Here is a 487,587-nt window from a genome sequence, read left to right on the forward strand (position 1 = left end):
TTATATTACTGTCCAAAGTTACCTGATTTTGGAAGGCAAGACTGGTTTAGTAAATAACTATCTTAGTTAGGAGGAGGGGGAGGGAAGTTGAACAGGATTTGACCTGCTACATGTTTTTGAAATTTCTACTGATGTACTTCTTTAGCCTTTAAATTTAATTTATCTGCTGACCAAATAGCCTTTGGATACTTTATTTAGTTGGTATTTACATTAGAGAATAATTAGTTCTTGTTCTCCTGCTCTTTGTGCAGTGTCTGGAACAAAACTAATAGCTACTGTTTTAAATTCCAGTGGCTTTGGATTTTTCTCTGGAATAAAAGAGGCTGAAGATCCAGAGACACAAATTCACATTACATTATCTTTAGAAGCCTCTTCTTATTTAGTTGTTCTTTTCATTGACAGAACTCAAACTTTAACAGACTGAAACATTGGATATATCTTGATGCATTGTCTGCTCCATACAAACTAATCTATGCCTTAGGTCAAGGGACTTCAAACTTGGCAAGTTTAAGACTTGTGGACTTCAATTCCCAGAATTCCTGAGCTAACATGACTGGAGGAGGAATTCTGGGAGCTGAAGACCACAAATCTTAAAACTGTCAAGTTTGAAGACCCCTGCCTTAGGTCAACATTTCCCTAAGTGAAAGTTGGAGTTTTAAGTTGGTACAGCAGGGTTTCTGAAGATTCTTCTTGTTCTGTGGTGTACCTTCCTCCTAGAATATTGTATTTCACACAAATGCACACAGACTTGCTTTTTTTCCCTTTTTCCCACAGCAGTTTTACTAAAACAAGGAAAGGTAAAGATGGAGACATAGATAGAGAATGGAAAAGAATCCAAAGTAGTGCAAAGAAAAGAAGAGGAGATAGGAATCAGATGAATGGAAGAGAGTCTGGAGAATTCCAAAAAGGGTCATAAGGCTGGAAGAGGATACTTATCCCTTTGAAAAGAGTCCTCTGCTTAATGGGAAAATCCAATAGAACATGTTCACGGAGATGATCAGTCAGCATTTGCATGCACCCAACAAAGGGAAGTAAATTGGCTATTTAGATAATTGGTCTTATTGTCATAATATAAGTTATAATAATAATAATAATGCTTTATTTGCGGTCATAGACCAAAACACAAGTACAACAAAAGAAGAACATGGGCAAATTAATCATGAACAATTGGTCACCAATATAAGTTTACAATTAAATTCAAGGTGTTGGTTATCACCTTTAAAGCCCTTCATGGAAAGGATCAAGTTATCTGGGGCACAGTCTCACTCACACTGTCAGAAGAATCCTTCTCCAAACCGCATTGGCCAAGGAATTTTGGCTAGTGGGGTCAAGGAGAAGAGATTCTCTGCCATGGCTTCCACTCTCTGGAATATTTTGCCTCCTGAGGTGAGATCCATCTTCAGCTTTCTGACCTTCCAGAAGAGCCTTATAACCTAGCTCTCCCAGTTGGCTTGGGCCTCCCAATGAGGGTGCACTATGCTGGAGGTAATTGAGTGAGTGAGAGACAAAAACCCACCCCATACCATCCATAGTCTTGGTTTTAATATTTTGTTTAGTTTTTGTCACCCAGAATTACTCAAGATACTGAGAGGTGTGGCATATAAATTTAATCAACCAATACATCATAAATTCTTTATTCTGTGTCCCATATTGTGGCATATAGAAAGCAGTCTTTAGTCTTTTTTTCTGTGACAACCCTATAGATATTTGAAGAATTCTATCATAATGTCATCCCTGCTTCCATTTTCTTCTGAAAGCTAAGTAAACCATTTCCTCATTTTTTTTTCTTTGGAAGATTGAGTTACCAGTTTCTGGATCATCTTTATAACAAGCCCCTTGATGGAAAAAGGGAGCTAACTCTGATGTGAGACATGCTCCAGATTAAGGCAATTTAAGAAGAGGTCAAACCCCTCTCTGCTTGTAAAGCAGTGCTTTTCTCATCTGTGTGTGTTTGTGTGTAATTTTCTTTCCAGAGGAAAGAAAGAAGGAAAAAAACACATCACAAAGTGAAGAAACTGATGAGTGAGAAGGCTCACCCTTTTAGAAAAAGAAGCTTAAAGGTGTCATTTATCCATCAGAAAGTAATTTAGGTAGAACTGGAGGAGGAACATGAAGATACTTTGAATGCAGTGTTGGTCTGATATAAAGTCCACATGAGGATTTTACATCGGGATGAAAGCTGCATTTCTATGTTCCACTATCAGCTGTGCTGGACAACTAACATAATCTATTCTCAGTTCTATACTGCCAAACTAGAGATTTTTGTTACTGTAGTTTTAGATATTAGAATTTTAGTCAACTGGTGCTTTAACCTGAAACAAGAGAAACTCTTTACTCCCACGTCATACAAAAAAGAAATAAAATACATTTGCTGACATCTGCAGGAGGGGTCATAAAAAAAAGTCAAGATGGCACATCTACATCTGTTTTGATACCTTCTCCAGTGAAGCTTCCTCTTTACTAGCATTATTTGTCTGGTCATTTTCAGGACACACACAGAGACACATATGCATCAGTCATGACGGGAAACTTCCTGGTGATAAAGTTATCATTCCTCTTGCATTTAAACATCCTTTGCAAGCCATGAAAGTAAAATGACAATTGTGAAACCAGGAATTTCTCTTTGTACCTAGAACTATAAGCTCATATTGCTGAAGCTGGATTAATTCAAGTAGTTCTAATATTTAGTCTTATTGTTTACATGCTAAGTACACATGACTGTATATTAAACTCAATGCTTACTCAATTCATGACTGAAAGGGCTTTGAGTTAGACGTTAGAGTGCAAAAATGAAAATGTTTCTCTCCTACAGGAGGCTGCTGTGCTGAGATGGAAAAAATTATTCACAAAATAATGCAAACCAATTATGCAGAAAAATATTAGAATGTTCTGATAAGGCTTGTCTGAAGGGAATGAGGCAACTCATCATGGCCGACTCGCCATGGGACAACTTGCCATGGCCAACTTACCACGGGACAACTCGCTGCAGGGCAATTTAACAATTCTATTTAATTATTTAAAATTAATACAAATTATTTTAATTTTTGCTATTCATATTTCATTCTTCAGCAGAGGAATCACCATTGCTCTGATATTAGTGTTATTCTTGTTCTACAGCAAGTTGTCCTGTGGCGAGATGGTCGTTGCAAGTTGTCCTGCAGCGAGTTGGCTGTGGCAAGTTGGCTGAGGTGAATTAGCCATAGTGAGTTGGCCGTGGTGAATTGTCATAGACCCTGGCTGAAATAGCTTCTTACAGTTGCTGTGAAGAGTTTAGGACTTTTGTCTATCAGATTTTTTCCCCAAGGATGTAGGATAGCTAAAACTATTCTGAAATGTACAGTTTCAAATAATGCAGACTTTTTGTAACTGGTCAGTTGAGATGCCAGCCCTTCCTATTGTGTTCAAGTGTTTTTCTGAATCTTTTTGGGATGGAACCCATTGATTGAGACCCTTACTATTTTTTCCCTACATTTACTCAATTTCTATTTTGCTATTTTTCACATTCTTTCTCATTAACCTCTCTATCTGTAACTACTGCAATGAGAATTATCCATAGTTTTTCTTTTGTAACTACAGCTACATTTGATTTATTATGGGTTAAATGTTTATCAGTTTGTATTTGGAAATCCCATAGGATTTTAACCCATTTGTTCTCATACTCATTTTTCTCTATTGTGATTCTACCAATTCCTTGTTGCTGTAAAAGGAAGTTTTTTTAATGTATTTTTTTTACTAAGAGTCCAATCAAGATGGTCATTTTGCGTCATTATTATTATATTAAAAAATGTGGAATCACAACCACCAATTCTTTAGCTCATATTAGCTTTCATATCTGTTGAGTTCTTCTGAAGAATGTAGGATATCATAATGTATCAACATGGTATATGTGCAGATCTGAACAGTGTCTTTTGTAACTGACAGTTGGAAATTTTTGTCATTGCACAGATTTTCTATGTGCTGTCCAATATTTCTTGGATGGAACTCGGTGTGCTGATAATCACTGGGACCCTCATGGCCAGTTTATGCCATCATCTTTGATTTTGATTTTCAGACCTTGTTACTTTTTGATCTTCTCCAATTCTTTGCTTTCTATTCTACTATTTCTTGGTATTGCCACATCAATTATCCACACTTTCTTCATTTCAACCAAACTTAAATGTGATGTAGTCAAGACTTTGTTAGTTTGTATTCTATTATTATTATGGTTCATCATATAGCCAGATGTTGAGAATTGATTTGGCATTCTTATCCACCTATCAAGTCCTGTCCAAGGACCTGGGGTGGTGTTAAAGTATTGTCACAAGATGTAAGCTTTCCAAGTAAAGTTGTCTTTTGCAATTGATTGATGATGTTTTTAATCAGTGCCAATGGTGTTCAAATAGTATTCCAGATGTTTGGGACTGCACCTAAGGCACATATTACTATTGGTACTATCTTTGCTTTCTTTTTGCTGTACTCATTCTACTTCTAATTTTTTAATTTATATCACATCTTTATTGTTTTTACAAACAACTCAAGATGATGAACATATCCAACACACCTATTTTCCTCATAACAGCAACATTGTGAGGTGGGCTGGATTGAGAGACAGTGAGCCCAAAGTCACCCAGCTGGTTTCATGGCTAAGGTGAGACTTGAATTCATAGTTTCCTGCTTTCTACAGTAACCTGATGCTTTAACTCTTTGCAGGTCTTTGTATTTTGTAATGTTGTCCAGTTCTTTGTCTTCTATTTTGCTTTCTCCAAGTATTGTAAAGTCCACTAAGTAAATTTTTTGGGTCTTTCTTATTGACAATTGTTAATAAGAAAGGTGTTATGTGGCAGGTGCTTGTTGTTGTTGTTGTTGTTATTATTATTATTATTATTATTATTATTATTATTATTATTATTTCATCTCATAGTCAGCCTGGGTTTGGCATTTTTGTCTACCTATTGAGTCCTTAACAAGGACCTGGGATAGGGAAATCTGGATGTTTGACAGTGTTACAGATATCATCATAGGATGGAAGCTGTTCCAAGTAATGCTGCCTTCTGCAATTCACTGATGGCAAATTTGTCAATGCCTATTACTACTATTACTGTTGTTGTTGTTGTTGTTGTTATATAGAATTATATAGTCCACCTCATTGTCTAGTGACCCTGGGCAGCTTACAACATCTTAAGAGCATAATGTAATTAATAATAATTAATAATAATTTAACCATAATAAACATAATAATATAATTAAATAATCTGAGTTAAGGAACCCTCAATTCTTTTTGTAACACAAACACAAGAAATCTAATCTTTAAACTTTTTATCATAATGAGTAAGTTAACCCATGTAAGCCAAATAGTGCTTACAGATGTCAAGATTCTATACTGTAACATTTCGGCCTTATCTGACTCCCTATCCTACTTTTTTTTTTCAAAAGTTCTTTTCAATAAAACCATGGCATGTTTATGTTTATTTAAAAAGAAGCAGGCATGCTGCAAAACAGAATTATCTCTAACATCATATTTAGCTATAGGGATGCTCTGAGCCCAAAAAAATTTCCCATTTAGATGAGTAGAGATCATTCTGGCATTCAACTTCTATTAAATGGATGTCTTACAACAGTGTTCACCCTCACAGCCATTTTAAATAGGCAAATCTTCTATGGCACTGTTTCTGGGGCTGCGTACACTACATGTCCTCAAATATTCTCCAAAGACAGAATGAGTCATAGCTTCATTTGGCAATAGCCATATCAATTGCACTAAGTTGTCTAAGCTTTATTAGAAGCTGACCAGTTGTAGACAAAATTCTACAAAAAGAACTACAGTGGTACCATGATACTCAACATTAATTGGTTCTGGGAGGTGTGATGAGTATCAAATAAGTTTTCTCCATAGAAAGTACTGAAATGAGTCATAAGGCAGCCAAAACTGACAAGTTCTAGCTTTCTGCATTGAGTACCAAACAAATGATGAGTACCGGGACAACATTTTCATGTCAAAATGTGTTGAGTACCAAATTTCATGAGTTTCCAAGCAGTTGAGTACCAAGGTACCACTGTACTGGAAAAGTCATAGCCATTTAAGTCATTGGGTCTTTTTTCTGGAAAACATTTTTATTGAGAACTAGAGCAATAATAAAAAGTGTTTTGCTCAATGACACACATAGCTAATGTGTTTTTTGAGACAGAACAAAAAATAGCAATAGCAATAGCATTTAGACTTATATGCCCCATCATAGAGTTTTACCGCCCTCTCTAAGCAGTTTACAGAGTCAGCACATTGCCCCCCCCCAAAAACAATCTGGATCTTCATGAAAATTCTACTGATTGACTATTTTCCCAGTTGGTCTTGTGGTAAAACCCATTAGAAACACTTTTCTCTTTGCTTTCCTTCTTGCAATTTTGTCTATATATGTCAATACAGAGTGCTTTGCCTGCACTATTCCAAAGGAGAGAGGCTGATGGTTGCAGCTAGTGATAGAAGAGTCATACTTCCACTGTAATGGACAGCTGCCTCATTAAAGATAGACCTCAATGATAATTGAGTCCAAAATTTCCATGGGTAAGTGAGACAGTTGTTAAATGAATTTTCCCCCATTTTATGACCTTTTACGCCACATTTGTTAAGTGAATCACTGCAGTTGTTGGAATCTGTTTCCAAGGGGGAGGTTGAGCAGCTGACAGGGAGTGGTAGTGTGGCTCCAGTGACTGTGGAAGAAACTGGGGAAGGGCACAGTCTGGCTGGGCATTCAGAGGAAGACCCAGGGCCACCCCCTCGTCATCCTAGGGCATGCAGGGAAGAACGGAGAAGGGAGCAATATGAATTACGTGGGTTATAGGGGAGAAAAGGGCCCTGATTCCCTTCATTAACTGCAGCTGGGAAAATAGGATTTTAAAGGGGCGTTTGCGCACAGAACCTTGCTGGAAGCAAAGCGTGAATTATCTTTGTTTGTCAAGTCTTATCTGGGTTCTGGCATCCTCCCAACTGTGTGTGTTTCATTATCTTTTGAAGTCTGCAATTCCTTATCCTGCCTTGTCTCATTAATTGCTGCAGCGTGGTTTGTGTTGGTTTTTATTTATAATTGATATGTACTTTGGGTTTGGACTGAATTTCTTCCCTTTAAAAAATTTCTTGGGAGAGTTTTATCTCCAGCCGATGATAACTGGACATTGGGGGCCAAGTTGGAGGTATTAAAGGGACTTTGCTTACTTTTGTGACTTTGTTGCTTTTGTGCCACACCCGGGCCATCACAGTAACACTGTTGTTAAGTGAATTTGGCTTCCCCATTGAGTTTGCTTGTCAGAAGATCGCAAAAGGGAATCACATGATCTTGGGATACTGCAACCATCATAAATATGAGTCAGTTGCCAAACATCTGAATTTTGATTATGTGACCATAAGGGATCCTGCAATGGTCATAAGTATGAAAAACAGTCATAAGTCACTTTTTTCAGTGCCATTGTAACTTCAAACCATCACTAGATGAACTATTGTAAGTCGAGGACTACCTGTACGCTGGGATGATTTGGTCCAGCTTTGTTTCTTGTATTAAATGGAGGGTTCTTCATCTCTTGCATTTGGAGAAAAGAAGGGAACAAAGCATGCACTAGGGCCATGTTGGCGAACCTATGCCATGCGTGCCGGAAGTGGCAGAGCCATTTCCCCCAGCACGGAGATGTCGCCTGGAAGAGCCCCACTGCACATGCATGGGCCGCCACCCGACAGCTGATTGTTGGGTATCTGGCGTGCATGTGCAGGGGTGGAGGGGGGGTCACACACACATGTGCAGGGGGCATGGGGGGCCAGCACACATTGCCTTCTGGGCGCTGGCATGTGAGTGTGTGCAAGCGTGTGTGCACAATGATCAGCACGGGAACTGAAAAAGGTTAGCCATCACTGCACTAGGGCATCTATAGAATCAGGAATTTGTTACAGTGACCAGTCCTGAGGCAAAAGGCAAGCATAATGAATTTAGGTATTGATTTACATATAGTTAATAGAGTGACTCTTAATTGTTTAAAATGTATGTTTGTTGTTATAAAGAAATTCTTTATTGGGATTTTAGTTTTGTTTTCCATGAGCCTAGCTCCACCCTAAACCTGCATTCCTCCTCAATTTTTTATACAATGTTCATTTTGAGAACAACGTCTGTTAATCCATCTAGAGGTACAGGCTTACAAGAAAAGGCACACGTGAAACAATCTGTTCCAAAATGCATACTGAAATACATGCTGAAACAGAAATGATCCTGGAGATATTATGTCTGATGTCAAAGAGTAATTCAGAAATGGAACAGGGAGGACTTGTGAACGAACCTATTCGTATCTGGCACAGATTGTGGGAACAGTATTTTGCATCTGGGAATGGAATGCAGTGGTTCATTTTGTGAGGTAGACTTTGAAGAGACTTTGCTTTTCACTTTGATTAGACATGTCAGAAGAGGCCAGAGATCAGGTACAGCTTTATCTGACTTTCAGACGTTGTCCTTTTTCTCTCTTTCTCCATGTTGTTGGGTGCAGAGTCGCAGGTATTGCCTACATTCGACTGGTGCTTCCACTCTTTTAGAAAGCATCCCCAGACTGATAGCTGGGAATTCTATGTGAAAATAATTAGTACTGCCAAGCAATTAGAATGGGAATAAAAGAGTGGGCAGTTTTGATTTTGGCGCCCGAATTATGGAACAGCTCATGGGCAGAGGTGTATTTAGCCTTTGTTGCCTGTTACGGGCATTTTAATATGATTATAGTGGGCATTTTTAATTAAGGCAATTTGAGATTTGTTGTTTTATTGCTTCTTGTCTTATTTTAATTACTAGTTCTGTTATTGTGTTTTATACTTTCCAGTTTTATGTTTTGTTGTTTGAGTTCCCTTGGTCTGCCCTCTAGAGAAAAACTAGATAGAAATTATAATTAAATTTTTAAAAGGTGTTTTTATTTATTTTTCTTTCAACCTCAGGAGCACCTTTGGATTCAGACAATTCTCAATTAAATTGAGATAATCGAGTAGATTTCAGGGATCTGAGTCAAAGCAGGATTCTTCTGAATGAGATTGCATGTGAAGTAACAAATAAGGGCTATTGTAGAATTCAATACTTTTTATTTTTACAATGTGATCATTCTGAACCGATATTATTTGTGGTTACAGACCAATGTTCTGAATAAAACATCAAATAACAAAACATATGATGACACCAAAATATTTAAATTATAATACATATCTAATTACCTCATAATATAGAAACAATTATCAAACTAAATTATACCTAGTTTTCCTTCCAGTGGTCATAATTGAACAACTGAACCTTTTTGGAAGTTTTTAAGGATTTATTGACTAATAGGAGAAATGTGTTCTATTGACCAGCTGAGCAATTTACAGCTCTGTTCCACAGAACAGCTGAGCAAAGGAGAGATGATATTAATTCAGAGCACCAGAGATGTACAATAGACAGTTCAACATCAACAGTGATATTGATTCAATGATAGCCTCCATGCAGGGACAGATTCAATCCTAGAACAAACCTTTCAATCTAATGAAATGAGCTACAGCTCATGAAAGCTGATGTCTTTCCGATCAGGTTTCTTCTGATTTTTTGCTAGCTTACTGTAAACTCAATGGCTCTCTTCATATAGTGTCTCCAATGAATCGTCTGTGGGTCAGGCAGTGGGACAGCGTTACTCAATCTTGGCAACGATTCAGATATGTGGACTTCAACTCCCCGAATTCCCCAGCTACCATGCAGTGAGGCATTAACTCAGAATGTTCTGAATGATGCATTCTAAGTGTTTGTACCTTTTTGGGCAGGTGACCTGCAACTAGAAGATGCTGTTTGTTCTGGCTTTTCAGCATGCACATATACAAGGATTCACAGATACAGACTGAGGGATAAACAGAATTGTGCACATATTGCCACACAATACTTTGTATCACAGAAAAGAGCACACAATTGCATTTGGCTACTGTTGGGAAAAGGATTTAGAATGAAGGATGTGGATGACACAACACTTTGGAAGATAGGCTCAGGAATCAGGAGGGTTTTGACAGACTTAAGCATTGGACCCTATCCAACAAGTTCGATGGCGAGAAAAGTAAGGTCCTGCACTTAGAAAAAAAATCAAGTGCACAGGATAGACAATACAATACCTGGCTCAACAGTAATGCTTGTGAGAGGGATCAAGATGCCCTGATGGTTCACTGCTTAAATATGAGTCAGCAGTGTGCCAAAAAAGTCAATTCAGTCCTAAGCTACAACAGAGGAATAGGATCGACACCATGAGAAATGATAGTACTATTTTATACAGCACTGGTGAGGCAGAGGTGATATTTGGCAGGTTCTGACCAGTTCGGGAGAACCAGTAGTTGGAAATTTTGAGTAGTTCGGAGAACTGGCAAATACCACCTCTGACTGGAGATTTTACAGTATCCTTCCCCTGCCACGCCCACCAAGCCATTGCCACAGAACTGGTAGTAAAAATTTTTTGAATCCCACCACTGCATTGAGGCCATCAAATAACAACTCATAGGATGAAACCAAAACATTTAAAGGAATGCTACATATCTAATTGCCTCATAATATAGAAACAATTGGAAGCTTGGAATACTGCATCCAGTTCTGGTAACCATGACTCAAAATAAAATTCCCGAGGCCCTAAAAAGAGTGCATGGAAGAACAATAAAGATGATAAGGGGTCTGGAGGCTAAATTGTATGATCGACTAAGGCAACTAAGTATGTTTAGCTTAATGAAGAAAAGGTTTAGGGGAGACATCGATGCAATCTTCCAATACGTGGAGGGTTGCCACAGGGAAGAGGGTGTCAATTTCTCCATAGCACTTGAGGACAAGACAAGAAACAGAGACAGATCCCACCTTGAAATAAGGAGGATTTCCCTGACAGTGAGAATGATTAATCAGTGGGATAGGTTGCTTCCAGGAGTTTTGGGTGCTCCATTGCTGAAGGTTTTCAAGAAAAGATTGTACAATCACTTGTCCAGCATAGTATAAGGACTCCTGCCTTGAATGGGGGCCATGGTGGCGCAGTGGTTAGCATGCAGAATTGCAGGCTATTTCTGCTGCCTGCTGGCTGCCTGCAATTTGGCAGTTCGAATTTCACCAGGCTCAAAGTTGACTCAGCCTTCCATACTTCTGTTCAGCAGTATATACAGTAGGGCTAAGTGCTATTGCTACAGTGAATATACAAACACACACATGGTGTTTGTATACACACACATATATGGTATTTAGGTTTCTTCAAGTATTTTCCCATGTCTTAATATTTGTGCTTTTATTATAGCGATGTTTTGGCAGAATCTCATCTGTCATTCTCAGGCTTGTGTATTGGGGTCTTTTTAATTGTGCGCGTCAGGCTTGGCAGCTGTTTTTTTTATTTGAATTTGGTGCAGGCTTTCTGCTTTATTTAAATGGATTTTTCTTCATCCTGATTGGCTGGGAGTCTAGGTCTGTGTTTATTGGTCTTTGAGTTGTTGTGTTCTTGATTAGTTGGCAACATTGTGTTTTGTGCATTGGGCTTTTTTAGTGCAGCTTGGTTTCTTGTGATAATTATTTATTAGGAAGCTAGGTTTTATTTGGGTAGCTGGCTGGGGCATGTTTGGGCTGGAAGTATTGGGGGGTCTGTTTGTCTCTAGGTGCTTGCCTGGATTGTGGTATAGAGATTTTTTTGTTTGTGAGTGCAGGCTTCCAGATGATTGATAGTCTGGTGGAGTCATGTCTTCTATTCATACTATTAGGTCTTTTATCAATTTCTATGGCTTCTCTGACGATTCTGTAGCTGGAGTTTTCTATAGTAGCTAGGGTTTGGTGCCATTGAAGTCGATGTGTGTGTGTGTGTGTGTGTGTGTGTGTGTGTGTGTGTATATATATATATATATATATATATATATATATATATATATTTGTTTTCTTAAGTTTTCCATGGTACTTACATGTATGGTGTTCGGCTTGGTTCGGGTATTTTCCCACGTCATTGTAGTTCTTTTAAAGTTGTAGCAACGTTTCAGCAGAATCTCATCTGCCATCATCAGGCTTCTGTATTGTGTCCGTCTGTGAGTCAGACTTTTACAGTAGTTTCAGATTTGAATTTGGGGCAGCCTATTGCTGTGCCAGAATGGTTTTTTTTTCATCCTGATTGGTTGGGAGTCTTGGTCTGTGTTTATTGGTCTCGGAGTTTGCTGTGTTCTGCTTGATTGGTGTCTCTAATATCTTCTGTCTGTTTTTGGCTCTTTTTGTATCTTGATTGGCTGGCAGCATTGTGTTGCTTTAATGGAGGCCTTTAGTGCAGCTTGGCTTGGGTAAATGGATGACTATCATTAGTTAGGAAGCTGGGTTTCATCTGGGTGCCTGGTTGGGGTGTGTTTGAGCTGGAGGTATCAGGGGGATCTGTTTGTGCCCAGGTGTTTGCCTGGCTTGTGGTGTGGAGATTTTTGTTTGTGAGTGCAGGCTTCCAAATGATTGACAGCCTGGTGGAATCATCTCTTCTGTTCATGCTTTCTGGTCTTTTTCAATCTCTATGGCTTCTCTGATGATTCTGTGATTAGGGTTTTCTATAGTGGCCAGGGTTTTGGTGCCATTGAAGTTGATGCTATGACCTGTGGCTTCCATGTGTTGGACTAGTGAGGAAGTGTGTTCCAGATTTTTGACTGCATTTTTGTGTTCATCCAGGCGGGTGCTTATTCTTCTATTGGTCTGTCCAATGTATGTGGCCGGGCATGATGCACAGGGGACTTCGTATATGCCTTGGTTTTCCAGGTCAATTTTATCTTTGGGGTTGCTAAGGATGGCTGCTATTTTTCTGTCTGTTTTGAAGGCAGTCCTGATGTGATGTCTGTGTAGTACCTTACTAATTTTGTCTGTAGTACCTCTTATGTAGGGCAGGACAGCTGTTCCATAGGTCTGTTCATCTTCTGGGTCTCTATTATGTTTCAGTGTGTTTTTGTGGATCAAGCTGGTGATTTTGCTTTTGTGGAAGCCGTTGGCTGTCAGTACTTTAGTCAGGGTGCATAGTTCAGTCTTAATGTGTGTCTTGTCTGCCAGGCGTTTGGTTCTGGTAATTAGTGTTTTAGCCACGGAGTTTATCTGTGCTGGGTGGTGGTGGGATTGGGCGTTGAGGTAGCGGTTGGTGTGGGTTTTCTTCTGGTATATGGTGTGTCCTAGTGTGCCATCTGTTTTTGTAGATTAGTACATCTAGGAATGGTAGTTGTTTGTTTGTTTCTGTTTCCATGGTGAACTTGATTTTGGGGTGTGCGCTGTTTAGGTGTGTTAGGAAATTGTTTAGGTTTTCTTGTCCATGGGGCCAAATCACGAATGTGTCATCGATGTATCTTAACCATAGTTTGGGTTTGAGGGTGGCATTGGCCAGGGCTCTGGATTCGAATTCTTCCATGAACAGGTTTGCAATGACAGGTGACAGTGGTGATCCCATGGGAGCTCCTTCTATTTGTTTGTATCTTTGTCCTTTGTATATGAAATATGTGTTGGTTAAGCAGTGTTCTGTTAGTTCCATGAGGTGTTTAGCTGGTTGGTATTTATTTTTGATGATTTCAAGGGTCTCTTTTATCGGGACTTGAGTGAATAGTGAAACCACGTCAAAACTTACAAGCAGATCTTCTTGCTCCACGTGTAGATCTTCTTGGAAATGATCAAAGATCTACACGTGGAGCAAGAAGATCTGCTTGTAAGTTTTGACGATGGTTTCACTATTCACTCAAGTCCCGATAAAAGAGACCCTTGAAATCATCAAAAATAAATACCAACCAGCTAAACACCTCATGGAACTAACAGAACACTGCTTAACCAACACATATTTCATATACAAAGGACAAAGATACAAACAAATAGAAGGAGCTCCCATGGGATCACCACTGTCACCTGTCATTGCAAACCTGTTCATGGAAGAATTCAATCCAGAGCCCTGGCCAATGCCACCCTCAAGCAAACTATGGTTAAGATACATGATGACACATTCGTGATTTGGCCCCATGGACAAGAAAACCTAAACAACACTCAACACACCCCAAAATCAAGTTCACCATGGAAACTGAAACAAACAAACAACTACCATTCCTAGATGTGCTTAATGAAGAAAAGGTTTAGGGAGACCGCTACCTCAACGCCCAATCCCACCACCACCCAGCACAGATAAACGTGGAGGGTTGCCACAGACAAGGAATTAAGACTGAACTATGGTGTCAATTTCTCCATAGCACTTGAGGACAAGACAAGAAACACAAGAAACAGAGACAGATCCCACCTTGAAATAAGGAGGATTTCCTGACAGTGAGAATGATTAATCAGTGGGATAGGTTGCTTCCAGGAGTTTTGGGTGCTCCATTGCTGAAGGTTTTCAAGAAAAGATTGTACAATCACTTGTCCAGCATAGTATAAGGACTCCTGCCTTGAATGGGGGCCATGGTGGCGCAGTGGTTAGCATGCAGAATTGCAGGCTATTTCTGCTGCCTGCTGGCTGCCTGCAATTTGGCAGTTCGAATTTCACCAGGCTCAAAGTTGACTCAGCCTTCCATACTTCTGTTCAGCAGTATATACAGTAGGGCTAAGTGCTATTGCTACAGTGAATATACAAACACACACATGGTGTTTGTATACACACACATATATGGTATTTAGGTTTCTTCAAGTATTTTCCCATGTCTTAATATTTGTGCTTTTATTATAGCGATGTTTTGGCAGAATCTCATCTGTCATTCTCAGGCTGGTGTATTGGGTTCTTTTTAATTGTGCTTGCGCCAGGCTTGGCAGCTGTTTTTATTTGAATTTGGTGCTGGCTTTCTGCTTTATTTGAATGGATTTTTCTTCATCCTGATTGGCTGGGAGTCTAGGTCTGTGTTTATTGGTCTTTGAGTTGCTGTGTTCTTGATTAGTTGGCAACATTGTGTTTTGTGCATTGGGCTTTTTTAGTGCAGCTTGGTTTCTTGTGATAATTATTTATTAGGAAGCTAGGTTTTATTTGGGTAGCTGGCTGGGGCATGTTTGGGCTGGAAGTATTGGGGGTCTGTTTGTCTCTAGGTGCTTGCCTGGATTGTGGTATAGAGATTTTTTGTTTGTGAGTGCAGGCTTCTAGATGATTGATAGTCTGGTGGAGTCATGTCTTCTATTCATACTATTAGGTCTTTTATCAATTTCTATGGCTTCTCTGATGATTCTGTAGCTGGAGTTTTCTATAGTAGCTAGGGTTTGGTGCCATTGAAGTCGATGTGTGTGTGTGTGTGTGTGTGTTGTGTATATATATATATATATATATATATATATATATATATATATATATATATATATATATATATATATATATATATATATTCTTACGTTTTCTCAGGTAATTACATGTATGGTATTCAGCTTTGTTCGGGTATTTTCCCACGTCATTATAGTTGTGCTTTTAAAGTTGTAGCAACGTTTCGGCAGAATCTCATCTGCCATCATCAGGCTTCTGTATTGTGTTCGTCTGTGAGTCAGACTTTCACAGCTGTTTCAGTTTTAAATTTGGGGCTAGTCTACTGCTGTGCCAGAATGGTTTTTTCTTCATCCTGATTGGTTGGGAGTCTTGGTCTGTGTTTATTGGTCTTGGAGTTTGCTGTGTTCTGCTTGATTGGTGTTTCAAATATCTTCTGCATGAATAGAAGAGATGACTCCACCAGACTGTCAATTATCTGGAAGCCTGCACTCACAAACAAAAAAATCCATACACTATAAGCCAAGTAAACACCTGGGCACAAACAGACATCCCCAGATACCTCCAGCCCAAACACACTCTAGCCAGCCACCCAGATGAAACCTAGCTTCCCATTCACCAGAAGCCAAGCCGCGCTGAAAGCCCCCAATACACGAAACACAATGTTGCCAGCTAATCAAAAAAAAAAATATGCTACATAACAGACAGAAGATATTAGAAACACCAATCAAGCAGAACACAGCAAACTCCAAGACCAATAAACACAGACCAAGACTCCCAACCAATCAGGATGAAGAAAAAACCATTCAAAGAAAGCACGAGGCTAGCACCAAATTTAAAACTGAAACAGCTGCGAAAGCCTGACACACACGATGAAGACGAACCCAATACATGAACCTGATGATGGCAGATGAGATTCTGCTGAAACGTCGCTACAACTTTAAAAGCACAACTATAAAGACATGGGAAAATACCCGAACAAAGCTGAATACCACACACACACACACACACACACATTCATTGCCATGAATTCCTAAATTTTTGTCTCCTAATTCTATATTGACAGCAAGATTTCTCTTTTCCAGTGTTGTATCAAATGGATTCTTGCTGATATTACTATAGCTAAATGAATTATGATGCCTTTCATTTATAGTCTTTGGGAACATACCTAATAAACATATTTGTGGTTTGGATTTGAAGTTATTTTTGAATAAATTTATTTTCAAATGTAATTTTTCATTGCAATAATCTATGAAACCATGGAAAGTTGTGTAGATAAACTCAAATAAAAGTGTTATTATCAAAAACAAAACAAAATTAAAATAAAAAATAAAATAAAATGACAGTCAGTATAAGTTACTGTAGGTTCATAGTTTCAACCCTCCTAAAGGGATTAATTTTTTTACCAAGAAATTTTAAAAAAATATCAGTACTTCTATTTTAAAATATAAACATTTAAACACATCTAGATTACTCTCTACAGTTTTCTCTCTTACAGTTTGGAAATTTCATCTCCTAATAAGATGCCATTATTGCTGAAAGTGCTTTTTATGAATAGCATAAAATTACAATGTTTTGTAAGATTCAGATTGTTGAAGTGAGACTTAGATTCATACTTTCAGTTGAGTTAACAGCTTTTTAATCAGCCTGAGGAAAATTGCCAAATTGCCAAATTAGGATCCAAATTGACGTTGGATTGTTTGTTTTGAATATAAGAATATTCCGAAACAATTAGAAGGTAGAAAAATGCATATTTCTAGCAAACAAAGATTTATCTACAATGTAAATTCCAATGCACAATAATTCATAATAAAGTAGCACATTATGCCTAATATTGATTAATTATAATCTAACATAACTAAATTGTTTCTAAAAACCAACATTTTATCTTCCAGCATGCATTTTCTATTAGAAGTCCAATGGAGACTTAGAAAATAAACTAAAATGCTCAGAATACTTAACCCACATTTAAAATGCACACTATTGATTAAAATTCTTCCCAACTGTTTAGCTAAAATGTTAACTGATTAACATACCAATTAAGAAACAATTCAAACTTTAATTCTTGAAAGTAACCTTTTAACATTTGAAGAACATATCATCTTTATTTATTACAGGGAGCTCAAGGAGTTTACAAGATTCCCTTCCTATTAAATTCTTGGAATATTTTTGAGCTTCATTGCTAAAATAAAAATTTATCTATATAACTATACTGCAACAATTCTCATCTGTATTTAGACAATACAGGCTTTCATTCGCCAAAGATTGTCAAGATGCAATCTGAATTAGGCAGTATTCTGACTAGAATAAGCTTTAAAATGGTGCAAGTTGATTCTGCTAATTGAAATTCTCCTCTTAAATCAATTTTTATTCCATCTAACCCTAATTCTACCAGAATTAGCTTGCTAAAATGTTGAAACAATCAAGGAACTTTGATTGACCAAAATCAAGGAACTGAAGCAGAAGGAAAGTGGAATATAGTAGGATTGCTCCTGCCCATTGGTGATGCCATGGGAACATTGGAGTGGGCTCACTTCATCTGCTGATAGATCTTCACTGAGAGAGTCCTTAGAGCCACAGCACTCTCTTGGAGTCAAGAATTAGCACTTAGTAGTTTCAAAGCAGCATGTAAAAATAGATTTTAGCACGGAATACAGGCTGTAGTGGAGGCTTGTAAGAACTTGACAATATCATTCTGTAAAATAAAATGCAAGATCTTCACACCTGATCTAAAACGTTGTTTGTTTGTTTTTCTATTTCCAAGCCACCTATTTCCCTCAGAGGACATGTTGTCCCTGAGGCAAAGCAGAAAACGGTCTCCCTCCCTATTGCAAGTAAAGATGCTGACTGATCTATCTATGTAGTGCTTGAATCTGATTTCAACATTGAAAACCATACAGTCTTGTCCACCAAGCTAGACAGTATTTGGCTAATTTAGAGTCTGCAACAATATTGCCCAGTATGTCTCCCAAACAAATAGAATGGCTAGGAATTGAAGACAAAAAGCTCAAGGACAGCCACAGACTTAAAAGCATCTGCTACAAAAGAGCAGACTTAAAGTAAAGACATTTCTTGTATGTGTTTTACAAGGTTGGAATGCAAGAAATCTAGATATGGTACAGAATGTAAAATGGAAATAAGACAGAGATGTAACTTAGGTTAACCTGAGATTTGACTCATAATACCATGAAGGACCAGCAGAGCCTAGAACAAAAGCCATTCCTCATCTTCGGCAGTCTTAGCCCCATTCCATGTGGATTTTTAAAACTGTGCTGAGTAATACAAAATTATAGATTATGAAATATAGTGGGTGGAATATATGACCCAAATGAAGCCCTAGAGAGTTTTATGGAAGCCAAGGCAGAACTTAAAACACAATTTTGCTGGCAAATAATAAATAATGGCAGTGTGTCCAGCAATAATCATCCTAACATAATTTTCTTGTTCCTATTCACCTGAAAGTAAGACTTATTTCCTCTGGTAAAGAAGCAAACCCATTTTAATGTTCCCAAGAGAGCCCAACCGACTTCATCGTAGTTGTCCTTAAGCAGCAAGCAAAAACATTAGCATTTCATCATGCTTTTTAGCATTAAATGGATTTACTGCTGAAATAGGGTTTAAGCTGGCAGATATTTCCTCTTCATTGATGTATTTTTAAAATTAATTTGTTTTTATGTTGTAATTATACTTTTACATTTTATTTTATTGCTGATGTATTCTTGCTTTTTTAATTATATGAAAATGACAGCCTAATCCAGATTGGGCAAGGAAAGCACCCTAAATCTTTTTCCAAACCTGTTGTCTAAAAGTATCCAGTCTGTCATTTTCACGGGGAATTTTGAAACTCCCCCCCGTGATCAATCCCAGCACTGGTAGAGGGGATTTTTAAACCACTGTACATTGTATGCATGTAGAGATTGCAATGAATTTGTATAAACAAAGAGAGAGGTTTACAGTCTTTTTTCAGTCCATGGACCATAGACCTGATTGAGATTGGTTCTTCTTTGTCTCTAACATACACTCTCCTCAAAACAAGGATGTCCGTTAATCTAACATGCATTTTACACATTATCTACTCTGCCCTTCAGAATCATAAATGAGCATAGTTCAGGATGCTATTAAAGCCCAGAAAATTAATGATTTTATACAAATTTCCCCCCTGAACAGGACTGTGATCCTGGACTATATGCAATCATTATGAATGTGGTCAATACATAATGTTCATCTACCCTTCAAGCTCTTTATGCATTCAGAACATTATATTGGGACAGTAAACAATCCGATTCTGTTTCCATTTGACAAATGCACATATTCACTCAGGGAGGTTTTTCCCCCCCTTCCTTTCTTTTTTCTCTTGTCTGGGGAGGAAAAATGCCAATTTGCCATGTATTCTCTATCTCCCCAAGCCCTTATATACCTCCTGGCAGTGCTCCTCAGCATTTCACATTATAAAATCAATCTCTATTTAAGGAAAGAGAGGGAGATATTTATTTCTTAATTTTTTAATAATGTATTTTCTGAGTTGTAACTGCTCCTGGTGTTGTATTATTTATTTATTGTGCCTATGGGGTGCCCTGCCACATGGTAATAAGAGGAGCTGCAGAAATAAGAGACCTAAGCAAAACTGTGGCAAGCAATATTGCAACTCTGTAGGATCTATTCAGAAATTAAAAGAAGAGAAAAACTGCAATGTTATTACAATGGAGCAAGATTTTATTTCTTTTGTAATGTTCGCTACTGAAAGTAGATTAAAATGAAATAGGATAGTTAATCATAGAAGCTAGTGAAGAAAAGCAATTTACACATAAGCTTTTCTGTCTGTCTCTCTCTCTCTCTCTCTCTCTCTCTCACACACACACACACAAATTGTTACACATAAACACAGGTCATTTAAAAATACCTTTTGATGTAGCTTTGTGTTTCTAAATGACAATGATGCCAAAATGACAAAATGTACATTGTGATGTCATGGCACAAGCTTTACCAATTTGTGTTTGCATCATGACATTGCACACAACTATACAAAGAATTTACACTAATATCACAATACCTGTTCTTGCTTCTCCTTAACTGTGAGTTTATACCATGGAAATGCTTTCCTTTTCCCCTGCAAATCTTTATAAGAACCCACACTAATAAAGTTAGGATACTGATTTCAAAATGGGTTTATGTACATAGAATTTTATTCTTAACCGTTCTTGTTATGTGGAGACATCTGTGATATGGAAGTCATATAGGCCATGCACCAAGGAAGCAATGAAGAAATCCAGACTTCTGTTTTCCATTAGATTCATAGCACAGTTGCAGGAAAAGAATTAACTACTACAGAACTGTAGTAGTTAATGCAGTGTTTCTCAAGCTTGGCTACTTTAAGTTATGTGAACTTCAACTCCCAAAATTCCACAGTCAGCATGCTTACTGAGGAATTCTGGGAACTGAGGTTGGCACATCTTAATGTGGCCAAGGTTGGGAAACATTTGGTTAAGATATTGGACTTCAAATCCCATCTCAATCATGGAATTCACTGGATGAATTTGGCCAAGTATATTCTATCTATATCAGGGCTGTCAATTTCCTGGCCTCCGGGCCGGATGTGTTACACGCTGGCCACGCCCATGCCCAGTTTAGCGAAGGGGAAAAAAGTCCCGATACATCACATGATGCTGCCATGATGATGTGAGTTTGATACCCCTGATCTATATCTATATGCAGGGTGGTTGTGAGGATAAAATGATGAGAAATTCCATGCATACCACTTAAACCTTAAGGAAAAGCAGCATAGGAATGTAAAAAATAAACTGTTAAGTGGAGTTAATATTCCTGTGTGACAAATAGGCCTATATTCTAATCATAGGAAAGAGTTTGTCAGTGCTCACAACAATGTCATCCAATATTTAATTTATTCCAAAGCAAAAATAATAGACATTTCTGGATTTTTTTGAAATCAGAATTTGAAAGAGCCAATTAAAACATGTCTGTTTCTATTAGAAGAACTGACACATCAGCAAGATTTGCAATGGAGAGGGAATACTTTCTCCCAGGTCCTTTAGGAATAGAGCCATGTTAGCCTATAGTAGCAAACAGTGAGGAGTCTGGTATCACCTTTTCCAATTAACAGATTTTTTAAAAAAGACTTCAGCTCACCAAAGCTTGTGCCTTTTAAATATATTAATTGAAAAAGTCTTAGTCTTGGTCAATCACATTTGCCATTTTTAAAATAATTTCTTGTCAAACAGTAGGGAAATTAGTTTGTACTGTTGTTATCCCACACTATTGTTTTATTCTTGTTGTTTTTTGTTAATTTAAATATTCATTTAAATATTGTTCAGCCACATCACAAGTTCCTACTGAATATTGAAGGGGGAATTTCGTGTTAAAAAGGAATGATCCCTAGAGCAACACCTCCAATTTTAGATATGCTTGGATAGTAACATATACGTAAATTTTACAGTGGTTCATCCTTTCCTCACTATTTTTCTTGGGAACAGAAGGTATTTTTCACCAGTGAAAGTATCACATCTGCTATTCCTGTTCCAAACAGCTCCATTTTTGCTATACTATTGTAACTGTAAATGTATTCTCAGCAGTGAAAATTACAGTTAGTATTTATGTATATTTTTTCCTTCATTCTTGATTTTCCTTTGTTCTTTGATTCAAACAATCAAGACAATATGATAATGATATTAAGATGCATACGCTCCTTATACCATTTAGAGCCCAGTGAGATTGAAATTCCTGCAGGCATGGAGACTCTTCATATGTATACCTGTGTGTTCAACAGTCTGCTTACTAGTTTATCTATACAAAGGCTGTCTTCTGAACACTCATAGCTGTTTATACATTGTTTAGTTCTTTCTTCTGTGTGCTGATCAGTTTTTCAAGAGCCAGAATATGGTACTGTAAATCAGAATATCAACATATATGTGATATATATGTTATATGTGTTTAGTACATGTAGATGCCGGTCACATCTACCCGACCCACTAGAGCGGGGAGGCAGAGAATGTTGCGGGTCCTATCCCTGACGGAGATACACCTGGTGGAACCCAGAAGAAGGGCCTTCTCCATGGTGGCTCCCTCTCTCTGGAATATCATTCCCCCAGAGATTAGAATGTTCCCCACTCTAGCATTCTTTCAGAAAGCACTGAAGACCTGTTTCTGCCAGCAGGCCTGGGGAACCCAGGGTGGGATGGAGCTCATCAAGTGGCTAGTGTGATCTGTTGCCTTCGGGGCGGGGGTGGGTGGGAGTTGGGGGGTGATTTTTTTTTAAATTTCTTCCAGATTTGGTTTTATTGTACTTTATTAATTTATTTGATTCTTTTTGTCTTGAGTCGCCATGGGTGAATAGGCGGCAATATAAATTAATTAAATAAATAATTAATAAATATATCTGTATATATTATAACACTACTTATTCAGATAGCTGCTATGCTGTACTATTAAAACCCAAAATAAGGTTTCATTTAAAAGAAAACAAAAATTAAGCTTGAGATTGGGATAAAAAGTAGTTTAAAAAATGGAGTGGTCTACCTCAGAATATGGTAATGGGAGTTTTCCAGAGGCTTTAATTTTCCACTTAAGCAGAGGTTCGATACCTAACAGTCAGAGATGTTCTAAAGTTCTTCTATGCGTCTTCCTGGACTTTTGACTGGATAACCTCCAAGGTCTCTTCAAGCACTATCCCTGATGCATGTATTATTTGGTTGTAAGCACATTTCATGAGTTCCACAATTTTACTCTCCATTTTCTCAAAAGAAAGCAAAGATAACTATGAAGTGTCTTTTACGCAAACTTTACAAGCATGAGAACAAGGAGAAAAAATTGCAATGTCCCAAGCTTCCTCAGGTCCTGGAAAAAAACAAAAATTTCCTAAACTTTATGCAAAAGGGAAATAATGTTGATGCGCTTGTCAGGTCAGATGCAAAATAGTCTCAGCAGAAGGAGATAGAATGCCTAATCAGTCTTTTTTTCTCTCTTGAAAGTTCTAGAAAAGCTGAGACCCATTAAGTCAAGAAGTAAGTGCAGCAAAGACTCCAACAATTGGAGAAATGGACTGCCCATAAGCTCTCGAGAACTGCAGATGATTCAAAGGGAAGACTACAAGTACAGGCTCTTCTGAATAGTTACATCCAAGATTGCAATGGAAGCATTCTTTCTCCCCTAAGAATGGAGGTAATTGTTAACCTGTCTCACAAAGGTTATAGTCTGAATTAATCAGTGTTGGTAAAGGGCATTGAAATGAAAATGCCATCCAAGATGTAAGTGTTAGTAGTGTCTTAAATAGGTAGCAAGTCTGGGAAGAGAGCCAACATGTAGCCTAAGTATAAAATATTTCTGCACTGCTAAACCACTCAAGACAATATTCTTTTCTGAAGTTGTTGTTGTTTGCCCCTGTGGCTTCATTTTATTTCTGTTGTTACAAAATTATGTAGCCACTGTCCCTAACTCAGCATTTTTGGCTTTGTTATAAAGCACCCGCCATCTGATCAACTGACCTCTGGCAGGGAAAATAAATGGGAAATCAGCACTCTTTGATTTTTTTTTAAAAAAAGGAAATTATAGTTCGAACTTCACTGCTTTTGATGCAATTTAAAAATACTGATTCACCCCTTTATTGGTTTTTCTTGTATTTAAGAGAATTTATAAATGCTTGAAGTAACATTATTCAGGTTGCTTGCCCATGCATGGTTCACACATTTTTCCTCCCAAAGGGATTTATTTAGGCTTATGGGGTTAGGATCATTTGGGTGCAATGTGCTTCTCTGCTTGTTCATCCATAAGTCCTACTATACTCCTTGGGAATTCCTTTCTCGGAAAGAGCCACAGGATGGCCATTCCTCAAACTCTGCTCTGAACTCGGAGTGTTGTTAGTGATTTGCCCTTTCTTTTAGACAAAGAAGTGAGTTTCTAATCATTATTTTCAATACTGCAAGAGTGGATTATATTCTGCTCAGGCAATTTTCTGGTGTATTTTGTTGACAATTGAACCACTGTCCTGTATCAATAATTTCTTGAATTTGGATGAGTGTGAAACGGAAACATTTTACCTGGTACTTGTTCTGACCAAGGCTTCCCGAGACTGTAATTAAGCACACACTTAGTTAAAACAACTCTTGTTTTATTTCAACACTGGGAATTATTTTCATTTCCAGCCAGTAATGAATCCCAAACAATCCCTTTGAAATAAGCACCCACCCTTTTGTCCTTTGAATTGCTACCAACAGCTAGGGTGCCAAATGAAATATAAAAAAACAACCGAAGTAAAAAGTCCACACAGAGCTTCAAGGATTAATCCGAACAGAACCAGTGGTGGGATTCAAAAATTTTTTACTACTGGTTCTGTGGATGTGGCTTGGTGGGCGTGGCAGGGGAAGGATCCTGTAAAATCTCCAGTCAGAGGTTGTATTTGCTAGTTCTCCAAACTACTCAAAATTTCCACTACCGGTTTTCCAGAACTGGTCAGAACCTGCTGAATACCATCTCTGAACAAAACTAATGACTTTGCTTCCTGCAAAGGTTTCATCACCTTTGCCTGTCCTTTATACCTTATGGGAGGGGCAATCACCTCCCAGCCTTACTCCCAAGTCGCCCCTTTTGTTTCAGCTGTTCTTGCCTTCTAGCAGCTCTGCGCACACACGCACTGGGAACAGGCTCCCCTAGTTCCTCTGCCTTGCTGCTGCCAGAGTCAGGAGGCTCCAGATGAAGCACCCCACTCCCAGATGGTCCTGGCCCTTTCTCTGCATCGGATGCAGGACCCTTGTCCAAGTCCTCTCCAAACTCCCATACTGGTCCCTGTTCCTCTCCACTGTCCGATTCCGCTGCCGTCTGCACAGGCTGCTGGTGAACCACAACAATACTAATCTATTAGTTCAAATGCTTATTAAGATTTTTCTGGGTGTCATCTGGCAAATTTAGTGCCATACATAAGTGAAAACACCATTGGTAAGTATTTTTGTGTGCGTAGTGTGTTACTGGAACATGTATGTTCTCTGTTTTTTGTTTACTCTGCTTCTCAAAGTGACGGGAAGCTAGAGAGAAAACATTTATTGGGAAGTTTTCAGGGGAACTATTTACTGTTTCATTTAGAAAGAAGAGAAACTCTAGTTTCATATTTGTTATCCCAAATCTATTTTTTGCCCTTTCCAAAAATTAAAGTGTAGATAGAGTGATATCAACACCAGTAAATCGAAAGAACTATTTCTTACCTCTATCCAAGGCTTCCATGTAGAAATGCTTGATCCAGATGTTGGCCTCATGTCTGTGAGGAATGCTCATATATCCCTGCCTATTGCAACATTTTTTTTTTAAAAAAAGCATTTGATGAGCACTTCATGTTCAAAGACAAATCGTTTAGCATAAGGATGCAACTATGCAAATTTGCTTCCCCATATGCATATGAATTACACCTGTAATATGCAGCGGGTTGACAGAAATGCACAATCTTTCACAATAATACACAGTGCTATGCATGCAATCTGTCAAGAATAGCTCTAGAGCACATTTTATTCATTCAATAGCTTTGCTTAGGAGGAGGTTTGCACACTGTGGTTTGGCTTCTAATTAGCAATTTGAGGGTGAATCTGATGTATAGCAAGGTTGCACCTGGAGGCTGATGTCCTTCATTTGTCTCTGCTAATCATTACTCAGAGATTCAAGTGAGGTTAAAGCAATTTCTACACAATGTGATATTGGCACCATTTTTAGAGGAAACCTTTTGCAGCACATTTGCAGGCTTCAGTTGCTTGTCACTGCTTCCAAATCAAAATATTAAATAATTCAAGACTAATTATTTTCACTTTACTCCTTTTTTTTCATTTTGCAGTTTTGCACGCCCAGTGTAGTAGATCATTTGTGAATTATAATATTTGTTGTAGACAATGTACTCATAATTACTATGAACACAGATCTTTCAAGGGTTATTTATTAAATTGTATTTCTCAAACCATGATTACAATAGGGTTAAAATTTGGGTAATAAGCTGTCTCTGCTCTGAATGTGAGATGATTCTGGCATTGTATAATATGTATTAGCACATATCTCCCTCTTTGAAACCTAGGCAAGCAGACAGGATAAAGTAGTAGAAAAAGAATAGTGTGGAAAACAGATGAATGTCAGAAATGACCAACTCATCTTGTTTTGGGAAGTCAGTAAGGTGACGCTAAAGTGTTCAACATTAGCATAGGGACAAGTCATATTATCAGAGAAACAAGCATTGGCTTAATACATCTCTCTTTTTATTTGATAGAGTGTCTACTGTATAGTAAGTGTAAGACTGTATGGATTAATAAAAATTTGGTCTGTGTTACTGCTTTATATAGAAAGATAGTATTTAAATTTAATATGTTGTTGTTGTTGTTTGTAAGTCAGCCAGATGCATAGATTGGACTTGGATTTATTTATCTATCGAGTCCTTCCCAAAGATCTGGGATAGACAGATATTGTTGTTTAGTGGTGCTAAAAGTATCATCATAGGATGTAAGCTGTATCAAATAAAGTTGCTGGTGTTGGCCTCCATCTACACTGAGTTCTTTCCAAGAACCTAGGACGTTGTATTTGACAGGTGGGGGAAGGGCTTTATATAGAGTTTAATTTGGTACTTGAAACAGTGGAGCAGCATTTGGTAAATCCCTATTGGGAGGAAATTGCATAACTAGAGTGTTCTTACAGAAAAGAACCTGTTCCCAGTTGTCATGTGTGGTACTATTGTGGTGGGATCACCTTTTGAAGAATTTCTGAAGCATAATTTAACAATGGATTGAAACGTGGTGAACGGTTTTAATTTGCAGCAATGGACTATATTGAAGAGAAGAAGGTCTACTTTTACTATAAAATAGTATTTACTAGAACACTTGACAATCCAAACATGCTAAGAAACAAAATCGTACGAGTTAAACTAGCTGTGCAAGGACACAAATTGAAAAATATTTGCTGATGGTATTTTACCACTGTAACAATAGTTCAACCTAAATTCTTTTTAATAGCAGTGATGGAACATGTATCACTGCTATGTCACTTTATCAGAGAAAACTCAAAAACTGATACACAGCTTGACAGAAGATGAAATCAATTTTAGTATTGCCCCAGCTTTAACATTTTTGCTTAAAATGTTAAATATTTAGAAATGATTTTGATTTATTCAACATTAATTATTTATTGACTTGGAAACATAATGACATAATGGAAGAAAAGGCTACTTAGAAAAATTGCAGGCACCTCTGCTGCCTTCTGCCTCTCCCAACATTTGACTGACAGAGCTGCCTATAAATTTGCATCTTTAAACAGGCATGGGAAGAGACAGGAGGAGACGTGCATAGAATGAGCCAGTTTGGTCTAGTGGCTAAGACATCAGCCCAGAAACCGGGAAGCCGTGAATTCTGGTACCACATTAGGCATGAAAGCCGGGTGGGTGACTTTAGGCCGGTTAATGTCTCTCAGCCCAACCCACCACACAAGGTTGTTTTTGTGGGAAAAATAGAAATCTTGTTCTAAAAATAATCCAATAAAAGAAACACAGAGACAAACCACAAGCAATAAATCTTACTTTGAGATCAGAGGTTTATTTCATGAGCAGTTTGGAACATGAAAAGTCATCATAACATAACAACATTTCAGTAAGATAGTACTTACTAATAACCCATTGCAAAGAGGTCCAGAGATAGTAGCTAAGTCTGGCGAGAAATAGCTACCATCATTGGCCCTGATTTGAGATTTGCCTCCTTCTTTTATACCCTTTTTCTGAAGCCCACTCAGTAGTATGTAATCCTACTGGATGTACCCCCTTGTCCCCTCATACTGACCATCAATTAACACCCCTCATACTGACTGTCAATTAACATGCCAACTCGCTTGCCACCAGCTCAGCAGATTGCAAATATTTCACCATGCTTGCAAAATCAGCTCAGCCGGCGTTGTTATATATACTTAATTTAAGGCCTTCAATTAAGCAGAGACCTATACTAACTTTAAAGCTTAGTTGCCTTTTTCTCACAATCTGAAGAAGGAGAAGGAGGAGTCTCAACAAGAGCACCACAGCTTCCCGGAGAAAGAAGCCCAAAATAACAGACTTCCCCACCTTGAACTGGACAGGGAAGGGAGGAAGAAGTTCTGGGTAGCCACACCCTAGAATCTCTCCGTTATATTCTATTAAGTTAAAAACGTATAGCTTTAGTCTGAGATTCTGTTAGGTAGAAACCAATAAAGAATTGAACTCAATGGTGTCATTTTTGGGTCTGGACCTAACACCACTACTTACAAACAGAGAAAAGGAGCTGAATAGAAGAAGGCATTTTTTTTTCCTTCAAAGGGAATGGATAGTCCAGAGAAAAAAGAAGTATAGAGATATAACAAAGCAAAGCCCACTTGGAAAAATGCAAATCTTCATCATGCTGGCCATGAAAAGAAAAACGGCATTGAAAAAAAGAGACAAGAATTAAGATGGAAAGCAGAACAGAATTTCTAAGAAGAAATCATTGCTTTATAATAGTGATACTACAGAATGTAGTATAGTAATAGTAAAGAGGAATTATTATAATACTAATGGAAAAGTTGTTCTATAAAAAAATATTGTAATAGTAATAGAAGAATAATATAAAACAATGTAATAATTGTTATAGAAATAGGGATTGATAGAATGATTTGGAAATAAGCAACAGAATAGAATATAGGATAGAGACAATAGAAAACACTCATACATTTATAAAGTTCACATTTCACTTTTATATATTTTTTTCAAAGTAAAACATCTTCTCAACCCTTATAGGAAAATATAAAAACTGCTTGTCCAGATTCCAGTGTTTCTTTGATTCTTTAGAATTTGAGTCAATTTGATTGGGTACAGTTTTAAACAAGCAGTGCCTTTCTTGATTGGGAACAGTCAACCTGTGTGTTTCACCAAAACTTTTCTGTTTTCTGTTTCGAATGATTCCAGTTCCTATTGAGAATAAGGTACTTTAAAAACTGGCATAAACAAATAATGGACTATATATAGTATAACAAAAGGTTAAAGATTAAATTCAAGAACTGGCAAGAATTCAAAAGAACAAGGTGGCCAGAATTTCAGATGAGACTATTATGGCAGTGGCCTATCAATGGATTTCAGAGTGGATTATACTGTTGAATCTATTGTCTTAATGGAGAGGACAAATCTTCCGTAGGGTCTCTTTATATACAAATAAATATTTTTCAAGAGACTGCTTATTATTAAGCACTTTATTGAATGCTTTGGATAATTGTAAGAAAAAGAATAAGTCTAGACTTGTCCGCTCTTGCTTTCTTACTAATGCCTACTTTTATGAACAATACATATGATTACCCCAAAACAGAAAGATGCATAGAGAGTGATCAGAGAACAAGTGGGGAGGTTGAGTCTGTCGTCAATCTAGCAGCCGTTTCCAGCATTGATCTCCCCTATTTGGACCCAGGCCAAATGGGGAATGTTGGATACGGCAGTTCATCAGGTAGGCTGGGTCTATGCCATTAAGGGCTTTAAAGGTCATATAAAATATCAGCTGTACTTTATGTCAATCTGATCTTAAAGGTACAAAAGTACAACAATTATGCAGTAGCAAACCCAACTCTGTCTCAATTGTTAAGATATAAAAGCAAATCTTCCTAAATTCTGATGTCTTTTGCCATACATTTTTATGCAAGAATTTATGTTGAAATACTGGAGTATATACGTCTTAGTACTATATGGTAACCAATGTATTCACTGGGGCTCAAAGAGAGCACCTGGGTACATAGAGGGCAGGGCTGTCAAACTTGTGTCATCACACCAGCATCACGTGATGTATTGTAATTTTTTTCCCCTTTGCTAAACCAGGTGTGGGTCTGGCCAGTGCATGACGCATCCGGCCCATGGGCTGCAAGTTTGACAGCTCTGATATAGGGCTTCAAGGAATTCTTGCTGGATATACTTCTATTCAAACCGATGAACTTAGAAGTACATAACAATTACAGTACTTCACATTTGCCTTGGCTCATTCTTGTTCTTGTTGAAATAATCCTCTTCCATTTTCCCATTATTTTGTCTTTTTCTTTATACTTTGGAAAATTGATTCTCCACATAGCAAGCTTTTTCCAGCTTATCAGTTCTCCAAATCACATCCAGCATTACTTTAATGTTTACTAGAGCTTATGAAGTTAATGCATTTGTGTGTTTCCTATTTTATTTTTATTTCTAGTGACAAAAAAGTGATTGCCTAACCAGTTGATACTCCTTCTCGCATCTTGATGTGAGCCATGTGATAAAAACACTGTTTCTCTCAATTATATGTTGATTGCTAATTAGCATCTACCTGTCACACTACCAGTCAGTATTCTCCAAAATCATCCATTAGCTATTTGCTTCACCTGGTTTCCATGAGAACTGTCTCCAGATATCTTTATTCAGTCAAAGCTGCCATCAGTTGGGTTGTCATTAGTGATGGAATTAGATCTATTATTCCTATAACCTTCATTGAGGGATTCTAAAGTTCTCTCATATTCTGACTGGTGAAATGCCTCTCTTTTGACTTATATAACAACCTCACTGTTTCAAACAACCTCAGAGACCTTCTGTAGGTATCTTCCTTCATACAGTAGCTTCCCACACTCCTTATTTTAACCCTGCCATCACTTTGCCTCTGAAAAAGCACCAGATCACCTTTAAAATTATTTTGGAATACCCCACTAATGAAACTAAGTGGAAGTTTAATTTGGGAGAAACAAAAATAATGAGGAATTCACACGATATACACCATTTGAAAATGTAGTAATGGGAATATAATATATAAAACATTATCTTCACATATTTAATAGGAGTGCCTTAATCAATATCCTTCTTGTGTATTATGCTATTATTGCCCTCGCTTCTCTCATAGTCATCATTGTGAATATGGTTATATAATTTTCAAAAGTCAGCAAAAATGTAAATAAGACAAAAAGGTGACTGGAAAACCTCTGGCCAAAATGATAAAATTAACCAATATCTAGCAGTCCAAAATATTTGTAGTGATCATTATGCTACAGTTTTGAGTAATTAGTCATGCTAGAAACTATGATGATGTTTTTGGAGTATTTGAATGTTCAATTTATTTATAATACCTGTCAGTCCTAAATATTATCTTCATTTCTCTCAATCACCATTGCCAGATTTATTTCTGAATCATTTCACCTATTGCTTGGTTGACCTTAAGTGATACCTCTTTTAGGATACACCATCTTCAGTAAAGGATCCAGAAGTCAAGAAATATGCTACAGACTAGCACTTCTTGGAAAGGATATTCAGATGCCATGAATGCATCACTGAGGAAGGTAAAAGGCCAACTTGTAGACATCATGGTAAGAATCTGTGATAGCTAAAAGTTGACATTGACTTGATGGCTCTAAATCAGATGTCATTTTGCCATGGTTGAGATCTCATCTAGAATATAACTATTTTGTATAAAATTTGAAGACAACTAGAAAGAATGTATGTCCAAAAAGCCAGAGAATTTCTAGAACCTAGCACTCTGACAAATCAGCCATCAATAGACACATAGATATCAACAACATCTATACTCTATGCAAAAGAGATAATCAACCAGCCCAAAAGAGAAAAAAAACTTCAGCACCTTTCCCCCAGTAATCAGCACTCAGACCAGCATATATTAACTCCAAGGTTAACTTCAGACCAACAATCAAATAAGCAATACCCCAATCAAGAAAGTGCTAAAGAGACTTCAGTAAACAGCCCAACCAAAGCACAAGACCGTACCCACCCACCCAGACCAGGAAGACACCAGAATATAAACCGACAGCAAACAGAACTCCTTACTAGCACCGATTATGTTATCTAGTTAGGGTAATGAAACATCTGCAAGAAAACAAAGCAATCTCAGAAAACAACAAGGACCTCTCAAGAATATACGTCTATGGAGTTTCTCAGTCATCCAAGTCATGGTTGTCCCAAAGGTGCTTTTTCAAGAGGCAACTGGACTTTCTTCTTTTTTCTTTGAAGACTTTTCGCTTCTCATCCAAGAAGTTTCTTCAGGTCTGAAGAACCTTTTTGGATAAGAAACAAAATGTCTCCACAGAAAAAACAAGAAAGTCCAGTTGCCTCTTGAAAAAGCACCTTTAGAAAGAATCTATAAAGTAAAACAATGTACTTTAGCTATATCCATTGAGATGTATAGACCGAATTCCAGAACTATACGTAGGCTCAGCAAGCTCTAAGGCAGGGGTGTCAAACTCATGGCCTGCAGACTAGATGCATCACATGCTGGCCACCCCCATTTTAGTGAAGGGGGAAAAATTTGTGATTTGTCACGTGACAACAATGTGATGACGCACTTTTGACACCCCTGCTCTAAGGACACCACAGAGACTCTCCAAGAAGAGCTAAATAGTTTTAATTGTTAACCTTACATCATCATCATAACAACAACGGGGACTTTGGAGGTCTTCTTCTTTTTCCCCCCCTACTGTGATCTTTCTGGTGGTCCACAATAGCATTGAAATCCCCCAAGATGCAAATATTCCTTTTATCTAATTCCACTAATTTCCCATGTAATTGTTTAAAAATTTCCTTTTGGTTATCGTTAGGGGCATAAATTACCACTGGTAGAATTGGAATTGATTTAATCCAAATTTGTAACACCAGAATTCTTCCATTGGGGTCTATCCAAATTGACTCTGCTTTCATATTGGCTTACACATATACTGCTATCCCTTTCTTTTTCCTAAAATCTGCTGGCGACGTATACAAATTCCCTAGCTTGAGGACTTTGGAGGTCTTCCAGTCCAGCGGTCGCCAACCAGTGGGCTGTGAGAAAATTTTGGTGGGCCGCAGAAAATTTCACCCCCAGAGTACCCCCACAAAGCAATTAATCCAGGCTGCGCAGAAACACAAGGCTGCGCCGCTCACATGGCCCACGGGAACCCTCCCTGCCCACTCACTCCTTACCCGGTAAACTTGCCTGCTAAATTGCTATTTTTACTTTTTCCGACCATCATCTGTTCTGCTGTGCTGGGAGATTTAGATTAGCTAGGAAGCAGGAAATGGTTGGATTTCTTACTTTCTAGCTAGTCTTTATTTAGATCTTCGGCTCAGCACAGCCAAACCTCCCTTAGGACTGAAGGTTTGCTTGCAAGAAAATTCAGTGCAGACTCACAGCAAGCAAATTTGAGAGACTGAGCTAGTCGATGGCAGATAGATAGATCACTGAATGATTCTGTGAGCAACTCAATCTGCCTGCTTTGCCTGATTTTGGGTAAAAGTTTATCTTTTTTATAAAAAATTCAATATCTACATTCATGGTGTGTTGTGAGTTAATTTCGTGAGTGTGCTTGCTAGCAAATTTTATGAGTTTGCTTGCAAGCAAATTTTATGTGACAGACTGACCTGGCCAATGGCAGATAGATAGATCTCTGAATGAATCTGTGATTCTGTGAGCAACTCAATCTGCCTGCCTGTTTTGCCTGATTTTGGGTAAAAGTTGTTCTTTTTTTATAAAAAATTCAATATTTATATAAATATTTATAATATTTACATACAAGCCATGCCCAGCCAGTCACATGATCGCCAAGCCACACCCACAAATTAGGCCACACCCACAGAACCGGTGAGTGGCCCCTGGGATCTAAAATTATGAGTTTGGTGGTCCCTGAGGCCCAAAAGGTTGGCGACCCCTGGTCTAGTCCAACCCCCTGCTTAGGCAGGAAACCCTATGCAATTTCAGATCAATGGTTCTCCAATCTCTTCTTTAAAACTTCCACTATTGGAGCACCCACAAAAGGAGGCAGGTTGTTCCACTAGTTACTTGTTCTAACTGTTAGGAAATTTCTCCTTAGTTCTAGATAATATGATTGGACAGGAGAAAATAATTGAATAAGGACAAGGGGAAATAATTGAATTAATGCTATTTAAATTAAATGGAAATGAAATCCAATTTACTATTTGCCCTGTCCTTATGTAATGGGCCCTAGGAATGGGAGGACTGCATATGAGCATTGTCTACTATGGATTCTCTGCAAAAAGAGTTCTGTGGGCAATTACCCTTCTCTACTGCCCATTACACCTTAGCTATTTCTGTGGCCTTGGTACACTATTCACAGGACAGCTGCAGATGTAGTCCATTAAAGGCAATGCCCCAGTAGCCTTAAAACAAAGACCCAGTCATGTCTTCTGTTCCTCAACTGGAAAAAAAAATATTTTGATCATTACAAATGGTGTGGGTTTTAAAACTCACTTCAGCTAAGATTACTGTGTCATTTTCAAATCACATTGCGGATGCACTTTCTAGCAAATTTATTGTTGGGGCAGTCTCTAATCTTGCATTTTCCTACAGACATCAGATAAAATACGGGTCTTTCCAAAACAGCTCAACATTGCATTACTAAAACATACTAAAGTGTATCACGGATTGAAAGTAAGATGGTATATGAATACTGTTATTGATATTAGACAATAAATTGTTTTCAAAATTATATTTTTCACAGATCAAATTGGAATCATATAGAATTTTTTAAGGAACACATATTAGAAAATATTTTCTAATACCTCCAATAAAATCATATAAACTGTTAATACTACACTGAGATTTATAATCATTTAAAGTTAAATTGGTGGATGACAGGGTTTGGAGGTGTATGTCCTAGTGAAACCCAGCATATTCCTTGGTACATAGAAAATATCTGAATTCTTAAAGTTTGGAATATAACTATTTCTAACTACTGGATTGTTGTGATCAGTTAATTGTTAAATGTTTTAACCGTATTAGATATACGTAAACCCTCATGGGTTAGTTACTTCCAAAATGTAGTACATAAATAATATTAAATTGAGATGGTATCTGGAGTCCACAGCCATTACTCCAAATGTTGTATCAAAACTAAGTTTAAAAACAATGGGCCTTCTTCTGAATTCAGAGCTTTATTCTAAATAGATATTCATAACTTTTCTATAATATTCTTTCCTCCTCCAAACATCTTAGAATGTAACTGCTGGAAAGACACGGATTAAATGTTAGGACACCCCTCCCGCCAGCACAAGTGAGGACCTGCTGAGCACCTCATTAAAAATCATAAAATACAATCATGTTTATGAAGCTACCGTCAGGCCTAGTTAATCAAAAAGAGTTAGAAACTTCCATTTTTATTCATTTGCTCATGTGTGCTATTAAACTAGTTTTCACTTTGATCTGTGAAATACTCAAGCAGTACTGACAAACCAAGCATGGTTTAATCAGATCTGACTCTACTGATCTGGCAAATAATTCATGAAGATGGTGACTCTTGGAAATACACTGAACAATTGTAAATTCCATGAAACTGATATCTGACAACTGTTTTAGCTTTCTGTATTTAGAATGTTTCCATTGCCAAGTAGTCTGCTGGATGGGATAAGGCAATGGGCTAGAATTACAGAAATTATGCTGTTTTTATACCTAGCTAGTTCTGACTGATTCCGTTAGTTTCTAGGTATGGAATTGGAGATTTTGTTTTTAGTTTCAAACAGCAAAATCTCTCTGGTCGTCCCTGATACCTTCATCCCAGCAATGGAACCAAGCCAAGCAATTGGGATCTATCAAGTCCTTAATTTGTAAGGGAACTTCCATTTTGTGTGTAATCTACTACTGACTATCAGGAGAAGAGGAAATTCCATGTGTGGAAATGTCACGTGATAAGAGAATAGGGAAATGTTACATTTGTTAAGAGTGAGAGAAATAGAAGTAGATGGCAGTCGATAAGGCTATGGGTATTGAGTTCATTTGCAGTATGTCAAAAGACAGAAAATGTTTTGGGATTTTCCACTGAAAACCCTGCACTTCAATAAACACTTGCACACACACAAAAAGAAAACGGAAGCTTTTTGGCCAAGATTCTACCCATGTGGCAATAGGATTTGTGAAGATTAGAATCATGGGTGAATCTACTTATGAGGATCTAATATCTGACATTCCATGTAGAAGTTCTGATAAAGTTCGATAACTCTACTTATATTATTAAGAATTGTGGTGGTGCAGTGGTTAGAATGCAGTATTGAGGCTAACTCTGTCCACAGCCAGAAGTTCGTTCCTGACCGGCTCAAGGTTGACTCAGCCTTCCGAGGTTGGTAAAATGAGGACCCAGATTGTTGGGGGGCAATATGCTGACTCTGTAAACCGCTTAGAGGGGGCTGTAAAGCACTGTGAAGCAGTATATAAGTCTAAGTGCTATTACTACTAAGAAAACAAAACCTATAGAATTTAATTTAGATCATTGTACATACTGTGGAAATGTCATGTGATAAGAGAATAGGGAAATATCACATTTGTTAAGAGTGAGAGAAATAGAAGTGGATGGCAGTCGATAAGGCTATAGGTATCCAGCAAAGAGGACAAAGACAAAAATGTCATGTCATGATGCAAACATCTCTTATGCAGTTCTTTGCCACATTGTGACACAGGTACAAAAGGACAGAGATTACATCACTTTCCTCATTTTGGGATCATTCTGACTAGCTGCATTCTGCTATCGTTGGGGCGGGGGGTGGGAGTTAGGGAATGATTTTTTTTTCCAGACTTTGTTCTATTGTACTTTATTAATTTATTTGATTATTTTTGTTAGTTTTTATGGTTTTTTATTTTTATTTTTTGTTTTAAATATGGTTTTACATTATGTAAGCCATATGCAAATAGTATATAAATTAAACAAACAAACAAACAAACAAACAAACTTCTGATAAGGGAGAAAGACTCACAAAAATCAATGGAATACCCTTAAAAAGGAGGGGGTTGGCCAGAGTGGACACGGACAGCTCAACTTCACTCATGTCAGAGGTGCCCGTGCTGGCCCAAGTGCTCTGCCAGCAAAAACGGAGCTCGAGAGGGCTATATGCGGCCCTCCCGAGCTCTGTTTTTGCTGGCAGAGGGTTGCAGGAGGCCATTGCAGCCCAGCCCTCCCAAGCTCCATTTTTGCTGGCAGAGGCATCGCAGGCCGGTCCTTCGCTGTTTCCAGGATGGCCCCATGGGCCACATCTAAGCACCCCCGCGGGCCAGATCTCACCCACAGGCCTTGAGTTTAACGCCACTGCCTTAAAAGAACTAAGGGTTATCATCAGAGATCAGATGGCCAATATTTGTTCATTCAATCAACAGAGTTCCAATCCAACATAATGGCACCTAATAACAGGGTCTATCATAGTTCTATTGTATTCAGGTGGTATGAAAGTTCCACATCACACACACACACACACACACACACACACACACACACACACACACCTTTTTGTGTGTGCACAAAATGGAATCTGTAACAGCAGAATAACTTTTTCCTATCTGGTGCCAACAAGATATAGGTAAGACTGGCACTTCCAGAATTCCCAGTCTTTCTGGAAACCCTGGAAATTGCAGTCTCAGTATAATTGGAGGGCAGAAAGTTGGAGAAGTTTGGTTTTGAAGAGGTTTTTTTTTCTTATTCTACCTGACAATCCAGCAGCACTGGGGGGAAAACCCCCCACTGCTTATCTATTCTGTGTATGTTTTTAAAAAATAATAAAAACAATTCAAGGCTTCTAAATGAATAACACAGTGAATTTTATATTGCTATCTTAAGAATTATCTTGCTGCTAGTTCAATGCAATAATAAAACCTAACAAAATGAAATGAAAATCTTTTTTAAACAAAAGCAGAGATTTTTGTTTTTGTTTCTACATTTGCTGAAAATCAGGCGTGAAAATTCATTATGTATGTTAAAGGTGAAATGCCAACTGATTAATGATGAGTTGCTAAAATCGATTTTAATTAAAGTGGTTTGCAGTTTTAATGCAAATAAATACATTTTATGAAGCTTTTTCCCCTTTGCCAGTAGCATTCCTTTCTTTAGCACAATCTGAAGCCTGCTAAACCAGAAGTAATTTTCACTGAGCTAGCTGCAGCTTGCTCCTTCGTAAATGAGTTTATTACAGTATAAGTGAAGAACCATTTTTATTTTTAGTGATGCCATTTAGTTCTGATTTACATTAATTGAAAAGATTTCTATAAGCAGAGAATGCACTCACATATTACCATATATGTTTAACCATAGTTTATTGAACAAATCAAAATAATACTTAGCACAAAATGAGAATTGGCCCATAGTCTTTAACTATCCCAGGGCTGAATGTATATTTGAGTTCTTTTGCAGTGTGGAATTTCATCTATTCATATCCATTCCTGGGTCTAAAAAATTTCTCCTTTGCCTTCAAGAGAGCCAGTTTGATGTAGTGTTTAAGGCAGAGGTCTCCAACATTGGCAACTTTAAGCCTGGTGGACTTCAACTCCCGAATTCCCAAGCCAGCTTTGTTGCAGTCTGCCAGGCTTAAAGTTGCCAAGGTTGGAGACCCCTGGTTTTAAGGCACCATGGTAGAAATTGGAAGACGGTGAGTTTTAGTCCCACCTTAGGCCTGAAGCCAGCTAGATGAGCTTGGACCAGTCACTCTCTCTTTAGGCACAGGAAGCAAGCAATGGCAATCTACTTCTGAAACACCTTTCCAAGAAAACTCCAGAAGCTAGTCCATGCAGTTACCAGGAGTTGACAAAAACTGACTCAAAAGGGGAGGGGGGGAGTTTCAGCTTGCACTCAATTTGCTTTCTCTTTAATTAAAATGTCTACTTCCATAGTGCTAATTGGGGATCTGCAGGCCATTGTTTAGTATGATTAAAACTCGATTGCAGGAAATACAACTTCAGCAACAGAGTGGTCAATGCCTGGAATACTCTACCTGTGGTTTCTTCCACTAACCCCAAACACTTTAACCTCAGACTGTCTACTGTTAACCTCACCCCATTCCTAAGAGGTCTGTAAGGGGCATGCATAATAGAATAGAATAGAATTCGTTATTGGCCAAGTGTGATTGCACACACAAGGAATTTGTCTTGGTGCAAATGCTCTCAGTGTACATAAAAGAAAAGATACATTCGTCAAGAGTCAAGAATCATTAGGTACAACACTTAATAATAGTCATAGGGTACAATAAGCAATCAAAGTGATGAGAAGATTAATAATAATAGTAATGCAGATTTTGTAAATAGTTGAACAGTGTTGAGGGAATTATTTGTTTAGCAGAGTGATGGCGTTCGGGAAAAAACTGTCCTTGTGTCTAGTTGTTCTGGTGTGCAGTGCTCTATAGTGTCGTTTTGAGGGTAGGAGTTGAAACAGTTTATGTCTGGGGTGTGAGGGGTCTGTAAATATTTTCACAGCCCTCTTTTTTACTTGTGCAGTATACAGGTCCTCGATTGAAGGCAGGGTGGTAGTAATTGTTTTTTCTGCAGTCCTAATTACTCTCTGATGTCTGTGTCTGTCCTGTTGGGTTGCAGAACCAAACCAGACAGTTATAGAGGTGCAGGTGATAGACTCAATCATTCCTCTGTAGAACTGGATCAGCAGCTCCTTGGGCAGTTTGAGGTTTCTGAGTTGGCGCACCAATGTGCCTACCGTCCCTATCTTAATGTTCCCTTTTATTCGTATCTATTTCATATATTAATAATCATGTTTATACTTATATATTTTATCAAATGCATGCTTGACAAAAATAAATAAATAAATAAAATAAGTAAATAAAATAAAATATTAACATATTAGTGGTCTCCTTTCTGAAAAGTTAAGTATATGAATAGATAGAGTAATAAGAAAGCTATTTCAAAATGATTTTTTTTTAAAAAAGATTACTTTTCCTCATTCATGTAGTATTAAATATTGTCCTCAAAATGATACTTCCTATCTTTCCTGAATTATTTCCTTTGAAACGGGACTATTTTTCAATTTATACCAAAGCTGTAAAAACATGTTTATTTCCCTTTCATCTATTCCTTCTCTAAACAATCCTCTTGTTAAAAAAATCATTTATCATTTAATGAATGTGAAAATGATTTCAATAACCACTGATTAGGCTGATTTTCTTGCACCATTTTATTATTATCATTTCATTATAAATCCAGCAAAGACTGTTGTCAAGTACAGAACTGGTTCTGGAATGGCTTCAGTGAGGGGAAAAAATGAAGAAAATATAAATTTAACATTATTCCAGTGAGTCCCATGTCATTTGATGAGGCTTACTATCTAGCAGACACATCCTTCTGAGAGAAAGTTTTATTAAAACTCTGCAGGGCTCATTACTAAACTGGATTTAACTGCACAAACGTTGTAGCAGCTTAAAGGCCAATACTTTTCTTAGTGCTATCAAATGTGAGTTGCAAAAATCTGAACCTTCATTACACAACACCAAAGGGACAGCCAGGGATACTGAGGTGGTTCGAAAAACAAGATTTTTTTTTATTACCCATGCAATCACGTGTGACATGTCCATCTTAATTATTTAGATATCTTACCCACCCTACTCAGGAAACCAAAACTTTCATTTTCTGTTGGTTGTCTGGCTTTTTGCAGTATATATTTCATAGTCTTAGCTGTATTTGGCATATTCATTCATGGGAATATGAACATTTTATGAAGCAGTTGGGGTTTTTTGTGTGCAAAGAGTAACCTAATTATGCAATACAACCCCAAAGTTGTCATGGAAGTAGGGGAGTCAAGTAAAAAAAAAAAAGCACTCTGATCTTCAAAATGTCTCAAATTGCTGTCATTGTGAATTGTATCTCTACAAACTTTTATTTAATTTGGATATGATTATCTGTTACTTTTTTTGTTTTAATTGTACTACAATTTGGGCAGATCTTTCAGTTGCTCAGCATTAAGCCTGACTGGAACAATAAATAAATCTGATTAACCAAATAAATAATAAATAAAGAGCAAAATCACTATATGGTATAACACAGTAGAGACATAGGCAATTTCATTATATGGTTTATTAGAGTTGGTCCCACTAGCACTATACTATTTATGTAGATTAACAAAAGCTCTTCAGACTGTCTGAAATAACAGAAGGCATCAAGGTTTGAAATTGAGATCTCTTATGTATAAAACACGTGTTTGGCCAAAGTTATGGCTCAGAAGCTAATTTTTTAATCCTTCCTTCTTACTCACTACCCCATTACTTCTTTGTTATATTCACCCATTACTGTAAATACTCTGCCAACTGAAGTGACATTGTCAAACTTCAAAAGTGCTATAACTGCATAATAAAGAAGAGAAAATTTATCACAGTTGGGGCTGAATTCAGTTCCTCATCAAACCCAGCTGAGCAGATTTACAGATTAACAGAGTTGGAAGGAACCTTGTAGGCCATTTAGTCCAACAGCACCCCCCACCCCACGCCCAAGCAGGCCCTACACCATTTCTGACAGATGGCTGTCCTGTCTCTTCTTGAAAGCCTCCAGTGATGGAGCTTCCACAACCTCGGAAGGCAAGCTGTTCCATTGGTTGATTATTCTCACTGTAAGAAATTTCTCTTTATTTCTAGGTTGAATCTCTCCTTGATCCATTATGCCTTGTCTGGCCTTCAGGTGCCTTGGAAAATACCTTGACCCCTTCCTTTCTGTGCCAGTCCCTCAAATATTGAAATACTCCTATCATGTCTCCCCTGATTCTTTTCTTCACTAGACTAGCCATGCCAAGTTCCTGCAACCGTTCATCATATGTTTTAGTCTCCAGTCACCTAATCATACTGGTTGCTTTTTTCTGCACATTTTTCACCCAGTCTATATGTGTACTTTTGGTTTTTCATGTCTAACTGTAAGACTTTACTTTTCTCTACACTGAATTTCATTTTTTTAGATAGGGCCCAGTGTTCAAGTCTGTCGAGATCCATCTGGATCTTGAGCCTATCTTTTAGGGTGTTAGCTATTCCTGCCAGCTAAGTATCATCTGCAAAATTGGTAAGTTCCAGTGATGGTGTTCTACCTGTTCAGCCTGGTTCAGGTGAACTGGTAATAAAAAAATATCTACCAGTTAAGCTGAACTGGTATTTCTTTTCTTTTTTCCTCCTGACAATCAGCTCTTCTGATGATCCGCTGTGCCGGGATCCCACTCGCTGTCTTACTGCTTTGTCCAGGAGGCTTCCCTGAGGCCCAGGAGGCAAAAAAATGGAGCGTGGGGGTGTGTGCTGTGCGGCCCCCTCGTGCTCTGTTTTTTTTTTTGCCCCTTGGGCCTCAGGGAAACCTCCTAGGAGCAAAAATGGCTTCCCAGAAGGCTTCCCTGATGCCCAGGAGGCAAAAAACAACAACAATGGAGCGCTGGGGGGGTGCTGAAAAAAACAAACAAAAAGCCACGCCCACCCAGTCACATGGCCACTCCCACCTAGTCACTCCCACCTAGTCACTCCCACCTAGCCATGCCCACAGAACCAGTAGTAAAAATATTTGCATTCCAACCCTTCTATTCCCTCATCTAAGTCACTTATGAAGATATTGAAGAGTACTGGGCCTAAAATGGAACCTTGTCGTACTTCACTGATTACTTCCCTCCATGTAGATGTAGACCCATTAAGGACTACTCATTGAGTTTGGTTTTTCAGCCAGAAGAGCAGATACAATGCTTGTGGATATGCCTAGTGAAGTGCTTTGGTCACCGCCCCCATGAATTACAGCTACATAGCTGACCACTCAGAAGCTGCAGTTGGTCCAGAATATGGTGATGCACACGGTTAAAGATGCACTTCTGTATGTCCATGCTACATCTCTAATCTGTAAGTTGCATTGGCTCCCAGTAGGTTTCTAGGTTCAATTAAAGGGGCTAGTTACCACCTATAGAATGCTTCATGATATAGGGCTTGGTTACGCATGAGCATTTTTCTTCAGTTTTTTTTTGGCCAACCCCAGTAGATCCAAGAAGGTGGCGACGATACTCTAGACCAGGGGTCCCCAACCACCGGGCCGCGGACCGGCAACGGTCCGCTGAACAACTCCTACCGGCGCTGGCTTGTTGGCGCTGCCATCTTTTTTCATGAAAAAGTGCTTCCGGTGAAGTTTCCGGGTAGAAAGCTCACCAGAAGCATGTTTTCATCAAAAAGATGGCGGCGCCATGCTTCGTGAGCTTTTCCGGTAGAAAGCCATTTCTACCCGGAAAAGCTCACGATGATGCCCGCCATATTTTTGATGAAAACGTGCTTCGGTGAGGTCACCGGAAGTACTTTTCATCAAAAAGATGGCGGCGCCCAGCTGATGCCGGTACCAGGCCGCGGCGCCCAGCTGATGCCGGTACCGGGCCGTGGCGTCAAAAGGTGGGGATACTCTAGACCCATATATTAAACAGTACCAATTTGTGGAACCCAGGAAACAGGCCTTTTCTGCCATATTGCCTCCCTTTTGGAACATCATAACACAGTGTTGGCCTCAAATGTGCTAGCATTTCAAATACTAGAAGACTTGGACATTCTCTTGGGGATGAGACCTTATAGGATGGATGAAACCTATATGTTTGCTCTGACTGGGATTATGTGGGCTGAGTTAGATTGAGTGTCATTGAGAGGGAGAGGGGAAAGTGCATTCAGACTTGCAAGAGTCCATTTCTATAATTCTACAAAGTATTAAACTACATGGCATTGATTTTCTGATCTGCTTTATCTTGAAGAGCTGACATTATATACAGGGTTTTTCAGGAGGGTCTCTTGATGAAGACTCCATGGGCCAGCCTAGTGGGCTGTATTAGGTCCATGATCACCATTCTCAGTCATGGAAGGTAAGACCTGACCTAACAAACATTATTTTAATACAGTAATAGCAGTAGCAATAGCACTAAGACTTATATACCGCTTTACAATGCTTTACAGCCCTCTCTAAGTTTACAGGGTCAGCCTATTGCCCCCAACAATTTGGGTCCTCATTTTACCAACCTTGGAAGGATGGAAGGATGAGTCAACCTTGAGTCTGGTGGGATTTGAATTGCCACATTGCAGGCAGCCGACAGTCAGCAGAAGTAGCCTGTAGTATTTCACTCTACGATTTAAAGTTATTGTCTTCTGTAATGTATACAATCAGAAATGAGAACTGTCCCAACTTTGTGACTTATAGCAGAGGGTATCAGCAATAAAGGTCAAAAAGATCAAGATGGTGGCCATGGCTTGTGATCAAAACCTTTGTTCTTTAGACTTCTCTGCACCAACTGAAAGCCACAATAGGATTGGGCAACTAGTACTAGAATATCATTCTTGGCAAACTACAGTTGGCTCCCAAACTAGAAAGAATGAATTAGTAACAGGGCAAATAAAGTGGTACCAAAGGAGCAGCCGAGATAGGAAGACAATGGTAGCAAAAAGTTTTCTTGTGCAATTAACTTTCAGTTATTAATACAACTGAATATTCCAACAAATAATTTTAGGGAAATGCTTCCTTTCTCCATAATCAGGAATCAAGATAGAAGGATAATCCAAACAGGTCTGTCCTCCCTATTTGTAGAAATTAAATGTGTATAAATTGTTCAATATTGTTAAGTACTGTTTAGAGCAAGGATATCCAATCTTGGCAACTTTACGACTTGTAGACTTCGACTCCCAGAATTCCCAGCCAGCATGGCTAGCTGGAGAATTCTGGGAGTTGAAGTAAAGAAATCGTACAGTTGCCACGGTTGGACATTCCTGGAGTCACTGATCAAAGAGGCTTGTTCAAATACCCAATTTACTATGGAGCTCTTTGGATGTGTTACTGTTTTTGTCAGCCAAACTTAACCTGCTTTGAGGATAAAATGAAGAAAAATCCCATGTGAACTGTCTTGGACTCCCAGGATTAAGTTCAACTATAAAGGTAATAATAAGTTTAATGAATCTATCATGTTAAAGCAGAGATTCAATTAGGAAAGATGGCAGAATTGCTACAAGGCTTGATTGCTGTTTTCTTTTACCAAATGAAGCTACTGCAGAATCCTGCTTTTCTGCAGAATTGTTGATAGCAAGGCATGTATATTTTAAGTGTGCTGGGTCAATGACAGGTGAAGGCTGAACAGGTTTTAATGCAATCCATTTGACAGGAGCCCTTGGTAAATCAATGTATTCCTTCTCTTCTCCCAGTGTTTTGCCTAATGTGCATTTTCAATCCAATTCTCATGCATACGCTCTAATTGCTGACTTCAGTGAATGCTATTTAATTGGCTACACAGCTGCTTCACATTACACCCTGTAAAGTATAAAACACTTTTTTATACAGAAATCAGCTTGCTTTGTAATTTTTCATAGTCAGACAGTATGTAGAGTTTGTTATATTATTATTTTTAATGAGTGCCAACACATTCACTGCACTCAAGTTAATTTATTTTCTAAACCCTGTGAATGGGGGATAAACTATGGCTGGTGCACAACATGGTTGTCTATGCAATGAAGCCACCTCAAGCTGGGTGACTGCTTGGCAATGCGTTAGGGCCAGGAGTCAATCATCATTTTCCAGCAACTGAATCTCATACAATCAATGCTTGGAGGACAGACTAGCCATAACCTGCACTCATTCCCCGAGAGTGTGCATTATTTAGGCAAAAAATAAAACACTGAACTAAATGAAGCCCTTTCCTTTAAGGGCTTACCTTTCCTTACGAAACTAATGACATGAGTAATGAATATGAAGAGTACAGACTGATTTCTGATTACTCTCACTCTTAACTTTTATCTGGGGCATTCCAGTTTGTCCTTCTAATTTATAAGACCTGTGGTGATGCAGTGGTTAGAATGCAGTTAGTTGCAGGCTGGCTCTGCTCACTGCCAGGAGTTCAATCCTGACAGTTCAAGGTTGACTCAAAATGAGGACCCAGATTATTGAGGGCAATATGCTGACTTTATAGACCACTTAGAGAGTGCTGTAAGGCACTATGAAGTGGCATACAAGTCTAAGTGCTATTACTATTGGCTGCATTTCAGATATGTTGACTTCAAATATTCTGAATGCCAAATCAGGTTATGTTTAGTTTTAGTGGACAAATTAAAATTGCTGGAGATCCTAAGGAACAGCAAGTCAAAAAAAAAATTAACATTGTTCAACTATACTATTTTAATATGTATCACTGTGTCTTCCAGATTGTTTTACTATCAGTTGTTTTATTAAAAAAAAATTAAAGATTTTTTTTTTGGTTCCTTTTTTTGTGAACTGTTTTGGACTCTTCTAGAAAGAACTATATAAAAAGCAAATAGCCACAAAACAATAAGAGATCAGGAGAAAGGTATGAGAAAAAGGGCTGATTAAGGATTCTTTTTAAATCTTAAATCTCACTTTCTGATCTCCAAAACTATGACGGAGGCTCAGAAATCAAAACCACAGAAACGCTGCTTCACTCATTTCCCAAAAGCAAAATGGCAGGTTAGGCCCAAGTGCATCAACAGAAGAGGCTGTTATATCTCCTCCTCCACTCATTCCAGATGGGACTGTAACACATTTTCAGCCAAGTAATCACTATTCCTCCAGTGCCACATAATTGGAATCTAAAATGGTGCTGGCTGCAGTCAGCTCTTCGCTAGCACTGTGGTTATTGCAGATGGCTGCAATAATAACAACGGCAATGAATAGAAAAATAGACTTAAAAATCGCACACAACTTTAGAATTCATGGGGTTGTAAATATGATTCCTACAAACCTATATCTTGGATGCATCTAAGAATTTCTGCATCGCTGAAAATTAAAATAAAATTATTAAAATAAACAAGACGGCATGGTTATTTGTTTCTGTAGCTTTTTGTCTTCATTGTTTAAAACAGAGTAGATTCTCCAGATGTTTGCTAAACCGTAATTCCCAGTAGCCTCCCCATTGCAGTTAGGGGTGAGGGATGCTGGAAGCTGTGATTCAGAAGCATCTCAGAAGCCATAAATCCCTCATCACTGATTTAGACTGTTAGGACAGAGATGACTTGTATATATAAACAAGGAGCAAATTCATTAGCCCTGATGGTGCTACCTAGTTAGGTAATGAAATATCTGCAACCAAACCACCAAGTTCAGAGATCGCCTAGGATTTTATAGATAGCTATAACCCAGGAAACTAAGATATTGTATTCTACTATTCAGGTAAAAGACACTAGAGATAGGAATAGGCTTTTAGGTGCTTTAGTGAAATTTCTAGAAGAACTAGCTCCAGTGAAGTAGGCAGGAATCATAACATACTGCATGCAGAAGCTGGCTAGAAATCACCCTTAGAATTCCTTACAGACAAATCTAAGCTTCCCACATTCATGGTATCAGGAGCTCTATTATGCATAAATGGGAAGAGTAGCACCTTCAGTCTTGGTTCTCTGCCTCTTGGTTCATTTTTTGTAAAATCTGTAGTGTCTTGGAGATGGTCCAATTAAGTTTTCATTCTGAAATGAAATGGAGAGAGCCTGGATATTCAACTGGGTCAAATATTTTCTTCCTATTTGTTTTGCTAATTGATATTTATACCATTAATGACTCAACTACAATAAAATCTGATTGAAGGATGTAGTGTTAACAGATGAAATTGGTAGTGATCATTGTTACATCTTTGCAATAAACTTCACTCACTGCAAATATTTGTAGTGGATTTATTTACATAAAATAACATGCCAATGTAATCTACATATCCACTGTCTTCATTGATGCAAACCAGTGAAATCAGAAAAGCTTTTTCCTGGTGGCTGGTTGAAATTCACTACTGTGTTAGGAATTTAACAGTTATGAAATAACCTTTAAATGCAATGTCATTCCCTGAATTTGTCAGTGCACTGCATATGAGCTAAAATGTTTCTCTCTGTGTGGATATGTGTGCATACACACACACACACACACACACACACACACACACAAGTGTGCATTTTTCTGTGCTTGTATTGAAGCCTCCTTACTGAAGCTTGGGAAAGCAAAATAATTGGTGAAATCACTGAAATCCTGTTGTCATACTAATGAATTCCAAAAAGACAAAAAAAGAATAGATAGAAGAAGCAAATTTCATCCCTCAGAGATCCAGAGGGCTTGTGGAGGGTTATACCCATTTTTCTGGTTTACAGCGAGTTCATTAATTCGTACATTGTTGCCAATAACCCATAGTACCAAAGTGAGAAAATATTATTTGCTGCCAATCGCAATATTTAATGGTTTCGACAAACACACTTCGTATTTTAGCAAAAGAAGTCTTTAAGAAGTTCCTGCTTGTCACCAGGGAGACGTAACTATGACCACCAGAAACTTCAGCTGTTAATACTATATCCTTCAATCAAGCAAAATATAGGGCAACATCCTCTTGGCTACTATCCTCCAGAGATGTTGGGACTATAAGTTCTAGAAACAGGTAAATGTGTATCCCCGATATATCTGCAGAGAACCAAGCTGGAGAAGTTTGACGTATAATAATACCATCAAATGCCTATTTATAATCCCAGGGATAGATACCCTTTTGATGAGCAAGAGTTATACCTAATAGTTTGGAGGAAGTTAAAAGCTATAGTTGGCAAACAATGATGCAAAGTGGGCAAGGATTTGTGGCACACAGGCAAGTCAAGGATTTTTAGTGCTTTGGAAAGGGTTTGAAGTGTTTTCCAATTAGAGACCATATATTTCACAAAAGGACTTGTGCCATTTATAGACAAGACTCAAGGGGTGAAAAATGGTTTTGAGAGTGACTGTGAGACTGTGCTTCAAGTTATCAAATCCAAGACTACTCCAAGATACTTAGAATGCTTTTTCAACTGGCAAGGCCAAAAATAAACAACATGGTCTATTCTCATGGTCTAGAATGGATGGTTCTTCAGGATGTGATGGATTCATATCTTCTACTACAACTAAGGTAGTTCCCTTTCTTCTACCTTCTGACCAGAATTTGGCAATACATATCAGCCCCCTGCCCCATCTTCATCCAATTCAACTTATCTGCTGCTCTCAAAAATGGCTGAGATCTCTTTCTCACACAATACCACATGGCTAGATAAGAATCTGTATTGGAAACTAAACCTGAACAATTGATTGCCCACTAACCACCTGAAGATGCAGTATACCTTTTGTACTTCCAATATGTTGAATTATTGCTTCTTCTTTCAACATTTTCAGGATTTTAAAAAATTCGGTGTCCTGTGCTTTATGATCTTCCAGTGATTGCTGGCTGTTAATGTAACTGACATTCATGTCCTGAACATCGCTTGGCTTATCACTCAAAACCACAGGGGTCATGAGAATCATTTGGAAGACTATTAGTGCCAGAGATGGTATACAACAGGTTCTGACCAGTTCCAGAGAACCGGTAGCAGAAATTTTGAGTAATTTGGAGAACCGGCAAATACCACCTCTGACTGGCCCCGCCCCCATCTATTCTCTGCCTCCCAAGTTCCAACTGATAGTTTGGGTCTTCTTTTGTTACCCTGCACAGGAGAACAGAGCTGGAAAGCAGGTTAGCGGGATGGAGAGGGAATGGAGATTTTGCAGTATCGTTCCCCTGCCATGCCACCAAACCACGCCCACCAAGCCATACCACGATCACCAAGCCATGCCCACAGAACCAGTAGTAAAAAAAATTGAATCCCACCACTGGTGCCACCAGAGCTTCCCCACATATGACATCTGAGGTAAATCCTCCATTCCTTTATAGTAAAGCTGCTCTAAATCTTACTTATTTTGAAACTTGGTTTAGGAAAATAAATAGAATTCAATATGCTTAGAATCCAAATATTAAGTCAAATGTTATAAATGAGTTTTATGACATTGATTTTTTTCCCCCTTGAGAATGTATAATGATCAATGCAAACTTTTTGAGAGAAGTCTCAGAGGTGCTTTTTCAAAAGGCAACTGGACTTTGTTTTTCCTTGAAGATATGTCACTTCTCATCTAAGAAGCTTCCTCTGAAGAAGCGTCTTGGATGAGAAGTGAAACGTCTTCAAGGAAAAACAAAGTCCAGTTGCCTTTTGAAAAAGCACCTTTGGGACAACCATGACTGGATGACTGAAATATTCTGAAATTTATTCCTGTTCTTGATATAGAGTCCATAGACTTTCTGAGAGAAAGTTCTGCAGTAAATTATTTTAAAAGAGAATTTTAGAATCTGGTGTGGTGGGCAAATTTCCTTGTTCATTAATTGAGATTACTGCACTTTCACTAAAATAATCGGTACAGTTTCATTTGGAAGATAACAACAATGGACAAAAAAAAAAAACCAATATTAATGCTGTATTGGCAAATATTCTGAAATCTATTCCACTTCCTGATATACGTAGTAGATACTCCCAGATTCTATCCTTGCAATTGTTCCTCACTGCCCAGTATTGTTGTAATTAAATGTAATTAACAACATGGATTCAAAATATACCATCCTTTGCTTAGAAGTATAAGGATGCCTGATTGCTAGACCTGCCAATGTTTTGTAATAACTTTCTTGAGTCTTGTGCTATCCAGGTACATTGGACTATACCAGTGGTGGCTAACCTTTTGGGGCTCCTGTGCCAAAAATTGTATGCACGCTTGCGTGCTGGCACCCAGAAGGCAATGTGCATGGCCCCCCCTGTGCCCCCTACACATATGCACGTGACCCCCCAAGCAAGTGCTGCGCGTCTCTGCACATGCGTGTGAGATCCCCCTGCATGCGCCGCACATCTCTGTGCATGCATGCACATCTCCCGCACACGCCCCCCACGCATGCACGCCAAATACCCGACGATCAGCAGTGGGGCTCTTCCAGGCGACCTCTCTTGTGTGAGCAGAAGTGGCTCTGCGTGCCACATCTGGCATGCGTGCCATAGGTTCGCCATCACAGGACTATACAGTACTTTCAATTGATTATGCTAACTTTTATTAAGCAAGTTAAAAAGTGTGATTGGTAATATGTAACTATCTAGAATCCACAGAGGACAGAATGGATGTCAATATTTTTTTTAATAAACTTTATTAATTTTACAATTAAAACAGACAAACAACATGTACATAAATATGAAAGAGAAAAAAGAAACAAAGAAAGAAAAGTAGAAAGAGAGATCAGAAAACAATTAAAAACAATTGATGTGATGTTGATGTGATGGCTTGTTTCTAATTGGATGTCAATATTTTTTATCATGTATGAGTTTTAGCATGTATGAGTATAAAAAGACACAAAGAAAAAACTCAAGTGGATATAATAGAATAATAGCTCAAGAAATAATTTCACCCATTTTTGTTTCAGAAAGTGTCGGTTGACCTTCCCTCTAACACAAGTTCTACCCCTAAACTATTTTTGCAATGATCTAATAGTTTTGAACAAATATAATTTGGACATATGAGGAACATCTATTATTTTCACCATTTGATAGCTGCAAATACTATTTAACGAAGCACTCAAGTCTTTACAGAGCACTGCCACTTTCCCCACTAAATTCCTGATTAACCAACAAATCTATCATTAGTATTAAACCCATGTTTCTAAGGATCCCAGGGAAGACAGAGTAATCATTATAGAAAGTATCAGTGTACAGGCAGATATCTTCACAGAAGCAAGGTATTTGGTTCCCCTACAACTTAAGCCAGAAGGCAGAGGAGGGGAGTCCACATCTTCAAGAAGGAAGGACACAACCTAAAGAAACAATCTAGACAGGTCTAATTGCTTAATCTATCAGCGACTGATAATGATCTAATGGCAGGATTCAGAAAATTAAAAAGACATGCAGTGATTCTTTGAAGCAGAATTCTTTATTGTTTTTATTTACTTTATTTATTAAATTTTAAAACTGCCCATCTCTCTCACAGAGGCACTCTTGCTCTGCATTCATAGACAGAATCTCGCCAAACTGAAGCAGACTACTTCCTACATGAAGCAGATAGTCTGGGAACTAATAAGAAGGGGATGTCTTCACCCTCTTTCTCTCACACAAATGATTTGAACTGAGCTGTCTCTGGAATTTCTCTGGAATGCATCCCCCCCTCCCTCTTGGCAATCCAGACTACATTCCATTACAGCCAAGTTACTGTGGAAAAAAAAGTATGTTGTGGTAAAACGAAATACTTTTTAAAAAGTAGAATAGCTAAAGATGAGATACAGGAAGCCTCATGAAGTCCTGGTAAGAAAAGACTTTGGGGTATCTTTGTGCCAGGATTAGGGGCAAGTGAGGAAGATCCCTTTCAGTAGCTTCCATCAGAGGATGGTTTCCAGACTAGGATTCCTCTCTTCTAAGCTTAATTGCTCTTTTTCTGATCTCCAGAAGAGCAATGTTGGGCATTTTATGCACTCACCAGGACCATAAGATTGTAGTCTTAATTAACTAAGGGCTTGTTTTATTGTTTGTATTTTTGCTTTTCCTTCTCATTTTCAATAGATATGTAGGGCTGGATGGTCAATGAAGGCGGCTCTAGAGATAATTGCAATTAAAAATTACTTTCCTGCAACTTTATAATGATGGGAAAACTGCAAATATTTTTTTTTTACAATCACTTAGATTGTCTTCAGTTTTTATACTAATACACAGTAAAAAAAAAAAGTCAGAATTACTTTGGCTATTCATATAGGAAACTAACGGAACCTTCACTGATATGGTTGAACACCTTTTCCCTTCCTTTCAGAATGTCTTTAAACAATAGCTAGGAAAGATGACAATAATTCAGTTGATGTGATGGCTTGTTTAGCTGGTGTGCAAGACTCAGTCATAGATTTGTATGCAAGTACTGCATTTTCTCTCCTTTGTTTTTCAAGTGGCATGGCCATACCCGAGGGGGGTTCTGACTAATGCAATTTGAATTTTCACACACTTCTGCCCAGGTTGCATGCCAATCAGTCATTCTGGAAACCTTTGGAGATAATTTGCTTTTGCGTAGACCAAGTAGAGGAAACCTCTCACCCTTATGAACCAGTTTTATGTATACTGGGAATTAAATGCTTCCACAATGTGTACCTAGTTGGGGAAGAGGGCTTTCAGATGTTCAGATAAATGTAAATATTGGCATTAATATACAGTGCTGGGATATAAGAACAAGAGTGACATATTCATGATATTGAGATGAGCATTGCTAAGAACTGGAAAAAAGGAGCAGCAGCTAGTAACTTATAGATAAAAGCAGATTGTAGAGAAAAGTGTTAGCATTAGGGACAGGGACAAAAGGAGAGATCTTGGAAGCATTTTTAATAAATAAATAAAAAGGACTACAATCAGCATATTACTCAAAGAAGATCATTTCTATAATGAGTAGATTATTTTTTTTCCAGCAGTAAAGGCAATCAGAGATTTGTACCAAAAATTCAACCTAGGAGCCTAGGAGTTTTAGTAAAAGAAGAAAGATAATAGAAAGAATCTGATAATATGCAAATCATTTACATGCAGGCAAGGAAGATGATCTAATGAGTCACCTCACAAAGGTCAAATCTGAGAACCACAATAATTCTGCACTGCGTAGAAAGGAGGGAAACAGCTTCCACTCCCGGTGCCAGGAACAAGGCTGCAGTTATACTGTCTATTCTATATGCTAAATTCACAACATCTCAGCATACAAAGCAGAAGGGTCAGACTAGCATTGCATCTGGGACACTACATTTTCTCGTATTTATGGTTTTCAGATAAATCAGACTGAACAATGGCACCTTTTAATTTTCCTATAACGCAGGTTCTGTGCACTAATTCTTCTCAAGTCAAGTCGTGATTAATATTGCCTGCTGGCCAAGAAGAAAAATTTTCTTCACGAGAAGGTTTGCCAGCTAAGGAAAATGTTTGAACGGCTGTGGTTTGTTTGCATTTCCCAAGGACACTTGAGAAAACAAAACTATATCAGTGCATGTTTGGTTTAATATGCAGCAGAAGCAGCAGCAAAACTGCTTTCCTGCAGCTGCTATACAAAGAATGCCCTATTTTTGTCTCTCTCTCTCTAATCAAAATTGCAGAAGAAAAATGTATTGGATTAGCTGGTCCTAATTTTAACTGACAAGCTTTATGCATTCATCATAGATTCTGTCTGCAATAGATTCATAGACAGAATCATAGATTCTGTCTTTTGTGATCGTATCAGGTTTTGATGGAGTTTCTCACTCTTATTAACCTCTTTGGTGCTATAAGAGCTGTAGAGAAAGAGCAGAAGGTTTCTGGACCAACAGCATTTTTGCACACTGACTCCTATGTTGCTCCATTACTTCAGTGCGAATAATACTGGTCCCTTTTACAGATCTCAAGACTTGGACTCCTGGGAGCTGATTAAGAAAGATATTAAAAAGGCTGTCTTTCATACTCATGTTCAGAAGTGATGGATGACATCTGCAAGGCTCTGCCAGTACACATCGAAGAGAAAAATATCCCCAATTAGGCTGTTTTTTTGCCAACTGTGTCTCAGTTATCAATTTTAAAAGTTTATCTTATGCTTTGCACTGTGCTACACATGCAATAACAGGATTTAAATGCATTACTTGGATAAGAATTGGCAAGTATAAAGCAGATGAATCAGTTCCGCCTCTTCCTAGTTCACTTTTGGCAAGCCCAAGATTTTAAGAGGTTGCTCTCTGCACCACTTCATGTATTTGTTTCTTATATGTTCATTGTGTATAGAGCAGGGGTCCCCAACCTGTGTGCCATGGGCCATGGGCTAATCACTGCTGGGCCATGTGAGTGGCTGGCTGGTGCATGCACCTATGTGCATGCACATATCCCTACTCACATGAGTGACGTATTGGGGCTTGCGGTCCCACTCGCATGAGCTTCATCATGGGTGCTCATAGCCCCACTTGTGCAAGCCTCATGGCAGGTGCTCATGGCCCCACTCATGCGAACCTCATTACAGGCATTCACGGCCCTACTCATGTAAGTCTTGTTGTGGGCACTTATGGTCCCACTTGCCCCTTCCCACAAAATCATCCCCTCTTTCCACCCTCCCACCGCTCCGGGTTGTCAACCCAGAAAGGTTGGGGAACTCTGATATAGTGAATAAAAGTGATAGAATCAGTCAACCAATCCCTCCAGGACTATACAGATAATCCTCAACTTATGACCGTAATTGGGAATAGAATTTCCTTTACTAAACAAGGTGGTTGTTAAACAAGCCATGCCCAATTTTTTAACCTTTTTGCCATGGATGTTAAGTGAATCGTTGCAGTTTTTAAGTGAATTGCAAAGTTGTTAAGTGAATCAGGTTTCCCCCATGGCTTGTTGGAAGCTGACTGGAAGGATTGCAAATGGCGATACAAATCACATGACTATGAATATGATGTGACTTTCATAGGCATGAGGACCAGTTATAAGTCACTTTTTCCAATGCTGCTGTAACTTTGAACTGTTGCTAAATGAGTGGTTGTAAATTGAGGACTACCTACAGTTTCTGAATGGTCTGAAAGTAGTACACATATTTGAGAGGCACGGTGGGGGGAGCACTTCCTCCCAACAGGTGGAATCATGTAAGAAGTGATTAAAGTAAAACGGTCAGAACCATTAAAACTCAATTTTGACCAATAATTAAATAGACACACAAACCCTCAAACGCAAATTCCCAGAACATGCACTCATCCTGCCCATATATCTAAAGCCCCAAGGATTACATGCAACTATCAGCCCTAAGCCATGACACTTGAAGGAAGCTGCAGGAAGCATCATTTTCATTGCCAAATAGCACCCTATGCCAAATAAAGTCCTATGGACTTTATTCGTATACTTTTTATTCAGATCATGTGATTGCTCATAAAATAGAATGCCAGAAGTAGAAGTACTTGTTGAAGCCATTGAGTCCAACCCCTTTCTCTATACACAAATCTAAATGTTGACCCTGTTTGTACTATCCATAGAAGGAGACTCTGGATTACTGAACTATTCTTACTATCAAACCAGAATCTGCCTTCATGTAATTTAAACCCTTATTCTACATTCTGAATTTTAGAATAATAAAGAACAATTTTCAACCTTTGTCCGCATCTCTTCAGTTACTTGAAAAGTCCTCAGTCCTTGTCTTTTCCCAAGACCAAACATAATAATTTCAGCTTGGAATCAACTCGCAATTTCACACAGATGCATCCATGTCTGGATCACACACGAGCAAATCTATATGTCCTTTAGAAGCAAAAATCATTATTTAAAAATGAAATGACCAAAAATATTAAAATGATATGGAGTATTTTTGTGTAAGCCAAATTTAAAACAAAAAAACCCCCACAACCTAATCTATAATTCCAAAGAGATTGTATATGCCACAAGTAATTACATGTAGCCTGAGGGCCAAATATTATGCAATCTGATTTTAGTTGCATGATTAATCAAAGCTACTAATCTAAATATTATTCCTATACTCCTTTGATCCATGCTTCTGTTCTAGACTGAAAAAAAAAAAGGATTCAATTTTCCCACCAGTTTATTTAAAAAAATTTTTTTTTTACCAATGCTGTATTTGAAACTGAGCAGTAAAATAATTTTTATGAATGGTGATATGTCTGAGTACTTAGAATGGCATACAGCATAAATGAAAAGAAAAAATATTATATTGAATTGGCAAATCAGAGCAGTATCAAAAACAAACCAAAAAAATTCCAAAAAAGCAAGGGTTCAGCCAAATGAAGACCAAGAACATAAGTCACAGTAAGCCACCTGAGCCAAGAAGCACATTGAAATAAAGTAGGATCAACCTGTTTCCAGAGTCCCAGAAAACTGGAGGCTTTATGCAGGACATTAGTGTATGGAACTCCAACCAATAGAGCTGGGCAAAGCATTTGAAAGTTGTTGCCTCCTTCTGAATTGTTCTCTTCCTTTGGAGAGGTTGGGTGATGAGAAATAATTCTAGGTGATTGCAAAGTTAAAGCAGAATTAGGGGACAAAATTAATATACGTTCTTAGAAGACTGGGCAAGTGCCTACAGTAACTACTAGGCTGGGTTGGATGGGTTTAGAAAAATGAAATATATGGAAGTTCTGTGATTAAAGGCATTATACCTATTAGTATTAAATATTAGGGATAAACTGGGAGTCAGAATCTTATAGATCTTAGGAATTTAGAATAAAGACACCTGGTCTTTAGAAAATATGTAAGACTAGATTACTCTGGACATATTGAGGTGGATGGTAAGTGTCCTCCAAAACAGTCATTTACCTTTGGAATTATGAAGAATTTCACTGTCTTTTTCATTGTAGGAAACTCCAGCTTGGCAATATAAGCAATCATTTCTCTAATATCCAATCTCATTTCCACTCTATTTTGTATGCTTAGCAGCCAACCTACTTCATAGGATAGGGACGCATCAGTTATAGCCATGCTTAACAAATCTGAAAGCAAAGGCTGAAGAACGTATGTGAAGAATACCACAATAATTGACATCAATATTCTGGACACCTTTCACCCATTTGTGTCCTGTTTTCTAAATAGCACGTGATATGGCTATATCTGCGACTATTTTTGCACAAAATATTTTGCTAGTGCAATAGTAAGTCCTTCCTGGCTTTCTTCTTGTGTATAAATACTCTTGCAAACTCTGTTGGCTTGAAGTTCCTGTCTGAGAAGTCAGTAATGTATTACATTACTATACAGCCCTGTAAAAGTTCCCGACAAGCATTTAAACTTAGCTGGTCTGCCAGCTGTGTCATCACAACATCAAGAGAGGAATGTCAAAGGCCTGTGCGAGTTTGGGGCTCACAAAGAAATAATTCAATAACGGCGATATTGGCAGCGCATGCCAAATGGTAAAATCTAATGTAGCATACAGTTTCATTACGGTACAACAAAATTAATCTGCCCCTTCCCACCAGGAGGTTTTAGCAGAAGCAATCAGGAAGGAGATGCAAGCAAAAAGCAGCAAGTCATTAATGAAATGAAGACATGCAAAAATAATTAGGCTTATAACAATAGATTAGAGGACAATATTAACCCTTTTACAGTACCTCCATTACATGCAGCTGAAGCTTTGGGAAGTCTCGTAGGCTGTGATGGAACTTGGCATGATTTTTTTACACCCTGTACTCCATACATTTATCTTCCCCACCAAAGCAACTGCTATCATTATTGTTTTCCTTTTGTTGTAAATTAATGAAGTTACCATAGGATGTGCAAATGAAAGAGTTAATTCAAAAAGAACAAGGAAAAATAGACTGCTGCTCTAAACTGTAAGCAGTAGTTTATGCAATTAATAATATTGGAAGTAAGGGACTCATCTAATTCAAAGAAAAAATAGACTTTCTTCTGTCTAAAGCTATAGACAAAAGGAGCAATTTCCTTTTAAAATATAAGCTGTGTCTTGTGTATATATATCTCCTGCTCCCTGTTGCATCAGCTAATTTAGGCTGTAAAATGAAATTTCAGGAAGACTGTTGGGAGTTACAGACCCTCCAAACTAAAGATGCATTAACATTTATTCTATTCGTTTTTTAAATAAAGTCATAAAAAATACTCAAATCTCCCTCTCAATGGGCTGAAAAGAATTTGAGACAATAAAAATCTGAACACGGGAGGAAGCAAAAGCTTTCCAAAGCAGGGCTTGAGTTCTGAACTTCTGAAAATCTGGGTTAGTATTTGCATTTAACCAGGTTTGTGGTGCTGAATTCAGATTTTCTTCTCTTTGATCTTTTTCAGCTTTAACTGCTACTGGCAGGTTAGTAAAACTGTCCTCTCCACACTAAGAAAATCTGAACCAGCTAGAAATTGACCTGTGCCATGAGTGAGAATTTTATTTAGCTTGGTTAGGAACATTTGCAAAGTCCATAAATAATATGAAAGCCATTTAATTCCAAAACAAATCAAGGGGGAAAATAGAAGTGACAGGTTCTGCCATCATTTCTGTATGCCTGCCCAGGACTGTTGTCACAAGGGGGCAGGGCAGCCCTCAATAAGAAGGAAACTGGCTGTTAGTCGAGGGACATAGTCAGGTCCAGGCCAAAAACCCAGTTTAAAGAAGGAACCCAGATCAAGATCCAAAGAAATGTTTCTAAGGCTAAGGCTATGAATTCCATAGTTTCATAGTGGCATGCCTTAGAAAAATCCTTAGATGATCAGGAGGTGGTACATATGCAGGTGGTACATATGCAGATAAACCAATCAGCTCATAGCTAACAAAACCTGATATGGCTGGAACAAACAGTGCTAACAAAAAGCAATCTATGGACGGTGAGGAACTGCTAGAACTTCTTGCTCTCCTCTTGATCCTAGAGAACATTTTAAAATCAATGCACCCACTTTGATGTAACCTGTAACCCTGTTCATTCCCCCCCCCCACACACAAAACAATTATGCATCCATTGTCTATTTCAGGATTTTTCAAACCATGTTTCATGGAACCCTAGAGATTTTCAATAACTTGATGAGGTTCTGTGGGAAGGGAAGGGAAGTGGACAGGATGGGAGAGGATGGGAGGAAAGAAGGAAGAAAGGCTGTTGGTTTGAGCTCTGAGCTTGGCAATTTGGTTGCAAACATTTCATCACCATTCAAGGAGACATCATCAATGTGTTTTGTGTTGTGGAGATGGATGGAAGGAAGGAAGGAAGGAAGGAAGGAAGGAAGGAAGGAAGGAAGGAAGGAAGGAAGGAAGGAAGGAAGGAAGGAATTCACTTGAACATAAACAATTGATCAGAACTTCCAGGGATTTGAAAAAGTTTCAAGGTCTGAAAAAAAGTTTGTAAACCAAGAAGCCAGCTATTCCTGACTTAGTATCTTTCAGGAATGTTGGAAATTCAGTTCACAGAATACCAGTTGACATATGATTGAGATATATTTGTATTTATTGTTTTTAAAATAGTGAAGAAAAAAAAGAATACAATATAAAGATAAAAATACATTACTGAAGACAAAAGACATAAGTGCATTTTTTAGAAAAATGAAATACAACAGAAAAATGTAGAATATATATTTTACCATTCTATATACAACTGGGCAACTGGGTTTTCTTGGTTTTTTCCTTGGAAAACATTTCACTTCTCACCCAAGAAGCTTCTTCAAACTGAAGAACTATTAAAACTGATGAAGCTTCTTGGATGAGAAAATAAAAGGTAAAGGTTTCCCTGTCCAGTCATGTCCAACTTTAGGACCCTGATATCATAGGAATTTGCAGCATTTAGCCAACTCAGGCTGATCTTGAGATTAGATTAGACTTGGTGAACACCTGAAGTGTTCCGTATTTACCAAAAGTGCCGAAACGGGCCCGTTTTTCGGCCTCCTGAGGCTGCAGAGGCTTCCCTTGAGCCTCCAGGAGGGCAAAAACGGCCTCAAACAGGTTGAAAATCAGCTGGGAGGTGTGCGCATGTGCAGTGCAAGTAAGTTTGGCTGGGGCTCGGATGCCCGCACAAATGGCTTTGTGCACCACCTGTGGCGCGCATGCCATAGGTTCACTATCACGGGACTAATTCATAGATGGACTCTCCTGAGAGATCATTTGCACTGTAACTCAGTTACAATTAGTACAATCACACTATCACAAGCAGGAAAAAAAATTCTCTTCAACTAAGGCAATTTAGCATGTTGATATCTGAAACATAAACTATTGTGAATTCAAATTATAATAATCTTCACCTCCCTCTTGTTATTTTAATGTTTTTATAGTACCCTACAGTACACCTTTTTTTCCCCAGAGTACACTATGCAACAACTTGAGATTGCTGCCCTGTGGAATTTATGGTGTCAATTTAGGATCTTTTCATAGGCAGCATTCGTAACAATACAGGATCAACACTATATTTGTGGAGTATCTTGCGATGCTGGAACTCTGTAGCAGCTCTTCTGCAACTGAGCTGATTAATTTCCAGCTCAGCTGAAGTTCAGGAGGAAAAGCCGAGCAGATAGTTGTGCAGTTTTCATTGGCAAGAATTCTTGCTCCGTCTTTGTTTCTGAGCCCTTCTCCTCTGTTAAAGTGAAAGCAGTATGGTGCCTTTTTAAATTAAGTGACAACAAAGCAATGATAAGAAATGGGCTAGGACACCAGCTGTATCAGTCACTGCTCGATTTGTGAGAAATGCAGAGAAGTCTGAATATGGCAACAGTGTGGACAGTTGCAGGAAATGCAAAAAAATGTATATCAAGAGTTTGGAAACTGCTGGCTATGTGGAAGTGTCTTTTCATAGATGTTGGAGAAAATAAATGGGAGAAAACCATAGAACAAAGGTAGAGAGGAGCAAATGTAATGACATAAATTGACCTCAATTTCTATCTAAAACAATACAGTCTGCTTTGACCATGGGCAACAGTTCTCAGTCTTTTTTCCTGTTGCTGATTCTGTCTGGATGAATCAACTATTGAAGCTGAGATTTAATTTTTCCTGCAATGAGAAGAGCAGGAATATGCTCTAATATTTGCCCACAAATGGAGGAATGGTTATGAAGATGATGAAACTTGCAGAGTTAGCTAAATTAACTTGTTTAATTAGAGAAAAAAATAGGGTGTTTAAGGTTGGTTGGAAACCCTTTGTAGACTATTTACATAAAATGGAAGAAAATATCTTTATGATTTGTGATTTTGATGATTAGAAAAAACTGTAAATACCTTTTACGCAATTATAGTAGGCAATAACTTTGTAATTGTACTTAACAGTATATTTTCTGTAACTCAGAAGCTGTCTTTCTCATCTCCCTTATTCTTTACTCTTTTACTCTAATAATTGTGTTCATAGACTTTTAATAAAACAATTACTAAAAACAGTCCCTGATATCTTTTCCATAAAAGACATATGGATTATCATTCAGCTATATCTCCCTCTCTCCTTTGGCAGAAATAACAGAAAATGGCTATATAGGAGGGCGGAGCTGGCGTCGCGATGATACGGCATGCGATCTTGAAGGTCTGAGATCGCTGCCGATATCTTTGCTCCTGGACAGTCCTATCGGATCTAAACCATCCCGAAGAGATGATGAGAGTGAAGAGCGCATCCTGTCGATCCCAGGGATACCGCAAAGTCCCTGGTAGATCCAGGAGAAGCTCTTCTTGCCAGCGGCAAAGAGGCAGCCATTAAAGCTGCTGAAGTTGGGACAGCTCCAAAACAGAAGAGAGCAGAAAGAGAGAGTGTGCCGGTTTGGTGAAAACTTTTTTTTTTATTCTAAGATCTGAAAGGACACCCTAAGGAAAAGAAAGAATCTGTAAAAGTTTTGACAGAAGTGATTAAGCGGCGATTGTAAACAGGAATGTCAAAGTAATTTTTTTTTCTCATTGCTGGATTTTCTATATATGATCTTGTATTTTGAAACTGGACTGGTTTTTTCATTTATATCTATTTTTTCTTCTCCTTTTTGATTTTGTAATATTTTAGGCTAGAGGCTCCCTTTAGTTATTTCATTTTTTAAAAATATCTTTTTCTTTTTTTATTAATTTTTATTATATCCTGCTCGGAAAAGGAGGGGGAAAGTGAGAGTAAAGAAACTTTGTAACACTGCCAACTAGAGGCTTGAAAATATTCTATTTCCCTGTGACCAGACAAAGCTGAGAAAGAAAGAACTGAGACTCTTTTTCAAGGACATTGCTATTTGATAAGATAGAGGGAAGAGCATGAGAGAGTATTATTGCAGGTGCTCTTCTGGGTTTCTATCAACAGCTGGAGTCTGGTGTTGAAATGTAGGGGGGGAAAAGGTGATAAGTTTTTGGAGAAGAGAGTTATAATAAGAACCTTGGATAATTAAACAAAGTGCAGTGTGCCCTTTTTACTTTTCCTAAGTTGTGCTATCCCTCCTCACCAGCTTTATTGTATTTTTTTTATATTTTTTTTTTTTTTTTGGTAATAACTATTTGGGTTTTTGGCTTTGTTGGAGCTTGTGTTTGTTTTTCTTTCTTTTCTTGTGGGGGGGGAGTCCAATCTCTACGTTTGCTTTTTATTTTAAAGGGAAAGCCTTAAAAGCCTTTTTTTTCCCTTTCCTGGTATTTTTGTTTTTTCATCTACCTTTCTAGTTTATTCTTATGCACTTTTTTCTATTTGAGACCTTTCAATTGGATTAAGGTGTTGAAGAACCTGAAGAATTTTTCCTTTTTCTTTTTTTTTCTTTTCTTTTTTTTAAGCTCTTTTTCTTTATCTAACTATTGATTGGATTAAGGTATACAAGAACCTGAAGAAATTTTGTCCTCCCTCCCCCACCCAGTTTTTCTTATTATTATTATTGGGCTTCTTTTTTCTACTATTTTTATTTTGAACTATAATTGGTTACTTCACAATTGGATTAAGGTTTAGAAAAACCTGAAGATTTTGAATTACTTAAAATGAGTAGGAAATTTACAGCTCCTGGTTCTTCAACTTCTACTTCTTCCTCTCCACCATCTGGAGGACAACGTTCAATACAGACAAATGTTAAAGCAAGAAAAAGAACAAGAAAAAGTGACTCTGCAGATGATTATGCAAGGAATTCAAAATATTCAAGCAAGATCAGAGAATATTGAAAAGAGAATAGAGAACATTGAACAAAGAACAGAGAACATTGAACAAAGAACTGAGAACATTGAACAAAGAACAGGGAAAACTGATGAAAAAGTGGAGAACATCCAACAAATGATGTTGAAGTATGATGAGAGATTCCAAAAAATTGAAGAAGATAAATAAAGAGACAAGAAGATTGGAGATATTGATAATAGATTAACGGTGGTTGAACAAGATAAAAGTGGTATGTTGAGATGGGAGATGGATAGATCAGAATTCTATCTTAGATTCCAAAACGTAGAGGAAGAAAAAGGACAAAACCTAGCTGAGATAATGATAGAAATACTGGCTGAAGCTTTGGAAATAACTCAAGAGAAGATGATCGATGGAATAGATGAGGTTTATCAAGTTTTCACAAGATATGCGATGAGAAATAGCCTAACAAGAGAAGTTCACATTAGATTTACAAAGAAAGCCATTAAAATGCAAATATTGCAAGTGGCAAAAGAGAAAACATTGAAATACAAAGACAAGGAGATTGTGGTCTTGAAACAAATACCCAGAAGAGTGAGAGAGATGAGAAGAGAATACCGATTCCTGACTAAAATGCTACTTTAAAAAGAGGTGAATTATAGATGGCTGATTCCAGAAGGTTTAATGTTCACATGGCAAGAACAGAGGCACAGAATTGACTCAATTGAGAAAGCGGAATTATTTTATGCAGAATTTTTTGGAAGGAAAGAGGAAGAGGCAGAAAAAGAGATCTCATTAATTGAATTCCAAGAGGACTGTCAAATGGCGACTGAAAAAGAAGAAGGCGCAGTAGGTGGAAAGGTGGAAGCCAAAGAACAACGTGAATTAAGATCTACGATAGCTGCTAAACCTAACTATAATATATAACCATGGAAGAGAAAAAAATGATTACAATTAATATAAATGGACTTAACTCAGCCGTTAAAAGAAGGAAAACCTTTCATAACTTGGAGAAATTAAAATTTGATATAATCTGTCTACAAGAAGTACATATTAAAAAGCAATATGAACAATTGTTGGTACAGCCAAAATTAGGGAAAATATTTACTTCCTTGACCCAATGTAAGAAAAGAGGAGTGGTTTTATATATTAAAGAGACCACCCCAGCAAAATTGATCTATACCGATGATGATGGAAGAATACTAATGGTGGAAATAATGGACAATAATATGAAAACACTCCTGATTGCAATTTACACTCCGAATGACAAACAAGAAGAATTCTACAAAAAATTACATATGAAAATAATTGAATTGAACTATGCTAATATAGTTATAATGGGAGATTTTAATGGAATTGTAGACAACAAATTGGACTATACAGCACAGAAAACAATAAAGCAAAACAGAAAGACTCTCCCTAAATCTTTTTTTAAAATGGTAGATGAAATAAACTTAAAAGATACATGGAGAGAAAGAAATGCTAAAACTAAACAATACACCTTCTATTCAAATAGACACTTATCATGGTCCAGAATAGATATGATATGGATGTCAACAGAATTAATATCCAACATTCAAGAAATAAATATTGAAATAAGTATTTGGGCAGATCACAATCCAATGACAATTAAATGGAAAGGACAAAAAAGAAGATCTAGATGGACGTTAAATAATACTATTTTAAAGGAAAAAGACTTCACACAGTGGATGGAGAAAGAATTGGCTTTTTTCTTTAGAGAAAACAAAAAAGAAGATACATCAATTCAGAATGAATGGGATACAATGAAGGCGTATGAATGGAGGCTTGATAATAGACTATACAAGGAAAAGGAATACTATGAAAAGGCTAGCCTCTAAGGCCCTAGAGGATGAGCATAAAAGACTTGAAAAAGAGCTAGAAAATGCCACAGAAAAAGGACATCAAGCTAAAACTGGATATAATTAAACACAAAATGGGTCAAATAGAAAAAGAAGAATTAGCACAGAAAATTAGAGGTGCTAAACAGAACTACTTTGAAGATGCAAACAAACCAGGTAGATGGTTAGCATACAAATTGAGAAAGGAGAAAGAGTCAAGGAAAATATTGCAATTAATAGATGACCAAGGCCAAGTTTGCCATGGTAGCAAAGAGAAGAAGGAAATCATTCGAGACTTCTATGGGAAATTATATATGCAAGAGAATATTGATGAAGAAAGAGTTAAGCAGTACTTACAGAATGCTAATTTACCTCAGATACCTAAAGAGACTGAAAAAACGTTAGAAAGCAATATAACGATGATGGAGTTAACTGAAGCACTCAAGAAGCAAAATAATGGAAAGGCACCAGGCCCAGATGGACTTCTGGCAGAATTTTATAAAACATTACAAGAATCGTTGAATCTTCCATTGCTAGAAGTTATGAATGAAGTTATGTTAAAGAAGAAGATACCTAAATCATGGTCAGAAGCCTATATTACACTTATTCCAAAAGAGGAGGCCAACCCATTACAAATTAAGAACTATAGACCCATTTCTCTACTAAATGCAGATTACAAAATCTTTGCTTCAATATTGGCAGAAAGACTTAAAAAATATTTAAATAATTTTATCCATCCTGATCAAAATGGATTTCTGCCAAAGAGACAAATTAAAGACAATATGAGAGTAATCTTGGACACCTTGGAATACTACGAGGCACATCCTGAAAAACAAATGGCTTTGATATTTCTAGATGCACAGAAGGCATTTGATAATGTGAATTGGCGATTCATGTTATTACTGTTGGAACAGATGGGTTTCGCTAGAAAATTTATTCAAGCAATAGAAGCTATATACTACAAGCAAACAGCAAAGGTAATGATGGAGAACTGACAGACTATCAATATAAGAAAAGGAACAAGACAAGGGTGCCCACTATTACCTTTGTTGTTCGGGTTAACTTTGGAAGTGCTAAACAGAAATATTAGAGATGAAAAGAATATAAAAGGAATGAAAATCAAAAAGGAAGAATTTAAGCTGCAAGCATTTGCAGATGATCTGGTTTTCATCTTAGAAGACCCTTTAGAAACAGCATCAAAATTGATAGAAAGATAGAGACATATGGAAAGGTGGCTGGTTTGAAAATAAATAAAGATAAGACAAAGATCTTGACAAAGAATATGCTATTAAGACAAAAGGAAGAACTGGCAGACCTATTGAAAATTCAGGTCACGAATAAGATCAAGTACTTGGGGATATATTTGACAGCAAGATGTAGTACACTAAAAGAGAATAATTATATCAAACTTAAACAGCAGATAGCGCTAGATCTGGCAAAATGGGAAAATTTACAACTGTCACTAAGAGGGAGAATTTCAACAATCAAGATGAATATATTACCCAGAATTTTATATTTGTTTCAAACAAATCCAATTAGGCTTGGAAAAGATTACTTTAAAGATTTAAATAAAATTGTGTTGAAATATATATGGCAAGGTAAGAAAGCGAGAATAAAGTTAAAACTTTTGCAAGATGCTAGAATTAGAGGAGGATTTGGTTTGCCTAATTGGGAGTTGTATTATCAAGCTACAAAACTGATGTGGGTTAAGGAATGGATAACACTAAGAAATGCTAGATTGTTGACATTAGAAGGACATGATCTGTTGTTGGGGTGGCATGCTTTTTTATGGTATAAAGGAACTAAAACACAGGGGTATTTTAGAAGACATTATATACGGGAGTCTCTGTGGTTAAACTGGGAGAAGATTAAAAGACAATGTTATTTGAAAATTCTAGTCTGGTTATTGACTATTGAAGCATTTTCGTATCCTATAATATACAAAAAGGAACAAACAGTTAGATATGGTGAAATATTGAATGAAAAGGGTGAACTTAAATCTATGCAAAAACTAAAGGAACAAGGTATAAAGATGAATTGGTTTTCATATGTGCAAATACATTCAAGGTATGATAAAGATTCTAAAACAGAAGGTTTCTATGATAAACTGACTGACTTAGATAAGATTTTGACAGGTACTGATGAAAAGGTGATTAAAAAATTGTATGGATATTTATTAGAAATTAAACTAGAAGAAGAACAAGTTAAAGAAACTATGATTGCTTGGGGGAAGAATTTTGGATATGGGATTGATTTAGAGAAATGGCAAAAATTGTGGTCTCAAAATTATAAAATGACAATGTCAACAGCATATAAAGAAAATTTGTATAAGATGTTTTACAGGTGGCATTTTCCCCCGACAAGAATAGCAAGAATGTTCAAGAATAAATCCAAAAAATGTTGGAAATGTCATCAGACACCAGCTCATATTACCATATGTAGTAGATTTGTGCGGATGCTAAAAAATACTGGACTAAAATCCACATGTGGTTGGAAAAAATGATGAAAAAACATATAGACTTGAAACCAGAGATATTTTTATTGGAAATTTTACCTGAAACATATAGTAAAGGCTTGAAATACCTGATTGTAAATCTATTAACAGTGGCTAGGATTGTATTTGCTAAAAACTGGAAAAATGAGAAAATAACATCACAGGAGAAACCATTTAGAAAATATTGGAATGTGCTGAAATGAGTAGATTGACATTTGAAATTAGAGAACAAGAGGATAAACAATTTTATAAAATTTGGGATCTTTTCTATCAATGGTTAGACAATAAAGTACAGTAATGAAATATGTAGACTTTTAGAAAATAATAAATATATTTCTTTCTTATTATATCTACAAAATGATTTTAGGATAGATTTGGGATGATAATATGAACTGTTATAAAATAAACTAAATAAATTATGGTTATCTTGTAAAACATGAATGAATAAAAGTATAGTCAAGTGATTGATTAATAATGATACTAAGGTATTTAATTTTTGATTGACAATATGAGATTATATGTAATGTAATTGTAATTGAAGACTACGAAATGGAAGCACAAAACAATTTGTAAACCAACCGGCACACTGTATGTACACCTATGGAAGATAGCTTGATGTTTTTATGTTTTGTTTGTTTATGTTTGTCTTTAAAAACCAATAAAATTTAAAAAGAAAAAAGAAAATGGCTATATAGAAAACAGTTCACTTTTTTAACCAAATAGCAGAAAGTAACAGGACAGAAAGGGGATATCCCATGAGCAAGACTTATAGAGGACACTGCAAGACCAGCTCAGGCTTTGCTAGCTGACAGGAGGCAAAATGCCACAGGGCAGGTCTGAAATTGATGAAAAGACAGGAAGAAGCTCTTCTGGAAATACAATCCTGAGGAGTCATTATGCATCACAGAGAAGCTGTATGGCTGTTTCTTTGAATCGTATCCCTTGATCCTGAGGCTAACTTGTACAAGAAACTGTGCATCACTCAGTGGGAAATGCAATATTGAACAAACTGGCTTGACTTCTTGTTGACCCTGAGCTGGCTGGTTGGTTGGTTTCAAGAAGATCTGCTTGAAATCTAAATCTTGTTTAAGTGCTTAAGTTGCATTTTGCTGAACAAAGAGATAATTATTGTGGTTAAGTGACTGTAACAAGGACAAAGGTTTATTAGGAACACTGATTATAATCAGTGGAAGGTCCTTGAAGAGTAACAGAAGTAGAATGAGGAAGGAGAAAGTCAACAGTTACTGTGTGCAGTCCAAATGGAAGATGTTGAAGAAACTTAAGACCATTCATTAATCTTCCAGGAAGCTACAGATATGTGAACATATAGATTCCAGAGCCATAGAATTTCAGATTATTTCAGCCACAGGTCTCTTCTAAAGCTCTTTATAGCATTTTAAGTAAATATTTCAGTTTATGTTATTCAAGATGCTATTGAATTCTTAGGGGTCATTGCCAAAGCCACAAAGGACAGAGTGCACCCTTAACTAAAGATGACTTTCAGGTTGGAAATTTGCTTCTGTGGGATTTACGAGAAGAGTATGTTAGTCCCACAATGCATACATACACTTTAGAGCAGGGGTCTCCAACCTTGGCAACTTTAAGACTTGTGGATTTCAACTCCCAGAATTCCTCAGCCAGCAAAGCTGGCTGAGGAATTCTGGGAGTTGAAGTCCACAAGTCTTAAAGTTGCCAAGGTTGGAGATCCCTGCTTTAGAGCACTTAGAGCCAATGGTTAGACATCTTAAGTTTATACATTAAAGTCAGAGGAGAGAAGATGCTGTCATATCAGAGGTCCATATGTTAGACACATGGTAGGAGATGACCTTCTACTGTAATCTAAAAAACTCTGGAATTCTGCTCAACCACTATATTAGTACTTTTTTAAAAAGCAATCTAGACTTCTTTTTTCAGCCAAACCTTTTCACCTAGAATTAGTTTAGTTAGTACTTATGATTGCTTTCCCCCAATTATAGTGGGATAGAAAAATAAGAACATGGAGAGGGCAAGAAAAAACTATAGATCAGAGACTGAAAAGGCTGTAACTATCTATTCCCATGTTAAATATGATAATTTTTCTAAAACATTAGGGATTGCCTAGGGATGCAGCATCCAAATAGGACAGTGAAAACATTCAAGTATTTACAATATACCCTTAATAGGTTTAATTATTTAGTTTACTTGTAAAAATTACCTAATTGCCTGAAATTAGCTGGACTTTAAGCAGCTTACACAAATTAAATTTTGTTTAACGGGAAAATTGAAAAGGAAATCATATTTAAAATACAAGGCTAAAAATTAGAAAATTAAGAAGTGGTGTCTTGATACATTAATTCCCCAAATACCCTCATAACAGCAATGTTTTCACCAGCTTCTGGAAAGCCATGAGAATAGGGGCAAGGTTTAGGGCAAGGGTCTTCAAACTTGGCAGGTTTAAGACTTGTGGACTTCAACTCCCAGAATTCCTGAGCTAACATGACTGGAGGAGGAATTCTGGGAATTGAAGTCCACAAGTCTTAAAGCTGTCAAGTTTGAAGAGCCCTGGTTTATGGGGAAGCTGTTTCCTAAGAGGGTGGCTGCTATTGAATAGAACACTATTGGATCCCCTCACATTGTACCTCTTTGTAGATGGGCACTACTTAGTTATTTGGATAAGCTGGATGGGGAAGGGATATCACTAGCAGCAATAGCACTTAGACTTATATACCACTTCACAGTGCTTTATAGCTCTCTCTAAGCAGTTTACAGAATCAGCATATTGCCTCCAACAATCTGGGTCCTCATTTTACCAACCTCAAAAGGATGAAAGGCTGAGGCAACCTTGAACCTGGTCAGATTCGAACTGCTAAATTGCAGGCAACCTGCAGCAGTCAGCAGAAGTAGCCTGCAGCATTGTGTTCTAACCACTGCTAAGATCCTCAGTTGATGGAAATGAGTTCTCTAAGATGCCTGAACCAGATAAGGCTTAGTTAGGTAGCAACCATCACCCTGAGCTGTACTTGGAAACATGCTGGTAGTGACTATAACTAATGGAGAAAAGGTGCAACAGGGCAATACAGAGAACAATAAAAACTTGCACTGCTACATTCTGGGCCAGCTGAAGTTTATGGGTGGTCTTCAAGGACAGTCTCCTGACTGAAATAAAAGGCAACCATTCTAACTGGGGTCTAGGACTTGACAATAAGAACAGTCCACAGCAATGATGACAGGATAATGTCCGTTCTGTGGGATAGTGAAAATCATTAGTGAGATATGATTTTCATCTCAAAACAAACCAAAACTGAATCTGGCTCATTGAAACCCAGGTAAGTGGCAATTCTACTTAGTGACCAAGAGAAATGGGAGTCTTTTGAAATCTTGCCTAATTGATGTTTAAGTCAGTGGAATATACAATGGAAGCAGTTAGGTCGTGAAAAATCACTAAAACAATGTTATATAATCCCTGGGAAGAGCCTAAAGAGCTTGGCAGCAATCCATTGTTTTGGGTAACAGCAAGAAGTACAAAATCCCTATCCAGAAACAACAATCTGCCTGCCTTTGTTCTCAAGACATACAGAGCTGTCGGATGACAGCCAAGGAAATGTTGTTGTTGATAAATGTGAACAAAGAAGAATCAACAAAGCAGCAATTCTTCCCGAATGATGGCAAGGGAGGGACAGAGCATTAAATAGAGGGGCCCTTTTAGCAGTCTGCCCCCCTCCCTCCCCCTCTCTCTCACTCCTGGCATAACCGTAACCAAGAATAAGCACTTGCTCACTCAGCATAGGAGGGAGGTGAAATGTAAAGCTACAAAAGCATAATTTCATACTGAGCAAATTCAATTCTCCAAGTGCCCCCTTAAATAGCACGTTTTATGGAAATGAATGTTGGAGTCTTTCCCCATAGTCAAGTTAAGGGGCTATCCACTAGTCCTTGAGCTGGCAGAAAACTATACCAGTGTAAATCTCTCTCTTCCATCAGTGATCTCTATCCTGCCATAAATATGACAGGACATGACCGTCCTCGTGAACTCTGGATAAAGCAAGTTAAGGAAAGGAATTGGTGGCTTGTCCAACTTTGTTTCAACTGTCAACAGCTGTTGAAAAAGGATTTGGGTGTCCTTCATGTGGAACGGGCTTGGGGAGAAGGCTAGTTTTGACAGATGTCTAATCTGGCAGATTCAGCCATCTTCAACACTTCACTCTGACTTTTCCAATCCCTTTGCATAAGAGCCTTCAAAGGGAGCCTGACTATCAACTGATGGCCATGCTTCTTTTGGATTAAAAAAATGGGATTCTTCCAGGTCAGGTATAGTGTAAATATAAATTAGATTTCTTTTATTCCTTTTTTATTTCATGTATTTAATTTCTTTTGTTTAAAGTTTACTACTCCTTTCCAATACTTTGCATAACATTGCTTACCTAAAAAGGGAGTAGTATGATGCGTGTCTTGCATATTGGTAGACTTCACTAACAGATGTAAACTTAGAGGAGGAATTTTGTTACCATTGGAATAACAGCTTTGCTCCCACTGAGATAAATAGGGACAGAACTGTGTCCTTACTGAGGGTTGTTAAAATCAGCAAGTGTGGGGTTGCTGTCGTCCAACTGTGAAATGTATGATACACCCCTTTATTTGTCTTGACTAATAAATATTTATTTTGCTGCATAAACTGTTGCAAATCACTGCTGTCATCCTCTAAACACAGCAAGGAACTCATGAAGGAAGGAATGGAGCTAAGAGAGGAGACAAGGATCCAATCCAAACACCCTGATAAACACTTGAACTGAACTAAATGGATTCAAGCTTTCAGTGGTCAGAAGTACTGCCTAAGTGACTTGCAGATAGCTCTTTTTTGGCAGCTGCTAAACAGTAGCACAACTAGGTGGTTTAAAAGCAGAGGACCATAAGCTAAAGCCTGGGGATCTCATACCTCCTCCAAAACATGTCTCCAAATTCTACTTACAAAGAGACAGGAAAAAAGAGAATATAAGTAAATATGCAAGGCATTCATTCTATTACACTGATTTAACTTTAATTCAATTTAAATGGAATCAAATTGAGTTGACAGTTAGGGGAAGAGTGGTTTCCAGCATGCTGTTCAAAGGTCATGGGCCTGAAGAAACATGGGCATCCATGGGGCTGATCTTGGACTTAATGGTCTTTCGAGGAGCTCCTTTGGATGGCACTCTGAAGCATGAAACTTATATTTCTCATGTGCCTTTCCTTCTTCTGATATCATCATGCTTTATTTCCATAAGAGCCACAGGATAGCAAAATATAAAATGGAGATTGAGCCTCCTGCCTTGGTGAAAAAAGGTGTGTGTGTGTTTGTGTGTGCCTTCCATCCTTTTAAGGTCGGTAAAATGAGGAGCCAGTTTGTTGGGGGCAATATACTAACTCTGTAAACTGCTTAGAGAGAGCTGTAAATACTGTGAAGTGGTATATAAGCCTAAGTGCTATTGTTGTTGTTATTAAAGAGAGAAACACACATACATACATACACCACTCCACCTGTGGTTTGGTGGGCTTGGGCAAATTATGGGTAGGTGCCTAGGATGGAGATTTAGTCACATTTCAAATTGTCCATGTTATATGTCAACAATGAAGGTTGTTTCCCTCCAATTTTCACACAAAGCCTTATTTTATTCCTTTAACCTATTAGCTGAGAATTTTGGGACAGAGATTTAGTGGTCTTCTAGAAGACTGGGACACCTATGTTCAGAAATAGGAGAGTTTATGAAGAACAACAGGCAATTTCTGTAGCTTCCTTCCATACTTATCTGCTGGTCCTGTAAAGTATCAACTTGAACTAAAATGGGAAAATAGAACTCCGTATCTGTCAATTTCACACCAATTCCCATATATCCAAAATCAATCCATATTCCAGGGGAATATCTATCCTAGCAGTGAGACCAGCAGCATCCAGTCCACGGAGTATTGAAAATGGCATTAGAATAGAAAAAATTGTGTTCTCACCCCAAAGTAATAATAGTAGTAAGGAGTAATAGCACAAGGAACTTATTATCAGAAGCTATGGAAAACCTATAATCTACTTATTGATGAGAGCACCACCAACATAGTCTACTTTCTTAGTTAAAATCAACTAGAGAGCCATTTCCCTTCCCCCCTCTCTTTTAAAGTCAGATCAGGATGTTTTTCAAAAGACTATTAAGTATGTATTTTAAAACAGGTCAAGTTTTCCTCCAATGTATATAAGGAGTCCAAATAGTACATTTCATGGGCAGATGTGATCTGTGGAAGTTTGGTCTCTTTGGCAATCCAAGCCAAAATGGCCAATTGCTCTCTCTCTCTCTCTCTCTCTCTCTCTCTCTCTCTCTCTCTCCCTCCCTCCCTCCCCCCCCCCCCCCTCTCTCTCCAATTAAGGTCATGCCAGATATAAAAGTGGAGCCACAAGGCACAAATTGAGAGCAAGATCTTATCCATTAACCTCCCAAACTAGCTCATTTCATAGTGCTTAAGATACAAATCTCTCTGGAACTGTCCCAACTAGTCTCTAATAAGCCTCACTCTGAGGAGGTCCTCAAAGCAACAGATCGTGAGATGGCTGATGAATTAAAAGTAACTATCCATCCAAAGAATGCACTGAAGGGGGCATGCTAAGTAGAATAGTTGGCAGCATTCATGTACTGAGTTTTTCACTTTGCCTTCTATGGACTTTTATTGGATGCTTGTCTCACTGGGATCTTTCCTTAGTAGAAACATTCAAAGACTAGAAGCTGAATAATCATCTTTATTATAACTCTGGAATTATGAATAAATGAGGAACTGTTCTATCCAATGAATGTGTCAATAATGAAAATGCCTGCTGCTGTATCAGATTGTTCAGTCTCATTCTATAGAAATGAAAGCAGTACGTATTGCCACATGTCATCATTAATTCAAACTCTCTTGTACTCAAAAGATGTAACTGGTGAAGGATTTGAGCAAAAGAATAATGATTTACTTTCCATGGCATTTTCTTGTAGTTTTTTTCCTGCAACTTTTTTAACCCCCTGGGAATTCTTGTTGATGTCTACTAGAAAATATAGTTGTGATTTGAAGACAGATGGAAAGAAAACTGAAAGAGTCTTTGTGACTCCAAAATGTCTTTGTAATAAGTGTTTTACACAGTAGGCATACAAACCTTATCTGACAGTGTGAAAGAGTTAAATTAGGGCAACAGTGTTTTGTACCGTAATGCAGTCATCATCGCAAGTTTTTATACAAATCTGGGAAAATGCCTCTTTTTGGAAAGGATTATGAGCCATCCTCACATAAAAAAATGGTCAATAATGATGTTCTGTATCTAACCTGGCCTTTCCACTCATCCAGCAGTGCACCCATTGCCACTGTAATTGAGTCAAGCTACCTTGCTGCTGGTCATCCTCTTCTCTTTTCTTCCACCATTTCCAAAAATAGAACTTTTTTCTTGAGAAAAATAAATACTACATCTTATTTAAGGCGGTCTGATCCTGTGGAGTGCATATACTGATCAAGCAATATATGCAATGCAATGAAGGTGTTGATTTAATTATGAATGAAAATATTAAAAGGTATTGTTATCATCTATGGGAATACAATAAACTTGGAATTCATAGGAATGGATTCCAGTGAATTGTGATAAAAGAAGAACCAAAAACAAGCTGGGGGAAACTAGGCAGAATGTTGAAATTAGCAGGACTGTAGGCAGCTTGCACAAAATATAGTTCAGAGGAAAAAGTTACTCTGCTAAGTGACATTAATGGATGGGTGCAAGAAACATGAGCAAGTAAGGAGATTGGGTAATTCAGAGAACAAATAATGAATGAGAATAGTGACCTATAAAAAGGTCTATCAATTCTGAGCTTGTGTTTTAAATGACTTCAATATAAGTCAGCACATACAAGTACATGGCGAAGGAATTAACAAGCAATTGAATCTGAGTATGGAACAAACATTTTTTGGGGGGGTAATAGAGTATTGCCTGTTCCACTCCTAAAGGGAATAGAATATTGGAAAATAGATATGCGAGAAGAGGAAGAAAGTGAAGGTTTTATAAGTAGAAGTAGAATGCAGAATGTTAGCCCTACAATATATGAAAAATATATTAAACTATCAAAAGAATGAGGCACTCATAAAGAAGGAGAAAGCAGAAACTGATTGCAACCAAGTTGAAGGAATTATGTTTCAGGCTTCCATAGAAGTAAATGGAGCTATGCTGATAGGATTTCTAAAAATGGAAGTCTGGTGGAATAATGCAGTGAAACAGGCTATGGGTGATAAAAAAGGCATGTAAGAGAATAATTGTTGTAGAAATGAGAGTGAGGAAAAGTTACTATTGTAATTTTGCATATGGTATCGAAAAAAGATGACAGTTCAAAGAACAGAATCAAAAGGCAGGAAGGAAAGTTAAGATCAAAAGAGTGAAAGAAAATACCTTTCATTTCATTACTTTGGAAATGGGGGGGAAACTGAGCTCAACAAGGAGCCTCCAGAAGGGTGAATGGAGTTAAAAATAAAAGTGATAAAATGATTTGGCATGGAAATGAAGTGAAGGAATATTATAAACAGTCTTTGGGAGTCCATTTTGTATTGGAATGACTGGGATAAGAACCAGTTTGGTCTAGTGGTTAGGACACCCAGCTAGACAGCAGGAGACTTTAGAGCAGGGGTCTCAAACACAATTTACCTGGGGGCCGCTGGAAGCAGAGTCTGGGTGAGGCTGGGCCGCATAAGAGATTCCACAAAAAACGTTGTTAAAAAAATATCCTCAAATGTCATCAACAGTTAATGGTTTCTCCAATACATGAATTGTCCTGAACACATGAATGGAACATTGAATGAAGATCATGAACAGTTCCTCAGAACATGGCTTCTCCAGCTTACTCCTTGCTGCCAGAGACTTGACAACGCTTCCTCTCACATATCTGAGCCACATTTGGCTTGAGAGAGGAGGCACTTGAGACCCTCAGTATGGCTTGAAGATGATCATCAGTAAGTCTGGACCTGTACTTGGACTTGTTAAAGTTCAGGGTGGAGAAGAACTTTTTGCACAAATATGTGCTCCCAAAAAGGCACATGGTCCGCTTGAACATTCGGGAAAGCTCAGGGAAGCTGGGGGGCAATTCTCTCAAAAATTGCCCATGCTTGTCTGCTTTTCCATTCACCTCCCTAAATTTGGCCTTGAGGTCAGAGTTGCATTGCAGGTCAATAAGCTCCATTTGAAGTACAGGAGGGGCATCTTGCACATCAAAGGTGAAGGGGTCTGCAGAAATTTGAAAAGTGGCTCTGTGAGTCTTGAAGTCTGCAAATCTGTGATCAAATTCCTTCTGTAGCTTCAAAATAGCATTAACATACTTCTCACCACTGAATGGTGTGCCTGCATCCACAAGTGCCTTGCATGCTGGGAAATGGCAAAGGTTTGTCTGAGAGAGCTGGGCTTTCCATAACACAAGTTTTGTGGAGAATGCTCTCACGTTGTCATAGGCAGCACTGACAAGCTGCCCCTGGCCTTGTAACTTCTTGTTCAGTACATTCAGCTCATGTGTGATGTCGACAAGAAAAGCTAAGTCCATGAGCCATTTCTGATCATTCAACTCGGGAACAGCCATCCCATCCTTCTCCATGAAGGCTTTCACTTCTTCTCTCAGTTCAAAAAATCTTTTCAAGACATTTCCCCTGCTGAGCCAACGTACCTCATTGAAATAGAGCACATCTTCGTATTCTGACTCCATTTCCTCTAAAAAAGCACGGAACCTCCCGTGCTTTAAGCCCCTGGATCTGATGTGGTTGATGCATTTCACAACAACAGACATCACGTTGTCACACTTCAGGCATTTGCTGCAAAGGGCCTGCTGATGGATAATGCAGTGCAGAGCAATAGCCTCTTCTACACCCTCCTCCTCAAGTTTTCTCTGAACAAGTGCCACCAGTCCATTTTTCCTCCCCGTCATTGATGGTGCTCCGTCGGTTGTTATTCCAACAAACTTATTCCATGGCAAACTGGCATTCTCAATGGCATCACACAGCTGGCAAAATATCTCATGAGCAGTGGTCTGGCCATGCATTGGAATTACTCTGAGCAACTCCTCTGTCACTTCAAAATTGCGATCAACACCACGGACATAAATTGTGAGCTAAGCAGTGTCAGTTATGTCTGTGCTCTCATCAAGAGCAACTGAATATGCATCAAAACATCTGGCTTTCTCACACAGTTGATGATAAATGTCACTTGACAGGTCAGAAATGCGCTCTGCCACTGTGTTGGCAGAAAGGCTGATGTTGCTGAACTGACTTTTCTTTTCCGGACAAACTATACTTGCAGCCTGTAATATGCATTTTTTTACAAACTTGCCCTCTGTGAATAGTTTTCCCGCCTTAGCAATCATCTCACTAACCATATAGCTAGCTTCGACTGCTGCAGCATTCTCTTTGGTTGCTTTCTTGAAGAAATCTTGTTGCCTCACTAGACATGTTTTAAGGCTGGCAACCCAGTTGGCTCTCTCATCCCCCTGATATTTTGCACATTCCTCAGCATGTTTAGTTGAATAATGACGTTTCAGGTTGTATTCCTTGTGCACTGCAACTTTTTCAGCGCAAATAAGGCATGTCGGGATGCCCCTGTGCTCAACAAAGAAATACTCCCACCTTTGCTGAAATTGTCTGTGCTCGTCACCTATCTTTCTCTTCACTGCAGGCTTTGGCTTTGACAAAGACATGATGAGGGTGTGACAAAATTTAGTTCATTCCACTTGGCGTCGCTCTTGTTCCACGTTTCATAGAAGTGTTTAGCCAGCTAGCGACGCATGGAGAACGTCTCGACGCGTGATGTCATTTCCGCTTCTACTTGTCACAACAGCATGGCGGATGATGAACAGCCCGGTAGCAGTCGCCTTTCTCTGCGTTTGATCGTGGCATTTGTTGATGGTAGAAAGTACCGGAATGGCAACCACAAAAAAAGGCAACTGCTACCGGACTGTTCGTCATCCGCCACACTGTTGTTACAAGCGTAGTGTGCATGAAGTCGGTGTAGCTTAGCCTAGCACCGAATGTCAGCCACGATGAGGAACAGTGGGCGGGACTTCCTTCAGAGGTCCATTTACCCTGCGGGCCGCACTAATATTATACTTTCATATCACGGTGGGGGCCACAGGATATTGTCCTGTGGGCCGCAATTGGCCCGCGGGCCGCAAGAATGAGACCTCTGCTTTAGAGTCTTCTGAGTTCTAGACCTGCCTTAGGCATAAAAGTTGGTTGGGTGACTTTGGGTCAGTCATTCACCCTCAGCCCAACTCTTCTCACAGATTTGTTGTTGTGCAGAAAATAGGAGGAGGAAAGAATATTAGGTATGTTCCCTGCCTTGAGTTATTTATAAAAATAATAAAGGCAGGATTAAAAATTCTAAAATAAAAAATAAAAATGAATGTCTCAGATGTGACAATAAAATAATAAATAGTATGAAAATCATGAAAAATATAAGGCTGCAGGCATATATAATGTCATTGGATAAATGGTAAATGTTCTATATTAACATACTCGAAATACCCTTGCCTGATTGGTCCACACATTCTGCAAGCTGATTGGTTAACTAAACTACTGTGTTGGCTCCATACGAATCAACCGCGATTGGCTGGGCTGATCGCGGGAGATTCAAAGAGCCGTCATTGGCTGTGAGCCGCAAGCAATCCCTATATGAAGGGCTGCCATGGCTCTGAGGTTTTGTACAGATCTATACATAAAATAAAGAGCTGAAAAAGTCACACTGGTCTCGAGTCTCCTTTCCCGCGATCTAACAGTAAAATATGGAGTTTGTTTGCTTATGGAGTGTCTGTGTCAATGAGTAATATATGAATGTGAGAAAGAAAGTTCATTGTACATCTGTTGACTTAGAGAAAGTATGTGATATGAATTGAGGATCACCTAGAACCGTGATGGCAAACCTGTGGCACACCTGCCATCGCCAGCTGCTCTTCCGGGTTCTGTCATGCACATGTGCGCCGGACAGCTGGCCTTCATGTGAAGACCAACTGTCTGGTGCACATGCATGCGACAGAACCCAGAAGTGCCATGGCCACCATGCACATGCACACTGGCGAGTTCTTCTCTTCTGTGTTCTGGTGCTGCAGCACGCATGCACATGAGAACTCCAGTTTCAGCACTCGGTGCCAAAAAGTTTAACCATCACTGACCTAGAAATTACAATTGGTTCAGTATGCAGTGGCCTGCTTATTAGTTTCAAAGAACCAGCACAGTCATGTAACACCTCAGAGCCTGTTTGGTACGGTAGCTAAGATGATGGGCCAGAAATCAGGAGACGGTAAGTTCTAGTCCTCGTTTAGGTATGGAATCTAGTTAGGTGATTTTGCTCCCTCATCCCAACTTACATCACAAGGTGGTGGTTGTGGGGAAAATAGGGGTAGGGGCATTAGGCATGTCGTATTTAGAGCTTACCAAAAATAAAAGCAAGATAAAATTCTAAAATAAATAAATAAGTATTGCACTAGCTACCACCAGGATTTTGAATGCAATTAAAAGTGTTGGTTTTAACTTACAAAATGTTATATGGCTAACTTCTATGGAGAAGTTTTTCTTTGAGGAGGCAAGACCTTTAAGAATCTTTCTTAGTTTTGGCTCCCATTTTATGAACAGTCAGCATCATTAAGTATTATTGTAGCAGTTACTGTGCTGGAATTTACTTTCTTTCTTTTTTTTTATTAACTACCAGGAATCTTTGCTGATATGAATATGAGCATATTGAAATAACAGTGGGGATAAAATGGCAGCCATGTGGACTAATGACAAATGACTAGTTTCCAGAAAATCATATGAAAATAATCTCTTTTCGTTTCTATACATTGGTATCTAAAGGTATTTTTGAATGGGCACCAATGACTTTGAGATGCTTGCTTAAATTAGCACTGATGATCTTTAAGGGTTACCATCTAATGAACCTAGCTTTATTTGCTAAGATTTGTGCCATCAGAAACAGCTTGTAGTTGGAACGTAACCAACAGAAGATATAGAAGGATGAGTATTTGGAGCTGGTTAAAAAGAAAGAGCCTCAGGGATGATCCAAGAGCATGCACTTGGCTTTTAGAAAGGAGAAAGAGGCTAAAAGCCTTGTCTAAGTGATTACTGCCTATTACACTTCCTACAAAATTTAGAAATAGCTGGAGGACCATTCACTATTATAAAAACAACATAGACTTACTGCTCCTACCTTAGAAAAGAACTACAGATTTAGTAGGAAACTTCCTACTCAGTCATGTTTAGTTGGAGAGCACCAAACACTAGACATTAATACTAGGAAATTAAAACATTTTCATATAGGGTCTTTGGCCTGTTGAGAATCAAGGTCCTTCCAAAGAGCTCAGAATAATATAACGGTAATGGTAGTTCTACCATCTTTTATATTCAAATCAATTCTATTTCTTTATTTCTTGACAATATTTGCAATGTGTCCCAATCTCAAAGGATTCTGAATGGTGTACAAAATAAGCAGCATATAGTAACATTCCAGTCAAAATCCCAAGACAGGTGTCCCCAAGCAATCAGTTGTGTATATGAGAGACACACAAACTGAATGGACTTATTTTTGGAATGCTGGGGACTGAGTGTACTTCTTAAGAGACAGCACATGCTACATCATAGGTGTGTGACCTTTAAACAGAACTTCTCTAGGTTGCCATCCTCCCCTACTATACTTTTGTGTACATTAGGCCAAAATATAATGATAAAGTGATGAGATAAGCTACTCAGCTGAATAAGGATTTAAAGCTGGCTCCCCTAAATCTTAGTCTCACATCTTAACCTCAATGCCACACTGGTTCTAAGGATTTTGACCAGCAAAAGTCAGGATTTGAAATTTGGAATTCATTTTTGATTTTAGCATTCTAATCTTCACATAACCATTTGAATCTCATGGAATTTAATTCTGACAAGAATGAAAAGAATGGTCCTGTTTCATTCCACATGCACAACATGCACACGGGGTTTTAAGGACTTTATTGATAGTCCAAGTCCTTAATGTTAATTCCCAGGTCCCCATTCGCACCCAATGTAAACTCCCATTGAGTCCAACACTGCTCAGTCAGGACACAAGGTTACTGAATCCAAAAGCAAAGGCAAAAGTCCATAAAGTCCACAGTTCAAGTCCAGTCCAAGGTAGGAGTCTAAAATCCACAAACAAATTCAAGGTCCAAACACACAATTAAGTGCTGCACAATCCAGAGGTGAGGAAACCAGAGTCATGAAGGTGAAGCATGTACACAGCAGAAGAATGGGTGATTGTTTCCAATAAGCTTGCTCCACTTGTCCAACTAAATAGGTGCTCACCAGTGTAGTTCATTAGGAGAGGTTGGCTGCCTCCTCATGAGTGACCTCGCTGATCTCCATTCAGTCTGTTTCCATTCTGCCCTGTACATCCTGTCTCCATTTCACCCTGCACATCAGGGGCAGGAGGCCATTCCTCCTCATCTTCACTGGCCAGCTGTAGCTGTGCACCTTTTCTACCCTGCACTTTCTGTGGGGGCTTCTGAACTCTCTGGCTATAGCTGCACCTCTCCTTTTTCTTTTTCAACTGGGCATTTGTCTGGTCACTCCTCCAGCAATCCCTCTAATATGTCTGGCATCTTGCTCCTGACTCAAGGCCCTCAGTGACTTCCCCATACTCCTCCCCCACCCTTCATTGTTCGAGCTGACATCCGGAGAAACCATCATAGGAACATTCTGAATTGTGCCTCAAAATGCTTGATTCATCTGTGATCAGAAATGCTTCTTTTTTTGTTTTTCAAATACTTTTAAGAGAACAGTCAGGAAGCAGCTGAGATTGTCCATGTGGAAGGCAGCTAAAATATCTTGTTCATTTTCTCTAAGTTGATACTGAAGTAGACCTCTTCACCTCTGTAGCCTTCTTCCAGCATATTATAATTATTGAGAGATAGAAATTCCAATGTGAGAAGATTCTAGTGCATTATTACATACTATGAGAGACAGATCACATGACTCTGTAAATCTAAATGCATCAAATGAGTGGAATTCTCCTTGGAAATCTATATATCGTCCCATTATATAAAGTTTATTTAAAGAGATTTTTTTCATCCACATAATTTATCCAAGGTGTTTGATTGTAAAAGACATACAAGCATGGATTATATTTTAGAGACATTAAAGAAATAATTCACAAAAGCCCTTTTGTATGTGTTTTCTTATTCCATTATTATTATTATTACTATTACTACTATTATTTCTCTCTCTCTTTCTCTCTGCTATACAACTGTTTTTGAATATCGTGCCAATTTCCTTCCTGTCATTCCCCGTTATGGCCAGTTAGAATGACTTGCTAGTTGCTAAAGTAGCTTCCTCTGTGTGCTTTGTCTCATTTATTGTAACATTCCAGCAGTCCCAAAAGAAAATATTAATATTAAATATTAAGGAAACAGAACCTTAGTTCCTGTATGTATCTGTATACTTGATTATATATTTTCTATCTGTTGAACTGATGGCTTTATTCCTAACTAAAATAAAGAAAAAGCTAGCATAACATTTAATGTCTTTTTCAGCTTGTATTCTTACATTCATGCAGAATGTAAATGAATAACATTCTTCCACACTGTAAATTATACATTTAAGTAAAGAAAACCTAAGATAATCCTTTGTGAGGGAGTTGTATTCAATATCGGTATCAACATTTATTACTGGGGGAAGAATCCTATAATTCAGTGTCTTCTAAATTACAATTCCAGTAAAAAAATAAAAAATAAAGTGGATCTCACAAGTTTGAAATCTGTATATGATATTATAATTTAATAGGTCATTTTCTGCCTATGCATTTTCTGTACTGTGTTATCCTAATTTTACCAGCTTCTTACTTTTCCATCAGACACAATTGCTGATCTCTTTAACTAGACTGAACCTTACATGTATCTATCAAATGTTTATGGCTACTCAAGTTGTATCTCGATTGTTAACATCAGCCCAGCTGTTTACCCTTCTATAGTAAATAGTTTATTTTGTTTGAAAAATGGATTACTATAGTTTAAGACGAATATCTCGGCTTTTCTTTCTCCTCAGAAAATTATCTTCTTTTCTTGAAATACCATCTACTTAAATTGAATCTGATTCAGCTAACTGGGTTTCTCAATTGGATGCTCCAACTTCTGGGAAAGTTACTACAATATTCTTCTGTTTAAGGAATTACATTCACCAGTTCAATAACACTGAAATGTATAACAGCAAACCCTGTACAAAGGCTTTTGAGGGATTGTGATAGGTCATAGGGATTAGGAAGAGATGGAAAAATTTCCCCTGATGAACTTTCTTCATTATTTATCTTAGGAACCATATCTTTATTCCATTAAAAAGAATAAATAAAGCTGGTAAGGATGTGAAATATTTCATGGGAAGTGATGTTAAAAATGGAATTACGCTCTCTTATCCTTGCTTCCTTTCAAAATTAAAAAGCCACACTTGTTGGAATATTTCCTAGTTGGAGATTTACACAGCCCTTAATGGCTTTTTTGCCCTTTCTGCACCTTTTTAGCTTTAAAATATCCTTTTATTGTGCTGTGACCAAAACTATGCACAGTACAATTCCATCACAAAGCATTATTATATCAACAGTTTATTGGTGTTTTCTCTCACGCATTTTGCTCTCCACTTGTCAGGCATTATTGAAAATCTGGTGAACTTTCTGTCTAGACTTCAGACATTTATGAGCTTTTTGTATCTTGTGCAAAATAGAGCAATCAGCACATTTTAAAGAGTATTTTCATCATCCACTGCCTGAAATTAATTAGAATGCTACAGCCCCTATAGATCATAGTAAAGTTTTATGCCTATAGATGAGATACATATATTGAACATATATGTAATGCTGTTTGTAGTAGTGTAAAATAAAGCCCCAATTATTTTGATTGATCGGCAGCTTGAAATAAAATGTCATGAATAATATTGCTTTAAAGATGGAGAGAAGAACTAGATTTCTATAATTAACTACATATAAAATTCATCTTTCTAAATATGTTTTCTAAAGAAAACACTGCTCTACCTAACATGTTCAGGCATTAGAGACGAATTGTTCTATTTTATCTGAATACAAGCTTTCTGTGTATATTCTGAATGCAGTGTTCATAAAATGTACACAATATGACACAATCAGCCATGTTGCAATATATCTATGATGCTCTTTCTGCAGTTTTCAATATGAGGTGAGAAAGCATCTGTCACTGCAATATATTCGGAAAAGCTCACTCATTATTTAAATTCTAAGACATGTAATGTAATCTTGTTAATGTAGGAAAAAACTATCCCTCTGGTTTTAGCCCTCTGTTCTGCCAAGTAGGTCAATGCACACAAGATGGGGGAAGCCAATCAGCTTGAATCACAGCTAACCACAAGTGACATCTGTAAGAGTTAAGGCACAAGGAGGAAGGAATAGCTTCTCCCAAGAGTTTTAATTCAGCTTACTTTTCTTTTTTTGTCCCCTGTTATATGCTTATGGGCATACAGAGTGGTACTACAAGGGTTCAAGGACTCTTGTAAGATATACTGCTAGGTAGCTTGCATACAAACTGCTGGGGCTTTCACTTTCAAGCTTCTGCTCCTGCCCATTGTCCTTCCTGACACCAGGAGATGCATTTGCACATGATCAGGCTAGCTGATCGTGTTAAGCATAGCTAATTCAAACTTTGGGTACATATTGCATAAAATCAAGCATTTTGCTAATTGTGTCTATGTTTTGCAGGAGGAAGAGATCCTCGGACATGGAGGATGGTGGTGTATCTGAGTCATCATCTCTACCCCCATCTCCCAGTTCCCATGAGGACTCTGATGAAGACAAGGAGATGGAGGAGGAAAGGATTGTTTAGAGATGTGGAGAAATGTAGTCGGAGTTACTGGAGGAAGAGGGTCCTTCTCAGAGGGCAAAGGGAAAAGAGTTTGGAATGTTTGGTAGGCAATTCCAAGAGTATATCTAATAGTTATACGGATGGTTGCTTTTGTCTGGCAAGATTTTATCTGTAGGTAAGCAACACTAAAAAAAACAAAAAACTACCAGAAGTAACTCCACATGGCGTTCTTGATTCCTTGAGCCTGACATATGTACAGCAGCTGAGATAGTTAAACCAATTAATAGGAAAGTCAAGAAATGGGAGCCTTAACATATTCAGAGCACCAACTTCGAAAAGCTAGCAGGGTTGGGACCATTCTAAATTACAGAGGGAGAATACGTTCCGCAGGGAAGGAGCTATACCAGAGAAGGCCTATCTTTTAGTCCCTGCCAACTGACAGTCTTTGGCTGAAGGGATCTACAGCATGGCCAGCCTATGGTAACCTTCTGAATGCCTTGCAATGTCAATTTTAAAAATAAATTCATTTATTTGGTGCGCTTCTGTTCTGGTTTGATTGGTTTGTACTCAATGAAGCAAGAGTTCTTGTTTTCCCCTTTGCCAGAATCTCAATGACATGTATTTGTAAAGGTCATGCTTGCATGATGCTTGCCCAGCCCTGGAGACATATATTAGAAATTGTGGTATTATTCTGTACATGACATAACAAGCTTTCAAAGTTCAAACCCACTACAGCAACAAACATGCACAAATCATCAAGGAATAAAGCACTTGCCTACTTGAATTCCTCATCATAAGCCTATACAGACACAAATAACCATGTTTTCTCAGAATATTCAGATGCATGTTTTTACTGCTTTTTGATGGTGTATTTTAATGACATTTTAGCGCAATTGGTATTTTCATATTAGAAAGGATCGTTTCACATTTTATCTTGTTGATGAAGTCGTTTCCTTAAATTATACTTCCGGATATGTAATTTACAAAAAGAAAAGAAAAAAGAATTAATATTCCCTATTGAAACCCCAAGCAGATTTTGAAATGCATACTTAAATTGCAAGTTATATCCAGAGCAGACGTGAGCATTTTATGATCCCCAGGCCACTTCCCACCCTTTGGTTGTCCCTGTCCGGGCCTGCATGAGGTCAATTGATAATCAAGTAGAGCTTTACTGCCAGAAATACCAATGAGGGAAAGTGAATTGCCTTGGCAAGCCTGGCAGGTTAGCCTCTCTCGTACTTTGAAAGGCAGGTAGACTGGTCTCTCTTTGGGCTGCTGGGGGTGTGGTAGACTGGTCCTCCTATGCCATGCACACAATATCCTTGCATCATTTTTATTTTGAAGGAGAATTCTGATTTTTTTTTTCCAATTTACTTATGGGCATGCATGTCTGGCTATGCACCTTCATAACCCTATTGGTTAGGCTTTCAAAACAGTCCTTTGGGAAAATTAATTGCCCACCCCTGGTCTAGTGAGACATAAACTCTAAGGGTTGCATGGATGGAATCAGGGGTGGGATTCTATCAGTTTGCACCTATTTGCTAGAACCAGTTGTTAACATTCTAAGCAGTTCGGAGAACTGGTTGTTAGAATAAATTACTGGCCTAATCCTGTAAGGAAGGCAGGAAGGAAACATTCTGGTGTTGCTTACAGAAACTGCCTCTCCATTAACCCTTATTACATTCTTGGCAGGACTAGACTTCCTGTCTCAGGAACCTTTCTGGAGTTTTTTTCCCCTCCTTTGCTGGTACTTTGCTTGTGTGGAGTGATCATTCAAAGTTACAATGGCACTGAAAAAAGTGACTTATGACCATTTTTCACACTTAATGACTGTTGCAGCATCCCCACAGTCATGAGAGGCCAAGCGAGAGGATGCGTGCCTCGACGTGAGTGATATTGAGTTGGCCACGCCCAGCCAATAACATGACCACCAAGCCATGTCCACCCAGTCACATGACCACCAAGCCATGCCCACCACCTAAGCCACACTTACAGAACCGGTTGTTAAAAATTTTGAATCCCACCCCTGGATGGAATGAAAAGTAAAAGGCAAGGAAGCCTTTTATTTTCTGGGATGAGGTTTTAGAAACCAAAATAGGAGCATGAAACATATCAAAGATCAATAGCACCAAAGAGATTGGACAGCCACCTGTCTGAAATAGTATAGTTTATTGCTTGAGCAGGGAGTTGGACTAGAAGACCTCCAAGGTCCCTTCCTACTCTGTTATTCTGTTAAATTTCTGTTGTTTAAAGGAATTGGCATTTTTTGTCTGCCTATTGAGTCCTTCTCAAGGACCTGGGATAGGCAGATGTTGATGTTTGATGTCTGTAGAGATTCTCAGTCATCCAGATCATGGCTCAGGGTCTACTTAGGTTACCCTGAGGACACAGATAAACCTCCAAGTGTTTCAATGGCCCTCTAAAAAGATACAAATGACCAGCTGTCTGCAAGGAGTATAAATCCTTCCATTCCTACTATCCTATCAGAGCTGAAGAAGCTTCTCGGATGAGAAGCAAAGAAAAAACAAGAAACTCCAGTTGGCTCCTGAAAAAGCATCTGATGGTGGTATATGTGCTATCTCAGGATGTAAGCTCTTCTAAGCAAAGCTGCCTTTTGCAATTGACTGATGCTGAATTTGTTATAATTATTTATTCATTTTTTTATATTGCCCATTTCCCCTACGAGATGATTCAGGGTGACACTGGACAGCAGACACACATTTTATATGTATATAGTACATATACTTGTGGGGGGTGATGGAGGGAGGGGGGGAGGGAGAGAGAGGGAGGAAGGGAAGGGGGAGGGAGAGGGGTAGGGGTAGGGGAGAGGGAGAGAGGGAGAGAGAGAGAGAAAGAGAGACTGTGTGTCTATGATTATCATCCATATATGCTGAACTACCGTGTCTTTTAATGGTCAATTGTAGGTATTCATTATGCATTTTGTAAAGAAGTATTTTAGTTTTTCTGCTCTAAATGTCTAGCTGATCCCATTACATGACCCCAAGTATTAGCATTAGTAGAGAAGTTTTACAAACATTTCCTATATCTCTCATTAGTCAATTTTTTTTCTAAATGAAAGTAAAAGCCTTTTTAGAGCATTTTCTTAGGGGTAATACTTCACAGTTACATCCTATGGATATCTTTTTGGAAATAAATCCAAGTCAATGTGGTGGTAGGGTTTTTCCAGCTAAATGAGTAGAGGTCTCTCAAGATTTTGATTACCTTTTCTATAAATTAGCATCAATGCTAAGATAAAGTACAGTCGATTCAAGCATTATTCAACCTAGTCTACTAACTAAAGTATATTTCACAAAATGGGAAAGGGAACATTAGTCAGAGTAAGACTTTAAATTATAGAAATGTTAATTAATGCAAATAAAAACTCAATAAGAAATTAATGCTATTATTTTGTTGCTGTTTACATTCAGTTGTTCAATTTATACATGTATACATGCAAACGTGGAAATATACGTATGTATGCCTAACTGACAACCCAAATGTCAGAATAGCAGCATAGGTCTGTGCTATATGCATAGCTAGACATTACCTTTTGAATAGGCATGTTTTGCAGTAGTAGTCAGAATTCTGTGTTAAAAAAGCAAGAAAGGGAGCAGAATCCCTCATAGATAAATCTAGGTAATATACATCTAATTTATTCTTCCTCCTATGTAATGCCTTTAATGGTTTTATGATTATTGTACTGCATATTATATTAGAGTAAATGTTTAGTACATTGCAATATACTCTCTATAAGTCAGTGAATAAAATAATTACATGCCAGTTTTTAATTTTGTTAACATTTTAATACATTGTTTAATTAAGAAGGGAATAAAAGGCCTAGGCACAAAAGCATAATCGGAGATGGGCTTTATTCACAAGTATAGGAAGTATTTAAAGAAGAAAAAGTGAGTTAAACATCTGGTCACATACCAATAAGATAACTATGCATCGAACTGCAGGAATTGTGAATGTATGGCTTCATAAATAGGAGGACACTTATATACAATATACTGTGTGTGTGCTTTTATATTGCATTCATACATGCACACACACAATCAGAATTAAATATTTAAAAAAGATCTATTAGGTCACAACTGTAGACTGTTTATTTTAAATTATGACCCTTTAAAAACCAAGCCATAGCTTTAAATAAGAAGGTCTTTAAAACAATATATCTAGTTAGAGAAAAACCACTCTAAAGATTGCTTTTTTTTTAAATTTTGCATTAGTAAGGATTAAATATCCAAGCCTAAATTCTTTATTGCTGACTTCTAATATTAAACCAGCGACACATAAGCAGTGCTGATTGCAATATAAAGAATTATTCTCTTGGGTCCTACTTGTATTCATTCTCATTCTACACTTTAAAAACCCATTCATCAATTACCCTGCAATGGCACTGGAGCTTAACACACGCATATTATCTTCTCATATTCCAATGCAGTTTTCTGAAGAGAATAGGAAAGGCAGCTACTGGGGCGACAGGAAGGGAGGTGACAGAGGCAAGAATGTGAATGTGAGCTTTGTGTGCTGATGCACCCAACATTCCTCTCTGATTATATGTGCAGACTTCATTGCATCCAATAAATGCACAAGGCATTTTGTTTTGTTTGTTGGTTGGTTTGTTTTAAAATGTAAAGTAGCTATAAACATCTTCATGGATGTTCTTCAAAAGGGGAGAAAGGAGCTTAAACAGCTAGGTGAGTGGAAGCCTTTTGATATGCAGCAGGAGTAAGTAGCTGCATAATAAAAAAATGATGGCACTATTAATCCTATAGCTCTGGTGATATGCCCAGCCCCCATCTGCTACTGATATCAAACCATTGTCTCAGGCTTTAAACTTCATCAGTATGCAAACGGAGTGTCAGTATGATGGGTGGTAACTTGCTTGGATGCACTTTCTACATTTCTGGCAAATGAGTATAATTATTTTCAGAGCTGCGGGCAACTCATGCATGTTTTATCCCCCATCTGGACCTGCACGGTACACAATAGTGATAAAAGATTATTCCCCACCCCCACCCACCCCCCTGCCTATACCCGGATGTGGATAGGCCATCATGGGCACAGTCCTGATGAAATGGTCATGTATCCCTTAGCACTTCTATATCTGCCACAGCTTGACAACAAAATTATTTCCCTGTAGTACTAAGACACTTCAATATTCAAGTCCTCTGTGCATATATTTGTGTTTTGAAGCATTCAGTGTTAACATAATGTCATTTATAAACTGACAAATTAACCACGTGGAAGTGTAGCAGTCTCAGGTCTGCAAAATACAGTAGAGCAATGAGGTAGGGGAAGAAATTTGGAAATTGTGCAATCCACAATAGTAGTGGTAGTAGTAGTAGTAGCAGCAGCAGCAGTAGGAGGTAGTAATAGTTATTAACTTTTAGACTGAGCATACACACCACTCCAGAACAGTCTATGAAATATAATACAATATTAGTTGGCTGTGCCAGATTTTTGACTTTACCAAACTTAGCGCAGTTACTAAAACATGGAGAAGCTCACAGGTGAGACAGGAATGTGTCAAAATGTAGAAAGTTTGGAGAAATAAATTACTGAGAAAGAGGCTCAAACAAAGTTTCCAAAATTAAATATTAAAATTTGCAAGAGGAAATTCACTGTCAGAATAAATAAAATCAATATTGCATAAAAGAGGTTGATTCCCAAGGAGGGGAGAGAATGGGAATGGAAGGAAGGTGGCCACTCCTTTGTCTCTTTGTTATAAAATCATTTTACTGATTAAAATTCATCGGGGTAAGAGCCCATCTTACTGAACACTCCAGACATATTGGCTTACTATTGATCTCTAAAGCAGCTTTTTGAAGGAAGATAGGCCATTCTCACCAAATGATTCCGAAGACAGCATTGACACCTCTAGGAGCTTAGCTCAATTCTGCTCCATGTATATGAAACAATTAATTTTCTGAGACTCCAAAAGAAGACCTTGTCTATTCTGCTGCCCCCACCCACTGGATATGCACATTTGGACGCTGCTTCTGTTTTGTGGAGGGAGGAGGTTATTTGCAATGCAGAGTAAGGAGGTCTGACATTCCTTCATCCTCTGCCAAATCAAGTCCCCTTCCTTCCTGACATATGCCCACATCTTCAGCCAGTGAATCTCTCCTCCCCCCCACACACCCTTTAAATGGTACTTGCCATGCTAAGGGGGCCTACCAAACATCAGACAGTCTTTATCAGCAGTTGTGCCAGGGTCTCCATGGCAACAGCATAATAGATTTGCCCTTATTCAATCCCAGAGGCCACATTGAAGCGCAATGCAAAATTTGCTGGAGCCTGAATTCCTTTCAAGTCATGGCTCATGTGTCAGGAAACAAGTCAATGCACAGACAGCAGTAAACATAAAGATTGAAAGGAACCTTTCCTCTCCAGTGCTGCTTGCTTACAGTGACATTAAAAAATGGACGCCCCTTCTAGGATGATTTTTTTTCTCTTTCTCGCTTTCTTCCCTTCTTCTTGTTTGGTCTCATTTTCTAGTTATTAATTCACTTCTTTGGCGAAGGGAGGTGGGAGGGCACCATGCATTGCAGGAATAAACTGACATAGAAAGTGCAAAGCAAGCTGAATTGAAAAGAGGAAGTGTCTTTCAGGCCTCCAAGGTTACCCAACTCAATATGGCTAAGGTCCACCACAGCAAACAATATTTTAATGCTTACAGATGAACAGAGCCAATACCCCAGCAACCACTTCTAACAAATGCCTCATGTTTGCTTTCTGGGAGACTGAATGACTGTTTATCCAAAGGGAGGGGGAAACCATCAGCTTAAAAATGAACAATATTCATAACTTTTCCACAGAAAACCATCACAGAGAAAAGGAGAAGAAATTTATTTACTTTTATTTTTTTTATTATTATATTATATATATATATATATATATATATATATATATATATATATATATATATATATATATATATATATATATATATATATATATATATATATAAAACAGAAGGAGGAGTAAATCTTTATTTATTGATTGATTTGATTTGATTTGATTTGTCAATTGCTTACAAGATAATAGGTATAAGTATAAACATAGTTATGAATACATGGATACATATAAGAAAAATAAAAGAAACAATAGGACAGGGACGGTAGGCACGTTGGTGCGCTTATGCACACCCCCTACAGACCTCTTAGGAAAGGGGTGAGGTCAATAGTAGACAGTCTAAGGTTAAAGCTTTTGGGGTTTGGGGAAGAAACTACAGAGTCAGGTAGAGTATTCCAGACATTGACCACTCTGTTGCTGAAGCCGTATTTCCTGCAATCAAGTTTGGTGTGGTTAACCTTGAGTTTGTATCTATTGTGTTGTTATAGTTGAAGCTGAAGTATTCATTGACAGGTAAGTCATTGCAATACATGATTTTATATACCATATTTAGATCAGACCGAAGACGGTGTAATTCAAGGTTTTCTAGGTCTAGAATTTCAAGTCTGGTGGCATAAGGTATTCTACAACGAGTAGAGGAGTGGAGAACTCTTCTTGTGAAATATTTGAAAAAGCACTTTTTTCCTGCTTTTTTAACTGAAGTTGAAAAAGCAGGAAATAAAGGTCAGGTAAGAGCCCAGGTGGGTGGGTGGGCAAAAACATCAGCAGACATAGAACCGGTTCTATGTCTGCTGCTCTTCAGAGCTACCGGTTCTACAGAGGTGGACAGAACCAGTAGAAACCCACCCCTGCTAATAACAGTTGCAAATCCCCATGGCCATATGATCAAAATTCAGACACTTGCCAACTGGTTCATATTTATGACGGTTGCAGTGTCCCAGGGTTATGTGATCTCCTTTTGCAACCTTCTGACAATCAAAGTCAATGGGGAAGCCAGATTCACTTAACAACCATGTTGCTAACTTAACAACTGCAATGATTCACTTAACAACTGTGGCAGGAAGTGGGGCAAAATTATTTAACACCTGAAATTTTGCGCTCAATTGGGTCATAAGTGGGGGGCTACATGTACACAAATAGCTTGAGGATGACACAATGACTGCCCACTTCATGGGTGATTTTCTCTGCTTTGTTTGCAGGTGAAAATGTTCATCAGCCAGTACATTTTACTATATATGGTAGCTATGCCTTAAGAAAAGGAGATTCTGGATCCAAATTAAAAATTGGCTACAGGAGATCACTGGTTATCAAAGTGAACTCAGACCAGAAACTTTTCTCTTAGGAATTATTAAAGATCGAATTCCAAAAAAGTAAAATATTTAATGTTACATATCTTAACAGCCGCCAGAATAGCCTATGCACAAGCATAGAAAACTTCTAATATTCCTAGTGAAGAATTGATACAACAAAAAATAACGGAAAGTGCTGAAATGAATATGCTTACATTGAAATTGAAAGAGAAAGAAGACTCTGAATATTTTTTAATTTGGAACAAATAGTATGATTGGATAAAAAAAACAGAAATAAGAAATAAGATAGGAAATTAACCTGTAAGAGACCTCAAGAAAACGAATGATAAAAATGTCGAATATATAAGAATAATTATGGATAAAGTTATTAATTAATGTTAGATAAATGTAAATATAATGTGTTAAGTCATATATGATAAGAACTTGTATAGATGTCAAAAATACTGTTGAAGTCATGATGTTTTGAGCTGTAATAATGGAAACTTAATAAAAATATATTTAAAAGAAAAAAGAAAATGTTCATCAGCCAGATATGGGCCTTTCCAACAACTCCAAGAATCCTTTTTATGTGTTTACTGAGTAAAAAAAATGCCTTGTTATATCAACCACAGAAAACCATTTTAACATTATTTTAATGTAGTTTTTGGTGAATGTCTGACTTTTCCCTGCCTGAGCTCCAATGGGCTTTATCTCTTTTCTCTTTATACCTTTCAGGCAGTAAAATCTTAGGAATACTGTTCTGAAACCCCATCCTTCTTTTCTATCTTCTCTTCCCCTTCTCTTCTTAGTAGCTCAAATGTTAGGTGTGGTTCTCTGACCATTCATTAATGATTTTTGAGCCAAACAAAGCTCACAGTATTCTTTCTCAGATACCAGGGAAATGCCTGAAGATGTATGAATGAAGATGGGGAGGGAGAATAACTGTGGATAAACCATGAGGAGAGGAGAGACAGCCTCCACATAAGAATTAAAACATTAGTCAGGGCAACGGAGTAAAGACAAACTTGGTCCTCTTGATGAGGCAGGATTTCTCATTGTGGGAAATGGGTAGTCACATCTGTCTTATACAATTACAGATTTAGTGCTGACTTTAGCACTAAGCATGCAGTGCCGGTAGACACTGGGAATAAGCCTTGTGAACACACCTGCACCATGCTTTCAACTCTCACTGAAGCAGACTGAATGCCACCATAGGAATAAAAGCTATCCCACTTTCTCTGAAACAACCTACTCTGAGCTTCTGTTAGGATGTCAGTTTACAGAATCTCAAATCAAAAACCAAGAATATAATTAACAAAGCAGCAATCAAATCTGCATAATTTTGAAACTAAAGGCCAGAGGAAGGGAACTGCAATCCATTTCTTAAAGATGCAGTAGAATACAACACCGCCTGCTTTCTCAGTTTGAAGTCCAGTTATGACAGGAAGGGTCTATTAGGGCTTGAAACTCTCCTCGTTCCTATATAATATTTACATGAGGCCTCTGGCATGGATTTACATCTCTACATCTCTGCAATTGGCCAACAAATTGATGACATGAATGTACTGTCTCCAATATCAGGAGTCTGTGGGGGTCAAACTTCAATCAAATCTTGCTAAGAGTGGGTGGCTATGGGTTTGGGAGGTTCTGAATCCAGAATATATCTATCTTTGGTTCTGGATAGGATTGGATTATCCTCTAAAAAGCAGTGCACAATATGGTGGTCTTCACGGCTCTTTTCAAAGATCAAGTGGCAGCCACAGCAGGAAGGCAACTTCATTTTGTGCACCAGTTGTACTCCTTCCTGTACCAGGAGGCTATGCTCACAGTTATGGATGCTTTAGTCTCCATGCCTAATGAGTTATTCTAATGAGTTCTACAATGGGCTACCTTTGAAGACCATCCAGAAACTGCAATCAATGTAGCATTACAGGCAGTGATTGGCACATCTATATGCCCATGTTACACTTCTGCTCCACAGCTGCACTGGTTCCAAGTGTTTTTCTGGGTGGAATACAAGATGCCAGTCATCACTTACGAAGGCTTTCATGGCAATGGGTTGGGCTATCTGCAGGACTGCCACTCCCCAGTTGTTTGTCCTGTTCTCAGTTAAATAATATAATCAAACGGGATCTTGGAAGTGGGTCCTTTTTTGGTATAGCACCTGCTCTCTGGAAGAGTTTACCATCACCCCCGAGATTAGATTGGCTCCAGCCTTTTGCAAATTATTAAAGACCGAGAGGTGCTCCAGAGCATTGTTGGGTGAGGGGGTCTGGTTATATGAATTATGAGTTGTTGTTTTGCTGAATGTTTTCCTCGATTGATTATTGGCAACCATTATAATGTTATGTATTTGTTTTTCCTATTGCTTTGGAGGTGTTGTTAACCATTTAGAGTTACTTCTGCACCACGAAAGGCCATATAAATCAATCAAATAAATAAATAGCTCAGTACCAGTGTTCTAATATAAGAGTTTTTAACCTTGGATTGTAATGAAGAGACGAAAGATGAGCTAATTTTATCTTGCCTTTCCTGAGAGTCAAGCACTGCTCATTATGGGTTCTCAGATATACATCTCACCACTGTCCAAACTCTTTTCACTCTTTTCAAATTCTTGTTCTCTACTTACTGGATGCCATCCCTGTTTCAGACACATCACTTTTCCCACAATTCTCTCTCCTTTCAGAAAAACAGCAGTCTTTTTTTTAAATCTCCCCTTGAGTATTTTTACATTTTTTTTTTATAATGGTGGCATTGGTCATTTTGGAGTTACTGCAATTGTTAATGTACTTCGGACAAGACTAAGTATTAATGGCTGCTTGTAGCAGGCAACAATTTTCTCAGAATCTTATCCAAAAGTGGTGATAGTAATGCAATGCATGTTTTCTGTACTTTAGATCAACATCTTAGCCTGTTCATTCAGCTGAGTCTCCATTTTGTGGCACAAGGATTCACTTTCCAGTTTGAAAAGGATGCATGATTAGTCACAACTCTTTGTGCATACCATAACATGCAAATTCAACTTTTAATTGATTGATGACTATAGAGAATATACCTTGTTTTTCAAGCACAGTATTTTAGGATATTTTTTAAAAAATAATCCACTACCATTAAAATGTGTTTTTCATCTTGGCTATGGCCTCTACTTGCTATTTAACTAACTTCACACCATCTTTGCTGATTACATTTTCCATGTAGCTTACTTCACTGACCATAAACTGTATTTTGTTACTAAAACAAATGTCACCTGACACTCTCCATTATCTTCCCTAAATGTCATTATGCTTCTGCTTTGTAGCAGCAGAAATTATGTCAATAAGTATGATGTATGTTCCTTCAGCATCTTCAGAACATTGACGGTTGTTTTGTTGGAATACTTAATAGGTTAATTTGATGCCCCAAAATAATGCATTGAAACAATACAGCCTCCATGGGGAGTTAAAAGCCCATCTTTCTCATCTATAATGGTGATGATTTGTTTTCATTCCTGGTTATCATCTGCTATTAGAGAAAATGCTATATTGAGCCTGTAACACTCTGAACATCCTATTCTTCTCTGGTATCAATACATTGTTGACCCATGATTTGGGCTTTGTTATTTCATTGTGTTCCAGAACTTTTTTAAGCTTGTCCTTGACACAGACAATTTTCCTATGCAAGATGTATTTCAAGATCTATGTGGATCATGTAATGTTTCTCTGAAATCAGTTAAATCTAACTGTACCCAACAGTTCTGGGGAGCTGAATTAACTTTCTTTGATTTCTGCAGCTTTGAGCTATATTTGGGTAATGTAAGTGTGCTGCTCAAGTAACAATGGCTCATTGTCATTGATTATGAATAAATAAAGAAGGGATTTTAATGCAGATATCAGATTACTTTTTGAATACGCATATCATCTGCTGAAGGCATTTTGGCATGCCTTACAGCATCTTGAATCAATTATTTAGCAAGATTCTCTGGTTTGGTCCAGGTTGAGGGACCAAATTGATCATCCGTTCTGAAATCTTCATATTATTGCTCACTGTCCTGCACTATGGACAGCATGTGCTTTCATTTACATACAATGCCCATAAATGCTTAGTCTTTGGTCCATGCAACATTCCCAGTTTGGACTGGGAGGATCTTCAGATTTTGGCAAAATGATTTGAGAATTTATAGTTCCTAAATACTACATAAACTATACTTTGGGCTTACTCTAGCTTGGTGCCTTTGCCCACAACACCTACATACAATTTCATTTCATGAATGTGCATCTTGAGCCTTACTGATTCATCCATGTTCTCAGACTTATATAATTACAAAACCATATATCAGGGAAACAATAAAGATCATTACAAAACCATCCAGGCATATCAAGAAAGCTCAGTTTTGCTCTCAGGCCTTTCAAAATTTTATAAAGAATGAAAGAATGTGAGCTTTACAGACTTCATGAGAAATGCTGTTCCAAAGGCCATAAAAGAGTTGGTAGAAGTACATCCTACCAATCTGGGTGACCTCAGTTAGAAGATTCACAGATCTCCTGACATGGCTTGAAACGGAACTCAGATATGACTTTGGCTTTGCAGATCTTCATGGCCTGTTTGAATGTGACCTTGGGAAGGTCAGAAGATTTTCCTTCAGTCTGCTATCCATCAGATATATTGTGCTCCAAATTCACAATCTCTGGCTCTCTTAATCTGGTTGCAAGCTTATCTATAATATCTAGTTTATCCAGCTGTGGGACTGGGTGCTTTTCAAATGCTGGCTTACAGTGTGAATGATAATAAGGTTTTGCCAGAGCTTCCCTAGTCAGATTTTATACATATAAATTCTTCATACAGTTGTAGATTTCTAAATCTAAACCTATGGTAGGCAACATGAAAATGATCTTCCTATCTTAAGGTTGCTTATGTGTTGTCAGGAAATACTTCTGCTCCCACCTGCTGTCAATTTTCTTCTAGAATCCCAACAAATGTAACACTAGTTCTGAAGGGTGTTTCAAATGTTTTATTTCACAATTCTCATTGGGAAGATTAAATGACTAGAATACAATACTTGTCTCGTCTGTTCCAGGAGTATGTTTCAACCAAACTAGTTTCCTCTCTCTGATGATCCAACTGCCAGACACCTCCATTTCTGACATCATTACTTTTTTTCCTGAAACAACCTTGATTCAAGAACTGCAGATAGATAAACGAATTAACGGCAGGTAAATAAACTATTTCATTAATATGATGATGAGGTTGCTTCACTTTAAGTCTACATTGCAGGCCAAAAGCTTCAAGTACAAGAAGTGATTGCAGTCCATTTCTTAAAAATACAGTAATGTATATCATTCAGTCACCTTCCTAAAAGCTGTTGACAACTTGGAAAGGAAGAAACCAATGAAAATGCAAGGCATAGAGTAAAAAAGGAATGTAAGCATCCGATAGAAGCCATGGAAACATCATATATGCCATGATGTAAACCAAATAATTTAAGTTATATAATTTCTGTTACTTGCATCAGGATGATACACATAATGTGCAATATGTGTGTGATGATGTCATGACATGTCTGATATCACTTGCACACTCATGTCTGCACTCATTTAGGAGAGGCTGCTCAAACATGCCAGTCAATATGGACCAGCGGTGTTAAACTTGATTTCATTGAGGGCCACATCAGGGTTATGTTTGATCATGTGGGGGGCAGGGTGGGTGTGGCCAGGGTGGACATGACTAGCTCAATGACACTCATGTGGGGGGGGGGGGGCTCCTGTGGTGGCCTGAGGCCTCTGCCAGTGAAAATGGGCTCCTGAGCTCCATTTTTGGCTACAATGGCTTTCTGCAATTCTCTGCCAGAGAAAATGGAGCTCAGGGGGTCCCTCCCAAGCTCCATTTTCTTTGGCAGAGGCATGGCAGGCTGGTCCTTTGCTGTTCCTGTGGGCCAGATCTAAGCAACCCGCAGGCCAAATCCAGGCCCCGGGCCTTGAGTATGGACTTTTTGCAGAAACCAAATTACTTTTCAGGAGTTAGGCCCAAGGTGTGTGGACCTTATCTAAATCATTCTTCTTTATCATCCATATTCTGTAGACCTTGTCACGGAAGAAAGTAGAATTAGTAGTCATTCCCTCTCAGGAACTTTTCCTTTTCACAGGACAATGGGCCTTACATGTGAAAGCATCTGTATATGTGTGTGTGGGGGGGTATTAATCCACATCTTTCTGAACCTTTATCACTTCTATTTCAAAAGATTGCAACCAGAATGGGAATGCGCAGGCATCTCATTCTAATTAGTTGTGTTATGAAGCACATGTAATGTTGATAATATTTCAATTAATTTAAAAATGTTTAATGAAAAATTAATCAATGCAATGACTTGCCTTCAGAAGTTGTGAGTGCTCCAACACTAGACGTTTTTAAAAAGAGATTGGACAATCATTTGTCTAAAATGTATAGAGTTATAGGGTTTCCTGCTTGAGAAGGGGGTTAGACTAGAAGACCTCTAAGCAGGGGTGGGATTCAAATTTTTAACAACCGGTTCTGTGTGCGTGGCTTAGGTGGTGGGTGTGGCTTGGTGGTCATGTGACTGGGTGGACATGGCTTGGTGGTCATGTTATTGGCTGGGTGTGGCCAACTCAATATCATTCACATTGAGACACGCATCTCCTCGCCTGGCCTCTCATGACTCTGGGGATGCTACAACAGTCGTAAGTGTGAAAAATGGTCATAAGTCACTTTTTTCCATGCCGTTGTAACTTTGAATGGTCACTCCACACAAGCAAAGTACCAGCAAAGGAGGGGAAAAAAAACTCCAGAGAAGTTCCAGAGACAGGAAGTCTAGTCCTGCCAAGAATGTAAGAAGGGTTAACGGAGAGGCAGTTTCTGTAAGCAACACCAGAATGTTTCCTTCCTGCCTTCCTTACAGGATTAAGCCAGTAATTTCTTCTAACAACCGGTTCTCCAAACTGCTTAGAATGTTAACAACCAGTTCTAGAGAATAGGTGTGAACTGGTAGAATCCCACCCCTGGCTCTAAGGTCTCTTCCAACTCTGTAATTTTATTCTGTAGGTTGTGTACAGCTTGGAAACTCTTAAACTTTTAAAGGTTGGCATTTGTGGCCTTGAGGACTTCTAATTCTGTCTTGCAGTACTGTGTGAAGTTTCTTTCTGTCTAATTCTAATATAACAACAATAACAAGTAAGAAAAAAGGCCAAACAGACAGTGCACCACCAAAATGGAAAATCAGGCTGGAAAACAGTCAGATTGAAGAGCATAGCAGCATGTGAGAATTTGTTTACCATCAACAGTTTTTATTTTTGTGTACCAGGAGTGTACAGTCATAGGAGGGTTTCTTGAATGACTGGACAGAGGCACTTTGTCCATGCATTCAAGCAATGAAGATCAAATCAGTACCTGGTGTACACATCCTCTTTCAGACCCTGGACACCCTGTGTCAACATGTAAGTGAAGCACAGTTTGAATAGGACTGGGATTAGCACACAGCCCTGCTTCACCCAATTGGAAATGCAGCCATATGCTCTAGAGAGGTATCCACTTCGCTTAACCAGATGGCCAACAGTCGCGTGCTGACGGGGAAGGGTCAGAAGCATCTTCCACATGTGTCTCCTTTGGTGAGAATAAAAACTCAGTTGGAGACTCCATTTTAATATGAGAATGTCAAGGGTCAAACTGTTGGGGTTAGATTGGTTTGCATGCCTAGGTTCTCTTTTCACTTTCTCTCAACATGTTGAACAGTTGTACTAGATTAGTGACAGATATATAGTATTGTGCTGTACAGACATCTAGAGCCAAACTGGACCGTCCATTTTCAAAAAGCATTTCTATAAAACTCAAGTTTGTAATAAACATGAAGATCAACCTCTCACATCTTAAGAAGTATTTTCCATGGTGTAATATAAACTTAAAGAGGGAAGAAGGGTAACAAGTTTGTTTCTAGCTGCTGAGGAGATTGGAAGCAGCTTTCTAATTGTTTTCTTCTGCCTAACAGTATTAGTTTTTGTATTTTTTCTTTTATCTTCTTTTATCTATTTATCTTTAATGTTTATTTTTTAATCTGTATGCACTTTTCAATTAAAATTACACACACACACACACACACACACACACACACACAAATGTACGTGTGTATGTAATATAATTTCCAGTCATTTGGAGTTTAAACAAATTGTTTATGTGTTTGTTAAAAGATCATGTCAGATCAGTGGAAAATTATTATATAAAATGCATTGTATCTCTCATTGTCTTCCCCCTCTCCCATAGACATGCAAACTGACTTTATAAAAGTTAAATAATGCTACATGTAGATTATAGATTTAAAGTAGGTGCTAGAAGACAAGGAAGCATTAATATGAATTATTGGTCTTATCTCTCAGACCCAAACATACACATAAAGAATGTGCCTTGATCAGGTTTTAAAATAGACCTTTTAAACAGCTGAAAGTTACATTGTTGAATATAATGTCATGTCAGATGGATATTGTTTAATCTTACAAAAGAGAAGCTGCTTGAGCAGATAGCAAAGCATAGGCAAAAAATAAAATCAATAAACAAATGATATGAGAACCAAAGTCATTTCAATAAATCAGCTTTTTTTCAATCCCTATACCATCCCAATATATGAGGCTCAACTTCCATTATCTCCAGCCAATGGGATATTGAGAATTTTAGTCCAGTCACATGTTGTAGTAGAAGATTCTGATAAAGAAACCAAGGCTTTAGGTACCGAATGGAAAGTATTACTGACTTGTGTTTATTAAGACAAAGTGTGGCTTTGGGTGAAGGCAGTTTATAACCCCCATTGTCTGAACTTGGCCGAACGTTTTTAAATACTTTCCAAGAACTAGAGATCTCACCATCCAAATGCCCAATTAGAAAGAGAACGTATAATTATTATGAACATGAGGTAGAGAAACTTCCTGTTATCGTACATTTCTCCCAATCTCAAAATTGTCATCAAAATAGCACAACAAAGAATGTTCTTTCTGTGCCAACTCAGAAAGCTCAAACTGCCCAAGGAGCTGCTGATCCAGTTCTACAGAGGAATTATTGAGTCTATCATCTGCACCTCTATAACTGTCTGGTTTGATTCTGCAACCTAACAGGACAGACACAGACTTCAGAGGATAATTAGGACTGCAGAAAAAACAATTACTGCCAATGTGCCTTCCATTGAGGACCTGTATACTGCACCAGTCAAAAAGAGGGCTGTGAAAATATTTACAGACCCCTCACATCCCAGACATAAACTGTTTCAATTCCTTCCCTCAAAACAACGCTATAGAGCACTGCACACAGAACAACTAGTCACAAGAACAGTATTTCCCCGAAAGCCATCACTCTGCTAAACAAATAATTCCCTCAACACTGTCCAACTGTTTACAAAGTCTGCACGACTATTACTATTAATCTTCTCATCACTCCTTGTCACCCATCCCCTCCCACTTGTAACTGTATGACTGTAACTTTATCGCTTGTATCCTTACGATCTATATTGACTGTTTCCTAGTATGATTTGATAGCTTATTGTACCGTATGACTATTATTAAATGTAGCTTATGATTCTTGACTATTGACTAATGTATCTTTTCTTTTATGTATACTGAGAGCATTTGCACCAAGACAAATTCCTTGTGTGTCCAACCACACTTGACCAATAAAGAATTCTATTTCTATTTCTAATCTCCAACTTTGTGAAAAGGAATGTAGACCAGGGATGTCAAACGCAAGGTCCGCAGGTCAGATCCAGCCCACAGGGTGCTTAGATCTGGCCCATGGGGCCACTCTGGAAACAGAGAAGGACAGGGGTGGGTTTCTACCGGTTCTGTCTGTTGTGAATCAATAAAAGTGAATAACCTAAATGCAAATTAGGGGTTGAAAACCTGTACACTTGATTGGTCCTTATACAACAACTTGGGATTGGGCCAGAACCAGTCCCTGATTGGCCACTTTTGGGACTGTCCTTATTGGTCAGTAGTTGGAACCTGTTGCACATTTTCATTGGTTAATAAGGCAGCAGCTAACCCTATAAAAGGGTTACTGCTGCCCATAGCATTGCTCTGTTCCATTCTGATTCCTGTTATTATTAAAGAGTTGAAGTCACTGGTCAGATGTCTGGTCTCCTTATTCTCCAAACTTAACACTGGCGACGAGGATGGGATGGGAGACCAAGAGCTGACTAAACCTACAGAGCAACCTACAGAGCACGTGGTTGATCACGCACCATCAACGGCAACATGGCCAGCGGTGTCGTACCACCCGCTCCATTCGACCCAGAAACCGAAGACTGGGAGTCATACATGGATAGGTTCCAGATGTTTCTGGAGACCAACAACCTAAAAAATGCAACAGCGGGAAAAAAAGAGCTATCTTTCTAACTCACTGCGGCCCGACCGTGTTTAAGATGGCAATGTCACTTGCCAGGCCAGCAGAGGTAAAAGAGATGGACTGGGACGTCCTCGAGCCTTTACTACGGGCTCACTACGCACCTACGGTGCCAACCCTCGTCAGAAGACACGAATATTACCGGAGGGACCAACAGAAAGGTGAAAGCCTTGCCGATTACATCGCGGACCTCCGAAACCTGGGAGGCCTCTGCGGATTCGCAAATTTAGAAGAAGCTCTCCGGGACCGCCTGGTTCTGGGCCTAGAAGACGGCGCTATCCAGAGCAAAATTATGGGCTAAGGGGACATCAGCCTCACCGATGCCCTTAAAGAAGCCTCGGCAGCAGAGGCGACAAAGAAGTCGGCAGCCCAAATGCGCCGCACCAACGCACCGCTATGTAAACTCGCCACTGATACCTCGCCTCGCTCAGAGAGACACCCGGTATCAACTCACCACGAAGACCTAGAGTCCCCGTCCGACAGCGATGAGGAAGAAGTCAACCGACTTCGAACGGAGAGAGACCAGTCCTCACAACACTCATTTCGACCGTGTGCCGGCTGTGGAGCAAATCACCCACGATCCAGCTGCAAATTCCTTGACGCACTTTGCCGCCATTGCGGGAGACGCGGTCACATCGCAAAGGTTTGCAGGAGCAAACAGAACTCCAAACCCCGACAGGCCGAATTCCAGTCTTCAGGATTCTTCGGCACACACCGAGAAAAATTGAACCACTCCTACAGAAACAAGCCATCCACCACTTCCACCAGGCATGAAGAAACCAGGCGGGAAGAGACCCACCAAACAATCACCATAGGCCACGCTACATCCCTTGATGCCGGGAAAATCCGAGTAAAGGTCGCTATCGAAAACAAACCTTGTGTGATGGAGGTAGACTCGGGATCTTCCCTCTCGATGGTGTCGTGGAAACGCGCTCCAACAGCTCCTTCCAACGATTCGCCGCCAAGACCTTAACCCTCAGAGGGTTATACTCAAAGACTATCAGGGCAACCGAATTCCCGTCGTCGGGTCCCGCAGATTCCAGGTCTCATTCAAGGACCGCACCGTCGCACTACCACTGACTGTCGTAGATCGAGACAGGCCTAGTCTTCTAGGCCTGCAATGGTTCAGGCCGCCGGAATCACTGTAGCCGGAGTCCACAAGGCCGAAAGCGTCGATTGGGAGGAAGCACTCGTGCAAGAATTCCAAGACGGCGAACGGACTAGGCAAGTATAAGGGGACCCCAATCTCGTTTAACTTGAACCCTGAAATAGCACCCATCCGCCTTAAGCGCGTCGGGTGCCGTTCGCCTAAAGCCTAAAATCGACGAACAACTCGATAAGCTGATAGCGCAGGGCGTACTGGAACCCACCGACCACGCCGTTGGGAAACCCCGATAGTAATGCCTATCAAGCCTGATGGGTCCCTAAGAATTTGCGAAGACTACCGGGCCACATTAAACCACGCACTGCAGCAAAGTGCTTATCCAGTACCGGTAGTGCAACACTTACTCCATTCTCTGGGCGGCGGAAAAGTTTTCGCCAAACTAGATTTAGCCCAGGCGTATCAACAATTGCCTGTAGACCCAACCACAGCCGAGGCGCAAACGATCGTAACACATAGGGCGCATTTAAATGCAACCGGCTCCAATTCGGAGTAAGCGTCACCCTGGAATCTTCCAGAGTTTAATGGAAAGGTTGTTACAAGGGATAAAAGGCGTTGTCCCATATTTCGACGATGTACTCATCGCCGCACCTAACAAAGACATCCTAGAAAAAGCGACTCAGAGAGGTTTACGAAGATTCCAAAATGCAGGCCTCAGAGTAAAAAAAAGATAAATGCCACTTATGTACCGAAAAAGTAGAATTTTGGGATACCTCCTGGACAGCCAAGGAATTCATCCCACCGAAGACAAATTACGAGCAATTAAAAAGGCACCCACTCCTAGGAACAAGGCAGACCTACAGGCGTTCCTTGGACTTATCAATTTCTATAATGTGTTTTTACCCCACAAAGCAACAGTAGCTGAACCATTGCATAGACTATTAGACAAAAAAGCAATGTGGGTTTGGGGACAACGGGAACAACATGCTTTCCAACAAGTAAAGAAATTGCATGAGGGACATCCGGGCATTGTGCAGATGAAATCACTCGCACGCAGCTACGCTTGGTGGCCGGGAATCGACAAAGAATCGAGGCCTGGGTCGCTACGTGCCAACGTTGCCAGGACGTCAGCAACGCCCCACCAAAGCGAGCCCAACCGAATGGGAAACACCGAGGGACCGTGGTCCCGTATTCATATTGACTTTGCGGGGCCTACCAAAGGTCACACTTTCCTGATTACTGTCGACGCCTATTCTAACTGGCTCGAGATTCATCGAATGCACACAACTACAACCGACTCAGTTATTAATAAATTAAACAGACTATTTGCCACGAACGGGTTTCCGGACGTGTTGGTCTCGGACAATGTCCCGCAGTTCACTGCATTGCCCTTTGAACAATATCTGGCTGATCGGGCATCCGCCATGCGCTGACCTCGCCCGCGCACCCTGCGGCGAATGGACGTGCAGAACGCATGGTACAATTTGTGAAAAAGACCCTGCATAAAATGGAATTTGGCAACATCGACAGAAAATCAATCAAATCCTCTTATTGCAGCACATCACGCCCCACAGCGTGACCAACAAAACACCCGCTGAACTTCTTATGGGGCGGAAAATACGATCGCACCTTGACCGGCTCCACCCGCTTCGCACCAGAAAAACCTTTCGGCTCCAGCAGCAAATGCCGGGAATTTAAGGTAGGCGATTTAATCTTTGCCAAAAACTTTTCCGGCGACCCGTTATGGATACCCGCAACCGTTACCCACCTCACCGGGCCTAGATCTTACCGCCTGCTAACAGACGATGGGAGGGTGTGGAAACGCCACATAGACCAACTCCGATCGAGATTACCACCCAGCGCCATGACTTCCCGGTTCAACAACTCAAGGGGAGGGAGTATCGAGGGAATTGACTTTGATACAACTAATAGCAGGTCAACGGGAGCCCTACAGCCCAGTGAAGCACCGGAACGTGAAGCGGGGAGGAGTTGATGTCTTCAGGGAACTTTAATACGGGGAAAACGAACTGCAAAACCCGAAGAAACACGCAGCAGCAGAGACAACCACAGTGAATGCAGCACGGAATCGCCGTGCAGCGAAATAGAACTTAACAATGGTCATCCAAACGCTCCACCGAACCGGACATTGGACAAAACCCGTGGAGCCTCGAAATCATCCAGGCAGACCAAACGGCCTGCCTATCTTGAGGATTTTATCACAGCTCCCTCAAACGGAACCCAAGGGGAGGGGTGTTGTGAATCAATAAAAGTGAATAACCTAAATGCAAATTAGGGGTTGAAAACCTGTACACTTGATTTGTCCTTATACAACAACTTGGGATTGGGCCAGAACCAGTCCCTGATTGGCCACTTTTGGGACTGTCCTTATTGGTCAGTAGTTGGAACCTGTTGCACATTTTCATTGGTTAATAAGGCAGCAGCTAACCCTAAAAGGGTTACTGCTGCCCATAGCATTGCTCTGTTCCATTCTGATTCCTGTTATTATTAAAGAGTTGAAGTCACTGGTCAGATGTCTGGTCTCCTTATTCTCCAAACTTAACACTGTCCACCTCTGTAGAACTGGTAGCTTTGAAGAGCAGCAGACATCGAACCGGTTCTAAGTCTGCTGATGTTTTTGCCTACCCGCCCACCCGGGCTTTTACCTAACCTTTATTTCCTCCTTTTTCAACTTCAGCTGCCATGCGAGGCACAGCTGCAGTTAAAAAAGCAGGAAAAAGTGCTTTTTCAAAGGCTGCTTCTCTTCATGCAGCGTGCTGATGATGATTTACAGGCACAGGCGCAGTGTGCAGGAAAGCACATTGTAAATCACTGAACCTCGTAAATCACCAAACCGGTAGTTAACTCTGTTGGATCCCACCCCTGGAGAAGGACCAGCCCATGGTGCCTCTTCCAGCAAAAACGGTCTCCCGGTCTCTGTTTTCAGCTGGGATGTTTTCCTGCAACCATCTGCCAGCAAAAACCAAGCTCCATTTTCACTGGCAGAGGGTTGCAGAAGGCTATCGCAGCTGAAAATAGAGTTTGGGAGCCCGTTTTTGCTCGTAGAGCGCTCGGGCCACCACAGGCACCCCTGACATGAGTGAGGTCAAGCTGGCCACACATACCCTGGCCACACACTGCCCCCCCCCCAAAGTCAAACACAATCCTGATGTGGCCCTCAATGAAATTGAGTTTGGAACCCCTGATGTAGACATTTAGTTTCAAGAGAGATGAATATGATTACTTGGACCTTTTTCAGCCTGGCTTTAGGTCAGTTTACAATACTGAGATGGAACTGGTTGTGCTTGTAGAGACCTTGTTTGGGATGAGGGTGGTGCAACTATCTTGTCCTCTTGGATCTCTTGGCAGCTTTTCATATTATCAACCATGATATCCTTTTGGACTGATTTTGAAGGGTTGGGAATCAGAGACCCTATTCTACAATGCTTCTTCTCCATCCTCTGTGGTTAGTTCCAGTTGTTATTCAGCTTAGGCTCTTCAGTCTGGGGTGCCTCGGGGTTTGGATATCTTACCACTCTTCTTTAATATCTACATGAAATGCTGGGTGACTTATTCAGCAACATGAGGTGCAGAATCATCAGTACACTGATGTACCTCTCCATGCCTGGCTAACCTAGTGCCTGGAGGCTCTGAGGGTCTGGATGAGGACCAATGAATCTGCGGAGGATCTTTCACTTTCATTGGGGTAGCATTTCCCTGGAAAAAGCTGGTGCATGACTTAGGGATCTTCCTAGAGGAGGCAGGCCTTTGCCCGGATCCATTTCATGTACCAATGGTACCAATTCCTTTATTAACAGACCTTGTTCACATTCAGTTATGTGGTGATTGCTTCCTTGTTGGATTAGTGCAAAGTACTGTACATGCGGCTAATTTGTCCCACAAACATTGGGAGAAGGTAAGGATGGAGTCCAATGATTGTGGGATTTCATCATTGGTGACTTTGAAGAAGAGAGTGGACTGCCATCTGTCAGAAATGGCGTAGGGTCTCCTGCTTGAGTGGGAGGGTTGAACTAGATGACCTACAAGGTCCCTTCCAACTCTGTTAATGTGTTAATCTAGAGGGTTTTTTAATGTGAGGAATGTTATTTTAGGATGCTGGGACATGGGAGGGTTTATATGTTCGTTTTAATCATTTTTTAATGTTGTTATCAGTATTGCTATGAGCTAACCACAGGTAAAGCTAATAAGAGGGATCATCATATAACTCTATTACATAAATGAATGAATTGTTAACAACATAAAATAGAATATGGTAAGAATGAGGAAGCATCTACCGTGTTTCTCATATAATAAGGCCGGGTCTTTTTTTTTTTTTGAGCCCCCCAAAAATGGCTAGGCTGTCTTTTGGGGGGTGACTTAATTCCCCCCCCCTTGCATCTTCGGGCGGGCGGGCGGCGACAGCTTGGATGTTGACCTCGGGGTTGGTGGGGCACTTCATATCGGGGTCAATGCAGGCAGCACCATATCCGGGTGTGCAACAAAAGTACTTCCTAACGGCAAGCCCCCCCACCATTCCCCCCATTTCGCATGTTTTAATATAGGCCTTAATTTGGGGGGAGGGGCTTAATTTCATTTCATGCCTATAAAACATGCTGGGACTTCCTATTGGGGGAGGCCATATTGTTGGAGAAACAGGATAATAAACATCTAAACTTTTCTATTTTCTGAAATAATTTGGAATGAGGCAGCCATCCTCCAGTATAGTTCTATCACATATATTCTATTTTAAATTATTTTTGCACTGTGCATATGCCCTTAGAGACACATTGCTTTCTATATAGTTGCACTATTATCTGGACAATCTAAACACTTGCCATTGGCATTAGGAGCACCATAGATTGGATGAAATGTTCAGTAGCACACAAGGAGATAGATGAAAAGTACTTCAGCTTTGTGACATTATTAGTGCACTAAACCAGTTTCCTCAGCCACAAACAATATAAATTAAGGCCATAATTCTCATGTTTTTAAGATCTTTCCTTTCATACTAGTTAATATGAAACAATAAAATCTCATTCAGGTGTTCAGCTAAATGCTCCTAAAAGTTCAAACAGCACATTATAAGGGATTCACACTTTTGACCAGACACAACCATGTTTGTCTTAATTGGAATTGATAGCAGTTTAAATAAATTTACCTTGTCTCTCAGCTGTTGAAGTTTAAATTTTTCCAATTAAACTCCATTTATTTCAAATATGTTTTTTTTTAAATCCCCTAGTCCTTGCGTGTATAGAGGCATTCAAAATCACCTCAATCACAAGATTGGTGGCAAATAATCAATCAATCAAACAAACAAACAAATATACAGTTCTTTCAATGTTATATGTGTTGTGCTCTAATTCTGCAGTAAGATATACTTTTTTCCATTTCTTGTAACAGCCATTTCAAACAATACCTATTGCATTATAGAAGTATGTAGGAACTTAGTATATGTTTTTCGTATTTTATCTGGTTATTTTGCATTTGAGGAAGAAGGGAGACAATGCAACCCCTTCCATCAGTTCACCTTGGACCAATTGCCTTTAACCTCCTCCGCTCCCCCTGAACAATAATAACTGAGGCCATTGTATCTGCTCCACTCACCCTGCTTCTCTTCCTTTCTTCCCTTAATATGTTGCTGCTGTAATTATGCAACACTTTTCTCCATGTTTCTATCTCTTATCATGGTTATTTGTGGTCTTCTGGGATGGAAGAATGAAAAAGAAAGAAAAGGAAAAAGGCCCTTTTTCCTTCCCCTTGCACTCATGGGAGAAATTCTATGCAGAATTTTTTCTCTCTCTGTAATGTTTGATGAGGGAAAAAGTGGTTTTGAAATTTCTTTCAGAAAAGCAAAGGAAACTTTTCAAAGATGGAATCTGGTCTTGTCTTTGAATTATAGGAAGCCAAAATTGTTCTGCTTTTATGGTTCTGCTCCCCGCCCCCTTATTAAAGAAGTCAATTTGGCCATCTTAGCCAGTTCCATCCTCTTCACCAACTATTCCTCAATTGTGGGAAATGCGGAACCTTTCCATCTTTCTTTCCACTTGGTGCAATTGTCATGCACAAAACCAAAGTTCCATTATTTTGTTCCAAATGTTTGTCCATTCAGTTCAAAATATCATGAGGAAAGATCCTGAGCATGCATGTCCCTATAAAAGCTTCCATGGGCCCCCTTAACCCTAACCCACAGGCCCACCCTAACCCTAACCTGGGAAGGCCCAAGTCACCTGAATCAGGACTGCAGGGTGGCAATCTGCTGGTACAATAAGGGCAAAGAAGTACTGCCAGTTCTCCATCTTTGTTGCTACAAGATAGGCCTTAAAAAGCTGCTCTAAATTGGTCAGGAGTAATTTCTTCTGGGAGAATTGGCTATGATGACATGACAGGGAGGGAAGGATGGGGGACCAGTAACAGGGATGGAGTTCTGGTGAAGGGCCAGCTGAGAATGAATGCCCATGATAGGTCGGCTGCGATGGGATGCCGGGCTGAAGTGAGCGCAAAAAAGTCACTGAGATTGATTGCCTTTGACCCTGCTATGATATCTTTGCAAACCTTAACTATGGCTAAACTTAACTATGATTAAGAATATGAATGAGCCTTTATGATTCTTGAATTCATATGCTTGTCTGTTTTTTTCTTGCATGGCTGGGAGGAAAAAACATTAGTGTTTTCAGTAAATCACGTCACCAATGTTGCACCAAGAGTCCCGTTATTCCCATACTCCCAGTGCATACCTGCATCCTGATCTCTTACATAAAAATGTAAGTTGTGGTATTTGCATGATGACATCACACACATCTCTGGTCTAGTATATCAGAAGTTTTGCTTCTCTTTTGCATCAATCAATGTTTATCAATTATAATACAACCCTTTTCCATTTATCTATGGGTAATGGAGATTTGATTAGAGTAAAAAAGGAAGCGGATTTTTTTCTAATTTTCTCTATCTTCCCATGTATAAGGGAAAATACATGAACCCAAATTATAAAATTGATTCAATTTGAGTTTGAAATCTAATCCTTACGTCTCTTGTTTAGTTAAGGCTTTGAACAAAAGACCATACAACTGGCTAGATCATCCAATCATAAATGCTCTTGAAAGTTCATATTCCAGAACCTGCTTGTTGGGACTGCTACCAATTGATTCAGAAGCAAATTGTATTTAGAAATTGAACCACTGCATGTTATGATAAAAGCAAATTCTATATTTCTTTTTAGATCATTGATAAATAATATATAATTATAGAGAAAAACATAGGAATGTGAAACATGCTTATATTTACTGATCCAGAGATTAAATAAATCTCTGCCTTTTTCGTAGGGGGATGCAAACACTCCTTGAATGTTTTTGAGGTTAAATGGTATTTATCTAAAGCTACTCATTCAGACATACCAGGTGGACAGCTTTTGCAGATTGTGACTAAATAAGATGAGGCTAATGCTTGTGTGTGTGTGTGTGCGTGTGCGTGTGCGTGAATGACTTGAATGTAAGCTCAAGAATTTACACGTTACTTGTTGTCTAAGTTGAGTAGTATATTTTATCTATGTTTTTCAGCTTTCATTTCTTTATATAAAAATTCCCTTACATAAAATTATCTACCAAAAGGAATGAAGGTTTATGTAAGTTCAACACAGCTGTTCCTAAGAGCGAAAGAAATCTGAAATCAGTCGAGGCAATCTGAAGAATACATAAAATTGATTTCAAGGACAGGAGAATTAAAGAAATGATCCCAAATGTGGATCAAATAGTTTCTTGCTATCTTAGTTAGGAAAAATAATCATATTTCACGGACCTAGGGGAAAGTATAGGCTTTTTCATTGATCTATAGCATTTATATTAAGCACATTTCCTTTCTTGTATTTAATTTCTGCATAACAATTACAGGAGCAAAGAAATAATAATAACTCTGGTTATAGCAGGCATTCTCAGTCTGGTGTCCTTCTGATGGACTGAGGCTAAGATTCCCAGAATTATGAACCAGCATTTGTTGGTTATGTTGATTAGTGATTTTGGGAGTTATATTTCTAACACATCTGTAACTTTCTAGATTGACAGGTCAGAAATGGTAAATGAACCAAAGTTACACATTGGTTTTATAGTAAGAGGATGCCTTGGTCTTACCAATTATCCTTTCTTGGCCAAGATAGTTTATGTGGTCTCATTATTTCTGTCTCAGAATAGTATACAAATAAAACGCCAGCCCATTCTTATCCTGCAATATTGCCAGTATGCTTTCTCCTCCGTTACATTTCCTTCAGTGAATATATTTTCCATTGCAATTCTCCATTAATTACAGTTTTTGCAAATAAAAGACAATCAATGTGAGTCACACATACTGTATTTATGTTCATAAAATGTTTTATAGTTTGTTAAAACTAGGACGTGTTGTTGAAATCATCAAGGGAATGTTCTGTAAGCTTATAAAAACGGGGGGAGGGAGGGGCTAATGCGGTGCTGCAGAAAGAAATTCTGTATTTTTTTAATGCATAACAGCAAGACCATGGAGCTTATTTCTAATTTGTAATAAAAAATTGGAATTGGTGAACAGTGGTTTGGGACATCACCAGATCTCAAAGCGGCAGCTAGATTTACACATAAGACATAGATGGTCATTTGCAGACCGGCTCAATTTATTTAAACACATAAATAGCTCCAACAAACTGAGAATATTTTTGAAAATATAGAATTTCAGGGACTAGTTGCTCAAAGGTGAACCAAAACATAATATTGTTCAGCAGAGGGAGGAAACTTCCTGATGCCTGTGGGCAATATGTTACTGATGACTTTTTTTAGCCAGAATGGTGTTGGCTACAGAAAAAACAAAAACACCAGTTTGTTATTCAAAACAATTCTATTCTCCTTAAGAAAAAGCATGCACTGTACTCCATAAAGCATTTATTTAATTTTGGTCACCAAACTATTGTTTCAGTTTTATTATTTGCTTTTTTTTTTTGGTTCAAGAAAGTTCAGCTGTTCAAACATGGATGAAACTAAAATTTTGATGATCAGTCTAATCCAGAATTTTCTTCCACAGCTGGAAGCTCACAAGCAAGACACATGTCCTATATAAAACACCTTTTCATGCCCGACTTCAGCAATTGGCATTCAGAGCTGCATCTTTTTTGGCAATATGTTCCAAAAGAAACAGGCTTGTACTGCACAAAATTGTTTAACTCCCTGGGCATAGCCTCTATCCATTGGAATGGACATATCACAATATTCATGACCTTGGCCTTCATCTTGTCCCCAGCTATAGACTATACTTAAAACTATTCTAGACTTGAATATGTTTTCCTGCCTTCCCAACACTTTTTTTTTCCTGCTATAGAGATGATCTAGCATATTTCATTGGCGTAATGGCTCAGTGTTTAAAAAAGTTCCGGTTCGAGATGAGAGCATTGTCCAACTGGGTGAGCTCCTGTTATTTGCCCAAGCTCCTGCCCACCCAACATTTTGAAAGCAAATGCAAGTAAATAAATAGGTACCACTTTGGTGGAAAGCAGGGGTGGGATTCAATTTTTTTAACAACTGGTTCTGTGGGCGTGGCTTAGGTGGTAGGCGTGGCTTGGTGGTCATGTGACTGGGTGGACATGGCTTGGTGGTTATGTTATTGGCTGGGCGTGGCCAACTCAATATCACTCACATCGAGGCACGCATCTCCTCGCCTGGCCTCTCATGACTCTGGGGATGCTGCAACAGTCTTAAGTGTGAAAAATGGTCATAAGTCACTTTTTTCAGTGCCATTGTAACTTTAAATGGTCACTCCACACAAGCAAAGTACCAGCAAAGGAGGGGGAAAAAACTCCAGAAATATTCCTGAGACAGGAAGTCTAGTCCTGCCAAGAATATAAGAAGGGTTAACGGAGAGGCAGTTTCTGTAAGCAACACCAGAATGTTTCCTTCCTGCCTTCCTTACAGGATTAAGCCAGTAATTTCTTCTAACAACCGGTTCTCCGAACTGCTTAGAATGTTAACAACCGGTTCTAGCGAATAGGTGCGAACTGGTAGAATCCCACCCCTGGTGGGAAGGTAACAGCATCCCATGTGCCTCAGCATATAGTCATGTTAGCCATATGATTATGGAAGTGTCTTTGAACAACGCAGGCTCCCTCAGCTAAGAAACAAAGATAAGCATTTCTCCCTAAAGTCAGACACAACTGGACAAGGGAGATCTTTACCATTATCTTTACTTCACTGGCATTGTGGTTGATGTCATGGTTTGGGTCAGCACTGTATTTACTAAATATATTGTGTGACATATTCAATCACTGTTTTCCAGGTTCATTCTACTTTGGGCAATGGGAGATTCCAGTTCTTTCAAACTGGGCTCTCCACTTCAAAACCAGACTAACTTTTTGACTTAGAGAGCTGGATCAGCTCAAATAGCAGGTGATTAATGGTGAAGTTGAAACCAGCAGAAGGAGGATTAGTCTCTTTTTTCTGCTTCAGGATACAATCCCACCTCACCACTATATGGGTCAGCTCTTAATATTATTGTAAAGATGAAATGCTAATTCATGCTTTTGTTAGAGACCTATCAGGTCTCTGTTCATTGGAGAATCTGGAAGAAAGAGCTTTTAGGTCAGGGGTGTCAAACTCACAGCGTCAAGTTGTCATCCCATGATATATCATGACTTTTTTTAGATGTGGCCAGCACGTGATGCATCTGGCCCACAGGCCATGAGTTTGACACCCCTGAGTTAGGTCTTTGACCACAAAATTATCTTCACAGGATTGTATTCCTCATAAATAAAGAATCACCTCTACTCTTTCTTCTTCCATCTAATCCATGCCCCCTTCTCTCCTATAATGGGAAGCCTGATGTGGAAGTAGCCATTTCTTCCTACCTCTTTTGCCATCCATGGGACAAGAAAAGCCTTTATCTGCCAGTTGCCCAAGCCCCTGGAGGTGGTCTGGGGCATCAGAGACTTGGTAGAGACAGACCCATCTCTCCAAACTTGTCCTACAGTGCTGTCCAGTCTAGGCCTAAACCTATCACTGAATTCATTGTTTAAAAATAGTTCACAAAAGCAGTTGACAGCTACAGCGGGCAGTGGTTGTACAGTGTGGTGGGAAGGAGTTTCCTACTGCTCCAAGGAACTCTTTGTCATAATTTTTCAAGACAGAATAGACTTCAGCAATTGACACTGGCACACTGGCTCAAACACTGATCATTTCTACTGGCTCAAACACTTTCGTGCAGCTATTTGAATGTGTTCTATGATTTTAATCATCTTACCGTACTACAAACTAATACAAAAATAAAAAAATAGTTGAGAACAATTCATCTTGTGTTCAGCCATTTTTATCTCTGGTTTTCCAGAGGTATTTAATTTGGTAAAAAAAAGACTTTTCGGTACCCCATTTTTTTCTGTGAATGTCAAAGCAGTGGATTTGGTGGTATACTGTGTTTTGAAACCTAGGGCTAATTTATACAAAGATTATTTTGTATCCATTAAAGCAACAATGTAAAAGAAGGAATTTTGTATGGTTCATGAGCATTACTAGTGCATGCCATAAAATCCCCTCCTTCCCTCCCTCCCTCCCTCCCTTCCTTCCTTCTTTCCTTCCTTCCTTCCTTCCTTCCTTCCTTCGTTCCTTCCTTCCTGGTAGGCTAAAATATGGTGATCTCATTTGTGGTTCAATGTGTTGCATAAACATAGCCTTATAGCCTATATTTTGAGTAAAAAGTCTCAAAGAAAGTTCAAGTCATGATAATGCGTGTATCACTCTTTTACTGAGCTATGTCACACACTTATTACAACGGTGAAAATAGGAGGGTAACCATTTATACTGCTTTGAGCACCACACAAAAAGGCAAGATTAGATTATAAATTCATCAGTGTAATCTAAAATAATCTATTGTTCTGTGGGAAGAAATATCCATCTGGTTCAGTTCCAAGCTGGGAAAAGGACACTGGAAACTGGGAGGCTGCTTGGAAAGAAGGTTTAATGATGAATCAGAACCACATGGGTTCTGGGCATCTGACTACATGGAGTTGAGAGTGAGGGGATTTTAATACCTTTCTTGGGCTTTGCACTTGAACTTCCTGTTCCTGTGCAAGGACCTGTATTCTATTGGCTGCTGTCAGACTCCCATGGGACCATGTAGGGGTCATAGTTGGCTCTGTAGGCAAAGTACAAATCCTAGATGTTTGTCTGAGCTAAGTTTGATTGAAGTTTGGACTGCTGATGCAATGAAGGCCTATTGTGGCTTAATGACTTTGTCCTGGTTTGGCTCTCGGGTGAGGGTATTTGCTTATGAATAGAACTATCTAGTTTTCAATAAGCTCTTTATCTCTTGAGTGCTGACATCTGCTGTGGGCTATTAAGGAAGATGTGGGCTGCTTTCTCTCCAAGAGCATGTTTCTCCATTCCTCCTTTAGGGAAATATAATATTCTGCCTTTTTCTTTTAATATTCCTCAACTTTATTCTTCTAGGAGGGTGGTACTGACTTTCTACAGTTGCAAGATCTGTTCATCATAATGAATAAACCAAAATTGCCTGGGTTTGCCCATCATCCTAAGCCATAAATCAGAATTAACAAATGACAAGACCTCAGTTTATATTGCATGCTTAAAGTTACAATCAAATCTACTCCATTACAGTTTAGCATAGTGCATGAATCCAAATCAGTAAACTTTACCTCCAAAATTAGGATCTTCTGGATGTTGTCTATCCTTAAAGGAGAGGAAACAAATCAGATGAGTCTGTGTTTTGATCTGCCTTCTATAAACAATAAAATATCATGGGGAAAGACTGAATATATTAAGCCAAGCTCTGTGTTGCTTTAAATTATGTACCTTTTCACTTATGCAGAACATTATTAGATGAGTGTCTTGCTTTTGCTGCACTAACAATGGACAGTCCCTGTAGACATTCCTCAGCAGTCATCTACAATCAAATACACTGTTTTCCACATTCACATATATTTAACATCACCTCAAAGCTCCACTTCACTTGCCTCAAAGAGCCATTCATAGGAGGGGCAAACAAAGGCTTTCAACAGCATTTCATCCAAACATATCACATTAATTGTTCCACAATAACATCAGTTACACAGATGAGAATAAACCTGTAACATAAAAATGGAATAACACAAAACAGAAACAATCCAGGTTCAAAAGTGCAAACTTAAGCTAGAAGAGAACAGAGAAGTATTGAATCAACCAAATGTTGGTTTGTTCAGGATCAATAAGCGAAATTAAGAAAATCAGGGTAAAAAAAAAACCCTGTGCCTTTATATATTTATTTCATTTTATTTATAAGCTGAATGTCTCATTCTGCAAAATGACTCTGGGCGGCTTATAATTAAAATCATAAACATAAAAATATTAAAATACTAACAATATTAGATATATAAATAAGAAACCACCAGAAAGAACATTACAATGGTGGCATCTTCCTTATTAATCCACTAGTCACTTCCAACATACAGTGCCCTGTCAGGACTCCAAACCAATTGGCAGATACAAGTTTTAACACTCTTCTAGAAGGCCAAAAGGGTAGGGGCAAGATATCACCTCAAGCAGCAAGATATTCCCCAGAATGGGGCAACAACAGAAAAGGCTGAACATGGAATGGCATTTCTCAGTGCTGATATTGGCCGAGTTGCTTTCAGTACGATACATGTTGTGTTATCTGCAAGATCTCAGAATAAGGAGGTATGCAAGAGGGAAGACTGAAATGCCCAGATCTATTCATCACTAAGTCCTCAGTTTGGAAGAACCGGAGAAGAAGGAAATAAACAGATTCTCCAACATGTACCAGACATTCAGCAAACTATGCTAGTTTTCCTTAATTGGTTCACAGCACAAACCCAAACAAGTAGAGGCAATGCAATTATTTGCTATGAGTAATTAAAGAGAATCTGTTCAGTGACATTTGGAAGCATGGAGTCAACAATTCAAGATAGTGATGGCAACCACATTTTCTAAGCCATATCTTCTATACATTGCTAAACCTCTCATGTCTCTAATCTTTAGTAAGGCGAAATGGTGCATCACAGGGCAAGAATTTTTGAACCAAAGTATTTCAAATGGGCTAACTTACAGAATGCATCCAAAATCCAGGATCCACGAGTCTTGTGTAATTGACACAAAAGTTCTCATAAAGCAATTTTTGACATAATACAAAATACTGTAAAACTGATCATGATGTTTGGCTGTATTATACATTGACCTGTATGTGCTGTGTGAACTGTGCTATACAATTCGATATGGGCTAATTTCAAGCCAGATGCCTCTCTGAATATCTCTCTGAATTTTAAAGAACTTTCCAAGTACATTAGAAGTTCTGCCGTTTTTGAGGGCGTTGAGGAATCAGGTAAAGAAATACCTTTGAAACAATGACTCAAAGGGTTATGGTTTGCCTAGTCCTTTTTTAAAAGTGTGTGATAGGCAGGTAAAAGACAGCAAGGATTTGGTCATATGGTTGTGGATGCCATCTTGATACTCTCTCTCTCTCTCTCTCTCTCTCTCTCTCTCACATACACACACACACACACACACACACACACACACACAGAGTTACAGAAACTACTCTGTCTCTGTATCTTTATATATTGAAAAAATCTCCAAGCTTCATCAATATGACTTCAGCAACAGAGTGGTCAATGTCTGGAATACTCTACCTGACTCTGTAGTTTCTTCCACAAACCCCAAAAACTTTAACCTTAGACTGTCTACTATTGACCTCACCCCTTTCCTAAGAGGTCTGTAGGGGGCGTGCATAGGCACACCAACATGCCTACCGTCCCTGTCCTATTGTTTCTTTTTATTTTTCTTATATGTACCCATTTCATGTATTCATAACTATGTATATACTTATACCTATTATCTTGTAAGCGATTGACAAATCAAAATAAATAAAAAATAAAATAAAATAAAATTCTGTGAATCAAAATGTTGACAGGCTGTCTAAGCTCTTCTGCTCGAGCAGGAAAAAATGTATAGGGTCTCCTACCTGAGCAGAGAGTTGGATTAGAAGACCTTCCAAGTCCCTTCCAACTCTGTTATTCTGTAATTTAATTCTATGTAATCCTATGCCTTTGATTTAAAATGTTGCCCACTATCTGTATAACCTTGGATTCAAAATAAAGTATTTTCCTGCCCTTTGTTCATTCATCGGATTCAAACAAGAGATCATGATGTCCATAGTTTATTATTGGCCTCCTTAAAATACATGCATACATCTTATGGATACCCAGACCAAACCTTTGGGACGGGGCAGGTGATATATCCAAGTTAATAATTAAATTCCTGCATGACATTTGCACATCTTAGTGGATAGAGAAGTCACTCTTGGGAGCCATTCTGATATCTTTCAAATAAAATATGGGAAGCAGCTGTTAGGCCCAACTTATGTGAGTAGCTATTGGCAGGGAAAGGTTTTAGAGGTAATCATAACTAGCAGCTCTGTGAAAAATTAGCACGAGACCCATAGAATTTTTTTCTAAATATAAACCAAAAGAAAATTCATATTATAGATTAGTCAAGGAAAATGGAAGCAGACTAATAAATGCAATTGCCATGATATATTCTTCCTATTTTTGGATCTGTAGAAATTTTACACAAAGTGAATGATCTTCTAACAGATTTTAAATTTAGAAAAAATGTACTTAGAAATCTGTACTAGAAATAAATTTTATGACAGAGTACTTTACCATTCCTAATAAAAGAAAATCAGATAAAAACTGGTATAACTTCTACCACAACTGATAATGTTAAATGTCCCTTGTATCATTTATCTTTTTAACAGGCGGTGTACACAAGGCACAGAACTGAAACATTTGTGTCTAAACAAAGGGAAACTTGAAAGCAGCTGATGCCAAATGTTTACACTAGGTTGTTATTAAAAAGCTGATGAGCTTGGCTGATAAAATAGATCATTTTAGACTTAGAACCCTCAAAAGGCCTTTCTGTGGAAGGTCATACGGTTATTTCCTTTTTAGTTGTTTCTTTAACATCAAAAGAGCAGTTGATCTAAATATGGCATAGAAAACTTGAAATATAAAAGTGCCATTGAGAAAAGTACAAGAGAATCTAAACACACACACACACACACACACACACACACTGTGTGTTATATATTATGTATGTATGTATACACACACACACACACACACACACACACACACACACATATATATATATATATATATATATATATATATATATATATATATATATATATATATATATATATATATATATGGTGTTCGGCTTGGTTCGGGTATTTTCCCACGTCATTGTAGTTCTTTTAAAGTTGTAGCAACGTTTCAGCAGAATCTCATCTGCCATCATCAGGCTATATATATATATATATATATGTTTTCTGAGGTTTTCGTGGGTATTTGTATGTGGATCTTTGGTTATTCGGGTTTTCTCCCACATAAAATTGGAAGTATCTAGGCGACGTTTCAATGAAGTCTCATTCATCATCTTCAGGCTTGTGTCTTTGGCTTTGTGCTTACTCCGAGAAGAAGCCTGATGATGGCAGATGAGATTCTGCCGAAACGTTGCTACAACTTTAAAAGCACAACTACAATGACGTGGGAAAATACCCGAACAAAGCTGAATGCCATACATGTAAGTACCCAAAACTTAAGAAATATATATATATATATATATATATATATATATATATATATATATATATATATATATATATATACACACACACACACACACACACACACAACCAGTAGTGGTGAACCTTTTCAGCACCGTGGCAAAATGGGAGTGTGCGCACAATGAGCGCATGCGCCAAAAACTGGAAGAGCAGCTCTCCAGAGTGCCACGTGGGAACGCTGGAAACCGGAAGCTTGCTGGTGCACTGGCCACCTGGTCTTCCAGTTTCTAACCCATGTGTGCACATGAAGACCAGCTGGCCAGCATGCACATGTGTGCCGGGGAACTGCTCTTCTGGTTTCCGGCACTCCCACACACATGAGAAGATCAGCTGGCGAGCATGCATCCACTCACCAGAACCCAGAAGAGCAACAAGTGATGGCTGGCATGCCCAGAGAAATGGCTTTGTGTGCCACTTCCAGCATGCATGTCATAGGTTCGCCATCAGGGATATATACTATAGTTCAGCACCACTATGCAAAACTGGATACTGGTAGTCCTAGGTCAAATTACTGAAGATGCCAAAAATTGTAATCTGAAGCTACTAATCATCATTATAGAGAAAGATGAACATATGGTTTCGTTGTGATCCAAACCAAAAAGGTTTGACAGATGTTTCATTCATTGATGTCCTTACTTTTCTTCTCAAGTACCAGGTAATATGTGAACAGGTAATAAAGATCTTCTATCACAAAGTCCTGCCAAACTTCCAAGAGATGAAAATAAGAATGGTGAGTATATATGCAATTAGTGAATCACTTTTAAAATCATATTTAGTTCAGAAGGAAGGACAGAGGGAGGGAGGGAGGGAGGGAGGGAGGAAGGAAGGAAGGAAGGAAGGAAGGAAGGAAGGACAGGTGCCTATCTATTTCTAGCTGAAGTGAAGAAAAGTTTTGTATTCAACTATTTTGCAACAGACATAGAGGTTGTGATTACTTAAGACAAATCAGGCAAAGACCTTGCAGTTGTCTTCACAGAATGTGTTGAATATGTTCTCAGTTAAATGTTAAGATGTATGGTGTGTGTAGGGGGGGTTGACTTTGTGTATAGTACAAACTACCCCTCTGGTTATTTGGTGGTTCAATGTATAGTCCAAACCCAGACAACGTATTAATTCTGTAACTAGGTTAAACATGTTGTTTTGTACAGCAGTTTGACAGGAAGTGCAAGAGACAGAAAATGAAAGGTTTTGAACAAGAGTCATCTTGAATGGAAAGTAATCTGGGAATGAAGAAGGATCAAAGAAACACTCATGGCAATGGGATTTACACACCACTGACAAACTGATAAAAAGTCTATTGGAGACCACTGGGAGGTGTTCCTTTAGTAGCTTTCACTTGAATCTAAGTTTGAAACATGGGTTCCTTCAGGAATGTCACATCTTTTTATGTTCTCCATTTTAACCATTCTTATTCATTGCTGAGTTTACACCCCGTTCCAGCCAGAGGCAGCAGAAGAAAAAGTGCCTTAAGAAACAGAAAGAGCCTTGGGGATTCAGTAATGGGTACACAGCACGCATACCATAATCATTCTTTTGATTTGTGCTCAGATATGTTTTCTCCTTGCCTTGCTGAGAATGTGTGCTTTCCCTCTGGATTACAAATAATCTGAATCTGGATAAAGCCATTACAAAGTGCCCTTCAAAACACTTGCCTGCATCCAAAATGAATCTGTGACTGAAAGCCTAAACACAACGTTTTAAAACTTTGGGAATGCAGTGTTCGTATGTGTGTACAACTTTCTTTCTTTCTATCCATCCATCTATCTATCTATCTATCTATCTATCTATCTATCTATCTATCTATCTATCCATCCATCCATCCATCTATCTATCTATCTATCTATCATACATACATCCATTCATCCATCCATCTTAAAGCAGTATGAGGAACATAAGCCAGCTGCATATTTTTCATTTCAAATAATGTTAAAAATTTCAAACCTTTTATTTACATACACATATATACCAAAAATAATTGCCACTATGTTTTATCAAGTTTAAAATTAAACAACAGGGTGCATAAAGCCTAAATCAATTAATGAGAGTCTCTTTATATTTAAGGCCCATTTTTTATATCCATTGCATGTGGGGGTCCTTTCCAGAGATAAGAAGGAAAAATTCCCATTTTCTGATTAAATGCCTGCAGCATCATATTCCTTTCACATATAATAGAATGAAAAGCATCCAATTTAGAAGAAACTGCTCTTTATCCTGGTTGATACTTGGGGCTCTAATCTAAAAAGACCATAGGTTCCAAGAATAGGCCAAAGTCAGAATAGTTTGAAATTTCAGAATACCTAAAAGGCCTCCTGAATATCGTGCAATTTTAAAGTAATACAGCACTCTGCTTATCCCAAAATCAGGAAACTTAAAATGTGACAGACAATTAAAAAGAAGTAGTAGTTAAGAGGGGGAGGGATTCAACCATTCAATTGCTTAAAAGTTGAGATAATCAGATTGCAAATTTTAGTTGGTAGTTGTGCTTCTGAATCAAGGGCCTTATTATATCAGTTCAGGACAGCAGTTTGCTAATTTAGAAAATACATGTTTTTGAAACCTTTCCAATTATACCAGTCAAGGGCTTTTCTGACATAGTAGAGATTTTATTTTTGCCATGCTGCTTTTTAACTTCTGTCCAGGCAGGATTTTCTCTGATTTTATAATGAGTTAGCTAAAAAGAATACATTTCTAAAAATTGTTTCTGGGAAGGTCCAGAATTATGATGGTCCAAGAGGCTAGGAGAAAAAGGAAAAAGGCATGGAACTGATTCTGGATCATTCAGTTAGGATGCTCCAGTCTTATCAAAATGGCCAGGCAGGGAAACAGATAAGTAAATTAGGACTAAATAAGTAGTTGCCCTGGAATTTGGTTTAATATTGTTTATCTGACCAAAATGCCCTTTTTCCCAAAAATTGAAGTTCAAAGTTTTGGAAAAGACTCTCTTTTCCCTTTTGGGGGAAGATGATCATATTGCTTAGTTAAAAACCACTGGGATTTCATAATTTGCCACCATTTGCCAGAAATGATGTAGGGTCTCCCGCTTGGGCAGGGGGTTGGACTAGATAACCTACAAGGTCCCTTCCAACTCCGATTATCTGTTATCTGTTATCTGTTAATTTGGTTGTTTACATGTTTGGCTGAAATTGATCTCACGTGTTCTTTGAAGTGTGTGGACACTGGAGCAATCAAAGAAATAAGAATGAAGAGAAGAATGTTGATCTTATTTTTTGGTCCCTGGATTCCCTAATAGAATGGATGGCTTGGCTTTTTTCTGATGTGAAGTCTTGTTCTGAGATCTAGGTCCTCCTGGAAGTTCGGGCTAGCAGACTGATTAATTATGTGTTATCAAATCATTGTCCATTCCTAGGGATCACATGATCCTTCCCTCACCTGGTCTTTGAGGTCTTCCAATTATACTCTCATTGCCCTGTAACTGACTCCATCCACTTTGCTTCTGGTCTGCCTCTTCTTCTGTTTCCTTCCACCTTTTCCAGCATTAGTGCCTTCTCTAAAGAGCAATGTCTTTGCATAATGCGTCCAAAGTAGGACAATTTGAGTCTGGTCATTTGTGGCTCAAGTGATTTGTTTGATAATTCACTTGTTTGTTTTCTTGTCAGTCCATGGTATTCTCAGGAATCTTCTCAACCCCAAAGTTCAAAAGCATCAACACTCTTCCTAACTTGCTTCTCCAATGCCCTATTTTGCTTCCATATAGTGTCACAGAAAATTCCATGGCTTGTGTGATTTTGAACACATCATAGGATTTGAATGTATTTTCAAAGGCCTTCATGGCTGCCTTACCACGTGCTAGTCTGCAACATGTTCCAAAGATGCTTTTTTGCAGAAGGCAACTGGACTTCCTTGTTTTTTCCTTTTGAAGACATTTCTCTTCTCATCCAAGAAGCTTCTTCAACTCTGACTGGATGGTGAGAAATGGAAGGATTTATATTCCTTGCAGACAGCTGGTTATTTGCATCCTTTTAGAGGGTCCTTGAGGCCACTTGGAGGTTTATCTGTGTCCTCAGGGTCACCTGAGTAGTGCAAATGGGCATGGAGCCTTCTTGGCTGCAGGATGTTTTGTACCCTGTGTCCCTTTCCTGTTGAAGACAGGGGGCAGACTATTGGGGATGCATCTGTGTTGTCTGCATCTCAAACTGAAATGTGAATGGTTCTTGTAATCTGCAATTTTTTCTGGAAAATTCATTCATACTCCCGCACCATTCAAAGTCTTCATCCCAAAGTGCATGGCTAAAAGTTTATGGAGTTTCTCAGTCATCCACATCATTGTTGTCCCAAAGACGTTCTTTGCCAGGAGGTTTTTTTCCAGTTCAGCTGTCTGCAAGGAATATAAATCCTTCTATTCCCCACCATCCAGTCAGAGCTGAAGAACCTTCTTGGATGAAAAGCAAAACATCTCCCAACAAAAATCAAGAAAGTCCAGTTTCCTCCTGAAAAAAGCACCTTTGGAACAAACATGACCTGGATGACTGAGAATCTCCATAGACTTTTAGTCTGCAACATATTTCCTTACTGACAGCACCTTTACAGTTGATGGTAGATCGTAAAAGACAGAAGCTGTCCACCACTTCAGTATCTTCATTGTCAATTCAAAAGCTGTTTGAGCTTGCACTTTTGATTATCAAGGTAAGGGCTATCAGTGATGGATTATAAATTTCTGAATGACCACTAGATGGAACACGGATTTGGATATGTCTTTTTTTTCCCTCTAGTGGCTATGGGAATTTATGCAGATCTAGTAATTGCTACTACATGTGTTTGAATATTAGTAGCTTGGGTTGATAGTTGGGCTGTTCGTTTGAGCTCCGAACAAAAACCAACAGCCTAATCACTACTAAAGTTTAAGAGGGTTTTCAAGGTTACTTTCAGAGGTGATATTCAGCAGGTTCTGACCAGTTCTGGAGAACCAGTAGCAGAAATTTGAATAATTCTGAGAACCGGCAAATACCACCTCTGATTGGCCATGCTCCCATCTATTCTCTGCCTCCCAAGTCCCAGTTGATCGGCTGGGTCTTCTTTTGTTGCCATGCATAGGAGAACAGAGCTGGAAAACAGGTTAGTGGGGTGGGGAGGGAATGGGATTTTGCAGTAACCTTCCCCCAGGAGTGGGGAGGGAATGGAGATTTTACAGTACCCTTCCTCTGCCACATCCACCAAGGCACATCCACCAAGCCATTCCCACAGAACCGGTAGTAAAAAAAATTGAATCCCATCACTGGTCAATTTCCCATGTAATGAGAAGTTGAGATGTTTACAGGCAGGCAGTTTTAACATATGTAGAAGACAGGTTTTATTTGGAAACATAGCTTATAAATAGCCGCTCAATATAGATGACAAGTAGTATGTATATTATATTATAATACATAATAATGTATATTCACTATGCATTCTTACAAAATCAATATTGTATTAATTTTGTATATATACTTCATATAAAGCAGGATGATATAAGTTAGGAGATATTGGTAGAGGTACATGGTTACAAACTTCTCCAAATTGTGGTCTTTGTAGAAAGTTCAAATATAATATTCCTAACTTATGGCTGCTACCTATATGCCACCAGCCTCACTCTTCCCAATGCAGAGACATAAATTCTTTGCCATCTGAACACCAATAAACTTGTCACATTTCAAACTGACTGCTAGGCATTTATTGATAACTTTTATATTCCACTATTCTGTCAATGAAGAACACTATGATAGTTAAAATGTTAAATGAATATTAATTTTTAATTATTAGTTTATTTATGTTCTACCTTTCTACCCACAAAGTGCTCATGATGGCAATCTAAAACAAAACATAGTGGGGAAAAAGCTGAAATAATTATCAATACAATTAATCACAGCTGAAAAACACTCATCTATCAACCAACCCTGGAACAGAATACAATCCATAACTTTTAGGAAAACCTTCTTGACATAGATTGATTTTGGATGGATGGATGGATGGATAATGTTAATGTTAATGATAATAATAATAATAATAATAATAATAATAATAATAATAATAATAATAATAATAATAATAATAATAATAGAAGATTTAATCAGTGGATGCAGCAAAATTTCACAAACTGACTACTTAGAACACCATAACCAAGTTGCTAAAATCATTCACTGGAAACTATGCCAAAAGTTTGGATTTGAGTATAGTAACAACTACTGGGAATATCAGGTTAAGAAGGTTCTAGAAAATGAAAAAGTCAGGATCTTGTGGGACTTCAGAATTCAGACGGACAGGCATTTGGTCCACAACATGCCTGACATAACAATAGTTGAGAAGAAAAGGGTTTGGTTCATTGACATTGCAATACCCGGTGATGCACGAATTGTAGACATGCAGCAAGAAAAAAATCACAAAGTATCGGGACTTACAAATTGAAGTTGAGAGACTTTGGAAAAAGAAATTATGCGTTATCCCAATTGTAATTGGAGCCCTTGGAGCAATACCTAAAGGGCTGCCTCGCTATTTGGAAATCCTGAAATTATCAGACTTGAATACCCTGATTCTACAAAAAACCACCCTACTTGGAACAGCTTATATCCTCCAATGCTACCTGAACAGTTCCTAGGTCCTTGGTTAGGACTTGAGCTGTTGAGCTACCAACCAGCCTCAAAGCCTGTGAATCTCACTAAAGATATAATAATAATAATAATAATAATAATAATAATAATAATAATAATAATAATAATAATAATAATAAACATATGCACATCAATACATGTTTATGAAGTATTGAAGTATTTACTCTGGGGGCAGGGAGGAAGGGAATTTAGAAATACTATACAAGCAAGTTAGGAAAGCTGGGCATTGCAGAGGATTCTTATCTGTACTGAATTTTTTTCCAGTGCAATCTCTTTTTTTTATGTCAGATGAGGGGTTGAATTATCTTAAATTCAGAGTTGTTTCTTGTTGGGCAAATGCAATATTGAGGTGCAGGCCTGTTTTAGTGAATACACAACACATTTTCATTTTTCAATTTCCATCTCCAATAAATTCAATTCTGCTCTTCTCTAAATATGTGCAGTCTATTGTAACTTCTGCCATATCCTCTTTGAAAGAATCAGCAATAATCTGCTGCTGCAGTGCAAAATTCTATCTGCTAAACCCAAGCAAGTAATATAAAATTCTTCCCACGTGCATCCATTTCAAGATCTATTTATCTAAGTCATGACTGTTTGAGCAGAATGCAGAAAACAGTTCAAAGTAGAGAGAAAGAGAAAAACTTCTACCTAGCTATTGCCCTCAAATCCTGAAGTAGTGTTTTCAATAAAAAAAAGGACTGTACGGGGATTTCCTAGGATAAGCTCCAATGTTTCTATCTAAGCCTCCTTCCAACTTAGCATGAATGCTTTTAAATCAGGCTGAATGAATAATTTCAAGCATATTTTATTTATTTATGAAATATATAGGCTCCTCAACCTATCACTAGTCTGGGTGATTTACCAAGGGGAAAAATAAGTCCTGGCATTGCATTTCTTTGGCAAGTATCTAGTCTAGCACTTTTACATGGAACAGTCTCATCCTTCATACTCATGGCTAAATGTACTGTGTTGGCTTTTGCTGCTCATGAATGAAACAGGAAAAAGTAGATCAACAGTTTAATGTGAGGATTAGTCTATAAAATATGATATGCCAAGAAGTTGAGGGGAAAAGGAATGAGTCAGTGCTCCAAGAGTGAGAGAGATGGGGCCTTTGCTCAGTGGCTGAACATCTTTACACAAACAGGTTCCAGGTTCAATTTGGAGGTAAGTCCATAAGCTGCACAAGGCAGATACGCTCTATATATGTAAAAGTGAGAGCAAGGTGAAAGAATGGATCTTGTGGGAAGGAGGATGAAGAGGAAGAGATAAGAGAATAATAGCAATAGCAACAGGACTTAGACTTATATATCACTTTACAGTGCTTTACAACCCTCTCTAAGTGTTGTGGTCAGCAGGATTGGATAGTAGTGATGAGGTTGGGGAGGATCATGGGCCGGGCCTGGAGGTGAGGAAGATCCAGAGGAGGGCACTGCATCAGAGGCAGAGATGGGGCCAGGGCAGGCTGGCGGTCAGCAGCTGCCTTCAGACTCAGACAGTAGTGAGGTGGAGGAGCTTATGGAACTGGTTCCCAGCCTGCGCATGCACAGAGCTAGCAGAAGACAAGAACAACTGAGAAAGCAGGGTCAACACAGGAGTAAGGCCGCACCTCAGAGATGATTGGCCCCTCCCATAGGCCATAAAAGAGGAGCGAACAGGACATGAGCTTTTTCAGAAAGCGTTTAGTTGCTCAGAACACAAGCTTTGAAAAGTCCTGTTTGACTCTATGTCAAGTTTGGCTTTGCCCTGTGTCTGGCAATTAGTTATCTGGCCACATTCCAAGTGTGATAAGGTGGGTGTTTATCAACATTCCCCTGAAAGACTGATTATGAAGTCTTGTAAATGAACATAATTCACAGTTGTGAGAAAAAAAAGAGGTTTTGCCAGGATTAAGATTCTTTTCTATGCTTTCTAAGGAAGCCTAGGTCAGAATACTAAGTGGTTTACAGAGTCATATTGCCCCCAACAATTACCTACCTTGGAAGGATGGAAGGCTGAGTCAACCTTGACCCTGGTGAGATTCAATCTGTGAAATTACAGGCAGCTGGCAATCAGCAGAAGTAGCCTGCAGTACTGCATTCTAACCACTGTGCCATTGTGGCTCCTAATAATCCTAAATGAGCAAGAAAATGAAAGACTTAGAAGCTTGAATGATTGAGCTAATTCTCTTCCCCACTTTTTTGTGCTTATGAATCAATGTTGACTCGTGACCACTGGTTGGAGAAGTCGTCTTGGCAAGGTTTCCTTCTTCCTAGGGCTGAGAGTGAATGACTGGCCAAAGGTCACCCAGCTGGCTTTGTGCTAAATACAGAACAATTGTGCTCTGCGTTTCTGGGTTTTTAGCCTGATGCCCTAACCACTACACCAGTTGACTCATTTTCCACTTTAGAAATGATTGTTAGACATGTTTGAATGTCAGGTTATGAATGTGGGAATTATATCTCCAGAAATGATATCTTTATTCCTTTATTTGTGTTTATACTGTACATATGTGTAATGAGATTTGAAGATAGTCTTGGGGAAGGTATAAAAGAACTGTTAACAGAGGAACCTGGAGAAAAAAAATTACATAGTCCAGAATTTGAAACAAACATGAGAAACGCACTCCAAAAAATCCTGCCTTGATTTTGTTTAATATACAATAGGACAGAAAGCAACTTGGAGTAGATTTTGGCTTCCATAGCATTCTTGAAATTGCCATGGTGGCTTTCTTGACATGACTTACCTTAAAGGATTGATAATATGTATGTGAATGGGAGCCATCAGGCAACATAAGTCAGACCATTGATCAATCTAAATTAGCAGTGGGCTTGTATTTTGCTTCACCTCTGAATTTTTTTAGATTTTGAATTATCTATGCCATTGAGGTATCCCACACAAACATAACAATTGCAAATTTCTTTTTTTCTACTAGTCAAGTGGGAAGGAAAGGAAGGGATCATGTGAAGTAAAACTGCTTGAAATAAAAAGAGGGTTTTGTAGGTATTGGGTTGGATTCTTTGGAAGAAGACTCTAGCACTGGACTCATGATACAATCAAGCTCCATAACGTGACCCTGGATTGGCCCCTTGATCTATAAGAATATCATTGCTAACATCACAGAGACCCCAAGACAAAGAAATAACAAAGTGAAAGCCTCATAGAAGTATTGAAACTGGTAATCTTCTAAACAGCAATAAAGGAGGTTATTGCTTCTAATCTATTTTTCACAAGTAGCTTTGATCTGTACTAGATTTGGGGTGATGGATGGGAGTTTTTATATTTATACCTCTGCCTGAGAACTCTGGAGCACTAGAACACCTTCTATTGTAGTAGCCTACCTTTCTACCTTTTGTCCTCCAAACTTTGCCTGACTGCCCAGAAATCCTGAATGTTGGCTAGAAAATGTCTAGGTTATTCAATTCCAGAATCACTCTAGACGGCTTCATAAAATTAAAAGAAAACAATACATTATAAAAAAGGCAACATTCATCTGAGAGAACAACATAACATTCTTTCACATTGCCCCAAATTTCAAAAGCCCACCAAATGCCCAAGTCCTGAGGAAAAATTCACATTTTAAAATATTGCTTAAAGGCAGACAAAGTGGGGACTGTACACACCTCCAAATGGCAAGTGCTGTGGCAGAGAAAGCCCATTTTCTGGATGCTGCTAAATTATATCATTTAATCAATCACTTTAGGAGGCAAGCAGTCCCTCAAATAGCTAGGTCCTGTGTTATAAAGTTTAATAGATAATGACCAGCACCTTGAACTGCTCCTGAAAGCCCTATGACAGCCACTGAAGATTATTATATCTGTATAATAAGATATAATAAGAGTTACCCATTGCTACCCCAACTGCTGCTTTAGGGATCATAGCTGTAGCTTCTGAGTGGTCTTCCAAGGCAGCCCCTTATAGAGTACATTACAATAGTCCATTTCCACTATGAGTTGACCAAGGAATGAGTGACCATAACAGCAATCTCTTGATCCAGGAAAATGTAGAACAGGTGCACAAACTGAAACTCCTCTAGTGGTTGAAATGTATTTGAATATTAGTAGCTTGGGTTGACAGTTAGGCTGTTGGTTTGAGCTCCGAGCTTGGCAATTTGGTTGCAAACATTTCATCACCATTCAAGGAGACATTATCAGTGTGTTTTGAATTGTGGCCTGGAGGAGATAGATAACTAGGAATGGCAAGAGTGCTCTGGAGAAATCTGCAAATCAGAGGTGAATGGGGTGGGGGGAATAGAGTTTTCAAAGCTATTCTCCCAAAATGAGATGCTAGATAACAAACTGGGCAAACAGGCAAGCAAGGACCAGTTCATCTCCATCTTCCTTCTCACACGACGCAAAGGAAGAGTTGATGCAATGGACAACTGCACAGCTTAGGAGTAATAGTGTGGCTGCTTGGGAAAACAGATCAGTCACAAGTGGAAAACAGAAATAAATTTACCATATGTTTCCCACAGAAATCTATTTCTTGAAGGTGTATCTTAATGCAATAACAATAATATATGTATCTGTTGAATATATGTATTCAAGCAAGTTCTAAAGATTTGTATCATAAACTGATTCTGTATATTTATACATGAAAGAGCCTACATTTAATAAAATGTAACTATCCAATTATAAGCAAATTATAAAGTCTAATAGCATATTCAGAGGGCCAATATAGCAAACTACATCAATAAATGAAGTGTTTAATTTGCTGTGAATGCCTATGTTTGGGTTTATTATTATTTCTTAAATCAAAGATGTGTTTTCTATTTAATTGATGCTTGATAATACTAACATTTTCTAAACCTTATAATATAAAATCTTCTTCCTTTTCCATGCAAGAGTATGCATGCTCTGATATATGATGGGTTCACATATCATGGCATACTATAGTTTATTTTTTAAAAAATGCTTCTCACTCATTTTGTGGTGAGAAGCAACTGACAAACATTAATAAACCACACTAGAAAAATTAATTGGGTTCGTACAACATGGAAAACAATATAATTGATAGTTTATAGCACATTTCTGTATGATTTTCCCCTCCCATCTGATGGACATGATTAAATTTACTTTGGATATGACATTAATATTAACAACATTGGAAGTCTATAAATTTCAGAAGCAACTCACAAATAACTTAGCTATATAATATGGGTTGGGGTTATAGTTAGAGCATGCTAGAACACAGTGTCCATTCACATATCCAATATGTAGCTGTATATTGGCTGTGTTGCTGTGTTCATCTGGTCTAAGCAAAACAATGGGAAAATAGAGAAGTGTAATTGGTGCATGGATGGCTTTAGCTAAGACAGCCTCTCTTCATTTTTCATATAGATTTAAAATTGTTAAGAAGAAAAGAAGCTGGTCAACTGAGATTTGCTGTAGAATAAAGTTGTGGATGCAAACTTTTCTTAATATTACGGGAGGACTGTCTAAAACCAAATTAATCTTAGAATGCTTAAGCAAGCATTTAGGAGAAACACGCAGTCATAAACACTTCAGGAAAATATGCACGCAAAGCCCTTGAGAATGTTTGGGAAGGATCCAAGCATTCTAGAAAGCTGTGGTATGCCTAAATGTGATATGCCTAACCTTAGTGACTAACTCTGGTCAGGAATGGAACATGTAATCTGTGATACAGGATTATCACATTTATTTATTATTTATTGATACTGTCTAGAATATATGAGGTGATGAGCAAACAAAGAAAACAAAACAGAACCATTTCAGTGAGTAGAAATTGAAGGCAATATTCATTACATATTGGATATTTAGATATTTTTAAAAAATTGTTGGTGCCTTCAAGTCATTGCTGCCTTCAGACTGCTTATACAAGTCCCTGCAGGGTTTTGTTTTGTTTTGTTTTGTTTGGGTTTTTTTTTTGCAACATTTTAGAAATAGTTTGCCATTGCCTCCTTCCCAGACAGTGGTGGGATTCCATTTTTTTTTACTACCGGTTCTGTGGGCATGCCTTGGTGGGTGTGTCAGGGAAAGGATACTGTAAAATCTCCAGTCAGAGGTGGTATTTGCCCATTCTCTGAACTACTCAAAAATTCCACTACTGGTTCTCCAGAACTGGTCAGAACCTGCTGAATACCACCTCTGTTCCCAGACTGAGAGAGAGAGAGAGAGAGGAGAGAGAGAGAGAGAGAGAGAGAGAGAGAGAGAGGGAGAGAGAGAGAGAGAGAGAGAGAGACTGCCCCAAGGTCACCTACCTTGTTTTGTCTTTGAGGCAAGAGTGGAACTCGTGGTTTCCTATTTTCTAGCCTGGTGCCGTAACCACTACATCAAACTGATTCTCATTTACATATTAGGCATGTCATATTTTACTGTACTTTTAAGTTTCTTCTTGTATATTATGGGAAATTATGGATATGTATTATCTAATAAATTTTCATGATTGAGAAAGAACTTCAGTCTAGACCTCCTCAATGTAATTCAATAGATTACCTTTACACCATACCAAATTGTAACATGTTCCCACCTTCAGAATGGGAAGAACTTCAGAAGTAATCCTTTATAAAAGAAGACTCCAAAATGGTGGCCAGCAAGCTGGCTAGGTAATTCTAGGACATGAAGCCACACATCTTAAAGTTGCTGAGATTGAGAAATGCTTTAAAATATAATGCACAGTTCAGGAAACCTTATTCCTACTACACCACTTCTTTATTAGTACCAGTGTCTTTGTAAGGCATTGAATCAACTGTGCAAGGTCTTCATTGTTAAAATGATTTAACAGTGGGATCTTTATTCTGTGTTAATAATTACAGTAAATTGTTCCTCTGGGTAAGGTCTGACAGAAGATATCAAACTTACATTGAGGACTGAGCTTTGGCCTTACTAACAATAACAAAATTAATCAAATTCATTTCCACTTGCCCCCCTAACCCCAAATTATAGATGTTTCCCCTCTCAACACATCCAGTTCTCCACTTGCAAGATCCATATGACAACATTTGCTTCTTTAGATAAGTTTCTTCATTAATGCATCCAAGATGTGCTTGGAGATCCTAGCACAGAGATCTACTTGGCAACTTTAAGACTTGTGGACTTTGGGAGACTTTCGGTTTGAAGGGCTTCGGCGATAGACAGAAATCTGCGATTGTGCGTGGTTTCAGTCTGGGCTCGCCGCTGGAGCACCCCGAGCCAGCTGGTTTCGGGGCTAAGCCACCCCGTAGAGGTGGTGAAGAGGGGGGAGACCGCCATCAGGGTTGAGGAGAGCCACATCTCTCCTCCTCAGCTGACCATTACTCCCTTTCCCGAAGGTGGTTGCAGCGGTGGTCACAAATGGCCACCACAAAGGAAAACTCGACCGGAAAAGAATGTGCAGGAGGAAGATAAGAAGTGAAAGTTTTGGCTGACCGGGTTAAATTGTAAAAGCAACAACTAAGGTACCCTGGAATTTAAACTTACAAAAAATAACATCGCTCCCAAAGAAGAGTCAGAAGTAGCGAAGGAAAGTGAAAAGGGAAAGGTTTGGCTTTTTTCCCCTTCTCTCTCCTTCCCTATACTGACAACTAAGAGATTTAAATAAGAAGTCGGAAAAATCCGCTTTGACATCAATAAGCAATTAAGCTGAAAATAAAACAAAATGCCAAAGGGATAATAAAGATTTCTGGACATTAAAATTTTTCTTTTTCATAAGCAGGAAGGGAGAGAAAAAGAATAAGGGCAGGATCTGGAAGAGGGAGGAGACTGCCTGGAATTAAAAAGAATCTACAGTAAAACTTCAACAAGACTTCTTAAAGATACATTTTAACTGAAACTTTGCAACTAAATAGTAACCCCAGGAAGAGAAAGTGAAAAAAAAGAGCAAAAAAGAAACAGCTTGCATGTATTTGGATTATTTGGTGATCTTTGGATTCTTGGTTATTATATTTGAATGACTAAAATCAATCAGGTGGTTGTTTAAAAATTTATACAATGGCACCACTTCTGGATGAATTGAAAATGGAACTTAAAAAGTACAAAGAAGATGCACAAGAAGGGAAGGGTTCTTTTGGCTTCGTTTTTCAATTCTTAGAAATGGAGATTTGGAACTATGAGAAACAACAAGAAACGACTGCAAAACAAGAAGACTGGGACAAAGAAGAAGCCATCTTTAATGAACAAGCAATTTTATGTGGGGAAGAAAAAGGAAAGGGGGGAAGTGAATGGAGAATTTAAGACTTAAAAAACAACCAAAGAAAAGAAAAATAATTCGAAAAATAAGTATAATACTGGAAAGCAACAGAAAAGGGAATACAGAAGAGAGAAATAGAGGTAGAGAGACAAGGGGATAAAAAGGGGAGAGAGAAGAAGAGAGGGAAGAAGGAAAGGAAAAGAAGTTACAAAGGACCGGAGCAAGATATAGAGAAACAGGACCTATTTAGAGATAATGGGTGAAAATCTAACTGAAAAAGGGATTCTGTAAAGGTATATAAGATTGTATTGTTATATTAGTAATAGAAATAACTTTAGAAAATTGGAAACAACATATGATTAAAATGAGGGATAAAACAGTTAGTGTAATTTAGTGAAATGTTTGTGAATAAAATAAGTGAATAATTAGTTAATGTTTTATAAAATATAAGTGAAGGGGGGGGAATTAACTATGGAAAGCTTATAATTGTTCCCATAGAAGTATGATATTTAATTGAAAAGTAATGTTAAAGATGTTAAGACTTTAATGAATATTAATATTAATGATAGAATTCAATTGGAATGGAATGTTGTTTTAATTATATACATTTATAATTTTTTCTTTTTTTAAGAATACAGTGTGTATTTTAAGAATGTACCAAGCAGAATCCGAATGGAAGTTATGTATTATATTGAACGTTACAACTTTAGGGAAAAGATATAAAGACATCATACTACAATCAGTAACTACAGGAGAAATTTTGTTTAATGAGAAAAGATAATAGATAATTGAAACAGGACAGACAAAAAATATAAATACAATGATCTGAATTGAGATGAGATAATTAAAATAAAATTGAGAAAATTAAAAGAGGGGAGAAGCTATGCAGAAAATGTAAAATAGTAATAAGATATGGAATAAAATATAAAAATGAGCATGAACCTGAATTTGTGTCTGTACGAAGAAATGTAACCCGGGATTACGCTACTTTCAAAAAATATGTTTTATTTGTATTTTTTTTCTCTATGTGAAAACTCAAATAAAATTTACAAAAAAAAAAAGACTTGTGGACTTCATCTATGCTGGCTGGAGAATTCTGGGAGTTGAAGTCCGCAAGCCTTATAGTTGCCATGTTTGGGGACCCCTATCCTAGCACATATGTGACTACAACGAAAACTTCATGTATTTCTGCACACAACTTAACTCAAAGGCTAATCTGTTTCTCAGTAGTGAAACTTTTTTTTAATGAACATGTTTTCTATCCATCATTCTATAGATTAGTGAGTGTTCAGAATGGCAACTATCCAGCACCTGGCACAGTAAAGCAATGAAGTTGCAGGAGAGAAACACAACAGCAGAAATTTAAAAAGTAAAATAAAGTGTTAGAATAGCAATTGGGTAACAGTTGACATGAGCAGCCACAAGACTACCCATTACAGATCATTCCTCTCAGGAGTGAATTCTAACAACCAAGTGTTGCTAAAGGTCCTCTTCTAGCCTCAGTAGATAGTTTTCAAAAAGGAACTCAGTAGAAAAGTAGGTTCATAAAAGAGAAGATGGTTCTTCAAATAGCCTGGTCCTGAAATAAACAGACTCAATATGTCCATGACTCTGTTACTAAAATTACTACCCTACTTTTCAGTAGGTGTAGGGATACATTTCCAAGTGCTAAGGATGGTTAGAAACTCAAGTATCAGAATTATGGACTTGTAAACAAATAGGCTCGGCTCAATCTTCTAAGGTAGCAATTTAGAACTCATTGCAATTAAACAATTAAATCATGGCCACCCTCTATTATATCAGTTAATCTTACTTGTAAAGTACTTGCCACTTTAGAATTACTGTACTGATTCTCTTGCAATACAGCCACATTAGATAACAAGCAGACTGAATTCCACTGTGTTTTTTATTGTATTTAACTTTATGCCATAGCACCTTCCCACCCACCCAAATAATACTGAGTGATCAGAATTCTTCAAGCAATGGATTCCTTGAAGAATTGGGCTGGCCTGAAAGAATATTTTCCTGCAACAGTCAAAATCCACTCCCATGATTGGCACATCTTGTACCACTGCCAGCTTCCTTTCTGCTAACACCATCTGTGGTCAGATTCTGATCAATAAGCACACTCTGAAAATGTGCTGTGCTATTACTTTTATAAAGAGGATCAAGTCCCCTCACCCCAGAAAGTCTATTCAATTCAGAATATTTCAATAATGGATGGGGACACTAGCAGGCAAATTACAGAATGCAGGTTTTGTACCGATAAACTTTTGAACTTTCATTGAACTTGTATATTAAGAATAAGCAGGGTTTTTTTTCCAAGAGAAAAATTCACTAGACAACCAGCAATTTTTCCTTCACATGGTTAAGGGAGATGTTCGATTTGGCTAAGGAAATAATAGTAATTTATGTCTTTGATAATTGAGAAGAATTATAGTTCTAAACACAGAAAAGAGCAACTGTCACCTGGCCTCTGTGAGTCAGAGTCCTTTTAAAGTAGTAAATTCTACCTTAACCATAGGGAACTGTCAGTGTGTAAGAAGAGAGAGGATGGGAGAGGAAGAGGTAAGATGAGCAATCTTGCTTTTAACATGGAAATGGTTTCATCTTTTGGGCTTTTGCTTAAATTAATATTCCCTTTCAAAATTATTGCAACATCCTCCTTTAGACAGATTACTCCCTTCTATTTGCTCTCTGGCAGTGTTCTCATAATATGCGTAACTGTATCATAGATGGAGCTAGCACATTGTGCAAACACCAGGCATCAGTCAGTTCCAAGGCCTGAGGGGTGTAGTTTAATGCAAATCATCTTGGGGGTTGTTTGGGACTAAACTAGCCTAATCTAAGTCAGCAGCATTGCTGGAATAGGGACAAGAATGTTAAAGGGGAATTACTCTTCTTTTCCTGTGAGTAGTACAGAGCCTAGAGTAGATCTACAATGTAGCGCTGCTCTAGAAATTTCCTCTTGCTGCTCATTTTAATTTTCACTTCTTCCCATGGGAAAAAAAAAGAGGATGGGATAGTGAATGACACCACCTTGATTTGTAATATGTGTAGGTGTGCAAAACAGGTTTTTTGTTTTTGGCAAAAACCGTCTTGCCACCTTCTTCATAGCAAGTGAGTCTCTGGCAATGATGGTCCCTGTCCACACCAATGTATTTAACTTCAGAACAGTGGAATATTGGATGAGCTATGTTGTGTAAACAAAATCTTCTGCAAACCTCGCAAAGTGTACAAGAAGAAAATGAGGACATCTCTTATGCAAAATTATGCTCCTGTATTGGTGTAAAGTCAGAAATCACGACTATAAATAGAAATGCAATTTATCTTCTTGCCATATTGGGGAACACTGTATCTAAGTGATATTTGTGATTGCTCAGATTGCTGTCTAGGTCAGGGGTAAATAAATGCAGCCCTAGGCCATGTCAACCTCAATTGCACATAACTTTCAGCCTCATTTCAGAAGCTGGCCTCTGTAAGTGATCTGCTCAGAACTCTTATAAGAAGAATCCTGCTCCTTTTCTTACAGACAGCTGCTTGAGAGCTAAAGAAAATGTCAGAAAACAAAGGAAAGACTTGATGGTTTTAATCAGGGAACCAGGACAGAGCAAAGTGACCGGTCCAAATAGAAGTTGAGACCATAAGACACAATAACCTGGAAATAAGGAGAAACTTTCTGACAGTGAGAACAATCAACCAATGGAACAGCTTGCCCTCGGAAGTTGTGGGAGCTTCATCACTTGAGACTTTCAAGAAGAGATTGGACCGCCATTTGTCAGAAATGGTGTAGGGTCTCCCTCTTGGGCAGGGGATTGGACTAGATGACCTATAAGGTGCCTTCCAACTCTGATTATCTGTTATCTGTTAATATCACTCTGGCAAAACCAGGCTTCTCTTTCTGGAGATCCATCTGAGATCAATATTCTTCAGGAACAAGGCTCTGCAGTTTTTCTAGATAGTTGTTTGCAAGGCTAATGATAAAGCTTCTCCACTGGTATCTAGTCATCATTGAAGGAGATCCTTTTCTGGATCAACTGAACAGTTTCCTTCCTTTCCTGGTTAATTGTTTCTTTATCAGGTTCAGCATCTTCTTGGCCATGCTGGAAACAGGAGAAAGCCTAAACAAAGAACCAGTAAGGATGGCAATTTAATTTACTGTGAATAAAATTGTTGAAAAAAATTGATCTACACCTGATTATAGTAGTTGCCTGGTTAATGAAATCAGCAAAAATTCCCAAGTATATTAGTGATGGTGGTACAGGTAATCCTCGACTTATGACCACGACTGAGCCCAAAATTTCTGTTGCTAAGCAAGACAGTGGTTAAATGAGTTTCAGCCCATTTTACGACCTTTCTTGCCACAGTTGTGAAGCGAATCACTGCAGTTGTTAAGGTAGTGACGTAATTGTTAGGTGAATCTGGCTTCCCCATTGAATTTGCTCATAGAAGGTCACAAAAGGGCATCCCATGACCCCGAGACATTGCAACCGCCATAAAAATGAGTCAGTTGCCAAACATCTGAATTTTGATCACACGAGGCCGCAATGGTCGTAAGTGTGAAAAACAGACTTTAGTCACCCTTTTCAGTGCCATTGTAATTTCAAACTAAATGAACTTATGTAATGTAAGTTGAGGACTACTTGTAAATATAGTACTTAATTACATGCATATAATTGCACAAGAATTCATAATAGTTGAACAATACCCCTGGTGTAATTCTTTCACGTGACCCATAGCTTTGATAGCATCATGATAGGATTCTTTTTTAAAAAGAATAATAACATTATGCAAACTGTTTTCTGTACAGGACAGACAATAGGCATGGAGAATTTCACACCAGCTTTTTAAAAAAAATGGAAAATAGAATCTATTGCCATTTTTTCCTCTCTCTCATTCTCTAAATCTTTTTACCGTTGGTCTGTTTCATGGAAAAATGCCTCAGATAAACACTGTGGCCCAGATGGCTGGTCATTTACCAACATGGATGCCGATGAATGTCATCCTTTATCAATGGGCAGTCATTCTGGCTTGCCTCAAAAGCATCTGCAGAATGTTATACCACAGCAGCTTATCTGGCAGACATGCTAGCGTTAATTCTTCATTGGGCCATAGAAAATTTAAACAGAGAGAAAGACTGGGAAGGAGGGAGAATCAGAAGCAAGATGTAACATTGCCCTTTCATTGAGGGACCTGCCATTTTATGTATCTTTCGATTTCACTTCTTTATAGTTGACACTGAAGCACATGTCCTACTGATCTTTAAATCAGCAAACTTCCCTGAGGCAAGGCTATTATGTAGCAATGGGATGCAATGCTACTGGCTCTAGTTCGCAACTACAGTAATACTAGTTCAAAAGGGCCGGCTGAGTGACCTCTTGACTAGGTTTATATGATTTAGATAAGACAGCAGCTTTCTCTGTGGAGATCCCCATATTATGGAATGTACATCTAGATTTCCACACAGTAATTTCTTTTCCCATATTCCAAAAAATTATTTAAAACCTCTCTATTTTATCAGGTGTCCCACTCCATTTAATGGGATCTGGGAATCCATCTGTACGTTTGTGCATTACTGTATCTGTTTTCATCCAGTGGTGGGATTCAATTTTTTTTTACTACCAGTTCTGTGGGTGTGGCTTGGTGGACGTTGCAGGGGAAGGATACTATAAAATCTCCAGTCAGAGGTGGTATTTGCCTATTCTGTGAACTACTCAAAATTTCCGCTACCGGTTCTCCAGAACTGGTCAGAACTTGATGAATACCACCTCTGTTTTCATCCTTTATTTTCTAAGGTACGGATTGTTTCTGATGTTCTTTTTGCATCCAGAGTTGCACAGCTGGGGTGTTTAATAAATAAAGTGAATAAATAAATACAAAGCTATTGCCAACGAAATTGTAATTGAATTAAGGAATCAGTTCACATTTTTACAAGTTTCTTTGTGCATGGGCTTTCTGCAACAGGGATCAAAAGAGATGATAAGCAAGAAGTATGGTCCTAAATGTGTCCTTGTATTTTTGTTACATCTGCAGTTTGCATTCTATTTTTCTTATAAAACCACTTCGCTTGTGTCATCCATAGCAGAAGTAGAGAAGAAGAGAAATATTCCAGGTGATGATTACTTCACCCCAGACATTTATAAATTTCTCTTCTTCTCTACTTCTGCTATGGATGCCATCAGAGCAGGATTTGGGGGGACAAGAGAGCTCTCCAGATGCTTCAGAGCTGATTTACAGCATTGTGAAGGAAATGAACTAATGCACCATGCCAGTAAGTGCACTCCTCCTTGGTAAATCTTTAGATCTTTCAAAATGGCAATCTGGCAGCATTCATTTTGTGCTTTCCTCCAGCCTCCTAAATTTGGTAAAAACAACCATTTGAGCTATTTTTGCATGGTGGGAGGAGGAGATTTTGTACAAGCAAAATAGGTATATTTTGATCCCTGGCACATGTTTAAAGCACTCTTTAACTCCTTCACATCTCCAAGCTGTCCTTGCAAAATGGACTTTGTTCCACTTATCTTTGAAATAGCTCCTTTGACATGCCAGTTTAGTCTAAAATTAATTAACTGAACAGTTCCCCAATATATTTGAATGACAAGTTCTTTAGGTACCAGAAAGTATAGTCAGTAGACATGGCTATGGCTAGGGTAGTCCAAAACATCTGGAGGACATCAAGTTACCTACTCATTTTAGCCATTCCGGAAGCCTTTAGCACAGGGGTGTCAAACTCAATTTCACTGAGGGTGCATCAGGGTTGTGTTTGACCTTGGGGGGGGCAGGTGGGCATAGGCTGGGTGGACGTGGCCAGGGTGGGCATGGCCATGTTGACATCACTCATGTCAGGGGCGCCTGTGGTGGCCCGAATGCTCTGCCAATGAAAACAGGCTCTCAATCTCTGTTTTTGGCTGGGACAACCTTCTGCAATCCTCTGCCAGTGAAAATGGAGCTCAAGAGGACCCTCCCAAGCTCCGTTTTTGCTGGCAGAGGGTTGCAGGAGGCTGTCCCAGCTGAAAATGGAGATTGGGAGCCCGTTTTCTCTGGCAGAAGCACCATGGGCAAGTCCTTTGCTGTTTCCAGGGAAGCCCCATGGGCCAGATCTGGCCCGAGGGCCTTCAGTTTGACACCTCTGCTTTAGCACATTCCCCTAACAAAAGCTCATCTAAGGCAGTTTCCAACAGTCTTCCTAGCTGCCTATTAACATACTAGTTCTCGGGCCTGCAACATATTGCTTACCCGGTTCTTTTGACCTCTCATTTGCTCCTGTTTCCATTCAAGTCTAGGCTGACAAACACTGAGAACTCTCTGATCTCGTCCTACAGGTTTGGGTGTTGTCTCCCAACAAGTGCCAAGTAAGGCAGCCCCTGGAGCTGATTTAACTAGTGAATAACAGTGGAGCAATGAACTACCTTGTTTTATTTTGTTTCCTGGGTGGGTGAGGTGGCTGTGGAAAACTCTGTCAGAGGAAAGGACTTCCTGAATTACATCCAACATTCTGAATGGTAAAGGAAATGACCTAATATCTATTTTTAAAAACTTAGACATTTTAGGCTCCAGTAAAGTGAAAAACTAATATTGCAAATCTGCTCATACGTTGTCTCCACTTGAATAGTACTTAGAATTAAATTGCAGAATCTTCTGTAATGCAGTAGATTTTCCACTTCTCTAATCCACAGGATTCTGAACAGATTAAGCTTCCATCATGCCCAGTTAGCATGGCCAATAGGAAGGAACCGAGGGTGCTCAAATTCAAAAAATCAGAGTCAGCAAATTGCTCGTCTACCTTGATATCCTTGATCTATTATATATCCAATGCTTGTTTATAATTAACTCCCAAACTTCTAAAATCAATTTTAATGGAAGCAAGGTAGCAGTAGAAAGGAGAGAGGGAGATATCCATTAGTTCAGGCTTATGCAATATGTAATAATATTAACTAAGAAAATGTTCCTGCAACATGGTCTAATACACAAACAAACAAATACACATACACACAAACATAACCACAATCTCTGGATAGTGGTAAATGTCAAGAGCTTTATGAAAGAATACTGCAGAAGTTTGTTCCAGCGAGAAAAGACATTCAGCCTATTTAAGGTGTATGATGGTGTGCCCCATCCTTGCTTTGAATGGGGCTATCACAGCTATTTTATGGCTTTTAGGATGATCAGACTGCTCTTTTATTTTTTGAAAAACTATGTTTTATTTGTGGTATTAAAGTTGTTACAAGGAAGGTGGGAAGCTTATAGAGTACATTAGGCCCATTTCAACCAAGTTCCTCAGGCATAGTCACCCTTCTCAATCCAAGCTGACAAAACTCTTTGGGAAAGAGGAAGGGAGAACTGAATGTAATTCCTTTACTTGTTTGCTTGCTTGCTTGCTTTTTTTTTTTTTTTTTGAACAACCAATCAAATGATAGAATGTTTCTTTTTTAAACATAGCTAAGTCCAGACTACCTTGTATATGCACTTTTAATCAGCAATGCTGTCCGGTTTGAAGGCAAGATGTCCTGTCAGCTGCAGAAACTCATTTTAGGACAGACTGCTTCGTTCCAGATTTCCTGTCTTAGCTATCTTTCTCTTACTTATTGTCCTCAGGTCTTGTACATATTGTCTGTGTTTTCTCCCCTCTTTTCCCTTGCAAGAAGTGGCACCGACTTTCTCCTTCTTCCAAATATGTTTCTGTGCACTATACAGACAATCTGCAACTCTACCTGGAATCTTAATTTCAGGGAGAAGGAAGAGGGGCCAGGACAAGAGTGATATTTTTTCTTAATGGGTTACTGAATCGGAGGTCCTTGGTAGCTCTAGGCTTGAGTCTAGGATTCTAGAGATCGCAAGATTGCTGCTTATATCTTGATGCTATTGGAACCAATTGCCTAATTTAGATCCCCTGTGCATCCTGAGAGGGAGAGAAAAAACGTTGAAAATTGCTGTCCGTTGCATAGTCCCATAGCTGCAAGCCATAAGACAAAGTAGAAGTTACTTATTTAGGATTATGCAACACATCTCCCCTACTCCTGTGGGATTTGAATACTGTTTAAAATTGGTTGGATCAGAATTTTGACTTTATTTGCTTATTAGATTTGTTATGTATGTAGTGACTCACAAGATATAAAAAGTGTATGTAATGTAAAATAGCACAGATGCATTTCCTGTAGATAAGAATGAGGGTGGGTAAGTTTAATTAATTAAAGTGACACATATTTTCCAAATGATAAGTTAAAAGTAAAAGTCATCCTTTAAAGTCCATTGGGGGAAAAAACATAACTGAACAGAAGAAACGTGTTTTCTTTATAGGAATCATTTGATGCCAAAGAGTGGTGATGCCAGTGGTGGAATTCAAATTTTTTTTAACTACCGGTTCTGTGGGCGTGGCTTGGTGGGCATGGCAGGGAAAGGTTACTGCAAAATCCCATTCCCTCCCCACCCCATTAACCTGCTTTCCAGCTCCATTCTCCTGTGCAGGGCAACAAAAGAAGACCCAGCCAATCAGCTGGGACTCAGGAGGCAGAGAACAGATGGAGGTGGGGCCAGTCAGAGGTGGTATTTGCCGGTTCTCTGAACTACTCAAAATGTCCACTATCGGTTCTCCAGAACTGGTCAGAACCTGCTGAATACCACCTCTGAACTGCCCCTCAGATAAAACTTTAAGGGTGTAAAATGAAGCAACTGCTAAATTATTAACACAGTCCTTTAGCCCAGTGAATGGTGGAAACTTTCTCTGATGATAATTTCTCCAGTCTTCCTGCCAGTCATGGCCCGCTGCATAAATTGAGACAATGTCTGACTCACAACCTTAAGAGAGTTCAGGAGTCAAATTCTCCAGCAAGTTGACATTTGATGTGGGATTAACAAGTGGGATCTCAGCCCATTTCAGGATGGCTAAGCATAGCTGGAGAAACTGTTAACGGTGGTGGGAGGCAGAAATGCTAGAGGGCAAATGTTACTGTGCTTTGGTTTCCTCTCTAGAGTGATTAGATTAGGCAGGTGTCTCCTGTAAACAGAGAATGCAAAGAGCTCTCGCCAGCCAAGAGAGCAAATGCCAACTCTGGGTAGGCTTCTTAAAGTTATTTAGTTTCAAATTCAGAGCAATGATATATACTGTATTCTGAAACAAGGGTGATTCTTGATAGCTGCCGTAATGGCTGAGAATCCTGGAAATTTCAGGTCAGTACATCAGAAGGACACAATTAACACAAAGTTGCATGGTTTTGCAGAGTTGTTGCCTCCTCTCTGTCAGGAGAGGTTGGCAGATGTTAGGAGTGCAAGCAGATTTTGAAAGCTTGGGGGAGGAGAGTTGCTTGATTTTTGGATGATCCCCAACAGGACAGACACAGACTTCAGAGGATAATTAGGACTGCAGAAAAAACAATTACTACCCACCTACCTTCAATCGAGGACCTGTATACTGCACGAGTCAAAAAGAGGGCTGTGAAAATATTTTCAGACCCCTCACACCCCAGATATAAACTGTTTCAACTCCTACCCTCAAAATGATGGTATAGAGCACTGCACACCAGAACAACTAGACAAAAGAACAGTTTTTTCCTGAAAGCCATCACTCTGCTAAACAAATAATTCCCTCAACATTGTTCAACTATTACAAAATCTGCACTACTATTACTGTTAATCTTCTCATCACTCCTTATCACCCATCCCCTCCCACTTGTGACTGTATGACTGTAATTTTGTCGCTTGTATCCTTACGATCTATATTGACTGTTTCCTAGTATGATTTGATTGCTTATTGTACCCTATGACTATCATTAAGTGTTGTACCTTATGATTCTCGACTCTTGACGAATGTATCTTTTCTTTTATGTATACTGAGAGTATTTGCACCAAGACAAATTCCTTGTGTGTCCAATCACCACTTGGCCAATAAAGAATTCTATTCCTACTGCATGGCATTCTACAGATTCTCATGAAAATTATTTTTGGTGCAAAAAGATAGATACACTTTAGACAAAAGGACACTTTTACAACTGTTATGCACAATCTCTTCCTATTTTTTTTTTTTTTTTGTTTTTTTTAGAAAAACTTTATTAGCGATTAAAAAAGAAAAACACTATGTACAGTACATCATAACGTTGTAGACAAGATCTATATATACAAATACAAAATAAATAAACATATAAAACATAAAACATCTCTTCCTATTTTGTATTCACGCGCATCTTTAGCACGTGAGCCAATCAGCAATTGAAATACTATTCTTCTGCCTCCCTATTTTATTCTCTTGTCATGATTCCCTTTTTCTTCTGTACTCCATAGATCGAATAATCAAGTAGGAGCGGTGATAAATGGAGTCCAAATTTAACTGAAACTGGGATAATTTCAGATACTATAGATAATGTTGTCTTATTTTATATATTATTTGATATATTTATATGGTACCAATAAAAAATAATATTTGTAGCTCAGGGTTGAAATGAGAGGGTCCTTGGTGCTCTCTGAACTTGCTTGCAAATGTTTCATTACCCTAACTAAGTAACATCATCAGTGCTATTTTACAGTATCATTATCAGAGAACTGATGATGTTACCTAGTTAGAATAATGAAACGTCTGCAAGCAAACAAGCAAACTCAGAGAGCACCAAGGAACCCTCGTTTATATCGTAGTCCCCAACACTTGACAGTCCCAACACTGGATAATATCTTTAGATTTTCATAAATCCCTTTACTTTCACATTGTACCAGACTGGTTGAAATTAGAGGTTTTCCTGATTATTCCTTGAGTAGCATTTCAGACATTTGTTCCAAAGACCTGTCCTGATTGCATGCCAGCAACCAGTCCATGCAAACCAGCGAAACCCCATCCATAGGATGCAGGTAGCACACATAATCATGCCCCTTTCTTTCTCCACCAAATCAGTCCCAGGTACCCAAAAGGTTGGGGCCTGCTGTTGTAGAGTAAAGAAGGAAAGGGTGCTACCGATAACAGGTAGGCAAATAAGATAAGATAAAGAAAAGCAGGGGCAATATGTTATTCACTAATATCTTATAATAGATATTAACATTTAAAAAAAACTCTAACAACACATTGAAAAACATGAGAACTAGATTTTTTACATTAGATCTTTCTTCAGCCTATTATTCCAATTCTGTCAACACACAAATCTCATTAATTCTTACAACATCCCCATACAGTAAGTCAATAACATTAATCTCCATTTTGCAGACAATGGCTTGCTTGCTGCAAAGGCAGATGCAAAACTGCACCAGTTAACAAAAGTGAGAGAAACCAAATGTGAAAGCTTGCATTGAAGGTTCAGTATCACAGGCAGCCTTTCACCTACTGTGCCCGAGCTGATGACTTTTGTAACAGGAGGATGAAAGGAATTTTGAATGGAGAACATATGGCTATCCAGCCTGGATGTGCTAGTGTTATTGGTCATGTGATATTTAACCAAATTTCTCATCTTTCTGTATGGTTGCCAGATGTGCCTGGTATTAAAGGAATGGTATTCCATCTAGAATATGTCAGTAACAGAGAATAAATGGGGTACCTCTTAATGCAGAAAGGATCAGCTTAAATATATTCTACTTCAGTTGATGTAATCCTCCTTCTTACACTTTAGAGATAAAATGTTTAAAGATAAAAAGTGAAAGTACTATCATATGGTTGGTTTGGACACAGAAGTTCTGATGACTAGAAAATGAATTCTAATTGATACAAATTATGAATTTCCTCCATTTAATGCAGAGAATTCTGATGACTTTTTTTAAAAAAAAAACTTCATAGACAGCTTTGTTTCAGCTGACTCTCTCTCTTTCTCTTAGTCATAGCCAGTTACCACATGCTCCTCAACCTAAGACCCTTGAAAATCTATTTGGCATTAAAGGGAAATCCCAAGGCAAAAGAACATAAAAAAGCTCAATACTTGAAAAAATCTTGTTCAGATCTTCTTAAGTGTTGCTGTGCTTCATACAGAATATTGATATAGAAGAGGTTGGTGCTATCTGGCCCTTTCTCCATCGTGGTTTATGAATTATAATGTGCTCAACTATGAAAAGACATTATCTCGGGTGGGTTTCAAAAATTTCAGCAACACGGTCTCTGCCTAGTTGCTCGGTGGGCATGGCATAGTGGGTGTGGCCTAGTCAGCCTCCTTCACCATGGCAGAGGGGCTGTTTATACCTTCCCCAGGCTCCACAGGCTTTCCTTGAGCCTCTGGGAGGGCAAAAACTGCCTCCCCTGGCTCCAGAGGCTCTCCAGAGGCTAGAAATGGGCCTGCTTCTGGCCTTCTGGAACTTCCGGGAGTCCCATTTTTTACCCCTCCCCAAGCCTCCGCATGGGCCCTGAGCTTACCTTGCATTCAAAATGGAGATTCACGTGGAGATTCCTGGGAGGGGTGGAGTGAGAGGGAGGGGAGAGGCCAGCCAGGGATGGATTTGGCGATTCACCGAACCAGCCATAACATTAGCAACCGGTCCGCCCGAACCTGGGCGAACGCATAGCAACCCACTCCTGCATGATCTCCATCTTGAAATCTGATATGGTGTAGACTTGTATAAGATTGTTCCAAGCAAGCAAAAAGAATAAGTGAACACTATTCACCAATGCAAAAGAATCTTAGAGTGTATTTTGACAATAAGTCAGTTTCTGAACAAATTTGCACTAAAGTCCCATGAAATGAAGAACATTTGACATTGATTTCAACAAGACTTAAGGACAATGAGGCTACCAAGGATTCTAACTTTAATTTGCTATGATGATGGTGATGAATGTTTTTTTTTTAGATGGATCATTTGGGCTGCATCTCCTGTGTTCCATAATGAGTCTTGAGGATGATCCCTTGGAAATCCCTTTCAACAAAGTAGTTTCTCAGTTCTAAGAAAATACTCAATATGGCTTGCCACTGAAGCAAGTTCGCTGAAGACTAGAGACAGGATTAATGGTAGCCCATAACATTCCGGTAGTGTGTCTAAATGGAAAATAAGATATAAAGAAGAAATATCTATAAAGAAGAAAGCAAGATTTCACCTTTATTCCATTATTCCATCTAAACATACAAGGGAGAAGTTGAGCCTGTTCAAGTGATTGGAAAACAGATGGACTGAAACTATAGGTTTTTGCAGTGAAGCTAGACAAGATACTGATAGTTCTCTCAGTATCTTTTCTAGCTTCACTGCAAAAACCTATAGTTGCTGACTTGCTTTTCACAGGAATCCCAGGCCTACCTAATGAAATTTCTGCAGAAGTTAAGAAAGCAGTCTGAGATATTCATATTTTCAGTCTTAATTTATTCTCAAATGGTGTATACATAGATAGACACACAGAGACACACAGACACAGACACACATGAACACACACGCAAGTATTTTATGCCATAGAGCTCAATTTTCTTCCAAGAAAACATAATATTAGGCAATGTTCATAACCATGAATTCTCACTGATCTGAGAATTCAAACCATGACTAATATACACTTGGGAAAAAAACCACCCCACTAGTTTTGTGCTACACAAAATGTTCATTTAAACAAGGAAAGAGTGCCACCCTCTATGAATGGCTGACCCTGGCACATCACAGGTTTTCCACCACTTCTGCCAACAAAGAATTTTGCACGGCTGAACATTTTCCTGTTTCTATTAGGCACCTAGTTTTGTCCGCTCTATTCTGGCTCCATAGCCATCCATAGAATACTTCTAGTACTGCAGCAAACAAAGGCAGAACCAGATTTACTGTCAACAACATTACACTAGAGAATAATCCTTCTGTCCTGCTTCATCCTTGTCCCCCTCTTAAAATTAGTATTCAGATGAAACTAGAATTTTTCTTATTAGGATTGATGGACAGTGTGCTTTCTCCACTTCTCTTTGTAATGTGACCGGAACAATCTGGAACTGAACATGCTCAAAATCGTAGAAATGGTGGTAGACTTTAGGAGAAACCCTCCCATACCACCACCTCTTACAATACTAGACAACACAGTATCAACAGTAGAGACCTTCAAAAATGTTATCAAAAAAGCACAACAAAGAATGTTTTTTCTTGTGCCAACTCAGAAAGCTCAAATTGCCCAAGGAGCTGCTGATACAGTTCTACAGAGGAATTATTGAGTCTGTCATCTGCACCTCTATAACTATCTGGTTTGGTTCTGCAACCCAACAGGACAGGCACAGAGAGTAATTAGGACTGCAGAAAAAACAATTACTACCAACCTGCTTTCCATTGAGGACCTGTATACTGCACGAGTCAAAAAGAGGGCTGTGAAAATATTTACAGACCCCTCACACCCCAGACATAAACTGTTTCAACTCCTTCCCTCAAAACGACGCTATAGAGCACTGCACTCCAGAACAACTAGACACAAGAACAGTTTTTCCCGAAAGCCATCACTCTGCAAATAAATAATTCCCTCAACACTGTCCAACTATTTACTAAGTCTGCATTATTATTACTATTAATCCTCCCATCCTTCCTTTCACCCATCTCCTCCCACTTGTGACTGTATGACTGTAACCTTGTTGCTTGTATCCTAACAATTTTATTGACTGTTTCCTAGTTTGATTTGATTGCTTATTGTACCCTATGACTATCATTAAGTGTTGTATCTTATGATTCTTGATTCTTGATGAATGTATCTTTTCTCTTATGTATACTGAAAGCATTTGCACCAAGACAAATTCCTTGTGTGTCCAATCACACTTGGCCAATAAAGAATTCTATTCTATTCTATTAGAAAAAAGCTCAAATACAATTGTTTTTCTGTATGGTAACAGGCTTAGTGCTTTTTGGAAGATACAGAAGCACAGACAATCTCCATGCTTGTTACCTGTTTATTAGTAAGGCGTGAACATGTTATTCCAAGCACCCACCTACACTGACCCAGCTCTGCCTGCACCACATTACAGAAAGTTATTCGTAGTTGTTTCCTGTTGGTGAATGATGGCTGGGGGGAAAGGAAATATTAGCATGGAAATTTGCAAACTTGGTCTACTTTAAAATAGTAATATCAGGACTTGATACACGCTTATTACTATGGCTGAGGGCTTAGCAATCAGGTAGCACATTTTATATTGGCATAATTTTCTGATTGTTCAAGAAATCATTCCAGTGCACACTCTATTGGATCACAACTCCAGTGATGCTATCTGGTTATGCCCTTTGCACAGGCAGTGGGTCTTTCGTAATAAAAACAAAGTGAAATCTTGCATAGTCATTATCTCCAATTGTATCCAGTCATGACCTTGATACAATAGCAAACCAATATGTTCATTTTCTGGTAGAAGTAGTAGATTTTTATTGATTGGTCAAAGGACCATCTCAAAATAAAAAAAATATGATGCCACATCAACAATAGTAAAACAGAATAGGTACAAGTAAACATGTTAAAATACGTTTAAATAAGTTCACATCCTTTGTAAATGATCTATCCTAGACAATTATCTCTTTTTTGGGCAGACAAACTTGACAACATTTACATTTGCCTCCTGAAGGAAATAAGACAATCTAAGATGAAGACCTGTTAGGGAATGGTTCTAATTAATAATGGATCTAGATACTGGATCTTCACCAAAGCTTATAAATGACAAATAAAATATGCGTAATGTCTTTCATTGCTGAGGCATAAATGAACTACCATCCCTGATATATTATTTTCTAGAATCACCTGCATCTACCATGAAGTCCAGCAGTTCAGAGCTTACCCTGTAAAGACAATTCCTGGCACTGTGACAGACTCATAGTTAAGTATTTTTCTTTTATCAATGCTCTTTAGTTCTTGGCTGACCATTTTAGGAATTTAAGAATCATAATTTATAGTGGATATCACTGATATCCAAGACTGTGGAATTACGTTGCCATTTATCTTGATTTTATCACATTGACATTGGCGATTTTCCTGGGGACAAATATTAAACTGGAATATACTAAAGAGCATTACACTTATTGTTCTGCTTTACACCATGGACTTATTTACAAAACCAGTGGTGGGGTGGGATTTTATACGTAGCTTTGTCTTTATAACTCCCCTGCCATTGCTTGTATGGGATGGACTTGTTGACAACATTTAGCCTTAATTCTTGTGCTCTTTAGACTCACAAACCTCCCATTATTTCATACTGAACTATCCCCCACCTTCAAATTAGCTGGAACATTATTTCTCTTAAAGCTAACAGCCTATATAAACTATTCTTCCTTGATAAAGTTTAACTGTGAAGCAAAGACAATTAATATATATTTTTTAAACCAACATGCTAGGTCTTCACATTATTTATGCCTCTAATTATCTCTTTCTAGTGGGTATTTTAGTCCCTGTCTAGTCCGAACATTAATTATTTTCATAACTATAGCAAAAGTTAAATAATAAGCACTCGGGGCTACAGTACCATTGTAAAGCTCCTGCTTAAATGAACACATAAATTTTATTAATGGATGCTTTATACAACCCTATACATTATAAATCAAACAAGGAGCCAATTTCCATCTTTTAAGGGTGCTGTGGAAAAGCTGTAAGATTATTGAAGGTAATTTTTATTAAGTTTAAAATTCTTCTCCTTTTTTCTCCCTAGTAACAAGACTATTATGAGAATAATTTAATCTGGTTTGTCATGAAGCACCTCAGCTAGTTAAATAAGTTAATAAATGACTATGTATTAATCAAAGTGACAAAGCCATGAGGAGCTAAGGCTGAGAGACAATTCTGGTGATAGTACTAATTAGTATTTAATTAGAAATTTAGGGGATGTGTGTGTGTGTGTGTGTGTGTGTGTGTATACACATATAGATACACACACACACACACACACACACACGCACACATTTATGCAAATTGCTCTGAAACCGTGGCAGACTTAAATTTGCTTTTAAAGAAACATCTCATTTTAATGAATCTATTGTACATAATGTGATTTCAGCATATCATAAAAGTGTGCAGAAATCATAACAACTTTCCATTCTTCGCTTCTATTTTTAGGGCTCAGTATTCCAACTGAACTTTTAGCTGGATTGACTGGAAGGCAGAGGGATATTTCTTCAGATATCTGATGAGATTTGGTAAAATGTTTAAAAGGTATAATTTGTATTCTGCTGTTGATTAAAATAGAATAAGCAGTTGATATTATTCTCTCTTTTAAAAAGCTAATTTGTCAAAGAACTAGGCTATTTAATTTCCAGATAGGGCAATGTTCTCCTCCCAGGTAGTAGAGTGACATTGGCTACCTACTAAATATTGAATTGACAATTCACACTGAAGTGAATCTGTCTGTGTCATTTTTTCTAATGAAGGTCCATTTTAACTTTATACTCAGGAAGGTGTCCATTGTTAACGGGGCAATTTCTGATAGCCAAAGAGATAATACATCATTCTGTTATATGTTTCAGAATGTTCTTTCTCAGCTATACAAGCTATTTTCAGGCCTTGTTACCGGCTGCATTTATACATGGAAAGGTTAGCCACAGTAAAACTGCTTTTTCTATTCAACAGTCTATCTCTGTCACTGCTCATTTATGTGCGAACATGACAGATTGAAACCAGCATTATCCACTACTGACAAGTGTCAGGCCCATGGTTCAATCAGCTTCTTAAGTTAATGCCAAGAGCCTGGCGTTTGAAATAGTCAGACGAAAAGAGAAGAGAGACAATCAGGGTCAAATTGATCCAATTCGCTGCATATAAAAGGGATTCTCCCCAATAACAAAGAGCTTTTTATTGCTCTCCAAACACATTAGATCTTAAACGGGGACATGGCCTTCCATAAAATCTGGGAGCAACACAAGGAGAGCATTTTAAGGTCATTTCAGAAGAAATGTTCTCGTTGGGTTTTTATTCCATTTGTCTTTCCTTGTTGGTTGCTCTCTGTAGTTTCAACTTCACATTTGGAAGAGAATGGCATCTGAAATATTCAGATACGTTTGTAGATGATTGTAGGAAGATAGCAAAAAGTGCCATTTTCACAACAACTAAAAATTGACACAAAGATGAACTGAGACTATTTATTAGAATTGCAGGATGAGAAAGGAGATTCTAGTGAGATCCTGAAGTGTTATTCCTAATACTAGAAATGACAGGCTTTGAACTGACAGCCATTCTATTTGTATAGGCAGACCATTGAAGACATTCTTTTCAACAATAAGAGTGGGACCTATATCCCTGTTTTAGAATTACACATGTAGTGAAAAGCCACAATACTTAGAAGTCTAAGAAAAAATAATTTCTTTTAGAATCCTAATAAGTCAATCTTTTACAGGTCTATAGAGATTCTCAATTATCTAGGTCATGGTTGTCCCAAAGGTGCTTTTTCAAGAGGCAACTGGACTTTCTGTATTTTCTTTGAAAACATTTCACTTCTCATCTAAGAAGCTTCTAGAAAGAGAAGGAAAACGTCTTCAAAGAAAAAACAAAATGTCCAGTTGCTTCTTAGAAAAGCACCTTTGGGACAATTGTACATGATTGCTCAGGAAAATGATCTACCTTTATGCTGGTCCTTGACTGCAATGAGCCATTTATTCATTAATACATTCATTTGGTATACTGTTCTCAATACAAGTTTCTTCCAAGAAAATATGGATTGAATTGCAGTTTTAAGCTTCCATGGTTTTTCTTGCACATCAGAATGCCATAACCTGAAGCAGTAGGAATGTACAAGACATTTGGTTACCTGATACAAAGAATAAAATGCAAATTTTCCACTACTCCATATAATAGACCCCAATAAAAATGGCAGTTTTTTATTATCTTCCAGTCAACTGCTAACTCTACTTCCTATGAATGTTTCTTGTGAGTCTGCATGGCCCCAAAGTCAATCAGGAAATTAATGAGGCAGCTTGCTATAAGCTAAAGAAATTGGCTGTTCAAACAAACAAGCAAGCAAGTAATATGAAACTCAAGATTTATCAGACAACTTGAAAAGCATAGAAGAGATGCCAATAAGCACCATGTTGTCCAGCTCCAGTTCACTTACTAAGCCTTGTCCTTGAATTCGCATTGGGCCTAAAAAGTTGCAACTATTCCTTCCTCAGAAGCCAAGGTGTTTAAATGTTTCATCTAAACAAAAAATCCACACAATAATTGATTTTCTGTAACCCAAGCCTAGTTGAAAATTACAGACCAATCTCCTTATGCTGCGTCACCTGTAAAGTCATGGAATCAATTATTAACCAATCCATCATCCTCCACTTAGAGACAAACAACCTACTCTCCAATAAACAATTTGGTTTCAGAAAAAAAACTATCCTGTAATCTGCAACTCTTACACTGCAAAAACATATGGACGACACAACTCAACCAGGGCAAAGCAATAGACGCAATCTACATAGACTTCTGTAAAGCCTTTGATTCAGTGGTACACGACAAACTACTCCTAAAAATAAAATCCTATGGTATCTCTGGACAACTGAATAACTGGATAGAAGCATTCCTGGCAAACAGACAACAAATGGTCAAAATTGGGAGCGTCCTATCAAATTCTGTACCTGTCAATAGTGGTGTCCCCCAAGGCAGTGTTCTAGGACCAACTCTCTTCATACTCTACATAAATGACCTCTGTGATCATATTAAGAGCAATTGCGTTCTTTTCGCTGATGATGTAAAGCTGTTCAATACCACAGACAATACTGCTACCCTACAAAAAGATCTTGACTATGTATCAGAATGGTCAAACAAATGGCAACTTCAAATCTCAACAAATAAATGCTCTGTCTTACATATTGGCAAAAAAAATCAGAAAATAAAATACAATAGTCAAGATCTTGTTGATGACCCAAGCTCTGTAAAGGACCTTGGAATACTCACCTCTAATGATCTAAGTGCTAGAGCCCACTGCAACTACATAGCCAAAAAGGCATTAAGAGTTGTTAACCTAATCCTACGTAGCTTTTTCTCTGGTAATATCACACTACTAACTAGAGCATACAAAACATTTGCTAGACCAATACTCGAATACAGTTCATCAGTCTGGAACCCACATTACGTATCTGATATTAGCACAATTGAGAAAGTCCAGAAATATTTCACAAGAAGAGTTCTCCACTCCTCTACTCGTTGTAGAATACCTTATGCCACCAGACTTGAAATTCTAGAACTAGAAAACCTTGAATTACGCCGTCTTCGGTCTGATTTAAGCATGGTATATAAAATCATACATTGCAATGTCCTACCTGTCAATGAATACTTCAGCTTCAACCATAACAACACAAGAGCACACAATAGATACAAACTCAAAGTTAACCGCACCAAACTTGATTGCAGGAAATACGACTTCAGCAATAGAGTGGTCAATGTCTGGAATACTCTACCCGACTCTGTAGTTTCTTCCCCAAACCCCAAAAACTTTAACCTTAGACTGTCTACTATTGACCTCACCCCTTTCCTAAGAAATCTGTAGGGGCGTGCATAGCGCACCAACGTGCCTACCGTCCCTGTCCTATTGTTTCTCTTATTCTTCTTTTATTTTTCTTATATGTACCCATTTCATGTATTCACAACTATGTATACACTTATACTTATTATCTTGTAAACAATTGGCAAATCAAATAAATAAATAAATAAAAATAAATAGTATTAGTGAGACCTCCCTCATATCTGGGATGTGTCTGATCACACATTATTATCAAGAGTGATTTTTATGTGGATTACTAAGTGCAAAGGGACTTAGACTCCTATGTTTAAACTATTGTCAGAAGATGGAATTGCAGCAAAGATTACTTGTGATCAAAATCCTACATGTCCTGATTTCTTCTTTTGCATAGCAGCGGAACGATCTGAGATGTATTTTTAATAAGAAGAGAAAGGTAAAAGGAAAAGAAAAAACCCACCATAAATTACTTGTCTGGTATATTAAATATTTATTCATGTTACACAAATATTCATCTCATCTCATGTCAATTAGTAAACATTAATTGTACTATTAACATTTATTTAAAAATAGGAAAAATGGGAAATTAAGCATATAATCTAATATGTATTCCTAAATTATTTTTCCAAATAAGATTGTTGGTGGTTCAAGAGGCAAGCCTTTCAAACCATTGTATAACTGACATGAAAATTGATGTCGTTCACATGTTATACCATCACTTTGTGATCACAGAAAATTGAAATATCCCTTTCCATTATCTTTCCATTAAATATGTTGGGCATTTTGTGGGACAGGGGGCCCATTGTTGCTTTTTATATCATCATCTCTCTGACCTTGCCCATCACATTTTCTGTTGTACAATTCTGCCACTCTACATTTTTAATTTACTTTTTATTGCTTTAATAACAAAAAGATAGAAAAAGGAAAAAAAATCACAAAGATAACAGTGATGGAGATGCATACATTGTCAAAAAGAAGAAAAAAGAAAAAGAGGATATAAAAAGTGCTTTAACAAAAAAGTGAAAGAAATACAACAAAGGAAAAATATAGTATGATATGTCATTGTAACAGTAAAGTTATAATTCTGTTTTTACTTATATAATGCAAATATTATTCAAGTATGTATACAGGTGAAACTCAAAAATTAGAATATCATGCAAAAGTTCATTTATTTCAGTAATGCAACTTAAAAGGTGAAACTAATATATGAGATAGACTCATTACATGCAAAGCAAGATAGTTCAAGCCGTGATTTGTAATAATTGTGATGATTATGGCTTACAGCTCATGAAAACCCCAAATCCACAATCTCAGAAAATTAGAATATTACATGCAATCAATAAAACAAGGATTGTACATAGAACAATATCAGACCTCTGAAAAGTATAAGCATGCATATGTACTCAGTACTTGGTTTGGGCCCCTTTTGCAGTAATTACTGCCTCAATGTGGCGTGGCATGGAAGCTATCAGCCTGTGGCACTGCTGAGGTGTTATGGAAGACCAGGATGCTTCAATAGCAGCCTTCAGCTCTTCTGCATTGTTCGGTCTCATCTCTCATCTTTCTCTTGGCAATGCCCCATAGATTCTCTATGGGGTTCAGGTCAGGCGAGTTTGCTGGCTAATCAAGCACAGTAATCCCATGGTCATTGAACCAGGTTTTGGTGCTTTTGGCAGTGTGGGCAGGTGCCAAGTCCTGCTGGAAAATGAAGTCAGAATTCCCATAAAGCTCGTCTGCGGAAGGAAGCATGAAGTGCTCCAAAATCTCCTGGTAGACGGCTGCGTTGACCCTGGACTTAATGAAGCATAGTGGACCAACAGCAGCAGATGACATGGCTCCCCAAATCAACACAGACTGTGGAAACTTCACACTGGACTTCAAGCATCTTGCAGTGTGTGCCTCTCCATTCTTCCTCCAGACTCTGGGTCCTTGGTTTCTAAATGAGATACAAAAGTTGCTCTCATCAGAAAAGAGGACTTTGGACCACTGAGCAACAGACCAGGTCTGTTTTTCTTTAGCCCAGGTAAGACGCTCCTGACGTTGTTTGTTGTTCAGGAGTGGCTTGACAAGAGGAATACGACATTTGAAGCCCATGTCCAGGATCCGTCTGTGTTTGGTGGCTCTTGTTGCACTGACTCCAGCCTCAGTCCACTCCTTGTGAAAGTCCCCAACACTTTTGAATGGCCTTTTCCTGACAATATTCTCCAGGCTGCGGTCATCCCTGCTGCTTGTGCACCTTTTTCTTCCACACTTTTTCCCTCCACATATCTTTCTATTAATGTGCTTTGATACAGCACTTTGGGAACATCCAGCTTCTTTTGCAATTACCTTTTGAGGCTTTCCCTCCTTATGGAGGGAGTCAATGATGGTTTTCTGCACAACTGTCAGGTCAGCAGTCTTTCCCATGATTGTGATTCCTATTGAACCAGACTGAGAGACCATTAAAAGGCCCAGGAACCCTTTGCAGGTGTTATGGCTTAATTTGCTGATTAGAGTGGGACACTCTAATGGTCAAAATCGGGAGCTTCCTATCAAATCCAGTACCTGTCAATAGTGGTGTCCCTCAGGGCAGTGTTCTAGGACCAACTCTCTTCATACTCTACATAAACGACCTTTGTGATCTTATTAAGAGCAATTGCGTTCTCTTCGCTGATGATGTAAAGCTGTTCAATACCACAGACAATACTGCTACCCTACAAAAAGATCTTGACTATGTATCCGAATGGTCAAACAAATGGCAACTTCAAATCTCAACAAATAAATGCTCTGTCTTACATATTGGCAAAAAAAATCAGAAAATAAAATACAAGCTGAATAGTCAAGACCTTGTTGATGACCCAAGCTCTGTAAAGGACCTTGGAATACTCACCTCTAATGATCTGAGTGCTAGAGCCCACTGCAACTACATAGCCAAAAAGGCATTAAGAGTTGTTAACCTAATCCTACGTAGCTTTTTCTCTGGTAATATCACACTACTAACTAGAGCATACAAAACATTTGCTAGACCAATACTCGAATACAGTTCATCAGTCTGGAACCCACATTACGTATCTGATATTAGCACAATTGAGAAAGTCCAGAAATATTTCACAAGAAGAGTTCTCCACTCCTCTACTCGTTGTAGGAATACCTTATGCCACCAGACTTGAAATTCTAGAACTAGAAAACCTTGAATTACGCCGTCTTCGGTCTGATTTAAGCATGGTATATAAAATCATACATTGCAATGTCCTACCTGTCAATGAATACTTCAGCTTCAACCATAACAACACAAGAGCACACAATAGATACAAACTCAAAGTTAACCGCACCAAACTTGATTGCAGGAAATACGACTTCAGCAATAGAGTGGTCAATGTCTGGAATACTCTACCCGACTCTGTAGTTTCTTCCCCAAACCCCAAAAACTTTAACCTTAGACTGTCTACTATTGACCTCACCCCTTTCCTAAGAAATCTGTAGGGGGCGTGCATAAGCGCACCAACGTGCCTACCGTCCCTGTCCTATTGTTTCTCTTATTCTTCTTTTATTTTTCTTATATGTACCCATTTCATGTATTCACAACTATGTATACACTTATACTTATTATCTTGTAAACAATTGGCAAATCAAATAAATAAATAAATAAAAATAAATAGTATTAGTGAGACCTCCCTCATATCTGGGATGTGTCTGATCACACATTATTATCAAGAGTGATTTTTATGTGGATTACTAAGTGCAAAGGGACTTAGACTCCTATGTTTAAACTATTGTCAGAAGATGGAATTGCAGCAAAGATTACTTGTGATCAAAATCCTACATGTCCTGATTTCTTCTTTTGCATAGCAGCGGAACGATCTGAGATGTATTTTTAATAAGAAGAGAAAGGTAAAAGGAAAAGAAAAAACCCACCATAAATTACTTGTCTGGTATATTAAATATTTATTCATGTTACACAAATATTCATCTCATCTCATGTCAATTAGTAAACATTAATTGTACTATTAACATTTATTTAAAAATAGGAAAAATGGGAAATTAAGCATATAATCTAATATGTATTCCTAAATTATTTTTCCAAATAAGATTGTTGGTGGTTCAAGAGGCAAGCCTTTCAAACCATTGTATAACTGACATGAAAATTGATGTCGTTCACATGTTATACCATCACTTTGTGATCACAGAAAATTGAAATATCCCTTTCCATTATCTTTCCATTAAATATGTTGGGCATTTTGTGGGACAGGGGGCCCATTGTTGCTTTTATATCATCATCTCTCTGACCTTGCCCATCACATTTTCTGTTGTACGATTCTGCCACTCTACATTTTTAATTTACTTTTTATTGCTTTAATAACAAAAAGATAGAAAAAGGAAAAAAATCACAAAGATAACAGTGATGGAGATGCATACATTGTCAAAAAGAAGAAAAAGAAAAAGAGGATATAAAAAGTGCTTTAACAAAAAGTGAAAGAAATACAACAAAGGAAAAATATAGTATGATATGTCATTGTAACAGTAAAGTTATAATTCTGTTTTTACTTATATAATGCAAATATTATTCAAGTATGTATACAGGTGAAACTCAAAAATTAGAATATCATGCAAAAGTTCATTTATTTCAGTAATGCAACTTAAAAGGTGAAACTAATATATGAGATAGACTCATTACATGCAAAGCAAGATAGTTCAAGCCGTGATTTGTAATAATTGTGATGATTATGGCTTACAGCTCATGAAAACCCCAAATCCACAATCTCAGAAAATTAGAATATTACATGCAATCAATAAAACAAGGATTGTACATAGAACAATATCAGACCTCTGAAAAGTATAAGCATGCATATGTACTCAGTACTTGGTTTGGGCCCCTTTTGCAGTAATTACTGCCTCAATGTGGCGTGGCATGGAAGCTATCAGCCTGTGGCACTGCTGAGGTGTTATGGAAGACCAGGATGCTTCAATAGCAGCCTTCAGCTCTTCTGCATTGTTCGGTCTCATCTCTCATCTTTCTCTTGGCAATGCCCCATAGATTCTCTATGGGGTTCAGGTCAGGCGAGTTTGCTGGCTAATCAAGCACAGTAATCCCATGGTCATTGAACCAGGTTTTGGTGCTTTTGGCAGTGTGGGCAGGTGCCAAGTCCTGCTGGAAAATGAAGTCAGAATTCCCATAAAGCTCGTCTGCGGAAGGAAGCATGAAGTGCTCCAAAATCTCCTGGTAGACGGCTGCGTTGACCCTGGACTTAATGAAGCATAGTGGACCAACAGCAGCAGATGACATGGCTCCCCAAATCAACACAGACTGTGGAAACTTCACACTGGACTTCAAGCATCTTGCAGTGTGTGCCTCTCCATTCTTCCTCCAGACTCTGGGTCCTTGGTTTCTAAATGAGATACAAAAGTTGCTCTTATCAGAAAAGAGGACTTTGGACCACTGAGCAACAGACCAGGTCTGTTTTTCTTTAGCCCAGGTAAGACGCTCCTGACGTTGTTTGTTGTTCAGGAGTGGCTTGACAAGAGGAATACGACATTTGAAGCCCATGTCCAGGATCCGTCTGTGTTTGGTGGCTCTTGTTGCACTGACTCCAGCCTCAGTCCACTCCTTGTGAAAGTCCCCAACACTTTTGAATGGCCTTTTCCTGACAATATTCTCCAGGCTGCGGTCATCCCTGCTGCTTGTGCACCTTTTCTTCCACACTTTTTCCCTCCACATATCTTTCTATTAATGTGCTTTGATACAGCACTTTGGGAACATCCAGCTTCTTTTGCAATTACCTTTTGAGGCTTTCCCTCCTTATGGAGGGAGTCAATGATGGTTTTCTGCACAACTGTCAGGTCAGCAGTCTTTCCCATGATTGTGATTCCTATTGAACCAGACTGAGAGACCATTAAAAGGCCCAGGAACCCTTTGCAGGTGTTATGGCTTAATTTGCTGATTAGAGTGGGACACTCTAATGGTCAAAATCGGGAGCTTCCTATCAAATCCAGTACCTGTCAATAGTGGTGTCCCTCAGGGCAGTGTTCTAGGACCAACTCTCTTCATACTCTACATAAACGACCTTTGTGATCTTATTAAGAGCAATTGCGTTCTCTTCGCTGATGATGTAAAGCTGTTCAATACCACAGACAATACTGCTACCCTACAAAAAGATCTTGACTATGTATCCGAATGGTCAAACAAATGGCAACTTCAAATCTCAACAAATAAATGCTCTGTCTTACATATTGGCAAAAAAATCAGAAAATAAAATACAAGCTGAATAGTCAAGACCTTGTTGATGACCCAAGCTCTGTAAAGGACCTTGGAATACTCACCTCTAATGATCTGAGTGCTAGAGCCCACTGCAACTACATAGCCAAAAAAGGCATTAAGAGTTGTTAACCTAATCCTACGTAGCTTTTTCTCTGGTAATATCACACTACTAACCAGAGCATACAAAACATTTGCTAGACCAATACTCGAATACAGTTCATCAGTCTGGAACCCTCATTACGTATCTGATATTAGCACAATTGAGAAAGTCCAGAAATATTTCACAAGAAGAGTTCTCCACTCTTCTACTCGTTGTAGAATACCTTATGCCACCAGACTTGAAATTCTAGAACTAGAAAACCTTGAATTACGCCGTCTTCGGTCTGACTTAAGCATGGTATATAAAATCATACATTGCAATGTCCTACCTGTCAATGAATACTTCAGCTTCAACCATAACAACACAAGAGCACACAATAGATACAAACTCAAAGTAAACCGCACCAAACTTGATTGCAGGAAATACGACTTCAGCAATAGAGTGGTCAATGTCTGGAATACTCTACCCGACTCTGTAGTCTCTTCCCCAAACCCCAAAAACTTTAACCTTAGACTGTCTACCATTGACCTCACCCCTTTCCTAAGAGGTCTGTAGGGGGCGTGCATAAGCGCACCAACGTGCCTACCGTCCCTGTCCTATTGTTTCTCTATTCTTTTATTTTTCTTATATATACCCATTTCATGTATTCACAACTATGTATACACTTATACTTATTATCTTGGAAACAATTGACAAATCAAATAAATAAATAAAAATAAATAAATAAACTTTGAGCCTAGAATATTGAACCTTTTCACAATATTCTAATTTTCTGAGGTTGTGGATTTGGGGTTTTCATGAGCTGTAAGCCATAATCATCCCAATTATGACACATCACGACTTGAACTATCTTGCTTTGCATGTAATGAGTCTATCTCATATATTAGTTTCACCTTTTAAGTTGCATTACTGAAATAAATGAACTTTTGCACGATATTCTAATTTTTTTTAGTTTCACCTGTATATTTCTAATGTTTTTAATCTTCTGCTATCTCTATAAATGAATCCATATTTCATTATACTTGTCTAAATATCTATACAAAGTCTCCATCTCTATGTAACCCACTGATAAATAGGTACTGAAACCAAGTCTTCAATCAATTGAATAAATGAAGCCACACATTTCTCTTTCCAATGCTGCAATATCAGTCTTTTAGCTATAGTACAGGTAGTCCTCAACTTACAACCACAATTAAGCCCAAAATTTATGTTGCTAAGTGAAACATTTGTTAAGTGAGTTTTGCTCCATTGTACAATTTTTCTTGTCTCAGCTATTAAGTGAACCACTGCAGTTGGTAAATTTGTAACACGGTTGCAAAACTGGATTCCCCATTGACTTTGCTTGTCAGAAGGTCACAAAAAGTGATCATATAACCCCTGGAAACTGCAACCATCATAAATATAGATCAGTTGCCAAGCATCTGAATTTTGATTACGGAGACACTGCAATGTTTGTAAGTGTGAAAAATGGTCATAAGTCACTTTTTTCAAAGATGTTGTAACTTTGAACAGTCACTAAATGAACTGTTGTAAGTCAAAGGCTATCTGTAAAGGCATGGAAAATTCCTTTATGTTGCCTATGTTTTCAAATTCCATGTGGCTAGGTATAGTTAAAAAATATTATGCTCTGAAATATTATTTAGTTTTTGTTGCAGTCATATTTATATAATCTACTACCTTCTCCCAAAACTTGGTAAGTGTAGGATATTGTACAAACATACACTGTATTAATGCATTATCTGAATTACATTGACACACTTGTGTCACTTTACAATCCTGACAGATGACAAACTTCCAGGGGTGTCCTTTGTTTTGCACAAGATCTTCTAAAGACTTACATATACAGTAGAAACTGAACCATTGCATTATCAAACTCATTGAAAGAGCTTGTCAAGAATGGTTTTGATCTGTAAAATATGATTAAAAATTCCAGCACTTGTGCTTGTAGGCACAAGCATAAAATATATGGTACTAATCTGTTAACAATGCTCAGAAGCTGGGGGGGAAAAAGAGTATCCAACTCCCAAATGTATCGTGTTTGTAAATGTCATAGTTTTGAGGAGCTGTTCCACTTGCATGTCCCCATCTGGTTGAAATACTCAGCTGGGATTTGTCACTCTTCCCCATATGCCAGAAGTTGTTTCTAAACATAAAATGGCCCCAAAGCATCAAATCAACACTTTACAGCTCACATGACTTCGGAGTGGAAAGGGGGAGAGGAACCCGCAGTGATTTTATTCAGCAATAACAGATTTTGCTAAAATATTTTCCTATAATTCTGACCTTGGACATAGAATTGTTCTGCGTACACACAGAATATTTTCACTAGTAGATTCCACTGACTTCCCTTAACAGAGACAGAGACTATCGGCTAATAAGGAAGGGCAAGGGGATGCAACGAAGACTTGCCACTATGATCCCAATACAAGGGTTCATAGGATACTAGATACTTGCTAAAGATAGTAGGTAGGTTTTTTTGTTTTCTAAAAGGAAGGTTTTGGTCCGGGTTAGTGTTTTTGGATCACCATTAACCAGATTTGATTGGGTTAAATTTATTGTCAGAAAAGATTTGTATGCAGATGGTTGTGATATATACTGCGGGCTGGGAGTGGAATATTAATTTAAGTCCCTTCGCAGGGAGTAGCTATTGTCAACTTTATTGATTTCTTCATGTTTGTTTTTATTTCTATTTGTATCTTAAGGTTAATGGCTCACTAAACAGGAATGGATGAAGAAATCCTGAAATAATTCTTAGGATTATATTTTAATTGCCTCAAATGAAAACTGTTGATTCTTGAGATCAATTTAAAATACCAAAGCATATTTTTAATGGGCTGCCTTCCATATGTGGGACCTGGAGTAATTGCCTCTGTGCTTTTACCCACCTATGTAAACACTTTCACGCATTGTTCCAAATGTGCAGCAGTGAGTCCAGATTCTTGAATCCTACTGTTCCATCCAATAGAAACACAACACAGTTAGGATTGTATTGTTTTCCTGAGGTTGCAAAACAAAGCTAAAATACGACAGTTTATCTGATCCATTTGAATTGAATCTATTGTGAAATGTTTTGAGAAGTATTAGAAGAACTTGGTTCAACAACTCTTCAGTGTTTTGAAGAATATATTGATCAGCTTGCCTGGAACCAAATAACAAATAAACTGAACCTCAATGCATTTGAGCGATCACTTCTGATTATAACTATGGAAGGAGGAGGAGGAGGAAGAGGAGGAGGAGATATTTTATAATTTTGCAATGTAATCAAAGTCCAAATAACAGAAGTATACAATACAAGTAGAATATGTATCTAGTTAGCACACAAACTTTCCTCTCTTACACACAATTCATCTTCTATAGAAGGTAAAAGATACTATTCTCAATATAGGTTGCATCATAACTGCAATCTCAATATTTTCAAACCTACAGAACAACACTCATGCAAATTGCAAAGCACCAATTGTTCACAAATGCTATTTTTAAGTTAGAAGAAAAAGCCACAGACTGTAAATAGCAGGAATAAGATGTAACAGTCTCTTCACTATCTGCTGATCTTCCGCTTGTTTACTTCTTTTCTGAAGAAGTAGTAGATCCCAATGGAACTTGTGACTAGATTGATCCTATCACTTTTTTTTGCCATCCATGCGCACACAAACACACTATTTGTGTGTACACACATCTCCTCAGAGAGCGAGAGTTCAGCTCTAGTAGGATACAAATAGGCCTGTAGTAATCAAAACCCTGAGGGTCTATGCTTTTCTTTCAAGCACGGTCTATTAGAGTATCAGACTAGTATCAGATTTGATTTGTACCCTCTATTCAGTAGTGATGCTGACTGGGCCAGATCACAGCATTATGCTACCTCACAGGTTTGTTGTAAGGCTGAAACAGGGGTGAAGACCAGGGGTGGGATTCTACCAGTTCGCACCTATTCGCTAGAACCAGTTGTTAACATCCTAAGCAGTTTGGAGAACCGGTTGTTAGAAGAAATTACTGGCCTAATCCTGTAAGGAAGGCAGGAAGGAAACATTCTGGTGTTGCTTACAGAAACTGCCTCTCCGTTAACCCTTATTACGTTCTTGGCAGGACTAGACTTCCTGTCTCAGGAACTTCTGTGGAGTTTTTTTCGCCTCCTTTGCTGGTACTTTGCTTGTGTGAAGTGACCATTTAAAGTTACAGTGGCACTGAAAACAGTGACTTATGACCATTTTTCACACTTACAACTGTTGCAGCATCCCCACAGTCATGAGAGGCCAGGCGAGGAGACGTGTGCCTTGATGTGAGTGATATTGAGTTGGCCATGCCCAGCCAATAACATGCCCACCAAGCCACGCCCACCAACTAAGCCACGCCCACAGGACCGGTTGTTAAAAAAAATGAATCCCATCCCTGGTGAAGACCACATACACCACTTTGAACTCCTTGAAGAAAAGTAAATAAATGAAACTAAATGAAGACAATTAGTGTTTCCCAAAGAAAACAATTAATAAATGAAATGAAATAAAGACAATTAGTGCTCCCTCAGGGTCATGGTTTTCTTATTCAAGGTTTCAAATTGCCTTTAATTCTGTTTTCTCATGTGAAAGTCTGAGCATTCTCAGGTAAAAGAAGAAATTGGAAGAGAACATTTGCAAAACAGGTTTTACAATTTACTTGAAGCAGGTTTTAAAATTGCATGAGAACTGACAATTGAAAAAAATGACATGGAATAACTTCTTAGGATGAAAAAACTATTTAAGCTTCATACATATGAAAAGACCCCATGAATCCCAGCAGTTTATAATCGTGTTACCAATTTGTATCTAGAAAGGAATCTCCCTCATGCTGAGAAAAGTTACAGCAAATGTGTCTGAATAAACCAGAATATTTTTTTTGACAGAGAGGAAATGTATTATGCAATTACAAAAAAAATAGCCAATGTCACATTGGACACTGGCTGTGGAAAGTCTTTCGTGCATTATAGGACTTTAGAGCTATTTTGGCAATGGCAACTCCACATACAATCAGTAAAATATGAAATCCATCTGCTGCATTTTTAACATCATTTTTTCTACTATTTTCCTGCCCAACCATTAAATTCTATTAATGTGCCAAGATGCGATTATTTTTAATGCCTTTGATAGGAACTATTCAGTAATCCCAAAACACTGCTTGGATTGTTTACAGATACAAAGTAGGAGTTTGTACATTACTGAAGAATTAGCCATGTTAGAGTAAATAATGCATCTTTTTATTATTGTTATTAAAACCAGGAGATTTTCTGATGCAGATGTCCTGGTTATTATTTAACAATAATGCAACTTAGTGTTTTATCATCACTGTGGTGTTGCTTCCTTTGCAAAATGACACAGCCACAAAAAGCTCTGCAGTGGGGGAAATGTTTGGGTGCAGAAGCCCCCTGAATTCAGGCCCCACTATTTCCATTTCAAAGGGTCAAGTAACACCTAGTCACTTTTTTTATATACTGGGTTGAGAGCTTCTGTAAAGAACTTCTCCCCTCATACAGTAAAAAGTCTTAAGAGATGAGCTGGCTAAAGCGTCTGCTCAATACTTACACAAGGGTCTCGTGGGGTTATGTGGTTGCTTGGGAGAGAAAGATTCACTCAGGTCACAGATGTTCTTGGGATTATTTTGGCCATCTAGTGGCCATTAGCGGATTCATCAATATACTAAAATAGATGCAATGAATGCAAAAAAATAAGCAGAGGCATCTTATAGGGAGGGTTGAAGGGAGCATGAGGGCTGGATAACAAAAGCGATATCATGCGTTGCAGTCCAACTTCTGTCCTTTTGTTACATGCATTGTGATGTGACATAAGAAAGGGTGGAGTCACATTGCTTTAATCATTTTGATAAAAACCCTTGATTCTAACAGACGCCTCTAGTAATAAGGGTACATTTTGTTCTGTCTTCAATCAACATCTATCTAGAATCCATGTTCCCAAAGGTGTTTTTCAGGAGGCAACTGGACTTCCTTGTTTTTTCTTTGAAGGCGTTTCACTTCTCATCCAAGAAGCTTCTTCAGCTCTGACTGGATGATGGGGACATCTAGCATCAATGTTGAAGAAGCAGTCTGACGAGTGTGATAAAACTCAGTCCAAACTTTTTTAAAGATGTGCTGCTTTTAGACTTCTACCATAGATGGGAACAATCCAATTGATTTAGGCTGGTGTCACACTTTGTGTGGAGTAGTCATTTGTGGGAAGACATAATTGCAATATTTATTTTTGTTTAACAAATCCATAGTTTTAAAACTGATAGCAATCCTGTGAAAATGTTATCAACTCTGGTTTCAGCCAAAGTCCATTTCTCTAACAATGGAGGAATCCTAACACATGGTTCTTTTTGAACCAATTATACTGTCTGGTTTAGATGATTCACAAAGATTTTAGACAAAATTATCAAGGATAAATAGCCAGGGTGACCTAATTGGTTCGAGCAATTGTCTTCAGGCCCTGCTTGTGAGCGTTTTGGAGGCTTCTGTGGGGCTTCTGCATAGATCCTATATTACGTTGCTGTTTGGTTTGATTGGAAGAACTCTCTATGACTAACAGATCAAAAAGATTGAATGTGATTCCTGTCCTAGGCAACTACATGACACTGGCTATTTCTAGATGGAACTTGATGTCCTTTTCAATCCATCTTCTGCAACCAATCAAAGCTTTGGGAGAATATTTCCCCAGTCTAGGAGGTGATCAACTCTTTTATATATTTTTAATTAAGTTTAATATTAAAATCAAATTCAACTGTTTTACTCCTGTCCACTTTTTGGAGCAAAGAGTTCCCCCCATAATCCCACTGAAAAGCCTGAAACATAGAAGAATTGGGCACCTCTACTATCAAGCTTTGTTTACTATGATGATCTTGATTTATAAAATATTTAACAACATGTATGAAAAATGCCTATATAGTAATATTTCAGATGAACAAATGCATATCCCTCTACTGTGCTTCTATTCAGTTTTGGGAGGCAAGAATTTGCCAACATCTGTTGAGGTAATTCCCCATTAGGAGAATGAGCGCATACAGGGAGACGTAGTGAGAGAAGTGTTTGAATAATACACACACAGCACACAGATACACTGTACAGTTAATGTAGGTTTTTACTTTCAATAAACGTTTAAGCAAAGTCCAAACAAGCAGTCCAAGTCATTCACATGTAAATCAGTCAGTGTTCATTTCAGTGATAATTCCAATATCAAAGTCCAGTATCAAAAACAGTTCAGTAACAGACTTACATCAACGATCAGTAACAGTCATTTAGGAGAAAACGGCAACTCTCTCCAACAGAAGGAAACAGAGAGACTGAGGCTTCTTCTGAGACTAAGACTAAGACTAAACAATTCAGGTTTCTGGCTCCATCTTATGGCCGTTTGAGAAACCACACCCAACTACACTTTTGCATTTTCTTAAAGATACAGTATTAAAATGTCTATCCTGGTTTATATATTTCCAACCCAAATACCTGCTAGGCGACTTATATTCCTAACATTCTACACATTTTAATGATATAGCTTGCGAAGATTGCTTTTCAAAAGGCTTGTGGGTGGTTCAAAAATATAGGACTCTTTATTAAATAGCATTCCTCCAGTCTATATGTCTGAATCAGGATTGTCTGCAGGGTATGGTCAAAAAAGTCAGTATGGCAGCTGCAATGGGTCAATCAAAGCTTTTTTTTGTCACCATAAAAACAAGCAGAGTTTCAATCACACAATTGTGCTGCCCTCTTAAACTTTTTTCTTTCATTTCTTAATCTGGATTGATCCTTGTATTTCTGTTTTAGGCCTGCAGTGGGAGTTGTCCCACTTCTACAGTCATAATCTCCCAAATCTGCTATTCTCATTTCATAGATTTATGTAAGTCCAAAGGGGAAGCCCTGTGTAAATATAGATCAGCTTTGATCCTGACCCTGCCAGGACTTGGAAATGCCAAGACTATATTTTCTTGTGATGCATCAAGACATTTAATGCATCATATGATGATGATGTGGTAATCCTCAGAAGCAATTCATGCAACTTGCCTAAGTCAGATATCCCTGTTCTGTGATACCCATTGCTTTTTCATCTGAAATTCTACTGTAACACTAAAGGCAGTTTTAATCAAAGGCATTACTCAATTTTAGATTTGCTTTGATGGCATACTTTCCCTGGGGCATGTATAAACAACATACATATTTTGCTGGCATTAATGCTGAAGTATTGTTTAAATTAATTATTATGCCAGGAGGATCCTATGCTAAGTTAACAGAAGTAAAAGTTTTCATTCTATATAGCTACTCTGACTCTGGAAAAGCCTCAATGGAGAGTTGGACAGAAAAAATTCTGATTGGAGAAGAAATTCTTCAAAACTGGGTTTGGGCTTGGGTTCTGTAATCTGCATAAGCTTTCTTTCTTTCCTTCCTTCCTTCCTTCCTTCCTTCCTTCCTTCCTTCCTTCCTTCCTTCCTTCCTTCCTTCTTTCTTTCTTTCTTTCTTTCTTTCTTTCTTTCTTTCTTTCTTTCTTTCTTTCCTTCTTTCTTTCTTTCTTTCTTCTCTTTCTAATCTATTCCATGATGCTCAAAAGCTAAGCAAATTCTTCCAAACAATGTTTGGCAAGTATACGTGAGAAAGGTAATCGCATGGAGTTCATTTTTTATATTAGAATCCATGGAATCAATAAAGGAGAATATTTGTACCTTAGGGTTGAAATGAGGTAACATCTAGTTTTGGTAATGAAACAACGGCAAGAAAAAAAAAAAAACAAGCTCAGAGAGCACCAAGGATCCCTCATAGAATTCATGGCAATGTAGAAATTACTATAGGCAATTATTTGGGTTTTCAAAAGGTTCTTAGGTTGTCTAAATGACTTCAGTGTTTGGATGCAATTACAAGTCAAGGTACATAGATTCTGACACTTTCTGACCCTTGTAGAAAGGATGACTAGCCCCAAACTATGGAGTAAAGTGGGGTGGGGGTTGCTTCTTTTTTCAAACTACTGTGCTCCTTTGGATCTGTTGTCTGAGACCTTTAGTAGTCATATCAATTCAAAGACTTGGCCTGGATGTTTTAGGGCTCCCCTGAATTTTTTCTCTCCATGAAGGCCTGAAGACACATCTACAGGGCTGGCTCTTCATTTGATAGTTTCACTGCTTGGTGGTAGAACCAGAAGGTGCTTGAATATTTTGCACACAAATAAAAACAAAATATACACAAATTTGCTGCTGGAACTTTTGAAACTTATTAGGTGTTAAAGAACTGCAAGGAGTCTCCTTTTTGGCACCCAATGACCTGGTGTTTAGTGTTTGAAATGGTATGTTTATAGGCAATTTATTTTTTATTTGACTTTATGATTTCACCCTCTTTTTTATGATTTCACCTTGAGATTGTAATCCTCCATGGGAGCCTCTGGAAAATGGCTGGACTCTAAATATCATGTTATAAACTGGGGTGTCAAACTCGCATCATCACGTCGTCACGTGACGTATCATGACTTCTCCCCCCTTCGTTAAACTGGGGGTGGGCGTGGCCAGAGAGTGATGCATCCGGCCCATGGGCCACAAGTTTGACACTTCTGTTATAAATGAACAAACCAGCAATTATTCCATTCACACTAGATGTACCTTGACCGTATATTTTACAATAGCACACAAATTATTCATGAGGACATTTGTAGTAATCATGAGGAGATTTGTAGATATAACATATTCGTCACTGAAGTTAGAGTACTGAATGCAGCTCTACCTAGTTTTTATATACCAAGTATGATTATTGAAGCATTTAAAGCCAAAGAAAAGAATGCAACCTCTGGCAATGATTGAAAAGTACACAGATTTTACAATCAGCAAAAAAGAAGAAAGTGCAGTAATTAGATACTGTTGGGAACACTTGTAATAGAGAATGACCTTGGGAGATGGGTGAAAATATACTGCCTAGGGAACGATCAGATAAGAGGGGACATAGTCCGCAGCTATATAGCGGGAAGAGCAAGAGACTCAGGAGGGATTCTCCCTAAGTTATTGGGCTGTAAAGGAAATAGCAGGAAAATTGTACTTTGAGACTTGTAAGACTGATGCTAGCTTTCCCAGATAAACCAGACAGGAAATATGACCAGATGAGCTAATTCTACTTTATTGTAAAGCTACATTAACATAATTTCACCTGACCATTCTCAGGCAGAATCTCTTTGCACTGTCTTCCATACTCATTTCCACATACAATTACAATATCAGTCTTCCTGGCATCCTTCAGATGAAACTGCAGCTCGTAGTATTTCCACCCAACTTTTTCAAGAGACTGCAGTTTCAAGAGACTTGCAGGTTGCGAGATGGGAAAGGTTTATGCATTCTTAAACAGAGAGCAAAGAAACAGCTTGATTACAAAATATCCACTGTCAAAGACCAGCCAAGATATAATATAAAAATATGACTTTGGATAAGAGCAGTAGAATAGAAACTGGTTCTTGCCGTTATGCAAATAGCTCTGCCACAACCTGTACCATTTCATCATGGCGCACAGTAACCGAGAATGCATTACTGACGCCAGAGGGCAGTGGAACGGTAAAACAGGTTTGGCATGTGAAGCTTGGCTGCCAAATCTTCAGTGAACAATTAACAGAAAACAGCAATCAAGATAAAGAGGATGGCAAAAATTCCTGCAATATGAAAATGTATGATAGAAGAGTTGCTCAATGTATCAGATAATACTTCTGAAATATTAAAAGGACACATGTCAGCAAATACATTATGTTCAAATCAATTGTCAAACTTCTGCTAATGATTACCCTGTTTCTATATCTATAGTTTAATGTAATAAAATTAACCAATGTAAATGAACAGTCTTTGCCAATGTTATTCACTTTTCCTACAATATATGTGTGTGTGTATTTATATGTGTGTATATATGTGTGTGTGTGTGTGTGTGTATAAATATATATGTGTATGTATGTGTTTGTGTGTACACACACACACACACACACAAGAGGAATTTGCCTCCATGCACTTTCACTATGTACTCAATAGAGCATCAAAGATTTGGAATTTAGGACAAATACTCAGGACCCCATGTCAATTAGAATGGCAGATGGTCAGGGAAGTAGCAAATAGACCTATTTTCCTGTCTGATATAGAGATGCCATAGCATATGCATACCTTCTCCTTCTCCTTCTCCTCCTTCTCCTTCTCGTCGTCCCCATCCTTCTCCTCTTCTTCTTCCTCCCCACCATCTCCCTCAGTTAATAAAAGGAACAGCTTGTGGAGCATGTGCAGAATTATTGATGCTTGTTTTATCAATTTATTGTAAGATTAGAACAAATATTAAACATCATACATAGTGTAAATATTCTCTTTATATAACAAATGCTTATCAGTATTGTGAATTTAAATATAGTAAAAATAGTTAATACTATTGTAATAAGAATGTTCTGTTTGTAAAGAATATTTTATTTAAGAATAACATAGTGTGAAGAGAGAAGTCTGGGCCTATGCCATTTCATTTTCATCTTTTCATGGAAGGGAGGTTGGGGTGCAGTCAGTGACATAAATGTAGATGAGAGGGTCAAATCTCCTCAGGGAAGACAAATCAACTTCTTTGTTGGTGACTGACATTTTCCCCCTTTAAAAGAGCAGTGTGAGGATGCACTTTCCTCCATTTTTAATGGCAATAGTGATCACATTTCATGGTCGCCTCATTGGTTCATGATCAGAGGGAGGGAGGGAAGGTGGGTGGGTTACATTGCTCCAGTATATATTTTAATATTAAAAAAGAAAAGGATCAACAGCATATATCAACTGATGATCTCTCATTCCTCATTGAATTAGATCTGATAATTGAGTACTTCCTCTAGAAGAGTCAAGAAAAATGTTTAGAGGGAATTACTTGGCATTAGATAAAACCATTAAGTTCAAGGTTTCACATTATTTCCCTCATTGCCCCAGCTTTATATGTGCTAAAGTCTGCTCAGGTGATCAAAAGGTCTCAGTTGCAAAATTACCCCATCCTCCACATGATTTATACAGGTAACCAAGAAGGGCCTTTCACAACTATTTGACTTGGTACAATAAATATGCTCTTGCTGTTCACTTGCATTTCACTGTAGACCAGGGGTGTCAAACTCACATCATCACAGCAGCGTTACGTGACATATCAGAACTTTCCACCCCTTCACTAAACCATGCATGGGTGTGGCCAGCGTGTGATGCATCCGGCCCATGAGCCGGGAGTTTGACAGCTCTGCTGTAGACAGTACTTAATGTTATAGAGATCCTGCATTTTCCCCAGATTGTAATTTTCTGTTATTAGGAAGAGCTCATGTCATAGTTGTCATTATCATTCCCACCATCACATTCTCCATGTTTCTCAAGTTTCTATACCTTCACTAAGTTCTCTCCAGAAAGGAATTTATGAGCAACTGAAATCAAAGGTCACTTCAAACGCACCAAGAATAACCTTATATAAAAACAGCTTTATAGTGATCAATATAAAATGGTCCCAACTCTTTCTTATTTTAATTACAAATAAACATTAACTAATACCTGGCATATTTATGGATAAACAGTCTTTTGTGAAGATACTCTTTTAATTCCATCTCATGGCTGTCCAGATTTTTGCAGCCCTGTCAGATATCCCTAATGCATGTTCCAATAATTCAGCTTTTTGGCTGAATATATTGTACAAATGCAGCTAAAACATCTCAGCAGCATTAGCAGATAATTTAACACTGGGGTGCAAAGTACAAACGAGTAAATAAATGACAGACAACTACAGTAGTTCCAAAAGCAGAATCTAAGTTCAGTCCAAAAGCTAATGCTAGACTATCAACTCTGTTATTCTATTCTATTTAGAGGTGGTATTCAGCAGGTTCTGACCAGTTCTGGAGAACCGGTAGCGGAAATTTTGAGTACCGGCAAAAAAAAACCTCTGACTGGAGATTTTACAGTATCCTTCCCTTGCCACACCCACCAAACCATGCCCACAGAACCAGTAGTAGAAAATTTTTAATCCCACCACTGATTCTATTCTATTCTATTCTATTCTATTCTATTCTATTCTTTTTTTTTTCAAAACAAAGTTTATTTAAGTGTCATATATTTAAAACATTTAAAAAGAAACGAACAAACATATAAACAAATATATATACATATATACATTTTGCAGCAGGTATTGAGCATTGGTTACATTTTTCTTTTCTTTTTTCCTTTTACCCCATAACATTGACGTGATCTACCTTGTTACAATACCTTCCTCATTCTTTTAATGTTTTAATTTCACAGAATACTTTACGATTAAATGCACATCCTTCATAGTTTCTATTCTATTCTATTATTCTGTTCTGTTCTGTTCTGTTCTGTTCTGTTCTGTTCTTTTCTATTCTATTCTATTCTATTCCATTCTATTCTATTCTATTCTATTCTATTCTCAATGCCTAAGAGAAACTGTAGAGCAAAGTTAAGAGCAAGTAGGAAGACTAGCTGTATTAGCAAAACTTCTTAATCCTTCTTTTGCCAAATAAATTCAATTTCTTAACTTTGCACAACATACTAAACCTACTGTGATCACACTGCCTCATTTAATATACTGATCCACACACCAGTCAACCATGTATACACTTGGTACACATATTCTACTCGCCCTGTTTGTATGACTGAGGTATGGCAAGCCTGGGACTTGGTACGTTTGCAACATCTTCTAACCCTGTTAATCAACCCCTACTTTGGTGGATATGGTACTTGATACATACACATTTTACAGATACAGATAATCAGAGTTGGAAGGGACCTTGTAGGTCATCTAGTCCAACCCCCCACCCAAGCGGGAGACCCTACACCATTTTTGGAAGCTCAGTTCTTAAAGTTTCTTTGCTAGTTTGAAAATTTCTTCTTTTAGAAGCCTATTTTCCATTATAGAAGAAAAGGCTCAATACACAGACAAGCCAAATCAAGAGCAATGTGCACTGAAATTAATAAGTGTCAGGGAGCAAAGTGCCAAGGCCCAATTTAATAATCTCGTGCCATGTGCTGTCAAAAGGGAAATGTGGTTTCCATTAGTCTCCTTGGGTTATTTGCTTTAAGTCTACAAGCTTCATGGAGGTAATGATCTTAGGTCTCCAGGGGAAAGTGCAATTCACAAAAGGCTCTTTTGCACCCAGCCTCTACAATACTTCAGCATCTACTTGCAGTCTTTGAAGCCTGACTCTATTCTGATGCAGGGATAGAAAGCAGGGAGATTGGATTAAATGGAGAAAAGTGTTGAAAAATGACTCTCCTAGGACCAAAGAGCTTTCAACACTGGAGTGCCTTATCTGAGAAGTTAAAGAGAGAAAATCAGTTTGTTTTTCTTATTTAGACTCATCCACAGAACCAACAATTTGCTTGCTGAGAACCTCAGTTGAATAGATTTATGCTTATCTACTTAATCATGCCAAAATCGTTTTCATTTAATGTTCCTAGACAGAGGCGTCAGTGCAAGTACTTAGACTCGAGACAACATGTAGCAATATCTACAACTTCCTTTCAAACTTATAAAAGATGTTGGGGAAGACCTTTCTGAGCACACTGTATAATCTCAGGGGCACAATTAGCAAAATAACAGCAAATTAGTCTTGTTTCCATAAAGTTGAGTAGTAGCTTTTCCGGATATGTAGTTTACTACCAATCAATTCATCATTGCCTTTTCCAGAGTTCCTAATCTGTGTCTGATGCTATCTTGGACTTCAGTACCTGTCTTTCCAACTAGTAGGGTCAAGATACTATCAGGTTAAGAAAAAGTCGTATCACTGTTACAGAATTTGTACGCTAGTGTGAAGATTTAGGTATGCATCAAATGTCTTCCTGAATCTAAATTAATTCAAGTAATTATTCAAGAAGGCATCAAAATGACAGGTGACATTGACATCTGAGATCTAGAGGAAACAAGATTTTTGCCATAGATGCTCTGTTAAGGGGCTGGGTTGGATTAGTCACTGGACTAGCTGGACATTTCATTTTATCCAGAATGGTTCTTTGTGTGTTTTATGAATGCTGTTGACATGGATTGGTAATGAGGGAGAACTCACAGTGTGATGTCTCTACTACTTAATGAATTCTAATAGATTGGAAGATGTAGGGCACTTACTTTGCATTCAAAGAGTAGCATGTTCAACTTCATCTGGCAACTCAAATTCCAGGAAGACAACTGTAAGCAGTACTGAGAGAAATGGTCCAGAGTTCTGACAGGGTAAACCATTAAAGGGATATTAAGCCTGTTGCTTGAACTGGAGAAGTAAATGTTGGCTACAAATTTGTATTTCTAAATCTACTATATTATACCAGTGGGATGCAGTTTATTAATTTCCACATTATGTATTTAAGTCAATTTTTTTATTTTTTTATTATTTTAAAATACCTTTTATATTTTCAGGATATTTCTATTTCACTGTGTTATATGTGGATGTTTCTGCCTATTTCTGTGCAATATTGTTTGCATTTAAAAACAGTCTATTGGTTATGAAACCCTCTTTATATTATTATTATCATCATCATCCACTTATCTTGCCCTGTTTCCAAATTAATCTCTGAACCTACTTTGAAGAGTTCGTCCACCCCCACACAGCAAAACCTTAAATAAATAGTTGGGGAAGAAGTCAGCTTGGTAGGAAAATGCTCTGTATGGCATCCAAAAAAGGAACAATTTTGAAGTGCAGTCTCTCATTTAATTGGGTGTTTATTATATGATTCTAGTAGACTTTGTATTTCCTCATTCATTGGTGGCAGTGGTGATTTACTTTCCTAGATTCATTTAAAGCTTTGGATTACGTGTCTAGGAAATGAATCTTTTGATAGCAAATAACTCTTAGTTAAGAGCAGGAATAAAAACATTGAAACTATGTGCTTTTTACACAAGTACAAGCAGCTCTATGTTCAAAAACACTTGGGATATGTCAGTAGGTATTTGATCCAAGTAGTGCTTGATAGCTTCTCTTTCTCCTTGTTCTATCATATTATATTAATATCCCAACTTTTTCTGGATCTTCAAATAGCCCACGTAGTTATTTCCTGCATCTGATTCCTACTGTGACTGTGTTTTAAGGTAGATTGAATAGAAAAAAATGTGACTGGGCCAAAGACATCTAATCTCTAAGAGCCATGGTGGCACAGTGGTTAGAACGTAGTACTGCAGGCTACATTTGCTAACTGCCATCTGCCTGCAATTTGGCAGTTCGAATCTCAGCAGGCTCAAGTTTGACTCAGCCTTCCCTCCTTCTGAGGTCAGTAAAATGAGGCCCCTGATTGTTGTGGGCAATATACTGACTCTGCAAACCGCTTGGAGAGGGCTGTAAAGACTGTGAAGCAGTATATAAGTCAAAATGCTATTGCTAATGAGCTTCATGGTTCTTCTGGGGGTCAGTCCTACCAATTAGTAACTACAATGCTGCACTGATTCTCCAATATTTGAGAATATTTAAATACTAAGAGGCACGTCTTTTTTGGTGCAACAGGTAAGAGCTACCTGAAATAAAAATAAAAATACAATAGTACAATAACATTTCTCTATTGTCTACAATAATAAAAATGCTAATGTCATGCTTATACAAATCACTAAAGAAACAAAATCATGTTTTCCATTCTTCATGTTGCCAATGATAGAGAGCCAGTTCTGGTTGGGACTTTGGCTTAATCCAGAAGTCAATATGCACTTGTTCTTCCAAGAATACATAATCACATTTTTTGTAACAGTGACTCAAAGCACAATTTATCTGAACATCTTCATAAATGAAGGAGTTCCAAATTTGGGGGAAATAATTTAACAACGCCTTACCATCTTCAAGTCTTCAATTCCTTCTATTACCTGGTTCACCGCTGTAGTTCCTGATCAAAACGGAACTACTAGTGGACCTAAACACAGCAAACGATTAATATTATTTTACACTTTTTTACTTTTTCCTCCTGGCAAGGATGATAACCAACCTTTTTCAAATACCCATTGAGGAATCCAACAAACACCACATGACCAAAAGATCAAGCCCACTTTTAAAATCCTAAAAAAATATTGCTTAATATACCTTAAAACCTCAATCCATTGATTTTATAATGTAGGCTTGAATAATAAAGTAGATAAAAATATGGCTAGCTAGTTTGTGTCCCGGCCATTTTGGTAAACCTAGAGTTTTATACGTTATGAGTACCCAGAGAATGAGTTAAATCAGTAACCAGGGTTATATATATATTGTATGAATGCAGCCAGTGTGCTGTGCAAATGTAATCAGTTTTATTAATTCTTTAAGTGTAGTTAATAATAGAGTTAGCATGCAGCGTGAATACAGCCTGTTGCATGCTTCTGTGCATAATGGCTAGTTTAACCGAGTCTCTACTATTTGTTAAACAGGAGGAATGAATTTCTCTGCTCACTCATTTGTTCTCCCCTCCAACTTATTTTCCTTTTTAAAAGGTCGCTGGGTAAACGGATGAACTTCTAGAAATGTTCTTTAAATGTGATTAGGCTAAAAGTGTTTAATAACAGATGGTTTGAAAAAGAAATAAGCACCATTTCACATTTCTTGTTGGTGTACATCCTAGCAGTAATTGCAAGTACGTGATGTACGCTGGCACTTTATTCAGCCAAGATTCCAGTGCATCTAGTATGAAAAGAAAGCTAGCAAGTTTATACTTATACTTAACAAAAATAAAAGAAGCCTAGTTGTAAGATTTTAGCATGCCTTATGGTGTGTTCAATAGAAGAAAAGGACTTTATAATTATTTTATGCTACAAATTTTATACCCACAAGCTTCAGAGTAATATTAAATTCAGTATGATTTCTGCCTGTACATACTTAGCAGTGCTATCATATTTGGAAAGTTAAACTCCAGATAACCACTAGATGGCAGCAAAGAGTCAAGATATTTTCCTTTTGAGATCATCTAGTGACAATTCGTGTTTTGCAGCCCAGGTCAGGTAGCACAAGCCTTTATTTGTATATAACAATTATTTGCCAGTGCTTGGGAACTGTCTTTATGTGTATTTGTTTATTTTAGCTATGGCAAAAGGTGAAAACTTTATCTCTTCTGACTTGCTTGTTTAGGTTGATTTAACCTTTTATTAAAATTCTGAATGCTTATTGTCACTTTCCTTGGTTTGAATAAGGAATAGCAAAAAAAAAAAAAAAAAAAAAACCCACCAAATTTGATCTGTTATTTTTCTAACCAGGAAATCTAAATCCATCTCACAAAGAAGATTCACATTACACAGGAACACGCAATACTTGCTGAGTATGGCCCATTTTCAGAACTTTATAAACTCACAGAATCATAAAGTTGGAAGAAACTTAAGACGTCATCAAGTCTTGATTTATCACTGCAGGATTCTCTACATCATTCCCAATAGATGACTACCTAGCTTCTGAAAATCTCCAGTGATGGGAAAGAGAACCCTCTATGCAGTGACCTATTCCATTGATTGACAGCTTTAAGAATATGTAATCTAGATCTACATCTTTAGGTTTCTTCCCATTCATTCTCATTTTACTCTCTGAAAGGTAGAATACGACAGAACCATTTACAATGTAATACCTCTTTAAGTATTTCAAGACAATAATCCTGTCTCCTTCTGCTATCTGAACATTCCTGGTACAAGGAAATGTTAACTTTCCTTGTAGGACTTGGTTTCCAGTCCTTTCATCATCTTGGTGGTTCTTTTTCCGGATTTATTTATTGAATTACAAAAAAAATAAAACCCAGCTAGTACAAGTGTTAAAAGATGTTAATACTGTAATATAAAATATAAATACCAGCTCAGCACCAGAAACAAATCAATTGATGTACAGTACAGCTACAATTATAACTAAAGATCTTGGATGCAAAATCAACAAACAAGGAAAAATCAAATAGTGCATCACCAAAAGAGAAGTTCAGATTGGAAAATAAGGCTAGCATGCTAAGATCAAATGCAAGCAAACTAGAATAGATGAAAGAAAAGAAACTGAAGAACAAGATGACCAAATAATGCCTAATCAGGAAATATTACCTAGAAACAAGGAAGAACAAGAAAGCACTGGAAATAATAAAGCAACAAATAATAGCCACAAACCAAGAAGATCAGCAGATATGAAGCTTGAAATGCACACTTAGGCAGAATCTCCAATTTCAGTCAAATTAGAAATGTTTCTATCAGTCCATCAATTTAAAAAAAACTGCAATGAACTATCCAACAAAGAAGAAATAGTGTAGCTCTGAGCATAGGTATGGAAAACTCCAAAGAAATATAACAAAAATACAGTTTGAATAAAGGAGATGAATAAAAATAAAAAGAGAAGTTGAAATTAAAGAACTTGTAATAGCAGAAATAATGAAGAAAAGGCAAGGAAGATCAAGAAATGGTCAATACTAGATGAAGATGAATGACATAGTTTTGGGTTGAAGCATCTTTCTGGTCTAGACCTACTCATAGCCAAGCAGTTTAACACCATATTGCAAGGAGGTGAAACTGAAGATTGGTAAAATATCTATGGGGCTTGCCCAGTTTGCCTGCTTCACTGAAACTTGCTCTGGTTACTGTTTGGCTAACCTGGCTTACTGGACTACTTGCAGCTAGAGGCTGCTGAAGCTGCATGTGAAAGCTTTGCTCCAAGACTTGTAGTAAACGTGGGGATGTTTGGGGGGCAAAATTGGAGCAATAAAGGGGAGTTAAGGCTGTTCTCCGGCTGCGTTGCTTTCATGCCATGCCCTGCATCATCACAATTGTGGCAAAAGAAAGCAAAGGCAGTACCAGATGTAATAGGTGCCTTGGATGCAATATCAAAATGTCTGGAGCAATACTTAAACATCACCAAGCATTGACGGAATCACCACCAAATCATGCAAAAGGCAGGCTTACTTGGAACAGCCTACCTCTTGGGACAATACCTTTAAGGCCATCAAACAACAACATCTGCCTATCCCAGGATCTTGGGAAGAATTGATAGGTAGATAAAAATGCCAAATCCAGTCTAATGTTCTGGCCAACTATGCAATCAATACCTTAAGCATACAGAGCAGCATTTTTCAAATTTGGCAACTTTGAGATGTGCAGACTTCAACTCACAGAACTCTGAAAGGACTTCTGGGAGATGAAATCCATCTTCCAGTGGCCAAGTTTTAAAAACACTGATGCAGAGGAATAATCAGCACCTTTATATTCTACCTTGCCTGCATCATCATCTGTCTGGAGATTTTTTTTTTTACTGTTGTCAGTAGGCATATGGGTCGATGTAATAGTATAATTGGAGTCAGGCAAAATATCTTAAATTATATACAACTTGTACAAATCAGCCTAAAATAAACATGCTTTGTGTCTACTGCTTCCTTCAATTTTTTTTTATGACAGATAGGAAAAATGAAAACGAAAATTGGCTGAATATCTCATGGCTCATGTGGGATGTTTCTGCATGTATTTAGTGGTAAAGTGCTTTGTATAAATATCCTGTTTTTCCACTGGACAATAATATTGCCAACAGTCTGCTGCCTCAAAATACTGTCCAAGGCACAAACTAGCCAGGCCTTCGTAGCTATTGCCTAACTACTATGACACTGCTACTGATGTACGACTTACATCCATAACTACTATACCACAATAAAATTGTGGTCTTTCAGAAATGTGACAATAAAAAAATCCTTCACAAAACGAAGCCAGGAAGCATTACAATGTTGGCTTCCTTAGAAAGATAAGAGTAACTGCCATGGCCAGAAGCTAAAAACAGGGTAAAGTTTATTGATTTGAGTCAATGGGATTTATCATGCTCTAATTTTATGCGGGTTTGTGGAAATCCATTTTTGATGATGTGATGGGAAAAACAACACTTTTTGAATGAAACAAAGCATAAAGCATGGAGTGGAAAAGGTAGCAGAGCTAATCCTGTCATGATTGCCTGCAGGTATTACATTTGGAAGTTAGTGGAAAATTTCAAATTGAGTTTGAAACTTTCCCGTCCAGGAATTAAATGTACACAGCCTAAAGGGAGTATTGCTTGAAATTTCAAATCATACCAGACATAATGAAGAGCTATATTTGATCCATGGGAAAAGGTCAGAAATGCTGTAAATGTTTATTTCAACCAGGATCAAGAGAAAGCTTTCAATCCTTGTTTTACCGTTCCATGTATATATCCTATTTCAGGCAGGGCACTGGGAACATTTTTAATTCAGTTCTGTTTCAGAAAGAGCAGCCATGATATACACATAATTGGAAGAAAACATACACTGTAACCTACCCTCTGAAAGGCTCAGATAAGAGTCTGCTCTGAAGGTAAAAGGATCTGATTAACTCTTTCAGGTCAAGACTATCCTGGGTTTAGATGTCTTCTAAAAGGATTATTGCATCCACTGAAGAACAAATAATATAATCTGGTGCACGTTTGCATAGAGGTAAGCCCCCACAGATGTCAATGAAGCATCTTTCCATGTAAGTGTATATTTGTTTGGTCATCACCATTAACCAGCATAGTGCAATATTTCTCACTTATTGCATATTTTACTTTTCCTTGAGAAATCTAAAAGCACTTAGACAAGTATTTTCTCTAATTTTATATCCACAATGATAAATTGGATGTCCCAAAGGTGTTCTTTCAGGAGGCAACTGAACTTCCTTGTTTTTTTCTTTGAAGACGTTTCGCTTCTCATCCAAGAAGCTTCTTCAGCTCTGACAGGGTAGTGGGGAAAGGAAGGATTTATATTCCTCGCAGACAGCTGGTCATTTGCATCCTTTTAAAGGGTTGTTGAAGCACCTGGAGGTCTGTCTGTGTCCTCAAGATAAGTTGGATAGTTGGACTCAGATATAATTGAAAAAGACATTTGGGAAGCTTTTATGGGCAAGGACAGGTTTGATCCTTGGAGATTTTTGTGCAAATCTAAGGCCTCAACTATTATTTTATATTAATTTTCTCAACCTTAGAGAGATATGTGGACCAGCTCCCAGAATTCTCCAGCCAACATGGGAAATATCTTAAAGTTGCCAAGGTTGAGAAACACTGTTCTATGCATCTGGAGTAAAGATAAAGGAGTTGTTTAATAATTAATTAAATATGTTGGGAACAACATCAGAGCAATGTTATTCCAGTACCCCCTTGATTCAAATATTGGATGTCAGTGACTCTGAAATGTTTCCTAGCCTTACCTGTAAATGTCAATGATTGTAGATGCTATCTTTGGTATAAAAGTAGTTCTTTCTAGATTAAAAGAGAGAGGTTCAAATACCAGTTTAATAAGAAGTGCATTAGGTGATATTGAGCCAGTTTCTGCTACATAAAGTGGAGTAGATTAAAATATCTGAAAAAAATAGAAGCCATGTTTGGAATAAGGCTCACAAACTATTCCATTACCATAATGACTCTTTTCCTCATAAACAAAATAAAAATTTAAGAAAAAATGAAATTGTTTAATTTTTTAAAAAACCCTCTTTTGAAATTATTCCAGGAGAAGTTCACACTTTTGATTGTGGGCAGATAAAAGCATCTGACATTATGGTAAATTGCTTTTTCCCATTTTCCAACTGTCCATAGTAATGGAAAGATGAAAATTATATCCCTATGGTAATCCTGGTGAAGGAATTCAGCTTCAGCCTATCCTATTCCAGGATTCCTTGTAATAAAGCTGTGAAATGATTTTTAATTAATGTAGGGTCAAAAGATATGCCATAGATCAACTCTAAACTAAATGCAATAATTTCAATGGAACTAGATAGAAAAAATGGGGTCCTAGTTGTGGGACTATACAAATGTTTCCTCAAAAAATACGTATTTCTGAATGGCTGTTGTAATTCAGAGAAGGAATATCATCCCTGCCTTCAGATTCTCACATTTAAAATTGTTGCGCTGCTCCTTTAGTTTGGTGCTTTAAGGGTCTAGGAACATTGGTATTTATAATCCAGAAAAGGAGGCAAACTTTCTGTACTTGGGCATAGCTCTACTCTCTTGACATCTAACATCAAACAGTGCCATTTTTCAAAAGGAAAATTCAGGTCCAACATTTGCCTCTGTGTGTATTTTATCTTAATCCAACTGTTTGCAGAACAAAGAGTAAACCTTCCTTGGGGTATGTTGCTATTTGACTTTATATTTCTCTCAGTGCTTCCAATAAATCATGAACTGCTTTGGAGATGTCCGAGGGCATCTCTTTTCCTCAACTACAATGACACATTATTAATAATAAATAGTGCCAGTCTCTGAGTGTGTGTCTCTCTCATTCTCCATAACTGATCAAATGGATAGTTAATAGCACATGCTCTGTCTTTGGAGACCTTCATTTGCATGGTGTCATTTTGTTTTTGGCATCTTCAAAGATATATGTTCAGGAGAGATTACATTATTGGGCACTTTTCACTAACCAAAAGAGCTGATATATGATTGAGAAAAACTAGAGAAAAGAAATAGGCAATGCTTAAGTTGAACAATGGGCAGGGTATAAACCACATTTCTAACAAAGAAAATAGAAGGGATGAACCATGTCTTTGTAATACTAGACTGGAATAAGCAAAATGCCTTGGTAATGAATTAACTAATTATTGTGTGGTCCATAAACAATCATTATAAAATTTCAGCAGCAAACAACATCCCTTCTCAAAAAAATAATAATACAGAATTCTGGGAGTTGAAGTCCACAATTCTTAAAGTGGCTGAGGTTGAGAAACACTGTTGTAGATGACTAAAACTTCTGACAAATCTGAAAGGCATCAATTTAAAGAAATCTATTTTCAGATGATTTCCTCCTCATTTTTAGGTGCAAGCAACCAGAACTACTGGGTGAATAGAACAAAGTAGCTTTCTTTATTGTTGACCACCTAGTTACAAGAATCTCACCAGACTGCCTGCCTTTCCTTGGGAAATGGCAAATATTGACCTAATGATTTGATCGTTTCTTCCCCAAATGAACTCCAAGCTGGATTATCTTTTTACTCTCCCTAGTGGTGCCTCCTCCCCTTCAGTTGGTGGTTCTACCACACTCTCCTACCTAGAAAACCAAATAAAACATCAGGTCATGTTTTGAGTAGACTGGTAATGCTTGTCAATTAAAGGTTGACCATTGTTCATATCTCATTGATGCATTATCTACTTAGAGTCACTTGAGTAGGTAACATACAAATGCTATTGCTACTGTTGATGAAGATAAGCAACAAGTTCCAGGAATTTCTAGTTTAAAAAGGTCAGGTGGCAGGTGATGAGAGGAATCCCAATGCCCTAGATTGTTACTGTCAGCTGTGAGTTAGATTAACAATCCTAGGCATCCAAAAGCCACAGTGATGACAGGTGTATCGGGATGTTACTATATAAATGTCACAAACTATGTAATTTGTATCATTTGCATGATGGTATCACAACACCAAGACATCACTTGTCACCTTGGCTAATACCCATGTAGACTCTACTGGGCTAGACACGTCAGTAATTTAACACTTTCTGTGTGCCAATTAGCTTAGTACAAGAGCACATCTCCTTGAATGGGATTTCCCATGTTATAAGATCCATATCCAAACAACAATACAGCAAGCTAAAGCAGAGAAATCTCTCCTGGTTTTGAACTGATCCCATTTTTCTATGGTTGTCCTTGCCAACTTATATTCTAGTGTTGGCCTTTGTGAAGATGGCACAGGATGGGCTATGCTAAATAGATGCCTTGCAGTACAGTAGCTCACAATAAATGATTAGTGCAGTCACGCAGGAAAAGACAGATTCTGGGCAGCTGCATCTGGAAAAGGAAGGTAGATGTGTTATTTAGGCTATAATTCTCTAGTGACTTTTTATGTAACATTTGGATGCTACAAAAAAGGGGGGAAATGATGACTTGAGGATTTGCCAAGAAGCTGTTGCAAGATTTGTTGGTTTATGTGTGTGTGTGTGTGTGTGTGTTTGTGTGTGTGTGTGTGTGTGTGTGTGTGTGTGTGTATGCCTGCATACCCTGTGTCAGCCTTCCAAGGATCTTTTCCGCAGAAGCACAATGGAAGTGACAGGCATTTTGAAATTCTAAAAGAAATATTTTGACAGAAGTTAAATACAGAAAACCTCAATAGCTTCATCCAAAGTCACAAGATTGCCAAAGTCTAGTTTAGATCAGCAGAACTTCAGTCTACAAAAATGCATGCAACTCATTTGGCCAAGGGCTGCTTAAATTTAAACAAATTTCAGCTTTGTAGTTCCATGTTTTCAGAATGTACGGATTTATTTTTTCCTGTCCATTATTCTCTGTGATAACCCAGCACAGATTCTGCTTTTTACCTTGGCTTCTGTATTGGAAGGGATACAACCCAACCTCCACCCCACCCCACCCCACCCAAAATAGTTTAGCTGACTTAAATGCTATAAAGAAAAACACCTCCAGAATCATCTTCTTCTTTTTTCTTTTTCTCCTCCTCCTCCTCCTCCTCCTCCTCCTCCTCCTCCTCCTCCTCCTCCTCCTCCTCTTCTTCACAATAATGGCTCTAGATCCTAAATGTGTTTCCAGTTGTTTGGTTGCAGCCCAGTGTTATGTATGGAGATATGCCCACCTGCCTAGAAGAAGGACAAGGGTAAGCAAGGGTTATAGGCAGCATCCTACAGAACTAAGGAGACTAGATAAGTTAGGGAGCACTCTCATAAATCCATGCTTTGTGACTGGTTGTTTATATGCTCTTGGTCAACATTGTGTGAACTGACACGCCTCTTTTCAGCAGTTATTTTGCAAGACCATCTTCTGTTCCCGACATTTCAAATGTGCCTGAGATGTCTGAGATGTCCCCCCAGCAGCCTGAGATGTCCCCACAGCTGGGGAATTCTAGGCCCTTCTTCCAAGAATTGCTCTCTTCAGCTGAGTTCTAGGAAATGTAGAAAGAGACATGTTTTAGATTTTTCTGCTTAGAGTCCAGAACTTAGTAAATCTTGTAGTATGTTTGGAAAGACCAGGAATAGCTGGTGAGACATAACAGGAGAGGGCTACTTGAAGTTTCAGCGTTGCCTGCCGCTCATCAACTTCTTTTCTGCAGCCTCCAGAGCCACCTCTAAACACATCTGCAGAAAACTGTATGGTTTTCCATCATTTTGAGACAGGAAGTATAAAAACAGAAGCCAAGGAGTTCTGATAAGGTAAAGAAATTTTTAAACCTCTCACAAATCAGGAAGAAAAATGGCCCTGCCCAGATGGGCCTGCTCTGTAAGTGCTTCTTTCATTTTTAAGCAGCTATAAAACACCTAATATATATCATTGGCTGTTGGTCTGACCTACCAACTACCAACCTGCCCTCAGGGATGGGATTCTACCAGTTTGCACCTATTCGCTAGAACTGATTGTTAACATTCTAAGCAGTTTGGAGAACCAGTTGATAGAAGAAATTACTGGCCTAATCCCGTAAGGAAGGTAGGAAGGAAACATTCTGGTGTTGCTTACAGGAACTGCCTCGCCGTTAACCCTTATTACATTCTCAGCAGGACTAGACTTCCTATCTCAGAAACATCTCTGGAGTTTTTTTCCCCTCCTTTGCTGGTATTTTGCTTGTGTGGAGTAACCATTTAAAGTTACAATGGCACTGAAAACAGTGACTTATGACCATTTTTCACACTTACGACTGTTGCAGCATCCCCACAGTCATGAGAGGCCAGGTGAGGAGATGCATGCCTCGATGTGAGTGATATTGAGTTGGCCACACCCAGCCAATAACATGACCACCAAGCCTTGTCCACCCAGTCACATGACCACCAAGCCATGCCCATAGAACCGGTTGTTAAAAATTTTGAATCCCACCCCTGCCTGTACTACTTATGTTCAAATACATTTCAACTAATATCATGCCATGGCTTCCCAAGTGTTCCATACTAGCAGGCTTGTAGGCCTGCATTCCTATTGGTCCGGAAAAGCCGGGCCGTGATTGGACAAAACTAAGCGTTCTGATTGGTTCTTATTCGGCTGCCGCGATTGGGTAAAACCAAGCGCGGCAAGCTCAAATGCATGTCATAGGCTGCCTAGCCACAGCCAGCTCTATAAAAGGAGCTGCCTCGGCTGGGAGTTTTTGTCTCAGTATCTGGTTTCCTAATAAAGAGCTGTTGTCATTACTTCGAGTTTCGTCTCTCCTTGGGACCCACCGCCCAGACATAACACTGGCGACGAGGATGGGATACTGAGACAACAGAGCTGACTAGCACGTGGCAGATAGCGCATAGACGACCTGCAAGATGGCCAGCAGCGCCATGCCACCCGCACCATTCAATCCGGCCAGCGAGGACTGGGAGTCCTACATTGATCGTTTCCAAATGTTCTTGGAATCAAACAACCTGAAGGACGCCACTGGCAGCAAGAAGCGAGCGGTTTTTCTAACACACTGCGGACCCGCCGTTTTTAAAATGGCCAAGGCACTCGCGAAGCCAACAGTTAAGACCATGGTTTGGGATACCCTAGCTCCCATCCTCCGGAACCACTACGCCCCGGCGGTGCTGATTCTCATCCATCGGCATGACTTTTACCAGAGGGATCAGCGCGAGGGCGAGAGCATTGGAGAGTTCGTAGCCGACCTGAGGGACCTAGGAGGCTTGCGCGGATTCACCAATTTAGACGAGGCCATGCGTGACCGAGTCATCCTCGGCCTGAAAGACCCAACTCTCCAAAGCAGACTGATGGCTAAACGGGACATCTCCCTCGCCGACGCCGTAGCTGAAGCCACCGCAGCTGAGGCCACCCTTAAGTCAGCGGCGCGAATGCGGCATTCAAACGGAAACGACCCCCAACCCACCAGCGAGACGGCAACTGCAGCAGACAAACATGCAGCATCCACCCACCACGGCGACATCGAATCCCCTTCTGACAGCAAAGAGGAAGAAATTCACAGACTTCAGTCGGAACGCGAGCGACGAGACCGGCGCGGTCGTAAGTCGAGTTACCAATGTGCCGGCTGTGGAGGAAATCACCCGCGTTCCGAATGCAAGTTCCTGGACGCTGTTTGCCATTTTTGCGAAAAACGAGGGCATATTGCCAAAGTATGCCGTAACAAACGAAATTCCAGCCCCCGACGACGGGGAAACAGCCCAAGAAGAAGAGATGGCACCCCCACCATAAACCGGGACCGCCATAATGACAGCCGATGGAACCGGGACAGCCAACCCAGGAAGTTCATCGAGGTACCCAGAAGAGAAGAAACGCACCAAACAGTCACCATCGGCCACGCTTCATCAATAGACGCACGAAAGATATGTGTAGAGGTCAACATCGAGAATCAGCCATGCACCATGGAGGTAGACTCCAGTTCCTCCCTCTCTATGGTCTCCTGGAGGACCATCAAAAGACTAATTCCCAGCATCCGCCGCCAAGAGCTAAGCGACCAGAAGCTAATATTAAGAGACTATCAAGGTAATCGCATTCCGGTTGTTGGCACTGGACATTTTCAAGTTTTGTTCAGAAACCACACCACCATCCTACCACTCACAATCGTCGATAAAGACAGACCCAGCCTACTCGGGTTGCAGTGGTTCGCACTGTTGGGGATCGAGATGGCAGGCATCAACCACACAGAAGATGAAAACTGGGAAGCAACGCTCATCCAGGACTTCCAAGAAGTCTTCAGTGAACATCTAGGCAAGTACAAGGGGTCCCCTATCTCCTTTAATCTCAGCCCTGACATCGCTCCCATCCGTCTCAAGCCGCGCCGAGTGCCTTTTGCACTCAAGCCTAAAATAGACGAACAATTAGACAAACTAATAGCGCAAGGCGTATTAGAACCCATTGATCATGCCCATTGGGAGACCCCAATTGTCACCCCCATCAAACCCGATGGCTCCCTGAGAATTTGTGGTGACTACAAGGCCACCCTCAACCACGCATTGCAGCAGAGCGCCTACCCGGTGCCAGTAGTCCAACATCTCCTGCACTCACTAGGGGGTGGCAAGATCTTTGCAAAGCTCGACCTGGCTCAAGCTTATCAACAACTGCCAGTCGATGCTGAAACCGCCGAAGCCCAAACAATAGTGACACATAGAGGGGCGTTCAAATGTAACCAGCTCCAGTTTGGGGTCAGCATCGCACCGGGCATTTTTCAAAGTCTAATGGAGAGATTGCTGCAGGGAATTAAAGGAGTCGTGCCCTATTTTGACAACGTTCTGGTAGCAGCCCCTACCAAAAGACAATTGGAAAAATGACTGAGGGCGGTCCTACAGAAATTCAAAGACGCTGGCCTCAAGGTGAAAAAGGGAAAGTGCCAATTATGCACTGAAAGGGTTGAATTTCTTGGCTAACTCCTTGACAAACAAGGAATTCACCCCACAGATAAAAAATTGAAAGCCATCAAAAACGCCCCCAGACCAAAGAACAAAACGGACCTCCAAGCTTTCCTCGGACTCATTAATTTCTATAACATTTTTCTACCCCAGAAAGCGACTGTCGCAGAACCTCTGCATAGACTCCTTGATGAAAAGGCTTCCTGGATATGGGGACGGCGAGAAGAGCACGCTTTTCACCAGATAAAAAACCTTTTGACTTCAGACGCAGTCCTCATGCAATACAATGAAACGCTACCTCTGACTGTTACTTGCGACGCATCGCCTTTCGGGGTTGGCACCATCCTGAGCCATGTTTTACCAAATGGAACGGGAGCCCCCGTTGCGTTCTTTTCCAGAACATTGTCCAAGCCAGAGAGGAACTATAGCCAGCTGGACAAAGAAGCCATCGTTTCAGCAGTAAAGAGATTCCACGAATACATTTATGGTAGGACATTTTCCATTATTACAGACCATAAGCCCCTACTTGGCATATTGGCGGGTGACAAGCCCATTCCACACATCTTGTCACCTAGAATGACAAGATGGTCTGAATTTCTTGCCGCTTATAATTACAAATTGATACATCGCCCTGGCAAGACAATCTCGCATGCCGACGCCTTAAGCCGCTCCCCTTGCCAGACTTGCAAGAGGACCCAGCACCCACATTACCAGTCTTGAAAATTGAAATGATCCCCATGCCACCAGTAACCGCGCAAGACATCGCCCACGAAACTAGGAAGGACAGACGCTTGGCGCGAGTTCTCAGCTGGGTGGAGAGGGGATGGCCAGAAACCGAGACAAACGAACTTTTTAAACCGTTTAAAAACCGGCAAACTGAACTCTTTTCGCAAAGAGGTTGCGTGTTGTGGGGAGATCGGGTAGTAATACCAGAGACACTACAGAAAAAAGTTTTAGACTTGCTGCATGACGGGCACCCTGGTATTGTGCGCATGAAAGCCCTGGCCAGGAGCTACGCTTGGTGGCCAGGCATGGACAAGCAAATTGAAACCTGGGTCGCCGCTTGTAACAGATGCCAAGAGACTCGCTCGGCTCCTCCTAAGGCCCCACCATTAGAATGGGAAACACCCAGAGGCCCTTGGTCGCGCATCCATATTGACTTCGCAGGGCCAACCAAGGGGCACACCTTCTTAATCACTGTTGACGCTTATTCAAATTGGCTCAAGGTGAGCACAATGAAAACAACCACCACGGAAGCTGTCATCAAGAAATTAAATAGACTTTTCGCAATGCATGGTCTGCCAGATATCATTGTTTCTGACAATGGGCCACAATTTACCGCCTTGACTTTTGAACAATACTTGGCAGACCGCGGCATCCGACACGCATTGACATCGCCAGCTCACCCGGAGGCGAATGGTAGAGCTGAACGCATGGTTCAATTTACAAAAAAAAACTCTGCACAAAATAGAACATGGCAACATCCACGAGAAGATCACCAGGATGCTTCTTCTACAACATATCACACCAAATACTACCACCAACAAGAGCCCAGCAGAGCTATTAATGGGCAGAAGACTCAGGTCACCTCTAGACCGCCTGCACCTTGCTTACACTCCAGAAAACCTCCTTGGTTCCAGCAACAAGCACCACGCCTTCAAGGTAGGAGACACTGTATTTGCCAAAAACTTTACCGGGGACCCACTTTGGATCCCTGCAAAAATCACCCAAGTCACAGGCCCCCGCTCCTACCGGCTCGAGACCACCGATGGGAGGTCGTGGAAATGTCATATTGACCAGCTAAGATCCAGGCTGGCCGCTTCCCCCCTCATAGACTCCAACCAAGAAATCAGAGGGTGGGGGACCTCAAGTTCAGAAAAGGAACGAACTTCTGTACAAGTAGAACACCCCCCACAGACATTAAACAAAAACCAACAATACTTACCAGCCAGAAGGGAATCGTGGCAGACGGGCACTTCACCTGGAAGCAGCAGCCGGACAAGCTCCACCAGCCCAGAGAGCCCAGGCGGGAGCAGCAGAGCAAACAACTCAACCGACCCGGAATCACCAGGCGGGAGTCGCAGCCAGAGGACCGGCTCACCCTTCCAGGCAGTTCCATCTTGCAGCTGGAGAGCGACGCAGAGCCCGTCCGAACCCGATGGTGAACAGAGACATTGTGAACTGCGCAAGTCTAGTAGGCAGGTACGAAGACCCGCCTACTTGCGTGATTACGTTACCCCACCCCTTGGACGGAACCAAGAGGGGAGGGGTGTTCCATACTAGCAGGCTTGTAGGCCTGTATTCCTATTGGTCCGGAAAAGCCGGGCCGTGATTGGACAAAACTAAGCGTTCTGATTGGTTCTTATTCGGCTGCCACGATTGGGTAAAACCAACTGTGCGGCAAGCTCAAATGCATGTCATAGGCTGCCTAGCCACAGCCAGCTCTATAAAAGGAGCTGCCTCGGCTGGGAGTTTTTGTCTCAGTATCTGCTTTCCTAATAAAGAGCTGTTGTCACTACTTCGAGTTTCGTCTCTCCTTGGGACCCACCGCCCAGACATAACACCAAGGATCTTCACTTTGGACTCTCCTTTGCTGAAGTATTCTTAAAGATTTAAAAGTTTGTTTTCTAATCCCATTTCATTTCTTTCTGATTATTTCTGAACATTTGCTGGAGTTTTTGCAAAATATGCTCTGTAGGAAACTGGTGCTCTCCTTCACTCGCTGATGAGAGTTTGGTCTTCACCAGCTGTCATGCATATAGGCTCACCTAGTTTTAAAGTGATCAAACAATGCTTTCCCCTAAGTATGAGCCATAAATCTAGATTCTTTCACATCTAACAGTTATTATCCATTATACAAATGATGGTCAAACTGGCATATACCACAAAAGATGCATATTCAATCTAGAAAGATTGGAGATCTAGATACCTGCTTATCACATAAATTCTAGGAGGACAAACCCATTTTTCTTCCCATTTTTCTTTTCCAATGTGAGAGTACACATTATTCACACTAAATTAAACTAAAAGTCAGAGAAACCTAAAATAGTTCCCAAAGCAAGGACCCCAATAGGTTCTTTTGAAAGAATTACTACAAAGAGATCTGGAATGCAAAAATCTGGATAACCAATAGTTTTCAATGAAGAGACACAGAATGCAGGCCAGATCTGACTGACCTGAGAAAGGTTCAGCCAAGAGAAGGAGATGGAAATGGATTTTAAAAATCCTTTGAACAAATCCCACTGCAAAAATTATAGTCTGGGAGAGGAAAAAACAAAGGGGCTTTATGACAAAGTAAAGGTTAAGCAGCATGACTGGAAAGATAAGAAGGAAGTGAAATCAAGTAAAGTGTTCTGGGAGAAAGTTGCAATTATAAAGAAAGAACCAGGGGGGAATAGGTGAAGTTGCTAAAGGCAGGTAAAGAGTTGAAAGTGAATTAAAGTTGATTGAGTTAAAAGAGAGGAGACAAGGGTAGTGAGAGAAATGCTGATAGGATATTATTAAAATTTTCCACCCACCCCATCCTAAAGGCAGACAGGTACTATTTCTTAAAGTGACATAATATTAAGTGTGAAGCAATGCCATTAGGATCCTTGAATGAAATCCATGGGAAGAAACAAGTTAACACATGCGATAGCAACCACTATAGGGTGGGTGCAGGGGACCTTTCTCATGTATTGTCCAATTTGCATCTCTTGGGGTTGGAATTATGAATAGTAGCACTTGAGGATAGAAAGTCAAAGAATGCAGGAAGATGGAACAGTAAGAAGCCCTAGGCACAAATGCCTAGAGATGACACTGCAAATATTCGCTCCCAAATTGAACAGGCCAGAGTGCAGCCTGAAATATTTCAGTAACTAGAAAAGCTGCTGTAGTTTGCAGGATTAAGAGGTACAGAAACTGTGCAATGTCCAACTGAGTAATACAATACTCATGAGTTACCTATGGTATATATCTAGGGGGATGTTCTGTATTTCTTAACAGGCTTCTTGCTCTACCTTACTTTAGTTTTTTTTTTTAATGTTCATTAAAATCAATTAAATGAGAAGCCAACATTCTGCATTGCAAAGCACCAACCATCTGCCTCTGGTATCACTTTTATATCTCAAATAACTTTGTAACCATTAATTAGAAATCTAACAATAATGGGTGTATACTCCTCAATCTTATGGAAATATGTTTACCTGCTCAAAAACGCTGGGATGAAATGGAGCCTGTTGGAGGTGCTGGATGGCTGCAAGCCATTTCAGCAGTTTGTCTTGAAATAAGCAGTTGTTCAGTGGTTAATCAAGGCTCCATTGAGTAGTTTGATGATATATGGCCTTCGAGACCCCATCTGACATGCAGGACAGCTACTGAAGTTCCTTGCTCTTCCAGTTGGTTTGATGTTGGTTCTCTTTAGTTCTCATTTTCAGTCCAGTTGCTGCTCCAGTTCAAATTAGTTCTCACCACTTTGCTGTAGGTCTACTGGATTTGGCTGAAGAGCTTATGGGATGAGACTTTTACTGAAGCAACCAAGGAGGGAGGAAGTCATGTGTTTAGACAATTGGGAAGTATTTTCCTTTATAAGGCATTATACCCAATTCTCCTGATGCTCTGATATTATCACAGTTCATCAGCTGGCATCAAGAAACTAGTTGGTCAGATTGGGATTGTTGAGAAGTATGGTGCTGTCTGCCTGCTGACCCCCAGACATTTTTAATTATGCAGAAGGACTGGCCAAGCAAAGTTTTAAGAGCTTAAATGAAGGTCACGTTTGAGGAAAACTAGGTATGGGGTAACCATATTATTGCAACAATTAGTAAAAGTGCTAGAATAAGAGTTGGAAGGGAACTTGGAATTCTTCTAGCCCAACGTCCTGCTCAAGCAGGAGAACTTATACCATTTCAGACAAAAGACTATCTGAAATATCTCCTCTATTGGAGCACCCACAAATTCTGAATGCAAGCCATTCCACTGGTTAATTATTCCATCAGGAAATTTCTCCTTAGTTCTAGGTTGGTTCTGTCCTTCCTTAGTTTCCATCCATTGCTTTTTGTCCTGCCTTCAGGAACTTTGGAGAATAGGCTGCCCCCCTCTCTTCTTTGTGGCAGTCCCTCACATAGTGGACCACTGCTATCATGTCACCCCTAGTCCTTCTTTTCATTAGAATATACACACCCAATTTCTGCAACCATTCTTTGTATGTTTTAACCTCCAGTCCCCTAATCATCTTTGTTGTTTTCAGAAGTCCATTTATGCCCAACAACCCCACTAATTTGTTTTTATTTGATCTAAATTTCCCAAACCCAATGCCAATGCAATACACAGAATTCCCAACGAGTATGTAGAATGTAGATAGTCCCGTGATCTTGATGTACTAGACAATAAAGGAGTTTCCAGTACTGAGCATCTTCAGCTGAGGTCAGGAAACAGCTACCAAAGTTTTGGCTACCTAAGTATACCAAAGCCAGTGGGCAAAATTGGTGGTGATCTATTCTGGAGCCTTTTGAAGTATCTAGTCTTTTGAAAAGTGAATGTGTATTGAGGAATGAGCTTTTAGCAATGCTCTTGCATCAGTTAGTAAAACTGATCAGATTAACAGATTAACAGAGTTGGAAGGGACCTTGTAGATCATCTAGTCCAATCTCCTTACACCATTTCTGACAAATGGCAGTCCAATCTCTTCTTGAAAGCTCCAGTGATGAAACTCCCACAACTTCTGTAGGCAAGCGGTTCCATTGGTTGATTGCTCTCACTGTCAGAAAATTTATCCTTATTTCTAGGTTGAACCTCTCCTTGATCTGTTTCCATCCATTATTCCTTGTCTGGCCTTCAGGTGCCTTGGAAAATAGATTTATCCTTTCCTCTCTGTGGCAGCCCCTCAGGTATTGGAAGACTACTATCATGTCTCCCCTGGTTCTTCTCTTCACTAGACTAGCCATGCCCAGTTCCTGTAACCGTTCTTCATATGTTTTAGTCTCCATCCCTTAATCAACTGAGTTGCTGTTTTCTGCACTTTTTTAGAGTCTCAGTATCTTTTTTATAGTGTGGTAACCAAAACTGGATGCAGTATTCTAGGTGTGGTCTTATTAAGGCTATTGATCAATAAATCCTGGAGCAAGAACTTTATAGGTTTTGGTGGACAGAGGCTTATCCTTAAGGCTCAGCTGACTAAATGTCCTTGGAGTAAAAAAACTTAGCCTCTGAAGGAGCTTGCAGAATCCACCTAGAATAAGCAACAACAGTCCAGTCCCAACAGAGGACTTCAATTTAAGGATTGGTTGTTGATTCCTACCATCCCATCAGTGTGCTATAGTTTCATATATTCAGGGCAGAAAAGACAGTAGCATCTTGGACATTGATATATTTATTTATATTATTTCTCTTTCCCCATCATATTGATATTCTCAAGGTGGTTAGCAAAATAAAATTTTTATAAAGCAATTACAACAAATCAGGCAGAAATAGCTAGATCAGGAAATTGACCACAGCGTTCACCTTGATTACTGTATGCAGCTCTGTTTATATCATTTAAATTTTAATTGAGTTTTAACAATTTATAATATTGAATTGTTCCTCCCCACCTAACAATTTATAAAGGGGAACAAATGATAGCCTTTTAATGTGTGTAGAGCTGAAAATGAAAGGAAACTTTTAAAAAGAAGTCCAGATTGGCTTTCCTTCACTTGGCAGTTTCTGAATATGGAAGACTATAACTTTTGTCATCCTTGTTTATAACAGCCATCAGGTTGGAGGATCAGGATATGATGTTATAGATAGTTTTAATCCATCGATTAAACTCTTACTTGTTTTCATCAAATTCTCTTTGTTCTTCTATATCCTGGTATTATAAATGTGTCAACTCTATGAGGAGTGTTTTCTGCTGTGGCACCTGCCCTCTGAAACAGGGGTTGCCAACTTTTTGGGCCTCAGGGACCACCAAACTCATAATTTTAAATCCCGCGGACCACTAAAATGAATTTTGACTGACATTGGTGGGAAAGTCGGTCCCATATTCCAGAGCTGCAGTAGTCACAAGACTGACCCTTTGGTCATCTGGAGCAGCAGGCCGGTGCACCCAGGTGGAGGAGCAGCTGCTCTGGGATGACCAAAGAGCCAGTCCTGTGACTACTGCAGCTCTGGAATATGGGACCAACTTTCACACCAATCAGCAAGGCACCCCTGGATTTCATTCCCCCACCAGTGGTCTTACCTTCCAGTTCCAGCATGCGTGGCTCTATTCAAGATAAGGTTTGCACTCGGCCAAAGGGTGGGCACCAGCAGGTGGGCAGTCCATGTGGCCGGCACAGCCTTGTGTTCCCATGAAGCCTGGATTAATTGCTTTGGGGGAAAATTTTTCTGCAGACCACCAAAATTTTCTCATGGACCACCAGTGGTCCCTGGCCCACTGGTTGGTGACCATTTTTCTGGAACATCACCCCCTCAAGATGACCTTCTAAAAAGTTCCAATGGGGCTGGAAATCCCACATGCTAGTTGCATCATGTGCAATATTCTGATGCACCTTCCCTCCTTGATTGTTATTATTTGTGTTGTTAAATGGTTTTAATTGCTGGTTTTATGTATGCCACTCAGAGTCACTTTGGGTGAGATCAGCAGCCATATAAATTTGACAAATAAATAAAGTCACGCCGGTCATAAATGGGTCACAGTCTGACACCCCATTTTACAATCTGTTTTGCAGCAGCCATTAAGCAAATACCATCGTCATTAAGTAAATCTATTATCTGCAATGGCCCTTTTTATGCAATCACGTGACCACAGGATACTGCAAAACACCGTAAATTCAGGCCAGTTGCTGAGTACCCCAAATATGATCATGTGACCCCAGGGAACTCCTAACCTGGGGAAGTCCATCATCCGTTTGAACAGGTGCTAAATCTGTAGAGATACTCAGACATCCAGGTCATGGTTTTTCCAAAGGTGCTTTTTCAGGAGGCAACTAAACTTCCTTGTTTTTTTTCTTTTGAAGACATTTGACTTCTCATCCAAGAAGCTTCTTCAGCTCTTCCATTCCCCACTCTCCTGTCAGAGCTGAAGAAGCTTCTTCTCATTGCTTCTGGATAAGAAGTGAAACGTCTTCAAAATAAAAAACAAGAAAATCCAGTTGCCTCTTGAAAAAGCACCTTTGGGACAACAGGTGCTAAGTTACCATTTGTAAGTTGAGGATACCTGTCCAGTTGCAGAGATAAACAGAGAGGTAGAGGGGCAAACACACTGAAGATTAAGGTAGATTCCCAGTTGTTTCTCCTGATTTACCATGTGTTTTTCATTTTGGAGGAAAAATCAGTGTATGGCACTCAGCCTATTTAGCACCCTTTAACTCAGGGATGGGGAACTATGGCCCCTTTATGACTTCATGCTGACTCCTGAGCCAGCATGAAGTCCATAAGTCATAGTTCCCCATCCCTGCTTTAACTATTCTGCTGCCAAGGGGAGTAGAAAACAATGTCCAGTTTGCCAACATTGCCTTTACAAGATGTTGTACTTTTTAAAAAATATATTAAAGAAAACTATGGAAGAACAAAATAATTTTAAAAAGGCATGCCCTGACAAGGGATAGTATTAGACAGAATCACTCCTACATTCTGAATTGGGTATGCCTACCATCCTACTAGCAATCCATTTTTCATGTAGATGCAAAACAATGTTTGTCTGGCTGATGCCTAACACTAAGTGAAATCATTATAACACATTAGCGGGGAGGTTCTGTGCATTAATCACATCCTATATAAATTGGCTGTAATGTTGTGCTCCCTTGGTAAATATTGTTAGGCAGCAGGCAAAAACTATTCAAAAGGAAGCATTGCTGGGTCCTAGATAGGTCAATGAAAATATAACCTCATCTGCTCATAGTTTTGACTCTCATCTATGAATGATGACAACCTTTTCCAGATGGCATCTTTCAGACAAGTTCAACTGCAACACCTTTACCTCCACTCAGCATATAAGCTGCTAGTTATGTAATGCAGGAAGAGCAATTAATGGAGGAAAGCTGAATTACCTAGTCATTGATCTATTTTTGGCCAGATATCTACAAGGGATGGGACAAATGACAACATGTACATTGTGGTGCTGTTTGAGTGAGTTATATAGTCATGTCATTTGCACAGATGTCATTGTGGGTTCTATTGGATGCTGCCATGATACAAAGGGTTTGCCACCCAAGGGCAAAGCTCCATTTTTGCTGGTAGAAAGTTGTAGGAGGCCACCTCAGCTGGAAATGAAACTCAGGAGCCTGTTTTTGCTGGCAAAGCACTTGGGCCACCACAGGCGCCACGACACAAGTGACGTCAAGCTGGATACACCCACCCTTGCCACGCCTCCCCCCCCAGGTCAAACACAACCCTGATGTGGCCCTCAATGAAATCAAATTTGACACCCCTGGGTTAGACTGAGTGAAATGAAGCTGGAGGACTTCTTTGTCATAACATCTGCTCTCTGGAGTAATATCTTCATAGATTCCCACCATGATCTTATTGGAAGAAGCCTTACAATCTGGCTCTGTCCATAGGCCTTGGGTGGCAAACCCTTTGTATCATGAGGGACCTTCTATAGATTGTGTTATTTTTCTCCAGATGTTTGATTTTATATTCTGTGTTGTATTGTTTTTTTTTTTTTTTACTATTTGTATGTTGCTCAGAGTCATGATGAAATTAGGCAGCCTACAAATTTAATAAATAATAAATAAACAAATAGTTAAAAAGTTATTTTTTTTTCTAATCATAATGCCGCGTGCCTATATTTCATGATCCAGTGATGTATTTTGAGCTGCACAGGTCCAGTTAGCCTACCAATTTCTTCTCAACACAATGCATAGATGTCTATGGAGATTCTCAGTCATCCAGGTTTGGATGCATTTGGGACAATGCATAAATGTTCAATAAATACATAATGCATAAATATTCAGTAAAATAATAACTATTGAATTAGTCCCAAATTTGAATCTGTAAAATATGATAAATAGATGTCCATTTTTACTTATATTCTATATACAATATTAAATTTCTCAAAATTAATTTTAGTTTATCTCAGAGGGGGCAATGGGGCAAAAATATTATTTGCTTGTTACATTTGTATCTCATCTTCTCTACAAAAGTTTAAAATTATGGACAAGTATCAAAACTAGTGCAATAGGGCAAGATGAAATGTCTTCTGCCAGTATTTTCCAGCATAACTGGCTGTTCAGATATAAAGTGAGTCCTATAGCAGCCTTCTCCCTCAATCTAATGGGTCTCTAGATCTATTGAACTTCACCTCCCAAGATTCCCAAGTATTCACAAGTTTCCCAGGTTGTGGCATTGAATAGCAAGAAGTTGGAATAAGCTTGTCTGAAACCTGTGTTCTTCTCTGGATTTTTAACATATTTTCTGGAAGTACAATTTACTAATTACACTAGGACTTAGTGAGTTCAGTGTGCTTATGCCCATAGTATCATTCACATTTATCAATTCATCACTGCAAATTCTTCAATAGCTCATGACAACAGAAAATCAACTGTTGGAATATAACTGAGCAAGCTTTGTACCATGATTCTAACCTCACATACATCTGGTGGCAATTTCACTCTTTTTCTGGTCAGCTGAACAATAAAATCCTAAACCAACTTGTCTGCCAGCCCCCATGTAGATGGCTGGGATATTGTACAAGCACAATCAGGTGAGTTGTCATTTCCCTTGAAGTAGCATTGAATCATTTGATATCTGTGGTTCAGAACAAACCAGGTCAGGTGACTCCCACGATCATGTCTATTTATCATCATCTTCATCATATTAGCCCAATCATGCAGAGTATGATGCAAAAGTAAACTCCAGCTTGTCCATGTGTGTCTAGCTAATTAGAAAATACCTTACAATTCTGAAGCCCAGTGTTCACATTCACCCCACACAGCTTAGGTAGAAGATAACACTGCGAAAGTGCTGATGGAAGCTAAGAATGGTTTGCAATGAATAATTTATTCAAAAAATTGAGTCCTTTTTAATGAATTAGCCAATTGATTTCCAACTATATTGCCATTTCTCAATATCTATACCTGGGGGCATCATTATACCGACGACTGCTTGGAGACAAGATTCACCTAAGATAGAATGCCTGCTTGAAAGATTGCATTCTCCCCACAGAGTTCAGTACCTCAAGCAACAGCCTATGGGAATGGAGCTGGGCAACCAAGGAAATGATTTTTCTAAGGCCAGAGAAATGAAAAATGACATGCTGATTATATTCGGAGCAGTATTTCCTGACATATTGATTTATTTGCGATGTCTTGACCTCTCTGAGTAGTGAATAATCTTTGCATTGGTAATTGCCAAATAGCAGTGTTTCATGCTTCAATTCAAATGGGACATTGGCCAGTTACCTGCACAGTGGTTTATCACTAACTAATATTACATAACATTCTCCTGCATAATAATTAAAATAGCTCTTAACCTCATATTTTATGTTTTACATGAAAAACACTGCTTAGATGAACAAATACCTAATTGGTTATTATTTTCTGCCACCATCGTGTCATTAGATACTGCATGAATCACCTTCTTTAGGGGAGGCACAACAGGATGAGGTTGATCCAAAAATGCCAGATTATAACACTGAGTTTATGACAGAAGTAATTTCCACCCCCTCTAATTCTGTGGTTCTGTACTTCAACTCTAGTTGAACTTACATGCCTTCCAATCCTTGACCATCAGCAATGTTGAATTGCTAGCCAAAGAAAAGAAAAACAGAGGAACACCAGGTTTCAAGAAAGAGAACATTGAGTGCAACAGTTTATTTGGGATTTCAGAGTTTCTTTTAATCTGTCCTGCATCCTGATCCATAATATGTAATACCACTGGTTGCAGGTAGAAGCTAAATAATAATAAAAAAACAAAATAAATACAAAACAATTTGACCCTTTTACTGATTCTGGGCATCCTGCACTCCTGAATGAAGACTTCTTATGCTACCTCATGCTCTATTTTGTTTGCATAGTATAAATAAAACCAAAATAAAAGTGACAATTAAAAACATACCACCACAATTTAACAAAATTAAAAGAAGGTTTAGATCCAAGGAAATTTAAAAATGATTATGTATATTTCACAAGTGGGATGCCCCAACCCCAAAACCTGTTCTCCCAGTTATTATCATCTCATTTCAGATAAACCCCTTGAAGGTGGTCTGAATACAGGATATTTAACATGACATGGATTGCCTCTGTTTGAAGACATTTTCAAGTCTGCTTTGAAGCCAAAGTAGGGAAAATAAGCTAATATTAAAGTTATCCATCACCAAGTTATACCTTGATGACAGAAGGAGCAGTGCACGGCCCACCTGGTCAAACTCTTCCTTATTACTGTGTACTGCAGTTCTACTTAAATTATTCGTAGTTTCTTCTAATTATGCATCTCCACACATTCATTAGGTATGCAAATCAAATGCAAAATGCTGTCACTTTTGCCCTTCATTTTTTTAGTCATGTGTAAAATGGCCCTTCTTCCTAGAGTGCAGATGGGCTCATGTGGATGTAAGTAAGCCTTCTGGGATTTAAACCCATTTAAGCACTAACACTTGTTATACATAAAACAGAGCCAGGGACATATTTAACCAAACTTTGCCTGCTCCCATAACTGTTTCACATTTCTATCTCTTCATTTTTTTTAAAAAAGTATATCCATTGATTTATATACATTCATTCATTTTTATTAACAGCACTTTGATACTCACTGCCTGTCTGGGTTCAAATGAATCGGTCCATTCTTCTCTTTGCCTGAAAATGCATCCATTTTTTTTCAAGCTTTCTGTTAATATGCTGAGTTTTAAGTTGATCTCTCTTCCTTCCCCATTTTCCTTCAGCCTACCCTAGGGTAGCTGTTTATTTTCACTGTAAGGCTACAGTGGGAAGAATATTATATGCAGAAAGTGCCACATATTAGATATTTGAGATATATTGTGTTCATTATTCTTCGTTAGAAATTGGCCTGCCTGAAATACATTCCAGATGGATTATGGGACATGTACTGCTATTTTCATGGGTTAGAGTTAGGGTTTTTTTTCCTTGTTCAACAATAACTATCCCAAGGCCTTTTCCCCAAACATTATCATGACTTCTGAACTGAACATGGCCTTTCCTATTTGCAGTAACTGAACATAGCCAGCACTAAAATTATCCCATGCTGTTGGCCTCTTCTCTCCTTGATCTGAATCATCCATTCATCCATTTTATTCTCTATGCCCTTTATTCTCTATGTAAGATTAGAGCCAACAAAGCAATAGCACCAGAAGTGATATCCAGCAGGTTCTGACCAGTTCTGAAGAACCAGTAGTGGAAATTTTGAGCAGTTTGGAGAATTGGCAAATACCACCTCTGACTGGAAATTTTACAGTATCCTTCCCCTGCCACGCCCACCAAGCCACACCCACAGAACCAGTAGGAAAAAAAATTTGAATCCCACCACTGAATAGCACTTAGACTTATATGCCACCCCATAGTGCTTTACAACACTCTCTGGGTGGTTTACAATGTCAGCATATTGCCTCCAACAATCCGAGTCCTCATTTTATCACCTTTGGAAAAATGAAAGGTACTTTTTCAGAAGGCAACTGGACTTTCTTTGTTTTTCCTGGAAGATGTTTCCCTTCTCATCCAAGAAGCTTTTTCAGTTCTGACTGAATGATGGGAATGGAAGGATTTGAAAAACAAAGAAAGTCCAGTTGCTTTATTTGAAAAAAAGCACCTTTGGGATAATCATGACCTGGATGACTGAGAATTTCCATAGACAGGTAGAAGGCTGAGTCAACCTTGAGCCCTGTCAGGATTGAACTCCAGGCTGTGGGTAGAGTTTGCATGCAATATTCCATTCTAGCCACTGAGCCACCAGGGCCATGATTGTTGTGATAATAAGAGTTGTTTTCCAAAAGATATGCAAAGTGCTTGACGATTAATCTGGTTGAAGTTGTTCGCTGAGATCTCCAACAATATTTGATATAACAGACAAAGAATCTGAAAACATCTAGTGATTAGTGTTATACAATACCTTAGTTTAAGCTTTCATTGTCTTAGTCTTTTAAAAGTGGTATAATGACTTAGTTTTTTGAGCAAGTATATGTGAGCACAGCAGTTTTGTTTTGCTAGTCCAAGTAGAGAGGGCTGAGAATTTTGAAGAACCAAGTCGGAGACCATTACTAAGAAAATCATGAACTACAAGAAAACCAGTAAAAGTTCCAATAAAGATTAACCATTTCATTGAGGCAGCAATCAATTAGCAAAAACTTTCACTTTGCTTATTTCATCATCTTTCCAAACTTTTTTTTTCACTTGCAATACAAAATACACTATTCTTGTGGTGTAGGGTAAATGGAACCTGTTGATGTTTAACTGTGAAGAGGAACCAATGTTAGACAGAGAGTAGTGAGGGACATATTTTGAGGTGACACAATATGAAGGAACCAGAAGGGAGGAGTTAAGAAAAATAAAGCAATTTGTGTGCAGAGAACTCACGTGTTAGGAGTATTATTACAAAATACGACGTGATGTCAGAAGTGGGATGTGGAACAGGTCAGGGCATTTAAGACATTGAAAGATGCTTTGCCTTCCCCTCCGGTGCTGGCCATGTATGATCCGAACAAACTGATGAAAGTGTCAGCGGATGCATCGTCATATGGCTTGGGCGCCATTCTTCTTCAAGAGTGGAGAGATAAATGGAAGCCTGTGGCTTACGCGTCGCGTTCACTCACTCCAACTGAACAACGCTATGCACAGGTGGAAAAAGAAAGCCTGGCTCTAACCTGGGCATGTGAAAGATTTCGGGATTTCCTCCTAGGAAAGCATTTCTGCCTGGAGACTGACCACAAACCACTTGTCAGTTTGTTTGGAGACCAAGCACTAGATCTTCTACCCTTGAGAATTCAGCGATTCAGGATGAGGCTCATGCGTTACTCTTACTACATTGTGCATGTGCCCGGAAAGTCACTTTGGACAGCAGACACATTGTCACATTCTCCTATGGACTCTCACATGTCCAAAGCAGAACTGGAGCTGATGGAAAGCATTAACATATATGTGGACTGTGTAGTAGACACCTTGCCTGTTAGCCACACATATATGGAAATCATAAAAGAGCAGTTGCAAGCTGATAGTATTTGCTGTTGAGTCATGAAATTTTGTGCAGATGGATGGCCAGTGCATGCAAAACAGGAACCTGCATTGAGAGGATACTGGCCAGAACGAGCTACACTCACTGTACAAGATGGATTACTACTGAAAGACACTAGGCTTGTGATCCCAACCACTCTGAGGAATGAGGTGTTGGAGAAGCTGCATGAAGGACACCAAGGGGTGGTGAAATGCAAAGAACATGCTCGTCAGTCTGTGTGGTGGCCAGGACTCAGTCAGCAAGTCAGTGAAATGGTGCTCAAATGCAGGACATGTATTCAAGAGCGTCAGAATCCTAAAGAGCCACTCATGACATCTGAGTGCCCTGAAAGACCATGGCAAAAGTTAGGGACTGACATGTTTGTACTTGGAAGGAAAACATACTTAGTTGTGATAGACTAATTCTCCAGATATGTTGAGATTGCACTGCTATCGAACACTAAGTCAACTGATATCATTGTCAATCTGAACTCAATCTAGAGGAGTTGATGTCAGACAATGGACCACAGTTTTCTGGCCAAGATTTCTCTCATTTTGCATCCACATATGGGTTCAAACATGTTACCAGCAGTCCAAATTTTCCACAAAGTAACGGAGAACCTGAACGTGCAGTTCAGACAGTGAAAAGTCTCTTGAAAAAGGCTAGCGACCCTTATCTGGCCCTGCTTGCCTACAGAGCTACCCCTCTCCAGAGTGGGTTCAGTCCGGCTCAGCTGCTTATGGGGTGACGTCTTCGTACCACTGTGCTGATTCTTCCTTCTCAGCTAGACCCAGCATTGCCAGATGTTGACCATTTTGCTCATAAAGAGAGAGAGAGAAAAGGAAATTGAATACTGAATACTACAACAGGAGACATCGTGCAAAATCTCTTAGTGATTTGGTACCAGGAGAGCATGTATGGGTCACTGATACAAAGGAATCTGGGACTGTGCTGCAGAATCACACGAGTCCAAGGTCATATCTGGTGGATGTACCTAAAGGTGTGGTGAGATGCAATCATCAGCACTTGATACCCTTACACACACATATAAGTGAAGGAGGAGCAGTGGAGCAGCAGGAGTTGCCAGAGACAAACAGTGAACAAGTTTCTACATCACCTGGGAAAATACTTAAAAACTTTCCTAGTGTGACAGCTACCTCAAGGACAAGGTCTGGGAGAGCTATAGTTAAACAGAGAGACTGAATCTGTGAACTGAGAAAGTGAAAAAGAGTTAATGTTGATGTGTAGTTCAGTAAGAAATCTGAGGTGCAGAATAGTTTAAACACAGTTAGGTGTATTGGATTAGTAAATAGTTATATGATAACATTTTCTTCCCTACAGGATTTAGATAGGAACAGATCTTCAACAAAAGTGGCAGAATAATCCTCTAAGGTCTGGTGAGACAAAGATAGTCTACCCTTTGTTCTCTAGAAAAGGGAGATGTGGTGTTGGGTAAATGGAACCTGTTGATGTTTAACTGTGAAGAGGAACCAATGTTAGATAGAAAGTAGTGAGGGACATATTTTGAGGTGACGTAGTATGAAGGAACCGGAAGGGAGGAGTTAAGAAAAATAAAGCAGTTTGTGTGCAGAGAACTCACGTGTTAGAAGTATTATTACAAAATACAGCAATACTTATATACTATACTTATTCTTCCAGTTTTATTTTAATGGATCCAAACGTTATCTTAAGTTGCTTCCAAGTATAACTCCAAAAAGAGCAAATTCAATTGATAAGCAAAGATGAAGTATGACAATTCTTCAGCCAGTTTACAGGAATTTTTCCCAACACAAAAGTAATGGTACATTTGTGAATGTAATTTTCAGTAATGTCACTGAAGCTCTTTGTAAAACTAGTTGTTTATTATTTTGATATTCTGTCTCACAATGTTTCCACATATATAATTAGTCCCTTTATCTGAAATGATTTCGTAGGGAAATATAACTGGAAAAAAGGTTTCAGCAATTATTGAAGCTTTGGTGGTTGTTACAGCTACTGCTTTGTATCTTTTAATGTGATCCATTAGTTTCTTTTATTTTTTTTTCATTTGCTTTTGTAAAACTAAAAGCTGAAAGTTTTACCATTACTATAACAAGCAGTGGTTTTTAAGGTATGTTAAAACTTTTTATACGATATGTTTGAATTTTTATACTCTGCTACGCGTATAAAAATGGGCATAGGAATCTATGCTTCTTTATTAATTATATATATTTACAAAATTTCTATACCACTAGTTCCCACAAGGACTTCCAGTGGTTTACAAAAAGCTGAGTATACAAATTATAACAATTTCCTCACAGCCCCAAATCAATTGTTTGAAAGCAACTTCCTTAATATCTCTATTCCATTAAAAACTTTTCCTAACTGTGTTCCAAAAAGTTATTTGGGAGGGCACTTTTCTGGAGGTAAGCAGTTCTATAGTCAAAATACATATCTGGAGATACTTAGGCTTATTAATTCCTAGATGATCTTCACAACATAGATCATGACTTATTTTCCTTAACTATAACTGTTGTTTGCACAGTCTCTGCGAGGACTCCCCATTTAACTGCTGGCTTTTAAGACCATAACTAAAGCAACCTATTTTTCCACATAATTTTCTAAAGACAAATCCAAACAGCATTCTTACTATAGACCAGATGACCAGACTCTCCTTATCTGGTCATCTGTCTGGACATTCTCACCTATAGCTTGAGGCCAATCAGAGTCAGAAACAGCCTCAGTTAACTTTAGATGTTCGACAACTCTGGTGGTGTTTTCCGATTTATTGTGGCTTAAGTGGCTCAATGTAGTCAACTTGGAATACATAGATGTCACAGGAGACCATATTTTCTGTGTCAATTTCTAAGCCAATAGCTCCTGCACTTCTGTGATTCTACACTCATGTCCCTGATCACTCTGCTCTTTCCTGCTTTTTCAGTTTTAACTATATTTGGATAAAGTGGGTGACTGGTCCAATCTATGACGAGAAGTTCCTTGGTAGGGCCTTATATGATGCAAGGCAGAATTTAGGAGTGCTTTTATTATCATCATTATTATTAATTAGACCACTAAATAATATAGATCGGCAAATCCCAAAGAATTCTTGGAACTGTACATATACTGCAAGGCATGTGAGAAACAATATACAAAAAATAAATAAATGTAAGAAATGTAATATGCAATAAATAAGAAGCATATAAATACTTAACAAATAGGAATGGAACAGAAAACTATAATGGTGTTAAGTTACTCCTACTCTTTTTTGGCTCAGAAACTTATTTGGCCTCCTCTCAAAGATTAATGAATAATCTTTTGAAAACTGTAGGATGGGGTCATCTGTAGTAGCTTCAATATAGACAGCCATTAAAACATTTAACATCTGTCTTTAATGCTATATGCTTGGCACAGTTAACAGTTAAACATAAAGAAAGTTCTTTGGAAATTCCAGAAGTTATTTATGCAGGATCATATAATAACTGAACCATTGGAAGTGACCATAAAGGTCAACCAGTACAAACACCTGCTCAGTACAAGACTATTAGAGTATCTCTAAGAGATGATCATCTAGCTTCTGTATGAAAATCTTCAACAAAAGGGAATTCATCAGTTCATTACTTCCTGGTGTCTAATCTGATTCTTGTAATTTTAACCTTCTGGCTTTAGTCTTGCCTTCTAGGGTAAGGTAGAAACACTCAATTTCCTCTTGTGCCTGGCAACCTTCATTTGAATTTGAAAGACTCCTATAATATTCCCCTTCAATAATCATTTCTGTGGATAGACTAGAATAACAGAGTTGGAAGATCTTCTAGTCCAATGCCCTGTTCAGTCAGGAAACCCTATACCATTTCAGACAAATGGTTGTCTAATCTCCTCTTAAAAACTTCCGTGTTGGAAAATTCACAACTTCTGGAAGCAAGTTGTTCCACTGGTTAATTGTTCTGTCAGGAGATTTCTTCTTATTTCTAGGTTGCTGCTCTCTTTGATTAGTTTCCATCCATTGCTTCTTGTCCTGCCCTCAGGTGCCTTGGAGAATAGCTTGACTCCTTCTTTGTGGCAGCCCCTGAGATATTGGAACACTGCTACCATGTCACCCTACTCCTTCTTTTCATTAAACTAAGTAAAGGTAAAGGTTCCCCTTGCACATACATGCTAGTCGTTTCTGGCTCTATCTCTTTGTATCTCCATTACAAAGCCAAAGAGCCAGCACTGTCCAAAAATGCCCCCATGGTCATGTGGCCAGCATGACTAAATGCCAAAAGCGCAAGGAATGCTGTTACCTTCCCATCAAAGTGGTCCCTATTTTTCTATTTGCATTTTAGATGCTTTTGAACTGCTAGGTTGGCAGAAGCTGGGACAAGTAAGAAGCTGGGAGCTCACTCCGTTACATGGTGCTAGGGATTCAAACCACCGAACTGCTGACCTTTCTGATCAATAAGCTCAGCGTCTTAGCCACTCAGCCACCGCATCCCTGATTCATTAAACTAGACATACGCAATTCCAGCAACTGTTCTTTATATGTTTTACCCTCAAGTTCCCTAATCATCCTTGTTGCTTTTCTTGCACTCTTTCTAGAGTCTCAACATCTTGTTACATCATGGTGACTTTTTTGACAGTGTTGCACACTGTGGCTCATACTGTGTTTTCCCGAAAACAAGACCCTGTCTTATATTTTTTTGCCATCAAAAAAGGCACCAAATCTTATTTTGGGGGGATGTCATCCACTGACTAACCTCACTTGTGCATGTCGCCCCGGCCTCCTTTTCACTGTCAGAGGCCTCTTCAAGAACCTCTTTTTCTGCAGCCAGGAAGGCTTTCCTGAAGGCCTCTGCAGCGGATAACAGAGCTCCAGATCGATCCAGAGCTTTGTTATCAACTACAGAGGCCTTCAGGAAAGCCTTGCCAGCCTTGCCAACTGCAAAAGAAATATGCTGTCAGAGTATGCGAGGCCTGGCTACAACTGTCCAAAGGTAAGTAGTAGGGCAGCTCTACCCGCCATCCCCATCCTAGCTTAATTTTTACCTGTCTACTATGGAGTGGGCAGGATCTTAATTAGGGCTTATTTTGGAAGTAAGGCTTATATTGGGGCACATGTAAAAATCAAGCTAGGACTTACTTTCAGGGTAGGTCGTATTTTTGGGAAAACAGGGTATTTAAGTGATTGTCTCTCACACAGTTATTACTATTGAAAGAGGTACCCCCCTATACTGTACCTGTGCATTTGGCTTTTCTTGCCTAAAGGTACACCTAGTTCATTTTACCATTTCTTACAGGTTTGATTTCCAGATTACTCACTATTCTGGTAGCCTTTTCTGAATATTCCTCTTGTTACTATCCCTTTGGAACTGTGTTGCCCTGAACAGGACACAATATTCCAAGTGGCTTTTATCCAGGTCAGATAGGAACAATTATTTCCTGTGACTTAGACATTATGCTTCCATTAATGTACCAAATATAGCATTTGCCTTTTTAGGAGCTGTATCATACTCCTGGCTGATGTATGACTTGTGATCCCTAAAGGACACCTGGATTATTTCACATGTGCTGATACTAAATCAGGTCTCCCCCACCACATCACCCCCACCAGCCTCTTATGTTTCATACTTAGATGCAGAGTTTTATACTTATCTCTTTTTAATTCTGTCCTAGGTTTTAAAGTTGACCATGGAAATATTATTTATTGATGGCTAAGTTGTTCACTATTTATCCATGAGGGACAAGTATAATAGTTTTGGAACCTAGCCAATGATTATGTCTTATTTTGAATCCATTGCAACTTTTCTTACAAACCTTAAAGACATCATACCCTCTTCTCCCTACAATCTTTTAAAATAGGACAAAACTCTTACCCTGTTTTTAAGGCATATCGGCCAGAGTCATTAGTTTCCTTTTGATCAATTAAATTCACTGGAAGACTAAAAAGAGTGCTGTTATCCAAACTAATATGTTCCTCCCAGCATCCAAATTATATTTGGTATGTTTTTGAGATATTGAAAGTAATGTAAGGTAACTTACAATTTAGCAATTAAAAAGAAAAAGGACTCCTTGTTGAAAGAAAGATCATTAACATTTTCTTCTTTATTCAGTATTATAGCTTTGTTCAAATTACATACACAACAGCTCTCACTCCATGACAACAGGATAACAACAAACTAATTTTAGTGGCAAGATCAGCAGTTAGTAGCTACTGGCATAATACACTTCAATAGGTTCAGCAGAAGAATAGTACACATTTAATGTGCAAGATAGCCAATTAGCTTCTACCCCTGGAGATTTCAGTGACTACTTGCTGACTGAAGAAGTTTTACTGCTCTCTTTCTCTGTTTTCCTCCCTCACCCCACCTTCTTTCTTTTAATGTGATAGTTGCTTTGCATAAGGATAATAGCCAGGAAATCCATAACACAATTTTATTTTATTTTATTTTAAAAAAAGAGACGAAGGCATTAAGAAGGCAACCTTCATTTTTCTCCAGTATGGAATAAATTATAACCAAATTTAGCTATTCTCAATTGAATATAATGATTAAGATTGTAAAATCTTTAAAAACAAAACTGTGAGTAGAAACTGGGATGGTGAAGAAAGAATAATCTAGGAACTCTTAAGGCTTCTGCATCTAAAAGTTCAATGGATTTATTACAGGGAGGTAAACTGAGGTCCCAGGATGTTTAATATGGCCTCCCAAGTCCCTGGTTTGCTTGCAGCCTTTGGACATCCTCTCCTCCACAACTAATATTCATGAATTTGACAAACATATAGGTCCCTGACATTTTGAACTAGGAAACATACAAAAATGTAATATATACCTTAAAATATGCTTAACAGTTTTGAAAACTAAGAAAAGCATCCTATTTTCCCATCCAGCAACCAGCAAAGTTATTATTTCCACCCACATACTTTGTGTCGTTATTTCAATATTATGTCAATATTTAATATTATTTCAATGTTCTATGGCCCCAACCATCAAATAATGAAACCAAATGGAAATATGAAATGCAGCAACTGTGAGCCTTTCTGCACTTGCATCTAATCCAGCTACTTCTTTTTTCTGCTACATTCTCATCATGTTGTCTTCATCTTCTTGCCAGCCCATACCTGAGGCAGCCTTAAGTCTTAGCTGTTCCAGTTTTGAAGTTGTATGTTTCCCCTTAAGCAGCCAACAAGCCAAGGCAGCTTTACTGTTTGTATAATCTGACATGCTTCATTAACTATTCTCTTAGTGGCACAATCAAGAGACTGCTAGGGAATGAGATGGATCCAGCTTCTCCCAAAGAGACTGGCCACCTTTAGCTGGTGGGGGCATTCCCTGTTCATTCAAGTCCCAAGACCTGTGATGGTGAACCCAGTGGTGGTATTCAAAAACTTTTACTACCAGTTCCGTGGGCATGGCTTGGTGGGCATGGCCATGTGACTGGGTGGGCATGGCTTTTTTGCAGTCCCCACCCATTTTTGGGAGCTTCTTAGCCACAGAGGAGCCTCGGGGGTGCGGGGCATTTTTGCTCCCCTAAGGCTCCTCTGGGGCTCAGGAAGAAAAGAAACAGAGCATGGAAGGGGCATGCAGCACCCCTCCAAGCTCTGTTTTGGGACCTTCCTAGCCTCAGAGAAGCCTCGGGGGGCGGGCGTTTTTGTTCCCCTCTGAGGCTCTGGAAGGCAAACAATGGAGGGGGGCTGAGCTCCTCCCTCCATTTTTTGCCTTCCTGGGCCTCAGCAAGAGGAATCCCGGCACAGCTGATCTTATCTACAGCTGATTATCGGGAGAGGGAAAAAAGAAATACTTTAGGCGAATGTCAGGCAGGCGGGCAGGGTGAGTGAGCATCGGGCGGGAGGGCGACCGGGTGGGGGGCGTGGCCAGCCAGAACTTACTACCGGTTCGGTGACCCACGTCAAATTCTTGCTACCGGTTCGCCTGATCCGTTGTGAACCGGCTGAATACCACCACTGGGTGAACCTATGCCAAGCGTGCCAGAAGTGGCACGCAGAGCTATCTCTCTGGGCACACATTGTTCTTCCAGGTACCTGCATGCCAGCCAGCTGGTCTTCATGAATGCGGGAGAACCAGAAACTGGAAGAGCAGCCGCCTGCTCTTCCCATTTTTGGTGTGCACATGCACACTGGCCACCTGGTCTTCCAGTTTCTGGTGCCAAAAAGGTTCACCAAAACTGCCCTAGACAGTATCCTCCAGGATTACCTCCAGCATCCAGTGACCTCAAACCACCTGAATGACAGCTGACCAACAATGAGGAAGAGTGTAGGAGTGGGAGAAAGGTAGTTGACACACACATTCTCTCTCCCTTCCTCCCTACCCCTCCTCTTTCCCTCTCCTCCTCTTTCCCTTTCTCTCTCTTTTTCCTCCCCTCTCCCCTGCTTCCTCTCTCTCTGCCATATTGAAACTTATGAAACTTAACACCTACTGCACTTGTCAATTATTGTTTGATCTGCTTTTGAACATAAAGCTCGGACTCTTCAGAAATATTACTAAAGTCATGTTCAGTTTTTAAAAATAATATGAATATAATACTCCAGGAGAATACTATGGCTTTTTCGCTCCTTTTGAAAATAGTGCAACTCTCACCACCACCACCATCACCAAAAAAAAGTCGAACCATCAACCAATGTCATACAGTAGTAGGTCTGTCTTTGAATACAAAATGCTTGTGTGACAACAGAATGAATGTTGACAGAAATTCTAGGAGGTTGCAGACAGCTGGAGAGCATATTACCCAATGAAAAAAGGGACATTCATACACACATAACTAAGTTCAGTAGGACAGCATCCCACCCATAAGAATGCCTCTGAAATTTGTTTTCCTTTTGAATTTTTTTTTAAATTAGTGTTCCTTCTTCAAATTGAATGAGATCTGGTTGACAAAAATGCTGGAACATTAATGCCATACAGTAATACCCTTGGTACTCTTCAAATTTCCACACATCTCTTCGTTGTTTACTCTTTATCCTTCTATCTTCCCTAAGCTCTTAATATTATTGCATACTAAAATTGTTAGATCTAGAATTGAGACTATGTGAGTAGGAGTTCCACTCCTTTATGAGGCTTCCTGGTGTCCTTTTATCCTAGAGTTACCAGACATCTGAACAGATAAAGGAGAGAAAAGGAGGAGATACTGTTTAACTTTCTTGGCATCCATTTTGGCATGACAGCAAAAAACAGTAAAACTATGTACTTGGGTCAACATGTACGTGAAATTACATATAATTTCCAGCATCAGAAAAACTGATTTTTCAATTGCAATATTTTCCCAACAGATCTTTATGTTCAAGAACATATGCCAACGATAATACAAAACTAACAACAATGCACTTTTCAAATTTTACCATAGAAACATATGATGAGCCATGTGATCTACAGACTACAGCGGCGCTAGATTAGAACGAGCTGGGTTGAAGCCGATTGGTGGAATCAGGAAATAAACAACATAAATCTAGTCTGTTGACAGGTGTGGAAAAGAACGAAGCAGACAATTTACAAGATCACATTACACAAAAATGTAAATGGCTACTTTTGTAAAAACAGTCCAAAATAATAATAATAAGTAGTGGATAAGCCAGACAAGGTATTATTTTAAGGCTATGCCTGCCAGTTTGAGGACATGAGGAAAAGAAGGAGGATATGACCTCCTTTTGCCAGACGTTTGTTCATTCTATCTTATTCTCATCACCTCTCTGCATGTCCTCCAGCTCTGCTCTAGAAAACCTTCAGAGTTTGTCTGGTGCAGAAGTCTCCAAACTTGGCAACTTTAAAACTTGTGGACTTCAACTTTAAAACTTGGTGGCTATCAGAAGATATTCTTAGTCTTGAAGGGACCACAGAGAATTTTTGCTGGTTTGAAATATTTCCTTTCAGAATTATAGGAAATCAAGAGCCTCGGTGGCGCAGTGGTTAGAGTGCAATATTGCAAGCTACTTCTGCTGCTTGCAGTTTGGCAGATCGAATCTCACCAGGCTCAAGGTTGACTCAGCCTTCCATCCTTCTGAAGTGGGTAAAATGAGGACCCAGATTGTTGGGGGCAATATGCTGACTCTGTAAAATGCTTAGAGAGGGCTATAAAGTGGTATATAAGTCTAAATGTTAAATCTGTTACTCCCATTTTTTAAAAAAGAAAATTGCCATAGAAATGCTTCATATTTACTGGCCCTATCTAAGTCTTTTATTTTGCCCAGAAAAGCAGAAAATATAAACCAGAAATTAATCTATTTGGAAAGCAGAAAGATTTCTACCTGAATACAGGTGTAAAGGAAGGGTGGGCAGCATTTTGCATTCCAAGATGTTTAACCTCCACTCCCATATCCATCATCATTATTGATACTGATAATGGTGCAGGCCACTAACAAATCTAGAGAAAGTATAAAGAAGAAGTGTCATCATTCAGCTACAGCTCTTTTGCTACTACTGGGGCAAAGTAGCCACCACCCTTCTTGAGTCAGCACAAAACAGGGGCAGCATTGCCAATCTCTACTCTTGCCTCACTCATTGGTCTCACTTCCAAATTTGTGATGTCCTGATTTGTTTATGTGCTAATGGATTGGCACTGCAGTTTTGCAGCTACAGTACTCCTTTTCAGCCTGACTTCTTGAAAGAATGTTAAGCAATGGGGCGGGGTGTGTATGTCAACTTGAAAGAGATGAGTCTGATTTCACAAACCTGTGCTTCACCTGGCCTTTTTGTTACACCCATTTCAGCATCTTCAAAGTTTACATAATGTGAAATAGAGAAATGTGGAGAAAGACTACAGCAGAAATAGCAGCACAGAGAGCAGCTGATCTTGACAGGATTTTGCAATTAGATAGCTACTTCTCTTTTTTGCATTCAAGTCAGTCTTGACTCCTGGCAACTGCCAGGACTAGTCCCTGTGTTTTGCCTTTGTTTTCTTCCTAGGACTAAGAGAAAGGTACTGCCCAAAACCACTTAGACATTTTCATACCTAAAGTGGGGGTTGAATTCATCATTCTTATTCTGTTCCAATGCATTAACCACACCAAACTAGCTCTCTGATGGCTACTTTAGAACCAGAGAAAATTGTAACTGACTAGCTGCTGAACAATCACTTCTTGCACTATCTAAAGCCCTCTTTTTATTTTCTACTTCGGAGAACTCAAGAGGTGTACTTTGAACATCATGCTGCTCTCTGAAGATTAATGAAATAATCTAAGATAAATGTCTCCTGTATGAAAAAGGAGTCCTGTTTTAATATCTCTTTGCTCACAGCTATTGTTTGATAGCAGTTTAATTTTCCTGATAATACTGACTATGTCATATTACCTGAGGAGAGGAATAGTTTTGTGCCAATGGGCACATTTAGAATTTTGAATCAATGTTATGGGCCTTATCACAAAATGGCTGCCATGGTGTGTGTCAGTCCAGTTACAGAACATGTTGAGGAAGTACTCTCCATCACAGACATCAGTTTGGGAGAGGAGGTATGAACATGTTCAAAACAATAATCGCAACCAGACTTCTGGTTTGAGCTTCTTCAGCGACAGACCAAAACCTCATCTCTGCGAGGCTTCGATCCATGCTCGCTGCTGGAGTGCCCCGAGCTGGCTGGTTTCGGGGCTAAGCCACCCCGTAGAGGTGGTGAAGAAGGGGGAGACTGCCAGCAGGGTTGAGGAGAGCCGCATCTCTCTTCCCCAGCTGGCCATTACTCCCTTTCCTGAAGGCGGTTGCAGCGGTGGTCAGAAATGGCCACCACAAAGAAGAACTCAACCGGAAAAGAATGTGCAGGAGGAAGATAAGAAGAGAAAGTTTTGGTTGACCGGGTCAAACAGCAAAAGCAACAAATAAGGTACCCTGGAATTGAAACTGTTAAAAAACAATAACATTGTTCCCTAAGAAGATTTTTAAGCTGTGAAGGAGAGAGAAAAGGGAAAAGATTTGGTTTTCTCCTTTTCCTATACTGACAGCTAAGAGACTTAAGCAAGAAATTGGAAAAAAAATCCACTTTGATATCAATAGGCATTTAATGCTGAAAATAAAAAGTCAAAGGGATAATGAAGATTTCTGGATAATTAAAAGCTTTTGAAAACAGGAAAGGAGAGAGGAAAAATAAAAGGGCAGGATCTGGAAGGGAGGAGACTGCCTGGAATTAAAAAAGAACTTACAGCAAACTAAAAGACTCAAGGTCTATCCCACCCTTGATAGGACCTGATGGTAAAGACTGCAACGACGACACCACTAAAGCCAACATCTTTAACACATTCTTCAGCTCAGTATTTGTAAACAGCAATGGATCATGCCCAGTATTTCCTAGCCGTACCACAGATAACAACAATGATCTAATACATATCGATTTTACAGAAGACAATGTTGAAAAAGCACTACGCAATCTAAAACCATCTCTATCTATTGGACCTGATGGAATATGTGCCTACTTCTTAAAAAAGCTATCCACTGCCATAGCCAAACCTCTAAGCATAATCTTTGAAAAATCTTTCAGGACCAGCTCCTTGCCTAACCTATGGTCACAAGCCACAGTCACCCCCATCTTCAAAAAGGGAGACCCAAGCCTAGTTGAAAATTACAGACCAATCTCCTTATGCGGCGGCACCTGTAAAGTCATGGAATCAATTATTAACCAATCCATCATCCTCCACTTAGAGACAAACAACCTACTCTCCAATAAACAATTTGGTTTCAGAAAAAAACTATCCTGTAATCTGCAACTCTTACACTGCAAAAACATATGGACGACACAACTCGACCAGGGCAAAGCAATAGACGCAATCTACATAGACTTCTGTAAAGCCTTTGATTCAGTGGTACACGACAAACTACTCCTAAAAATAAAATCCTATGGTATCTCTGGACAACTGAATAACTGGATAGAAGCATTCCTGGCAAACAGACAACAAATGGTCAAAATTGGGAGCGTCCTATCAAATTCTGTACCTGTCAATAGTGGTGTCCCCCAAGGCAGTGTTCTAGGACCAACTCTCTTCATACTCTACATAAATGACCTCTGTGATCATATTAAGAGCAATTGCGTTCTTTTCGCTGATGATGTAAAGCTGTTCAATACCACAGACAATACTGCTACCCTACAAAAAGATCTTGACTATGTATCAGAATGGTCAAACAAATGGCAACTTCAAATCTCAACAAATAAATGCTCTGTCTTACATATTGGCAAAAAAATCAGAAAATAAAATACAAGCTGAATAGTCAAGATCTTGTTGATGACCCAAGCTCTGTAAAGGACCTTGGAATACTCACCTCTAATGATCTGAGTGCTAGAGCCCACTGCAACTACATAGCCAAAAAGGCATTAAGAGTTGTTAACCTAATCCTACGTAGCTTTTTCTCTGGTAATATCACACTACTAACCAGAGCATACAAAACATTTGCTAGACCAATACTCGAATACAGTTCATCAGTCTGGAACCCACATTACATATCTGATATTAGCACAATTGAGAAAGTTCAGAAATATTTCACAAGAAGAGTTCTCCACTCCTCTACTCGTTGTAGAATACCTTATGCCACCAGACTTGAAATTCTAGAACTAGAAAACCTTGAATTACGCCGTCTTCGGTCTGATTTAAGCATGGTATATAAAATCATACATTGCAATGTCCTACCTGTCAATGAATACTTCAGCTTCAACCATAACAACACAAGAGCACACAATAGATACAAACTCAAAGTTAACCGCACCAAACTTGATTGCAGGAAATACGACTTCAGCAATAGAGTGGTCAATGTCTGGAATACTCTACCCGACTCTGTAGTTTCTTCCCCAAACCCCAAAAACTTTAACCTTAGACTGTCTACTATTGACCTCACCCCTTTCCTAAGAGGTCTGTAGGGGGCGTGCATAAGCGCACCAACGTGCCTACTGTCCCTGTCCTATTGTTTCTTTTATTTTTCTTATATGTACCCATTTCATGTATTCACAACTATGTATACACTTATACTTATTATCTTGTAAACAATTGGCAAATCAAATAAATAAATAAAATAAATAAATAAATCTCAACAAGACTTCCAAAAGATACATTCTAACTGAAATATCGCAACAAAAACCCCAGGAAGAGAAAGTCGAAAAAGAAATAAGAAGATATAACTCGGGACTATCTGGATTACTTGATGATTTCTGGATTCTTGGTTATTGTTTTGAATGACTAAAATCAATCGGGTGGTTGTTTAAAACTTTTTTAAATGGCTCCACTTTTAGAAGAACTGAAAATGGAACTTAAAAAGTACAAAGAAGATGCACAAGAAGGGAGAGGTTCTTTTGGCTTCGTATTTCAGTTTTTAGAAATGGAGATTTGGAATTATGAGAAACAACAAGAAATGCCTGCAGAACAAGAAGATTGCGACAAAGAAGAAGCCATCTTTAATGAACAAGTAATCTTAGATGGGGGGAAAAAGGGAAAGGGGAGAAAGAGAATGGAAAGATTAAGATTGAAAAAACAACTCCCCACAAAAATAGAGTGAAAAATAAGTATAAAATCAGAAAGCAACAGAAGTGGGAAATGCAGAAGAGAGAATTAGAACTAGAGAGACAAGGGGGTAAAAAGGTGAGGGAGAAGATGAGAGGGAAGAAAGAAAGGAAAAGAAGTTATAAAGGACAGAAGCAAAATATAGAGAAACAGGGTCTATTTAGAGATAATGGGTGAAAACTTAATGGAAAAAGGGATTCTGCAAAGGTACATAAGATAGTATGGTTATATTAGAAGCAGAAATAATTTTAGAAAATATGAAACAATATATGATTAAAATGTCTGATAAAATAGCTACTGTAATTCAGTGGAATGCTTGTCAATAAATAAATGTAACAAAAGGTATATTTAATGATTTATAAAACATATGTGAAGAGAAATAAGGGAAAAAATTAATTATGGAGATTATATGTGTTTTTAAGGAAGTATGATATTTAATTGAAAAGAAGTGTTAAAGATGTTATGGTTTTAATTATTATTAATGATAGATATTTACAATCTTTCTTTTTTTTAAAGAATATAGTGTGTATTATAAGAATGTGCCAAGCAGAATTCAATTGGAAGTTATGCATTATGTATTATATTGAAGGTCATAAACTTAAGGTATATATTGAAGTTTAAATAAGAGTTGAATGGATGTAATTAAAAGATATAAAGGTGTCACACTCCAATTAGTAACTACAGGAGAAATTTGTTTAATGAGAAAAGATAATATGAAATTGAAACAGAACAGACAAAAGTATAAATATAATGATTTGAATTGAGATGAGATAATCAAAATAAAATTGAGAAAATTAAAAGAGGGGAAAAACTATATAGAAAATGTAAAATAGTATAAGATATGGAAAAGAATACAAAAAGGAGCATGAAATTGAGTTTTGTGTCTGTATAAAGAAGTTCAACCCGGGACCATGCTATTTTCAAAAAAGATGTTTTGCTTGTATTTTGTATGTGTGAAAACCCAAATAAAACTTTATTTAAAAAAAAAAAACAATAATCATAACCAACAGTAGAAGTCCTGCCTCTTTTCTTTTTTTTAAAGTGCATTGCATCTGCAACACAAGTAAAAAAAAAAGAGGTTGAGTCATCCCAACCCTCTAGCTTCCCAGGGTACTTGCTACCCCACTTATTGTATTTTTTTTTCTGGAGTAGGGGGCACCCTTTTAAACAAAGGCAGTGGGCTGTAGTCATGGAGCATGTTTATTTTTTAATACTATTGGCTAATATGGGATCGAGAAGCATTCTCAGAAATCAGGATGATAAGCCAGGTTGGTGCTGCGGCCCTCTTTGCACAATACTCATTTCTAATTTGAAAATAAATTAAAGGATATGAAAAAAATTAATGACAAGCATAGGCAGGAATGTGTAGATAATGAGAAGTATCTGCAGACATCACACTGCTTAACCCTAATATTTAAAAATGGCCTACAAAATGGCAGTGCTGGGGACAAATGAAGCTTAGCCAACATCTGGTACACTTGTTCTCCACAGATGAATTTCCATATAACAGATGAGGCAGGCACACGTACAGTAGCATCTCCTTGGCAGATGTCTTATTCTACTATATCATTCAATGGTGAGATGTGACAATGGTGATTGAACATTGAGGACAGGGACAGAAGGTTCTACAGTATTTACCCATCCTTCAAATTGTTAATTGTGCATGATTTCTGTTTATACTTAAAATGAAGGTAAAATTTATCAAGAACATTGCTGCCCCAAGAAACCTCCTTTGTTTGCCTCCACTGATATCATCACGTAACCAAGAGTCCTTCCAAGTGCAAAGAACACAGTCCCAAATTGGTACAGCCTTTTCATGTCCCCATAATGCTATATAGCTTGGGGCAGTTTTTACAGGTGGAGTCAATTAATCTTGGAAGTTAATGAGCTGCACAACTGCTTCATAGGAAATTCAGCTAGAACAAATTGACTTCATGAAGGAGTCATTCTGCCTTCATAGGGGAGGGTCCACAGGGAAGATGTCATAAAAGATGATATGGCAGTCATATCACCACACAATCCTTTCTCTGTTTCTTTTATACATATATTGAATTTCCAGTCCATGTAAGACAGGGACAAGGTTTCAGCCACACAGTTGTGGCTGCCCTATTGACTTTTTTTTTTTACCCTTCCTGCAGACACCTGTGTTGGTGGGGACACTTATCTTGTCTCCTGAGGTGCCATTCCCCCAATGATGTTGCCTCTCCATAATGGCCATTTTGTTTGTTTGTTTGTTTTATATCCCAGGTTTATTATCTTTATAAATAACTCCCGGTAATGAACACAATACTCCTTCCTCCTCCTATTTTCCTCACAACAAAAACCCTGTAAGGTGAATTGGGCTGAGGGAGGGAATGACTAGCCCAAGGTCACCCAGACGGTTTCCATATCTAAGGCAGAACTAGAACTCAACAGTCTCTATTTCTAGCTTGGTGGCGTAATCCCTGGCTCTCTGTGAATTAGGAATTATAGTAATGTTTCCTTTTATGATTATTTTTTATCTCTTTGTTCAGGTGAAAAGGGAAAAAAGCAAGGAAGGAAAGGTCATGCCCATTCCATCACTCCCAAATTGGCCAGCTAGTGAGAATGCTAGTTTGCTCAAGGGGGAAAAATTGTGAATGCATTCGAAGAGCCTTTCAGTTGCGCAAAAGCTGTTATTGGGAGACAAAAGTAGCAACCATATGGAAACAGCCTGGATTTCTTTAGCAATGAATTATTACTATTAGTGGAATACAAAACAATTTCCTTGAATTACAAGTGCAAAACAAACTATGTAAAAAAAATCCTTGCAAAAGAAGAAAATAAGCAGCAAGTGTGCTGTCTACATTTCAGAAAATGATTTTCTTATTGTTGTTGTTACTTTGATTCATTTTTAGAATGCATAGCTGCAACATAAATATTTCATCCCATTCTGCCTACACTTCAGATACACCATGTAGAGAATGCCAACATAAAGCTAAAAAAAATCCTCAAGTAGTACAAATAGATTAAAATCCAAAAGAGGTTTGTTTGACAGCCAAGCAATTCATCTAACAAAGCTTGGTTTTTTTTATGCAGCTTTGATTGCCATACAGGAAAGCAAGATAAAAAATTCCACACATACGCATACCCCCACATAAAATAAGAGAAAGAAAATGTCTATGTTAATCAGGAGATTTTTCCCACCTTGTATGCCTTTTGTGCATATTTAGATAACACAGACAACCATTGTTGTCATCTCTGCCAGAATGCATCTGTAAAAGATATGTGATTTTATATCGTTCATTCATTTATTCGATTTAGAGGCTGCACAACATTAAAACCAAGAAGACAGTAAAACCAAAAGGAATAAAGATTATGTGAAGGCAGAAGAAAAAAGATAGTGAAACAGATAAAATTCTATAGCAGCTCGATGCCACTATATCCCCATGTTGGGGAATCAGCTAAGCTTTCAAGGTCTTTTGATCATCATTAGGATGAGTACTCTGTGGAGGGGATGCTGTTCCAGAGAACAGCCATTACAACAAAGAAGACATGCTTTCTAGGTCTGGAGAGATGACATTGTTTGATGGAAGAGAACTGGAGCACACCTATAATGGTCAGTCTTACAGGCAAAAACTATTAGAGAAGCAGTTCTTAAGATAACTAGATCCTATGCTATGAAGAGCTTCAAAGATAATAAGTACTTTTAACTGCACCCAAAACCAACCATCAATGAATGCAGCATGTGGAGCCGTGGTATCCCTTGGGCATTTTGGCATATGCCCATTATTCTTTGTACCACTGCACTCTTCTAGTAGTTGTAATAGTTGAACAACATCTAGTTGTTCTTTCCTGTGCACATCAATTGAAAATACTCAGGAAGGAAGAGCAACCCCTGTAGATCAGTCCCTCCCAGCCCCAACTGTTATGGACTTGTCTGATAAATTGAGAAATTCTCTGAATTGGAGAAGCAGGGATTGACAGCTCAGAACTGGTAAGCTCTTGGATTACCTCCAGATGAACATCAAAAAGGTCCTGTTGTAGGATGTGTTTGCAGGGCTGGAGCCAACTGTTACAGCAGGCTAGCTTAATTGACCTGAAGTTCGAGCAAGAAAATATTCTAAGCCTTCATTTAAAAAAGAAAAAGGAAAATTAAATGAATAGATTTAAAAATGCAAAATAAAGATGCATAGTCAGAAAAGTTAGAGCTATAAATGGAGTCAAGAGTCAGTTAAAAACAACTTTCAACCTTGGACCTGAATCTGCTCCTCTTCTGATTCCATTATTGATTTTTGGAATGATACATTATCTCTGGATCTTGGAATGAACTTCATGGAACTTTGGCTTTTAAAATAAGCTAGTCTGTTTTTCCTTAGCTCTCACATTCCAGGATTATGATGAGATTTATAGCTACCATAGAAAAGTATTATCTTTTTCTGGCCTCCTGCACTCATAATTGTTGGCACAGGACAGGACTTGTGGACAATCCCTGAAGGTACTTTGACTGATGACACTGAAGGTCACTTAGAAGTCCAAAATGACCAAGAGGCATGCACCAGGTTCCAAAGAATGTCATCCAGAATGACCAATGCAATTTCTGTCTGTACTCAGTTCTAATTCTGGACTGCAAGAATTTAGGAAATCAATTTCAACTTTGTAGCAGGTTTACCTACTATCTTTCCTACACTCCTGACCTTTCAGAAGATGTGAAGACCTGGCTTTGCCAACTTGCATGGGGCTTCTGGACTGTTATCCAACCCTGTGGCTGGTTTGCTCTCCCCATATTTTAATTTTTAACTTATTCTATTCTTGCTTTTATGTGACTCTCATTTTACTGAAGTGTTGTTTTTATATAGTTTTAAGCTTTTAGCTATAAACTATCCAGTGTCACTCAATGGGCAGATAGTTGTGGGATTCAATTTTTTTTACTACCGGTTCGTGGGCGTGGCTTGGTGGGCATGGCAGGGGAAGGATACTGCAAAATCCCATTCCCTCCCCACCCCACTAACCTGCTTTCCAGCTCCATTCTCCTATGCAGGGCAACAAAAGAAGACCCAGCTGATCAGCCTGGGACTCGGGAGGCAGAGAATAGATGGGGGCGGGGCCAGTTAGAAGTGGTATTTGCCGGTTCTCCGAACTACTCAAAATGTCCACTACCAGTTCTCCAGAACTGGTCAGAACCTGCTGAATACCACCTGCGATAGGTAGGTGATAGATAGGAGAGACAAAAACAGAGACACACAGAGAGAGAAAGAGACAGACTGAAACAGAGAGAAAGAAAAGAATCTTATTTATGTCCTTTCCTTGGAAGGAGAAATTGGAGATCAGCTAATGTTGGTCTTGAATGGTTTGTTTGAGAAGTGGTTTCTTCAGAAGAAGTCACATCACTTTGTCCTTCAAGGCCCCTTGATACAATTTCTCTTTTAATAAAGCATTGATCATTTTCCAAATTAGGCACAATATATACCCCTCACAGTTATCTCAATGAGCTAGGTGGGGTATAGATCAATCTTACAGGTTGCAGTTGTTATACCAAAGGCAATCATTTAACCTTGCAAAACATGGTGCCATTCATTTTTTTCAAATCCTGCCCAAGTGAAGTAAACCTCAGAGCAAATGCGAATTACTTTATTTGCAAAACCTTCGCTATCATTTAGAATAATGATGCAAATAGACATGATAAAAGAACAATCAATATTTGTCTTTGTTTCTCAAATAGAAGAAGAAGAGTATGGGCATTTTGGTTTGTTTTAATTAGGAAACATCATGCTGCTCCAGCCCCGAATGGACAAAATCTTGACATTTCAATTTATCTCAAATGATAATCCATAGATCCTGTTAGGATAAATTGTAGCCTTTCCACTGATCAACTTGATCCTATCAATCCTTTATCAATTAATCTTTCCTTCTACTCCCCTCAACTCTACCAAGGTTATTTGCAGTAGATGTGGAAATGGGGTTTCTATGCCATCATCTGCTAGTCTAGCACATCAGAGTTTAAACCAGTCATTATGTTTTCCAGGGTTGATTGGATCATCTTGTAATCCATGGATCTTTCAAAATTCATAATTTGATGGTATTTATTTCTTTCTCTGCTCCTTTCTCAAAGTAGAGATACCCAGCTTCCAAAACTGTAATTTTTTCACGAGTACTTTTTCACACACACACACACACACACACACAAAACCCCTATTTCTCTTATTTATTTATATCTTTATGAACCTGGCTAAGTTTGTCATTGCCTTCCTCTCTAAAATTAATCTGATAATTTATTTGAGAGTACAGTCGCAACTTACAGAATTCTAATTGCACAAAGGTCTGGAATGCATAAAAGTCTGCTGTAGCTGTAACCTCTGTTGTTGCTTTTACTCATGTTCTACCCACAAAAAGCCAGAGGTGTAAGAACATAATGCTCTTGCCCCTCTGTCAACCTTTCCTGTCAGCTCTTCAAAACCATGGATGTTAAGTTATAGTAATAGAATCTTGCAAGTCTGAATTCACTCCCTACCAAAACCTTTATTTTTCAGAGAATTAGCGAGGCTCCCTTCTAAAATATTTTGTCTACTTCATCCCTCCTCTGGGCTCAGATGTCTCTTGTCAGATGGCTGCCTTGGCTAAGGTTCTTCCTTCTGTCTCCCAATATTATCCTCACAGTCCATTACACCTTTCAGACCCCAGATATAAACAGAGAGTAAACTTATAGCACTCATTTGGCTTTGTGTCAAATTGCATTTTTGGAGTACATGCTCTGTCACAATAAAGCACATGATAGGGTATAGTAATCTACTCTAAGATGGTACTGTAAAATATTATTAAGAAATATAAACCTTTTTGTGAAAGTTTTTAATTTGAGCTTCAGTGATAAAGTAATTCAATAATTATTTCTTTGTTGCTCTGTGGATTTTGCAAACAGTCACTGTCTTAGGTAGTCTCTAAATAAACTGTTTACTATTGCAAGTCAGAAAAATTCTACTGATTTGTATTGATGCTGATGATAACTGCCAAGCATTTACTCTGAAACCTATTCAAGTTTGTAATCCTTGATGTGTCACCTCACTCAACTTTTCTTTTGCAATGGTTGCTCACAACAAATAATGCATGTTGAGCAATTCATGAGATGCCATGGCCAATTGCAGTGTTTTCACAGGGGGAATGAGCTGTAGGACAGCAAAGTAAATGCACCAACTCAATTAAAAAATCCAAGTCCTCCTTCATTCTCCACATAATCAAACTTCCAGGTTTCAGGTAGCTAAGTAGGCAGTACACATAATATTTAATTTTATTTATATCCCATAATTATTACTTTTTATAAACAACTCAAGGCAGGGAACATATCAAATACATTACAATCTTTAAATATTATACATTATAATGCAAGAGGATTGGGGTTGGATGGCTGAGGAATTTGTGTGATTCGGGATGGTGCACAACAAATGGGTAAAACCAAATATGTGTGTGTGTGTGTGTGTCACATTAACATGGACTTTGAGGTTTCCTGGTCATCTCCCTAAATCCAGGAAAATATTAATTTGAGGAAACATTTTGCTGTTTCCCTCCTGTTGAAATGCACCTTGTCAGCATTCAAATCATGGACAATTTCTCGTATGCTATTGTACAAAAACTTTAGTACAGGTATCAGAAATAAAGACAATTAGAATCTCTTATAGAAATGTGTAGGAATCTGCAAGAAGTCAAACACTGTAATAAAAGAAAAGAAAGGAATGTTCTCATGCATTTTAGAAATCACCCATACATGCATATATGCTCTATTAAGTTTAGCTGAACTCCTTTGTACTGGTAGCCACTTCTATTATTACTTGAAGCAGTTTATGGGACTCTTGTATCTTCAGAAATTACATATTTGGAGGTCTGTTAATCTCTCTCCAAGAGGTCTGTTAATCTCGGATTCAGGCCCTGTAATTCAGCTTTAGATGCCTAGGTTTCACCTCCCTGATTTTTGTCCTATTTGTGTATTAGTTTTTCCCCATCTTATTTCATTCATGCATATTCATGACCCAACTTTGACTGCTTGCAACAGTTTTACTTCTCCTTTGATGCACTTGATCCATGATTCAGCCTGATGGAATGTAGTAGATAGGCAGACCACTGGCCTGCTGTCATGCATCTAACATCCTTAGACAACATCCTCCTTCTAGCCCCTTTGCTGACATCTGCTGTTTTAAGATGACTCTGATAAGATGATTATTTTGCCATTGTACACTGGGTGGGGTTGTTGTTGTTTTTTGCTATCCTTTCAGAATGTCTTTTTGATTTTGCATAGTTTGGGATTTTGTCATGATATTGCTAAATTTTAGATATGATTCATTCTTCTGTTCCAGGGGAACCTGGCTGAAGAAGATGTTCCTGACATTGTCTTCTGTGTCTTCTGTCTGTAATTATCTAAAGAAGGAGGAGCATACATTCTAAGAATATAGCACAAGAACATAGCATGTATTTGTGTTTGCATAATTGTACATATTAACTGAAACTTTGGGGCTCAGACATCCAGGTATGAAGCAACCCATAGGAAAGGTTGCATAATAGAAAATGAGGGGGTCTTAAAGTGGCCAAGGTTGGAGACCCCTGCTATAGGACATGCCATCACCAGGAGGCCTGGGGCTGGACTTCTTCTATTTCTGCCCCCCTTTTCTAGAATAACAATGTTCCCCCAATTTCAGGTGGACCTGGCAGATCCAGGAGGCCTTTGGGGGGGCTAAAGGGATTCATGATAGCCTCTCCCAATGAGAATGGTATTATAATTGTTCTTGGCACATGCCATGCTATTTATTACATTGTTATTCTATTATTTTGTTCTGTCTCTACCATTCTGGTTAGTTTTAATTTTACAGCTACTGTGGAGGTCTGTAAGCCGCTCAGAGTTAAACACTGGCATGTAAGCCTAGTAAACAAGAAAATTAATGTGTTGTAAAACTTCACCCTTCATATATGAAACAAAATGGCCTTTTCTGTGAACTTCTCTGTAGAGTTCTGTGACTTCGTGCAATTTGGATACTTTGTCAACAGAATCCAAGAAAGGGAGACAGTCGTCAGAGGCAGACTAACCTATAAGTTTGCCCATAAGTCTAGCTCTCATAAGCTAGAGTTCACAGCCCTTCCTTTCCCCGAATAGCAAAACTACATACTTCAATGCTTCATTTAACAAATCTGGATAACAGAGTGTAAATAACTGTCTGAATTAGTAAGATAACCCATGCCAACACTTTAAAAGTCGAGCTTTGGTTCGCATTGTTGAGCTGTTATTCTTAGTCCCCCTCATCCCCAAAACTTTGAGAACTAAACTATAAAAATTGCATGCCAAAGTTTCATAACTGCACAAGCAGAGTAATCTTCTTTTTTCCAGCCCATATCGTCCAACTGCTGGCAGACTGAATTTCTTTTTAAAAACAATCCATTTATAACTTATTGCTCTTCTAATCTACAGTGGCTGCCTTAAACCTGATAGCCTCCAGAATGAAGGCATCAAATTGGAGAAAAGGTGATCTAGGTGGACAGTTCATAAATCCCAAATACATGAGTAGAACAGTTACCCCTTCAATATTTTCCTTTCGGGTGTTCCTTCGTGTTATGAATTCCCAATAGCAGGTTAACTTTGTGCAATTGGGAAAATGAAAAAAAAATGTACTTGCAGGATGAATTCGGGCAGTGTTGGGCAGTAATACAAGAGACACTTGTAACTCTCACCTCTTTTATGAGTTTATGGGAATCCTTGGGAACAGCCATGTGGTACTATTCATAGCTGGTTTTCCTCCTCCATTCCCATTTCATGTTAATCAAGCAGATTGTCAACCTAATTAAAACCAGGTTTCACTTTTGCAGTTTTCATTGAATTCCTTTAGACCATTAATACCACCTTCTGGTACTAATGATCTAAAGCAGGGGTCTCCAACCTTGGCAACTTTAAGACTTGTGGACTTCAACTCCTAGAATTCTGGGAGTTGAAGTCCACAAGTCTTAAAGTTGCTAAGGTTGGAGACCCCTGATCTAAGCACAGGTGTCAAACTCACCGCATCATGTTGCTGTCACGTGATGCTTCGTGATGTTTTTCCCCTTCGTGGAGCTGGGGTGGGTATGGCCTGCATATGATGCATCCGGCCTGTGGGCTGCCAGTTTGACACCCCTGGTCTAAAGGATGTTCCATTTCATCAGGAAGAAGTATGTGTTGTAGAAAAAGATGACAGAAGTTGTGGGTGCTTTGACATTGGGGATTTTAAAGAAGCGATTGGACAATCATTTGTCTTATATGGCATAGGATCTTCCTGCTTGAGCAGAAGGCTGTACTAGAAGACCTCAAAGGTCCCTTCCAACTCTGTTATTATGTTAATTAATGCATACCCAGGTATTTCATGTCTATAAAATATTGTACCTCATTTGAAAAGATGTTGTGAGAGAACAGTGGCATCATTGATTTCTAGCCTGCTCATATCAGCTAGAAAAAACTATTATTACCTATTTTTCCTCCCTTCCCCTCCGTTTTTGGGGACTTTCCTAAATGCCAGACCTGAAATGCAGTCCTCGCTGCATCACTGAAAACAACCAGTGAGCTAGTAGCAAGAACCGTTTTCTCCTTCAAAACAAAAGCAACAGACATTTGAAGGAAGGATCACTGCTTCCCAATTTGTCTGCTGCTTAAATAAGTTTGGCATGGGCTTTCAAAACCCTGCATTGTTTTAAATGCTTGCAAAACCAGTTTTGCATAGGGTGACACTGTGACTAAAGAAATACAGTATGCAACCAGAGTAATAGAAGCTTTTGCAGACAGTTTGGATTTTTAATACTTCCCCATTTTAAGTAGTAAAAGGAGTTCTACCAGGTCCGGCTAAGGAGAACCATCTTTCATCTCACATGTCTCTTCTTCATTTTATATAGTTTTTTATTTGTTTATAATATAACATACAAGAGAATACAAAAGCAAATATTAGAGAAATTAGGAAAGGAAAAAGGGAAGTGAATAGTGGGAGAAAGGAAGGGAAAAAGAAAAAAAGGCATTCACTTCAGACACCTTTAGTGCAGTAAAATATCTACCCTCAACTTTTTACTTTTTCATAATAATAGAAACTAGCCATTTCTGTAACAACAAATCTATCTAATCTATCTAAAACCCAAGGTCAAATTTTCATCTTTTTCCACCTCAAGCACAAAGTCCAGAAGTGGTTTCCAAGTCAAAGTAAAAATGTTTGTGTTTTTTTCTTTAATCAGAGTAGTCAATTTAGCCATCTCTGCTAATGTCCCTTCTTAATTCTGAGTTGATTTACCTTAGCCATTTTAAGATGTGTGGATTTCAATTCCCAGAATGCTGGCTGGGGAATTCTGAGAGTTGAAGTCCACACTTCTTAAAGTGGCCACTTTTGAAAAACACTGATTTAGACTGTGAGTCTGGACCAAGTTCTTACCTTTCTTTGGAATGAAATGCACAGCACCTGGTTTCTTTGGAGCTCTGATATTTAATACCCTATAAATTTGTTTTGTTAATGTTTTGTACTGTGTTGTCACTGTAGTCCTGCAGTTAAACAGACAAACACAGATGAATATTGTGGAGTTGTAGCTGGAGGAGGTGAGATGATAACATGTTTGTGATTGTATGATCAGGTGTTTTTTGTATATCACCTTGAGGAGAATATGCTTTTGTATATACTCTTGAACTCCTACAGAAAAGGTTCCATATAAATCTAGTGATAAGTTGAAAACAAACAACTAAATGCTACTCCAAAATGGTATATGCTCCATCTCCAAAACTATTTCTAGACATAATACTGCCATTTTCATGCAAAAAAAATAAACCACAAGTGTCAAACTTATGACATCACATTGACATCACATGACATATTGCTACTTTTTCCCCCTTTACTAAACCAGAGATGGTGGCCAGCATGTGACGTATCTGACCCATGGGCCGTGAGTTTGACACCCATGATTCTAAACCATTTTGATTCACAATTGTATTCTCTGGATCTGGATTTTAAGGAACATCCAATGTGGCAGGCTGGAACAACCATGAATCTGGGTAAATAATTTTGCTTGCCATTTGCTGGCTTCTTTCCTCTTCTGACATGTGATAGATAATGTTAATTAAGAAAATCAGGAACTGCATGAGGTAACAGACCAAGCAAAATATGACTAGTATTATTCCTTTTTACAAGGTCTCTGTGCACCTACGTTTTCTTAGGAAATAAAAATGAAGAACTACTGCAGCTGAATGTTTTATTTGGATAAGTGTCTATTGTTCCAGAAAGAAGGACAAAACAGGTGTAGAGGCATCCTTTGCAATGGGAGTAAAGTGAACGTCTGGGAGCATTTTGATAAATTGGTGCTTTATAAACCAATAGAATATTGAAGAGAGAATCCATAGCATATTCCAGCAGGCCTATTAGCTCATGAAAGGAACTGCTTCAGTTATCTTGACCTCTTCTCTGTAATGTAATCCATTTGTCCCACTTTCCATCAATGTTGAAAAGTGTTCATGTGATCCTTTGCAATGCATGGTAGCTTGTTCACTTCTTTGTACAGCTGCATTAGAAGCCACTTAGGTTCATTGCTGTGTAAATGCATGCACATCTGGATTGCTAACTGGGAAAGAAAATCCAAGGGCAGAGCCCTAAGAGCTACTGCAAAACCACTGCACAGCTCTAAATTGGAAGCCATTTGGTAGCAGATTTTCCAACCAACCATTTTTATTATTGTGAGCTGCAACTTACTTCATGAAAGCTTATGCATTTTAATAACAAGGGTTGGTGGAGGAGGTGCTATGAACTATGTCTGATTTGTTTCTTCTCCTACAATGGCTGCATAACACTATGTAACTGTACAGAGCCGACAAAGATTATTGGCCTTTCTTGTTCCAAAACTGCCAGATGAAGATAAAGAACAGTTAGATTATTTTATCATCAGGAATTTAAACTTTTCTCAAAGTCTAAATAAAGAAGTGCATTCATAGCAATGGTTACTTTATTGATTTATTTAAAGATGGCATTTTACAGAGCGTATCTACAGAGATAAGTGAAACGGTTGGATTTAGTATTTGCATACTCATAAAGGAGAACATTTGTAGCTCATGGTTGAAAGGAGTCGTCCTTGGTGTTCTCTGAGCTTTGTTGTTTTCTTGCAGAGGTTTCATTACTTGAACTAGACAACATCATCAGTGAGTTTGTGTAAACACACTGTAAGTGTGGAAAACAACATATTTCCAGGAATTACAGATGTCCACTCTATTTCCACTGGATATTCGTCTTTTCTTTTAGATCCTCCCAGACTTCACTGGCAGAGATCCAAAAAAGGACAAGTAATATACATTACAGTATGACTGTATCATCTCAGGCTCTTTTCTATTTCTGATGGTTTCCATTGGTTTAATGGGATCCAATACATCAATATTGATTCTCAGTTGATATTTTATATTGATTTTCAGATAAACATAGTTTTCACGGACATTTTTATACTTCGTTTTTGTATAATTCTTGCAAAATGGAGTGAAACCCACATCAGTGGGCATGTTTGTGTGATCCGCTAAAATAGTAGGAACACAATAATATTGTTTTGCAATATTGTTCTTGGGTTCCTCACCTACAACTGAGAATCAGACAAAAATGTGCAACTAGAAATAGAGTACATATAAGCAAAGCAGTACAATGTTTTGGTCTAGGTTTGGAGAAAACATCACATTTCAGGTTCCATTGTTTACAGAGCTGTAGAAGAGAATGAGAAGGGAATGAGAGTTTCATTCTAGGTGGGTGAGGTTATAAAAATTGTCTGCAAAGGACTTGTTCCAAGAAGAGAGGGACCAGTAACATAAAGTGTATAAAATGCAGACAAAAGGCAAAAAAAAAAAAAAAAAATCTTAAACTTTGCCCAATGGAAAGCATTTTAAAGTAGATGACAAAACAGCTACATTTTGGACTAGCAACTTACAAAACAAGATAAAACCAATAGTGAAATTGCAGTGTAGACTTCCTGGTAAGCAATGAAATCAGCTGTATTATGAACCAGTGCTCCTTGTTACTAAAGAGTGTAAAAAGTACCTTTCATAAAGTATGGGAGATAAACACCATTATGAAACACAAAGATTGCCAAGCTACAATTAGTCCCCTAATCTGTTTTTTACATCCATTCATCTAATTTTCCTGCTACCATTGTAATATTTATTTCATGTATTTTGTGTGTCTGCAAATAGGTGCATCTTTGAAATCAGTCTTCTCTTCTGGAGACTGCCTGAACAAGCCCCTGCAGTTTTTTTGGCAAGATTTTTCAGAAGTGGTTTGTGATTACCTCCTTCCTAAGGCTGAGAGACAGAAACTGGCCTAAGGTCACCCAGCTGCTTCCTGCCTAGGGCGAGAGAGAACCCATAGTCTCACAGCTCTTAACCTAACATTTTTATTTATTTATTTGGTTTGTCAATTGCTTACAAGATAATAGGTATAAGTAAAAACACAGTTATGACTACATGGATACATATAAGAAAAATAAAAAAAAGAAAAGAAACAATAGGACAGGGGTGGTAGGCACGTTGGTGTGCTTATGCACGCCCCCAACAGACCTCTTAGGAAAGGGGTGAGGTCAATAGTAGACAGTCTAAGGTTAAAGTTTTTGGGGTTTGGGGAAGAAATCACAGAGTCAGGTAGAGTATTCGAAACATTGACCACTCTGTTGCTGAAGTCGTATTTCCTGCAATCAAGTTTGGTGCGATTAACCTTGAGTTTGTATCTATTGTGTGCTCTTGTATTGTTATGGTTGAAGCTGAAGTATTCATTGACAGGTAGGACATTGCAATGTCCTATACTATACTTAGATCAGACCGAAGGCAGCGTAGTTCTAAGTTTTCTAGGTCTAGAATTTCAAGTCTGGTGGCATAAGGTTTACTGCAACGAGTAGAGGAGTGGAGAACTCTTCTTGTGAAATATTTCTGGACTTTCTCAACTGTGTTAATATCAGATACGTAATGTGGGTTCCAGACTGATGAGCTGTATTTGAGTATTGGTCTAGCAAATGTTTTGTATGCTCTAGTTAGTAGTGTAATATTACCAGAGAAAAAGCTACGTAAGATTAAATTAACAGCTCTTAATGCCTTTTTGGCTATGTAGTTACAGTGGGCTCAAGCACTTAGATGATTAGAGATGAGTACTCCAAGATCCTTGACAGAGTTTGGATCATCAACAAGATCTTGACTATTGTATTTTATTTTCTGATATATATTTTTTTGCCAATATGTAAGACAGAGCATTTATTTGTTGAGATTTGAAGTTGCCATTTGCTTGACCATTCTGATACATGGTCGAGGTCTTTTTGAAGGGTAGCAGTATTGTCTGTGGTGTTGAATAGCTTTACATCATCAGCGAAGAGAACGCAGTTGCTCTTAATATGATCACAGAGGTCATTTATGTAGAATATGAAAAGAGTTGGTCCTAGAACACTGCCTTGGGGGACACCACTGTTGACAGGTACAGAATTTGATAGGACGCTCCCAATTTTGACCATTTGTTGTCTGTTTGACAGGAATGCTTCTATCCAGTTATGCAGGTGTCCAGAGATACCATAAGATTTTAGTTTTAGGAGTAGTTTGTTGTATACCACTGAATCAAAGGCTTTACAGAAGTCTATGTAGATTGCGTCTATTGCTTTGCTCTGACCGAGTTGTGTAGTCCATAAGTTTTTGCAGTGTAAAAGTTGCAGATTACAGGATAGTTTTTTTCTGAAACCAAATTGTTTATTAGAGAGTAGGTTGTTTGTTTCTAAGTGGAGGATGATGGATTGGTTAATAATTGATTCCATGACTTTACAAGTGATGCAGCATAAAGAGATTGGTCTGTAATTTTTAACGAGGCTGGGGTCTCCCTTTTTGAAGATGGGGATGACTGTGGCTCGTGACCACAGTTTTGGCAAGGAGCTGGTCCTGAAAGATTTTTCAAAGATTATGCTTAGAGGTTCAGCTACGGTAGTGGATAGCTTTTTAAAGAAGTAGGCACATATTCCATCCAGTCCAATAGATAGAGATGGTTTTAGATTGCGTAGTGCTTTTTCAACATTGTCTTCTGTAAAATCGATATGTATTAGATCATTGTAGTTGTCTGTGGTTCGACTAGGAAATACTGGGCATGATCCACTGCTGTTTACAAATACTGAGCCAAAGAATGTGTTAAAGAGATTGGCTTTAATGGTGTCATCGTTGCAGTCTTTACCATTAGGTCCTTTCAGGGGTGGGATGGACCTTGAGTCTTTTAGTTTGTTGTTTACAAAATTGTAGAAAGCACAGGTGAAATTGGTGTGTAGAAGGTTTTCTTCTTGTTTAATGTGATAACTGGTGCATTCAGTTTTTATCTGATGGCATAAATTTTTGTATCGGCTTTTGAAGTTGGCAACGTGACCAGATTTGTTTTTCCGCCGAAGTGATTTCTTTTTGGATTGAAGCTTCCTTATTGTTATGGGTAATTTGTTTTTTCTAGTTTTGGGAGTTGTTATTGGTACATATAGTTTAATGACACTTTTGACTTCAAGTCATCTTTAACCATTGCACAAAACTGGCTGTCAACATATTATTTTAGATTTGTCCAAATCATGGTTGGTGACATTTTTATTAGGAACCATCAAATTAACCCAGAAGACCGTACCACATTTCATGTTAGTCAGAATTATTCATTTTATTTATGCTTTCAAAGTTGGAGGTAGATAATATCGCCTTTATCCTTTGCAATCGGGTATTATCTTACAAGGACACTAAACCAACTTTGTGTTCAATCTACTGTCTCCATTTCAGCACTTATAAATAGCATGGTTTTAAGTGTCCAAATATACCGTGTTTCTCACATAATAAGGCCGGGCCTTATTTTTTTTTTGAGCCCCCAAAAAATGGCTAGGCCGTCCTTTCGGGGGGTGACTTAATTCCCCCCTTGCATCCTCGCCAACAGCCGCTCCTAACGGGCGATCATGGCCAAGCACAGAGAGCTCCCTACTCCCACCTTTGCTGCAGACACCTTTGGCACCCGCCGCTGTTGCTTTCCCTTCTGCCCATTACGCCGCCATGTTTGGAGCTGCCGCTTCCGTGTTTGAGTGCCGCCGCCATTTGGAGCTCCAAGCGCGGAAGTGGCAGCTCCAAACATGACGGCAGGCGATCTTTTATTTTGGTCCGCGCAAGTTCAGAGCGAGCAAGGGAGGAGACTGCGATGCCTCCATCCGAGATGGCAACCTCACTAGTGGATCACAACGTGGCTGGAAGCCCGAATCGGCGGGATACGATGGCGATCTTTTTGGAGCGAGAGGAAAGGAGAGAAGAGTTGGAGGCGTAATTTGCAGGAGGAAGTGGGTGTACCCACGGCAGGGAGCCCAAGGAAGAAGGGCTGGTAGGCAACGGAGAGCGTCCCGTAGCTCCGGAAGCAGCCTAGAGACACGCCCGGGAAGAGGCGCAGATGCTGCCTTGTAGTCCCCAAGCCAACTGCGTGTGCCGCCTTTAGTTATGTGTGCTCCGCGCTTTGGGCATCTCCGTGTGATCGCGACCCTGTCCTTTCCACCTGGCGCCCTTGCTGCTTTCTGGCTCTTTAGCAAGGCATCGCGGTCTCCCTCTCATGCTCGCTCTGAACTTCGCGCGGACCAAAATAAAAAGATCGCCCAACGTCATGTTTGGAGCTTCCGCATTTGGAACTTCCGCCGCCGTTTGGAGCTCCAAACAGCGGCAGTGCTCCAAACACGAAGCCGGTTGCTAAAGAGCCAGAAAGCAGCAAGGGCGCCAGGTGGAAAGGACAGGGTCGCGATCACACGGAGATGCCCAAAGCGCGGAGCGCACATAACTAAAGGTGGCGCACGCAGTTGGCTTGGGGATTACAAGGCAGCATCTGCGCCTCTTCCCGGGCGCGTCTCTAGGCTGCTTCCGGAGTTACGGGACGCTCTCCGTTGCCTACCAGCCCTTCTTCCTTGGGCTCCCTGCCGTGGGGTACACCCACTTCCTCCTGCAAATTACGCCTCGCAACTCTTCTCTCCCTTTCCTCTCGCTCCAAAAAGATCGCCATCGTATCCCGCCGATTCGGGCTTCCAGCCACGTTGTGATCCACTAGTGAGGTTGCCATCTCGGATGGAGGCATCACAGTCTCCCTCCCTTGCTCGCTCTGAACTTCGCGCGGACCAAAATAAAAAGATCGCCTGCCGTCATGTTTGGAGCTGCCACTTCCGCGTTTGGAGCTCCAAATGGCGGCGGCACTCGAAACACGGAAGCGGCAGCTCCAAACGTGGCGGCGTAATGGGCAGAAGGGAAAGCAACAGCGGTGGGTGCTAAAGGTGTCTGCAGCAAGGTGTTTGGTGGGAGTAGGGAGCTCTCTGTGCTTCGCCATGATCGCCCGTTAGGAGCGGCTGGTGGCGAGGAATTCCGGCCCGCCGGGCGCTCCTAACGGCAAGTCTCCCCGCCCTTCCCCCTTATTTTGCATATTTTAAAATAGGCCTAAATTTGGGGGGAGGGGCTTAATTTGATTTTATGCCCAAAAAACATGCTGGGCCTTCCTATTGGTGGAGGCCGTATTGTTGGAGAAACACGGTATTTTTTTCTTCTCTATGTTGCATAATATTGTGGGCTAATAAATAATTCTTGAGAATCAAAAGCCTACCCATCTTTAAAAAAACAAACATAACTGAACTATTTTCTGCTGAGGCACTGTCAATGCAAAACATTGAGCAATGTAAATTCCTCCAAAGATTACAAGACTATTGGTTGTTAATTGGCAGAAAATAAATGAATTTTATTGTTTTTAATAAAAAAAAAATGTTTTGTTTCCCTATACCATACAGTAGTATTCAGGTAAGCAGAAGTTTTTAATACACTGCTGCATCTTTCTTGTCATTTTAATTATAAGCATATTTATCTCTTCAACTAAAGCGGGGAAATCTGGGTGAGATGGGGCGTTGGTACTTACCTGACACGGCCTTTCTCTGTGAGCTGTGAAGAGAATCCATTGTTTGGGATGATGCTTCTGTCGCTCATTTGGTAGGCTGGGCTTTAATTGAGAGGACGCTCCTCCTCCTCCATGGGACTCCTCCCTAGCGTCCCCAGTTTTGGCAAAGTCGAAGTGATGAAATATTTCTTCTCCTTCTCTCTTTCTAATACTTGGCCGGAATAACATCCCACCAGACGAATAAGGGTGGAGATGGATGCTCTTCACAGCTCACAGAGAAAAGGCATGTCAGGTAAGTACCAACACCCCTTCTCCAGATGAGCTGTTCAGAGCATCCATTGTTTGGGACATACCAAAGCTTGGCGTGTCCTACAGGAGGGCTTCCGTCTGGTTCGGATTTCCCTTTTTCTTGGTCCCTATGGACCCTTTGTAACACTCTCCTGTCAAAGGCAGCCTCCGCAGAGGCGAAAACATCATTCTAATAGTTTCTAAATAAAAGGCGATGGTGAGGCCCATGTTGTTGCCTTGTAAATTTTTTCTATTTGCGCTTGTGGCCCATGTTGTCAACATCGCAGAGCTCCAGGTCGAATGAGCAGTGATGTCCCTGGGTACAGGAAGAGATTGTGTCTCATAGGACTTGGGAATTGTGCTCTCAGCCACTTACTGGTCATTGAGGAAGAGGTCTTGCACCTAATGGTGGGTGGTTAAAAAGAAACGAAGAGAACCTTTGTTTCCTAACACACATCGTGCAGTTGAAATATATGCAGAAAGCTCACCTTACATCTAGATTGTGGCATTGTCGTGCCAGATTTTATGTCTGTTTCAGACAAATGTACAGGAGTATCAGTTCCTATGGTCTGTGGAAACCCAAATTTAACTATGGGTGAAAGATGGATCTGGACTAAGGACCACTCTGTCTGTGTGAAAAAAACAGAGCTCCTGTCTAACTGACAAGGCTACTAGATCCAAGATATAACTGGCTGATGTAATGGCAACCAAGAGAACCACCTTGTATGTTAGGAATGGAGACTCATGGTCTACATGGGCTCAAAGGGAGTTTTCTTGAGTGTGGTAAGGACCTTGTTGAGGTCCCACGTGTGATATCAATGCACTACAGGAGGCCGTAAGATTGTAGCCCCGTGCAAGAAACTTGCATATGCGTGGGTGATGAGAGATGGACTGCAAGTCTCTCCTAGTGATGACCGATGCTAAAGCCTCCCCTTTGCCTGTTTATATGAACAAGATAATAATGAAATGTCATATAAATAACACTGCCGTCTAACAGGTGTTCCCCTGAGATGGACAGCCAGAGCCATCAGAACCTTCGTAAGAACCTTGGGCAGGTGACAACCCAAAGGACAGTGCAATGTATTCAAAACGAGTATTATAACAAAAACTAAGAGGTTTGCTATGTGAGGATCTAATTGGAATGTGGGGATGAGCCTCCATTAAGTCAATGGAGGGTAGAAAATCACCCCTTCTGAAGCTCAGAAGTATGGAGTTCAGTATACTCATCTTAAGCCTCCTATGAACTATGGACCGGTTAAGTCATTTTAAAACTAAAATTGCCCCTGCTGATCCGGTACCACAGGTCAGTTGCCTGGATCTCCAATAAATGAACAATAGCTGTCTCCATCATGCTCCCTTTAATAGGATCCCCAGAGAGAGGGCAAGTAATGCAAAGGTTCCGGGGAGAGGATGGAAATTTTATAGCCAGGCCTAATCTTCTGATATCTCTAACCCAGGAAACAGAGGTAGAGGCATCCCATCTGTCTGTGAAAGGCTTGAGCCTTCCACCAATAGGGGCACAGTCGTGAGGCCTATGTTGTGCCTCGGAGACCTCTATTTCATGTTCCTCAAGAGATTCTTTTGCTCTGCCCTCCCCTTCAGTATCTATCTCCAGATCGGAAACTGTCTGACTGTTGGTGATTCATGCATCCAGACGATCCCTGCAATCTGGAGGGGAAAAGTCCCTGGTAGAGGGAACAAAGGAACCCTCCAAAAAGCTGGGAAGGACTATTTTGGGGTCTATGAAAAGAGAGGAACTTATTTTCTGCTTCTAGTCTCTATCAGAGATAGGTCAGGGGCACCACCAACCAAATTATCTCCATATATTGGGGAGGAAGCAAGCTTCCATTAGTTGTGTAATATCTGCTTGCCAATGTCTGAACCATAGCAGTAGGCGAGGAGTAACCTGAGATGCCCTGGCTTGAGCAGATAATTTAATAGAGTTTTGCGGCGTCCTTGTGCGCCCTGATATTGGAAGTTGAGATAATCTCCCTCAGATGGCGGAGCTACCTGAGAGACGATCTAGTAAAAAAGGGATGTATCCGACTCTGCTCTTATGGCCCCCACATCATATTGACATGCCCTACATGGAGACAACTCAACCCTGTATATCCTTTGACTTGAGAGCCTCTTCTGCTTCCATTGGAATTGCTGAGGAGGATGATAATTGCCATTATTGTTTTATCTACTATCGTGGTGATGAAAAATTTAGCAGAATCAGAAAACCAAATTAAAAATTTTCTATCACATCCTGTAAGAGGGGTATACGCCACTGACCCCTTGTTTCTGGACAAGGTCCAAGAACCTCTGTGGGACAGTTATGACTTCCTCTTACATTATTGGTTGGGAGAAGATTAAATCGTCTGACCCCCCTGACAGTAATGATTTTTGGGCCGAGGGGAATGGAATATCAAGGCAGGCAGTAGTTTTTTTTTTTTTTTTTTTTGAAACAACAGAGACTTGAAAAAAGTCTGAGGGTGAAACAAACCTGAAGGTCGGTGGTCTGGCTTAATGCCTTCAATGTCTGACATGCCCCCCCTTTTTAGGGGATCTGCCACTGACAGATTTTGGTCACTGTCGTGAGTAGACCCTTCCTCAACCTGTTACATCTGGTCTCTAGTTCTCCCTCATCCTGTGCATTATGTGAATGTGTAACTGGATTATATAATACTCCCCTGAAGGAGGTACCTGCTGGTAATGAAGGTCCGTTCTGCATAGTAACTAAATCGAATGAGAATCGAGGTCAGATTGTGGAGGCTGACTAGCCATCAACTTCTACTGTACCCCGGCTGCGATGCCTCTTCAAGTTGCCATGTTCCGCCAGGCCTTCAATTTGTCAGGGATATCCTCTGGGAGGAGGAATTCTGGCATGGTCCCACAACTGTCTGTCAGGCAAGTAGCGCTGCTGAAGGCCTGGGTTGAACTGGTCCCTCTGAGGCTCTCCTGAATGGCATTGAGAGATCCAGGGATGGAGGCAAGGTGAAATATGGAACACTTCACAAATTTGCGTGTCATCCTTGTGCAGGGGACATGCTAATCTTCTCTGTATCATTCCAATTTTAGTATATGTGCTGCTGAAGCGAGCACTCTGGAACTGGGACCAGCCTGGCTGGGGAAGAGGACTGAGACTTCTGTTCAACCTCCTTCATGCATTTTTGTTTTAAGGATATGCTTATCTCATGCATTTTGGCGTCTCTTGGCATCCTTTGTTGCCTTAGAGGTCTTTCTAGGACATTTTGACCTACTTTGGTTTATTGTCCTCTGGGGGTATTTTTGGTTGCCCTTGAAGATTCTGACCTAAAGCCCATGAGGTGAGAGATCTATATCTATATATCTATATGTGTATGAGATATTAATGGACCGTTGACCGGTCCAGAGGCCTGATGTAAACAGAGTCAGGGAATCCTCTTGATATTTGCTCCCCCCCCTTTTTTTTGTAAATTCAATTTGTTATTATGTTATTATTTGTAATAATATTGATATCATTAATATTATGTTATTATTGATAATATTTTTGTTATATCTGTGCACTGCTACTAACATAAATTGTTGTGTCATTACCAAACTCATAATTAGATGACTGAATATGGAATCAAATTGTGAAGCCAAATAGAGAACACCTTTCAGGACCTGTATTGCAATTGGGTGATCCTGCAGTCACTGGCCCTCAACAGCTTCCTGCCCAGGCGGACACAGGCCTTGGCACTTGCTGTTACTGTGCTGCTAGATTCTGTGAAGGCTGCCAACTTAAAAAGGAAGCCCAATAGTCAACCTCAGAAAGAGGTCCTTAATCGGCATAAATGTCCCCTGGACCCTCACGGAGATCCTTGTGAGGAGAAATGGCCTCTTAACAGATAATGCCATGGAATTCTTATAAACAAAATGATGCCGGCATTGTTTTAGTCATCAAGATATAGCATCAACCATCACCTCTTATTGTGAGCCGATGCAAATCTAACTAGAATTTGAGAATTTGAGTGGTGAGTCCTCTGGCTCCACCCAATCAATAGTCCTTGCTTCTTCTATATGCCTTGCGGGAGTATATCTGAAACTACAGAATCTCATGTGGAGATACCTGAGGGTAAGGATGCTTTGTCCTGCTTAGTGACCAGAGTTATAGGGAATTCCAATCAGAAGGAGCTCTCTGTTGTTGGCCAGAGCAGTATGCTGCACCCCTGCAGAGATACATTGGTGTATTGCTAATTCCATCCACAGTCTCATCTTTGCGGGGATCTTTTCTGGTAAGTCATCATCTTGACAGAATCTGGCCGCTGTTGGAGCAATGTGGCCACAGAGGCACTTCGAGTCACTTGTACTGATCTAGATGGGCTACCTGATCTTGTGCAGCTGCACTGCGTCTGGATTACACAGACAGATCCAGGGGTGGTTGCAGAGGGGGATTGGAGCCGAAGTAGACCTGGAAGAGATGAGGTTTGAGAATTTTCTTCATCCTCCCACATGAACTTCTTCATGTGCTTTTCTAGTACCTTATGGCGCTTGTTAGCATCTTTTTCTGCTGCTTAGGAGGTACACTTAGAATACTTCAATTTGTTTTGAGAATTTGACATGGCTCTTGAGCTACTGTCACTTGCCATTGTGACCGCTTATTAAATTTTACTGTTAATGAGGCTGAAATGTTCTGTGAGGGCATAAGCCAACGGTTTCCTCCTTAATGAATAAGGGTCCAAAATAGAATAATTATACCTGAATATCTATATATATATACATATATACATACACACACATACATATACATATAGATATACATAGATATATAGATATAGATATAGATATAGATATATATATATATATATATATCTATAGATATATACATATATACATACACACACATATGTATTAGGGTGATTTCCCTCGGGTTCCAGGAAGGAAACCCCTGCTTGGGGAAAGAAAAGCCTCTCACAGTTCCAGAAATAAAATGCAGATCACTACCGCATGGTTAGTGAGTCTGCAATGGCGCCAGCCCTTATCTCTTTAGGCTCGTAATGAATTAAATTGGCTCAGCAGCACTTCCACGCCTTGTGGGGAGTCGATACTGCAGAGTTTCCCCTTGAATAAAAAGGCACGGTGGGGCAGATGGGCGCTGATGCCCCCACCCCAGATGGTGTTCCCAGGGGAGAGAAAGAAACCTCGGACCCTTTTAAAATGGAGCCTCTCCTGTCAGGTGCGGGCGGCGGCGATTGTAGCGGCTTGGCTTGAAAAGATCGTAATGGTACAGGCTAAGAAATGTGACTTGTTAGCCATGCGGCTGAGGCGTTATCACCTCCAATTGTCCTGGGGACAAGAGATCATTCTCTGAAGCTACGGTGAGCTCCCTTGGCTCGAGTTATAGACGTAGGGAGCTGCTTGATTCATTGAAACTAAAAGCCTTAAAGGAGTTGTTTAGAGTTTAAAAGCAAACCTTTTTGTTGTCTCCTTTTGAAGCCTTTGCTATTCCGGCCAAGGGAAAGGAAATTAAGCTGCCTATATCCATGAAGTCTGAGTAAAAACTGGGGGCGCTAGGGAGGAGTCCTGTGGAGGAGGAGGAGCGTCCTCTCAATTAAAGCCCAGCCTATCAAACGAGCGACAGAAGCATCATCCCAAACAATGGATGCTCTGAACAGCTCATTTGGAGGATTGTGGGTGCTCAAAATTTCACAAAATTAAATTGGAATAATAGATGCCTCTTGCCCCACTCAATGAAAAAGAACTCATTTTTCTTGTCATGATCATTAACATATAGTATGTAGAAAAAGGCCCATATGTCATTTAACTATTTTTTGTTACAGCAACTGATGAAAATCTGAGATTTTGATTTTCAATGTTTCACATGATAAAGATGTGTTCTAATGCTTAACTGCATCAAAATGTTGAAAAACTGTGAAGCTCTGTTATGCTTAATCTTGAATTGGGATGCTGCACATTGGATTGCATTGTTAATATCTTTCTTTTCTTGTGTCTTTGAATCAGTGTTGACTCCTAGTGACTGTTATGGATAAGTCACCTAGTTGGCTTTTTGCCTAAGACAGGACTAGAACTCACATTTTCCTAGTTTGTAGACTAATGCCTTAACCACTAAGCCTCTAAGATTTTTCTACTGCACTTGTTTTTATATTTACCTCTATATGTCTGTCCAAGTTATATAATACCAAATGAATTTGCATTTGAATAAAAAGGTGTACATGTAAAGTACTGTCCGCAAACAATTTTGATCATGGATCTTGTGTTTGTCCAATACAGATTTTATTGATAAATGAATGGATTACCTCCTCAATTTCCTAGTGCATTTGTGAAGTTCCTCTTTTTGTAATGCATGAGCAGACTGCAAAAACCATGATTCAGGTAAAACCTGGTTCCTATCCTATAAGCCCTATGCTAGCAGCTTACAAGTATGTGTCTGTGTGTGCACATCATACATGTACTGAATTGCCAGGCTATAACTATTTATTTGGTTGCCACAAATGGTGCAAAGTTAAACCTGGGTTCTTTGGAAATTTCTCATCTTGGTTCTCTGTGTTGCATTTTGGTTTAATGATGGCTTAGCATTTCAACTCAACACAAATACTTCAGGAAGAGTCAAGATTGCTTTCCTAATATCTATGAAATATTTCATTGGTGATAAGGTTGTGTTTACATGTTATGCTTATCAACAGTTTATGGAACCATGATTTACACAAGTCATTTTTTTCTGGCTTTCCAAGACATAATCAAAATAAACCACAATAAATTCATACAAGATACTAAGTTAAAATGCACATTACTAACTTGTGATTCTAGTTTCTAACAAAGTTAGGAAAAATAAAGTGTCTTTTCAGAGAAATATTTTCAGTATCCATGTACAAGCAACAGACACAGAAAGGAGTCTAAAATCAACTTTCAAAAAACTAATTTTAATCAAAACAAAAGAATTGTTGATCATTAACAAGTTTATAAAACAGTGATTTAGTTACATAAATAAATTGATATCAGTGTATCAAATCTTAATTACTTTCAACTTCATGAGGATGTTTACATGGGTGAGGAAGTACAACCTTTTTTCCTAGTATAATAAATAAAATGGAGAGCATGGAACATTTTTCCCTCTAAATAAAAAAAAATCTACAAACATACCTCTAGCATGTTCTCTAGTGAAAAGAACAAGAGACACGGGACAACTTTTGCACCAAAACGTTAAAAAAATGCATTAAATGCACAAAGGTACAGAACCATCAGCTAAAGTAAAAGACACTATACTGTAACCAAAATTGGTAATAAGAATATAATGAACAGTTTGGTAGTTAGATCTCCAGTTTGGTTATTTTAAAGCATTAAGACAAGGCAAGATAGAAGGCTGCTTTTCTTCTGAAGTAATTCTAGAGGAAATAAAAAATACTTTATTGGTTGGTTGGTTTTTTTAAACTAACTGAAAAGTAGAACAGTCATACCAACTTTCTGTCCTGCACAAAGTCAAATACCTATGCAGAATAAGATTAGCTTTTTAATAGCTCCTGCAAAGGCGTAATGTATTATTGTCAATCCTTTGGGAAACACTGCAGGTAGCTACAGACAAGGATGTACTACACGGCTACCACCAGTGACGGAAGGGCAATGCACACAAATCACATGGGATAGCCAGGCCCTTGCAACAACTGGCTAGAAGCTAAAGCCATTTTCACTATACTGTTGCTTCTGTAATATACTTTATGAGAAGTGGTTAAATAAATCGCTTCAACAAAATAGCCAGGTGTTTCAGGGACTGGAATCCAGTATAATTTGCATGCATACTGCTAAGTTTACAAGTAGTAACAATGTGGTCCATTGTTATCCGTAGCCATCCCATGATATGAAAAAAGGGATATTTAAGTTTTCTAGGCTAGGAGGCACAAACCCCAAATCTGGCATACTGTATTCTTAATGCTAAGGCTTGCTGCTCTGGCTGTGTTGTCCCCTCTTTACTAGAGTGCCTGTTACAAGTGCACAAGTGTGTATACATATACATATGCATACACGCATCTGTATAAATATATATATATGTATAATTTTCCCCTAATTTCCATCCAAGAATGCAATCCAAAAGGTGGCTCTGCATAGATGCCCAGCATATTCAGTTTGTCACCTGAGCCAACCCCTGAAGCTAGGCGCACTTGAGTCTTTTTAATGTTTCCTTGTTTTGTTTAAAGCCAAGCTACTGCAGCTTCAAGTATTTCGCATTATAGATTTTTTTTTAAAATAAATTAGTTAATGTTATATTTTTTTCAATATTCCGACATATACTATAATATATATATATATATACAGTACAATAAATGCTCTCATTCTTTAATTTATTTTTTTTTATTTTTTTTCAGATAAATCCCTGAGAATGTATGTTGACAGTTGCTAAGTTTCCACATGCGCAAGCGTTGTGTGTGCCATGCTTCTGGATGAACAAGCACTGCAAAGCCACATGGGTCAGCCTTTCAAACTATTTGTTTATTTGGGTGGTTGGTTCATTTAAATAAGCTGAAATGTCAGGATGAATTACAAAAGAGTAAAGCTGGAGCCATTCGAGGTACTTATCACAGGATGGAGGTGTTTTTGTTTGTTTGTTTTTTAAAGCCATTGCAATATTTTTTTTATTTTTTTTCCCTTTCTCTCTCTCTTTCTCTCTCTCTTTCTCTCTCGCTTTCTCTTTCTCTCTCTCTCTCTCTCTCTCTTTTGTTTTGAGGCTGTGAATTAGACAGAAAGAATGGGAGAGCTTGGTGGACTTTTGCCACTTGACAACATAGACTCAGTGTAAACCAAACTTCTCTTTTAAGCCTCTCAAATCTTTCATACATACAAAACAGAAAAGGAAAAGGGGAAAAAACACACATACTTTCACAATGTGACATTTTAGTTTTGCAAACTTAGTATAGAACTATACACATATAATACCAGTGTGGCTCTTGTTTTAAGTTAAAAAGGATACAAAGGCAGGCTCAAGTAAAAATGTATTGCCCTCCCACCCTCTTCCCCATCCATTCACACTTTTTCTCTTTTTGTCAACCAAATCGTTCGCGAACCAACATCATCAGTTTCTTTTTGCCTTTGTAGATTTGCTTTAGGTTGTCAATGAACTGGGTAAACTGAATGTGTCCATCATGAGCCATTAGAAAAGTCTCACGGGCCTTACTCAGGAATTCTATAAACTCGCTGTAATGCCGTGGACTGATGTGCGTGAGCCGAGAGTGTGTTGTGTTAATATATGCTCCAATTGTGGCATCTAGGAGTTGCCTTAATGGGGCCTTGTCCAAGGACATGAGCTTACCAGAGTTCCTCCTTCCGTGAAGTCCCACCATTCCAGGAGTGGTCAAAGTACATCTACGCAAGATGTCTGACAGTACTGTTGCACATTTGACACTTTTGACCACCAGAGGTATTATAGCCGCCAATTCATTTTTTCCAAGGGAGTGGCTGAGTGCACAAGCCCATAAAACATCATTAATGGCAGGGTGTGTATCCTGATTGTAACTCAGGTTGAGATGTGTCATGGCCAACGTGGCCAGTTTATAGGCCCGCACAGGATAACCACGGTGTTCCATGTATCGCGCTATAGTGAAAAGCTGCGTGTAGCTCATGCCGGTTGCAGCGGCATCGAGAACAATTTGGTAAGCAGTCTCAAAAGCTATGTGATCCTTTTCACATAAGGTCAATGCAGAGAGGGCACAGTTCTGAGGATCCTTCATGGCACACTGTAGAGCAAGCGTCCTAGCACTGCTGGCCAGTTTTTCCTGCTGATGGCAGTCTAGATGCAAGCGGACTATAGTGCTGTTGGACATTACTGTGGTAGCAACAATACTAGTAGCTTCAGTTGGAGTGAAAAGTGTAAACCAGCTTTGCATGATGCTATCCAGTGCATACACACCTGTAAGACATAGAAAAATATTTGTCACAAAGACTGACTCAAAAGATTGAAGAAAGAGCCAAATACTTGGGAGAAGCATTTACAGAAGCTTCCAACGGAACCTGTACTTTGAAAACACAGTGTGCTCTGAACCAACGATTGAATTCAGCATCACAGAATCTTATCTTTCTTCTCTAAAATAGAAATATCCTCTTTCTCCCCACAAAGCTCCTTTTGGAATATGCTGGCAAACCCAAATAGCTTCATTAAACATCCCCAAGCCTGCTCAAAATCAAATAATGTGAAATAAGATACTTCTATCAAATTTGTGCCTGTCTGAAGCAAAGCAAAGCAACTTGAATGGAAAACTTTATGAGCAATTTGGTACCTTTTGGTACTACAGAGACCAAGAGATGCTGCACCAGCAAAATAAACATTCCCCCCCCCTTTCTCTATAAAAAGCCAATTTGAAAAGAGCAGGGAGGAAAACCAAGTGGCCAAGAGAACTACCTGCTAATAACAGGTAGTGGCTTGTCCAGCAACTGTTTCTGGCATCTGTGGCAACAGATATGGCAACACCTTGTGTATCACAAGGGCAATAGCACTGTTTTTTATGCACTCTAAAGCTCTCTCCAATATGCTATGGCATAAACTTGCCATCTTCCCACCTTCTACTTATCTCCCAAGAGCTCAGCTGCCCTCTGTTGCCTTAATGGATAGGACGCAGCTGAAATGATTCTGTGAAGATTCCCATTGCACAAAACTCTTCTACCTATTTGTCTGAAGGGTTTATCCTGCAATTTGTCTGGAGAGTGGTACCTGCAATTCTAATCTAATTCTGCCTAAAACAACAAAGGAACATACACTTTAAAAATAAGAACTCAAAAGAGCCTTGCTCCAAAACGCTTTCACCTATTTTGCGTAATAATTTTCATCATTATTCATTTCTTTTCATAATTTTCTTGCAATTTTCATTTCATACTGTTGAAAAACAAAATTACACCATTTTGCCTCCTCACCTATAGTAAAGTGAGTATTAAAAAATCACATTCAAAGTAAATGTTTTGATTATTCCTCAAATGTTTCCTTGACACAGCTATGAATTGGAAACGCATTTTCAGCTTCAGAAGGGACTGTTTCAAGAGTGAAACATTTCTAAAATGATTTGAATAACCTGTTTTGCACATCCCTGCATGCTGATCGATGGACGATATAAATCAGTCTCAAAGTTGAAGTGAATAACTTCTGGCAGTTTATGTCTATTTCTCACAAGCAACCCTTGACTCTATTAATACAGCAGCAGTATTACAGGTATTCTTGCATAGTTTATGCAGGTTAAAAAACTGGATTGCTTGAAAGTGAACTGTATTTTCAGTGTGACATACACATAATCTGGGCGTATACGAATGGATCTTGATGGGACATATGGAAATGAATTGTAGACCATTCCAGTTGGGATTCAGACCAGGAAACGGTATTGAGAATCCTGTATCTCTTCATGGCTTTTGATACCATCCACCATATCATTCTTCTATGCTGGCTGAGAGTGCTAGGTATGAGAGGCACACTTTTGCAGTATTTTTCTTCCTCCAAGGACACTTCCAGTGTTATTAGTGGAAGGGAGCTGTCAAGTCCCAGTCACTGCTTCATAGTGTTCCTCCTCCTCCTCCTCGCTTTTCAATATTTAAATGGAGCTGCTGAATGAGATCATCTGTTGGTATGGAGTGAGATATCACCCTCATGGCATAGGATGGATTATTTACAGGATTGCCTTTTTGAAACAAAAATGTGTGGTACATTTGCTCCCATATAGAAAATATGCTCCAGGTTCCTCCTGTTAGTAAACTGCTTAGAGAGGGCTGTAGAGCACTGTGAAGCAGTATATAGTCTAAGTGTTATCTTATGGGACCTAGGAAGTTGCTTTTTCATAGCTGTCCTTATGCTCAACACATACCTCTTCCCTTCCAATATATGACAGAGCCCAACTCTGCTTGCTTTTAGAAAAGCGGTTAAGGCCTGCTTTTCCCCAAATGTTTGGGTCTTATTCAGTGGAGTCCCCCTTTGATTGTTCAATTATTGTGTTCTTTTATCATTTTACATGATGGGGTTGGATCTTTTAATGTTAGGTGGCTATTTTCATGGTTTATTATTTGTTTTTTGTTGCATGCTGTCTCAAGTCACTCTATTTGAATTGGCAGCCCCACAAATCCATAAAATAAAATAATAAAATAAGGGAACTTGTGACCCTCTAGATCACAGGAGTCAAACTCGCGGCGTCACATTGCCATCACATGACATTTCATGAAGTTTTTCCCCTTTGTGGAGCTGGGTTGGCCATAGCCTGCATGTGATACATCCGGCCTGCAGGCCACCAGTTTGACATCCCTGCTCTAGATCCTGCCAAATGACAGCTCCTACCAAATAGTCAATGGACTTTTATGATCTTCACTGAATTCAGGAAATTGTCATTAACATATAAAGCCACAATATCTGAAGAAATATATCTATGGAGACTCTCAGTCATTCAGGTCACAGTTGCCTCAAAGATACTTTTTCAAAAGGCAACTGAATTGATTTTCCCTGAGGAGGAGGAAGAAGAAGACATTTTGCTTCTCATCCAAGAAACTTCATCAGTTGTGACTGGATGGTGAGGGATCTATAGCAGTACCTATCCTTCCATTCCCCCACCATCCAGTCACAACTGATGAAGCTTCTTGGATGAGAAGCGAAACATCTTCCTCCTCCTCAAGGAAAGAAAGTCCAGTTGCCTTTTCAAAAAGCAACTTTGAGACATCTGAAGAAACATCTCCATCTGTATCTTCTTAAACATTACTTAAGTTCATCTAGTTTGGCTTTTCCACTCCCCCCAAAAATGTTGAGGTGCCGACAATGGTTCCACAGTAATGAGTTTTTTCAGTGATAGTCTTATCAGCCCTTCAGGATAGGCAGGGTCAAATAATAGGCATGGCTGAAATTTCAAGAATAATCTCTAATCTCTATAATTATTCTTGATTATTTCAAGAATAATCTCTGTGGGATAGAATAACAGAACCTTGAAAAGAGTGAGAAAATAGAGCTTCTGTCTAACCGTGTGTGTGTGTGTGTGTGTGTGTGTGTGTAAATCAAGGTTGAATTATTCTGACTTTCTTTCATACCCTTTTCTCTTTCTCAGGACTTCTTTTCTGGAATTTTCCCCTGAACAGCTCACTACTTAATCCTTCCCCATTTCTAAGACCAAGTCTACATTCTTTCACACCACTTATTGTGGAATATTTTCCCTGATAAGCATGCCTGCTGCAGATTTTATAGAGTTCTCGATGGCGAGGCAAGATACGTTTTCTTCTGCCAGACATTTTAATCAACTTATATGCTAATGTTGAGACAGTATCCATCTATTGCTCTTCAGTGCTTCACCACTGGTATACTAGGTAGCTTATATCAGCCTATTATTTATTTTACCCCATTACGTTGTCGTTGATTGTTTCTATGGATTGTGAAGTGTTTTTCTTCCAAATTTTTATCAGACAATTTCCATGTGCTGTCCTGAATTTGAAGGATGGCTAACATAATTTTAAAAATAATTTAATTAATCCAGCAATCTCAACAGTGACTAGTTTTCCCCCTCTGTTCAAACCTGAAGTTGTTTCAAAATATTTGCATTCTCTAAGCAGATATGGCAGCTCTTTCCCACTTGCCCTCAATAGAAAAAGAGCAATCTACAGCCTCAGTCTCCTTGATTTGTCACAGATTGTTGCTTGTTGCTACTTTAGCCTATACCTCACTTAAAGTTGAAGGCCTCATGTAGATCTGAATGGCTACAGATTAAAAAAACCCTCAAGATCATAATAAACTCCCAGTCTAGCACTGCACATTTGTACAAACAAGTCCTAGCATCCGACATATTCCCCAAGGAACTGGCATCCTTTTACACCATTCCACCCCCCAAATAAGACAGAACATGTCTACATAGCACTGAATATAACCTCAACAGGAAAATAGAAATGTGTGTCCTGACTGAAATATCTTCGCCTACAGTCCCAACCAGATTCCCATTTTGAAATGAGCTGGTTTCTTTAGTGCCCTTTTATTGTTCTTGTGAGGTCAAATAATGACTGATGGGGCCTATAAACTGAAGCTTATAGGTAGCTTGAGTGCCTCATTATTGCTTGAAATAATTTGCACACATCTGTGCGCTCAGCTAACCACACCCAAAGGTCCTCATTTTACTCATCTGGGTCCTGTTGTACTATGCGCTTGCATATACATGTACACCTTTCTCCTGCTCCATTCAATGCTTTCCTTCATTTACATAAACAAATACACCCTCATTTATTTATAAGCTTGTGTATGTCTCAAAAGTGATATTTGCATTGCATCACAGTTTCCTTATGGAAGTGACACATACACACACAAATGTACCACAGAACAAAAAAACAACAACAATTTGCTTGCCAATAGGATACTATTAAATCACCAGATATACCTCTTTTGGTATGAAGATTAGGAAAGGTAAATCTTAGAAAGGAGAAACTGAAATCCTAACAGGCTACCATTTTTCAGCCACAGCTTAGTCAATAAGAGCAATTCATTTTAGGGAAAATTTACAGTCACAATTAAAAATTCATTTATAGTACAAATGAAATCTGGACTGATTTGGGGTTTCTTAGACATTACTTGCAGCTGATGATTCTAAACTATTATGCCCATTAACAAATGTTAAATATATCAAGAAAAATAACTGTAAATTTTAGATACATTAATACTATGGTCAGGGGTTTGGACTAGTTAGAAAGTGCAGCAGAATATGTGGAATCCACATCCTTTCTCAAATTAAATTTACTTTGAGAATTTGCCTATTCTTGGGAACACTTCTTTTTCATTAGAACATCAGACACCTATCATAAATTCCGCAGTGTTGACACCCTGGTCCTTACAGAAAATCCAAACATTATGTTTTAGGTATTGTTTTAAAACACATTATAACAAATAAGTTCTCCTTATAGCTATAAACCCACTGTGGATAAAATTTTATACAATGGTACCTCAGTACTCATCCTTATTTGGTTCTGGGAGATACAATGAGTACCAAAAACAATGAGTACCGAACAAAATTTTCCCATAAGCAATAATGTTGTGAGTCACAATTTCTAGCTTGTGCATTGAGTACCAATTTGCACGTCAAAATGTGTTGAGTATCAAACTTGATGAGTTTCATAGTAGTGAAGTACCAAAGTACCACTGTGTAGTCTTATGAACTGCATTCCTAGCCATTTGTGCTATCTTAAATAGAACAGGCACTGGATAAATTTCCTTCATATAATTAAAAAAGTCTAGGGTTACATTTCTGTATAAAATGCTACCATTTTTTATCCCAAATTTATGTGACATTACTGGACACAAGCAAAAACATCAAACCAGCACATTTGTTTATGTACTGCTGCTACAATTTTCACAATTTTCTCTGGAAATCTATATGGCATAAATGCAATCAGGAGGAAAATACCATGCAAATTCTTATGTACCAGAAGTGCTTACATTGTATACCACACAAATTAAACCAGAATTCTGCAGAGATCAGTGGCAACACATACCTACTTCTGTTGCACATGTCACCAACCACCTCACCATTTCCCGCCGCCGCCAATTTAACGTTGACAATGTCATGCGCATCACCTATTAAAAAAGAGAAATATTTCTTTGATATATTTTGTTTGCTTTAGAATATGTTAGCTCTGAATAGCCAAACAAATTGTTGTGATTATGTAAAAATACTTATCCAGATCGGCTGCAAACAATTATATCTGTAATCAATGTATCTTATGTCATGCATCGGCACTGAAAAAGAAATGAGGGGAAGGAAATAATCCCCTAATTTTTGTACTTCTTTGTGCTGTATTCTTTCACTCGAGTTGTGTAATATTTCCTCCTATTTATTTTCTAGTTATTTCCTGATGTGGAATCAAAGCAAATCTTACAACTCAGTTTCTAGAATGAACAAGATGGGGATAAACCACAAAGTTTGACACTGATTTCTCTTTGATACAATCATAGTTTTAATTGCTTTAGATAATCCAGGCTAGGAAAAACTGAGAAAATGTAGCACATACTTTACAGCAGTCAATTTTATATTTTGCTATATCATACATTTTGTTCTTCTTAGATGCCATTTTAGGCATTTTTAGCTAGGTAGATAGCTTCTGAGTATTTTCCACATTCTGCTATTATTTGTAAACCTATTAAAATGGTTTTTTTTTTAATTTGTGAACTGAAATTACAAATATACACATAACTTTATTAATGTCCATTGCTATTTATCTAGGTTCTCTGTATTAAGAACAGATAATCTTCAACTTACAACCCAACAATTGAGCCCAACATTTCAATTGCTAAACAAGACAGTTGTTAAGTGTCTGGCCCATTTTAGGACCTTTCTTGCCACAGTTGTTAAGTGAATCTGGCTTCCCCATCGACTTTGCTTGTGAGAAGATCTCAAAAGACGACCATATGACCCTGGGACACTGCAACTATCATAAATACATGCCAGTTGCCAAGTGCAGATGGAGATGCTGTGTGAAAAACTGTTATACATCACTTTTTTCAGTGTGTTGCAACTTTGAATGGTTACCAAACAAGTCAAGTAAGTCAATAACTACCCATGTAGTGTCACTTGAATGTCCAATACTTGGCATCCAATAAAGCCCATTCGTCAGCAAGACTCCATCCATGACCATCCCCCCCACTCCTTCAAACTCTGAACAGGACAGTTGTGTGGAACATTCCTTCAACACAGTGTTTCTTAACCGTATCAACATTAAGATGTGTGGGCTTCAACTCTCAGAATTCTCAGGTAGCTTCTGGGAACACTGATCCAATAGGAGATGGTGACCAACTAATCTCATTCATTTCTAGTTTTAAACTCTATTTTATTCTACTGCACAGAAGCAGCAATTTATTGATCCAACAGAGATTAACACAGTTTCAGTGTGTGTGTGTGTGTGTGTGTGTGTGTAGAGAGAGAGAGAGACAGAGACAGAGAGAGAGAAGGGGAGGGAGGGAGGGAGAGAGAACGAGAGTCAAAGATTAATCCAAGCAGGTATGATTATTGCTGCAATATCAGTCAATTATGATTGGCCTCAAAAGATAAGCAGTTTTGGACTTTGGACTAGGCAGCAGCAGGAAACCCCAAAGTTATAAAGAAATTTTTTTAAAAAAACATGTATTGGAAGAAAGCAATAGCAATCCAGAGCTGAATATGTTTAATATTTTTTCTCTAATTACAGCATTAAAATTCCATTATGGAAAAATACCTGAAGACCCAGCTCCAGAGAGACTTTTAGAAGGGTAATATCTGGCAAACTGTCCATAAGCGTTGCTATTTTAAAAGCATCCTGGGCAAGCTTGAAAATGTGTGATGAGGAGTGAATATTTTTCTGAATAGATTCTAACACTGTTTCAAGCCTTCGAACATCACCTGCAAGAACAGCAAAAACAAGATGAAATGAATTAACTGTGAACACTACTTTTATAACATGAAAACAAGTGAAGCTGACAGATACTGTAATGTATATTTTATGTACTTATTTCAGAGATTCTGTATATGGTGTATCAGTGGTAAATAAGATAGCTCATTATGTGCAGCTAGTGGTTCCAGTCCGGAAAAAGGAAATGAAATTAGTAACGAGTGAAGCCTGTGTATGAATAAAAAAGGCAACCAATAGATCTTTTTTAAAAGGTCTTTACAAATAGATATAAAAGCTTGAATAACCTAAATTTATATTTTCAGTTTGTAAAGATATATCTATATAAATCTTGTGATATATGGTGGAAGGGTTATAGATGAGTATGACAAAAGGCTTCTTAACTCATTTGCTAAAGTATGGTTCACTGAAAACATCTTCAGTCAAGACTTATCATTTTACAAAGGATACAATATCTAACTGTACTGCAGTGGATCAGTGTCTGCACTACATACAGGTTTGTTATCATTAGCAAATAAAAGGAAAATTTAAGACTAAACTGAAGTTAACAGATCAAAAGCTTTCTTCATTCATAAGCTCAGTGCACTAGTATATTTCTTCCTTAATCAAATTTCCTGTATAGAATCTGCAGACAAGAATTCTGAGGGTATACAAGGGATACTTTAATATAAAGAAATTAACACCAAAATGTGGAAGGAATGGAAATTTACAATGTGGTAAGTAGACAGATTTAATTACTGCCTCACAGCCTCAAAGATACTAGTGCAGAGAACTAGTCTGTTTGCTTTTAACTGTTTATCTGTGATTGATCATCTATGCCAGGGCTGTCAAACTCATGGCCCGAGGGCTGGATGCGTCACATGCTGGCCAGGGCCAGTTTAGTGAAGGGGAAAAAGTTGTGATACATCACATGATATGTCACATGACACCACTATGACACCACTAATTTGATACCCCTGATCTATGCACTCAAACATATCCCTCTTTGAGGGTGATGGGGTATACAGAAATGTGAAAAATAAATGAATGTACATTCTACCCTGCATAGTAGTTAGTAGTATTTAGGAATTTCCTAATCTGAACCTTTTAGTTGGAATCTTCTTCCACCCTAATAAAGAGACTGAGAAGGAGTGTTATCCTTGTTAGTTGGCAAAATTCACTGCAGAGACCATCAGGAAAAATCTCCATAATCACTAAGAGAAATGATAGTGTATTAAGTGAACATAGTTGCTTCCTGGTCAAGCAACAATTTCCAACAAAATAATTGTGTCCTTTCTCCATGGACTTCATGGATTAGCAAGCATGTTTTTGGCAGTTAAGCTGTAATGATACAATAATGAGAAAGAAACGGTATGGTCAAGAAAGGTGGATATACTTTTATGTGAAATGTGGTAAGTGAATGTGGATTGCATTTAGTTGTACAAAATACTTTTCCAGTGTTGCCTGATGAATACTAAAATAACTCAAGTCAGAGAGAAGAGTTTTTCTTTCTGGTTAGCTAACATACAATTTCCATGTTTTAAGGATTCCATTTTCCATATCCTAAAAGTGATCCCTGAAGGTGTTCACAGTAGTAATCCTAGTTTACAAGGGAGACATTGTCAGTTATTCTATTCAACAGATATATTGGGAGAAGATTGATGCTATTAAGGAGGTTAAGTATGACTGATCCACCCCTGAAAACTTAGAAAACATGTTTTCTCAGGCATCCTTTGAATGATTTCCACATCCTTGGTAAGAACACTGTAAGAAAACCAACTGCCAAATACAATACATTGCATTTATGCATGTGTTTGGCTTTTAAGTTGCCATATCTGCTAATGTTAGTCTTGACTAAGTATACTTTTTAAAAAAATGCATGTATTAGTTAGCCTAAACTATGTTTTATAGGGATTTCCAAATTATAGAAACAACCATCTCTCCATGTGTTCCTATCAGATGATATGTGGATATGTGACTCTTGCAGTTGGGAGTCTGATTAGATTAAAATGGGGCTCATATGAGGGAATTGGTTTTTTTTAAATAGCCCACACCCAAGTTGTGAAGCAATCAATTATATGTAATAATGAATGATGAGCAAAAGAGAGAGAGGGAGGGAGGGGGAGAGAGAGAGGGAGGGAGGGAGGGAGAGGGAGAGAGAGGGGGGATAGCCATGGAGGCATGTATAACCAATCTTATTCAGTAATCCAACTGATTGTTTGACTAGTTTCAACTAGCTGAATTTTTTAATTACTATTGTAAGGCAGCCCCATTTAAAATGCTTTGCAAAACTCCAAAAATGGATTGTAACTAAGGCAGGTGTTGCCACAGTAAGATCTAACACCTTTAGGATAGAACAGACTTGGTACACTGAAAAGACTGTACAAAAATAATTCAGGGCTGAAGTTAAGAATACATTCAAACTGCAACTTTGAATTTTCAAGGGCAAAGTAATCTCATTCAAAATGGTTCAGTTTCTATTCTACCTTTGTACTGACCAAGCACACTGCCATCTTGTTTTGATAAGCTGTGCTGCTTTTTAGTAGAAAAAAAGAAATGGTTTCCTCAACATGTCGATCTATGCCTCTAAACATGCCTTCCTTCAGCTTTGATTGTCTTTTAACGGCTGTTTTTCTTCTGGAATTTGATTGTTGTTGTTTTTTAAATTTCATTTTATGACTGTTTTACTGTATGGTGCCCAGAGTTATTATAAAGTTTGGCAGCCTTATACATTTCTAAAGCAAACAACCTATCAAAAACTATGTTCCTTTTGTTTTAAATACATATGGTCTGGCTTGGATGTTATGCAAACTCTCACAACTTTCTTTCCCTTTAACTTTAACTTTTTGCCAAGTATATCTCTTGTCCTGAGTTTATTTCTATCAACTATGGCACTAATTTTCAGCTCTGTGATCTGGGAAGCTGAAGCCAGGAGCTACTCATCCTGGTTTAAGGAAACAAGGCAATTATATCACTTACATATTGCCCTATATGGTTGAAACATGATAAAATGTGGCTAAAAACATATGAAACCTTCTAATCTCTCTGGGGATGCAACAGAAGAAGGGAGAAGCTGACAAATTGAACATTGTTCACACATAATTTGTTACACTGATCAACTAAACATAATTTAAATTTTAGTAAACTAAAATTTCAGTTTGTTCATTGTCAGGATTATACCTTTGGCTGCTGTTAGCATAGTTGATGCTAACTCACACTGCTGAGATTCAATGTGACTCAGAGTGAACCAACGGGGATACCGGTTTGGAACAACTGATGCTATGTGATGTGGACGAGACATATCTCCTGTCGGAGCTGTTGATTCCAATACTAGTAACCTGCAAGTAAAAATATGTATATTCTTACTGATCATGCAAACTTGTAGCTTAGTCGATCACAAGTACAATTTTCCTTCTACAGAAACTCAACATCCAAAGGCCATAGTTTGACCATTTCAGCTTTTTAAAAAAATTACCACAGTTAAAATTGCATGGTTTCTCCCTATATATAGGAAAGGAAAAGTGAGCATCTAATGGCTATTCTTAAGCCGACAAATAATTATTATTATGGAGCATCAAAGTACAACATTTATTTTTCCTCTACAACTAATCAATTCATTCACTTTAGACAGAAAAACCTTGAACCTCTATAGATCTGATTTTCCTTTATATGACTTTGAACAGCAAATTTCTACAAATGTGAACATAAACAAGTGCTACACCAGGGAAACAGTAGGTGGTTATTTGTTCAGCTACCATTCACAATTACAATGGAACTAAATGAGGACACCTAGAATTGCTTCTCAAAGTTGTGTCCATTGCGGCCTCCTCGTGGTCATGTGATCACTATTTGTGAGCTTACTGCCAGCTTCCAATAAAGTCAAGGGGGAAACCACCCAGAGTTGTTTTTCAGAGTGAGATGGCAACATATAAATTTAATAGATTAAAGATGATCACATGACACTGCACATAACAATTGCCTGAGATTTGCCTAATGACTGTACCTAGAACTGCAATCATAAGTCAGCAGAATCATGGCATTACAGGATAACAGATAATCAGAGTTGGAAGGGACCTTGTAGGTCATCTAGTCCAACCCACCCCCCAAAAGCGGGCGACCCTACATCATTTCTGACAAATGGCAGGCACTTTGTGACTGCCTTATTAGTGACAGAGTTTCCAGTCTCAGTTACCATTGTTAACCAAGGACAACGCTACTATATAAGCCTTTCTTCATATGTACAGTATAAACAAGCCTTGGCAACCTCTTCTTTCTACTGTGTCCTCATAACACTACCTTCATATCATCTTCAGGCCACACCTAAGGAACCACCATCATTAGAGTTTCCTGCATTAAGTATTATTTTCCTCCAAAAAAGTTTCATCCTGGAAACTTTTAACATACATCATTGGCCTGGTTTGTTGGTAGGGTAATCAGATGACCCTTCCCCGCCAAGATGGTGGCATCAGCCTGGCACTTATTGGGCATGATAGCTTAGTGGGGGCATTCACTTTGGTATCTGGGCATAGTTTCTCATGATCATTCTACTGCGAGCAGCAGGACAGTCCAGTTCTTTAAAATCAGGGTTGCCCCCCCACCCCGTAATCCTAGGTCTTCAAGCCAACCCCTAGTTCATACTGACCATCTGTGGGATAGGAAGAGAGGGATGCACAATGAAGTGGGAGACAGAAAAGAGTCTCCCTCTCTGTTCTGCTTCATGGTGTATCTCTCCCTGACTTTTCCAGCTGTTGATCAGGTTGGATCAACAGTCATGCTTTGGACTAGCCATGACCTAAGGCAGTGGTGGCTAAGCTATTTGGGCTCCTGTGCCAAAAATTGTGCATGCACAGAAGACAATCCGCGCCCCCCATGCCCTCTGTGCATGAGCGTGCAATCCCCCTCCGCTGTCCCCTTACCCGCACTGTGCTTTACAGCTGATTTTTCGGCTGGTTTGAGGCCTTTTTCGGCCTCCCAGAACAGGCCTATTATTCGGCCAGCAAAGCCTGCAGAGGCTTTTTTCAAGCCTCCAGGAGGCCGAAAAAGGCCTGAAACCAGCTGAAAAATCAGCTGTGAGGCGCGCGCATGCGCAGTGAGGTAAGTTTGCCTGCAGCTCGCGTGCCGGCACAAATGGCTCTGCATGCCACTTGTGGCACACGCGCCATAGGTTCGCCATCATGGACCTAAGGGAACTTTGTTACAGGTAGTCCTCGACTTACAAGAGCCCAAAATTTCTGTTGCTAAATTTGTTCAGTGAATTTTGTCCCATTTTAGGACTTTTCTTGCCACGAATTGAATCACTGCAGTTGTTAAATTAGTAACCCGGTTGTTAAGTGAATCTGGCTTCCCTATTGATTTCGCTCGTCAGAAGGTTGCAAAAGGGGATCACATGACCCTGGGACACTGCAACCGTCATAAATATGAGCCAGTTGCCAAGCATTCGAATCTAGATGATGTGATCATGGGATCCTGCAACGGTATCATAAGTGTGAAAAATGGTCATAAGTTACTTTTTTCAGTGCAATTGTAAATTTGAACTGTCACTAAACAAACTGTTATAAGTCGAGGACTACATGTATCAGTTGAGATTTGGGCTTCTTTGGAACATGAATTGGACAATATGGCACTATTCCAAAAAAAGTCCTGTTCTGAAAGAGCACAAGTTTGGAAAGACAGATCTACCATTTTGGACATGTGACCAACCTTGCCTCCTCCCCAACCTATGTATGAAGACTGACAGGTCGACCTTCTTCCATTGGCGTGCGATGTGGGAGGGAAGGTAACGAAGTTGGAGGGGTTCTCTAATCTCTGGTTAACGTGGCCTATATTTAATAAGGATCACCGATGGGGACATCAACTTTTATACTACAACTTTTTTCTGCCAAGTCAAGGGAGAATGGCCATGAGGAAGAACCCCATACTGAGCAAATAATCCCTAAAACTGCCCCCACCCATACCGACAGACAAGTCATCAGAATATAAACTGACAGCAAACCCCACTCCTTACTAACACTGTTGATGTTACCTAGTTTGAGTAATGAAACGTCTGTGTTTTATGTACAGAATAACCCTTGAGTAACAAGGATATGCACATGGAAACGTTTATGAGAATAGTTATGAATAATTATCCAGACACACACACAGATACACTAAATTGAGTTAAAATTTACTTTAAGAAATAGCAGTCCAATAAATGGTCCAGGTCATATACGTTTAACAGTCCAAAGAATATCCAATTACAAAGTCTTCTTACTGGTTGCCTTTGTCATTTACAATAAACAAAGATATCAAAGTATAAGCACAGCATAAATACAACAGAGAACCTTAGATAGCAACACAATGTCAGAGAGACAGAATGTCAGAGAGAGCAAGCTATTCTAGCTCCCTCCTATGGTAATTTGTAATATAATCAACCAATCGGAATATAGTATAAATCAATACAGTGATTTTGTCTTAAAGCTACAAACATACATTGTTGGTTTATATATTGCCAACCCAACTAATTGGTGGACAGATTCCTAACAGTCTGCAAGAAAACAAGCAAGTTCAGAGAGCAACAAGGACCCCCCATTTCAACCATAAGCTACAAATAATCTCCTTTATTGGTACACAATATATGTTAAACTCAGTGTAACCGTAATGTTATGGTAAGGTCTTTATACAATAAATCCTCTGAATTATTTTGTTTCTCCTGTGTTTCTTATTTATATTTCACACTAGGAAAAGGTGATAATTATCAATACACACACACACACACACACACACACACATACACACATGCATGCTTAAGGTATGTAAAGGTAAACCTGACATACTTCTAAATGGGATTATTATTAGAGATTTGGAAAGTGAATTATACTCTTAATAATTAATGATGTATTGACCCAGTTCCACATTTCTATTTTTCTGTACTGATTTGACATTTGCAACCAGATTCTCTGCATTATTTTTTAAAAAACAAGTATCACTGAATATAATGGGGTTCATTCCCAATGAAATGTGTATGATAGCAACCTGTAAAGATTGACATGCTTACTGTATGAGAGTGTTTGTTTACAATAGTATGCTGATATTATTCCTATACATTATTTATTACAAAAAAAGTATATCAGCCTGAAGCTTTGTTTTCTTTCTCAACTGGCAAAACATATAATATGTGTTGGTACCTGAATGAAGAAACTCTGATTTTCATCTCTTAGTAAATTTGTAAATGATTGAGAGAAGCGAAGGCATTTATTATTTTTGTATTTTATACATGATCAGATAAAATATTCTTATTAAGTTACATACTATGTGTTTAAAATGTCATCCTGGTTTCCTAAAACTGAAACTGCACATGTTTATATATATATTTTTTAAAAACCCACAAATGAATGTATTATCTTCTATTTCAGACTTTTCCATGCAAAGGGTGCAGCTCCTCTGCAATGATATGCATTGGGCATCCAGATTTTCAGAGGCATGGGTAGACAATATCTATATAAAACCACCTCACAGTATGCAGAGAAGTTATCTCAATAACGTTTGCATTCCACCATAGCTATTATTAGAGATATCAATTCCAATAACTGCACTGGAATTTTAACAGCTATTTAGTCAAAAGAGTTGAGTTGCCAAACAATATTGTCACATTAAACAAATGCTGGTTTAAAATCTCAAAATATAGGCTCTTATAAGAGAGCAAGCAGCCATTCACTTGCTTTATTTTACTTACAGAGGCAAGTCTGTCAAAAGTAATTCCATGCAAGATAAAAATAAATAAATAAATATGAGGACAAGCCTACTTTCAAACAGTGGTTTAAAGAGATACTACAGCTGTACTGAAATAGTTGCTTTTTGCTGATAAGTTATTTCTATCCCTCCTACAGGGCTATTATTAGAACAGACTACACTGTATAATCTACTTGAATGAAAATAGGATGGTGGATTTTGTTTTTTTGTTTTGCACATGAACTTCTTACCATGATTCAGAGCAGCTTCAGCATTCAAAAGGTCAAAAGTGATGACACAGGGCACTTCCACACAACCAACCTCCCCATTGCTCAAGTTCTCTGATTTCATAATGAAAATTCAGAAAGGCTTGACTGTTTTCCCCCCCTCCTATTTAATATCACTCATACACCACAAGAGCAGGCATGTTTACTTTGTGAACTGTGGGATGAGCAGCATATAAATTAGATAAAACATAGATGGATGAATGGATGGATAGATGGATTTATTTATTTATTTTATTTATTTGATTTGTCAATCGCTTACAAGATAATAGATATAAGTATAAACATGAGTAAGAATACAGGAAATAGGTACGAATAGATGGGGACAATAGGACAGGGGTGGTAGGCACGATGGTGCACTTATGCACATCCCTGGATGGATGGATGGATGGATGGATGGATGGGCGGGCAGGCAGGCAAACTACCACAATCACTGAAAACTGCTGGCCTATCTGAGCTTACTCTTTCTGGCAGGGAGAATTTAAAAATAGCCTAGCCTATCACCAGAGTTTCACACTGGAACAGTAATTCCTTCCTTCTTTGTAGTTTTAAAACTTCATTGTTGTAAAAATTGCAGGCATTTCTGATATTCCCCAGGGTGGCGAATTACCAGATGCCTTATTCTGTCTCTGTATTTCTTCTACCAGCTCTGACTTCCTGACACAGAGCTGAGAACACTGGGAGTTAGAAGCTGGGACAAGTGCAGCAACCTTGCCAATGACTGTCCTGTCAACATAATCTCACACAATCATGCTGCTCCTGCAAGTGACCCACCATGCCTAAAAGCAGAAGTACTGTACCATGTTTGCAACAAGCCTCATAAATGTAGCTGGAAGAAACTGGGAAAAGGGCAATCAGCAAGTATTGAACAAAAAAAGTCAGCTAATCAGCGGCACCATTCACATTAAACTTGTCCCTACAACTTCATCTGGAAGAACCCATTGGAAATCAGCTAGAAAAAGAACTTACAAGCCTCCCGTGTTTGTTTGAGGAGGATATCACTGCGATTCGTATTGATCCCAGCATCCGACAATGGAACTTTTACAGTAATTCAGGCAACAGATTTTGAAAAATAGTCACAACATTTGGATGGAGCCAAGCCTCTCCATTCTGAAATTATCAGAGGAACTTTGGAAGACCTTTCTCAGTCAATCCAGATGTCTTTTTTAATGAATTTCATCATATACAATCATATATGTAGCATGGCAACGAAAACACTGAAGTATGATTTGTGTAGCCCTGAGTCGGAATTTCAGTTCTGGTAGCCCTTCCAAATTTGGCAAAGCTCTCTGTGATGGCAGTAGAGAACAAGACCTTTTCTATGATAGGAGCCTTTTCCAATCTGATGTGTTGAACTGCACTTTCCATAAATTTGCTGGGTGAAGATCAAAGGGAAGTGTTACTTCAAACCCTCCAGACACTACCAGGTTGGGGAAGGCTGCACTAAATAGTCTAAATAGACACTCTCCAAAAATCAATACTCCTCATATAGCTTAATCCATCCAGTTACAAAAGTTTTCAAAGCAAGATTATGTTCCTGATCTCTCTCCCTCTCTGTCTCTATCTCTCTTCACATGCATGAGAAGAGAACACTTTGCAGTCTAGTTTCAGAACATCATACAAAATGAGAAGCAAGCAATAAAAGACAAAATAATTATGCACAGGGAAAAAACATGAATATGCAAAAGCAGCGATCTCAACACTTTGCGGTGCTTAAAAATCCAACTCTTACAAATCCAAAATGTCTGGAAGAGATAAGTGTGGCACTAAAAATATAGCAGTGTGGGAGCCAGGCAAGTCTCCTTTGGGAGGAGAAATTCCATCAACCACTTTGACAATCGGAAAAATTGAAAACTGACATTACCTGAAAAGGAGCTCCCATATAAGTTGGAAGACAAAAGAAGATCTCACTGCATGAAAATCTAACCAACTGCTCTTTTGTCTTTTCCTCTCTCTTTTTTTTTAAGGTTTTGGACAAATGATAATTTTATCTAATTATATCAATGCAGAAGAAAAACATAAGGTTATAGCTGTTAATTGGACAATTTTAAATACTAGGATTGTGCAAAACATTCAAATGGGTGGGGGAGGCTTCACTAATTATATGAGTCTGGAGTAGTACACCCTTCAAGGCATGAAAGCAACTGTACATGCATAAACTTTCCTGCAGAGACTGCCAATGAAGCCAAGTAGCTGTGCATTTGCCATGAAAAGCCTTCTAGAGGACAGACAGTTTCAGTGCTTTAAAATGCTTGTCACAGACTGTCTGTACCAATGACATCAGATAACATTCCTATGTCTTTTTTTCAGTTGGAACTAAAACTTAAATTCGGTAGATTTATGCTACCTCAAAGATTTTGAGAGCTATATGCAAATTCTAAAAGAGCGCAGAATGCTGTACAGGTAGTTCTCATTTTGGAGCTGTAATTGAATCTGGCCAATTATGGTTGTTAAGTCATGATGGTTTAAAATGCGTCATCACAGGACCAAAACCAATATTATGATTTTTGTGGTGATCATTTAGGCCAGGGGTGTCCAACCTTGGCAACTTTAAGCCTGGAGGACTTCAACTCCCAGAATTCCCCAGCCAGCTTTGCAAAGCTGGCTGGGGAATTCTGGGAGTTGAAGTCCTCCAGGCTTAAAGTTGCCAAGGTTGGACACCCCTGATTTAGGCAGACCCAGGACTACCTATGTAAGACACTGTACAAGTAATCCTCAACTCACAACCATGGCAATTTGAATTAATAGCCTCCGAAAAATAGAACCTATGACCTAAAATAGAACTTATGACCATCACCCTGCCTCCATGGTCATGTAATCGCAATTCAAACACTTGGCAACTGGCTCAATTTTTTTTTTGCCATCTTTGTTTTTATAAATAACTCAAGGTAGCAAACGTATCCAATCATCTTCCTATTTTTCCCACAACAACCTTATGAGATGAGTTGGGCTGCAAAAGAATGATTTTCTCAGTTGGCTTTCATGCCCAAGGCAAGACTAAAACTCACAGTCTCTTGGTTTCTAGCCTGGTGCCTTAACCGCTATAACAAACTAGCTCTCATTTACAATTGGCTGCAGTATCCCATGGTCACATGATGCAATTTGCAACCGTTTTTGCTGATTCCAGCAGAAAACACCATTGTAAAACTGGACTCACATTTACGATCAACTTAGGGCCGTGTGATTTGACTTATAAAACTCTGAGCATCCTAGAGTTAGCGAAATCCTAAAACTCTAGACAATTCCTGGAAGCATGACATTCAGATAAATCAGCAATCAATACAAACATAGAGATAAACCACAGTTCCACATCATTCAAAAAAGACAATAAAAAAGCAAAAAGAAAAGAAAAGAAACAAAAAGTCCAGATCCTTAGCAGTTAAAACCCAGGTAAGTGGAGATCAACACCAGACAAACAAGCAGAAAGTAATACCATAATCAAGATGTATTACTAATCAATTACCAAAAGAGATATACGCTATACCCTCACCAATATTGGCAGGGCACAAGTATATAAACAAACAGCAAGCCGCAATGTCTCTCGCACTGATGATATTATATAGTTGGGTAATGAAATGTCTGCAAGCAAACAAAGCTCAGACAGACAGGACTCCACAATTCAACTCTGAGCTACATATATTCTCTTCTATTCTGAAAGCTCTCCAGTGTCCTACACAGAATTGGTTTCTTCCCAATTTGTATAAACAGACTGTTATATGAAGAAAAACAACACAATTATAAAGTATGACAAAAATAAAGAAATACAATGTTTTGCTTGCTTTGTGTAATGTTTTTTGGAGGTAACAGTCTGGTTAGCCTAATCACATTTGGTGTATGATGGCAGTGGGGAAATTGATTTATATTTGTGTGCACTCTTTCTCTCAACACATAAACCTTATGTTGTACAGAACTTTGGATTCCAACTGAGAAATGTTATTTTGTGCCCCCGTAACATCTGCTGGAAACACTTTAAAGCATCTGTGATTTCCCTTCTCTTCCCCCCAGCTTGTACGGCTGCTCTTCACAGCTGCAACTTTATCCTGGAAAAGATGCATTTGTTTTAAGGCATTTTCAACAAGTTCTCTGTGCATGCCTGTGGAAACTCCAAATCACATTTCTTCCTTTGAGTCTGAAGTGCACTTCAGCTCTAACAGACATGAATGTCGACCTAACCATTCAATTAATGCATTATGAAATTCTTCCTCTTGTGATATAAACCTGTACTATACCTACCACTGCTTCAACTCCATTGAGGAGAAGTTGACTCTGGTAATGCTTTACAATTTATTTCAAGAAATCATCCACTAAAGCCAAGGGTATGTATGAGGTGTGCCGGGGGGTGGGGGGCACATACCTTGTGTATTCCCTTGGTTCCAGAGGATGATTTTCTGTAGCAAATTATAAAGCACTAGAGAAGGCAGATTTCCCCAACTCAGCACTCAGTTAGGTTGGAAATCACAACTCACAGCATAGAGTACCGGTTCTCCCTTGCTTTTCCAAGAGGACAGATTTCTCTCACAATAGATATACTGAAGTGGTTGTGCCCGCAGCTGCCTGCATGAGTAATCTCAACTGAGATTCAGGATTCCCTTGGGGACAGCTGAACTCCCAAGTGCTGAAAGAAGGAGGGGGGGGGGGGTCAATCAGCTGTGTTAACAGCATGACACACCTCATTTATTTCCAATTTTCTATCATGGTTGTCCTATGATGACAGGTAATGAGGCAGACATAAGAACTGGACTGGCTTGTACAGTAGCACAGAAGCTATTGCCTTGAGAATGAAAGGGGAAAGTAACTACAACAGGACAAAAAAAAATTCAGATTAGACATCATAGCAGAACAGAGTACAGTTCTAGATTTACTTCCAGTTACAAACAGTGCTTGAGAGAATATTTTTTAAAAAACAGCAACCTTAATTCTACGTTCCCGACATTGTAGCATATACTTCAGTCAATCTACACAGACAATCCTCTCAAGAGTCAGATGTAATTTCCAGCAGAAAGTATGTCAAGCATCTTTTAGAGAGGGACCAATCTCAGAGCTACTCCTGAAATGATTGAATCTTCTGATGGAGAATTAAAATGAAACGCTTGGATCAGAAAGGGTGTGTTTACACAAATATAAAAGCCCTGCAACTCTTGCATGTTTCATTCACCCAAATATCATACCCCATGACCAGACTTCCAGGATAGCACACTTCATATGCAAACTTTTATTTTCTCAATTTGATAGTTTCTAAAGATGTTGAGTTTGCAACTTGCATAAATCCCAGGTAGTAATAGATCAAGCAGTCTTCCTTGCTTGCACACTCTCCAGTCATGCTGGAACTGCAAGTCCCAGAATTCCCTAGAGCAGCACATCTAGGATAGGGAAGATTGTACCAAAATACACATAAAAATCTATTGTATAATATGTACTATCAAAATCACTGGGACAGTACCTTTCCAAAATTAAAGTTATAGCTCAGTCTTCTAAAAGACAAAGGGTTCTCATCTGACAAGTAGAGGCCACCACAGAAAAGGTCTTACTCCCTTCCACCATGACTTTAACCTCTGGAGGGCCACATGTTTGGAGCGAGGCCTCTGCGGTGACTTTAGGGATTTGAAGGGAGAACCATGCTGTTCATTGGAATTGGGCTTCCTTTATAAATGTGTTTTAAGGATACGTACCGCATTGCTCTCAGTGCAGTTTTGTATGCTAGTTCAGCATCATGAGGTAGGAGAGAAGTGAAAAGATACTTGGCAAAGGTATGCATTGGAACACTCTCCCGATGGATGATTTCACCTAGACCGCTATAGGGCCCGGCTATTGGAGAGGGGAGGGAAAAGAACAGAAAATCTTATAATGAGCACTATAATTTTATTGAACATAAAATTAAAAAGTATCAAACTGCTAGAAATTTTGCACTAATTTTTGCCAAAAAGAAAATATCCTCTGTAAAGTAAAAACTTTCTCTGGTGAGGAACCCTCTCAAAAAACTGCACGAAAACCAAGTAGAACATATTGCATTGAAGCAAAAAACTGAAGCTTGTATAGCTTTTTGAATCATATTTTAAAATGTGTTTTAGCAGAATATAATTTACAGCTCAGCAGAGTATTTGAACACGAGCAATATATTCCAATGCAGATCTCCCAATCTATGTGGATTGGATAGTCACCCAAAACTTGTATTTTTCCCCAGTGTCGGGCATGTTAAAGCAGGTCACTGTAAGAAGTGTCTGTATCCTTAGACCACTCACCCAAATTCATAATAAGTCCAAATATAACAACATAACATTTTAGGTGTGGCACATCAAGTCAGCCTATCCAAGGGACTATATCCCTAGCTGGGTAGCTGTTCCATGACTCTGTGGGGTCTGTACATATAATGAAGACCTTCTCAAGTTCTACTATCAAAACTGAACATATACGACACTAGGTATATGATCTACTACTACATTATTGATAGAGAATGGTTGCCCTTAAGTATCAACTTTTATATACATGAAAGCATATCTGGTATCGTTGAGAATTTTTTTACGAACAGATCTCTATCTTAAATCCTGGAGAACTATTGTCAGTGAGTGCAGCTGAGCTCCCCAAACTGCAAGCATGAATCAGTATAAGCTACTTTTCTATAAAATCTTATTTTAAAAAGAAAAGGGAGATAATCACTTTTAGAATTGGATTTCATGGGTTACATCAGTCATGCAAGATTTTATCACTTTTTACCTATTAATCCCATTACATTTTTTCTGACTTAGGAGAAGTTGAAGAACCTTCTGAAAGGAAGCTAAAACTAAAAGTATTAACCTTTAAATGCAAAGAAGCTGATGATCACAGTATCCTGAAAAACTGTAGCAGAAAAAATACGAATTATTGTGCTTCAAAGACCCTTAATAAAAATAAACATATCTTTTTTTAAAAAAAATTCTCAAACATATCTCCAGAACTATTTTACACAAATTAACACTATTTTGCATTGGAACCATTGCAAGGAGCTTCCTTTTAGCACATATCTGCTTCTACTCTTAGCCAATAAAATAATAGAAAGTATTTTCAGATGTTACAGTTTTAAACATTTAAACCTTTGGCATCATAACTGAGGGTTACCATATTATTGCACATGACATGAGAGATAGTATACTGTAATTTATCTGAGACCTGTGAAGTGAGTAAATCCTTTGGTGGAATGAGTTTGGTCATCTGCATTTTAAATCTGTGCCCATCCCAATTTATTACATGCAGGCAGAGTTGAATCCCAGCAAGACCAAGTTGCTGTTAAAGGAGGTCTTCTAAATCCATAAAGGTTCATTCCATCAGTCCTGATGGAAATGTGCTGCCCGTGACAAAGCAGGAATATTAACAAGCAGTTTTCTGGACTCATAGTTCTTGCTGGAGTATATGTTTAGACTAAGACAAGGCAACAAACCATAATCATCTTACAGTTAAGACTACCACAATTTGATCGGGGGCTTACTCAAACACAATCCTGAAGCTGTAGCTGGCACCAAAGGATGAAAACTAACCTCTTTTGCAAGGCCTTTGGAACAGAACCGAAACCTTGAAAGGTGTGATTACAATCTAATTCAATAAGATTCATTATATCATTAATGCACAACTGTAGTTTTTGATATTCATCAGGTATAAAGATACTCAGCCCAAGTAGAATACATATAGTTCTCAGGACTCTGCCCTACATTTAGGTAATACTAAGTTTAGGACAGAGGTCTCTAAAAATTGATACAAGTCCTATCTTTGTTACTGCTCAGGTTCCTCAAAGAATTGTTAATACCTGACTTTCTATTCTTGCACTTATCTACAGAATTTGTTTTTTATTTTTTATTTGGAAAGGTAAGAAAGATGCCCACTTTTATATTGACTTTACTTTACTTTTTGTATTTATCTTATCCATGAAGTGACAATGCATTTTAATTCTCACAAATTTCAAGTATTATCCACCTTTCTTAGCTTAGGTAATATTTGCTTTCAGAAAAACTCCACTAATAAAAGTTACTTTCAAAGATTACAAAATTCTCCATCTATTTCTGGGTGAACTTCCACATAAGATGGTCATAGAAATGTTTGGCTAGAGAAATACACTTCTCAGATGAGAAGCGAAATGTTTTCAAAGGAAAAAATCCAAGCTGCCTTGGAAAACGCACCTTTGGGGCAACCATGACTTGGAAGATTAAAAATCTCCATGACTAGAAAAAGCTTAACTGTATGTGTTTTAAGTGTCACCTGAAAGTGGTAATGATGACTGTAAGAATTTCATTATCTCACGTGTGAGATTGAAATTTTCCATGCTTGCCTAAAATAGCTAGAATTATAAGATAAACAAACCTATTTTAATTTCCATTCTGTAGAGACAAGGATAACCATCTCTTCATATGTGCAATATTTAAATGGAATAGTTAGAAGCTCTCCAAGCTTGTTGATTATGAAGTGAATCTCTTAGGAACCAACCTTCTACTTTTGTTAAAAGCTGTTAAGAAATAAAGTTATCATCAACAATCAGCTACCTTCTAATAGGAAGACTGCTTGCTTTTGGAAAATCTTCACCAGAGTGTCATCCAATTCTATTTCATGTAGCTTGGAAATTAGCTGTTCCTCATTCCGACAAACCTTCTCTTGCGCATACAAGCCATCAGGCATTATCCTCTGCTGGCCCAATCCTATTAATGCCACTTCCACTGCTAGTGTTAAGTAAGATTCTCCTTCTTCTAAGAATTTGTGGGTAGGCAAGTGATAGTATTCCAGAGATTTGCATGGGCCCATGTTCTCTGGAACAAAAAGTTAGAAAATAAAAACAATAAAGCCACTGACAATGGTTTCTCTGAAATTATACGCCTTGTTTATTCCTATTCTTTATCATTTGTATAAAGATAGCAAAAATTGGGATGGTTACATTTTTAGGTCTACTTTATCGATCCCACTAAGTCAAACATTTTTTTTGCTTCAGCATTTTCTATGAAATAGCCAATGTAGTTTATAAATCATGGCTTTTATCATATAATGTAACATTAACCAAATCAATTATGTTTTATCCAATAAACCATGGATAAATAAAAGATGGCTTAGGTGCGATATGTAAATCATGTCTTACTATGAGCCACTCAGAACACAAAATCTTGAAACATACAAAATAGCAAATAAAATGTATTCATAGCAATTTGAATAGGAATCAAATGCTGTCTATTCAAAGCCGAAATATAAAACAGCAAAAGACTGAGCAATGAATTAGGAAATCCTTACTTCTGTCCTGAATTCACCACATGATTTTAAGGAAATCTTTGTTTCATATTCTTTGCCATCCTTCATTTGCAATATGCATGGTAACAATACTGACTAAATCACAGCAAAGTAGTAAGAATCATTTTGGGAGCCACCCAGACTTCAATATAAGATGGGCAGCTATGTAAATGTTTAATATAAATAAATTATATTAAATAATTTAAAATGAAAATAAATTATAATATATAATATGAACAACTGAACATGAAATGCAATGTTATTAATATTCTTAATATCAAGTCAAGTAATAAAGAGCACATGCTCTGAATTCAGAAAAGACCCCAAATTCAATTCCAGAGCATCCTAAATTAAAAAGGGATTCGCTATATACATTTTCCCTTATATAGGTATTCTACAGATTTGCTGGGATTATAACTCCGTGACATCTTTTCAGCCATGTTGGCTAGGTACCGAACATTTGGAAGGCATCAGTTGAGTGAACTTATACCTCTCTCACTATAAGGCAGATTGATACATTCAGTCAGTAAGATAAGCCACTGATTACTCAGAACAAACTTGTTTCCTGAATTTCTGTTTCTTAAGCATTTTCAATATCCCTGTTTCAAGGAATGTTTTAATTATGAAATATTTTGGCTCAAACTCACTAACAGTTCCCAAACTAGTTCTTTAGTTAACATGCAATAAATAATAAAATGAAACTTGTTGAATGCGCATACACAGGTGGTATAAAATAAGATTTTACCTGTGAAATCTGAGAACACATGGAAGCTTTCATCATCCACCCTGCAGGCTTCCATAAGGCTACTGAAAAGAGTTCCAATTGGGTCCAATGGATGCCCAACCCAACCTTCTAGATTTGTAATAGAGATAATACCTTTGTGAAGAAGTTCTGCATAAAAAACAAGCACATATATTTATTGTATGATAATAATTGCACTGATATTATTTCCAGAATTTTAAAATGCAGAACACTTTGTATTTCTTTTTTTTATCAGCTAGACTTTTCCAAATCAGTAAACTAAACCTAGGAATGAGTGACCATAAATGAGACAGAATCCAAATTCAGATCTCCAAAATGCCCATCAAAGGTTCACAATGGATGAAATATGGCAATGCCAGTAGCTGAAATTTTGATTAACTATAGCATTGCCTTCTTGTTGTTGTTAGTTGCAGAGTTGTGTCCGACCCATCGCAACTCCATGGACAACGTTCTTCCAGGTCTTCCTGTCCTCTAAGACCATTTAAGCTCACGCTATGGTCCCCTTCTTCTTTTGCCCTCAATCGTTCCCAGCATTAGTCTCTTCTCCAGGGAGTCCTTCCTTCTCATTAGATGGCCAAAGTATTTGAGTTTCATTTTCAGGATCTGGCCTTCTAAAGAGTAGTCAGGGTTGATCTCCTCTAGGACTGACCGGTTTGATCACCTTGCAGTCCAAGGGACTCGCAGGAGTCTTCTCTAGCACCATAGTCCAAAGGCCTCAATTCTCTGGTGCTCAGCCTTCCTTATGGTCCAGCTTTCACAGCCATACATTGCAACTGGGAAAAACCATAGCCTTGACTAACGCACTTTTGCATTTTCAAATTTCAGCAATGAAGAGGAACCCTGGTCAGTTAGAAATAATCAGGATAAAACCATGTCTCATGTCCTAGGAATAAACAATGTTGACTTTACTAACAACAACAAAAACTGTCAAAAGGTTTTGCTGTTGTTGTTAATAGTCTATCCAAACTATCTTTAGGGCTATTTCTACAAAATTTATAAACAGGAAGCATACTTATGTTATACACAGAAGAGATATTTTAGTTTCTCCATTTAAAAAAATGCCCACTATTTTAATTAAGAATTCTTTAGAACTGAAACCAAGACACCAAATATTTGAATGGGTAACTTCTATGAGAATTTGTGTCACATGGAAAAGAAGAAGTACATTATGGACAGTTCACTGCCAGCAAATGACAACAACCACTTCCTGAGCCCCCACCAATCTGCAGAGGGTTGACTATCTACTCAAGATTCCAGGAAATACTAAAATGAATTTTAATTCTACTTAAAGGGAAGAGAACTGGAGGCAACATCAGCAAATGGAACAGTAATAAGGGATACTACAGATAAGTGACTTAGCTCAAGCAGGTCCTATAAAATTTTTGCTTAAGGCTCACAGCAATCTAAAGAAGAGTTTTGGGACAGAGAGACTGAAGCCCATGAACACAGCTCCAGCCTTACTGTCTCTAACCTCCATGTATTCAGGTGGAAAGTCTGAGTGGCAGATGTACTTGTGTTCAGTTTTCTTCATGAGCCAGGTCTGGAATAAAGCTGGGCTCTTGGTCACACTGCTACACGTACTTATTACAATCCAACATGATTACAGATCATTACAGACCTCTCACCTGAATGAGTAGAAGCTAGAGAAAGACACAAAAACGGCTATGTGCACAGCAAATATTCTCCCCACTTTCAGCTTTCTAGACATTAAAGCAAATGTCTGAATGAGCAGCAGGTGCTGTATCACTAAAGTTTTCAAACAAAATCTTAAAAGAATAAACTCATACTTTTCCAAAATTTTACTAAACAGAACACTAGTGTGGTCAGCATGCCTACGTTCACACCAAAACCATATAGACATTAATCTGTACATAGTGTGGGGATTAATTCTCAGTAAGGGAAAAACAATATGAAAGTAAATCAGATGACCATAGAAACAAAGGGAGGGCAAATGGAGAAAAGTTATCCTGCCCCAAACTCTAACTGTAGTCGGTGAAATTATTTGGCCATGGCTTCCTACTTTCTCTAATAATTTTTCTGAAGTTCTTGCATTCTTGTGATTTGCCCAAATAGTTCATTTGGGAAAGTGGGCGAAGCCTAATGAATGATTATAAGGGGCAAAGTGCACAAGCAAGGCTGGGTGCATTGGACTCTGCCTTATGTTTCCAATCAGTTCTACCCAGTGCTGTCCACATTATGGGCATCCCAAAAGTGAACAGGCCTACAAAAACAACCAGTACACATCTGCCTAATCTTCTACAGATATGTAAAAAGGTACAGATCGAAGTAGTAGTGGAAGGGCTACATCATATACATCACCCTATTTTTTTTCTCTGTACCATATTAATAATATTATATACATCCTCTTCAGTTTTCAAAGACAGCTTTATTTCCATTTTTCCTATAAACAAGAATCCTTATTTGGTAGATTTCTGATCTTGCAGATGGGGTGTTATTGGATCCCATTTACTAGGCGAGACCTCACCCAGTGTTGATTGACACTATCTCAAAAGAAGAGAGAATCTACGTCTGAACTTCAATCAGTACAGAAGCATGGGAATAGCTTCACAGTTACACATAATACTTTCAGGGAGAGGGCAGAGATCTTATTTTTTTTAATCCAAGGACACTGGTATAATATTTCACTTATGAGTGAGTAATGTGCTAACAAAGACAATAAATTGACCATGCTTTCACAAACCCAGATATTTATTTTTGCTCAGCTTACGTGAGTGTCCCAAAGGTGCTTTTTTCCAAGAGGCAATTGGACTTTCTGGTTTTTCTTTGAAGATGTTTCGCTTCTCATTGGATGAGAAGCGAAACATCTTAAAAAAAAACCCAGAAAGTCCAAATGCCTCTTGGAAAAATGATCTTTGGGACAGCCATGCCCTGGATGACTGAGAATCTCCATAGAAAGCTTACATGAGGCCACTTTCTCAGAATTCATGCGAGAATCCATATGATTTATGAATTCAGTCACTTCCCACAATCATATTTTTAAACTGTTAAATGAATAATTTTAACTACCACCTAAATAAATCTGTATTTTAAAAAAAAGCCCCCCCCAAAAGCCCCAAAGAGCAGCATAGATGATGGTTCTGCTATTTTACAATTAGATTATTATAACTATCTTGTCTCAGGAATATTTTCCCTATAACGTTCTACACCTTGAATTTAAGATTAAGAGAAGAGAATGAAAGAACTCTTTTGTACTGTTGTTTTACTAAGAGATACAGAGAAGCAGCTTCATTCCTATCAGACATTTGGCAGTGAACTGGCTCTTAACCCCCCAGCTACGTCACTGCAAACCTGCATGCTATATGTTCAACCAGCACTTGCTTATTCTTAGTCTCATTCCAGACTTTTTCTCACCAGGCTATGTCCTTTGGCCTTTCCTCCTGCCCACATTTACCTTTCTTCTGGAACCGGAACATTTCCTGCTGCTTCTGCTGCTGTCTCCTTAGAGTATTAACAATAGCAATTGCCAGCCGCAGTGCTTCTCTTGGGTAGCCATGAGATCGGAGTGCGTCTACTCGTGCACAAGCTGTAGGCACATGCTCTGACAGAAAGAAAGGGAAGGCATTGTTAAGCCTATTAGTGTCTGGAATATCTCCAATACAAAAGACCATTAAATGATTTTAGGAATCTACGGGGGAAGTAACCGAGCAGCCCTCCTGAAAGGAAGCTCACTTCATCTGTTCTCACCAGATGTTTCTGTGTTTTCTCTTCAACAACAACAAAAAAAGAATGCATTGAAATCAGGGACATGGATTTCCTGCTAAGCCACTTACCATGCCAGAGGGGCCACCCATGAGAATCGAAGAGCGAGTTTTGAGCTTCTTCATGGTAACAGTAGTTGGTATACAGATCACTGTTAATAATGTGCTGTAAGTGACTGTCCTGCCAATGGAGATCGCATGCCTCAATAGCACGTGTGAACACTGTCCGGTGAGACCTGTTTGATGAATCTGCCAGAGTTCAAACAATTATATTTTTTTAAGTGTTCATATCGCTCCAAACTCCCCACATTCATCTCCTCCTTTCCATTCTCTCTTATTAACATCATTTTCACACATATTTCATAATTTTGGATGGAACTGAAGTTACCCTACGTTAACTTTCCAACAACTAGTTTCCTCCAATGACTTAACTCTCACAATTCCCAGTCAACATCTGGGGATCATGAAGCTTGGAATAGTTGCTTTATACAATCAATTCACCGACTTAAGTTAAGACTGAGCAGGAGACAATATTCTAAGTTTATGATTCTGATACAATTAGCCTACAAATGATTAGTTTGCACCATAGCTTCGAACTACACACATAAACAATGTATATTTAATATTCAGTTTCAAGCAGAAACAATTATAGATATACAAGGATAATCATTTCTTTGATAGAGGAGAGGTTGAAGATTCATACCAAGGACATACAGATTTAAATTAATACAAAAGCTGCTGAGGTACAGAGTTCTCTTTTTACTGTACAATGCCAACTTGGCATTTAAATGCTAACTTGGCATTTAACTGCACCCCTTCATACCACACAACCAGGAATTTGCAATGTGGTTTTAAGTAGCTGGAAGATGCTCTCCCTGCAATTATAATTTTAATCTGTTAGAAACTGCAGCAGTAGTGCCGACATCGTGAAGTAATTTTTGTTGGGGGTGTCACATAGCAGGAAAGGTTAGCAAATTAAATGAAATAGTATGAATGATCTGAGAAAAATATACTAAAGGAATTATGGACTGAATACTACAACCCAAATACTATTGGCAGAAGCTGGAAAACAGGGCAGCTTAGTACAACATTTGAACAAAAAATGACCTATAGGCATTAGCCTCAAACTAACTACTTTCATCTGTTTTTTATAAGGCACTGACATATACATCATGATATAAAAATACTGGTATTTTATTTATTGATTTTGGGGAAAGTGTTTCATTTAAAACATTTTCATGATGCTGCAGCACCAGCAATTTAAATACACACAGTTCCTATTTAGTACAGCATACTGTGTTTACATTGGAAGGACATCTACACAATGAAAAGCAATTCAGAACTAAATGTCAACCCAACATTCTATTAGCTGAAATACAGTCCTTGAAATGACCAAGAGAAAATAACATGACTTACATTACTGAAAATGGCTTGAGGTATATTGTCAGTGAATATTCATACAGCAAAGCATGTACACTTCACAAACAAACCATCTTTTAGTTATTCTTTTTTTTTTTAACCAAAAGCTTGAAAAATCCAGAACGCTAGTATTAGGATATTATTATGATGAAGGTGAATGTTCGTTCTCTGAGTTTGTGGTTTGGTTTCCGAATGATTCATTACCAGGCTAGGTAATATCTTCAGCAGATTTTAGGAGATGTCAGTGTCAGTGTTCTTCTGTTTATAAGGGGCTTCAAGGTCTGGGTGTGTCAAGTGAGGGTCAGGTGTGAGTTGTCAGTGAGAGCCTTGTGATGGGCCTTGTGATGGGGAGGTTACATCAGGTCAGGGTCATTGAGTCGAATGGCTGGTGGTGTTGGTGGGGTTGTATGGGGATGGTTGAGGGTCGGTGCTGTTAATATTATTATGCTTTTACAAAATGGTAAAGGCACAGCATCTTCAATTAAATCAAAGCAATTTACCTTGTATTCCATTTGCACCCTGAGGCAGAGCATTGGTTAGACTTGGCAGGTCATTTCCATGGTTCCCATCTTCCCAGGGACACACATCAACACTATTCCATTTCTTAAGCTGTTTCAGCCAACTGGCCTTCTGTTCCACCTTGCAATGGGGATTTAATACTATGCACATCCAAAGAGCACCTATAGAGGGACAGACAATATCCAGTTGGTCTAGGTACCTTGAAAGTTATAAAAAGAACTATACATGCAGGTTTTTAAAATGGATGCAATAACCAAGTTCTGTAGCAGTCCATGCAAAAGGCACCTTTGAGAGCTTGCAGGAAATTTTTATCTTATTTATCCAATTTATATAACCCCTCCCCCCATCTTACAAACAAGTGACTCTTCCCATCATAAAACAAAAACCAAACACATTAATCAAAAGAATCAACTTGAAGGAAATCTGTTATGCAAAGAAATATAAAAATAAACAAGGCGGATCTACGTATGCAAAAAAAAAACCAATAATTTTCCAATAAAAGAATGCATTAAGTGATCTTCAATATACGTTCGGTGAATTTGATCCTTGTGGACTATGCTAAAATAAGTAAATAAAAATAGATAAAATGAAATGAATGCTTAATGTAATGTTCTTTAAGTATGGATTATTATTTTTATTTCTTATAAATAAATACATTTTTATTTCTTTTGCAAGCATGTGCCACAAAAAAGATCCCCCTACCTGGATTTGTATGTGAGAGATCTCCCCGCTAAAGCACCCCAACAATCATTACAAGTGAATTGCCAACAATTCAAATTTTACATCCCTTCCTCCCCCCACAACTGAAAATGTTTGATTATATTATTCTCTATTGATTTTTATTTTCTATAAATTCTATACTAATTTTTATTTTCAGATCTAGCGTGCAGATGTTCTATAATTCTCTGCGTAACACAAGCAACTTCTGATTTTTTGCAAGTTTTTTTTTTTGCCTTTTGTTAACCAAGGACAGAAATATACTTCATAAATACTGCTGCAATTATGTATGAGAAATCCTTCATTGAAATTTACAGATCTAATTTTCTGCTGACATTTAAGTCTGAACCAATCCAGGACCTCTACCTCTGACACTGCATGCTAATCGAGACATGAATAAATCAGGAACTGTGGAACATGTTTAAATATAAAGATATTGCTCTTAAAATTGGCTATGTTGCAGACTCTTGACAAGCACAGTGAAGACATCTACAAGTACTATTTAGCAACACTTCATTTGTTCATCAAGGAAGAGTTTTACATATTACAGAGACCTTCAGAATCTGTTAAAAATGAATGACAGACAGCCTTTCAGAAAAGACATGCAACTGAATATGACTGGTAAAAAATGCAAATGGGAACCTGCAACCAAGCCACAATCTATGCCAAACATACTGTACCAATCTACAAAAGCAGTTAAAATGATTTTCTTATTTCTCGACAATTTGGAAAATATTATTTTGTTAGTAGCAGCAAAATGAAGCAAGCCAAGAGCTCGTACTAGCCTTCATTTTATAAAATGTACAGCATTTGCTTCCTAGAGAAGCTGGTAGATTTATGCCTGCTATTGTTTCACCGTTGAAGAAGAAACATTTACTGAAATGTGCATTCAGAGATCTGCACTAAGACAGACTGGTTTTGTGCACTGCACGAAGTCCTAGCTTTTCCTTAACATTTTGTTTGTATGAATGTGGCACTGTGGGGTGGTGGGCAATGAGTGGTTCTAAAATCTGGCTTTTGGAGACTTCTCTTGCCATTTTGAGTTGAGAATCCCGTGAATGAGTGTAAACCATAAAGTAGCCATATAATTAAAACAAAGAAAGTTTTCACATTCTCCCCAAAAAAAACAACAACAATCCTGTCCAAATAAAGAAAGTTTTCACATCTCTCCCCCCTCCCCAAAAAAACAAACAATCCTGTCCAAATATGCAGTTTGGTCACACTCATTCTGTAACCAGACCAGTTTTTATATTAAATACCACAGTCCATGATTTCAAGATGAGTCCGTCTATGATAGCTGACAAGGTTTTTTTTTCTGTTCTTAGTGATGGGCAACTGGCAAATTCAGCCCATGTATTTTTCATCAATAAATGATAGCTGTTCAATTTCTGTGCATTTTGGCATTTTTAACAAACATTTTTAATATAACTCTGTAAAACCAATTCAAGAGCACAGAAATTTAATCCAGGCCCAAGCTTGGTTATATAAGGCATATGCATATATACAGTACGTATAGTACTTTTTCTTAATATTACTGCAACTCAAACCTGCTAAGAGATTTTCCTGGCACAAAGATAAACACCTATCATAAATCAATATGCAAATTCCATATTTCCCTGAAGATAATTGGAGACTCATCATGCTGCAACTGCAATTTGGTATTAATTTCACACAAGAGAAAGGCTATTAAAAACTGTCACATCTTAGTGAGGTATTGTCAATTCTAGTTTCACAATCATTATTTTGCTCTGAATTAGAGGTGGCTTTTCTTCATCAAACCTCTTGTTTCAATACAGACATTACAAAACCTATTGGACACTAGTGTTTCATCCCCATCAGACAAACAAAATATAATCAGTAATCAGAGATAGAAGTTTCTTCTTACTTCTTACTTAAACAAATGACTACATGGTGGTATTATTCAAGTTCTGTGCTATATTAGCAGTAGGTGCTGTTAATAATATGCATACATTTCTCTACCAGATATAAGTGATTAAGCATATATGCAATTATTTTATGATTAATAATTGTTTCCTATAAACATTAAGGCAGTGGCCCCCAACCTTTTTTGTGCCACGGCCCGGTACCGGCATCACAAAATGATCCGCGGCCCGGTACCGGCATCAGCACGCATGACAAGGCAAGGCGAGCCAAGCGATCAGCCAGCCAGCCGTCCCCCGCTTCTCCCCGCCACCTTCAACTCTTCCTTTGTACCTTTTTTGTGCTGTCTTAATCTCCTCTGCCATCGGGACGGCTCTTCGTTCGAAGCCGCCCCCCCCCCTTCGATGAAATTAAGGCGCGAGGATTCCTTCAGGACCCAAACACCGCTTTCCAACCGGAAAAGCTCACCCGGAAGCACTTTCTCGTCGAAACAAGATGGCGGCGCCAAGCAAACCGGCGGCCCGGTAGAAAATGATCCACGGACCGGTACCGGTCCGGGGCCCGGTGGTTGGGGACCCCTGCATTAAGGTATCCCAAACATGCTTTTTCCAAAAGACAACTAGAATTTCTTGGCTTTTTCCTCTGAAAACATTTCACTTCTCACCCAAAAAGTTTCTTCAGTTCTGAACTGAAACCAAGGAAGTCCACTTGCCTTTTGGAAAAAAGCACCTTTGAGACAACCGTGACCCGGATGATTGGAAATCTCCATAGACACACATTAGGATACTTGGCTTGCAATAAAAGAGAATTATCTCAGTTAATTTTCATCTCTCATCCAAAGATCACTAATAGAGTTATCGAGGAAAAAATAAAAGATTTACTTAAAGAGTAAAGAAAACAGCATTAATTAAAAATAAATAAATGAAATAAACAAAGAATTGGCTACAGGATTTGGCTCCTAGATACTCCTGGGACCCCTTCTTCCATATGGAGTTTAGTCCATCTTGTATTCTCATTTCAGATGAATATGCTAAGGTGACAGGAGGGACAACTCAAGCATAACATTTCTCCATGTCAAACTCCCTTGGAGGGTGATTGGTACCTATTCTGACATTTTTATGGGATTGCTTTTTTAATTTGGTCAGCCTTAACAAATTCAATACATTTGAATTCAAAAATGTCCCATAGGCACCTATTTTCTGGAATGAAATCTTCCTGAGTCCATATCTGTTTGTGGAACTGCCTCTCCCTGAGAGTATCTGTACATCCTATTAAGTTAGATACAGTGATACACTCCGGGTTCCCTCCTTTAAATGTTACCCCATGATGGGATCTCAGAGGTCTGCTTCTTGGTACCTCTCACTTGAGATCTGAGGGATCTCTATCTTTTTAGCCTTCTGAAGAGCCATGAAGATCTGGCTCTTCCCCTCAAAATTGCTAGGAGCTTGAGTTTCAGCTAGGAGGCTGTTTGGTCTTGCACCTCATGGTAAGGATAGTTTTGTTTATTTTTATGGATTTTTTTTTAAGCTTCCTAGAATCATTATATGAGATAGATGGCTACATAAGTCCAGAAACAAAGTCAGTCAATCAATCCATCAGTCTTTCATTCTGTTAGCATTCCTTAAGGATGAACACCTGGCTATTCTCTTAGAGGTTGGGTTAAGACAGGGATGTCAAACGTTGTCGTGGTGGGGTCACGTGATGTATCGGGACTTTTCCCCCCCTTCGCTAAATTGGGGGTGGGCGTGGCCAGCAGGTCATGCATCTGGCCCACGGGCCAGCAGTTTGATAACCCTGGGTTAAGACATATGGACCTCCTCACTGGATGTCTTTTTTTTCTGTTTTTTTTACAAAGCGATTGAATCCCATCTTGTTTTGTTCTGCAATGTGTTCTTATGCTTTCTTATAGAGGTACACCCTAGAGTTTGGTTTGAAGATATTTAAATTATTAATCAAATTAAACTAATTTAAATTAAAAATAAATAAATAAGGCTTTTGGGAGTTAGCTGTTCCCAGTTGTTTGATACTTAGGTTAGGTGCTAATGAATTTTTTTATTACTATTTTTAATTTAGTGCATGTTTATGCTGTTTATGCTACGCTGCACACTGCTGGGAGTTAGAGCTTATAATAATAAGCCTGCCCTCTGGAATAATATCCCCCAAAAGATCTGAATAGCTCCCAGTCTGAAGAAGTTCTGAAAGCGATTAAATATTTGCTGTTCTCCCAGCTTTGTAGCAGGGTGATGGCTGAGCTCGTCTGCTAGGGTATGGTTTACATGTTTATCATTGGGCTGCTCATGAATTGTCTCTTTTGTTATACTGTTCCTAATTTTTTAAATAAAAGCTGCCCAGAGTTATAAGTAGTCAGGCAGCCTCTAAATTGTAAATCTAATCTAATCTAATCCTTTTTTAAAAAAAGAACTGCTACTAGAACAGGTACATCATCCAAAATAGAGCAAATATTCCATAACATAAGCTCACCTCCATATAATCCATCAGTCTTAAAGAGGCTCTTTACACATTAGGGACAAGAAGTAGTAGAAAATTATTATTCTGCAATATGAAGCATGATACACTCAGTATGCATCCTAAAACACTATATTAATGGAGAAAATATTAATAATGAAATGCCGAGTTAAGTTTAAGCCAGCATTTTTTAATTCTCTAGAAAGCATAGATTTTTTCACAAGTCCAAAAATGCACTTAGGCTGCATAATTTATTCAAACTACAACTTTTCTTATGGCAGATTTTTTTCAAAATGTTATTTTACCACAGCCTGCTATAGAGGCAGATACTAGAAAAAGATCAAGATGGTGAATATTTGTTCATGTAGACACCTGATGACACATCCAAGTTTTAAACCAGTCTAGATCTTTTAACACACCATCATAGTAATATTGACAGCCAATTTGGTATAGTGGTTAAAGGCACCAAACTAGAAACCAGAGACTGAGAATTAATGTCTTCAAAGCACACAAAGAAAGTATTTTTGGTGATGTGAAATATGAGTGACATTTTTGAAAATAAGGAAATCTTTCCTATCATAATTGAAAACTTAAGATTTTATTCAATAAATTCCTCCCTCCTTCAAAGATGAATACTCCCAGTTGTTACCAAAACAAATTCAGCCCATTAGAGATTCATTAGTGCTAAAAGTAAATCCAAGGCCCCAATGGATAATGATCTAATTAGATCAGTATCATAATGAACAGAATATATAAGTACTCTTGTACTGTTTAATTCATGAACTCTCTCTAGGATATGAGGATATACTACCAAGTTTGAGGGTTCCGGCTTTTATTCATGAACACAGTCTCAGTAAAATCCAACTCAGTTACATAGGACTCAACTTCTCATAGTACTCAAGGTGCTGAACTTCTTGGACTATTAAATGTTTTATCTTGTTCTAATTCATTCTGTTACTGATTCAAACTTTGATATATTGGTTTTGACAAGTGCTTCACTGTGTATGATAGTATAATCACTCCCTGTGCATTTCATACTAGATGGCTAATTAATGTAATAGATTATTTGCAGTAGTTATGGCAAAGGAAAAGGATGTACTTTCCATAAGCTACATTCTGTATAAAGGGATAAGAGGACAGATATGAGAAAGAGATATAAGCATATAGACTTCCTTAGACCTAGACTTAGACCTTCATGTCAAGAGATTTAATAAGGCCATGAAAACTAGTACTTAAGTTGGGGGGGGGGGGGAATTCAATTTCATAGAAGCAGTGTTGGGATTCAATTTTTTTTTTACTACTGGTTCTGTAGGCGTGTCTTGGTGGACGTGTCTTGGTGGGCATGGCAGGGGAAGGATACTGCAAAATCTCCATTCCCACCCCACTCCAGGGGAAAGGATACTGCAAAATCCCATTCCCTCTCCATCCCACTAACCTGTTTTCCAGCTCTGTTCTCTTGTGCAGGGCAACAAAAGAAGACCCAGCTGATCAGCTGGGACTCAGGAGGCAGAGAATAGATGGGGGCAGGGTCAGTCAGAGATGGTATTTGCCGGTTCTCCGAACTACTCAAAATCTCCGCTACCGGTTCTCCATAACTGGTCAGAACCTGCTGAATATGACCTCTGCATTGAAAGACACATTAGGGTTGCATTTGACTTTGGGGGGCCAGGGTGGGCGTGGCCATATCTAAGCACCCTGTGGGCCAGATTCGGCCTGCAGGCCTTGAATTTGACACCTCTGACTTAGATGGTATATGTGTGTATATAGAATGCAAAGAAGGCAAATAAAGAATTAAAACTTCAAAATTCTATTTTCTAGGCTTATGGTATCTTTCTTGTACTAAGTGTGAGCCAGAAATGCTCTAAATGTGATGGTGTGCTGACTCAAGTGACATTTTTTTTTCATTATTCAGGCCAATATAATGCCATTTCAATTTTATTCTGTCTCATATCAAATTAATCACAGCACAATAAGGCTACAATAATTTCCAGTTTGGTCTAGTGGTAAAGACATGGACTAAAAATCAGGAGACTGAGATGTGGATGTCTTAGGCATGAAAGCCAGCTGGATGACTTTGGGCCACTCACTCTTTCGCTGCGCACAATGTCAGCCTCAGAGAACAAGCTGGTGGGTCAATTTCTATTGCAACCAATGGATCAATACTTGGTTGATACAGGGAGGAAAACCTAGATCCTGCATTTACAGGAAACGTTAGGACGGGAAATGAAAGCAAGTCTTCAGATTATTTAGCATGCTGTGTCTTAGCTCATTTGCTTAGTGCAGAAGGAATGGATACTATCATTCAGTAAAACTCAACAACAATGTCAAAAGTAACATGGATATTCAGATTTTGCTTTAGTTAAGAGTATTTTAATGATTGTAGATTGTACCATTATAGGAAATAGGGCTTTGAAGTTTAATCCAGATACCAGGGAGTAATGTTTTGTGTACTGGTTGATTACTTCAGCTTTGTAAACAATCAAACAACAAGAGGAAATACTTAGGGAGACTGCTTCAGACAAGCTAAGAATAAGCAACTGCAAATATTTAAAAGGCAAAAAAATATAAAGGGAACAGTAATGGCTCAGGAAATTGTGATATATTGGATAAAGGTTTATGGGCTAATTCCCAGAAGAATAATTTTCACTAATTCAAAATATAACATGAACAGTCCACTTGTCATTAAAGATTCAACTTATATTTTCTTTTTCTTTTGTGAACCTTAAATCAATGTAGACTAGTTATTAATTAGACTCAGGATTGTACAAGGTGGCAGTTTCAAATCTTGTCCTGGCTTTGTCTTCTATAATTGTCCTCCCTTCCCATTACCAAGCTAAGATCTTTAAGACTTTTATATATGTTGAAGTAGAGCGTACAATCTGTATGGCATTGTCATTTGACAACATGTATTTCTAGATATGATTGTAACAAAGACTCAAAACTGACTATAGATCCCTATTATAAACATAGCTCAGCAAAAATATATTCTTTGATGAATAGCAGCTCTCTGCCCCTTTGGCTTCAAGCTTTCCCTACATTTCTAGAGGTTATTTGTGTGTGTGGCTCAAAATAACAAATCTATATAATGCTCAGGCTGCTAGAAGCTCAGATCTTTCAGAAATGGTCAGCACACAAACACAATACCACAACACATTGTTCTATTCATTTTTCAAAATATGTTAAGTGAGAGAGAGGGGAATCTCTTCAGGTTGCTTTTAATGTGAGAAATCACTGATAACTAGCAAATTTCATTCAAATATCTTCAGTAGATACAAAAGATAATTATGCACAGCTTGAAACAGAAGCCACTGTTAAGTTTTTATATTGTTTTTAAAATAAGGGTTCCAGACTAGCAACTGTGTATATGTATATACACACATATACAGTGTGTGTGTGTGTGTGTGTGTGTGTGTGTGTGTGTGTGTGTGTATCTTAAATGTATTTAGAGAAGCAACACAAATGTATAAAATCCAGCATTAAAACAGGTCTTTTTGGTCTTGGGGAAGATAATTGCTATCATTCCACAACCACTGATCCTACTGAATGAAGCTCATGGAAACTGGGGTGGGTCAGGTTGCCTTAAACTAGTATGTAGTAACCACAGGTTATCTTAGTATTCACATAAATATTTGTGGTTAACTGAAAGTGAAATAAAAAGCATTTTATATGATTATACTGCAGAATGAGGTCATAGGGAATATTACATAAATTCATGTTTTAGTATATAAGATTAACATACTATTTAGCATTATAGGTGAAGTGGGCCTGCCTTAAGAATTATAAGGACATAGCCAATAGCAATTAATGAGTTTTAAGAATACATTTGTTCCATGTCAATTTCTAGTTAACATACTTTGTCTAATTCTCAGGAAAGTCCTTAACTTTGCTCAATTTAATGATTTGCTCTCCTCACTGGTTGAAGGAAGCTCCAGCAACAGACCTGTACAAGAGTAAATTCCTTCCTGTCTGTTGTACAATCACTTTCACATGAGCTTTGCACTGCTGTCTTTATATCCCATGCGCTAAAAGACCTATATTAACTCATAGTTGTGATAGCTCAGAAGAGAATGGACTTCTCTTAACTGAGAACTTCACAGCTAACCTCTATTATTGCTTGACCCTTCAATGTGCAGTAACTTTTGTGATTTTTGTTATAAATCTGTATTTTTAATTTATTATTTTAATTTATGCTATTTGGTTCAGTATAACATTTTGCTTTGGTTAAGCTTTGTTCTGGCATGGTTTCCCAGTGAGCCTGAATGGGCCATTGTATAAACTGTTGCCAAGTTACATCTTTAAACATGATCCTATTCTGCAGGAACTCCACATTGACTGGAAAACTAAAGCATTAACTACAATATATTATTAACAGTGTCTACCATCTTCGGTAATGGGAAATCAATGAACAATCATTACAAAGACCATGCCAATCTAATTAGCTCTTTTTTTCTCTGTCCAGGAAAAAAAAGTTCCTTGGGAAACTTGGGAAAACTGGAGTAATTCTATAACACAAAAGGACAAACTTCATGTCAATAATTGGAAACTGAGCTGAAGAATTTTAAATAAGCTGGTCAACAATCCATTTCTGTCTTAGATGCACAAGGATGTTTATTGTCAATGGTTTCCACTCATTCTTAAGAGAGCTGACTGACGCTGGATACACATTTTTAATTTTAAAAAGCTCTCTTGCTTATATGTATGTTGAGGAAATGAGGGTTTTGAAATGCAAGATCTATGTGATAATAGCTAGCATAGGAGACATTGTAGGATGGGAGATGATAGGAAGGGACAATGAAAAACAGAAACTGTGGGGAAACCATGCATACATCTGGACCCGTAATCTATATGTTGACAAGTTGCTGGGCTCCATCATTCTACCAGGCATAGATACTTGTCTCACAGATTCTTCTGCTTCACTGCACTTATCAGATAAAGCCTCAGAAATTTAATTTAATAGTTTCAGCTTTATTAAGCTGTCACAAGAGCAACCCTACTTTGATAACAGTAACTGTGCCAATTACAGTTTGGTTTAGGTTGACATATTTAGTTGCGGCACATGAAAGGCAATAAAAGGCTGTTTTGCATTTTTAGTTTTTTTCATGTAGACTTTCCCCCCCATTAATTTGGCACTTAGTATTTGCTAAGGGGACATCTAAATTATATTCAAGGGCAAATGGGGCTTAGTTTAAAACTGTGATGCTCATATTTAAAACGGTCAGTAATTAAGCTTCTGAAGAGAGAACACTATTTGTGTTGGTCCTGATAGTGACACGTGACAATTGTACTCAGGGCTTGTATCTTTCAAGGTGCCAAAGGGCTTCCAATTCCATATTACAGCCAGGAATCAGCAGAAAACACAAATTAACTTGCAAATCTGACATGCTGACAAAACTTTTCTCTATAACTAGTAGCTCTTGGAATTTAATTCTGAAGCAGGTCTTGTAGCAATATGATACCTACAGAGGGCCAGAAATGCCCATGCTATACAGTACTTTTGGATCAGGTGATTAAAATATATAACACTGATTTGGTGAATCTAAGTGATATACAGCAAACTCACCCAATAGCTCTCTATATTCACAACCAACTGACCATTAAGATAAACGTATAAAGTCCAAGAAAGGAACAGCAATTATTTTTATAAAAGATTGAAAACCCTTTATAGACTTTTTGCTAAAAAATAAATTAAAATGGTGATTTTGGGATTTACCAATAATCTTAAACCAATGGGATTTTTAAAAAAGATTGATATGAAGAAAAGGGAACTATGCTGTATAATTTAGAAGGATGGGAAATACATCCAAGTATGTTTATAATTGCTGTAAAAGAAGATTTGAAACTTCATTCTTTAACGGTTTGTTTTTATTTTCTTTCTATTTTTAATGCCTTTTACTGGGGCAGAGATCCAATGGTAGATAAAATACTACAAAGACTCTTCCCACTTTTTCAGAACTAAACATATTCAAACTGATTCCAGAGTACCTTGCAAATCATAACCTTGGTCTCATGTATAGGTCATGCTTATCCAGCCTCCAATTCCAGGTAGATCTTAATAACTTGATCTTCCATATGTCTAGTAAATTCTTCACAATTTTAAAATGGAATATATTTTCTTTATTTTAATCTAAATTGAACCATAATCTGCAAAAGATCTCACAGCATGTAGGCATATCATATATAGAGCAAATATGACATAGCAGCAAAAATAATTCAATTCTTTAAGAATTTAGAATCTACATTTAGTTTAGATTCACCTTAAATTTTAGCTTTTACTTTTACTTGCTTCAAAAAAGAAAGCAAATTCTGTACCAATGCATGTCTTTTGATGGAATATTAAAAAAAACCTGAGACACTGTGTCTGGGGCTTTGACAGAAAAGCATTTCCATGAGCCAAAGTCATCTACAAACTAAATTGATTATTAATAAGGGCAAGCTGATCAAATCACATGTTTGCTATATAAACATGTCCTGCCAATTCTAGGAATGAATACCCCCCCCTTGTTTGGTCATTCAAATGTAAATGTATGTCTCCTGTCAAAATAGCAACTTTTCCTTGATCTTCACAGGGCCACCCTGTCAGCTAACCTCTTCAGTCTTATAAAGGAATCTAAGTTGGAAATTCCTTTTACTCACTATTAACATATTAAGTGAATGTTGCCTTCAAAAAAATATTCCCATACTGATCATGACTGTGGGAATTTGCAAACATTGGCTGAACTTCAATTAACATCTTGTTACTTTAGCCTTTCTGCAAACTTATTGTTTCTAAAAGCAGAACACTTATTTAACATCCTTTTATAAAAGGTGGCCTCTTCCCAAGGGAAGAAAGGCAGTGAAACCTGTCTGATCTTGGGAAATTTTTACCACCTGAGAACATGCTTAAGAAAGCTTAGTAGCTAGTTGACTTCAGGGCTAACTTATAAACAGGTGTAAACCTGCAAATGAAAGTGAGCTTTATTTCATTTTTTTATACGTGCTCAAATTGCCCAATGACTTTCATTCTGCACTTGCAGGAGGGGGAAAAAACCTTTTATGATTTTTAATGATTTTAAAATAAAAGGTTTTCCTTTTTCCTGCAAATGCAGATTGAAAGTCATTCCCAAACTCAAACATCAAAGTTCAAGCAATGAAGCTCAAACATCAAAGTTCAAATATTTTTGACTTTGGATGAGTTAGATTATAAGAGAAAATTGAGAAGATTCTGGCATCCAAAGGGTGTTATGTCAAATATTCCTTAGGGATACTCTTAAATGGGTAGGTTCAAAGAACTGGTGACAGCTAAAAGAACTGATGTGGAGACTGAAGGATTAACTTTTAATGCAAGCCTCATGACCTTCCCTGTCAAAAAGGAGTAAATAAAGTCAAAATTTCACCATGAGTAGTTCCATTGCTTACCATTAGACAACTAAAGTGTAGCAGGGACATAAAACCATACATCACAATCTCACTGAATAACCATGAGCGGAATATCTATACTGATGCTTCCAAAGATTAAGGAATGTTGTAATACCTTCTCAATGAAAGAAAATCTAACTTGACTTATTTCCAAACCAGGCCAATACAGCATTAACAAATCTATGTTGGTCACTTTATTTGGCACTCTCCTCTCTTGCAGTGTTTGAATGGAGTCTGACACTTGAATTATTATTTGAAAAGAGGAAAATAGAAACTAAACAAAAAGAAAATAATTATTTTGAAGATTTTAGTCCTGGATAGAATAGAAGATTTGGGGCATAATTGAACTTCCATATGGTATTGTGTTGATTGAGTTACTTATTCTTAATCAGATTCCAGTCTCATAGACACACTCATACAAAAACCTTATAAGTTTGATCTGAGGCTTCATGCAAATAAGAATCATATTGGAAAATAAATCAAAGCCATTGGCTCTGCTCTCCTGGAGCAGAGTAATTTTTCAACACAACTTGAAATTATCTTGCAAGGGTGGAGAAGCAAATGGGTGCTCATATTTACATACGCAATCTAATGGTACAGCAAGGAGCGTGGAGAAGCCAACAGATACACACATTCTATTTTTCTCCAAAATCATATTCTTAGCCCTAGCCTGAAATCAGGTGAAAAGCTGACCAGAAAAATCAGCTTTGTCCAAAAATTCCTGGAAACAATGTATCATCACCTGTTCAATTTTAACATCAGAAGTGGAAGATCTGTAATTTATCTGGCCTTACTTGTAACTTCCCAGAATAGAAGAGTTGGGGGGGGGGGGATTACCATAGAGAAATAGCCACTTGCTTATATTAACCAATACAAAATCTAATGGCTTCTTCTGTCCGGTTACCCATTGGAAGCTGAATATGGGTAAATGGGCAAAGGATTAACAGCTCCAAGCAGCTCTATTTGCTCAGATGTCAACACCTGAAAATTAGTTGCTAATTCCAAAGAGATACTAGTATTATATAATGTTTAATTAAAACAGGGATTTGAGGCTGCTGTGAAACTAGCAGTATTTAACATTGAAAGCATTAACAGAGGTCTTCAAACTTGGCAAGTTTAAGACTTGTGGACTTCAACTCCCAGATTCCTGAGCTAACATGACTGGAGAAGGAATTCTGGGAGTTGAAGTCCACAAGTCTTAAAGTTGCCAAGTTTGGGGACCTCTAACTTAAGAGTTCTCAATCACACATCAGATCCTTGTTAAATTCAGTCAGAAAGACATTTGTTCTCCCTTTCTGATCCAACAATCCACGGGTAGGTTTACTCCCCACGGATGATTGGGAATCTTTGAAGGACATGGAACTTATGTGTTGCAAAGTAATTGTTTCCCTGAACTAGCGACTCTTTAGCAATTCCTCTAAGAATGTCAAACTGACACACACTGAGCTGAAATGTGCTCCCAGCCCCAGGAAACAGATCTTAGTAATACTGTACACACAAGGTCATTATTAAATATAGTACATCCAGGGAAATGCTTTTGGAATTTGTTGCCAGGATTCCCTTACTGACTAGCTTGTCTATAAGAAAGATAAACTGAAATAGCTGCAGCTTGTAATTTGCTCCTCTGGAACTTTCAGTGTTACATTCATTTCATTTGGAGCCATATAGAAATATAGTACTCCTATTCCAAAATACACACCGCACCAAAATAACACTAAGTATAAATTACAACTATGGTTTTTATTTCAGTTTCAGTTTCAATTAAAAGTTGATTAAGATACTCCTAAGACTTACTGAAAGACATGAAACACAGCTTGTTCTCAGCTTGTGTTCTTCTAATTTTCAAACAGAAAACCACATTTGACCAGAACAAATTTTAACACAAAATTTACCTACTACCAGCTCAAATCAACAAGTACACACACCTCATTCTTCATACAAAAAATTCCAAATTCACATTCAGCCACTCATATAAACATAGGGCTAGTTTGGTTAGGATAGTGAGCTTGCAATGAATTTGATAAATGAGCCGAGTTTGGCCAATTGTCAGGATTTCCCCAGCCCCCAATCTTTACAGAGCAGAAATCCAAGTATAGCACAAAAAAGACATGTGTTACACTGAGGTATACCCAGACCACCCACTTGATTAAAAAATATGAATGAAGGGTCTTGAACTAACATTATACAGTTTTCCATGCTGACTGAAAACTGATTGGTGAAGGAGTATGCCCTTTCAAAGACATTTCGGAATCAAAGAAGGTGCATAATTATGAAGGTAAACATTTACTATTAATAACTGCAGATCTAGCCCTTGTTAATACAATGGGTTACTTATTACATAGGAAATGTTTATATTCCAGCTTCTACTATTAAACATTTCACGGAGCAGTTATTTTTGGCTGTACATCCTTGGCTTTAGCAAAAATGCACTAATTTTGCCTATGAAAACAAGTTCCCAGGTTGCCATACTCCCAAAATCTGGAAACAAATACAAATTCTATTGACAAGAACAAGGGATACTCAAAGCACTTAATATTTCCTTCACTTCAGAACTGTTAAAAGCTTCTGCAAAATTATTTGGATTTACCTAGTTCATCCCACAGCTGCCTGTATTTGTCTGTCATTGCAGTTCCTTGTTGTCTCCAAAGTGACAGCCGTGGGTCAGCCATGAACTGTTCTGTTATCAGTGTCAGCATACGAGCACCGTTTGAGTCTCTCATCTTTAACATCTCTCGCACCTACAATATAAAACATGTAGTGTAGTACAATTTTTAAAAAAATACCCAAATGAAATAATATATCTATATATCTAAATGAAGAATTGCTGGATGCAAGGGAGAGTTAAGTGGAAACACGGGATTACATCTGAACAATCAATATTGCCAATTTATAAAAACAGTAAGTATTGCAAATACACAATGTTTTAAAAAGTATTTATGCAATGAAGAGACAGAATTTTTCATTATAAAGTAGCCCAATATTGAGAAAATGATCTCATCTCATCTTGTCCCATCTCATATCAAAAATGTAGGAATTAGAAAGGAGAAGATTATTAATTTAAATTTAAAAATATTAAAAACTTTAATAAGAACATTAAAAAGAAAATAATAAATGCTTTCAAACTGATGTTCCTCTAGCTTAGAGCTGTTGTTCTAGGCCGGTTTCCCTCAAGCCTTTGGGGGGCCGAAAAAAGCCTCAAATCAGCTTGGGGGGCACAGTGCATGTAAAGGGGGGGAATGCGCACTCATATGCAGGGGGCAGGGAGGCACGCTGGCACACAAGCGCACACACAATTTTTGGCATAGGAACCCAAAAAGGTTAGCCACCACTGTTCCAGGCACTTAAGGAAAAGAAGGAGAAATAAATATTAACATGAGGATAGACAAAAGCAGGAGTGGGATAAATGAGTGTACGGTCTGTGTGCCACATCACCAAATACAAAGTTAATTCACTGGACAGGAGGAGTTGATAGTATTTAATTCTAAAAAGAAGTTATACTTGTAAACATCTGTAATAAAAGGAACAAAGAAGACATAGCTCTAGCATGCCAATTTTTTCTCTTGTCAATTATGAAGCATGGATATAATAATTAGCAAATTCTTGCATGGTTCAGTGTATATACAAAAAAATAATAAACTAATTTGAAAATCCCACGATTTTGGAGAAAAATAAAGCTTTTCATGGTAGCTCACATGTACCATGTTGCAAAAACCATTCTTTACAGAACACAGTGGTATACTTTGCACTCCTTCAGCATGAGAGGATTCCATTCTATATTCCAAGGTTCTTATAAACACTTTGGAAATAAAATTCACACACGCTCTTAAGAAAAATGTTTAAAATATTTGCTTTTTTTCCCACCCATATTGTTATAAATAGTAAAGATTTTACTGATCATTCAAAGAACAAATTTAAGGAGAAATGCAAGGTAGAAGGACCACCAACATTGTAAAAAGTCAAAGAAGCACAAAACCTACAATTGTTCCATTGACTGGCTATAGTTCTTCAATTATAAAACACAGTTCTTATCTTATCAATACAATACAATTATTAGAAATCTTAGCAGGTTGATTGTTTCATGTTCGTCTGATGCTAAAGGTGTCCTGTTTTACTTCCAAGGCACACTGATTTGGAAACACCAAATACAGAATAAGTTATTATTCTGATATTTAAGAGCCATGGTGATGCAGTGGTTAGAATGCAATCTTGCAGGGTAACTGCCCACAGCCAGGAGTCCGATCCTCACCACCTCAAGGTTGACTCAGCCTTCCTAGGTCGGTAAAATGAGGAACCATATTGTTGGGGACAATACGCTGATTCTGTAAACCGCTTACAGAGGGGTGTAAAGCACTATATAAGTCTAAGTGCTATTACTATTTTCCAACTTTGCATTGAACTGGCTTTAGCTCTAAATTCATACATTTCAACATTCCACTTTAAACCATACCAATCATACCAATACTACCCTTGACTACAAACATTCTAATCTTCTACCACAAGTTTCAGTTTATTCTATCCTTCTAACTCCCTATGCAGTTTGTGTATAATTCTGATAATAAAACATGCAAAGCAGATCAACGAAATGGTGTCAATTTACTACAGATTCCATCCCACTGCCCAAAGAAACAAATCTGCTTACTTCATTCCTTACATTAAGTAACCAACTTCTCATGGCAGTACAGATTTCCCATTTTTAAAAAATAATTGTAAGACTTATCACATGACATTAAGTTATAAAAATATACCAGTCACTTTTCTTTGTATTTTGATATTCCTTTTATACTGGGGTGTGTGCGTATTATTATCAATACCAAAGCAATGACATTTAAAAATTCAGATTTGGCCATGTTGATTTGTATTTTTTCCAAAGAAATTGTTTACTATTGACATCAAGTAGTCCTTCTTCTGTACCTTAAAATCTTCCAAATGGCGAAGAATTCTGAAAAATGTAGACCAAGAAATCCAGATGGTATCAGACCAAGAAATGGAGCGGGAACATTACTAAGTGGCTAAATATTATGAAGTCAACGTAAGAATGAAAGATTAATAAAGCATTCTGTCAAAATGAAGAAAACATCCCTTCTTACATACCTTTGCAAAAAGCAAATTGAGCTGTTTCCCTGATCCATGGTATCCACCCTGGGAAAGAAAGAGTTTAACTTGTTCCTGAACTTGCTCTTCATCCAAATGCCAGCAGTTTTCATCATCTATACTCGCTCCTGCTGTAGGATCAGGGGCACCTACACAGTAGAAACAAAGACTATATGATTACTTAAATCTTTTTACCGATGCATGAGGATCCAAATGTTCCCACCTAAAATAACAGTTATTGATGATTGATTGCATCTATTATGTATGCACTGACACTAAGCAACAATAAGATAGAATTCTGTGCATATTTAACATATTTAACTCTAAAGGAACCTATGTGTGCACATCTTTATAGATTATTACGTCAGAAGCTAAAAGAAAACTTGAGCAATAGCCCTCTATGACATAGGGATAGGTATCATTACTCACTGGCAAAATGAGTGCTTTGAACACAAATTCCATGCTCAGTCTTTAGCTTCTGAAATTAAGACTCTCAAGTCTGATAAATCCCAAGCCTGCCCCAGATCTATGAAACATCCTGGCCTCAGTGATCTGGCAGTCCCCTTCTGGAAGGCCATCAAGACCTACTATTTACCCAGCACTGCAGTAGAGTCGTGGGAGCCTATGGATAGTTGTGAAACACCCTAGGAGATTATTGGGGTATCATGATTGTGGGGGGGATTTATTTTTTATATTTATGGTTTTATAATTTTCAGTATTATTGTTGCGAGCGGCCTAAATTTTGCCACGCAAATCTTTTAAATATATGAATAAATAAACTGACCTTGTGCAGTAATTTCTGTTCTTCTATCTCCCTTCCTCCTTATGTACTGTGGATGGCTAGTAAATCAGAAGCACTGTTCAAGGTAGTCAACTCACTTGTTGAGAGGAATAGGAGAACTACACGGAACTACTTGCATAGCAGCTTACCAATAAAACTACTCAGATTTTCTCCAAGCCTTGACCCTTCAGTCTAAAGGGGCTTAAAGTGATGACTAGGGCAATGTCTTTAATTATCTGGGGCTTCTTGCAGCCTGAAGATCCCATTAAGGTAGGCAAGTATTCTCTAGCCGGCCCCTTCTTTGAGGCAGAAGAGAAATGACTTCTTGGATCAGGAAAATAGTCAATGCCATGTAGGGGAGGGCATCCTCTCCCCAATTTGAAGGAGACTGTAATATGCCTTCAAGAGGCGCTATCTGGATCCAGCTACACTGAATAACTATCATGCAGTCTTCAATTTCTATTTTTGGAGAAGGCTATTGAAAAGATGGTAAGGGTCAATTGCGGCACCATCAAGAAAGCAGGATTTTTTTGGAGCCTTTTCAGCCTGGGATCAGGTCCAGACATGGAACCAAAATAGTACTGGTTACTCGGGTCAGTGAGCTATGTCAGGATGGGGAGGAGGTAATATATCCTTCCTACCTTATGAGACTTCTCAACAGCAAGCATTCCTTCTGGAGATATTATGAGGGCTGCAGGCACTGTTTTATATTGGCACTGGTCCTTCATTACCACGTAATTCTAGTCAGGGGACAGGGAGGAGGAGGGGAGGTTGGCTTAATAGGGGTTGATCTTTTTCATCTTTCTCTTGAACATGGAACTGTTGGAAGAGCTCACCTTGTAGTCTGAAGTAAGGTGACATTTAATTGAGTAAGTTGGAGACAACTGGAAATCTTGACTCAAATATCTGAACGCTATTGGGCTTTGGATGGGACAAAACAGACTAAAACTGAACACTGCTTTGGTAAGATCATACTTGGAATACTGCATCAGTTTGGTCAGCTTGATAAAAAAAAGTTGTTGAGACTCTATAAAGAGTGCAGAGAAGAGCAACAGTTGCAGGAACTGGATATGTCTAGACTAACACAAGAGTAACTCACAACCTTATCAACTCTCAAGATTCTTGCAATGTGTTAAATATACATATTGTATTCATACTTTTGAAGACCACTGAGAAACTGCATCTGATAATACAATGCAGTAGGATATTTTTTGTCAATAATTATCTAATAAAATGCACAGGTTTTCAATATGTTTCAAGTGCACTTTACAGTACTGCATATGTGGCAGGTTCCCATGTAGTTTCTTTTTCTAACTACTTTTTCTAACCAGAATTGAGTCACCGAATACGTATCTCTCCGGAAAAACTGCTTGTGGTTCACCAGTGTTAGAGAACAACACAGTGGCTCTGTCTGTGGCTATTATTCTAGGTCCTTTGTTGCTATTATGCCGTTTTGTATTATTTACCATAGGTGTTCTGTTGTGCTGTTTCTATATTTGTTTTTAATCAGGGGTGTTTTAGTTTGGGGGTTAACCACTAGAAATTCTTCAGAATTACAGCAACATGCAAGTAAATAAATAATGCATATCATTCAAGATGGCTTGCACCATTTAAAATCAATGGAAAAATTAAAATATGAAATAAACAGACTAAAATATTTTTTAAAATCTAATAAAAATTAAAGCAGGCAAATATAGGGCACAACACTTTCTATAATTTACTTTGCCTGTGGCATGAATGCCTTCCTAAAAAGGGTATTACTCTTTATAAAACAGGAAGGGGGCAACACTTGACTATCTGAGAACAGCACTTTTAATTATTTTTTTGATAGAGATCTACAATTAAAGCAGTGCTTAACTTTGGCATTTCCAATTCCACTAGCAAAAAGCTCAAGACAATAGAAATTGCACAAAGTGGTCCAATCTCACAAAAGTCATTCGAAGGTGGGACCACCTGCAATACATTCAAGACTGATCATTCAACTTTCGGTTATTTTTATTTCTATTTGTTTTTCATGCTAAAATTGGAATTGTAATGTTCTAGAAAATAAGTTTTGCTCCATTTTAGTACCTATAAATATTTCATTATATCTAAAATGTTTGGAATTATTAAAATGTAGAAAATACAGGGAAACTATTTAATTGTTTTTATAAATAACTCAAGGTGGCAAATATAATTAATACTCTTTTCTCCTCCTATTTTTCCCACAATAACAACTTCTGATGGGAAAGAGTTACTGGCTCAATATAGAAAATTCCAGAAAAAATAAGTGGTGTCAAAAGCATATGCATGCTTTTATTACAGGAAGTATCAAACTGATGAACCTTTCATGATTTTTCTTCTAAATAGAGAATGAGTTTTCTATTATTTTAAACAATAATTTCAAATTATTTTAATTATAACATATATTCTGCAAATGGGACAATTAAAGCCAAGAGGCTGTGATGGAATATTTTTGCTAGATGACATCAAACATCTAGTCAACACATTTGATAATCAGGCAAGCCACTTTATCTCCAGGAAATCTTTAAATGGCTGAAGAGTTGGTAATAATACTGAAAAGTCATCTACATACTTCCCTGACTTGCTCAGTTTCTCCAAGTTATCCATCTTAACCACAAGGGAACAAATGTTTCCTAAAAGCTTAAAACAGTGAGCACATACTCTTAACCTCCAATTTAAGACATCTAATAATACTTGAGTATATAATGGAAAACATCATGTATCCCTCCCGTGCTTACTAGCTATCTTCCTAGTTCTGAGGTGCTGTACTGTCAGTTTGTCAAGAATGTTATGAGATTCTAAGCTTTCCATCGAGATTTGCTAATATCTACCCATTAAGGTCATAGTAGAGGAAGAGACAGACTTCAAAGTTGATTGAACGTTATCATATCAAGCCAGAACATTTAATTTTAAGAAAAGTGACCATGCAGAAGCAAATTCAAATAAAACCTGTTCTGAGTTGGGGAATAAGATGCTACGGTGCCTGAAACCAACAGGAAGAGAAGCTCAAGAAGGTCACAGGTCCATATTAGAGGTATTAAAGTTAAAAAAATAATCAAAAAATTATAATGAAAGCAAAAGTGACAGTAAAAGAAGCCAATGAGTAAAAACATACACACACACACCTCTCTTTGAAGGTTAGATACACAAACAACTGAAGGGCAGAAAGCAAGAAAGGACACAGTACATATGGTATAGGAAATGGATTTAAGAATAGATCACAAAGGAATAGTACAGACAAGTAGACCAGAGCAACAGAGGTGTGTCAGGAAAGTAGAATTCATAATGAGCTAAGCTTAGGCAAGGCTGCTGAGGGGGAAGAAAAGCCTTTATACATACATGCCTTTATATAAGGCAAATGAAAAGAATCAGTATACTAGCAGTCAAATAAACATTGTAAAATATTAGCAACAAAGAAACATATTCAACTATTTTGGTTCAGTTCTCCCCAACACAAGACTATGTTAGTACTGCCAAGAAATTTTGGGCAGAACTAAAGCCTGAAACTGGGAGAAACCTAGTCAGGGATTATCTGTTTACTCTGAGTGAATTAAAATTTCCATGACCAAATTAATTCCATCGTGGGTTGCTGAAAAAAAACTAGTTATCATCTGCCCAATTCCTTATGTATTATCTCTGAGAAATCCCGGAGAAGAGATGAATTGCCCGATGACTGGATATTACCCATTATTTTCCAAAAGAAAAAGACCTAGCAAATTAGAAAAAGTAATTTGATTGTAACCTAGGAACATCCTAAAGGGGACTATTAAAAAATGAATCCATAAGCATCTTCAAAAATATATATATAGTAATAACCAGGAGTCAGCATGGACTTCTCAAAAACAAATAATAGTAGAATCTGTTAGTGGGGTGTGTGTGTGTGGATTTCCCTTTCTTGGATGTTTTTAATTGAAGGCTAAAGAGACACCATCTGGGATGCTGGGGTTTGGATTTGATAGTTTAAATGGCATCTTTCAATTTTATAATTCTGTGAAGGTAAATAATTCATTTTTGGGTGCCACATTAATTTAGTCCCAGTTACATTACATGAAATTGGAATTTGCTCTTTACTCAAATCTTTACTTAGAATGTATGCATTCTAAGGACGTTTAATCTATGATCAAATCTGTAGGCACTTCCAAAGATCTATATTAACATAGCTCATGTCAGTGCTAACCACAAACTACCAACTTCCTATTTATAACCAAATATTCATATTGGCAAAGAAACCTTGTCCTTTCCTCAAAAAATTGCTAAATATTACAGGGATGAGTAGGGAAGGAGGAAGAGGTATTAGCCAAATTGGAATTATCACATATACTTTTTTCATGTAGTAAATCAGAAAATTAAATGGATACTCTAGTCACTTAAGAGCAGGACTGAAGCTTGACAGAAACATGGCTAAAAAGCACCTATTTACTTCACAGTTGAAATTTTCAGGCCAAATGAACTGCATCCTAAGCTACCAAAGGGACTTTCTTATGGTCTGTCCAAACCTTTATGCGTTGTCTTTGAAAACTCCTGGAAAAGTGGTAAAGTCCCTGATTACTGGAGAACAGCAGCACAGCAGGATTGGGCAAAGAATTCAAAGCAGCATCTTCATCAAGTGGCTTTTAAAGTGCACACCGTTAGGCTTGCAGTTACTCCATGCAGCGAGCAATTTATATACACTAATTCACCAGAAAGTTGGACACTATGGCCTAACTTAGCTTGAAGAATACATGAATTAACTTGGGAATATCTACTGGTACACTGTAGTGATCCCCAACCTTTTTTTATGCCGCGGCCCGGTACCGGCATCAGCTGGCGCCGCGCCCGTATCGGCATCAACTGGGCGCCGCCATCTTTTGATGAAAAAGTGCTTCCGGTGAGCTTTCACCCGGAAAAGCTCACCGGAAGCACTTTTTTATCAAAAAGATGGCGCGCCCCCAGCAACCAGCGCCCGGTAAGACTTGTTCGCGGACTGCACCGGTCCACGGACCGGCGGTTGGGGACCCCTGCTGTAGAGTCAAATGTTAATTATTCCAGTTTGTAGATGTTAAGAGATCACACATTTTAAGCAACAATTGTTTGCTTATTTGCTTAAATTTCTTGTTTATTTTGACAGTAAATAATTAGCTGCAAAAAATACATCCTGACATATTGTTCAGATGTTTCTGAACAAAACTGCCTGTCCAAATTCCCTTGAAAAGAATTACACCAAACATATTTCACCTTGGGGGGGGGATTATATTCCTCTCTACTTTCAATTATACATTCTTGATTATCTATAGCCGATTCCTCAGGGCACCTTCCTAGATGATTTCAGGCTTAGGGTTTCCTGTCATTCAAGTAGTTTTCTGATATATAAAATTTCAATTAGAAATATGTTGATCATCTACAAGTGGGAGAGAGTTACTCAGTTGGCACTGAATTAACCCCTTCCCCAAAATAAATGAAATCATTGCTTCTTTAAACAACAACTAAGTAAGTAGAAAATAATTATGTTGCTCTTCCCTTGTTGAATCTGAAATCATAAATAATTTATATATTTTCTCAATGTGGCTGAGCAACGTTCTCCATGGAAATAGGTCATTAGACATTAGAAACTGACCCTTATACAACTTGTTTCTGACAGCTTTATCCAATCTGCACATGCACATGAAAATTCTGATAATGCAAGTCTAAGCCTATAACCTATATCTGAAGGCCTCATCAGACCATCTCATTTCATACCTCTCTTTTATTTGACATCACAGCATGATATTTAGAGGGACAGCGTTGCTCAATGTGGGTTCATGCACTACAATACATGAATGGAACTACAGTCTTTTCTGCAAGAACAGGCAGCCTTTCCCAGTTCTCAGTTAGCTTTCTGCACATTGCCTAATTAAACTAACAGGCTAAAAGTGTCATTTGTTCTAAACATATTTGGAGAGAGAACATGAAAGGAAGTCCAAAAAGCTTATGGGAATACAGTATCAATAGGATTAAACTTGAAGTACTTTCCCGGAAGAAAGAAAAGGATTCTGGAGCAAGCACTGAAGAAAAAAACTAACTCACCATGAACTTGATTGATCTCTGAATTCTGAGAAAGGATTTCATCTGCAAGTTTTTGAGCCGTTGGCAAAACTTCAGTATGGTGCACTGTAATCAAATACTGTACAAATTTTTGCAGTTGGTCTCTGTTCATTTGAAAAAGAGTCTCTGAAATGGGAAGATGCAGTTTGACCTGATCTGGCTTGCGGATCCGGTATAAAGAAAGGGCCACAACATGGGCACAGTAAAATATGTCTTTGTTTCCACAGCTACAGGTCACTGAGGTAATCTTGCAACGATCAAAGCTGATAGCCACATTGCAAACAGTTTCTGGCTCGGACTGCATGGCAGGTTCAGTCACGGTACCGCTCAGGTGGAAGCCTGTTCATCAGAAGAAAATAGTCAATTTTAAAAATTGGCAAAATGTGCATTGGCTATTTTAAGCAAGCAAAGTGCTGAATGCATTTAAATAGAATTCACCATCTTAGAAGCAACCGTGGTCTTTAGCAGCAGCCACTAAAGTCACCTAAAAACACTTATATATAAATAGTTCTACATAGGGGTGGGATTCAAAATTTTTAACAGCCAGTTCTGTGGGCATAGTTTAGATGGCGGGCATGGCTTGGTGGTCATGTGACTGGGTGGACATGGCTTGGTGGTCATGTTATTGGGTGGGCGTGGTCAACTCAATATCACTCACATTGAGGCATGCATCTCCTCGCCTGGCCTCTCATGACTGTGGGGATGCTGCAACAGTCGTTAAGTGTGAAAAATGGTCATAAGTCACTTTTTTCAGTGCCATTGTAATTTTGAATGGTCACTCCACACAAGCAAAGTACGAGCAAAGGAGGGGAAAAAAACTCCAGAGACGTTCCTAAGACAGGAAGTCTAGTCCTGCCAAGAACGTAATAAGGGTTAACGGAGAGGCAGTTTCTGTAAGCAACACTAGAATGTTTCCTTCCTGCCTTCCTTACAGGATTAGGTCAGTAATTTCTTCTAACAACCTGTTCTCCGAACTGCTTAGAATGTTAACAACCAGTTCTAGCAAATAGGTGCAGACTGGTAAAATCCTACCCCTGGTTCTACATGAACTAAAATGGTAAGTGTGGTAAATGATGACTAAATACTGGATTTGCTTTAGAACCCTCATAATAATAACAACTTCCAGCACTACATGTTGCAAATGGTAGCTGGAAGCTTCTATCAATGGAATCTAGCAACATTTTAGTGACTTTATTTATTTATTTTAAACCTAATGCTGTGCTCACACATGAAAAATGTCAAAACAATAGGGATAGAAATTATTCAGGAAACTACGCTTTTCTTCTCAACTGTTAGTGTACTATCACAAAGTCTGCATTAAGATTATACTCTGGAGGAAGCTATATGGATTTCCAATTCCAGTGAGTGTATTCATTTGATGCACACAGACCTAGAATAAATAAAACTGACTTCTATGTACAATTTTTTAAAGTTAAGTTGCTATGTGACATCCTAGTACTTCTACTCTATGAATCTTTTACTCTTTACTACCACATATTCTCTTTTCACAGGCTTTTAGATCCACTTATTCTGTTAATCTTGCCACTCTTTCTCAAACTAAAAGCTTGACCACCCAGAGGAAACACCACAGCAGCTGTTATGGAACTGCTTCAAGAACAAGCACTTTTGAGTATTTCTAGATAGGAAATAAACTAGTTTCATGCAGAGAATAAGTTTACTGTAATAGCATTGTTTTAGCCCATTGTTCTATGATGGGCATCCAATTCTTACATAGGCAGTCCTCAAATAACTATGGTAATTGGGACTGAGAAATCTGTCTCTAAACAATGTGGTTGTAAAGACCAACATCACGACTGTGATGACTTAAACAATGGTAGTTCCAGTTGCCCTGTGTGGCTGTTAGGCAAAACATCCCATGATTATCATTTGCAACTTCCTTCTGGCTTTTCCATGGACTTGGGAAAGTCAGCAGGGAAGGTTGCAAATGATGATAATGTGACAGCAGGGTACTGTGGTTCTTGTAATTGTGAGCCATTAGCCAAGTGCCTGATTCATGATCACATGATCGCAGGGATGCTGCAACAGCTGCAACTGCAAGGAATGGTTGTAAGTCTTTTTATTCACCATAATCATAATTTCAAGTGGTCACTGAATAAGAACTACCTGTAGAATGCTTTTATGTGTTACTGTTTGTGTGGGGAGAAAGCACTCAAATATGTCGGTCCACCTCTTTCTCAGTGTGACATATAAATACCCATGACAACCTGACATACTAAGAAAAATATGACTGATAAAGAGTTTTTAAAAAATAATAAAATAAAATAATAAAATACCTTAGCTTGATGATGACACATGGATTCATTTTTGGAATGAACATTCTTCTGCAAAATCAGTAAGAATCAACCCATTCCACCAACAGGCTTCAACAAAGAATTATTTCTCAAATATAGTACCATACTTAATAAAAGCAAAACTATCTTCCACATGTAAACATGTATAATTCTTTAATGTATACCTTTTCACAATGAGTTGATTATTTTTCAATTACATGTAATCATTTCTTTAGAAAAACACAATTTTGATATGATGTCAGAATTCAGTGGCTTAGATTTTTTTAAATATCATCTCTGAAAATAAGTACTTGTGTGATAGGTAATCATGGAATACTCATGAAAAAAATTATATGTATGACCAGTTCCTTTCAGTGAATATAAAGACTACAATTCATAGGCACACATACAGAAAGAAATACACAATTCCATCTCTTTCAGCTCCTCATCAACTTTTATACTTGATCAGATTTGGGGCAGAGCATGGGTGAGTGAAAAGGTAAGGAAAATCAGTAAAGATTACTTTTATCTTTTACAGTGAGGAGATTTGTCAGAAATAACAAAATACAATTAATATTTTTCACTTCCACTATAGTGACACTCCACTGCTTGAATGAAAACTTATAAATGGAATCATATAGAAGATCTCAAGATGTTCTCAGGAATACAGTGGTTTCCCAGCAGCTCTAATAATTACACTAAGGAAAAGAAATGCTGAGGACCAGAAGGAAAAACCAAATTTGTCATAAATAATGCAGGTAATCTTTTAATTCTGGCAATTACTCTTTTTTTTTTTTTTTACCTTTGGAAGAATATATTATTTACTGCAATCTCCTCTAACAGATATTACATTTCCAATCAAGACAGCAGCAAAGTTTTGCCAAAACCCACAGCTAGAAATGGCACAAGAAAGAAAAGTAATGAAGTATGCAATGTCCTACCTCAACTTCAAGATCCAGATGACCTAGACCAGTGGTTCTTAACCTGGGCGATATTGCCCCCCGGGGGCAATTTCATTTTTCAGGGGGGCGATGGAATGAAAAGGGGCGACGCAGGGGCAAAGGAATGGAAGGGGGGCGATATGGGAGCAATGGAGCGAGACGTTTTGGGGACACTTTTGAGACTTTTTTCGTACAGTGAACCACTGTATATCTGTCGTACAAAAACATCAGATCGGTCGCTATTAGTGGATTGAACTGTGTTTTTAAATGTTCCTCCAGCTAGCTTCAGTACAGAACGCCGGACATATGTGAATACGCATCGCTCATCTTCATATGCGTTGAGCAGCAGCCTCTATCAATCTACCCATTAAATTTGTTGCTCTGATTTTTGTTGCTTTCCTTCTGTAAAAATTTTCTTTGTGTCTTTTTAACCCTTTTTACAGTGTGCATGAATATATATTTTCCTCGAATCTTAATTTAGTTTCAGAGTTCAGAGTTTCAGAGTTTAGTTTTCATCTTGAAATTCTTAGTTCCTGCATTGAGGTTTGTTCTTATGCCCTTTTTATATTTCTTTTTGCGTCTTAAAATTAACTTGTAATTAAATCATTAAATGTTACTGGTTTTTTGGGGTATTTCATTTTCTTGCAATTGAATTTTGTTTTCAGTGGTGATTGCATTTAAGTGTCTTGAATAAATAAGATAATAATGAAATACATATATCACGAAGTTTGGGAGTGACGTGATGGGTGGCATCAGAATTTTTCACACAGTTGAGATATGGGAAAAAGACTGGAAATAAATTATTTGCATCGATATGTCCTGATGACAATTTTAAAGAAAACAAAAAACGTGTTTGCATAAATTGAAGAATTATTTCCCTGTGTTGTGATTGAGAGGTTATGTTGGGGGAGGGGGGCGATGATAACTTCCTCAATGGCTCAAGGGGGTGATTCTTTCAAAAAGATTAAGAACCACTGACCTAGATGACTCCTTGACATATGATGCCTGGGAAATTCTGAGGGATGAAGTCTACATATCTTAAAATTGCTGAGGTTGAGAAACTATGGTCTAGAATACTCCCACCTATGCCAGAGACTGATCCAAAAACATTTTGCTTCCAAAGTATTTGTTTTTTATTTATTTATTTATTTGATTTGTCAATCGCTTACAAGATAACAGGTATAAGTATAAACATAGTTACGAATACATGAGATGGATACATATAAGAAAAATAAAAAGAAATAATAGGACAGGGACGATAGACACGATTCGTGTGCTTATGCATGCCCCCTACAGGCCTCTTAGGAAAGGGGTGAGGTCAATAGTAGACAGTCTAAGGTTAAAGTTTTTGGGGTTTGGGAAAGAAACCACAGTCAGGTAGAGTATTCCAAACATTGACCACTCTGTTGCTGAAGTTGTATTTCCTGCAATCAAGTTTGGTGCAGTTAACCTTGAGTTTGTATCTATTGTGTGCTCTTGTATTGTTATGGTTGAAGCTGAAGTATTCATTTACAGGTAGGACACTGCAATGTATGATTTTATATATTGTATTTAGATCGGACCAAAGGCGGCATAGTTCTAGGTTTTCTAGGTCTAGAGTTTCAAGTCTGGTGGCATAAGGTATTCTGCAATTGGTAGAGGAGCGGAGAACTCTTCTTGTGAAATATTTCTGGACTTTCTCAACTGTGTTAATATCAGATACATGATGTGGGTTCCAGACTGATGAGCTGTATTCAAGTATTGGTCTAGAAATTTTTTTGTATGCTCTAGTTAGTAGTGTGATATTACCAGAGAAAAAGCTACATAGGATTAGGTTAACAACTCTTAATGCCTTTTTGGCTATGTAGTTACAGTGGGCTCTAGCACTTAGATCATTAGAGATGAATACTCCAAGGTCCTTGACAGAGTTTGGATCCTCAACCAGGTCTTGACTATTCAGTTTTGCCACAAATCTTACTACCCCATTTGAACAGGTATGAACTTTGGGGGAAAAAACAAGGCAACCTCTTTTCCAGCAATCCCAAACAGAGAAGATAATGTTTTTGGATTAGATTTTTTTTTTGTAATGCATACCATGGACACGCTCACCAAATGACTACCACAAGAGACTTGCCTACTCATAAAATGACTGTGTGGTAGGCATTCCCAGTCATAAAATACTAATTTGCTATAAAGTAAATTAGCATTTGCCACTCTCATACAAGAAAGAGGATCAAGGTGGATGGAGCCTCTATATCCAGGAGGGCTCTAAAAATATTTTAAAGTTAATTAAGAATCATATTTTGCTCTATCTGCTGTCTTTGGCCTCATGGACCAAAGTAATCCCAGTTAACTCTTTCAAACTATAGTTTTGAAAGTTTCCTTTTAAAAGTGACCTTTAATTAATAGTTGTAAAAAATGAGAGACAGATTTCCCCTTCAAGGGTTTTCCAATATGGTAACAATTATTCCCTTCATGCATATCCTGTTCAAGCTGTGAACCGTTTTAGCAAGATACTAACAGTCTTCTGTAGATAGCAAATCTGAACAATTTATATTACCTTACCCCTCAAGCAATATCAGGGGCAAAACCAGAGAGAAATGATCAGCCACCTCAATAAATGAATCATATACATAACAGACATATCAAAGGCACTCAGATCTTTTTCCCTCTTAAATTCACACTCAAAGTGTATCCCTTTTACTTCTTCCTGTATCTGGAATAATGAAGAACTATTTCCCTTTTTTAGTATTTTAGATTGCATATGCTAGTTCCTTAAAAAAAATAATTATTATTCTCAAATAGTACCTTATCTAGCCAGTAGAGATGGAGATAAGGAATTTCACATTTGATGTTTTTTACTTCCAATACAGTCTTGCTGTAAAATTAAATGTTTGCTAGCTCCATGAAAACTAGAGTACAGTATCTCACCGTGGTACTCCCTTCTTTTCATTGTTACCTGCATCATGTAAATGAAGGGAACAATTATATATGCAATATAGGGTTTATTTGTATCCCACCTTTCCTCAGTGGTCTATAGTAATCTACTAATTTTATTTCTACAATAATCTTGTAAGTGGATAAGGACCAGCAAAAGTAACCTATTCTATATCATGCAATGAATTCCATGGTCGCATAAGAATTTGAATTTGGCTCTTTAGGGACTTCATGCAATACTTTAATCCCTACCCTTACACTGGTTATGTGTATGTCAGAGTGACAGAGGAAAAATGTCACCAGTAAGAATGAAAGGCATGTGCCAACCTTTTTCTCTCTAGCAATGCCTCTCTCCAACAGTCATTTTGTGATTATTAGTAGAAGTTTTATTAACATGCTACTGTTGCTCATGTTGCTCAAAACCTTATGGAACCCAACAAACCCAAAGCAGAGTTTTGAATTTAAGTTACTACAGACCCTTATCCACTTTTCCTGTTTATGTCAAAGCCTGTCTTTACCGATAAGGATTGTGGAAACCATCAAGAGCCTCAAACATTTCCTTTGTTTGTTTAGTTCTGTCCAGGGTCACCATTTGGTTACATAGTTTAAACACATGTCTGTAAAACTACATTACTCTTTAGAATGGGGAGGGGGTGTTTTCAGGGAAATGTTTATTTGAAACTACAAATATGTCACTTGTTTTCTCCTCATGATTTCTCCCCAATCGGAGAGGTTGAAGGAGGGGAGATAAAAAAAATCTAATACTCTGTTATTTTCTCTTACTACCAGTAGATAACACTACTTCAAAAATAGAGGATTTGGGATTGTTTTTTTTTTTTTTTTACAAATGGACATTGACTAGTTATGACAATGACACTAAGACAGTATCTGACTAGTCATTGAATGAGATGACTGAAAAGTGTAAATTCCACTAGAGATTCCTTCCTTGCAAGAAGAGATGGTTAGAAACTGCCTGTCTGCCGGTATTTTTTATTGCAACATGAACAAATATCTGCTTGTCCTTTGGAGTAATTTGAATTTAATACAGTGTAACAGATGAGCAATCTGCTTTATAAACTAGTTCCAACCTTCCTGCCGCCCACCCCTCAAACATTCTTGGATATGCTTCCCTTAAGAGCATATCTCAGCACATCTTGCTGGCTCTGGTAGCCAAAATGCCCCCCACTTTCATCTCTCTCCAGTCTCTTGTGGACCATACAGCATAAATTAGCTATTCATTATGTGTGAGGGAGTCACAGATAAAGGTGCACCCTGCTGCGAAAGACTGCTACTTTATATGTCAATTTCAGAATAAAAGCATCTGCTACCTTACTAACATGTATATTTAAAGCCACCACATATAATACACTGTTCATTGCTTGTTTATTCAGATATTATGAACATCTCAGTAGCATTACTCAAAATGATTCCCTCTGTGTCTTCCCTTTCCCACTACTCCTTGCAATCTACTCCCCACACCCCAAAGTGGCTTGCTTGTCAGTTTTGTTTCAAGATAGTGTTCAGCATACATAAGCACTGTAGATTAAAATTAAAACTTTCTGGCTTGCTATTTGAGTGTGGATCTCAAATAATAAGAAAGTAACACTCAGAACAAAAACTGAGTCACAAACTAACTAAAAATATTACTCGTATCTAATTCAAAAAAGTTCTTCTGAGAAGCTTCTACCACACCCGCTTGAAGTCTGTAACACATCTACTCTAGTGGTGGGATTCAATTTTTTTACTACCGGTTCTGTGGGCATGGCTTGGTAGGCGTGGCAGGGGAAGGATACTGTAAAATCTCCAGTCAGAGGTGGTATTTGTTGGTTCTCTGTACTATTCAAAATTTCCACTACTGGTTCTCCAGAACTGGTCAGAACCTGCTGAATATTACCTCTGATCTACTCCTAGGGTTTTTTTTTAGGCCCTGACTGAAGACCAACATTTTCACCTGGAATTGGTTTGGTTTTCCTTCCCTTTCCTTCCTTCTTTTTTCTTGATTGAATCCCCATCTGCCTAATGTGAGAAGTAAAGAGAATAAGAAGCACAAATTCTAGACAGACAACAAATGAAATAAATTGTATTGGGTGAGAATTGAGGAAAAAAACCAGATATCATCAATTACAACTGACTCAACTAACCACAAAAAGCGACACAAAAAACAATTTTAAAGCTTTATAACTGAAATTTCTAAAGCTCAAGCCAATATAACTTTTTCAGCTTTACTAGTAATCCAGGGGTGGGATTCAAAAATCCCAGCAACCAGTTCACTGCCTTGTTGCTGGATGGGCGTGGCCATGGTAGGCAGGGTCTACCCAAGAGTGGGATTAAAATTTCTTAACAACTGGTTCTGTGGGCATGGCCTAATTTGTGGGTGTGGCTTGGTGGCCATGTGACTGGATGGGCATGGCTTGCTGACTGGGCATGCCTTATATGTAAATATTGTAAATATTTATGTAAATATTTAATTTTTCATAAAAAAAGAAGCAACTTTTACCCAAAATCAAGCAAAGCAGGCAGGCAGATTGAGCTGCTCCCAGAATCACAGATTCACTCAGATTCACTCAGAGATCTACCTTTCTGCAATCTGCTGTCTGAGTCTGTCACATAAGATTTGCTTGCAAGCAAACTCACAAAATTAACTCACAACATACCATGTATGTAAATAGTGAATTTTTTATTTTAAAAAAGCAACTTTTACCCACAATGAGGCAGAGCAGGCAGGCAGATTGAGTTGCTCTCAGAATCACAGATTCACTCAGAGATCTACCATTCTGCAATCTACTGTCTGAGTCTGCACTGAAAAATAGAAGCTACGAAGGTTCAGCAAGCAAGAAATCCAACAATTTCCTGCTTTCTAGCTAATCTAAATTTTCCAGCACAGCTGATAGTTGGAACAGCTGATGGTGGGGGAAAACAAAAGGAAAAATAGCAACTTACCAAAAATTAGGCAAAGGTACAACGCAGGCAAGTTGGATGGTGTGCATGCCAGGTAAGGAGTGACTGTGCGGGGTGGGGCCAGTCAATGGTGTGATTTGCTGGTTCTCTGAACTGCACAGAATTGTAACAACCAGTTCTATAGAACGGGTGCGACCAGGTAGAATCCCACCCCTGGACCTACCGGAACTTTCTGTTTCTGGCTTCTGGTGGGCTTCCAGAGTCCTCGGGAGGCTATTTTCACCCTCCCAAGGGTCCAGAGGCCTCCCCTGGGCCTCTGGGAGGGCAAAAACAGTCTCTCCCAGCCTCTGGAGGCCCACTGGAAGCCAGAAACAGCCCCATTTCCAGACTTTCAGAAGGCCCATTTTTCCCCCTCCCAGAGCCTCCGCATGGACCCTGTACTTACCTCCATCAAAAATAGGCTGAGTGGAGACTCCTGGGGAGGGAGGGGAGGGGCCAGCCGGTCAGTTGAAATACCGGTTCAGCGAATCAGCTGTAACTTTAACATCTGGTTCATCTGAACCGGTAGAATCCCGCCCCTGTAGTGATCACCCTTTCTATATTTTGGAGACATCTTGTGCTACAATCAACCATATTAAAACATCTCAAATCCTAAGATAATTATTTATGTTTGTATAGTGATAAAACATTTAGCTGCACAATGTCTTCATGGACAAGAAGCTGAAATATCTTGCACTATAAGAATTAATAGGCAAAAATTGCATAATCAAGACATTAACAAATCACAACCTGATGCCTTCTAGATGTTTCAATGTGCAATTCCCAACATCACTGAGCAAGTAATCAGAAAAGAATTAGATCCAAAATAATCAGGAGATACCAGTCTGGAGATGAGTGTGATACCGCTTTGGTTAAAAATTAAAAGCACTCAAAAGCAGGACATTTTCATGAAATGAAGTAAATGGATAGTAACTATGCTTCTATTTTCCCCCTACCTCCCATCCAGCTTCATGGAATATCACTGATGTATAGAAAGAACTGTTCCCTGGATACAAAATAAACTCAGCTACACAAAACATATGGTATTTTAAAAACTGTAATTAGTTAAAAGGAAGGACAGATAAGTCTCTCGTGCAGACAACTGAATATGATTTGCTTCCTTCCACAAAGAAAATGCAAGTGCCTTTAATATCACATAATACTACCACTATCTTCCTCAGCTGGCTCAGAATGGGTGTTGGTAAATTTACCTGAGAACACCCTTTCTATCTATGCTGCTAGAGAGCCCAGGATGGGTATGACTCCTCCTGATGACATCATCAAGCCGAGTCTGTCTAGTATAAAAGTAGCAGCCTGTGGGAGAAACCCCCCCAGCTTTGGCAAAGATACTTGACAGACTTTAGTGAGTGTCAAAACAGAATCGTGAACCATAACATACCTTACCACAATCCGGACGCAACAAGGGAGGGGCTGGGCTCTCTAGCAGCATAGATAGAAAGGGCGTTCTCAGGTAAATTTACCAACGCCCATTCTCCTCTATGCTGCTGCAAAAGCCCAGGATGGGACATACCAAAGCCTTCATGTCCTCAGGAGGGTCCTCATCTGGTCTCTCACTCCAAAGTAGGCACCACTCACTGAAGAACCCGTCTGCCAAAAGCCGTGCTTGTGGAGGCGTAGGAATCAAGGCCTGAACGGAGTCTGATGAACGGAGATGGGGATGTCCATGTAGCTGCTTTGAAAATCTCCTCTAGGGGTGCCTGGGTGGCCCAGGCAGCCGAAGTTGCAGCACTTCTAGTGGAGTGTGCTGTCAAGCCATGTGGTACTGGCAGAGATTTGTCTTTGTAGGCCTGTGCAATACAAGCTCTGATCCACCTGCTTAAGGTGGCAGGAGAGGCCTTGTTCACCCAGTGGGAAGGGGAAAAGGATACAAACGCTCTCTAAAATAGAATGCAGAGTCTGCATTTTAAATTGCCTGTATTTTACAAATTGGTTGAGGAATTTTAGATCAAGGGTGGCTCACCCCCCCACCCCCCGAGGCTTTGGGAACAATGAAAAGGCAAGAGTAAAACCCATGTCCCCATTGAGAGGGGGGAACAGGTTGAATAGCCCTGATTTCAAGAAGGTGTTGAATGGCCTGATTCATAAGGGCTGGCCTTGAAATATCCCGAGAGACAGGACAGATCAAAAAAATTTCTGGTGGTGGCGTTAGGAAGTCCAATTGTAACCCTGACCTAATAATGCTGAGCACCCAGGCGTCCGTCGTTGACTCCTCCCATTTGGAGGCAAAGAAGGCCGGGCGACCTCTGATGGGTGGGGAGAACTAGAGATTACTTAGAGCAACGGAAGAAACGACCCCCTCCTCCCTGAAAGGGCCGTTTACCAGCAGAAAGTTGTTGCCTGCCAGATGCTTCCGCATGTTGGTCTTGGTGTTGGGAATACGGCCTATGAGAGTGAGGAAAGCAGGAGGAGGTCTCCGCTTGAAAAGCAGGAGGGCGATAAGGAGCTGGGCGATAGTCGGCTTTCTTCCCAGAGGAGGAGAGAATTTTACGTTTATCTCTGGTTTCGATCAGGTTCCAGAGCATCACCAAAAATTTTATCACCTATGAAGGGAACTGAAGCCAACTTCCATTTTCGGTGTGACTCCGCCTGCCAATTTCAGAGCCATAAAAGTCTTCTTGCTGCTACTGAAGATGCCATGGCCCTAGATGCAAATTTGGCGGAATTGGGAGTGGCATCCGCAGTGAATTCCACCGCTGCGATAATTTTGTTAAGGTCTTGGTGAGACCGAAGGTCAGAAGCAGACAATCTATTCTGGAGTTGGCGCAGCCACTGTATGGATGCCCTCGTGAAAAAAGATGCTGCTGTTGAAGCCTGAACAGCCCATGCAGCGGCCTGGTGATTGCGCTTGAGGGTCTGTTTGGAACGTTTGTCATCCGGTTTCAGGATATCTTCTGGCTCAGTGGGAGTGCCAGAAGATGAAAACGAGGCCACAACTGGAACATCAACAGAAGGCACTGCCAGGGCATTGTCCAGGGCTGCACTGATGTTGTAGAAACGCTTATCCAGAGAAGATGGGCGAGGACCTGCCAAAGGGGAAGCACACTGTTCCTTGACCATGTCCAGGAACAACTTGGGAGAAGGCAAAACTTCTGCATGCACTACAGGCTTGGAGAAGAGCGAGTCTCCTTGGCCAGAGGGATCTCCTTGTGGCTCAGGAGCCACTTCCTCCAGCAACAGCTTAGCAGTGACCAAGGCCTTGCTGAGTAATGGCCTGAAGAGAATAAGTTTGAAGATCAATGCAGAGGATGTCTGCTCTGGGCGAGAATCTTCTTACTCTGAAAGATTTTGGTCATAAATCTCAGCCTCTTTACGCTCTGAACGAGAGGAGTAACTGTGTTCAGATGGTGAAGCCCCTCCTTCCTCATCAACCTCCTCCCATTCTGGTAGCGAAGAATGGACCCTGAGGTCCTGGGGCCTGTGAAATTCAGGGTGAGGAGGCAAGGAACTTATAGATTGAGAAGAGAGAAGGGCTGAACCCTTTCCAGAGGTCGAAGAATTTGCTTGAAGCCTTCAGCCAATCCCTGCCTCATGGCCAATGAGACAACATCTTGGATATCCCCTGGTCTATGCTCAAAGGTAGAGGCAGAAGGCCAAAGGCCCGCTGCTGTGGGAGTGAAGGTGGCTTCAGGCCTAGATTGAGAAGAGGGTCGAGGTCTGTAGGAAGGGGGGGGCATAGGGCCCAGAAGCCTGATGGAAATAGGGTCCAGATCTGTTGAGATCCTGAGGATCTGATTGTTCTGCGAAGGACCCAGGAGACCAGGATGGAGGATGAAAAGGCTCATATATAACTTCCCCTCCTCTGGGAGAATTTGGCTGGGGACCACGGGTATCACCTGAAACTTGTTGCAGTTGCCCTCTCATCTGTTGAATTGTTCTGTTAAACTGCCTCTCTAGGGCCGCATGCCTGCGCTTCTCTTCCCTCAACTCAGCCTGAGTTGCCTTTTTAGGGGCTAGAGCCTTAGCTCTGATATTAACAGCCACCTCCCTCTGGACTGATTGGGAGCGCTGCCTAAGTCTTTTTCTCTTATTGGGCTTAAGAGACTGATCCACTGGAGGGGAAAGCTCTGCTTGAGCCTTATCCTGATCCATTTGTAGAAGGAAAGCTCTTGCGTTGGGAAGAAGCTGATTAGAAATTTAGAATAAGTCCTTTAGGTTATGAAATGACCCTGGGCTTACAAAATGGCTGCTCACCTCGTGGTGGAAGGCTTCAATCCAAGATGGCCACTGACTAGGAAACCGGGCTCCAAGATCGAAGAATCGCTCCTTGGGCTAAAAAGAGCCCAGAGCGAAGTCAGCAGAAGAAAGCACAGCCACACGATCAGCTGGCTGGCGCTGTTATCGGTTTGCCGATCGTTTTTACGATCGCTCAAACCGCAGGCATGGGGGAGGTCTCAAGACGCTGCCCAGCTTGCCTGCACAGCGCTCTGGCAACGTTGCTCCCAATATTGCAGGAGAGGGAGCCCTGCTCTCCTGGAAGAGCAGCTGCCCAGATCCCTGAGAGCTGCTAAAGCAAGGAAAAAGATCTTGAAATTCATACTTTATTGCTATCTATCAGAATGCTTTCAGAGACACAGCTTCTTACTGAAAGAAGCTGAGTCAAAAGCTGGGATCTCTTCCGGGGGCTGGCTTTTATATCTTAGTACAGACTCAGCTAAATGACATCATAGGAAGGAATCAACCCATCCTGGGCTCTCAATGCAGCATGGAGGAGAAATAAAAAACTATATATGGGTTGATATAATCAATTTGCCCTCAAGTTGTTTCTTTCCAGAGGTGCTTGGGGGTTGCAATTCTGTCACTTTTAAAAGTCATCAGATTGGGAAAGTTATTGTGACCCAAATCTTGAGAACAATTTGTTTTATCCCACCTTGGCATTATTGAAAGCGTTCATTTATTTTACCTCAAAAATCTTTTGCAACTGCACTACAAAATGCCATCTTGGCTAGGCATGGATCAATGCATTGTTATCTCCAGGATTTCTAAGTTGGACCCTCTGGCTCAATTTGCCCAGCAGGTCTGGAGTCATCACTGTCTAAGCAATGATGCACAGATGACCAGCTTCTTTTCCTAAACTCCAAGCACAGCATACACCAAAGTTTCCTTTAAAATTGTTGAGAAATAGGAGGCAGGGGATGGCATCCTTGCCTTAAAATTCTCTCACAGAAGCAGGCTGTTGTTTAAGAACAAACAGCAGCTTGTTTCTATCGCTCCTTTGTTTCACAAGTTTGAGCTGGCTAGAAAGGTCATTTATGCCTCAAAGCATCAAATTAACATTTGGAGGACATGAATTTAAAAATGGGTAGTTGGTTCGGCTTTCTGAATTGCTAATGCATTTTCTTTACATAGGAAAAAAAAAATCCACAACCTAAAAGGAAAGCAAGTAGTCTTTCCTCAAGCTAAGTAAGCATTGATTTTATGTCTATGTCAGCACATGCTGAGTATATCTTAATTAAACTTCATTTTTAAAACAAGATTTAAGTCAGTAGGCTAGAATGATATAAAACTCATTGAACATGATGGAAAGGAAATTACTGTTTAATTACACAGGAGGAGTCTTATGGAGTTTCACAGAAATATTAATAAAATGTTTTCTGCCCTTTCTTTTAATAATGGTAACAGATTTACTATATACAATCTATATACAATCAACATATCCTTAGGCAATTAAAATATGGAATACAAAGCCAGCCTGTTCCTACACTGAGAAAAGGAATGGACTTGATGGCATTTTTCAAATTTGGCAAGTTTAACATGTGTGGATTTCAACTCCCAGAATTCCTTAACCACATTGGTCAAGCTCCATGGAGTTAGGTAAGATCAAAGAAGCAAGAACTACACAGATTTCTGGAAGATATCTTTAAAATTAGTCCAGAATAAATAAATACAGAATCTTGAAAACTATAACAGAAATTTCCCATCTTTTTCATAGTGAATTAGGATGGAGTTTTTGAAAAGTTTGAAATGCTTCTTCCCAGGTTTTCTACCAGCCAGGCTACACTGCTGTTCATCAGATTAGCTGCCAACATTGCTTGATTCTTGATGTCTACTTTCATTTCTTTCCCATCTTCCTCACAATCTTTCATGTTTGGGTTTCACACGCTGTACATACTCAAATATTATAGTTATAACCCATGTCTAAGCATCTAGGTGAAACCACACGTGTAGTTTATTTGACAAAATATACCGAAATATAACCATAGCTTATCACACAAGGCTATATTCTTGCCTTAAAAACCACACCACCTGGTTTCCTGCTTTGTGATAAGCTGAAATGAAACAAACCCCATAATGGCTTACTATACCATGGGAATCCAACTGAAGGGAAAAGCTGTGATCTTACTATAGCTGAGGATTAGAATCCACAAAGAAACACATCACCACATAGGAAGCAGAATAACCAAGCAAATGGATCCCACAGGACAACAATGCATCATGTCTGCTCACCAATCTTGGTTTCCATAAATTTGGCATCAAATAAAGCCTTAAAAAGATGTCTACAAATGGTATTTGTTCGAACAATACTATTTTTTTCTATTTGTGATACATTTGGCAAACTTAAAAAAGTACTTTATAATATATACTCTTGCCCAAAGGCAAGAGAGCTCTTTTTTCTCAAACATTATTGAAAAGGCTGCTGCCAAATTTCTTCAGTCAGATGCTAGTCTCTTTGCCTTCAATATCAAGTCCTCTAGTCCAGTAATCTTTAAATTCTAATCAAAATTCATACTCATATTACAGTGGAATCCATTAATTTTTAATATTATCTTTTATCCTTGTCTCTTCCTTTTTTTCCTTTTTCTCTCTTAAAGAGAAAGTAAGTTTATTTTAAATTAGAACATAGCACCATAGGGCTGGAAGGGCCTTCATAAGTCTTCTAGTCTAGTCGAAAATACTGTTCAAGGTAGGAGATCTTATACCATCCCGATCAAATGTTTGTCCAGTATATTTTTGAAAACCTCTATTGATGGAACCCTCACAACTCTGAGAGGCAAGCTATTCCATTGATTAGATCAATCCAATTACAGTTTAGTGAAGTTGAAATCAATTTTACCCATGTTCTTTAAATGATTTTTTTTCTTTAAAAATGGGTGGAGCCTAAATTAATTAAAAAAATTGCTTGGTTGGGCTCTAGATGGGCAAAATGGTGATGTATATTAGGCTGAACCATGTTTTTATGGGGTCTTCATAGGTTTTTAAGCGAGATTGTTTAATTTAATGGTATCATGGCAATTTTAAAACTTATAGCATAGTTTGAAAATAGCAGAAAAAGATTGCTACCAATCTTTTGTAGTATCAGAACCTTGGCTTCTGGATTTTATGTACTCTAGTTCCATTTTTAATTATTTAATGACCATACACAACTAGTAAAATGCTCCAATATATTCATCATCCATCAATTACATTCTGTCTTTTTCCAGATACAGATTTTTTTCTCCACATTCATTTACTTTAATTTATTCAAGCCCAAGAAAATAGAAGCTTTGGTGGTCCATTTTTAAATGTAAGTTTTGAAACCACACAAAATAAGAAATCCCACTACGCAGCTATAAGCATAATTACTTGATATCTGCCACTGGTACACAATTTTTTTGGTAAATATTTCAACATAAAGATTCATGCCTCTTTTTTAAAAAGTTCAAGTACAATATGTGCATGGAATATTAATACAGAAAAAGAACCTATATGCCACATTGATTTAATTAGTGATATGCATGGAACTGTTTGTTCGGACAAATAACATGCTGTGCAAGCATTTGCATTGCACGAAATTTCTACAGATTGCAGAATCAGGAAGTACACTGCTCAAAAAAATAAAGGGAACACTTAAACAACACAATGTAACTCCAAGTCAATCACACTTCTGTGAAATCAAACTGTCCACTTAGGTAGCAACACTGATTGACAATCAATGTCACATGCTGTTGTGCAAATGGAATAGACAACAGGTGGAAAGCATAGGCAGTTAGCAAGACATCCCCAATAAAGGAGTGGTTCTGCAGGTGGTGACCACAGACCACTTCTCAGTTCCTATGCTTTCTGGCTGATGGTTTGGTCACTTTTGAATGCTGGCGGTGCTTTCACTCTAGTGGTAGCATGAGACGGAGTCTACAACCCACACAAGTGGCTCAGGTAGTGCAGCTCATCCAGGATGGCACATCAATGCGAGCTGTGGCAAGAAGGTTTGTTGTGTCTGTCAGCGTAGTGTCCAGAGCATGGAGGTGCTACCAGGAGACAGGCCAGTACATCAGGAGACGTGGGGGAGGCTATAGGAGGGCAACAACCCAGCATCAGGACCGCTACCTCCACCTTTGTGCAAGGAGGGACAGGAGGAGCACTGCCAGAGCCCTGCAAAATGACTTCCAGCGGGCCACAAATGTGCATGTGGTTGCTCAAACGGTCAGAAATAGACTCCATGAGGGTGGTATGAGGGCCCAACGTCCACAGGTGGGGGTTGTGCTTACAGCCCAACACTGTGCAGGATGTTTTGCACTTGCCAGAGAACACCAAGATTGGCAAATTCGCCACTGGCGCCCTGTGCTCTTCGCAGATGAAAGCAGGTTCACACTGAGTACATGTGACAGATGTGACAGGGTCTAGAGACGCCGTGGAGAACGTTCTGCTGCCTGAAACATCCTCCAGCATGACTGGTTTAGCAGTGGATCAATAATGGTGTGGGGTGGCATTTCTTTAGGGGGCCGCACAGCCCTCCATGTGCTTGCCAGAGGTAGCCTAACTGCCATTAGGTACTGAGATGAAATCCTCAGACCCCTTGTGAGACCATATGCTGGTGAGGTTGGCCCTGGGTTCCTCCTAATGCAAGACAATGCTCGACCTCATGTGGCTGGAATGTGTCAGCAGCTCCTGCAAGATGAAGGCATTGATGCTATGGACTGGCCCGCCTGTTCCCCAGACCTGAATCCAATGAGCACATCTGGGACATCATGTCTCGCTCCATCCACCAACGCCATGTTGCACCACAGACTGTCCAGGAATTGGGGGATGCTTTAGTCCAGGTGTGGGAGATCCCTCAGGAGACCATCTGCCACCTCATCAGGAGCATGCCCAGGCATTGTAGGGAGGTCATACAAGCACGTGGAGGCCACACACACTACTGAGCCTCATTTTGACTTGTTTTAAGGACATTACATCAAAGTTGGATCAGCCTGTAGTGTTTTTTTCCACTTTAATTTTGAGTGTAACTCCAAATCCAGACCTCCATGGGTTGCTAAATTTGATTTCCATTGATAATTTTTGTGTGACTTTGTTGTCAGCACACTCAACTATATAATGAACAAAGTATTTAATAAGAATATTTCATTCATTCAGATCTAGGATGTCTTCTTTTTGTGTTCCCTTTATTTTTTTTGAGCAGTGTATTTCAATGTGCTGGAAAAAAAACCAATAGTTTCAGTATGTATGTTCATGTTCATCGTTTTAGTTAGGAAAACAAAGTCACTGTTGTGATTTGGTATAACATAAATTGATTAATCAAAGCTTACCTTCCATGTTCTTGTTAGAAATAACTCTGAGTAAAAGGAAAGATAGTTTACTCAATACCAATTTTTCTCAGAGGGTGTCAATTAGATGATAGTAGTTTTATTTCAAATCAACTGAAAGGCATGCTGACCTGTTGGGTCAAAAATGGACTTTACTTTCTGACTATGAGGCACTATTATTCTGGTATCATCAAATTTATATGGATCACCATTTAACTTCTCAGATGTTTTAAAGCAAAGCACTTCCCCTGCTGTTAGGGACAAAAATTGCCAATGTTGTCCCTTTTCTGAAGGTTTAGTCATACATCATACACCCAGCTAAGATATTTTGCTACTATACAAGGTCAAGTTAGATCAAACGACAGTGGTAATCTGCCAACTCAAGATCATTAGTTGGAGAAGAATTTGCTCTACAAATTTCAGCATGTTCTTAACTCTGTACAAATCACATCAGGAAGACAGCACAACCTAAGTCTTTCCAAGAGGATATAATGCTCACAACCAATAATAGGTTATCAGAAATAACATGACAATGATAGTATTTGATTTTCCCCTTTCTAGAACTTATCCAATAAGGTTTCCTATTTCTAGTAGTGGAAAATATTGTTAAGGAGCTCATGAGCAAAAACAAATCAAGACTTAACAGAACTACCCTGCTTAAATCAGCCTGTACATAGATTAAACACTCAGCACAGTAGCACACAAAGAAATCTCTCTGTGTCTGTTCCCATTAATTCTAGGCCTGGAGGGAGAGCTAATGGTAAGGATATATAATAGCTGGTTAGTATACTAAAGTGGCACTTGTGGGTCCTTCCCTCAGATTAAATCTGATCTGTTACACCTAAATATATTTCTTTCACACTTTCTGCCCTGATATATTTTTAAGATCTATGTAAATATTCTGGAAATCATGGGATAGCTCATCTATTCTCTTTCCCACATTCTGAAGCAATCTTTATTCTGAAATAGGAATGAATGTAGCATACAGAATTGTAGAAATAACTACTCTCCATTACTCAGTTGTCAAAACAGCTTTTAGGTCTATATATTATTGGTTTCAGTTATATCAAACTCATCACTATTAAACCAATCTTTGTATAATTCACCAGATGGTATTTGTAACATACTGTACTATATATAACATATATTTCATAATGTCTATGAAAGAGGAAAAACAAATTGGGATCTTGGATACAATACTATAGTTCTATACAATGGATATTAATTTGGAATAAACTGCTTCTCAACTATATCTCATCAATTCTCCACGTTTCTCATTAGCATTATTTTAGCATACTCCAACAATGCTAACTCAATTGATCCTATCTAGCTTTCTGAAATCTTGCATTTTCTAGATCGGTTGAACTGCAATTTCAGTCACCTCTAGCAAACATCTGTGTGAAATTGAATATAGTTTTGAAAGACACCAGGTTGGTAAAGGCTTATCTTGCCTATCTGCTGGTGAAAAAGCAGGCTCAGTGTCATGGGAAATGGAATTAATGAGCTACACCTACATTTTTTTCTAAGTATTATTAGAATACTTTCTTTGTTATTCCCATAGCAAGAACTCAGTTGGCTTTCTATTATATATATGGAAAAGAACTTAGAGTGATTATGCATAAACAAATATTATCCTTATAAATTGCAATATGCACAGAAATTGATACTATATCCTGGCGATGCACAAACCTAGTTCTGCCAGAATTTGCCTCCCATCTTTTAATGAAATGAACCACAAAATATAATAAAGATTGTAATAATGAATCACATTAAAAACTTGCAGAGTAATATTCTAATTCTTTGACCTGGATTAAAAAAACATGGTTCTTCTATCTCTTCCCTTAAATCACTTACTGTTCTGAACATATGATTGTCAGCCCCGGATCCATCTTGAATCAGATTTGGGGCTGCCATAAGAGAAAATGGGTAACTGTAGGAATGAAAGTGAATAGAGAAGGGAGGATAGCCACAACAACATTCTTTAGCAAGAGCTCAAGGCCGAGTCGCTGGAGTTTGGAGGGGAGTGAGTGGACTTGGCAGGAGTTCAGAATGGAGGTGGATTGGAGAGTGTGACTTCTGGGTCATCAGTAAGGGGATTGGATGTGGGTTTAATATAGCAGGGGAAAACGTGGGATTTCAGATTCGGGTTTTCCCAGATGTGCCAATATGACTTTTCTAATAAATTCTTACTAAGATACTTAGATAGACTTTGTCTCTGAATGCTGAATGGAGAGTTTGGTTGGAATGCTGATATTGATCTTACTTAAATATCATAGTATTTAAAATGCAATATTTTCTTCTTATATGTTATTATCATTAGGTAAACTTGCATTTTTTTCTACCTTCTGTTCAATCTGATTCTTAGATACTACCTGAATAAGTCCCTGCAGGGTTTTTCACAAGATTTCAGAAGTGATTTGCCATTGCCTCCTTCTAGGGCTGAGAAAGATGAGTTGACCACTACACCAAACTAGCTCTCTACGCTATCTATATTTCTGCCAATCTAGACTCAAGTCTTTAGTATTTCTAATTCTAACATATGAGGCAAATTCTGAGACAACAATTTCCACATAGCCACAACTGATTCCACTAAGTACCTATAGAAATGCAGGAGTTTATAATGTACTCTGTAACCCGGGGTGGGATTCTACCAGTTCGCACCTATTAGCTAGAACTTGTTAACATTCTAAGCAGTTCGGAGAACAGGTTGTTAGAAGAAATTACTGGCCTAATCCTGTAAGGAAGGCAGGAAGGAAACATTCTGGTGTTGCTTACAGAAACTGCCTCTCCGTTAACCCTTATTACGCTCTTGGCAGGACTAGACTTCCTGTCTTAGGAACGTCTCTGGAGTTTTTTTCCCCTCCTTTGCTCGTACTTTGCTTGTGTGGAGTGACCATTCAAAATTACAATGGCACTGAAAAAAGTGACTTATGACCATTTTTCACACTTATGACTGTTGCAGCATCCCCACAGTCATGAGAGGCCAGGCGAAGAGATGCGTACCTCAATGTGAGTGATGTTGAGTTGGCCACACCCAGCCAAAAACATGACCAAGCCCCGCCCACCAACTTAGCCACGCCCACAGAACCAGTTGTTAAAAAATTTGAATCCCACCCTTGGTGTAACCCACCTCTAAGTTTTGCTTCTTCAATTACTGGCTTCACAGGTTAAAAACTACAAACCATGCTGAATGACTATTTTGTGTTAAATTTCAGGAACTCTGATCACCTTACTGGACATGACTTTAATGTGCAAAAAGTACTGTCGTTTTAACAGGAAAACATCAGCATTGCAAACTCTGGCTTAAAATGTTCTGCTTGTGTTTTAAAATGCAGTTGTGTTTCCCATTTATGAACATATGAACATTTGTTAAGGTTATAGTAAACACCACCTACCATCTCTTCCCCACATTTTAATGGGCTTAGCAGAGATTTTCTGTTGTGAAGAATTCCTGTGCAAAGTTGTATTTAAGCAATGAGCTTTCCAGTGCCCAAACAAAAGGCAAGGCACCTGTTTCCTCAACAGTTTGAAAGATCATTGAGTTTGAGTCATTACAACAATAAGACTTTCTGTTTTGGGAAAAGATACATGATACTGCAAGAAGTGACTGCCCTTCATAAGTAAACAACTTTAAAAACTGAGGATTTTCTACTTTGCTATTTTGCCAACTTATATCCTAGAAAAATCAGCATTTACATGAGTTATAAAGAAAAAATGGGTGAACAGCCAAGAAAAGCTTTGAGAAGCTAAAACTACTTCTCATTCAGTGCTTCTAATGAATTTAGATAAAGCTTTAAAAAGTTATCTTTTAGCATGTCAAAATGTATAGTGACTGTTCTGTTGGCTTCTAATTAAATTGATAACTTTAATATTCTAAATATTGTGACAGAAATATTAGTTAAGAAGTTGCCCAATTTTAAGATATGTCCAATGAGTTTTTTGCAATGACTTTTACTAGGAAAAAATGATATTTTTTTTCACTGAATTTGATTTTAAAAGTTCCATCAAAAGCAACTGGAAGTACATTCCTTAGAATGATCTCTTTGACAAAATATAGCATTATGAATTAAACAGATTTAATTAAACACATATAAAATAACGGAGAATAGGTTTTGCACTGATCAAAGGAACTCTACTGTTACTCTTGGAAAGCAAATAGCATTTTATTTCTGAGTGTTTGTCATTAACGTTTTTGGACATTCTGCATTTCCACAACAGCTTATACTGCCTGCAGCATGGACTCTTTGAAGCAAGTTTTGTCCCTATTATTTGCAAAGAAATTTCTGTATGTTTTTCATATGCCCCACAATTCTCAACAGATTGTAGAAATTACAAATTTTATGAACTAGACCATGTGATGGGAACAGCAGATCAAAGCAAGGAACCTAAAAAGGTAACCATAAAACACACGGAATCCCCTGGATGAGGCCTTGTAATAGATACTAGATACATCTTCTTAATTTGAATACCATATGGTTAATTCCCAGGAGAAAATGTATAAACCTGAACAACCTGCACTGAGAAAGGTATTACATAGGAGGCCTTTATTCAAAGTTGCTTAACTTCCTAAATGACATTGGATATGCATATTACTGATTAAAAACTGTACAGTGCTGGCCTATATACAAACCCCAATTCAAATCTCTCCATTTCTATTGATGCTGACACTTCATTCAGTTTCCTAAATGAACAACAGATCATCCCTCCTTTATAATTGCTTCAACCCTGGACCAACCAGAAAAAAACGGGCACATCAAATTCCAGTGGAAAAATATTAGGAATAGGCATCCATCCTGAGGGGTTTCAGTGTAACAATTCAAGTAAAATGGAATGAAAACTAGTACAATAACTTAACCTACTACTATTCTGCAAACTAATGCATGCAGTTCCATTTCAGAATGGGTGGAGTACAACTAACTTCCCAGGCTGAATCACTCTCTCCTCTTCCCTTTTGCAAGTATTATTGAATGGTGACAATGGAAATCCTTCCCAAAAATTGCAATAAAAACCACTATTGCTATCAAAAAAAATTTGCTAGATCATAGTGATCATGATGTAAAACCACAAAACTAAAACATAATGGTAAAAAGGTAAAAGTTTCTCCTGCCAGTCATATCCAACTCCCACAGCCGAAGAGCCAGTGTCATCCAAAGATGCTTCTGTGGTCATGTGGCCGGCATGATGATACACCTGTCTCAGAAGATGAATGGAACACTTTTACTATCCCACCAAAGTCATAACTATTTATCTACTACTTGCATTACATGCTTTCGAATTATATCAGCAGAAACTAGGGCAAATAACGGAAGCTTATTCCATCATGCAGTATTTAGGTCTCAAACTGCCAAACTTCTGGTCAACAAGAATAAATATCTTAACCTCTCAGCCACCACACCCCTATGAAAAATACATAGTGACCATGGTGGAAACCAACCCAACTAGAACACTTCATTCCTCTTACCTGAAATGAAAGATGTTAATTAATCTATGTGAAACATCATGATATGGGTGTTACATTTTACAGGATGGCAACCTCGCCACATTCCTTTAAACGTAAAACTTGCTACAAATCCAACCATATCTTTTATATCTAATATTTCCCATTCACGTTTTCATTATATTGACATAAAGTTATTTACAAGTAATTTTAAAATAAGGTTTTATAAATAACTTTTCAACAACTGCCCTGGGTTTCTGAATGATGGGCAATAGAGCATGAATACGAATGTGGGTCATAATGACTCAATTAACTATTCATATCTGAAATCAGCAAGAAAACAAACTTTGTTTCAACAGTGAACCAAATTCTGATTTTGAAGGTCCCAATTTTATACAAGTATCCATTTTACAAACAAGTTTTTCTAATCCAGTTATAAAACAAGGAGAGCCCAGCTATGACAGCACACATGTATTCTGATTGTAATGGGTGGCATTAATTTTCTAAGATACACATTAAGAGATTGATTTAGAAGAATCTTGGCAACAAAAAGTAGCTAGAACAGTATAGTACTTTCTACTTCGCAAACGAATACCAAAAAACTCAGAAAAAGGCCTGCCTTTTCCCTTTGCTGGACAGTACTTAAAATCTGGGTTTATGGAGTTCAGCAGGAGTAAAAATGCAAACTTCAATGGAATTTTCTGTAGAAAAGCTGCAAAGAAAATAAAATCTGCTGTTTTAACTGCAGTTCTCCTCCTCCAGCCATGTCCAGCAAGAGGTTGCACGTTCATGCATAAGCATCTGCTTGTGCGCGCACACAAACAGCCAGCCAGCCAGCCTACGCGACGCCTCTCCCCTTTTCACCGTCAGCCCGGCCTGGCCCTCAGCTGAACTGCTGGTGCTGACGTCAGCTGGCGACTCAGGCAGCATTCCTAAACAGTTCAGATAAACCCACTGGTGGAAAGCTTAGAAAGCCCTCAGCTGTAGTGAAGAAAGCAAGCTTTGGCAGTGGGCCAGTCAACTGAGCTCAGCATTTTGTAATGCACTTCCTTTTTGCTTAACAGCTTGCATAATGCCTCAGCCAATGCCACCTTTAACCCTCTCTTTACATGATCTCCCAAACAGCATCAAGACAGACCAACGGACAGGGTGTGAAGACAGAATAAAGTTAGAGTTAAGAGAGAAAGAGAGGGAGGGAGGGAGGGAGAGGGGGGGAGAGGGAGAGAGGAGAAAGAGAGACATTAAGTAGCCCGCTTAACTTTCCTGTTTAAAAGTTGAGGAGAGTCTGACGCTTCCAGACCATGCATGATTCCAAAGTTAAAGCCCTTTCTTTTTTCTTTTTAAAAAAAGGTTACCAAAATTTACATACAAGAAGCTTTTTGAGGAAGCGTTTGCAAAGCCAAGGATATCATTAGGGACATATTAGCAACTGCCTAGTAAGATTAAGAAACATTCACTAAAACCAGGTTCAAAAGTGAACTCAAGTGTTTTCAAACTCGGCAACTTGAAAATAGGTGGATTTCAACACCCACAGTTCCCTAGCCATGTTCCCCATGCTCTTTGGGGAATTCTGGGAGTTGTAGTCCACACATCTTAAAGTTGCCAAGTTTGAAAAACACTAAATTAATTGATGTAGTATGGCAAGAGTTCCCAACTGAAAAAAATAAAATAAAATAAAATAAAAAGCCTGCTGAACACGTTTAAAATTCTCTCAGCTCATTCCTGAGAAAAATTCAGTTACTAAATGATATCCAAATGTCACCCTCCCACCCCCCTTCTAGACTCTTTTCCCAAAAGACAACCCTACAATTCTTCTTTACTTGGTTTGGTCTTGGGCCATTAATTAATAAATAATAATTCTGGTTATCTTTGGCCTGTCAATTAAAGCTCTGACTCCAGTTATTCTGCTACTATGCTTTTCTGTTTTTGCTTTACCAGATTTCTACTTTTTAGCTGAATAAACACTTTTAACAATTTGTAGAATCAGGTGGAACAGGAGTTTAGTAGGTGAGAACATTTTTGTGGGGATATTAGAAGCCCTGGGTATGTTGAGGATCGCAGCTTGGCATTGTAAACAGTTGTTGTTGACCAGACTAATTTTTAGTTGTTGACCAGACTAATTTTTCTTCAGAAATCAGACAGCAGAGATTGTTCTAAAATCATTTTATCTTCTTAGCAACATAGAAGATAGGCCACGATAAAAGATGGTGATGGACCCAAGAGGAATGAATATTTGGAGAAAAGGACATTCTAGCAAGGAATATTTTAATTTAAAATTTGGCTAGAAACCAAAAGACTGTGAACTCTGGAGTTCTGCCTTAGGCGCAAAAGCTAGCTGGGCGACCTTGGGCCTGTCTCTCGCCCTTAGTTTAGGAAGCAGACAATGGCAAACCACTTCCAAAAACTTGGCAAAAAAACCTGCAGAGACTTGTCCAGGAAGTCACCAAGAGCTAACACCAATCTGGAGTATACGCACACAGACAGAAACACACACACACCCCACTCTGGAGGGTATAGTTCATTATTACCAGGCACACCTGGAATTAATCTGGCCAGGAAAACTTCTTGATGAAGGAGAATATTTGTAGCTCACTTGCTGCTCTCTGAGCTTGGGTTATTTTACCCAAACTAGGTAATATCATCAATGCTAGTCGCAAGAAAACCACCAGCTCAGGGGACACTGAGACACACACACCCTCAAATCTTTCTGAATTGTTTCTCTTCTCTTCCATCTGATTGTCATCCTATTATTTCCCTTCTTCCTTATGGAGAACAGCATCACAGGAAACTTAAAGCTCTTGTATCTAAGCTTATCTATTATTAGTTAGAATCTATGGAGTTAATATAGGCTTAGCTTTACCATGTTGTTTTAATATAGCAAGATAATGCTTTTGAAATAAAGTGGAACCTCTGGTGGCGAATGCTTCTGTTCACAACCAAATCGGGTGACGACCAAAATATCCACCCGATTTTTGAATCGGGTCACGAAAAAAATTGGAACGGAAAGATTTCCCCTCTGGCGCCAATCTTTTTGGTCCGTGCATGCACAGTCACTCATGCTTCCAGTCATGACCAAGTCAGGTTGCGACTGTAGTCCTGGAATGGATTATGGTCGCGACCAGAGGTTCCACTGTAGTCTGAACACCAGAAAGTGTCATACAAATGTTCTTGCTTGTTTGAATAATAATATTGCTTGTCTGATTTTCTTTTTTGACATTATACATTAATCTTGCCTTGAAAAGTTATTATTAAGGTTGATCACACATTGTCAGATCTTTAGACTGGATGTGGCATTTTAATCACTTTTTGAGTCCTTCCCAAGGACCTGGGATGGACAGGTGGTTTTTTATGGTTTTTATTGTCATAAGATATAAACTGTTCAAGTAAAACTCTTTTACAATTGACTGAGTTTGTTAATGCCAGTGGTCTTCAAGGGGTGCTCCAGATGGACTGGAATTGCACCCTATGTGCTTATTACTATTTGTACTACCTTTCCTTTCTTTTGCCACAGCCATTCTACTTGTATTTGCAGGTCTTGGTATCTTGTAATTTTATTCAGTTCTTTCTCTTCTATTCTGCTGATTCCTCTCTTGATATTAACCTTTCCCAATCTATCACCACTGCCTACAACTGTATCTATCATTCTGCTACTGAACTGTGCACAAAGTTTGTATGTTTCTATTGGACCACAACAACTATTATGCAGGTGGGGATTGGTGCATGATTCAAAGTATTTATTATACTTTCAGACAGAAAAATTTTCAAAGTGGCTGATCAATTAATAAAAATGAGGTATTATTTTCAGGTCTTTGGTTAAAAAAAACAACCCAACATTAAAAAAAAGGGAGAGGAAGAAAAGAAAAAAAAACATTTTATTATTGATCCTCTTTTAACTTAGCCAATAGAATGTCTCAGCTATGCTATCTACCTCTTCCACCCATAAACATTCCTACTACGTTCTTGTATACCATAATGATGTTCTTAGCTGCTGCAAGATTAGATTGCAGATATATTAAAAAGAAATCAGGTTGTCTTATCAAACGTTGACAGGGAAGCCAGCTGAAATTCAGCTTCAGTTTCTTGAGGGGCTTCTTGACCATAGAACAACAGTATATTGTACAATAGTAGCAGTTTAAGCTTAGAGTTAGTGTGATGGGGTATAACCAAACATAGTTTTGATATCATCCATACACACTTCTCCTCTAAAAGTCATAACTCTCACCAATAATGGCAAGGTATTAACTGCATATAATATTTCACCTATGTGACAGGCAATGATAATATTCTCATGGCTTGTGACATATCTCCCACCTACAGGAACATCCCTGCAGTTACAATTCACCCAATCCTGTTATATTCTCTGAAGCTTCAAATGTCAGCCCATCTACTCTAGCATTCCTGATATAGAATTCCTACTCCAGCTTTTGCTAATTAATGATTAGGAATAAGTAATCTTTTGTTATCCTAATATGCCTGCCATGAACATAAAGCTACTCTTAGGTTATTAAATGGGAAAACAGTGTTTTTATAATAGACAACATGAAGAAAGGAGCCAGATTAATGTTTTACACTTTAACAGAATACTGTTAAAATCATTATTGAGACTGGTACAACTAAAAACAAGAGTTTTTTGTTTTTTGCCAGCTTATTGTGGAATTTGTTTCTGCTCCCTTTTGGCTGCCCTCTTTTATTACTTCTCGGCACCAGTTAAAGATATCATTGTTCACCAATTTAAGGAGGTGGATTTTTATCTCAAAGACTTATTAAATAGCAACAGAGCATTCATGTAATAATTACAGGGGCATCTGCTTTAGTAGTTACAGTTAGTTGCAATTTTGAAGAAGTATACTGGTTAAGAGATGAGGAGCCTACAAGATATATAACATAAACTAAATATCAGGAGTAGCACATAATGGTTAAAACTTCCAAAAAAGCATTCACATTTTAAACAATGTTTCTTACCAGAAGAACTACATGTCTCACTGATTTCAAAATGTTTTGCTGCTTCATTTTTAAAATAGTGTTTGAATTGCTTACAAAATATTAACTATAAAAGAAACAGCTCAGGGATTTACTTTCCCTTCTAGTCTTTGGGATAGGAAAACAATCTGTTTTTATGCAAACTTCTGAAATTCATAAAATAAGCTGGGTAGGCTCCTAGAAAGCTTATAATATCTTCTTTAAATTGGCTTTAAGAAACTGAATTAAGCCAATATTTCGGGGGGGGGGGAATGAATGAGTTTAAAGCTTCCAAATGCTCTGAGCTGTTTATCTGAAAGGGTTATTCCTAGAGATACCAGAACATACATCTATTATTCCTATAGTTCAGAATGTTAACACATATACATACAGAGCAGACTTAAAGTCACACAGTAAACAAACATATCCTTCAGATTTAGACTTGTGTTCTAATTATTAATTAGCTGATCCTTTTATACTTAACTGGAGGAGGAAGCAGTAAGTTCCCAATTCAGCTATTTGTGTCAGTAGAAAAAAAGACTTCCCATCTAATCCCCTAAATATTTTCAAGGCAGAGCAATCTGGGAGGAATTTTTGCCTTAGTCAACTCATGCAAATGAAGAGAACTTAGGAAGCCAGCCGCCTATATTTAGGTCTTCTTTGGGAGTTGAATTGATTCTTACTGCTGAATCATGTACAGGTAGTCCTTGACTTACAACGGTTCATTTAGTGACCATTCGAAGATACAGCAGCACTTGTAACTCCTTACCAGCATCTTAACATTTAATTATGTTTTGAAATGAATTTGTCAGAACTAAATCTAATCTTACATTGCGTTAGTACGAAGCAGACATCAGCAACAGCCTCTCCCATTTGCTTTTTGTGGTAATGCACACTAGGGTGAATAATTTTAATTCAAAGTTGGCTAGATCTCAGCAAATCAGGGAGAATACTAGGCTAGGGTTTATTTTATTAAACTATTGTTTCAAGCTCTAGAATGGTATTTCTTCTATGCCATGATTTTGTAAACTGTTAAAGGGTACAGGTGGTCCTTGACTTATAACCACCCATTTAGCAACTATTAAAAGTTACAACAGCACTGAAAAAAGTGACTTACAACCAGTCTTTGCACTTATGATCACTGCAGATACCCACAGTCATGTGATCAAAATTTGGGCAACTGTCAACTAGCATGTATTTACAATGGTTGGAGAACCCTAGGATCATGTGATCATCATCTGCAACTTTCCCAGTTGTCTTCCAATAAGCAAAGTCAACAGAGGAGGCCAAATTAAGTTAATAACAGTGACTTTCTTAACAACTGTTATGATTCACTTAAGAACTGTGGTAAAAAAGATGGTAAAATCTGGTACAATTCACTTAACAACCTCTTTGTTTAACAATGGAAATTTGGTCCCAAATGTGGTCATAAGTTAGGAACAGTCTGTATATATTTGTCATGTTAATTGTATCAGATAAAATTCATGTAATTACACATTATTAAAATAGCTATTGTTAATAAAATTATATTAAAAATAAAATTTCTTGACTATAAAAAAACCTTACAGCTGTCCCAGGCTTTTAGAGTGCTCTTGATAATGTAGACAGAACATTACAGAAAAGAACATGTGACTTTTAAATCATTTCATGAGGATTAAGCATATTTACAGAATTTTCCTTAGACAAAATAATTCCAGATAACGCTGAGCCGGTATAATCTAAAAGGAAAAAGCGAGGCATTTGGAAGTATTGATATTAGTATATGTTTGTGGTTTCAAAAGTAGAAAACCCATAACTCTATTTTTGCCATAACTGGTTTGGAGACTTCAGTCCTTATGAAAACAAAGTTTTTCCACCAAGGCTTATTACTAATAAACATTAAAGGAAAAATCAAGAGTTGCATGTCAAAATGTTCTTCTCTTGAAAAGGGCACATAAAAGGAAATGTCTAGCTAGTTTCCTCCCTTCATATGTGACCAATTGGCAACAAGCTGTGGTGTTTGTGGGGAGACAAGCCATTGCTATGTTTCTCTTGTCATATGCCACTGTCAAATCACACTATATAACATCACTTATCATCCATTTGGTTGACTGAGAAAGCCGTAAGTTACTTAATAGTGTCCAACAAGGTTATTCTTCTTACTCAGTATCTTCCTTGTCTGTTTGATAGAAAGTGATCACAGAAGATGCTGCACAAGGAAGATTACGTGTCTCCCTTCAGGCACAAGTCAACACATCCAAACCACTCTGGCTTGAACCACAATCAACAAAATGCAGTTTTAAAGTCACTGAGCCTTACATAGCTACATACAAATGTAGACAATTATATCTACCCTCAATGCTCATAAAGGCCATTGATAAAGGCCATTACATGCTAAGAAATGTCAAAATTATGACATAGACACACTAGATTGGAAAGAATGCAATTTATCTTCCAAATGAAACACAATCTTAAAAACTTTCAACAATTTTAAAATTATAACTCTAGTAATATTTTGGTTACTTTGTTATTAATGTACATATCTATTTCATATATCTACAAAATAGATTGCAGATAGTAGTTTGATCATGCCTATGAAGAGGACTGGCATCTAAATCCAGACTTTTAACAACCTAAGCATGTTTTTGATGTTACTTCACTAACATCGACTAACAGATGATGTCAGCAACACAGGCTACATTCATTAAAAACAATGAGCATTATTGATCACCATCATCAGGTAGAAGACTATAAATTATCCATTCCTGATCTACAATAACTGTCTTATATATCAGACAGATAATCAGAGTTGGAAGGGACTTTGTAATTCATCTAGTCCAATCCCCTGCCCAAGCAGGAGACCCTACACCATTTCTGACAAATGGCAGTCCAATCTCTTCTTGAAAGTCTCAAGTGATTGCGCTCCCACAACTTCTGAGGGCAAGCTGTTCCATTGGTTGATTGTTCTCACTGTCAGAAAGTTTCTCCTTGTTTCCAGGTTAAATCTCTCCTTGTTCAGTTTCCATCCATTATTCCTTGTCTGACCTACAGGCGCTTTAGAAAATAGCTTGACCCCTTCCTCCCTATGGTAGCCCCTCAAATATTGGAAGACTGCTATCATGTCTCCCCTGGTCCTTCTCTTTACTAGACTAGCCAAGCCCAGTTCTGGCTATCTGCTGATATTCTACCTTAGTTGTATGTCCTTCTTTCCATTTTTTGTACTTGTCCTTTTTTTCTTCCAATTTGCCAGAGAGATCTTTGTGCAGTCATGCTGGTTTCTTCTTGGATTTCTTGTTTTTCTTTCTCAGTGATATTGTGCTGGTCTGGGCTTCTATGATCATACTTTTTAGAGTTTCCCAAGATTCTTGAGTTGTTTTCCCCTTTAGGATTTTCATCCATGGAATCTTTCCCAAGTTCTCTCTGAGTTTATTGAAATCAGCTCTTTTAAAATCCAAGACTCTGGTGTCATTATGTTCTGTTGCTTGTGTTTGTGTTATGTTGAATTCTAGTATGACATGGTCACTCTCACCCAAGGTTCCTGCAGTTTCAACTCCCTCTATCACTTCTTGTCTGTTTGTAAGAATTAAGTCCAGTATGGCTTATTATTCTTATATTTCTTCTTATAATTTCCTTCACAATACTCTGTACTTTTTTTTGTGTTGGGGGGGTTCCAGAAGCTGTTATATAAACAATGGACTGCTTTCAAATTCTAAAGATTTCTCATAGAGGTGATGTCTGCTGATAAAATAGGAGGAGGTGATTTTTGCTGATTTTCTCTTGCACCTTAACAATCTGCTGGGGGGTGGGGGGAACGACGACTGAGGAACAATAGAAGTAATTCTTCAGAGCTGCAGAAAGAAATGGAAAAAAGAAAAAAGAAAACTGGCTCCCTTGCTACTGGGAACATCCCAAAAGATATTACATCCAATTCATTATTAAAGAGGGGAAAGGCTATTATATTTTGAAAAAGTAAAAACTCTAGTTACCGGAAGAAAAATTAATATAGCAATGTATCTTAGATATTTGTGGTTATCAGGACAAATCATCTTCCTCATCTCCCCTTCAAATTATTAACTGACATATTAATTGTATCTTAGAATCATGGTCAGATTCTCAGTTGGCTGAGTACATTTATATATAATAGGATGGAATCCTAGATAAATAGAAGAAAAATAGAAAAATCCATAAAACTTCCTTACTTATACATTTAAACTGACCTGCCACTATTTTTTAATTACTCATATCTAAAAAATTGCTATTATTATCGAGAAATAAATAAGCATTTATAAGCTTTAGTTTTAATCATATAGGAAATCACCCAGGTTGCCTTCTACCAATCATTGGGCTTATTCAGGAGCCTAAATGGAAGAGAGAGAAGTGGTGGTGGTGGTGGGGGGAATCCACTCCTTGGATACTCAAGTTGTTTCTCAAAGCCTGGATTCTATCCAAACCTGCCTAAAGGACAAGCTCATTTTACTCTCTGAGTCTGAAACTATGAAATTTTGTCAGCTGTTCTCAAGTAAACAGCTGACTGCTTTAATAGAAAATCCTTTTCATGCTGACTCAAGTGGGAAACACATTTTGCTCAATAAACAGCACTGCTCTCAAGTGCAGAAGAGCAACAATTTAAACATGTTCAATAAAATGAGTCAGACCTGAAATTAAATGCAGCTCAGCAGCAAGCAAAAATTCCTACAGTTAAAAAGTTGGAAAAGCAGGGCAGTGGGAGAGGGGAATTTAAACATTTAGAAAATATAATACAGCCATCAGACCAGTGGTGGGATTCAATTTTTTTTTACTACCGGTTCTGTGGGCGTGATTTGGTGGGCGTGGCAGGGGAAGATTTCTGTAAAATCTCCAGTCAGAGGTGGCATTTGCCAGTTCTCCGAACTACTCAAAATTTCCGCTACCAGTTCTCTAGAACTGGTCAGAACCTCTGAATCAGACATGTAGTTGATATTTAAAATATCTGAGACTCTAGATGAATTAAACAAGTCTTAGTGAACTTGCATTCACTAAGAGACGATTTTCCCTGCCAGCCAACATCGTAAGTAGACAAGCTATTTGCATAATCATTTTAAAAGCTGAAGCTCAATCCAGAGGCCAGTCGGTTATCTGGAACTTCCTGTGCCAGAAGATCTTCACCACTAGCTTCATTGCCACTAGTTAATCTAGCCCAGGGTTTCTCAACCTTAGCGGGTTTAAGATATGTGGACTTGAATTCTGGGAGTTGAAGTCCACACATCATAAATACTGAGGTTAAGAAGCACAGCTCTTGCCTGTATGAAGTGTCCTATGTTCACATAGGTGTTTCTTATTATCACTTGGTCTCATTAGGACTTGCAATACCATTAAAATCTATTTTAATATTAGACACTGTATCAAATAGCTCTTGAATTTAAATTTATTCAATTTTTACCTGGCTAGATATCAATGCACGATTACTTTCATAGTATTTTTTATTTCTTCACAGAAGATATAAACATGCCATATAGGCCAATGATGGCTAACCTTTTTCTCGTCACGTGCCGAAAGTGCATGCATGCGTGCACCCATAATGCAATGCACGTGCGACCCCCCCACCTTCCCTGCACATGCGCGCATGATCCCCTGTGCATGCACGCATGACTCCCCCACACCGCACGCCATTGCACATGCAACCTCCCTGTGCGCCCTACCCCCTGCACATGTGTGCACATCTCCTGCATGTGTGTCTCCCCCCCCGCATGCACAGCAGATACAACAATCAGCTGGGTTGTGGGGGGATGCGTGTATGCACAGTGGATCTGTTCCAGGCAACCTCTCCTGTGCCGGCAGAAATGGCTCTGCATGCCACTTCCGGCACACATGCCATAGGTTCGCCATCACAGATATAGCCTATATAGTGTCAGCATGTTTCATAAATGGATATAAACAAAGTAAGCATGTTGCTTTGATAGGTTCAAAGCTCAAAATTGCTCCAGTCCAAATGCAGACATCTAGTTTGTAAAGATATTTTTAAAAATTATACTTAAAAACACATATTTTCACGCATTTTTATAATTGTTATTATAATTATCTTGAACTAGCAAAAGTAAAATATTAAAAATTTTAAAAAATTATTTCACTTTACAAAGTAACATTAAATCATGAAATACTAGTAAATGAATTTAAACATATTCATACATTCTCATTTCATAATAATTTAGACTTTGTCCAGAGAAAGCTAAGCATTTAACTTCCAGATGTATGAATGTGCTTAACTCTTTCTCATTCAGATCAATGGGACTTCAAAGTATATAACTTGGCTGGACCTCTCTAATTTCTAAATTACATTATTCCATGTAATGATTTTCTACTCAGAAATACATCCCACAAGATTTAGAGGTATTACAGCTTAATACATAATGCAGGGCTCAACTGTTCTAATAATAAATCATGTTCCAGTTACTTAGCCACTATCTAAAAGTATTCTAAACATTTCAAGATGGCAACCATGACCATATATATAGTTCAAGTTCTGTACTATGTTTTACGAATTTCTTCTGGAGTAAAGAAGCTAAAATATTTAGATGTCCTAATTTCTAACCTAATGTCTACAAATGCATAATTTAATAAAGCAATTATTGCACAATGTTATCTAAACTAGACAAGACCAGTTTTGTCTGCAATAACTGGTTTTGCCTTGGCTCCTCCTCCTCCTCCAGCTTGGTCAATCTGCTGGACTCTCAACTTGGACCTTACGTATTTAAAGCAGGGGTGTCAAACTCAAAGCCCAGGGGTTGGATCCGGCCTGTGGGGTGCTTAGATCTGGCCTGCAGGGCTAACCTGGAAACAACAAAGAACTGGCTCAACAAAGCCCTGACAGAGGGTTGCAGGAGGCCATTGCAACTGAAAAAGGAGCTCTTGAGCCCGTTTTCGCTGGCAGAGTTCTCGGGCCAAGACAGGCACCCACAACACAAGTGATGTTGACCTGGCCACACTCACCCTGGCCATGCTCCCCCACCTCTTCCCCAAGATCAAACACAACCCTGATGCAGACCTCAATGAAATTGAATTTGACACCACTGCTTTAGAGGAAACAGCCAGTGGAGGCACAGCTGGTCCTGCTCACAGCTAAAATGTGAGCAATCTAGAGCTGCTATAGGAGAACCTGAGCACTCTACCCAGTCTGTACCTCATCAATCCCTGGTCTCAAATATAGCACTGTCTAACTGGCCACATATGAAAGTTTATTAAAACACTTTGTTGCTGAAATAATTAATATTTTAATAATATATTTATTATGGAATTTATTTTTTAAAACAACTTACAGGCTGTCCTGATCCACCATGGCTCTGGGCATCTTGCAAAATATAGCAATTAAAGCAGAAGATTAAAAATAAAAAATGGCATCACTCAAAAGTCCAGGGGGGAAAAAAAGTCAAGAATCATTCATAAGATCAAAATACCTCAAAAGGTATTTTGGCACATCATCCTATCCTTCCACAAGAGACTGAAGACTTGGCTCTGCCAGTTGGCCAGGAGATCATTTGAGGGGGGAGCTCCACATTGGGGGTGGCTGCTAGACTAGTGGCATATTCCACCTTCCCTCCCCCATCCTTCTGTTCTCCACCCATCCATCTTTCTGGTTATAATACTGATGTATTGTTCTCATTGTGTTCCTTGTCATTGTTTATTTTATTGTTCCATTATTTTACTTCTCTTCTGTTTGCACACCATTCCTATTGTAAGCCATCTAGAGTAGCCCCATGGTGAACTAGGCTGCAAATAAAAACAAATACATAAATTGTCCACTCTAATACGTGGGATAGAGCCAGGTTTAAAGGGCTTATTTAAATAAGGCCAAAAATTATCAGCTTGTGTTAAAATTAAAAAGGACCTGTGCCTAAAAATTCTAACATTTCCTAGTTTCAAACTTCATGGAATAATAGAACCCTTGGAATTTATGCCCAATAATTCTCTTCCCTTCAGCCTGACCTTCCTTTTCCGCTGAGTCTTCCATGAATTTCTTTATTATTATCAGTGGATCTGACACCAATTAACAATAAAAGAAAAACTTACAAAGACAGACAAGCTGCTAAAACAAGACAAGAGGTAAATCACCTAGATTTCCAACACATTAATTTCTAAAATGAGCTTCCAGCTTATACGATCAGCTAAGTCCAGAAGGGAGAATTTAAATTTACTGACAGGTTCTAAAGCATTGTTCCAATTAATGTCAGACTTCTTCAGCCATTGCCTAAACACAATTTCCAGCTATTTCAAAGACTGTCAATGTACTCACTTTGCAACAAGATCTTTAAAAAAAAAAAAGGGGGGGTTTCGTTTACAGATTTAGTGTTGCAGATTGTTTCGGTTTCCATTTACAGATTTAAAAAGTCATGTTCTTCATTTATACTGTAACTAAAATATAGCTGTTTCAGCATGAAATACTTTTTTCGAGAAAAAGGCCCAATTTAATTAGGGACCTTAACAGGAGTTGGGAGTTGGGAACCTTAACAGGCAGGAATTGGAGACACAGTAAATAGATAGTTATAAAGTAATAAAGTGCTATTGGGTTCATCTTTTAAAAAAACAACTATAGATGAGATTGGGAATTTTAATAGGGGGATAAAATTCTTACGAAGATTTAAAGAATTTATATTGTTTTTTTCTACAGAAAAATATGTGAATCATGCCTCACACACTACAGCAACTATTTTCATAGAAGAGATTAAGATAAAATCAGATAAACTGCATTATGATTTATCAGCTGTGTGAACCAGAACAATGGCATAACCATATCTTCCAGCCAGTCTTTTGTTTCAAAGATTGCGAATAAACTGAATTTAAGGAATTGTATCTGATATTAAAATATAGCAACTGGAAAAGAAAATCTGATTATTTATATGCCACCTGCATTTAGTACTATGTACTAAAATTCAACTGGCTTTGGAACACCTAAGTACAATCTATCAGGTGGCTTTGATGAAAAAAAAATCAAATCAATACACCCACCTTTGTACTTACAAGTATACACAACATACAGGTGTTGTACTGCATGAACACCCAATAGGTTTTCTTGGCATCAAAACTGGATTAACTAGTAAGTGAAATTCTAACCTGCTTACCCTCTAGAAATATTTTAAGTTGTGCAATATAAAATGTTTTTAGCTATTTTTGTTTTACTACCAACTTCACATATGCATAGGGTGTGGTTTATGCACACCGTAGTTAGGGCCAAAATGTGCAAAACATAACTCAGTCATCAAATATGCAGATTAAACATTTTGCATAGAAATGAGATAATAATCAAGTAAATCTACTTTCAGTTCAAAAGCCACCTGACTTCTAATATCCCAATAATATCTAATATATGAACTGGAACTGGATAGAAAACAGGCACTGCTAAAAAAAACAACCTTCAAATTTCTGTACATAGAAGTTTCAGAGATAAACTACATTTAAAAAGGTAATCTTTAGAAACATATTAACGGACAGAAATATTGACTCATAAAAAATAACTATAAACTGGTTTTCAAAGTTAACTATGCAATACTGTATTTATGTAAATATGCTCTGATTGGAAACCTGGCTCAGGCTGTAGTTTTGTCCACACTTCTTTGTTACAATTTTTTTCCCTCCAAAATATATGAAGCTCCTTTAAATTTCACCGCATCAGCTATGAAGCAATTATTACACAGGTGTACAAATGAAACTACAACTGGAATTATCACATCTCGATCTACAGCTCTGCTGACATGAAATATCCATCTCCAATATATCATGCCACAGTAGCAAAGATAGATGCTGATATCCAAAAGAGCAATCAGGAAACTAAATTATTTAAACAAACCAAGCTACAGACCCAGTTGAATGAAAATTCCTAATAAATATCTAGTGCATTATTAGAACTACCAAACTTTAAAATCCAAGATCAGATGTCCAGGTTACTTCATTAATAATTTTCAATTAATGTTTATTTACTGAAAACACCAGCCAAGGAGAAAAGTGTATCTGTAAACAAAGGGTTGAGCTTCAAAGAAACTAAATATTTTTTTAATGTGACTGTGAGGCTTCTCATTACAAAGAATGACATGCTAATTGCTTATCTATTATAAACATTAGAAAATGTTTGTTCTTAGAGTACCCTTGCAAATTAGAGTGCAAATCCTGCTCTCTGAAAAATAGCAAAATCTGTGGTTGCTAAATTGTTTTGCAGTCAAATTCAGCCAGTGACAAAGGCAGCTTATTTGCTTATTAAAAATAATTTTAAAAATCTAGGTTTCTGATAAACATACCATATTTATTATATTCCGATTTCTTTCATTCTAAACACTAAATATGGTTAAAAAAATAATCCCCACACATTGCTTTTATGCAACTATGATTATTTAGTAGCTATGGATATGCTCTCTATGCACTAGATTCAAGGAACTAAGGAACTAAGAATGATATGTATTTTTTTAAAAAGCAATTGTTAGACTTCTTTCTATATAGAATTGGCAACTAACCTTGACCACAGTTTGACAAACATATTACCTTTTATTTTAAAAATTCTAGCTATGAAATTTCAGACAATATGGAAGCATAGGACATCTCATATGAGACATAATTCTAGCCTATTAAAAACATTTTAAAATGTGTTCCCATATATTTAATTATGATGCAGGTTTTTAGCAATAAGATTGATTACAGGATTATATATTAATCGTTTTCATAGCAGAGATGGCATATAAACCGTCATTTATCACAATTCCAAGTAATTTTTATTTTGATTAGTTCAGTGACAGAGTTCCTACCTGGCATAAGAAAAGTTCTAGGTTTAAAACTTAGAATTTGCAGGCAGATTGTAGAAAGAGTCTAGGCGGTGTGGACAAATTCTAAGTTGAAAGAGGCAACAATCTGAACTTCCTATAATGCGTTTTTGTTAAATTTCAGACAACAAAACTGAATGACTAACACAAAGTATTACACACTACTGTTAGATTCTTTAACACTGATGATATATTAACCACCATTAAAAATGTTTACACAGAAATTATGCCATTCTGCAGCACAGTATTTGAACAAGCTGCTATTCCAATAGTTGGATTGGTCATACACCGTGCACAATACATTCGAACAACATGACAGAATGGTTTTTTTATACAAACATTTTCTTAATCAAAGAGCTATGTTAAAGCAGCTTCAAAGGCAGCTTCCCGTGAATCTAAAGGTTAAGCTGTACAATTATCTAAACCTATTTAACAATAATCTCTAAAATGATAATAGAATTCAACATCTAAAGAAAAGGACAGTTTACAAGAGTCTGCTCACCTGTGAATGTTTTTCTGTTTACGCTGCTTGTCTTATGTACAACTTTTTATCAATCCTATTAAGCCCAGCATTTACTGCAGGAAATTATTATTGTATGCTGTTCCTGACTGTTAGTCCTCAGAGCCCTTGGGAATGAACAGCATATAAATACAGTAATGCATATACATGATTTGGGAAACCTCCCGATTTGTTATATTTTCTCTTACCACACCCATATAAAGTCACATTTTAAATAAATGCTGTAAAAGGCAAAGTTTCCATACATTTCTAACCTGGAGGTTTTCCAAACAGGTCAAGAAATGAAAGTATATTTTTAGCATGAAGTATTTACTGGATTGTTCCAGAAGCAGCAGTGGACACAAGTTGTATTAATGCATATGGCCCTGCACTGGCCTTTGACAGCATCATTCAAGATCCCTTCTCTTCTCCTGTTGATGTTTCACAAGGGTTCCCCCTCCCCTTGTCAGGATTTTCTTAATGAGGCCTCTTCTAAATGCTGAAAGCAAGCAAAGCTAAGCCCATGCTGGGTGTCTGTCTCTCAGAGAAGATTGCATCTTTTATTTATCACCTCTTGGCTTTATTTTCACAGTGAATTCCAAGCTTAAATGTAATCAGCCAAGAAACCCTCGCTACATACACTACTGTCATTTCTCACCCCTTACAAGTGGAGTCAAGCGGGGAAGGGGGGGGGAGCTCTCAGCAAGACCAGCCAAACCAGAAGAGGCTCTGTTCTAGTGGTGGCACCACAAATGGAGAGGTACCTCCAACTTCTGCTAGAGAGATAGATACAGAAGTCTTGAGGAATGTTAATTAGAACTTAGCGGAGTGCCCAAAGCTAAACCATTTGCAGCAAAAGCAAAAAGGCAATATGGGGAGAATGTGGTCTGCCTTAAAGTTCAACAATTCCATTTTGACTCAGGCTGGCCTTAACCTTTTAGCTTGGATACAGATATAAATCCCATAGTAACACAGATGGCAATTTTAACTGAAATAGCCACATGTTTAAATACCAAGAAAACACAGATCTTAAAGTCTGAATGGTCTTTCTTTTCCAAAAATCACTTCTGCGTAGTGGATGGTTAGAAACTGGGGGAGAAGAAGCCCACAAAACTCATAGATTGCATTTACATTTCCAAGAGAGGAAGCTGAGCAAATCTGCACAGGGGGCAAATAAGAGTTGTGCAGCTTTAACATCTCCAGATTGCCTTCCCCATTGTCAGCTCCTTGCTATTTTGCAGACAGTGAAAAGCAATGAAAGAAGCTCTTTTGTTTGGCTTCCCCTTTTCATGGAGGAAAAAAAATCTCTCTAAAAAGGACACAAACATGAAAACGAAGGATGCTAGCTTCTTAAGGAGGGAATTTCCAAAAAGCCATCACAGATGTACTGACCAAATATAACTCTCTTGAAAAATCAACAAAAAGGGCTGAGCACCACAGCCAGCCTTGCCTCGCCCTGAGCAGGAAGTTTTAAAAAGGGAACCATCTATCCATTTTGCCCTTGGAGCAGAGGCAAACCTTCCAATCCAAACATAAGAGAAAGGGAAGTCACCCTACAGACCCTTAGCACCCCCTTAAATGGAAGAAGTAACCACTCCCCACCTTCATGTCCTTGAAGGACAGAAATAGGATGGAAATCCACCTCCAAAAGCTCCACTGAAAGAAAGCAGGAGTTAAAGAGAAAGAATGGAAAGAACAGCCCAAGCACTGGGGGTGGGGGAGTATTATTTCATGAAGGAATCAGCAGAATCTCGCCTGCTCTGCAGCAAGACAGAATGAGAGAAAAAGAAACCAACTACATCCTGGATCTATTTGGCAGCACTTGAAGCAGGCTTTTGCCTTCCTGCACAACAGTTTCTCCTTGGCAGCCCATTTTCCCCGCCCCTGCATCTCAGACAGACTTTCGTGGTTTCATCAGCAATCTGACAGCTTTATGACCCAATGACCTACCCTCACTGCCATCGATAACACACAAAAAAAACACCAAAACCAAAAACCTGGAGATGCAGGCTGGACACAAAAGCACTCTAGGACTCTGTGCCAAACCAAGGCTAGATGTTATTTCCTTCTCAACTGCTGCTGTCCTAGAAATGTCTTTGTTTAAAGGCTCACAGTCTCTCCTGGCAAATCCCAAAGACACTCTCCCTCCCTCTTTCCCTGCCAAGCTTCCCAGAGGATTCTCCTGCTGATTCATTGCCATTCATACTCCTTGATACTTGGGGGAGGAAAATGGAGAGAATAAAGAGAAAAATAAAAGTAACAGTTATGGGTCTTGTTACGGATTGTATATAGGAGAAACGATGGGAAATGTGAGGTGCTGGCACAAGCAAAAACAAGCTACCGGCATAGGATCAGAATGTTCTGGGCTCAGTAATGTCTTTTTAACAAATATACAATATATTGTTAAATACACAATATGTCATCCCAAGAACCATGAGGGCGGTTGCTTGATTGAGTGCAAAAAGACAAATTGGAATTACGTGGAGGAGCCTCAAGAGAGGAGATTTAAAGGAGGAGACGCTACCGGGAAGTGGGGGTGGGGGTAGGAAGCAGCCCGGCCAGTCTGTATTCTTAGGGAACTGACGAAGGGAATGAGAATAAAGAAAACTTAAAGAGGGGGAAAAAGGTCCACGGGGGCGTTTTGGGCGGCTGGAGCAAGAGGAGGGCGCCCGTCCGTACAGGTGAATGAGCCAAGAGAGTCCGCTTGAAGAATGCGGGCGGGAGGGGCAGACTCCGACGAGACCGTGACCCGAAGCTCCGGGGCGGGAAGCAAAGCGGGGCGTGGGGGGGAGAAACGATGGCATCACCCTCCCGCCGCCGCTTCCACCCACCGAAGCCCGAATGACTCACCGACTTGCAGGACGTTGTCGACGCAGCCGCCGTCGAGCAAAGCGATGCCCCTGCGGAAGGGCAGGCGGTTCTCGTCGGCAGCGGGGTCTGTCCCGCCGCTGCCGCCGCCGCCACCGCCGCCGGGCGAGGCGTTGTTGGTCCCGCCGCTTCCGCCGCTGTTGTTGGAGCCGGCGCTGGCGAGAGAGGCGCCGCCGGCGGCGGGACCCGTGGAAGCTACGGAGGCGGCCCCCCCGCCCGAGGAAGCGGCTGAAACGCTGCCGGCGGAGGAATCCTCGGCGGCGGCGCCGGTGTTGAAGGAAGAATACATGCAGATCTCTCTCTCGCTGCGGGGGAAGGACCAGTACACGATGCGGCGCTGCACGGGCTCCGGGATGCGCTCGAAGCGTTCCTCCACCCGCTGGAAGGGCCACTTCTCCGCTACCCGCCGCGCCGCGATGTCCAGCAGGGACTCTGGGCTCTGCGTCTTGCCCAGTGGCAGCACTCCAAAGGCGGCATAAGCCGCGGCGAGGGCAGAAGGGAAAGCGACGGCGGCGGAGGAAGCGGCAGCGGCGGCCGACGAAGGTCCCGCGACGCAAAGTGCCCCGCCGACCCCGAGGCCGACATCCACGCCGACGCTCACGCCACCCGCCCGCTGACCCGGCCTGCAGCCGGCACCATAGCCGGGTCTGCAGCAGAGGCGCTTGGCGGGGGTAGGGAGCTGTCCGCGCTCCGCCATGATCGCGCCGCTTCTAAGCCGACAGCGGAAGTGGTTTTACTCTATAACCGGCACCAGGAAAGCGGCGAGAGATTGCCGGAGCGGCAGGTTCCGCCCACCCGCGCCTTATACGGGCAAAAGGGGAGGTAGCCTTCCGCCTGGCCCACAAAAGGAGGGGAGGAGCAAGGGGCGGGCATATGCAAAACCGAGCGGCCACAAACATAAATAGAACGCGCCCTGCGGCCGTGTGCTCGCCGCGTCAGCCGTGACGGGCTGGCGGCGGCTGTGTTCAAACATGGTAGGGTGGAGATCGGAGCCGGAGGCCTGCCTTCGGCCCATCGCAAAAGGGGCGAGAGGGCGGGGTTCCGCGCGCGGCTCTCTGAAGCACGTACCGAGCGGGTAGGGAGGTAAAAGGAGACGCGCCAGGGGCGCGAGAGCGTTACGCGGCGCGACCACGCCCAAGACTACCTTCCTCTCGGGGGGAGAGAGGGAGGAAGGGGGGACAGCGCCTGCCGTGCGCTCTGCCCTTGGTGGGCGGAGGGGGCGGGGCTCGGGGGCGGGGACTTCCTCTTGTGGCACCGTTTACGGAAAGGAATGCGAAAGAGGCGGCCTTGGGCGGGCCCAGCGCGTTACTCCACCCCGCGGGATAATCTTCGCCTCTCCCAGGGCCCGCGGGAAAGTCGCGGACGGGAAGGCGGAACCCGCCCTGGGCGGAGGAGGAGGAGGGGAGGAACCCTCTCGTCCGCGCGCCGAGGAAATACGGTAGCGGCGCTGTCCGTTAGTCTGCGGCGCTGCGCCTGAGGGGAAACGGGAGGTCGAGCGAGGGACCAGCGGAGCCCTCGAAGGGAGGCTGCGGGCCTTTTTCCAGTCACTTTCCAGTTCGCGGCCACGGAAACTCGAACGACGATGTTCCTCCCAGGCGTGGCCGCTTAGGAGCCGGAGAAGCGCGTTTTTCGTTAGGTGGCTTTCGAGGGGTTTGCGAGAAGAGGTGGCGGTTTCTGGTGGTTCCGACGCTCTCGTGTTTGCCTTGTTCCCCCGACGGTTAGAAGCCACCCCTGGGGGGGGGGAAAGGGGGGAACCCCCGGGGAGGGTTTTAGGGAAGGGATGGGGCCACAGAGGTATCCGAGATTGGGCCTAGAAATCCTGAGGGAAAGCTGCTTCAGGAAGCCCGATTCGGTGGTGACATGGCGTTTCCAAAGAGGGTGGTAGGCGAGTTAGCCCAAAGAAAATTTGCCACGCACAAAGACTGGCGGATCTTCTGTGGATCAAGTTCATTTCACTTAGAGGATGGAAACTTCTGTGTGTGTGTGTGTGAGAGAGAGGTTATAATCTCGGTGAGTGGCAGCATCTGGATAGATGCTGGATAGTGTTTGAATAAGAGACCGTTGGGCATTTCGTGGCTCTTGGCTGGTATAGAAAAGAAGACGAGGAGAAAAATCACTTCTACAATACGTCCCAGGGCCATCCTGGCTCTGAAGTCAGGCTTCTCTTGAGGGTACTTTAACTTTTGTTAGGTTATGCAGTGAAGGAAAAGTGGTTGAAAACAAGGCAAAATGTTTACAAGTTCAGATGTGGAAAAAAGATAAAGTACGGTGGTGGTTTATTTTCCTCTGTCCTATACAATAAAATCATCAAAACACTGCACTGTATGGGTACACCAAAGACCAACAACTCCCTTATTGCAGGAGATTTATAGACTTAGTTTGTTTATGCCCCAGTACTAGTTCAGAAGGAGGAAAAATGAGGAAAGCTTGCTTAGAAAATGATCAAAGTCATTTTATTTAGTATACAATTAATTCTAATAATTGGATGTGTATTGTTTCTTCTTTTTGTATAGAGATTGACTCATTTGACTGACAAAGTATACTGACAGATGTTGATGTATACGTATTTGATGTACTTTATGGATCTTATAAGTTTCAGGCAAAGCTTAATCATTTAAGTGCTGGATAGATAGCAGTTTTTTTTCTAACATTATGCATACTCTCCCCGACTACATCATAGATAGATAGAGACTGCTGCTATTTTTTTAAAAAAAATTCTGCAGAGTTCTCCAACTTTGGGCTAGGATGGTCATTGAGCCACTTTTGCCTTTTCATTTTGCCTTCTTGTCAGATGCATTCTTTTTCTTTGATACAGGTAGTTCTTGACTTAAAATCAATTGTATAGTGACTGTTCAAAGTTATAACAGCACTCCAAAAAGTAACTTAAACCATCACAGAATCTCTGGATTGGAATTTCTTATCAGTGCAATAGAAATAACCAGGGTATTTCTTCTAACAAATCATTTATAAAGGCTGTTTATTCAATATTATGTTTCCATTTCCTCAAATGGCTTTTGTTTTCTCTCCAGTTAGCTGTTTAGATGACACAGGCTTAAAAAATAAAACTGAAATACTGTGTGCCTATTTTTTTTATCTTTTTCAGACATGATGAATAATGGTCCATTTCTGTTTCTGACAAATTATTTTAAGTTAAGAATTACATTAGGTATTCTGCTAAGCCTGTTAGCTTTTCATTTAGTTACTAGAATATATGTTACTGAAAAGATGTAACAAAGAGACATACTATTGATAACTGGGTTTGCATTATGCAAGAAATCCATTTGTACACTGAAAAAGCAGCACATATATATACAATACCAGACATAATGCTACACATATATATTCTTTACGTCAGTAAAGTTGGCTGATATAAAATATACCAAGTCATTGCCAATATATTTTATCTTCCTTCAAGCTTATAGACAGCATGGAGGCAGAAAATAATTTTAATGGAATACATACTTACTTCAAATATACCATTAGATTGAAAATCTACAGGTATGTTTGTCAATCATTTAAAAATGATTAGCCAACAAGCTCTGAAAGGTAAAACTGAACTCCTTTTTGCTTGAGCTTGAACAACCAAATAAACTTTCCAACATTTCCTAATGTTGGAAACAAGTAAATATGGATTAAAAATGTGAGACAAGTATGTAAGATTTGTTTTTGGGGTGAGTATGGTGATTTAGTACAATCAACTTAAGAAAATATTAGAAAGTACCTACAGCTCTTTAGTTATAAATGTACAGTAAGTCTTACATATATGTTTGTAATATGCCCCCAGGGAGAAATTATAGCAGCAGTAATATAGTTAATATAATTTTCCATATTATAGACTAATAAATAACTGAAAAGAGAACAGGCAAGAAACATGAGTAGAATGCTGTTTAACACTAGAGAACTATTATCAACAACTAGGTTGCTCAGTAAATAGTAATTTTGTATAAAGTTAAGTATAAATTGTCAGAAAATTATTAGTATTTAATTTCTGAAATTTTAAAAATAATTGGAGATTTAAATTGGCAAGAATAAATGATGCATGCTTTTCACCTACATTCTTCTTTGTTTTACAAGCAACATTGTGTTGTCTCTGCTAGTTGTACTTCTGTGAGATTATCTTCCCCTTTTGTTTATCTTCACTTGAATGCCATGAAGATGAATTACTTGATGTTAATGATTTATTTCAAAGCAAATATCAGTGTGTATCTGTTGAAAAGTATGTGTTTTAGTAGTTCATTACAGTTTCCTGTTTTTAAATTTAAGATACCTTTGATTAAAGTTAGAATTGTCTCAATAAAAAAAATACATCGTGGAATTCAAGAAAATAAACTGGATCAGATAAAGGGAACGAGAAAGTCCAATCCTCAACATTAAAGCTGTGCTAAGAACAATTATTTTATGTTTTTATAACCGCTTAAAGTAATATTACTGAACCTACAAGATTTCCAAACACATTTAGCAATGCTGACTAATACTGTGGTCATAACCCTCCATACTTTGGCCTCAGAGTAGCTAAACTCATTATGACTTCTTTTGCTATGAATCTGGTGCTTTATATTGTTAGCTCTAATATTATTAAAATATTAAAAGTACATATTTTTATGGAAAAATAAGTTGGGTTTCCTTATTAAGACTAACTGGACCTTATTTTATAATTAGCAAAACTATACTGATACGAATAGATCTGAAAATCTTGAGGACAACTACCCTTTCTTCATAAATGCATATTGTCTTAATTTTTAAAGTTCATTTTTGACATACATTAGAGCAGAAAAGCTATAAAAATCATTTCAGTGTTTACAATCCACTCATGACTTTTTCCTCCCTCAGTTAATTTTTTCTTTGGAGTTTTCTTTCTGTTTTTATATTTGAAACTGCATGTACATGGAAGGAAAATAGATTGAAGTGTGTTCCCTCCCAGATTCCTCTGCTCTTATATGACCTTCCTGAATGATTTATAGAATAATTGTAGAAAAGTGTACTAAGTTCTAACTAGGATTGGCTGGTGATTGTTAATATTAGTGAAACAAAAAGGAATGAAAGACAATTCTATAAGAATAGAAATATATTAGAATAGGTAGCTATATCTAGTTTGTTTCCCATCTTTTTAAATCTAATACCCCATGTTATTTACTATTCATTTTCCTGTCTTGCACAAAGGAAAGCAGGCATTTGATCAAAACTCCAAGCTTATACGAAAAGAAAAGCCACGTGGGTTAAAAAGAATATATTATTTAAATATTACATTCCAAATCCATGTTTAAATTGTTAAAATATAATTTTCTAAACGTATGGCAAAGGATTTTTTAAACACTCAAATCTATTTTTTATAAAATTGAAAGTGATCATCAATAGATGAAATAGATTCACATCTAGATCTGAGATGTGTGAATAAGACATATTTATAGGTATGCGTTGTAAAAGATTTGTACTTCTGTGATTTGAGTGTTCATATTTTCATAATCTATTGTTTGGTAGATAAAATAGTTCAATATAAAGGCTACTGTTTTGCAGAAATAGGTACAGTAATATTTTAGCAATTTTATTGCCTGCCAGTCTTTTAGAAATAGCAAAGTTTGTACATACTTCTTGGAGTATAAAAATTGGAAGGGAGACTGGAGATCATCTAATCTAATCCCATTGCCAATCCACTGCTACAGTATCTCCAGCAGACAACTACCCAATGCCTACAGTAAAGAAGGTACCAATTTCTTCCATTATATTCTTATTATTCAGAAACACTTTTATTTAAGATGTGCAGTCAAAATTTATATAGATCCATTTTGTCCTGTCTTCTGGAAGAACTCTAAACAATTTTGCCCTTTATCTGATAACCATTCAAGTATTTGAACACCATTATTACGTTTCTTCCCAGTCTTTGCTTCATGCTAAGCACACCCCACCATCCCAATATTGGTATGGGAATCTACGGTAGAAGCAAACATTTTAGGTGACACCTGTGTATCAAGCAGTTCTTGGGTAGCTATAGATTGTCAAAGGAGCCTTATTTCTACAAACAGATAACACTTAAATTGAGGTGATAATATAAGTTCACTTAACATATGGTTCAACTTAAATAAAAGTGGCCACCCTATGGTGAAAAACTTAATGCCACCATGCTAACAAACTGGATGAAATTAAAGCATTTAGTGTTTAAAGAAAACTATTGGATTAACCATCTGCTCTGATTAATTATTAGTGAACAATTTCAATTTAACATATATTTCTCAGGTAACAGTGGGATCCAGAGAGTCTCTTCTACACAATAGAATTGTTTATAAAAACAATGTAACTTGTTGCTGACAGTTGCCCAGTAGATTCAAGCTGGAATAACTAAATTATTTTTCAATCTAAAGAAATTGTGGTTTTAAAAAGTATTTTTAGTGAGTAAACAGTACTTGACTGAGGGTTTGAGTCTACATTTCATGCAATTCTTTGAAATGAAACCCAAGTTAACATAGAAATGGCTGTTCTGATAAATCCATTAAGGTCACATTTTTGTTCTTTATCTGAAGCATCTAGTAGCAGTTTTCATGCTGTTATAGCTATCCAGATCAGCTTTCTTTGGGAGGTGGTGGATGCAGAGAGAAGGAAAACTTGCCATTTTTACATCTTCATCCAGTATGAGAAGCACTCCACAGAGTATGTATTATAAGTAGTAGAGTATGTAGTATAAGCAGAAGTATAGATTCAAATGAGACAACTATAAGTTAAAATAGAATAATAGAGTAGAATAACTTTATTATCACTATAAAGTTATAGTGATAATAAAGTAGAATAACTTTATTATCACTTTGAATGTACACTAATTGGTATACATTAAAATGAAATGTCATTGCATACAGCTCTCAAAAAGTCACCACCTCCAATATACATTACATAAACATGACAAAATAAATAAATACAAAATTATGTATATATCTACATATATAATAAATAATATGACACAGAAAAAGATCTATCTATACAGATAGATCAGATCTATACAGTTATTACTCTCTTGTTTAAATAATTTTCTGGTAGTCATTCAGTTGATGAGAATTTTAGCCAAATTAAATATATATTTTAGAATGTACGCTTATGGCTGAGATCTTTTTCAAACAGTTCTTTTTAATTCCTTCAAAACTTGTAAAACACTCAAAGCAGCATAGGCAATCTAGTTAAAGAAACCACCAATTTCCAATTTGAAATATTTTAAAAACATTTCAAATGAAAAGTCAACTAAAATAGAAAATATAAAATCATTTTCCCATAATTAGTCTTGGTAGGAACCTAAATCTTAAGAACTGAAGGCAGCATGCACTAAATGCAAGACTATAGTGTGGAAGAGTCAATCTTGAATATTACCAGCATGAAAATGAAGGACAATTTCATATTCAAAATATATATTTGCAAAAGGTGGCATCCCCCAAAGAAATTGAAAATTCAAGGTAATCCTTTGTTAATCCTGTATTGATACAATAACATATTCTCTAGGTCATTCTACCATTTACATTCTACTTTAGCCTACAAGGACATCAGGTACTACCTACTTAACTGGAGTTATGGGTATGAGATAAAGCTTCAAATATGGAGCAATGCAAAGTTTGATATTTTGGGAGGGGAAGTTCTGGGGTTTGGGGAAATTGTCATAAGCTTTGAGGTCAATTTGAACATTTTTTTTGCTATTTTTCTACCTAAAAGTCATTCTTATTCAATATTACCCAGATTGATTTAAATGGGAATAAAGAACTGAAATTCCAAGGCTGTAGGCCAGAGTGCGTAAAAAAGAAAAGATTATTTTCCTAAAAGAAAATAATAACAAACTGCTTGTTATATTTTGTCAAGAATGTGCTAATTTATTAATTTGGAATCAAATTTAAAATTAACAATTTACAATAAGATTGCTGATTTTATTTTAGGCAATATAATTCAATACTTTTAGTCTACTGAAAAAAGAAACTAGGGGCTTCATAGAACATCAGATGAAATCAGTAATTATGAATAAAAAATAAACAGGTTCCTAATAAATTGCACAATTTGTTACAGCAATAACTTTTGGGGGGCAGGACATGACACTATAATGTTTTCATGAGGGTTATTTTAGAAATGAGTAGAAATGGCATATATTTCATTTATATATCTTATTTGGGAGAAAGCAGTTCTTGAATTTTCAGACTGTTGGATGGCTAAAATTCCAGTTCCCTTATATTCTTTTTTCAATGAAACATAATTCTTCATCCTAGTTATATACTACAGGTACTGAACAATCTAATTTAACTCTACATGGTCCACGGTGAGAAAAATATCCTAATTCTTGTATAATCTGATTTTCACTAGCTTTTCATTTCATTAATCAACTGACAAAGTAGCTTCAAGATTCTTGTACTTTTATTTTTTCCCATGCCTACCTTTGTTTTATGTAATTGGAAAGTATATTTTATGGAATCCCTCAAATTATACAAATTACAGTGATATGAGATATAATACTATATTGGATATGGAATGTTCATATCCGAGCTCTACTTTAAAAGGTTTTGTAGTATTAAATGATACAGAGATTACAAAAATCATTAAAACAATTTATTTGTAGCTTTAATATCTCAAATTGCTAATCATACAAACGAGTGTTGAAATATGTACTAGGCTCCTCCAAAGATGATTGGAGTTCAGATGAATGATCTGTCCCGTATAAGGTCAGAGCTTATAAGGGACTCAAATCTGCAAATTTAAGTTGATTATTGCAAGTATATTGGTAGATTATATTAATATCAATGGTAGGGTAAACCAGGAAATTTAATACAGTAGCATTGATTTGCATCTTGCAAATCAAATTTAATGTTTCTAATATATTGACCTGATGTATTAATATTTTTTTTTCAAAATAGATATTTAGAATTTAACACAACTATTATACAATGTAAGAATTATATAAGAAAATATGCATGAAGCAATTATGAAGATGAAGCAGATGGTTTGTTGGTTTTAATCTTTGGCCTTTTTCTTATTTGAGAAAAGAAAGTTTTTATAAGAGGGACAGTAAAAGTGCTATCTCCTGAACAATGCTCTGAATATACATAAGATGGAATACTAAAATTCATTAAGAAGCTTCCTTAGTAAATGAACACTTGTTTAAATATTTTTATGTTAAGTTTAGAAAGATTTTAATAAACTCTCCATTATGTGAAGATATCTGAGATGAAGCACATTCCTTCCATTCGGAAAATGATGAAATATGTATCACTTGTATTGTTTTTAGAAAAGCTCTGTGTGTGTGTGTGTGTGTGTGTGTGTGTGTGTATGCATGCACACACACATATACATCCATATATGACACGGAAAAGTAAAGAAATAGCAAAGTGATAGATCTCTGGTCTCCATCATTTTACTATCAATTTATCTCTGAACATTCATTTAAATTATAATCTTTGGAATTTGTCATTTGTCATTTCCTGTTAATTTGAAGAAAATGAGTCTGACTTAAATCTGTTACAGAACAGAAAGGGAAATCTAAAGTAAAGTAAATCTAAAATAAAGTAATAAAGATTGTAGAATGCATTTATATTCACATGCTTGCACGCAGAAAAGCACACAAATTGATTTCCTTTATTAACAAAAAATGCACTAAACATGTATGGCAGTTCTATTCAAATCAAGCCACAGACCCATTGGATCTTAAAAACAATTGACACACAGCACATATGAAAAAAGCACATCCTGAAAGCAAAGGTAATAAAATAAATTTTTATTATTCATTAGTTCTTTTTGACTAGGCAATGAGGTATTTGATTGGGAAGGAACAAAAACCATTGGCCAGGCTAACACCTCCCACACACGTAAATTTATTGAAGCCTGGTATTCTACTAAAAGAGCAATTAACAAGCATGTTGATCTAGATCCAGCATATGAATATGTAAGAAACCAGGCCATTTGAACAACCAATCAATAAGAGAACCAATCAGCTGCTCAGAATTTAAATATAACTCCAAACAAATAACCAGCTAACTGACCACACTGGCACACAAGACATTTATAAACTAAGGAGAATAAAACAAGAAAATCCTGCTGCTGATGTTACCTAGCCTGGGAACAAAACATTCAGAAACTAATCTGTGCAGAAATTAACTTGAGAATAGGTAAAGATTGTGCTAAATAAGCAAAAATAATAGTTTGCTATATTCTTTGCCTGCTCCTTTCTTTTTCTCGAACAAATTCCTCATTGATCCTTTCCAATAATTGTTCCATGTTTAGCAGAACCATTGTGCTGGTTTTTATAATTTTCTCCACTAGTTTTTCTTCTTTAAATTTCCTTTGTATTTTCTGCAAAACCTCCAGTTGCCTTTATGCCATCCTTGTGCATTCATGAGATGACTTAGCAACAACGGTAATGGCAATGGTAGCCTGAACGTTGGAAATTAAGGGAATAATGACAAAGTGTTTTATTTAAAAGAAGAAAGGCAAACATAAACTGAAAGTGAAATATATTTTCTTTGCATAATTTGTGAAGTATAATAATGTGATGAGAATATACTTAAATGCTTGTTTTCTGCCTGTTCACCAGAAAGGCACCATCTGCTGTATAACACCTGGTTTATTGAAAAACGCTGAATGCAGTTCCAGTTTGGATCAAAAGGTTTACGTAGAAAGTCTAAGGAGTCCATAAAGTTTTTGTTACTGATGGACAGTGTAGTGCACAAGTTCCGCTGTATTATTTAATGGCAAGCATTAGTATTAAACGCCTTCTTCCCGGTCATTGATTAGATGCATTACATCACAGATTAATACAAAGTAAAAACCTAAGAGTATTTATTATAATATTAATAATAAAATGACTATGTCTTCTGCAAGAGACTACCCACTTAGAAAGTCTAGGAAGTTCGTTTTGCCTCTAGGAAAGCTGAACTGCCTTGTTAACAAGTAAAATAGCATTTTTAGTCACAGTGCTTTACTACACTGTTACACGAGTGAATTCAAGTATGAATGTTTTGTCCTGAAGCTCTGGATTTTAGACACGGAGTCATTAAGCTAAATTGAATGGACCTGAAGATTCTTCCTTCAACTTTTTCTCTAAATCAGTCTCCCTGGAAAACATGGGCATTATATATAAATTGTGTGTATGTGTGTTTGTGTGCGTATATATGAATGTACATAAATAATCTGCAGTAATTGCTAGAATGTATCATCCAAGGCAGCCCAGGTAACTTCCATTCAAATTATCTCTTAATACTGTACCCTACCCCTCCAATCAATCAAGATCAGTTTGTGTTCAATAAACCTTTTATTCCATTGCAAAAAGGTTAATGGTCAATTTATGGTACAGTTGCTAGAAGTTGCATATGAGAACTCATGAAATTGTGGAATCTGAGCACGGATTGGTGAAGAAGATTTTCTAACTACCATGGTGGATTTATTTAAGGAAATACCTTCAGAAAGGTAAAACCTCCCAGGAGAAGAGCCACAATGCATATACTTTGTGCATGCGTGCCTGAGAACAAAGGCAGAAGGAAGTGACATGAAATTAACAATATCTTAGACAAAGAGCAAGCGGAGTGACAAAGAGAAGACAGTAAATTCTTAACTATTTACACCCACTGCCCCCTTGTGGTCAGTAGATTATGTCACGCTGAAGTATCAGTGTCATTGAAATCACACTTCAAACAATAGCAGATGTTTAGGTGCACCAGTGCAAGGGAGGGCAGCTTTTTTCCAAGAGAACTATGAAATACTTGAGTCAGTAGCAGGGCCACAGATTTGTTTTCCCTATCTGCCACACTCCAGAACACCCTGAGGAAGAATATGATGCAATAGCTTCTGGAATTGACTTGCTTACCCAATAGTTGACTCTCCAAATAATCAAACTCTAGACAAGGCAGATTGACTATACACTGCTGCTTCTCAGCTGATTGATACAAGCTACACTGCAGGCATTGCTATTCCTATCAAAAGTTGCAAAATACTGCAATCAGGTATGGCTTTGTGCCATCTCACTGTGAGGGTGTTCAATTCTATTACTGGAAAGTTATCATTTTTAGCTACATTTTTAGCTATTATTTCCCACCTTCATACAAATGATCATCCATGTAACTTATTGCTGAGTCACATGGTCTTCAAATTCAAGCTTCACAAATGGACTCAAACTATTAATCTCCCTAAATATGGGAGTCCCATTATCCCCCACCTCCCTGATTGAGATTGGAAATGTAAGGGAGGTTCTGTATGAAGTCTTATTTTGAGCTCTCTTGTACTGGATGTGTTCAAGGAGAGACCAAACATCTTTTAGCTATGTCTTCATTTGGGCTTCTATAATGATCCAGGGATTAAACCTGGTGGCCTAAATGCCTCCCTTAAATTCTGCCTGAAAGCACCATGCTGAGTGAGGGAGCTTCATGCTAGCTCAGCCTCAGTTGTTTATCTTTTTCCAAAAAGTTGTGTTTATTGTCTGAACTGCTTTGATGCTTGTTCTCTTTGTCACTATGGCAAAACCTGGTAGTTCTTTTTGCAAGCTCAGGAAGAGGAGGAATAAAGGAAAAAGGGTAACACGGGGCTGATTTTTTTTGTCCCACTACAAGTAGTGGACGTATGGATGTGCAAAACAGAAGCTCTTCTATTTCAGCCTTAGTTGTTTAATCATTAAAAACAAATTATTTCCTATTTCTTTCTCTCTAAAAGAATACATTGGAAAGATGGCATTTAAAGAAAGAAAAGAGTAAGAGTCTGAAAACCTTTTTGCTCCTTATCTGGCCAATGAATCTACCCTCTTGACTGAAAGGAGATTCTATGGCATATCTGGAGACTTCCATTCTGGATTCTAAACATTTTGTGATAAACCTGTAAATCAAATGAAACTGTTATTACAGTCCAAGGTGCTTTCCATACACTCCTTACTATATTAGATTCTAGCATCACTAAACATTGGAAAATGCCAACAGGAAACATGATTTTTATCTGCAAGAGTTTCTATAGGGAATTGGCATTTCAGCTAAAGTGAGAGTAGAGACATATGCAATCTGGTTTCTCAATGGCATTGCTACTGGTGAAGCCTCTGGCTCTTTTTTATAGGAAACATTAACACAAAAGTTATACTGTAGTAGTAGCAGCAGCAGCAGCAACAGCAGTAATAGCAGATTTCTGACATTTCCCATGTACGATGAATAGAGATCCATGCAGATATGCTGTATTTGGATTTATATACTTACACAATGAAGTAGAACTGCAAGAACCTCTAAAAGCTTGGAACTGGCATCCATAATTATTTTTTGCATATTGCTGATTGTGCGATATCGAATGCTTTTATTTTGAATTCAAATATAAAACTATCAATTGTGAGTGTTATATTTGCATGATCAGAACATGGCAAATGGTGAAGATGCTATCAACAAAAAAAAGTTCTTCAGAGAATTATGATTGTGTTTTACTTGAAATAGAATTGCAAGAATTGTGTATCTCATTACTATACTTTTCCTTGGTAGCAATCCTGTGCTAGTTAAACATTCATTTTAAAGCTGTTTAAATCTTATGCAACTTGCCTGTAGGACTTGAGCTGTATACTAGTGCCATTTCCCAACATTAATAAATACCAGACATGCATCATTTTTGATGCATTCCCACACTAATTATACAATATGCTTATATCATATTTGGCTTAGACAGGCAAAAAAAATGGTTGGGAAACAAAGGTACAGTATGTATGATCTTCACAACATGTGTATCCAAGAGATAATTACTTATTTGGATTGTGATGGGAATGAATGCAGTCAGCTCACCGAGAATGCCTTTTACTCACCTATAATTTATATTTTGTATACCTGTTACCACCCTAGAACTATGTTTTCTCTACACGGTTCTGAGAGAAAGCTGGACAGACATGAGTCTTGTTGCAGCTAGAAACAAGAGGACCCAGAGGCTTCTATCTGGTTGTTGTGTACTTTATAGTTTTTCCTCCTGCCTGTCCTGCAGTGTAACATAAACAAAGGAGTTGCTCTTCAGCAACTGAGCAGAACTTGGAAACTCTACATTCCAAATACTGTGTTTGCAACCAAACTCTGAGTCTTCAAAATACTTTTGGCAGCTATTCAGTCTCTCCATTTCCTTGAACTCAACACTTCTTTATTTAGCTGTTTCTTGGCAATGTGGTACTTAGGGATAGGTCAGTCAGAATAATATTCTGGAATGAAACTCATCTTCCAAGTATCTGTGATAAACTAGCAACTTACTGTAGTTTCTTTGTATTCCCTCTACTACTACTATTCTGAAATGATGTAAATATACCTCATTTTTTTTTAATCTAAAAAAATATATAACATACTTTTTCCAGTTATTTTGTCCTCCATGTTGTCTGTGTTTCATTATAGCACAAAGCATAAAACTATTCAATCTTTGCCTCATTATTCTTTAATGTCCTCTTGAATCATAATTGGGAAAGTTCTAATATCTTACATTTAATTTCCCTGTTTATGTTATTGATTTTTGGAATAGTAGCCTGTTCAATATTAGGGAAGTGATAACCAAGATTTTCTCTTCCATAAAATACTTTTTATGTTTCACTCTACTTTTTTAAAAAAAGAAAGAAAGCATGGTTAATATAACAACTCTGAAAAATGCATTTGGGATTCATGATAAGTATATGTATAAAATCAAGTTTATCTCAGAACTTAATAACTTTTACAGTCTTCTCTCTTCTTGGGTTTACTACAGTTTGTTCTTCATTCAATGTAACAAACTGAGAATAAATCAGTTTTGTTAGAACAAATGAAATTCAAGCCATGGGTAAGACTACTTGACTTCATGAATTCCTACAACAGTATTATATTTATCTCCAATGTATTGTAGACAAGGATAAACTTGAAGCTCACTCTGTTCATTTTACTTTTACTTCTTTCTTTCTATCCAAAGTAGTCTGGAGGGAAGTGTATAATTACCCACTTTATTTTTTTTTCTTTGTTCTCCAGTACTTAAGATTATGTTCTGAGCAAATTTGATTTTATAAACAATTTTCTGAACTGCATAAATGCAGTACTGTGAAGGTAATTAGTAGTGATTCCTCTTGGGCAAAATTTCTGTATATAAGTTCATACTGTAGCTCTGGAGTGCAATCACAAAATGAAGTGTCAAGGAAGGAAAAAAAAAATCAAATGAAATGAGAAACTAGTGGGGGAAGTTGCTGGGGCCATGAGAGGGCATTTTACCAAATACCCCTAATATTATTGAAAAATACAAAACTGTAGTGATATAATCAACCTACAGTGTATTGTTAACCCCAAGCAATGCACATATAGTAATTTTACAGCACATTTATTTAAAGCAAGACTTACCAGTGTGTTATTTGTACTATTTCATTCTCCAGGCTGTCATTTATCTGAAGTTGTGATACAAACATCATTTCTGGTGGCAATGTTACCTTCTTATCAAGATACGCCAATTATTTTTGTAGCTATGTTAATATATTACTAAAACAATTTTAAACATATTATAAACACTAAGGGGTTTTTTTTCTCTAGTTTTTGCTTATTTTTCTTACAGGCATTTTTAAAGCCTTTATCACAGCTTGCAAGACTCCTAAAACTTGCTGTTCCAGTTTTCTTTAATTTTGCTATCATACTCCACATTCAACTCAATTACTGTCTACAAAGGGTGGATGCCATTCAGACTGTGTTATGGGCAAAACGTTTGCTTTCATTTCAAATAAGTCATTTCAGTTAATTTCTAAGGGGATTCATCTGTGATGCAAACATGCATTGGTGAGCCAGATTGCCTCTTAGCTTGGCAGGTGAACTGAAAGCAAAGTAAATCAAATGTTACTGTAATTAATAAATAATGCAGACTTTAAAAAATAATCCTATTCAAATCCTGACAAACTGAACCTAGAACCAGATTATATTGTTCTCTAAAAAATATTGGTCTAGCACTTTTTCAAAAGAGCACTAAACCCATATATAAGTTGGAGAAAAGCAACAGCATAAGCAACTTAAAAGTGATGTACAAAGCATATTTGTGGGATTTTTAGAGAGAGATGAGGATGAGTGCTTTTATGCAACATGATTACATATGGTACCATTCACGGTATCTTTGTGATTCATATCATTTTGGCTGCTTTACCTTGTGCAAGCAGAAATTCATAAAATCCTAAGATTATAGAATGTAAGGTTGAAAGGGGCTTTAAAGATCATCTAGTACAAGTCCCTATTAAGTGCAGGAATCAATCATTATGGCATCTATGACAAATGACTATCCAGCCTCTGTTTAAGTACTTTCCAAGACCATCTGCTCTACTGTTGAACAGCTCTTCCTGTAAGGAATTTTTTTTCTGATGCTCAACTAAAATCAGCTTTCTTGAACTTTAAATCTATTGTTTCTTGTCCTTTTTCCTCTTCTGTCTTATAGATGATAGTTCTTCACATATTTGAATATTTGACCGCTATCACCCAAGCCAATACAATTCATTTGCACTATTTGTTTGAGTGCCATCAAGTTAGTGTCGATCCTTAGAGGCATCTTTTTCCATGTCAAACTGTCCCCAATCTTCAGGTCTTCCAGCTGTGCCTCCGTCACCACTTGAATTAAGACCACCTTACCTTGTGGCTCATCCTTTTTCCTTCCACCTTTCTCACCAGTATAGATTTCTCCAGAGAGCTAGGTCATCACGTAATGTGTCCAAATTATGATAATTTGAATGTGTTCATTCCTGCCTTGAGTGAGAAATTTCAGTTGGTTTGTTGTCCATCTATGGCATCCTCAGGAGTCTTCTCCAGCAGTCAACTTCAAAAGTACCCATACTCTTTCTATTCTGCTTCTTCCAAGTCCAATTTTCACTTCTATAGACAGTGATAGTGAACGTCAATGCCTACACCATTTTGATCTTTGTAGGTTTGGACATATCACAGCATTTGAATCTCTTTTCCAAGGTTTTCACAATTACTCTACCAAGTGACATATTTTTTGACTATTGTTTCCTTTATTATTGATAGTTGATTCTAAAAAACAGAACCTGTCTATCACTTCAGTATTTTCATTTCAATTCTAAGGTTGGTGGCTGTATTATGATTTTGATCTTTATATTTTACCTTAGTGCCAAGTTTTCACTTTGCTTCCATTCCTAGACTTGTAGATTATTTTCAGCTATATCTTTCTCCCTCCAATTTTTAAATTATAGTAATAGCACTTATATACCACTTTCTAGTGTTTTACAGCCCTCTCTATGCAGTTTTACAGAGTCAGCATATTGCCCCCAACAATCAGGGTCCCCATTTTACCCACCTGGGAAGGATGGAAGGCTGACTCATCCTTGAGCCTAGTGGGATTTGAACAGCCAATAGTCAGCAGGAGTGGCCTGCAGTACAATACAGCCCTCTAACCACTGCACCACCGAGGCTCATCTTCCAGTCCAGCTTCCTTCAATATGCATTCAACATATTGGATGTGCATTCTCAACTTATTACTTCCAAGATCATCCTCCTAGCATGATAAGACAACACAGCAAAACTTCAGGAAACCAAATTGGGTGCGCTTCCTTCTACACTGCTGTTTTTACAGAGGAGACTTCCTGCTTAGCTTGCACTTAAGTCATGATCCATGCTCCTTTGTGGTTAGGTACTGGTGTTCAAATGAATCAGTTTCTGAGAATGCAAAAGGATATACATCCATTATAGAGAAAATCCACTTTGCAACGTGAATGAGTTTAGATCAGTAAGGGAAAGCTTCTTACTTTTGACTTATCAAAAAAAGATTGCTGACAAAAAAAAACTGACCAGAGAGGCATTGGAGAGCAAAATGAGTCACTGAGAAGTTGGATGACTAGCAAGAATCATTCCTCATTTGCATCTAACTGCAACAGAAACATATCTCAGCAACTTTCACTGTTTGTTTTGCTGGGTCCTCATGATACCTTCCTCTTATACCTAGCCAATTCCTAAGTCAACCTTAAATTTTACTGGTTGCAATATTTTCCTTGGTGCATAGCAATGTGACACATTTTATCAACCATGTGATACAATCAGGTAGCCTCTAGGTAGTCAAACTAGTCCAGCATCAGTTTACTATTCTTGGCTGGACAGACGCTCCTTTCCTCCAGTTACCTATCACCGTCTTTCAGAGCATCCTGCTTCAGATGACAGGTAGTATTTAGATCTTTCAGACTGACCTCTGCCTCTCTGGTCATCCAATCTCTGAATCAATCCCCTGAGTGGAAATACTGACCAATAGTAAGAGTGGAAAGAGTAGGAGTAGAAAGTAGAAAGTCCTTTCTCTTTCCCACTTCACTGCACAGCTATCCCCTCAGCTTTTAGTTCTCAGGATGATTTTGAACCTGGATTTAGCCCTCTTTTTCTGGAATAGCAGTAAACCAGGATGCACAAGGAGACTACTGATAGCACCATTCTGTGCATCATATGTTAAGGACAGTGACTGATGGATGGTTTTCCACTACTGGTGCTGTTGAGTGGGAAGTTAAGGAAACCATCATAGACCAATCGAACCTCTATCCTTGCCTGCATACCATAAAGAAGGACAGCACCATTTGCCAGCATTTTGCCTACAAGTAATAGAATTTGCTAGAGGCCGTAGTATTTTTATGCCAGCATAGATTTCTTCTGGCTCAAGGACTGTTGGATAGTCAGCCATGAGGAAGAGTCCCAGAATCTGAAATAAGATTTCCTCATTTGTAAGATGACATTCCCAGCTACAGGGAAGAAACTAGTAAAACAAAAGGAATAACAAGGAAAGAGCCAGTAACAAAAACGGGAAGGAAAAGCAGAGTAGTAGCTTCAGCCTTTCATTGCTGGTGTATTATTTGTATAGTTTTACCTTGAAAGCTTCCTGGTTTTCTTTTTCATTTACATTGAATTATTTTTTTCTATATTAATATTTAACTTCAATTATTTTTCTTTTGAGATTAATCGTGTTGGCTGTCTTACTAATTAGTCAGTATAATGTAGTTTATATAGCATAAAGATAAAAATTACAAAAACTAGTGCAGTAGTTGAAAAGAAAGTAAATAGATGTCAGATCACCATTAAAATTTTACAGTTGACTAACCTGCAATACATTTATCTAGTGACTGTAATGACTATCTAACACTTGAAGTGTTATTTCTTGCTTTATGCAACAGATGTATGGACTTTACTGTATTTTAATAGCTAAAATTTTAAACCTCGTGCATATTTTAAAATCAATGCAGTATATCAGATTTTACCCAGATTCACTTTCTTTTGAATAAAGTATGTTATATTACAGAGTGGTATCAATCAGCTTAACAACAAAGGACAGCATGTTGATGAATTATGTATTTTAGTTGAATTTTCTGCTAGCTGATAATTGACAGGTATCATGCCTCTTTCAACATTTTTTTTCTAATTATGGATCACATATCAAAGGTAATATACACTGTCTGTCCTAATATACATACATCTCTCATACATGACTTCATGTTTTATTTAAAACTGAAAATATTTCATGCACATAATTCTAAACTGATTTAGCATTTTTGAATTGGTAGAACTTCCCTAGTCCATATTTGAATCTGTTATATTAAGTGTATTTTGTGTTTTTGCCTCTGTGGTGCAGTACATGAACAAAGTTGTATGTAATTGGAAATTGAACACAGCTTAGTTAAAAAGTTGACAACTAATTACAAATTTAAATATACAATTATTTTTCAAGGGCTCATATATAAGTAAAATAAATAAACATAAATAAAATAAAACTGTGTATCTGAGTAAGGGAAATATACTATACATTAAATATACAATATGTTACTACTTGGCAAGCTGAAGCTATTAGTTCTAATACTATTAAATAAACACAAATGAAAGAATACAAGATTGGGTTCAGGCTCAAATTAGCAGTTCTTTGTTCTAACTTGAAATCAATTGGACACAAGGGGAGTTAATTAATCTGGACTTTTGAATATACCTAAATAATTAACTAAAAATATGTCACTAGTATAAAAAACAAATGTATCAACAGATTGCAAATCAGTATTCTTAGATATTATGATTTGATCCAAATGCAGTATCTGTCAGATAATAATGTGCATTCGTTTATGGCCTTGGCTATATTTCAGCTTTTACTTTCAGATTTGCTTTTCTTTTCTTTTTTTTAATTTATTCTAGAAAAAAACATTTATTTGACATACATTTAAAACAGACAAATCAACACACAACACACACACACACATACATTTTACAGCGTATATTGAGCAATGGTTAATTTTTTTTTCTTTATCTTTATCATTGACGTGATCTGCCTTGTTACATTAACTCCTTTGTTCTTTTAATGTTTTAATTTCTCTATATAGTTTATAATTAAATGCACATCTGTCATTTCCATAACTTATCCAAATATCAAATATTACCTTTTCTTTAACCAATCATACCAAATGTTCCATATTTCATAATAGTCACTGTCTTATTTATTTTTTAACAATTTGGTTAGGCTATCCATCTCAGCACATGCATGTATTTTTTTTAATTACTGTATCCTCTGAAGGAATGAAAGACAGTTTCCCATTTTGTACGTAAGTTATTCTGGCCGCAGTTATGATGTGCAAAATTCAATATTAATAATTTTTCTCCATGTTTAAATTTATCATACTTAGCAGAAAGATTTCGGGTTCAAGTTTTAAATTTTGTTTTGTTATATTTAAAATCCAATTTCTAATATTTCTCCAAAACTTCTGAGCACATGGGCAAGTCCACCACATGTGAAAATATGTTCCTTGTGCGTAGTTACATTTCCAACAGTGGGTGGTAGTTTGGGGAACATCTTAGCCAGTCTCGCGGGAGGTAGGTGCCAGCGATGAACCATTTTATATAAATTTTCTTTATACGAGACTGACATGGTAATTTGTAATTTGTTTGCCAGATATGTTCCCACTTATCTAATTCAATACTATGACCCACGTTTTTAGCCCAAATTATCATAGATTCTGTGACTGTTTCTTCTTTTAATTTGTAATCCAAAAGATATTTATATGTTTTACTAATTGTTTTCTTTTCCTCTCCTAGCCATATTTTATCTAATTCTTGTGGGATCATATTAAAGCCAAATTGTTCTCTATCTTTTTTATAATGGGTTTGTATTTGTGCAAAGGGCCACCATGCTATCTCCTTTCCTTGAATTTGTATTTGGTTCCTATTTTTAAGCTCTCCAGTATCATATAGTAAATCTTTATACCTGACAATATTTTTATAATCCAATAGATTTGGATATGTGACTGCTTCCAATGTAGATAGCCACAATGGAACCTTGGGGTAGTGGTTTTTTTAAATCATTCCCCAGATATTGAACAACACATTTCTTACATGGTGCCTTTGGAAATATGAATGTTGTTTAGATTTTCCATCCCACATGAAGGCGTGCCAGCCAAGTTGGAGATCAAAACCTTCTAATACTAATAACCTTCTATTTTCTAATTTAACCCAATCCTTAAGCCAGTTTACTATAGCAGCATCATAATATAATTCAAAATCTGGAAGGCCAAATCCTCCTTTTTTCTTGGCGTCCTGTAATAATTTATGTTTCACTCTGGGTTTTTTCCTCTGCCATATAAATTTAGATATACATTTCTTTAATTCTACAAAAAAGTTCTTTTACAACTTGACTGGCACTGTCTGAAACAGGAACAACAGTTTTGGCAAAATATTCATTTTTACTGTCGAAATACGTCCCAATAGCGATAACTGCAATTTGGCCCAATTATCTAAATCTTTAACTATTTGCATTATTAACTTATCATAGTTATCTTTTTTAATCGACGAACATCTAGCAGTCAACCAGATCCCTAAGTATTTTACTTTATTTACCACCTGCATAGCTAATTTATTTGCTAGTTCTTCCTTCTGCTCCTTTGTACAGTTTTTTGTTAACACTTTTGTTTTTTCTTTGTTAATTTTTAACCCTGCCACCTTTCCATATTCTTCTATTTCTCTTAGTAGTATAGGGCTCGTTTCTAAGGGTTCTTCTAATATAAATGCCATATCATCAGTGAATGCCTGGAGTTTATATTCCTCTTTTTTAATTTTTAGCCCTCTAATCTCTTGATTTTGCCTAATTTGTGCTAAGAGAGTCTCTTCTGCCAATATATACAGTAGGGGAGCTAGGAGGCAGCCTTGTCTTACTCCCTTATTTATCTTTATGGTATCTGTATTTTCCCCATTTATTAATATTTTTGCAGTTTGCATGTTATAAATTGTCTTAATAAATCCTATAAAATTTGACCAAATTTCATGCCTATCAGTTGTTTAATAAGGAAGTTCCAATTCAGGTTGTCAAAAGCCTTCTGGGCATCTAAAATATCAATGCCATTGTCTTGGTTGAGTGTACTTCATAATATTCTAATATATCCATATATTCTTGTATTTGTTTTTATTTGCCTATGGGGGAGGAAGCCATTCTGATCAATGTGGATAATTCTACTTAATACTCTCTTTAATCTTTCCGCCAATATTGTAGCCATTATTTTGTAATCTACATTTAAAAGTGATATTGGTCTATAGTTTTGAATTTTTTGTAGGTCTGATTGTTCTTTATAAATAAGGGTAATATATGCTTCAAACCAGATAATAATGTGCATTCCTTTATGGCCTTGGCTATATTTCAGCTTTTACTTTCAGATTTTCTTCAGTGTTCTTCTATTTTATGTATCACCTCTGTTTTCACTTTCTGATAAATCACTTAATGTATGGATAGGCAAAACAACTGCAAAGAAGAAGCAAGAATCTGCTCCATGCAACAACACAATTCACTCACCTATGAAAAATATTTTTAAAAAGTCCAGCAAGTGGATGAAAACATCAGGAAACAGGGTACTTGTCAGAGTTATATCCTACTTTTCTTTTGGAACTTGAAGGCAGCAAGCATAGTGCTTCCTCTTCCCATTTTTCCAACAACCATCCTGTGAGGTAGGTAAGACTGAATTCATAAATAAAGACTGGGTCATAGTCACTTAATGAGCCTCCATGGTAAGAGTGAACGTGAACCAGAAACTTTCCAGTGCTAGTCCAAGACCTTAACCCAGGGTTTCCCAACCTTGGCAACTTTAAGACCCGTGGATTTCAATTCCCAGAATTCCCTAGCCAGAATGGCTGGAGAATCCTGGGAGTTGAAGTCCACAAGTCTTAAACCCTGACTTAATCCCTGCATCTCATTGGCTGTCTGAAAATAATTGTACATATATTTCTCCTGGAAAGAGCACCTAAACCATAATTTTATCTTGCTCTTGGGTAACATGGAACTTTAATTTAAACAAAAACCAGCCTGGATGGGTAATGAAGCCTTCAGAGGATACCTAAAGTATAACAATGACAACAACAACAACAATAAGCTCTTTATTGATTTGGGGGGAGAGCATTCTGGAATCCAGATGCCACCTGTGAATAAGACCAAGATGACACTGTGAGTTAATAGACTATTAGCAAGAAAGGCTGGTTATATGTTATGTCAGATTAAAATTAAGAACAGTTTTTTGCTTTCTGTTTTGAAAAAAAGGCAAAAACAAAGGATTAAGAATAATGTAGAGTTCGTTCTATAGCATAATTTATTCATTTTCTAATTCTGGGATATGGCACTCTAATTTTAACTAAATGAATTTATTGGGCAACTAGGCAACCCGTGCCCCAATTAGCCATTGTTTCAGAGGTATTACCTTGCCAGATTCCTCAAGACCTTCTACAATGACAGACTTCTAATGTGCTTCCTTCACTGAAAAAGTTGGGATATATTCAGAGTTCTGTCTGCTTTGAAAATGGTCCATGTTGAACTATACAGCAGAGTCAAACATCAGCACAGACAATATTTTATGACTCTTTTGTATTATGTCATAAAGTGCCTTATGGTAATGTTTACCATGAGCCGTGGTGGCTCAGTGGTTAGAATGCAGTATTGCAGGCTAATTCTGCCAACTGCCAGCAGTTTGATTCTCACCAACTCAAGGTTAACTCAGCATTCAGTAAAATGACCCAGATTGTTGGGGGCAATATGCTGACTCTGTAAACCGCTTAGAGAGGGCCGTACAGCACTGTGAAGTGGTATATAAGTTTAAGTGCTATTCCTATTTATATCATAAAATGTTTTATAAAATTTACAGATTTCAATTCCATGGAGTCATAGGTCTTGGATTTTGGATGAATTCTGTAAGTTAGCCCATTTAAGGTACCTTGGTTTAAAAGATTTTGCTCCAGAGTGCATCGTTTTGCCCAGTTAAAGGTTACAGGAATCCCACTTTTAGTATATAGATAGGAAAACAAAACAAGGCAGCATCCAAATAGGGTCATCTGGCAAGTCAATTCATGACTGTGGTCCAGCTGAGTTCTTAAGTTTAAGACTGGAAGGCTGAATAGACACTTGAAAATTTGTGAGATAGTAGCAAAAGAAGAGTCAGATGGTCAGATATAAGAATTCTCAGATCACAATTGTAATATCATCTCCTGGTAAACTACATTGCTTGCTGCAACTAAAAAATGGCTGTTGATTTCATCAGAGCAATAGTTTGATCCTGAGATAGACTGGTTTTGAAATTAAAAAAAAAACCTGGAATAAATCCAGGGTGCTCAGAGTTATGATCAATTTGATTGATCCATAAAATGAAAAGGGGGGGGGGGAGAGAGAGACAAAGAAAAAAAAGAAGGAAGGAGGATTTCTTCCAAATTAAGAAAACACAAGCTGAGTGTAAAATCAAACCTTTTTTAATGCGATGCTGGGAATTCATTGCATTCCCAGCCAAAACTCATTAGACACTCTTTAAGCTCACGCCTTCAGTGTTGTAGAAGGCTGCCAAGAAACAGCAGTCTATTTAATTAGAATATATACCGACAGAAGTTTCAGCAAAGACAAACCAGAGTTTGCAAGGCTTCAGTGAGGAATCAGGAACTAATGAACTTCTTTGCTTCCTGCAAAGAGCATGTCACCGAGGGCTGATTTTTATCCCTTATGGGAGGGGCAATCACCCCCAGCCTTACTCCCGAGTCGCTCCCTGCTGCTTCAGCTGCTCTCTCCTAGCAGCCTGTGCATACGTGCACTCGGAACAGGCTTCCCGGGGTCCTCTGCTTCACTGCTGCCAGGCTCCAAAGGCAGCACCCCACTCTCAGATGGTCCTGGCCCCATCCCTGCATCAGATGCAGGGCCCTCATCCAAGTCCTCGCCAGATTCCCTGACTGGTTCCCTTTTGTCCTCACTGTCCGATACCTCCGCTGTTTGCACCAGCTGCCGGCGAACCACAACAGAAAGAAAGAAAGAAAATTTCTTTATAAATCTGCATTTGTCTCTGCTTGGGCACTTGTGGATTAAGAGGATGTGATGAAGAAAAGGCAATCTCTCTTTATGGTTGAGCCCAAAATTCTTGCACTCTTTAAAATACTCTTTCATGGATGCAGGCAATTCTTTTCTAGCTTTGTCTCATGAAAGTGAGACTATCAGTTCATTACATGCCTTGAATCCGCCATACAAGGAAAAGGACACAATCTGTCCAGCTGTTCTGTTTTAGCTTTCAGGCAGAACAGGTGCAGAAATTTGCTGGGGTGAGTCAAGACAAAAAAGATGCCACCCATGCTGCAGGCATTGTTCAGCCACATTTGCCCATAGCATTTGCCTTTTCTGTTTATTTTTGACATCAAAGATTATCTGAAAAATAGTCTCACTCTGGCAAACTAGCCTAGCATGGAAATAGAGTTGCAGAGCTTGTTTTGTGTTTTATACCTAACCCAGAACTCTATCTGATTTAACTCAAGTATAAAAAGTTAGAACGTGTTAAGACATCCAGACTAGCAAAAGGAAGTGCAAGCAGTGGTTTTTTTTTTATCTAAATTGAACCAACTTTGTGGGATACAATTCTAAGAATATGTGTGTGTGTGTGTGTGTGTGTGTGTGTGTGTGTATATATATATATATATATGCTTTGCTATAAAAACAGCTGTGTTTCATTTGATTCTCTGGTTTCTCTTTAGGGAAAAAAAACTTGGTTCTGTCATCTCAGGGTAATGAGTACCTCTGAGATGGAGATACTTCAATCAAATCAGTCACTTTCTCTTTTTTATTTTTAATAAGACAGGCAGGTTTGTGCTTGTTTATTACAAGTTTCTAATTTATTAGTAGTGGAGCGTATTAAATGTAGGTACAGATAGCTACAAACATATAACCTGTATCCTGATGGACTTGTGGCAACATCCTATTTAATGCTGCGTGTGCTCTTTTTGAGTACTTGGGATGATTTATAAAGAGCGTGGGGATGATTTATTAAACCTTGTCTGCATACTATACTTCCTTCTTCACATCCCTACATGAATTCTTGAATCAATTGTCCTGCTCTTCTCAGAGATCACTCGTCATTAAGAAATCCCTCTGCCAAACTTAAGGCGCATGACAGCCTGTAACAAACAAGATGTTTTGTGATTGAGATCTCTTCTTTCCAATTCCTTCTATAGTCAGCAATTATTTTTGCATAGCGTATTCTTCAGAATATAGCTGCTGCCATGATTTCATCTTTTAAAATATGTGGAGCTCAAATGTGCCAAGGTATGTAAGGCAAAAATATGCAACTTGTAACTAAAACTGGTAGGTTTTTTTCCAGAGAGCTAATGTATTTCTAAACTTTTTAATACTACTAAAAACACAAGTCTGTCAGCTATGAACTTAAATATGCTATAGTTTACAACTTGGAGTGAGCATTGAAGCAGTAGACCTACTTGTGAATGTCACTAAATTAATTAGAATTATAAAAACTGAAATACAGAAGAACAAGGGAAGTGAGATATAAATATTACGGATGTAGTGTTGCACAATGAGTTAAAAAGAATTCTAAAAGGTATATATCCTCAGGTCCAGTTGGGCAGTGACACTGCAATTAGATGTAGGAAATCTATTATCAGTCAATCAGTTAATCTTCTAACAACAATCAGAGTGTGGTTGTGATCCATGGTATAAGATAGGCTAAAGATCCAGATGGATCTTGACAGACTAGAACACTGAGCTGTATCTAACAAAATGAAATTCAATATAGAGAAAAGTAAAGTCCTACACTTAGGCAAGAAAAACCAAAAGTACACAAATAGACTGGGTGAAACCAGGCTCAATAGCAGTAACTGTGAGAGGGATCTTGGAGTCTTAGTAGACAACCAGCTAAATATGAGCCAGCAGTGTGCAGTAGCAGCCAAAAAAGCTAATACAATCCTAATTGCATAAACAGGGATACAGACGAGATCAAGTGAGGTACTAATATTCTATAAAGCCTTAGTAAGACCACACCTAAAACTGCATCCAGTTTTGGTCACCACGCTATAAAAAAGATGTTGAGACTCTAGAAATGGATCTCTAGCAATGGATCATGCCCAGTATTTCCTGGCCGAACCACAGAAAACTACAATGATCTAATACATATCAATTTTACAGAAGACAATGTTGAAAAAGGACTATGCAATCTAAAACCATCTCTATCTATTGGACCAGATGGAATATGTGCCTACTTCTTAAAAAAGCTATCCACTGCCAAAGCAGAACCTCTAAGCATAATCTTTGAAAAATCTTTCAGGACCAGCTCCTTACCTAACCTATGGTCACAAACCATGGTCATCCCCATTTTCAAAAAGGGAGACCCCAGCCTAGTTGAAAATTACAGACCAATCTCTTTATGCTGCGTCACCTGTAAAGTAATGGAATCAATTATTAACCAATCCATTATCCTCCACTTAGAAACAAACAATCTACTCTCCAATAAACAATTTGGTTTCAGAAAAAATCTATCCTATAATCTGCAACTCTTACACTGCAAAATATGGACTACACAACTCGATCAGAGCAAAACAATAGACGCAATCTGTAAAGCCTTTGATTCAGTGGTACACAACAAACTACTCCTAAAACTAAAATCTTATGGTTTCTCTGGACAACTGCATAACTGGATAGAAGCATTCCTGTCAAACAGGCAACAAATGGTCAAAATTGGGAGTGTCCTATCAAATTCTGTACCTGTCAATAGTGGTGTCCCCCAAGGCAGTGTTCTAGGACCAACTCTCTTCATACTCTACATAAATGACCTCTGTAATCATATTAAGAGCAACTGTGTTCTCTTCGCTGATTATGTAAAGCTGTTCAATACCACAGACAATACTGCTACCCTTCAAAAAGATCTTTATCTATCAGAATGCTCAAACAAATGGCAACTTCAAATCTCAACAAATAAATGCTCTGTCTTACATATTGGCAAAAAAAATCAGAAAATAAAATACAAGCTGAATAGTCAAGACATTGCTGATGATCCAAGCTCTGTAAAGGACCTTGGAATACTCATCTGTAATGATCTAAGTGCTAGAGCCCACTGTAACTACGTAGCCAAAAAGGCATTAAGAGTTGTTAACCTAATCTTACGTAGGTTTTTCTCTGGTAATATTACACTACTAACTAGAGCATACAAAACATTTGCTAGACCAATACTCGAATACAGCTCATCAGTCTGGAACCCACATTACATATCTAATATTAACACAGTTGAGAAAGTCCAGAAATATTTCACAAGAAGAGTTCTCCACTCCTCTACTCATTGTAGAATACCTTATGCCACCAGACTTGAAATTCTAGACCTAGAAAACCTTGAATTACGCCATCTTTGGTCTGATCTAAGTATGATATATAAAATCATACATTGCAATGACTTACCTGTCAATGAATACTTCAGCTTCAACCATAACAACACAAGAGCACACAATAGATAAAAACTCAAGGTAAACCGCACCAAACTTGATTGCAGGAAATACGACTTCAGCAACAGAGTGGTCAATGTCTGGAATACTCTACCTGACTCTATGGTTTCTTCCCCAAACCCCCAAAACTTTAACCTTAGACTGTCTACTATTGACCTCACCCCTTTCTAAGAGGTCTGTAGGGGGCGTGCACCAACGTCCCTACAGTCCCTGTCCTTTTGTTTCTTTTATTTTTCTTATATGTACCCATTTCATGTATTCATAACTATGTATATACTTATACCTGTTATCTTGTAAGTGATTGACAAATAAATAAATAAATAAATAAATAAATAAAATGTACAGAGAAGAGCAACCAGGATGATTAGGGGACTGGAGACTAAAACATGAAGAACGATTATAGGAACTGGGCATGGCTAGTCTAGTGAGGACTGGAGGAGACATGATAGCAGTCTTCCAATATTTGAGGGGCTGCCACAGAGAGGAAGGGGTCAAGCTATTTTCTAAAGCACCCAAAGGCCAAACAAGAAATAATGGATGGAAACTGAACAAGAAGAGATTTAACCTGGAAATAAGGAGAAACTTATGACCTATAAGGTCCCTTCCAACTCTGATTATCTGTTATCTGTGTTACATGAGTTAGGTAGGAAGATAAGAGCTTTCCTAATGCTTCTTTAGTGATATATCTACTTATTTGCAAGAGCAAATTCAGCAGACTTTGATCAGGAACTTATGAGCACTTTAGGAATTTCACTGTATTTTTTTAAATTCATTATAAAATTGAAAAATCAAGCAGACAACAGTCCTGAAATATTTTTTCCCTTTTCTTGAAGGTCCTAGGGCTTTGAAAGCTACTCCCTAATAGTGGCTTTCAATAAAATAATGTTATCTGCTTTGAGAACTTAAGGGAAGGTGGACTGTATTCTGATAGATACACAATCATGGGGGATTAGATTAGATTTTCTCAGCTCCATTTTCAGATTAGGTTGTAATTTTGGACATTGTTATCATTTTTCAAGAGAAATAACTCTCAAGGATAGTTTGCAACTATTCTGGAAAAAGACTTTGAATATATGCAATATTGCCAACAAATTATCTGTTATTAGTAGTATCATTAGGCTCAGAAATAGACTCTAGATTATGTTTGGTTTATTGCAGAATATTTTGCTATTTTTGCTTTAATTGGTTAATTTCCTTCTCTCAGAAAATGAACAAACTCTCCCAAGAACTGGGAAAGCATCTAGAAGCAAGCAAGGCTTTAATCCAGAAATGATGCAGACCATCAGGTTGGCTATTAAAAATGTCCATATGAAAATTTGAAAGCCACTGGGACTATTTGCTTCTCATTGTGCATCTAAGGAACAGCTTTTTATGCTTGCAGACATCAGGTGACATTGAAAACCGCAAGTGGTCATCTTTCCATGAAAACAAAATCGTAGGTTATCATCCATCCTATTGTTAGGTAAATGTATATATATATCAGGGTATATTAAGCGAAATGTGGTCTAAGAAACACCCCCCGCCTTTTTTTTGAGAACTTAAAATCCTAAACTATAGATAATGAATTTTTAAAAGTTTTTCAAAATTACCATCTTCTGCAGCCAAACCCGGTTAGAAAAACAAAGTTACAATGCACCATTATTTTATCCTCTGAAAACTTGACAAACAAAACTAACAGCAATTAACCCAGAGATCCCACCATTCCGATGATTTTTCCATATCAAGCAAAGAATTCAAATGTTACTTCTGTGGATACCAGAAATTTCAATGAAAAAAGAGGGATCTACTTTTTAAGAGAGAGGGGAAAAAAGCTCTGGATATAGACTCCCTTTTGTGAAAACAGAAATAGCACTTTTTAATCAACGCCTAACAATTCAAGTCTACCGCATTTTGCCTTTTATTCCATTTGTCCTAGCTTTGAGTTTCATCTGAAGAAATGCAAAAATATGTTAAAGATCATTTCATAATTACCAAAAACAGGAGTTATCTTGTTTTCTTTTTGCTGAATTGTGCATGTAGTTAACTTGCTCCATATAAATGCCCCTCTCTCCCTACTGAAGTAGTTTGCACACCTTTCTGGATCTCAGCTGCACATCCAACTTTGCTACACCTAATTTAGGGGACTGTTAATTATTCCCCTATCTCAAGGCAGGGAATGGGGCTGGGATGAGGAGAGAGGCGTTTTCAGCCAGATAGCTGGAGGGAATCAGAATACATATTACCTAAGGGAGTGGTATCCTCAATCTTCATCTACTTTAATTCTTCCACCAGACACATTAAACAATAATGCTGTAGGGCTTGAAAAAATTGAAGCAAGGCAGTAAGGGGCAGTGTGGGGTGTAGGAAATGACAGCCTGTCTTCATACCTGAGTGGCAGGCAACTGCAGGCAAATAACTGTGCTGTATGGCTACCGGAGAAAAGTTACCTTGTGGCCTTTTAAATTTTTTTTGAGTATTGCTTTGTAAGCAACAATAAAATAAAATAAAAGTTCAAAATGTGGGTTACGCTGCCATTGAGCATTTAACGAGCTCAAGGAGGAGAATTTCATAAGTGCAAGGATTTCTAAGGTTGAGAAAAATCACTTTGCTCTCTGATAATAATTGGTTTCCTAGCCAGTTCTTCGAGCTTGGTACCCTCCAGTGATGTCCTCAAGGTATGGTTAAAAAGAAGTCAAGATGGTGACTACAATCGCAGCTTTGATCACACTTGCAGCTGCCATCTTGATTTTTTTCAACATACTCTGCGGACACCCCTGGCACCCACTCAATATGTCGGGACTATTGTTTCCTAAACTCACAACCCGTATAAACATTGCTAATTGGGAATTCTGGGAAATGTAGTTCCAATAAATCCAGGGTGTTAGACACCCTGAGGATACAGATACAGCTGTTCTGAGTAAAGGACATAGTCTTTTCAGGACCAGTGACCCGAAAACTCTACTCGGTGTAGAAGAAGATACTGCATTTTTAAATACTTTCTGGATATCCGTGTTTCTTCAAGAAAGCTTGTTTCAGAATCTCAGATGGGAAATATTGTAAATCGGTTCTTCAGAAAAGTACTTAGTGATTAAAAGAGAGAATATACATTATTTGGCTTTAAATTGGTTCATTTTGCAGGGAACTAAAAACAAAAATTAAAAAAATGTCACATGAAAATAAAGGGAGGATATTTCTTTTTATCTGCCTATATAGAATAAAAGAACACAAGAGGTAGAACAACATGGTTGCCTTAGACCTACCTACATAAACTGTTCATAGAAATCTACTGAACTTGGAAGAGGGATTTCCAGTCACCACCATTAACCCTTTAACTGTTGACAGAGGCAATGTCCCCAGTCTGCAATAGCCACACTACACTTTTTAGATAGAAATAATAAAACTGCAATACTAGATAGTACACATGCCCTAGGACATATTTTAAACAATTAAACAGATATATCAGCTTTATAAAGCTTTTTAAATAAAAATGTATTATTTATTGTCCCAGTAGGCAGTAGGACTTAAGACAATCTTAGCTGATCTTGATAAATTTGAACTGGATCAGAATTTGCTGGTACTGGGACAGAAACTATTCATAATCCTTGGGCTGTAAACTAGAAAGGAAGCTGCAATATCATCCCAAGAGATTGTGATGATGTGCCATCAAATCATTATTGATTCTTAGCGACCACGTAGATCAGGGATGTCAAACTCACATCATCACAGTGGTGTCACATGATGTATCGGGACTTTTTTCTCCTTCGCTAAACCAGGTGTGGGCGTGGCCAGCGCGTGACGCATCTGACCCGCAGGCCAGGAGTTTGACAGCCCTGGCATAGATTGTCTCTGCGATGATTTGTTGCAAACCTGGGCCTTCAAGTTGTCCCAAGGTGCACTCATTGCCAGTGTAACTGGATCCATCCATCTTATTGCTAGTTGTTTTCTTCTTCTCTTTCCTTCCACCTTTTTCCAGCATTAGAATCTGCTAAACATTAGAATCTTCTAAGCCAGCGGCCCCCAACCTTTTGGGCAGCAGGGACCGGTTCCGCAGAGAAAGGTTTTTCCGCAAAATGGAGAGGGCATGGTTTTGCATGCTGCCTGCATCCCATGGATGGGGCTTCTCTTATTTGCGTGGCCCGGTTGCTGCCATGCCAACCAGGAGTTGGGGACCCCTGTCCTAAGCATTATAATCTTCTAAACTTTAGACTCTGAGAACTAAGTCTTTCTATTTCCATAGGAAGCAAATGATGTTAGCTCAACTTGCAGAAGAGACTTTGTTATATTTTTAGAAAAAAATTGTTTCTTTATTGCCTGAAAATATGCTCTTCCTAAAACTTAACAAAAAGACAGTAAAAAATATCAAACTGACGTATCATTTCCAAAATCTTGGCTAAAGCCACTGCAATTCTTCATACCACTCATATCACTGTTGCTTCATCTATTCTTCTGGCCAAGGCAGCAAGGTATTTTCCCCCTTTCCCCTTTTAAAAGTTAAATCTTGCTTCTTCTTTTTTTTTTTACTCTTCATTGATATGCTCTCGGGTGCATATCAAATTTTTTCAAATTTTTTAAGAACCAGTTCTGTGGGTGTGGCTAAGTTGGTGGGTGTGGCTTGGTGGTCATGTTATTGGCTGGGCGTGGCCAACTCAATATCACTCATATTGAGGCACGCATCTCCTTGCCTGGCCTCTCATGACTGTGGGGATGCTGCAACAGTCGTAAGTGTGAAAAACGGTCATAAGTCACTTTTTTCAGTGCCATTGTAACTTTGAATGGTCACTCCACACAAGCAAAGTACCAGCAAAGGAAGGGAAAAAAACTGCAGAGAAATTCCTGAGACAGGAAGTCTAGTCCTGCCAAGAACGTAATAAGGGTTAACGGAGAGGCAGTTTCTGTAAGCAACACCAGAATGTTTCCTTCCTGCCTTTCTTACAGGATTAGGCCAGTAATTTCTTCTAACAACCGGTTCTCCGAACTGCTTAGAATGTTAACAACTGGTTCTAGCGAATAGGTGTGAACTGGTAGAATCCCACCTCTGTACGCTCTTGCTTTCATTGAATAGAGTTCTATGAGACTATTCTATTCCTTTTTCATGTGAAAAATTCATGTGATCATTTAGGGAATCTTAAAATGTGCAGTATATTCATTTCTTTTTTTAAAAAAATTTTTTTATTGGTTTTTAAAACAAACATAAACAAACAAAACATAAAAACATCAAGTCATCTTCCATATATATACATATAGTGTGCCGGTTGGTTTACAAATTGTTTTGTGCTTCCATTTCATAGTCTTCAATTACAATTACATTGTATATAATCTCGTATTTTCAATCAAATATTAAATACATTAATATCATTATTAATCAATCATTTGACTATACTTTTATTCATTCATGTTTTATGAAATAATCATATTTTACTTAATTTGTTTTATGACAGTTCATATTATCATCCCAAATCTATCCTAGAATCATTTTGTAGATATAAGAAGAAAAGAATACATCTTTATATATTTATTATTTTCTAAAAGTCTACATATTTCATTACTATATTTTGTCTTACCATTGATAGAATAGATCCCAAATTTTATAAAATTGTTTATCCTCTTGTTCTCTAATTTCAAATGTCAATCTACTCATTTCAGAACATTCCAATATTTTCTTAATGATTTCCTCCTGTGATGGTGTTTTCACATTTTTCCAGTTTTTAGCAAATACAATCCTAGCCGCTGTTAATACATTTACAACCAGGTATTTCAAGTCTTTACTATATATTTCAGGTAAAATTCCCAATAAAAATATCTCTGGTTTCAAATCTACTTGTTTTTTTGTCATTTTTTCCAACCACGTATGGATTTTAGTCCAGTATTTTTTAGCGTCCGCACAAGTCCACCACATATGGTAATATGAGCCAGGTGTCTGATGACATTTCCAACATTTTTCGGATTTATTCTTGAACATTCTTGCTATTCTTGTCGGGGGGAAATGCCACCTGTAAAACATCTTATACAATTTTTCTTTATATGCTGTTGACATTGTCATTTTATAATTTTGAGACCACAATTTTTGCCATTTCTCTAAATCAATCCCACATCCAAAATTCTTCCCCCAAGCAATCATTGTATCTTTGACTTGTTCTTCTTCTAGCTTAATTTCTAATAAATATCCATACAATTTTTTAATCACCTTTTCATCAGTACCTGTCAAGATCTTATCTAAATCAGTCAATTTATCATAGAAACTTTCTGTTTTAAAATCTTTATCATACCTTGAATGTATTTGCGCATATGAAAACCAATTCATCATTATACCTTGTTCCTCTGGTTTTTGTATAGATTTAAGTTCACCCTTTTCATTCAATATTTCACCATATCTAACTGTTTATTTCTTTTTGTGTATTATAGGATAAGAAAATGCTTCAATAGTCGATGGCCAGACTGGAATTTTCAAATAACATTGTCTTTTAATCTTCTCCCAGTTTAACCACAGAGACTCCCATATATAATGTCTTCTAAAATACTCCTTTTAGTTCCTTTATACCATAGAAACCCCAACAACAGATCATATCCTTTTAATGTCAACAATCTAGTATTTCTTAATGTTATCCATTCCTTAACCCACATCAAATTTGTAGCTTGGTAATACAACTCCCAATTAGGCAAACCAAATCCTCCTCTTATTCTAGCATCTTGCAAAAGTTTTAACTTTATTCTCGCTTTCTTACCTTGCCATATATATTTCAACACAATTTTATTTAAATCTTCAAAGTAGTCTTTTTCAAGCCTAATTGGAATTGTTTGAAACAAATATAAAATTCTGGGATATATATTCATCTTGATTGTTGATATTCTCCCTATTAATGACAGTTGTAAATTTTCCCATTTCACCAAATCTAGCGCTATCTGCTGTTTAAGTTTGATATAATTATTCTCTTTTAGTGTACTGCATCTTGCTGTCAAGTATATCCCCAAGTATTTGATCTTATTCGTAACCTGAATTTTCAATAGGTCTGCCAGAAAATGTGCAGTATATTCATTTCTGTTTTTGTGGCTATCGTCTTGCAGAAGAATGAATTTCCAATTAAGGTCAACAGGATAATAATGAAGCATGTTGCTCTCAGTTGAAGCCATGTATATCTTCATTGCAAGTGGAGAGGCAGTAACTAGGAAGCATCACTCAAAGTGAAGACCAAAGTTATATTGGGTTAGGCAAGTCAGTATAACTGAGAGTGTTCTCCATGCCTAAAGAGAAAGCAAATATCTTCTGCTCTTAAAAAACAACAACATAAGGATTATAGGAGCAGCTTCCAGCATTGTAAAACTCCTGAACTACATCTCCTGACATCGTTCCCCATTGTGACTGGTACCTGATCCAAAAGATGCTTTTCTCAGCAGGGAGACTTTTAGCGTGTCACTTGATCTGTCATGGAAGCAATGGAAGACGTAACCGTAAATTGATGCCTGTTAAACAACTGATAATAATCCAGGATGTGACTCTTAAGAGAGTGCTTTCTGCTTCTGGAGAAGATGTCAAAAAGCAAAGCCAGTTTACCAGATGTTTTTTTAAAATTATAGCAATTGAAATTGACGAGGAAAAAATAAGGTGTGGGAGACGGGGAGGAGGCCAATTTAAATCATTGATTTATATTGAAATTTTCCATTTTTTTTTTATTTAGGTACATACTAAATAAAAGATTTTCCAATGGTTGCTATAACCATAAAAATATATTGAATAATAATTAAGGTGCTGACTGTGAGGCAGTTGCAGAGCATAGGTAATTACAACACATAAAACAGAAATAACTGATCAATCTCTGGCCCCAGTATTAAACAAGAATATAAATTCACAAATTATTATGCTATTTCCTGACTAACAAATAGTTTCTTTCATAAAGAGAAGCAGGTAAAAGCTTTTCAAAGAAGGGTATTTACAATAAAACCAGGCAACATAGCTAATTTTTCCAAGAGAAATGGACTTGGAAAGCCAAATCTTGTTGAAAATAAAGTGAAACATTTTCTTTAAAGTGTTTGGTCAGATTTAACATTTTAAATCTCTATCCATAAATCTCTATTATTATTATTGCAAATCACATTTACAGATATTATTTAGGATTTGCACATTGTATTAAGTAAGGTTGCACATTGGTATGATGTGGTTTACCTGTGACTTCTGCAAAGCAGGTTCACATGGCTTAAACGGAATCCCATTTTCAGTCCTACAGCTCAATTTCAAAGCATGTAATGTTTCTAGAAACCATTCTGATTTCACTCAAAGTTAACTTTAACTTTATTATGGATGAATCATGGGCAGTAAGTACCAGATCAAGGGTATTTGATCTACTTGATCATACTAACTGCTGGTGCCACCTTTCCCCAATGTATTTTAGGATGAGTTGGAAGGGTGGGTAGCAGTGGTGCCCCCTCAGAATTGGCACAAGAGAGGGCAGAGCTCCCAATGGTTGAAGTCTCAGAGGAAATAACTTAGGAAGTGCCTGTCCTAATTGAGTAGTGGTTAAAAGTGATAGAAGGAAGTTTGAAACTTCAGACTGGCAAGATTAATGATAACCTTCCTGGTAAATCAGACAAGGTACACATCTAGATGAACTTTCTTGTGAGGCTATATTAACAGAATTGTTAACAAATCTGAAGGTACAAAGTTTCTTATCTTTAACAGTTGAGTCTATTAAGATGGATCCTTTCTAAGTTTCTTCCCCTGACTGTTAATCTATTGAGGCCACCTCCCCATCTTTTCTAATTATTTCCTAAGTAGCATTTTATTGGTTGATTGGTTGGTTGGTTAAATTTATTTGCTCCCATCTTGCCACGAGGATTCTCTGGGCAGCTTGCAATAATAAAACGGGGGGGTGTCATTAAAAATGTAAACATTTTTACACCTTTCTGTTGTGAGGGGAGAACATGAATAAATTCATTGTGTATTGTGTAGCTGTGACTCAAATCTCAAACTGCAAGTCGATACTTTTCTACTGCAAAAGGGAGAGTTGAAACGTTGAACAATCACACGTTGTGCTCTGGGAAAATCTGGGAAAATGTGTACGTGTTAGGAAGCATCTAACTTCCTGATGTCCCATATTAGGTGATGAATTGTATACTGAAATTTAATAGGTAGATTGTAAACCAAGCCATCATAGGATGGGGCGATAGGTTAGGGTATAAAATAGAATGCAAATTTTGCTCCGAGTTCCTCCCATCTGCCAGGGTAGGAACCCGTTTCTGCAGAAATGCTACAATAAAACTATTTTCCTTGGATCTATCGAATCTTTGGTGGTCTTTCAAGCCCCCACCCCACACTGTGTAACAGAATAACAATAGCAAAGGAATAAAACAGTGGAAATAAACACTGGAGATACAATAATATGAAATTAAAGAAGATGGGCGGAGGGGGGGCAGAAAATGCAAGGGGGAGGTGGAGTCAGCTTATTAGTCCAGTAAACACCTGCAGAAGATATTTCCCCATTAAGAATCCTATTTTATGTATTCAGTCTCTATGCATCTTTGTCCTTCATCCTCCAAGGTTGTCCGTACATTCCAGTGCACTAGGCCAGTGCCTACTTGGCTTTAGTCTGAAGTCAGCAGTAAGGAATGAAGGACTGAAGAAAACATGTGCAGACTTGAACTCCAGCTTGGCTGGAGATGATATTCTCACCCTCTTTGCTTTTACCATATTACCAGTTCTTCTGGTCCTGATTTCAGAATCCCACCCTGCTTCCCTTTATATATTAATGTGTACGTCTGCTCTTTATTAAAGTGGCTGATGGAAAGAGCATGGTTTATGCTAAACAGGATTTGCATATCTATTCAAATCGAAGACAACTTTACATTAACTTTTATTTGCAGAAATAGAAATCCGTGGGCTTCAAAATATAAATTTGATCTAATCAGAAATATATATAATTGCAAGTTTATGTCTTTTTTTTATGTCTTTTTTTTTCAAACTCTCTGAGCTACTTTCATCATAACCAAAAGACTAATCATGTGGTTTGTTTTCTTAATTAGCTCATTCAAATAATCAGCAACCTGTATCATTTGAAAAAAAATCTAGAGAGACACAAATATTGAATTCTCTTATCTGGCTGTACTCCTGTTGAAACTGTCTTTTCTGCTCTCAATTAATTTTACTAAGGTCCCATTCCAGAAAATATGTCTAAATATGACTAAAAAGTATGAGTAAAATATGAGTATAATTCTACTCATATTTGTCTTTAAATATACTTCTATTTCTTTTTTTTATTATGAAGTGCTTGCTAATAAGGGGCTGCCAAGTATGACAGTATGAATGTCATGTATTTCTCAGTATGCAAAAGCAGCTGGAATCTAGCAAATATTCCTTATTCCATAATCAAATGAACCTGATAGTGTATCTCAACTGAATTGAAATAATGCAATCTCAAATGAAACAGACGAAAATAATGTGATTTAATAAAGACTTTTCAAGTGAAGAGCATTTATTTCAGTCAGGAGTCTTGACATCCGAAGTTAGAGCCAAGAGGGGCTTGTGAGTTTTCTTGATGGGTTCTAGCCACTTAGTTCCTTTCTAGCAGTTACAAACACGGCCAGGATATTTGAACAGAATATCCTTCTATTGACATAAATCTGCCTGTCAAAATATGGCTTTCACCAAAGCAGATGCAGTTTTAGTCGCACCACCCGAATTGTGAGTGCCCCCCCATGGGAGATTAGAATGGGCTTCTCCCTGAATAGATGCATAAATTAACATTTCATCGGGCTCTTAATGTTTGTCATTTTTCCCCAAATGTCATTTTTCAGACATTCTGAATGGCAAAATCAGTGGTGTGTTTTTATTTCTTCCTCATGATCTATGAATTGGGTTTCTCTCTTCAATTAAAAAAAAAAAACATTCCTTCCCATTCAACCCAGCAGGTAAATCAGAAAGAGGCTTTGCAGATTTTGAAAAGGAAAGAGACTCATTATCTTAGTCATCTAGAAAATGGCCACCAGGGAATAACATAAAGGTCTTCTATTTTACTATCCAAATATTAATAGACCTTTTCAAAATATATTTTGTACCATGCATGTGTGTCTGTTAGACTGTCCACAAAAAGGTAAAATATGAGGCAAGTTTCAAATTTGCCACTATTTTGTTCTAGTGAGTCTGCCCACAATCCCCTGAAATCATGGGATCTACATTCATCCCATCATTAAAGAACCTCCAGTCTATAAGCAGCAAGTTTCCCATCCACAAAAATGAATAACATTGTTACTTTAGTATTCCATTGGAACTGAATTCAGATATTAAGGCGTCCAAATCCAATGAAATAATGAGAGATTGAGATCAGAAGAAGCTTATATTGGTCCATAAAATTGGGACAATGTCTACTCTCCCAGTCTTGCCACAGATGCAAACATTCCAAGTTCATCTTTCTATAAGAGAGATACTGAAATACTGTACCCAAATAATGAGGAACAACAAATAATGGAGCACTGACTTCTTGAATATTCTCAAGCTTTCCTATTAATTGTATAAATACATTTTATTTATTAAAAAATGTAAGTATATTTTATCCCCATGACTTGAAGGAGGGCTGCTTCATATTCCCATCTGTTTCTTGATTTAAAAATGTGTTCAGAATGCTGTTACCGTCTTCCCTGGCACTAATCAATTGTACTGAACTGTATGACTAGACACTGATCGGTATGTGTACACAAAATTATTCATTGTTCTCAGAATTTCCAGGATATTCATTATACTTTGCTGAAAAGCGTATGCACTGTGCTACCACCATCCACCTATTAATGGTTTCAATACATTCGTTTGCTAAGTACTAATAAAACATTGCACTGAGTGCCACTTACAACTTTACACAAACGTTGTAAACAGGATTAGAAGCATTGTGGCTTGGGATGAACAAAAAGAAGGAAATATGCTTTATTTCATGTGTATTAAATACTGAGGTATCTTCTTGCCTTCTTGAAATAACATTGTTATGGTTTTATTAGTTAATCGATAAGACGTAATACAGAATATAGTTATCAACATAATTGCACCCCTGAGAGCTGTGATTACCTTTCAATAACAGCCCACATGGGAACTGCTTTATTCTCATTATGAGACAGTTTTATGGAAAGGAGAGAAATGGGCCTTTTTGCTGAAGAAAGATATAGCTGGCTATTTAAAATTAGCAGCCATTTCGATTGAGCTGATAAATTAACTTCCCCTTGTAGTTGTCTCAAAGTCAGACAAACACCCTGCTCCTTCCCTGCCAATGTCTGTTCAATGACTAGGAAGGTGGCATATTTATATGCTTTAACTGTAAACATTTAAGTCACATTTCACTTAATGGGGTGCCTTGAGGATAATTAAATTGGAATATGAAGAGGATGTGGTGCAGCCAAATGAACAAAAAGACAGCAATACCCACTGCAACACTCTTGCTAACGTCTCACATTGTATGTGAAATCTTGAGCATGGTATCCACAGTATCAGGCTGCAATTTATATTTTTCTTTAAAATTATAGAACCAGTTTAAGCTTTCAGAGAGATTTAATTTAACAAAATAGATGATATACTTTAATGGAAATGACGAGAAGCTAGTGAAGTTACAAAATGTGTGATCCAGTTAAAATGGACATGAAGTTTTATAAGATTCACAAGGTATTATTTTATCGATCTGACAATTATCCAAAGCAACCGTGCAACCTATAAAATGTTTGTTCCAGCAAATGTCCTCTGTTGCATCCATATAAATTTATAGTGCCAAACTATAGAAAGAGAGGAAAGAGAAATGAGCTGTCATGATAGTGTCCAAATGGTACCATTTATATAAATATTTGGATTATTAAAAGAGAAAGAAAAGAAAGAAAAAGAAAGAAAGAAAGAAAGAAAGAAAGAAAGAAAGAAAGAAAGAAAGAAAGAAAGAAAGAAAGAAAGAAAGAAAGAAAGAAAGAAAGAAAGAAAGAAAGAAAGAAAGAAAGAAGGGGAAAAGAATTTTTTAAAAAGAAATGTTGTGATGTTATTGAGTTTTCAGCCATGGCATAATTCTGTCCCTCCAAGCCAACAGGCAGGACCGCAGAATCAGAGTTCTTTTGAGATTGTGATTTACAGTAATTAAGTTCTTTAGACACAGATTGTAAGACTATATGACATCTGCTTTAATATGGTTCCACTCTAATGCTATCTTAAATAATAATCTATGGACAGATGTTGGCTCACTATGAATTCCAGATATGGTGTAATTACATCATTGAAATCAATGGCAATATTACAGAAATTGATTTTTAAGGAAATCTTTCCTTTTTTCCTAAGCGTGTATATCAGACACTAAAGTTACAATCCTACAAACACTACCCCAGGATGACTATCATTATCTGTGCGGATATACATAAAAAAGATCAATGCAAAGTACACAAGTGTGACCAGACATTATTGGTGTCATTCAACCGAAAGATATTTTACCTACTGTATTGCATAGGTGATCTGAAGACATATCTCATTTTTCCTGAAATCTGTCAAGCTGGATTGAAGCTCAGGCTCCACTCCATATAAAAGGTTTCTTTCTTTGAATAATTGACTAACAAAAAGCATCTATTAGGAGATAAAGCCTGTCAGAAATGACATTCTTATTAGGACAAAGATGTTACTCATTTTTTACCACAATGCAGTGCAAAATTAAAATGTTTTGCAATTTTAAAGTAGGCAAGTGGAAATACAATATCTCTAAAACATATGGAGCCTATGAGAATAAATAAGAGACATCATATATCCACACCCAAGCCCACATCAGAAAAAAAAATCAGTAATATACAATGAATAATGTTTAGAAATGGAATAAAAGTAGTCTGTGAAAAGCACACAGACCAAACAGTACCATCTTCACAATTTCCCTGATGACCAGAAGTGATAAAACAGGAAAACAGATAAAACAGATTATTGCTTACCAGCTTTTTGCTTTAAGATACTTCTTTCAATTAATATCTCTGAAATATCATGAACTAGGTCAAAAGGAATTTCTGTTCAACTGGGGCTCTAAGTTTGGCAATTGGTAAATAAATAATAAAGGAGATCAGGTGGTTTTACTACTATAATAGTCAAGAGTTATAAAATTGGAGTTTATAAGGAAACAAGTAAACCATCTGTGGTTTGAGGATCTGAAACAAACAAAAGCTAATTCTGTTTCCTCCAGTTTGCAAAATAAGTATATTTATTTCTCAAACATTCTGCACAAACTGTTTCCATCTGTTTTGCATATCTAATCTGTATTCAAGTTCCTAGTTTCTACTACTCTTTGACTGATTGAACAAGCATCTGATAAACTAATCCTAAACTAATCCTATTGTTTTATAACAATAACTATGTTTTTACTTATACCTATTATCTTGTAAGCAATTGACAAAAATAAATAAAAAAAACAAAAAAAACATGCTGAAACATTTTCAAGGCCCATCTTTAAGTTGGTGCTATGTGCAAGAATCAAACTGAGTATTCAATTAGCTGTTTATTTATTTATATATGTATTTATTTATTTATTATCCCAATTTAGAGAACTACCTATTTCACATATATTACTCTGTCTGGCTCACAAACATATAATATGTATTTTAAAAACCATCAGAAAATTCATAGCAGAGGTAGTCACATCCATCCATAAAAATCAATTCAGCTATTGCACAGGCTGTACCACATTCCCCAAGTCCTCATGTCCATTGAAAAAGCCAGGTTTTCAAGACCTTGCCAAAAGCCAATAGAGTCGAGGCCAAGGTGATTCTATTATAGTGTGGTCAATGGAGTGATAATTCCTACCCATCTGGAGGGATGGAAGATATAAAATACTGTTAGCCCTAGGTTTTCATTATTACAGTATACAGTAATAGAATATAACATAATTTAAATAAATGCACATCAAAACTGTTACTTTTGCCTAGATTCTGCGAGAGAAGATTTATGAGTGGAATCGTGTATTTCGATCACCTTCTGAGTTCTGATGATACATCTTATCAACATAGTGTTCTGTCCAAATATTATAGGAATCCTTGAATTATTTACTTTGAAAAGTGGTCAGGACTGGGAAGTAGATGTCAATCTCCAATCGATACCTTCCTTTCTGAATCCAGAGATATTCTGGGAAGGTTAAGAAGTAATGTGGATAGTCAGCTATGCTTAACTATGAAATGTCATTTTTGAGCTAAAGAAAAATACGGATTAATACAGAGCCTCATATTCTTAAGAAAAATATCTAAAGCACTTGAATTCACATAATGAAGTATCCAGCTATATGGATACCTCATGCAGTATACCAACCATCTGATGTAACATTTCAAAATCTATTATAAAATCAATTATTGGAAAAATATGTAAGAGTTTTTGGAATAATGTCCAGATTAATGCTAATTATTTTTATTAACGTTAATTTTCCTTTTACAATAAATTTATTACTTTTTTTATCACCAACTTTCTATCATTAATGCCTTTTGATTATTGGTTATGGGACAGGTTCCATGACTTAAATAAGTTTGAAAACCAGGACCTGAAACATTGATCTCTATAAACAGTGTGCTACAGTCATGTCAGAAACTATATTTCCCCCATTTCTGGAATCAGGGCTTATGATATGGAAAAGTTAAAAATATAAACATTACAGGATACAGCATCATCCCCACGTAATCTCCTTGTGAGTTCCAATTTGTTCTTTTCTGTTATTTGATTTGTAATTAACATTGTGACACTCTCACATAAGGCCATGAATATGTTCCCTATCATTAGTTAAAAATGGTGCTTCTTCTGCTGGCTGTACTTGAATCACACCTAATTCAAGAGCCATTATCTCAGAACTGCATAATCCCACCTTTTGAACAAATCGGGAGGTGTTGCACATTAAATGTGTTTAGTTAAGAGACTTTTGACTCAATATTAACAGGTTTTCATTTTACATGCAACAAAAATGCTGGTTCACTACCCTTTCCCCCATTTAGAATTGCTAGATAACAAACTAATGAAACAAAGGAAACCAATTCTATCTATGTAGCACAATAAATTGTTGAATCTTGTAATCCTTTCTTGAATATGTTTGTTCCAAAGGCACCAGAGATTAGAAGAGTGGCAGATTCTATACTTCTTATCTCAGCTTTCAAGGGTAAAAATTGCAAATTAATCTATGTTCAGAGTCAGTAGATGATGCTTTTTGTCCTCAACCGATCTACCATAACAGCATCCTGTATGGTTTTGAATCTAACCAAGTAGATGATGTTACCTTTCTCAATAGGAAAAAAAAATATTGCAATTAAAATAATCTGTCTTTGGAATAAACCAGCCGTGTGTATCAAGGATTTACATATATTTAAAAGCACAGTGTTCATTCTGACAGTTTTGCTTCACACCTGATTGCTAACCAGCAGGACAATCACTACATTTTTGTGGAGGAGTTTTACTCATTCTATTAGTAAAAGATTTGAACTCACGATAATCACTCTGCCCTTGTCATATAAATCCCTAAACATTTGGTCCAGTGGGCATTCTGGAAGTTTTGAAAACATGCTAAAGGTATCGCCATAAAATGACTACTATAGTAGGCGTAACTTGTCATAAAAGCTCTAGGAGACAAACTTCCTACAACTTCCTCCTATGACAACTAGATTCCCTCTAGTCCCTCAGCTTGCTTTCTTCAAGAGCACTTTCAAATAAAGCACAGGGAGCTCCCTTTGCTTTTGATTTCTAATAGTGTCTACAGAGGGTCAAGGCCCCCAAGGGTGCTCTTTCAAAAGGCAACAGGACTTTCTTGGTTTTTCCTTCAAGATGCCTCTCTTCTCATCCAAGAAGCTTCTTCAGTCCTCATCCAGCAAAACATCTTCAGGGAAAAACAAAGGAAGTCCAGCAGCTTTTTGAAAAGCACCTTTGGGACAACCATAACATAGACACGAAGGCCCCCCAAACGTTCTTAGGACTAGGTGAAGCTGGCGCTCTATTTAAAAAAAAATAATTCTAAAAATTAAAATAATGTGATATTATTTTAAAACAAAGCAGTTAATGGGCATCTCTAAGAAAAGAACCAGGAGAGCAGCAAAGCAGTGTTGAGAAACTGAAAAATCACAGCAGATTCCAACTGGGCAGATATTGGATTTCAATCTCATTTTTTTCATAATGCAAGTCACAATGTCATGTAAAAGCCCTCAATAAACTCAAATGTAGCAAGCTATTGATGAAAAATTCCCTATTCTTTCCTGCTCTCCACAAATAAATCTCTATTAAAAAAAAATCCTATTTATAAATAGCTACCGTATTTCCAGCTTGGAAGATACTTCGAATGTATACCAATAAAATATATTCTCTTTAATCTAACTCCACATATGAATCTGGAAATTTGTAATGATTGGCACCTACTATTCTGATCTCTTACATTGACTTGAAGAGAGAGATCAGTTTAGGATTAGCTGTATTCATTTCATATGGTCAATTATAAAGACATAGTTCAAAACATTAAACAGTGATTCAGCTAGCATTTATGTTAGGAGGTAAGAAAAAAATTATTGCTTCCAGCAATATAGCTGCAGGCTTAGGATTTTTCTGATCTCCATTTCTCTTTCAGCTAAATGTAACTACTGTATAACAAGAGGTAGATTTAAAGACTATCAATACAATTAAACCTTACAGGCTGTATCTCAACATTTTATGATCGGTGTGTGAAATGTTCATTGCTTCTGAGAAAAAGTAACATGCTTGAAACTAGAAATCCATGCAGCCATGCTGTCTTGCATTAATCTGATAAGTATCAAAAAGCTTTAAATCCTCTGGGTAATTCTTCTCTGCAAGACTCATCCCCAGGTTTACAATAAGGTAGAGGTTGAACATCTAAGTTGAACTCAGCTTAGGAGCCAAGCAATGAAACAAAAGAGTCATTTATAGAGAACTGGTTGTTCAGAATTAATATATTTTCTATTTGTGATGACTCTATTAAATGACTGCTGAAATTCTCCCTTCTTTTGTATGATGGTTTCCTAGACAGCAAGTTTATGGCTGAGGATGTACAATATGGAAGGCACAGTAACATGATTCAAATTTTGCTTCTTTTGAACATTTAATGCAATTGCAAGCTCACAGATATTGATCCTTCTTTGCAGATTTTGCTGGTTTGTAGCTATGCAACACATACCATGTCTGTATGTTTAAAAAACAATTTAACTTTTAATAACATAAAAGGAATTTGGTTATTTCTAGTAGAAGTATAAGGAAGTATAAGATATATTGCCTATTTGGTGATGTGTAAATACTGGATGTATGTTATACAAGGCTGACAATGTGCTGATAGAGCACTTATTTTACAAGCTGGAAAAAATAAGCACCAGGAAAAAGAATTAATTCTCACAGCCCTTCAGAAAAGCGTCACCACTGCAGAGGAAGCAGTATAATTCACCCAGAAACAAGGGGGATATTACTCAGCAGGTAGAATACAAAAGAGTCAAGGAATTATGCCAGATAAACAGTTTGTGAGGAAGCATAACAATAATTCACTCCTGGAGACAATTCTTTACAAAGCAATAGCCTGAAAGTCATACTCAATGTAACCAAATTAAAATCAACTGTGCTACTTTTAACATTAATCTTTAGAGTCAAGATGCATGAGGACTAAATGATTCTAGGGCACTGGGCATATTGAACGTGAAATGTTTACTAATGCTAGACAATTATTTGGAAAAAATGAACTTATTAAACAGCCCCAGTCTCTAGGCAGTCTAGGAAGTTGCTATTTTTTTTTTCACTGCTTATTTTCCTAAATGCTTATACATTAAAATATATAGTTTAATGAAACCTGACATATGTAAAGCTCTAGATGGTTTTCCCACCAACATTTTACAGTAGGATGGGCAACATGCAATACCCCAATCTTTTCTTGCAGCTTCCAAAGCTACTTAAACCACAGATGTCCAAACAGGTTTAATAGTTTTAGGGGGGGGGGAAAACCCTCAGCTCACTCCACCCCAAAACTCCTCAACAGAGATTCTCTATTCTGAATCTGAGAGAGATTAATTGTAAATAAATTGGTGGAAAGTGCAGAATTTAATTGCTCAACTACTTTAGAAAAAAAAACCAGCATCATATTTATTTATTTATACCCATTATAGTACAGGATAATCCTGTGCGGCAACCTTACTTGCATGCATTTTCACTTATATGTGTTTTAGAGTGAAATCTAGAGGTAATTATTGAGTATTATTTGCAACGTGCACAAGCGCAGCAACGTGCCTACCGTCCCTTGTCCTATTGTTTCTTTTATGTTTTTTTAAATTTTTCTTATATGTAATCCATGTATTCATAACTATGTTTTTACTTATACCTATTATCTTGTAAGCAATTGACAAATAAAAAAATTAAATAAATAAATAAAAACATTGTGCAGAGTTAAAAATAAACGCTAGACAAATGTAACGAGAAGGATTGGATGAAGGGCTTGTTGGGCTGAACTGAATTCCATGAAGTCTTGCTGGGATGGAGTCCCCCCCTCAAAGCAACAAGATTTGTTCACAAGTAAACCCCAAAATGCGAAAGTTGCATTTTACTGGATGGGACACCACCCACCGTATTGCCACACAGCCAACTCGTCACGGCTATCTCGCCACAGGACAAGTCGCTGCGGGACAAGAGTTACATTAATATCAACGAAATGGTGGGATGGAATCGTTAAAGAAAGGATGCAAAGGGACGGATAGAATGAAAGGTGAATGGCAAAAAATATATATAAAATAATTTTTATTTTAAATAATTAAATAGAATTGTTAAATTGTCCCGCAGCAAGTTGGTCGTAGCTACTTTCCCCATTGCGAGTTGGCTGCGGCGAGTTCCTCCTATTCCCTCAGGAATACAACAAGCCTTTTTTCAGGGAGTCTTCCACCTTAAATAGTCCCACCTGCTCGCCGGTCCCTTCACACCCTTTCCATCCAGCGCTCATTGCTCGGCGCATTTACCGGCTCTCCCGCCTGGGCTTACAGAGGTAGAAAAGGTTAGAGGGAGAAAAAGGTAGCTCATTTCTTGGTTCAATTTCTCTCTTCCCCCCACCCCTTTATTTTCCTGATCTGAGAGTGGTTCAGCCCAGAAATCTCCAACCTTGGCAACTTTAAGACTTGTGGACTTCAACTCCCAGAATTCCCCATCCACCTCGGCTTCTGGAAGGCTTCCCAGCAATCCAATCGCTCCCATTTATTTTTATTATTTTCCCATAATAATAGTATTACCCATTAATACTAATGATTAATATTGGTACTAATAGCAATTAATAGCATTCTAACGCGTTTATGTCTGACGCAGCACAAGTCTGATTTTGGGGGGAGTGGGTTTTTTTCCCTCTTTCTCCGCTTGCCCCAAGAAAGTCCCGCTCCCGAAGAGGCAGAGAGGTGGGGCTTCCTATCCGGAAAGGAATGACGTAATTCCTCTCTACGTCCGCTCGGGAATACCGGTGAAGGCGGGCTCCAGTCGGAAGTTGGCTTCCTTTTACTTCCTCCTTCCGGTTGACGGGTGAGCGAACCCTCGAGCCAAGATTTGGGGGGGGGGCGGAGAGGAGAAGGAGGGGGGGGCAGGCCTCCCGCATCGCGAAAAGGGAGGGAAGGTGGCCGTGCGCACTACACCGGGCTGAGCCGGGGGGCTTCGTCGTCGTGCGCGCGTCCGACGCATCCGCGCCCCGTCTCTCCTCGCCTGGGCGGTCCCGGTGAACCGGAGTCTTTCCTCGGCTTGCCGTTTGAGTGGGGCGCGGGCGGCCGCTGAGTTACTTAAAGAGTCTCAGCCGACCTTCCCGTCCGCCTCGGTTAGGGTTGCCAATGTTTTGTCCCACTCCTCTGCAGAAATTCAACAGGTGAAGTCCTCCGTACGCAGGCGCAGTAGCTTCGGAGTTGAAATCAGTGGGGCAAACGCCCCGTAGCCGCTCCACTCTGGGTCAGCCTTCCTCAGCCCCGCCCAACTGTGTGTGTGTGTGTGTGTATTCAGGTGTGCTTAATGGATATAAAATACAGATTTGTCAATTGCTTTTTTCCTGAGGCTTCGTGTTAGGACTCGAATTTAGATCTTAAATTTAAAATTTAGGAGAACTGTGTCATACTTTTTTTTGACTGCGAGCACACCGGCCCACATTTAAAAATGAAATTCTGCTGCCTGCTCTCAAGGGAAAGTGTATATCTACCAAAGGTCTACTTCAAGAGTCTTCAAACTTGGCAAGTTTAAGACTTGTGGACCTCAAATCCCAGAATTCCTGAGCTAACAATGACTGGAGGAGGAATTCTGGGAGTTGAAGTCCACAAGTCTTAAACTTGCCAAGTTTGGAGACCTCTGCACTAGATGCAGGGAGTTTGAGGCAGTGTGGTTCAATCTTGGCAACTTTTTAAGATCTTGGCAACTTTAAGACTCCAACTAGCACTATGGAATTAGGGATAATTCCCATGGAACCATTAAAGTGTATACAGTATTGATTTGCTGCCCTTTTAGGAAAGAGTGCCTTTAAGTTTCTCTTCTTGGAGATTGCCTGTGCTACTCCTTGCTGTTTTCTTTATTGCCTCCTTCCTAGAGCTGAGATCACTAGCCCAAGAATCATACAGTTCGGTTTGTGCCAAAGTCCCAAAGATGCTTTTTTTCTCAAGAGGTAACTGGACTTTCTGGTTTTTTTGGTTTTTTTTAAAGACAAAGATGAAAGAAGTCCAGTTGCCTCTTGAAAAAGCACCTTTGGGACAACCATGACCTGGATGACTGAGAATCTCCATAGATGTTTGTACCTAAGGCAGGAATAGAACTCCCAACTCTTCTGGTTTGTAGATTGATGCTTTAACCAAACAGGCTCTTGGGATAAATAGATTACAGATAGCACAGTATAAAAATATAATCTCATGAACATCATCATCATCATGAAAACATCAGGTATTTCTGACATAATTCAACGAGCAGGAATCCACATACAGAAGTGCAGAAGGCATTTAACAGAACAGAATAACAGAATTGGGAACTGATTAATATAGTAATTTGCTAAACTTTTCACAAAAATGGCAACTTCCATAAGGTTGCATCTATTAAATTTAAGGAAATTGAAAAGAAAAAAAATAGATCCAGTGAAACAGGAAAATTAAATTTGCCCTTCAAGCAAATTTGCATATTTTCTTAATAAAATGGTAATTCTTTTTTTGAGGAAAACATTCAAAAAGCAATTCTAAATAGATTTTTGCATAAACAAGTCTGCATCAAGGCAGTGAATTGAACCAAATGTTAAGACTTTTTATGGTACATCAAGCTGCATGCAAAATGATTTTTGAAATCCTCATTTCTATCTCAGTCATGTTATTTTAATAAAAATACAGCTTTTGTGTCATTTATATATCTGGGACATCTTCATGTGAAATGGCCTTTGACATATCCATGCTGAAAACAATGAGATAATAATAAAAAAAAAAACCTAATAATTTCCATTTGTTAAAGATGGGAATTGCCTACTATTAACAATTGTCTCACTCAGCAACAGAAATTATGGACTCAATTGTGGTTATTCGTTGAGGACTGTACAGTATGCAGTATTATTTAATACCACAATTTGAACTGTTTTGTATTACTGTACAACTTCTACAACCAGAAGCTGCTTTAAATTGCTCAATGTTTTTTCTTTTAGTTTTTTTTACGACAACAATATCCAGAGTTGCCGTGTTGCTACACTGGAGTTTCTTGACATCTTGGGTAAGTTTTGACATCTTTTATGTTGCTGGAAGAATTCTAAACATATTTCTAATGATGAAAATTATAGTATATAGGGTTCTTTTTATGCTAGTAGTGTCAGCTGCAAAGGATCAGGAACATACATTAAGTTGCAGTTTAGAAGATTTATTGTTCAAGTCTATACCTAAAAATCTAATCAATTAGCAGTTGATACAAAATTGGCACTAGATAAGAGTTAATGGAATTTCAGGTGCAGAGTTGGATTTAGATCGCTTATGGCAAGGAATGAATCCAGACTGGTCATTCTTAATTCCACCCCTGGCTTTGCCTCTTCTTTTACATCTAAAAGGATTTGAAATGGTGGTAATAGTCATGCTAGTTGAAGAGGTACCTGATTTAGCAATGTCTTTCTGCTTAAGATGAAGAGAGAATGGTGGTGAAATGTCTGGAATCCTCTCAACCCCAATCCATGATGTGGTTCATCCTCTTTAACACCATTTAAAAATGGTTGATTTTTGGCCATCAAAGGGTTCTTAAAAACTTGTGGGGTTTTTTGTTAGATCTATATTGTAACAGTCTTTGCTTTGCAGGATATTGTGTTCTTTTATTTCAATATGAAGTTTTTAATGTTTGTATGTAAGTGTTTTTTCTCACCAGTTTTTTCTCACTGCTTAACATAGTGCAATGTGGGGCTGCTTTGCAGAGCTGCCTTGACTCAAAATACAGTTGCAGGACTGAAGTGACATTCAACATTTTGCCTAGTCATTTTGCTTTAGTGGAAGGACCTTTTGCACAGAAGTGCCTACAGGTAGAATGCTGAATCCCACTGATGTGGTGGCTTTGAAGACTCAACTGAAACGAAGTGCTCTTTCAAAGCTCCATACAAGCTGAATCTATTGATTTGCGACCTCTTCTCAAAGAGGCACAGCCATCCTACCTACTAACATTTTGGAGTGCTGTGACATTAGAATAGCTGACAAGGCCAAAGATTTACTGGGGACAGACCCACAAAATGGAGGGAGGAAATGGAAGAACAGTGCTTTTTAAAAAATATTTTCTTATACCTGTTTCTTCCTCCAAATGACAGTAATCTGTCCCAGTGAAATCAAGCCAGTTTGCAGGGTTAGCAAAGATTAGAAACTGATTTGGAAACGTATCAGGGAAGCTTTGGATTCCGACTGATCTATTGTTGTCCTACCTGGATACATGATTAATCAATTAACAATTAACAAATAAAAATATATCTGCAGTGGTTCAGGAATGCTGTAGCTAAAACACAGAATTAAGGGGATGTATTAAATTTATATTTCACATAGCAAAGTTGGGATATACCTTGTCTTGGATGAAATGAAGAACTAAAGGTGACATGACAGCAGTGTTCCAATATCTCAGGGGTTGCCACAGACAAGAGAGAGTCAGCCTATTCCCCAAAGCACCTGAAGGCAGGACAAGCAGCAATGGATGGAAACTAATCAAGGAAAAGACCAACCTAGAACTAAGGAGAAATTTCCTGACAGTTAGAACAATCAGTGGAACGACTTGCCTCCAGAGGTTGTGGCTGCTCCAACACTGGAGGAGTTTAAGAAGAGATTGGATAGCCATTTGTCTGAAATGGTGTAGGATTTCCTGCCTGAGCAGGAGGTTGGGCTAGAAGACCTCCAAGGTCCCTTTCAACTCTGTCATTCTGAATTACTTTCTGCATTATTCAGTAGGTGTCTGTTTAATTTTCTGTGAAATAATGGTATCACTTTTTTTTTTAGGATTTTCCCCTATCAGGTAGCAAGAAGGATGCTTGAAAATATTAAATCTTGGGCTGAATATATTGTGGAATGGGCTGCAAAAGATCCATATGGATTCCTTACAACAGTGATCCTTGCTCTAACACCTCTATTCTTGGCAAGTGCGGTGCTATCATGGAAACTGGCAAAAATGATTGAAGCTAAAGAACGGGAACAAAAAAAGAAACAAAAACGTCAGGAAAACATTACAAAAGCTAAACGAACAAAGAAGGACTAAGACTTCAATTTCACTGGGCTGAATTTTTCTGGCAATGCACTGTTACTGTATGTGTACCTTTTTGTTGTTGTATCCTTATAGAAACAAGACATGACTGATTTTTTTCCTGGAATAATGTATCCTTAATTTGTGCTATTAAACTCTGTGGTCATGAACTTAAATTGCTTTTTTAAGAACTCTTATCTTGATTTTTTTTTCTAACCTGGCATATAAGCAAAATGTAAGTTTATAATATATGTGTAATAACTATATAGATATGTATTATTATTTTCATTCAAATCTGTCTTATGATTTTATACCATGCAAAATTGTTTAATAATTTGCATATAATTTTGTTGTATTGTAAAATTTTCCTACATTGTGAAGAATCCTAATTTCATAGTGAAAGCCAGTATTTTCACTATTCTTTGGCATAATGGTTTGTGAGAACCAGATTGTCTCAATTATACAATCCATGATAGCTTAAATTATCATTTGAGAGATTCTCCTGGTTAAATGTAAATGATAGCAACCTCATCTACAAAGTATTTGGAAAAAGAGAACATAAAATATGATTACTGGAATAGTCTGCACGTAAGCCATAGCTGCTGGATAATAGTTTCTCATTCTTGATGGCTACATTCTGAGGACAAAGCAATAGTGAATGTTTCCAGCTGAATGTAGGCAACCACTAAGTCTATAACAACCAGAATCAATGATTATAAATGCTGTCACATGTGTATTAGTTCAGCTAAAGCAGACTGAAGGCAAATTTTAGGGAATCTTGGACAGTTCAGACCAAATGGCAAGCATCATTCTCCCTGTAGCAAGCCCCTTTGGCTGCTTTCACAAAATTGCTATAGAGGCTTCTCATTCTAAATTATGGCTCCCTATTAAGTCAGTACCTTGCCTTTGAAGGCAACAATTCATGCCTAGTGGGCAAATAATTAGCGCCTTGAAATTCCTTTTATATATTTCCAGTCAAGCCTTCCTATTTCAGCTCTTCAAAAACCAAAGCTTCTTTCGATCATCTTTGAAAATCTCGTAACATTTTGAAGCCTATTTCTTTACATCCAGTTAACTTATAACATAAATGAGGTATCTTACTTATAACATTGGTTTGGTGAAATTATGACTACTAAACCAACATTGGTTTACTGATTTAAGAATAAACTTAGAGATTGTGTAGAATGGGACACTAATAAAGTTCATCTACTAGTAACTGCATCTCCTGATGCAAAGGATGCCAAGCACAAATGTGCATTTTAAACAAATGTATAGGACATTTAAATATGCTCATTATTGCACATTGTTATTGATTTGTTAAGCTATGAAACATTAAATTTCTACTTTAAATAAACAGTGTTTAAATTAGCTTTGTTAACTTGCACAAGTCCTCACATTTATTAACAATGGGAAATTTTTAACTGTAATGTGCCCCGTCCTAAATAATTATTGTGTTTAGTGACATTTAGAACCTTGTCAAAATCTTATTAGAGAAAATTAGCAAATAAATATAGCATTGCTTACTTTTCATAAACAGCATTTGGGTCCCTTTCCATAAACAAATCATTAAAAAAAACATTTTAGGAGAAGCTGTGAACTCATATGAATGACTAAATTTCATTAAGCATTCTGGAATATGAGAAGTTATAATAGTTTGACAGGTTTAAAGAAAATATATGCATGTATAGCATACATTGGGTATGCCTCTTTTAACATTAACAGAATATATACGGTCATGTAGTACACCATCTGTAATGATTACAGCAGCACTAAATTTTATTGAAGCATAACTTCACTGGAAACATCGAATGATTTAAGAGGCAAAAGAATTAGAGACAGGGCATTTTATAAAAAGCAATTAAACATTTCCACAAGAAAAAGCAGGATCTAAGCATTTTGAAAATGCTAAGTTTTTAAGTATAACCTGCAATTTTGAAGAATGTCTTCATGTTGCTGATAAACCAAATGGTGCCTCTTTCTTGATGCTTTGCACTGGGGGCTTTTATTGTTTATGGTCAGGAGGCATCCAGGCTCCAGGCTGAAATTTATTTGCTGTACTAACAGGGTCTTCTGAGCGTTCAGGCTTTCTGTAGTTGGAAGCAGATGCATGTCCTGTAATCTGCGTTTGAAGTGGTCCTACCTCAAGACCCTCTTCACGATCTTTGGCCTGAAGGAGTTTGCTTTTTTCACCCAAATCTTCAACTTTAGCTTTCATTTCTTTTCTATAGTTCTTATTCTGGATACTTTCCTGGAAAAAAAAAGTAACACACTGAACTGACTGAATGCTAAGAAGATGCACTTTGTTTGAATGGGTAGGTTGTGTTGCTTTCACTTTTCCAACAGAAGAGCTTAACTCATTCAGCAAATAGCATTTGAAGAGGCCAGGAAAGGCAGCCCCAGTATAGGCAACTTCATCCAGATTCAACTCATTGGTGCTAATTTTCATTTTTCTGGGCATCCCCTACCTTGAATTGCTGGAAATCTCTCTAGAGGAGTGTGGTAGACTTGCCCCCAAATTTCCATTCCATTCCATAGTCATGGATCAAAAACCCTTCTATCAGTAAATATCAATTAAGAATAAACCACAAACATTAAAATTTTAATGAAAATTTTAAAACACCAGGATGGGAGTACTACAAACTAAAATACTGTAGGGTCAAAGAATAAAGAAAAAAACTAAAGATGCAAAAAGAAAACAGCAGAAAAATAGAAAGTGATATAAGGAAGTGCCTTCTGATCTCTACAGCAGCAACTACAATTTTAAATTGACCCCTCTCTAAAGTTGTATCGTAACTCTTATTTTCATGATCTATCCTAGCTAATCATCAAAACCATAAATCACAACTTCATTTATTCTCTTTTAGACAAAAAGTCCGTAAGAGTTTCTAATCACCAATAAACAGTGATTCAGAGGATTCTAAACATTTCAGTGAAACCATGAAGGAATTTGTTTAATTATGAAGATAAGTTTGGAGTAATAACTAAATTTTCTATTTTTCAGAAATAGAGGTTTAAAATTTGTTTGTTTCATCAACCCAACACTCCCAGTTGTCTTAACTACAGCATGGAAAACATCTCAACCTATGCTCGAGCTTGATGTCAGTTTCGGCATCCTTCCATCTAAATCTATGGCTGGATTCACAAATTATACTAAGCTATAGCATGTTTATTTTTAGGGTAGCACAGCATACAGACCCAATCACTGGCTGTTTATGAGCCATGGTTTATAGCTAGCACCATGTGAGAAGTAGCCTACTACACTTTGTTCAATCAACTGCTTAAAATGCATGCTTCAATATGATGAGTTACCTCACATGACTTTAAATGTAGACATAAACATCTCTTCCACCAGCTTTGTTGTTGTTGTGAACTTCATCCTCCCTTCTCGAGTACTCAAAAGTACACTCATTTGTAATCCCGAGTTGGCTTAATAAAATAGTTTGTCCTAACACAGTTGTCAGAATTTTGCTATGGCTAACTTAGATTCCTTGGCTTTTTGTTTTAAATGCGTGTCCAAGATCATCAAACACTGCATGCTAGAGGCTATCAAACACCATAATTTCTCTTAGAGGCATGTAGTACATTATTTTTTCTTGGTCATTATTCTTTCACAAGAGCATTCAAGGTGACCTCAGGATTCCTAAGTAGGTCCCTATCTGGGCCCTTAACAAACTCAGCAAGGTATCATATCCTGTGTCTTCAAGTTACATTATTCTAACATATGTACTATGCAGAATCTATGTAGCAGTATACATAACGTACCAAAATACTGCAATACTTTTTCAAAACAAGGACTCAAAATATTAACTGCCCATCATTCAAATTTATAACCATGTATTTCTTTAAAAAGAAAATAATGGAAAAAGAATACAGAGCAAATGTATCATAATTTTACAAAGGCATGCAACAAGATATAATTCATTAACCGTGTATAATCAAAGGACTATTTGCCAAACGCAAGCTCAAAAGGAAACCAAATTCCCATATCAAAATGAAACTGAGATTGGACAATAATGAATCTGTATAATCACAATGTAATAAACCTACTGGGTTTCTAATGCTAGCTGAAAACAATTCAACTGACTTCAATTAACTCTCTAATTTTTCTAGCATTCAAAGGTCAGACCCACAAGGAATACATATAAATTTAACAAAGGCTCCTCCTCCCTAACATTTGGCCTCCAGGGGAAAGATGACATTGACCAGATATTACAGAGGAGCAGCACAACCGCAAGAGTATAAGATTCTACTGCATTTCATCTGCACAGCTTATGTAATTATTTTCTATTCCTTCCTTTTCATGGGAAGAGTGAAAATGCTGCAAGGTGGCTTTTTGGAAAAACCAGCTTGTAAAGGCTGCGGTTCCCCTAGCAAATAATCTTACCTAATTTACTGGTTCCGAATACAGAGCATAATCACAGTATAGAACCCAATCCACATAGCACACTTGGAAGCAGTGGAGACATAAACATGGTGATATGCCATTGTCACTGCCTTCTTTCAAAAATATTGTTAACTTGCTCATCTAGCCTACAACCATGCCTCTTGGTCATCCATCCAAGTATTAATCAGCTGCAACCCTTCTTAGTCCCACCCCCCCCAGGTTAACCAAGGTTGACTAAGTGTGGCTATCTGCTGCAGAAATTACTTTTACCAAAAAAGAATATACATCATAAGATGAAGTGGTTCCCTGACTATCTGTCGCTATCTAGGATTGAACTTTCAAAGTTACTGTCATAGCTTAGGAACCACTTTCATGTGGAGCTTTCCTGCTTTCCTTCAGTGATAACTGGAGAAATCCCAGTTCCCCCTAACTATGGTTCCCAAGGAGGTCACATTGAGCTCCCTTTATTTTCTATGGCTGGAATACTGGGAGCATTTTCAGTATTTTCACAAAACAACACTTGTGCTATTTTGAGTAATGTTCTTTCAGAGCTCATGAACTGATGCCATACAAAAGCCATGCCAAGCTATTCCACCCTGCATTTCCCCCTTGGTGAAATCCTACTAGAAGTGGGAGTCACATTTGAGTATTGCTTCTGTACAGAACACATTCATGTGTGCATATACATTCTCCAAACATCTCTAAGCGTAATTGCCCACAAAAAGCCAAACGTAGTTCCTTCTGAGATGAAACGTTTTATAGATACCTTCATAAATTCATACTGGGTGACTTTAAATACCATTTTAAACTGCCTGGGTTATAGTTAAGTGTAGTGTAAGCTATATTAACATTTGTTCATTGTATGAAAGCTGGCAACTAATTTTTTTTAATATAACTGGACTATTGCGATAACAAGTGATGTGGTGGCCTAGTGGTGAAGACATTTGTTTCCCACTTGGAAGTTCAATCCTAGTAGTGACAAATGCTTTTCTCCTAGGGCACCAAGAAAAAATTATCTGCTGCGAACTCCGCGTGTCAGGAAGGGTATCTGGCAAGTAAATGCTCAGCATCATCCAGTCGCCCTGTCTCTACCCCAAATAGGGACTATAAGGTAATAAAAAGGGAGTTTGGGCTATTGCAATAATGTGTACGAATAATTATCTTGCAAAACGCACTGAACAATGTTTCTGATTTGGGAAAAGAGACCTTAAGCAAATCAACATTTGAGTATTGAAATAAAACACATCAAGGAAAAAGATGACAGATGCATACTGATGAGCTTGCAGCAAGAACCTGAATATGAAAAATTGCATATATAATATAATCATTATTGTACTAAAAATTGGTATTATCGAGATGGAAAAGGTTGATCCAAAGGCACTCACAAGAAAAATTACAGTAATCTGGGTCATTTTGATTAAATAATCAGGTAGTCAATGATGATGGAGAATGCTAAAGACATACCAAATTATGTGCCCCATTGGCTATATGAATAAAGGCTTTTTATTCTTATCTTTACAAGCAAGGGCTAAACCACTGAAGATTCAAGATGGATGAAGTAATTCTTCACATCGAGCATTTTGAGTATAATGGATGTTAGTGACCAACTTAGCCAGCTTTAAAGGATGATACTGTATGAAAAATTCACGTGAGATGGGATTATTTGCATCTAATCAGTACATATTACACTTAATATCAAAAGCCATGTGCCTCTGAATGATGATTGCTGAACAATGTTACTGCCTTCCCATCATATTTTAAGTCTCCCAAAAGTAACTGATCAACAACTTTAAAAAAAAGGATTTGGCTTGTGTCTTGCAGAGCTTGTATATTCTTAAGTGATAATGCATTAGAAAGACATTTCAATATGCCCACTCAAAAAATTGCAGTAAAAATTGCCACCATATCCAATACCAGGTAAAAGGACTTAAGAGACAAAAGGACTCATCTAGACTTAATTTCAAAGTTAAAAGGCACAAAATATAGCTTATTTGTACCAAGAAAAAAAACCTCTGACCTACCTAGCCTTTTAAAATTCTTCCCAAAATAGCAAAAAGAAAACCTCTGATCTAAATTAAAAAGTATATTGACAATAGTTACATCGCCAACAGAATCACTTAAAAGTGACTGTAGCAACAAAAAAGATAAGCAAACAAGGCCAAATAAGTGTGATTGGACACACAAAGAATTTGTCTTCAGTGCATAAGCTCTCAGTGTACATAAAAGATATAAGTGATAAATCATTATTATAGTCATCATAAATACATTCATCATGAATCATAAGACACAACACTTAGTGATAGTCATAGGATATTAAATAAGCAATTAACAAAATCGTACTAGGAAACTAAATAAAACAATATAAATCGTAAGGACACTAGCAACAAAGTTATAGTCATAAGTAGAAAAGGAGATAGGTATTAGGAAGAATAGTAATACAATGTTAGTAAATAGTTTGACTGTTATGGGAATTACTGGTGAAACTCGAAAAATTAGAATATCGTGCAAAAGTTCATTTATTTCAGTAATGCAACTTAAAAGGTGAACCTAATAATTGAGATAGACTCATTACATGCAAAGCAAGATAGTTCAAGCCGTGATTTGTCATAATTGTGATGATTATGGCTTACAGCTCATGAAAACCCCAAATCCACAATCTCAGAAAATTAGAACATTACATGCAATCAATAAAACAAAGATTGTACATAGAACAATATCGGACCTCTGAAAAGTATAAGCATGCATATGTACTCAGTACTTGGTTTGGGCCCCTTTTGCAGCAATTACTGCCTCAATGTGGTGTGGCATGGAAGCTATCAGCCTGTGGCACTGCTGAGGTGTTATGGAAGACCAGGATGCTTCAATAGCAGCCTTCAGCTCTTCTGCATTGTTCGGTCTCATGTCTCTCATCTTTCTCTTGGCAATGCCCCATAGATTCTCTATGGGGTTCAGGTCAGGCGAGTTTGCTGGCCAATCAAGCACAGTAATCCCACGGTCATTGAACCAGGTTTTGGTGCTTTTGGCAGTGTGGGCAGGTGCCAAGTCCTGCTGGAAAATGAAGTCAGCATCCCCATAAAGCTCGTCTGCGGAAGGAAGCATGAAGTGCTCCAAAATCTCCTGGTAGACGGCTACGTTAACCCTGGACTTAATGAAGCACAGTGGACCAACAGCAGCAGATGACATGGCTCCCCAAATCAACACAGAATGTGGAAACTTCACACTGGACTTCAAGCATCTTGCAGTGTGTGCCTCTCCATTCTTCCTCCAGACTCTGGGTCCTTGGTTTCCAAATGAGATGCAAAAGTTGCTCTCATCAGAAAAGAGGACTTTGGACCACTGAGCAACAGACCAGGTCTGTTTTTCATTAGCCCAGGTAAGATGCTTCTGATGTTTGTTGTTCAGGAGCGCCTTGACAAGAGGAATATGACATTTGAAGCCCATGTCCAGGATCTGTCTGCGTGTGGTGGCTCTTGATGCACTGACTCCAGCCTCAGTCCACTCCTTGTGAAAGTCCCCAACACTTTTGAATGGCCTTTTCCTGACAATCCTCTCCAGGCTGCGGTCATCCCTGCTGCTTGTGCACCTTTTTCTTCTACACTTTTCCCTTCCACATAACTTTCTATTAATGTGCTTTGATACAGCACTTTGGGAACATCCAACTTCTTTTGCAATTACCTTTTGAGGCTTTCCCTCCTTATGGAGGGTGTCAGTAATGGTTTTCTGCACAACTGTCAGGTCAGCAGTCTTTCCCATGACTGTGATTCCTACTGAACCAGACTGAGAGACCATTTAAAGGCTCAGGAACCCTTTGCAGGTGTTATGGCTTAATTAGCTGATTAGAGTGGGATATTTTGAGCCTAGAATATGGAACCTTTTCACAATATTCTAATTTTCTGAGATTGTGGATTTGGGGTTTTCATGAGCTGTAAGCCATAATCATCTCAATTATAACAAATCACGGCTTGAACTATCTTGCTTTGCATGTAATGAGTATATCTCATATATTAGGTTCACCTTTTAAGCTGCATTACTGAAATAAATGAACTTTTGCACGATATTCTAATTTTTTGAGTTTCACCTGTAGTTGTTTAGCAGAGTGATGGCATGCAGGAAAAAAACCTGTCCTTGTGTCTAGTTGTTCTAGTGTGCAATGCTCTATAACGTCATTTTGAGGGAAGGAGTTGAAAGAGTTTATGTCCGGGATGTGAGGGTTCTGTAAATATTTTCACAGCCCTCTTTTTGACTTGTGCAGTTTTCAGGTCCTTGATTGAAGGCAGGTTAGTAGTAATTGTTTTTTCTGCAGTCCTAATTATTTGTTGAAGTCTGTGTCTGTCTTGTTTTGTTGCAGAGTCAAACCAGACAGTTATAGAGGTGCAGATTACAGTCTCAATGATTCCTCTGTGGATCTGGATCAACAGCTCCTTGGGCAGTTTGAGCTTTCTGAGTTGGTGCATATTTTTTTTTCCACCAAAAAAGGCAACAGATCTTATTTTGGGGGGTAGGGGGGGGCGCAATGTCATCCACTGACTCACCTCACTTGTATGCATTGCCCCCGCCTCCTTCTCACTGTAAGAGGCCTTCAGGAACTTCCTCTGTTCCTGAAGGCCTCTGCAGCCGATAAAAGAGCTCCGGATCAATTCAGTGTTCAGTTATCGGCTGCAGAGGCCTTCAGGAAAGCCTTGTGGCTGCAGAAATGGGCCGGCAAGGCAGGCGTTGGGGTGTGTGAAGCCTGGCTGCAACTGTCCGAAGGTAAGTAGTAGGGCAGCTCCATCCCCACCCTAGCTTAATTTTTACCCGTGCACCCTAGAGTGGGCGGGGTCTTAATTAGGGCTTATTTTGGGGGGTAGGACTTATTTTGGATGCATATGTAAAAATCAAGCTAGGACTTACTTTCAATAAGTCATATTTTCAGGGAAACATGGTATCTATCTATCTACCTATCTAATTTTATTGGTTGCCCATCTTACACAGGGTAACTCTGGGTGGCTTAGCTTTTTTAGCTAGAGAGATAGAGATACTCAGGAAGCAATAATTAATATTTGGTGAATGCTTGCAATTCTGCTTTTGTAAACTTGTGTTCTAGAACTATCATCAGATAATTATCTCAACAATGAATTTTATTCATATATTAATGTTAAAGCTAGGTTCTCTCATCTGCCATACAACACTATAGTATTAAGTTATAATACTACTGGCATCTTATTGCTTAACATGTAGGAACTCAGACAATTATTATTTAATAAACAAATAGTTAAACAAACTATAACTTAGTGTATAAGTTATACAGTATTTGTACCATTTCAAATAGTTCAGAAAGCTAACAAAACTTTCATTTTAACAAGAAACATATGTTATACGCTGTAGGCACCATCTTACAAAGGCACAATTTCTTCATCTGTCTGCTATTGTCGTAGGTGATTCACTGGAAGTAAGAAAACATGCCTGCTGTTTTAATTAGAGAGAAATTAATAAAAAGCTTTTAATTGACTAATCTAGTCAATTAATTTACAAAAACATTGCAGCCTACATTTAAGAAACAGCATATATAAACAAGCAAGCATAAAAAGATTATGCAGGGAAAGTGTCACTTAAAATATAATTCTTAAACCACCCTGCAGTTGGATGATAGAACTTAAGAGTTCAATGAAAATGAACCACCGTGATTGGAGTTAGTTTCTCTATGCTATTCCTGGAATAAATAATATTCTTACAATCAAATAAGGAAGATGAGCATACACTATGATAACTAAACATAATGTAATTTTCAATTTAATTATTCTCTTCTTAGGGATGATGGTGGGAAGACAATAATTGGAACTTTATGCTTATTACTACTCAGTAAAGTACATTTTCCTTCCTTGACAAGAAGGCTGTCAAAACAAATAATTATGGAAATGCTCGAAATAGTTTGAAAGAAGACAGGAGCTGTCACAAAAAGTTTCTTCTCTTTAATATTTCACCTTGTATCCAACTGTGCAATTCAAAAGCCACTTAGTTTTTATTACTGCATAGCAAACACATAGCACATTAGAAATGAAAAGCAGTTCTTTACCATACTTTTTTATTTTTAACCATTTTAGACCTCCCATACCAGCTAAGAAACACATTAATGAGTTTAATTTCATGTTAAAACCTATCTCTTCAGGATATTTTCATAAAAAAATAGTTTTTGGGAAAATCAACACAGTATTTCTACTCTAATAAGCTCAGTAGTCTTTAAATCACCCAGCTTTCAGTATTCAAATGAGAAACGGAGTCTAACTGAATGTAACAGAATGGCCTGCCCAAAGCTCAGCAGACTTTTACTTAAACAGAGTTTAAGGCTCAAGATGCATGGAAAGAGAGGAACTAAGACATGAAAAAAAAAGAAGAAATTGGATGCAAAATCTTTTGCCTTTCTCCATTTCTCAACTCCATATAATACCTCAAGCCGCTGGTGATTCACAGGGATAGCATGAATTCTTGGCATTCCAGGGAAGTGTTAGGATGCTTGGTAGCACAGTCTGTCAGATGTTTAAGCTAGATTTGGCATCCTTTCCAAGAATCTGAGATAGGTATTGTTTTAAGGTGGTAAAGGCAATCTCGCAGGATGGAAGCTGTTTCAAATCTGCCTTTTGCAATTGTTTATTATTAGCATTAGATGGAACCCGTTTGGTCATTTGTTTCTGAACCTTGATTGAAAAAAAGATACAAAGAAAAATGGTATGTGTTGTCCTAAAGCTAATAGCTCATGAAAAGATATTTTGTAACAGGCAGCCCAAATCTGGCAACCCTCTCAATGTGTTAAGACAACTCTTCCTACCTCTCCTAGCTCTTGTAGTCATTGCTAACAGGGAGAAGACATACTGGAAGCAAGGGACCAATAAATCTAAAGTGCCCATGGTAGAGGAAAGCATTTTATGCTAAAACACAAAAGAAAATTAAAATTGAACACATCTAATATGATTTTTTTTAATCGTACTGAAATAGAATTATTGCTAATTGCACAAACTTTTCTTTTTCTTACAATTTTCCCTTCTTTCTTTTAATTCTTCTGGATTTTTTTTCCCTTTGGCTTTTCTTGATTTAATAGCATTGCTGTTTTTACTGTGGCAGGTATCAGGAGAGAGACAGTATTGGAGGAAACTTTCCAGAGCTTTCTTCAATTCACAATCAGAGTAAGCTATATTCACTCATCTTGTCTGCTTCCTTATTTTTGGCTTAGCGTAATGTACCAACACTCATTCATTCATTCTTTCATTCTAACTATATTCTGCTAGGTCAACTGACTCATCCCATTTTACAGCAATCCAATAAAAAGCATACAGCCAATTAAAACATTCACAGTAAGCATCACTCAAAATTGTAACAAGTGTAGAATAACAACAATAGTAATAAGAAAAAAATATCACAACCGAAGTTCAAGAGAAATAAGTAAAATGGTTACGTTTAAAATTCAAACATGTGGACCAGTGGTTCCCAAAGTGGGCGGTACTGGCCCCTGGGGGCGGTGGGATGCCTTAGGGGGACGCTAAGAGGCAAGGGGGCCGGCAGGGGGCGCTAAGAGTCAGCAGGGGGGCGTTCGAGGTGCCGGCCCCGCAGGCTCACTGACTGCCGGCCACGCAGCCCATTGACTGTTTCATCGCTCCGTAGCCAGCACCTTGAATGTGGAACCCGCGCGCGGCAAGCCTTGCTAAGCCTGGGGGAGGGGAGGTGGGAGGTGGTGGAAAGGGGGTGCCTTAGCTTGCAGGCTGCCCTCTCTGGTGGAAGCAGCAGAGGCACACCAGAAGGCCCGAAAGCAAAACCCTCCCAAGGCGCGCAGTGGAAGGGGTGGGTGGTCCAGCGTTAGGGCCCCCTTCCCTGGAGAACAAGGGAGCATGCAGCGCCTGCCCGACCTCTGCCTCTCCAGCCAGCCGGGCTTGCATGCAGGATGGGTGCAGCTGTGTCTCTTCAAGGCATGTGGCTCGGTTTTGTTCGGCTCTATGTGGCCGGCCCGGACCTAGAACCTAGCCTCCCTCTGCAGCCCAGTTCTTCCGACCGAGACCTGAGCTTGCTTGCTTACTTTCCAAGTGATCGTTCCCTCTGACTCCGCAGGTCTGGGCTGTTTCTGCATGCCTTCCTCCTCCCGGGCGGAGCATTGCAAAATTGGATGCCAAAGAAAGAACTGGGGCAGGTGGCTGGAGAAGGGGCAGAGGGGCAGTTGCATTAAGGAGCAGGAAGATCTTAGCCATGGTTTATTGACTAAGCCAGAATCAAACAGCATGCTAAATTCTAACCAGAATGGCTGGGTTGATATATTCAGCCCATGTTTCTCAACCTTGGAAACTTATGTGGACTTCAATTCCCACTCTGGCTTTGCTCTACTTTCCCAAAGTGCCGCTGCTGTCACATTCTGTCTGTCTATCTATCCATAAATCCATCCAAAAGGTCTGTCTGTCTGTGCCTGCCTTCCTGCCTACCTACCTACCTGCCTGTCTTTCTGTCTACCTACCTACCAACCAATATAGATCTATCTATCTATCTATCTATCTATCTATCTATCTATCTATCTATCTATCTATCTATCTATCTATCTATCTATCTATCTATCTATCTATCTATCTATCTATCTATCTATCTACTTATCAACCAATCTATCTACCTACCTACCTACCTACTACCTACCTATCCATACATTCATCCAAAAGGTCTGCCTGCCTGCCTGCCTGCCTGCCTACCTCTCTCTCTCTCTCTCCATCCATGTTCAAAGCGCCAGCCCCGCAGGCACACCGGGAAAGTAGAACAAAGCCAGTCTGGGAGGGAGGGAGGGAGAGAGAGAGAGAGAGAGAGGGCTGATGCATCAGATTGAATGACGCCTAGTTTAGACTGAGGCCCTTTTCCACATTGAAACATCTTTGCCAGCACAATGAAACATCTGTGGCTTCTATTAAAGTTTTGTGGACGAAACATGGTCAAGACTATCAGGAAGCTCTCACATTTTGTTGAGGCTTTAAAAAGGATCCATTGGACCAGATCTCCACCCTAAAAATTACTTTTCCCCAATGTATTACAGTGCCAATTCTGAAGAAGGCAAAACCAAAATGTACTGGTAAATTACAACGAACACACACACACACACACACACACACACACACACACTCCCTTCTAATCCTGCTGGAGCAGGTGATTGGACTAGAATAGATATCTCATTATCTTTCTCCTCCCTCCTTCTTTATTTCTTTTTCTTTCTGTCCATTCCTTCCATCCCCCCTCTTTCTTTGTCCCTTTTTCTTTCTTTCCCTTTTCTTTCTTTTCTTCCTTCTCTCTTTCTCTCTCTCTCTCTCTTTCCTTCTCTCAGGCTCACCCCATTGACTTGACTTGCTTGGGCAAGTCTCTCCAGTGTAGTGGGCTCAATGGGGTGGACCTGCGGGGCTGGCACCTAGAACGCGGCAATTTTGAAAAGTAGAGCAAAGCCAGAGGTCGGTAATTTTTGCTGCAAAGAATCACAAAAGCTTCTGGGTTGTACACAAGAAGGGACACACATGTCTAATGCAATTCAGCAACATAAAATAAAGAGATACAAATAAAACAAATCAACAAGAATCGGCAAAGCATCTCTGATTAGATTTTATCCACTACTAGAATCTAATCAGAGATGCTTTGCCAATTCTAGTCCAATGACCTGCTCCAACAGGGTTAGAAGGGTTAGAAGGGAGTGTGTGTGTATGTGCATGCATGGCTGTCAAAACTCCAAAAACAGGTCAAGTATCTCTGGAGGGGCCAGTCATAAATTAGAACACTTGCTAAACAACCGGCTATTGAGTGAGGACCACTTGTTTGCCAGTCACCTGGCCACGCCTACCCAGTCACATGACCACCAAACCACACCTACCCGGTCATGTGACCAGCAAGCCACGCCCAGCCAGCAAACCACACCAGCCAGTCACATGACCAGCAAGCCACGCCCACATGGCCAACAAGCCACACCCTCAAATTAGGCCACGCCCACATAAATTTGAATCCCACCCCTGGGTGAGGGGCACAGAGGATGAGTTTGTAGCACCAAGGGGGCGGTGGACTGAAAAAGTTTGGGAACCACTGATGTAGACAATCAAGTAGTCACCACATATTTACAGAAGAACAGCATTTCAAGTAATTTCTGAAACATTAACAGAAATGGCTTGAGCTTTAATTGCAAGGAAAGGCTATTCCCTATTCCTGGTGGAGCAACGAAGAAAACTCATCACCTGATCTCCATTTTCCTTTTCCTTGCAAAAGTAACATACAAAATAACCAGAAGCTTGTAAGAACCTACCAGAAAGGCTATTTCTAATAGGTGAAGGCAATCCTGTAGATACCTTAGCATCAAGCTGTATAGGATTTTATTTCGAATTATACCTGTAAACCTACTGGAAAGTAATGCAGGGCTCAAAGCACAGTTGTAAAATTCTCTTGGCAGGTAATCCCCACTAACAATTCATACCAACTGCAGTTTCCAGTAGTCTTCAGAAGCATCCGAGGAGCTGAGTGCATTCAACAGTATGAGGAAGTGATTAGGGCATAAGTCACTGTTAGTGTAATGTGCAAGGAAAGCATCTACAGCTTGCTAGTAAGTAAATGTAATTTCATACAGCCAAGAATTTTAAAATATGTTGATGATGAAGCAACTTGAAGAATGCCAGATTTGGGGAGTTTGCTGTAATGGAGCCATACTCATCCATTAAGAGGGAGATTCTAATGTATTTTGGCGCCATCCTTTCCCCCATTCAAAACCTTTGCCACTTTTACACGGTTTTATTTTGTTGTTTCTTAGCCTGATTACATGGTAAGGAGTTGTTGCGGATTTTACTCCACTATTTGTTGCTGACAAGAGGGGAAGGTGCTTATCTCCATTTCAAGGCCATTGAGCCAGCACTGTCCAAAGACATTTCTGTGCTCATGTGGCCAGCATGACATCGCAGAGGGCTGTTCCCTTCCCACCAAAGTGGTACCTATTTATCTACCGTGTTTTTCCAACAATAAGGCCTCCCCCAATAGGAAGTCCCAGCATGTTTTATAGGCATGAAATGAAATTAAGCCCCTCCCCCCAAATTAAGGCCTATATTAAAACATGCGAAATGGGGGGGAATGGCGGGGGCTTGCTGTTAGGAAGTACTTTTGTTGCACACCCGGATATGGTGCTGCCTGCGTTGACCTCGGCGTTGGTGGGGCGCTTTGTATCAGGAGACCTTCCGCTTTTCCTTCTCCCCGTGCTGCCGGGGCATTTAGAGCAACGCCACAGCGTTTGGCGCAGCCACGTGGCGTTTGGCACAGCCACATGCAGCCAGCCAGGGCTCCTCCCTGCAACTGGAGCCCGGCGGAGACACTCAGCTTCAGGCGCTCCTGTCGCCGCCTTCCCGGGCATTGTTCGAAGGCAAAGCCCATTCTTTTAAAAATGATGCCCTACTACCAGTACGACAAAGCCTCCCCTGCCTGAGAGGGCAGCCCAACCCCACGTGGGAAGGCGAATCTCCCGGGACTGCAGCGCAGGATCGGCCCACCCAGGGAGAAGCGCCCAGATGCCATCCCTGCCTGGCGCCGGGCAGAGCGTGAAGAGCTTCGCCTGGGGCGCCTAGCGCAGCTGACACGCGGGCCCTCCTGCCCGGCGGCGGAGCTCTGGCCAAGGCAGCAAGCGCTTCCCCACCGGGCCCTCTGCTCATCCCTCCAGGGCTGCGCTGGAACTGGGCGGGCTGGGCAGAGCCAGGAAAGCGAGCCGCGGGTGCGTGCCCGCCTGCCAAACGAAAGAGCCGGGCTGACCCAAGCTTGGTTTCCTTCCCAAGTCCCTCCAGCCCGACCCTGAAGGGGCCAACGGGAGAGTCTGCCTGAGGCAGTGATAGTGTCCACCCATCCGCAGACAGGGAGGCGAGGCGACGGCAGCGCTGCTTCCCTGGCCGGCGGGTCCGGCAGAGAGTCTGAAGCTGCCTGTCCTTTCTACCCCTCACCCAGCCTGTCCCTGTCCCCACGCATCTCCAAACGCGCCGGTAGCTCCAAACGCTGCAGCGGCATGGGCATCGGGCAGAGGCACTCACTCAGTGGGGCTCAACTTGGAGGGGGACACGGTGCGGGCCGTCGCTTTGCCTCCCTGTCCACGGATGGGTGGGCACTTTCACTGCCTCGGGCCGCCTCTCCAGGTGGACCCTTCGGGGTCAGGCTGGAGGGACTTGGGAATGAAGCCAAGCTCGGGTCGGCCCAGCTCTTTCACTTGGCAGGCAGGCGCGCACCTGCGGCTCGTTTTCCCGGCTCTGCCCAGCCCACCCAGCTCTGGTGCGGCCCTGGCAAAATGAGCGGAGGGCCCGGTGGGAAGGCACTCGCTGCCTTGGCCAGAGCTCTGCCGCCGGGCAGGAGAGCCCACCTGTCAGCTGCGCTAGGCACCCCAGGCAAAGCTCTTCGCGCTCTGCCCGGCACCAGGCAGGGATGGCGGCTGGGCACTTCTCCTGGGGTGGGACGATCCTGTGCTTCGGCCCTGGGAGATTCATCTCCCCACGTGGGGTTGGTCTGCCCTCTCAGGCAGGGGAGGCTTTGTCGTACCGGAAATAGGGCATTGTTTTTAAAAGAATGGGCTTTGCCTTCGAACAATGCCCGGAAAGGCAGCAACAGGAGCACCTGAAGCCGAGTGTCTCCGCTGGGCTCCGGTTGCAGGGAGGAGCCCCACGTGGGTGCGCCAAATGCCGCATGGCTGTGCCAAACGCCGCGGCGTTGCTCCAAATGCCGCGGCAGCACGGGGAGAAGGGAAAGCAACGGTGGCGGAAGGTCTCCTGATACAAAGTGCCCCACCAACGCCGAGGTCAACATCCAAGCCATCACCGCCCGCCCACCCGAGGATGCGGGGGGGGGATTAAGTCACCCCCGAAAAGACGGCCTAGCTGTTTTTTCGGGGCTCAAAAAAATAAATAAAACCCAGCCTTATTATATGAGAAACATGGTACTCGCATTTGCATGCTTTCCAACTGCTAGGCTGGCAGGAGCTGGGGTGAGAACATTGCCTGGCACTCAGGTCTTGAACCTGGGATGCCTGCTTTCCAACCAACAAGCCCAGCATATTACATGGTGCAGATTACACGGTGCAGATATAGCATTGCGAAGATAGGAAAGAAGACAGCAGGAAAAATGGAATTTCTTTTTGTCAGCTCATACAGTGATGTTCCCAGGAAAACAGTATAAGTATACTGTTAAGTATAATGGCAAGATTTGGGAATGAATCTGTTTGGGCAGTAAGTGAGACAATAGAATAAAGGCTCAATAAAATACAATAACTGACATTTCAAATTCTTTGCACATCTCCCAAAAAGTGGGAACTGGGGGAGGATAATTTGTCACTTGCCTCAGTGAAAGGTGTGGGCAGGGAGATTTGCTATAGAACAAGAAATATGGTCACAAGCACCCCTCCCTTCAACAGCTGTCAAAGAGCATTTACTGTATCAGCAGGTGTTGTCAAGAGGCTGTCTAATACAGAAACCAAATCAATCTATCTGGCAGCCATTTTAGAAAAAAAATGTCTTAATAATAATATCAAAATACAAATGAACTGCCACACAGATTTACACATGTCTTAGAGGAGGAGGCAGGGAAAGGAATAGGTAATTTCTTTGGATTAGGTTCACGATTCAGATTTTAAGATCACTTATGCTGTAAATTCAAGAACATTCTCTCTCTCTCTCTCTCTCCCCCCCTCTCTCTTCTCTCTCTCTCCTCTCTCTCTCTCTCTCTCTCACACACACACACACACACACATACACTTCCTATATATTCCAGCCTTTCTCCAACTTTTTTTGGGACAAATGTATCTGGTAAAGAAGGAGCAGTGTTGCTGTAAGATGGAAAAAAATGTAACTTAATTATTCCAGCAATTTCTCGCTTTAAGGGTCTTGAAGAAGAACCTGAGAAAATTCAGCAAAATAAAAACAACCCCAAAATTATAGGTAGAAGTAGTATAGGACCTTTCAGAGGTCCTCAAGAGACAGAGATAGCTATAGAGGCCAAGGAATTATTGTTATTATGCCAATTAAAAATTAACAACCACACTGAGATGATAGTAATTGACAAAAGTCTGACTGAAAAGGCTGGAAGTTCAGCCTGGGACATAATAAAAAATATAGCTGAAACAATCTATACAGTATATGTAATAACACATCTTACCTCAAGTGTAGGTGGATTGTTTCTTCTTTTCTTCATCCATGCTAAGAAAATTAAAAACAAAAAATATTAAATATTTCCCATTGTTATATTTCTTTTGATACCTACTGTACATCAACAATATAAGCTACCTTTCCATATAACTATTTTTAAAGTTATTTAAGTTATTTTTAACTTTTACAAGTAATCCTTGACTTAGGACCAGAGTTTCCAAGGTGAGTGATGAGTTGTGGCTGATTTTACAATCTCTTATGCCATGATTGTTAAGCGAGTCATAAGTAAATCATGTCGTTGTCATGCAAATCCAGCTTCCTCCATTGACTTTGCTTGTTAGAAGCTGGCTGAAAAAGTCACAAATTATCATTAAGTTTGTTTGCCAATCATCTCAGCACAATCACATGACCCCAGAATGCAACAACTCTCATATATACATGCAGGTTATCAAGGGCCTGAAATTTGATGCTGTGCTGGTTCTAAACGCGAGGACCAGTCATAAGTCACTATTTTCAAAGCTATTGTATCTTCAAATGGTAAAGAAATGAATGGTATATAAAATGGAAGAGGATTTTATGTTTTTATGTTTTTGTATGTGTATGTTTGTGTTTAAAAATAAAAAACTTTTATCTACAAAAAAAAGAGAAATGAATGGTTGTAAATTTATACAAAAATGTTTTTTTTAAATCAACAAATAACCCAATTTCATTATCATCAGTGAATTTAGCCCTAATTTTAAAACAGCCACAGAAGCAACAGTACAAAATCCTAAATTAAAAAAAACAAACATTTTCTTTAACCCAGAATAAATTAGCCCTATTAGAATATAACAAATATTTTGTATTCTTGTAGAACAAAATTCAAAATATTTGGACTTTCTCGTGAAGTGCCCATGCCAGACCCAAAGTATCTCTACTCTCCCTGAAACTGAACATAGCACATCTCTGTATGCTGGATATTTTCATCTTTAATATTTGTCTATTTTTTGCATTAAAGATAAAGCTGCTTTAATTGAAAGACTGAGTATAAGCTGAACTAATAAATATCCTAATCAACACTTTATTTCTATCCTAGACTTTTTAAACCACAATATCCAGTTGTAAATATATTGGGAACCTATGTTTTTAAGTTGTTTTTTTAAAGCAGGGTATAAAGCAATCCTGAAAAATGACAATTATGTGCTTAAGAAGTTATGATGTTATTTAAAAAGACCAGAACTGAATCACTGAAGCAGAAGAACTGGTAAGAAAAATTAATATGCATTTTTTTAAAATATTAAAATGTATTTTATTCATCCAAATTATTTTAATTTGTTCTGACTTAAAAATGCCAACCTGAATAAGATGTCTTGGAAGCTTATTTAAAAGAAAGCAAATAATTCACAATAAACTCCTCCTACAAAAATATTGTATCGTTCAGATCACCATTTTCTTTTCTATCTGCAAGAACTGTATTTCTGCTGGGAAAGAGACAGTGAAACTGAAGATTATCAGCATAAAATGAGATAATGAAATCATAAATAAAAGTTTTTGTACTAGATTCAATACCAGACCAATATGGATGGCTATTTTTACTGTTGATTTCTCTGATATTAATTCACACATCTTTCATAATCAGCTACAAATGAACTTAAAATGAATAATAATTTAATTTCATTATAACAAGAAGCAACCTCACAGATACTTCTTTACTTCCTTATTCTTCAAAAACATAGTATCCCAATATATACTACTCGGTATATTCAAACTTGGCTACTGTTGATTGATTATCTGTCATCAAGTCATTTTTTACTCCTAGCTACCGCCTAGATAGATTTTCTCCATGATGGTTTATCCTTAACTTGTTCCTTCACCTCTTCCAATAATGCTTACCCCAACATCTTAATGTGAAAGATGTTAGTCTATATAATCCACTAAAATAATAAATCTCTTCCCCCCCACCCAAAGAATAAATCCAATGCTTTTATTGGAAGTTAGTAATTCTCAAAGAATTTATGCTACAGTATGTGAATTGCATAAGAAATCTGTACTTCAGTTGAGAAAAAAAAAATGATGAAATAAAAGCAGACCCAATTTTAGTAATTGTTAGTTAAACTGTCCCTTGTTCTTCAAATTTTGAAACATAGCCAATGTGTCATCTGTTTTTAGAAAAAAAACTTTGCAAGTTCTATCCTAACAAAACAAAGCACTTTCATGGAATTGCAGCCAAAATAATTTCTAAGTGGAACAGTACCCTCCTACCAAAAATGAACAAAGAAAGTGTAGAAACATATAGACAGAGTCCAATTTTGCAACATGTTCCTCCAGTTTTGTAAATCCATTGTAGTTCAAATCATCTAATTAAACAGTTGTCTTTAATTATAAATATAGTATAGCATTATCTGCAGCATGTGTTCATGATAATGCTACCACATTTTCTAAGCAGCATGTAAGCAAGATAAACTGGACATTCTTTCATTTCAGTGCTCATCTGCATTCTCATTAGTATGCATGAGATTTTCATTGAACTTTCAGACTCCTAGTGGCATATAGCGCATTGTAATAAGTGTAAAAGTGGGCATGCAAATTAAAACTCCCATTAATCACTAAATGTTATCCATTAAAGAAAGAGGGACAATTTGAACAGAGACTATAAAATACAGCATGAAAAAGATACATTCCCATAGCTTCATACAGGAAAATTTTTTAAAACTGGAATAAATATTTTCCTTAATTGGAACTGATGTAGTGAAATGTTTTGAACACAAAGTTATGTAAATGCTGCAGCCATTAAAACCCAAACTTCTTCTCTTACAGAAAAAGCGAACTGTGGCCTGCGGTTTTTTTTTATATCACAGTCTCTAAACTGAAATATTTAGCAGTTGAAATGTTAAGTAAAAAAATCCAGTTAATGTTGCTCTTCATGTTTAAGCACCTGGAGTGCTCTTGTTCTCTTTGTCACAAACAAAAATACATTGCACACCTTCTTTGCCTAAATAATGGATGAGAAAACAAAGTACTCTGAACATTTTCTCCACATTTCCTAAAAGGAGCTGTGTTTAAAGAAAAAAAAAGAGACTACAGCTTATTTGTAACACTTTATTTCTAAGCTCTTCACAAATCCTTTCAATTCAATGCCGCAATAATCACAAAGGGGAGAAAATGCTATAGTGATTATAAGGATGCTTAAGTGTTGTGTTAAAAAAGCAAATGCAACTAAAAGTGTATCTTGCCACACATGGTTTATTTCCTAGACAATAAGAATCTTAGATGTGCATAAAATGATGGAAAAATAGTTTAGTCAAATGAATGATTAATGATTGATAAATACATAAGCACATGTTAGATTGACAAGGTGAGAATCTATACAACTTGTGAGTAATGGCAAAAAAAGGACAGCACAAAAGATTGTAACCAACTGACACACTGTATGTATATAATTGAAAGATGGTTTTATGTTTTTATGTCTTGTTTGTATGTTTGTTGTAAAAAAAAAACTTTTTTTATAAAAAAAAGAATCTTAGATGTGCAAACTTATCCTAATCTTGGGAAAATCATCTAAAAAGCGTTTAGCTTTCATGCATACTTGTCAAGTGTCATTTGATCAAAACTGCTTTTCTTACTTCAAAATGCATTCAGAGCTGAGTCTTGCATTTTTCTATCCAACTTTCAGACATTAACTTGCCCAGTTTTTTTTTTTTTTAAAGTCAATACTTTTAAACTGATTTTTGAATCTAGGTTTATATATCCAAGTTTCATTCCTATCTGCAAGTTTCATTTTCGGGGGGTTGTATCTATTAACATGGAACATCACTGTACAAGAGAAAATGATGCCTGGACAAACTGAAGAGACAAAATGTCAAGAAAGACAAAACTGTATTCTTACATTAGTTAAGGGTTGTCTTGTGCCTTTTCTGTACAACTTGGGAGAGGTGGAGGTCAGTAAGTCATGCTTTTCCCCAACAATGCCAATAAAGTCTTACCTTCCCACTCCGTTGGAATGGCTCCAGATTCATACTGGTATTCTTTTAGACTGACAGCTTTCACAATTCTTCTCTCTTTAATGTTCTGACCTGTTTCAAGAAGGAGAAATGGTGGATTATTAAGAATGATTCCATATATTTTCCTCAATGTTGTAACTGATATAGAAATACTTTTATGGTATTTTTCCAATAACTTGAGAATTGTAGTATGAAATCATATATTATGTATATACACTGTACATGATACAATAGTACCTTGGTTTTCAACTGCTTTGAAACTCATTAAATTTTGTATTCAGTGCATTTTTATGCAAAAAAATTCTCTGTACTCATAGTTTGTTTGGTAATCAATGTACAAGAACTTGTCTAATGTTTTTATTAACGACCTAGACAATAGAATATATGGGCTGCTTATCAAACTATGATGACACAGAATTGTCCAGGCTAGCCAATACCAAGACTGCAAACTAATCTGAACAGATTGAAAATGAAATGAATAAAATGTCCTTTGGCAGTGAGAAAATAAGGTATTATTAAAGCTGTTCATGAAAATCTCATTCATGGCAGTCAGTGCTAATCACAGTAGCAAGAAGGGAAAATCATTACCCCATCTTCAAAACAGCTACAGTTACTGCCAAATCATTTCAAGCAGTGCACATATAGCATAGATTTGTAACAAAATTTGTATGAAAGGTTGAAAGAGGACCTGGAGGAAATGCAATTGGATCAAAAGGAAGGAAGTATATAACAAATACAGCAAATCATCTTGCTAAAGATGATTGGTTGGCTTCACTAAAGAAAAAAATAAGCCAACAAAAAAGGGAAACAGGAAGTTGGAAAAGATCATGTGATCACAGATGTATAGTGTGCCAAACGAAATATTCTTAATATTTGGAACATCTTAATGAAAAAAAAAAGCCATGTTGATTTTTTTTGATGTGGAGAAGGCTTTTGACAATTTGAATTGGACTGTCTTATTTCAAATTTTTCAAAAATATGAGAATATGGAGAAAACTTTATTAATGAAAGATTTAATATAGGTTAAAAATGAGCAACAATATGGTATGAATATGAAACTGAATGATGTAATATAATAAACATGTAACTGAAAAAATATATAAACTTTCACTGAGATTTGGAAGAACAAGTTAATGATTGCATGGTAAAATGGACTAAGAACTTTGGTTATAACATGCAGACAGAGCAATGGAAGTAAAATGTTAGAAATGTACAGTGTAATCATTTATGAGAATGTTTTTATAAAATGTATTATTTCTATATGAATGAGATAAATTATTTAAGATTATAGAGATACTTCTGGTCAATGCTGGAAATGTGAAACATATTTCTTTGTTTGTTTGTTTATTTAGTGTATGGCATAATGAGGATAAGAGTAATAAAATTATATAGAAGGAGCAATAACACTATCTATTTCTATCACACATGTGTGATAGAAATAGGTAGTCCATTTTGTAAGGTTTGAGGAATTCAAGAAATTATATATTAGTTACATAGATTACATTTTAAAGTACTTTGATGCATAAGAATAGAACAAATGTTCTATATATTAATGCCTACTCTAGGTCATTTAATCAATTAAGCACAATATTTATTAATTGGATAAAGTCCACTTTTCCTTCTGTAGAAGTTCTCAGATGGCAACCTGTCACTTTGTGATCCAATGCACCACATGAAATACATGAAGAGGATGTTTTACTATGCATAGTGGATTTACGATTGTATTTTTTATTTTAAAAGGATACAAATACACATGGTAATCCAGTTAATTTTAAAGATTAATATTAAGATGAAACCAGAGTTTTTATTTATTGGGTCTTATGGACAATCAATTAGAAGCGATTTATGGAAGATTAATTTGTTATATGGTAATTGCAATAAGCTGGAGAACAACCTTGCTATATAATAGAGCTATATAATTGTAAAGATGGCAGAATTAGCAGAAATGGATAAACTGCCCTCTCTAGTCAGGGATAAAACAGTAAGTATGTTTATAAAAGACATAAATAAATATTTTATGGGCCTTTTACTGAAATTGGAAAAAAGTGAAACTGTAATTTCTGAATTTGCTGATTGAAAAAAGGGATGAATATAGGACATAAGGGATCTTTGTAATGTAATCTTAAAGAGGGATAATAAGCTTGTTTGTAGTTGCTGCAAAGAAGATTAGAAGTTGCTTCTTTAGCTTTTCTTTTTCTAACCAAAAAAGACCTTCTCTTAATAACTACAATATTATAGCCAAAATAATGCTTAATACCTTAAAGAACACTTACATTTTCCCTTTTCCTCTATAGGAACAGTTTGTAAATGCTCCATTTAATATTTCAAAGCATGAATAAATATGTACAATTTGTTTTAATTTACCAATTGCTTTATTAGTATTAGAACATCAAAGTAATCTCTTTTGTTTACAGGTTTTAAATAAGCTTTTCCCCTGCTTAAATAAGCTTTTTCCCTCTGAAAACCAATTTCAGACTGAAAGGGAAAGAAAAGCCAGATGATGGAGGCACAGGGGGGGATTCCTATGAAGATGGCCTACTTTTGTGTGATTATAACATTCATCTTCAAACGCAGGACATTACTATAAAATAAGATTATCTGTATGACAAATTCTCTATAATTACCTGCAAATGCTTCCTTTTTTTTTTCTAAGGTGAGAACATTTCTGATTTGTGGCTACATTTAGCATATCCTGCAGATGACTAAACATATATTTAGATATCAGCTCTAGCCGGTTTTAGTTCAAATCAATGGGGGGAGGGGGAAGGAAAGAAATAACTCCCTTCTGGCTGCCTATATTTTTCGTTTAATCCTGGTCAGTGTAAGACCTTATTACAAGTAATTTGTCATTATAACTCTGAAGAAAAATGCTAGCCTCACATTTTTTGTCATTTCCCCCCAACACTTCCCTTCAGGCTGCTACTGTTGATGGGCTTTATGGAAATATAAATTCAATCAGCAGCTGCAAATTTCATGAGACGTCCATCTTCATGCTGAATTTGTAACTGGGTGTCAAAACAATCTGTGAATTCCTCCCTGATGAAACACACATTGAATTGTAAATTTCTGCAATTTTCTCATGTTTGAATTTAAAGGGCACTAAAATAGAAGTAGCTCATAGAAAGCATCTATCAGTTTAAGACAGGTAATTTCTTTCATTACTTCTTCATAGCTTTCAAGGAGTTAAATCATAAGAACTAGTGAACATGACAAAATTGAACAATATAGTATTTTTAATATATGCAGAAATGAAATAATATATTAAAAAGCTTTCAAATAAGTGTTTTAATCTATCCTAGTTTCTTTCATCTTACACAATCCTGCAACAATAATCACTGAAAAATTAAAAGATTCAGTAATGCCAACATGATCCAATATTTGGGTTTTTAAAAATTCTACTAAAGATAATAATAGCAGCTACCTCTAATCCCTTGGTGTAAATTTTATTCTTATTAAATATTGGTAGAAAAGAAAATAATACATAATAGTTTAAATTGCTAAATAATACATAATAGTTTAAACTGCTAAATAATACATAATAGTTTAAATTGCTAAAAGAAAAGGACAATTGGCTCAAAGTTGTAAGTCAGACAGTATTCTAGCCAACGGTTGCTTTCTGTGCATTTTCTTATACTAGCTGATAAAAATGTGCAAAAGACACAGAATACTACATTAAGTGAAATATTTTATTTTACAAATGAATTTTCCTTTATAGAAATTAATGCCAAAATATTCAGTCCCGTTTTTCATTCTTTGTCATTACTCTCTACTCCAACAGCAGTGCATGCCTCTAAATGTAGTTTCAATAACGTTACTTGATTCTCTCCCTGCCTTGCCCCTGATTTTTCTTCACCCAAACCACTCATTTTTAACACAGGGTGGAATGCTGTTCTGGCGGCTCCCAAATGGCACACCCGCACATCCCTCTATCAGAAAATCTCTGCAAATAGTACTGCGCTATTTCATAGCAGCAACAATTCAAATATAGATCTAGGCACATAAACTTTTCAAACTCTTTTACTGTTGTCCATTAAGCACAAGATTTCTTTTTAAGTTATCTTTATTTTTCAACTTTACCCTATTTTTCACATTTTCTTCCTATATGACAGCTCACTGTCCCTTTCTGTACCTTATTCCTAAAATTTCTTCCATGGAAATTATATCGCTTTTTCCTATTACTTCAAATCCCTCATTCAAACGTTCTATTCCAACCGTCTTTCCATTTTTATTGATTTAGTCCCTAAGGTCACATTTCCCCCCACACCTTCCTTTTCCCCCTCTGTCTTTTCTAAATATTTTATCTTGTATTATGAATACTCCAAGTAGACCAACCTATCTTATTATATAGGTTTGTATGACAACCTTACACTGACTGCACTGTAATAAAGTAATACTTCCTATCTTACCTTCATTTAAAACATTAAAACACATTGGGCATTCTTTGCCGCTACAAAATATCTCATAAATAGGCGAATACCACAATTCTATATTTCTTTTGTATTAATATCTGGATACTATCACATCAGAAAGAGTTTATTTGACTTGAGCTTTGTGAACACCATCTGAAACTCAGTTTTTATAGGATAGTTTTCTTTGAAAAGGAAAACAACTGAACTCAAGAGATTTTGAGATAATGCAGGTTTTTTCACATGCAAAAGATTCATTGAATGACAGCACTGGTTTGGAAAAATACCTCGATGATCATCAATTTTGTTTCACTGCTGAATAGCAAAATTACCATAACATGTCTCATGTCCAACTGAAATCCACTTCCTTGTTTTTTTAACCATTGTTTCTTATTTCATTTTCTGAAACAACTACGAACAGTTCTCTGCATCTTGTACATAACATTTTTTCACATACTTGGAGACAGATATAAAATCTTCAGAGTCTATTCTTCCTTAGACTTAAATGTGCCTATTGCCTCCAACTGTTCCTTGTGAGTTTTTTTTTTTTTCTCCAAAACTCCTTAGCTTGGTTGTTCTACTTTGGACTTATTCCAATTTAGCAATGTCCTCCCAAAACTGTTGTTCCCTGAGCTGAGCACCATATTCTAGATGAGGTATGGCCAACCAAAAACCAATGACGTCAGTTCTTAGTTCTGCAAAGATAATTTCAATAAATCGACTTTTAGAATAGATCTATATTAATATGGTCCTTGTTACAAGCAATGCACAAAATGAATAACTAGATAGCTTTATATGAAACTGTGGACTTTCTATGTGCTAAATATAATAATAGATAGTTAACAGAGGAATTTCAATTAATGTTGTTCAATTAGTGTTTAGGCTCAATCTGTTGACTGATTTTTCTTTTTTCTTCTACCTACCTACCAACCTACCTGGAGAATTTACTGCTTTTTCTTTTCATTGCAGCCAGGGTGCATTCTATATGTTAAATGTTACATTTAATTGTTCACTTTTCCTCTTTTTTTTGCACACTATTTTTTTTTGGTCACTGTTAGGGTTAAATGTATGCTTTTGTTTTGTTTCATTTTGTTTGTTTTACTGTTTTGTATTTTATTTTTATGATAAAATAATAAATATTAAAAAATGAATAAATCCTTGTTTTAATTTGGGCTATTGAAGTATTAAAAACCAAACTATATTCATCCCACTGTCATACACCATAGTTCATATCTCAACAAGGATGGCCTTGATATGAATGTATTAACATCTGTTGCATTACAATCCTGGGTAGCAGACTGCATAACCTAAGAAGCAAAAAAATTGAAATACTTTTCTGTTGAATTATCCAGTAATCAGAATATATAAAACTTGTACACAATGTACACCTCTCCCTCATTTCACCCCTTGATCAGAAAGCATCTAATTTGGCAAAGTTCATTTTTCATACTTAGCTGACACAGGGGCAGCGTTGATAGCTTTTGTATAACTGGATGCAGAAACATTTTGAGACAAGATGAATATTATTAGTAACCATTCTAATCCAAGTACGGTTTAATTAAGAGAATGCTGATATAAGGCAAAACACAAATCATATTTATTAGGTGCCTTTCATCTAGTCATTATATAAAGTTCTCTACAGGGCTAATGTCATAGAAGAACATGGAAGAGGAACAAAATGAAATTAAATGCAGTACTTTTTACACAAAACAGTAAAATCATTCTTGACTAATAAATTCAAGTACTTTTTTTCATTAAGATAGTTCTGGCCTTGTGTACCCCTTTATAGCACAATTTGCATCCACACCTTTAATTTCGGCTGCAATTTAATATATTAAGAATTGTGTAATCATAATAAAGAGTGATTCTCTAATAGTAAGAAGTGTTTCTTGGTCATGTCCTGTGTTGGAGCTGAATGACGATGATAGATCAACACTAACCTATCCACAGAACCTACTACCTGTGTCACAGATCATCAAGTGTCTGAATTTGGTCACGTATGCTCTGGTCATTTCGTGTTTGAACTACTGCAATACATACTACATGGGACTGCCTTGAAATGTATTCACAATGCAGCCACAAATATAGTTCTAGTGCTTCCTAGGATAGGCCATATAAGACCGCTGTTGCATAAGCTGCGCTGGTTGCTGGTCTGCTTTCGGGTCCAATTCAAGACGTTATAAACTTTACAGCCATTTATGGATGGCCCAGGCTACCCGAGGAACCATATCATCCCAATGGGATTAGCCCACCCCATTCATTCCAGCAAAGGGACACGCTATGGGCCTTGTTGGTCAAGGAATTCCAGTTAGCAGGGTCCAGGAAGAGGGCCTTTTCTGTTGTCATTCCCCCTCTCAGGAACATTGTACCCCCCACCTTCTTGGCCTTCCATAAGAGCCTCAAGCCCAGCTCTGCTGATTGGCATGGTGCCCCATTGGGAGAGTTCCATGTTGGAAGCATTTATTGGACTGGGAAGAAGATCCCATTCCATCCCGTAATATTCTGCTTTTTTAACATATTTAATCTGTGAATTTAATATATGTTTTAATGTTTTGTACCTGTTTTTTTATGTTTGTATGCTGCCCAGAGTCACTTGACAGTGAAATGGGTAGCATATAAATTTAATGAAATAATTAAAGGCAAACAGATTATCAGCGTAGTCAATTAATTGTATTAAATAAAACAAAGATAGTTTCAGAAAAGGGTGTACTTTACCAAATCAGGAGATTAGATCTCTGTCTGTCTGTCTGTGTATGTGTGTCTACCTAGAGAGAGAGAGAGGTATAAAAGTTTCGCTGTCCAGTCATGTCCAACTCAAGGGTGTGGTGCTCATCTCTGTTTCTTTGCTGAGAGTTCATTCATTCATCATATATTCATTTATTTTAAATGGATTTAAGGATACTATTTGTGCACTTACTGTAAATGCTCACTTGCAAAATAGAAACAGATAAATCATGATGCAAAAAATAAAATAGATCACACAGAGAGGAACTTGACAGTTCATTATTTCTTTCCTAACTCAAATCAATATTGACACTTTCTTCATGCTAAGCACAGTTTCTTTCTCCTCTTGAAACTGATGCAAGCCAGCCTTGTCTTATTTTATATATTTTTTAATATCCAATCCATTGCCAATGTATTTTAATTTTGTTTTGTAAGTCACTTTAATTAAAAAAAACTATTTGCTCATATCCTACAATTCAAGCCAATTTCCACATATTGTGAATATACACAGTATCTTATACTCAGTTTACATGTAGAGTTTATATACTCAGGCATGCAGCTTTATCACTTTCATTGGGCTCCTCTGGCCAAATTCAGGGTAAATTAAATGTTCCTTTTTCCTGTTGTACAGCAGCGTTTTTCATTTTGGTGGCATTATCTAGTCCAATATATCTTTCATTGTGAAAAAAGATACATACCCAGAAAGAAATAATAAATAAAAGCAATACAAACTTTTCACTGAAACTCAAACTCATTAACTGTTTTCTACTGTAATTTATTTCTGTAATTTTTTAACTCTGTTAAGCCTGGGACTGTCAGATACATATACATGTCTTTTTGTTTATTAAGTTTCCACTTAATTCAAGCAATCTTTGAAGATCCTTTAAATTTCTTATGCAAGCAAGTTTGGAAAACCCAGTACAGTCTTGGTGGATCAGAGGTGTCCTCAACCCAGTAAAAAATATGGCTTTTCTAATAATCATCTACCTTTAAATTTAACTGTAAACCAAACATATTCCTTTTCTACCCACATCTTGACTACAGCAAAAATCATTGACTTTCTCTAAAGTGAACAGAACAGAATATATCCAGCTCAAGGTGGAACTATGTAGTCCTTGGCACTCTTTAAACTTGGTTGTTTCGTTGAATGAAACCATAAAATCACCTTCTGTTTTTAGAAGAAATGTTTCCAAAAAAATCAAAGAAGCTCCTCCACAAAATCAGAAGGCAACAAAAATATGGTTTATTCAACTTTACAGAAGCCTGTACATCTATAGATCCAGAACTAGTGAAAGAATCCATGGCAGTAGTACTACACCACACACTCACGTAGCCAAGTATACTAAGATATAGGAATTCAGAATAATGGACCACATCAACCTCTGCCTCACTACCTACTTTCAGTTTGATGGATAAATATACCAACAAATCAGAGGAACACTCATGGGACCATCACTCTGAGGGCTCATAGCAAAGACTGTAATGCAGCATCCCACACATACAACCAAAAGTATAGATCCAGTATGTAAGCAACACCTTTGTCATTAAAAAAAACTGGAGAAAATATATTAAGCAATCAATATCATTTTCAAATATATAAAATTCATAAAGGAAGGAGAAAATAACAATATACTCCCTTCCTGGATATCTTATCAGCAGAGGAAATGGCGGCAAATTAGAAATTTCTATTGAAAATCATATAAATTAACCAAGTGCTCCATTTCTAAAGTAACTATCCAACATCCCACAAAAAGAGCTCTCTAAGAACATTATTCAGATGAACAGAAATGCACAGTAGCAACACAATACACCAGAAGAAGAAAACAGACCACTTATGCAGCATTTTCCAATAAAATAGATACTCACACTTTATCCAAAAGTGCCTGACCACTTAACCCAATACAGCATAATTAATATATACCTCTAAAAGGATAACACTACCATATATCAAAAATATTTCAGAAACAACCAAGAAACTATTATCGTGTTTCTCACAAAATAAGGCCGGCCTTATTTTTTTTTTGACCCCTGAAAAAATGGCTAGGCCGTCTTTTCAGGGGTGACTTAATTTCCTCCCCCACCTAGAGCGGCCCATACGCACATATCTCACCGCGAGGCTGCTTCTATCAGCCGACGAAAGCTCCCCAAAGGCAGAGTCCCCAGCTGCTTCAGGGCGTGGCGTGGCTGCCGGTGTCCCCTCGCCTTTAGGCAGTCTCTTTCGGGCGATGGAAACTTCCCAAATGCAGTCACCAGCCACTTCGATTGGCCGGTAGAAGCGGCCTCGGGGCGAGCGCACACACACACACACACACACACACCCCCTTGCCACGAGGCCACTTCTATCAGCAGACGAAAGCTCCCTTGAAGGCAGAGTCCCCAGCCGCTTCAGGGCGAGGCGTGGCTACCTGGGTCCCCTCGCCTTTAGGGCAGTCTCTTCGGGTGATAAAAGCTCCCCAAATGCAGTTACCAGCCACTTCGATTGGCCGGTAGCGGCCTCGGGCGACGCCACACACTCGCCGCGAGGCCACTTCTTCGGCAGACGAAAGCTCCCTGAAGGCAGAGTCCCCATCGGGCGAGATGTGACTGCCCATGTCCCCTCCCTTTAGGCAGTCTCTTTCGGGCGATGGAAGCTCCCCAATGCAGTCACCAGCCACTTCAATTGGCGGTAGAAATGGCCTCGCGGCGAGGGAGTATGTGTGTGTGCTCGCCCGAGGCCGCTTCTACCGGCCGATCGAAGTGGCTGGTGACTGCACTTCGGGAGCTTCCATCACCTGAAAGAGACTGCCCTAAAGGCGAGGGGACCCAGGTAGCCACGCCACGCCCTGAAGCGGCTGGGGACTCTGCCTTCGGGGAGCTTCTATCGGCTATCGGGGTATTCTAACCTAGGCTACCTGCAGGGCACTCCTAAAGGCAAGATTTCTCCCCATCCCCCCCACCCTTTTCTCTTCACCTCGTGTAGTTCTAATGAACGATGTGAGAAATGGCAGGGAAAAGCATGGTTTGAATAGGCCTAAATTTTGGGGGTGGGGCTTAATTTCACCTCATGCCTAGAAATCATGCTGGGCCTTCCTATTGGTGGAGGCCGTATTGTTGGAGAAACACGGTACAACCACACAGCATTACTACAGCACACAAACTAACAAAAGCCTTCCAGGTCATCTTAAGAAAACTGAAAAACCCAATAGCCCAAGAGGGAGAAAGTGAAGTTATCTATAACTTATACAGTATAAAAACTATGACAGCCACTATGTGGGTTAGACAAGTAGATTAGCAGAGTACATCTATGAACAACTAACAATCAGGAGACATTATTTTTTTTCCTGTGTCAGAAGCACCAAAATGCTTCCGTGGTGAAAGGATTTGTCAGTGGTATAACTGGCTGCCTGGGAAGCACCCAGTTGGGGGCTCCTTTCATGTCCCCCTGAAGTTGCCCACTGAATTGGTACTCACGGTCTACTCACAGTGTCCGCATTCAAACTGCTGGGTCAGCTGGAGCATGGGATGGGAGCTTACCCGGCAGCATCTCGAACACAAGCCTAACAATCAGCAGCCCAGCTTTCTAACCTCATGAGCCACTGCGCTCCTTAGAAGACACGATGAAAACTCCTTAATCTCACAACACGTGGACAGGCTCAACCATAGTTTCACCTGGAAAACTGTGAGTGCTCTAAATCAAATCAAAACCCCCAAACAGTAAGGAATGTCTGGAAGCTTGGCATTCAGACAAATCAGCCACCAAGAGAAATATAAACAATATTTACAATTCAAGAGACAATAAAAAAGCTAAAACATGAAACAAAACAAAAAAACAAACCTCTACCAGCCAACACCCAAATAAGCAAGGATTAACACAGACAATCAAGCAGAAAACAATACCTTAATCAAGGAACCACCAAGGGGAAAACCATTCCCTACCAACACTGGCAGGGCAAGCTACTGTATACAAAGTTGGATAATGAAACATCTGCAAGCTCAGAGACCACCAAGGACTCCATAGTCTTTCTGAAGTCTTCAATACCTCTTGAGTGTGCGTACATAGTGACTACTAATGCAGAAATTCTTTCTCCAGGGGACTTCTCTTAGACAGATTAGTGTTTCATTCACACACATTTTTCTTGATTTCTCCTATTTAACTTCTCCCATTTTAGTGCTTTGCTCAGGTTTCTAGAACCAGAGGCCACTGCCATCTTACGTCCCCTGTTAAACATCCATTAAGGCTTTTAGCGATTACATGGTACAGTACTGCTCAAATAACTGCAAGTCAAATCCTCCTGTCTAGAATACTTAAAAGCTTTTTCTTCTAAGCATGCATTCAGAATCTTGGCAAACACTGTTACCAGGACTCTGCGAATCACAGGGAGCTGTGTTTCACACTGGATTATGTAAATATTTATAGCCTGTTGGCCCTGATTCTAGTATAGTGCTCACAAAAAAGTTGAGTGATAGAGCAGGAATTACTTCCAACTTCCTGCCAGTTTCCCCTCGGAGTTTGCTTGTGGGAAGCTGTCAGGGAGTATTAGAAATCAACAGTCTTCCTCCCCTCCCCTTCCTGCCACTCTATTCCATCCACCCACCCTCCCTTCCTGGAATTTCTGCTGGCTTTCCCATTTACTTTGCTGGGGGGAAGCTTGCAGGGAAAAAGTCCTTAGGGAAACCAGTAGGAAGTTGCCAAGTCCAAGGCCAGCAGGCAAAGTAAGTGGGAGACGGAGCAAGAGGGCATAGGTCAGGAACCATATGAGGGGATGCATGAGAGATGCTGCATGGGTTGTGAATGGCGTGTGTGACCCCTAGAGATGCTGTGCAGGTTGAGCAGGGTATGCCAGTGGGCAGCATAAGTCAGCAAGGATGTCTACATTGCAGTGTCAGTCAGGTCAGGAATGTGGTGGGGAGGGTACAAGTCAAGGACAATGCATGGAGGAATCACAGGGATGTGTAAAAAGTGAGGTATGGATCACAAAGAACAATGCATGGAGGTCACAGGGGTGTGTGAGGTGTGCCGTGTTGGTCAGGGATGGTGCACAAGGTGTGGGAGGGAAGGGGCACTGGAAAGTGTACAAGAGATGCAAGTCAGGGAAAACACACGGGAGTAGCGTGGCTTGAGAAGGGTGCATGGTTGCTACCCACATTGGGGAAGGTGCACAAGGGCTGGCATATGTCAGGGAGTGTCCATTGAGGTGCACAAGAGGTGCTGCATGAGTCAGGGAAGGCACGTGGGGATTGGTACAGGGTAAGGAAGGCAAGCAGGTGGCACAAGTTGGGAAAATGCATTGGGGGAGGAGTGCCAGAAGGGTGCATAAGAGTTTTTTCCCCCTTTCCCCTCCCCTTCCCTTTATAGTAGGCAGGTAAGTGCTCAATCTCAAAGTGCTTGTTATTTTCAAGGGTTTTATACCTCAATCATCTTTAACAATACATTACTCCTCCAATCTGAGCAATTCCAAAGATCAGCATTGTATCTTTCCCTTTTCCTATCTTTATTGCATTATACTTGAACAAAAGGCACAATGAAGGCAACAAGAAGGCTGTCAATATTATTTGCATTATTTTGCATATTTGGTTTATGACAGCATTACCAGGTGAATGGCTTCATTATACTTATACCTACCTGTGTGAATCAGAATCATGCAGTTCTACTGTCAATCTATTAAGTAAAAAGGTTTTCCAATTTGAAATATCCTGTATATCATTTTCTTTAGTGTCCTCTAACATAATTTTAAAAATGCTGATATTGTTTCCATTGTATTAATTTTATTGCCTGTTTTTTTTACTTTGTTTATTGCTGTAAGCCATCCTTAACATTTACATTAGCAGAAAGCAGAAAATAGTAATAATTCTAACACTGGATGATCCTTTCAGCTGTTATGGATTAAAAGTTTTATCTAATTTCTTATGAAAAATGTTCTACCTCTCTCATCTCATGATGACCTTAACTTTATTTTTAAAACTTGGATTGAGTTTGACCACATTTCACTTATGCATCCTGCCTTATTTTTCTATATATTTGATCTTTCTAAACTAGAACAGTATCCCTGCCAACATCCTGCTGCACTAACCAATATGGAACAAGCCAATAGAAAAATGTTCGAGATTACAATTGAAGTTTGTTTCAGGGATTTATAATTGTTCCAATTATATTCAAGTCAAACTATATACCTCAAACTAGAAACATTACTCAAATTATTCCATGCAAATATAAATTTTGAATTAAAAGAATTTCCCTGTATGAAAATGAATTCTAGAAAAATTAGAAAGATACAACATTCAGAGTGTGAAGTATTTATTTCATTGAAAAATCAGCCTCATCAACAAAGTTAATCAAATTTAGCTGCTGTATTACAAGAGAAGACATGTAACCATATACAGAATGTTCAATAGCTGTCCATGTTTTGCTGAGCTACGAAATTGTCAGGAGCAACAACCAGATCACATGTATAGAGTTCAAACAAGCTATTTTATTGTTCTCTGCATATAATACAGGAATTTCCCCAGGTGACAGGTGATGCCTGGGAAAGACTAGATAATGTTCAAAGGCATTCAGATGGGTGGTCAGACCTTGTCCTCATTTGTTTACATAGTGAGTCCATGCTAATTTTCCACTTGACTCTCCTACTAGGACAGTTGCTCTCCAACATGGAAAGGTAGTAAGAAAAGTGCTAACTGTGAAAAAATGCTATTTTAAGCAATATAAAGGATTTTTATTCCCTAATAATATGGATTGCATTCCCAAGTTCTTTCCCCCAAAATACATGAAGGTGAGAGAAACAGTCAAGCTGTTAATTTAAAATACACCTCCAAAAGCAGTTTCATTGCTAAAATGTGCATCTCTCTGAACAGATGGATTTTTTGTTGTTGTTGAAAAATGGGCCAATGCCTAAATGAAAATACAACTTAAAGAAGCAAGATCTTATTTCTAGAAAGAAATGTTAGAAGTTTTATACAAGCAAAAAAAATACCTAGGCACAAAATGGCTGCCGAGGACAACAGCAAACAATACATGACACCCACCTCACAGGCTCCCTTAACTTCCTGGCCCACATGCCCAGGAATCCAGTCAGGTTTTCTTCCTAAAATGTCAACAGTGTCAGAGCCAGCTGGACCTCAATGGATATGGTATTCCAGCAGCAGGCACACCAATAGAATAATAGGCATTGTAGCCAAAACAGAATAATTATATTGGAAAGGGTAATTTTTCAGCATTATGACATCTTCAGTGAATCTCTGGCATCAGCAATTCCCCTCCATTCCTAAACAATTCCAGGTCCCTTCTTTTAAATGTTGTCATCTTGTGAGGCCGAGGAAATGTGCCTTCTGCAAACGGCATGTTCCCCATTATTTTTCAATTGTTGTCTGAAGGCATTTTTTGAATTTTGCTTAGTACAGAATCTTATCCTCCTGAAATTATAAAATTCAAATACATCTTAAATTTCTTGTCTCAGTTCAAATACATCTTAAATTTCTTGTCTTAGTTCGGTCAGTTGATCTGCTACTTCATAGATCAATAACTATATCGGACATTTTTAGACAGTGCTTTGAAAGAATCATGCAGGAACTTACCAAAACATCAAGAAAGTAATTTCCTGAAGAAATGGAATGCAAAACTTAAAACTACTAATTAAGAATTTAATACAGTATTAACTTGAATGGTTAATCAACGTATAAGAGTCAGATTAAAAGAAAATTCTAGAACAAGCACTACTTTGTGGTTCTGTATTATCCCATTCTAATAATAATTCTGAAAACTGGAAATATCATTAATGATTTTTGGGCCAAGAATTTGTATCATGTACATACACACTTCTAGAACCTAATGCTTTAAAATTAAAATGACATTGGTTTTGTTAAGAAACCATTGCACTTAATCATAGAGAACTTCTAACAAAAAACCAGGACAAGTACAGCACATTGTAGTACTAGGTAAAATATCAGAATTGTCAGAAATTAGAGGCAAATTACAGAAAAGAACTTCCAGCAAGTGTTCCTTTGCATCTATCACTTGTAAAGAGAAAAGGCAATTCCTTTCTTATTTGCAAACTTAATTAGTTCCCAAACTTTTTTTTTAATGATTCACCTGGAGAAGATAGGGAAAAGAAGAATCATCCATTGACATTAGAATGGCAAAGTAGAGCTGGTATATTAATTTCACTAGCATTTTTTTAATTTATTTTAAATTATTTGTAGGTTTTCTGAACATAAATACTGATGCTAACCCATATTTTCTCAATACTATGCAGAATACTCCACAAAGTAGCTGGTTTTCAGTTACACAATTTTTCTTTTTTGTCCTTTAAAAGTTTGTAGTAGGTGTGGAAACTGAAAACCATTTCATAATTTAAGAAAAAAAAATAAGGCAACAATATTTGCCAATTAGAAGAGCTAAAGGACCAGGTTAGGAACAGATCATCATAGAGAAATCTATGTTGCAAGATCCAATCTGGGTCGGACACCGGGTCAAGAGATTTAGTCTTCTGAGCTTTCAGACTCGTGCTGGAGCCCATCCTCAGAAAACCTCTGTCTACCGGAATTTGAGCTTTGAGCTATTCTATGTGTCCTATTTATATAGTGCCTACCTATTGGTTGATTGTTGTGTTGGTGGCCGGTGATTGGCTGTTTTCTTGTCAAGTCTTCAGTACTTAAGTACCCAATAAACTGGTGGTAAATCAGTACTCCTGTCGACTGACAACAAAGGGTCCATTTCCAAGGCTTCAATCCAGTGGTGGGATTCATTTTTTTTTACTACAGGTTCTTTGGGTGTGGCTTGGTGGGTGTGGCAGGGGAAGGATACTATAAAATCTACAGACAGAGGTGGTATTTGCCGGTTCTCCGAACTACTCAAAATTTCTACTACCAGTTCTCCAGAACTGGACAGAACCTGCTGAATACCACCTCTGCTTCAATCATTTTTCTGGCTATCTTTGTACCTGCATGGTCAGCAATCTTAGAAGCTAAGAAATTGAATGTATATCTTTGTTAATTGCAATGTGAGACTACCAAAGAGATTGATCTCCTCGTCTGACGGTTTGCTTACATTTTTGCAATCTGGTGGTTAGCTTCCTCTCCATCTGTCCTACATAGGCACAGGAGCAATCCATACAGGAGATTCAGTAGATACGTAGATAAAAATCTATGTTGTCCGTAAGAGTAAACAATGAGTTAATGGCACATAATCATCAACATCATGTGATATCATTATGAAACTGTACAAAGCTCTCTGAGGCCAACAGAAGGAACTAATAATAATATAAACTAATAATATGTTAACACTGGTTATTTTGTCATGACAAAAATATTACCATTGTTGGTAAGCAATATAATTATTACAGATCAAATGAAACTATCAAATTTTCTTCATATTTCGGAGGCATAAAGTTGCCAGCAAGGAACTTTTATGAAGTCATGGTTATACTTAGTAGCTATTAGCATAGATTTGTCCAAAGAGAAAGCAATATAAGGACACATCAATTCAAATTATCTTTTATTTAAGATAAAAAATGGGAGAATGAGGATATATAAACATGAAATTAAAATAATTTATTTTTAAAAAGCTGGCTGAAATTTTGAAATCACAAATTTTTAATGTTCCTGCAAGAATTTCTAAAACTTGGAATCCCTGTAATGTCACATTTTAGATGGACACAGACATACACACTCTATCTACCTGCCTACCTACCTATATACCAAATTTAAGGGTAATGATAATGAGTGCTCCTAAAGCAGCATACAAATTAAGAACGATGATGCAAAGGTATATATAAAGGTATACATGGAGGAGATGCCTAGCTGACAAAGACCACCTGAGAACAGAACTACACACCCTCACTAACGTATTAATTTCCAACGGATTCCAAACAAACACTATCACCAATCTAATCCGAAAAGAGATACCCCCAAAAAACCAAGACACAGAACAAGACAACGGTATCGCACTCCTCCCCTACATCAAAGGCTCCACAGACAAAATCAGCAAAATTCTCCACAAATACAATATCAGGACAGCCTTTGGCACTGACCAAAAAATAGCCAACATCCTAAGAAACCCCAAAGACAAGATCCAGCTAGAAAACCAAGGAGTTTATGAAATATCATGCAACAATTGCCCAGCCACATACATTGAACAAACCAACAGGAAAATAAATGCACACATCACAGAACACAAAAACGCAGTCAGAAGAGAAGAAAATACTTCCTCCCTCTTCCAGCACCTTAAAGCCACAGGACATGAAATTAATTTCGAAGGAACCAAATTAATATCCAACACTGAAAACTCCAGCAAGAGAATAATCAGGGAAGCCATCGAGATAGAGAAACACCCCCATAACATGAATAGACGGGAAGATACCTCCCGCCTACCAGACATCTGGAAGCTAGCCCTCACCAACAAACGAGTCCCAGCCACAAAAACCAACACCAGATCCAAAACAACACGGGACACCACCGCCAATCCCCCTCTTCAGACCCAGGCCCAAGCCCATCCTATAAACGAAGGACAATCACCATCCAGAAAACAGACCACGGCTGCTTCGCCAGCTGTCGCACCCCCCAACCCCAAAACCAAACAAGCTGACACACGCCAAGAACACAGACCCAGACCCCAAACTCGAAGCCAGACTAAAACCCAGAATGGTACATCACAGCCACCCGCTCAGGATATCACATCAAAATACTCAGGAAATTACACCACAAGAACTCAAGAAGTTGCAACACAGCAAATGACCCAGGATATCACAGCACAAGACCAAGGATACCACAGCAATAAGTCTCACAAGGTCATCACACAACCCATTACCCAAGCCATTACTACACAGGAGGCTAATGGAAAAGAGATCAAAATACAAGGACCCAGGAGATTACAACGCAGGACCCAGGATACCACAACAAAAGAACTAGCAAGCCCATCACACAACCCATTACCCAAGCTGTTAAAACACCAGAAGCTAATGGAAAAAAGATCACTACAAAACAAACGACCCAGGAGATTACAGCACAAGATCCAGGATATCTCCACAACAAAACTCACAAGGCCATCACACAGCCCATTATACCAACATCAACTCCATCAACCAATCAAGAGGCAGCAGCGCAGCCAACCGCCCAGCACACCAGCCCCGCCCACCAGTATTTATAGAGACGGCAGCTCCGATCACACACTGCTTGCACTGGCACGAAGCCGAAAGCACCAGCCTGAGGATGGCGAGTGGGACCTCGCTGAAATGTCGCCAAGATACTCTTAATCTTACACGGGAAAAGACCCGAACACACCTAGACCTACATATATATATCTATATATATCTATACATATCTATATCTATATCGATTCATCCTGATTGGTTGGGAGTCTTGGTCTGTGTTTATTGGTCTTGGAGTTTGCTGTGTTCTGCTTGATTGGTGTTTCTAATATCTTCTGTCTGTTTTGTGGCTTTTTTTGTCTTGATTGGCTGGCAACATTGTGTTCCTGTATTGGAGGCTTTTAGTGCGGCTTGGCTCCGAGTAAATGGACAGCTATCATTTATTAGGAAGCTAGGTTTTATCTGGGTGCCTGGTTGGGGTGTGTTTGAGCTGGAGGTATCAGGGGGGATCTGTTTGTGCCCAGGTGTTTGCTTGGCTTCTGGTGTGGAGATTTTTTTGTTTGTGAGTGCAGGCTTCCAAATAATTGACAGTCTGGTGGAATCATCTCTTCTATTCATGCTTTCAGGTCTTTTTTCAATCTCTATGGCTTCTCTGATAATTCTGTGGCTGGGGTTTTCTATAGTGGCTAGGGTTTTGGTGCCATTGAAGTTGATGCTATGACTATGGCTTTCATGTGTTGGACTAGTGAGGAAGTGTGTTCCAGTTTTTTTACTGCATTTTTGGGTTCATCCAGGCGGGATGGCTGGCAGCATGAAAGCATGAATAGAAGAGATGATTCCACCAGGCTGTCAATCATTTGGAAGCCTGCACTCAAACAAAAAAAAAATCTCCACACCACAAGCCAGGCAAACACCTGGGCACAAACAGATCCCCCTGATACCTCCAGCTCAAACACATCCCAACCAGGCACCCAGATGAAACCCAGCTGCCTAACTAATGATAGCCGTCCATTTACCTGAAGCCAAGCTGCACTAAAGGCCTCCAATAAAGTAACACAATGCTGCCAGCCAATCAAGATACAAAAAGAGCCAAAAACAGACAGAAGATATTAGAGACACCAATCAAGCAGAACACAGCAAACTCCGAGACCAATAAACACAGACCAAGACTCCCAACCAATCAGGATGACGAAAAAAACCATTCTGGCACAGCAATAGGCTGCCCCAAATTTAAATCTGAAACCACTGTAAAAGTCTGACTCACAGACGGACACAATACAGAAGCCTGATGATGGCAGATGAGATTCTGCTGAAACGTTGCTACAACTTTAAAAGCACCACTACTATGACGTGGGAAAATACCCGAACAAAGCTGAAGGCCATACATGTAAGTACCCCCGAAAACTCAATTGGATTCAGGTCTGGGGAACGGGCGGGCCAGTCCATAGCATCAATGCCTTTGTCTTGCAGGAAGTGCTGACATACTCCAGCCACATGAGGTCTAGCATTGTCTTGCATTAGGAGGAACCCAGGGCCGACCGCACCAGCATATGGTTTCACAAGGGGTCTGAGGATCTCATCTCGGTACCTAATGGCAGTCAGGCTACCTCTGGTGAGCACATGGAGGGCTGTGCAGCCCCCTAAAGAAATGCCACCCCATACCATTACTGACCCACTGCCAAACCAATCACGCTGGAGGATGTTTCAGGCAGAACGTTCTCCACGGCGTCTCCAGACCCTGTCACATCTGTCACGTGCTCAGTGTGAACCTGCTTTCATCTGTGAAGAGCACAGGGCACCAGTGGTGAATTTGCCAATCTTGGTGTTCTCTGGCAAGTGCCAAACGTCCTGCACAGTGTTGGGCTGTAAGCTCAACCCCCACCTGTGGACGTCGGGCCCTCATACCACCCTCATGGAGTCTGTTTATAACCGTTTGAGCAGCCACATGCACATTTGTGGCCCGCTGGAGGTCATTTTGCAGGGTTCTGGCAGTGCTCCTCCTGTCCCTCCTTGCACAAAGGTGGAGGTAATAGTCCTGATGCTGGATTGTTGCCCTCCTACGGCCTCCTCCACATCTCCTGATGTACTGGCCTGTTTCCTGGTAGCGCCTCCATGCTCTGGACACTACGCTGACAAACACAGCAATCCTTCTTGCCACAGCTCACATTGATGTGCCATCCTGGATGAGCTGCACTACCTGAGCCATTTGTGTGCGTTGTAGACCCCGTCTCATGCTACCATGAAAGCACCGCCAGCATTCAAAAGTGACCAAACCATCAGCCAGAAAGCATAGGAACTGAGAAGTGGTCTATGGTCACCACCTGTAAAACCACTCCTTTATTGGGGATGTCTTGCTAACTGCCTATGCTTTCCACCTGTTGTCTATTCCATTTGCACAACAGCATGTGACATTGATTGTCAATCAGTGTTGCTACCTAAGTGGACAGTTTGATTTCACAGAAGTGTGATTGACTTGGGAGTTTCATTGTGTTTTTTAAGTGTTCCCTTTATTTTTTTGAGCAGTGTATATGTTTTTGTAGATTTTCACGGGTACAGGTATGCAGGTCTTGGCGTGTTCAGGTCTTTTCCCATGTAAGATTGAGAGTATCTTGGCAACGTTTCGACGAGGTCCCACTCGCCATCTTCAGGCTGGTGCTTTCGGCTTCGTGCTTTTGTGAGCTTTGCTGAAAGCACCAGCCTGAAGATGGAGAGTGGGACCTTGTTGAAACGTTGCCAAGATACTCTCAATCTTACACGGGAAAAGATCCGAACACGCCAAGACCTGCATGCATGCATGCATGCATGCATGCATACATACATACATACATACATACATACATACATACATACATACATATATATATATATAAATAAAATGAACTGCAATTCAGCTAAACTGTCAGCTTGTTTTGACCCATGAATAAGTTATCAACATTTGTTAGACACCAAAATTAACAGTACATCAAAATGACTGGCAGCAGCTCATATTCTAAAAGCTATGTTTAAGATTCCCTGTGCATTCTTATGAGTGATGTGAAGGAGTTTTTGTTCCCAACTTTGAATTTTGATAACTCTTTACTTTTTTTAAAATAAAAGATACCAAAATGAACAGAGGTTTTTTTTTATAAGGAGGTAAATGTTTCTTTGTTCCTACTCAAAAAATAATGATGAAATTTCTATTTTTAAATAGTTCTTTAGATATAAACCCTAACCCTAACCATGTCCATAAAAATTGATCTGTAAAATAAGAACAAGCATTAATATACTTTGCAATTATGGATTTCCACTATTTTTATTAACATCTCTCTAAATTAGTAAGAAAAGGAGTTTGATTCTCCAACTGAGATCAGTTTATTTTCAAATTTTTTACAAAATAGAAATAAGGATCCAGAACATTTATATGTTGTGTGAGATTTTAATTGGTGAGATTTTGTCCACATTATATTGATTTACAAGGTGGTTTCCAGATTAGGAGTCTACCTTGCCTAGCATAACATTAGCATGTGAGAAGTAAAACTGGGATTTGATTGTACTTGTTGAGACATACTGCCCCAAACGTGCCCAAACTGTCTAGTAAAGCCTTTACCATTAGAAGGGTAGCATTTGGTATGGATACAATGAACTCTGGACTCTGGTAACTTAGTCAATACTTTCTTTCTCTTACTAAAAAACATTATGTAAAAACCTTGATTGATCAAAACTACGATGGTGACAACAATGGTATACAGCAAACTATGTCCCGGAATCTAAGAAGAGCAAATATAATGACATAACATGTTGTGTAGCAGTAGGGAAGGATGTAACAGAACTCAATGAATTATGCCTGTTCAATCATGAATAAAAAGAAATCAATGTCAGAAATAATGAATTTCTGTTAAGTGACTTCTGCCCCATCTTGCCACAGTTGTTAAGTAAATTACTGTAGTTATTAAGTTACTGTAGTAACACGGTTGTGAGGTGAATTTGGCTTCCCTATTAACTTTGCTTGTCGGAAGGTTGCAAAAGGTGTTCACATGATCTTGGGACACTGCTACCGTCATAAACACAAATCAGCTGCCCTGATGGTCTGAATTTTGATCATGTGATCCTGGGGATGTTGCAACAGTTGTAAGTGTGAAAAACAGTCCTAAGTAACTTTTTCAGTGCTGTTATAACTTGAATGATCACTAAATGAGCTGTTATAAGTAGATCATTGGGAGTTAGGCATTAAAATATTTTTTTTAAAAAAATTATCATCATTGGAATATCTGCAAGAAATAAAAAGAATTGAAAAGACCACAAATTAGATCAAGGAACAGAAAATGAAGAAGCTAAAGTGTTCTGGGATTTTAGAATTCAAACAGACAAGGACCTGCCATATATACTAGATTTAACAATGGTTGATAAGAAAGACAAAAAAGGCTGGATAGTGGATATTGCAGTACATGGAAACAGCAAAACAGAAAGAACTGCAAAAAAAAAATCACAAAACACAAAGACCAACAGATAGAAGTACAACAACTGTGACGAGAGAAAGCAAAGTGAATACAAATAGTAATAATAATAAAATAGTAATAATAGAAACAATAGTAATAATACTATTATACTACTATATATACTATATGAATAGTAACAATAAAATAGTAATAACAACAGCAATAATAAAAATGCCCAATCCAGTCTAAACATTTTGGCTAACTATGCAACCAACCATAATAATAATAAACACAAATTGTGACAAAAGAAAGATTAGAGATGAGATTTAAGAAAAATTGTGCAATGTCCGAATGGATATTATTCAAGGAAATATTTTTCCCAATTTATTGACAAGAATAGATATGTAAGAACAAGAAAAAGCGAATAGAAAAAATGTCTGGATCAGACACTCAAAAAAACCCCACCCAAAACAACTCAATGGTTACAGATGAATGTTTAGAAAAAGGTCAATATCAAGCATAAATCTATTCCGATATAAATACAACAGAGAAATAAATATAAACTTAAAAGCAAGATTGGTTTGATTGCTCGTGATGAAGTACTGAGAAAAATGGTGATGAAAATATGAATGATGAAAGACTGTGATTGTGAGTCAGATCATTACTTGGTAGTGATAAGAGTGGATCTTGGAAAAAAAATGGGAGTGAATGAAAAGAAGTGAAAGATATCAGCCTGAAGAAGATATTTGTAGCAAATATTGGAGTAAAGTTACTGTGCCATAAGAACTAAAGAAATGAAATTCCAAGTAATGTAGACCAAAGTAATTGAGTTTGACAGGAAGAAATACAGTGAGAAATTGCATATAATACAATGGAAGAAAAAACAGAGCAAGTAAACAAATTTGAGTGCCTTAACCTTTGACATCTTGCTTTGGTACCTATGAAGGAACAAACTTTGTCCCTAGCCCTCAGATATGATGGGCCAAAACTCTGTATGCCTTTAGAAAAACTAACAGTTAACAGTTTTTTGTTAAAATCTTTTTCTGCAGGCCTGTATGTCCCCATTTCATTCTAATTATCCTGCTTGGTTACCATTGTATATGTTATATGTATTTTAATATTGTATGGTATTTTTCTTTTGTATTCTCCTCTTGTACACCACCAAAAGTCACATTGAGTTGAGAACCTCTATACATCCATTTATTAGACAAATGCTTACTAAAGATGAAAAAATGTTTAAAAAAATTCTGGTAGATAGTCAACGTACATGGTCTGCTGAAGAGACAGTTTATCAAACAAAGTGGAAATAATTATGCTATGAGAATTTGTTTCTGTTCATTTTGATATATGCACATGAGAGTTGATTATATCAGGATGCTATGAAATAGAGTTTATTGATCCTTCATACTTTTAGACCAACTCACCTAAGTGGCTCCAAGTGCGTTTAGAATGTGTACAGTAAAAGAAGAATAAATGTTTGATTAATTAATATGGATTGAATACAAAAGTGAATGATCTGTATAACAGTTATATATTAAGAGAGGTTAAGTTAGGGCTAAAAAGAAAAGGTAATGTATGAATCGGTGTACTGATATGGTAGAAGCCAATATTGTTTCTAAGGAGAAAATGATAAATATAGTGAACAGTACTGGTATAAATTAGATCTACCTATGTTCCTTCTCTTGCCCCACTCCCCAACCATCTCAGGCCTTTAATTTATTTGGCTTAGCATTCCCGATTCCTTAATCTACATTCTCCCTAATGTTGTTTATTCAACATTCCTTACTTTCACATATATGAAAAACAGGGATAAATTACAGGAAGAAAATCTGTAATGAGATAAGAGTTACAGAAAATTGTAATTTACTGGAATACATTCAATAACTTTTCCCCAGCAGACTATCGAAAGAGTATGATCTGTCACTGAGATCATACTCTATGCATGGTTTCTTTTATTATGTTTAATTATTGGATTACATCTACTTCAGCTCAACCATTCTAATTTTACAAGCTCAAGAGTTTCCTGAACCACAAGATGGGTGGCAAATAAATTTGACTAGAAATAAAGATATTATTTGTCATAAATAACATGGGATTGTTTAATCATATATATCAGACTTTCTCTTTCTACCAATTTTTTCATATAATTAAAAAATGTAAACAAAAAATGGAACTGTAGCAGCTATGATTTAATGTGATGTTTAAACAATACAAGAATTACTTTAAAAAGAAAAAAAGTGTGAACCAATAATATAGTATATCAACTTTTTTGCCCAATCTATTCTCCACATAAGTTTACCAGCATAACCTGTGAAATAACTACAGTCTGTGTCCTTTGCACAATGCAGGGTATAAATATGCTGCTGGTATAAATCTTTCTAAAGCCACACTGCCTCCTTCTGGACACAAACAGTATACAAAAATTTAAAGAACAAATTGAAACATCATCACCAGTTACCAGGAGACAAGCTTAGTGTGGAAAAAACCCACTATACCAGGGGTCCCCAACCACCAGGCCGCGGACCGGTACCGGTTCGTGGAACATTTCCTACCGGGCTGCCAGTTTGCTGGCTGCCGCCATCTTGTTTGACGAGAAAGTGCTTCCAGGTGAGCTTTTCTGGTTGGAAAGCGGCGTTTGGGTCCTGAAGGAATCCTCGCGCCTTAGTTTCATCGAAGGGGGGGGGGCTTCGAACAAAACTAAGGCGCAAGGATTCTTTCACACCCAAGGCAAGGCGAGCCGAGCGACCGTCCCGAAGCTGTCCCAAAGTGAAGCCCATGGACAAAGGTACAAAGGAGGAGTTGAAGGTGGCGGGGAGAAGCGGGGGATGGCTGGCTGGCCGGTCGCTCGACTCGCCTTGCCATGCGTGCTGATGCCGGTACCGGGCCGCGGATCATTTTGTTATGCTGGTACCGGGCCGCGGCACAAAAAAGGTTGGGGACCACTGCACTATACTACAAAAAATGAATTTATCTAACATTTATAAATTGTATACAGTATATCAGATTGTGCAGTAATTTGGTAGTACAATTCACAGATTACAATATATATACAGTTCTGGAATTCTTAACTTCCTTTTTACCATGAGAGATACAATTTTGGAGTATTAAAGCAATATAGTAAAATCATGGCAAGCACCATAAACTTATATAATTGGGGAATGGTAGGAAGGAGAAAAAAAAGTGGTTAATCAATAATCAACAAATGAACAGTAAATCAACAAATGAATTGACTAATATCATAACTTTGTAAAATTATATACCTTAAATTGGCTAACATGTTTATATACAATATTCCCTTTAATCCATCTCTATGAACATCTCTTATTCCAATAATTTGTCATTCCAATAAATTGTGCACCAATGTTTATGTGCCTCTTAGCAGGTAGAGAAAAAAACAGTAAATGCAAATTGTTACCTATGTCCTGTTTCATAACTGTACTTTCATTTGTGTAACTCTTTTTGTCCTGTCCTCAGGTGCTTTGGAAAATAGCTTGACTCCCACTTGTTTTTTGGGAACACCTAAGATATCGGAACACTGCTATCATGTCACCCCCTAGTCCAAGGGTCTTCAAACTTGGCAAGTTTAAGACTTGTGGACTTCAACTCCCAGAATTCCTGAGCTAACATGACTGGAGGAGGAATTCTGGGAGTTGAAGTCCACAAGTCTTAAAGCTGTCAAGTTTGAAGGCCCCTGCACTAGTCCTCCCTTTCATTACAGAGGGTGGTAAGCACAGCACAAAACATCATGGGTTGTTCCCTGATACCACTAGATGACATCGCCAGGGCTCGCTGCCTTAGAAGAGTGAGGAAAATTCTCATAGACAACTCACATCCCGGTCAGCACTTCTTGACTCTCCTACCATCAGGTAGGAGATATAGAAGCATTGCCAGCCACACCAACAGGCTGAAGAACAGTTTCTACCCATGGGCTGTCAGACTTCTGAACAGAAAATAACTTCATGCCAACATAGTATGACAGACTTGCGGGGCCAGTGCGTTGTGCAACAAGGTCACATTGTGTAGTAAGATTGGGACTAGGTTAGGGACTTTTGTCCTCACTGTGAGTTGTGTTGGGGGGATGCACGAAGGGAGGCTCAGCCAATCTCATTGTACACATGTTGTACTCTGACAATAAAGGTAATAATAATAATTCATCAGACTAGACAACCATTCTTCATATGTTTTACCCTCCAGTCCCCTAATCATCTTTGTTGCTCTTCTCTGCATTCTTTCTAGAGAAGGGTCTCCAACCTTGGCAACTTTAAGACTTGTGGACTTCAACTTCAAGAATTCCTCAGTCAGCTTTGCTGGCTGAGGAATTCTGGGAGTTGAAGTCCACAGGTCTTAAAATTGCCAAGTTGGAGATCCATGTTCTAGAGTCTCAACATCTTTTTTTGTATTATGGCAGACGCAGTATTCCAAGTGTGGCCTTACCAAGGCCTTATAAAGTGGTATTAACACTTCACGTGATCTTGATTATATCCCTGTTAATGCAGCCGGGATCTATGTTGGCTTTTGTGGCAGCTGCAGCACACTGCTGCCTCATATTTAAATGGTTGTCCACTAGGACTCCGAGAATCCCTCTCAAAGTTTTAGCCCAGTTTATATCGGCTATAGCTATTGTAATTCACGAACTATAGTTTATTGCCTAGCCAGCTCTGGAGTGCCAGCCAATGATAATTTTTGTAAACCACGATTAAGGAAACCCCGGTTTGGATAAAAACAGAGACGAAGTGGAGCGTAAATACGACCGACCGCGGGCGATCATCTGGTCTCGCTCACCTGCCCAAGTTTTGTGCTGCGGGATCCGATAATACTTGTTTCCAAAGTGGTCGATGCCCACGTACTCGCTCCCTGGCCCGATAAAGCGCTGCTTTAGCAAGCGCAGAAACCGCCAGACGCCGCTCATGCCAGGCGAAGGGCGCTGCGAAGCCGCAAACCAGAATAGCGGCTCCCCAACTCCCTCTGCCCAAACGGGAACGGCACGCTAGGCGCCCCAGACGCGCTGCGATGATAACTCCTCCCCGCCCCTTTCCGTCGGAAGCCACGCCCACATCTCCCTCAGGTCCAGAACGTCCGTCCTGTTAATTAGAGATAATAAAATTGAAGAAAACACATCCTGCATTTCTATTAAAAAAAGCTATTTCATGTTAAAACCCCAATTTACTAACGGCTGAATGACTCTCTATTAATAACATTCCTGGGAAAAATTATTTTCTAGACCGCATTTTGGGAAGTATTTCGAATTTACACTACAAGTTGCAAAGGAAAAGCCGCTTTTCTGCATCTTTTCTGATAAGTTTCTCTATCTTTTCCTGAACCTGACGCGTTCGACGCTTTCTGAGCCGGTGCTTTCCTGACCAATGACGTTTCAATGCCAAGGGTTCTTATTGGCTAAGAGAGCGACGCTTTGAGCCAATGGGCGCGAGATAATTTCGAGGCATGGTGGCGTCGTTGTTGCGGGTTCTTCCTCTCAGGCTATGTTGGGTTTTCTTTCCGCTCGTCAGGCAGGTGTAGATGACCCGCTGAGGCTCCGACGGGCGGAGGCTACGAGGAGGTAAAGCCGCGTTCCTACTAGCGGTTAGCCGGATCGCGTTTAGTCTCCTCAGGACACACGTGATCACGGAGGGTCCTGCACAGCCTCCACGTCAAAACAAACGCCTCAGACCCGGGTTCGTGGGGTGGCTCTCTTGGGTATAGATACGAGATCGTGACCTTCAAGTCAATGTTGATTCCTGGCGACTCCCTGGGCACCTGCCCTGCAGTTTTCTTGGGAAGATTTCAGCAGTGGTTTGCCAACCTCCTTCCTAAGGCTGAGAGAGGGACTGGTCCAGGGCTACCCGGCTAGCTTTAGGCTTACAGTGGGACTAGACTCATTGCAGAATGAAACAAAATCCCCCCTGAAATAAAGCTGAAAATGAGCCTAGTTATAGGCTAAATATTTGTAGGTGGTGAGTCTTTGAGAGATGTACGCAATGAAATTTTACTTTATGCCAATCAGGGTACGTTCAAAGTGACAAAGTTATTTTAAGTTCTATGTACAACAAAGGATGCTTGAACATGGGCACATTCATACGGATTAAGCATTTTTGCATATTGTGCCCATACGGTTCTTCCACTTTCTAGGAATGGCACTAGAAAGGGAGTTTTGGCTCCCCCCTACACAGTGAATCTAGCTCATGATCAATCTTGCTTGCTCATTTGTGTATTTGCAAGGAGGGTTAGTCAATGTCCTTTCCTGCAATTCTCCCCCGCATGACACCTTTAGTTTAGTTTAGTTTATTGTCATTGCACCTCATCAAACACCATCTTCAGTTATCAGGGCCTACTAGCAAAGAGAGCTACTTGGAAGTAGCGTCCCAAAGGTGCTTTTTCAAGAGGCAACTGGACTTTCTGGTTTTTCTTTGAAGCGGTTTCGCTTCTCGTCCAAGAAAAGCTGCTTCAGCTCTGACTGAATGGAGGGGAATGGAAGGATTTATTTTTCTTGCAGTCAAAGCTGAAGCAGCTTCTTGGATGAGAAGCGAAACTGCTTCAAAGAAAAAACAAGAAAGTCCAACTGTCTGTTGAAAAAGCACCTTGGATGCTTGATGACCTGGATGAGTGAGAATCTCCATAGCCACTTGTAGTGGTTAAGGCATCAGCTAGAAATTCGGAATATTATGAGTCTAGTCCCACTGTAGTCCCACTGTAAGCCCAGAGAGCTGTAAAGCTCTCTTTGCTAGTAGGCCCTGATAACAATAATACCATCTTACTAATAAGTCTGAAATATAATATAATATTTAATATTATAATATAAATATAATAGTTTTGAACTATTACCATCTGGCAAACGGTACAAAATAATAAAAACAAGGACAAATAGGCTGAAAAACAGCTTCTATCCCAGGGCAGTAGCTCTTTTGAATTCTACTGTATAGTGCAGTGTTGGTGCAGTGTCGGGGGTTTTCAGTTCAATGTGTGGAGGGTGAAGAATGTGTGCTTGTGTTTATTTTCATGGTCATGATGTGCACTGAAGATGGTGTTTGATGAGGTGCAATGACAAAGAAAACTAAACTAAAGGTGTCATGTGGGAGAGAATTTCAGGAAAGGACATTGACTAACTCTCCTTGCAAGTAAACAAATGAGCAAGCAAGATTGATCATGAGCTAGATTCACTGTGTAGGGGGGAGCCGAAACTCCCTTTCTAGTGCCATTCCTAGAAAGTGGAAGAACCGTATGGGCACAATATGCAAAAATGCTTAATCCGTATGAATGTGCCCATGTTCAAGCATCCTTTGTTGTACATAGAACTTAAAATAACTTTGTCACTTTGAACGTACACTGATTGGCATACATTAAAGTAAAATTTCATTGCATACATCTGTCAAAGACCTACAAATATTTAGCCTATAACTAGGCTCATTTTCAGCTTTATTTCAGGGGGATTTTGTTTCATTCTGCAATTAGGAACTGATGCCCCTAGTTCCATCAATCTAGCTGCAGATTCAAGAATGGCATTTGGATGGGAAAAGGTACATAAGGTGACCTATGAATGTGTGCTCATGTAATTTATGCAGCCTTATAATGAAATGTTAAAAACCTGGTACGATTATATTTCCCCCATGCATTAAATATGCAATTTGTAAATGTTTGGGAGAGAACCATTTGTGTGATCACAACTTTCCTTCTAAGGTTATTTGGTAAATAAGTCTCAAAATACTGCTCTAAGTTTGAGAAAGGATGAAATAATACTGATGTAATTAATTGATTACAGAAAAAAATTACATGGTGCACCATAATGGTGCAGCTCACAAATAGAAATACAATATGCTTGTAATTCTCAATCATTGAATGACCAAAACTAGCAAATGCATCTAGGATTGCAATTTACTTTGAAAGAAATTGATATTGTAGTTATTGAGAACTATTTTCTAAATAATGTATTCTGTAAAAATAGTAATAGGAATGACAGTCCAAGCATCCTTTGAAATTATAGGGTTGACCTCTTTTGTGTAAGTGTGGATTTCTACCTATACTAAAAATCTGTAATTCCATAAATGTATTGCATATTACACTCTGCATGTTGATAGCCATTCCACATATAATGGCATATTGTTACTTATTCATTTATTCCTCAAATGACATTGACATAATTGTAAAATATAATCTTCTTTATTCTTTTTTGTCTGTTATTTCCACATTTGATTTACAAGTATTAAAATGACAAATATTTAACTGTTTAATTCATATAAATTTCAGATACATATTAGTATGTGTAATATGCTATTTCCTCCATCAATACAGATAGAACCTTGGTCAATGTAGTGGATTGAAGAATTTGATGGCATTTCAATAACAAATATTATATAATTTTAATTTTGTTTACAATACTTCCTTTTTTAAAGGGTATTAAGCTTGGAGTTAAATAAGAACAAAGATGTTGAAAGAATTCATGGAAGTGGAATTAATACCTTGGATATTGAACCTGTTGAAAATCGATAGTATGTATATTTATTATGCTTTGTAATGAAATGTATTTTACTGAACAAATTTGAAAATATTTGCATTTTTAAATTCATGCTAACTTTTTTTTTCATTAGAAGTATTTTCTTAAATTTCATGAATCCATGATATCTTATATATTTATTTTGTTTCGGTGTGTGTGTGTGTGTGTGTACACACACACAACACACACTATGAAGTGGTATGTAAGTCTAAGTGTTATTGCTACTACTTTTGTTCAGAGGTCCTTTTGATTAATCCCATATGTTCCCCTCAAACAGCCCTGGGTGCATTTTCTAAGCATTCTTGTGTTGGTAGCTTATTTATTACTTACTGTATGGGTATGTGCCAACACCTAGAAGGATCAATACAAAATTAGTTGTGGTTAGTTTTTTGTCTGGCTAGTGAAAATGGAATCTGGGCAGATAACAAAATAAGCATTAACCGAGCCATTTCCAAACCAGAGAGACAGTCAATTTAATGGAAATAACTGCTACTCCATATTTGGACAGAACATCAAGGCTTACGTAAACCTGAAACGAAGATAAAGGTCTGCATAGGATTGGCCCCGGAGCAGTTCTGGGCAGGGATGTAGTACACCCATAATTTCTTTACCCGATTCACTGTTTTAGCATGTCATGTGAACATGACAAGTGTGAAAAATTGTGTTGTGCCTTAAAATATTTGCAGATATCTGAATAAAAATTTCTTAAAAAATTGTTTTGTTTTAAAACAACTTTCAAACTATATCAAGAACACTTTATTATAAAATCATTATTCAGATATTTCAGTCTAAATATTTTTTATTTGGAGGGGAGTTGACATAGCACATAAAATGGTATTCTAAAACAAGAAATCAAGTTGAAATGAATATATATTATTATATATCAAAAATAATATATATTAATTTTATATTAATTAAAATGTTCTAGTATTCTAGTATTTAGAATATAGTAAAAAAGTAATTTTCAACAATTTTTAAAAGATAACATTATATGTTTGGTGGGGAGGAGTAAAGCTTACAACATCTGAATTGATTCATAACTTGTTTTCTTACAGTATGTTATCAGGTGGTTCTGATGGTACTATTGTATTGTATGACCTTGAGAACTTCAACAGAACACCATGCTATACCTGTAAAGTGATTTGTTCTGTGGGAAGGTGTGTATACGTAAAAAACTTTTTATGAATATGTTACCTACATTACATGTTTATAGTTCACTGCTAACTCATATTTTGTCAACAAAATAAATGAAACATTATTTAAGAAACTATTGTTAGCACAGTTTGTGCTATAGCATAGTCAGCATGTATTTCTAATAGTATGATCTTGTACCAAGGTCAACAAGATTGATCTTTAGCTGTCCTTTATGGGTTGTTTGACAGACCAAATTTACAGTTTTTTTATTTCATTTTTTAACTCCTACTTAAACATTTAGGGGGAAAAACTGAAATTCTTTGTAGTTGTCATTAAGTTGCAAGATTGGTTTAAATCCAGTTCAAAGTTCCAAAGGAAATTAGTTATATAAAATGGAGGCACATAGACAAAGCAAGGAATGCAATGCATATATAAAAAATTTAAATGTAAGGGTGTGATTATTGTAATAGGAAACTTGAAACAACTATTTCCCACATGTCACCATTACATGTAGTCCTCAAGTTGTGATCATAATTCAGCCCAACATTTATGTTCCTAAGTAAAACATTTGTTAAGTGAGTTTTGCCCCATTTTACAACCTCTCTTGTCACAGTTGTTAAGTGAATCACTGCAATTAAATTAGTAATATGGTTGTTAAGTGAATCTGGCTTCTCCATTGACTTTGCTTGTCAGACAGTCTCAAAAGGTGATCACATGATCCAGGACACTGCAACCGTCATAAATATGAGTCAGTGGCCAAGCATCTGAATATTCATCACAAGACCATGGGGGTGCTGCAACGGTTACAAGTGTGAAAGATGATCATAACTCACTTTTTTCAGTGCCGTTGTAACTTTGAATGGTTAATAAATGCCCTATTTTAAGTCAAGGACTACCTTTTACAGTTTTTGATTATTCAGATATACAGTTTGTCCTAAACAGTATAAAAACAAAGGCATTTTGGTAACTTGTGCAGACTCATCTGAGTTCAGGTGAAGGTTGGCATAAAGCAATCTGATGTTCTGATGGAAAGGATTGCCAGTCTGATGTCATGGAAAGTCAAGTAATCATCCCTGAATCATTTTCTGCAATCTCTGGAAAGAACTGCCAAAATTGGTGGTATAGTTTTCCTGTCATTTTGAGGTAGAGATACAAAACTAGTATACAATAAACTGGGGGGGAAACTTAAGAAAAATAAATTCTCACAGGCAAATAAATTTAAAAAGCAGGAGAGAAAGTTTATTATACTTTGTTTTATTATACTTTGTTTTATCTTCCCACAGTAGCTTCTGTTTCTCTTGGAGCAATAAATTATACTTGTGGCAGTCTTCTCTAACCTTGATGCTTTGGCTTGCAACTTTAAATCAGCCAATCTCCCTCCAGCCAATTCACTCACATAGAATATGGGAGGCAGGAATACTAATGTAGTTGTCATGAAAAACATCTTAGCTATGTGATTATTAAAAGTTAACACCAACTAGATGGCACATCATCATCATCATGTCAAACCATGTGAAAGTCACTAGATTCTGAGAGTAACAGGGTAGTGATCCTAGAATCTTACCAAACATTGTCTCCAGGCTTTTATCATGTACGGGTTTTTTTTTGCAGGATTTAACATATGTTTTATTTTTGTAATCCATAGAGAGCCAGTAAAGAAAACAATATTTATGTTTCTTTTAATATATTTAGAACATTTCTTTGCTTCAGAGCTAGTACAGAGCAATAAACTTTGCTCTCATCTGCATTGATCCATTGCATCCAAGTTTGCCCTAATGGCTCCTAATTTTGTACACTTTGATTTAGAGCAAAGTTTGGTTATCAGCTATTGTGCTGCAACACATTGGTGTGCCACAACAGGTTTGCACATATGCCACCTCAGCTAGAAACCTACCTCTATGACATCACCAGCAGGACTGCCTCTATTCTTTTTTTGATGCCATAGCATTTCCAGTTTCAAGGCCTGGAAGTCCTATCTTTGTAATGTGTGCTGTGAGGTGAAGCTGATTGAAAACTGCTGGTTAAGAGAGACGGCCTTCTTGAAGATCTTCTTTGGAAGGCTTTTGTATTTTTGTACCTTTTTTTAATTATGTGATTTACCCAGTAGGTGGCAGAGCTAGCTTAGGTTCTGCTCTATTACATTAAAGTAAACCAAGGTAGAATTACAGTGAGTATAGTATTTGAGCTGTTTTATTCTTTCTTTCCAGTTTGAACTGATATTAGCTCTTCCTGCAAGGGGTTTGCTACTTAGGTTTTGAAAGAATTAACATATTCAGATTTGCTGAGCATTATTACAGAAAATCATCCTTGTCAATTTTACTTTTCTATAACTGCGTTATAGGAACCACCCTGGTGTTCATAAATACAGCGTAGAGACTGTTCAATGGTATCCTCATGATACTGGCATGTTTACTTCAAGTTCATTTGATAAAACACTGAAAATATGGGATACAAATACTTTACAGGTAAGTTTTCTTTAATAATTTATATGAAGGAGAATCAGTAGTATTTTAACACATCCTTGTTTTTATAAGGGATTGGCTGATTTTTGTAAAGCAACTTAAATGAACACACAATACAATCAAGGCTAATGTATGATTAGTCTCAAGAGTTGATGTAGGATCACAGGTCAGCAAAGACTCTGTACTTGATATGGAAAGTTAAATAGTTGATCATGGAAAAGTAGCTTTTAAATTAATAAGTTATATTACTTGTAAATGTCAGACACATGCTTAACAATAACATTGCGGTAAATCATAGATTATATAACCATTGTTTATTAAAGCAGGGTTCCTCACATTAAATTGTAGTTTACAAACTATAATAGCTAAGATAACAAGCATGGTAAGTTAAAACCACAAACTACATTTTGGCTCATTGTGTTGAATGAGCTTAGAGAAAATGTCCATGCAACATGCCACATTTGGTGAAACTGAATAATTTACTCTTCTATTATATATGATTCTGCAAACCAAGGAGAGTCAAGGTTGCTGTGGAACAGATATCTGGGGTGATATCCCGGTCAACTTTGTAGTAGTCAGCTAAAATATTCCTGCTATTTTTAAAATAAATACTTTTAAAAAATAATATTCTCAATAACATGTTTGGCATCAAATCAGTCTCATTGGTTATCCCTAACGCCCTACTATCATTCTGGTGCCCAAGAAACCCACCATCAAAAAGTTGAATGACTACAGACCAGGGATCTGACATCCATAGTTATGAAAACCTTCGAAAGGTTAGTGTTGGCCCATCTGAAAGCCATCACATATCTGCTGCAATTTGCCTATCATGCAAATAGCTCAGCAGATGATGCTATCAGTATGACACTGCATTACATCTTACAACATTTTGAATCACCAAAGAATAGAATTCTTTATTGGCCAAGTGTGATTGGACACACAAGGAATCTGTCTTGGTGCAAATGCTCTTGGTATACATAAAGGATACATTCGTCAAGAGTCAAGAATCATAAGGTACAACACTTAATAATAGTCATAGGGTACAATAAAATGATACTAGGAAACAGTCAATATAGATCGTATGGATACAAGCGACAAAGTTACAGTCATACAGTCACAAGTGGGAGGGGATGGGCAATAAGGAGTGTTGAGAAGATTAATAGTAATAGTAGTGCAGACTTTGTAAATAGTTGGACAGTGTTGAGGAAATTATTTTTTTAGTAGAGTGACGGCGTTTGGGTAAAAACTGTTCTTGTGTTTAGTTGTTCTGATGTGCAGTGCTCTATAGCAGTGGTTCCCAAAGTGGGCGGTGGTGGGATGGCTTAGGGGGGCGACAAGAGGTGAGAGGGGTGGCAGAGGAGTGCTGGAGGTGGGCCCCTCGCAGGGCGCAATTCAGGGGTGGGATTCTACTGGTTCATTACCGTTCCCAGTAATTTGGAAAACCGGTAAAACGGGCCCCTGGCTGGCCCTGCTCCTCTCTGCCCACTCCTCCATTCCCTGCCCAGTCAGTCCTTATTGTGCATGCGTGACAATCGCTGACGGCCACAGCGGCGCATTGGAGAGGCGGAGAAGCAAAGCTGAAGGTCGATAGTTTTTGCTCCAACAAGCATCCAGACGCTGCGTCTTTTTTTCCAGCCGCACCAAAAAAATCAAGCGGCATCTGGAGGCTTTTTGCAGAGGACATTACTGCCCTTCAACTTTGCTCTTCTTCTCCAATGCACCACCGCCACCGCGTTCTAGGCGCCGGCCATGCAGGTTCACCCCATTGACTACTGCAGCACTCCGCTCAGACTTGCTTGGGCAAGTCCCTCTGGTGCAGCGGGTTCAGTGGAGTGGACCTGTGGGGCCAGCACCTGGAATGCGGCTGCAGCGGCGCATTGGAGAAGTAGAACAAGCAAAGCCAGTGGTCGGTAATTTTCATTGCAAAAAGCCTCCAGCCACCACATGTTTTTTTAGGTGTGGCTGCAGTCCAGAGAGAAAGAAAGAGGGAGGGAGGGAGGAGAAAGTGAATGGGATATGGAGGGAGAGAGAAAGAGAAGGAAGAGACAAGAAAAAAAAAGGAAAGAAAAAGGGAGAGAGAAAGGAAGAAAAGGGATAGACAAAGAAAGAGGGGGAGATAGAAGAAGGAGAAAGTGAATGCTCCAGTAGGGTTAGAAGGGAGTGTGTGTGCGCACACATGCATGGCTGTCAAAACTCCAAAAACAGGTCTGGGAAGGTTAGTCATAAATTAGAACACTTGCTAAGCAACTGGCCATTAAGCGAGGACCACTTGTATTTGGTTTGCCAGTCACATGACCAGCAAGCCACACCCACAAATTAGGCCACACCCACAGAACCAGTTAAGAAATTTTTATCCCACCCCTGGCTGGGAGGCACTGAGGATGAGTTTGTAGCACCAAGGGGGTGGTGGACTGAAAAAGTTTGGAAACCACTGCTCTATAGTGTCGTTTTGAGGGAAGGAGTTGAAACAGTTCATGTCCGGGATGTGAGGGGGTCTGTAAATATTTTCACAGCCCTCGTTTTGACTCGTGCAGTATACAGGTCCTTGATGGAAGGCAGGTTGGTAGTAATTGTTTTTTCTGCAGTCCTAATTATCCTCTGAAATCTGTGTCTGTCCTGTTGGGTTGCAGAACCAAACCAGACAGTTATAGAGGTGCAGATGATAGAACTACGTAAAGGTCCTTTTTCTACTTCAGCACAGTGTTCAACATCATTATTCCTGAAATTCTCTTCTACAAACTGACTCAGCTAGTTGTGCCTGATGGTCCTAACCATACTTATAGATGGATTATAAGCTTTCTAACAAATTTGAAGCAGCAAGTGAAACTAGAGAAAATCACATAGAACACCCATTCAATTAGCACAGGAGCCCCCCAGGGCTGTGTTCTCCCTCCATTACTTTTCTCTCTATATACCAATGACTTCATCTCGAAGGATCCCTTTGTTAAAGTGCTGAAGTTTGTAAGTGATACAACAGTCATTCGTCTCATTCAAGATGATGATGATGAGTTGCATATAGACAAGAGGTAGATCTACTGGCTCTGTGGTGCAGCCAGAACAGTCTGGAGCTGAACACTCTTAAAACTCTAGAGATGATAACAGATTTTAGAAGAAGCTCTCCTATTCTACCACCTCTTACAATATTAGGCAACACAGTATCAATAGTAGAGACCTTGAAGTTTCTAAGTTCCATTCTCTCCAAGGACTTGAAATGGACACCTAACATTAGAAACATTAAACAGGTGTAACCAAGAGTGTTCTTCTTGCGTCAACTCAGAAACAGTTTTACAGAGGAATTACTGAGTCTTATTTGTACATCAATAACTGCCTGGTTTGGCACAGCATGTTTAGTATGTCATTTAAACATTTTCATTATTTGTAGTTTGACATAATCTTGCCAAGTAGGTAATAGTAGTTGGAACTTACAAACCAAAGAGAAACTGCACATTTTAGAGACACGGGTATATATTTTTAGAATTTATGTTTTACAAGATTCATTGAATTGTTTGATGTTGCCAGTATAATCTGGGGATATGCAAATAGAGTGGGTTCTTGAAATTTTTTGTTTTTCTCCTAGAGTTGGTTAATCCATGCATTCTTGGAATGGTTCATGCTATTTCAAAGACAGATTATATCTGGAAGACCCCAGATACCTTACCCGTCTAGAAGTCATATATTATACAATAAATTTGGGCATGCCTATATATCTGTGCATGATATATATTTACACACATAGTATGTATCTGCAAGAAGTCACATTCCAGAAAAGGGCACAAGATGGCTGAAAATATAGACAGACATGATATTCTTCCGATTAAAATCGGAATTCCGATTTTTTGGGGAATCGCCCCCCCCTTTCCCCCCGCCCTTCTTCTCCTCCTTCCCCTCCCCTCGGAGGCCCCGAGTCAGGAGTTGCTACCGCTGGCGCGGCTCTGCGTGGCTCAGTCCCGCGTTGCCTCAGGAAGGGAAAGGCAAAAGGAAGAGCCGTGGCGGCGCTTTGCAACGGCAGCAGCGGCTCCTGGTTTTGCCTTTCCCTTCCCGAGGCAACGCGGGACTGGAGCCGCGCAGAGCCGCGCCGGCGGTAGCAACTCCTGACAGCCCCAGCCGGATACCTGAGCGGAGCCCGGGCGGGCGGTGCGAGTGGAGCCCGGGCGGGCGGGCGGTGCGAGCGGAGGCCGCTGAGCAGCAGGAAAAGGGAGCTGGGCAGCAATTTCTTGGCGCGCGGTGGGGGGGGTCTCTTTTGGCCGGCCCCGATTTTTTTTTCAGATTGGAATATCATGCCTGTATAGATTACATTACTTGAATTAATAACTCCTAATTAATTTAATTAATAATTAGTAATTTATAAAATGGCCACATTAACCATGTAAATCGGTCTCCTCAACATGTACAAACTATACACATTCATCTTCCTCTTTGCAAAAAAGGAGGAAACAAAAAAGGATGGAACTACTTTGAGAAGGGGTAGCTATTGTGGGGAAAAGGGAGGGGGGGAGAAAGAGAGAAATGGGATACATGATGAATCCATTCAAAGTAAATGTATATAATGTAGAAATTATAAATTAAAGGGAAATTTTAGAATTATGTTGCAATGACAATTCAAAGCAGATCTTAAGGTAGATATCTTTAACTTCAGAGACTATGGGGATATCTTCTACCTCTTTAAAATTGTTGAGAAAATGTTACTGCATTTTCAGTGTTGCATCAAGTTGAATCCATTTCATGCAGCCATTGTTTCCTCACAAAAGCAAGAAATCACTTGGATTTTCAATTGAACCTATCAACTTTAAAGCCAGATAAATGTATCTATGGTTAAAGGGCACCATGATCAAAGATTGCATTAAAATGGTAATAGAAAGTAATAAATTATTTTACTACAATGTTATTTAATGCACAAGTTTGTATGAATATTATTTAATGTCTTACGTAAAATAACAGGTGTTTAAAATTTAAAATTCAATTTTGCAAATATTAATAATACTGAAATTTAATCATTTTATAACTGACAATTATGAAAAATATAAACATAAAAATTATAAAATGTAAAAATTTATGAAAATATAAAATATAGAAAAATAGAAAAAGTAACTGTAAGATGAAAGTGGGGGCTAAACATAATATAAATGTAGAATGGTATGGAGGTTTTTTTCTTTGTAATCCTGAAAACAGGATTAAAAATGTTGAAGTAGAAGCTGTTTATTTTGTAATTATAAGTACATGTATCTTTGTATTATATTGATGGTATATGCAGAATTAAAACATAGCACTATTTTACATTTGCTAATGTGTTATAAATAATAACTATTGTCTATTGCTTCTGGTTAAGATTTGAATTGGTCTGAGTATTTAATAATGTATTGTTTTTTAATTAACAGCCTGCTGATGAATTTTATTTTGATGGGACAGTATATAGCCATCATATGTCTCCTGTTGCTACAAGACATTGCTTAATTGCAGGTTTGCATTAATTTTAAATATATTTTGAATATAACAATCATATTTTAACTGTCTTTCATTTTTTAAAATAATTTGTTTCTATATTCAAGATTGTAACATACCATAATTTAGAGTTACAAATGTGCGGCATAATTTCAGTAGGGCTGTTGTTGGTTTCTGTTTATAATTATTGACCTCTACAAACTTGAGAAAGAATATTTGAATAGTACATAACCTTATTGTGTAATGTATGTTCTAGATATTTATCATGCTTTTGTGAACACATTGGGGCTTTTTTTAATAAACATGCACAAATTGTACTGTTAAAATATTTCTTGGCCAGTCTGATACTTAGGCATAGCAAATAATAATTTTAAAATAAATTTTTTTTAAATAAAAATATTTGTTGCATGAAGGGGCCACATATCTGACTCTTCTATCATTTCTCTCACCTCCATCACCATATTTTTAAGAGTATTCATAGTTCACATTACTTACTTAGTCAAAATAGGGTGATTTAAATTATGTTTCAATGAACTTACGCCACTAATTAACATGGTTTACCAGGCATTGTGGCTAAATTTTGAGTTGTTAGAAAACGAGAGCATCTCATGAATAAGGAAAGTATTATATCAGCATTAAGGACTATCCAATTGAAGCTGCAAAGGATGATGTATATACAGTTTTGCTCTACACATACTGCATAAATTTTTCCTTTATTATAATATACATACTCCCTTTTTATAAAAGGTATAATATCTTTCTTGTTCTTGTTTATGAAAAAGATGCTGTGTGCTAATGTAAAATGTAATTATCCGAAAAGTAATTCTCTAATGAACCTATGTGAAGTTTAAAGATATTAAAACTGCTATCTATTTGTATATTTTTATAGCAGCATTTTGTATATCTTTTTATATCAACATGCACTGCTTATGTTTGTTTTCTGTAATGTGTTTTTGTCTTTTTCTGTTACAGTTGGTACCAAAAGCTCCAAAGTACAGCTTTGTGACTTCAAGTCTGGATCTTGTTCTCACATTCTGCAGGGTATTTCTTACTCTGAAACATAAATATTAGACAATAACTACTTTGAGTATACCACACTGTGTAAAGAACTGCACTGAACAATATTTTCTTTGTAAGTAATAGGACAGATGTGTTTAGTGCCAGTTGTCAAAGAAACACAGTGAGAAGGTCTTTCTTCCTTAACATTTTTCTGATCTTGTTAGCCTGAAGATATATTATTGATAATTATAAAAAATGCTGATGTCTACTTAAGCTGGACTCTTTGAGCTTTATATCATTGAGACATAAACTTGTAGCTTTCTAAGCAAGTTGAGAAACTGTCTTAGTAATATTTGTCCAAGTGCTTTAGATTACACCTGGTCAATTAAAATTAAAATTATATTTTTAATTGTAAACTAATTCAGGTAAGCCATGAAACAATATTTTTATTCCAGAAAACAAGTAATGAGCAGGGAGCGATTTCTCTAGTGGGACTCTTTTTCTTTATTTCTGCCCTTTGTCCTGCCCTGTTCCCATTCACCATCGCCAAGGAGTTTACAGTTATTATTTAGTGACCTTTCTGTATTATCTCAGGTATCTTATCTGGTATCTACCTTCTGGTATCAGCTTAGAATCTGTGGTGTGAAAAGTGACAGCTTGATAGCTGGCAAGAATTCAGATGTAATAAATTATGGAGTAGATTTAGAATCTTGAGCTATATAATTTACCTGTATTGTTTCAGGTTATAAGTAAGAAATGCCATTTTGGATGCCAATCAGAGGGGGTATTCAGCAGGTTCTGACCAGTTCTGGAGAACTGGTAGCGGAAATTTTGTGTAGTTCGGAGAACCAGCAAATATCACCCCTGACTGGAGATTTTACAGTATCCTTCCCCTGTTATGCCCGCCAAGCCCCTCCCACAGAACCGGTAGTAAAAAAAATTGAATCCCACTACTGATGCCAATCTTATAAAATCCTGTTAACATTGGAAATTGTTGCATCTTCAGCCTGTAATGGCATAGTTCCTTTTAATTTCTTATAACTATACCTTTTCATTCTGCTGTACCTATACATGTTATCACAAATTCTACTTTTCCTCCATTACCAGAATTACATCTGAATTTATGTTGATATATAACGTAACATGATGTTTTACAGTGCATATTCTGTGGTCTAGTTATTCTTATAAACTGATGAGTGATACTTGATGCTGGATCTCTATCAGAATTAGTGTTTATGTAGTTAGTTTATACATGTTAATTTAAAATTGAAGTTATTTCTATTTTTGCATGAGCCTTTCAATTTACAAAGTTTTCATTTTGTTACAAAACTGCAAATTTAGGTTACTATTCTTTTTTAATATACAATAGTATTAAAGTCTACAAAATTTTGCACTATAATTTATGTAATAGGAGAATAATAGAAAACAATGTAAACCTGTCTTAATAAACCAAAAATATTATTATGCTTTTGTATTTTTAGGTCACACTCAAGAAATTCTAGCAGTATCTTGGTCACCACGTTATGAATTTATTTTAGCAACTGGAAGGTAAAAAAAATCCAATAAACTAAAGCAGTGTTTATTAAAGTCAGTCAGTATTTTAAAAACCTATTCTAAATTTCTTTGACATTGCATCCATACAAAGTGCAATGACGTCTTGCACAAATTACACAATGACATAATCATGCAACTGTCCTGATTGCATGCTACCTTAAATCACCTGTGTCAAGTATATAAGTCATGGCATTTATGTAATTATCACTTCATGCCACCATGTCCTCTACCTCTGGCCTTAAATGCCCAGGTTGGCATCATTTCCTAGGTTGTTATAAAAAAAAAAAAAGCAGAGAAATACTTTTAAATCATGAATATAAGTCTTGGCATGCTGAAATTTAATTTTTAAATACTCTGTAGTGTGATTGTGATGTGGTTTGGGGCATTATATTTGTGGAATGCAATGACAATAAAGGTTATTCTGTTCTACTCTACTCTACTCTATACTCTACTCTACTCTACTCTACTCTACTCTATTCTTCCTCCAGAGAGATTTTAAAAGCCTGGCTCCTGCATCCACCACAATTCTTGCAAATGTGGTCCTGCTACTACAAGGATATCAACTACACATGGCATTCACAGGAAGTCCCCACATACTTTCTTTTCTAATCACTTTAGGAAATTGCTTGTCAGCTGCTTTTCAACTATTAGGAATCTTTGCATCTTCAAGGTTTAGGGCACCAGTGACTTTCCTTCAAAACTTAGCAAAAGAAATAGTTACAAACAAAGGGTTTTAGAATTATGAGGATCCTATGGGAAAATACTTTTGAGTTCTTTAAAAAATACAGAAGGGAGGGGACTTTGAAGGTTGGGCACTAGAGGGAATTAAAAGGATCTAAAGATCACAGTTAAAGGTGAATAACATTTAAATTTAACTTCTTAATATAGAATGTAGCAAAATATCAACTTTGGACATACTAAAAGATATTTTTGAATAATGGGCCCAGGAGTTAATTTTAAGAGCCTCTATAGATATACTTTGTTTCAAAGATGTTATTGAAGTGGAACAAGACAAAATTGAGACAGATTTGAAAGTGGAATTAATGAAAAGCTTTAAGAATGATATGGGAAAAATGGTTCGTTGGACATAACAAAAGAAACTGACTTAGGCCTTCATAATTAAAATAACATTAAAATAAATAACAAACCCAAGTGAGTTACCTGCATACGCTTCCTATATTGGATTCACAGAAGAGGCTGGTTAAAGCTTTCAAGAATTTTGTAAAAAGGGACAAAGAAAAAAAATGAAAAGAAATTTATTTTAGGACATTTGAAGGGACTAAACTTTAAGATGAAAGAACATAAAGTTGGTTTATCTGATCAAGGTTAAAGTAGATATGTTATCTCTGGTAACCCTTAATGGACTTTTGCTGCCTAGGGCTGAACAACAAGGTTTAAGGATTCATTTATAGATGAGAGATGAAATATGGGAAGCAAATATTTCTATTTTTAGACATGATAAGTTACTAAAACTCTATACTTGTGATGAAGGGAAAGTCATTTCTTTATATATTTCTTTTCCTTTTCTTGATTATTTTTCTTTTCAATACTTTTCTATTTTTCTTCATCTTCATCTTCTACTTTTACTTTTTATATTTTATATTATTTATCATTGTAGTTACAATTTTAATAAAATTACTGTTTTTAAAAAGCACACTTAGGAATATGTTAAAAGTCCTGAAGTAAACTAAGACTTTCCTCACACCTAACTTGATGGTTTGGGTAGATACTAAGATTTTTAAAAGCCATTAAGAAGACAAGTCTTACCCATTGGATATAAGTTAACTGTATAAATGTATATAAGATATGTATCATATACTATACTATAGTATGTATGGCAAAAATGAATGCCAGGATGATCCACCGTGTCCAATGTTTTAATAATTCAATCAATAAAATTATTTTTTAAAATTAAAAAAGACAAGTCTTACCTTTCAGAATAACTGATTTTTGTTGACTTTCATAAGAGTTTAAAATAGCAATAGCACTTAGACTTACATACCGCTTTACAGCCCTCTCTAAGCAGTTTACAGAGTCAGCATATTTCCCCCAACAGTCAAGGTCCTCATTTTACCCACCTTGGAAGGCTGAATCAACCTTGAACCTGGTGAGATTCGAACTGCCAAATTGCAGTCAGTGGCAGTCAGCAGAAGTAGCCTGCAATACTGCAGTCTAACCACTGTGCCACCGTGGTTCTTATACACAAAATCCTTGACTTATGATCATCGTTGGGATTGGAATTTCAGTTGTACATCATTGGGGTCATAAACAGAGGCACTCACATAACCAGACCCAATCCTTCAACCATTTTTATAGCGGTCGTTAAGTAAATCGTGATTATAAGACTGAATCGGTGTACATTAAGAAATCTATTTTCCCAACAAAAAGCAGTGGAAACTAGCAAAAAAATAATCACAGCTGCAGTCATGTGCCTGTGGGATTGGTCATAATACAAGCCAGTTGCCAAATTATTGAAATATAGTCATGTGATCACAGATGAGGGTTGAAGATTACTGGAGTCAGCAGTGGTTTTGAGGGGAAAGTTTTAGAGTTTGTTTTCAGAATATCTTGGGGTGGGGTGGGGATAATTAGAATGTGGTTCCAAAAGAAACTGTCGGAGGTCATTTTCTGCATTTATAAAAACCATAAATATATCCAAGTTAAGAAAAAAATAATTGAAAATAAAATAATCATTATGAAACTGTTGAAAGTTCATTTGTGTTGCTCATAAATCACCTGAGAGTTTTGTTTTTCTTTTAGTGCTGACAGTAGAGTGAAATTGTGGGATGTAAGGAGAGCATCTGCCTGTTTATTCACTCTCGATCCACATAATGGGGAGAAGTCAAAAGCAGCTTCTGAAGCAAGTAATATATTTCATATATCAATATTACAGGTTTATTCTAATATAAGTTCATATTAAAAGGGAACCATGCTATTATATAGCCCAGGATAGATGACAGTGTTAAGACTAAATGCTATATAAAATATTTCATGACCTTTTTTTTAAACACTATCTTTTGTCTTACCCATGGTTAGCATATGATAGCAAAATATTATATATTCCCCCAAAAGACTATAACTCAACCCCAAAAAAGTTTTTTTTCTTAGTTGTTTTAAATCCGTAATTAGGATTGCTAGTAATTTAGAATGATTCAGACAATTGTGTTGAAATAAACGATCTGTTGAAATCTCCCACACTGAAACTTCAGAATTTTAAAGGGATTAAACCTGCTGGTTTAACTCCATGTTGTTACCTACAAAAATAATCCAGGATTATAGGAATCCTGTTCATCTTCATATCTCTCCTAGGATGCAAGTAGCTTTCTCTAGTCTTAACTCATTAATTTTAATTGGGGAATAATAATGAAATGTCTTTCTGCTCCCCCCTCCTCTTCTATGGTGTGGCATGCTAGTAAATATGTCAGGAGAATATATACATGACTCTATGAAATTAAGGTGATATAACTTCATCTTACTTCAGAAAAAATATTCAAGCATATTAGTGTTAATGAGCAAGGGAACAATAAGCTGCCCTTAGTTTTACTGCAGAGAAAAACTGCATTGGTCATGGAGCTAAACCAGATGATCTCCAAAATGCCTCCCAACCCTGGCATTCCACGATTCCACGTGTTGCAACTACTCAAGCGAGGAGTCATTAATGTAACTATCAATGGCCCAGGTTACAAGAGATCTAGAAATGATCGTCCCTTAAACTTCATAGAGCCTTGTCTGTCTGTTCCCAGGCAAAGACTCATAGTCTGAAGAAACTCCTATATAATAGGCAGAATATAATGAAGTAGTTGGCTTGAAGCTTACACCTGTGGATCTGGTTGCTGGCACCTGACACCAGCCATTACTCCATTTTTACTGCAAGTGCACCCAGGTGGAACCAGGGGTGGGCTTCAAAAGTTTTAGCAAAGGATTCTCTGCCTGGTTGCTGGGTGGGCATGGCCATGATGGGCATGGCCTAATTGGCCTCCTGCACCATGGCGGCAGCGGGGGGTGTTTTTGCCCTCCCCTGGCTCTGGAGGCTTTCCTCGAGCCTCCAGGAGGGCGAAAATGGCCTCCCCAGGTTACGGAGGCTCTCTGGAAGCCGGAAACGGCCCATTTCCAGCCTTCCTGAACTTCCAGGAGGCCTGCTTTTTGCCCTCCCCAAGCCTCCATGCACGCCCTGCACTTAGCTGCATCCAAAATGGACTGCGTGGGGACTTCTGGGGGGGGCAGGGGCGGGGCCAGCTAGGAGTGAGATTTAGGGATTCTCTGAACTGCACAGAATCTTAGATAGGGACTCTCACGAACTCCTGCGAACCCCCAGTATCCCACACCTGGATGGAACTTCTTTTAGGCACAGATCTAGCTAAAGAATAGCCATTAAAAGTGGTATTAGCAGAAGAAAAATAAGATGATGTAAATATCTTTTTCTTGACAGTAAAAATTTGGATGCCACATTCCATAATAAAAGAACTGAAATTAAAAATATTGGCTGCTATTTAATAAATTGCTCAATCATATATTTCATCTAGCATTGCTTTTTTTTTTTAACTTGATCCTTTTCCTTTCAAAAAGGAAAATAAAATGACATTGGTGTCCCAATGTAGATATTATTCTAATAATGCTACCAGTAAATCCTTAAATACAGTACTTAACTTTTCCATAATAAATGTTATATAATAGGATATTTTGATATAATTTTTAAAATTTCAAAACAAAATGTTTTCATGATATAATAATTCTTTTGTAATACCAGACTCTATATGTTGCCATACAGAATTTCAAATCTTGCATATTTTCTTTATAGTAAATACTGCCCATAATGGAAGAGTCAATGGCTTATGTTTTACCAGTGATGGGCTTTACCTTTTGACAATTGGTACAGATGATCGCATGAGACTCTGGAATAGTTCAACTGGAGAGAACACACTGGTAAGAAATATGTGCTTAGAAATTGTTTATATCTCCAATCTTTCAAAACAATCTTGGTGCGAATTTGAGGAAGAGAACACTAGGGAAATAATGGAATGGAAACATAATGAAATTTTTAAAAGAACTCAGCATATTTAGACCTGTTTCTTGTGGTAATTAACAGGATTCAGCATATTGAATGTTGACTATAAAATTTAAATTAAAAAACTATTACCTTACTAGCCTGCACTTAAGTCTTATAAGCTCTCCCTTTCCAGCCTCCTCGAGATATTTATAAGAGAACTTGCTCTGCAATAGGAATCTGTAATTTGCAATACCTATGACCTTAAGCATTTATCTCAAAAATATAAATAAACCTATTCATAATATCATGCATTAGTTAACACAACCAGCTGATGGAAAAGGTTTGCAAAGTATATTAAGTAATGTCTGAACAGGTTTTGGGGCAGAATATGGACACTCAGGGATATGTCTTGACTGTGCTCCCTATCTTGAATCTTATTTGCAGGATTAGTGTTCAGCCATATGTATGAGGCAAATACTGTAGAATATTACATATAGGAGAAAAGGAAAAGGTTGTACTGGAGAATGTATCAGCTGTCGAATTCACCACAGTCAAACTATACTTAACTATGCTGTTTCTTAATAACGCAAAGTATGGTAGACATCTGTTGTATGGAAAGTGCTGTAGAAATAGATAACGTTGCTTCCTTTAAGCAGAGTATTTCTAATCCAGAAGCATATATGCCTCGAAAGCTTATATATAAATTCATGGACTATGAGGGCTGGAAAGTAACTTGGAGCTCTTCTAGCTAACCCCTTGCCCATTCCAGTTGGAATGTTAATTCATTCACCTTCTATTTAAACAATTTTCACAAAGGAGAGACTGTCACCTTTTCATATAATCTATTGAATAATTTATTATTAGAACTGAACAATTCTGCCCCATCTTCTACATGACTGTCAACTCATAAAACATTTTGTATACACTTTTTATAGTTGACAACAGAAAGAAGTGGGGGGAGTTTCAAAGAGCAGGCAACGGTGAAATCGAAAGTACATTCCATTCATATTTTCTTCTAAGACTGATTAGATGGCTGAAGCTTCTGCCATGAAAAAATCTAATTGGAGAGCATGATTGATGACTTGGCTGTGGATGTTTTTTCGTTGGATGATACACACAGAGGGGTGGAGGAAAAGCAGGATAAAGGGTGACAGTGAATTACATATCTCAGAATTGCCTACACTCAAATTAGTGCTGGATTAGAATGTTACCTTCAAATAGATCATCTTTAGTTTTGGGAGCGTGGCTCAAGGCTCATGATTTAATTGGAGTAACTGCCAGAACCGTAACAGATAGCCAACTCTGAGATATGTAATTCGCTGCCACCCTTTATCGTACTTTTCCCCCCTGACAATGACAGTCCTTCAGACCCTGAAAGATAGCTATCATGTCTCCCACAGACATTTTATCTCCATGCTAAGCATTTTATTCTCCAATAGTTTGTAACTATATCTCTTCATGTTCCTCATCTTAGTTGTTTTCCTCCAGGCATGGTCCAATTTCTCAATGTCTTCCCTAAAATATGATCAGAACTGCAATTACATAGTCATGATCTGAGTGCTTGGCATCCTGTTTGCCCTAGCAGCCAAGTGCCCTGAAATTGTGCGCCCGCCATTTGCAAACCGCTCTGCAGATTCCATAGAAACCCAATGGGAAACCAGCGGCAAGCTGCTGCCACTTGGCAGGAGGATTCACTCTTATCTCTAGGAACTGACTTAAAGAGCTGCTTGCTGAGGGGCAAGAACTCAGTCCTGTAGCCATCCAAAGGAATATCTTTCCATGAATGGAGGGGAACTGAACGCCTTTGATAGAGCGCAGAAACAAAGATTTCAGCTCTGTTCTTACACCCGAGCAAAACAGTTGCCTTCCATGCATGGAGGAGAGCTGAACTTTTTCAGCAGAGTGCAGAAATGGAGCTGAAATCCTGAAAATTTCAGCTCCATTTCTGCACCCCATTGAAGGAGTTTCCATACCCAGTGGGGAGATAAAATTCTTTGGCAGGCAGTTCTTTCAATCAGTCCCCAGAGATGAGAAGGAGCTGAAATACAAGCAGAGAAGCAGCAAGATGAGAAAAGGAGCGTAGGATGCCTCAGGTGGGTAGGGGAGGCTCTGGGAAGACTGACGCATGCTGTACATGACTGACTCTTCACTTACGGGCTGTATTGGATTTCTTTAGGAAGGATTTTCAGCTCCTTAGTGGAGCCTCCCACTGTTGCCCCCACCTTCCTTAGGCACCCCATTCTTACATGGGACTCCTTCCACAAAATTGCTTAACAGAATCAGGATTGCAGTCATTGAGAGAAGCAGACTGCTTTGCTTAGCGACCAAGATTCTGCTCCCAGTTGTGGTTGTTAGTTGAAGACTACCTATAAGTAGAAAACATTTCTGCTATTAAAGTATCAACAGAATGGTAAATGTGCAACAGAACTGATTTCCCAGTTTTCCAGATATTTTAAACAATACTTCCCATCAGTCCTAAAATAGTCTGATCAGTAGTTAGACATGATGTCAATTGTAATCCACAATAGTTAGGTGACTTGCACTGGGCATTGATATCCTGAATAGGACAAGATAAAAGAATACCCTATACCAGGGGTCTTCAAACTTCACAGCTTTAAGACTTGTGGACTTCAACTCCCAGAATTCCTCCTCTAGTCATGTTAGCTGAGGAATTCTGGCAGTTGACGTCCACAAGTCTTAAGCTGTGAAGTTTGAAGACCCTTGCCCTATACCAGTGGTTCCCAAAGTGGGTGGTACCGCCCCCTGGGGGGCAGTGGGATGACAGGCAGCGCTAAGAGGCAAGGGGGGCAGCAGAAGAGTGCTGGAGGTGGGCCCCTCGCAGGGCGCAATTCAGGGGTAGGATTCTACTGGTTCATTACTGTTCCCAGTAGTTCGGAAAACAGGTAAAACGGGCCCCTGGCTAGCCCTACTCCTCTCTGCCCACTCTTCTGTTCCCTGCCCAGTTCTTATTGCGCATGCACGACATTGCACGCATGCACGACAATCGCTGATGACCACAGTGGCACATTGAAGAAGTGGAGCAAGCAAAGCAGGAGGTCGGTAATTTTCACTCCAAAAAGTATCCAGACACCGCATCTTTTTTTCCAGCCACAGCCTGCAGCAACCATGTGTTTTTTTAGGTGCGGCTGCAGTCTACCCTCACCGAAAAAAACACGTGGAGGCTGCAGGCATTCGTGACAAAGGTGACGTGCTGGCAGGGAGCCCAGTGACAACAATGGCTCAGCCCTGGCTTGCCTTCCCTGGCAGCCAATCGTGGGAGGACGGTAAAGTCACGGCTGTGGGACGATGAAAGATGCAGTTGTGGGGGAGGAAACGGGGAAATTAAGGGCCAGGGTCTCTGAAAGGGGAAATGGGGTGATGCAGGATTAGCCCAGGGTTTTGACAGCTTAGGCCACGCCTGCCTGGGCAGAAAATAGGTAGATAGGTTAGAGAAGGGATAGAGAGAGGGGGAAAGAGAGAGAGAGAGAGAAAGAGGGAAAGAGAGAAAGAGAAGGAACAGACAAAGTAAAAAAAGAAAAAGGGAGAGAGGAAGAAAAGGGATAGACAAAAAAAGGGGAGGATGGAAGGAAGGGACAGAAAGAAAGAGAGGGAAAGAGAAAGAAAGGGAGGGAGGGAGGAGAAAGTGAATGGGATATGGAGGGAGGGAGAGAGAAAGAGAGGGAAAGAGAGAAGGAAGAGACAAGAAAGAAAAAGAATAGGGAAAGAAAAAGGGAGAGAGAAAGGAAGAAAAGGGATAGACAAAGAGGGGGGATGGAAGGAAGGGACAGAAAGAAAGGGAGGGAGGAGAAGGTGAATGAGATATCTAGTCCAACCACCTGCTCAAGCAGGGTTAAAAGGGAGAGTGTGTGTGTGTGTGTGTGTGTGTGCATGGCTGTCAAAACTCCAAAAACAGGTCAAATAGCTCTGGAGAGTTCAGTCATAAATTTGCTAAGCAACTGGCCATTAAGCGACCACTTTCCAGTCACATGACCACCAAGCCACGCCCGGCCAGTCACATGACCACCGAGCCACGCCCAGCCAGTCACATGACTATCAAGCCACACCCACAAATTAGGCCACACCCACAGAACCAGTTAAGAAATTTGAATCCCATCCCTGGGTGGGGGGCACTGTGGATGAGTTTGTAGCACCAAGGGGGCAGTGGACTGAAAAAGTTTGGGAACCAGTGTCCTATACCATTTCTCACCCCATAGGGAGTAGGCCCTATGCTTTCATAATATCCCATCCACTAAGATCATTTCACTGAACATTCACAGCAAAATAGCTAAATTTTAATTTTTAGAAAACTCTTAACATCTCCCTCTCCCCCCAAACAACTCTTCCATTTTTACAGCTTTTTTTTTCTTTTTCAATGTTCTAAGGGTAGGGATAGGAGACAAAAATTCAAAGTCACAGGAAGTCCTCTGGAAATGTGGCAGTGTAACCAGAAAGGAATCAAAAATTCAAAGTCACAGGAAGTCCTCTGGAAATGTGGCAGTGTAACCAGAAAGGAATCAAAAATTCAAAGTCACAGGAAGTCCTCTGGAAATGTGGCAGTGTAACCAGAAAGGAATCAATTACTTCCTTAGTCTACCAACTCAATAAAAAACAGCCTGACAGTGTTAAGAAAAGTAGTACTTTGAGGCATTTTAGGTTTAGAGAAGGGAAACAGTTTGCCTCACTTCCTAAAACCAAGCAAATTGCATATAACACACATAAGCACACACACTACAGTACATGCTGAACCTTTTTGATTCCTTTCTGGTTACACTGCCACATTTCCAGAGGAGTTCCTGTGACTTTTCTGGAGGTTGGGAGGCTGAATTGACCTCTGTTCTGTCAAATGCCCCATTATCGTGAGACATTAGATAATAGTTTTTCAGTATTTTCCAGCATAATATTTACTTGCACTCAGGAGCAAAATAGTACTGGGACAATAGGATGAGGATAATTTTCTACTGTCAGACATACTTTTGCACAAGCTTGCATAGCCACTTTTTATTTTACTCTCCATTCTGCTAAATATATAGACTAAAGTATTCTTTATTTAAATTTGATAGTTCAGGCTATTTGTTTACCAAGGCACTCTTATCAGTTCATTAATCTTTTCGCTCCCCTCCTGTTTTACATTCTTAAAATATTTTTGTTGTACATAAAAGAGAACTAGTTGCAGGATTATCTCTGCTGTGTGCCTTAGTCCACACTTTTTAGTGTGATGGTAAATTATTAAGCTTTAGTAAACTCTCCTGACTAATGCTGTTCTTTTCTTAGCTACTACTTGTAGAAAGAGCAGCTGCATTTTAACCTTCCTTTGTATTGCCAAAGTGCTCTAAGTTGATGTGCGTTATAAGAACCCTTTCCCCCCAATTCGTTTAATGAAAATATGCATTTTATTTTAAATTGTCTTTAAAAACTTCAAACTACATAAAAAGATTTATAAACTGGTGAGTGGTTCTTATGCCTGAAAATTATCTGCAAGGCTACACAAGGAAAAATTTTTATTTCTTCATGCCAACTTCCACTTCGTTTTTTGTTTAAAGCTCTGCATGTTAGTATAGTCCAAGAAAGGCACTTGTTATGACGTGTTAATGTAGTCTCCTTTTGTCTAATTCACCCATGGACATCTCTGGGTGTACTAACAGATGTAATCTAAATACATATTTTTTGTCAGCTGATGAAAATGTATTTTGAAATTATCTTTTATTCTAAAAATGTGTAATTATAAATGATTGTAGATAAGGAAGCAATTGTTCTCCTTCACTTTTCATTTTGAGCATTGTGTCTATTTTTAGATCTGACACTTTCAGAAGCTAAAATAAAAGTTAATAAAGGTGATCAGGAAGTTGGATAATAAGTCTTATGAAGAGAGTTTGAAATAATTGAGATTGTTTAGCTTTGGGAATAAAATATTGAGATAGGCATATAAAAACACATGTTTAAGTTTGGGGAGGGGTATCTGATAGAAGAAGATGAAAATATCTCCTCTTCTCTGTCATCCCAGTATATAAAAGAAGCATAATGTTCTTAAGATACAAGAAGACCAATTTCATTTGTTGTTAAGAAAAATGATCTAAAATATTTATTCCAAATCTGGACATATGTCTGAATTAAAATGGATCCAGGTAATCAGCTTCAGCCAAGAAAACCTGAGATTTTGATGTCACCACATAGTCTAAGACTTGATTCAAAAAGGGTTGATTTGAGACTTGTCAGAAATGTACAGTGATGATAGTTAATAACCCTTGTTTAAACAAAAGTCTTACTCTTACCTTCTTAAAAGGGCTAGAACATGTTCCTCTGACAAAGAAAGATTTCTAATATGGATTTAGGCAAATGTTCTCTGGTATCCCAAGATGGTTGCTTATCCAAAGAATTTATATGCCTCCAAGCTACTTATTTATTTCATTGGTAACCAAAATAAATTTATTCTGTCAATTCTCACTGGTATTATCTATTGTTGAGTTTAAATCTAAACAGATCTGAATTGCTTTATCAGGGCAATTTCCTGCTAACTTATCATTACAAGATATCAAAAGGTTCATCACTATAGGGGCTTACATATAATATATAATGTAACACAACACTTAAATATTTCTGATTTGCCTTTCCCACATTAGTATATCTGCTGTTGGTTCCAAAAGTTAACATTCAGAACTTCCAAATAAACATATATAGAACGCATCCTCAAAATAATTATTAATGTTTATATGTTGAGCCTATCAGTATCTACTTAGTAGTTAGCCCCATTGATTTAAGTGGGAATTTTCATATATATGGTTACAGCCTTATTTGTTCTTTGTGCAATTTAAATGTATATCCTTTAATTTAGTTTCTTGGGATACAGAGGGAAAAAGTTAAATAGACACCAAAGATTTTGATTAAACCAAATGTAATTATGCCATAATATTACCAGCAGATTTAGATATTAGATTAAACATCATCATGCCAAACATACTTAACAACATAACATACATATACAAGTTATAGGAAATCATTATCATATCTTCATCCTACATATAATGAATAAGTTATAGCACAAAAGACATTCTAGTCATTCCAATATTCATAATATTTCTTATATATTTATTCTCACACATTCTATTTGCAGAGAAAAAGAAATCCTGAATTTCACAGATGTGGTGATAAGAGGGAATGACATTCTTAAAAATATAAACTGTAATGCAACTGTAGTGAATTGCTATTTTAAAAAAGGAAGCCACGTGCTGTCTATAATACTAATAACTTGTTATCAGATGTAATCTCCAATATTTGAAACTTTAGGACAATCCTATTGCAAGTGATATAATAATCCTACATACATAATGACATTAATACAAGATTTTTACACTGGGGGTGACAAGACTTAAAACTTGGAGAACCATTGGTATCCAGGTTCCTATAGATTCAAAATCAGGTTTGCTGAATGTTGCTGAGAAACATCAGGCATAAGAGATGTTACTTCAGTATTAGAGAATACTAGTGTAACTTTCATTTACGAGATCAGGTGAGTTAATAACATATATGTTTCATAAGTCCAAGAATAATTAACAGAGAAAATTGTGAAATGGTCCCTGCCACACAAAAGAGGGAAGGGATAATCCCCCCCCAAAAAAAAAAGACACAAAATTATCTGTTTGATTCTTTTTCCTACTCTGGGTACACTCTTACCCATTGTAGCCTTCAGTTACCAAAAGATTACCTCTCTATTTTAAAGAGTTATGAAGTAGATCTGAGTTATTCAAGCCTAAAATCGGATAAATGCTATTGTGGAGTAGGAAAGGACTGTATTCTTTACAGCAGAATACATTCAATAGGAAATAACCTCTTTTAAAATTTAACAAACCATTGGATGGTTGCTTTTTTTAATCTTATATTAAAGATTAATTTTTTTATCTTATATCTTTACAGGTAAATTATGGGAAGGTGAGCAATGAAAGCAAAAAAGGACTCAGATTTACTGTATCACGTGGCTGCAGTTCTGAATTTGCATTTGTGCCGTGCAGTAGCACTGTTGCTGTTTACACAATTTATTCAGGAGACCTAATAACTACACTTAAGGGACATTATAGTTCGGTTGACTGCTGTGTCTTTCAACCTAATTTTCAGGTAAGTGAAGCTGTCTGGAGAATTTTAGGTTAGTTAAACATGACACCAAACAAGTTTTCCTTAAAACACTGAGCTATGTTGAATACATGATCCCTAGAAGGATTATACGAAGTAGAATTCAAGTGAACTTCAGATGAAGAAGGCAAAGCCTTTCAGTTTTTCACTTTGAGATTGAATATGATGCACTGTCTCTATGACAGTCTCTCCATGTTGTTTCTCTAGCATGTGAAGTATAGTAAGAGAATGACTATTTCTGTACATGGGTTTTCAGTTGAGCGATTATGGTTAATAGCCAAATGACGTATTTCTTTAAGATTATCCCTTTCCATTAGCAGCAGCTCTCATTTGTGCAAGAATTTTTCTGTTATATATTTAAGAGGTTATGTTAGGAAACTCAACTAGTATATTGAAGGATTCAGCTGAGAGCAGCATGGAGGCCTAGTGGTGCCCCCCGCTCAGAAAGTTGAGAGTTCAATGCTAGATAGTGGCAGGTGTTTTTCTCCTAGGGTGCAAAGAAAATAATATTTGCTTCAAACTCCATGTGACATCAGGAAGGGCACCCGGCTTCATCTAGTCGCCCCAACTTTACCCCAAATTAAGGGATTACATGATCTTTGTTATTTTAAGCTAAACATATTGAAGGACCCAGATTCTACCTTTGAAGTTTCAAAACAAAAAAAAGACTTATTATGCCTGAGATCCCATTGAGCGCGCCTCATCAGATCGACTAATACTGAACTAGATGGCCTAACAGTCTGATCTGATTTAAAGCAGCTTCCTGTCTTTAGAGCAGTCTAGCATGTCAGCATTATAATAATGCTAGTACAAAAATTAAGGCAAGGTTCTCAGTTAGGCAAATGTATAATGAAAAATTATAAGCTTTAGTCTTATAGCCATTAGGTCTAGACAATTGAATTTTTGAATATGCTTTAAATAATCATAATGACACTTGACTTATTGTAATGTGCTTTATGGAGGTTAACATCATTCCTGAAATCTTTACAAATGTTAAATTGTATTTTTGCATTGCATTGATGACATTCACTTTGCAAGTCATTGGAGATCAACATCTCAAGCTTATTTATTATTCATGTAGATTAGAAAATGTTGGTAGAAGAAGCATTTCTAAAAACTTTGTATAAAATGCAAACTGATGCAGTTTCTGACCACACATTTTAAACATTCTGAAAAATGAAAGACTGGGACACAGTTAATTCAAGATGGGGATCAATTTTAGTAATGCTGTGGCTTTTCATGCATCCACATTTCCCTAATTAAAATTTTAGTTTTTGCAGTGTTTTGGTTGTTTTTTTTTTTCAGAATCCACAGAACGTATTTTTAGATTATTATATGAAACGTGGAATAAAGATGCTAATTTAGAAATAAATGTGACTTGTCATAGGATGCCTTTTTTGGAAGTATTATCCCATCATTTCTACAGCCAAGAACAGTCCTTAAGAAAACATCTTTAAAAACTGTTGCAGCTGCTCTGTTGAAAGGGCAGGGCAAGGGGCTCAGAGGAGACATTCCTAAATAAAGGAGATAATGGGGATAGAGAGGAAGAATTGTAATTAAAATTCTTTGTAATATTGACTATGACTCTTGTATAGTTTATCCTTCAAGGCCAACATCTATGGAGCATGAGAAATAGTACCGGTATTCTGAACTTGTTTTGTGGGCATAGCTTGAAAGGTTTGTCCCATTAGTCATTAAGAAGTTCTTTCCTTAAATGGAAAGGTCCTTCAGTGGAGTACACATTTTATAATTCTAGAAGTGATTCAAGTTGTAATCCAATATAACAAGGGGGTCTCTGTGACCTCAAGGCAGAAATGAATAAATGACCATGTTTATTTTAATTTATTTCAATTCATTACAAATTTATTTCAAATTTATTAGCTTTATGTATAATCTTTTCACCAACAAATACGATAGCTAATAATACAGTAATATTTAAAAAACAATTATCAGAGTTTAAAAATCAATATTTTTTTAAAAAAAATGATATAACTGATTACCCAACCTAGCATTCAAGCCACTTTATACACTGATAGCAATCTTTCCAGCCCTCTCTAAGCTGTTTTACAGAGTCGGCATATTGCCCCCCAACAATCTGGCTCCTCATTTTACCAACCTCAGAAGGATAGAAGGCTAAGTCAACCTTGACCCTGGTGAGATTCGAACTGCCAAATTATGGGCAGCTGGCAGTCAGCAAAAGTAGCCTGCAGTACTGTCTGCAGCAGGATAACAGAGAAATTAGCTGTACTTTTCTTTGCCAAGTGTTTCAAAGCCTGGAAGAAGGTACCAAAAGGCCTTTGCTCATATTTCCATTAAACAGTGGCGAGATCAGAGAAGGATGCCTTCCAAATTGTTTAGCCATACATGTTACAATTTTTTAGACAGCCTATTCTTGGCCTATACAGGCCTTTATATAGTTTCTGGATCAAATCAATCCTCTTAATTCTTTTTTGTCTGTACAGTTGTAACTTAGGAGAACAGAAAATTAGCTTATCATGAAGGAAAACTTGTTGAGCTTATTGGAACGTATTTCTGAATAATATTTCCCAGTCAACCCAATTGAAGTGGCTAATGTAGCTGAGGTACCCAGATGCAAGGATAGTGTCAGACTATCCTCTTTCCTTATTCAGTAATACTTAACATTATTTTGTTTGTTTCTTAATGGCAGGAACTTTATAGCAGTGGCAGAGATGGTAATATTCTTGCTTGGGTGCCATATTTGAGGGAACCAGAACCTGATGATACTTATTCTGAAAAGGTAAACAACTTTAACTGTAGCAAAGTTGGAACTGGAGAATAACTAAGGACATGAAAGGAAAAATGCTTGTCTGCTTTTTTAGTAAGCAACAAGGACTTGTCACAAATGGGATGATAGCTAATTATAGCTCCTTAGGGCAAGTTGTTGTCTCATCTTGTACTGATTTGAGGTGTGATTGGATTGATTCTATAGGTTCATTATATTTGTACTAAGACAAGGGAAACAGGCTCAATATTTAGAAATGTGTGTCCTTTACATTCCAGACAAGGGCATGGCTTCTATTTCTTATCCTTTCAGTATGCAGAAAAGTTAAGGTATTGGATAAAACACATGCAAAATGGAAAATATTGGCTGAAGCATGACTTGTTTGTAGCTTCTTAACTGCTATTCTTAAGGAAAGGATTTTAAAGCAAATAAGAAGCATTTTACTTTCACTTAATTGACATGAGTAGTTTCTGGTAATCTTGGTCATAAGCCCGCCTTTACCTATATATAATTATTCCTCATGATGGTTGTCATGGGATATATAGAGACAGAATCCATTCACAAGTTAATTTTCCATAATTGTAATCCCTTTTTCCTTTATTTTTTAGTTGCCTTCTAAGCAGTGCTTAAATTCTGCATATGAAGACGCATGGAGCAGCAGTGATAGTGAGGCTGGATGAATTCTTAAATGACTGTTAACATAAAGATGATAAATAATCACGCCAAATTTTTTAACGAAGGACATTGACTATCAGAACCAGATACAGCTATGGCTTTCAGGTTCTTAACATAAAATTTCATGAATACTTTCCTTTTTTTCTCTTTTGTCATTGTCAAATTTTATTCAACATGTTTACATTTTCATTTACAATGAAGTAAGAATGCATTTCTTTGTATGTGTTTGCTCTCTTCTGTAAAAATACAATGGACGTGCTAATGATCTAAGTGCTAGAGCCCACTGTAACTACATAGCCAAAAAGGCGTTAAGAGTTGTTAACCTAATCTTACATACCTTTTTCTCTGGTAATATTACACTAATAACTAGAGCATACAAAACATTTGCTAGACCAATACTCGAATACAGCTCATTAGTCTGGAAATCACATTACGTATCTGATATTAACACAGTTGAGAAAGTCCAGAAATATTTCACAAGAAGAGTTCTCCACTCCTCTACTCATTGCAGAATACCTTATGCCACCAGACTCGAAATTCTAAAACCTAGAACTACGCCGCCTTCGGTCCAATCTAAGTATAGTATATAAAATCATACATTGCAACATCCTACCTGTCAATGAATACTTCAGCTTCAACTATAACAACACAAGAGCAAACAACAGATTCAAACTCAAGGTTAATCGCACCAAACTTGATTGCAGGAAATATGACTTCAGCAACAGAGTGGTCAATGTCTGGAATACTCTACCTAACTCTGTGGTTTCTTCCCCAAACCCCAAAAACTTTAACCTTAGACTTTCTACTATTGACCTCACCCCTTTCTTAAGAGGTCTGTAGGGGGCGTGCATAAGCGCACCAACGTGCCTACCGCCCCTGTCCTATTGTTTCTTTTATTTTTTATTTTTCTTATATGTATCTATGTATTCATAACTATGTTTTTACTTATACCTATTATCTTATAAGCAATTGACAAAAATAAATAAAAAATAAAAATAAAATATTTTGTTCTTCAGTAGACCTCAGTTACATTGATACCCATTCATATGACAAAATCTTTGTCTTATGATTTCTTATACAGAGTTGCACTTTGTGTAGGTGTAAAATTTTCATGGTTGGAAAAATGGGATATGAATAAAAGCTGAAAATATTTGTGTAAGACTAATAATCTCAATTAATTGTCAAATTAAGGATGACAAAAATATATAAGAAGTTGCTTATAGAAAATGTAACTATTTGCCTCTCTCTTAATGGCAATCCAATAAATCTATTTGGTCTCCAGCTCACATAACATAATGCTTTTAAATAGAAAAGATTCTAAGAGGATCTCAGCCTCTTAATCTAGTCAGATACTGTTGAAAAGACAGATAAAACTGCTTTTTTGCATTGTACTTAACATCATACAGAGTTGCTGACATATAATAAAGCTGTTACCATTAGTTTGGTTTTTAGATGTATTGATAAGCAATACGTAGCTTTCAAGGTGCTATTGAACTACAACTTCCAAGACAGTATAGTAAATATAGTAACATATTTTTACTATATTTCTGAATAAATGTATTGGTTAACTATTGTCTCTTAGTAGATTTATCATATTCTATAAGTTCTTTCTTTTCCTACTTCAAAACTGAATGTTAGGTGCTATACACATGTACAGCTCCCATGGGATCATCTAATACCTAAATGTTTCTATTTTACATAGTTCTCAATTTACAGCATGTTTTAAAATCAGTTGGTATATGTTTCAGAACAAGATTAAAATACATGTCTCAGAGATAATTTCATGATTTCATATTGTCAGCACATGTTTTTCCACTAGAAATGCTGTGCAAAAGTGCTATTCCTGACTGTTCCAAAGGTGCTTTTTCAAGAAGCAACTGGACTTTCTGGAAAGTCTAGTTCCCCCTTGAAAAAGCACCTTTGGGATTACCATGACCTGGGTGATTGGGAATCTCCATAGACATACTCCTGACTGATAACCTGAAAAATGAGTGCCTCTTGCTGGCGAGGCAAATGAGAGAGGCAGAGCTAGTATTTTCATTCATTTCCTTTATTGGAACTTGCTTACATTAAATATCTAGTACACATGTGCTTCTTATTGGGGGCTTCCTAATGTCAGAAGTATGGGAAATGATCTTGACAGAGATAAGCAGGAACCATTGCCCAGGCAAAAGGAGCTGAAGTGTTTTTTTAAGTCCAGAACAAGGAGTTAATATTGAGGAGTAAGTCAGATAAATGGTTCCATAATTCACTGAACTACAAGAAAGAGAAGTAAATAGAGCCCAATAAGATTTGCAAGTTTCTATCATTACAGACAATCTCAGTCAAAGTAATTTTAGCTTCTTGGGGATTGATTTCCTGATCTGGTCTATCTAATGAGATTGGCAGAACTACAAATAGTAAATATGTATTAAGACTAAGAAAATGGTTT

General features: G+C 38.2%; 4 protein-coding genes, 1 non-coding gene and 2 pseudogenes across 10 annotated transcripts; 2 read left to right on the plus strand and 5 right to left on the minus strand.

Annotated features, from left to right (window-relative positions):
- Nucleotides 1–75,552: 75,552 nt before the first annotated feature.
- Nucleotides 75,553–78,190, minus strand: LOC148132569 (general transcription factor II-I repeat domain-containing protein 2 pseudogene; annotated as a pseudogene).
- A 166,512-nt stretch (nt 78,191–244,702) lies between these two features.
- LOC113413985 (U6 spliceosomal RNA) lies at nt 244,703–244,809 on the minus strand. The gene has a single exon (XR_003371119.1). It is a non-coding gene; the product is annotated as a U6 spliceosomal RNA (small nuclear RNA).
- Nucleotides 244,810–250,335: 5,526 nt separating this feature from the next.
- Nucleotides 250,336–350,888, minus strand: ZSWIM6 (zinc finger SWIM-type containing 6). Its single transcript, XM_026670523.2, has 14 exons — nt 350,165–350,888; nt 307,042–307,398; nt 300,216–300,364; nt 297,712–297,862; nt 282,647–282,826; nt 280,800–280,976; nt 280,421–280,567; nt 276,991–277,137; nt 275,516–275,776; nt 272,681–272,816; nt 262,201–262,358; nt 258,871–259,034; nt 257,155–257,236; nt 250,336–251,584 (listed from the first exon to the last, which is right to left on the minus strand). Exons 1-14 carry the CDS (start codon nt 350,877–350,879, stop codon nt 250,722–250,724), a joined length of 3,687 nt encoding a protein of 1,228 aa, XP_026526308.2. The 5' UTR covers nt 350,880–350,888; the 3' UTR covers nt 250,336–250,721.
- On the minus strand, nt 317,622–322,248 carry LOC148132570 (uncharacterized; annotated as a pseudogene).
- A 219-nt stretch (nt 350,889–351,107) lies between the features above and the next one.
- Nucleotides 351,108–404,999, plus strand: SMIM15 (small integral membrane protein 15). Of its 5 annotated transcripts, none has more exons than XR_015748224.1 (3): nt 351,108–351,257; nt 401,421–401,485; nt 403,225–404,999. XR_015748224.1 is itself a non-coding variant. In XM_026670521.2 (3 exons), exon 3 carries the CDS (start codon nt 403,253–403,255, stop codon nt 403,478–403,480), a length of 228 nt encoding a protein of 75 aa, XP_026526306.1. In that variant the 5' UTR covers nt 399,209–399,295; nt 401,421–401,485; nt 403,225–403,252; the 3' UTR covers nt 403,481–404,999. The 5 variants fall into 5 exon arrangements, 1 of the variants encoding a protein (XP_026526306.1); XM_026670521.2 differs by lacking the exon at nt 351,108–351,257 and adding an exon at nt 399,209–399,295; XR_015748223.1 differs by lacking the exon at nt 351,108–351,257 and adding an exon at nt 399,257–399,760.
- Nucleotides 405,000–405,217: 218 nt separating this feature from the next.
- On the minus strand, nt 405,218–453,616 carry NDUFAF2 (NADH:ubiquinone oxidoreductase complex assembly factor 2). The gene is made up of 4 exons (XM_026670520.2): nt 453,340–453,616; nt 425,935–426,024; nt 421,983–422,023; nt 405,218–405,713 (listed from the first exon to the last, which is right to left on the minus strand). Exons 1-4 carry the CDS (start codon nt 453,464–453,466, stop codon nt 405,468–405,470), a joined length of 504 nt encoding a protein of 167 aa, XP_026526305.1. The 5' UTR covers nt 453,467–453,616; the 3' UTR covers nt 405,218–405,467.
- A 349-nt stretch (nt 453,617–453,965) lies between these two features.
- On the plus strand, nt 453,966–486,172 carry ERCC8 (ERCC excision repair 8, CSA ubiquitin ligase complex subunit). 2 transcript variants are annotated; one of them, XM_087958379.1, is made up of 13 exons: nt 453,986–454,114; nt 455,966–456,068; nt 456,942–457,037; nt 458,098–458,199; nt 460,518–460,641; nt 466,014–466,095; nt 467,050–467,118; nt 468,558–468,624; nt 471,391–471,494; nt 473,429–473,553; nt 481,526–481,723; nt 484,407–484,496; nt 485,090–486,172. In XM_087958379.1, the coding sequence occupies exons 4-13, from the start codon at nt 458,099–458,101 to the stop codon at nt 485,159–485,161; spliced, it is 1,032 nt and encodes a 343-aa protein (XP_087814505.1). In that variant the 5' UTR covers nt 453,986–454,114; nt 455,966–456,068; nt 456,942–457,037; nt 458,098; the 3' UTR covers nt 485,162–486,172. The 2 variants fall into 2 exon arrangements, with proteins under 2 accessions (XP_026526304.1, XP_087814505.1); XM_026670519.2 differs by lacking the exon at nt 455,966–456,068 and having other exon boundaries at nt 453,966–454,114.
- Nucleotides 486,173–487,587: the final 1,415 nt, after the last annotated feature.

Source organism: Notechis scutatus, chromosome 2 (genome assembly GCF_049901735.1).
Source record: "Notechis scutatus isolate UNSWTSFEM ecotype Mainland chromosome 2, rNotScu1.2, whole genome shotgun sequence".
NCBI lineage: Eukaryota > Metazoa > Chordata > Lepidosauria > Squamata > Elapidae > Notechis > Notechis scutatus.

Bases quoted from the DNA above. Each gene is read 5' to 3' on its own strand.
- ZSWIM6 (XM_026670523.2), bottom strand. From the start codon at position 350,879: ATGGCGGAGCGCGGACAGCTCCCTACCCCCGCCAAGCGCCTCTGCTGC. The intron at 280,977-282,646 runs GTAAATTGCTTT...GAACTCTGGCAG, and splicing joins GGGTGCAAATGGAATACAAG to ATTCATCAAACAGGTCTCAC. The intron at 272,817-275,515 runs GTAGCTGATTGT...CCTCTCCAATAG, and splicing joins AGCAGTCTTCCTATTAGAAG to CCGGGCCCTATAGCGGTCTA.
- SMIM15 (XM_026670521.2), top strand. From the start codon at position 403,253: ATGCTTGAAAATATTAAATCTTGGGCTGAATATATTGTGGAATGGGCT.
- NDUFAF2 (XM_026670520.2), bottom strand. From the start codon at position 453,466: ATGAGCGGCGTCTGGCGGTTTCTGCGCTTGCTAAAGCAGCGCTTTATC. The intron at 426,025-453,339 runs GTGAGCGAGACC...TTCTTGAAACAG, and splicing joins GCAGCACAAAACTTGGGCAG to GTCAGAACATTAAAGAGAGA. The intron at 405,714-421,982 runs GTAAGATGTGTT...TTTTTTTTCCAG, and splicing joins ACAATCCACCTACACTTGAG to GAAAGTATCCAGAATAAGAA.
- ERCC8 (XM_026670519.2), top strand. From the start codon at position 454,038: ATGTTGGGTTTTCTTTCCGCTCGTCAGGCAGGTGTAGATGACCCGCTG. The intron at 468,625-471,390 runs GTAAAAAAAATC...TTTTTCTTTTAG, and splicing joins TTTATTTTAGCAACTGGAAG to TGCTGACAGTAGAGTGAAAT. The intron at 473,554-481,525 runs GTAAGAAATATG...ATATCTTTACAG, and splicing joins CAACTGGAGAGAACACACTG to GTAAATTATGGGAAGGTGAG.